Source organism: Columba livia, chromosome 5, assembly GCF_036013475.1.
Source record: "Columba livia isolate bColLiv1 breed racing homer chromosome 5, bColLiv1.pat.W.v2, whole genome shotgun sequence".
Classification (NCBI taxonomy): Eukaryota; Metazoa; Chordata; class Aves; order Columbiformes; family Columbidae; genus Columba; species Columba livia.
This window is the reverse complement of record NC_088606.1, coordinates 48,919,533-49,482,719: the sequence shown is the minus strand read 5'-3', so window position 1 is coordinate 49,482,719 and position 563,187 is coordinate 48,919,533. Positions and strand designations below refer to the sequence as shown.

Here is a 563,187-nt window from a genome sequence, read left to right as displayed (position 1 = left end):
AATAAAATATAGTTTCACATGAAACTGGGTTTAATTTTGCCTTGATTATACAAGTGAACAATATCTGGAAGTGGCTTATGTCCCAACAAACCAAATTGCTAGCTAAATTGATTTTACTATAATTTGATAACATGAAATTGCCTCTAAAGCTGAGATTTTGTATGCCCCATTGCTAAACCAGTTTAACACAGACTTTCACAGTTTAATTATAAACCTCTGAAAGATGTACTTCAAACCAGAACAGACTATTAATAGTACTGCAGGCAGCAACGCTGTGATAATGTTAGTAACAACATTTGTATATTGTTTTATAGATGCACCAGTTTGCTCTGTATATTTATGGGAATGGCTACAGTAATCTCAGAAGTTTAGAAGTTGCTAGACTGGAAGATGCTGGCTTTGGCCTTAATGGCAACGAGAGTTTTACTTTCCATAGCTCCAACAACAGATGGCGAGGCCTTGTTGTGGTTGAAGCAGTGCACACAAAAAAACTTATTTACATCCTCACCATGGGCTCTAGCAGGTGGTCTGGCGACAAAGCCCTCGCTGCATCTGAAGGGATATTTTTTTTTTTCAGAATACATTTATCTAAAACTTATTTCCCCATCTATTCTGGTAATGATTATAAAAGTTAAAGAAAAAATAAGCACTGTTTCCAGTTTTATTACAGTTGGGTTTGTTATTTCTTCTACATTATAGCAGTTTCCCATTTTAGATCTTTCATTCAATAAAACAAAATACTGCCTTTGAAAATAAGAAAGTGGGGTGGTCAAACCATGGTCAAATCATGATGGAATGATTCAGAAATAAATTTGCTACACTAAACAATTTTGAGTCCTCATGTTTTTTTTGGAAACCAGCATGATGACTAGCTCCAACTAGATGTAATTTCAGAAATTACACGTATGTATTATGAAAGACCATTTCACTTCTGGAATGAATACTACCATATCAGGCTTAACCCTCACCAGAACATGAAAGGTCTCAGATAATGAACTTTTACGGTTTTCTAATTAGTTACCGAAGGATGATGATTATGGCATTTTATATTAAAGGTGTAAAAATTTCATTCAGTTATGTTACTCAATATATCTGTTGTGATGTTGTGACTTCTGCTGGAGTTTTTTTTTCTGATACTGTAAGACTGAAAGATTTCAAGCATATGCCAGGCAATGGATGAGCTTATTTCAGTGTACAATGGCAAGAATCAGTACTCTGATCACATCTACATCACATCTACCACTATCCCTGTTCAGGGAAAAAACTCTTGATTTTCTCCATAAAATTCCTTCATGGTGAAAGGGAAAAATTTCTTGATATGGTTGCCAGGTATATCACACTCTTCTGATGTGAGCATATGCAAGCAAATTAAGTAATATTATTTTCCATTCCTTTTTCCCCCTTGCAAAAAAAAAAAAAAAAAAAAAAGAGAGATTAGGATGATATTAAATCTTGTTTCTCAAACATGGGACACATTTCCAAAAAGTGATGCAAGATGTAGAGGGAGAGGAAAAGGGAGATACAAAAAGTGATGAAGAATTGCACGGCAAGAAGGAAGAGTTAGAATTCATCTGCAAATAACACTGCCTGTTTTTTTTTTTTTTGCTAAAGATGCAGCATTTATCAACGGAACTCACAGCAAGTGTTTGGACACCAGCTAGATTCCAGTGAAAACCCTTCCAGCCTTCTCTCTTCTCTGAGATTAGTTTTGTTTGTTGATTGTTATATTTTACTGGTCCTTGGGAGAGTGCTGCAGTTATTGTCCTCAGCAAGGAATACTACTTTGATAGCAATCAGATAACTGCCTTACTCCTGCTTTCCTTCACCAACATCTGTCTGCCTGAGTGACCTGCCTCTACATAAAAGGTATGAATAGAAGGAACACAATCTTTGTACAGAAAACAAAGGTTAAAATTTGAAGAGAAGCAGGCTTCAGAAATTGTTCACTGCGTTGAGACAACGCCCTTTGAAATCATTATGAGTTTACTAATTTCAATAAGCCTTTTATTGCTCTTACAGTGTCATGGACAAAGCCCAATCATATCCAGATCCCACTATGTTAGATATTATACAAGTGCATAGAAAGGTATCAAGAAACAGGAAAAAAAAGAGCTATTTTTGTCATCCTTTTTTTTATGCTTTCTGGGATGAAATGCTGTCCTTTGGATGCTTTTGAAATTGCTTATGGATTTGTAGTAACATATCTCTAAAAGCTTAACTTTCCGTGCTTACCTTTAACTATGTTGGAACCATACATAGAGCCTCTAAAAGAGGCACCTTCATTTCCTCTCAAATTGTGTTGGAATCCATCTTTTTCCTTTTCAAACTGGCATTAGGGTTGGGGACTTTTGCTTCTTTTTACATGTCTGTGTCTGTTTGCTTACTTTGGACTCAGTTTATATGAAGGATGCTGCACAAAAAACTGGAGAGCTTGGCAACTATCACCCTCAAGTTGTGTTGAACTTTGTAATTTTCATGCTTTGGAGTGAGGAGTTACTGTCTTCCCAAAGCTGTATGGTCGTTCAGAGATACTGGCAGGGATTTTTCATTTTGTTTTGTCATACCAAAAAGGAAGGCTATTAGTTCTATACAAGTGCTATGGTTTAACGTCTCTCACTTGTATCCCTCTTTTAGCCAGGCTTTTCACACATTTTCATCTAGCAAGCTTTGTTACTGTAAATGTTTGTTTGTTTTGTTTTTTGTTTTGTTGGTTGGTTTGGTTTTTTTATAAGTACAGGATCATGAAAAGTTTCTGATGGGTACTGACCTGATTCCAATAGAGCATGTTATTTGCCCATATATATTAGTAGTTGTCTCACACCTGAAAAAAAATAGTATCTGTTTCAAAAATAATTCCAAAAGCAGAAAAAGGGCAAAAAGGATCCCAAAATGTGCTTGTTTCATATATTTTGTTTGCAGATATTCATGCACTGAGACAGTTCTGCTCATCTCATCACTTCTTTTGGTTATATTGGAGACACAGATGGGTATTCATCTTTGTCCCTCTCCTACAAGAGTCTGACAGGCCTTTGGTTTTCTCCTGATGGAGCATAGTTCTCAGGTGCATTTTTTTTTAATTAATGGGATACTCACTCCTTCTATGTTCCATTGGTACTAAAGAGTTACCTCACAGTGAGCATTGGATCCATATGTGAATCATGTTTCCCTTCTGACCTGAAGAAGGCTTTGCCTCGGCAGCAAGTTTTTTTTGGCTTGAAAGGTTGTTTTTGTTGGTTTTGGGTTTGTTTGTTTGTTTGTTTGTTTGTGTTTTTGTTTTCCTTTATGAACTCCATCTTGATGACTTTGGCCTGTGTGTGAAACTGCAAAATGGCAGATGTAAGAGTCAGGATTGGAAGCTCTAAACTTGATGAGCAGGGCTAATACTTTTAATCATAGAAGGATGGGATCAGACAAACTCAAAAAATCAGGATATAATGTGTTCTAGGTATGCCCCTGTCAGTTCTTCTGGGGTTTGTTTTTTTCTGTTTGGGTGGGGTTCTTTTTGTTTGGATTGTTGTTTTTTTTTGTTTTGTTTTGTTTTGAAGAAACCTCCCTCTTGGTCAATCTCAAAAGCTGTCTGCTTTTCTGCTTAGATGTAATACTTTGCTAGCAGTTTACAGAAGAAGCATTATGAAAACACGAAATCCTTCTGCTAAAAACAGTGCCGTTAGAGGTTAGGGAAGGACAGGGTTGGCAGATTCCTCAATGTGGTTCTAGTTTTGCATGTGAAACATTTCATTAATCTCCTGTCTCCTTCTATTAGTTCATTGTTTTTCTAATCCTCTTTTTTATACCTATCAGTGAGTTAATGAAATCTACCCCAAAGGTTTGCTATGTGACTTAAGAGTGTTTAAAAAGTGCATTGCAATGAAGTAAAACATCCTCTTGAAACTCAGCCATTCACATTCTGCTCCTCTCCCTTTATTTAGAGGATAAATGAACCTGCATCCAGCTTTCTAGCTGAACTGGAAAAAAATTTCCTTAGTATTATTATAAAACAAAAATTGTCATTCTTGTTCAGACCATCTAGAAGAAAAAGTATAAAAACTATACTATTATTGCTCCTCAACTGAAAATGCAGATCATACCCACATATGTTATTTGGTCTGCTGTGACTTTCTGGCATTTCTTCTCAGCCTTCTGACAGAAGCAACCATGGTGGCAGCAGTGCAGATGATAGGTCTTGCAAGATGAAGGCTAATTTATCAATTTCATCTTTCATGAAATCTCTGCAGGTTTGGAAGACACAGATCAGATTTATAGGAGGGTATAGTTTTACTAGCAGGAGAAAGAAGGCCTCACTGTACAGATACTGCATTAATAAAGTGTTGACAAACAAGCAGCCTGTGATCCAAGACTTCAGGTACGTCTGGCTCACATGATTCAGAGCTATGAGTCTGTAGCTGAAGGCCAGCCACTTAAACGCCAAATCCATTTACTTCTTTGAAAAACTCCAAGATGTCATCTGAGGGGAGGTGGAGAGGAACAGAGAAAATATTTCAGTGATGTACCACGATAAACAAGGAGTTTCCGTGTTCAGGATTAGTGAGAACAGGGATGTAGATCCTGATCAGAGTAGATGCTTGCACACATGTCTGCATACAGAAAGCAAATAAATCTTGTTTCTCCTTTCTATGCTTTGCTGTCCTTCCTCATTCCTATTACCTGAGTGCAAGAGAACATTTGATGATAAGCGAAACTTTGCTTGAAACTTCTGAATGTTGATGGGAAACCACTTTTTGTTTTAAGGAGAATCTGGCTTTTCTAGTCAGTGGATTTTCACATGAGGAGGAACTTTATATTTCTTCTGCTTTCAGAAATGCATTGTACCATCCTGTCAGAAAGCTGCTTCTCCAACAGATGTCTGCCAACATGAAAGGTCATATTGGCCTGACCTACCATGAGCATAGGGTGACTGTTCTCTCTCAGGGAGTCATATCCCAGTTTTACAATGCAGCCTTCTTCACATCCGAACTATCTTGGAAAAAATAGCTACTTGCTGGCTGCTAGGCAGCTGATAAATGCTTAGTCCCAAGAAAAGGCTACTAGATTCAAATCTGTAGGCAACATGGCATGGGAGTTGGCAAGGAAGAGCCATCTAGGTCACTGCAGGGTGCACACAGCTTGTGATTTTTTAGGGAAAGTTGAAGGTAGTGGGAAGGCCCTGGTTTCACCGGGGGCCTTGAGGATAAGAGCAATGCCTTATTAAATGACTTATTAGGCTGATAAATTCTATCTTATATACGCACAACAGGATTTCAGGCTCGAGACCAGGCATTAAGGACTGGCTTGTATTTCTGAGCATAAAGGACCCCAGCTTCCAAAGATATTGCTGCATGTACAGCATTGTGCTGAATGCAGAGAGATTAGTGTACCTTGACAGCAAACCATGAAGGTTCTCCTCAGCTGCATAAAGAAATACAATGAGTTTATTCTTCACTTTGAAACAGCCTCTGTGCTGAAATAGGAAGCACAGAAATAATCCTTTTTGCAGTCTAGCTTTGCTTTTGGTAGTGTGTTCATCTCCACAAAAAAGCAGAAGAGCTGATATATAACAGCATTTTACCAATTTCAAGTCTATTCTTATCGAAAAGTTAGTACCTGCAACCAGACCTTAGCAGCGCCCTGGCTCAGAGGAACTTTAAAGGACTGCACAACTGAAACCAGAACTTCTTTACTAGAGCTCCCTGATAGGTCTGAACCTTCTTTCCATTATGGCCAAATAATATAAATTTGCTTTAAGTTTTTCATAGTAACATCTAACATCTGATATAGGTATGCTCTTGGTTTCTGCCATCCTTTTTTGTCCAGAAAGTATGGATGCATAGAATAGATCAATGATTTCAGTTAAAATATAGATACTTTAAAACAAACAAAACAAAACAAAACAAGGTTAAAACCTGCTTAAAGTGATATTTGGGTTGCAAATGAAGGTCAATGCTAAACTCCAAAATTCTAGCTCACAAGATCCTATCCTGCATCAGCTCCTTTGTGAGCCTGCAGTCTTTATATGGTCTCCAGTCTGCCAGGCCTATTGCACCCAAAGTAACCGCTAACCTGTTCTCTAGGCTTTTTTTGTTTTCATCCAGCATCCATTGGGTGTAGCAGGCAGGCCTTGTAGGACATGGTTTGGCCAGTCTCATGCATCCTTACCCCAAAGAGGCCACTTCACACTGATGTAATCTCCATCCAGTGACTGTCTTGCTGCTCGGACCATCTGATGTTTGAGGAGACGCAGACAAAATAGGTGACTAAAACTGATCAGCTGAGTATTCCACCCATAATCGTCATACACGCTATATACAATGGAGATCATGAGGGTCTCCTCTCTCTTCGACCATGGCCGGCATTTAGAGAGGAGCTTGTCTGTCTGCCTGTGATCTATAGGCCTCAGGCCCTGCATCCCTGAAATCCAGTTTCCGGTTTGCTGTGAAGCCTGCACCTGCTGGAGCCGCCAGCTCCGCACACCCAGCTCCGCTGCCGCTGGAGTGATGCCAACTCCATATCGGGCACTCAAGATTGGTTTTGTATATTTTGTATATTTTCTCTATTTATTAGTAGCATTAGCAAAGCCTTTTGAAACTTTTCCAACTTACAAGACTCTTTCTAACTTAAAGACTCTATTCCTTATCTTTCTATCACCTTTTATGGTGGGAGGGATTAACAGAGAGCATCTGCCATGGTTTGTTATCGCCTTGCTTTAAACCTTGACACACACGAACTGTGTGTTCTTTATATGGTTGTGCCTTAGGACTAGCCATGAACTTCAACTGTTATGATTGTCCATTGACTGCAGAGTGTTTTCCTTAGGAAACAACTATTTCTGCTGTGCAATCTCTGATGTCTTCTGGATTGTCAGATGCAATGTGATGCATGGTGTTCTAAATATCTTGATCCCTGGTTGCCTGAAGGAGAGACTGATCCTGCTACTTACAAGACTGTCTGAGGTATCTGGGTTAATAAACTCTTCAATCACAAGACAGCTCCCAGAGAAGGATCTACAACTTTTCTTAAAAATGAATTTCTGATGAAATGTGTTTCACTCATCAGGTTGGTACTAAGTTACTGACTTGTTTTCCTGAACCCTCAAAAATGAGGTTAACCATGTGTATGGATTTGCCCAAAATTTCCTAATGCTCTGAACAGCAGGAACTTGGACATGCTACCTTCTACAGAAAGCTGGTCCTTGTAGTATGTTCAAACATGTATTCTGTAACTGCCTAATATTCACCAATATTTAATAGCAACATCCTGTTATCCACCACAATCTATGAACTTAGAAAACTGAGAATTAAATACAAACCAAGGACTGTCCCAGTATTGACTTTCTGAATACCCATTTCTTCTTGCTCACTGCCCCAAATTCTTTCTTTTCTATAGCAGAGCAACATGACTGTCTTACTTGCCCCCTGCATTTTTATAAATACAAAAAAAAAAATTAGGGTATTTTTAATTAGCTGTTAATAAAACCCTCATTCTGGTTTCTTGTAGGCTCCTTTGGAAAGTTAAGCCTCCCATAAAAACCTCTAGCAGTGATTTGGAAATTTAATGATGTTTTTGCTTCAGACATTGTGAAAAAAAAATACCTTTGTGAGGGAGGGAGAAGGGGAACAGAAATTGAACTTTTTAATTCAAATCAGTGTCTGGTGCTGAAAAAGGCCAGCTAGAGCTAGGTTCATGAATAAAACTTGCTTTTAAGGAGCAAAGTAAAGGAAAAGACAAACTGTAATTGAAAGCTATTATTCAATGAAGCTCTTGAGGCCAACATCACCAAAACATTTAATTCACTACCACAGCCCAGGCACGGTTGCACTGTTGTAAAATAACGGAGGCAGAACAACATTGCCATATACCTCCTTTATGAATGCTAAGTATGAACATACACAATTGCCCATTCTGGGTGACTGTGACAGTCTTTTGAGGATGACAATGTACAGGCAGGACATTACCCTCATCTTTACCCAAATCCATGAAAATCACCACAGAGTATTCACACAGAAAAGCTGCTGATAGTGCATTCCAATGTAAGAATAAGCGTTAGGGCTTTGATCTGACAGCTTTAAGACCAGGTCTTTTCACCCCTTCTGTGCCATTCAGGTGGTGTGTTTTAAAACCTTTAACTAGCCTTCCATATTTACCTACAGCCATGCATCAAAATCAACACCTTATCTTTAAAATTAATTTGTTGTATTAGAGTACTGGAGAGAATTTCCAGAGGGAACACTGGGAAATTGGAGATCAGTTCACAAGTAAGTATCTGAGGTTTGGTGCCAGAAGGCTATTCTAGTTTCATAAGGACAACTTCATCATTTTTGTTTTTATATATGTCAAAATCATAATGCAATAATTCTTCCCTGTGATCATTAAGAAATCTGTCTGGGATCCTTTCCTTTTCTTTCTTTTAGTGGCAGCTTCTGAACTATTAATACAGCTGGGGAAAAACCTAGTCTAATCAGGCTACACAAGACTAAATGTATCCTCCATCTTGGTCTCCTGGGTCATACAGAGCTCTTCTCTGCATGGTTCCTCCTGATGCTTAATCTAACCTGCTGCACAAAAGAGGCTGCTCTAATTGTGTTTACTCACTACACAAATTTGGGTGGCAAACAAAAATTTTGTCATGCTTTAAGACAAAAATCTTAACAAAACACTTTGTCAACTAAAGGCTTTTTCTTCCCCAACAATTTGTGTCCAGGTGTTCATTTAACGAGTAACAGTGTTGCTCTTTTCTTTTAGCACCCTCTAATAAACCAAGAGTAAATTAGTGGCTGACCTACTTACTGGGATTGCTTAAATAATCCTCAATATGTTAGTACAATTTGATGCCTTAAAATACAGGGCATACAAGTTGCAAGTTAAAAAAAAATAAATATTGACTGTTAATGAAAACACAATTGGGTAACATAACAGCCTGAGGGATATTGTTTCATATCTAATATTCCCCTTCTTATCTTTTTTTCCCCCTTCTTCTGCAGCATTTTCTTCTCACTTCATGTATATGAACCCATTCCTTAATCTCTGAATGAACTGAGCAAAATACTAACGATCTGGAGCTAAAATAAGAAGTTGAAAAATTACATGTGTTTTCTGTTTTTAATAGGTAGCATGTTTTAAAGGGAGGGTGAAATGTATGCTTGCATTACAGCATTTCTTGCTTTCTGCATTCCTTGTGCATCTCTGTGCAATTCCGAGTGATGGCCCCATTTAAAGAAGTAGCACAGTATTTCAGGAGTAGGGAGGAAAACAAAATACTAAGTTTTATTTGTTTTAAAAAGGCAATGGAAATGTTTCCAAGGCAACAGTCTGGGCAATTGTCTTCCAGATTTATCAAAGCAGTTTACTAAATTCTACGTAATAAGCATTTTGTGTTACAGATTCATGTTATAGCACTGAATTCAAATTTCTCTAGATTAGGAGTGCCTCAAGTCTATATTAATATCTGTTTGGGACAATTTATTTCAGTAATAAGTAAGATATGAGAGAGAGAGAGAGAGATGCTATCCTGTCAAAATTATCTGCTGATTTTTCTCTCTAGTTGCTACCTTGTTGATTTGAGTCTCCATGTGACAAAACATTAGCATGTGGTACACACTACTGCTTATTTATATAAATAATTATCAAATAACTCTAAGCTTCATATATGACAGAGTTGCAGTTCACATCTTGGCAAGGATTAATCTGCTTTTCATTACTTTGCTGTAGGCATGCCAAGCTTCCAATAGTCTCTAGCTGAGAGAGTTTCAAGGCCATTGTATTCTTCATTACTCACCCTGTTTTGTAACAGTTTGACCTGAAGTTCCTGAGCACAGCTGAATTTCAGAGATGCTAAATGCACACCATGGTCATCACTTTGAATATGTTACTTCATCACAAATGCGTGAGTAATGAGATTTCTGATTTCCATTTAATTGCTTAAGTAACCTCTTAGGATTTGCGCCTTGGTGTATATGCCACTGAAGACTTTCAGAGAATGTGTGGTTACTGGTAAATTAAAAAATGTTGCAACTTCAACTCTGTAGAAGCATTTGCTCCGATCTACAATCTTGTCTTAAACCAGGATCATTTATTACACACCTAGGAATTCTCTCTACCTGGGTTTGTTAGATTTCTGATCTAACAAGAACAGGTGCCAATCATCTTTAAAAAAAAAAATTGTCTGATCCAACATGCTTTACTTTGCCAGAGGAAGGGCTCTATTGAATGAGAAAGACCTAGACAGAAAACTGAGAGAAAACAGGAGAGCCATTTGGAGTGGTTAGAAAGATGTCTCAAATCTGCCGTAGCAATTTTCAACAAAGAACTGGGAGCAACTGGATTGAATTGAAATGCTTGGTCACTTCAGCGGCTGTGGAACAAGACTAAAAATCACCTAGTGTCAGCACAATGAATTCTCAGCTTTTGATTCTAACCAGGTGTGCTGGGGGTCCTAGTGGACAGCAGGATGACCATGAGCCAGCATTGTGCCCTTGTGGCCAAGAAGGCCAATGGCATCCTGGGGTGTATTAGAAGCGGGGTGGTTAATAGGTCGAGAGAGGTTCTCCTTCCTCTATACTCTGCCCTGGTGAGACCACACCTGGAATACTGTGTTCAGTTCTGGGGCCCTCATTTCAAGAAGGACAAGGAACTGTTTGAGACAGTCCAATGCAGAGGCACAAACATGATTAAGGGAGTGGAGCATCCCCCTTATGAGGAAAGGCTGAGGAAGCTGGGTGTCTTTAGCTTGGAGAAGAGGAGACTGAGGGGTGACCTCATGAATGTTTAAAAATATGTAAAGAGTGAGTATCATGAGGATGGAGCCAGGCTCTTCTCGGTGACAACCAGTGATGGGACAAGGGGCAATGGGTATAAATTGGAACACAGGAGGTTCCATCTAAATTTGAGAAGAAACTTCACAGTGAGGGTAACAGAACACTGGAACAGGCTGCCCAGGGAGGTTGTGGAGTCTTCTTTGGAGACATTAAAAACTCACTTGGATGCCTTCCTGTGTAACCTCATCTAGGTGTTCCTGCTCTGGCAGGGGGATTGGACTAGGTGATCTTTCAAGGTCCCTTCCAATCCCTAACATTCTGTGATTCTGTGATTCTCCTTCCCATCCTACTGGGATGGGAGAGGGGTGAGCAAGTGGCACGCAGTTCTAGTTGCCAGCAGGGCTAAACCACAACAGTCCTTTTTTGGTACCCAGCATGGGGAAAGAAGGGCTGGAATAACAATAGATCTATCTGACCAGAGTGTGTTAAACCAAAATTTGTTACATGCAGTTGTTATATCAGTTAAGTAGTCACTGGTCACAATGTTGTTTTGTTTGCCCACATGGCTGCATTATGTAAATTCTTACATGCTCTATATGTTCCCTCTCGTGCAGTTTATCACCTCTGTGAGAAGGATCAGGATTATCATCTTGCTGTCCTGTGTAATATTGATTTACATTACAATAGCATCTCTGCCCACATGGCTGAGCTGGTATTTGTGTATGGCATTGTGCAAACAAGACCAAATGCAAGGTCTAACAAGGCCAAGTACAAAGTGTAACAAGACCAAGTGCAAGGTCCTGCACCTCGGTTGGGACAACCCCCAGTATGAATACAGGCTGAGGGATGAAGGGATGGAGAGCAGCCCTGCGGAGAAGGACTTGCGGATACTGGTGGATGAAAGATTGGACATGAGCTGGCAATGTGCACCTACAGCCCAGAAGGACAATTATACCTTGGGCTGAATCAAAAGGAACATGGCCAGCAGATCGAGAGAAGTGATTTTGCCCCTCTGCTCTGGTCAGACCACACCTGCAGTACAGCATCCAGCTCTGGAGCCCTCAGTACAGGAAAGACATGGACTTATTGGAGAGGAGCCAGAGGAGGCCACCAAGATGATCAGAGTGTTGGAACACCTCTGCTGTGAGGACAGGCTGAGAGACTTGGGGTTGTTCAGCCTGCAGAACAGGAGACTCCGGGGAGACCTTATTGCAGCCTTTCAGTACTTAAAAAGTGCTTGTAAGAAGGATGGGGACAGACTTTTTAGCAGGGCCTGTTGTGATAGGACAAGGGTAATGGTTTTAAATTAAAGGAGGGGAGATTCAGGCTACATATGAGAAAGAAATTTTATACAATGGAGGTGGTGAAACACTGGAACAGGTTGGCCAGGGAGGTTGTAGATCCCTGGAGACGTTCAAAGGCAGGCTGGACGGGGTTCTGAGCAACCTGATCTAGTTGAAGGCGTCCCTGTTCACTGCAGGGAGGTTGGACGGCATGACCTTTGAAGGTCCCTTCCAACCCAAACTATTCTATGAGTCTATGATTTTTTGTCATTCCCGTACGTCGCGCGCCACCTTTCGGGCTTGATTAGTAATCGCACCCAATTGAAGGAGAAGACAGAGGCGGAAGGGATATTATCCCCCCACGCTTTCACTCGCTCTCCTTCAGCCTAGGAAAAACAGTTTTTGAACTTGATTTTTTAATGCCTTGGGGGTATTCAAGCTAGCATGCTTTTATTTCTATGTCTCCTGAGTGTGTCTCAGCTCTTGTTTAGAGTTACAAAAGGGTTTGTTAAGAATATTACGCAGATATCTCCCCTGAGGCTGAATGGCTGTGGGTGGTATGGCATGTGGAAGAATATGGCCAGTTATCTAGAGAAATTCTCACCTCCAATGGTTTGGAGCTTCAGTCATGAGCAACTATAGGACCTTGATGAAGCGACAGAATATTTCAAAGGAAAATACCGTGGCTCTTCAAAAGAGGCATAACTTACCGCATTGTGCTGGGCCCTGGCCAGTATCCACCGAACACTGCTCAATACCATGCAGCACCCACGGGGGGAAGAGTGGGATAACAGACGGACAGGCTACTCCCACCCCCATGCCAAGCACTGCAGTTCCTCAACCTCCTGTGGCAGGCACGGTGGCTACTCAAACCCAGGCAACAGGTGCTTCAGCTGAACCAGAGAATCAACCTGTGTCTGGATCAGTTGCCCTTACACAGAAAAAGAATTACACAAAAAAATCAGTTTGTTTAGTGAAGGATGATGATGACCCAGCATCATCACAAGAACTGGAGGAAGAGGCAGAACCAGCTGTAACCAGCCTCACAGGGCATTTGCCACCATCCATGAGCCAGTGTACAGATAAAGCACTAGCCGTTTTTCTAATTCAGCAATGCCTACAGCCAGCTGGCTGAATTTCACCTCTGCAAACTGACTCGATTCACCTTGTCCATCAGTGGCTTCTACAACTCGTCATGTGGGACTCCACACAGCAGCTTTCCACCCCCACTGTTTTCCAACCATACAATAGGACCCATCAGTGAACAAAGCATATAACTTCTTGTTCTCTGGTAGTTTATTTTATGGTGTGTCCCATCCCAACAGATGGGATAAGGGATGAGTTAACTCTGAATGTGACACACACCCTGGCCCAACAGATGAGATCAGGTGTGAGTTAACTCTGGGTATTTCTGCACGGTAATGCAAAGTGAATGACAGACAGTCACTCCAGGGGTCCAATTCAATTATGAATTTACTAAAAGCACATGATGGAATACAAATTACAGCGATTAGTGACTTGGCAAAACTATGTTATAATATCACAAAACTTATCAGTACATTGACAGCAAAAGTCCTTCTAAAAATGGTGGATTTGCAACAATTAGTAACTATAATACAAAATTTAACAAGACGAACAGCAGAACTTACAATGGTATTACTTTTATATGTTCAAGAAAAAGGAACAGAGAGAGAAGAAAAACTAAGATATAAGAGAGAGAGAGTAAGATATCACCACTCCACAGGTTATCAGTCGAGTGATGATGTTCTGTGGAGGGAGAGTGGTCATGTTGAAGACTTTGGTCACTCTGCACAGCATATACACACCACACCTGATGCCACATGTGGGGTCATTTTATAACCCAGTTGTCCTGGTTTTGCTAAAAACAAATTTCTCTTTCAGTGAATTTTGCCTGTCAGCTAAAGCCTTCAAATTAACTGCATTTTCCTGGAGAACCAGACACATGTTTTGGTAAACCTAGCAATGGAATGCAAACTTATTGATAAGCATAGATGGACATCTCATGAGAGGGGCGACAAGAAACAAGTGACCAAGAAACTGACCAACTGTGTATAACATTCCATTCACGTGAATACTTCATATAAAAGTGCGAGATCACGAGGATCTCGTCCCTTTTTCCCTTTTCCTTATGGCCGACATTAGGAGACGACCTTGCTAGTCGTCCCTGCAAACTGAGGCCTAGTGACAGACTGAATCCAGCTCTGATTGGCTGCAGAGCCTAATCCAGGACTTTGGTTGCCGGCTCTGCAGTTGCTGAGACTTTCAAGATTGGTTTTGAATATTTTGTATTATTTTCTCTATTCTTATTAGTAGCATTAGTAAAACATTGCTAATTTTTCCAACTCTCTTCTCTCTGTCCTTCTTTCCCTCCCGATCGCCTGTCCTGAGTGGGAAGGGGGGAGAGGGAGGGGCAAAAAGGGGGAGGTGGGGGGGAGAGGGGGTTAACAATACATCTACCAGGGTTTTATTGTCACCCCGCAATCTTAACCCTCGACACCAGTTCATTTACATGTGGGCAGTTCATCTCCTCCCTCTGTTTGCTCTTCATGCTAATTAGGAAGACTCTTTCGGAAATAGGTCTGGGGTCTTCAAACTAGCGGAAAGTTCATGGTACTGACAAGAAGTGAGTTGTTTTGTCCATCGGAGTAGCTGTTGGTTCGTGGTTTCTTCTGATAATTGGTTGCCTGACAGGTGGTTCACCTCTGTCATTCCAATTCTCATTCCAATTAGGCCATTGGGCCTTCACTGATTAAGGTGTCTGACACCACAGCCAAACACAAAACCTTGGGAAAGATGAGATGATGAAATGATGAGATGAGATGAGATGAGATGAGATGAGATGAGATGAGATGAGATGAGATGAGATAGATGAGATGAGATGAGATGAGATGAGATGAGATGAGATGAGATGATGATGAGATGAGATGAGATGAGATGGGATGGGATGGGATGGGATGGGATGGGATGGGATGAGATGAGATGAGATGAGATGAGATGAGATGAGATGAGATGAGATGAGATGAGATGAGATGAGATGAGATGAGATGAGATGAGATGAGATGTCTGCCTCCACAGCCATCTATCTTATCCTCCCAAAGTAACAACACCTAGATGTTTAAGGAATAACACGGTCCTTTGTTCTGCTAAGGATTGGGAGGGAGCACTTCAAGTTTGTCTCATGATGAGGCCTCTTCAGCATGCATCACCTCCTCTTCTGGCAATATTCTGAAATTCTGACCCCCTGGCCGATCTGTGATCACTTCTAAGATTCCTGGGTGATTTGTGTTTCCCATGTGAGTCCGTTGTGTGATCACAAAATCACAGAATGCTAGGGATTAGAATGGACCTTGAAAGATCATCTAGTCCAATCCCCCTGCTGGAGCAGGAACACCTAGATGAGGTTACACAGGATTGAGTGCAGGCGGGTTTTGAACGTCCCCAGAGAAGGAGACTCCACAACCTCCCTGGGCAGCCTCTTCCAGTGTTCTGTCACCCTCACCGTGAAGAAGTTTCTTCTCATATTTAAGTGGAACCTCCTATGTTCCACTTTGCACCCATTACCCCTTGTCTTATCATTGGTTGTCACTGAGAAGAGCCTGGCTCCAGCTTCGTGACACTTGCCTTTTACATGTTTATAAACATCAATGAGGTCACCCCTCAGTCTCCTCCAAGCTAAAGTGAAATGAAGAAATAACAGCAGAATCAATTACACTCTTAAGCGGCATTCTTTATTTTCTCAGTGCTGGGGAACACTTGGAATCATCCTCCACAAGTGTTCCAGTGACTGGATGCTCTTGCATTGCTTATATTCACATAATTATTATATATACATTACGATTTTTGAAAATTTTGACATGTAATACATCTATACTAAGAAATAATTTATGATGTTAGTTATAATTGTTTAGTTTCTTACTTACAATACACCTATTAATTATTAGTTAAATATGAACTAAGCACTCTGCTTCTAAACAATGTATCACTTAATCTTCTGTCTCCCTCTTGTTGTGCAGAAGGATCTAAAACTCAAAAAAATATCCCTTTGTTTTGCAGGTGGTCAGAAAGCATTTATCTCATGTGAATTGGCTAATGATGGCTGTGTCTTTAATAACTTAATCACAGTATACATAATTTGTCAGCTTATCTTCAACTGTTTTCTGTCATGTTCTCATGCATATCTTGTGGCTGGTCTTCTGGCCTAGCATTCACATGCCAGTCTGAACATTCACATGCCCATATGTCCTTGGGGTGGTCTTCCAGCCCGACATTCATACGTGCATACATTCTTGGGGGCGGTCTTCCATCCCAAGGCATCATTCTCACTCAGCCTGGGCTATCACAAAGATACAAACTTCTGCATAACCTGTCCAAGGCCACATGTGTTTTGACTAATTGCTGTGATTTAATTATATTAGTATTAGTCTTCTTTGACCATCCAGATGATCATGTTAGCATTGATCTTCTTTTATCATCAAGGTGGCTGAAGTCATACATCCTGCTGTTCTCACACTTAGCATCCAGACTATACAAAAACCTTTAGAGGAAAGTGCTCAGAAAAAGCAAACAAGAAGTACAGACTTGGAGCTGGGGGAGGTGAAGTATGGGAGAGTAGAGGGAGTCGTGTGAGTGAACACTGGTTTTTATTTTTAGTGATATTTCCTTGAAATAGGAAATAGGAAAGAGTTAAATGCCGTAATTTCCTGATCCTCTTTTCAACTCTTAAGATTGTGCCTTAAAATAAGAAGGGCTTTCGTGTCCCCTTTTGAAGGAATCAAGTTCAAAACCTTTATGGCTGGGGATGGCTGCAGTCTCAGCACTGCCTGGATTCAGCAGGACTGAGATGCAGCCAGTATCAGCAAGACAAAGGCAGGGATAATGAAAACTAACTCAAAGAATTCAGGAAACAGAGCAGCATCTAATGAGAGCTGGAAGGAAAGCACAGCTGGTGTTTCTGAGCACTGTGTGGTTGCCTCCACTGCAAGTGATACGGTTGGACTCAATGATCCTGAGGGTGTCTTCCAACTGAAATGATTCTATGATTCTATTCACGGTATCACAGTATGTTTGGGATTGGAAGGGACCTCAAAAGATCATCTAGTCCAATCCCCCTGCTGGAGCAGGAATGCCTAGGTGAGGTCGCACAGGAACATGTCCAGGCGGGTTTTGAATGTCTCCAGAGAAGGAGACTCCACAACCCCCCTGGGCAGCCTGTTCCAGTGCTCTGTCACCCTTACTGAGAAGAAGTTTTTTCTCAAATTTAAGTGGAACCTCTTGTGTTCCAGCTTGATCCCATTACCCCTTGTCCTATCATTGTTTGCCACCGAGAAAAGCCTGGCTCCATCCTCGTGGCACTCACCCTTTATATATTTATAAACATTAATAAGGTCACCCCTCAGTCTCCTCTTCTCCAAACTAAAGAGACCCAGCTCCCTCAGCCTTTCTTCATAAGGGAGGTGCTCCACTCCCTTAATCATCTTCGTTGCCCTACGCTGGACCCTCTCCAGCAGTTCCCTGTCCTTCTGGAACTGAGGGGCCCAGAACTGCACACAATATTCCAGATGTGGTCTCACCAGGGCGGAGTAGAGGGGAAGGAGGACCTCTCTCGATCTACTAGACACTCCCCTTGTAATACACCCAAGGATGCCATTGGCCTTCCTTGCCACAAGGGCACAGTGCTGGCTCATGGTCATCCTGTTGTCCACCAGGACCCCCAGGTCCCTTTCCCCTACACTGCTCTCTAATATGTAATTTCCCAACCTATACTGGAACCTGGGGTTGTTCCTGCCCAGATGCAGGACTCTACACTTTCCCTTGTTAAATTTCATCAGGTTATTCCCCACCCAACTCTCCAGCCTGTCCAGGTCCCGCTGGATGGCAGCACAGCCTTCTGGCATGTCAGCCGCTCCTCCCAGCTTAGTGTCATCAGCAAACTTGCTGATAGTACACTCTATTCCCTCGTCTAAATCGTTAATGAATATATTGAATAATATTGGCCCCAGTACTGGCCCCTGAGGCACTCCACTAGATACTGGCCTCCACTAGACTCCGCACCATTGACTACCACTCTCTGGCTTCTCTCCTTAAGCCAGTTTGCAACCCACCTCACTACTCTATTGTCCAGACCACACCTCCTCAACTTAGCTGTGAGGATGCTGTGGGAGACTGTGTCAAAGGCTTTACTGAAGTCAAAGTAGACCACATCCACCGCTCTGCCATCATCCATCCACCTTGTTACATTCTCATAAAAGGCTATGAGGCTGGTCAAGCATGACTTACCCTTGGTAAAGCCATGCTGACTGCCCCTAATAACCCTCTTATCCTTGATATGCCTTGAGATGGCACCAAGGATAAGCTGTTCCATTACTTTCCCAGGGACAGAGGTGAGGCTGACTGGTCTATAATTACCCGGGTCCTCCTTCTTGCCCTTTTTGAAGACAGGAGTGACATTTGCTTTCCTCCAGTCCTCAGGCACCTCTCCCATTTCCCAAGACTTGGCAAAGATGATGGAGAGCGGTCCAGCAATGACTTCAGCCAGCTCCCTCAGCACCCGCAGATGCATCCCGTCTGGACCCATGGATTTATGGATGTCCAGACTATTTAATTGCTCCCTAACCCAGTCCTCATCGACTAAAGCAAACTTCTCCATTGACCTGGCTTCATCCGGGGTCTCAGGGGTACAGGGCTCCCCAGGACAGCCTCCGGCAGAGTAGACAGAGACAAAGAAGGCATTCAGTAATTCTGCCTTCTCTGTATCTTCTGCCACCAGGGCACCCACCCCGTTCACCAGTGGGCCTACATTGCCTCTGGTATTAGTTTTATCTGCTATGTATTTGAAAAAGTTCTTTTTGCTGTCCTTGACCCCTCTCGCCAGCTGTAATTCTAAGGAGGCCTTGGCTATCCTAGCTGCCTTCCTACATCCTCTAACAGCAGCCTTATATTCTTCCCAAGTGGCCAGCCCCTGCTTCCATGACCTGTAAACTCTTCTCTTCTGCTTGAGCATACCCAACAGATCCCTATTCAACCACGCAGGCCTCCTGGCTCCCTTCCTTGACTTCCTACGTGTGGGGATGCTCTGATCCTGAGCGTGGAAGAAGCAATCTCTGAATGCAATCCAGCTATCTTGGGCCCTGTGGAAGGGTTTTGATAGATAAAGATTTGTTGCTGAATTAGTCAGGCTCAAAGGAATCTCAAGGCCTCTTCGAGAAGCTGATAACAGAATCTGCTGTGAGAGAGAGGGGCGTTCCTCAATCACCGGGGTCCTGGCGTGGCCTTAATCATCGGATGTATCATCAGTGAGACTCCAGCGCATGGACAGCCCACGATACTCATTTAGCGAATCCATGCTTGGAGCGTGGATGCATGATTAGAATATAGTTACGTATATAAGGAGACTTGTTTCTGTAATAAATGGCTTTAGCGTAATTCACATTGAATTGACTTGTTTTGCTGAGTCCTTATCTCGTTCCTACAAATGGTGACCCCGACGTGATACTCTGAATGGCGTACCACTGAGGTCGGGGAAAAGCCTGGAGCGGCCCAGCCGGAGGCGGATCAGCTGGACTGAAGTTCAGGCGGAGGCATACGGACGTTCCGCATTTTTTTGAATAAGTCACCGTAAAGGGTGAGCAGCTGGGAGCGGGAGGAGGGAAGAGTGAAGTTATGGGGCAAAATATATCCTCTGAGGAAGAAGCCATAGTTAAACTCCTCCTGCCTCTTCTCTCTATGAGAGGACTTAAATATGAAGAAAGTAACATCCGTAGACTGTTGGTTTGGTGTAGAACTAACGGCTACGTGATAGAAGCTGAAAAAGCTTTAAAAATTGAACTTTGGGATGATATAGGGCAGAAGTTATGGGATAAGGTTAGCGACGGAGATAAAAAAGCTAAATCACTAGCGACTACTTGGAAGCCTATATTGTCCGCTTTAAAAGAACTTAAGGCCGAACGGGCTGCGGTTACTGGAATTTTTACAGCGTTACAGCCTGATAAGAACTCTAAAAGTAACTGTGAAGCTTACCCAGTTTGTGTCTTTGATCCCCTTCCTGCCCCAACCCCTGTTGTGCCATCGGCACCCACGATGATACAGCAGCCTGGGGCGGGGGGAGGAAAATCACTCGGCAGATTGGCCCCCATACCATCACATGACCCTGAAGAGACTAAGCAGTTCAAGGAACTGGAGTCAGACAATTTGTCAAAAGAACTGGTGAAAGCTGAGAATGCTAAAGTCGTAAATAAGTCTAATATCAGTCCTTTTACTGATTCCTGTCCGCCTTTACTGCCTTCTACCCCTCTAACTCCTACACCGGAGGAGAAGCAGTCGCCGGATAAGAACTGGGCAAAAGAACTGTGTGAAAAATCAGATCAGCTATTAGCAAGTGAATCCAACAGTCAGCAACGCGGTCATGCTTATCGTGACGGGAAAGGGGATTCATTGAAAGGGGCAGGTATCCCACAACTCCTGGAAGAGACACTAATTGACACACCACAGCTACAGACACGACAAGTTTCTGAAATCCTGAGGCAGTCAACAGATCTTGCATATCAAGCTATGAAAAAGGTGTCTGAAACCAACAAAGCAGCCAAATAATTTGCAACTATTAATCAGGGTCCCAATAAGAATTACATGCAATTTACTGACCACCTTCAAGAGGCCATCAGTAAGCAGGTCGAAAACTTAGAAGCTAAGGAAGCACTAGTGTTGAGATTAGCAGTAGAGAATGCTAATGTTTGCTATCAACATGTTATTTGCGAGTTTTACAGTACATATTATGTGCTCCTGTGTATTGCCTCTCTGAAAATCAAGCAGCTTGTCCGGAATGTGAGTTAATTGTTTTACTATTTGCAAGCAGCCCTGTGCCTCCTTCCTCCCTCCCCGCCCCCCACCTCCCCTTCCCTCCCTCCCTCTTCTCAAGGCTTTTACTTGCAAGATGGGGTCAGGAATAATTGTTTTCAGTTGTGTTCCTAAAAAATCAGTATTGGGAGGTGTTTTAAAACTTAGCAAAGCACTCGGAATTATAAGGAAGGAAGATCTTGTTAAATATTGAAATCAGTGTTAGCTGCTGTATAAGTTAAATGATTGGGAAAAGTGTCCGGAGAATAGAATCTTGTTGCGATTAATGCTGGTTTTGAGGCCAGAAGAGCAGGACAAAACAAATCTCTACAAGAAATCATTAAATCATTTCAGACAGTTTTACAGGCGGGGTGATTTGAACTTCAACAAGCTGAGAGAGTTAACTGATAACACGCAGGTCACAGTAAACTTGCTGAAGTCTGCAGGATGCTTTCCTTATTAACCTGTATTCTTTGTGGGTGTCTGTTTAAGCATGTTGCAATTTTGGTAGGTCTGTGCTATATGGTACGATAAGTTCCCAGTCTGTTAAATCATGAGAATCTGTTGACTCAAAATGTGCATTTTGTGATAATACAGAAGATCATGAGTAATTTAGTTCCTTACTGCGTGAATGTGGTGTTAAGATTTTCTGTGTAGTAGCTGTTATATTTTTTTCTAGCGTACTAGCTTTATTACAGTATCCAGACTTGCGCAACTCTGTGACAGGCTGTGTCTCATCTCGGTGTGGTGGATTTGACTTTTCCATATGCACACCATGTAAAGAATCCTGGTTTTGGAAATAACAGTTGTAGCGCACCAGATGAGACACGACAAAAAAAAAAAAAAAAAAAAAAAAAAAAGCCTTGCCCAGCCCAGCGCAGCTCGCTGCGGCGGGGCGGGTGCCGATTGGGCACCAGCGCGCACTGACCTATTTTGTCAGGGAGACCCAGAGGTACCTCCTGGCTCCTCCAGGAAAACCTGGCTGAGCAGTAAGCGGCCCAAAGGTGCAATGCCAAAATTGAGATATTGTCTTAAATTAGTGTGACTGTGATCCATCTGCATATTTGAACTGGGTATTTGGTTTTCACATCTGAGCTCAATATTTTAGTTTGCATATTCATATTTGGTACCAAAAGAATCTTGTTTGGGGAGATAATTACAAAATGGGAACCGGTTCCACTGCTAAAATTCCACCTTGCTCCCCCTTAGGATGCATCCTTATACATTAGAGTAATTGCTTATATTGTTAGAAAAGCATTTAAATTGTTAAAATGCTATGATAGATGTGAATTTGGAAGAGGTTGTATTGAAAAGTTGCAAGAATATTAACTGATTTAGATTTAGGGAAATAGAATAATGGATTGATGTTTATTATACTGGTTTATACTGGTTTTGTTTTTTTTTTTTTTTGACATCTCTAAATTGTAAAAGGTAAATGGAGCTAAGGAATGTAACTATTGCTGAGCTACTTGAAACTGCATATAAAGTGTATTATGGCTGGAATGAAATGGGTAAACAAAACACCAAAACATCCCAGGCCTGTGTGCAGCTCATTGTAACTAAGAAGTTTCCCAGAGCCTCCTACTTCGTACCAGCCATTATGCCAGCTGTGTGACCTTGGTTATATCTAAAACTGCAGCAGGAAGAGAAAGAAAAAACAACTGGAAAAACCTGCCTGCACACTTTTAAAGCAGTGAAAGGGGGGTTCTCTCTCCACCCCACTGCAGCGATGTAATACTGAATGGAGCAGTCCGAGGGTGAAGTTTAAAGGCATCCTGAGCAGACCTGTAGTTCTAGTGAAACTGGAAAATTAAACCAAATTTTGTTGATGGACTTATTCTATGGTAACTAGTTGTAAGAGACTTCTTAGTAAATTCACCGTGCTAGTTTTTGAGGTCATGGGAGACAATGAAAGAAAGGCCGTTTTTTGAGACCAATAGAATGCCAAATTTGGAACAAAGTTTTAATACATGAATTCTTATAGTTGCCAGAAAGTCCTATACCTCTCTTAGGTTAAGATTTGTTAAGTAAATTGTAAGCTCAAATAACGTTTTCTGAGAATTCTGTTTAGTTGCACATCCTACAAGAAGCTGCTGGGATGGTGCAGATCTGCTTGCTGCAAGTGAGAAATCTCCAAGGAAATTTCAAATGCTGTATTTCCACTAGTATTAACAGCCAATGTTTCGATAAAGCAAATACTACACTGAGAAATCTGAAACAGGACTTCGATCCAGTAAGGGAAAACAATATCCAATAAATATGACAGCCAAAATGGAGTTAGAAACTTTGAGGGATGAATTTATGACAACTTTACAGGCTGACTGCATTCAATTGGACTTGCAGATTTGTCTATGAAACAACCTGTGGCTATTGTGGGACAGTATGATGAGAATGCTAACAGACTGATATACCAATTGTCACTCTAATCAAGAAAATGCAGGGAATGAATTTAAGTCTTAATAGGCCATGATCCTTTTGTCATATATGTACCATTTGTGAAATTGAATTCTGATTTTTTTAATTTGTAATCTATGTTTTTGTAAATTGCACTAGCTGGTTTTCTTAACAGCACAGCTTTTGGCATGCCTAAATGTAAATTGCTGCAGAACCTGCAAGTCTGTAACATCAGGTCATAGGCCATACTTGTATTTGGTCTGATCCTACATACTTGCAAAGTTTTTGTTGATGGTTCCGGGAAGTCTCATAAAGCTGTAGTGGTTTGGCGTGAAGATAACAATTGGCATCATTCTGTAAAAATTATTGAAGGTTCAACCCAATTAGGAGAACTTGGCACAGCTTTACATTACTTAGAGCTTTTTAAGGAGGAACCTCTAAATTTAATTTGTGATTTTGAGTATGTAGTCAAGATCCAATGTATGTATCTGGTTCTGATTTTTTTGTTTGTTTGTTTGTTTGTTTTTATAAAAAAAAGGGGGGGGAAGTAGGGGAAACACCACAAAACCAATTATCAAAAGCATTGTATGTGATGAAATACTTTGCAAGTATGACCCAAAGCCATGCTAAATCAGAAATAACCTACATTAGTTATGGTCAAATTACTAGTCAATGAAAAAGGCCTCATCAATTGATAACCTGGGGAAAAGGTTATGTTTGTGTCATTACAGGCTGAGGATTGAAGTGGATTCAACAAAGATTCAACGGATGCAGATGGACAGGAGGGAGATAAGTTGTGAGGGCTGTTTCAGATGTAAACCATGGATCCTAATTCAGTGTTATAGATGCTCACAGACCTGGTGGTCTAGAAGCCTATTAGCAAGCAGGTGGTGTACCTTCTGTGGAGAATGGCAATTTGAACAATCAGCAGGAGATCCAAAAGGGTGATATTATGATCAGATTAGTCAATGCATAGATAAGGTAAAACTATGAGATATCTCTTCCATAGTAATCTAAGTTTAGCAACTGATAAAGTTTTAGAAGGGATATTAAGGTTAAGCTATTGATCTTTTAAATAGGTTAAGATAACTTTTAAGATATTAATTCAATTATTAGTATATGCTGATGGTATTAAGTATATTACTCTATAAACTGCACAGTTATAGATATTTAGGAGGTTAAGAGAAAATATTGTATTAACTTGTCTGGTTATTTTGAATCTATTAAAATAGTGTGTTGATAAGGTTGTTATAACGGAATTAAGGTTTTAAGAATAGGCAGGTAGTTGTTTGATCTTAGTAAGTAAGGTTTAACTGCATTATATGTAATTGTAATTATGTTGTTAATCTTAATCACGTGTTCTGTGTTGCAGTATATTTCAAAAGTGATTTGCCGTGCGGTTGATGGGGCCCGACTAATTCAAGAAAAAGAAAGGGGGAAGTGTGGAGGGGTTTTGATAGGTAAAGATTTGTTGCTGAATTAGTCAGGCTCAAAGGAATCTCAAGGCCTCTTCGAGAAGCTGATAACAGAATCTGCTGTGAGAGAGAGGGGCGTTCCTCAATCACCGGGGTCCTGGCGTGGTGTGAATCATCGGTCGTATCATCAGTGAGACTCCAGCGCATGGACAGTCCATGATACTCATTTAGCGAATCCATGCTTGGAGCGTGGACGCGTAATTAGAATATAGTTACATATATAAGGAGACTTGTTTCTGTAATAAATGGCTTTAGCGTGATTCACATTGAATCGACTTGTTTTGCGGAGTCCTTATCTCGTTCCTACAGGGCCCCTTTTCCTTCAAGCAGTCTTGCCCATGGGATTTCCCCCAGCAACTGCTTGAAGAGGCCAAAGTTAGCCCTGCTAAAGTCCAGGGTTGCAATTCTACTTGCTATTCTGTTCCTGCCACCCAAGATGCTGAACTCCACCATCTCGTGGTCACTGCAACCCAGGCAGCTCTCAACCTTTACTGCTTCGACCAGACCCTCCTTGTTAGTGAGGATGAGATCCAGCAGTGCACCTCTCCTAGTCAGCTCCTCCACCATCTGCATGAGGAAGTTATCATCAATGCACTGGAGGAACCTCCTGGACTGTGGCTGGCTGGCTGAATGGTCCTTCCAGCAAACATCAGGGAAGTTAAAATCACCCACAACAACCAGGGCCTGTGACTGTGAGGCCACTCTCAGCTGCCCATAGAAGGCCTCATCAACTTCCTCAGCCTGATCTGGTGGCCTGTAATAGACGCCCACAACAGTGTCACCCCTGCCATCCTGCCCCTTGATCCTGACCCATACACTCTCAACTCGCTCGTCATCCGCTCCTGGGCAGAATTCAGTACATTGTAGTTGCTCTCTCACATAGAGAGCAACTCCACCACCACACCTGGCTGGCCTGTCTTTCCTGAAAAGGGCATAGCCATCCATGACCACATTCCAGTCATGTGAACTGTCCCACCATGTTTCTGTAATTGTCACCAGATCATAATCTCCCGACCGAACATAGGATTCTAACTCCTCCTGCTTATTCCCCATGCTGCGCGCATTGGTGTACAGGCATTTCAGGGAGCGAGCAGAGCACACCAGTTTCTCCCTAGGGGCATAGGAGGCCACCCAGTCCTCATCAGTTTTAGAATGCTGCCTCACTGGGACAAGCCCAGCTACAACCCCATCCCCCTTCGAGCCTAGTTTAAAGCTCTCCAAATGAGCCCAGCTAATTCCTGCCCCAGCATCCTTTTGCCCCTGCGAGATAAACCTTTCCCGCGTGACACTGTCCGGACTGGAGTCTTATAAAACCAACCATTATCAAAAAATCCAAAGCCCTGCCTGTAGCACCAGTCTTGGAGCCAACCATTTAGAGACTGAATTTTCCTATTCCATCCCACATCGTCAGTTGAAGATGGAAGAAGTGAAGAGAAGATCACTTGAGCCCCTGAGTCTTTCACCATCCTTCCCAAGACCTTGGAATCGTTCTTCATTCCCCTCAGACTACGGGAAGCAGCTTCCTCCCCATCTGTCTGGAAGACCAGCAGCAGGTAGTAGTCTGTTGGGTGCACCAGTTTGGGGAGCTCTTTAGCAATATCCTTGATCCGGGCTCCAGGTAGACTACAAACTTCCCTAAGAGGAGGGTCAACTCTGCATATTGGGCCCTCTGTTCCTTTCAGAAGGGAATTTCCTGTTACAATCACCCTTCTTTCTTTCTTATCAGAGGCAGTCTTAAGTTGTGAAGTCAACCGCCTCTTCCTATGTGATCTTGTAGGCAGGCTTGGCACCGCCTCCTCACCTACCTCTTCTTCAAGATCCAGGTCCTCAAACCTGTTACGGAGGGGCACCTGGGGAGACATAGCAGGCAGGGAGGGGGGCTGCCTGTGACGCTGAACCGGAATACGCTTCCAACCCTCGTCGTCTTTTAGGTCCCCTACCTCTGCCCGACAGCAACAAGCGTGGGGCCGTCTCAGGACTTCCGCCTCTGTCCGAGAGGGCAGGAGGTCCATCTCCTTTTGGGGGGTACCTCCCTGGGACCTTTCTGACTGGCACGTCAGGGTGTTACTCCACCAGTCGATCTCCCTTTCGCACTCCCTGATGGTCCTCAGCGTCTCAACCTCCTCCTTAAGTTTCACAACCATGTCGAGAAGGTCTTGCACCTGCTCACACCTCACACAGGTGGAGTGCTGGCCTCCCTCCCCCGGCAGCAGCAGGCTCTGGCATTCCTCACAGCCGGAGACCTGAACAGCCACCGTTCGGGACAGAACCTCAGTCTGTGTTGCCGCAGTCTGTTTCAGACAAGCTCTCCTCCGGGAGGCGACCATGGTCGTCAGCAGTCTGGGATGCTGGCAATAAGTTAGAGGGGCTGACAAGCAACAAGTGCTCTCTGCACCCTGCTGCCCAAGCTGTTATTCCATTCTATGATCTGCTCCATTGCAGAATGCCAGGAGGTGAGGCTGGGACAAGCAGGTCCACCTCAGCAGGTCCAGTCTCAGTCACAGCCTAATGTACTTCTGGCCAGCTAGAGGAGGGGAGCAATATTAACGGAGTTTTCTGCCTCTGGCAGAGTTTTGCAGGGAGGTGGGAAATGGGAGAAAGTAGTTAATCTTTGTGCAGTCAGACTGTGCCTCCTCCCTACTATTTTCTCTCCATTCCTATTTAATTGCTCTACTGTAGCGCTCAGTCTGAGCTGCCAATAGAGCAACTCCCTCATTGCACACGGCCCACGCCCTAACACCAACTTCTCCAAAACTCAGACGAGTCACCTTTAAAAAAAAAAAAAAAAAAAAATCACCAAAAGGCTTATTTAATGTATGCTCAGGACTCTATGATAGTGCCTCTGCTTATGATCATGGTACTTTCTGTTTAACTTTATGGAAAAGAGGTAACTTCAAAGCCAGGTCTTTCTGGAAACTTAATGGTCAGATCCCTCTTCCTTCTAACTTTCACCTCTTTTCTCACTCTCTCTGCCCTCAAGAGTGAGAAAGGTTTTAACAGTGCTAGTTGAGGAGGTACTATGCAGGGAAGTCCACATAATGCTGCCTTGGCCAAGGAGGAAAAAGGGAATCAGAGGACATACCTGTCCAGTTTTCCACAGAAATGAGGTCAAATAGATGCAGCTCCACAGTTCCAGTGAACCCTCTCCTTCATTAATATTTTAGTACAAATTATTTTGAAAATTAGACCATTTCATATACCTGCCTCATTTTGGGCAAGTGTGGGGTCTAAGAGATATTTCAGATGCTGAACACCTTTGCAGAGCAGCCTCCTCCTTTTCCATCACAAATGAATGTCTCAGGCTTTAAATGTCTTGGGATAAATCATGCTTAGGCTCAGGCTAACTTTTTCATATTCTTTCAGGCTAATTTGGAGAACTATTTTAGCTGTGAAAATGTAGGCAGTTATGCCAATGTTAACATCTATTTTGGGGAAAAAAAAAAGTGTCAGTACCTTAGGGGTTGGGCACAGGACTTTGAGGTTTGGAAAGGAAATATTCCTGGACTCAAAAAGGTTTTTTTTGCCATCTCTGCAAAAATCCTGCCCAAGTTGGTTGTGTTCTAAGAATCTGAAAGTTACTATTCCTGCATGTGCAGTAGAAATTGCTAGGAGACCCACTCTGCTGCTATATGAATACTCTGCCCTCACTGGATTATATTCCCACACCCCATTGAACCCTGAATGTCCTTCTGAAGGCTGGAGGCTGAAAATATGGTCATTGAGTTTTGAACAGTACTCATTTGTTCTGGTGTCAGCATTCCCAGGAGAGGACCAACATTTCCTGCCTGTGCTTTGGCTAGCTCAGCTTCTTTTTTCTTCAGTGCAGGAGGTCCCAGGGCCAGGGTCATGTGTCAGAGAGAACTGGCACAAGTCACCTGATGGTAGTGTCAGTGCTGGGTGGTGAGGAGGGCAGTAAGAGGGTATATTAGGAAGGAAGGAAGATCTGGAGAGTTTCTCTGGCAGCACTCAGACTGTTAGAGAGCATTTCAGCCCAGGGACCTATGTCTGTACATGCTTTTCCTCTTAAATGTAGAAGCACTTCCTTCCATCACTTTGCTTGCCTGTGTGTCCACGGAGTTTGATGGACTTTCTGGTGGAGCTGTTCTGAAGGAGCTAAAACAGGCACCAGTGCCCCTGGACTCTTGCAGGTTGGGGTAAGACATAAGATTTTGTAAACCAAATTGGACCTTAATGGAGATTCAGAATTTGCATACTTTTCAGTAGGTTTCTTCCATGGAAGAAACATACTTTGACTGTTGTCATCAGCAGATATGTGGTTTCTCAGCTCCTTTACCTTTATTGGGGACTATTCACAAAGGGAGGGGGCTCTTTCAAATCAGAGAGAGAACTTCCCTGGCAGCCAGCATGGAGGCCAGCAAGGACTAAGCACCATTGCAAGACTTTCCACAAAGAGCAAAGTTTGCATCTTTACCCTGACACAAAGAGCATCATGTACAGGAACAAAAAAAAAACACTTCTTCCCTTCTAAAAAATGTGATAGAATCCCTTACAACAGATATGAACAGACCTGCATGATAGAAGACACTCTACTGCGCATACTTCTTGAAAAAAAGATGAGGGAATGTCTAGCATATGGTAGACATTGATTCCATTGTGCTGGAGCCACTCAGACACATTAGCAACCAAGTAAAGATAGGAATTTAAGTAGAATTACTTTAAATGTAATATATAAACCATGTCATACAATTTGGCACTCAGCAAATGTTAGCTATCAGTAATCCAGCATAGATGATAAAGAACCGAAAGCTATGGCAACAGAGATGTACAAAAAATGTCAATAAAATCTTGTGCTTGGCTTACAGTCTGTTATTGTAAGGTGTTAGAGGACACTTATCCTAGAATTAGGAAGGAGGGGGAGCATCTTAGATTCCACGGTCTGTCCAGTAGCCAATTTCACACTGAATTATTTGATTTCAAAATGGATTTTTTCCTGTTGTTGTGTAGAAGGGGACACATAGGGAAGGAGAGTGGCTGGAAATAACTACTCAGGCTGATCGCAGTGCCCACAGAAACACACTAACCAGAAGCACCTGAATTCCACACTCCCTAAGCACAAACTTTTCTTGTTTCCTCTTTTTTCTCTGGTGAACTCATTCCTTTCCTTCTCTGTGTGCCCTCCTGTTTCATTCCTGGTCCATTAAGTTTCCCTTTGGGTACCTGTGGCCTGGAACAGAGTGGTTCTGAAATTCATCAGAGCTTTAGGAGCTTGTACCTGACCTGCTTCTAAATTATCAGCTTGCCAAGGAGACAATCATTTCTTTGACTTTGTTCGTCACAGTGAATCGTCTGTCTGTCTTATGACATTTGTTTCTGTCAGAGTTCTTCCATTCTGTAAGCTTTGCTTGATAATGCAATCATCTTCTGAATTGCTTGCAGTTTGCTTTCCTCCTCCCTTGGGATTCAGCTTTTAAGTCTCTGTGGCAAAACCCCAGCCATTGTTCTCTTGAAAGCATTCCCAGACACTCTGTGATTTTGCTTCTATGTGCATTCCCAAGCAAGAGCCACCACCACTGTCAGCTCCACCATGAAGATCATCCTGCCTTCCCACTATTTCATCTTTTATAAGCTCTGCTGCTTTCAAAGATCAGTGTGATTGTTCATGTGGGGCTAATGAAGAAAGGCAGAGTTAGAAAGTTAAACCAGAAAGGACCACTCTTATTGCCTAGCTCCATCCTTCCCATCTAATAGAGGGCACAAATCTTCTTTCTGTAAGTCTTGAACTAGGTCTTGTAATTTGTGGCTGAAGTAGAGAATTACCTAGAAACATATCTCCACTAACAAAGAGAGGACAGCAGAGCAAATTCTGGATCAGATCAGCACACCAGCTATCACACACTAGCTATCTCTTGAAAAGAAACAGGAATGCTACTGCATAAAATAAGATGTCAATATAGAAATTTGGATATTTTGAGTGTCCATTGTGCCAGTGTACACTTCATTATCTATCTTTACTTTGTGCAGACTCATCCACAGCATCTGGCCTAAGTAGTAATCTCTCACTCTCTTGAAAGGTGCAAGTAGAATGTTTTTGTCCGTTTTCACATCTAGGGTATTCTGCATCTGGAACTCCATAGTTTACAGCATAACCAAGGATGTGCATGGCAGCCTGCTACCAGAGTAGCTCCAGAGTCTAATCTGGGCCCATTGTGGATGTCCCACACAAGGTTCCATCTCACGTTTACCTGCACAAGTTTAAGATGGCACTAAGTAAGAATGTACAACTGCTGGCTGGGCCTGCCCATGGCCCAAAATGCACACAAAGGAGCATTCACATGTCCCTTGTTCATAGTGCACCGCTTCAGCTTCAGTTGCTAGTAAAGAGGAGTTTGAACTAAGATATTAGTCTGTGAAATGGAGCACCCAGCAATTTCTTACTTTCTGACAGCTGTGCTGCAAGGTGTGCTACTGCCACATCAGGGCTTGCAGAAACCCAAGGACGGTGGTATCTTAAGGTGCCTCAGGAAGAATTTGTGAAGTTTGCCCACCTGAGTCCATAAACTTGCCTCTGTAAAATTGCTACAGTGGTTTTAATCATTCAGTTTCAATGAATACCTACAAATTAGGCTGGGGAGACTCAACTTCTTGTAGATACAGCTCATGCCTCTCTGTTTTGCTGCATATTAGAAAGGGAAGATGCTCCTTTTATCTTATCTCAGAAGGATGTTCTTATTACTGTGAGATAGTCTGAAGATGAAAGTAGCGATATAAATGAGAGGGTTTGGACCTTTGCATTTGTATATGTGCATATATCATAGAATCATAGAATAGTGTGGGTTGGAAGGGACCTTCAAAGGTCATGTGGTCCAGCATCCCTGCAATGAACAGGGACATCTTCCACTAGAACAGGGACATCTTCCAGTTGAAGACCATTCTACCCTGGCCTTGAATGTCTCCACGGAGACCAGAGCTGGTTTGACAGATCCATGCTTGTGTTGTGATGAAATTCCTGGAGCAGTGAAAATTTTCAGCCATGTAGAAATCTTTTGATGTTGTAAACTGTGCTCAGAATGGCATCATTTCTCCCTGGATGCCTTAGCCCTGAGCATGCGGATATTGACTTTAAGCAGATAGCAGGATAGCACTGGACAAAGCTTTTATTCATGGGATCCTCTGCCACACACACCTATTTGATACAACAAAGGCAGAGAAAAGGTCCAAAGCTGAAATAATTTTTTTCTTCTCCCTTGTCTGAATTTGCCACTGAGTGAATGCAGCTTTGTTTCAGCAAGATGAACTGTCTGAGCACAATGTTGCAAAGGCAAATCCAGGTAGTGGGCCTGAAAAGGCAGGATTGCAGTCATTTAATAGTAACAGTTTCATGCACTGTAAACAGGTCAGATTAAAACTTCATTTTCAAATATTGTTGAAAAATATACAGGGTTGTATTTATTTATACAGCAATCTGGAGCTATATGAGGAGAGCAGAATTAAGGTGGCAGATACATAATGAAATTTCAGATGTTATTCCATTACTGTAAATCCTGAATGTCACATTAATTTGGATTACTGTGCTTTAAATGATTAATTCAGGAGAGACTTAAAAAAAAAAAAAAAAAAAAGGTCTTAAATCCTTTCAGATTCATCTTAGAATTTACCTTTTGGGGTCAAATTGTGAGTGAATCCAATGAAAACTTCAAAATTTTTTATGACTTCCACCTGAAGTCACCCCATTCTGGTCAAGCCTAATCCAAAAGCTTCTGAAAGTGAGCAGATTTCAGCAAACCTAGTGAAGCTGTGGGTTTGCACTAAAACCTGAAATTTAATGAGATACATGGGTTTGATAAAATGTTGTGCAGAAATCCAGTTGTGGTGTATGGGCAGGCTTTAAGAGCTGTTCAGTACAGTGTGTTTCTCAGCACACCAGGCTGCTAAATGTCAAAGAAAAGAACACATGGACAGTGTAACTGGCATGTAGAGAAGAGCAGATTTTACAATTTTTTTATTTTATTTTTTTAAATCTTATTCCATGCATAGCTTTGTCATGAAGGCTTTATCTTGAAATCTGTCTTGCTCATCAAGAAAACATCAGTACAAAATGTGAGAGGAAAGGGCTCAAGGTAACAGCATGGAAAAAAGGGAAAACAGTACAGAGATTTGCCCAGGGCTAAGAGGTGATTTCTATCAATATGGGACATTTAAAAGTTTACTGAGCAGATGGCCATAAAGCACAGCAATAAAGAAGTTCAGAAACAGCTACTTTAGTGAGTCTGACACTGGGAAAGGCCAGTACAAATACACTAAGTCAAAAGATCATATGCAAGTATAAATTCAAGATAAAGGTGCTGAAAAGATCATCCAGTTCACATAGCTGTATTGGGTAGGAAAAAGTTAATAGAATGAAATTTTGTTGAGGGCAGAAAAACAGAAAGCAGAATACAATACCAATGGTGCGGCAATCAGCAGAAATGATGAAAGAAATATGTAAAACTTATAACAGATCTAGGCCGCCATTAAAACATTTACAAAATACAGGAAAATGTGCACAGTGAGTGAGGAAAAAGATTCCTCATGTGATGAGGAGATGTTTTTAGGATTGTAGCACAATGCGTCAAACTGAAAAGGGTTTTCCAATTAAGGGTTGCGAACTACCCCTTGCTAGCAATAGCACAGTCAGAGTAAAGTGGAATAGTTAAAAACATATCTGCAAAGAACTGCTATTTGGAAGAACAGTGCCTGAGCTGAGATATCACACTCTGACATTCAAATAGAAAGGGAAAATGTTAGAAGGTTAAGATGTAAGTCATTTAGCACAGTTTAATGTGACTAAGAAGCTACATGCCATTGTATTTCAGAAGGACAATCTGGAGTGTTAAACAGAAGGACAATCTGGGTGTTAAACAGACTCGCGGGCTGTAAGTTCCCCACAGCATTCAACAGTAGGTCCAGTGCTTGCAGGGCATGCTGCATGATATCAGCTGGCTGATGTGGCTCCTTGCATCTTGCCCATGGTTGTAGAAAAAGGTGAAAAAATGAATTCTACAAATCAGAGTGCATGCCCAGAAAAGGAAAATTAGAAGAGATTCAGAAGCTGAAAATAATTCACAGAATTATTTTCTTATTGGTTCTGAAGCTGAACAATTTTTTTGCTGGTATGGACTTACCTAAAAATGTTGCATAACACAGATTAGTGAAATTGGCTGAAAATCCCTAGGAGATTGACTGTTCCAAACTTACTATTATTTTCAATCAACCTTATGGTATTTTATCTGTTATTGGTTGCTATCCTTACAGGTTTTTAAGTAAGAAAGGAAATTTGAAATGGGTTCTAAAAAGTGGTATGGTTTGATATAGAACAGCAGTTCTTAATCTGTGATCTATGAGACATCAGGAGGTGGGCTGCAAAGCTTTTTTTTTTTTTTAAAACCCACGCACACATATTTCCACACATTCAGACTGGGAAAATTGCCTAAAATTTAGTAGCATCCTACAATGTATCTCAAGAGCGTGTTTGTTTCAAGAGAAAGTACTGTGCCTATAATAGCCAATTCAACCATTTTTGTAACAATTACACCCACTGTACTTAAAATTACCTTGTTTTCATATGACCTGGCACAATGATGGAAAAATGATGGCATATGAGCACAAAAGCAAGCATTTGTCCCAAGTACCTCAAGGTACACCCCTGCACTTATGGGTTGGGTAGGGAATCTGATTCAAGGGGGAGAAATTTTGCATGTTGACAGGACAGTGTGGGATTTAAAATCTGGAAAACCCTCGTTGCTGGGAAGGGAAGACTGGAAAGGTACGGAACATATTTCAGGTTTTAAGTGCAAAATTGTTGAAAGTTTTTGTTACTTTATTTCTCACATAATTTCCATTTTTAGTTAAAGGTTCATCTGTAGATCAGTCTTGCCTGTCAAGAAAACACCACTTGTCACATTTCAACATCGTAATGTTGGGGTCCGTGCACTACGAAATACAGCACTAATCACTTAAAAAGAGCCTGGCAGGACACATTTGGCTCTCTGTAGAGAAACTGTTTGCATTGTTTTGTGCTGTTTGGTTAGCTATCCCACTGAGCACTTGCATGATGTCAGATTTTCTGTCTAGGAATTTACCTTTGTAAAGCTTTACGTCATTATGGCCATGACAGAACAAACTGTAGAAAAAGAATTACTTTCATCCAAGGAGCTGAATTAAGGGTCCTCTAACTTGTGATTCTTCAGTTGCTGTATGATTTTTACCTATATCTTGATAGCTTGTGAACAGCAGAGCAGAAAACTGCAGGATGAAGTTAGCATGATTTGTGGTTCTCAGAGGTGCTAGAGAATGAGACTTGCTTCACTACTATTGGTAAAGCTTGGTGAGATTTTTGAACAAAAAGAATTGCAGAAGCAATTGCGGCCATGAGAAATGACGTGTACAGATGCAGACAGAGATGCACAGGCACAGTGTTCTTGTTAGCAGCGAGAGCAAAGCTGAGAAGACCTGAGGCACAGTTTTATTAACTGTTCTCAATTTATAGGTTTATAGATATGGGCCTGGACCAAGAGGTTAGACAGGATGTATTTTTCAAAAGATGTTATTCCAAACATACCACATTCATGACTGTTTTCAGTCACGTTCCCATGCATATCTTGTGGGCGGCGTTCTGACCCACTCATCCACACGCCCAGGTTCAATAGTCACATATCATACATACAGGGACAGTTTTCTGGCCCGAGATATCATTCTCCCTGGCCTGGGCTATCACTCCTTACACTCATAAAAAACATACTTCTGTATAACCTGTCCCAAGGCCCTTTATCTGGAACTGAACATCCTGTCGCTCCCACATCTCCCCTTTTCTGTTTTTGAATATTGGGTTCACAATGAACGCAGCAAAGACCCTAGCTTCATTCTTCTTTATGTTCTGTATCATTCTCCAGATGATTCAGAGGACTACAAGGAAAAATATTACACAGGTACATCCAGTTCCCACAAAACCCCGTATATGCAAATTGAGGCCTGAAAACCATGGTTATGGGCCTAACCACTTTACGCTATTACAAAATGTCATCCATTATGTCTTGCAGTGTTAACTCTTGCAAATTATGCAATTGTTTTTGCATGGCACTGGCTAAATCCTGAACCAGGCCTTGCACATTAGCTGAGAGTGCTCTCTGGAGATGTTGTTTCACTTGAGCCCACTCATAAACACTGTAAATCAATTTCAGTGGTGTTACACATAAATTCTTTTGAGTATATTCCCAATAACAATGCAGTTTTATTCTGGTAGCCAAATGGTTCTGTCTGTCTCCTATCCACAACAGGGCTGCTTCACATATATTTATTGCAGAGATGTGTCTCCCTGGAGACATTCAAAACCCGCCTGGACATGTTCCTGTGCGACCTCACCTAGGCGTTCCTGCTCCAGCAGGGGGATTGGACTAGATGATCTTTTGAGGTCCCTTCCAATCCCAAACATACTGTGATACTGTGAATAGTTGTCAAGTTTTATTCTTCCTCTTAGATGACTGCTCTCCAGTCTCAGCAGAAAGAAGTTTGACTCCTTTTTTTCTGTCACGGAGGCACTCGAAAGTCAGTTTTAGGTGGGCAACAAGTTCCAAAACAGACTTAATTCTAGCTTGAAAAGTGTAGCCAGCAAACTGACTCGAAACAGGGTTATATACAATTATCTAGCACTCCAACAACATAAAATACGGGTTCAGATATCAGCTGAGATTATTGGAGTACAATAACATAAGAATAATGAGTATCCACAACGTGCATGTAGTCACTCACAAGAAACAAAACTAAAGGCCTCTCACTTCATGGCACTCAAAAGAAATAATTGCTTGCTTGGGTTAGTTGAGGGCTCATTCAAGGATATATCCAGTAAATAATCACTCACCCAAATGAAGAGGTGAGGCACTCTCAGCCCCAGGAAGTCTCCTTAGACGGTGTTCCAGTCTACAGAAAGGGCTCCAGTTCTCAGACCCACAGCTCCAAGACCACTCAAAGGGTGACTTCGGTGGGAACCCAGTTTTATAGTCTGGTCAGATGTGGCTGTGGGTATTACAACATAGTCCAGAAACTTCACAGCTACTCTAGACACCTCCTTTGTTAAGGACCCTGTCAATTGACTGAGGGTCCCACCCCTCCTGCCGCACCAGTTGGTAGAGGTGAAGTCAACCTGCCCTGGGGCAGGGAAGGATGCAACTGACAACACCTTGGTACCACCTTAGGTGTGTACGTGGGGACAGGCACAGTGGGGCACAAAAGGTGCTAAAGAGCCATCAACGGTCCCATTGAGGGCTCCGGATCTCAGGGAAATGTGCAACTGCCACACAATGCACCCTGTGACCACAGTCATGATCTGACAGGCTACTTTGGAGTGGTGGTACATTCACTTCTTGCCTCCGAAGTCAAAAGGAGGCACTCTGTTGGGGAGTTTGAATGCCCACTGTGGATCGTCATACCTTATGCACCATTTTCCTGTTAAACATTATCATTACAAATCAACCTACAATAGATGTTGAGACGGACAAACGACATGGACCAAGTTCTTTCAAGATGAAAGTAATAGATGCCATTTATTGCTACAACTGCAATTCTACCAGTTCATGTGTCTTTTCACTATTGGTTACAAGTTACAGCACTAACATCTCATTGGTTAATTTTTCTATCATCCATGTTATTCTTCTATCCCCTTCTCTCTCACGGGTACATCTCTCCTCTCTCCGGATACTCCTTTACTCCCATCCTTCTCAAGGGTAAATCTTAATATCTCAAGGCTGATCTCTACTCTCATATTTTCTGTCAAGGATTCCACAGACCCACTGCAGTTTCCCACAAATAGAATAGAATAGTATGAATTAGAACAATTAGAGTTATTATCAAATATTGGAGAAGGCTGGTTAGCCATACTAATAAGGAAAACAAATGCATTGAAAGAGTTTTGTTGTTGTTGTTTGTTTGTTTTGTGTTTTTTTGTGTGGGTTTTTTTTTGTTGTGTTTTTGTTTGTTTGTTTGTTTGGTTGGTTTTGTTTGGTTTGGTTTGTCTTTTTACCAGTTAGTAATCTGTACAATTCTGATATGCAAGTGCTCTAATTTACAGTCCCAGTAGAAACTCAAAACATCTTCTGTGGTTCTTTTAGATACCTTACACGTTAAGACCCAGAATGGAAACAAAAGCCAAATTGATCTGAACCACCCCTCCATCCCCTCATCACCGATAAAACAGACGAAAGTTCTCTGACATACAATTGTTACTTGGTTTCTTAGAAATACATACAGGAGGGGTCTCAACAAAATATTGTTGTGTTTGATTAAAATTAATCCAGTCCTTATTTACCAGCAACTGATCTTCTGGTGGTATCTATGCACCACCAGTGCATAGTGTTAGTGTCAGTGTCAATGCCAGTGTGTAGTGTCAATGTCAGTGCCAGTGCGTGTCATTGTTACTGCACTGTTGCAGGAGATGATAACCAAATAGGCTAAGAAGGTGTTAATTGGAGTGAGGGGGTGCCTCCAGCTGCCATCGTAACACTTGCATTTTTTTGTAACTTCTTCAGCTGCCCCCAGGTAACATCACTGGCCTCTTCCTTTGGTCTCTTCTGTTTCTTTGTTGCCCTCTGCTGCAGGGACAAACATTGCATCTCTGGCATTAGGTTCTGTGTCTCGTTTTTCCAACTCCTAGTAAGGTTTAATGTATTTTGTAGGAAGCCACTTCAGTCCTGTTGAAAGAAGAACATATGCATATCCCTTCCCCCAGGTGATTAGTTCTACAGGTCCTTGCCAATGACAGTTGTGCAGGGGATGCTGATACAAAACCTTTGGTCTCTAAGACAGTGAATCTGGAACACAGAAGTGTTTTTCCACTGTTGTGAAAGAGGAGGGGAGGCATAGTATGATTCAGAAAGTTTAGAGTATATGTTGCATTGTCTAATTGTTCCTGAGGCATCATGTTCCCTCTTTTTTGTTTTAATAACATTTCAGTATGAAATGCACCTGTTCAATAATAGCCTGTCCAGTGGGAGAATGTGGAATACCTGTGACATGTGAAACACCCCATTGCTATAAAAAATATTGTGCGGATCTGGCAGTGTAGCCAGGACCATTGTCAGCCCAGCATAACAAAACAGCAGGTATAGTGGCACTGAACATCCTTTCTTTTTTCACTAGTATAAGCAGATGCACAAAGCATACCTGAAAAAGTGTCTATAGAAACATGTACATATCACAAATGACCAAAAGATGAGAGATATATAACATCAGTCTGCTAAATGGCATTAGCTGTGAACCCGCAAAGGTTAATTCCAAAAGGCCAGGACACCACTTTTAAGATTTTATTTTTAATTACTTCACTTCCATTATTTTAAGGGTATTTTCTATTTCTGCCATTATTTTTGCTAAGAAGTGATGACATCCATTCTCTCCCTATCTTAGATAAGTGAAATTTTAGTCTGTGGGGAGCTGGTAGCACCAAATTCTGGGGTAAATGCTAATTAAACAGCTGCATTTCAGCCACTGGGGGCTCATAACAAAAGGCAACTGCTGTATGAGAATTTTTCCCATCTCAGTGCTGAAGTCAGTGAGCCATTAGGGTTAGGGTTTTAGGGTTAGGGTTAGGGTCATTAGGGTCAGGGTTTAGGGGTAGTCACATTAGGGTTAGGGTCAGGGGTTAGGGTTAGGTTAGAATGAGGGTTAGGATGAGGGTTAGGCTTAGGGCCATTAGAGTTAGGGTCATTAGGGTCATTAGGGTTAGGGCCATTAGGGTTAGGGGTTAGGGTGCAAGTCAGGTCTGAGGTCAAACCAGGAAATCCAAACATCCAAGGAAGAGGTTTGAGAGCAGGTATGCCTACAACATACATGAGGCCAGGACTGAAGGGTCAGGAATTAATTTAAATTGGGCTACTGGGACCATGGATAGAGGTTGTGGGTGAGGGTCCCAGCTGAGGCTGGTTGGGTTAAATAAGGCTAAAGGATGTCCTCATGGCCCTGACACAGAGCTGCAAATGAGGAGCTGTAAAAATTGTGAATGACTCTTGGATACAGTGAGAACCTTCAAGCCACCTCACTTCCTCTCCTGTCTCTGGACATGGGCAATCGCAGACACCTGAAGAAGAACCTAAGAACAGAACAAGCCCAGAGTCAAACTTCTGAGGGTAGTCACAGCCTCATTGTATGGTTTAGTCTCTACTTGAGCCAGGTATGGCTTCTGTGTTCTGGTGGATTTGTCTTTCCTGAACCTGTTTGTTATTTCTTGTCCAAAATCCACCACATCCTGCTGTGGGCAGTTCTGCAGCATCACTATACATCGTGTGAAAGCTGCCTCCTCCTGAACGTTTTGAATCTGCCAGTCTTGTCTTCATTTGAACCCTTTGAGCTTTTGTATCAGAGGAGGTAGAGGTTGGTTATCTCTGCTAATTTCTTCCACGTCACCTGAACCACTGATTTCAAGAAAATGGGTATAGAATGTCTGAAGGCTGCAAACTCTGTGTGCTGTAACATGTCGGTGAACACAGTGGGTTGGTAGCAGACTGTGTCCTCTCTCTTCCTTTAAACAAGCTGATTTTGGTAACTTGATGGCACAGAGGGAAAAAGATGGATGTATCCAGGCAGATGCTTCTCTCTAGCCTCACAACTGCTAGACTCTTTCAGGCAAAAGCAAGCAACCAGCCCTATGAGACCATGGCCTCTCTTGTCTTATCCTGGGCTGGCTAGTTGCCAGGCCAGCCAGGCACAAGGAATCCCATTGCATCTCATTGCCTGCTGTGATGCTGAACAAGGCACTTTTTCTGTCCATGTTCTTACTTGCCATCCATTTCCTGAGCCAGCCTGTGGAAATTCAGTTTAAGACAGAGAGTGGTATTCAGCTATACTCTTCTCTCCTCCACAGAGATGAGTATTTATGTTTGCAGTTTGGATTTGTTTGTTTGTTTGAACTCAGAACCTCTGCAAAACAATACCTCATCTTCCTAAAATACTGTGAGAAACAAACACTGAGACCTTGGCCTCTGTGTTATAAGTTTCTGGAATAAACTGCACCTCTCTGCCTTTTCTCTGCTTGTTTTTTTCTTTCAGTTCTATGCTTCGACTCTAAATGTGTCCCTGGAAGAGATTCCTTCCGACTGCTAGTCCCCAGCAGCTTGGAGGATACTACTGCCTGCACAAGATCAGCTGGACTCCCTCTGCATGCCTGCAAGGCTAAAACCTGCTGGTTATTTCATGGGAGAAGATGGGAGGGAAGAGAAACAGACAACCACAGTAGAATAGCTTAAACACAGTGTCACTGGATCTCCCACCCCACTGTTTTGCTGGTGATCTGGCACAGTAGGTATAGGTTGGGACACACCCAGGCAGGCTCTCAAAAACGGTCTCTTTGCTTTGCAAAGAGACTCAGGGATCACTTGCAGTGCCCTCCTCCTCCAGATCACTCTAGTTCTTGATCCCAAATGCTCCCATTTGTTTTTGTACACCAACACATGAGTGGAGCCAATGTGTTCTGGGGCCAATGAGCTCTTCAGTGTACCCCAGCTGAGGAAATGCAGTAGTACATCAAATGTGCAACTGAGGAATTTCCACACCTCTGTGCTTCCCTCCCTCCCCAGTGGCAGCCTTCGCTGCTCTGCTGGGACAGAGGACTGGAGAAGATGCACTGCAGATACCTCAGCAGTGTGCCCTCCTCTTCCCCTGCCTGTAACACTGTCACCGTTTACTGCAGGGCGACAATAAACTGTGGCAGATGCTCTCTGTTAACCCCTGCCCTCCACACTAAGGAAAGGCAATAGGGGGAAAAGGAAGAGAGACTTGTAGGTTGGAAAAGTTTTAAATGCTTTACTAATGCTACTAATAAATAGAGAAAATAATATAAAATATATAAAACTAATCTTGAATTTCCTGGGGTAGCACAGCATTTCCCCCCTCCCACAGTGGAGTTGGCGTCACTCCAGCAGCTGCAGGGCGGGTACCCAGAAGTCCTGGGCTGCATCCTGCAGTAAACCGGAACTGGATTCAGGAATGCAGGGTCTGGAACCAGACCTGGGATCACAGGCAAAACAGGCAGGGTCCTCTTCAGATGCTGGCCATGGTCGAAGAGAACGAGACTCTCATAATCTCCCATTTTTATAGGGTGTATGACGTGTATGGCATGGAATACTCAGTTGGTCAATTTTAGTCACCTGTTCTGTCTGCCCCTTCTTGCAAATATGCCCCTCTCTCTTATGGGACGTGTGAAATTTTACCAGTATCCTTGTCTGCTATAGCTATTGGCCTCTTCTACATACCATTGGTCACCTTATCAGCTCCGGAGCAAACAGCATCTCAAAAAACATGCAGCTAAATTCAGAAAAATGCAGTTACTTAAAAGAACTTAGCTGAAAGGAAAATTCACTAAAAGAGAACTGGTCTTTCTTTTAACAAAACCACAACAAACACTGGGGAGCTTCATCAGCATGACAGAGCTTTGAACTGAGCTGGCACAGCCTGAGAAGAAAGTGGGAACACAAAGAGACTTATGGCCCATCTGTGTCTGCCCACAATCCTGCCTCTTTGCTCTTTTCACACCCAGGCTATGGCTTGCTTCCTGCAGTGATTCCTCTACTGTCAGTGGCAGGAGCAAGGCAGAGAGAGAGAGAGGGAAGCAGGGGGGGCTTATTGCCCTGCAGCATGTGACTCAGCAGCGAGCAGGTAGTGACCCAACACACCAGGAGACTCTCAGAGCCACAGCTGCTCTTTGCTGCACAGGCCATGAGCATGTTTTACATGATAGCTCTGGGATGAAGCCAGTCTGGTATTGGGGTGCGCATCAGGAGAAATGCATCCTTGGGGTAACAACCCCACAAGGGATGTCACCACCCTGCCTGCCCCTCCTTGAAGGGACGTTTCAGCATGTCTCACTCAGATCTCTCTGTTGTCCGCTTTATCTGGAGTCCACCGCACTTGATGGGAAGAGTTCAATCAGCTTTGTCTTTGACCTGTGTCAGCAGGCATCAGCAAAGCCTGCCAGATGATGTAGGAGATGCCAGCAAACCCGTGGCGCCCTCTCCTGCCTTATCCTTCCTTTTTGTTTTGCAGCCAAGTCACTGCTGCCTTTACAGGGTTTTGTTGGACAGAAATATCCTCTTTCTCTCCCCCACCCCAGGAAAGCAGAACTTAGTGCATCCTTCTTGAGACCTCTTTTCCCACAACAGTTTGCAAGCCACCATTCATGCATAAGGTTTGCCATTTTTCCCCTTCAGCCTCTCACTTCCATCTAACAGTCTCTAAAATCTTGCAGATTCATTTATTTCCTCTGTCGTGCAGCCCTAGCAGAGATTTTCTTGCTTCTAGTTTGGCTGAGGTCTGAGAGGACCCTGCACCCACCTATCCTGCCACAGCACTCCTGATGGTAGCAGCTGGACTCTTTCTATCTGCAACACACCCTAGGCTTTATTTGCAGCTGCATGGTACATTGAACTGTGCAAACCCACACTGGTATGCAGTGGAAGGGTAGAGGTTTGATTCATTCAGCTACAGGGTTTGTAATTCCACCAGTGGGTTCCTGCAGCAATGACTCAGACTCTCAGACTGACACAGATGGACACCTAGCCTTCAAACTCAAGTGTACAAAGTGAATTTACTAGGTAATTTTTTAATCTATATAAACACCAGCTAAGGCTTTATTTATTATTTTCCAGCAAGTGATTGCATATAGAGGGGAGAGAAGACACTTCGCTATTGCCTGCAGTAATTACAAAATGAGAGTATGATGCAGTTTTGGAGGTCCAGGTTTTTTTCTAGGTGGCATGGAGCTAACTTTCCATCTAGATCTCATGTGTGAACATATAACAGTCTTCAGTGAAAAACATCCCACATGTTAATGTATGGGAATTGCGGAAGATTGGGTGAGGAGGAGAAAGGTAAACACGCTGAAGTGACCCGCAGCTGAGGTATAAAGAAAGCACATACATCACACTAATTGTTTTACTGACCTTGTGTGCTTGACAAGTAGAACCTCTGTGTGAGATAACATAGGCCTGAGAGAAACCCTACAGTACCTTATCATGTCTGAGATTCCTGCTTTGTTTTGAGAAAGAGCATAGCACAGCAAGAAGCTGCATCTGCTCTAAGCCTTTAAAGATAGGTTAGCGTAGCCGGCCTAACGATCTTCCAGCAGGGCTAAACTTATCAGCGACTGCGTCCCCACTTACGCCGCCTCTGCCTGGGAGCTTAGGTGTGGCTACGGAGATCCCCCAGTAGAGAGGTAACTAAAATAAAACTTGCTCTTTGCAATTGCATTTGTGGCCTCTGGCTCTTGCAACGTGCCTGTGCTTGTGCACACGATTCCTCCATGAGGTACTTCTCTCTTTAGGTAGAGATTTTCAGCAGTCAGTCATCCTTTGTAACCCTAACAGCTAATGCTGCAACCCAAGCTGTCCAGAAAGTTATTATTGTGTCTATTGGCATTAATGAAAACATCCAGCTGAAGAGGGAGTGTCATTATCTGTAACGTGGTACTAAGGGCAATGGTTTCAGTAGCAAATGATAAATCCTGAGAAAAATCTGCAGGCTTGAGATCATGGGAAATAAAGGAATCTCTGACTTTGCATAATCTGCACATTTTTTCTGCCAGTTGATGCTAAATCTGCTTTAGTGAACAGCAAAGGTTGAAGTCAGGAGAACCACTGATCTGCCCGTGTCCTTGCTCTGAAGTTTGACAGCGTTGTTGGAGCCCTTCAAGCCCTTCTGTTTTCCTTAGGCAGCCACTGCAGTCCAGCCCTGAGGGAGAGACCTTGCTCTCTGAGCCAGAATGTGGTTTTATTGTATTGATGCTGACGTAACTGGTCTACAGGGGTGAATTCTGAACTTCATCTATCTGCTAATGTTTCCTTAGACGTCTGGGGAGTCAAAGCATGGGGCAGACCACCTGTCACTCCCAAATCAGAAGAAATACTTGAAAAGTTCACTTGGAAACAGAAATGTTTGTAGGCTAGGGGTCAAATCTTGGACTGTCTTACACTTGAATAACCTTGTGTGACTTGGCAGGAACCAGCAACCTCTAGGGCATACAGACACGCTGCATTACGCATCTGAAATGCATGGCCATGCATGAAGACTGCCAGTCAGGAAGAAACAGCTGCTAAAAGAAGCACTAGGTTTTGATGAAATATGTGCTGACTTCCATTGTATCACCAACAAAACCCATGGGGAGGAGGGAGGTCTGTCCTCTCAGGTAACCTAGCTTCCTATAGTTAAACAGTCACTTCTCCTGCCTGCTTTCAATAAGATTTTAGCTCCCCTCAGCAAAGTGTTAGTCTTGCTGGAGAAGAAGGACTCTCATTCCCCAACTAAAATGTTCCTTGTGTAAACCTAGGGTTCCTTGCTAGGAAAAACCTGCACTCCTGCAGTGTTTACTGCCTCAGTTCTACAGAGCAACAGTGCCTATTCCAGCACTGAAATTTTGGGGAAAATGTAATTCTCAAGAATGTATTTCCTTATCATACCATTTTCTTTAATAAAATAGCTGCAAAGAATCAGCATGGACTATTTTTTTTCATAATGTGATTTTTATTAGTAATTTATTCAGCCTAGCAGATGCCAGCATGCAAACTATGGGAAGAACAAATCTCTTTCTCCAAATGTAAATATTTAAAGATCATATTCAGTGGTATTTAGTACTCTGCAAACATGTTGTCAACAGTTCTTTCCAGACTCTTTCCTAATCGCAGCCTGAGAGTTGGCAGAGGCATGTCCTCTGTGAAAAGAAGGTTATGGAAAAACAATAGCAAGCTAAATAAGTTCTTGGCTTAATTAGGCTGGAGTTATACCAGTGGTGAATCTAGCCCACACCAAGCTAAAGCTCTGTTATAGAGGCTTGTACCTACCACACACAGAGTTGCAGGGGTGATGCTTCTAAGGGAACAGCTCTCCCAAGCAGGCTGGGAGACACTGTTGACACTGGACAAGAAAGGCCATTACAACATACGGCAGGGAAGTTGAACCTTCCACATGTTTTAAGGGATGTAGTTCCATGTTTTCTTAGACATAATAGATGTGTGACTGTTCGTTGCATAGCATCGACTAAGTTTATTTTCATAGTCCAGAAGAGTAAATATTCCCTATCCAGTCACCATATGTTCTTAAAACAAAAAATGTGTTATCTTTTAAATGCAGACCTACCTTTTGGTCTCTAGCTCAGTCAGTTCAAAATCCCTGAAGGGATTATCTTTGGGACATAGTTTGACCATATCTGAGCCATTTGTTTAATCTGATACCCTAAAATATCCTTTCCTGTACCTCCAGCCCAATCCCCTTTGATAGCATTTCATTATGTCACATAATCTCTACTCTCCTGACAATTTGGAATAAATACAAACCAAGCAAATGCTCAGTGGTGGCTTAGCTCTCATTTACATTCTATGAAAACCTGGTATTGCAAGCACATCTTAGCACCCCAGATTTTCACACGAGGCATGTGTGACAACCTTGAAGCACTCGCCCCATGCTTAGCAGAACAAAGACCTTGTTATGCATTAAACGTCTGTTTTTTATTACTTCGGGAGAAAGAGATTGATGACACCTCATCTTATCTTTCCCTGAAGTTTTATGGCCATGAAGGCAGACACCTTGGAAGATAAGGACAATTAACAGTGTTGCTGTGAAAGGCTTCATGGCCTAATTGAGATGGTAGAGGTGAACCATCTGTTGGACAATCAACTACCAGAAGAAACCATGAACCAAAAGCTACCCCTGATGGGCAAGACAACTCACTTCTGGTCAATACCATGAAGACCCTAGACCCATTTCCAGAAGAGTCTTCCTAATTAGCACGAAGAATGAGCAGAGGGAGGAGACGAACCCCCTTCTCCTATCTCGCATGTAAATGAACTGGGTTATAAAACAACCTCACGTATGATACAGGCTGGCGGCATGTAATTTTCAACGCGTCCTCCCCTCCAGAGGCCGTTGCGGACCGATGTACCTGTGGAGTGGTGATATCTTACTCTCCCTCTCTGTCTCTCTCTCTCTCCCTTTCTCTTTCTGATATCTTAGTTGTCCTCTACTCTCTCTCTCTTCCTTTTTCTTAAACATATATAAAGTATATAAAGTAATATCGTTGTAAGTTCTACTGCTAAAGTCTTGTTAAGCTTTGCATTACAGTTACTAATTGTTGCCAATCCACCATTTTTAGAAGGGCTTTTGCTGTCAATGTATTGATAAGTTTTGTGATACTATAACATACTTTTGCCAAGTCACTGATTGCTGTAATTTGTATACCACCATGTGCTTTTAGTAAATTCATAATTGGACCCCCAGAGTGCTTGTCTCATTCACTTCACATTCCCACACAGAATTACCTGGAGTTAGCTCACACCTGATCTCATCTGTTAAGTCAGAGCGCATGTCGCGTTCAGAGTTAACTCATCCCTCATCCCATCTGTTGGGACAGGACAGCATGTAAAGTTGCAAAGATCACTAAACACTTCAAAAATATGTCCTCTGGGATTCTCAAAGGAAACAGCCTGACCAGCTGACATTCTCCATGCATCACAGGAAGAGAGGAGAGTGAGGTTACAGTCATGACATTCCATTCTCTTTACTTGCATGTTCACAGCTGTTTTTCAGTGCCTGTATTTCCCATTCCACATCTCGGCTTCTCCACATGAACTTTTTTTTCTCGAGACTACCAGAAATGTGCTTGTTCCCCACTACACTAACCCTAAGAGCCATGTGACCTCCTGCTTTTCTCAAGTTTCACATTATTTCCTTCATTGTTGTGCTTAGTCCTGCCAGACAATCTCTTCTACAGCAGACAATCCTCTTCCCCCTTTCAACTATATCTTCTAATTCTCTTACATTGCAGAGCATTCTTCTCACTTCTTCCTTCTCTGGAAAGGAGGGAATATTTCAGTAGATGTCAGTATCCTACACAAATGATAGAATGATATATCTATATAATATATACACACAGATATGCTTTGAGTCCTTGATGTGGAGTGGTGGCCAGCTATGCATTTTGGCTACTTTTAATAAACTGATGGACCAGGGTATCAACTCCTCCTCTTTATTGCTCATTTCAAAAAGAAAATTTGTGTGTTCTAAAATTACATTGGGATGCATGAATGATTTCATTATCACTTTCATCCTCATATCTGTGCCTGGGAAGATCATGGAACAAATTCTCCTAGAAGCTATGTCAAGGCACATGGAGGCCAGGGAGGTGATTCAAGACAGCTAGCAAGGTTTCACCGAGGATAAGTCGTGCCTGACCAATATAATGGCCTTCTACAACGGAGTAACTACATCAGTGGATCAAGGAAGGGCTATAGACGTTGTCTGTGTGGACTTTGATGTGGTCCCTCACAACATCCTTCTCTCTAAATTGGAAGGATACGGATTTGATGGGTGGACTATTTGTCGGATGAGGATCTGGCTGGATGTTCACATCCCGAGGGTATTGGTCAATGGCTCAAAGTCTGGATGGACACCAGTGAAGATCGGTGTCCCTCAGGGTTCTGTATTGGGACCGGTACTGTTTAACACCTTCATCAATGACACAGACAGTGTCTGTGTCTCTCACAGACACTGAGTGCACCCTCAGCATGTTTGCGGATGACACCAAGCTGAGTGGTGTGGTTAACAAGCCTGAGGGACAGGATGCCATCCAGAGGGACCCGGACAAGCTCAAGAAGTGGGCCCATGTTAGCCTCATGAGGTTCACAAGGGCAAGGGCAAGGTCCTGGACTTGGGTCAGGACGAGCCCCAGTATCAATACAGGTTGGGGGATGAAGGGATTGAGAGCAGTCCAGTGGAGGAGGACTTGGGGCTACTGGTGGATGAAAGATTGGACACAAGCCAGCAATGTGCACTTGCAGCCCTGAAGTCCAATTGTATCTTGGGCTGCATCAAAAGGAGTGTAGCCAGCAGCTCGAGGGAGGTGATTCTGTCGTTCAAATCTGCTCTGGTGAAACCCCACCTGGAGCACAGTATCCATCTCTGGAGCCCTCAGTACAGGAAAGACTTGCTGGAGAGGGTCCAGAGGAGAGACATGAAAATTATCAGAGTGCTGGAACACCTCTCCTGTGAGGACAGGCTGAGAGAGTTGGGGTTGTTCAGCCTGGAGAAGAGAATGCTTTGGGGAGATCTTATTGCAGCCTTTCAGTACTTAAAAGGGGCCTATGAGAAAGATGGGGACAGACTTTTTAGCAGGGCCTGTTGTGATAGGACAAGGGATAATGGTTTTAAACTAAAGGAGGGGAGATTCAGGCTAAACATGTGGAAGAAATTTTTTACAATGGAGGTGGTAAAATACTGGAACAGGTTGCCCAGAGGTGGTAGATGCCCCATCCCTGGAGACGGTCAAGGCCAGGCTGGACAGAGCTCTGAGCAACCTGATATAGTTGAAGATGTCCCTGATTAATGTAGTGGGTTTGGACTAAATGACCTTTGAAGGTCCATTCTAACCCAAACTATTCTATGATTCTATGATTGATCTATGGCCAGATTAGCAGTAGCAGTGGAAATCCTTACATGACTAGAGGTAGCAAGGGCTCCTTCTTCACCTGTTCAATGCCATCACCACTATGTAAAGAGTCTCACAATAAGGACTGAGCCTGTGTATGCACAATACCGTTGTCTGTACTTCTGATGACTCTTCTTTAGGCCACCTGCAAATAACCCAAAGGAACTGATTTCAGGAGAAGATGTATTTGCTCTAAAATGGGCATCCATGGTGTGAAGTTCTGCACCTTCTGCCTTTTCATGGCATGCTTCAGAACGTGCCTCAGACATATATGTGTCTGTATATATATGTACATATCGCGGTATATAAAAACTTCAAAGCTTCACTGCTGCTAGGATTTGTCACAAGCAGCTGTGGGCTGCTGATGTGTAAACTTTTGGCATAGGCAGCAGCATTAGGAGTAGCAAAACAATATCCAAGGAGCTGATTTCTGATATTTGATTCAATATTTAATTCAGGAGCATTCTCTACTTGAACAATGCTGTTCCCAGTAGACTATTACGTCTAGTAAATCAGAGACTTGCATAGCTTAGGGATTATATGAAGAAAGTTATGCCTAGATTAAGGAGTACCTGTGTTTTTTATGGTCCAGGGCAGCAATAAGATGTTAACCTCTAAGTTTTTCTAATTCTTCCTCCTTGGTGACAACTATGAGAGTATGGACTCAGCTAATCCAGCCATTGTTCCTCTGGTCATAACAAAAAATGCTAAGACATTTGTTTGCAGAAAATATGGGCAAAATGTGTTGGTATTAAACTGAGCTTTGCAAAAAAGACACTCCTGGTGCTGTGCCACAACTTGCAGAGTACGGTGGACACCAAAGTTTGTGTTGTGAAAATTCAGGAGAATGAAAATCTGACTATAGCTTCTCACTGGCATATCCCAGACCAAACTCTAAAAACCACGTACCTTACACTGAGGTGCACAACTAGGGTAACTTATACCTAACAGCAACTGGGGCCATTTCCAGCTTGGTGTAACGGTACAGAAACGACAGTATGGCCAGGGCTGCCGTTCGGAGCCACGCGAGGGCTCGGCGGGTCCACAGCAAAGCTCTCCCTATGGACACGGGCGGAATCGGCCGCCCAGACCAGAGCTGGAGTAGGCAGCAGCCGTCTGCCGCGGAGACGGCTGGTGCCGAGCTCGCACTCCCGCCAGGCGAGGCCAGCAGGCCAGCTCCGGCCACCACACGATCCCAGCTTTCGCACCACGGAGGTGACTGGCGGCACCTGCTCCGGCCCAGCCGCTGCTTCTGCTGCTTCCAATTAGGTGCTGCTGCCCCTGGACCACTTCCGATGGCACACCCAGACAGCTTCCGCCCCCTACGCCACTTCCCCGTACTTCCCCCCCACCCCAGGCGTGCGTCACTTCCGCGAGGCAGATCGCCTTCCCACCCTCTACCTCCCAGAGTGTCGGTGTTTCCGGGGTGAAAAACTGCCTGCGGACGCAGACGCTCCGCCCCGACGTAGCGGAAGGGGCGGGGCGGACGAGGTGCTCCTGCTCCCGCGGGTGCTTGGACTAGGTGATCTTTCGAGGTCCCTTCCAATCCCTGACATTCTGCCATTCTGTGAAAGGCGATACGGCCGGGGCAATAGGGGGCGGGATAGTAGGCGGGCGGGCTAATGAGAGGAGGAGGAGTGTGTCCGGGGCGGGGCGATAGGCAGGCTGGCCAATGGGAGAATGGGGGGCGTGCCTGGAGCGAGGCCAGGCCGTGGCATTTGGCGGGGAGTTGGGGGCTTGGGTTTTTCTCGTTCTCGTTGGGCCTGCAGTCGCCTCTGCTGGGCTGAACGCCTTTTCCCTCCCGCTCTCCTTGGGGCCGTAGCCCCTGTCGGGTTCTGCCACATAGTGAGTGAGTGAGTGTGGGCGGGCGGGCAGGCAGGCAGGCAGGCTGGCCGGCCAGCCAGCCATTAAGTAAGTAAGTAAGTAAGTAAGCAAGCAAGCAAGCTAGCTAGCTCTTCCTGGGATTGTGGGAGCGGGGACGGGGGGGACGCTGTGCCAGTGAGTGGCAGTGCTGGAGGTCTTCGGGGCGGGAGGACCGCGGAGAGGGTGTCGGTTTGAACCGCTGCCCACCGCGGGTGGGAAGGGGACGAATGGCCGCGGCCTGTGGAGGAGGAGGCGCTAGCCAGCCGTTCCGATAAACTGCCACAAAAGTTGCAAATAAATTTGCAAATAAGTTTCAACGTCTCTATTAGCAAGCGTGAAAGCGATGGCTTTGCACTCACCCGTTGCTCTCCTGCCAGCAATGTGTGTTTGCTCAAAGATGGTTTTGTTCTTGAGGAGGTGGGAGTGGAGGAAACTCAGTTTCGTTGCGGGAAAGAGTACTGATTGACTCAGCAACTAGTTCATTGCCTGAAATGTAATATTTTTAGGCCCTATGGTATCTGTAGCAGACCACCCTTTGGCATGGCATCACAGATATCTAAAAATATCTTGTGTTTGAATAAATAATGTTAAGTATGTATGATTGGGAGTACCTTTGTAAATGGAATTCTTCTTTATGTTGTATCATACTGAACTATCTTTCATCTTATGGTACCTTAACTAAAGGTTGTCAGTAAGTTTAACTCTATCCTGGCTCATGTTAGCAAGGTGTGAGCTGGAATCCAGTAAATGGTGGGAAGAACACTGTTCTTTGACTGAAGTGTCACATACAGCATTCTGTGGGGAAATCCTACCACAGTGGATATTGTTCTAGTGGATTTAGTGAATTCCTTAACTTTTCTCTCTGCTGTGTCCCAAACTTTGTCTTCTAGGGTTGGTAAAGAAAAATCATGTCTCAGGATCTTGTCAAGTGTGGTGCCTTGATGTCCTACATGTTAGCTGGCTGAATCTCTGCTAGGATTGGTCATGCAACAGCACTCCTGTTTCCTCATAAAGTGAGTTAACTGACTGCTTACTGGAAGAACAAACCCATAGAAATACCAATCCTCCTTGCCTTCAGCTAAGTTGCAGCCTTGCTGGGTGAGGTAAACTTGCTGATTGTTAGCCTTTGGTGCCTTTTAGACCTCAGAGGGTTTGTGGCTGATCAGCAGCTTTGAAAACTAGGCTGTAAAATGCATGTTGATGCAGTGTGTCTCCCTCAAAAGTGCATGTATTTCTGTATTAATTTTACTTATCTACCTTAATCATCCACTACTATATATGTTACAGCAGTCCACTACATTGTAATGGATTGTTTAGAAGGAATCCATCCATTTTTATTAGCTTTCACATCTGTAGTACATTAGTGTGCTTGCTGTTTGCTGCTTGGTTCTAATTTAGAGAGATAAATATATGTAGTTTATGTATCTAGTTTATATATGTATATATAATTTATGTGTACACATGTGTATTGTTTTAATGTTTTTCTCAGTCAAAATTCCAGACTACATGCCTCTTAACATGTTGATTCAGACATCTCTTTGTTTTAATTGCAAGTTACCTGCTGAATTTATAAAACAATGTGCCAGAAAACAAGCTTTGTATCTGGTCTTGAAATTCTGTTTGGTACATCTATGCAACCTGCAGCCTCTGCCTTCTAAGTGATGTTTCCTGGCACAGACTTTTCAGAGGTGATGGGAGTAATTTGCAAGTGAAATTTCAAGCTTCAGTGATGAAGGCCCTGATAATGTGTTTAAAATGTCTGGCTGCATATGCTGAATTACAAGGTTAGATGATGCAGCTGCTTTTAAATGCAGTAGCTGACTTTTTTGGTTGTATGAGTGACTAAGCTTTCAAGGGACAGTGTCACAGGGACGTTAAGAAATGGAAATGTTTGTTTAAAGCAGTGCATGCTGGAAATGTCCAAAGCTTTGCTTGAAGAAACTTCGAAGAATTCATTTGTGCATCCACATGCATAAAACTTTTATCCATGAAGCTTTTAGTGTACAATTCTGCTGATATGTCACTATGTTTTGACACAGTGATAATGAAGCACCTATTCTTTGTATCATCATCTATGCTTGAACACCATTTTATAAACTGAAATCAATGTAAAGCAGGTCAAGGAAGAGCTCATGCTAGCAAGTTTGCAGTGAAAAATTGTGGGTACCTGGATGTAGGAGGAATGAGCTTGTTGCTCTGCTGCATACCCACAAACCAGGTGTATTGCAGCACCTGCTTCATCCTGCCTGACATGCTTGTTCTGAACAATGCTGAGCTTATGGCTCAGAGCAGTCACATGAATGGCTGGGTGTCATGCACATGCATTTCCTTGCAGCCCTGTCTCCATATGGAGATTTCTACATTGCCTGCATGTCTGTTCTGAACAGCCATGCTCAGATCCATCTGCTCTGACCTGTTTCTGCTTGCATCACTGGACCCTGCATATAAGCATGTTCAGGCACTGCCAACATCTGTTTTAGGTTTATCCTTGCCCTCTAATTTTAGCTTTGTGTTTGATACAGTCTTCTAATAGCAAGAGCAATTATGCCCTGGGAAAGCTGGAGGAAAGTGCAGTCAATTGACTGGCACTTGGGTGTAGGTCCTCAGCTGTTGTGTATTGCTACAGCTCCCTTGCAGAGCAACGGCAGTCCACACCAGCTGGGCGTTTGCCCTTTGAAGTGTTTAAATTGGGATCAGATGCCTTTCTGAATGAGATGTTCATCCCTGCAAACACAGAGCTGGTACAAAGTACATTTGTCCCACCTCCTGCCCCAGCACAGTAAGTGCTGGATGACACTTCATGGCTTCTGCTGCACCAGGAGCCAAAACAGATGATCTTTGTGGCTTTTCTTCTCCTACCCTTAAAAGGACTGGAAGGGCAATATCCCTTGCTGTGTGCACTGTTGCTGGATGCCATCTGACACTGTGTGCTCTGGCTCAGCAAGGTTGCTTCTCTTCATGGCTTCCAGCCTGTCCCACAGGTGTAACCCTTCATCATACCCCACCTGTCAATGATACCCAGGCCATCTGGGTCTGAGAAGGACTCACAGATGGCTGTAGACTTTTTTTAATGGGAAGCCAAGAAGTCCTGTGAAGTAAACTGGGATTGAATCTTTTGACTCTGGATTGTAGCAAGTACTTAATGTGTTCATTCCTCCTGCCAATTCTGTTCCCTTAGACAGAAGTTGTGGTTCCCTTTCTACAACTTAGGCTTGGAGGAGTCAGTGGGGCTTGTGAGTTGTCAGCTGGGGTGTAAAGATGCTGCTTGTGCTGCAGGGACAATAACAATGCTGAAAATGAGAGCTAGCAGGAGCTGGTTGTGCACTTTGGAAATGTTGTTCACAGCTCCCCCAGATTTTGACTGAGGGCAGTCCCAAGGAGGTCACCACGCAGGTAAGGCACCCGGCATGCCTGTGGTACAGAAATCCATGAAAGGACAGCATATTTCCAGCATGGTATGGGGACCCCCTTCTTGAAGGAGTGCCGGCATGGACACAGATGCATGTTCCTGTGAACATCTAATCCAACAAAAGCAAGTGGCAAGAACTGCAGAAGTGGTGTTTAAGGCTCAGTGGAACCACATGCTTGCCTTGCTGGTATGTAGAGCAGCACTTAGCTGCTTGTTATTGTGCTGTCTGGCTTCCTTGTTGCTTTGGTTCTTTAGAAATATTTGTGGAAACCCTGCACTTAGCTAATGGCTCTGCTGTGCTGTTATTGTGATTATCACTGAAACAAGGTTTCCTCTGGGCAGTTTTCAGTGTCGATCAGTGTAGGTGCCAAAATGTCTGGCAGTCTTCAGTTACCTTTGCTGGCTTTGTTTTTTTTTGCTGTTGTGGACTTGGTCTCATGGATCAGATCTTGGGTTTCAGTGCTGAGAGGTGGTGCACTTGATGCTTAGCAGTGTTGTTGGACAGGATGGAACTGAAATATGGTCCCCAATGACTGCATCACCGTGGTAGGAGAGCTAGTCTTCAAATACACTTAACACAATATGAGATCTCTGGAATGACAGTGTGTGAGCCTGGATTTTCCGTCATGTCCTTTCCTCTCAGATCACGTGATAACTTGTCAACCATTTGGAAAGTGCTTTGGGTGCTTGTTTGTTTTCTTCCTGTAGGACAGTGGGGTATGAAGAATGGAATGGAGTGTGGAGAGCCAGGAATATGGGTACTTGCTTATTTGCAGTCAGCTGTACTGTCCCCCAATGCATGTGCCAGGACCTTCTGTCCATCTGTGCATCTTGCACCTGCTTGAGGAACCAGCTGGGTCTTCTCATTGAGTAGGAAGTCAGGCCTGCACAGTAGGTGCAAGTTGTAGTTGCATGCCTGGATTATCTCTGTATGTTGCCACAGCTCCTGTCACCTTTACTTGGGGGAGTCTCATTTGAGCTGTGCCCCTAAAGGACAACTAAATTGTGCTATGAAAATGTGGCTACAGAGTGTCCAAGCCTCCAATAACAGAATCACAGAATCGACTGGGTTGGAAAAGACCTCAGAGATCATCGGGTCCAACCCTTGGTCCAACTCTAGTCCGTTTACTAGATCGTGGCACTAAGTGCCATGTCCAATCTCAATTTAAAAACCTCCAGGGACGGTGAGTCCACTACCTCCCTGGGCAGGCCATTCCAATGCCTGACCACTCTTTCTGTAAATAATTTCTTTCTAATATCCAGCCTAAATTTCCCCTGGCAGAGTTTAAGCCCATGCCCCCTTGTCCTATTGCTAACTGCCTGGGAGAAGAGACCAATCCCCACCTGGCTAGAACTTCCCTTCAGGTAGTTATAGAGAGTGATGAGGTCACCTCTAAGCCTCCTCTTCTCTAGACTAAACAACCCCAGCTCCCTCAGCCTCTCCCCATAGGTCTTATGTTCAAGTCCCTTCACCAGTCGTGTTGCTCTTCTCTGGACCCGCTCCAGCACTTCAATGTCTTTCCTGAACTGAGGGGCCCAGAACTGAACACAATACTCCAGGTGTGGCCTCCCCAATGCAGAGTACAGGGGAAGGATCACTTCCCTTGTCCTGCTGACCATGCTATTTTTTTGATACAGGACAGGATACCGTTGGCCTTCTTGGCCACCTGGGCACACTGTTGGCTCATGTTGAGCTTCCTGTCGATTAGTACCCCCAGGTCCCTTTCTGTCTGACTGCTCTCCAGCCACTCTGCGCCCAGCCTGTAGCGCTGCAGGGGGTTGTTGTGACCAAAGTGCAGCACCTGGCACTTGGCCTTATTGAACTTCATCCCATTGGAATCAGCCCATTTTTCCAGTCTATCCAGATCCCTCTGCAGAGCCCTCCTGCCCTCCAGCAGGTCGACACTCCCTCCCAACTTGGTGTCATCAGCAAATTTGCTGATGATGGTCTCAATCCCCTCATCTAAATCGTCAATAAAGATGTTAAACAGGACTGGACCCAACACTGACCCCTGTGGAACACCACTAGTGACTGGCCGCCAGCTGGATGCAGCCCCATTCACCAGCACTCTCTGGGCCCGGCCCTCCAGCCAGTTCTTAACCCAGCGTAGAGTACACTTGTCCAAGCCATGGGCTACCAGCTTTTGCAAGAGTATATTATGGGAGACAGTGTCAAAGGCCTTGCTGAAGTCCAGATAGACCACATCCACGGCTTTCCCCTCATCCACCAGGTGAGTCACCTGATCATAAAAGGAGATCAGGTTGGTCAGACAGGACCTGCCCCTCCTAAACCCATGCTGGCTGGGTCTGATCCCTTGTCCATCCTGAAGGTGCTGTGTGATTCCATTCAGGATGATCTGCTCCATAACCCTGCCAGGCACCGAGGTCAGGCTGACAGGCCTGTAGTTGCCAGGGTCAGCTCTGCAGCCCTTTTTGTGGACTGGGGTAACATTGGCCAATTTCCAATCATATGGGACCTCCCTAGTGAGCCAGGACTGTTGGAAGATGATGGAGAGCGGCTTGGCAAGTTCTTCTGCTAGCTCCCTCGTCACCCTAGGATGGATCTCATCTGGTCCCATAGACTTGTGAGGATCCATATGGCTCAGTAAATCACCAGCTATTTCCTCCTGGAATACAAGGGGCCTATTTGGCTTCCTATCTCTGTCAACCACCTCCAGAGATGAGTTGTCCTGAGGGTCACCTGTCTTACTGGTGAAAACTGAGGCAAAGTAGGTATTGAGTACCTCAGCTTTCTCCTCATCTTTGTTAACTATATTTCCCTCAGAGTCCAACAGAGAATGGAGGTTTTCCTTGCCCCTCCTTTTGTTATTAACATATTTGAAGAAGGACTTTTTATTATCCCTGACAGAATTGGCCAAATTAACTTCAAATTGCACTTTTGTTTCCCTGATTTTTTTTCTGCATGATCTAGCTATTTCCATAAATTCTTCATAAGTAGCCAGCCCTTTTTTCCACAGTCGGTAAAGTATTGAGCTCCCAGCAGATATCCAGCAGGTTAAAGTCACCCACAAGAACAAGGGCCGTCGATTTTGAGACATCTGCCAGCTGCTTCTAGAATAATTCATCTCCTTCATCATCCTGGTTGGGTGGTCTGTAACAGACACCCACGAGGATGTCAGCCTTGTTGAACTTCCCTCTGATTCTGGTCCACAGGCACTCAACCTTGTCACTGCTGACCTCAAGTTTAACAGAGTCGAGTGACTCTCTAACATATAAAGCCACCCCTTCACCTCTCCTACCCTGCCTATCTTTTCTGAAGAGCTTGTAGCTGCACATAGCAGCACTCCAGTCATATGAGTCATCCCACCATGTTTCTGTGATGGCAACTATGTCATAGCTTTCCTGCTGCACGATGGCTTCCAGCTCCTCTTGTTTGTTGCCCATACTGCGTGCATTAGTGTACATGCACTTCAAGTGGGCTTCTGATTTCCCTCTTAATTTGGGCTTTCCATCCTTAGGGTGATCTTTGGAGAGCCCAGTTTCAATCCCTTCCCCCTTCAAACCAAGTTTAAAGCCCTCCTGATCAGCCCTGCCAACTTATGGGCTATAGTCCTCTATTATTCCCTAAATGCACAGAGAGGGAAGGGGAAGTTGGCTGTGTACAAGGGCCATTTTTTAATTTATTGAGATATTCAACAAGTCCTCTTCACAACCATCACTGCTTCTGCTAATGATGACCCTTGTGCCTCTGACTGTCCAAGAGGGCACTGGGATTACCTTCCCTGAGCTCCAGCTGACTTGGTGCCAGGCATGGAGAACTGCTTACGCAATAGTTCAGTAAAACATTTGAACACATAAAAAATGCACTGGTTTTAGACTTATTTTATTTTTAAAAAGGGGGGGGGGGGAAGAAAAAAGTGATTTGATGAAATTTACATTGAATTTTGCATGTATATTTGTGTTGGATATTTGTTTGGCCTGGGGGGACTTAGCAGCACTTTAACTAAATCTGGGTTTAAATCCACTTAAGTTAAACTCCCAATGCAACTTGTGTATGGAGACCAGGGTGAAATCCCAAATCCCACTAATTTTAATAGCATTAAATATGTTCTTTTCCTAAGTCGTCATCTCTACCTTTCTTTGTTTGACTTCTCTGTATTGAAAAGTAGAATAAACCTTCCCACTCTTCTGTCTCTTTGTGAAAATACTTTGACAATCTCAGAGAAGTGTCTCTCTGGTTGCATACAGTTATGTTTTACACTGTTTTGTTTTTGTGTTTTGTTTTTGTGTTTTGTTTTTGTGTTTTGTTTTTGTGTTTTGTTTTTGTGTTTTGTTTTTGTGTTTTGTTTTTGTGTTCTATGCTTTCAGCTTTTGTCCTGCTGTATCCAGGCTTTTATTGGGTTTTGCTTCTTCTAAAGGCACAATAATTCTGACAGAAAGAAAACAGTTACAAGTGTTTGCCTGGTAAGTTTCTGCAGTCAAAATTATTATTTTTTTCTTTTGATCCCTATGGACGGATTTGGAAACTGCTGTGAAACAAGTACATTAGTAGAAGGAAATTGTGTAGAAGTCAGCATGAACTGAGCATGTACTGATGGGTGACGGCAAAATTTGTCCCTATTCATGAACTGGGAATAAATTGAAGAACAGAGAATAAAGATAGAAGTGTTATGAATGCAAACTGGTCAAAGGGAAATATTTGGGATCCACTTAAGAGCAAGCAAGCCATTAATTGGAGAGGAAGCTACTTCATGTGTTTGTGCTACCTCTTTACTTCCTCATTTATCAATATATGTCATCCCCTGAATCTTACTATTGACTACTTCTGATTTGTATGTGGCTTATGTCAAAGGAAAACTCTTCTTCTGTGTCTCCTTCAGAAAAGACAAACCTCAGAGCAGGTATTTCTGGATGTTCCTGAGATGCTGTTGATGGCACTCTTACTAAATATATGCTTTCACAGGAAAAGTAGATTGTCTTGTAGGTCATGCACTAAGCTGGATTTCAAGAGATTCTGTTTTCTTTTCCAGCTCTGACTAGTTCCTCCTATAGCTATACACAAATGGCTTAGTCTTCTCACACCTGTTTTTCTACCCTGTAAGATAAAGGAAGGTTGTTCTATTTACCTATGCTCTGCTCTTTCAAACTAATACTCTGCCATGTTAGTATTATTTCTTCTTTGGCTGTCCAGATGGTCGTTTTAGTATTGATCTTCCTTTATCATGTGCCTGGCTGGAGCCATATGTCCTGCCATTCCCACAGGTTGGCTTTTTAAGGGAGTTAAGGACAGGAGTTTCTGACAGGTGAGGAATACCCACTGGCATGTTGAAATTCTCCATGTCCACACAAAGAGCATTTACTCCCTAGGTCTTTACCTTCAGTAAATGGGTGCTAGTTTTAATTGTTAAGTTAAACAGTAAGTATTGCTACAAATGGTTTTTTTTCTGCCTTTCTCAGCTGTGCTGATCAAGGGTTTTTTCCTGCGAAGACCAGTTTTCTTTTAAATTATCATTTCTTCCCTTTTCTAAAGCTGTTAGTATCCTAACTGTTCTGAAAAGATGATGATGTCACTAGGATTTCACAGCAGCTTCTGTGAATCTTCATGTGGATTTCTGCCACTTTTTGACCTAATGAGGCTTAATAAAGGAGCAATGTGCTTTCCTCCTTTAAAATAAGATGTTCTGTACCTGGGTTTCATTTAAAAAACATTCTTTGGAAAATATCTCATTTACTCATTTCTGAGTGTGAAAACTTGTTCCCTCCTCAAATGTTCTTTGTCATTAGTTGTTTTTGTTAATGATTCCTGACTATCTAGAGCTTTACAAAATGTGTAAAACATACTTAATCTTTCCAGTTCCTTTTTATAGTGAGGTCTTTGGAATAATCATTGTATCTTCCTTGGCTTGTGATACAGATGGTGTAGTGTCTTTACAATATTTGCTTAGGCTGATGCAGAGCTACTAAGCCTGATGCATCTCAGATGCTTTCCATGCTTGAAAATGGCCTAGTTTGCAAGAGCAGCAGCTCCAGTGTTGTCTCAATGTGGTACTGCTATGCAGAGCTTCTTTAGGAACACGAAGTGTAAGTGCTGTGGCTCAAGACCACCTCTCACCTGATGGTGAAGTATAGCTTATGCCCTTGAAGGTGACAGTTCTTCCTGACAGTGACTTAAGCCATATCACATGGCCATTAGTGTAGTCCATATGAACTGTCCTTCACGTCTACATTTGTAGAGGCTTCTGTTCCTGAATTGGTGTTGCGACTTCTGTTTTGGGAAACTCTCCTGTGAGGAAAAGCTGAGAGACCTGGGACTGCTCAGCCTGGAAAAGAGAAGGCTTAGGGAAATCTAATCAATGTATATACCTGAAGGGAGAGTGTTCTTTTCAGTGGTGCACAGTGACCAGCAGCAATAGGCGCAAACAGAAATACTGGAGGTTTCCTCTGAGCATCAGGTAACACTTTCTCACTGTGAAGTTGACTGAGCCCTGGCACAGGTTACTGAGGAAGTTTGTGGAGTTTCCATGCTTAGAGATACTCAAAAGGATGTGGTCCAGGGCAAATGGCCATAGGTGGCCCTGCTTGAGCAGGAGGTTTGAACCAGATGACCTCCAGAGGTCCCTTCCAACCTCAACCATTCTGTGATTCTGTGAAAATTGCGCAGAGAGCTTATTTAATGTCTATCTGGAATTAATAATTCTAGCCAAGGTACTTGATACAAAATAAACTTAGTTTGCATGGTGTGTAGGTTCCCATGTCTCTAGAGGAGCTTCTGGCCTTTGTCATCTGAACTGGATGTCCACGCCACTACTTCTGGGACTTCATTAAAAACCGTGCAGTGGGCATTCAGTCAATAAGAGCTGTAGAACTTGTTCACCAGTCAGCTTATTGCACCATGTTAGCGGACCTTAAGTGCCTGAGATTATCTGCATGAGGCAGAAGCACAGTTCTGGCTAGTACAGTATTGTCTTCAGCAATGTTCAGTAGTGTTGGAGAGGTATCATCCCCTGACACTTGGTATCATGAGATTGTCTGGTAGTTCAGTTAAAAGCCCGTATCATGCAACTATTCCCTTCCTCTTCAAATCTCGTGTGTGTTGAATAGCATAGCCCCAGCACAGATCTGTGGAACTTCACTAGTGGCCACTTGTCCTCATGAAAACCTATGGCTTCTTTCTGCTCTTTGTTTCCTATTCTAATCAGTTACCAGTCCATGCAAAAGCCTTTCTTTGTAGACAACAACATTTTAGTTTTCTTTAGAACTTTGAAGTGGTCCCTCACCAAAAACCTTTATACAAATTCATATGCAAAGAATAGCCTCAAAGATTTTAGATATGAAAGCTAAGTTGAGTCTGAAGCCATGAAGCAAGATAATTGACACCAAGAACAATTATGCCTTCATCTATGATGGTGTTTTTTGAGGGATGGCCAACAGTTTATATTTGCCTTGTAGATATGGCAGGACCCATGTGGTCTTCCTGCAGTGACCATCTCTGAGATGGCTGGGGTAGGCATGTGCTGTGGCTGAAATGCATCACTGGTGGTATTTGGGCTATGTCTGACTCTAGCAGGCACATTTTTGGCAGCAAAGCCAGCAGGGGAATGCAATGTCATGAGCCTGCCAGTGGTTACATGATTTAATTCTATGCAGGTTGTGGGTTACGCTGGTTCTCCTAGATTTACTTTCACGTATAAAGTTGAACACGTGCTTTGCCAATTTGAAGAATTGCTGCCTAAGGCAGACAGGCTGACACGGAAACAGCTAGTAACGTTCTTCAGGGACACTTGCTGCTTGAGTTTGAGAAGTACATGACCTGGATGGAGCTGTAATGCAGATGGCTTTTGTTACCAGCTGACTTGAAAAGCAAAAGCATGGAAGTTGGGTTTGTTTTCTGTTTAGCAGACAGCTTTTGACTGGATCTAGTGTGTTCATAGATTCCCTTTTGTTGCTTTTCTGTCCCATTGCAAAGAGAGCAAGGATTTTGAGGCTTTGAAAATTTCATAATGCCTAGAAGCTGGATGTGTATTGATGCGATGAAATTAATACAGTGAATAAACAGCTGTAACAGAAGTGTATTTCTGGTGCTGATGACACATCCTTATAAGGAGTATCTGAATGAGAGTTTTTAGAATAAAATATGAACAGAAAACACTGGTGAGGTTTGGGGTTTTGTGGGGTGCTGATGCGTTGTGGCTTTTTTTTTTGGTTTTTTTTTTTTTGTTTGTTTTTTTTTTTTTCCCTCTACACATTTTGGTAATATTAGCAAGCAATTCTTTCTGGGTGGTATGTTCTTCACTTGGTCTTTACTGTCTCTAAATGTGGTAACAGATGTAGTGTAAACTGTGGGGTGGCCAAGCTGTCCCCTGGGAGTTGACTGACAGCTCCAAACCCTTGAGCTAAATGAGCGCCTAGTTTTTTGCATGTCTTGGGATAAATTTGCTTGCAGAACCATATTGAAATCTGTAAGATTACACCTGCAGGGGTTCCTTTGGGAGTTAAAATATGTTGTAGTTTAGTCCCAGCCAGCAAGTACAACCGTGTGCTGCTCGTTCACCCCTTCCCTGCCCCTGGTGGGATGGGGAGGAGAATCAGGAAACAAAAGGCAAAACTGGTGGGTTGGGATAAGAACAGTTTAATGGAACAGGAAAAAAAAAGGGGAAAGCAAGGGATTCACAGTGCAGTCTCTCACCAAATGATAATCCTGATATTGCTTTTCATCTTTTGTGGGCAACCAATTTCTCCAAAGCAGCAATGATGAACTCTGACTGCAGCCTGCACCGAAACCTACCCTTTCCTGCCCCCCCTTGCTGTCCTGGACAGCAGCTTGCGCTCAAAAGACAATAGTACCCTACCATGTGTTCCAGAGAGAACCAAGAGCATCCAGAACTGCCCCGCACCCCAGCAGTAAGAAAGAGAGAGGGTCCCCAGAGCCAGTCCCCCTTTTATAACTGAGCATGACCTTCTATGGTATGGAATACCCCTTTGGGTAGTTTTGGGTCAGCTGTCCTGGCTGTGTCATCCCTCAGCTTCCTGTGGACATTAACCGTATCTTGGCTGACCCAGCACAAAATACATGCTCCAAGTGAAGTGAAAGTGCCCTCAGGTAGTATGGCTAAGATGCCCCAGAAGCTGAATGTGAGACAGAAGCTGAATTTTATTGGGAAGCTGGTGGAAGTAGAAATGCTCTGCTTTCTAGGGCAGAGGAAACCTTTAATTTCTCCATACTTGGAAACTGAAATTTTGAAGATCCTTCCACCGAATGCTAAAAGTACTTGACTGTTCAGTTACAGCTAGGCTCTCAAAAAAAATTAGTGAGTTTGAAGTGTGAGCTGTTATAATATCCTTGTTAACCATTCCTGTGGGTGCTTGCATTGTTTGAGATACAGTTGGTGGGGTGGTGGTGTCTTCTTGCTCTGCTGAAGCTCATGGTCCCTGTTTGGCTTCATTGCTCTGAACTGGGACCCTGGAGCTGCAGCAGAGCCTCTTCTGTTGGAGAACCCTTCTTCTCCATGGTGGTTCACCTGCATATTATCTGCACTCTGCCTTCTAAAATCCTCATGGTTACTGGCGTTATGATAATCTATGTACTTCCTGCTCTTGAAAAGATGCCTGATAAAATGTTGTCAGGCTTAGAGCTGTATTTTCAGGTTATCTCAGGTCTTTGCTAGATACATAAATGTTCTGTAGCCACGAAGAGGTTGTACAAATGTTCTGTTCATGATGACTAAAGCTTATTGCTAGCTTTAGGTGCAGGTTAACTGTGCTAGATAATTAGACAATGCAACTCAGTCACAGCTTCTGGTCTGATAGAGGTACCGTCAGAGTGCCCTGGTTGGAGCTAATACTTCCATAAAGTGGAGTGTGCCAAGTCTTTTCTCCATTAAAAGCAAATGGACGTTTTTTTAGTACTGTGGCAGAACTTGTAAGACTTAGTCCTTGCTAGGTTGAGATTTGCTTTTTGGCTTTTGCTTTATAAGCCTAAAGACATTTCTGTGTGAAAAGCAGAAGTACCTCTTTTTTTAAAAGGTGCTTCAGAGTTTTTACAAACAAACAAAAAAACCCTTAAAAACCCAACCTAAACCCACCAAGAAAGCACACACACAAAAGAAAAAACAAAACAACCCCCAAACAAACACAAAAGCAACTTTGGAATTACAGAGGAGAGCTGAGGGTTGTTGATCAACATCCAGTGGAAATATTCTTTCTGTGTGTGTGTTTATGTTTGAAAGTTTGTGGCTTTGTATTGCTGAAGCCTGATGCCCACTGGTTGTTAAAGAAGGTGAAAACCTGGCATTGTTCTTCCTTCATATTGCCTTGCCAGGGCACTTTGTGCCCAACCATGCTTTAACGCTAGGGGAACTAACTTTCTCTGCCTCCTAAATTGAGCATTGGCATTAGATGTACAAGAAACAACTTGGGAAGTTGCTCTTCCGGTTTCTTAATGTGATAACCACATCCTTCTGCAAAGGACCCTTCTCCCTCAGGTCCTGAGAAGGTGTTTGTTCTCTCTCTTTTTTTTTTTTTTTTTTTTTTTTTTTTTTTTTTTTTTTCCTGGGTTGGCTGAGATGGGGTTAATGTCAACAGGTAGCTGAGGGGATGACACAGCCAAGACAGCTGACACAGAACTAGCCAAAGGGATGTTTCATACCATAGAAGGTCATGTCCAGTTTTAAGGTGCTGGACCCAGAATAGAGAGGGAACCCGAAGAGGAGACTGCTGGTCCTCTGACCCATGCAGTCACTTAAGATATCTCTGGAGTTTTCTCTGATCTCCTTTGGAAACTTTCAGGTTTCTGGATCATTTTAAGAAGCAAATACACTTGCTGGTAGTTGATGGTTATGCCAGAGCACGCATTATGTCACTCAGAGATTCCTGTCCTTCTGTATGGATGACTCTGCTGCTTATGGGTCATTCTTGATTTACTACAAATTGCAGCTTTCTAGGAAAGCGGAATTGGTGCCAGTTCAACTTGTGTGCCTGGCTCTAAACTGATGCAGTTTACTGGTGTGATTTACTGCTGCTTTGTGAGTAATAGAACAGTCTCTAACAGGAGCAAGAGCAGTTGAGAGGGCAGGGGTGGGTTTGTGGGTGGGAAGCCCCTACAACCAGCCAATGGGACCCTCCAGCCTCCAAGTTGAACTTGTTTGTCTGATGTCTGCTTCTGAGGATCCTAATCTTGCTTTAAAGATGAGGCTGAAGAGGTGTTGTACCTCGGTGCTGGCCACCTGCATCCTCACTCTTCTGCATTTATAGCCTTTTCTCATTCCAAGCTTGCAGAGGCTTTAACAGTAATCTGGATTTGGAGCAAAACGTGGGGTTTGGTAGGCAGGATGTGCATGTTAATTCAGGTGTGAGTTATTTAATTCTTGGCCTGTCTTTTGTTTTGTATCTGGTTTCATTCAGTCATAGCCTTTTCCACCTGTTGATTCCTGACCTGTAGTGGTCTTCCACTGCAATCTGGTGTTTTCAGACAGGTTTGTATTAGATTACATTGGAGCAGAAGTCTTCAAAACACCATTCAACGCATCAAAGTGAGCAGCAAGAGTTACTGCTTGAAGGACAAACATATGAAAGCCACACTTGTTTTTGTTGTCAGTGCTTGGACAGCTTCTCTCAGGCAGTCTCTTGACCTAGATAATTAGTGTATGCTGACCTCATTTTCAGACCAGGGTGGGCTGATCTTACTGCTATTTTGTCTTTTCTAGTTTACTGTTCCTCTTGTTATGTGATCAGAGCATCTTTGGCATAAAATCAGTAGCCAGAAATTTCTAATGGATTCAGTCTGCTTTTAGGTCACAACTTCTGGAGGAGTAAGAAAAACCTCCTGCTTTTTTTCTAGTTCGGTGTTACAAGTTGAGAGAGAGATTTTTTTATTTTTTTTTTTTTCCCCCACATTCTGTTGCTGTACCGCTGAGCAAAAATTGAAGGCTGAGATAAGCATGGAGGCATTTAAGAGTGCTTCAGAAAACATGTGTACTTGGACCCCATCTTTCCGGTGAAATGCAGAACGTGAGAGAGCTTATGGGAAAACATGTGGATTTTCACTTCCATGTCTTGTTGTAATTTAAGCTGATATTTGTGGGAGTTGTAATCTCTTTCAGTGAGCTGCTCTGCTGACTGTCTGTTGATGCCCATAGTATTTAGATAACCCTAGGGAATAGTTTTGGAATCATCATTAGCAGTGTCAGCAGCAGGCAGATACAGACAGACAGACCTTCTATATCGAGTTCAGAGCGGTTCAGAAGAACCTGCTATTACCTCTGCAGTCCCTCTTCCATGAATAAGGGGTTCTTTGTACAAAGATATTTGTACTGCAAAAGCTTTGAGGAGTTTAAGCCAAGCTTATTTTACTTTGACCTATTAATGAGCACCAGGACTCAAAACTTAAATGAGTTCCTCTGAAACTGAAAAGAGGGAATCTAGAACAAGGTAGGGGAGCACAGTTGCTGTGCTGATGCCATGGAGGAGAAAAGATCGAAGAGCTGGGCTGAAGCTGCCTTGAACATCCATGAGAGTAAGGAGAGGGAAGGATGTTTTTCCTCTAGGTTTTGATGACCCATAGGTTTAAATTCAGGTTGGTGCATGACTTGAAGACTTACTGGCTATGAAGAACCTACCACAGGGAAGACCACCAAGGATGAGGAGAGCTACTACTGCATTTCATCCTCTCTTCGTTTGGAAAAATAGACTCGGTTGAGCTTCCCCACACACCCTGTCCTGTGTTTTCCACACCTTTTAAGCTGTCAGAATCACAAAGCAGGGAGGCATGTGCCAGCAACCTTCATTTGCTGTTGCTATAAATGTCTTCCTGGTTTGAAGAGTCTGGGAAGAATCTTTTGATTTGTGCTAGCATATGTATGGTGAAAAGCACCCCAGCATCGTGTTGTGATAAGCTGCGTCTTTTTTCTGCATCTCACCTGGCAGACTTTCCATATAAAGCTACCTTGGTTTTTAACCACAGTTGTTAGCTTAAAAAGAAGAGATCTCTGATAATCTAGGAGTGTTGCTAGTTATGTTGCTCATGAGGATGATGGGAGGTAGAGGTATGTATCTTTTGATATTTTTTCTTTTTTTTTTTTTTTTTTTAATTCTCCATATTTCAGGATATGCACAAAGATCCTATTTCCTCGCAGGAAGCCTTGCAGGAAGGAGATATAGCCAAAAATGCTTTCCTTCTGTCCAGTTTTTTAGCATTGAGCAGATATTCCCCTTCGGTTGTTGCACTGGTACCATGTTTTGGCTGTTTCCAGGCTGTCTGAACTTTCTTATCTGTTTCTGAGCTCTCCACATTATTGCCTGATGCATCTTTTGGCAAGCAGGAAGCACCCAAGCTGCAGAGTACCTGCTTCTGCAGGTACTTAGAAAAAGCAAAATTATGAGATTGCCTTCTTGATCTCTTTTGCTCTGTATTAGCTTGATGGCTGCAGAGTTCATGTGAGAACCCACTGGGATGATTACATTGAGGATCTTGTTGAAAGCTGTTTAATTTGAAACATGTGGTAGGAAATGCCCTGCATTTAATCTCCTGTTCCATGAGACAACAGCATGTCTGAAAGTTTACTGGCTACTTCAGGTGCAGATCAGACTAGAGAAGGTTGCATCTGGCCATGGTGCACATCTTTTTTTGCTTGGAGGTATTTTTGTTAACAGATTTATTGTCCAGTCACAGCTTTATGCAGTTAGCCTTCGGCACTTCATTTTTCTTTCTATTAAAACTGAATTATTTCAGATATTCCAAACTAAGCCACACTGTCATGAATGAAAAAACTGCCTGGTCATTTCTCACATGAAAACTGTCCCACTGAGTAGTACTTCTCACCATCTGAGCTATAGAACATGGCACTGATGTTGGTGAGAAAGGATGCTGGGTGTATGATGGTGGTTTTGGGGTTTTAGACTTTTTTTTTTTTTTTCTCTCAGAAGCAAAATGAGGTGGCCACAGAGCCTCAATGGTGCCAGCGTGGGCTGTCCTCATTAGTGGTGTAACAAGTGCATAAGCTGTCTGCCTTGTGGCCTGAGAAAGGAATACAGGTGGGAAACAGAGGCACAGAATGTTGGACATGGGTAAAGATGAATATTCAAAAGAAAACTAATCTAAAAGACTCACCCATATAAACCACTGTGGCTAAATGTACCCAAGATTGTGAATCTGTAGCACTCTATCACTTCTGCAGGAAGCTGGAAGGGGGAAAGGAGCCTGAGCTCGAGTTGTGTCACTGTCAGATATGGCCTCTAACCACTAAAACCTCCTTCCTCTCTGGTTTCCTAGTAGGGAAAGGAAGATTGAGCAAGTTGCTGAAAATGTCTAAGCTGAAGGATATAGCACTTTATCTGTGTGAATGAGATCTGCTGTTCAGAGACTGTAAGAAATCCACCTCTTGCATGGAAATGGCTTTCCATTCCTTTTATGGGAGTGTGGTAGTGTTGACCTTGCAGAGATGCTGCTCCTTTTGAGATTTGCACAGCCTTGGCCACATGTAGCATAACATGCCTTTGTCAGCATGGATCCTGAAGTGCTTTATAGTTGTGAAAGTTTCACGCATCAGCCAGATCCAAGTGTGATCGCAGAGTTTCTTAGGAAAACTTGGCATTCCACCTCACTGAAAGAGGCTGTAAGGTGTTTGTTCTGTTCATGCAGAACATCTTGAAAGTCTTGATCCATTATGTTTCGCCACTTAAGAGAAGGAGGAAGGATTTTCTTTTAGAGAGTAATATGTGGCAGCTGGAGAAATACTTCAGCAGCTGCAAACTTCTTTTAAAAACACCATTTCCATATGAGTCTTCCAGATGATACAGCAGCCTATCTGCTCAGTAGCAGATGATGGGAGATTCAGCTATAGATAGGAACTACACTACAAACAGAAGGAAGTGGTTCATATTTAGGGGAGGAGATGACATATAACTTAATGGCTGCCTAATGTTGCTTATCAGGCTGCTAACAGATGCCAGTGTCATGCAGTCTATGTGGAATTTTTTGGCTTTGTAGGATTTGTTAAAATCTTTTTTGTGGACATGTGTCAGGAGAAATACCAGAAAAGACAGCAGCAGACCAAAACAATGTCTGTCCAATACCCTGTTCGGCCTGCTGTAGAGAGCAGTGTGCTTGTGAATGTGGAGAGATGTGCCAGCTCTTCTGTAATACATGGCCAGCTGTGCTGTGTTAAGCTCTGAGGAAGCTGTGTGGTAGGAGAAGGAATGTAGGTGATGTTCTTCCAGACCTGAGCAGGCAATGTTTCTTCTCCAAATCACATCCTATCCTACTGTTGCAGCAAATCAGCCTTGAATGCTGTGCTGGCCTTATGTCAGCTTCAGGTGTTTACCAGATCCGTTTTGTTGGTCACAATCCTAGCCTGGTTGATGTATCCATGAGATAAGGCTCAGTGATTTCTAGGCACGTTTTCCTTCAAAACTCCCTCTGAAAGTGTGGAACTGTTCATGTCCCACCTCAGTCATCCTCCCAGAGGAGCATTTTATTATTGCTGGAAACAGTAGGGGCACGGAGAGCCTGCATTGAGGCAGTAAATGGACCTTTTACCATTGTATCCTGGGTTTTCTATGGAAGCGTAAGCACTTGATGTTGTGTGGGCATCTTGGAAAGTTAAAGGAACTGTGTCCAGACCAGGGACCTAGTAATGTATTTCCTCCCCTGTAATCTCTAGTGCTACTGTTTCACAATCTTTGTTCTGTTCATCCTTCATTGCTGATAGCACGTGACATTTTGTAGAAACAGCTTTGTAACTTGTCATTAACTTTCTTCCGGAGCCAAAGGAACTTAATGCCTCTAAAGCTGCTGTTCAGAGAATGATATAACTTCATCTGGTCATGCTTAGCTGACAGTGGGTCACCCTCATGTGCCTTGTTGCTGCTCTTTCTGTCTCTAGACCTATCCACATGTGCAACTTCAGTCTTGGAGATAAGCTTGGGAAGCCAAATGGCTTTCAAGATTGCAGCACAAATTTCCTGCCTCCTGCATTCTAGCTTCAATTCACAAAATGAGATACAGCACTTGTTCTGAGAGCTGACAACATGAGAATTGTTTAGCAGCAATTTTAAGTTGAAACCAGGTCTTTTGTCTTCTCAATTTGATGGGAGAGCAGCTTTATTGTCTGTAAAAGGTATTTCACCCTTGTTTTCTGTGCTTTGCTGCTATACTGAGGATAGAAGATTTCTTCGCAGCTCTTGGACATGCATTCTTCTAAATATGAAGTTTGAGACAGTGTCTGGTGGCTTTTCACTGACAGCTCAAAGGAGCATGTGTTGCCCTAGACGATTTACTGTGCTCACTTTGTACCTGTGATCTCTAACACACACATTCCCTCTTTCCATGTTTTTTTTTCTTCTGCTTAACTAGGAGCAACTGAGGCTGGCTAGGAGGGCATGGAGTCAAGGGGTTTATATTCCAAAGGCTTTACTCTGATCCTGCAACATCACCCCAATCAGTGTTGTTTGAAAAAATACTTTGAAGGGTTTTCCCCCCCACCCCTGCCACAAATTCCTTGGCTTGAACACAGGGTGATAAATGAGAAGGGAGAAATGTTTCTGAAACCCAGCTAGCAATGCACTTTGGACGTGTTTGTACATAGCAAAGTTATCAGTCATTCAGTTGTTGACTCAAGGTTATTCTGGTTTTCCAGCATGGTTGTTCCCTGCTGAGTTACAGCCACAGATGGTAGAAGTAAATGTTGCACTTTTCAGAGTGTAGTCCTTTGCCAGATTTTCTTTGTTTCTGTCTTTTGTGGTTTGGTTTGACTTTTAATTTCCTTGGGGTTGCTCTACAGATGGAGAAAGTAGTGCTCAAAGAGTGAATTTTGCACTGACTTCTCAAAATTATTTCTGATGGGAACAGTAGTGTTCATCTCTTCCTTCATGTTGTTTCCGACAGCCAGAGGACGGTTTCATCTGAGGAGCAACACAATCTGGAGAAGAAGCTGTAGCTGGTGCTTTTCTGGGCAGTAGGTGAGTGGGGTTGGTGCTCAGTGGGGTCTCTGAGTACGAATGGAGCTGTGTGGGACTGGCTAGAATTGTGATGGGAAGGCAGAAATAACGCTTATTGCTTTTAATTATAAAAGGCTGTTGTTGCATCAGGAACAGTGATCTGCAAGTAATTGTAACTCCTATTCTAGATGTATGAGATTGTGCTAAGGTGAAAGAGGCAAAAAACCAAAACAGCTGGAGGTTTTGATATTTAACGCAGCATCCCTAGCATCATCTGGACTGCATTAAGGTACGACTACATCTTGTTATCCCCTTGCTGGGCTTGGTAATGAGCTATTTGCTTGTCTGCTGTACTTTCCATGTGTGTATTGTGTTTGTCTCCTTCACATGCTCACTCCACAATCTGTAAAGGGATTTTTGTAATTGGCTAAATAACACTTAAAATTAGTTTAAAGGAAAGGGGAGACAAACGTCCTGTGTCTGAACTCAGCATGTCCCCCCTAACCAGTGCCAGCCTAATCCAGAAAGGCTGCCAGGTGCTTTCAAAGAGGTCAGAGGCATTTACTGAGATTTTGCTTTTCTCTGGACCTGTTGCAATCAGGTGGGACCCAAGTCAGCTGTGATGAGAAGGAATTCTGGTGGGTTAATGTGGCTGGGGATACAAAGCTTCTGTGTACATACAGAACAGATACCTGGGTTAATGCAACAGCTTCTAGACACTGAGTGTGATCAACATTTCATCTTACAAATACGTGTATTTCTAGAGTCAGCTGAGATTAATTAAGGTCATTTTATTTGTCCTGAAAGACTGAGATCTTAACTATAAAAATAATTATAGTATTTATGTGTAGATACAATGCTGCTATATCTGCATTTCAAAAATGCGGTGGAAGGTGAGGATTGGCTAGTATGACTACAAAGGTATTAGTAAAGGTAGGGGAAAAAATATAATAAGAGAGTGCTCTGTGTTTGTATTCATTGTTGTTATTCTTTACTATTTTCTTTAAAACAATAAATCCATACATTATTGTACAGCCAGTTCATTCTCAGGGTCACTTCTCAGGCTATAAAGTATTGCTTCTTGTAAATCTTTTACCTTGAAAAGGGACAGCAAACATAAGATGGACTCTCATGAAATTGTAAAATTTAGTCAAAATGGTGTGGTTTTTTTGTGTGTGTGGTTTTTTTCCCATGAGTCAGATACTGCTTGCTGAATCTCTGCCTGTGATCTGTGAACGCTACAAAAAGTGCACTTATTTCTGCATAATGTGGTGGAGTGCAGATTGCCAAAAGGTGCTTTGAGTTTCTTGGTGAAGTATCTATAGTGTCTGTGAGGGAACACAAATTGGTCGCTTTGAGTTGAAGGATTGAGAGTTTAAAGCACACTTTTACTGTCCATCAGCAATAAAGATCTGTCTGCTCTAGGAAAATGTCTTGTGGGCAGTGTATTTCACATATTTCCTTGCTTTCCCCCTTGTTCCCAGTCTTGTCAACTGGACTTTTCAATTATTAAACTACAGCACATTCTAAGATTGACAGCAAGAGTTAAGGTAAAGGTAAGGTTAAGGTAAACTTGTGGAAGTGCCTTGTAATTCAAAACAGTGGGAAAAGTATTGAAATTATCTTGGCTGAATAACACAAATTCATATTACCAATTCCCTGATGAAAACATGGGGCTGCTTTCCTTTGCAGCCAATGCCTGCATACTATGTTGCGGGTGCTGCAGCTGTGTATTTCATAGGTCATTTTGTCTCCTGCACTGATTATTTCAACTCCTGCTAAGGTGCACTTGGAAGAGCAAGTGATGAGAAGGAATGAGCAAAGTCAGTCTGTGCTTTGCATGCGCAAGGCAAAATGGGAATGAGACCTTGGCAAAGCTGATGCTGGCTGGACACCAAGTACAGTCTCTGGTATGCAGAACTGGATGGATCTAGAGAGCTGCCCCTCCCTGTCAAGACTTCTATTGTCAGGTCAGATTTAGAAATATTTCCAGCTGCCAAGTGGGGGATGACCCAAGCATGAACGTTTATCTGCAGTAAGAAACCTGCTCACAAAAAATGAATGTGATGCTGTGCACACTTACTCCAGGGAGAAAGCTGCAGAGGAGTGCATAAGCTAAGGTCAGTATTGTAAGTACCCTGCAGTCTGGTCCTTTCAGTCTCCCCTTCTCTCTGGGAGAGTGGAAGATGTAGAAATGTTCTATCTATTTTCAACAGGCAAAATAACTCCTTTTACTAGAATAAATGGGATGCTGACTTTGAGGCACTGTGTTTTCTTGTCAGGTTTTGTCCTCGTCTTTGATAGTCCAATGTGGACCTGTAGGTTGTATGTCCTCCACAAAGCTTTGTTTATATTTCACCCTTTTTAGGCAGGGTGATTTTGAGGCTACAAATCTTTTACTCTGTTTGGGGCTTCAGGACTTAGAGCTAGGAGGAAAATTTGGAAACAAAAGTTTAATGGTATGAAGCATCAAAATGTTGCAATCAGGAGTCCAAGCTAATATGTATTATCTTGGGCTTTCTTGGAAGAAAAAAGGCTCTTACTCAGATTCTTAAATTCACATAGTTAAGAGCTCAGGGCATGACTGTGGGATGTTTTTCTCATGCTATTTATACCATTCACACATGCTTTTCTTTCTGTGTTGTGAACTGCCTTTGCATCTTCAACTGCAGTTGTCACGTACACCTCTGAGATTTCACATAAAGTTGAAACTCAACAGTTTTTGAAGGCCATGCCATTTCTCTTCATTTCTTCATCCCTGCAGAATGAGGACTAAAGTTTGCTTCAGCGATGAGGAAGATGGTTGCTCTTAAAGACTACTTAAGGAAGAGGCTTAAAATTGGTCTGGTTTCAGGCTAAACTTTTTGGAAGCTCACATAAAGCTTTAAAAAGTCTCGGAAACAAGAGGGAAAATCCAGGTAGAAGCTGATGATCTGCTCAGAAGTCAACAGGACCTGCTCCAGTGACTTTAAGGATGAGAGCCTATACATTGGGACAGTCTCATGTGTGTGTTGCTAATGAAGAAAATACATTGCCTATTTATTGTCTTATGTGGTGAAATAGCTTACTGTGGCTATGAATCTTCTTCAGTAGCAACTAATGTGTCTATATAATGTCTTGGAAGGCTTGAAATATTGGCTTTTGCAAATTTTTTCAATCAAAATTTTTTAGCTTTTTGCAATGAGAAGGAAAACCAAAGCAGGAAACAACTAAGGTTGATGCCTGGCTTTGATCGACTTTGTGTAAAGGCAGGGCCAGAACTATAGTTCCCCATATTATCAGAGTGCTCAAAAAGGTGCAAACACTTGTGCTGAGGCTGGGAACAATGTTAAGGGTCCCAGAATGAGCCAAAAGGCATCATGTCTATGTTGTCATATGCCTGTGGGCTTTGAGTTTGGCTTTGTACATGTGGCTTTTGACTTGAGCAGTTCTCCATTGGGGCTGGATGGAAGAAGAGCAAATCATCCTTTCCAAAGAAAGAGCCTCTCTGTGATTTTGGGAATGGTATTTTCTCTTCCTACCTCTGTGTCATTACCTGTATGTTTTCTGTAATGATATGTGCTTGCTATTTGTACCTTTTTTTTGTTTCCCTGTTCTTGCTGACAGGAGTGTGTTTAGTAGAACACTCTCCTAATGTTCAGTTTTGGACCCCTCATAACAAGAGAGACATTGAGGTACTGGAGAGAGTCCAGAGAAGGACAATGAAGCTGGTGAGGGGCCTGGAGCACAAGTCTTATGAGGAGCAGCTGAGGGGAGCTGAGGCTGTTTAGCTTGGAGAAGAGGAGGCTCAAGGGAGACCTTATCACTCTCTATACAACCTCCTGAAAGGAGGTTGTAGCATGGAGGGTGTTGGTCTCTTCTCCCAAGTAGCAAGGATGAGAGGAAATGGCCTCAAGTTGTGCCAGGGGAGGTTTAGATTGGATATTAGGAAAAAATTCTTCCTGGAAAGGGTTGTCAGGCATTGGAACAGGCTGCTGAGAGAAGTGGTGGAGTCACCATCCCTGGAGGTATTTAAAAGATACATAGATGAGGTTCTTAAGGACATGGTTTAGTGAGAGTGTTACGTTAATGGCTGGACTCAATGATCTTGAGAGTCTTTTCCAGCCAAAATGATTCTGTGATTCTATTATGTACTTTTTTTTTTTTTTTTTTTAATAGGTGTATTACGGTGGATCTAAAAGTGATATAAGAAAGAATTGCTTTTGGGAGGAGAAGTCTCCCTGCAAGGCCAGCTCTGAAGATGTGGACTGCCATCGTGTTCTTCCTGCTGATTTCCTTCTGTATATGTGAACACAGATTTTCTGTCCTGAAAGGGAGAGGAGTCCATGTAGTGCGAATAAACAGGCTGACAACTGAAAAGCAGTGCAGGCAGGCTTGTCAAAGCCCAGATGCCTCAGGTGAGGTCCTTGTCTCTTTGCTGCAATTTCAGTTAGTCTGTGGTCAGTGTTCAGAGATTATCTGAGTACATGCTTTGCCCTGTTGCTGACTTGAGCCACTTTTTTTATACCTTTCACCTTGCTGTCTCCAAACATGTTTTGTGCAGAGTGAGTCCGGTTGAGTGTTAGCTTTGTTGGGCAGAGGGAGTTGAGACCCTAGAATTAGGTGACCCATTTCGTCTTCAGGAAACCACACAAAACTAAACCCAAAAGCATCAGTTTTTTCAGGTTTTATGTTCTGTATTAAACCCAAGACCGTAAGTGTATTTTTTTTTTTTCCATGATTAGATTTAGGTTTTAAGATCAGCTTTACTGCTCTCGTTTTCCGTTCCCACTTTCCCCAAGTGTATTTACTTTTGTGCTTTCTTTCATTATAGATGTGAGACTTAGATGTCAGAAAATTTACATCTCTGTCAGTAAAGGAACAGTGGTTGTTTTTTAAGGTATTATAGTGTTAAGTTGCAGGCTGAGGGGGAGATGTCTTCATCGCTACATTGCTTGGAGAAGTGGAAAGATAACATTCTTAGGTGGTTAGGCTCTCTTCTGTAGATGTAATTTAAACCCTTGCTGACATAACATCACTAGCTTGGACAAGTAGTGCAACTATTGCAAAAAGAGCTGCTTTTGCCAGTCCGTTCACATCTCAGATGTGCCCTTCAGAAAACAGAATTGTTGCTGGTCTAGCTATTCCAGCATCACTTTTAAATATCTGCAACAGAGGCCAGGATATATGTAGTTAGCAAACTAACGTATCACAAAACGGTTGTACCAATATCGTGAGATGGTTTGACACTTTAATTACATGATAATTAGAGCAGCAAAACTCTCTAGGACTGATAGTATGGGTCATAACACTAACCTCTGTATGTTGTCTAATGCAATGGGTTTAAGTCTCTAGATGATGCTAGGTTAAGTAATATACATGATGGAGAAAGTGCCCGTATTAGCAAAGATCTTGCAATCCAGGATTCCCAGATACCTGGTAAGCAGAGTGGACCCATGTTGGGAGGTTAGATAAGCTTGTGCTCTTCCCTGTGCTTCCCCAGCTATATTCAGAGCTCTCCCAAGTTTCTTCTGTGGTGGCCAGTCCAGGGCTGGAGGAGAACATCTTGGCCATCTGAGCTGTCTGGCTCTAAGAACAGAACTACTTGGCCATACTTCTGGGCTGTCTTGCACACTCTGGGGAAAATATGACATGGCTGCAAGAGCAAATATGCCTGCTCCCTGCTTCCACAATACATCTGCTTACCTGACTTTGGCTTGCCTTTGGGCATTGGTGATTTTCCAGTAACAGCAGGCTTAAAAATGAAATAAACCAGTTTGGTAGGGCAAGACCTTGGTGTCTGCCTACATGGTTTCATTTCAAACTAGCTCTGAAGACCTTTTGTTGTCCTTCCACTTATTTTTTTTTTTTTCTTTTTTCCCCCCTTCCTAATTGGAAATGATCAAAAAGGAGCCACTGAATAGCATGTATCTTGCAGTAGACACATCAGCTGGAGCCTCAGTCTGGAATTGCATCAAAGGAACTACTAATCAGACCAGCTCCATAAGAGGTATCTAGTTGTCCTGGGGAGCAATGGGGAAGTCATGAGCAGCTAGATATGATACTATCCTGGTGGCAGCAGAAACCAGGGTTCTTTAACCATGCTGTCCCCATTAGTCTCTTGACCTTTCCAAACTGACAGACTTAAATATGTAACTAGTGCAAGTTATTCTACTGGCTTTTTGCTTTCCCTTTCCCAATAAGTGAGAAATGGCATGATTTACAGTAGTAGATGGTCTGCATTTCTCCACTAGCATGGCTTATTGAGCAAGGGACAGGAGGTGGGATTGGGAATCAGGGCACATCCAAACATGCTTTCATTTCTGAAGAGTGGATTTTAATGACTTGAAGGCCTGCTGCTGTATCTCTTGGTCAGTGTAACTGCTGAAGCTTTTAATTTTATCACTTTAATAGGCCATTTTTTAAAGGCTTTGAATGGTTTCAGTCACTTTCTTAACATTTTATCAAAGTCAGTAGAATTCCACCTTTCCTAGTTTCTTTAGGGCAGTCAAAACAGACTGCAGTTGTTGGTAAAGGGATTTCTACACGTTCATAAATTTTCTACAAGTCCTTTTAATAACTGCAGTAATACAAATGTGTGTTTATGAAAAGTTCACGCTTCTCATAGCCTTTGTCCTTGGTGAGGGTAACTCTTTCTAGATAAGAGCTTTAAATATAGACATATGTACCACATAGGCATGTTATTTGCCCTTTCTTATGCTTCTAACAAAACACAGAAATTGATTTATTCTACTGTACACTTACGTTCCCTTTAATCCACTGATAGATGGTCAATTGGGCACACATATGCTTCATCTCAGGCTGAGCACTGTTTTCTTCTTCTTTGTGTTTTTTTGTTGTGTGGGGGGTGTGTGTGTGTGTGTGGTTTTTGTTGGTTTTGGTTTGTTGTGGTGTTTGGGGTTTTTTGTTTGTTTGTGTTGGTTGGTTAGCTTTTTGTTACAGCACATGTCCCAGAAATCAATTCTGTGCTACTGTGATATCACATATAATCATAGTATAATTTAGGCGGGAAGGGACCTTTTGAAGGTCTGGTCCAAACCCAACTTAAATCTGGCCATTCAAGATCTGATGGAGAGTGTAACACCTCTCTGGCTGCCAGCCAGTGTTTGAGTGCCCTTGTGTTGGAAACTAATTTTTGCTCTTGATGTTGAGTTGGAATTTCCTGTAGATCTGCTTCAGACTCTCAGACACCTAGTCTTGTTCTAGTATGTCAATACTGCCCTCATATGCTGGGGAGCCCAAAATTGGATGCAGTGTTTGAGATGTCTCCTCACCACTGGTTAGAGGAGGTTCCTTCCTTCCCCCAAAGCTTGTTTATGTGTATGTAGATGAGGCCAGAAAGAAGTTAGTGAGACTGAGGGGATGCCAGGAGAGAGAGGAGTTCCTGTGATGTGTTTATTTAGCTTATGTTGGGATTTGACTTAGTAAAAGACTGATGACTCCCATGGCTAATGGTATAATTGTTTAGCAAATGAAGTGTAAGTTTCTGGGTAACTCAAAGCACTGAGTTGAGAGTTGCCTAGCATGGGTGATGAGACGGGTGTCTTCTCAGTTTCACATCACATTTTTTTTTTTTTTTCCCTCTCATTAAGACCTCTGGATGAATGATAGCATTTAGATGGGCCCAAACTGTAGTGCACTCTCTCTGTCCCTGTCTGGGTGAGTGAATTACTATTGTTAGGAGATGTTGGTACCAGAAGACAAGCAGGTAGGTAGGCTGGAGCTGCTATATTGATTTCATTGGCTTTCCAGTTATTTTCAGTAAGACTGAGTCAGGAATCTTTAAGAACAGGCATTCCAGCTATCTTTTTTATATTTTTTTGTTTTTATTTTATTTTATTCTTTCATTACAGCCGCGAAACAGTGTGTTCAATATACTGCGTGTACCGACCCATTTTCTCTGCTGTTTTCAGGTAACCATCACTGTAATTGGTCTGTGCCCTACCAGAATTGCTGCATCCTCTTGCAGTGTCACCAGCTGAGCATGTGCCAGAATGCTGGAGAACAAGACATCAAAGATCTGCTTGGAGGTAATGCCATGCTTCTGGCTATTGCTAAATCCAGGATTCTGGTTCTTTTGCTTTAAATGTCTACATTTAAACCTTCACTGACTTTCAGTTGAGGGAGATGTGTTTTGAAATGCCTGTATAATTCTGTAGTTAAAGTCAGTTCACTGGAAAAACTGTTTCACTAGCTAGTAAGGACTGAGGCTCTTAATGTGCATGATGTGTCATTGAGTAACTTTTGTAACTATTACTGAGTAACTGTCTCCATGTTGAAGACATTATTCATTCAAACTCTTTGCACATCACACTCTGTCCTTTGGAAAATGAAGTTGTAACAGGTGTACTTATTTTTTAAGAGAAAGGAGAATGTCTCGGCATTGTTTTTTCTGAGATTGCCAGGATTTTGTGCCAGAGGCAGCAGGCTGCTTCTATAATCAGAGCAGCCTTAGCAGCAATTGCTCATGGTGACTTCCTAATCTTTAATTAAGTGACACAATAAGAAAATTGAACTTGTTGGTAACTGGGGAATCAGTCTTTTATAGTATGTTTCAAGAGTTTGCTCTACCCGAGTTTTAAAAAAGGAAAGTTTATTTTTGGTTCTTTTGGGTTGGCAAAGGTTTCTCTGCAATGTAGCAACCAGACATTTGATAAGCAGATGTGATTTATGTCACTATAAATCTAGATTGCTAGTTGTGAAGGAAGCTCTCCCAAAGTATGCAGATGTAAGTGGAAATTTCCACTTGGTTTTGAGAGATGAAAATAATGAATCTAAGCATGAGGACTTTATTGATGCTTTGTAACTTTGAAAGTGTGAGTCTTCTTTTCAGTAGCTGGTATTCATAACTCTGCTTCTATTGATAATGTGCTTCTGCATTGTATCTCTATACTTCAATACCCCATTTTATGGAATTAGTTCTCTGGTTGGGCAAATGCCAGAGGTCTGTGGCAAAAAACAAACACTGCTCTTTCCCTGTCCCCTCCTCACCCCCCGGCCAAAATGCCAAAGCAATTTTATGTGCAGTAAAAGCAGGGGTCTGAGTTTTCATGTTCTTGCTGACTTCAGGACTGATTTATTCCAATTGTACTACAGGTACTGCAGAATACATGTTCTGGTTTGCATGTTGGGGGTATGAGGTCAGATTTGAGCTTGAGAATTTTATTCTTATGAAACTCATTGATTTTTGTCTTTTTGAAGAAACTGTCACTGGGAAAGTGGAAATGGTTCTGTTTCACCACCAAAGCTATCCACAGAAAAAGGAGAGGATGGTGAATGCATGGGTTGACCGACACAACATGGAAAACCTGTTTTCTTCAACTGGATGGACTCGCAAGATTCACTTGAGGCATTTGCTTTGGGATAAGACTGAAGATACAACAACAAATACAAGAAAAACAGTTGCAAGCAGTTTTACCACCACCACTGCAGCAACCACTATCATAGCAACCACCACCACCACTGCCACAACTGTAACAACAAATGTTACAAATGCAACTGTCCTCACTACAGTATATGAAACAACTGCCAAAGCCTCAGAAGCCCCTGGAGGTTCTGATCTCCTTGCTGAAGCCATGTCATCCACTGCCCCTTCTCCCACTTCCGGTAACAGCCCTGCTTCTACTTCCAGCCGTCTCAGCAGGCTTGTGACCACCATTGAGAAATCAGGAAATAGTAGCTCTGTCTCAGTATTGTCCCCCATTTCTACTTCGGCTCCCCTCACTGTCATTTCTGAAGCAGGTACTCAAATGCCTCAAATAGAGCAGTTTAACTCAGCCACCACCAGTACTCCCCGCCGTAGTAGCTCTGCCACTGTTGGCGCTGGCCTGAAGACACTGAGCACAAGATTGACCACCCTTGTCCTGCAGAATGCAGGAACATCTTCCACTGCTTCCACTCATGCCACTGCACTCACCCCCTTGGAGAGTTCGTACTCTGCATATCCACAGCCTGTTGTTACGTTGCCATATTTAGAGCCGGAAGCAAGTACGGCTGCAACAGCCTTGAGTAAATCAACTTTTCTGGGCTCTACAAGAGGTGTTGTGGTTTTCACTACTGGCTCTACAGCAGAAACTACTACAGGGTATGGGAAAAAGTCAACATCTCACATTTTTTCAACAACCATGTTTCCAACAGATGCATCCGAAACAACAGCTTCAGGCACTGCAGAAACTGAAGACATGGACAATGAGTATCTTCTCATTGCTGCTGAGCCCCTGACTCAGTACTTAGTGGATAAAAGTTTGCTTCTTGCAGTGCTTTTAGTTGGTACATTTTTTTTCATAAGTGTTATAATTCTTTTCTTTATGCAGGCCTATGAGAGCTACAAGAAGAAGGATTACACACAAGTGGATTACCTGATCAATGGAATGTATGTGGACTCAGAGATGTGAAAGGGTGGGGGAAAAACAATGGGCAGAGATTTAGGAAGGAGATTGAAGGTCTGCCTGACTTATTTTTCTTTTCTGTTTGCCTATAAGACGAACTGAAAGTGCTTCCAAATTTACTTATGGTGCAATTGAGGAGAAATGCCATGTACTATGTTGAGAAAAAAATATTTTTTATTCAATCATGCAACAGGTTGCTGGGAAAAAAACAAACCAAACCAAAAAAACAACAACAAACAAACATCCTAGTAATTTTAAAAACTTCCATAATGCACAATAGCTTTGGCCATTATTCTTCATTGCAAAACACACCTAACAAGGGATGAGCCATCATCCTCAGAAAATGCTGTGGCACTTTTTCAATTGTTTACAGTGCGAGTTCCTTGTGTTTCATTTGTGGAGAGTAAAGGTGAAGTAAAGGTGAGAGTGCTCTCACCTTTCGCAAATTGCTCTGAAATTGACAGGTAAGAAGTGTGCAGTATTGCTGCAATAGGGAACTTTTAGTCCAGTGTGTGTTATGGTTTCGGTATGCTTCTTCCTTGTAAAGAGGTCTGTTTACAAGGCATTGTATACTCTGTTTACTACTAACCACAGATTCACTATAGATTTCACTATAGAGCAGATTACTGTGCCTCTGCACTTAAATTATCTTATTTTTATATTCACTTAATAAATGGGGCCCTTGAAGGGCAGATCTTGTTGCATTTCAGTTTTCATTCCTGTTCCTGCCAGTTCAGAAGCAGGCAAGTAGGCTTTCGGGGTATAAGCAAGCTAGCTCTACTTCAACATTCCAAGTATGGGAGCTTTGAAGACCTCACTGAAATTATTGACATGTCACAGATGATGCTGTTCATCTCCCAGGCTACTGCTTCTGTAATTTCAGAGCAGTATGCTGCCAGTCTCCCAGGTATGCAGACCCATTTACTGCTAATTATCTTTCATGCATAGAGCATTGGGCTCCGTTTTGGTTTTGTATTTAGGACCAACTTAGAGTTGCTAGAAATTTGGAAACCTTATTGCATGTGCAGTTGTAGCTTATCTGCCAAAATCTGCAGCTGAGGGAGTGTGTAAAAAAACACTTGATTTTTGGCAAGTGTTCTTCACTGATTAATGCATCTTATTTGGATGACACATACATACCAGTAGCAAAATGCTCGATCAAGTTGCATTGTATTTTTTTAACCTGATTGATAGTCTTGTCTCTCACTTTAAATCATTTGACTCTTCTTTAATCCTGTTTACATGTAATCTTGAGGCTGGTAATAGGCAAACCTCAGAATTTGAGCTGTTGGCTTTTGGTTTGGTTATTTGTCCAAATTCTTTGGCTGCTCAGAATTTGGAGGGAGTCTTTACCCTGGAAGAGGTTACTTTGTAGACTTCATGTTTGTCATCAAGCTGAAAGTGCTGTGAAAACAGCTGCAAATAGCACAAGCAGCAGCAGAGTCAAGGGGTTGTTTGAAAGAAATGGGGGAGAAGTTGTTTCCTGAATCTTGTCCAATACAAATTTTGAGGACAAAAATTGACCGAGTGTGTTGAGGAAATGAAATAGATTGCTTTGGAAGTGAGATGACTTGGTTGTCATCATTAGGTTATATTTTAGCAGTGCTTTTCCATGGACCACATCTGCATGCCAGTAGGTTAAAGCATCTCTCAGGGTAAAAGGGATAGTGGGGTTTTGGGAGTCTCCCTCCTTGGAAGGCTTGAAGTATAAGCCATAAAATTCACATGAAGTTTCCTGGAGGGAAAAAATATTTGAGAGACTGAATATTATTGTGAGGTTATTTTAGTTGGTTTCTCCACAGCAGAAAGGAACTGAACCCTGATTTCTGCTGTCTTCCAGAAGCTGCCTGTGTGCAGTATCTGTGCAACAAAGTACTGGGAACATCCCACAGTGTAGCTGGGGAGTTGCACCCCATTAAGATGCTTGAACTGTTTCCCTCTCAGTGTAAGTGTTCTGAGCTGTTAGCAGATGTCAAGCAGATGCTGCTCTAAAACTGTGAAATCCAGAAACATTTTTATATAGGGACCTCAGGTTTCACCTTAATTGTAGGTGAGTCACTAACCACAGATCTAAGCATGTGGTCTTTGAGCTTTACTCCAGATATGAGATAAGAGCTGCCTCCTCCACTCCCTACTGTCTCCCAAGTAAGGAGATGTGTGTTGCCTCAGATTCAGCTCACTTACTTTTCTCCTCATGTAGGCATCTCGGATAAATGCTTGCATTTTGATAGGGTGAATTCAGGCAATAGTGATCTTCCTTGTAATTTATCCCTGCCTACGTAAGTGAATTCTTGTCTGTAGCAAGAGCCTTCCTGCATAAAGGATCAGTGTTGCAGCTGTTCTACTAATGCTTTGCAGAATTTTTAAGTTGCCAGAGCCATTTCCACAAAGACAAGCTATGATTATCAGACTTATAATTCTGTATCCTGGAAATGGGCAAGTTTTTGGTTGAATTTTGCACTAACTGTGGCCTTATTTCTTTTGGTCTCTGTGGATCTCTTCAGAGATCCAAAGTTGGACACCAGATTCTGTGGAGTGGAGTGGAAGCTTGTGAAGCTGCATTGTTTTTTCTTCTCTTTGAAGAGATGTACTCCTGTACTGATTTCTTGGGGGGAGTAGGAAGGGAAGGGAGAGGAAGGGGGCATTACTTACACAAAACTCTGAGTTTTCTAAAAAGAGATACTTTCTAAGATCATTTTATTAAAAACAAATAAAACCCTTTGGGGATAATTTAAGTGGGTATAATGACAAGTGTTGGAATTGGGTTACAGTTCTATTTACAAGAATCTTAGGAAGCTTCTCATGGACACAATGAGAATATTACAACTACACCATGGCTAAAAGAAGCCACCACCATAAAAGTCTGTGTCATCTCAACAGGTTCTTACAGGAAGGTGAGTAGTCATCAGAAGCTTGTTGCAGTTCCCACAGCCCTGGTATGTTTATATCCAGGTCTCTTCTTCAGATACTGGCACAGACTGTCTTTTTTTTCTTGAGTTACTCCACTTCCAGCTGTGAATTACTTTCTCAGCAGAAACTGAGCTTTTTAGTGTAAGGCTGAGCACCAGAGCAAGTCTTGCCTCAGTGCATTTCAGCACACAAGGTAGAGATCTTCATGCTTACTACAGAATCATAGAATGATTTTGGGTCAGAAGAAGCCTTTAGAAGTCATCTAGTCCAGGCCCCCTGCAATCAGCAGAGACATCTTTAAGTAGATCAGAGCTCTGTCCAACTTGACCTTGGATGTCTCTAGGGAGGGGGCATCTATCACTTCTCTGGGCAACATGCTCCAGTGTTTCACCATCCTCATAATAAAAAATTTCTTCCTCAGGTCTAGCCTGAATATCCCCTCTTTTAGTTTATTACCCCTTGTCCTATCACAATGGTGCTCAAAGTGCAGTGCCAACTGGAGAAGTGTCAAGTAGGTTTTTCTTTGCATGCCAATGGTTTTGTCTTGTGCTAGCTCAGTTTAGGCATTAAAAACCGAAAATACTGGACTGGAGCCAGGCTTCTGAAAGTCAAGGTGTGTTTTCTGCCTTGTACATTGGAACCCAATTGTAAAGATTGGGCAGCTTCGCTGGTTCCATTTTGCATCTAGCTATTCATGAGCATTGAAGAAGGAGAGCAGTGGTACTATGGAAGTTGAGCTGCACATGCAGTCCTCTAAAGGGCTCTTCTCTAGTGGTGGCTTGATATGCAAATCTTAAGCAATTAGGATTTCTTCACTTTTGCCTCTTTTTTGTGTTGGAGGTCAGCAGCAGCAAATATTAACTTGGTTGTTTCTAACTCCAACCCGTTGTTTCTCTTTGAGCTAAAGCCACTCTAGAACGGCTTTGCTTCTTTTGCTTCTGAGGCTGCAAATGATGGCAAATCTGTTGCATTTTATGGTGTAATGTTGTAATAGTTAATAGTGAGTATGTCAGATGAGGAAATGTTGAAAGTTTGCTTGTGGCATTCACATTATAACAATAGATGAGGTCCAACCAAGTTATCTAGAAGATATCTGCCAAGGGACTGCCAAAACCAACATTCTGCTGCTGCAAAGTATAGCACACTGAGTTTCAACCTGTTGCATGGCCACTTTCTCAATTTAACACAGGAATATCCTGGCATTAAATATGAATCAGATTAATTCTAAATGTTACCTCTTATTTAATTGCCTGTGTTAGAAGTATGTTGTTCTAGACAGCAGTGATGAAAGGACATTATGGAATATTAAAACATTAAAAGGAATAATAGGAGTTAAGAATATTTTGAATGCAAGTGTGAGTTAGCAATATGCCATGTGGTGTCCAGAGAACTGGGGAGTATATGCAGAAGTCTTAAGCGTGACCTTTAAAACATCTAATGCATGTAGTCAGAAAATACCCAAGTAGCTCTGGAAACAGAGGTATCATGGAGTTGTTTTCTTTGGATTTGTCTAGTGGCTGCTCATTTCTGGCACCAAAAAGGAAACCTGAGCCCTGCCCTACTGAAGCATTTCTAAGGGTTTTTTTTCATTGTGGGGTCTCTGGTAGCCTTTACTGCTAAAGGCAAGTTCATATTGTAGCATCTTCCCTGACTAGGGCATCTCTACTTGTTTCCTTTCCATGGGAATTTAATCAGCTTTGTGTTTGGCTGAGTGGGTTCAAAAGCAAATGCTTTCATCTTGCACAAAGCATGGGCTCCTAAGTTAGTGCTTTTCTTGAAGAAACCAGACTAAACAAAAGCAAAGCATAGAGCTGTAATGATTCCTAATGCTAGAAAGTCTAAGTAGTTCAGGGTTAGCACTCTGCTTTGACTTTTTGGTCTCGCTGGATAGTTAGTTATTGTGGGCAAAGCTGGTCTTTGCTCTACAGCATTTTGGGTTGACTTCCTTGTAGTTTCATGTTCTTGGACCTTTCTGTGCTGCTGCTAGGCTGGAAAATATATTTAGAGCAGTCCTGCCTTGGCTGAGAGATACCAGCAGGTTGTGCTGTGGGGCAGCTCTTCTGGAGCTTGCCAGTTCAGCCTCTATCTAGCAGGTAAAACCCAAAGGATCTAGGAGAAAAGAGAGTGTGTCTGATCTGGGTCTTCCTGGTTAGTCCTGGGTGATGTTCAGCTTCTGCCTTGGCTGAAGTTATTTTTGAATTACGAAGTATGTTTGAAGGAAAGGTCCTTTGCTGGCACACAGAACTTGCCCAACATCCTGCCAGTTCCAATTAAGAAGACTAAAGTTGTTTGGATAGGATTGTACAATCTGGTTGAAAAAGCAAACAACTTGTCTTCATGAAAAGTGGCTAAATATTTTAACCCCTTTAAGATGAGATAGGTGAAACCAATTACACTGTTTTGAGGGTCATGGACTTTTATGCGAGTGGCTCCTGTTCTTTACTGCGTGCAGATGAAGTAACAGAGCCCAAACTTGTGAGTAAAATGGTGTTAAATCTTCCTACATAACTTATAACTCTAAGGAATGGAGAAGAAAGGAGGAGGAATTTATTCAGCTTGAAAATGAAAATGCTCACATTTAGAAGTGACCATCCTAGTTAAGAAAAAAATATCAAGATATAACCAAATTCTAGGGTTAGATTAATCATAAACTCTGTTCTAAGGTCTTGAGATTTCAGCCACTGCTGCAGATTAGAAGGAGTTTTCAAAAGTATCTAAACAGGGACATAAAATCCCAGGGTTATGTTGTGATTTCTCACTGACGGCTTTAATCAGAACTAAGTAAAGCCTGTTATGTAGGTATGTGCTAATATGGCTATTCAAGGTGCAGAGACTAAATGGAAGAGACTTGTACTCTGGGCGAATGTGCTGTGCACTTCTGACCAGCTCAATTAGGGGGATCTGTTGCTGGTAGAAGATGACTCCTGGTGAATGTTCCCAACAGTGAGATATTAAAAACAGCACTGTGTGCTACAATCCAGTGTCAACAGGTAGCGGGCAGAAAGCCTGATTTGTAGGATAAAAGCCAGCCCTTTTATCTCATTCTCCTGTTTGCTGGGACAAAGTGTGCTTCAAGGATATTGTAAGAGCTGAAAGCAATTTTATTTTTTCTGATTCATTGATTTTTACGTATTCCTACGTGTCTTCAGTATTTAGACTGTGCTTAGTATTGGGCCAAAGATCTTCAGAAAAAAATGAGCTTCCCTGGAAATGGCACCCTGGAGTGGGTCAGTTTTCACTGCAGTTTTCCCCAAGGCCCAGCGCTCAACTGAGGGTCAGGCAGGTTCCTGGTGTCCAGAACTGTTCAAGAATTTCCATGGAAAGTTTTGCACTTTCCATTCTACTTTAGTCTGCAAGAAGTAGAGAGACTCTTCTGCAGGAGAGAGCAATCTTGTCCACCAGCAGTTTGTGACATGCAGTGAAGTATCCCATTTTGAAGGAAATGGTGAGTCTCATTAACATGATCTCTGTGCCTCTCCTGGATCACATGCAGCCATGGGGTCTGTTTGTAGGCAAACATAATACTTTTGCAAAAGATTATTTCACCAGTTGAAAAACACATGTGAACCCAAGCAGGAAGGGGAGCAGTGGCTGGAAAGGATGGAGGGCTCCGCATGGGCAGCAGATGCACATAGCTTGCACTGAGACAATCCATGTTTTTTTTTCCAGCTGTGAGCCTTGTTTCTGCCATCAGTGTGTCTGGGGTTTGGTAGTGCTGTTTTCTTTGAATGTCTGCAGTTTTGTTAACCAGTGGGGAATTCTGGAAAATGTTAAAGCTGTTAGACTGTAGCAGCCCTACAGGAGTTCAAAACTTTGCGGGTTAGTGGAGCACAGGAAAAATCCTGGTGATGAATGGGATGACCTGAGAACTTTTCTGTGAAGAGGTAATGAATGATGGAAGAAGTCAGATAAGCTGGAGAGAATGCTATGCTTGCTAAAGGAAAAGAAAGACCAGGCATTCCAATGAAGAATAGTCCTTTCTTAACTGGACTGGTCTATTAGTCTTCATGCTTCTGGGTGTACGTGATTGCTTCATTACCTTGTCCTTTTCCTAGCTCAGCTTGAAAGCTCTTTCTGATTGCCTCTCACTAGGGAGAGAGCACTACAGCAGTAAGGTGAGACTGCCTTATCTCCCTAGTAGGGTGCGTGGATACCCATTGCGGCTGTTCCTTCCCACCCTGCAATGCGTGCATGCATTGGTCGAGGAACTGTCATCCCACAATAGCTTTGAAGTATGTATACTTCACCCATTGCCAAAACAGATGTCACTGCTCTTTTCAAAGGAAAATGCAAGACCCCTCCTGTTTAAAAAAACAAAACAAAAAAAGAAAAAAACAAAGCATGTATGGCATGTCTCTTTCACATCTCTGAATCGGTTTGGCTCCAGCCCTGAAGCATGAGGTTTAATATTCCTTCATGTTATGCAATTTCCTGTCAAAAATTACCAGCAAGGTGCCACAGGGAGGCTAATCCTTATTCTGGGACTTACTACAAGACAAACCCACCACTGCTAATTAAAACTAAACTCCACTTATCAAGTGACCATGTACCTTTTGCAGGGTTGCCATGTGCTGTTTGTTCTCTCTCTGTGGGTTTTCTGATCGTTCCAGTGAGTTGAGGAGGTTGTAATGTAGATAAGACTAATAATAAACCTGCAGTAAAAGCAGCTGCATTGTGGAGGAACTTAAAACCCAAAGGAAAAGCAGGCAGGGACAGTTTCAACTGCAATGTACTCTTTAATTGAGACCTGGGCTGGAGCTGACTTGCCTGCCTTGTGATACTGTGTGGGTTGGGTGTGGATGCAGTCTGCATTCTTAACTTACTGCTATAATATTTACACAGATTATTTTAGTCTCTGACAATGGAAAAATTGTTTTTTGTGCAACCTCTTGGCTTGAGTCACCCACATGCTATGGGAGAGAGAAGGATGCAGGAGCGCTGACATAAGTCCTTCTGCAAGGTTCTCATGACGCTGACAGGTAAACAGTCACTGGGCAGGAGACAGGAATACCTCCAGGGAAGGTGGCTTTAAAGTCACTTTACCTTGTCTTTCATTCATCTCCTAGCTATAGCAGCCTTGCTGAAGGCTTTTTCCAGTGCAGATCCATCTCACTGTGTGCTTAGGTAGGCTTCACAAGAGACTCATGCCTTAAAGACCCTTGCCTCTAATAGCTGGCTTTGAATTGCACTGGTGGAGCTGGGCAAGGGTGTGGGACAGACAGACCTGTGCTGCAAGTTGAGATGGGGCTGAGGTGCCAAGACAGGTCTGGAAGGATGAGTACGGTTTCCCTTCTGGTTTCCCTTCTGGTTTCCCTTCTGGTTTCCCTTCTGGTTTCCCTTCTGGTTTCCCCCGCTTTGTTTTCCCCCAGGTTTCCAAAATGTCTGGCCAATACATTTTAGATATAGCTGCCATGTATTAGGAATGTGCTGCAGCATCACTTTATTTAGCCAGAAGAACCTAAAGAAAAAGGGGCTATTTTAGTGATGTCTCTGGGCTGATCTGCTGAAACAGCTTAGACGAGTAAAGACTTCTGGTGCTGATTTCATTGGGACCTCTTGAGGTGCCTTCTCATTTACTGAGAATCTGGACCACAAACTAAAGAAGAAGGTTTCCTGAGGACAGTTTCTGCTCAACCCTGAGCAGGGGTGAGCCATGGCTGCACTAGCCAAGGAGGAGCTGGATTTTGTTACTGAGGCCTGATAACAACTTTCTTTTCCCTGTGTTATGTGAGTGGCTGGGCAATTGTGGGGCTGTAGCTGCTCCCTGCCCTTGGTGCTGCTCTCTGGGTGATGTGTGTGCAGGCAGCAGAAGGGAGAGCAAAACACTGTTTTCCTAGCTTTCGTGTTAGGGCAGGGTTTCTCCTGTTGGCTCAGAAGAGAAGGGGCTAAGAGAACTGAAAATGAGCTGAGGGGGCTGCTGCGCCTTGCTTTTGGGCCAGCTGTTCTTGTTTTGTGTCTTTCATAGCTGCATTCACCAGAACCAGGGAAGGGGAGAAAATGGGAGTGTTCAGCAAGCTATAGAAAAAGTAGAGAGCAGGAAGAAGAGGACACAGGTCCTTGAAGTTTCTTATCAAGCACCCTATCTGTTGAACTTTACCTACCTGCTCAGGAAGAGCTCTTCTTGCTTTGGCAGGTTGATGAAGAGTACCAGGTTCTCCTTTTGCTTGTAAGACTGCCTGAAGGCATAACCTCTGACAGCTGGCAAAGCAGCAGCTGTGGGATAGGTGAGAGCTTGGAGGGAGAATGACTGCACCTTGTTCATCCCAGATACAGCACAGTGTGATGAAATGCACTGGTGAACCTCACATCCAGATGGCATCTTTGCCAGGATGTGGTGCTTGATGTTGTCACCAGCCTAGGAGACTTAGGTATGCCTGAAAATGTCACTAGTAAGCTGTGGCATGTATTGTGATACAGCTGCTGTAGAAAATGCAGGTCACTTGAAGCCAGAGGAGATTACCCCATTGGCTTGGTGGGGTTGGAGCCAGGGCCAGAGGATCACTTAGTCTCTGGAGTCTTCCAGTGTGTTGTGTTAGTAGCACTATTTCCTGTAGTGTAGGTGCCTGGAAGTGGGTGACAAGTGAATTCAAGTGACAAGAGCCAGCCTTGCTGCTCATGCTCTGGAGCATCTTACTGGTAGGGTCCATTCTCCATCCTTCTGTGGCTGACACCCAAAGGTCAGAGGTACTTCTAGATCTTGGAACAGAAGAGCAAGAGATGCTTCCTTAATGTTGCACTCTCCAGAGTAGCTGACATAAAATGTTTTACAGAGCTTTTAGCCTTCAAGTGCATAACAAGAAGAGAAGCTGACCAGCCCCTCCTATACAATATGGCTTTTATTAGTTGGTATGTAATTATTTAAAAAATTTTAGTCATGTTCTCCATTGCATTAGGCTGGAAGCATAGGTTTATTGAGATGCTGCCCATGGCTTGAAGAGCTTGTGACCTGTATAGACTAGACATCTTTTAGGTAGAAAGGAGTGAATGCAGAGAAGTGGTAACTAAGGGAAGTAGAGGAGAAGAGTGGTGAAGTCAAGAGAAATGGCTGGGCCTCAGGTTTCCAGTTCACTGCTCCTGCCCCGTCTGTGACAATACAGCTTCTACTGTTTTTATACAAGAAGAAGAATCTGTGGTAAGGAGGGAAGGAAAGAGAAGCTCTCTGGCTCTAGAAATAGTGTCGATTCTGCTTTGAAACTTTCCATGAGGCATTGGCTTACTCTGAGATGCCAGTTCCAGGATGTTTCCTCAGCATGCTATGCCACAGCAGTCTGTGTTGGCTGTAACGCAGAGCAGATCACTCAGGGCATTTTGGAAGAACAACAAACAGGAAACACACCTTCATTTTGTGGCAGGCCAGGAGAAAATGTGTTACAGTGATGCAGTTGTTTTGCACCTAAGAAACTCTGGGTATTTCAAATTGCAGGAGAGGGAACATGGTATCAAGGCTCAGCATGCCTTGAAAGGAGCAGAGATGGTCTGCTGAGTACGCAGCCCTAAAATACATGGATTTTAATAAAAATCTACTTTTAGCCTTGTCTGGGATGTGGGTAGTCCTGGAAAAAAAAAAAGGGGGGGGGACTTTTAATTTTCTAATATGTGCTCTCCATCTGACAGCTGGATAAGAGTCTTGTGTTGAACCCGTGGCTTCATGCTGCTGTTCTGTCAGCTATAGACTCCATTTGAGGTATCACTTTGTTAGGCATTTGTTACCCAGCAACTGTTCTGTGGTACTCATTCAGCTATTTCTGCTGCTCTGCTCTGTACTGAATTAACAGGATGACTTGTTGAGGTGGGAGGGTGTTGCTTGCTTTTTTTACTTAAAAAAAAAAAAAAAAAAACAACAACAACAACAAAACAGCCAGGAACAGGCTGTTCTCCAGCACCATCTTTCTCTCTTGGATGTTGGATGCAACCTTTCCTTTAAGTGACCTTCCCTTGACCTGAAGAACAGGCTCTGCAAAATGTCTTTTCTAGCATTCAAGGGCCATGACCTCTATCACCATTGCTGCTATTTTGAGGGGTTATTGCCTAAGAGACTCACCTCTGTATTTGTTCCTGGATTTTAAGTAGTGAGTTCTGGGTAGGTTAGCTCAGTAAGCATTGATGTGATTCAGCTAATTTGAGAAGTGTTTTCACTGGAAAACTAATAAGTGCATGTCTGAGCCAACTTTAAAAGTTCTCTTTTCTTGGTAAAGTGCGTAATATTTATTTTAACTCCTAAATCATGGTAACAGTTGTATTTTTCCCTGCCTACTCACTTCTTTAAAACTAATAACAGCTGAACCAAACTTTCAAAAAATATTAGGCAGAAACCAGAAGGACAAAAATCCACCTGAAAAGGTTAAAGTTTAATGAAGTTGCTTATAACTGAAAAAAATCAGTTTGTGAATCGAAATGAGAGCTGTCCATATGTGCTTCTCTTCTAATATCATTAGTAAGAAGAGTGCTAGATGGCCAATGAGCATTTTATAGATACTTCAGGTACCTAAGAAGATGCCAAAAGTCTGTCACGTCGACAGTTCTTAACAGCATATGGGCAGCATTGCACAACAGTTCTTCAGAAGTGGAGAAAACTGGTTCCTGGTGAAAACTGAAGTGAAGGGAATTATTATTATTCCAGCTGGAGTGTGACCTGGCCAGTAAGACTTCTAAAACTTTGCCTGCTGCAAGCTGTGTAAAAAATAGTCTGTTCTCCACTTTGCATCTGATGCAGAAAAGGAGTCTCTGAGAGCAAAGCTTTATATGGCACTGTGCAAAGGTACGGAGTTCAACCTGGAAAGGGAATCATCTAGTAAAATTCAAATGCCACCTCAGGCAGCACAAGTATTTTATTGGCAGCTGTTTAAGTGTTGACTAAGCCTAGCTTTTGAGATCTGACAAGACTTGAGAGCCCTAAAGGGCTATGGCCATGGGCATTAACAAAGCAATCTTGTTAAGAGATAATTAAGTCACATTTATTAAATTCTTAATTAAGCAGCCAACTGTAAGTATGTTATGTAAGGAATGCTCAGTTGGAATTATTCATTTTCCACACCCTATCAAAAGGTTAAAATGGGTGAAAAACCTCAAAAAATCCCCCACCTTCTGGAATATAATTTATATTTTAGGTGTGGTGCCTGTGGAAGAAGCAAAGACTAAAAACTCTGCCCTGCTGAGATGGAGGGAGAACATTTCCAGAAAGTTAGCCTGCTTCTCCTGGGACTGATTGCACAATAGGAATGGATGGTACTGCAGCAGGAGCTCTGCATAGGTGCTGCTCCATGAGAACAAAAGAAATGCAAATCTGAATATGGGAAGGGATCTCTGTTTGCCTTCCTCGGTGTCCTAAGCAGCTTGGGTTAAACACAGCTCTACTGTGAACCCATGGCCTCTTCAAGCCTTAACTAAGACCACAACCAGATCTGAACTGCAGGCTATACAGTTTGGCCAGATAAAAGCAGTGTGGAGAAATTAGGTATTTTGCTACCCCTGCAGAGGCAGAAAAATAAGACCTAAGAGGAACTGATCGCATATCTAAGGTGACCCAGGGAGGCTGTAGTTGGAAACTCAATTGAAGGATTCTGAGCAACCTCCCTTAAACAGCGTATCCTTTCTCTGTACCATGAAGGCTGGCTTGTCCTTTATATGGAACACTTTGGGCTCCTCAAGACAGTTTTCTGCTCTTTCTTTCCATTAGTTTCAGCTCTTCTTTGCAGAATCCCAGACAAGTTAGTTTTTAGTTTGCAGTAAGTGAACAATAACAAAAAAAACCCTGCTGAATTGATATTTACTGGGTTGGGAACATGGGAATCCAGAAGAAAAATGAGCCAGTATTGTCTTGGGTTTTTTTGTTTGATGTGGAGAGGAGAATGATGGGAAAGGGCTCCACCAGTGGCTGTGAACCTTGCACACGGCTGGCAAGGGCATGGCAATACCAAGAGGTTTGGCTGTACCTAGGGGAGTGGACGGTAGGCAGCAGCGTTTGGTCTGGGGCTCTGGGGCAGACTTCTAGGCGAAACCTAATAACCTTCCATTCCTGCTCCTACTAGCTACTGACAGCAGTCCTAGAAGCTGTGCTGGGTTGCTAATTTGCCTCCCAAACTGTACTCCTTTCCTGAAAACTTTTGAGGCCTATTGCTAGGATAAATGTTTTGCCACAGGGTTTACCTTCCCTCTCTCCTTGGAAGGGTTGGACACACTCATAGCTGTGAACACCTTGTGTATTTGGACTGATAATAGGCATCTCTGATATTTAGTTTCTACTCTTTATCTGTCTGTAAAGATAAAAAAGATGCCAATGGAGTTATTGGAATGGTTAGTAGTGTGGGGCACTGGCTGATGTCCAGGTTTAGCAACTGCTAAACCATAGTTCCAGGCAGTGAATTCCAGTCCAAGCTATTGCAACACCTGGACTGACTGGGAGGATTTTTTTCTTTCAGCAGTCCCAGAGCAGCAGTTGGAGTCAGGAATATGAGATTTCTAGATCAAATGAGGATTGTTTTCTTTCATGCACACACTGTGGCTGGAGATCACATTCCAGGGCCAACACAGATCAAAATCGTGACTGAAGGATACAAGTGATAGGCAGGTATGTACACAGTGTTAAGCAGTTTACAAATAGTTTGCATGCCTGTTTTGTCCCTTCAGCCTTTCCTGATGCCTCTGTCTTTGCCTCCTCTTCTGTTATGGGTTTCTCAGTCTATAACAGGTCCTATAGCATTAATGACATTTTCAGCTAGAACCCCATCTGCTCCTTGCTGTACTGAGTCCAATAAAATACTGTCATCAAGTTTCAGATTTTCTTTGGCTTGCATAAGTTCGAGAGGCCCCTTGCTTCTCACAGGCTGGGGTTTAAAGGATGGCAGTAAGTTCAAGGTGCTCAAAGGCTCTTAAACTCTAAACACAGTTCACAAAAGAGAGCTAGTGGTGTGAATGGGTTTGCATAAAGGAGGCTGAAACTCAGAAACACAGGGCTTTAGAACAAGTTTCCAGCTAGTTTTATCATTTTCAGTAACTTTTGCCCTTTACCCATTGTAAGGCATGCAGGCCAAAGGGGGGTGGTCATGCTGCTTTGTTTTACCTTGACCAGTTTAGGCAGTCTCAGTGAAGATCTAGGTTATGAGGTAAGCTGAGAAGATTAAATTCTAATGATGGAGCAGAGGCACTGTGGTGTGGAGCAGTTTATTTTGCTTCATCACCTGCATCTAGTCCAGCTGTGGATTCACCTTCAAACCTTCTTTAAGGAAATTAGAAGCTGACACTATGCATAACAGTTTCAGAAAGACTTTTGTTAAGAGATGGCTGCAGCTGGAGCCACTTGGTGCCAGGTGTCAGCCATTTGGGGTGACAGAGCTTGCATGTAACATGCAAGAACTGGGCTGTGCCTTAAAGCCATTCAAATCACTTAAGGTGTTAACATTGTTACAAAGTGGATGAATGTATACAAGTAGGATGTTTTCTTTTGACTTCTCCATTTCTACCATTCAAGTAACAGGACCATCACGCAGAGCAGTATTTTCTTGTATATACTGTATCTGGGTCACATTAGTATCCTTAGTACTCATTTTCATTTCAGCCCACCTGGAAAGCAGTTAATGCAGAGTTGAGATCTCAGATAGTATCAGTCTCTTGTCTGGCAGCTGTTCAGAGTCAGAAATTATTGTGAGGATATAAATTGCCTGTGAAATGATCTATCAGTCTTGGACTTGAATTTGCTGATCTGAATTTGCACTTGCAGAAGCTGAGGGACACTTGTCGCTTATGTAGATTTATATTCACAAACACACATTCACTTTTACATACAAATAGTACTTTTTTTTTTTTTCTTTCTCTTCTTTTTGTTAGGTTTGCTTTCTTCATGTGATTTACAGTGATGCTTTTTCTGGTTATTAAGACTCCTTTTCTCTGCACCCTTCCTTTTGCCTCTTTCATAGCCTAAGCCAAAAATATTTGTCTGCCACAAGCGATCAATGTCAGATTTGTTGTGTGGGCAAGACAGTGCATAAGGGACAACAAAACAAAGAAAATGGATGCTTCACTAAAAACAGACCTGCTGCAGAAGGTAGAAACTACTTCCTCATGTCAAAGCTAAAGGATAATTAATTGAGCAATTGGGATGAATTTGGAAAATGATTCTTGGTGAACCACATCCTTCCTGTGCTCAGTGAGGAGGCAGAGGATGATAAAGTTTTGAAGCAAGTACAGCAGGGGTGAGAGGGCTCGTGTTTTCAGACATTGGTGACTGAAGTTGCCTATTGTTTGGCTTTGTTTTAAGAGGTTAGAGCATTGTTGCCCAGGGTGCATGCTGGCAATTTTTGAGATCTTCCTTTCTAAATGAGTAGGAATCCATGTGGAACTCAGTCTCAAGTGGAGCAAACTTTGCAGAGAGAGGGGACATGAAATGTTTTCTTTCTTACTTTCTTGTCTGTTTTCTTCCTGTACTTTGCCTGTCATGCCCACAGTTTTGGGGGATTGTCACTTGCCATGGCCTCAGGCAGTACCAAACACTGGTTTTAGTGAGGGCATCTGTACTCTAAGATAGCAAATACTACTGGTCTGGTCCAGTGCTGCTGAAGCTAATTTAGACTTCATTCAATGTTTTGTACTCTGGATCAAGCCCTGAAACTTAACCTATTGAAGATCATTCCACAATTTAATCTGTTATCCTATAGCCTATGCTCACTGCACCATGTGACTCAAATGTTTTCACCATTTTACTGCAACAGATTATAGCAGCTGATTCCCAAGGCAGCACCTGTTGTTTAATTATAGCTAAAAGCTCATTAGCTACAAGCACCATGGCTGCCAACATGGAGAAGAAGTCTGTGCCAGAAATGAGCTGTTCCTAATGCAAGTGTCGAGGGTTAAGATTGCGGGGTGACAATAAAACCCTGGTAGATGTATTGTTAGCCCCCTCTCCCCCCCACTTTCCCCTTTTTTGCCCCTCCATCTCCCCCCCTTCCCACTCAGGACAGGTGATTGGGAGGGAAAGAATAATACAAAATGTACAAAACCAATCTTGAAAGTCTCAGCAACTGCAGAGCCGGCAAACAAAGTCCTGGATTGGACTCTGCAGCCAACTGGAGCTGGATTCAGTCTGTCACTAGGCCTCAGTTCGCAGGGACGACTAGCAAGGTCCTGTCCTAATGTCGGCCATAAGGAAAAAGGGAAAAGGGACGAGATCCTCATGATCTCCCACTTTTATATGAAGTATTCACGTGAATGGAATGTTATACACAGTTGGTCAGTTTCTTGGTCACCGGTTTCTCGTCGGCCCTCTCGCGAGATGTCCATCCATGCTTATCAATAAGTTTGCATTCCATTGCTAGGTTTACCAAAACATGTGTCTGGTTCTCCAGGAAAATGCAGTTGATATGAAGGCTTTAGCTGACAGGCAAAATTCACTGAAAGAGAAACTTGTTTTTAACAAAACCAGGACATTCCACCCCTTATAATATGCCATTCACTGAATACTTAAACCTTATCAATACAATCTATCAATACAATCTAATTAATCACTACTACTATATATATATATATATACACATATGTACATATATACACAGGAGTAATTAAGCAGTGGACCATCCTTTGAAAAGTTCATTAAGTTCATTTTGTCACGACAGTCTCCCAGGGCAGGAAAAATGGTACAAGTGCATCTCATGACCACTGTTTGTGGGTTAAAGACATCAACTTCGAAGAAGTTGTCAGGTGCCACTCAAAGAAGCTAGCTCTGGTTCATCATCACTGTTTTGATCTGAAAAACACTTAATAAACACTGTTAGTACGGCAATTCACATCATGCAGTTCAGTATTGCATATTTTCACCTAAACTCAAATCCCCTTGAGGTACACACCGAACTTCTCCATCCTTAAGCATCACCCACCAGGTGCTGCCAGGTCCCTGGGCAAAAACAATCCCACGAATGGGCTTGCCTTTGCCTGAGGCAGGAGTAACCCAGACTGCCTTTCCTAACATGTTTTTCATGTGTACTACAGGGACTTTATCTCCTTCTACAGGCTGTAGAATTTCTGATTGGGCAGGCCTGGCTCGATTGGTTGATCCACTGGTGTTGACCAACCAAGTGGCTTTTGCTAAATATGAATCCCAGTTTTCAAAGGTTCCACCACCAAGTGCCTTTAGTGTAGTTTTTAGCAAACTATTGTACCTTTCAATTTTCCCAGAGGCTGGTGCATGATATGGAATATGATATACCCACTCAATACCATGTTCTTTGGCCCAATTGTCTATAATACTGTTTTTGAAATGAGTACCGTTGTCTGATTCAATTCTTTCTGGTGTACCGTGTCTCCAAAGGACTTGCTTTTCAAGGCACAAGATAGTATTTTGGGCTGTAGCATGAGGTACAGCATATGTTTCCAACCATCCAGTGGTTGCTTCCACCATTGTAAGTACATAATGCTTACCTTGACGTGTTTGTGGAAGTGTAATATAATCAATCTGCCAAGCTTCTCCATACTTATACTTTAACCATCGCCCCCCATACCATACAGGCTTTAACCGTTTCGCTTGTTTGATTTCAGCGCAAGTCTCACATTCATGAATAACCTATGAAATAGTGTCCATAGTTAAATCCACCCCTCGATCGCGAGCCCATTTATATGTTGCATCTCTACCTTGATGCCCTGAAGCATCATGGGCCCACCGAGCTAAGAAAAGTTCACCTTTATGTTGCCAATCCAAATCCACCTCAGCTACTCTAATCTTAGCAGCTTGATCTGCTTGTTGGTTGTTTAGATGTTCCTCGGTGGCTCGACTTTTAGGCACATGAGCATCTACATGACGAACTTTCACAGGCAGGCTCTCTAGCCGAGCAGCAATGTCTTGCCACAGTGTGGCAGCCCAAATGGGTTTACCTCTGCGCTGCCAGTTGCTTTTCTTCCATTGCTGTAGCCACCCCCACAAGGCATTTGCTACCATCCATGAGTCAGTATAGAGATAAAGTATTGGCCACTTCTCTCGTTCAGCAATGTCTAAAGCCAGCTGGATGGCTTTCACTTCTGCAAATTGACTAGATTCACCTTGTCCTTCAGTGGCTTCTGTAACTTGTCATGTGGGACTCCACACAGCAGCTTTCCACCTTCGATGTTTTCCTACAAGACGACAGGATCCATCTATGAACAGTGCATACTGCTTATCAGTCTCTGAAAGAGTATTATACGGTGGTGCTTCTTCAGCACGTTTTACTTCCTCCTCATCTGGAGACATCCCAAAGTCTTTGCTTTCTGGCCAGACTGTAATCACTTCTAAGATCCCTGGGCGATTGGGACTTCCAATTCGAGCTTGTTGCGTGATCAATGCAATCCATTTACTCCACGTAACTTCGGTTGCATGATGTGGAGAGGGAACCGTCCCTTTGAACATCCAGCTCAGCACCGGCAGTCGGGGTGCCAGGAGGAGCTGTGCTTCAGTACCGATCACTTCTGAAGCAGTTCGAACTTCTTTGTATGCTGCTAGTATCTCTTTTTCAGTTGGAGTATAGTTGGCCTCAGATCCTTTGTATCCTCGACTCCAAAAACCTAAGGGTCAACCTCGGGTTTCTCCTGGTGCTTTCTGCCAGAGGCTCCAGGTAAGTCCATTATCTCCGGCTGTGCTGTAGAGCACATTTTTAACATCTAGTCCAGTCCGAACTGGTCCAAGGGCCACCGCATGAGTTATCTCACGCTTAATTTGTTCAAAGGCTTGTCGTTGTTCAGGGCCCCACTCAAATTGGTTCTTTTTACGAGTCACTCGATAGAGAGGGTTCACAATCTGGCTGTAGTCAGGAATATGCATTCTCCAAAAACCTACAATGCCCAAGAAAGTCTGTGTCTCCTTTTTATTAGTAGGTGGAGACATTGCTGCAATTTTGTTGATCACATCCATTGGGATCTGATGATTCCCATCTTACCATTTTATTCCTAAAAACTGGATCTCTCGTGCAGGTCCCTTGACCTTTCTTCGTTTTATGGCAAAACCAGCATCCAAAAGAATCTGAATTATTCTCTCACCTTTCTTGAAGACTTCTTTCGCTGTGTCGCCCCATACGATGATGTCATCAATATATTGCAAGTGTTCTGGAGCTTTACCTTGCTCCAGCGTGGTCTGGATCAGTCTATGGCAGATGGTAGGACTGTGTTTCCACCCCTGGGGCAAGCGATTCGACGTGTACTGGATGCCTCTCCAGGTGAAAGCAAACTGTGGCCTGCACTCTGCTGCTACAGGAATAGAGAAAAATGCACTAGCAATGTCAGTTGTAGCATACCACTTAGCTGCCTTTGACTCCAGTTCAAATTGCAGTTCTAGCATGTCAGGCACAGCAGCACTCAGTGGTGGCGTAACTTCATTCAGGCCACGATATTCTACAGTTAGTCTCCACTCGTCACTAGACTTATGCACTGGCCAGATTGGGCTGTTAAAAGGTGAGCGAGTCTTACTAATCACACCCTGGCTTTCCAATTGACGGATCAACTTCTGGATAGGAATCAAAGAGTCTCGGTTGGGGCGATATTGCCAGCGATGCACTGTTGTGGTAGCAATTGACACCTGCTGATCGTCAACCATCAGCAGTCCTACAACAGAAGGGTCATCTGAAAGACCAGGCAAATCAGACAGCTGTTCAATTTTCTCAGTGTCCACAGCTGCTATACCAAATGCCCACCTATACCCTTTTGGGTCCTTAAAATACCCTCTCTTGAGGTAGTCTATGCCAAGGATGCATGGAGCATCTGGACCAGTCACAATGGGATGCTTTTGCCATTTTTTTCTAGTTAGGCTCATTTCAGCCTCTACAACAGTCAGTTCCTGGGATCCCCCAGTCACTCCAACAATATTGATGGATTGCGTTCCTTTATAATTAGAAGGAATTATTGTGCACTGAGCACCAGTGTCCACAAAAGCTTTGTACTCCTGGGGGTGTGTTGTACCAGGCCATCGTATTTGTACAGTCCAATAAACTCTGTTATCCCTTTCCTCCACCTGGTTGGAGGCAGGGCACCTCTAATTTCTGTTTTGCACAGTCTTTGGGTGTGAATTAGAGGTTCCTTCAAGAGCATCAGAATCTCTTCTGCTCCTTTTGTAAACTGGAGCAGCCACCTTCGTAGGAGTTTTTCCTTTTATCTCACGTACTCGTTCTTGAAGTTCTGAGGTAGGTCTTCCATGCCACTTATTCATGTTTTCTCCCTGCTCATGTAGGAAGAACCACAGTGAACCTCTTTTTGTGGGCTGCCTCTGTCCTCTCTCTCAAGATTGGAAACGCCTTTTCCTAACAGCTGAAACATAGGTTTGTGCAGGTCGTGAATGGTATGTGTCTTCTCTGAGTTCTTTGATTTCTTGCAACAGCTTTTTAAACCGGTCGTCAGATTTTTCACATAGTTTCTCTACAGCAGAGACACAAGCCCATAGAGAACCAGCAAGGCTGTCCTCAAAGTTCTGGGGCTGCTCAATCACTTCAGTAATATTTTGTACACCTCCAGCTGACCAGACCATTCCTGCCAATGACTTAGCATATGCAGGTGGTGCATTTTGTACAAATCTGCACCACAGAGGTCGTGTACAATTGATTCTATCTGGGTCTGTCCCCTCTTGGCTGTTTGGTCCAAAATAGATGATCTGTCGCACAGCTAATTCTCTCAGGAACTGAATACCTCTCTCCATAGTATTCCATTTCCCTAACTTGGATATACAGTCTTCCTTGTAGGGAAATCTTACTTTCATAGCTGCCAGGAGTCGGGTCCAGAGGGTGGTGGCATTAGACTCTCTTGAAATTGCCCTATCAATGGTGGAATCTCTTGACAGAGATCCCAGCTGCCTGGCTTCACCACCTTCCAATTCAATTGTTTCTGCCCCGTTGTCCCAGCGTCGGAGCAGCCAGGTTAAAATATTCTCGCCTTCACAACGACTAAAGTCTTTTCGCAGATCTCTCAGCTCACCTGGAGAAAAGGACCGAGTGGTGGTCACTTCATCTCCTCCCTGTCCTGATGGTGCCCCTTGGGTTGATGTTGGTCTTGTGCCATCATCTGCTGCATGGGTAGTCTTTCTAGTGACTTTCTTGCAACCGGCAACTGATGCTGATATGGGTTCACCATCATTTGATTAATTTCCAGAGTCAGAATGACTGTCACAGTGGTTACAGCAGCAACAGTGACCAGTGTGTGAAGAAGGGGGGGCTGCCTTGTTAGCCTTTGAGGCTGGAGAAGTAATGTTATCTGCAGCGACCTTGGCAGAGGAACTCTGTGGAGGAGCTGTAGCTTCAGCCTGTGAAGCCGCCATTGGGGGGGCAGTGGCTGCAGCGGCAGCTTTTGCTGTTTTGCTCTTTCTCGAGCGGCCAGGAGTGCTTTTTGCTAAAGCTTCCAGAGACGCACTGCAAATCTCAGGACAACAAAGAGACGCAAACCTCCTGTTGAACGCCATTTCTCTTAACAGAAGTACAAACTGACACACATTCAGCAAACCAGATAACACCATCATAGTTCTATCAAAACTCCAAGGATATTCAAAGCTCTCTAAAACATTTGCAAACTGTCCTAGCGAAAAAACGGAAGTATTGTTAGTCAACCTTTCTAAAGATTCGCTCAACCAATTAGCAAACACAGAGCCATACTGCTCTTTAATCTCTCTTGGAGGCTTTTCAAGGTAAAGCAGAAGCGAGTAGAAATTTGTTAGCAGCTGCAGTATAATGTAATAAACCAGTGACAAACCACACAGCATCATCATGACCATTGTCCAGTTCCTTGTCGTTATATAATGAATACTTCGATTTAAAAAGAAGGCCCAACACAGATATGGAATCAGTGAGCACAATGTAGAAAATAACTGATACAACTTATGCCATAACATCTTTAAATCAGTGTAATCAGTCACTTTGCCTTAATACAACTAAATAATGTCCAAAGCAAATAGACGCGTGAGTATCACAACTCTATGAGTTGGCACCGTGCCAAGAAAACTGAAAGGTAATGTCAATTATCTGCCGAGGGTTAAGATTGTGGGGTGACAATAAAACCCTGGCAGATGTATTGCTAACCCCCTCTCCCCCCCACTTCCCCCTTTTTTGCCCCTCCATCTCCCCCCCTTCCCACTCAGGACAGGTGATCAGGAGGGAAAGAAGGACAGAGAGAAGAGAGTTGGAAAAATTTAAAATGTTTTACTAATGCTACTAATAAGAATAGAGAAAATAATACAAAATGTACAAAACCAATCTTGAAAGTCTCAGCAACTGCAGAGCCGGCAACCAAAGTCCTGGATTAGACTCTGCAGCCAATCGGAGCTGGATTCAGTCTGTCACTAGGCCTCAGTTCGCAGGGACGACTAGCAAGGTCCTCTCCTAATGTTGGCCATAAGGAAAAAGGGAAAAGGGACAAGATCCTCGTGATCTCCCACTTTCATATGAAGTATTCACATGAATGGAATGTTATACACAGTTGGGCAGTTTCTTGGTCACTTGTTTCTCGTCGCCCCTCTCGCGAGATGTCCATCCATGCTTATCAATAAGTTTGCATTCCATTGCATGTGTCTGGTTCTCCAGGAAAATGCAGTTAATATGAAGGCTTTAGCTGACAGGCAAAATTCACTGAAAGAGAAACTTGTTTTTAACAAAACCAGGACAGCTAGGAAACTGGATGCTGCTGGAGCACAGGGAGAATGCTGAGCTGGGTTAGGTGCACCCTTAAGGCAATTCACAGTGAGAACAAGGGGAGAAATTACCTAAAATGTCCTGGGATTGGGTTAAAAATGTTTAATCCATTGCTCATCAGGATTTCAGTAGGTGACCACTTGAGCTTATTATATCTTTGGTGGTGCTAATGGAAGGCCCTCAGTTTTGCAGTGCAGACACATCTAAACTCTTGTCAAATAATCCCTTAATCTTCAACAGGCTAGAGGACAGACTTGTCCCACTGAAACTGGTAGGTGAATCAGTCGTTACTTGAATAATTTATTTCCTGTGATAATTCATATGATGCCTATGATGTCCACTGATGACAAATTAGGCAGAGGACTTGCCAACAAGGTGGTAGTTAAGTACCTATAAATTCAATTAAACTCCTGGGGAGGCAGAAGAGAGGAGCTACATATTGGTGCTCTAACTGGGAAAGAGACGAGCAGAACTCTGCTGTGACACTGTCCCACTGTCTGTTTTGCCAAACCAGCATGATATGGGCTGGCCAGCTAGTAAATGTGCTAGACAGTTGGTCAGCTGATATATAGCACTTGACTAGCAGCAAAGTATTACTTTTTGCCTGGTGGGCATGAAACAGGAGAGTTGCAGTGTTTTAAATTGTGGAGGTCTCACAGTCAACACAGGATGTATGTTGTAGGAGAGTTGTATCAATTTGGCTTTTTTCAGAGTGACTTATTACAATCAAATGCAGCTCTTGCTGCTGAGTCAGTTTCTAATATGGGCTACAACAATTGTTTTGAACATTCTCATAAGGCTTTAGAAATATCAACTTGGTCAAATTTATCATTTTCTAGGAGCAGCTCTGACTCCCCTTGTCTATTGCCTGGTCTGCACTTTGTGTTCTTTAGTCTTCTCTAATTTTATTCTTGTCATCTTGAATCCTTGGGAGTCCTAGACATGCAGGCTGGAATAGACTTGATGACATAATGCAATTCTTCATATTAACAGAGGTAACACCAAGCATACCTAGACCACCCCATAGACCATATGTAGACATCTTGACAATTATTTGTCTATACATGTTCCTGAAGATGCTACATGAAGAGGATTCTACAGTCTCAGTTGTCTACTATAGTGCTTAATTAACCTCATAATTATGGAGTTTTATTGCAATGATTAACTGCAATCTTGCTTATTATAAATTTAGCCTTTTATGTTCTTTTGAATAATGTTCTTGAGTATAAAAAGTTTGTGCATTTAAGGTGTTTTGCCATGTATTCCTCTTTTATTTTCTGTGAAGGAAAACAAGTATGTTATTTCTGACTTTTTTTCTTGATCATAATTCCTAAACTATCAATATTATTCATTTTCCTTTAACTAGATTACTGTTTGTGTGAGAGAATTAGAAGAAGTTAAAACTCTGCTAAGGTAGGGATCTGTAATTGTAGCAAAACACTTTAATACCAACTCATACAAAACAGTTCAGCACAGTGTCAGGATTTTGGTATGTCCAGTAGTGAACAGGGAAAATATAAAACTTGGGATATGCTTACTCCATAATGTGCTTTCAGCATTCAGTGGTTTAAAAACTTACTGAGCTGAAGGTTACATCTACATTTAATAGACCTTGATGGACTAATTCAATTGGCTGAAAAAGAGGTTATACAGATTTTATGGTTAGTCTTCAAAGCATCTGGTGACATTGAGTTCCTCAATTTATGTGCTATGCACAGGAAAAAAAAAACATTTATTTCCTACAGCTTGTCTCAGATGTTTGTCTGGCAGTTTAACCACTGCTCCCACTCCCACCTTATCCCCTATTAGCTGTGTCATTGTGAGAAATAGCAAGTGTTCTCCATCTCTTTCATGTTTGTATGGAGCAGTGGCAGCATTTGTTATGTTTGGTGGGTTTTTTTTTGTTTGTTTGTTTGTTTGGGTTTTTTTTGTTTTGTTGTTGTTTTTCTTTTTTTCTAGTACCAAATATATATCACTCCTAATGTCTTAGAATAAGATTGACCTTCTCTTGACAAATGGCAACTGGTATACACTCCTGGCTCTTGGTTTGCCCCAAGTCCTGATCCTTTTCTTCAGTGTCTTGCCAAGACAGTTACTCCTCTTTAGGAATAGGTGCGTTTGATTTTTTTTTTTTTTATGTTCCCTCTCCTTCTTTAGGTTAGCCTCTCACATTTCTTTTCACTGGACTTTGCTTTTCACTATGCAGACATTTGTCCTGCAGATGGAGACCACTGGAAGGAGTACTGTGTGTCTTCACAAAGGGCAGAGCCCTGTGCCTCAGCACCAAAACTCTGCGTCTCACAGATATGTATAACCAACAGTTTACTTTGGAGTTGTGTACTTCTAAAACATCTTTGCAGGAACAGAAGGAGCAACCTATCTTCATGAAAAATCTAACTGAATCATTTTGTCTGTGCCAGGGAATGAGAGCATACTTATGGACAGTTACTGCAGGTTAGGTGTCACATGGGCCATGAACTTTGAGAATTCAGGATCATTCTCTCTACTAGACTAGATCAGGAACCTCTTTCATCTGCTTTGATTGATAATTCCACAAGAGAAACTAAATATTAAATGCTGGGCCCTAGCCAAATTAGTCTGCCAATTCTTGCATCTAATGTTGTATTTCACCGTAACAGTTCCATCCAGCTAAACAAATAATAAATGTTTAGGGATGAGTAGAAGTGCTGGGAAATGTGACCCCTAATGACAATTAAAAAAAATTAATGGAAATTCATGATTTCTTCAAAGTTTAGGGAGGAGGTAATGCAGAAACTTGATTTGAGTAAATTGCATGTTAATTGCTTAAATCCTTGTTTGCAAGGGCTCACTACCAGGAGCCAGTGACTGCCACCTCAGCTGTTGGGTTCCAGCAGTTGGCTGTGAGGTTTGGAGTTTGATGATAATCTGCCTCCTGGTACCAACCTCAGCCTTGATGTTCCTGTGCTATGTTGTACCACCAGAAGAAGATGAAAGGCAAACTTCTCAGTGAACCTGGTTTGGGTTCTCCAGCTTCTCTGCAAGCTTTCCAGGGTGCTGCTGTGCGCTGAGGACTGCCCCTGTGTGCTACCCCCAAGGATGGACAGGTTCGCAGCTATTGCATATGTGTGTGTGCCTGTACACATTGTTATAAACTAGATGACCTAAAACTGTTACAAAAGATCTAAGTACAGGTTACCATCATATCTTACTTCTCTTCCATACATGACCTGATTTAATAGCATTGGTTGTGAACAAATAATGTCTAGCACTTTGTAGAAGGGAGTTCTTGTGGCTGAACAAAGCAGCGTAACAGTCATTCAGAGAAATGTAATCACTCCTTCTTTTTCCCCTTTCCTTCCTGGAAATGGTGAGTCTTTCCTATTCCTTCAGTGTATTTTATCATTCACCCTTATTTGCATGTATTTAATGTATATATTTTTTAAAACAGCAGAACTGCAGTATCTGGCCCAAATATTAGCAGGGATGGCTCTGCAGGGTCATGGCTGGACAGAAGTGACCTGCAGGTTTAACACTTCTCTGGAGGACTCTAGTACTAGCATTCTGTACCAAGACAAGCCCCACTTTATAGCATGTTGTTGGAAGAAGATGTTAAATATATTTTGGGGAATTTTATGAGGTTTTAGGAAAGATGTTGCATGTTAGTTAATGTATGAGGGTAATAAAAGATCAAGAAGCTGACTGTGATTACAGTTTGAAGTCACCAAACCTTTGTCATTTATTTTTTTGTCTTGATTATTCCATGACCCATTCTAAAACTTCGTTCCTGCAGAGAAATGTACTGTATACTTTCCTCCCAAAATAGAGCAGCAGACACTCCTGCCTTTCTGCAGTGCCACAAATCTCCTGCTAAAATGGGAGGTGAGATGCAGCAATTTCCTGCACAAATTAATCACAAACATTTCAGCTGCTGATGTAATTACCTGTGGGAAAGGGCAGCATGTAATCGGAGAAGTGATTTTTGCCTCCCCTGCTGTGTATATTCAAAACTTGCTTGTCACATATGCCTGGTACTGTGAACTCAGGAGGGTTGGGGAGTATGGCTGCACCTACACTCTAACCTGCTTGCATTCACATCATCCTTACACAGGCCTGCTCACTCATCACTTCTTTCACCTCAGTCACGTTACTGAGAATGCTGCTGTACTAAAACTTCATTCTGAGCTGTTTACAGTCCCTGATAATTCTGTTTCATTAATGTTATGGGTCTGGTGCAGTAAAAAGAAATTGATGTACAGATGTCTCTGTAAGTATCATGAAAAGGTTTTGCTTCTCTTCCTCTTACTACTTATTCTTTGTATATGATTTCAGGAAAGTTACCAGGAATCTTCCAGAGAACACAGCTACGTGCTGGAGATTATATGTGCAGGGAGACAAAAACAATACAGTGGCCCTGCCTCTATATTAAAGAGTAATATAGTTGTGTGTAACACAGGAAATCATAGGATGCAGTGGTTGATATTTGAGCTATGTAGATTTTGGTGAGACTGGTTTTGATTGCCAGCTGGTGGCCAGAAGCTATCTCTGACTCATTCATTTCCTAAGGCCACCCACCTGGTTGCTTGGAGGCACTGGAATATGTAAATTGCTGTGGCCACAGCAATGCTCTAGACAGATGTCAAGGGCTCATCTGCTAACACAGAATGGGCTGTCCCCATCCCATTTTATTGGTAGATTTGTATTAGGTCAGAAATTAGATAACTCTATGTGTGGTGGTACTAAAATGTCATATATATTTATATACCACCTTCTACTGGAAGAGTGCAAGTATAAAGGTTTGACAGCAGTTTGTGCAGACAAGACCTCAGCTTCACAGGAGCAGGTTTTAAGGCTCAGTCAAGACTATGGGGAAGCCTTTGTAAAAAGTTGCACAAATCTTGCCACAAATACAGCCCAGCCCTGTGCTCACCATTTTCAGACTGCAGTCTGTGGCTGGTGGAGTTGAATCCTGTTCATGGAAGGCTTTTGCTGAGGTCCATCACCTACCTCAGCAGTGACTGAGAAGAGCCTTACACATTTGCTGGTGCTAGTTGCTGCTGGGCGTACGAAAGATGAGCAGGATGGTAGTGGTGGGTGCCAGTTATCGGTTATGAGAATAGTGTACCCATTGGGTACACTAAAACCTACTTGAAGCCCCTGTACAGCAGCTAAGGGCTGTCTGGGGACTCAAACTGGTTCATTCAGAGATCACTCCAGTACTTTGAAGTCACCACATTACAACAGGATACATTGATACGTGCTGCTGATACCTGAACTCATCCTGTATGACTTGGCTATGTGAATGACGTGCATATGATTATTTTTTCATTTGTGAGTAGCAAAAATTACAGACAACTCCCTGGGGTTTATGAAGCAGCTTAGATCAATGCTTCTTGTCCCCAGATTTTTCAGAGTGCAATTTATAAAACCAAATTTAATTGCTTTTGTGTCAGCACAGGCCCAGATCAAGACTTGGCTTTCACAGCCAAACTGAAGTGGTAAAATGCTTATTGGTCTTCTGTTCAAAGTAGCCATCTGTCACTTTGTACTGAAACACAAATTGAGTCAGCCAGACTTCTTCAGTTTGCAGAACTGGACCCAAAATATCCCAAGCCCCAGGCTTTCCCACTGAATTTTGCCATAGTAGTTTCTGGGCAAAACTGCCAGAAAATAGGATGCAAAGTAAAACACAAGTGAGAGAGAAGTGTTCACTACCTGCCTGTTTTTAAACACAGGTCTGCCTGGATGAGAAGGTCTTAACAGTTCAGATGGATTCTTGTTGTGCCACAGTAATCTTCCTGTCTCTACTTTAAGCCACCTGCTGTGTTCTTTTTCAGAAATGGAAGAATGTGCTACTCTGCTCCACAGAAGCTACTTATAGCAATGTTCATGATGCTGGAGGGCTGTTAGCTTTGCTAAGTGGAGGGGCAGGAGCAAGCAGAGATAAAGATAATAATAGTATGTGAAATCTTAAATTTGACAGGCCCGGCAGGCAGGAAATTACAGCTTGGAGAAGGAAAAGTGGTTGTGTTTTGAATTTTCTGTAGTAAATATACAGTCTGGGGGGTTTGGCAATGAGGAAGCATTTCCACTAGAAATGTGTAAGGCTTTGTTTGGGACATGCCTGCCACAGCTGTTTTGCATTATAAGAGAGCAAGAGGAAGACTTGGTGACAAGGAATCCTTGTATATTATGGTAGAGCTGGTGTAAAAGATGCAGGAAGGCAGACAGTGATGAGTGTCTGTGGAGGAAGGGAGGCAGGATAGAGCCTTGACAATGCTGGAAATCATTTAAACAGCCCAGATGGTACCTAAATGAATTTGGCATATGATTACCCTTTCCTCCCCACCTCCACTGAAATATCAAATTGCTGACCTCACCTGGCAGTAACTGCTGTGCAGGTCTCAGCTGTGCCAGAGGCCAGGCACTTGTCTCTTTATGGCCTATGTTTAAGAATATGTTGCTTGCTTTTTAGATTATATTTTAAATTCTGCTCTCAGGCCAGCTTGAGTTTGTTCTGTGGAAGAAGTGCTAGTATTTAGGGCTTCTTTGCTGAGGGAGTGGAGGGTAGAAGCTATGCTGAGAGATGTGCAGAAGAGCTCTGCAGGTTCAGTCTAGAAGCATGTTGGCACACAGGCATGCACCATCACCTGCTCTTAACAGGAGGGAGAAAAGTGAAATAACGTGCCCAGGGCCACACAACAGGCTACTGTCAAAGCACAAGCAGTCCAGCTATATGTCTTGCTTCTCCCTGTTCAACACTGCATTTCTCTGACTAAGCTTTCCTAGTCGTTGCCTGGTCCTCCTTGTGGAGCATCAGCTTCTTTTTCTGCAGGATGTGTCCATGTAAACTGAATGCAGTTTGGAATGAAAGCAGAAGAGAGATACACCTTCATCCTTTTCTTCCCATCCAGGTTACTGAGAAGGTTTGGTGCTGTACTGGTAATGTCACCAGTGATGTGCTTGGTGAAGGGAGGATCTGGGGCACCAGGAATGACGGTACTACAGTCAAAAGATGTTCTGGTCTCACCTTTGAGGCAAATTCTCAGTGTACCATCCTAGTGTTGGAACAAAATTGTTCATCAGGACTGACACTGAGACACTCCATAACAGTGTGCTATGCTGTATGGTGTCCCCTGGATGAGACCCCTGTTTGCCAGCTCCTGTGGAGCTGCTTCACTGGAGTTCAGCTTGCAACCTGTCTGTGAGCCATCCTCACCTCAGCAGGCTTGAGCTTTCTTAGGCTGTTGGAAGGACCTTCCCCAAAGGAAAAGAAGACATTTCCAGATAATGTGTTAGTGGAGTGGGGCCACCTATCCTAATACTATGAATACCCAGCAGCTGGGCTTTTGTTTCTCAAATGTGACCCCAAGACCTGTCTGTTCATATGTAGTGCACCGAGATGTTTAAGAAATCCAGCTCTTTATTTCAATGCCTGTCTGATTGCCAATCTAATTTAAGTACCTGGTCTCAAGAAGTGAATGCTGAAGCACTTCTAAAAGTTGCTTTTTCAACAATTGACTTTTGTATTGCTGTTTTAGTGTGGCTGTCAGACTGTGGTTTATAAAACATCTAGCTTGTAGTTGCCTTGGCTGATGTGAGAATGAAGCTGTTCTATGGATCTCTCTTTTACAAGTAGAATCTTCAGTGGCTAATAAGAGAGAAGGTCTGTTTTGAAAAATTACGTAGACATGTGACTTCCATAATGCATCTTGTCCTGGACAGATTCTCTGATGTCTAAGAAGAGTTCAGATCCTGCCTTTCTCTTCCTTTTTATGGGAATACTAGTAAGGTTTCTCTCCTCGACTAGCTATCTATTTCTATGAAACTTGTTCAGATTTGATATCTTTGAGCCCTCTTTTCTTCTGTCACAACTGACAAATAGATTTAAAAGATTTCAGGAGGAAATTATTCACAGACTAAGATATACCTTATAGCTCAAAAATGAGGAGACATGATGTTTTATGCTAAGTAGGCTCATGATCATATTTCAGCCTGCAGTTTTTAAAGGTTTGGAGATAAAAATATGATTTTTTTCTCAAAGCCAAGCTGTTTAATAACTTGTTACAGCCTACACATACTAATGTTCTCAGATATAGAGCTATTACCCCTTTGTAGATATTTTTGTCCCCTGACGTGCCTTCTTGAGGTTGATTTTTTTTCAATCTTGGCAGATGAAGTGCAAGCTCTTTGTTTGTGAGTAGCCACTTTTAATTTTCCCCTTTGGCTTGTTATTGCCCAATTGCTAAGAATTGTTCCTGTTGTGTTTTCCCCTTATATTCCTTTTGGTTTTGGGTAGTTCCTGAGTTATGTTGTCTTCTCACAATAATAAGGTAAGCTCAGGAAGTGCAGGTTGGATGAGTGTACAGTGAGATGGATTAAAAACTGGCTGGATGGCAGAGCTCAGAGGGTTGTGGTCGATGGTGCAGAGTCTGTTTGGAGACCTGTAGTTAGTGGGGTTCCCCAGGGGTCAGTACTAGGTCCAGTCCTGTTCAACCGGTTCATCAATGACCTGGATTAAGAGACTGAGCAAGTTTGCTGATGATACCAAACTGGGAGGAAGGGTTGATACACCAGAAGACTGTGTTGCCATCCAGCGAGACCTGGACAGACTGGAGGACTGGGCAGAGAAGAACCTGATGAAATTCAACAGGAGCAAGTGTCAGGTCCTGCACCTGGGGAGGAATAACCCCAGGCATGAGCACAGGTTAGGGGTTGACCTGCTGGAGAGCAGCATTGCAGAGAAGGACCTGGGAGTTCTGGTTGACAACAGGTTGAGCATGAGTCAACAATGTGCCCTTGTAGCCAAGAAGGCCAATGGTATCCTGGGGTGCATTAAGAAGAGTGTGACCAGCAGGTTGAGGGAGCTTATTCTCCCCCTCTACTCTGCCTTGGAGAAGCCACATCTGGAGTACTGTGTGCAGTTCTGGGCTTCCCAGTTTAGGAAAGACAAGGAATTACTGGATGAAGTCTAGTGGAGAGCTACGAAGATTACTAGGGAGCTGGAGCATCTTTCTTATGAGGAAAGACTGAGGGACCTGGGTCTGTTTAGCCTGGAGCAGAGAAGGCTGAGAGGGGTTCTTGTCAACGCTTATAAATATCTCAAGGGTGGATGTCAAAAGGATGGGACCAGACTCTTTTCAGTGGTGCCCAATAATAGTATGAGGGGTAATGGAAACAGACTGAAGCATAGGAGGTTCCACCTAAACTTAAGGAGAAACTTCTTTACTTTGAGGGTGACAAAGCGCTGGAACAGGCTGCTCAGAGAGACTGTGGAGTCTGCTTCTCTGGAGACATTCAAAACCCGCCTAGACACATTCCTGTGTGATCTCCTCTAGGTGAACCTGCCTTAGCGGGTGGGTTGGACTAGATAATCTCCAGAGATCCCTTCAAACCCCACCCATTCTGTGATTCTGTGAATAACAAATGTCAGCATGCCTTCTCTCATGTCATAGACTGTACAGAGCAAATCAGTATTGCCTGCTGTGCCTATTAATTTGAGCTGGTAGTGGTCATATTTAGTGCATGAAGGAAGGTAAAGAAGTTTTTGCCTGCTTCACTGACGAACTAGTGGAACTAGTGTGTAGTGTGCTTTACTGGTGGACTTTAAAGCATTTTGGAGGAAAGCAAGATTAATTACCACCCTTTTACAGGTGGAAGAAAAAAAACCGAAGCATATGGAAAAGTTATTCAGCAGATCAGCTGCTGAACTGAGAATACATCCAGAATACAAGTCTCCAGCTTCTCAGACCATGCCCTACCCATTAGGCAGTGCTGCCTCTATTTTCATTCCCTTCCTATACAAATCTGCCTGCTGGTGTCAGGTCTCCCATTACATGAACATTGTGTGGGCTAGCAGGACCTCCCTGGAATTTCCCAGAACAGCCCCACTGCAAGGCAGGAGGCAAAATAGAAATAACATTGGCCCATTAATTGATGAGTACAGTCACCTTATTAACAGGGACATAGACAAAGCTGAGACATTTAATGCTTTCTTCGCCTCAGTCTTCAATGCTGGACTTCAATGATGGACTTGGGGGCCCTCGTAACACTGGGCTAGAAAACCATGGCTGAGAGAACAATAAACTCCCAATCAATCTGGAACTTGTACAGGATTTCCTAATCCAGCTAGATCCCCACAATTCAGTGGGACCTGATGAGATTCATCCAAGGGTGCTTTAAAGAGCTGGCTGACATCGTAGTGAGAGCTCTCTCTGTGATTTTTCAACACTCTTGGGAATCTGGAGAGGTCACGATGACTGGAAGCTGGCAAATGTCCCAATCTACAAGAAGGGCAACAGGTATGACCCTGGCAACTACAGGCCTGTCAGCCTCACTTCTGTTCCTGGCAAAATCGTGGAGAAGATTGTTCTGGGAGTTATTGAAAAACATCTGAATGACAAAGCAGTCATTGGTCCCAGCCAGCATGGGGTCATGAGGGGAAAGTCCTGCTTAACAAAATTAATTTTGTTCTACAACAAGGTTACCCACCCAGTTGACCAGTGATCGTTCTGGATTTCAGTAAAGTCTTTGATACTGTCTCTCACAGTATTCTTCTGGACAAGATGTCCAGCACACAGATGGATAAATATACAATGCAGTGGGTGAGCAATTGGCTGACGGGCCAGGCTCAAAGGGTTCTAGTAAATGGGGTCATGTTGTGCTGGCAACCAGTGACTAGCAGGGTTCTGTAGGGATCCATCTTAGGGCCAGTGCTCTTCAATGTCTGCATAAATTACTTAGACTCAGATCTTGAGGGATTGCTTAGTAAGTTTGCCAATGACACAAAACTGGGAGGAGCTGTCGACACTCTGGAGGGCAGAGAGGCCCTGCAGAGGGACCTGTACAAATTGGAGAACTGGGCAATTGCCAACCTCCTGAAGTTCAACAAGGGAAGTGCCAGATTTTGCACCTGGGACGAGGCAACCCTGGCTGTACCTACAGTCTGGGGGATGAGATGCTGGAAAGCAGCTCTGCAGAGAGGGATCTGGGGGTTGTGGTCAACAGCAAGTTGAACATGAGACAACAGTGTGCCCTGGCAGCTGAGAGGGCAACTGTGTCCTGGGGTGCCTCAAGCACAGCATTGCCAGCCGGGCAAGGTAGGTGATTGTCCCGCTCTGCTCTGCACTGGTTTGGCCTCACCTGGAGCACTGTGTGAAGTTCTGGGTGCCACATTATAAAAAATATATTAAACTGTTGGAGAGTGTCCAGAAGAGGGCTACAGAGTTGATGAAGGGTTGGGAGAGGGAGCCGTATGAGGAGTAGCTAAAGTCACTTGGTGTGTTCAGCCTGGAGGAGACTAAGCCTACAGCTTCCTCACAAGGGGAGGCGAAGAGCAGGTGCTGAACTCTTTTCTTTAGCAACCAACAACAGAACCCGAGGGAATGGCAGGAACATGTGCCAGAGGAGGTTTAGGCTAGACATTAGGAAAAGGTTCTTCACCCAGAGGGTGGTGGAGCACTGGAACAGGCTCCCCAGGGAGGTAGTCATGGCTCCAAGCCTGACAGTGTTCGAGAAGAGACTGGACAACACCCTCAGACACATGGTGTGAACTGTGGGGTTGTCCTGTGCAGGGACAGGAGTTGGACTCAATGATTCTTGTGGGTCCCTTCCAACTCAGGATATTCTATGAGTCTGTGATTCTAAGGCACACTGGAAGGTCTCACTGGTTTAGACATTGGCCCAAACTTGCCTCCTGTCCAAGCTGGGTACAAATCCACAATTAGACGTGTGTAATTCCAGGGCGGCATTAGAGTCTGTCCTTCTGAGTCCATGCTGCTAGTCAGATAGGGTTTGAAGAGCAGTTGTGAAAGAAGGAAGGAAGAGAAAACCTAGCATACAGATAAGGAACTGCTTTGAGAGATGGTAAGCCAAAAATTGTAGAGGAAGAGTGTGTGCCATGCCTGGATGGACAACCTCTCATGAACACCAGCCCTTTGGAGCAGGACAGAGCCCTTCCTAATTGTGTGGCTTCTCCCTCTCCTGTATGTAGGGTTTATACACATGGATTATTAAAAATGCCAAAAAACTGTGTCTTTTCCAGGGTATTGCCTTCATGGCAGACAATGTTGACAACTCCTGATTTTTATCAAGGCTTACATGGGGAGAAAAATACAAAACTACAGAAGGATTGGAACATGTTTGCAAAGTTATAGCAGTGATGATAGATTAGGACAACATGGAATATAAGTAGAAATATTTTTGAAGGGCAAAGAAGGTTTTAGATGGGGGAGCATCATTAATTGTTCAAGAGGTCGCGCACAAAGGCATGGGATTATTTGCAGGGGGTAGAAGATCTCTCATGAAGAAGGAAGAAATGCTGGGAAGATCTGCGGGTCATGGGGAATCCTAGGTCAGGCACTGCAAGTCTTGCACTCTCACAGAGTCCTGGACCTCTTGAGACTGCTCTCACCTCTCTTGAGACTGCTCTCACCTCTCCTGGTGAGAGGAGTCTCAAGTGCTTGAAGGGGTAAAAAGCATCACCAGGTCACTTCTAGCAAGTCCTAGGTCAGTCAGGAGAGGAGAAGGGAATCTCTCTGGTCATGTATTGGGTACCTGTGTGTGGCCATTCTGGGATGCTTACAAGAAAGAAAGATGTGTTGGAGTTCCGATCATTCACAGAAATGAAGAAAATATATTATGGGAAGGTAAGTTTGGGCAGTCTTGTTATTCTTCACCCTTCCCCTTCCTCCTTTGAATCTCCAGTGTATTCTAAATGAGTTTCTGAAATTACTGAAAACTCCTCTTTTTCTTACAGGGCTTTTTAAGAGGTTGTACTAGTTGTTGATACTGTCCTCTTTAAATTTTTTTTTCTTTTTTAGTGATGTCTGATACTGCAAAAGTCAGGCAGTTCAACAGTCTTGACTGCTTCCATGTTAATTATTTTTTGGTGTTGAATGTTTGAATATTTTCACCTGAGCAAAGAAGAGTGTGGCAGTATGGTAAGATCAGGCCTGTGAGAAACTGCAAGAGCTGACAGTGTGAGAACAAGCATAAGTGTAAAAATACGAGAAGCAAGTACTATATGCTATGTGATACATCAAGAACAGAGGGATCGATACAGGATTGATACATCAAGGACAGAGGGATAGCTTATGATAGACAAAAAAATGCATTTATGGCAGTAACTTTGGTGGAAACACAAAATACATTGCTTATGTAATGATTAACTTAGCAAATCAGCTGTCAAGGTTTGATTGAAGGGCAACAATAAACCATGGCAGATGCTTTGTTAACCCCCTCTTCCTTCCAGTCTCCTTGGCCCCTCCCCACTAAGTACAGGCAATAGGAGGGCAAAGAAAGACAAAGAGACAGAGAGTTGGAAAAAATTAAAAATGTTTTACTAATGCTACTAATAAAATAGAGAAAATAATACAAAATATACGAAACCAATCTTGAATTCCCCAGCAAAGCTCAGCACTGCTCTAGCAGCAGCAGAACCTGCACCCAGAAGTCCTGGGTTGGACTCTGCAGCAAACCGGAACTGGATTCAAGGATACAGGATCTGTCACTAGGCTTCAGATTTGCAGGCACAGCAGGCAGGGTCCTTCCCAGATGTCGGCCATAGTCAAAGAAGAGAAAAAGGGATGAGACCCACATGATCTCCCACTTTTATATGAAGTATCACGTGAATGGGATGGAGTACTTAGTTGGTCAGTCTTAGTCACCTGTTCAGTTCGCTCCTCCTTGCCCTCCTCACTTATGGGATGTGCATCCTTATCAGCGACCTTGCATTCTATAGCTATATCTACCAAAACATGTCTCTAACTTCAGAAAATTGCAGTTACTAAGAAGACTTTAGCTGAAAGGAAAATTCACTAAAAGAGAAACTTGTCTTGTTTTTAACAAAACCAGGACATCAGCAAATGCTTGAGCAAACTTCATAGCAAGTATAAATGCAAACCTGAATTTGTAATAAATGTCTCTCATTGCACCTTACCAAGAGTCCATGCGTCATATGCTACAAACGAGGAGCTGGTCATTTTGTACTTCTATTCATTAGCTCCAGTTTACCTCTCCATACTACTGGACATCCTAGAAAACTAATGTAATTATTTTGTAAGGAAGTTTTAAGATTAAGGTAAGTGAGAACAGGGACTTTGAGAGGTTAGCTGCCCCATGCCCCAGCCTCAGGACAGAACTGACTGTGTACAATAAATCTGAGAGGTGTTTGTGTTACAGGACCTCCTAAAACCTCTGGCAGGGTTGATTCTTTGATCTCCTTTAGTATCTATTCCAGCTATCCATATAATTGTAATATTTTTTTCTCATATCTAACCTGGACCCTCCACATGCTGTGATTTGATCCCTGTACTTCTTGTGCTGTTTACCAAGGGCATGGAAGGTAGGTTATTCTTTTTCTCGTTATAGAAGCTAATACTGTTCTCACCTATCCTCTTACTTGTCCTTCCTTTAGATTGCCAGTCCTGATGAATATTGCAGCTACTGATACAGTTTTACAATTAATATCACAGTTACTCTGTAATGTTTTAATCCAGATCATATTTTTGTAGGGTTTTTTTGACAAGGACATGTGAGACAGTGTTAAAGCTCTGAGCAGAGTCAGTGTAGGTGGTTCCTTGTACTTGCCTTGTCTCTACAAATTTAAACGTGCTTTGTTGGATCTGTTTGTGACAGATGTGGGTTGGATGTTACTTACTTCCCAATTACCTGTTAGGTGCTCCCAAATGGTTTGTTAGTTGTATTTTGTCTTGCAATTGAAGTTAAATGAAGCAAGTCATAATTCTGACTCCTCCCTTTCCCCTCTTCAAAGATAGACACTGTCTTTACAACTCTTCCAGAAACATGCAAGTCCTGTACAAGCTGCCAGATACCACTGCTGATAGCTCAGAGGGCTCTTCTAAATTTCCCTGGATTAATTTCATCCAACTAAAATCTATGTATCTTATCTATTCTGTTCTTTCTGAATTCTAGCCTGAGTTTATCCTTGATATTGCTGATGTTAATTCTATTGACTGCATGGTCCACAGTGAAGTTTTTAATACCCACTGTAGCAAAACATTCATGAAACACTGCCTGCTTGGTGTTGCCTAATAAAAGCTTTCACTGTCTCTTAATAGATCTGTTCCGTATGTGTTTTCCTTTTATTAATATTGTACCAATGCAAGTTTAATCATCTTTTATCATATCTGTGCTATTTGTATTTTACTTTCTGCCACATGCTCTCTGATTTTTATCTCTATCCATCTGTACTATAATTGCATGTAATTTTTAGTTCTTTCCCCACAGTCTACATTCCCCCTCTCTATGGGGGAGGTTGGTGAAGAACTTAATAATTTAGTCTCTTTCTTCTTGCCACTTCTACATGAGGATGGTTTATATCTTAGGTATGACTTGTTTAAAGACTGGAGACTCCTATGAACTTCTTTCCCATGAGATCTGAGTTCTGTTCATTTAATCATAGAATCAGAGAATCATTTTGGTTGGAAGAGACCCTCAAAATCATCGAGTCCAACTCCTGTCCCTGTATATGACAACCCCACAGTTCACATCATATGTCTGAGGGTATTGTCCAGTCTTTTCTTGAATACTGTCAGGCTTGGGGCCATGACCACCTCCCTAGGGAGCCTGTTCCAGTGCTCCACTACCCTCTGGGTGAAGAACGTTTTCCTAATGTCCAACCTGAACCTCCCCGAGCACATCTTCTTGCCATTCCCTCGGGTTCCACCACTGGTCGCCAGAAAGAAGAGTTCAGCACCTATACTTCCTCCTCCCCTTGTTAGGAAGCTGTAAACCACAATCAGGTCTCCCCTCAGTCTCCTCCAGGCTGAACAAACCAAGTGATTTTAGCTACTCCTCATAGGGCTTCGTCTCCAAACACTTCACCAGCTTTGTAGCCCTCTTCTGGACACTCTCCAGTAGCTTAATGTATTTTTTATCCTGTGGGGCCCAGAACTGCACACAGTGCTCCAGGTGAGGCCACACCAGTGCAGAATAGAGTGAGACAATCACCTCCCTTGCCTGGCTGGCAATGCTGAGCTTGAGGCACCCCAGGACACAGTTGCCCTCTCAGCTGCCAGGGCACACTGTTGTCTCATGTTTAACTTGCTGTTAACCACAACCCCCAGATCCCTCTCTGCAGAGCTGCTTTCCAGCATCTCATCGCCCCAGTCTGTAGTTACAGCTAGTGTTGCCATGTTCCAGGTATAAAATCTGGCACTTCACCTTTTTAAACTTCTGCAGCACTTATATATCTATAGCAGCTTATTTTGCTTTTCTCACTCTTTCCTAAGACTCTGAGACTTTATCATTTGCTCCCTCTTGCGTTTCTGCTCTGCTGTTTCAGTGGATTTAAATGCTGTCAGCATCAAATAGGGAGGACTTAGCACCTCTGCATGATTACTCAGATTTTTGCATCTGCAGCATTTCTTGTCACATATGGCTGAACAACCTGTGGAGCAGTCTATGATCTGTGCCATTCCTGTCTCTGGTGTCCCTTATTTCCCCTGGAAATTACAGGTAACCATTGTCGTGTTTCAGTTTGGCTGAAGCTTCGCAGTTTTGTTTATAACTTTTTTCATGGTCTGAATTTACCACAGCCATCTCTGTGCTCTCTATCAGATATTATTCCAACTTAGCAGCCACACTGAAGAGTTTAAGTGCTTGTTTTACAAAATCCCTCGGGGAAGATAGCAGCAATGAAAACTAAGAAATGCTGAGTGTGTGTGTAGCAGAGTGTGGTGGAAATTGGTATACCAAAGCTAAGTTCAAGGCTGCAGTGTTTCTGAAGTGAAGTCAGTAAACTGAAGATAGAGCTGATAGAATTTTCTTGTAAAGACTCTGTTTTTCTCTGGAGTGAAGAGGACCAAGACCTTAACTCAGGCATGTCCTCTTCTTCATCTGAGTGCTCTGCTTTGTTGGCTGAAACAAGTGTTCTGATCTCATAAAAGTCCAAGAAGTAATGAAACCTTAACCCTTCTGTTTCCTAAGAAGAACATCATGTGTTCTGTATTTTAATTGGATTGATACCACACTGGTACTTCATTAGTACAAATATTAGCCTTACATAAATTATTTAGCACAATTTTTTAGCTCCTGAATGGTTCTTCAGTGTCACATTCTTGTACATGTGTGTACTTGCTGCATCATTCTGTCAAAATTCACGTCTATTATGCATTTGTGTTCTGCAAATATTGTATGTTTTATGCATACACTTAGTATCTGAGAAAGATGGATGAACAAAGACTGTAGAGTTCAGAATATTCCAAATATCTGATCATAGAATAGTTTGGGTTGAATGTGACCTTTAAAGGTCATCTAGTCCAACCCCCTGCAATGAGCAGGGACATCTTCAATGAGATCAGGTTGCTCAGAGCCCTGTCCAACATGACCTTGAATGTTTCCAAGGATGGCACATCTACCACCTCTCTGGGCAACCTGTTCCAGTATTTTACCACCCTCATCATGTAAAATTTCTGCCTTGTATCTAGTCTGAATCTCCCCTGTTTTAGTTTAAAACTATTATCCCTTGTCCTATCACAACAGGCCCTGCTAAAAAGTCTGTCCCGATATCTTTTATAAACCTCCTTTAAGTACTAAAAAGCTGCAATAAAGGTCCTGCTGGTACCTTCTCTTCTCCAGGATAAACAACCTCAACTCTCTCAGCTTTTCCTCATAAGAGAGGTGCTCCAGACCTCTGATCATTTTTGTGGCCTTCTTCTGGACCCTCTCCAGCAGGTCCATGCCTTTCCTGTACTGGTGGCTCCAGAGCTGAACACTATATTCCAGGTGGGGTCTCACCAGAGCCAAGTAGAGGGGCAGAATCACCTCCCTCAATCTGCTAGCCACACTTCTTTTGATGCAGCCCAGGATATGGTTGGCTTTCTGGCCTGCAAATGCACATTGTCAGGCTGTGTCTAGCTTTTAATCCACAAATACCCCCAAATCCTTCTCTGTGGGGCTGCTCTCTATCCCATCATCCTTCAGCCTGTGTTGATACCGGAGGTTGCCTCAACTCAAGTGCAGGACCTTGCATTTAGCCTTATTGAACCTCCTGAGGTTCAGGTGGGTGCACTTTGTGAGCTTGTCTAAGTCCATCTGGATGGTATCCCATCCCTCAGTCATGTCAACCACATCACTCAGCTTTCTGTCACCTGCCATCTTGCTGCTGAAGGTGCATTAGATCCAACTGTCTATGTTGATGAAAATATTAAACAGCACTAGTCCCAATAACAGACCCCTGAGAGACACCAACTGTCAACTGATCTCCATCAGCCATTGACCACTACTCTCTGGATGTAACCATCCAACCAGTTCCTTATCCGCCAAACAGTTCACCCATCAAATCCATCTCTCTCCAATTCGGAGAGAAGGATGTTGTGGAGGGACCATATCAACGGCTTTACAGAAGTCCAAATAGATGACATCCATTGATCTACCCTTGCCCACTGACATAGTCACTCCATCATAGAAGGCCACTAGGTTAGTTAGGCAAGACTTGCCCTTGGTGAAGCCATGCTGACTGTCTCGAATCACCTTCCTGGCCTCCATGTGCCTTAGCATAGCTTCTATGTGGATCTGTTCCATAATCTTCCCAGTCACAGAGGTGAGGCTGACAGGTTGGTAGTTCCCAGGGTCTTCCTTTTTACCCTTTCTAAAAATGGGTGCGATATTTCCCTTTTTCCAGTCACCAGCGATTTAGCTGACTGCCAAGACTTCTCAAATATCATAGAGAGAGTGGCTTGGCAACTACATCAGCCAGTTCCCTCAGGACTCTGGGATGCATCTTTCCAGGTCCCAAAGATTTATGTATGGTTAGGTTCCTCAAGTGCTCATGAACCTGATCTCTTACAGTGGGAGGGACTTTGCTCCACTAGTCCCCCTCATCAATGCACTCTGGGAGTCTCCTGCATTGCCTACAGCTTGGCATGCTGATTTTCCCGCAGATGAAGGGGTGGTTGAAGTGCCCCAGCAGGACAAGAGCCCTGATCAAGACTTTCAGCTTCTCTTCTGGATGCTAAAAAAGCCCCACAACACCAGTTTGGAAGAATTAACAGGTAGAGGGTAGAGAAGCTCACAGAAATAGTGTTGTGTTTGCTTATCCCTGTGGATACAGTCCAACCTGATCAGTTCCCCTATGCTGTTTGCAGCACAAACTCAACAGCCATCAGCTGGCACATGGAAGTTTGAAAATGATATTGATTCTAAAGTGAGAAAAGGTTTTGTAGTCGTGTATGACCAAAAGTTTGTTCATTTTATAATTAATCTTGGACGCCCTGCAAAAGAAAATGTATGCTCTTTAAATAGTGTTGACAGGCTAACAGGACCTCAGGTTTTGCCTTCACTAGTCTCCTAATTTATTGTGAATAATGACTCTTCCAGGTATAGCAGTGATTCTTATTATAGCTAGATAGTGCCCATTTTAGTGAGTCCCTTATCACTGACCAGAATTCCTGTGAGCTCCTGAAATAGTTCTGGTTTTGTTCAGAGAGCTATTGCTGCCAGGCCAATGTGCTTTGTCCAACAAGGATGAGAGAGCAAACTCTAATTATTTTAAAAGCACAAATAGTGAAAAGAAAATCAATTATGGGAAAACCTGTTTTCCACAATGAAAGATGCTGTACAGACTTCCTATAAAATCGTGGGTGTTACCCAATGCTGCCATCTACAGGTTGTTATTCTCTATTCCGGACCTTCAGGCACACTTCTACAAATAGCTTCATTTGTCTGTACAGCCAGAGTTTCAGTCATCTGATTTGCCACACAGCAAACTCAATATAGGCATATTTATATATTCTTAAATGTTGCAAAGTGCTGACCAGATATTGTTCAAGGGAATGTTAAATGCAATAAATTTGTGTGTGTATTGATGTTTAGTAGTACATAAATCTTGTAGAAAACTTCGTCACTGCTTTCCCCACCCCCCTCCCCAGTTACACCTGTCTGCAACCTTCCCCAACAGGTCACCTTCCTTTTTTACCTCCCTTAACTTCCTTCTACTTTCTTTGGCAGCCAACAGGAGCACACAGTTAAATACCAGCAAGAACCACTCCCAGTGCCATCAGCAAACAGATGGCAGGTGCAGTTCACATAACAGATTGCATTCAGGATTGGTTTCAACATTCACCATTTTAATACCTAAATAGTCATGGCACTGAGCCATATCGCAGGGTCTTTCCCATTGTGTACAAGAAAGATTCCCATCTTGCTGGGACAGAGCAAGTCTTGCCTGGTATCTTAAACACCCATGAAGTTTAGTCAGATAGTAACTAGTTGAGCATGGCTTCACTCATGCTTACAACATTCTTTATGTTGAACAGCTTTCAAAGGTAAAAGAAACTTTTTTTTTTTAATGCTGAAAATGTCGAAGAAATTGTATTAGTCTGTGACTTGGGTGTAATCTAGTTAAGGGAACACTCTACCACCAGGTTGTTCTGATACTATTTCTACATCTTCCAATCCTACAATACTTGAACTGGTGATGCTTTTAATGGTGGAAGTGAGCTTTGTCATTTAAGGTATGAAAGAATATGACAGGCAGGTATTAGTGCTAACAGATCACAGTGTTTTGCAATGTTTCTTCTGTACTGCCAGGTGCTCACTGAAAGCATAATCATACTACAAAGTTTGTACCCAGATTGTAACAGCTTACTATTATTTTAAATGTGCTTATCAACCGCAAGTAGTTGGGCTATGAAGTGAGGCAGGATTGGCTGGCACAAGAATAAAAGTTGTGTTTATTTTTCCTTCAAAATAACCTTTTCTTGTTCTACTCTGTACCCAGATACCTGTGCAGTGCAGAGATGCTTGGAGTAGTGTTAAGATGCTACCCTAAATCACATCATTTCTCCATGACCCATTCAGCATCTCTTCTTGCATCTTCACTATGTCAAGCGCAGCTCTGTCTGATTAACGGTGTATTAGGAGAAGGTTTCTTCTGCTGCCCTTTTTCCTTTGTGGTTTATGACACTGCAAGCAGTCCTGCTTTGTTGATTACACAGACATAGCTTAGGCTAGACAATGACCTCGCAGTCTGGAGAAAGAAGGCAGACCATATTTTCTTGTTGTCTTCAACTTTTTATTTTAATTTCTCTATAAGAAAATACTTACGTAACATCATTCTCTCTAAATTTAAGAGATATGGATTTGATGGATGGACACTTCAGTGTATGAGGGCTTGGTTAGATGGTCACATTCCCTCTACTCTGCACTGGTGAGACCCTGCCTGGAGTACAGCATCCAGCTCTGGAGCCCTCAGTACAGGAAAGACATGGACCTGTTGGAATAGGTACTGAGGAGGGCCACAGAAATGATCAGGGGGCTGGAACACCTCTCCTATGAGGAAAGGCTGAGAGAGTTGAGGTTGTTTGGCCTGGAGAAGGCTCCAGAGAGACCTTTATTGCAGCATTTCAGTACTTAAAGGGGGCTTATAAGAGAGATGGGGACAGACTTTTTAGCAGAGCCTGTTGTGACAGGACATGGGGTAATGGTTTTAAACTAAAAGAGGGGAGATTCAGATGAGATATAAGGAAGACGTTTTTTATTATGAGGGTGGTGAAATACTGAAACATGTTTAATCTTTCCCTGAGCATGTTAAGTCTTTCACCCTTTTTCAACCCTTAAAGCTTTCCCAAAACACAAAGAGTCCTGTATGGAAAATTTAAACATACCAAAGTTAGTTTTGCTTTTCATCATTACTTTTAGTTGCTCCTTTTTGTATCTGCATGACAGACTGTGCTGGTGTAACTGTTCAGTTTGTGTTAGAGTTTATTTGGGGAAGGAGAAGAAGAGGAAGAAAACTGCCATGTAGACAAAGTTGGGCTACTGAGATCTTTTGAGGAATAATTATTTTGAACAAAATCTGCTATTATCCTTGTGTAACGCCAGTGAAACTGCATAATATAAACAAAGGTATTATTTGTCTTACTTGTACCTTCTCTATGGATAAGGAGGTGGTGATAGTAACACTGGGAAAGGAAAACGTTTTTGTCCTATGGCCTTAGAAGTAGAGAAGGGAAATGTTTTGATGCTGTCTTTGTCACTGTTCACGTTACCTTCCTTTTGCAAAACACCAAAGAACATCCTCAGCCTATCTAGATTTCATGACTTCATTTGACTAAACTTGATATTGATAGTCTTCATAAAATAAACCTGGGTGTCATTTATAAGGCAGTAAATTCATTTATAAGGCAGTAAATTCACTTTAGAGGATTCTGCAGTTGTTATTAAATGTTAGCTCTACAGGAGCACAGACAGCTCTGGCAGCTGGAAGAGAAGGATGCTGTAAACTGGGATAGGAGGGAGAAATCCTGGAGGACATGCAGAAAACAATTGGAGCATTTCAGTCAAGCCAAGTTTCCCAGCTGGAGTGGGATGGCTAAGTTATCCTGGAGGACATCTCTAGATGCTTGGATACAGCCGAGTGCTTTGTTTTCCCTCCTACTCCTCTGTATGTCCCTCCTTTCTCCATCAGTGATGGCAATGGCAGAATGCAAGAACTCGCCTGCTTACAGATTGACAGGGGAGCACTGGGCTTCCAGTCTGGATTTCTCCCTTTCCTGCTTCCTACAGCCAGGTACCAAATTTGCTGCAGCTTCCTTCACACTATACACAGAAAGGATGAAAGTTAGAAAAATTATTCCTCCTGCTCCTTTTTTTTTTTTTTTTTTTGTAGAAGAAACTGAGGAAATGCTATAGTGACTTGCTCAGGATTACACAAGAAATCTTAGTTGAAATAGGGTTTTGGCTTTGCTTTTGCAGTCCTACTTGTTAGCATACAACAGTATGGAATTGATCTCTCTTCCATGAAGAGGAAGGATAGGATCATGCTTTTGCTATCCTGATAAGCTTTTCTTTTGTTTTGTTTTAAATTTAACTGTTCTTTCTTCCAGCAATGCATATATCAGACATTTCAAGAATGTCACAGCTTTGCCTCTTTGGTTTTGCTGGAGGAATTCTTGCAGGGCTGGAAAACAGGTGGAAGACAACTTTCTCAGCACATGCATGGGACTTCTTTTCAGAGCTGCCTCAACTGTAATTTCCTCCAGATTCCCCTACAACATACTAACTGTGTTTAAGATGGCATCTTCTGGGTTGGAAGAATACTGTGTTCCTGTTTGCAACTAGGTTTGTCGTTGCTTTAGATCATGATTAATGTCTTTTTAGAGAAGGTGTTATGTCCAAAGCCCCAAATATGCATTCTGGTAAGAATCTGTTATCTAGTTGCCTACCTCTATGGCTTAATCTCTCTCCTCATTTGGTTTTAGCTTTGAGTCTATCACTGAGTCTGCTAATTGCAGTAGACCTAGTCATGAAGAAAAGGGGGTATCAGACAAGAACAGTACACTCTGAAAATGAACTTTTATACCACATCTATGCTATGGCAAAGAATGAACTTCAATGTGATATGAAACTCTGTGGTTTACACTTGTGTATAGTCATTCATCACAGCAACGTTGACTTGTGGCTCTAATCAGTCATGTGGTCTCAATATCTCTTCTTATGGTGGGCGCCTTAATTTGAAAAATGTTCTGATTTGAAATCTCTCAATCCATATCCCTTTGTTAGTCAGTGTCACATTTATCTCTTTAGCCTCTTGTATAAAATACTGATTCTTTCTCCAGTGTGGCCACTCATATGCTGCTATTTTTCCCTGTTGGTATAAAACACTGCCAATCCTAAATTTCCCATGTAATTTGACAGGATCAGATAGGGAGATAAACAAGCAACACTTGAATGGAGCAGGGATAGCAGCAGCCATATTACATACAAGTGTGGAATCTTGGGCTTGGAGATATCAAGTGCTGGGAGCAGCTGCCCCCTGAAAGAGAAGTTGCTGCTCCCCTCCAGGAACCTTATGGTTCACCCCCGCCATGTGGCTTGATGCTAGCTTTGGTGCTATGGGTAAGTCAGCAACTGCTCCCTGGTCCTGTTAGATGCGGGAAGATGTGGCAGAGAAACCAGTTACTCAGGCAATGCCATTGATGCCCTCACAGGACAGCCTGGCTTTCCATGGAGGCACAGAAACCAGTTTTGCATAAGGGTGTTCCTCCCAAGCTTCTTCTCCACTGCCTACTGCAAGTGCAACTGTTTAATGTGCCCCTTCTCTGTCTCTGACTTTAATTACCCCCAGTTACTGTGACGCCAGGACTACTGGGTAATTTCCACCACACGGGAGGTCGGATCCATCGAAAGTCCAATCACTGTCCAACAAAGAAATCTTTCTTCCAGTTATTTGTCTGGTGTCAGGGAGTTGTGTTTTTGTTGTTGTTGTTGTTTTGTGGGGGATTTTTGTTTTGTTTTTAACGGATCTAAAACAAAACCCTTATTCATTTGGTGTTCACACAAAGTTTTGCCATTAATGATTTACAGCAGCCCAGATTTGGGCTCCAGTTTATTATAGACCTATTAAGAAAGACCAACTTTTGGTTTTCCTGTCTTCAAGAAAGTTGAGATTTTTTTAGGTTTTAAGTGTAAGCTAAAATGAGCCTTCTTTTAAATACATGTTCTTTATACATTAAAGCAGCAGCAAGATAGAGAAGAAAACTTGATTTCCCTTTGTAGGTCAAATTTAAGGTCAGCACTATAAGCCTTTTGTAACTCCTTGAGATTTTAAACTTCTTTCTTAGTTAAGTTGAATACCACCGACTTTAAAAACAGAGCAAACCAAACCACTCTCCCTTTTCCCATTCTGAGAAAAGCAATTCTGGGAGCAAATCTGCAGTGGAGTAGCCAACAGAATGTAAATGAATTCCTGCATATTTGATCCCCATATTTGAGATAGGTGGGGATCTACAGGGCACCAAGAAGTAATCTCAGCTGCTGCTGTAGCACCTATAGCAAGGCAGTTAAGTAACTACATGGCAACTGGGAAACCTGGAACTCATGCATCTCTGAAATGAAAATAAACTATTAAACTTAACATCCATTTGTTAAATACTTGCTTTTGATTTACAGCTCCTGCTCTGAGACTTACAAAAATGGTTTAAGGGGATGCCAGGTGGGCCCTCATTGTTTCCACCTAGCAACCTTTGTTTCTACTGTAGAATTAATGTCAGCACAACGGAAAATGGAGACTCCAATGGAAATTATTGAGTTACATATTTTATTTTATCCCTGCTAGGAAGGTGGGATAGTATCTGACACGCAAAAGGCGAAGGATGTTTCAGTGTGAGCTGCATGCTGCTCCACTCTCTGCAGCCTGACCCAAGTACTGCAAAGGCCTCATAGCACAAGGCAGCTGTTTCTGCCCCTTTCCTAGTGGCAATGTGTTTATATGAGCAGGTGGCACGTTTAGCATGGGGGAAAAGGCAACAGAAGATCGTTGTTGAATGTGCCTTTCTTTGAAAAGTATTGTTTTGTAGAAGAGTAGCTTTATGAAACGTTTGTTTTGATGTGAGGAGGAAAGCAAAAGCAAATCTCCATGTGGGAAGGAACCAACCACCCTTTTTCCTGGAGACATAAAAAGGGGGGGGCAGACTCACGCTTAACTTGTAAATCCACCAAAGGTTGCTTTTTGAACACACAGCTAGCCATCTTCTCTGACCTTCCTGGCTGGTTTTGCAGTAATTGTTCCAGAAGGAACGAGGAAAAAAAAAAAAAAAAGAAAGAAATAAAAAAACCCTGAAATCCCACTTTCTCCCTCCCCCCCCCCAGCCAGGTGTACCCACGCGTGGGGTACGCTGCGGCGGGACGGTGCGCCCTCGGTTCCTCCCAGGGCTGCGGGTGCGAACGGAGGATCCCAGCACCCTCCCTGCCGACGGCTCGCGGAGGAGGAGGGTCGGCTCCAGCGCCTCCCCCGTTCCCCGCCTCCTTCCTCGCTGAGCTCAGAGCATGGAGCCTGCCTGAGACGTACCGTGGGCTCCGGCAGTTGCTGCGGCGGCCCAACATGGAGGCAGCGGCCCCGCAGCCGCTGCTGCTGCTACTGCGGCTCCTGGCCGCCTCGGTGTTGCGGTGCGAGCCGGGCTCGGCCGGGGGTAAGCTCATCGGGGCGTCGCGAGGCCCGGGTCGGCGGGGAGGCGAGCGCCGCTGTCTCTTTTGTTGTCGGACTTAGGCAAACTTTCCCCCGCGCTCCGGCGGGAGGGCTGCGGGGCCGCGGCAGCAGGGAGGGGGGCGGGAGCGGGATCCTGTGGGGTCGGGGCGCGGGCCAGGCTCCCGCGCGGGTGGAAGGACGCGCACGTGGACGAGACGGGACGGGACGAAGACAGGAGGCTGGATGCGTCCTCTCTTCCTCCCCTCCCCCTGCCCCCGAACTATCCAGTCTAGGCCCTCTTTGCTGCAAAGTGGGGAAGCAGGTGGAGGAGGCCTTTCCTCCCCTCAGGACATGTCCCCCCGAGGGCAGCTCAGGTAAACATGTACATTTGCATAAGGAGAGGCAGAAGTCGTCATCCCCCGTCCCAACTCCCGTCCTTCCGCGGTGTCGGGGCAGGGATTTCTCTGGGGTTTGGCGTGTCGGGTGTCGCTCATCAAAATCTTGACAATGGTGGGGAGCTGGTGGGACGAAGGCGAGTTTCTCTCCTTTTTAAGGCGGGGGGAGAGGGGGGAGGTGGGGGCGGCGGTGGCGCTGCAGGCGGGAGGAACCGTTCAGCCCGGCCGGAGGCAACGGCGGGCAGGGATTGGCCCGGGTCGGTGTGCGGATGCCCGGACTGGGCCCAGCCCCTCGGGCGCTGCCGGAGCTGAAGCTCCGCTTCCCCGTGCCGGCGGAGCGCTGGCCTCCTCGCTAACCTGCGCTCCGTCCCGGGCACGGAGCCTGCCCTTTGCTTTCCCTTTGCAATAAGTTTTTAAGTGAATGTGCTAATCCTTTAAAAGCACAAATAGACGGAGGCTGTGCTCTGCTTGCAGCATCCGTGAAGAGAGGGCCGGGGTCCGTTCACCATCTTTTCTCTCTGTGTGCTACCTGGGTTCTGAATTTTTGTCACCGAAGACGGGGAGTTAGGGCTGTGTGTGTAAGACTTCTGTTTTGTTGCTGCTACTTCTGGTCTGCCTGAATGCTGCCCCGGTGCTTCAGCAAGCCGAAGCCTAATTTCCTAGGTAGTTTAGAAAACTAGGCAGTGTGGCCAAGGCTGTCAGAATATCACCTCAGGGCCTGTTTTATTGGGCCACCCACCTTTTCAAACTGTCTGTAGTTATTGGAACTGTCATGTAGAGCTAGAGAACTGACCTTTCCTGCTGGCATCATCACTCTATATTTTTAGTTGGAGCTCTATGTAGGTGTGTATTATGTATTGTTTGTTCTGTCAGGATTATATGAAAAAGGTGCCCATTACGTCTCAGGATGCACCTTCTCCATACACATTGCCTCAGTTTTTTAAGAATATTTCAGAGAACCTGAAGTATGGCTTATTCCTTTCTGAACACTTAGGTTTGTGGAAAGATGTTCGTGTTCTTGCTTGACTGAAGCTTTTAAGAGGAGAAATCAATTTATAGGTGTTTTAAATGGAGAAGAGGCTGGTAGCATCCCTTGAGTGTTTGCTTACATTTACTTAACAGACTCTAATGGAAATAAATATTTTTAAAAAGGGATAACTTTACATTTGGAACTCTTAGGAAAATAAGAGTTCACCATAAAAATGCAAAATAAGTTGTAACTTGGAGTTTGGTGTTCATTTACCTAATTTTACAGACAGTGATTCTTCTAATATAGTATGCATTCTGTATCAATAGTCACCTTCCTTAACATGCACAGAAAAACTCTTCTATAAATCTACTGGTCTTTAGCAATTAGCTAAAGAGTCTTGGTTAGAAATCTCAATGACACTGTTTTTGTTCAGCCTATTTAGTAGCAAGGTATGTGATTATTTTGTTAGGCTGATCTGGATGGTACTCCTCATAGTACAGGAGGAAATGACAAGATATTGTCATTTCAAATTGGGTTAATCTTTTTGAAACACTCTGTACTATGAGAAACTCTCCATGTTCCGTTTCTGAGAACCATAAGCAGATGCCTGACTTTAAGGGACTTTTACCTCTTAAAAGTATTTTGGTGTGCTTATCATACAAATATGTAAATACATCTTTGCAAGATTTGAGGATGTGCTGAAACTTCCGCAGTGTTAAAGCTTCTGCAAAGTTTGGCATGTTGTAATAGATCCTGAATACTTTGGCTGTTAAATAATTTTGCTGTGGAGCTAAGTCCTTGCTCCACAGGAGTGGTTTTATTTACGTGGCTTGAAATAATGATAAACGTGCTGCAGATATGGGTTGTATGCACGTTGGTTTTTAATTATACCATAAACAATAGTTTCTTCAATATTACGTATTTCTAAGTCTATATCCGAAGAAAGTTCCAAAGTTTGGGGAATACTTTCAGTGCATTCTGTGCAGTCACTTCTATAACTTCTTCGATTGGAACTCCTTTAATTTTGGCAACGTATTCTGCAGCAATGTAAATATTTTTTTTGGTGCATTTCTCATCTGTTTTTCTTTCACTGAGATAAGACAAAATGATATTTGCATTTGGTGCTTCCTTGAGGGGAGGCATCTCTTGCTTGTGCGAATTATACAGGAACAAGATGGTTATGACAATGGCATGATTTTGTCTGAAAATATTCAAGTTCTGAATGTTTACTACTGCACAGCAGGTGTTTTATGTGGGTCTTGTAAAACCTGGAAGTAGTTGAGGTAATTCTTGTTTAAGAATTATTGCAAGCAAGAATTAGTTTTACTGAAACTCAACAAAAGCTTGGTTAGCTGTTGCTTGTTGAGTACTAGAACATTTGCCAAAATTGTAAGACTGTATCTTAGTTTTCTGTAATGGAATGACTACTTGCCTGATATTAAGAAACAGAAGATAAAAGAAGACGAACAGAGAAGTGTGACAGGATGGTTACAAAAGTTTGAAACTAGGGATGCATTTGAGCACAACCTAAAATGCCTTTTAATTCATACTGTTTTTCCTGAGATAACTTAAATCTAATGAAACTTATCACTATGCTTAAATGTAGAATGTAGCAGGAAAGAACACTTGCTAATTTTATGATGGGGAAACTTGCTACAGAGGAGTCCCCAACTGCATTTCAGTGCCATTTCAGTTAGTCTGTCATTGATGTAGGGAGCTGTTTTCCTAGTAACTACTCCTAGTAGGATGTGAGGGTCTGCCACAAATTATGGTCGTAAGTCCTCTTGAAATAGTGAGATTGAAGTTTTAGTTGATACCTTCAGAGCACTGTATTTTCTGTCTCCAGACAAAGCATAATGGCTTTAACTATCTTTTATGTATGGTGCTTGAATTCATTAGTTACTATTTAATTTTAAATTAAATTGATTTCATTTAAATTTCATTTTAATGAAATGAAAACATCCAGAGATGCTTTAAAATTACTCATACTGTAGATGTGTCAGTAATAAATAAATCAGCATGATGCACAAAGTCTATACTTTAGAAGAGTGCAAATGTGTTTCATCCATAGCCCAGTGTAAATTCCACCATTGCCTCTTGCTATTTTTGAATGTTTTTAAAAATTTCAACTGCTTTAGCTTTTATCTTAAGAATTTTTTGTTTTTAATATAGTCATTAGTGAAATAGACCATGGGTTTTGTTCCAGCTGTTAATTTTCTCAGTCCTGCATGTTTCTTTAATAACACAAGCCAAGGTGACTTTTTAGCAAACAGAGTTTGTATCTTAAAACTTGTTATCCTTTATTGTTATGGTAAGGTGTGGCAGCATAACAACAAATAAAGATCACAAAAGCCCTCCTGGAGTATATATGCACCTGACTTATAAAGAGAGTCTAATGTAACTTTTCTTCTAGTTAAAATTTAGCAAGCAATGTAGAGTTAAATGTAGTTGACTCTCTTTTTGTCAAAGCAGAAATAAAAGAAATTTCATTATTTGTGATGCTCAGAAATAGTTTTAATGTCAAGGTTTAGTTTCATATTAGATTACTATTTTTGTAAACATACTGTATTGTATGAAAGCAACCTGCCATCTTGAGGTTGAGAACAATAACTAGGTTTAAATTCCTTGTTAGAAAGAAGCTATTCAAGGTAACTTGATTGCTCTTCATTATAGTCCAGGTTTTGAATTAGGCCTCTTAATTTTTTCTTAAACCTTTAACTCAATAGCTATTAAACATTAAAAATGTTCGGCTTTTGTAAGTTCAGAATTTCTCAAATATGATATGGCTGAAAAAAACACAGCACTAACATCACTGGAGAAAATAGTTGTTACTTTCTGCTTGAGAACTTTGTGAAGAACTCAAATAGGTACCAACCTGAGCCTCATGAGAAGAATGACAGTGAAGTAGGTATCCTTCCAGTTTATGGCACAGGTCAGCAATGATGCAGTTCTACTATGCACAATAGAGTCAGCATTTTGTTGAAATTTTGGTGCATGTGGATTATTTTCCTTTTTCACTATATTGCTTTCCAACAGCACATGTCCAACAACACTGCAAGTTCACTTAGGACAGGAGCAAATAATTAGGATATTGGCTGGGGACACTGCCTGGCTAAAGCCAGGTGCTGTTTGGACGCTTGGGACTTTCTGAAGAAGTCAAAGATGTTCTGTCTCCTGACAACCCAAACCTGGGACTTCTGAACTGGAAAAGATACTTCTGGAGAGTTCTACCCCTATTAAGTTAGGACATGGAAAGTCTCATGATAGAGTCAAGGGATATTTTGAGCAGTTCTTCAGATTTTGAGTGATTAAACATTTGTGGTGAGAGGAGAAAATGGGAAGTATGTCCCACAAAATGTTTTTCGATACAGTTGTTTGTTAGGAGTTTATGGGCCAAAAATTCTTTCGGTTCCTTCTCTCTCGAAAAATCAGAATGCGGATCTCACCAGCATTTCATCTTTGTGGTTTCTGTTTACTTAAGATTGAAAATATGTGTTAAACCACAAAATTCTACTGAGAAGCTCCAAGGAGTGTAAAGCATGGGTGATGTGTTGATAAGGATTTTGAGGGTCCATTTAATAAACAGGATTTTTAATTTAGTTGTTGTTTCCTTTATTCTTGTTTGACTCATGCTTTGCCTACCAGCATAGGGAAATGTAAGGTGTCATTTTGTATTGATGGTTAAATTCATGGGTGACTTTGCAAAAGTACCAGTAAATTGACACGTGCTTGATTAAATTGGTTCATTTGCTCTGGATGATGAAAGGGTTAGAGACAGTGAAACTGCTTTTAAACCAATAAATACTTTATATGAGTATGTTTTGTTAGATGAGCTTAATGGGGACAGTCTGCTGGGAGAAGGAATTTCTTGATTGTGAATCAGCTACAGAATTGTCTTCATTTCACAGTATGTAGGTTTATTGTTAGTGCAGTAAACAGCACTGACAGGAGATGGAATAGTCAGTTCCTGGTGCGATCATCAATGATCTGCGGACCTCAAATATTGGCATATGTATTTTAAAATGTCACTGCTTAATAATACAATAGTTGTTGAATACCGTTTGGCACTTGGGCTTTCATAAGTGCTGTATGAATATTAGCTAATTCTGAATATTGTGCTAACATAGCATCTATTGTTTACACATAAGAAAATTGAACTTCCCCAGTTTAAGTTGACTTCCTTTAAAGAGTAATAAAAGTTGTCTTTGTGGCACACAGAGTTAAGGTTTTTGGACTCTGGTCTTCCTGTTGAGATTATAGAGATAAACCAGGCAGTTGTTCAATAAAACTGAAGTGGGCTGTTCCTGAGTTATGGTGAAAAATGATGCAACTGGAGAAATGAAGTTGCAAGTGTGTTAGATTATAACTCTCCCCTCTACTACGAAAAGCGAAAAGGTGGAAATTATATTTCTGTCTTTGGTGTAGTTACACAAAGGGCTTGATTTTCATTTTTTTTCCCATGGATTGTTGTTAAAGGGTAGCACAAGGTATCCTGTGAAAGTGCAGTATTCTTAATTTGGTGGTTCTGTCCCTCTTACAGGACACCTGTTGACTTGAGTTTTGTCTGAGAGGGAAATAAATGATTGAGTTACTTACCTTGACTTCCCTTCATTTGGCTCAGGATTTGACAACATTTTGTGATGGTGATTCCAGAGGTTCTCTGTTGCCCTTTCTTTAGGTTGCCTTGAGTGTATATTGACTAATTTCAGGGTGTTGTTGCATTACATATGATTCATTAAACGTTTATTAATACTTCTTTTTGAAAGTAGCTTGTTACACATGGTAGTAAAGGTGATAAATTAGCCCTACGGCACTCTTGATTCTCAGCCTGCAAGAATTAGATCAGAGGTAGGAGGTGGCAGAAAGTGATGGCAGAAGCTTGACTTCTTCTTTCTGCCATGTTTAAGAAAAAAACAAACCCAGAGTGTGAGGAACCATTGTCTGTTTCATGTTTCTATACCTCTTGGCAGATGAGGAGGAGCTGCGGACTGAGTGGACCTGCTTAGTAGGTTTCTTGGCTGTTGGAATGAAATAGTGTATTATAATGTGGTTTTGTTCAGTGTTAGTTTTAACTAAATCAAAAGGAAGGTGAGTGAAGGATCTGAGAAAAGAGAATCATAGGATCATTTTGGTTGAAGGAGACCCTCAAGATCATTGAGTGCAACCATTAACCTAACTCTGGCACTAAACCATGTCCCTAAGAACCTCATCTATATATCTTTTAAACGCCTCCAGGGATGGTGACTCCACCACTTCCCTGGGCAGCCTCTTCCACTGCTTCACAACTCTTTCCATGAATAAATTTTTCCTAACATGATGAAAGTATTCAGTGCTGTGATAATCTATGGGTTATTGATATGTCATTTGAGAACTTTTATGGCACACTCTATGTACTTGTGGCTTAAGCCAAATAGTCCAGGTTTTGAATTAGGCACAGATTATGCATAACAGCAGCAATGCACTGAAATCCTTGTCAATAACTTCAGCATACCTTTTGTGGAAATTTCGGTTTTACTTGGATTCCAGATTCATGGATGCTTTGTCCAGTCCTTGTACTTTTTTTTTTTCATTCATTTTGCATGAACATATTATTTGCTGTTCTTTCAAATTAAAATGATCCTAGCTGGACTTCAGAAGGAGGGAGGAAAAAAAGTGTTTATATGACCAGAAATATATATGGGTTTTTTTTGTGTGCGTGTGTTTTGTTTGTTTGTTTTTAACTTCACACTATAGACTATGGCTGTGAAGAAGGGGAAGTTGCTTCCTTTTATATCTTTATCAGTTGAGGAGGACACATGTTCCTAAGCCTGCCTGTTGTACTTGTCTTTATATGAATTAAAAAACCAGCAGCATAGAATGCATAAGTGACAATATGTCTTGTGGATAAACCAAACAAAATGCTTTGTGAGACTTTGCTTTGAATTAACCAGTGTGTAGGAAGTCCTGACTTACAGCTGCACTTTGTTATGATACACTTTTGCCACAATCTTTTCTCTAGATAATTCTTAAATAAAGATTTGGGTTTGGCCTTCCTGTAAGAGATGACACACTTTTTCAGCAGACTCACTATGACAGTGGTGTTCAGAAGTACCCCTTTTTATTTCGTATGTGCTCATGAAGTAAAGAGCTGGGTTGTGCATGGTGTAGGGAAGTGTCTTGCAGGTTTCCCACCATGACACATCTCTGGGAGCTTTCTGGAGTAGCTGGCTTATGCTACTTGAAGCTTTATTTCTTTGTAGTGTGGAATTTTTTTTCTTGTTTGACTTCCTGAATAATATACTCTTTATGTCTTTCTCTTCAGATAAGACCGAAGGGTATTTTTTGTGACACTGAGTGAGTGGTCTCCCAGCTACTTTGTTCTTATGAGGTTTTGCTCTTTTTTTGCACCCTGTGAGGTGCTTGGGCACTTTGTCATGTCTTTTTCCATCAGCCCATCATTTCTAGGTTGCTATGTAAACTGTGGCTTATTCCTATGTAACCAGACCTTGTCTGAAGAGAGTGTTCAGGGTTGAAAAGCTCAGTGTGTTGAATTTTAGGAAGTCTTCTAAGCAGATTTCTCTAGCTTTAGTTTTAGAAGTAGTGCATACTTGATATTTGAGGTGATGTGAAAGGCCTTATGTCTTTTGTGTTATTATTACTCTTCAAGGGTTATTAAAAAAGAATTTGTACGGCACGGTTTCTTAAAGTTTTTGTGCAGATATAAAAATAAGGTTTTCGGGGGCAAAGAATAATTGCTTTAAAAGACATCCACAAAACCGGGGCATTATCTGCAGGTGTTCTGTAAGACTTGCAGATGAGCAGCTGGAGTGAGCTCTGTACCTTGTGTGCAGAACTAATCCATACCATTTGAACTTCAAATGATGTACTTGACACTTAGTAAGCATATTAACAGTCTGCTTCTAGGTCTTATTTGCCTAATAAACTTTGACAAACAAATTCTACAGATGGTTAATATTTTCAGAGGCATTGCTGTTTGGTCACAGTGAGTTTGTGGCCAAATTATGTGATATAGGTTGTGATTAATTTTCTCTCTGAATTGTTTTCATGGCTGTGGTCATTCCACTCATCGTTACTGTCACATCTGACTGTAACAGATAAAAGAAATGCTCAGCTAGCAAGATTTTTAATTTAAAGGGCAGAGAGTTGGCCATGGAGTTATCCTGGCTGCTTTTGAATTTCCCTTCTTCTATCAAAGCGACAGAAAACAACATGTTTGTCAGGATTTGGGGGTAGTAATCCCTGATGATTGTGACAAAATCCCTGTATTAGATGCTCCTTGATGCCGAGGTCATTCTGCTCTTTGCAAATTTTAGTGTTTTAAAGAGCTTTTAAGACATTTGTGAAAAGTGAAGCCATTTTGCATGAGCCAAAGAACTGGAGAATGCCTGGATTTTATTTAGTCACTGGTAGTTACTTAGTTTAAATGCGCCACCAGACCACTCAGTTTGTCGAAGCAGAGACAGATTTGCTTTAAGTTCACAGAAGTGCTTACCAAGGCAGAAGTAATCTCTTACAGGTTCCTGGCTAGTTTATGCTGAAGTTATGTACATGTGGAAAGACGTGAGACATGGAGAGAGGGAGTGGTATCTTACATATGTGTATGTATGAGTGTGTATATAGTATGTATGTATGTTCTTATGTGCTTAAACACTTGGTTAACCAGTTTCTCCTGCTATGTTTTTTTCCTTTCATTTGAATGGTTGTGTTATTGAATAACCTTCCACTTCTGAGGAAAAAAAAAAAACACTGCTTTTTATGTAGACTTTAACCCCTGATTTTAGATCTTGATACATAAATTTTAAGAAGGCAAGTTTCATGGTCGCTAGATATGGGACTGGAATTCAGTATACCTGGATTTGGTTTTGGTATTTTAACTGAAGTATGCCATTAAGTCTATGAACTTCAACTTTTCATCTGAGAAAAGGTGACAGTGATACATAAATGGTCTCTCTGAATGCATCTTGGAGTGTTTTACACAAGAAGCACCTCTTAGTAGTCTTTTCCTATACATATGCTTTTTACCCCGTCTCCCTGAAAATAAGACCTTCCCTGAAAATAAGCCCTAGCATGATTTTTCAGGATTTTTGAGGATGCTTGAAATATAAGCCCTACTCTAAAAATAAACCCTAGTTACAGTTCATTTAAAAAGTCAATTTAAATAGTGTTCTGGCAGCTATACATGTAAAGAATAAGCATCTTTTGGAGCAAAAATTAATACCAACTCTGTCTTATTTTCAGGGAAACAGGGTAGATAATCTTCTAGTAATAAACCTCCTTTGTTTTTGTATTAATCTCTCAATGACTGGTGTATCATTAGAAAGGAAGATGGAAACTAACAGAATGGTAGGTAAAGTATCCCTGAAAAGGTAGTGTGGTGTGTACTTTATTAATCAAAATTGTATGCCTGATCATTATTGTGCACCTAAATCTTTAATCTTGCATAAACACTTTCCATACTTTTAGTGGTTTTTATTTTATTATTTCTGCATGTTTTATCCTTCTTCTGTATTGGTAGTATTTCTTCTCAGCTTGAGAGCTCTTTGAGGCAGGTATCTTGTGTATTGTTTTTCATTTTACTTGCTTGCTTTGTGTTGTGTTGCCCCTGCCCCACTGTGTGAAGAACTAGGATTGCTAAAGGCTGGAATGTCTGTAGGTGGGTAATCAATTAAAAGCAGTGGTCAGGAGAGCTCTTGGAAACTCGTTGGATTACTTCTCCAAGTAGGATGATGAGGCAGCATCATTGAGTGGAAGGGAAAACAAACCAAACCAAACCACCACCACCAAAAAATACACTCAAAAAACCAACCCCAAACACCCTTCAATGTCTGGCAGTTTGAAGAAGCTGCCTGCTGTCCCCTTAGCATGGAGCTCCATTAATATTGTCTGTCCGTGACAGAACTGGTAAAAATGGAGAAGCTGCAACTTAGTTTGTGTTTGGAGATTGGTACTTGGCATTCAGCCTAGTGCGCAATGGACAGAAGATGAGCAGTGTTGTGATTTTACCCCTGCTGGCAGGCAGGACCATGCAGCTGCTTGTTCACCCCCCACCAAGTAGGATGGGGGTGAAATGAATTAGAAAGAGAAAAAAAAGCCCTCATGCATTGAGATAAGAACAGTTTAATAGGGCAGCAAAGGAAGAGAAAAAATTAATAATAATAATAATAGAATATAAAAAAAACCACAAGTGATGGCCCATGCAGTTGCTCACCATGACAGTGATAGCCCTTTTCCTGAGCAGCAGTATATGCCCCCTGGGCAACTGCGACAATTAGAAACTACGCACGCCGAGATGCAGACAAAGATGCACACGCAGACAGAGATCCTGTTCAGGAAAGAGTGCAGAGCCGGGCAGAGCAGAGAGCTGAGCCAGGCTGAGCCCCTCTTTATTAGCCATTTACAATTTATAGGATTTACAGATACGGGCCTGGACTAAGATGTTACGTAAGATGTTTTTCCAACCATTGTTATTAAAAACATACCACACTGATGTTATGTTTGTTTCAGTTACGTTCCCACTCATTCACAGACCGGGTCCAAGGACATTCACACATCCCATGCATTTGGGGGCAGTCATCCAGCCCGAGATACCATTCTCACGAGTCTGGGCTATCACTCTTTACAATTATGAGAAACGTACTTCAACACAATCTGTCCAAGGCCGTTTATATTTTGCTATGATCTAATTATGTTAGTATTATTTCTTTGACCATCTAGATGGTCATATTAGTATTGATCTTCCTTTATCATCCAGGTGGCTGGAACCACACATCTTGCTTTCCCACGGGCAACTCCAGTTTATATACTGAGCATGACATCATATGGTATGGAATATCCCTTTGACCAGCTTCGTTCAGCTAATCTGGCTGTGCTCTCTCCCAGCTTCTTGTGCATCTGGTAGAGTATGGGAAGCTGCAAAGTCCTTGACTATTTGGGAACAGCTAAAACATCAATGTATTATCAACACTCTTTTCATACTAAATCCAAACCATGGCTACTAGAAAGAAAATTAACTGTATCCCAGCTGAAACCAGGACAAGTAGATAGAAGTACTTTACACTTGTGACCTCTGTTCCATATTATTTCTCAAATTGCATGGTCCAAATTAAGGTCTTCATTGTTACCTGCGAAAGATTTAAGTAATCTAGGATTCTTTTATCTTGGGGATTACCACCTTGACACATCCAGCCCTTCTCCATCCTGCTACAGTAATTACAACTCATGGAAAATAACTCTGGTTCTGATCCCCAGGGTGTGGAACTCTTGGCATTTGGAGATAAAGCACATCTGGCGCTAGTCCTCAGAGGCAGAATACAGCCAGCCCAGAGCTTATTGCGTGTGTGGAATGATGCAAGTGATACCTTTTCTCTGAACAATGGCTATGGGATCTTTGTAAGCGTTGACCTCTTGGCTGGTTATTCTGAGGGTGGTGTTGTGTTTGTTTGTGGGGTTTGTTTGTTTGTTGTGTTTTTTTTGTTTTGTGTTTTGTTTTCTTTTTGGTTTTGTTGTGGTTTTGATGTTGTTTGTTTGGTTGGTTGGTTTTTCCTCCTGAGAAATTCTGTGTGCAATGAGGGAGGATGTGGAATACTGTACGTTCTCAGTCCAGCTGATTCAGTCCTCCACACTGTACTTGCTCTTTGACATACGAAAATGTGTGTGTAAAAGCCTCTGTGCCCATCCAGAAGGCACTTGGTAGATACAGGTAAAGATTCTAGTGTGCTTTTTTTGGTGCCTTTCTGATTCCTAGAATTATGTGAAGTCAGCATTGCAGGGACACAGAAGAAAGTTTTATTTTTAAGGGAGATGTACTGCAGTGCCCAACTTTGAGGAATGTTCTAGGGACCTGTTAGTATAACTTTCCTTATACAGATTTGTAGGGTGAGAAAGCTTGCTTTGTTTGAGATAGAATATGAATTCAAAATCTAACAGCTATTCCACAGTTAGTTCTGCAAGGATGCTTGTATTTTGGAATGGTTTCCCCACAAAGATCTGTTCTGGAATACTTAATCTTAGTTCTTTTTCAGTCTTAACCTTGGATCTCATTTTGTGCTGTAGAGATTGGGACTGTGTAGCAGGCTTGTGTTACTTAATCTGAGCATCTGCTGATCACGTCTTGATATAGATTGATTTTATACCACGGTTGTTTATATTGTATATCATGGTTGTTTATCATGTTATAACGTAATACCTGTCCATATGCTTGTTCATAGTTTGTTAGGACCCTCTTGTCCACAAATGCTAGTTTCTGAGGGACGATGCCTTCTTCTAGGTATTCTGCCTTCTTCTAGGTATTCCTTCTCTTAATAATTTTTCCAGGAGCCTATGAGAATGTTTTGGGTGACATGGCAAGTGTTTCTTCCAGACACATTTTTGGCCGTTGAAAGAAACAAGAAAAGATTTGCTTGAGAGTTCACACTACAGGACAGGTACACTTAAATCAGCATACTAGTATGGGGTAGGAATTTGTTCTTTTACTTGTAAATTCTGCTGTTCTTTTTTTAATTACTGCTGAATTCTCTAGCTGTTTAGTTTCCTGGCCATTAACTGTGAGGAAGTTGCTTTACATGTCGTTTCCTGTGCTCATTGAGACTAGAGCCACAGTCTGGAGTTTGTTGGGGTTTTAAAATAAATAAAATCTTGGTCTGTGTTGGAAACTAAAATTACTTCATTGCTGTTGCAAACCACTGTGTTGACAGAAAGTCATCACTGGTTCAGTAAAGCTTCATAGCAATTGAGATACTATGTACCAGTGCTAATGAAAAGCCTTTGCATGGTTTCTGGAGGCACGTGGAGATGTTGCAGGGATAAAAATATAACTTGTCAGCTGCTGTGCTTGAAATTACAGCTGCATGCAATGCTTTCTCCAGTGTAACTTTTCTGCTCCTTTATTGTGAGGCAAAAGCAATATATTGAATTCTACAAAAACCTACAATTTTTTTTCCAAAACTAGAGTTTTGATAACTATTAAAACTTTTTTTTAAACGGAAGTGTTTGTATGGAAGAATAGAGCAGTCAAGCACAGTGGGAGATGGGGAAGCATTACACATGCACACTTATGATTGCAAAAAGGGTCTTTAGCACCAGTTTGTTATTACAAAGTCTGAATAAATGTTGGTTGTTTATAAAAAGGAATGGCCTTTACAGGGTTATTTTCCTATTTAAACATCAGCAGGACACTGGGAACAGATTACTGTGAGTATTTCAGTAAGTTATGTTTAGTGTGCTTGGCAACATTTCTTTCAATGAAAGTTTAACTTTTTATGCTATCCCAAGTTCAATTTCTAAACTTTGGGCTTCATCTGTGTTCTTTTTTCTGTTATTGATGTGTATGATGTCAGTTGTCAGATCACTGTTGTGTATGTGGCCAAAATGAGTCTATTTTATTATCTTTATTTACAAAGATTTTGAAACATGGAATGGTAATTAATTCAAAGTCTGTCATAAATATTGCTTATTCCTAGAAGGATAATTTTTGCTGGGAACAAATAGAACAGTCTACAGCAGATAGCAGTCTGTGCCTGTCTCCCACACTTGGCTGAGCATGTGCCAAATGTATGACCAGACTCTGGGTTGGATACTACATATCTTCCAGTTTCAACTCCACCTGTTGTACTGGCTTCAGCAATGCCTTGGCAAAGCAGTAATGTTTTCAGAATGCTTCCCAGTGTCTGAAATGGCATGAAGCTTTCTAGTTCTGACACCTGGAAATTCATGTTATATTAAAGAACTCCCAAAACTTGTCTACTAGCAACCTCAAAGCACATCTTTCTATACAGTTGTAAAATTGGCACCAAGAAAAAAGGCTTTATTTGAAAAGTACACAAAAGTTTACATGCAAAGCCCCAAAAGCCCTGAATTTACTTTATCCTGCAGCTTACTGTTTAGATTTTCATTAATATTTATTTTTCTTTCTCAGAGGCTGATTTGATACTTAAATTGGACTGAATTAGTGGGTCTCTTGTTGCTTCCTAAATCCTGGAGAAGTTTGTGTGTGGTGTTTTTTAAACAAACAAACAAACCAAACTGCCAATATTTAGGGACAGTTCACTGCAGATGAGCGTGCAACAGTGTTAGTGGATTTACTAATTTTAAACTTTCTAGAGTCTACTAGGAACCTTTACATAACTAAGGGTGTTATTTTAAGCCTAAATGAAGAGGAATTTGTTTGTAATTGTGGTGTAAATTAAAAACATCCAGTGACAACTTGAAAATGTGTGGCTATGTAGTAAACTAGATTAGAGGACTGGGCTGAAAGTAACCTCTTTAGTTACCTTTTTTTTTTTTTGTAGGATGTCTTTTCCATGCTCTTTTTTAATTATTATTTTGTTTTTTATCCTCTCTCTCCTCTTCTCTCTGCTTTCCTCTCTCCTCTCCCCCCGTAATGTGTTTATTAATGAATAACTTGCATCAGCGAGGAGAAAGAGAGAGATGCTGCTGTATGATAAAATATTAATTTAATCAACTTTTCTCTAGTCTAATAAAACTGATACTTCAAGATCAAGGATTTTGAGTCTAACATAGTCAGCTTTGAAGGAAGGATAATGCCACATTTTTCCATGCAATTCAGATGTTACACAGCCTTTGCTGTTTTGTTCTTTGTGTTTTTGTTTTTTTTTTTTTAATAAATAAAATCTAAACTTGATGTGTTATTTTTACAAGTCTTTAATTGTTTGTGCTACACCTCATTATTAACAAGAATAGCATCTTGGAGAATTTTCTGAGCAACACAGAAATGGAGCATGTGTTTGCATTTATAGTGTGATGTGACAGAGGATTAATTGTATGGATTAACCTTTCTGCAGTAGATAGATATTTTCTCCTTTGATGTTGTGTTGTTCTGTTGTGTCCTTGGACAATTACTGCATGGGATGAAGTTTTTAGTTTGAAACCTTCAACTTCAGTAGCCTGTTTGATGTCAAGTCTTTTACCTTATAAATTGTATATGTATAAATATGTGATATATATATGTATATATAAACAGACTCTGCATATTAGAGTTTTGTAAAGGGAACAACATAATATGCTAACCAGTGGAGCACATTCTTGAGAGGTTTTAGATGCCCTAACTTCCTCAAAATAAAACATAAGAAATTTGATGTTTTTCACATGTTGATAACATAGAGAAAATAAAGTGCATCTTCTTGCTTCAGAGCTTCATGGTGCAATAATCGAGAAGTAGTGGATAGATGATGACTTCTATAATAGTTACTGGCTCCGCAGTAACTTTGGTAAAATGAGTTGTTCGTTTTGAATCTCTTTCCTGTTGAGTCGATAGCATGTATTGCACAATGCTGCTCTATATTTCAAGTATTAGTCACAACAAAGGAGACAAGCCTGAACTGTCCTCAAAAGTGAGTTACTTTCTATCACCCAAGTGAGGTCTTTTGATGGCAAGGTTGACCCATATTGCACATGGTAATTAATAGAAGACTGACATGAACAGTGAGTTCAGGATTTTAGGTCCCGTTTTTGAAGGAGAAAGAAATCCGCATTTTTATTTGCATCTTATTTACTTAATTGCTGCACTAGATGAGCTTGATAAATGATTTATCTGTTTCACAGAATCACAGAGTGGTTGGGGTTGGAAGGGACCTCTGGAGATCATCTAGTCCAACCCACCTGCTAAAGCAGGTTCACCTGGAGTAGATTGCACAGGAATGGTGCACAGGTGGGTTTTGAATGTCTCCACTTTGTACTACTTTTAACTGTAATGTTACAGTGTTTTCTGTAAGTAGAAAGTGAAGGTTACCCTAACTTTGAGTAAGTATTTAATTATAGAATGAGAAGCTTAACTTTAGTGTAGAAGGGAAGGGCTTCTGTCAACTGTGCTCCAAGTTAGTGCTTGTTTGGTGTGGGTCTGGTTTTCTTCTTTGTTGATTGCCTTTTTGTTGTTGTATTTGAGAAGGAAGCTATTTTTCATAAAAAGCAAGTGCTTTTGTGGTCTAGTTTATGTCTAGTTTTTAGAGAAGGTAGATTTTTCTTACGGTTGTTCAGCCTTCTCTTTCAGGTAGTGCTTCAAAGTCTAGGTGGATGCAGGCACCGCATTCAATTTTCTTGCATTTCACTAATGAAATTTAAGGTGTCTTCTGTGTGTTTTTTAAATTATTCACACAAACCTTGCCTTTGGGGCATAATATATATATTTTAAAGCATGACTTACATTTTTAGTATGTAGGGGAAACAGCCCTTCTCCTTTGCATGTAAATATGAGAGGTAAATAAACCTAACTTGAAAACTAAAATTTGTTGTAGCTCTACATGGAAATATTTTGAAATTTTAAGTTGTGAGTTTGTGGATGGCTAGGTCCATGTTTAAATCATAAAAGTAAAGCAAACCTGTGTGTGCCACCGTATTTTTTTTAAAGCACAAAACCACCTATAAGGTTCCTTCCCCTGAGCATCATGTGTACAAGATACAGCAGCACAGAGACCGTGCTCTGCAAGTCTGCAACCAGACTGTATTCTGGCTGCAGATGAACTGGGTGAAGAAGTTGCCTTAGTACTTTTTTTTTTTTTTTTTTTTAATATACCTGCCTTTTTTAACCGACATCCTTTTGACAGGATTGGTTCAAGGAAAGCAACTATGCGTGCAGTCTTGTTGGCATATCCCCGGGCACTAAAACATCTGTAAGGCAGTAAGAGACTGGGGGATGGGGAGCAATATGTAGCTGGGGATGGGCAGGAACGGGGAAAGGGAAAAATAAATTCAGTGCAAGACTCAACTTCAGGCAGAACAAAACACATCTGACCCAGTTCAATACAAAGGACATATTTAAATCAAAATCCCTCCTGACACAATGTAGCTGGAGCTCAATTTGAATGCTTTGGAATACTGTGTTTGGGGAAGTATGTACTTCACCCCGCACTGCCCTGGGAATTTGGGGAACCCCTCTAGCTGCTGTGCCTCTTGCCATTTTATAACATTCCCTCAGTGCAGTGCATCGCTGCTTCTTTAATATTCTAGTTAGTCTCCTTTTGGGGACCTCTATACTTGATTAGATATTGCACAATTACATATAACATCAGAATTCAACAGACACTGAGGGGAGTGACCAATTAATAACCATGAGATTGTACAGAGCAGTTGTTAGCATTCTAGAGCTGAATTCCAAAACACGTTTCCCTTCTTGCACACACAAACTGCCAGCCTATAAAAATAGGTATAATACAAAGAAAGCAGATACAATCTGCTTTCTTTTGAATATTACCAACACAGGTCCTAATGTGGAAAGCCTCTTTTATTCTATAGGTTTGGAAGCAACTTCTATTTTCTCTGGAAATGCCCTATTCCCACATTTTGGAGGGACAAATAGCACAGATTATTTTATGTTTCTTCAGCTAGGCTAGCGTTTGTACTTCATTGCTCTCCGTTAGGGACCCTTTGCATACCTCGATAAAGAAACAACTTTTGCCAGTTTATGATCTTCACTAATTTGCGATAGCAGGATTATGAGTGAACCACATGCACCTCCAATTTAAAGGGAAAATAATTTTGCAGGATAAACACCACTCAAGCTTTTCTGTCCAACAGTGACATACTACCAAATCTTAGTTTGGTACTAAGAGTCCTCAGAACTCAGTGTTGAAGTAAATATAGTCACCAGTGGAGACCTTACCGAAAATTTTTGGACCCAGGGAAAAAAATGTATCACAGCTGCCGATGATGGCTGCCAGGTAAATGATAACTGAATGTGGTCTACCCTCTAAAGCAAGAATGTTATCAGTTCTTGTGCAATATTTACTTACCTACCTTATCAGCCAGTTCAATTCGAGCTGACCGCACGCTTTGCAGATATGTGAACTGTAATGCCATTGAAAATAATGCTGGGGTTAATTTGCATTAACAGCAGAATGCTGCCATGCCCCAAAGACCATAGAATCCTATTCCACTATGTCCGTAAAAATGATACACTAGTCACTAAAGACACGTGAAATAGATTTGTCAAAAGAGCTGTATTCAATGGCATCATGACACCTCTTTCAATTAATTCTACCCCTCAGACTTTGGAAGAGTTACTCAATTTGTAATATACTATGACCATTTTAACCCCAAAATAAAGCAAGTCAGGTGATATTTTTTTTCTGACCCTTGACTAACTTCTGACAAAAAAATGGAAGAAAAGTTACTGAAAGCCTGACATGCTGTCTCTTTAAGCAGATCCACTATTTTTTCTCAAACAAATGTTTGAGAAAAAGCTAAATTGTGAGAAGCACCACGTCTTTGCCTCCATGATACTGAAAAACAGATTTATAAAATAATACAGAAGAAAGTAGAAGATCTTTGTTTGTGTAGTTCTGGCAGAACAAAAGCTTCAGATAACTTGCAGGACAAACATTGACCTTAGGCAGACAAAAGAAGCCATAAGGAATGAATTTAGTTTAACTAATGTTTTTGGTTAAAGCAGAATCATCTCCAGCAAGGAGTGATTTACAAAGCTTGGGGCAGATTGCTGTATTTATTTGCTACATTAAAGGACACAAAGTATTATCAGCAATATAAATACAAGCACAATATTACAGATTTCTTTATCTTAAATAATCCTTTTCACCTCATCTTCTTTTTGCTCTCCTTCCTATTGAGCTCTCACAAAAACAAAATCTTGAATGTTGGTCTGGAAGACAGTTATGAGATTTGCATAAAAATCAGAAGTCCTGTCTACAATTTGGTGCTGAAAACTGTTAACTTCACACTCTCTAAACCCCATTATCATGTGACTTGTTCTCTTTAATAAGATGGCTTTATTGGGGAAGATTCTTAACTGCTAGAAGAAAATCATGACAGATTGTGGAACCTACGTTTGCATCTTCCACATCTGACTTACCTATATTTTTGTTCCAAAGAATGACATTTGCCAGCAGCTGAATCCAGCATGTGCTTTTGCTGTGTAGTTTCCTGCATTTTATAAATATATTACAGTTTCAAGGGTACATATCATATGCCTGGTGGAGATGAAAGTAAAATGTCTTTTTCTAGCTTGCTTAATGTTTGCATCTTTTGGAGTTAATGTAACATCTGGAACTAGAAATAGGAAACAGCTCAGATCAGAAAGAAGCATAGCTTTGTCAAGCCTATATTTGTTAAAGTTCTGGAGAAAATTTGCAAGCCAAATTTTCCAAATGATGTAGAATGACTATTTTATCCATTAAAAGTTTGGAACCATCATTGCTACATAATCTACCATTATTGGTAAGAGCTCTCTGCCAAACCAAAGAGGAATAAAATAAACCTGGCGAAAAAACCCCAAACCAACAGAATCCCACACAAACAAGCACAACCTTCCCCCCCCCACCAACAGCAAAAAAACAACCTACCAAAACACACCCCAAAACAGACAAACAAAACCCAATACAAATAAACAAACCCAGAAGAAACAAACCCACAAAAAAACCTCCAGAACCTTGCTTCCATTGGCATCCAGAATCTAAAAAGGAAACACTGCAGGTTTTCTTTTTTTTTTTTTTTTCCCATTTGTGGGTTGATCTGAACTGTTATCCACAACAAAAGTAGTGTTTAGATGTTCAAGGAAGCTGTCCCTTTGTCTGCATTCTTCTAAACCAGTTTATGCAGAAGCAGGACAAATTTTCATTGTTCTTTGAAGTTTTAAAACTATTGAGCATAACATGGAGGTGGGGGGAACCCATACCTACTCCATTTAAAATAACAGCAAAATTATTGCCATATACTCCATCACATAATGTGAAACACCCAAATATGGTTTTTTTCCTGCCACATCCCCCATCCCTATTTTTATGCACTGCCTTTACACTTACTCGTTTTGGTAAAGCAGCAGTACCGTGTAAGAGACTACTTCAATGCCACTTCTGCTTATTCTAAAATCTGAAAATACCAGAGACCTCAATGGACAGGCTGTTTCAAATTTTTGTGGGTACACATAGAGTGCCATAGTAATTCTCACAAAGAAAACCGTCATGAGTCAGCTGACAGCTCCAGTGTGGTTTGAATATGTTAAACACTGTTATGGGATTCGAACTAGTGTTCTATGGTATTAGATAAAATACAAGTTTGTACTTTAAAGAATTCTTAATCAAAATATGAAACCTCACTGACAAGACAATTAAAGTATTTGGTATTACAGAATCAGTGCAAAGAGGAGTGATATTTGAACAGGGTGGTCTGGTAGAATGGAAATCAAATCCTTATCTGCCAGATTCCTTCCCAGTACTGTGCCACCCCATGAACATCCATTCCTAACTCAGTTCTCTGGGTCTAGCATAGAAACACAATCCAATAAGGAATGAATGCACAATCTGCTACCTTGCGAAGAGAGGGTAATGGGGTGGACTTTACTAGCACCATGCACATGAACATCACTACTCATATCAAGTTTAAGCCATTGCTTTCTTAAGTTCTACATCAGAATATGTTGATGCAAATATGCTGTCTGATCAGGTAATAAACAAATTTTTTGTATCAGTTAACCAGGCTGAGGAGAGAGGGAAAGTATTTGTTCTTTAATATCTGAACAGCTAGAAGTAAAAAAGCTTGAGTTTTTACTATATTTGGCAAATGCCTCAGCTAGTGCTGCAGTAGTTGATGCCAGTGTATTGTCATAAAAGGGCCAGGGACTTGCCATTGACATGAATGTGCCTGCTGTCAGCAACTATATTTTTATGATGGTACCTCCTCAGTGACTTGCTGAGTGACTTACCTCAGAACACAGTCCTCAGAGACTTCTGAACTGAGCTTCTAGCTGAGGTCTGGTCACTGCAGGCTTTTGCGGGAGGGATACCATAAAGCAGTACTCCCCTCAGTGCAAGTAATTTGTCATTAATGATAGCCTGTAGAATTAGTTTTTTGTACCCAGGGTTCCAAATCTTAAGTGGTTTACAGGATCTTTCACTCTTATGGACAGCAGTGTAAAGACCATAGCTTTGTATAGCTGGAGAAGGTGAGAGTCCAGTGCAGTAGTCTGTGATGGATCTGGAAAAGTTTGCTCATCATGTCTTGAGACAACAGCTGTGTGTGAGGCCTGTGACAGCCTTCCTTGTATCACATTGTTCTTAACTTAAGAGGAAGTTTGGAAACTGGCTGTGGTGCTGGTCAGTAGGTCACCTATGTGTATGTGATAGGTCTCCTTCTGCTATCAAGTTCCTCCATTTGGACACAGTGTTGGACTCAGGCATCCTAGTGCAGACCTGTGAGGTACTGCTGCCTAGTTGTTCTTAAAGAATGGGAAAGTTTTCACCTCCCTTGTGGGCTTTATTGTTGACATTTAGACTGGGATTTCTAGTGGACCTCGGGAGCTCTCCCCATCATGACTGAAGTTGTCAGTTTAGCCTCCCTTGCAATTCAGTGCAGGTTCTCATCTCTAACCAGCTCCAAACTCAAAAGTTGACTTTTAAGACTGGAGGATGCTCGGCTTCACAGCTGTTTTCAAAGTGCTGGTTGTCAAAGCTTGTTGTTGGGTGTCTGCCTGGAGCCAAAATGCCCTAACGCCCAATAGAGAGTATATTTACATTTAAGCTGTTGTGTGCATTATGGTTCTTGAGTAGCAAATTGCAGCAGAATCCTCAGAAGAACAAGCAAGTTGTTACAAACAGTATACTTCTGCTTTTGGGAAAATCCCTTGTATATTTTATCTTCTGTAAAATGCTTGGGTGAGAACCTGAGGTCAGGAAGAAACGAGGGTTCCAAGATATTATAGGTTTAGCATTAGCTAGTCAGGACTGCGTGAGACTGCAGTCCACACAACTGTTTGGCTGAACACCAGTTGTCCATTTCACATCGAGTGATTGCCAAGAGCCAGTTTTGCAATCACGTTCAGAAATTTATTCTGAAAACACAGACCAGATGAAAATTGCTTTGTGCTCTAGTGAATCTGTGTTCTTCTCTAAATAAAATGGTTGAAGTGCTTGCGAGTCTTAAATGAGTATCTCAGCAAGTTGATATCACAGCAGGTATTCTGGTTTTTGTTTAGTTTTTCAGCAGATCTCTAAATATGTTCTGTATGCTGCTTGGTGGTCTGTGGAGCATTGGCTGCTTGCATGGACTTGGCTGTCCTCCTTTCCAGCTGCTAAACTTCATTAAAAGATTAAATATGCTGCTCCATGTAGCCATTTTCAGTATTTGCCACAGGGGTATTAAGTAAGGACAGTTTGAGAGTACCATTGCCCTGTGCACTAGGAGGGAAGTTCATGTGGTATGCTTAATGGGTGGTCTGTGAGAAAAGTTTGAGAAACCCTCTTTTAAAGATTGTGTCCATAGAAAAGTGGTCTTGAACACACATAGCTTGCTTCCAGCCTCTGCAGAGATGGAACTGCACTAAATTATGCATACTGAATCCATGTCATTCTGGAATTTTTACTTGAAGTAAATAATATAACTAGAAACAGGACAAAACAATAATGAATAAGTTCAGAGTGTGCTGTTGGAAAGTTTTAAAACATTTTATTGCCATTCCAGACAATCTGAACACATCTGAAGTTTCATAATTCATATGAAGCACCTTTGCTGGACGTCTTCAGAGCATTCTGAGAAACACTTTGGCATGTCTTGAACAAGGGAAATGAACGAATTCAGGCCAATAGAGATGACATAGTATATAATCAGTGCTATATTTTGTTGTTACTGCTAACATTATTATTTAAGAACTGGACTGCCAAACAAAAACAACAGTCTGAAGTAAATCTCTTGTCTTCCTAAAACCCTGTAATTATTGTTGGGGAACCCTACACAATCCAGAAAATGTAACAAGATCTTAAAAAAACTTACTGCTTATTTATTTAAAAATATAAAATAAAAGGTAGGTAGCAGTTTATCTAACAATAGTGTTAGTATTTGATAAAGCTACTAAATACATCTGCTTCAGGAGGGCAACAGAAACAGTGATGTATTATGTTACTGGGAGAGTTTTTAAAACTGTTTTGTTTTGTGTAAAACCAAGCATAAATACAAGCAACTCTACACCCTTGTAATCAAGATTTTCAGTGAAATGGTATGGGAAGTTCAGTCCACTGAGCTGTTTTTTTTTTTTTTTTTGTGTTCTGTTTCAAGACACACAGGTGAAACTCTTTCTCTGAGGCAGGAATTAATTGTATAAAAGCCACACCTGGGGAATGGCTATCCAACTGCTACTAAAAATCACCTGTTGCAAGCAATTCCACAGCTTCTGTAGTGTGCTCCGGTATCTCGGAGTATATTTCTCTCTGCATCATCTCTTCATTCCCTTCACCATCAATGAAAAGCCCAGAGCCTAACCAGGTCTAATTTCTTTAGTGTGTCATTTCTCCAGTAGCCAAGAATAAATTCTCTTGAACCTCTCATGAGAGTGTTTACTGGTTGGACTGTTGTTTTACTCTTCTTTATCTTTGTGCCTTCCCAGCTTCACTCCTAGATGAGAACAAACTTTGTATGTTTTCTAAACCCACATAAAACTTTTTTTTTTTTTTTATATATATGCTTTTCTGTGGACCCTGTCCAGTTTACTGCCACTAAACCAGCTGTTCTTTAAATTTACATAATTTATTTATAGAAACCCTCCCCAATGTATTTGTGGCTAATGCCATGTCACTTCTTTTAGGTACACTGATGGATGAACAGCCTCCCTTTTACTATAGCCTGATGGCAATTAGATCACTGAGATCCTGGTTGTCTTCTAGTATTCAGAAGTGATACTCAAGGTAATAGCACATATAAATAAAACCGGCACCAAGTATATTTCATAATATGGGATATTAGCGTGGATTGGATTACCTTCCAGTGATTTATACCTGGTGTGACCATGTAAACAATTTAAAATACAGGCTAGTAAAGAGTAAAATTTACAAAAATTGCATGATATCTCCTGCACAGTGTGGGGGATGTTTTTAGTGGTTTAAAATAGCATTCCTGTCTCCCCCTCAGTTTCAGACTTTGATTCTACCTAAAGTCAGGTAAAATGGAAATGCATCTTCCTTATTTGATTATCAGAATGCTTTCTTTTCCTTCATAGCTCACTGACCACACTTGCTCTGTGGCTCACAGAGAGGAAAAGTCTTAGCTGTGTCAGGAATGAAAAGCTGAGCACATTATGGAGCCTTTTGCTGGAAGGCCTTTAAGTGCCTCGCTTAAGCTTAAGTAGCCTTTGTGGCAGGCCTCTGAGATAATTAACAGCAGCAGGAAGAGTATATTTGTAGCAGGTGGAATGATTTTTACAAATCATTGGACTGAAGCACCTGCTGAAGTTCACTAATGGGGTATATATGGGAGTGAAACCAAGGAGGCCTGTTTTTTTTGTCTTGTGTTCTACAAACTGCTAGTATCTACTTCTGTGTTGCAGTTAGAATGTTCTATAATTTAGTAACTACACTAGGAATTCACCTTATCTATAGTAAGGTTTTTTGAGGATGAAAGCAATAGCCTTCTTTAGAGGACTGTACCTGGCAAGTTTAAACTTGGGTTATGTGCAGTTAGTACAGGAAGACCAACATCTTCAGTAATTTCAGGTTCTCTGCAGCAGCAGCAGCTGCCAGTAAAAAAGACCAGGGTCAAAAATATAGAGCTTGAAGTATTTAAGAAAGATAACATTTTTTTTTAAATTACTATTTTTTCCTGCTAAATATATAACAGTTGTGTTGAAGGAGTAAAATAATGTTATGTGTATCTGTGGGATTTATACATACCATATTTTCTTCTTGTCAGACTGTGTTTTTTTTTTTTAAGTTGTGCTTGATTTTAGGTTTGGCTAAACTATTGGTTACTTTCCTTTCTCTTCCAAGTCTGAACCTCTCTCCTTTTTACCTTCTTTCCTGCATCTTTATGGTTCCAGTAGTGTCTGTGTGTCGTGGCATGTGAGCTTCCTGCTGCCACCAACTTCAGTCTCTCTTTGCTTGAGCTAGGCTATGAAAAATGGGGATAACACCCAAAAGGGTGACAGCATGTGGAATAACTTCCCTAAATGTGTGGAAGGAGCCTTATGTTACACATCAAAGATCTAAGCCTCCTTCCAAAAGAGTTAGAGCTGGACAAGAGGGATTGCTTTGTGCTGATTAATTTAAGACTGCTAGGACCCTACCTACGTGGTCTTGTTTCTGCATAGCAGCTATTTTTAAGTATCTGAAGTTGATGCATGTTTACTCCATATTCTAAGAGTTTCCATGAGACCATACACCCTTGGGTGCAAAAGTTTTGAGACGTTTGTTTTTTACCATCTTGTGTGCCCGTGGCAGGAGTGTATGTGGGGTGGTTTTTTTTTCCTTGGTAATGAATGTTTTTGTGGTTTGAGACATTGAATGCTGAAAGAATTATATGCTCTTCTCTCTGTCCAGCTGTACACATGGCTTAAACCACAGATGTCCCCTTTGCATTTGTCCTGTTAAGAACTGAAATGATATTTAAAATATAATTTGTTGCACATACTGTGATTTTGGATGGCAGTTTTAGTTTGTATGCTTGTTAAAATGAAAACTTTATTTTATATTGTGTACCAGGCTCCCAAGATAATTGGTCGCTTTTCTTAGAAGCACAGTTAAACCTTTCCATGACCTTTAGTCTAGTTAACTGTTTTAAGAGTTGCTAAGTAAGGCTTTTCTCCTGTGTGCTGTACATAGGATTTGTATGTGTTCTGCACTTCTGATGCTTTTAACAGTAATAATCATACACGTTCCCCAGTATTCTCGTGTCTTTCTATTTCTGCTTTAAGGGTAAGAAGACAAAATGTAGGCATGCCAACAAGTATAAAGCAGTAGTATAAATACAACTTTTTAAAACTCTCTTTTTCATCTTGTCTTAGAACTGTTGCAGCTTTGTGGCTAACCAGCAACTGATGGCAAATGCTCTGTTGGTTATAATTCATTATCTTAGTCTTAGTAGGTAAATGAGTGAAATCCCATAAAACTGGTTTTCAGAACTATTACTGAAACCAATAGCAAAGATCATATAGTGCAATTTTATTTTTTTTTTTGTCCTACGTCATTTTGCTGGGTCTAACACTTGCCCCTGAAGCACTTAATAAAATTAAATGCTGTAGGTGGCATTGATACAATTAAAACAAAAAATGAAAGTTAATGGTTGAATTCAGAAGCAACACACTGGCCTGTTCCTGGTTAGGAATCGAGTGTGGGTTCAATTTCCAGCTTTGCTCTTGATCTACTGAATAGTCTTGGGCAAATCTTCTGCTCCTCGTCTGTGTGTAATTACTGAATTTTACTTGTTTTACCAGCATCAGGAAAGCTGTCTTGTGTAGACATAAGGCTGGGGGATTTGTACCCTTTATGTATAATTCATTTGGTTGACTACTATAAACAGTATCAGTTTTAGCACATCTACCATAGTTCCCTTACCACCATATCTATCACATTCATAAGTGATTTTTTTTTTAATACGGTATTACAGTCGTCATCACTTCACAATACATAAAAAGTAAGCAATCAGCTTTCTTCTTCTCTGCCTTCCATCCATCTCTGTTAAAAACATAAGCTCTATGAAATATGGTGAGTCTGCCGCCATCTGCCCAGTTGTAACTATAATACCATCCAACAGAACAGGCCAGTGTGTCACTTCTGAGGGAGATCCATTCCTTCCAACATCTAGTTGCATTTTCTGAAATACTGGCATTCTTATCTGCCAGTGGTATTCACAGCTGTGGCTCATATGGTGGCATCATTGTACTCGGTGGCTGCCTTGCCAGCCACATCTGCAGATAACTATTTTTCTTGTTTACTGCTGGATGAAGCAGAAAGCCTGCACTTTTAGGAGAGAAATGAAGTGGTTAACTTGTCCATCAGTTTGGCTGTTATGGTTGGAAAGGAATGTTCTGCAGTATGTCTGCTTAATGTCCTCTTCTGGAAAAAGCAGCTGGGACGAATCATGCCTTTGTCTCTGTTTGAATCATGCTTCCTCCCCCCATGGTGGATCCTACAGAGGATCTTTACATAATCTCCCTATGCTAGAGTTTGTAATACTCTATGTGGGAGGTGGAGGGAGGAGTTATAAGACTTCACACCTTTCCCTCTGACAGTGTGGAGGGACAGCCTCTATTGCAAAACCAGACTTATCTCCTTTTTAGGGTGTAATATCAGATGATAACTGGTATGACAGAAAGGTCATCTTCTCTATGCTAAAATCTCTGACAGTGTTACTACTGCTTCTGTATGCCTCGCTGTCAGATCCAACTCAATTAGGTTAATTTTCTTGCCTCTCATGAGTCTCTACCTCCGTATTTTCTGTCTGTGAATACCAGCATTATCTTGTGAGGTGATGTCATTGTCCAACTGTACTTTGCATACAGAGATCTAGAATTTGAATAGGTACTGCTGGAACATCTCTATGGCTGTCATTTTTGACATCTTCAAGCTTCCCATCCCTTTTGCATCAATTGCAAGTTAACTCCCCTTTCAAAGCCTGTTCCCTGTCATTCAGTACTAAGATTCCAGCTCCCACCATACACTTAGAACTTCAAACAGTTAGAGCCTTTGTTTGCTCTAGTTGCCTCTTCAAGCTACCAGCAGTCCCCACAAACTTCCACAACCCACATAATCTTCCTTAACAACTCTTCCTTTAATTTCTCTTTTGTTGTGCAAGGGAGAAGACAGTAGTTCTGAATCTCTGTCACAGTCTTTGCCATCTGGGAGGGTGCTTGATAGGATCATTTCAGGGTGTTGTATCTGGTACCGTGTTGCAGTTTAACCTCAGCACCCCGGAGCTGGCAACTAAAACCACTGTGCTGCTTGCTCACCCCTCCCTTGCCCTCAGTGGGATGGGGAGGAGAATCAGAAAACAGAAGGCAAAACTGGTGGGTTGGGATAAGAACAGTTTAATGGAACAGCAAAAAAATAAAATAAAAAATAAATAAACAATAACAATAATATTATAATAATGAAAGAGTTTACGATGTGATGGATACACAGTGCAATCTCTCACTATGTGGTAATCCTGGTGTAGCCTGCCTTTCCAAGCAACCTTTTCCTCTAAACAGTGATTGTCAACTCTGACTGCAATTCATACCAAAACCTCCCCCTCCTGTTTCAGACAGCAGCTTGCACTGGAAACACAAAAGCACTGAACTGTGTGGTCCAGAAAGAACCAAGAGCATCCCAGAATGCCCTGATCCTGCAAGTCAGAGGGAGAGGCTCCCACCCTAGCCAGCCCTCCATTTATAACTGAGCATGACCTTGCATGGTATCAAATACCCATAGTTTTGGGTCAGCTGTCCTGGCTGTGTCATCCCCCAGCTACCTGTGGACTTTAACCCTATTTTAGCTGATCCAGCATGTACTGATAGCTTCCAGCCTGCTACTGCAAGGCGTCAGAACTTGCCTTTTCTGCGTTGTTACTACTTCAGCTTGGTGAACCAAGCTTCTAAACCGTGAAGACTTAATTTGCTCTAAACCTGAATTTATGGATTGGCGGAAGGCATTGTTGAAGGACCTCAGTTTGAACTACTAACTATGTTGAAGACACTATCCATATTCCATAGATACAGAATTGGGCCTGTTCTTCCCCCTGTCTTTTACTCCTTTGTCTGACTTGGAAGGAAGAGGTTTTTGAGTAATGTGCATTTTAATCTCATGAAACTTCCACGTTACTTCTGCTGTACTGTCAGCCCCTCTGATCTGGGAAAAGAAATCCTCTTCTGCCATATTCATACTCAGTGCTTTAGTATCTGTAGATGCCAGTAATACTAACAGGTTTTCACTTTTTCTTTCTGTAGCATCTCCATTTCTGCTTTTTGCCAACCGGCGGGATGTTCGACTCGTGGATGCTGGAGGCACAAAGCTGGAGTCTACTGTGGTGGTCAGTGGCTTAGAGGATGCTGCTGCGGTTGACTTCCAGTATTCGCAAGGCATCGTTTTCTGGACAGATGTGAGTGAAGAAGCCATCAAGCAAACTTACATTAACCAAACTGGGAATGTGGTGCAGAATGTCATCATTTCTGGTCTGGTTTCCCCGGATGGCCTGGCATGTGATTGGATTGGGAAAAAACTTTACTGGACGGATTCAGAAACCAATAGGATAGAAGTAGCTAATCTCAATGGAACATCTAGAAAAGTCCTCTTCTGGCAAGACCTTGATCAGCCCAGGGCAATAGCTTTGGATCCTGCTCATGGGTAAATATTAATTTGAGTTAAATTCTTAAATTGATACAGTGGTGATTTATTTTGAGGTTTTAGTTCTGAAAAAGAAACATAGCCTTCTGTTTCAGTTTACATGTTCCCAAGTTATTTTTCTCAAGCTCTGTATCTGAACATATGTTTGAGCTTAAATATTTTGTGGCAAGAAATGACAGCCCAGATGCAGAGCCAAAAAGAAAAATACAGCTGTTCTTAGGTGCCAAGCCAAATATTCAACCTGTATGATTGCCCAACTTATTACATTTCACTTCTGAAAAGTAATGAATTTTCCAAGCTTTTTTTATTGTTATTTTCTCAGTTACCTTCTCTGGTAAGTTAACTTGCATTTGATATGTTATGTCTATTTAATGTGTCTAGTCAGCAAGGAGTGTAAATCTGCACAAGTCAAAACAGAAATTTTCACTTGTGCTCTGGTAAACAAGATATTTTTAAGTAGTGATGTTGATTAATCATGTTTGTGCTGGTAAGTAAAGAATCCAGGTGAAAGTGGGGATGTTGTTTAATCATGTTTGTGCTGGTAAGTAAAGAATCCAGGTGAAAGTGGGGACTCTGAATGCTGGAAGGTGACCAGTTTAGGAAGTAATAAGGGAGGAGGCTGGATGTGTCACTTCTAGTGCTTTTGAAAATACTTGCACTTCTGTATGGTTACTCTCTCCCTCTTCAGTACTCAGTGTCTACCTTTTCGGACGTGCTATTTGCTATCCCTGAGTACAGATGGTACTGATGTTGTGCAGCTTGGGCCATGTATTCCTCTCAGTGTGAATGAAGGTCTGCTGTGCTAGATGGATCCCCAGGATAAGGGGAAAAGGGAGGTGCACTTCTGTTTTGTGCACAAGTCCACACAAGCAAGGTGGTTTGCCACTAATCTGCTGCTGTTTTCACAACTCTTTCTCAGGAATCACTTTATCTTCCTCTTCTGTTTGATATATGTAGGTAGGTCAGGGGCCAACTGACATTTTCAGAGTCTGGGCTCTTTGCAAAGGGATGCTGAGTTAAATCAATGGCTTAGGATAAACCACAAAATGTGAAGTAGTTTGTAGTTTATTCTACACTGGGAAATGGACAGTCTTTTGAGAAACCGCCTTCTTCAGGTGGGGAGAAGTGAAAATTGAAACTAAGCAACAAAAGGCAACTGAAGATTGCCATGTCAGCATCTGCCAGGCTACAGACTGGAACTTTTGTCAGGTTGTTTGTGGCAGTTCGTGCGAGGAGGGTGCCTCTTCAAAAAAGGGGCATTCCACTGACTGAGTGGGAGACTTGAAGTACACATAACCCCACAACTGAGCACTGTTCTGTGACCATCTGCACAGGTCAAGGGCGATCATCCTGCCTAACCCTCAAGGCAGAATGGTGGGCCCTTGTCTGAGAGCAAAGGCTGCAGATCTGGCTTGGGGGTCTGCACCATCTACCCCAGTGGTGGCCAGTGCCTCCAAGCAGATGAAGATACTGAAGGGAGAGGCCGCAGTGCAGACCTCAGACTGCAGGAAGAGCCTGTACTTCTGTCCTGGGGCAGGGACAGGCACAGACCTGCCTGCAAAAGGTGTGCCCAGGTGGAGGACCTCCTGCAGCAGGTGGCTGTGTAACATCAGGAAAGGTGAGAAAGATAGCTGGTTCCAAGTGCAGCCTGCAGTGGACCCACAGCCCATGGGCAAAGAGGCAAAAACTCCTCCACTGGCGCACACAGAAGGGAGGGGGGCCAATGATGCAGAAGAATGAAAGCTTGCAATGGCAATAGGCTTGCCAAGGTGGTGAAGAGGGCTCACTTCTACCATTTTGATGTCAATGCCAGCAATAAGTACCCAAAGCCTGGAGAAAGATCACAGTCAGCAGGAGAGCACCTGAAGAGCAGCATAAAGGCATTTCAGCCACTCCAGCCAGCAAGTCAGCTTCATTGGAGGCCCAACTTAAATGGCTCTATACCAACGCATGTAGTATGGGGAATAAATAAGAGGAGTTAGAGACGTGCACACACTTGCATGGCTATGATCTTATTGGCATCACAGAGACATGGTGGGATGGCTTCTATGAATGGAGTGTCAGAATGGAAGGACACAGGCTCTTTAGGAAAGACAGGCAGGGGAGACAAGGAGGCGGTATCAGCCTTTATGTCAGTGACCAGCTGGAGTGCATGGAGCTCTGTCTGCGGATGGATGAGGAGCTGGCCAAGAGTTTATAGGTCAAGGTTAAGGGGAGGACAGGGACAGGTGACATTATAGTGGGGGTCTGCTACAGGCTGCCCAACTGTGAAGATGTATCTGATGAGGCCCTCTGTACACAGATAATAGCAGCGTCACATTCACAAGCCCTCGTCCTCATAGGGGATTTCAACCACCTCTATGCCTGTTGAATGGACAACACGGCAGGGCATAAGCAATCCAGGAGGTTCCTGGAATGTGTTGATGATAACTTACTTCTTCAAGTGGTAGAGGAGCCAATGAGGAGAGGTGTTCTCACCAACAAGGAGGGGCTGGTGGGGAATGTGAAGCTCAAGGGCAGCTTTGGCTGCAGTGATCAACAAATGGTGGAATTCAAGGTCCTTTAGGCAGTGAGGAGGGTTCACAGCAAGGACTTGAGGAGAACAGGCTTTGGCCTCTTCAGGAATCTGCTTGGTAGAGTACCTAGGATAAAGCCCTGGAGGGAAGAGGGGCCCAAGAGATGTGATTAATATTCAAGGATCACCTTCTCCAAGCTGAGGAGCAATACATCCCAACAAAGAGGAAGTCAGGCAAAAACACCAGGTGGCCTGCATGGATGAACAAAGCACTCCTGGACAAACTCAAACACGAAAAGGAGTCCTACAGAGGGTGTAAGTAAGGACAGGTAGCCTGGGAGGAATACAGAGAAATTGTCTGAGCAGCCAGGGATCAGGTTAGGAAAGCTAAAGCCCTGATAGAATCTAGCCAGGGACGTCTAGGCCAACAAGAAAAGCTTCCATCAGTATGTCAGTGTTAAAAGGAAGACAAGGGAAAATGTAGATGGAATGTAGATGGGAGACCTGGTTAGCCAGGATATGGAGAAGGCTGAGGTAGTCAATGACTTTTTTGACTCAGTCTTCACTGGCAAGTGCTCTAGCCACACCACACAAGTCACAGAAGGCAAAGGCAGGAACTGGGACAATGAAGAACCACCCACTGTAGGTTTGAGACCACCTGAGGAACCTGAAGGTGCCCAAGTCCATGGGACCTGATGAGATGCATCTGCAGGTCCTGAGGGAACCGGTGGGTGAAGATGCTAAGCCACTGTCTGTCATATTTGAGAAGTTGTGGCAGTCCAGTGAAGTTCCCCCTGACTGAAAAAGGGGAAATATAACCCCCATTTTAAAAAAAGAAAAAAAAAAAAGAAGACCTGGCAAAGTACAGGTCAGTCAGTCTCACCTCTTGTGCCCAGCAAGACCATGGAACAGATCCTCTTTGGAAACTACACTAAGGCACATGGAAAATAAGGAGATGATTGGTGTCAGCCAACATAGCTTTACTAAGGGCCAGTCATCCCTGACAAATCTGATGGCCTTCTGTGATGAGGTTGCAGCACTGGTAGATAAGGGAAGAGCAAGTTATGTCATGTACTTGGACTTGTACAAAGCATTTGACACTGTCCCACATGACATCCTTGTCTCTAAATTGGAGATACATGGATTTGACACATGGACCACTTGATGGATAAGGAATTGGTTGGATGGTCACACTCAAAGTGTTGTGGTCAATGGCTCATTGTTCAAGTGGAGACCAGTGATGACTGGTGTTCCTCAGGAATAGGTACCGGGACCAGGGCTGTTTAAAAGTCTCTGTCGGCAACATGGGCTGTGGGATTGAGTGCACCCTCAACAAGTTTGCTGACAACACCAAGCTGCGTGGTGCGGCTGACATGATGGAGGGAAGGGGTACCATCCAGACCCACCTTGACTGGCTGGAGAGGTGGGTCCATGTGAACCTCATGAAGGCCAAGTACAAGGTCCTTCACCTGAGTTGGGGTGATACCAAACACAAGCTGGGTGGAGAATGGATTGAGAGCAGCTCTGAGGAGAACTTGGGGGTGTTGGATGATGAGAAGCTCAATGTGAGCCTACAATGTGCACTTGCAGCCCAGAAAGCCACTTGTATCCTGGGCTGAATCAAAAGAAGCATGGCCAGCAGGTCAAGGGAGGTGATTCTGCCCCTCTACTCCACTCTCATGAGACTCCACCTGGAGTACTGCATTCTTGTTTTGGGCCCCCAACATAAGAAGGACATGCACCTGTTTGGACAAGTGTAGAGGAGGGCCTTGAAGATGATCAGAGGGCTGGAACATCTCTCCTATTAGGACAGGCTGAGTAAGTTGGGGTGATTCAGCCTGGAGAAGTCTCTGGGGAGACCTTACAGCAGCCTTCCTGTACCTAAAGGAAGCCTGGAAGAAAGTTGGAGAGGGACTTTTTACAAAGGCCTGTAGTGATAGGTAATGGCTTTAAACTGAAAGAGGGTAAATTTAGATTAGATATAAGAAAGAATTTTTTACTATGAGGGTGGTGAGGCACTTGAACAAGTTGCCCATAGAAGTTGTGCATGTCCCATCCCTGGAAGTGTTCAAGTGCGGGTTGGACAGGGCTAGTGGAAGATGTCCCTGCCCATTGCAGAGGGAGTTTGAATTAGATGATATTTAAAGTCCCTTCCAACCCAAATAATTCTATGATTAACTGGGGATTTCTGGTAGTATATTGCTCCTATATTAGAGGAAATACCAAATTATTATTTTTAATAAAAACTGGATTAGAACAACTAGGAGAGAAAGTATTGTTGGTACAGGTTAAAGGGAGAGCTTTTTTGAGATCATAAGCGGTGATGGTGAAGTTGCAATGCTTCTGCAAATCTAATTCTTGTTCGTGTTGGGAGGAAGGTAGGATGCAGGCATGGTTTATTTTCTGTGACTTTGAAAGGCAGTTCTTTGCAGCACAGATGTGCAGCATTTCTTAAACATACACAAAATCCAGTAAGTGTAAGAAGAGAAGACATTCTTTTGGTGTGTGTTAGGTATCTTACATTGGTTTTGCCTTTCTGTAGGTTTGTGGTAGCCTATTCTTTCCTTCCTGGAGGACTTTTCTTCTAAGTATCTTGAATTTCCTCCTTCAGGAAAGGTGTGCAAGTATCAACAGTTACTGTGGAATGGGCTAATATAAAGAACAAGATTCATTTGCCCATCTGCATGTAAGCTGGTCAGCTTGAGACTGTCTGGTATTGATCAACAAAATTCTTCTGACTTTTGCTCACATCAGTTCCTTGGGTTGCCAGTGCTGCTGTCCTGAACATTAGTTCAGTCTACAGGTTGCCCTCTCCCCTCTCCCCTCTCCCCTCCCCAACAATAGTTTTATATGAAACACCTCTGTTGATTTTAACTTATGTCAGACTTTTCTAATTGTTAGTCTGTTTGATTTGTGTATTAATGCAATGTAGCAAAGCAACGTGAATGGTCCGTGAAAATGCACTATGAAGATATGTGTATCCTTTATAATTAATTGATTCATCCATACTATGGTCTGCTCTGTAGAGCAGCTCTTCTGGGTAAAAGTGACAAAATCCAGTATTGCACAAGAGTCCTGTCGAATTAAAGGCACATTTGCCCAAATAACTGCCTAATATAGTAAATTTAATAAACAAAAAAATCATGCATTGTGTATATTAGTGACATAAAACATTAAAACTGATTTGCCTTTACAACCACTTCATTTCACATAGTAGTTATGAAATACTTTATAGGAGCATCTGTGAAGTAGTGATCATTACACTTGATTTTTGCACAGCAGGCTCTGGGTTTGAGCTACCCTAGAATCAATTGTTCCTTCTTTACTGGTATTTTCTGGGAAAAGAATGTGGATGACAGTAGGAAAAAAGAAACATTTAATACCTTTTCATTTGTCTTTTTGTTAATAAGTTATTGTGGTCAGGTGGCTAATGTAGTTATTACAACTGATAGAAGAGTAAGAATTTGTACTAAAATATAGCAGTTAGAGCACTTGAGTAATTTTGTAGCTTTTATTCCAGATCATGAAATCTGATGACATTTCGGCTAGGATTCTTAAAAGTATTTGATGCAGACCTGAAGTTGTTAGATGTTTGCTTTCAGTCTGGAAGAATTTCAATAGATGAGATTTTGGCCTTTTAGCAGTTTCTTATAGAGAAGTGGGGCTAGCTTAGAAAATGAGGAAGAAAACTTCATTAGGGATAGGCCGGTTAACTTTAGTTTCCAGAAGAGAAATGGGAAAATAAGCAGTTTGTAAATGCTTAGCCAATACACAGGCTAAACACAGGCTTGTCAAGAACACTGTGTGTCAAACCAATCTAATTTCCTTCTGTTGACAAAATAATGTGTCCTTGTGCAGTTTGATGACACCTTCTCTTTGAGCTTTAGTAAGCCTGTTCTGCAGAGAGATGATTACATTTCATGTTGTGGTGTTTGCAGTGGGATGTTATGCCCAGCATGTCATTTGCCTAATGAATAGGTTTTATTACATTTTGAGTGTGATTCTTCAAGACATAGATTAGTTTGAGAGAATAGGGGAGAACGTATTGAATATACAGTCAAGAACGTTACAGGTGTAATGACCAAGCCTTAGGCACGGGAGATGGTCTGTTTGACTTCTGGAGATACCATTCAAAGCCTGTTTTTCTGTGGTTTCCAGCTGAAATTTAAGTGTATGATTTTTTGGATGTTGTGGCGGGCTTGCTAAATAGTTGGATATTTTTGGTGTAATGACACTTTTAAAGAGACCCTCATTGATTCCACACTTCCTACCTTCCTTTTTTAAAGACAATGCTTATATGAAAGTTATAACTTGAGAGAGAGATGACCTTGTCATCTCCAACAACAATCAGAGCATGTCTAAAATTTCTTTATTGTAATGCAAACTGCGAGAGACTGTTGCAGATCATCTGTGGGTCTCCACTCTTCCCAGAACTACTGAAAATCATTAATTGTACAGGCTTTTCTGATACTCTGAGACAGTATCATAACGGGCAGCTGCTTAATATGTAACATGGCATTCTTTCTCATACACCTTAAAGCTTTCTTGCTGGATCCACTATATATTATAGGAAACAAAGGAGGCAGAATATGTGATAAACCAATTATTCTACTTCCCTGAAATTAAGGATAAATGAAGCAGATAGAGTACAAACCATTTTTCTGTTAATTCACTGACATTTTGTTCTGAACATCCAGATTCAAGATGTGTGGTGTAGGTTATGTGAAGCTGAGTTTATTTAATGGAAGACATTAAGCTAAAATTCTTGGCACTGTTTTGGAAAACATTGGGATTTATATACATTCATGCTAGGTGGACTGCTGATAGGGGATTCAGTCATGTTCAAGTTTTATTAAGTTTGAGTTTGCAGCTTTTACTGTGAATCTTCTGGATCAAGTTTACTCTTCAAGTTCAGGCTGTATATGTTATGGTTTGGTGTATTCAGCAAACAGTACTGCTTGGGAAGTTTCTGCCTCTGTTTGCTAAAGCACGAAGAGCTGAATGAGACATCCATGAAGCAGTTATTTTAAAGAAAAATAAAAGCTGATTGTCTCCAAAAAAACATGCTGTCTTGTGGGGTTTTTTTGTGTACATGTAACAGCAGTCTTCACTTGGTATAGTCATAGGGGTCTTTTAGTTTGCCATACGTTGGCATGTTAACTTCGGTGGGCTTTGTAGAAATTATGTTTGTGGAGGCGGAGAGCAGGGACCTTTGAATTGTTTTGACTGGCTGAAGGAAAACTGCAAACCTCTTTCTACATTTCTGCCCCTCTTTCATGACGTGGTGTGGGTCTGTTGGGCAGTGGCAGCAGACTAGTGCAGAGGCTGCCTTCATTTATGGAGCGGACTTCCCCTTTTGGAATAGCAGAGGCTTTGGGAAAAGGAAATAAGATGCAAATGAGGAAACAGCAGTAAAAACATTAGTGAATACAAAGGATAAAGCCATTGATCATCAGTTTGGGCATTCCGCAGAATGGCCATTAGTTTAGAGGTTAAAACAAGTCTAACCAGGTTTTGAATGGTGTTAGAGAAGTGTGGGCTATAGCCCAGCCTAACCATTTCTTCAGGTTGCTTATGGCAAATTAGCTAACATCTGCAAGTAATCACTATCATTGACTGAAGTTTGGCACTGAAGGAAGGAAGGGATTGGATGACTAAATATGACAAGTGGGATGTTAAAGAAATGATTTATAAGAGACAGATCTCAAGATTACAATGCTCTCAGTTCACAGACTAAAAAGCCTCAATCATGCCTGGTTGTTAATCCAGCATTTCCTCAGCGTCACAGCAGAACCATGAACCAGACCTATAGCTGCTCTTACATAACTCACAGCTGTGTTCATAGTAGCACTTAACTAAAACTGCAGTGATATTTATTTACTGCTGATTCACCAGGACCTTGGTCCTACAGAACAGTATGTCGTATAGTTAAGGTTAAGCTTGTTGGCTTTCTGTTCTGAATTCACTGGGATCTGTATGCTGAAGCCTGATCTGTATGAGCTGCAGTAGGCTGAGGCTTTGAATATTTCAATTTAAATGACTGTGAATAGTTGAGAGGAGGGGAATACTAAATAAAAACTTGTAACTGTTGCAAATACTGCAGAAGAAAAACATCAAACGTGGCATGGGTAAAGTTTATGCCTTTTAGCAATTCTTACTTTCATTCATGGCTACTCAGTTAAAAGCAGAAGATGCCCTGGTTTTGAGTGAAACTTGATTATTGCTGCCTTGAAAGCTAAAAATTAGTTTATATAAAGTTTATATTAATTTATATATAGTTTATATAGTTTATATTAGTTTATATAAAGATTATATATCCTGCGTGTCTCTATTTAGTAATTAATTACAAGTCTAAAATTATTTTGAAGCTTTTGGTTAATCATTTGAAACACTGTAATGAGCATGAATATATAAGTAGCATAGTTGTTTTCTTAGAATGTAAGAAAAGCACTAAACCATAAAATTGGTTACAAGTCATATCCAGTATCTTGTTATGGCTGTGATTTCTGGGAGTTGAAAAGCTTTTGATATATTCTGTGGCCAAATAACTGCAAATAGTCTCATTTGTGAGAAACTTGAAGTTCTTGTGACATACTCTAATTTTCAGATGGATCCCTTTGGTGATGACAGCCTTTCCACAAATGTTTTATCAGTCTCTTCTGCTTATTTCTGTCTTTTCCTGCTCATAGATAGGACTAAAGGGCATAAATTGTTCAATGACCATTTGCTTCATTTGAGAGCAGAGCTGCCTGTTCAGAGATGGCAGAAAAAAGTTATTTACTTCCTGCCCTTTCCTGCTTCCCCCAAGCTGGAATCGCATGGGAAAAAGGTGGAAATGTGCAGCGCTCTTTTTTTGCTACAGGTTCTGTGACTTGTCATATCTTGAATCCTGGAGACTGAGGCTTTCTTACCTTTCACACAGTTTTCTTAAGTATTTTAGGAATCATAGTATGCTTATATTTTTAATTTCTACACCACTTCTTAAGGGAACAGAAGGAACAACAGCATGGCTTTGGTTGTCTCAGTGTTACTGTGTGTTGCATTACTTTCTCAGGTGAAGTAAGGAATGTAGCTTTGGTCTTGTAGCTTTGGCTCTGGGACCAAAGACATGGTAGAAGCTGGGATTCTCTGATTAGAGGACCTGATGGGTGCAGTTTATAGCTCCACAGAGGCAGTCTGTAAATCATGGCATATACAATGCATTGGTCTGGTTGGACTGGCACATGTAAAATTAAGTAATTGTATAAGCTGAAGTAAGAATTTTTCCACATAACCTGTTGAATGTGTACTTAAACAGGGTTTTATTTGTTAAATTTTGTTTAAAATTAAAAGTGTGCAAATGAACACACTTTGATTGCATACCTTGACTAATTATTGGCTGTCATTTGAGTGTACTGTTTTCCCAAACATTGAGTTAATCTAAATCAGCATACTGAAATAGATAAAATATATTGGTGTGAGGAGAACGTTTAAGGGTGGTTGTGAGATCCACGGGTAAGAGAGCAACCAACGCCTTACTTGCACAATTTAATTACCATTGTTCAGTATGTTTTCTGGACTCCTGTCCTCCATTAAGTCAGCAAAATGTGTAGATGTAATTTCTTGGACTGTCCTGACTGACACTCTTTACTCCAATGTTCCTTACGGAGAGAGGAAGTAATTTAGGCTTAACTTGAGGTAGAGGTAGTTAAGTCAGAGTTTTAAGTCATGACTGGGTCTGCTTGTAAACAGCAAAGAGTGGGAAGTGTGTCACAAGATGATGGAGTTCAACAGTTAATTCTGTGCCTTTTGATAGGAGTGTCCCCTGACTTTTGAGTTGCTGCAGTGTGTCTCGAAGTGGGTTGAATGTAGTCAGTTTTGTGCTATTTTTCCATTTCCTAAAATTAACCATATTTTTTAAAGAAGAAGAGGACCTGAGGTAAATTAACTGGATATGACCCAGCAATATGCCCTTGCTGCAAATAAAGCCAACAACATCCTGGGCTTCATTAGAAGGAGTGGTGCCAACTGATTGAGTGAGGTGAACCTTCCCCTCTACTCAGGCAGGTGAGCCCACCCCTTGAGTACTGTGCCCAGTTCAGGGTTCTTCAGCACAAGAGAGATGTGGGCATGCTGGTGCAAACCTAACAAACAGCAACAAAGATGTCTAAGGCATTGTCAAGGTTTAAAGCAAGGTGACAATAAACCGTGGCAGATGCTCTCTGTTAATCCCTCCCACCATAAAAGGTGATAGAAAGACAAGGAAGAGGGACTTCAAGTTAGAAAGAGTCTTGCAAATTGGAAAAGTTTTAAAGGCTTTGCTAATGGTACTAATAAATAGAGAAAATATACAAAATATACAAAACCAATCTTGAGTGCCCGATATGGAGTTGGCATCACGGCAGCGGAGCTGGGTGTGTGGAGCTGGCGGCTCCAGCAGGTGCAGGCTTCACAGCAAACCGGAAACTGGATTTCAGGGATGCAGGGCCTGAGGCCTATAGATCACAGGCAGACAGACAAGCTCCTCTCTAAATGCCGGCCATGGTCGAAGAGAGAGGAGACCCTCATGATCTCCATTGTATATAGCGTGTATGACGATTATGGGTGGAATACTCAGTTGGTCAGTTTTAGTTACCTGTTCCGTCTTCCCCTCCTGGAAAACACGCCCCTCTCAATTATGGGATGTTATCAGAATTCTTAGCTGTCATAGGAATAAGTTTAAACATGGGCTTCTTCAGCATTCCATTGGTTGCTCTTAGCAGTTTTGAGCACAGTGTCTGAAAAACATGCAGGCAAAAATTCAGAAAAGTACAGTTACTTAGAAGAACTGGAACAAGTTGCCTGGACAGGTTGTGGAGTCTCCAACTTTATAGATGCTCAGAACCTGAATGGGTAACTTGCTTTGGTTGATCCTGCTTTTAGGGGTGGGATTGCAGTAGACAATCTCCAGAGGTCCCTTCCATCCTCAGGAATTCAATGATTCTGTGAAAAGTAGCTTTTTTGGTGCAGGGCTCGTGACCTCATGAGGTCCTTTCCCTACCTTGTTTTCTGCAGCTTCTCTGACCATCATAGAGTGGTGGTATAATGCTGAGTTGCTTGTGAAGTGTTTTCAATATGAAATAGTTTATTTATATATAATATTTCTTCATCTCTTCTCAGAAATGTTTAGGAAGAAAAAGTTATATTGCATTGTCTCTTGTAGCATATCTTGTTATTGTGAGGAGCAGTTACAATGCCACATTTTATCTTATATTTGTTTTTTCCATTTTCTGTAGAGTCTTTGCATATAAATGTGCTGGACATTCTTTTGGAGGGGAAAGTGCATAACACAATAAGCATGTGCAACTCCTTCCCCGCCCCCCATCCCCCGGGAAATCCCCTACCAGTGCAGTTTCTTTTTCTTCATGCATCAGAGGTATTTGCAGTAATACGGCATTCCAAGTTGAAAATTCTCTTCCTAACTCCCCCACCCCAAGTTATCTCCTTGCTGCTGCTCTCCTTCTCTAGCTTAATTTGTTTGGAAATCTTGAGTCCCTCTCTCCAAGGATTCTTCAGCTTCGAGGTGTCATGTAACATGACTCTTTAGCTAGCTGTTGTTGTGTTGAATGTGTGCTTGTTTACCTTTGAGAAATCATTAGTGTGTTTTACTCCTTTCCATATGGGTGAGCAGGGAAAATGTGTTCGACAGGCAATTATGTTTTTCCTCTTTGTACTTGATTGCCAGATAGTATACTACATATGTATGTGATATATGTATTGTAAAAGAATAAACCTGCCAGAATAAAATACAGGGTAGGAAAACTGTAGTGGAGAAGGGTGGTTCTTGGGGGTATTGTTTGTTTTGTTTTAAAAGCATGTCTTTGAATACAGTGTGATTAGTTGTGATGGTTACCTGCTGTGGCATATTTTTGGGTTTGAAAAAATGTTTTTTTGTCAGGAACATCTGGGTCTCACAGTTCAGTGCTTAGAAAAAGAAAAGAGGTATTTTGAGTAAGTAATTTGTAGCTTAATGCTATGCAAGATAGCCATTCTTTCTGTTCTGTAAACAATTGGTGTTATTTAATTTCACAGTTCAGTTTTTGCAAATTTAAAGGTGGGTTGGGGGAAGTAAATTTTAAATGCACAGGAATCTAAACTTCGTAGCAATTTCCTGTAAACTCCTGTTTTGTGCCGTGGGCTTGTATAAGTTCGAGAACATTATGGAAACTGGAGAAGTTTGTACTGATTGACATAATCTGTACAACTGGCCCTGTATGTGTAAGCAGGTTATATAAGGTTTGATAACTGTACTGTGTTTCAGGAGGTGTAAAAAGTGTTTGATTGCCTTTTATGATGTCTGTGACATCTTCTAGTTGAGATGGCTGATTGTCTGCTCTTTGGCTGTGATTTCAAGTCACTGCAAAAATGATGACAGACAAGTACCAGGAAATAAGAAATAACCTGCAGCTTTAAAAAAACCTAGGGGGAAATATGGTCTTCATCTTGGATTTGCTCCTGCAGCTGGAATTTAAAAAGACCACTGGAGTGCAGTTTACCAGCTGAAGCACTCTGATTCAATGTGGTAATTAAGTATGTGCCAAAAAACAGTGACTTGCTGACTGCAGTTGAAGTGCGTTTATTTAATTGCCCTGTGACTAGAAAGCTTGGTAGTGAAGCTGGTGGCTACTCTGCTTACTAATGGAGCAGTAACTGAATTTTACCAACTCTCTTGACTCTGGGGTACTTCTGACTGGTGGATGGACTGTTAGTGGTAGTGTGATTAGATGTTAATCTCTTCTGCCCCCTCCCACCCCTTGCTTTTTTCCTTCAAAGTATGGAGTTAAAGGTTAAAATCCAGTAAGGGAGAAGACACTTAAGCATGTGTGAAGAACTGAATTAAGTAACCCAAGAGTTTGTTTTAGGGCTGCTTTTTGCTCAGTGCTTCTCTAGTGTGGTTTGGTTTGGGGTATTTTTAAGAGTATTGTTCTATGATAGCTGCTTAGCAGTGAATTTTGCTCACAGTGCTATTTTTTTTAATTAGATCTTTAGATATTGGTATTTTAATTTTCTTTTATAGCCTCAGTGCTGTTACACCTTTGTTGACCTGTTGCAATCCAGGTGGGATACAAAACTCCAAGATTATGAAATCTTAGTCTTAAAAATGTGATTGTTCTAATGTGTACTAAGATACCAAACACTGGTTTTGATATTTTTAGCTCCTTACAGTTGTTATGGTATGCCCTGTCCGAGGGATATCTAAAACTGTAATTTATGTTCAAAAACACCACCACCAAAATCAACCAAACAAAATACACATGTTAGGTTCTTAATTCTTATTCCATGTATATCTTTTTGACAGGTTTCCAGAACAGGGAGTGTTTAATAGCACAGGTAGCACTGGACTGCAATTCTTTGCATATTCCACTGAATTTTCCTGAAACCCTATCTGGGCTAAATGTATATATATGGTTGTTGTGGGTTTTTTTTAATAGCGAAATGAAAATGGTGGGGATTGTTTATGTACTGAACACCAAAAAAAAAAAAAAAAAAAAATTGAAAAACAATGAAATGTCAGTCCCAAACTGTGAGCGCTCTCAGAAACACTGATGATGTCTAGACTGTTTCAAAGTGCTTGGTTTTTGTTGAGGAATATAAGAAGTGTGGACTATTGAGCGTGCTTTTTTAAAAAAAGTCTTTTTTTTTCCCTTCTGCAGAAATAATGTGTCAGTTACTACTCCAGTCTCCTGAATTAGGTAATCTTAAGAGGTTAGAACTCTACTAATTAAGGTTAATTTAAATCTGGTTGATTTAAATCAGTTCCTCACACATAAACTATTAGGCTGTGCAGACTGATTCTTTTTTTCTGAGAAGCTGCTTCGAGTTTTTTGCTGTATTCTTCCCCTGCCCATAATGACCCAACCAAAAATATTTGCTGTTTGTGTAAGAATTGATCCTGTGTCCTGGGAGCATTTGGCAGCTGTGATGTGTAAGACATAGTGGCTACTATTGGACACTACTAAAATACTTAATTTCTCCATTGTTTTATCTGTATGATTCTTTCTCTGATGAAACTGACTAATGCAAGCAGATCTCAGTTTTGATGGAAGATTCATTTTTGGAACAGATCCATGGATTATTTTAAGGGTAGGTATGAAGCCTGTGGCTTTCTCTTGATAACTAATCACATCAAGGAAGCTTCCCCACTTCCTCCCCAGAATCCCCTCTATTCTCCAACCCCTGCCCCCAGAATTTTATCTTCTGGTGTTACTGTTCCAGTTAAGTTTGCAGTGTTGCTTTAGCTAGGTTTGTATCATTCTTTCCATAATAACCATGGATTTTTATTTCTCTACGATTTATAACTTGCCCCCAAAAAAATCTGTCTTCAGCTGAACCTTAATGTAGGGTGTTTCAGCTAGAATGCTGTTTGTACTTAATTTGGTTTGAACTAGCTTTGTCACTCAGAATAGAGCAGGGTAAAAAAAAAAAAAGGAAAGCTTGACACTTCATAAATTCTTGAAAATCCCACACAAGTGTGCGTTTAAAACATGACGCTTTACGGCCTGTTACAGTCTGATGTCTACTGCTGTGTTGTGCCTTGTTTTGACCAAAAAATGTCAGCCTACATGTTACAGTGGGAGTAGAGGCATGAAGAGGACTGCCCTAGCTAACTGTGGAGTCCAAGGCCCTAATTATGAGTGGCTTATTTAGCTGTGTGGCCACTGCCTTTATTTGTTCCTTCTGTTTAAACACTGCTGCTGTGGGACCATTGGCCAGACTGATCATTTGCTAAGGTAACTGGAAGTTTCTGGGTTTGTTTTCTTGTAGGGTTGTAATGTCAGCACCAGGGGTAGGAACCAAGGAAAGAACCACTCCATTTGGCAGCAGCATGGTTTTAAGTAGGCTTGCATAGACCAGAGACTCGCACTTCTGCTGCAGAAACAACTGATCTCTTCTTACAGTGATATCCAGACTCCCAGTTCAGGGTCTTGATGTTGTAAGAGATCCTCAAACCAGAACTGGTTTCCTGTGATTCATGGCAACTCAGCACATGCTGCCTGCTGAAAGGATAGAAACATGTTGGAAAAGAGAAGGGGGTTAAATGGAGACAATAATTGCTTTTGCCATTCTATTGCTTGGCCTGCTTTCCTGTGATGGACCATGGGGATGCTTCGTAGCACGTGGGGGCAGCAAAACCATTACTTCAGTAAGTGCTTGATTACTGCAGAGACTTGATATATTCTGAAAAGTTCACCAATATCATCAGCTTTATGATACTTAAACAGGATTGCAGAGACACCCTACAATCAGGATGAGTTGGTGACACAGTAATAATAATATTTAATAGGTTGCATTAAAAAAGTCCAACTGGGAGATAAGTGCTTTGAAAGAGCACTGCTTGCATTCAAGTTGCTCTGCGTGTTGTGTAAGTGCATCTTCATTCTGCTAGCCTTTCTTCATGGTATAGTTAATTTGCTAATACTGTGTAGTTTTAGATATTTGAATGATACAGGCATTGATAAGGATTGAGCTTGGTAGCTGTTAATGAGCTAAAATCTACAGATGTAATTTTCCTGTGCCAAATTCATGTATGAAGTTGAAAGTACTGCTTTTGTCCAGTACTTTCTGTGTGGCCAAGGTTAAACACATCGTCTGTGAAATTTCACAAAGTGTTTTTTGGGGGGAGGAGAGGCTCTTGAGCTAGTGTCATAGAAAAGCCCTTTGGCTTACAGACTTTTTTTTTTTTTTTTTTTTTCAGTGGGAGGCTTGAGTGCAGAAATTTTGCTGAAGGGTAATTGTGGAAATATTTTTTTCATCCTTTTTATTTTAACTGTTTTTGCTTTTAAATAACTGTCATGGGATTTCTGATTTTGGTCTAAGCTCCTTTTTAGTTTGCATTTGTACATTTCAATATATGAATAAGTGTGGGACTGTCATGGCTATATGATATAGCCCAAAGATACCTTTAACAGGCAGATTTTTCTTAATTCAACAGTTCATTCTTTGTCTTCTTCATACCTGTAGAGGTAGCTCAAGGTGTCCCTTGAATACTTCAAGCTAGTGCAGGTGAGCTGGATCAGAGAACTGATTTGACCTGATCAAAAACGAGTATTTGGCTGGATCAGTATCACAGTCTGATTCACCAGTTCATTGTGTAGACATTTTCTTTTATTCCTGCTTTTCTCTGGCTGCTGTTGTTTGTCTGTAGCTGCCTGCCCACACAGTATGAGCTGCCACAAATTACAGCCTGACTTGTTAAGGAAAACCAAAATGAGCGGCAATTTGTGTTCATAGGTTGTTCTGTGAACTGGAGCAGCTCAGCTTCTGCTGCTGCTTCTCAGGACCAGTCTGTCTATCCTAGCTGCTGGAGCTGAGATATTTTGGGGAAGGCATCTGGGACATGAGTCCACTGTGGCCACTCTGAGGTGAGCCGTCTCAGAAGCCTGAGGACTTGTCAGCATAGGTTTATCATTTCAACTAGAAAACTCTTGTTTTACTCTCTTGCACTCAAGTGTATGTGTATTGTGATACGAGTAAGTCATTTCTATCTGTCTAACTCTGTATATTTTAATCTATATTCCCCTCTTCAGTGGGCTAAACGTGCTAGCGATCAGACAGGCTGCTGTGATCAGAATGGTTTAAATAAGTGCTGTGGCTGTGCTGGAGGTGTGGCTGAATGGAGGTGTGGTTGAATGCTGTATGTACATGAAGATCAGAGCATTTTAAGCCTGAGTTGTGAGGGACATGTGCTGTACAGCTGCCTGTGCATCCTTGGCTGAAATGATGGCTCCAACTGCACGTGAAGCGGCTATAGAGCTACTGCAGTTTATGGGAGCATCTTTTGTTGCAAAGGAGAGAGTATCCTATTGAGGACCATGACAACAATTACAAATACAGTCCCCTCTGTTCCCGAAGTGGATGGCATTCTCTTATGTAAAATAAACCATTAAGCTTTTTTCCTCCAAATATGTTTTAAATGCACGTTCGTTTACTTTCTTTGTGGTTACATAGTCAGTGCTGTCTTCTTCATGGGATATAAGGGTTTGGGATAGTCCAGGTTATGAGAAATCTGGTTAAGCATGGGCTCAGCAAAATGCAGTAGAAGCCTCTTTACCGTGCTTTTCTGGAGCTCCAGTGGTAGCAGGACTTAGCTTAGGTGTATCTTACCCAGCTGGCGCCCATCTGGCACTTCCGTTGATCTAGCTGGAGAATCCAGTGCACAGGCACCTGATTTTTGTTTGAGGGCTCACTCAGGTCAAAGGTTTCCTGACACAAGACTATGCCAGAAATGGCTATATTGGTAAAGCAAATATCATTTCTCTGACTGCCCTGAGGTAGCTGTGCAAGGTGTTTGCTGTGTTGTGTTTGCACCACTGGCATGCTCAATTTGCAACCTGAATATATTATGCTGGGGTAATGTTTGCCAACTGGGAATTGAGTGTCCTCTTCTGATCAGACCATTTCTTTCCTAACTGTGCAGTCTCAACGTTTCATGCAGACATTGCGTGATTTGCCACATTGTGATCTAGTCCTTTCCAGTTGATAAGTACTGTTAATTTCTCTATTCAGGCTACTTAAATTGCCCATGGGTGGCGTGACAGGGAAACTGGGGCATGGATGGGAGGGGGAAAAAAGCAACCAAAAATTTAATCTAATATCATTCTAAGTCTGCATAGATTCGTGCTTTGTTAATCAACACAAACACATTTTAGGGCTCTTGGTTTTATTATTTTCTGTGTAGAGACTTGCAAAAGGAAGTTCAGCTACAGGCACTGCCTCCTTGGATAGGTAATTAGTTGCTTCAGAATGTGATTTAGTATATTTAATAATAACTGGCCATGCAGGATGATACTCAGTTGTAAATGCTTATGACAGTCAGGTGCTGCCCAACATGGAAAGAGAATGGTAATACATTATGCAGAGGCAATGCTTGTGAGAGATGCTTTCATGAAGGACTTTTTTTCACCTTCTGAAACTGTGGTTTGATTTATGTTAATATGTTAATAGGTTAATAACTATTAAAGTTTTGGGGCTATACATTTGTGTACGCTCTGTGTATATATACTTACAGGCTTTGCAAAGAGCTGCTATCCCTTCTGTTCCTAAAGCTAACCACTATGAATAGTGATTTAATTTGCGTGCATCTCTGCTTTCTTTTTCAGGTACATGTATTGGACTGACTGGGGTGAAACACCCAGAATAGAACGGGCAGGAATGGACAGCAGCACACGAAAAATAATTGTTGATTCAGATATTTATTGGCCAAATGGACTCACGATAGATCTTGATGAGCAGAAACTTTACTGGGCTGATGCAAAACTCAGTTTCATTCATAGGGCAAATCTAGATGGTTCCTTTAGGTAAGTTTCCTTTAGTCAATAGTATGATGTAAGATACTTCTCATATCATGTGTTAATTTTGAACTGAGGCTTTTTTTTTTCTTGTAATCTACAATAATGCCAATACCTTAATGTTCTTTTAAATGTAATTGGTAATAGCCTTGAAAAAAGTAAAATAACCTCACATCCTACAAAACTGGTTTTAAAAGTAAGACAATTTGCATCAGTATTTCACTATAGAACTGCTTATAGCTGCCTTGTACAGCAGGATTTTTTGTTTTTAGGCTCATGTTGTCTTGAAAATAGTTGAAGATGCTTATTCTCAGCCCTATGTAATCTAACATTTAACTAGTGACAGGGATTTTACAGTATTGTTACTGTATTTTTTCTTTTTAGCAGGAACTATACATTGATACACACTTGTCCTTGGCCCCTTCCAAAGCTGTCCTTCGTGGCATGCCTAGAAATTAACCAAATTCAGCTTATTTCAGACTGCATATGAGCAGGAAGCAGGTTTTCCTAAAGCTTAATAGAAAGCACAGCGTGGAAGTTTTGGTTGGTGGCTCCTGTACAAGTGTGCTGTTGAGTTTTGGCTTTTGTAGACATAGAGAGGTGACGCCTCGGACAGGGCAGAACTAGACCTTTGAAATTACACCTTCGATTCTCTGCAGTGTTCAAAGGGCAGGTTGGGTTGGTCCTGAAGGGTGAGTGTCATCTGCTAGCGAAATGTCTTGCCAAGGAGTCAAGTCTCTGCATTCTAGTCTAGCTTTGGTCTTCAGATAGTTTAAAATGACATTTTTATTATTTCATAACATTTTAAATATCTGTGTTATGAAATAATTTGGATTTGTTAAAAAGCTGAAGGAGTTTTATTTCACACATATCTGTGTAATAGAATAATGTGCCTCCCCACAAAAAAACTACTACATTTTCCATTGTGTTTTTCAGATTTTTAGTGAGATGCATTCTGTGCCTGATTTTCACACTCATAGAAGAGGAGTAACAATATTGCCATCCTTTATAAAACACTCATAAGTTCCTTTGAGAGCACTCTGTAAGAGCTAGATAGTGGTGGCATTGTAGTAAGGGACAAGTACTGACTGACAGTCAGAAGTATAGAAAAGGGAAAAAACCTTTATGGAAGGGAGTGGGAGCCCAAAAGCTGTATGCAGATTCACAGAGAGAAAGAAAATGCGTTCTCAAAATTAAAAGTCCAAGAGAGATTTTCATACAATACAACATAAATATATTTCTCCAATTTGGATGCGAGTGGCAGAGAGTAAGGTTTCCAGGCTTATTCTGCAGTTATCATGCACATACTAATTGTATAAAATTTACTCACATATATGTGTTAAAAGTTAAAGTTGTAATTGGTAAGTAAAATTTATTTTTCTCATTTTAGGGTAGAGAAAGGCCACCTGAAAGGGAGCCAGCCTGTGAATACACTAATTCCAGCATTCTGTCCAAATAATTTTGTGATAGATTAGTACATGTTCACCACCTCCTAAGTAGTGTTTTATTGAACCTTAAATGAAAATATTTTAGGAAAAAATAATGTATTTTGCCTTAAAAAAATAGCTCACTGTTGTACACTTCTTACATATTTTACTAAACTGCTGGAGGGTGTAAATGCATACTTGATGTCAGGATATTCGCATGCAGGATGCATTCCGGAAATACTTGTGTCTATGTGAACATGGATTTCTAGGTGTTGTCCAATATAATAGCTTGATGTCATTCAGCTGTACATTTTTTATGTTGTTACCACATGATAAAGCTTCCCTCTTGAAATGTTATGCTTATTAATAAAATGCCATGAATATTGATCTTAATGTTAACTCTTCTAAACGGAAAATTTTATTATTTTTTCTCTTCCACTGATCAATATTGAAACAGAAGTCTGTGAAGTTAGGACTCTTAGGTTCTGGTATCAAGGTGAACTTTAGTAGTGGTTCAAACTAGATGAAAACTTTGGAGGGTTGCTTCTGTTCCTTAAACATAGAGCAGAATAAATTTCACCCAGACTTGTCAATAAAGAAATCTTATGATGTTCCAAATGCTTCTACCCGTCTCATGCCAGAATCACTTCAGAATTCAAATAAAGAAGAAATTTGCATTCTACATGGTGGATTAATGTTACTGAAGCAATCTGCCAGTTACATCTTATCAAGCTTCAGTTTGCAATCACATCAGCTGGAACTGTTTCAAGGGGTGTAATTACAGGAGAAGGGGAGTCTTGATATCTAAGAATGATGGAAGTGGGGACAATATGTAGTGGAAAACAGCTGTTAGGATACTAGCATACAGCTGCTGCTGTTACTAGTAAAGCAGCAACAGCAAAGGTGAGAGTGGAAAGAGAAAGTGAAATAATTTCTGTGAAAAGTGAAAGTATTTCTATTTTTTCTATCATGTTTTATAGTGAGAGTAGTAGTGATAATTTGAAGAACAGAAATTTTAGAGTAGTTTCAATTTTATCTCAAGAACAGAAAGAAGAATAATTTTGTTTTCTTTTTTCCACATTACTTGCTTTGTATATGTATATGCAAATACTTGTTTGTATGCGTCAGTGTGTTTTAAAATTGTCCATGTCTGAATATATATCAAGAATTTGGGGGAGCTTTTTGTATTTCCCTCACCCTGGAAAATGCAAATGGTAGCTATGCTGCTCAAAATGAAACACAATCCTTTCACTCCCAAATGTGAGGTTGGTGGGGGTTTTTTGGTGGGTTTTGTTGTTGTTTTCTTCTTTAATTTCTTCAATAGAAACAATTTAAATACAGATCTGAATACAGGTATAAGAAAAATATGTTCCTTACTTTCCTTCAGCATGATGCTGAGACTTCAGCTTTCTCAAAGTTATATGATGAAAAATTTTGTATACTTTTTTTGCTGTGTCATAGCACTGGCTTGGAAGGTGTGTCTGTGTCTTTGAGTTTGTGCATACATAAAATGCAGGAATTTTGTGAAAATTGTGTTCATGTTGTTTTGACTGAGGAATTGTCAAGTGTGTTTTAACAGACCTAGTAAATGTCTCCAAAACTATTAAATCTAAATTATACAGATTTATTGCAATATGTGTAAATTTGAGAATTCTGTGAGTTTAGAAAACATGTTGAAAATGTCATGTGTTTTTTGGCTTTCAGTTCAGCTGATAACCAATGTGAAAATATATGCATCCCCAGAAGAGAAGTGTGGCTGAATGAAAAATGTCTGAAATGTTTCTGATTTATATTAATTATAAATATTTAGTCTTAGAATAAATATATGTGGCCCTTCTTCTACATTTGAAAAGATAATCTGAAAATTATTTGTTTCTGCTGCTGACCAAGTTAAGAGGGGTAATTTAAAGAGACTCTCAGATTGTTTCTTCCTTTTCCTGCTACAAGAAAGGACTGAGTGCAACTGAAGTCCTGGGAAAAGATCTCATATGTTGCATAGGGGAACAAAAAGAAGTAATGCTTTAGTTGGAGGAGCACTCTCCAGACCTCTGTTTCCTCCAGAAGGCAATTGTATTTGGGTATTTGCACAGCCTGTTAAGGAACTTTGGTGTGGCTTTTCAGAGGTCAGTATGAAGCTGAGTCAGATACTGTGTCTGTATGAAACCCAGTATATTTGTGTCCTTGCTGCTATGAAGGAGCAATGTCTTTTATCACCAGGTGAATCTTTTGGTCCAGTGAATTTTTTAAAGGAAGATGATTTTTGTATGAGTTTTTGCAGAACCAGAGCTTTTTCTGCCTGGAAGTAATGCATTTTTAATCCTTGCTCTTCCTTTCATCTAGGCAAAAAGTTGTTGAAGGTACTCTTACTCATCCCTTTGCACTGACCTTGTCTGGGGACACTTTGTATTGGACAGACTGGCAAACGCGCTCCATTCATGCGTGTAACAAAAGGACGGGAGAGAAAAGGAGAGAAATATTGTCTGCCTTATATTCACCGATGGACATCCAGGTCTTAAGTCCAGATCGGCAGCCATACTGTAGGTTTTACTTTTCCCTGAAACTTTTTGAATTACTGTTACTTATCTATCTGGAAAAATGTTAATTATAAAAATGGTTAGTGTGACGTTGTAAAGTTTTGAACACTTGTCAGGAGATTGGTTGCTGAAGGTATAAGGACCTCTTTCTTTAAAACTTCCAGCCTGTATTGGTATGAGCCCACTCATCATCTCAGTTGGTGACAAAATCCAAAATTCAGTGCAGTACTTCAGTGACATCTTTTGATTTGGAATATCTGAATGAGAATGATAAGAGACTCATCTGGCATCTTTTTAACACCATTATTTTACAGACAACTGAAAAAATGCTTATTATTATTTTTTTTTTAAATAAGCAGAATCACCTACAAAATATGTAGTGTTCATGTTGTACTTATGTGTTTTTTGCAGTCTAGACTTTATTATATTTATCTTTAACAGGTAACAAATAGTTTATGAATGTTTCAGTATGGAAGGGATCTAGTTCTGAGCTTTTATATGAAACATATGCACGCCTCTATTTTTTCTTTACATGTGATGGTACTTCAAAGAAAGGCAAGTGTAGAGAACTGAGAATTGAATGAGGCTGTATATATTTCATGTATGCATGTGATTCTATGTGGCAGTTGGTCTAGATTTTTTTTAGGATTGTGAGAATGGGACTTAAAAGCAATGGTGTGGAAATGTATATAATTGAGTAGCCATGGGAAAAATAATCTCTTGCTTAGGGGAGATACTCTTGCCATTTGAATTGCTTCTTTATTTATGGCAACTGTAAAGTCTGCTTCCCTAAAGATAACATTTGTTATTCCAGTAAAGTTTATAGGATGTCAGTAAATAGACTAGAGAGTAAGCAAAAGCAGTTTGGAGATCATCTTGGTGATGGAACATGTGGAAGTTTTCACTGAGGTTGTTTGGTATGCACAGCACCCTGGTTTATCTCACAGATCCAGATAAGAGTTTGTCTATGCTGAATTCTTGTCATTGCTTTTAGCTCAGGGAATGTCCCAGCTTTGGGTCATAGTATTTCTGGATCAGTCACAAAGAAAATGTGGCACATAGGGAAATACCATGTGCTGAAAATAGTTCAGATGCCATTGACTTCATTAAGATCAGGCCTGGACTTCTTCCTCTCCCTTTTTTTTATTCTTTGTGGCTGTCACTGGAAGTACCGCAAGCCATACATGTTACGGTTTTATATTAAAGCAGGTCAGATGCGTATTTTAACTATGATTGATTTTGGAGGGATCTTTCACAACTTGCAATATTTTTTTTTTAATACCTGGCAATACTCTCCATAATTATATATGCCTATAGTTTCGTCTCTTGCTGCAATTTTTTACCACGTGAATGAGAGAGGTGCATGCAGTTGTCATCTGTCTGTCCCTGCCCTGTTCCCCTGCTTCCATTTTTTGTTTTTTACATTTTCAAAATTGCTGACTTTACATGTTACTCCTCTAGATTTCCTGATGATTCAGGGATATGTCTTGCTGTGAAAGCTTCGCAGTAGAAAAGGATATTTCCAACATGCAACACTACTCTAATGTAGTAATTGTGTAAATTGTTATATTTGTTCTTATTTCATAGAACTGGTCACTGCCCCATCACTACCCTCCAAGCCCTGTTTTCTGTTTTCATGATGCTTAGCAGACCCAGCATCCAGAAAGTAAATGTCCAAAGTTCCTTAGCCGTGTTCAGCTTTAGAAGCATTGAAATAACTGTATAGTGAGAACGTTCTGAGCTGTCAGCTCTTTCAAAAAATCAACTTTTGCGTGCACCTCTATTTAGATGCCCCTAGAAGTAAGCACTGGGGAAAGGGGAATCAAACACTTTATTTTGTGGTTCCTCTGTCTATTAGCACAAAAGCTGGTGCCAGTCATTTGGGGTCTATTTCTTCCTCTTGGAGAAAACAGGGCTTTAGGGGTTCTAGAAAAATTAAAATAAATCTATTTGATTTCTTGAAGTTCACACCCCATGTGAAGAAAGCAACGGTGGTTGCTCCCATCTGTGCCTGCTGTCTCCAAGAGATCCCTTCTACAGCTGTGCCTGTCCCACTGGTGTGCAGCTAGAAGATGATGGCAGGACATGCAAATCAGGTAGGACCTTGGTTTTTCTACAGAGACAGTGTTGACTTGTTTTGGGTTTGCTGCTTAAAAGTTGAGCCTTGCAGAAATTAATTGAAAGGAACTGCGTGACACACTGAAATGTCACTCTTGTCCTGATGAAGGTGGCAGATATATTGCACCAAAATCTCCTGCCAAGCTACTAAAGAAAGTGATTGTTATGAGCTAAAGTAATCCCTTGCATCTGAAATCAGAAAATTTTGACTGTATTTTGTGTCTTTGACTGTATTTTGTGTTGCCAGTTCTCTGTAGGAATGAAGTAGTATGTGGAGCCCATTGCAGAGGAATTTTATTAGAAGTAGGCTATTGTAAGACGTGTTTCCATTTGGACAATGGACCATGGACAGACTTCTGCTCCCTGCCATTCATTGTCTGGTAGCGGTCAATGATGCTGTAGCGGTTGGCCAAGTTGTTGCCTTCCAGATGCATCTCGAAGTTAAGAATGGCACAGATGTGCCAAAAATTTGTTCAAGGTCAAGTCCAATGAGTTGCCCATGCTTCAGTTAGTTTTATAATGAAATAATCTGTACAGAAAAATTCAAAATAATTCAAAATTAAGATTTAAACTAAAAATACAGATTTTTGTCATTCTGAAGATCAGTCATCCCTATGTTTCCCTTTGGGCTGCTTTGTGGGAAGGCTTTGTGAGAAATTTGCACTGGGATTTTTTTCTTCCTGGGTCTAGTTGTGTGAAGAGGCTTGTAAAGTTTGCTACTTGAGATAACTGAGCTAGAGAAAAAAATGTTCTAGGTGGCTGTTCCATGTCACATACAAGTAGGAGATACTTGAGTATTACCAGTAGAAAGCTGTTTAGAGACTAATAGCTGGAGTACGTGCTTTAACTGAAAAGTATAATTAGATGCATGTTTCATATCCATAAATTGAGTGAGTCTAGTGGTATACTTTGAAAGCTTGTTTTTGTCATTGATCAAGAAGTTTCTTTTAAATATGCGTCTTACAAAAACAGGCAATTAACACTGATACAGCGGTAGGACACTAGGAAGCAAGGTTTTAGAAAATGTTCTGCCGAGAGACTAAAAGACACTCTGTTGCTTGTCTCTGATGTGTTTTCAACGAGTCTAGTCAAAGAGTAAAGTCATTTTCTGATGTGACTTGATTCATCTGAGTCTTAAACCAAGTGTAATAGATTCCTTTCATTTGTGAACTTGAAGCAGAATTTTAACACTGAACCTCCAGGGTTTAAGGTCCAGCTTTATTAACTCATCCTGCTACAACTGAAAGGCTTATAAGGTAGTTATTGCAGCTGCTGAAAGACCTTTCTCTTTCCTTCTTCCAGCTTTGGAAAGTTTCCCTTTCACAGCTTTCAAAAAACATTGCTGAATGCTCAGGACAACCTTTTTAGACATTCATATTGACCTCATGTTTCTGGCAGTGGGAATGAAGGTCAGCCTGCCTTTGGCATTTTGGCAGATAGCACAAGCAGGATTGACTGCTTATACTATGCTTTCACCTTTTCATTTTCAGGCCAGACAATCTGTCTATGGTGTTCTGTCAAAGGAGGGCAAAAAAGTGGGATGGGAACAGGAAATCTGATTTTGCATAAGAATGTGTCCTTTTGTTTAAGTTTTGTGGTTTATTTCTTTCCCAAATTCCACCTCTTTTGTAGTCCTGTCTGCCTGATGCCGATATCCAAGTGCTTCAATTTCCTCTCTTATTAATTAACTCCTTGGTTGCAATGAGCTGTCTTTTTGTTCTGTGTACAAGTCCTTTATAGTAAAGTTGTATCAGGAACTATGATTGCAACAGTGTTGACCACCTCCCCATTTTGTTCCCTATATTGGCTTGGGCAAAAGTGCCAGAGTACAAAGTCACTTGGGCATATCAGCTTCTTTGACATTAGGCTTTTAAGTGAATTACACAGATGCTACTGCTAATTTGTCTGCAAGAGGGAAAAAGTGTTCTGTTCTCAACATCTTTGTCTGCAGTGGGAGTTTACTGGTGCAAATCTAACTATACAATATTACTGTGTATCTCTGTCAGAAAGTTTTCTTCTGCAGAAAAGCTCTGATGCCCTTAGGCAATTTCAGCTCTCTTGGGCATTGAAGAATATATATATTGGTAATGTTCAGATATGAGAGCTCTGTACCTGTTGAACTGTAATGGGCCTAGATAATTAAGAAAACATGATGTCAAGGACAGGCTGTGCCACTATTTGCATTGCTGTGGGATATGTTTAGATGCATTGAAACTCAAAAACTGGAATTTTACACTTTTTCTAATTATGTAACTTCTGATATGCTGAAGCCATATATATTGTATCTGTGTTAAGAATAATTTGTTATTCTGTAGTTTTGGCTTTCAGTGTTGATTAATTCTCTTGCTTTCTCTCTGGCTCTAAACAGTTGCTCTGAACAAATAATAAAAAAATTAGCTCTATAGTAGATATCCATCACTAATAATGGATATTAAATACACAGATTGCAACTGGCATCAAGTATATGCTTCTCTCTAGGAAGTTGTACGTATTTTGTGCAGGTAGATGTTTTGTGTTGCTTCCCTTCAGACTTGTGATATTAAATCTGTTTTCCTTTGTTAGCTCTGAAAATCCTCTGGGCTTGCATGAAGTTCCCATATCAACGAGCAGGGGAGGTTGTAAATTTAGAAAGTAAATCAGCTGCACCTGACCATGTACTCTTAGCAAAGTGAGCATTCAAGCTATGATCCTTGGAATTACTTAAGAAGTTGTGTTGGACCACTACTGTCTTGGTGAATGTATCCAAATATATGATTTTAGATAGGTATGTGAACCTAGTCTTGCCTGTGTAGAAGATAATGAAGTTACAATTTGTAATTCCTATCAGAGCATGATTGCTCTAGTCTGAAGTGCTTGTAGAGCATGGCCTAGTCAGTAGTAACTCTTGGTAGCAGATAACATCCAGGAATGACTGATGTCTTAAATTTCATGTTTCAAAATGGAGCTTTGGTTCTTAGACTAGACGACTTTCTTGATTTGTGGGTTTTGCTCCTGTTTGGTTGGGGTTTTTATTGTTGTTGGTTTTTAATTTGCTGCTTTTTGTTTTTCTTCTCTAAGCCTGCTTGAGCAATGACATGAATGTTTGAGGAAGGAAAAAAGGTTTGGTTGCAGTAATTCAAAATGTGTAATTCTACCTGATTAGCTCTTTATTCATGCAGTCATAAAATTGCAAGCCTTGTTTAGTTGATCTTCAGCAGTTTCTTGCTTTGGAAGCTTTCTGATGCAAAGTCATAAGACCAAAGTAAGAACTATGAGTGCTCTATGCATATTTTCAGGGAAGCAAAGTTTGGTTTGATCAGCAGTGGAAAAGCAAATAGGCCATTTGAGAAAGCAGCGCAGAAGGTGGAGATTCAAAAGCTGGGGACCTACTTTCAGTCATTTTGCTGACTCAGGGCTATCCTGAGGTTTTTCTTTCTTTGTTTAAGGATCACATTTATCTTCCTTATGAACAGAATTAATCCGATTCATGAGTCTCTTGTATGTCTGTGATGGCTCCAGTTTCTGTTAACAGTGTTCAGGAGCCTATTTCTCTTATATTTTTAGCAAATTTATAATTTCTTTCTGTCATATTCAGTGTTTCTGGCATACAGCTATTGGTGCAATCTTCTTAAAGAATATAAAAAACCTCATATTTTTTCTTCAAAGTGGATATATTTCCCTGTAAGTGGTCACTCTGACTTCCTAAATTCCCTCTACCTGTTAGTGTTGCATTCCCAAAGGATCCTACTCTCCTTGCACATAATTTTCTGGTATCATGGTGCCAAATAAGTCAATTGTAAATGAACTAAAATTAATTTGAGAGCATTTTAAAACCTATAACCCAAACCTCATACCAGAAAGCATTTTGAGTGAAAGATCAATGTTCCCCACGTTTCCTTCCTAAGTTTTCACTATCTTGGCCCTATGGCTATGGGGCTGTAATAAGTATGATAAACTAGGACTTTAACTAATGTTCTTTTTTATTGTATATTTTCACCTTCAGCAGGGACACACAGAGCTACACAATGTCAGAATTAGTCCAGATCCATGCAGCTTCTGGAAGTGGTGTTCCAGTTTTCTTTTTGTTTCTCATTAAATGTGTAATACTTTGCTGCAGTATATGGATAAAATATTTCAGTAAAAGTTACAGAATTTTACTCATTATGCAACATCATTGCAGCAGTTTCACATGGCCTGGACATCATTAGTTTATGATCCATTTTACTAATATTGCTGTACTGGGTTTGTCTGGGTTGGAGTTTGTCTTCTTCATAGCATCTCATATGGTGCTATGTTTTGGGTTGATAACACAGGGATTTTTTTAGTTAGTGCTGAACAGTGCTTGCACAGTGTCAAGGCTTCTCTGTTTCTCACCCTCTGCCCTGCTAGCGAGTAGGCTGGTGGTGCACAAGAAGTCGCGAGGGGACACAGGCGGCATAGCTGACCCCAACTGACCAAAGGGATATTCCGCACGATACAGCATCGTGCACAGCAATAAAAGCTGGGGAAAAGAAGAAGGAAGCAGGGACATTTGGAGTTATGGCATTTGACTTCCCAAGTCACCATTGTGTGTGGTGGAGCCCTGCTTTCTTGGAATTGGCTGAACACCTACCTGCCAATGGGAAATAGTGAATGAATGTTGCTTTGCTTGAGCATACAGCTTTTGCATTACCTATTAAATTGTTTTTAACTCAACCCATGAGTTTTCTCTTGTGGGGAGAGAGTGGCTGGGTGGGGCTGAGCTACCCACTGGGGTTAACCTAAAACAACTGTGGAAACAGTAGCTCCGTTTTCTGTGTTTTCTCTGGAGTTTGGAGGAGAAGCTACTAATTTCTGTAAAGTCTTTTTTATTTTGTATGATGTATTTTACTCTCTAATTCTATGCTGGGTGATTTCTCTGTTTCCTATGCAACCTGTGTCAGATGTGCTTTTAATAAATCAAACATTCCTGGGTGTTAAGTTATACACGTTTCTTATATCTAAAACCCCTGACAACCAAATTTAAGTCTCAGTTAATAAGAATCTTTTTGCGCTTGCTTTCCCAGAAATCCAACCAAATGAACAAAAAAACAAACCAAAACCCCACACCCAAACACTTTTGTGCATTTCTGTAAGCATTGTTTACACTGAAAACTCTTGGAAATCTAATTTTACACTGGTTTATTTTCTTTTTGTTTGTCTTGGGAAGCATGATGAGTCTTTTCCCTTTCTTGTACTTGAAAGCAAGATGAGACCTCTTGGTAAGAACGTATGTAGGTGGTTTAGATATAGGTGTACTTGCATGTCATGCAAACAATAGACGACAAATCAAGTGCAACTTAAGCAAGTATCTGGCAAGGGGAAGTGGCAACCTGCATCATTAGCCTTTTGTAGCTAGACTACTTCTATCTTGTAGTGCTAAATTCAGGTTCCGATCTTTAACAGCAGTAAGAACTTGATGTCCATCTATATGAAATATCCCTTCTCTGTCCATGACCTCCAAGTTTGTCATACTCGCAGAGAAATGCTCTTGTAGTTTTGAAACTCACACAAAGGAGCAATGCCTGGAACTAAGGGTAGTGCCAACTAAAGTATGTCTCTTTAATATACTGAACATTGCCCAGTATAGATCTAAATCAAGGAGCATCTGAATGATGCTCTTAGTTATATGGTTTAGTTTTAGGTAGTCCTGCAAGGAACAGGGTGTTAGACTCGATAATCTTTATGGGTCCTTGCAACTCAAGATATTACATGATTCTAAGTAGACTGAGCACAGTCATCTCCAAAAAAAGGCTATAAAAACATTAATTATTTTCTGCAATGATTCAAGGTAATTAATTAGGCTGCAAAAGCAACAATATAGTAATGTGTCCTGGTTTCAGCTGGGGTAGAGTTAATTTTCTTCCTAGTAGCTGCTATAGTGCTGTGGTTTGGAATTTAAGGGAGAATAATGTTGATAATACCCTGATGTTTTACTTTTTGCTAAAGAAGAAGAAGTTTCAGCTTCTCACACCATGCCAGGTGCACAAGAAGCTGGGAGGGGGCACAGCCAGGACAGCTGACCCAAACTGGTCAAAGGGATATTGCATACCATGTGACATCAAGCTCAGTATATAAGCTGAGGGAAGAAGGAGGAGGGGGTGAATGTTCAGAGGTATGGTGTTTGTTTTCCCAAGTAACCATTAATGCCTGATGGAGAGCCCTGCTTTCTTGGACGTGGCTGAACACCTGCCTGCTGATGGGAAGTAGTGAATTAATTCCTTCTTTTGCTCTGCATACATGTGCAGCTTTTGCTTTACCTATTAAACCGCCTTTATCTCTACCTGCATGTTTTCTCACTTTTACTCTTCCGAATCTCTCTCCTCATCCCACTGTGGGGGATTGAGTGAGCAGCTACATAGTGCTTACTTGCCAGCTCGGGTTAAACCACGACATGTATTTTAAATTCCTTACATTGTCTAGAATGAAGGAAGATGACCTTTAATGCCTTGCAGTAAATTGACTTACAAGTTAGAATATAAATGTTTTTAAAAAAATTAAGAATAAATAAAGATATACATATATACATATACACATATACACACACTTAGCATGTGCTATAAATGCTCAAGTGCAGGAACTCTTAGTGCTTGTATGTCACAGTGTGCTCTTTCTCACTGCTGGGAGCAGCATGGTCTGGGATGCTCCTAGTTCTCTCTGGACCGCATAGTTCGATGCTGTGTTTTGAGTAGGTTTTTGTGTGAGCTGTGGTCTGCTATCTACAATTGCTGCTTTGGAGGAGTTGAGCTGCTGTGTTGGGATTGCCATGCGGTGAGAGATTGTGCTGTGTATTCCTCACCTTGTATATGCTTCCTCTTCTTTCTTCTCTTTTCCTCTTCTCTCTTCATTCCATTAAACTGTTCTTATCCCAATCCAGGAGTTTTGCCTTTTGTTTCCTGATTCTCTTCCATATCCCACGGGAGGTGGGGCGGGGTGAATGAGCAGCACGTGGTTTTAGTTGCTGACTGGGCATGACCTTCTATGGTATGTAATATCCCTTTGGCTGTTTTTGGGTCAGCTGTTCTGGCTCTGTCATCCACCAGCTACCTGTGGAAATTAACCATATCTCAGATGACCCAGCACATTGAGGCAGTTGATCTGGGTTGGATAGTATTCCCAGCGTCTTATTTCTCTTTGCCATTCTTCACAATGCAAAACAGAAAACAGTGGTTTTAGAACCTGCTGGCTAATGCTACAGGGGTCACACTATTTTTTATGCAGGAGATAGAAGAGTACTGAAGGAAGAAATGTTAAGGCCTTTCTTTCTCATCTCCCATGTGTTTATTGGTGCACCTCATACATTTTAAAAGTTTTGTGTCTGCGGTTCCTTGGCTGAGCAATCATCAGGTTATTTGAGCAGCTAAGCCTCCAAGCAAAATAAGCAGGCAGACACAAACACCTTCATTGTGAAGTATTTCTTCTCATGCAATTTAACCACCTGAGAAGAAGAACCTTTTCCTAACATGTCTTCCTGATTAATAAAGAGAAACAGTATGGACTGATCCAGACTTTCTGATTAAGCAGAACAAATGCTAATTAGAGATGAACTGCCTCTTTGTAAAAGGGTAGGGCTAGGGACACGTTTGTTATTTGGGATAATTGCTGTAAATCAGCTCTTTCAAGTACCTGAGAAAGCTTCTGCTGGCATTGTGTGAATAACCTAAAATAACTATCAGGAGTCTTCTAGCACTTGGAAGATGCTGGAAGAGAAATCTTGTATATCAGTAGATAAACTCTAGTTACATTCTACCATTGAAGGAGCACTCATGTCTTAATCTGTTTGTCATGGAGAAAATAAACAAGGAAAACTCAATTTTTCCCTATTTCCTAGATCCTTGACAGGTACATGCATGGCTGTCTCGCCTCCTTGCCTAGCCTGTGATTGAAATGCAACTGTAGGAAACCACGGTCTTTTGATTGGAGGGTGCTTTGATTTCATAGGTGTCTTCCATCCTATGCCCAGTATCTGACTACCATAGGGAGATGTTATCCAGAAGTTCCGGAGGACTTTTTCCTCATTCTGCCTCTCCTTACAGCACTCCCAAAGGTGTATCATGCTTCCTTTGCTTATCAAGGAATTGTTGATCTCATGTTTTTCCTTTGTTAGGCTTAGATGGGGCTTCTTAAAGATTACTGTCATCCTTCTCTGAAGGAGGGATTTGGGTAATTGGCATTGCTCTCAATGCCTACAGCCACATTAATTCCCTCCAGACAGCAGATGATCTACTGGAAGGGCCTAAGGGTGTTTTGCACTAAAGGAGAGGGAGCATTTGGACAATAGATCAAATGTACAAGTAGTCTACAGTGATTCCTGTGCAAGGTGGATAATTATCTGGATTCTAGGCTATGAAAATGAGATGTAGTGAGCTGAATGAGGAAATGGCATTTCACTCATTGCATCTGACCTGTGTTATGCTACTTACTCCAAACACATCCTGTTGATTCTGTAGCCCTAAAACAATGGGCTAGGGTGCTATTTACTCAGTGAGAAATAATATCATGTGGAAACATATTTCACTGAGATACCTTTGCAATACACCAGAAGGGGATGTAAAAACTGTCCAGAAATGGGTACCTGACAATCTAGGAAATCTAGAGGCTACCTCTTCTATTTCTACTCTATTTAAGGAAAATTTTGTTTGTTTGTCTTAAGTCGGTTTACCCCTTGCTTTTGTTAGTATGTTATGTTTATGATTTTACTTGATCTGTATGAAAAGATTATGAAGATTCATATAAACTTTTATTATCCTAAATGAGGAGTACTTCATGTAATGACAAAATAAAATAGCTTCATATGAAAATGGCCTTGTTTATATTTTCATTGGATAAAAGCCATTAGAAACATGCTGTAAAGAAGAAACTTGCGAGGGTGTGAGAAGTATTCTAGAAGATCTCCCATATAATTTTCTAGCTCTATTGTCAGTGGTTTTGCTGGTCTAGTGAATGAAGCTCTCTTTTTGTGTTTTGGTGCATGTTTCAGATTGGTGACTACTTTCCAGGGCTAGGAAGCACTGTTTAGTTAAAGATGATAAGTAGCTCATTTTTGTGTGTGGTTAGTTGTTTGGGGCAGGGGGTGGGGGTGGGGGTGGGACAGGGACAGGAAGGATAGTATGTAAAGGAAAAAGTGATAGTCTCACTTTTCAGCACTGTTGAGTCTCTATATTGATTCTGGTTTTATGCTACAGGAGAACCACACCCTGTGTCTGCACTGAACAGGTGTATGTGTAAATATTATTATCTTGTGTTCATCATGGGCTAGGGACATACACATAGAAAGTGACAAAGTCCCAGTGATAACTTGTTAAGCTGCTGTAGCTTGGCTACCTCTTCAAACATTGATGGCCAATCTCTATTTTACTGCATCAGTGTAGCAGCAGTGAGGTTGAGACACTACCTAGATTTGCAAACCCTAATTTACAGTTGTTTATAGCATTTTTCCATGATGTTTACACTTCAACATATGATTATGTTAGAATCGTGGAATCATAGAATAATTTTGGTTGAAGGAGACACTTAAGATCACTGAGTCCGACCATAATCTAACTCTAGCACTAAACCAACCTCATCTAGAATGACAGAATCATAGAATGTTCTCAGTTGGAAGGGACCCACAAGGATCATCGATTCCAGCTCCTGTCCCTTCATATGACAACACTACAGATCACACCACATGTCTGAGGGTGTTGTCCAGTCTCTTCTTGAATACTGTCAGGCTTGGAGCCATGACTACCTCCCTGGGGAGCCTGTTCCAGTGCTCCACCACCCTCTGGGTGAAGAACCTTTTCCTGATATCTAGCCTAAACCTCCTCTGGCACATGTTCCTGCCATTCTCTTGGGTTCTATTGTTGGTTGCTAAAGAGAAGAGTTCAGTACCTACCCTTACTCCTCCCCTTGTGAGGAAGCTGTAGACCGTGATCGGGTCTCCACTTAAGTCTCCTCTTCACCAGGCTGAGCAAATGAAGTGACTTTAGCCGTTCCTCATACGACTTCCCCTCCAAACCCTTCACCAACTCTGTAGCCCTCTTCTGGACACTCTCCAGTAGCTTAATATATTTTTTTATCCTGTGAGGCCCAGATCTGCACACAGTGCTCCAGGTGAGGCTGCATCAGTGCAATGAGTGGGGCAATCTCCTCCCTTGCCCAGCTGGCAATGCTGTGCTTGATGCACCCCAGGACACAGTTGGCCCTCTCCGCTGCCAGAGCACACAGTTGACTCAGGTTCAGCTTGCCATTGACCAGAACCCCCAGGTTGTTCTCTGCAGAGCTGCTTTCCAGCATCTTGTCTTTCAGTCTGTAGGTACAGCCAGGGTTGCCTTGTCCCATGTGCAAAATCCAGCACTTGTTCTTGTTGAACTTCATGCCTGGTGATTGCCTGGTTCTTCAGTTTGTCCAGATCCCTCTGCAGGGCCTCTCTGCCCTCCAGAGTGTTGGCAGCCCCTCCCAATTTTGCGTCATTGGCAAACCTACTAAGCAATCCCTCAAGTCCTGAGTCTGAGTCATTTATGGAGACATTGAAGAGTGCTGGCACTAAGTTGGATCCCTGCAGAACCCTGCTAGTGACTGGTCACCAGTCTGACATAATCCCATTTACTAGAAACCTTTGAGCCTGGCCCATTCCCACTGCATTGTGTGTTTATCCAGCTGTGTGCTGGACATCTTGTCTGGAAGAATACTGTGAGAGACAGTATCAAAGGCTTTACTGAAATCCAAAAAGATCACACAGACAGGCTTCCCTTGGTCAACTAGGTGTGTAACCTTGTCATAGAATATAAATAAGTTTGTCAAGCAAGATTTTCCCGTCATGAACCCGTGCTGGCTGGGACCACTGGCTGTGTTGTCCTTCAGATGTTTTTAAATAACTCCCAGAACAATCTTCCCCATGATTTTGCTAGGCACGGAAGTGAGGCTGACAGGCCTGCAGTTGCCAGGGTCATCAACCCTTCTCATAGTTTTGGTCTATGTTTGGTCAGCGTTAGCTTCCAGTCATCTGGGTTCTCTCCAGATTCCCAAGAGCATTGAAAAATCATGGAGAGAGGTCTCCTATGACATCAGCCATATACATCTTTTAAACACCTCTAGTAATGGTGACTCAACCACCTCCCTGGGCAGCCTGTTCCAGTGCTTCACAACCCTTTCTGTGAAGAAATGTTTCCTAGTATCCAATCTGAACTTTCCCTGGTGCAGCTTGAGGCCATTTCCTCTCATCCTATCACTTCCTACTTGGGAGAAGAGACCAACACCCCCCTTGCTACAGCCTCCTTTCAGATGGTTTCAGAGAGCAGTAAGATCTCCCCCTCAGCCTCTTTTTCTCCAGGCTAAGCAGCTGCAGTTCCCTCAGCTGCTTCTCATAAGACTTGTTCTCCAGACCCCTCACTAGCTTTGTTGCCTTTCTCTGAACTCTCTCAAATACCTCAGTGTCTTTATTATAGTGAGGCACCCAAAACTGAATGCAGTATTTGAGGTGTGGCCTCACCAGTACTGAGTACAGTTGGACAATTGCTGTCCTAGTCCTGCTGGCCACACTATTCTTGATGCACGCCAGATGCCGTTGGCCTTTTTTGGCCACCTGGGCACACTGCAGGCTCACGTTCAACTGGCTGTCAATCAACACCCCCGAATCCTTTTCTGCCAGGCAGCTTTCCAGCCACTCTTCCCTGAGCCTGTAGCGCTGCATGGGGTTGTTATGACCAAAGTGCAGGACCCAACACTTGGCCTTGTTCAACCTCATACAATTGGCCTCAGACCAACGATCCAGCCAGTCCAAATCTCTCTGAATGGCCTTCCTACCCTCCAGCAGGTCAATATTTCCACCCAACTTGATGTCATCTGCAAACTTACTGAGGGTGCAGTCAGTCTCCTCATCCAGATCATTGATAAAGATATTAAACAGAACTGGCCCCAATACTGATCTCTGGGGAACACCACTCGTGACCAGCCGCCAACTGGATTTGACTCCGTTCACCGCAACTCTTTGAGAGGGGCCATCCAGCCGGTTCTTTACCCAGTGAAGAGTACACCCATCTAAGCCGTGAGCTGCTGAAGCTCATGAGCAAGAGAATGCCATGGGAAATGGTGTCAAAGGCTTTACTGAAGTCTAAGTACAGCATCCACGGCCTTCCCCTCATCCACTAAGTGGGTCACCTTGTCATAGGAGGAGGTCAGTTTGGTATTAGCTCAGAATTGAATTTTCTGTGGGTCCATCATACTTGGAACATAATAAAGAATGCTTGAACTGCAAAGCATTATGGACCTCTCAGCTTTAGAGAGGGCCCGTGGGATGTAAAGTAATTTTTCTTTCTGTTTGTGTAAAAAAGGACAACAGTGCAGAAAAAGTAATATGTTCAAGGTCTCTTGGTGAGTGGGAAATGTCTGCAATTAGAAGTCAACATAAATGAGGTTGTAGAAAAAAAAGAGGGTGTTTCAAAACATGGACCCAAAAAGAAATTACTATATTTAGAAACTTGGTCTGTCTTTTTGAAACACCTTGTATTGTAAGTGTGTTTCTTTTCAGTTTGCGTTTTTGTTTGTTTGTTTTTAATTATTTATATTGTTGGGTTGTAATGAATTTTTATAGTCTGTGTGTATTTGGAGGTGTCAGTGCTAGAACTCTGTTTAACAGAAGCTAGGTGGTAAATGGCTGTCATTTTTGAACTCAGTGATTCCTTACTCTGAGCCAGTGGGGCTGTATATCTCCAGCAGAGAATAGGTGTATTTAAACTTTAAACCCATGCTTTCCCGTGAAATACTGAAATCCAAGGCTATACCATTTTTCCAGCAGTGGGGGTTTTTGACAGACTTCTTCTCGAGCCATCACTTTTTCCCATGTTTTGTGATGGAATATTATTAAGAATTCTGTGCAAAGGGATATTCAGTTTTTTTGTTAATAAAAACTAGAAGCTGGGAGTATGATATCTGTAAGCTAGCATTCAGATTTACCACTTAACATTTCAAACTTTCTCATTCTTCAAAGTACATATAGTATAGGCAGACCTCAGAGTGGCAGATTAAGTGCTTTGGGGTTTTTGGATCAGATCTCTGTGTAAGGGCATATTCTTTGCTTGGTGCAGGGGTAGCTAAAAAATTGTGTTGATCTTTGATTCTGGTTACTACCAATACGGTTATGACTGTTCTACTAATGCTATTTTGAGTAAGTCTTCATAAGAGTTATCTTCTCCTCTGTCAGTAGTAACTTTAGAAAGCTTTGTGCTCACAGGTGTAGTACTGGATATGTACAAGCTTAAGGAGTGTCACAGAAGCTTAGTCCTAAAGTAGAATAGGGTAACTATGACTTCTGTGGTGCAATGGCTTTCTCTGGAAGAAACATTACGTTTTTCTTAGTCAGCTGCTTTGTGCTAGTGATCTTATCAGCTGTTCAATTTAATATTCTGTTTGTGGGGTTATTTAGTGGCTGCATGAATGTGTCAAAACTCTGAATTGAGTATTTTTTTCTGGTTCAGCTAAAGTAACTGTTAGAAGTCTGCTACTGAGCTAATGGAAGAAACAGTAGACAATAGCTTTTCACTGTAACGTGCAGACAGATATGATGTAATTTATGAGTTATGTGAGGGCTCTGGTATTTCCTTTCTTTGTCACAAGTGTTTTCCTTATGCTTACTTACTTTTCAATTAAATCAAGTCCTGTCTGAATGTAGGCACTCAAAACATTCTTTCAAAGAAACCTTTCCTGTTTGTTTTGTTGGTTGCTTATGTCCAGTGCACACAACTCTTGGTTTTAAATTGGTAAACCTGATGTGCATTGTGTGCTCCCTCCAGTTTGTAGTGTCAAGTAGGAGAGTACATGGCCAACTTTTCCCAGCCCACTGCCATCATGCAGTATGAAGCATCATGTTCTTCTCAGATTGGAAGAAAAATAAAGACCTGAAATGAGATGAGTAGTGCTGTTCATATTGCAACTGGCTCTGTTAAGGTGCCCAAGGAGAATATAGAAAAAGAATTGCCATCTGTTTCTAGGTATTACCAAAGTTTGTTTCGACTCCTGAAATATTTTTATTTTCTGTGGAAGTTGAATAGCAGGAATGGGGTTTTACACGGTGTTGTTGATTTAAACCTCCCATAGTGAGTTTCATTACAGCTTTTTTCCTGTGGTGTGGCTAATGTTAGACCCTTGTAAAAAGTGCTGTAATTGTTTTGAGTATTGGCAAGCTTATTAAACAGCATGGCAACATTACCTATTTTCATGCACTCCATACAGAACAATGACATTTTCTTCCACCCCCATATTCTGTGCATGTTCCCCCCCCCCCTTTTTGCTGTACACGGAAACTTTGCCAGGTAATTCACTGCATTACAGCAACTAGCAAAATCCCTTGCTTTTCTGATAACTCTTTTTATTTTATCAAGAATACTGAGATAGCTGTACTCAAACAGCTTGTAAAAGAGTTGCCTGCAAAATACTTCTAATGCACTCTTTTCAAAAAGTGCTTACTAGTTTGTTCTTCAGAGAAGAGCTAAAAGGTTTCCTATTTTTACAATGAATCTGATTTTTTTCCCCGATAAATACAGAGATTTCTGAAGTTGCCTGTAACTAGACTGAGTCTATATGTGCAGATACATGCACATAAACATAACTGAGGGAAGAGTCCTACAACGGCCCATTGTTCTAGCCTAATTAGCAGACAGACAAATGGGAAAGGAATAGCGTGGCATTTTCTGGCATAGATTAGCAGAGGCAGCCAATGCAGTCTGCATTTGTTTAGGTTGGGTGAATAAATTGAAGCATTTGTTACTGTATTACATGTGTCTGGTCACTTGTCAAATGTGAAGTGGGACAAGGGAAGAATAAAGGATTCTTGTCAAGCTGTTGAGCTGGCCTGCTTTGCTGCTGTCAACTCTGATTCCAGTTCATTTTGCAAATAGAATACAGTTGTTGTTGCCAGCGCTGAAGCATGAATTTTTAATAAGGAGAGCACAAACCAACCAAATCAAAGTAAACACTATATGTAGCATGGATGTTACAAGTAATTGATTACTGGGTACGGGGGTAAGCATGACATGTGTGAGGGAAAAAAAAAAGTCTTTTAACCTGTTTTAATAGAATTTCTTGATTGCAAAGAGAGAATATAGTCTTCAGGGATTGAGAATAACTGCCTTCAATGGTATTATTTTGTTTTCTATTCTGTTCATTTTTAAAATTCAGATATTATTCTGCATGGTAACCAGAACAGTTAATTTGCTTTTATGGATATTAGACCTGCTGAAAAATTATGTGGAAGATCTGCAAAAAGCTTTTGCTGAATCAAAAAAACACTAGAGAAAACAAACAAACAAAACCCAAACCCAACCAAACAAAAACACACAACAGAACAGTTCAACGTTTAAACCTGTTGGAAAAATAAAACAACAATTTGAACTTGGCTCTTTTAAAATGCTTTCTAAATTGAAACTTTAGGGGGACCTAATTACTTCTGTTTTTCTGATCTGTGATTTGCACAGAGGACTTCGCATAAACTTAGGCTGAAGTGTTTCATTGCTGCAATTGTGATGTTGGAATAGCTTGCATTCCCTGCTCCCCCCCCAAAAAGGCATTTGTTCATTGTGTGGTGTTACATATGACTCTGCTGGGAGTCTCTTAATCATGTGTTTACAAAAGGACCACATTGAGAGAGGTTTTTGAAGACTAAGTAAATGTCATAGCACTTTAGCACTAGGTAAATAGCTAGCTGTAATAGATTAGACAGGTTCTAGGATATCTAGGATAACAGTAGGCAAGTCACAGCATAACACTTATGTAGCCTTGAAAACATTCCTACCAACAGTAATAATCAAAATACCTCCATGATGCAGATAAAAATAATGAGGCAGACAAGCATGTTTTCCAGTTTTTTTAGAGAGAACCAATGTCAAGTTCTCTTCTCATAGTGATGTGTGCAGAGCCTGCTGCCAACTCTTTTTTTCTGTAGCAGAAATTTGTTAGCAGAGTCAAATACAGCTGTAACCAACACTGTAATTTTAGAATGTGTTGCAATAAAATCCAGGATTTTTGCACCTATAAAAAATAACCCATGTCGATGTTCATTTACCAGCTTTCAAGTGGGAGGCGGAATGTAGTGAGATATGCTGTGATAGCATTTTCTCTGTTCACATGTTTTTTAATATCCAAGGACATAGATGCATGTCTGTCAAGGATCTTGTTGTTGTCAAGGTTTAAAGCAAGGTGACAATAAACTGTGTCAGACGCTCTCTGTTACCCCATTCACTCTTAGCTGAAAGAAAAAATCACTAAAAGAGAACTGGTCTTGTTTTTAACAAAACCAGGACAGTTGTGTAATAACTAACTTAATTTTAAGCAGTAGAAATTGCCAAGCAGCCAGAACTTCAATTTGGTCAGGTAGCTCATTCCCCTTATTATTTCTTTTTCCCATAAGTCACAGTTAGAGGTATGTTAGGAAATGGAAGAATTTCCCAAGAAGCATCCAATTCAACTATCAATAAAATGTCCAGGTTGTCAACTGAAGTTAAGATTTTTTTCTGATCTGCCAGGTCAACAGAGAAGAGTTTTCTTCTCCTGTTTTTAGCCATGTACATCTGTGGGACACAACTGAGGTTGCAAATATTTCTACAGCAGGGTTTGCCTGCAGAAAAAGCCTGAGGAGCTGAATATGTCAGGAACAGGCATGTTTTTTAGTCTTTGCAAGAAGGTTGTAGTCATTATGTAATCGCTGATTCAAGGGGTCCTGGCTGTCCTGTCAAAATATTTTTTTGTGTGCAAGTGAATGTGTGATCATGTGCACGGGTAAACATATGGCAGGGCTGAATGAGATGAATTTGAGTCCAATTATTGCTGCTATGAGGAACTAAGGACCGTTTTGGTATTACTTGTGAGTTTTAGAGTGGTATTAACAGCGTATTTCAGCTTGTTGTCTAGCCAGTATCTATAGGCATAATTTGGGCCTTGGACTGCCAGTTCCTTCCTTTGGTACATTCAACTCTGACCTTGTTCACAGTGAACTAAGGTGAAGCTGCAATCAGTTGTGTAAAGAGGCAAAACATACGCATTTGATTCTTATCTATCTATTCCAGTGCAATGACGCTTGTGATGTTAGTCATCTTAGAAATACGTGTAGTATTGGTAATTGCTGTGTTATCAGTTGCTAGGTGTGTATTTCATGCTCCTCTGCTTCACACTACTCATACTTAAGTATTAAGAAGAAATTTAGAAGTTAAGATGGATATGAAACTGAGTGCTGCAGCTGTTCAGCCAGCCACAGTGATGCTTACTTTTTAAGACAGTTGAGCAAAAATAATTCAAAATTAATTTATAATTTAAAACTCTTCTGTATTTGTAGAGCACTTGAATGACCAGATACATCGTCCTTTTCATGATGAGTTTTGAGGCCTGAATTTTTACTTAACATGCACTAAACAGGAGGTTTTCTTTTGACTGCCACAAGTGAAATATTTTAGGTATAGAGAAGCAAAACATAAAACTTTGTTACATGAGATATTTGTTTCTGTTGTAGTTGCTATGCTGCTGTAGCTTGCTCTCCGACCTCTTCAGTTGCAGATCAGTGTCCTGATTTGCAGGTGCTCTTTCTAACAGGGATTTTTTTTTTCCTTTTGGCTATTAAGGTGTAATTTTAATTTGCATTTGAAAATCAAATTTTTTTGTGTGTTTATATGTATGAAGAAATAGGACCTTTTGGAATTTCTTCCTGTAAAGAAACTATTCAGTGGTGGACAATCTGTACTGTTGGAGGTAATAGGGAGGTAATATTAATGCATATATAATATGACTTGGGTTACTTTTCATTTCTGCTGTTGTCAAGCTAACATGCTCTGGACAAAACAGTGACACTGTTAGTTCTTTGGAGGTGGTCAGAAAAAAACAAGTATGTTTAATACTTAGCACCATGGGACTTGATACAAGTTAAGGACTTCTAACAAAATGTCAACATGAACAAGTTGATGAAACAGAAGAGATCTGAAAGCCTCTCAATTTGAACAGACTCCATAAAAATACCATTTTTAATACTGCAGAGATCAGTTTTGAATACAACCCTTATACTATTTGGAAGATCTTCCCTTTCTGCTTGAAGTTGGTTCTCTCCATATTCTCTTGGTTTTGACCTGTTTTTTAATTCAGAGATGTCAGTGTAGCCGTAAGATTACTGTTCCTGGGGTAATCCCTGATGTAGGGAGTGAGAAGAGCATCACAAACATGGACTGTTTTTGTTCCCAATAGCTTTTTAAAATAGCTGTCTGGGAACTGCCTTCACCTCATCCACTAAGTGGGTCACCTTGTCATAGAAGGAGAACAGGTTAGTCAAGCAGGACTTGCCTTTCATAAACCCATGCTGATCACCTGGTTGTCCGGTATATACCACGTGATGACACTCAAGATGATCTGCTGCATAACCTTCCCTGGCACCGAGAGCAGACTGACAGGCTTGTGGTTCCCCAGTTGCTCCTTCTGGCTCTTCTTGTAGATGGGCATCACATTTGCTAACCTCCAGTCAACTGGGACCTCTTCAGTTAGCCAGGACTGATGATAAATGATTGAAAAAGTGGCTTGGTGAGCACCTCTGTCAGCTCTTCTGGTACCCTTGGGTGATCCCATCTGAGCCCATAGAATTTTGTGTGTGTCTAAGTGGTGTAGCAGGTCACTAACCATTTCCCTTTGGATTATTAGGGCTTCATTCTGCTCCCCGTCCCTGTCTTGAAGCTCAGGGGGCTGGGTACCCAGAGAACAACTACTCTTACTGTTAAAGACTGAGACAAAGGCAGCATTAAGTACCTCAGCCTTCTCCTCATCCTTTGTCACTGCTTCCCCTCACATCCAGTAAAGGATCAAGATTCTCCTTAGCCCTCCTTCTTTTGCTAGTGTATTCACAGAAACATTTTTATTGTGTTCTACTGCAGTAACCATATTAAGTTCAAAGTGTGCTTTGGCCCTTCTAGTTTTCTCCCTGTATCACCTCACAACATCTTTGTACTCCTGAGTAGCCTACCCCTTCTTCCAAAGGTCATAAACTCTCTTTTTTCTTTTTTTCCTGAGTTTGTGATTAAGCTCTCTGTTCAGTCAGGCCAGTCTTCTTCCCCATTGGCTTGTCCTTCAGCACATGGGGACAGCCTGGTTTTGCACCTTTAAGATTTCCTTCTTGAAGAATGTCCAGCCTTTCTAGGCTCCTTTGCCCTTCAGGACTGCCTCGAATGGGACTCTGTCAACCAGCCTCCTAAACAGGCCAAAGTGTGCCCTTTGGAAGTCCAAGGTGGCAGTTCTGCTGCATGCCCCCCCACCCCCACTCAGAGAGTTGAAAACCCTGTCATTTTGTGATTGCTGTGCCCAAGACAGCCTCCAACCATCACATCCAGCCACAAGTCCTTCTCTGTTCGCAAACAACAGGTCCAGCTGGTGACTTCCCTAGTTGGCTCACTGACCACGCATCAGGAAGTTGTCTCCTATACTGTTTTGTCTGTGCTGTACTGTATTTCCAGCAGACATCTAGTAAGTTGAAGTCCCCCATGAGAACAAGGGCTAACAATTGTCAGATTTCTCCGAGATGCTTACAGAATATTTTGTCTGCCTCTTCATCCTGGTTGAGCGGTCTGGAACAGACTCTCACCAGATTATCCACCTTGTTGGCCTTCCCCCCGATTCTTACCTAGAAACATTCAACCTTCTCGTCACCATCATCAAGCTCTAGACAGTCAAGAGACTCTAAAATACAGGGCTACCCCACCACCTCTCCTTCCTTGCCTATCCCTTCTGAAGATTTTATAGTTATCTGTTGCAGCACTCCAGTTGTGTGAGTCATCCCACCATATTTCTGTGGTGGCAACTATATCACAGTTTTCCTGCCACATAAAGGCTTCCAGCTCCTTCTGTTTGTAGATGCACTTCAGCTGGGCTATTGATCCCAATACTATTTTGGGTTATAGTTACAGTGAAGTAGTTGACAGTGTCACCTTACATTCATGCTGTTTGCCATTACAGGTCGTTAATCTTTCAAAGAAGTGTGGTAGAAGAAGAGGTATAAGCTCTATACTGAACTTCTCTCCACCATGGTCTTTTTTAAGAAAACAGTTGATTGACTGATTTTTCACTGTTCAGGAAGTAAAACAACATTTTTAAGCATAATGTAAAATATCAAACACTGATTATTTTTATTTAGTAAAGGTGCTAAGATCCAGGGGATTCATTGTCACAGAGGAGTGACTTAAAATTCTGCTTACTGCAGAACAGTGTATAGATTTCTCAAAGAAAAGTGTGACTTAAAAGAGTTCGGTGGCAAGTTCGCTCTATTATTTGTAGGAAATAAGCCAAGCTGAATGCTGCTTACTTTCTCTTCAGGAGCCTGATAACCGTTCATGGAGCAAACTTCCAGGTGTCTTCTCTCCCTGATAACTGTTCACTCCAGAGTCTGCATTCTAGAACTCCAGAGGCAAACCTTCAGGCAACAGCATTTGCAGAAATTAAAAAAAAAAAAGTGCAGGATAGCAGGAGGGCTTGCTCAAGCTGGGTGCCTTTGCAGAGGTCCAACTAAGCATAGAAAACTATGGATTTTTATATCTTTACAAACCATTCACACCATGATTCAGTCCAATAGCAATGTTTGAGTCTGGGGTCTTCTTGCTTTTCATTGGATCTTTCTCACTTATCTCGCATGTGCCTTTGTTTTTTTTTTGCTGTAAATATTGTCTATAGTCCATAGCCTTGCAGGTGCTGTTTTGCCTGAATAAATTCTTTTCTTCTCAGAGAAGTACAAAACAGGCCCCATTTTGCAGATGTCTGTAATGTCTTTGTGTTAGCCTTGAAGTCATTATTTTTTTTCCCTAGTCAAGTCTGTTCTTTCCAGCAAAGTGTGAACTAGACCTTACCTTGCAAGTGTTCAGTGTAGTTTGTAGTTGCTTTTGGCAAATATGAGCAGAACTTTACAGCTTAAGATTTCAGCAAATCCAGCTCACTAAGTAACATGAAGCAAAGAGTCTATTAAAAATCACACAACCTTATGCTTCTAGATGATTCATTATATTTAGTATGCATTGACTTAGGCTAAATTATTTATATGAAACTTAAATTGGGCTCATCCACTGACTTTTGAGTAGTAAAACCATCGCCATACTGCCAGCTTATTTAGCAGAGAGAGCTCAAAGTAGGCTCACCCAGGCTTTCATATATATAGAATAAAGTGGTTGACACACAGTCAAATTGCATACAGTGGGAAACGTATGCACGAGACTCCCTGCACCCACAGCTTATCGGTGTTTAGTGTGCTCTACTGCTTCCTTGTGGGTTTCCTAAAAGGAGTTCATAGCGCAGCTGCAGCTCAGACCATTATCTGCTTTGGAGTCTGGACCAAACTGCTGCTGGTTTGGCTGGGAGGAGGTCGAGTGCATCCACCACAATTCATAAAGCTTTTGAAAATTCATACTTTTGCTAGCAGTGCCTTCTAAGGATTGCTGATGCATGTTGGTCTCCTAACAGAAAGGAAAATTGAAAAAATGAAAAACTGTTGCTGTGCTTACCTAAGGAGGCAATGGAGGAAGGAAGCCTTACAAGTTGTCTGGTCACCTGGGGCTGTTCCCTTCTCAGCTTGGTCAAGAGGTTACTAGTTTTCCTATGCCCAGAGTAGCGAGCATAAGTTTCAAGCAAAAGAAACACTCTTCCTGAAAGCCTGTTTTTATTTTGCAACTTTTGAAGCTGGAAAATACATATTAATGAAATCTTGATGGTAGGCATCTCTCTTGCTTTGCTGTTGGGAATGTATGACTTTGCCTCCCTTTTCTCTACATGGTTTTTGAGCTTCAAGTTACTGTTGCTTTCCTTCTACCCAAGCCTTCCCTCGAAATTTGTTGGTGCTACTGATGCTGTAGTTACCAAACCTTGTCAGCTACTGCTGACTGGAAGAAACATTCTTGCTGGTGTCTCTCCCCACGCCAGCACGTTTCTGGAGCTCTGCAGTGAACCACTGTGGTGGTTAACTTAGGCCAATGGATTTATTTCTGTTGTATTAGGTTTTTTGGCAAGAAGGGCAGCATCAGTTCATTGAGAAGCTGCGGTGACTTGAGGTAGTTCAAAGTGCACATCAAACTATGTCCTCTGTTCTGTGTAGCATACTTATTTGGGTGATGTTACAATACTGCTTTTCTAGATCCTTTCCTTTTATTATACCTTTGCAGCCTGAGCACTGTTTCTTTTCAGAGCTTCTGAGATATTATTTGGAGACTAAGGTCTCCAAAAGCAAATAGCAGCACAGTCCAGCTCCCAAAGTGAATGTGAATTTGGTTTTGATGTGCAATAGATTCAACTTCTGGGTCTGCAGAACTCCATATGCATGCCTAGGTGAGAATTATTTCTAGAAGACTATTCTCATGAGGATTTGAATTTCCACTATTCTTAGTGGGCTCGAAACATATGTCTCATGTGGGTAATTTTCATTTATTCTCTACTGTTGGTGGAAACTTCCTGCTGGTGTGTACTGGTCTAGCTGAAATGCCACAAGTTACTTTTGTTCTGGTTTCCAGTTTTGGAGTGTTGCTCAACAATAAATGTCCTTGTCAGTGTTCAAACTCCACACAGCATTGATTTAGTAACAGGGCAGGAAAAGACACATACTCATATCGTTCTTTTTTGTGCTGAAGCACACATGGGTGGACATGGGGAAAATGTGTTAAGCAACTGCATGTTTTACTGTGTATCCTGGTTCTGTACTTATAAAAAAAAAGTTGCCAGAAAGACGACACTGAAGATGCCATTTGTCTCTGACATGTGCTCTGTGTTGTTGTTTGGCACTGTCAAGGGTTAAGATTGCAGGGTAACAATAAAACCCTGGCAGATGTATTGTTAACCCCCTCTCCCCCCCACTTCCCCCTTTTTGCCCCTCCCTCTCCCCACCTTCCCACTCAGGACAGGCGATTGGGAGGCAAAGAAGGACAGAGAGGAGAGAGTTGAAAAAATTAACAATGTTTTACTAATGCTACTAATAAGAATAGAGAAAATAATACAAAATGTACAAAACCAATCTTGAAAGTCTCAGTGACTGCAGAGCCGGCAACAGAAGTCCTGGATTAGACTCTGCAGCCAACCGAAGCTGGATTCAGTCTGTCACTAGGCCTCAGTTCGCAGGGACAACTAGCAAGGTCCTCTCCTAATGTCGGCCATAAGCAGAAGGGAAAAAGCAAAGGCAAAAGGGAAAAGGGACAAGGGACGAGATCCTTGTGATCTCCCACTTTTATATGAAGTATTCATGTGAATGGAATGTTATACACAGTTGGTCAGTTTCTTGGTCACCGGTTTCTCGTTGCCCCTCTCGCGAGATGTCCATCCATGCTTATCAATAAGTTTGCATTCCATTACTAGGTTTACCAAAACATGTGTCTGGTTCTCCAGGAAAATGCAGTTAATATGAAGGCTTTAGCTGACAGGCAAAATTCACTGAAAGAGAAACTTGTTTTTAACAAAACCAGGACAGGCACCCTTTCCAAAAGCAGTGAAACTTTGCAGTGGGGAGGAAGAACAGCGGAGACAAAAGAACAACAGTCCTGTTGGCTTAGAATTAATTTTGCATCAACTTTGGCCAGATGAGAAATACTTGCTGTAGTTGCAACTTGATTTCTCATTGGGTTGTCTGGAGCAAATAATTAATTTCAAATAATTAATGTAATTTGTTTACAAAATAATCAAGTGTTTTGTTAGCCTTTGTCATTTATTATGTAGAGCTTGTGTGTGAAAACCATGTCTAACACACTGATACGCAGCTAGTGATAAGTTTGACTGAGGAATGTGATGAAATATTTGGACCACCCCCGGTGAAATTATTTATTATTTTTTTAAGATTCTAGATAGAGATTGCTATGTTCCATATTAGCTTAGGAGGCTGTGAGAAAGATGCGGTCATTGTGAATAAGAGTGCCAGCACAAGTAGCTAGTTGAGAAGAACTGATTAGGAATAACCATCCTCAGACGTCTATATTTCAATGAAAGTTTGATGTCCTTATTTTAAGGAAATCTCTTCTTCTTTTAGTGACAGTGCAGTCACTCTTGTTTTAGTGACAGTGCAGTCACTCTTGTTTTAGTGACAGTTCACAGCTTGCTATGCTGTAGTGAAGCATCCACATCAATAGCAAAGGAAATTATACCATGAATGTTTTTCTCCCCAGGTGCTGAAGAAGTCTTGTTGCTTGCTAGAAGGACTGACTTGAGAAGGATTTCCCTGGACATGCCAGATTTCACTGACATTATTCTGCAGATAGACAACATCAGACATGCAATTGCCATAGACTATGATCCTGTAGAAGGCTACATCTACTGGACTGATGATGATGTCCGGGCAATTCGTCGGGCCTACCTTGATGGTTCTGGAGCACAGACTCTGGTAACCACAGAAATCAACCATCCAGATGGTATTGCTGTGGATTGGGTGGCAAGGAACCTGTACTGGACTGATACTGGAACAGACCGCATTGAAGTGACCCGGTTGAATGGGACATCAAGAAAGATCCTTATCTCAGAAAACCTAGACGAACCTCGAGCAATAGTGCTCAATCCTGTAATGGGGTAGGTTTTGTGTTTATTGATAGCCCTGTGATAGGTGTTTGGATCAAATTTATGGTCTTCTGAAACTGAAAATCTGCAAATCATGAGATTATGTGTATATTATTTGTCAAATGCTCTGGAAATAACTGGCTTTCCCTTGCTTCATCCCTTTAATACAGTATATATAAAAGGTGATTTCTAAATATTGTGTTCTTCAGTGAACCTGTACCTTGTGTGTTTTACTGAGTTTTCTCTGTGTCTTCAGTGTTACCATAACAATGAAAGAATTGGGACAGTGCATGTTTTCAGTAGTTTAATATATTTAATGGTCACACATATTGTCACCACTGATTATGGTTTGAGTTAGCTTGTTTGCTGCAGTTGGGAAAGCAGAAAGTTAGTAAGTTCTTTCAAAAGCAGGACAGATCTTGACACTTTTTTGTCTTGCATGTTATGTGCATTGTCTGTTTCCCTTTTTTTTACAGCTACATGTATTGGACAGACTGGGGTGAAAGTCCAAAGATAGAATGTGCTTATTTGGATGGCTCAGAAAGGCGAGTTCTGGTGAATACATCCTTAGGTTGGCCTAATGGCTTGGCACTGGATCTTGAAAAAGACAAGCTTTACTGGGGAGATGCAAAAACAGATAAAATTGAGGTGAGTAATAGAGCCATACTTGGGTGCATTCTTAGAAAACAAGTGCTATTCTTGCGTGCTGCTTTATGTTATGGGTACATTTATGCATTTTTAAAGGAGTCTGTTGTTTCATTATTCTTAACATGGTATTTAGCATAACGAAACATTTGAGAAGACAGGAAACACATTTGTGTGGTTCAGAAAACTTTTGTGTGAAGTGTTATGTTTGTTATGTCTACATTGCTACAAGTGTAATTTAATAGCTTGAAATCTCAGGTTTTACCTGAAACTTTTGTGAGAAATTGGGATGCTCAGGTACAACATCCTTAAAAGATGTTCTGACTTGTCTGTGGTGCTTGGAACTAGTATTTAAAATTGCTGCATACAGAAGTCTTGATGCAACATTTGTGTGCAGGAGATGGTGGATGTGGGGGGCCCTAGAGAGCCATATATCAGGACCTTACTAATGGTGTGGTGTTCAGATGCATGGACAATAAGTAATTTTTAAAATTTTTAATGTACAGCCTCTTTTGAAATCAATGTAGGCATTCTACCTCTGAATTTTAGGAGGGGAAATCCTCTTCACAATGTTGTATAAACATTTATAACAATATTTATTATGACAATATTTAATATTTCTTAATTTTTGAAAGAATGCTAGATACCTGGCGTGATTCCTTGATGTCCCCTTTTCTCTGGGAAGAGTTTTCTTAAAAATGCAAAAAATTCATCTTGCCTACCTATTGCTCAAACACTAGACAAGCTGGACAAATTATCCGCGTTTGTTATTATGTGCTCCAAGGAACAAGATAGCAAAGTGATTCTGGAGTTTCACTCCTTTAAATTTAAAATATGGTCAAAGCAGGCATCTGTACTGATCTAATCATGGATATTGACATTTGCACCAGGGAGGACGGAGATGTTTCAGGAGACATTTTCCTAAAGGAGGCGCCTTTTTTCTGATTGTTTTCACATCAGTATCTTAATCTAAAAGAATAACTGTGCTCCCACAGAAGCAAAACAAGTCTTTGATGTCACTGCAAAGAACTGAGCCCCGAAGTAGTTTCACTCAAAGCAAGAGATGACAAATTAAATAACTGAAAGATTAGAATGAAGGTTTTGGGCAAAGTTTTTTTGGGCTTCTGAGTATGTTCATTAAATTCTGAGGTTTCAGTGAATTATTAACACCACTATTCAACTGAGAGGAAATTCAGCAAATTGATAGAGCTTGATAATATTGTGATATAGAAGGGCAAATGGCTTTTGTGTAATCTAGTAATGCTGATGAACGGCCATTTTATACATTTGTTGTGGATGTGTTCATGGAGTTGCTGAAGACCTTTATGTAGTAATGGTTTTACTTGCATGAGTGTGTCCATTTAATTTGTGACAGCTAAGGACATGGATACAGCCAGATATCGTGAGGAAGTCTCAAACAGTTGCTTAAGGTCTTCTTGTGTTCCCCACCACCATCAGTTCTTAGTTTCTAAATAAAATAGTTATTTAAGAAGTGCATCTGGTTAATGGCCATTTTTGTTCATATTTCTGAGAAGGGAAAATTGGATTTTGAACCTCAGTCTAAAGTTCTTAGTAGGTTACGATTAACCCAAGGGTTTGGATGACAGCGTGAGATATGGCCTGAGATCAGGCAAATGCAGAAATTCCTGCTCTGTTCTCTTTAGATTGTTAGATTTGTCAGCCACGCAAATGTTCCTTTTTAATGTCTTGTTAAGCTCCAGGTGACTGGTGGCCATAGGTCACTTGACCTGGGTGTGGTATGTTCTTAGTATGAAGTAGTTGTTTAACTTCCACAAAGATGTCAGAAGAACAGTTTGAAAATTAAAGGTGCTAAATAATTAGCTCTGAGTATTTTACTTTGAAAAGGGAGTTCTACAGGGAATTTGAAGTAATTTCAAAGTAAGATAAGGGTAATAACTAGCTAATTTAAATCTATTCATAAAAACAATAATCAAACCAGAATGTGAGGGTAAAGTCCCCCCTCCAAAAAAGTTTTTTCTCTTTGAAGCAATAATTAACATTTTTTTTCCTGTGCTATAGGCTAGTTTGCTGAAGTCATGTTTTGCCTTTACTGTTACAATACCTAAGAAAAGCAATATAGAAATTTTTCCCTTGGTCATGACCTATAAAGTTGATTGAGTTTTCATGTTGTTTCAGCAGTATTATATGTAACATTTTTAGGTAAAAAAATCTTAAGGAATGACTGTGTTCTTTAGAGGTTTTGCCCTCAGGAAGAAGGGAAGCAAGACATCTCCAGAAATACAGCTTCAGTGTTTCGCAGTACGGGTCTTGATATCTATCAGAGAGATCCTATTCCCCCTTACAGCCTGCAGGACAGGGAATGTTCCACATGCCACCTTTTCTATCTGGGACTGCAGTTGTGCAATGTGTCTCATAGGTTTAAGCAGCCTAGTCAGGCCATTGCATTTCACTGTAAGGCAGTGAAGCCAGGGATAGTTTGGTTTGGCATCAAAGTTTAGGAAAATCAGAGAAGGCAAGGTAAGGGCTTTTTTTCCCCCCAGTTTTTTCTTTTGCTTATTATACTTACTTTCTGTGATTCTCTGTAGATACATTGATTACTATATATTGTGCAACCCTGTTTTAATTGTTAGCACAAAGAGTGGAATCTCCATGCTCCTAGCAATGGATTTCACATTTTCTTAGATGAAAACAGGTGTAAATATTCTCATTTTAAGTCTTCCCCCCTTCTTTTTTTAATTTTTGCAATTTTTCCCCTTATGCTTGGAGTTTACTTTTGTTAGCTATCACAAATAGACTCGTTCTTAGGCTTTATTTACAAATATCTGAATAGGCCCATTTAGGATATTATGGGAAAAAATGCCTGCAGTTCTGAACCGTGCTGTGAAGGGGTTTGTTGTGGTCCGTTCCAGGCTCTGGCATGAGTTAAAATGCCACTGTCATGTTATCAGTAGAAATGCATATTAGATGTCTATTGCAGAACTTCCTCTAGAAAACAAATTTTCAATTTCAGTTTTGGAAGATGTGCCAGATATTTTTGTGTATTATGCTCACTTGGGAAAGAGCTGTGTGACTTAACCAATCACTGACACAGCTCAGATACTGGCCAGTTTGAGATTGGTCTGTAATAGACGTTCTTCTGATTAATACTTCTCTGTAAGATGAAAAGAGTGTGCTAAGGAAATATTTTAGAATAGAAGCAAATTGATCCAATGGACTGCATTTCACATTTATTGCTCATCTTGCTGTATTTGAAACCTCACAGTCCTTTCCTGCAAGATTTCTGTGTTTGAGAGGTTCTGTTGATATCCTGGATTTTCCTAGTAAGCCATTGCTTGTGCTACTCTGCTTGGCCTCAGTACATGCGAAACGTCACTGTATGGGGTGGGATTTTTACTCCTGTTGTAGTTATTCAGCATAGACTCATTCTATTACGCATGTGTTCTGTTGCCAAGAGCATGCTATTTAAGTGGCTTGCCAATGCAGCTGGTGTCTTGGTGGTTTGTTGTGTATGTATGTCTGTTGCATCCACACCTTGTCAGAAACAAAAACCAGTTGACTGCAAGTCAATTTATATTTTATACTAGAGTGGACCTAGCTGAGTATTAGGACTTTTCTTTTTCCTGGTAAGCACCTAAAACTACCTTGAAGCATGTTACTGGATAAATTTAATTTATGTTAACACCTAAAACCAGCATGGGTGGGAGAGTAGATAGTGAGCTGTAACTCTATTTTGTAACTCATTAGGTAGGGAAAAAAAAAAAGTTGATGAAGTTTTGGGTGGTTGTAGCTACACTTGCAGGAAGAGAATTCTTGCTTCATTTAAAATGATATTCAGATTTATGTTGAGCACTCCTGAAGGAGGAAGACTTGAACCAAATTGAGGGCCGCCACACAGTTCAGAAAGTAGCACTCTGCAGCAGCACTGTACTGCAGAAGACAAAGAAGGTGTTATGTGACATGTGGATCTCTGTGTGCTGCTTTGTATGTGCTGAAGATTCAAGGCCAAAGAGCTATTCGGTGGTAATGGAGAGGGACAGTGGCAGGTCCAGTATACTGTTCTGCATTGGAGTAGTTGACTTAATGCACATCCTCTATTCCCATTGCCATTTTTTCAGAATAATTAGTTTCTCTTGGGCTTTTGCACTGCTGTCACTTGACTGTTTTCTCATCCAAAAACTGCAGTCTCAAATTTCCTGAAGCAACTGGAAATTTTCTGTAAACCAAAGATCTGCTAAAGGTGTAAGGTAAAGGAGAAATTTCCCATCTCCAGTGTTTACCTCTATCTGTCTACTTTTGCCTGTGTCAAAATGTCCCAGCTCACTGTGAAGAAATTGCAAAATAAAATAAACCATTATCTCTACTACTGTGCGGACGATGGTTGGACTTAAATCCTGTTGGGGAAGAAGCAGTATTAAGGCTGATGCCCGATAATGTAGAAAGTGCATTATGTGGACTTTTTTGTAGTTTTCTGACAAAAAACTTGCAGATGAGAATTGCTTTCATCACATGGCATGCCTTCAGTTGCTTTCCAAATAGAAAAAAAACAAGAGTGAATACAGCTTGTGCATGTTTATATGTATCTCTGTGTGGTGTTCTGCTTTAATTTCTGGAATTTTAGATCTGCAGGGAGCCATCTTATTATTCCTGGGAAGGCCTGTTCACACATAGAGTGCTTAAGAGTGTCTGAACTTTGCATAGCTTGGAAATTTGGCAAGCTGAAAATGTATGTCCTGTTTTTGCTGGACCTTGGGTTTGAAATGTACTGTCAATCTCTCTGGTTTTGTTTTTGTTGTGGGTTTTTTTGTTTTGGTTTGTGGGTTTTTTTTTTGGAGGGGGGAAAGGGTTGTGGAGTTGGTCAGTTTGTTTTAGGGGTGGTTTTGGTAACACATTTTGACATTACTTTTGGGTGCACTCTTCCACAATTGGAAAATAAAAGCTCCAGGGCTGTGGAGGGTACCAAGCAGAATCTTATACCAGGAGAGTATGTTCTTTTTTGTGCGTCTTATTTCACGAACTGAAAATAGCAGGTATCCTTTCCTGGCAAAAAACCTTTATTGACCTTCCCATCTGCAGCATTCAGCTGCAACACAAAGGACTCAGTCACTTTGCAAACAGTTTGCATCCTGAAGAAACCATTTGGTAAGGCTTGTCAAAATTTTGTGTGACAAGACCCTATGGGGTTTTCGCTGCAGATTTGGCACCCTATGGTAACGTTGTTCCCAGCTTTTTTGTTTGTTTTTTTAGTTAGTTGACAAAGTGTACAGCAGGGAAAAATATATAGCAGATTTTGAGTTGTGTCTGTTGAGATCAGGTGTTTGTCTGCATGGCTTCAGATATGAGTAGGGGGTGTGAATTAATCCAATTGAGCTCTGGACTTCACTGACAGAGAAGAGGTACTTTCCGGGAACCAACAACAGATTAATAAGTATTACCGGGTTTCAGCAAAGAAGTCCCAATGGCATCCATGTGTAGAGTTTCCTAGTTCCCCTTAAAACATGTTTCTCATGTTTTATTTCTTCAGCATTTGCTTAAAGTGCCTAAGGTATAATTGCATAATGAGCAATTATTGAATTCTCAGGTGCCTGTTATTACATATACATTTTACTTAAGTTTGTGAAAGATTCTTGGAATAAATTACATGCAGACTATCCTTTCTGGCAGCTTCCCCTCACCTCTCCCCTCATTCCACCCTCTGTTGACAAATGTCCTTCATCTGTCTTTGCAGAAGATTCGTAATTATGTACAGTAATTCTATGCAAATTTGTAGGGTATTTAAGTCTAAAGTCTAAGTCAGCACCAGATGGCAATCCTGGAGTTCACTGAAAAAATTTTAAAGATGCAGTTATGTGGGCTCTCCTTGAAATCTAAGGAAACCAGCTTTATGACTACTTGGAGTTTGATTGTATTCTGCATAAGTAGCATTAAATGATATTTGTAACAATTTGCTGCTTCAATGGGAGCAGGCTTTTCAGATCTCACTTGTACTGAGGAGAAAAATTAACAACTAAAGTAATTTAAGGCTGCTTTTTCTGAGCAAGTCTTGCTGTTTATCCCCTGTGCGACCCCACACACAGCAGCTAAAACCATGTGCCACTCACTCACCTCTCCCCCACCCCCAGTGAGATGAAAAGGAGAATCAGGAAACAAACGGCAAAACTATTGGGCTAGGATAATAACAGTTTAATGGAACAGTGAAGAAGAAACCAAACAAATTTAACAACAATAATGAAAGAATATACAAAGCAATGGATACACAGCACAACCTCACCACATGGCAATCGCCGCTGTAGCCCAGCTCCCCCGAAGCAGCAAGTGGATTCCCAACTGCAGCCTGCACCAAAACCTCCACCCCGCCATACAGCTGCTTGCGCCCAAAAAACAGCAGTGAGAGAGTAAGCAAGACTTGTCCCCCTGACCAGCCCCCTTTGTAACTGAGCATGACTTAGATGGTATCTAATACCCCCTTTGGCAAGTTCTGGGTCAGCTGTTCTGGCTGTGTCATCCTCACAGCTATTTTTAGAAGTTAACCCTATGTCGGCTGACCCAGCATATTCCACCACTTATTCTACACCATTAATGTCATGCTCAGGTCTTACACTTACCAGTACATTTCAATTAATTACTACTACCTTAGATGTATATATACACATACGCATATGCACAGAGATATTTTTGCCTTGCTTCATGGCATAACCTCATCCCTTTAAAATGTTCTTTGAGTCCATTTAGTCCATGACTTTTGATTCTATCTTGTTTGGATGGTCTTCTGGGGCAAGAAAGATGGAATGTCATGTTGGAGTGTTGCATTGTTGCATGCTGCATCTGGAATTTGTAGCTCATGCACTAGGTGTGGTTCCTGCCTATGGTTTGCCAGTCACAGGTGTCAGCCTTAAGGGGGTAGCTGGCTGCCAGTTGTTCCAGCCAGCTCTGGTTCCATCATTGCTGCACTTTGTTCAGTTTTGTCAAAGTTCATTCTTCATTAGTTGACCAAGGGAAACCTGTCAGTGTGATCTTTTTGGATTTCAATAAAGCCTTTGATACTGTCTCTCACAGTATTCTGGACAAGATGTCCAGCACACAGCTGGATAAACACACAAAGCAGTGGGTGAGCAATTGGCTGACGGGCCAGGCTCACAGAGTTCTAGTAAATGGGGTTATGTCAGACTGGTGACCAGTCACTAGCAGGGTTCTGCAGGGATCCATCTTAGTGCCAGCACTCTTCAATGTCTCCATAAATGACTTAGACTCAGAACTTGAGGGATTGATTAGTAAGTTTGCCAATGACACAAAATTGGGAGGAGCTGTCGACACTCTGGAGGGCAGAGAGGCCCTGCAGAGGGATCTGGACAAACTGAAGAACCAGGCAATCACCAACCACCTGAAGCTCAACAAGGGAAGTGCTGGATTTTGCACCTGGGACAAGGCAACCCTGGCCGTACCTACAGACTGAAAGACAAGATGCTGGAAAGCAGCTCTGCAGAGAACAACCTGGGGGTTCTGGTCAATGGCAAGTTGAACCTGAGTCAACAGTGTGCTCTGGCAGCGGAGAGGGCCAACTGTGTCCTGGGGTGCATCAAGCACAGCATTGCCAGCTGGGCAAGGGAGGTGATTGTCTCACTCTACTCCGCACTGGTTCGGCCTCACCTGGAGCACTGTGTGAATTTCTGGGCCCCACAGGATAACAAATATACTAAGCTACTGGAGAGTGTCCAGAAGAGGGCTACAGAGTTGGTGAAGGGTTTGGAGGGGAAGTCATATGAGGAACGGCTAAAGTCACTACATTGCTCAGCCTGGCGAAGAGCAGACTAAGTGGAGACCTGATCGCGGCCTACAGCTTCCTCACAAGGGGAGGAGGAAGTGTAGGTGCTGATCTCTTCTCTTTAGCAACCAACAACAGAACCCAAGGCAATGGCAGGAAGATGTGCCAGGGGAGGTTTAGGCTAGATATTAGGAAAAGGTTCTCCCCCCAGTCGTTGGTGGAGCACTGAAACAGGCTCCCCAGGGAGGTATCTAGAAAGACTAGGCAATGCCCTCAAACACATGGTGTGGACTGTGAGGTTGTCATATGAAGGGACAGGAGTTAGCCTTGATGATCCTTGTGGGTCCCTTCCAACTGAGGACATTCTATGGTTCGTTAACCTGAAAGGTACTTAGTGAATACTGTTAGTATCTTGTGTAGTGTTATGTAGCAATTACCAGCAGCAATTGCCATCATACAGTTTGCATCATGTGAGTATTCTCCACAGAATCAAATCCCCCTGAGTTACACATCGGACTCCTCCATCCTTCAGCATTACCCACCAAGTGCACCCTGGTCCCTGAGCACAAGCTTTCCCACAGATGGGTTTGCCTTTTTGCAAGGCAGGAGAAACCCAGACTCTTTTCCATAACACATTCTTCGTGAACAACAGTGAGACTTTATCCCCTTCTACAACATGCGGAAGCTTTGTTTGGGCAGGGCCAGCCTGACTGTTAGATCCTCTAGTGTTAAGTAACAAGGTGGCTTTTGCTAAATATTAATCCAAATTTCTCACAGTTCCGCCACCCTTTGCTCTCGGTGTAGTCTTTAACAGTCCTTTATACTGTTCAATTTTCCTGGAGGCTGGTGCATGATAGGGGATGTGATATACCCATTCAATGCCATGGCCTTTGCCGCAGGTGTCCATGATGTTGTTTTGGAAATGAGTCCTGTTGTCTGAGTTATTTCTTTCTGGGGTGCCGTGTCTCGATAGCACTTGTTATATATATGGTGCATCCCTTCCTTGTTGACCTGAGGCATCATGGGCCCACTGAGCTATAAATAATTTACCTTTATGTTGCCAGTCGAAATATACCCGAGCCACTTCAATATTAGCAGCCTGATGCACCTGCTGTTTGTTTTGCTGTTCCTCAGTGGAATGACTTTTAGGCACATGAGCATCTACGTGGTGCACTTTTACAGGCAGGTTCATAGCCAAGCAGCCATAACTTGCCGTAATTCAGCAGCCCCAATGGGTTTACATCTGCGCTGCCAGTTGCTCCTCTTCCACTGCTGTAACCACCCCTACAGGGCATTTGCCACCATCCATGAGTCAGTGTAGAGATAAAGCACCGGCCACTTTTCTCTTTCAGCAATGTCTAAAGCCAGCTGGCTGAATTTCACCTCTGCAAACTGACTCGATTCACCTTGTTCGTTAGTGGCTTCCAGAACTCATCATGTGGGACTCCACACAGCAGCTCTCCACCTCCAGTGCTTTCCCACAATACGACAGGACCCAACACTGAACAGGGCATATCGCTTTTCATTCTCTGGTAACTTCTTATATGGTGGGGCCTCTTCAGCACATGTCACCTCCTCTTCTGGCGATACTCCAAAATCTTTACCCTCTGGCCAGTCTGTATTCACTGCTAAGATCCCTGGCTGATCAAGATTCCCCATTTGAGCCTGTTATATGATCAATGAGACCCACTTACTCCATGTAGCATCAGTTGCATGTGTAGAGGAGACCTTTCATTTGAACATCCAGCCCAGCACAGGCAGTCAAGATGCCAGGAGAAACTGCGGTTCAGTACCAACCACTTCTGAAGCAGCTCTGACCTCTTCATGGTCTGCTAATACTCAGTTGGAGTATAGCAGGCCTCAGGTTCTGTGTCCTTGACTGCAAAACACCAGGGGCTGACCTCAAGTTTCCCCTGATGCTTTCTGACAGAGGCTCCAGGTAGGGACATCTCAGTGTGGTATTGCTACCAGTGCACCATCACAGTAGCAATCAGCGCCTGCTTTTCTTTGACCCTCAGCAGTCCTAAAATAGAGGAGTCCTCCTAGAGACTGGGCACGATAGACAGATGTTTAATATCCTCTGTCTCTATGGCTGCTATGCCAAAAGCCCACTGGTAGCCTTCAGGGTCCTTAAAAATCCCTCTCCTGAGGTAGTCTGTACCAAGGATGCACAGAGCGCCTGGGCCAGTCACAATGGGGTACTTTTGCCAGTCTTTCCCAGTTAGACTCACTTCAGCTTCTAACACAGTCAGCTGTTGGTATCTCCCAGTGACTCCAGAAATACTCATGGATTCTGCCTCTTCATAGTTCAATGGAATTAGAGTACATTGTGCATTGATGTCCACTGGAGACTTGTACTCTTGTGGACCTGACATTCCAGGCCACCAAATCCACACAGTTCAATAAACACAGTTGTGTCTCTCCTTTGCCTCTCTGGAGGCATGGCACCTCTAGTCCTGGTTATAGTACACGTTGCTTGCTTTTTGCAAAAATGAATCAGAAGTCCTTTCAAGGGGATCCACCCTTCTACTCTGTCTGGGGGACTGCTCACTGGAAACTGGAGCAGCATTTTTTTTCTAGCAGAATCCACTCTTGTGGTTGTCTTTCCTTGTAACTCATGTACCTGTGCCTCTAGGACTGTGGATGTTTTTGCATCCCACTTCCTCATGTCCTCTCCATGGTCACACAGGAAAAACCACAGGGTGTGCCATTTTGTATACCCTTCATATTCTCTCTCTTGATCAAGAAAAGCTCATTCCAAGTAGCTGAGATCCTAGGCCATACAGATGGAGAACAGAACTTGTCTTCAAAATGCTGGAACTCTTGGGATAATTTTTCGGCTAAGATGTCTGGTAGTTTTTCCGCTCGTAGGAGGGCTTCCCTCTTCCTTCCTATTGCCAGAGTTGACCAGCCAATTAATGCGCTTTTTGTTCCTTGCCTCCTTTCCAGGACATTGCTACTAATGACCTGGCATAGGATGATAGTGCGCCCCATAGAAACTTCTGCCACATGTGTTATGTGCATTGGACTTCATCTGGATCTGTGGGTAAATCCTTGTTATTACAAATCACCTCCAGCACAGCTAATTCCCTCAAGTACTGGATACCTTTCTCCACGGTGGTCCACTTGACTGGGTGACAGGTAACATTTTCCTTGAAAGGATACCTTTCCTTCACACCTGACAGAAGTCACCTCTAGAGGCTGAGGGCTTGTGTCTTTTTCCTAATTGCCTTGTCAATACCCGCTTCTCTAGACAGGCATCCCTGCTGCTTGGCTTCCCTCCCCTCTAATTCCAAGCTACTGGCCCTGTTGACCTAGCATCAAAACAGCCAGGCAATGATGTACTTGCTATACTGGCCGCTGAAATATTTTTGCATATCTCACAGCTCACTTGGGGATAGAGATAACTCACTCTGTTCAGCTCTGTTGTTATGTCAACCCTTCATTTCTCCTGTCTGGCTCACCAAAAAGGACTGTAAACTGCTTAGCCCCAGTCCTGCCCTACAGCCAGCAGCTAAAACCACTTGCTGCTCACTCACCCGTCCCTGGCCCCCCGTGGGATGGAAGAGAATGAGGAAACAAAAAGGCAAAATTCATGGGTTGGTATAAGAACAGTTTAACAGAACAGCAAAGAAGTGTCTCATGAGAGGTATATTTGTAGCAGTGTCCAAAGACACTAATAATAATAACTAAATATATTTTAAAATTCTGAAAGGGAATAATCTATTATAGTGAGCTTGGGACCAGACTTTTTTCCAGCAGCCAGATAGTTTTTGTAGAATGGACAGGATTAACTCTGTAGATTAACTCTGGTTCTGCTTCCTCCTGTTCTTGTGATGGGGCTGGGTCATCATCCTCCCTCACTAAGTGAACCGATTTTTTGTGTATTTCTTTTTCTGTATAAGGGCAACTGATCAAGACACAGGTTGGTTCTCTGGTTCAGCTGCAGCACCTATTGCCCTGGGTTTGAGTAGCCACAGTGCCTGTTGCTTGGGTTTAAGCAGTTACAGCGTTTGACGTGAGGGTGAGAGAGCGCCTGTCTGTCTTTTATCTCACTCTTCACCTTGGGAGTGTTGCATGGTATTGATCAGCGTTTGGTAGTTACTGCTCAGGGCCCAGCACAATGCAGTAAGGTTTGCTTCTTTGGAATAGGGAGAGCATTTTTCTTGTAAATATTCTATCACTGCATCAGGGTCCTATAGTTGTTCAGGACTGAAGTTCCAAACCATTGGAGGTGAGAAATTCTCTAGATACCTGCCCATGTTTTCCCACATGCCATTCTACCCATGAATATCCAACCTTGGGGCAAGTCTCTGGGTAATAGTCTTAACAAATCTTTTTGTAACTCTGTACATGACCTGAGACACATTCCAGAGACATAGGACAAAGAGCATGCTAGCTTGAATATCCCCAGGGTGTTCAAAATCCTCAAAAACTGTTGCACCTAGGCCAGAGGTGAAAAGTGAGGTGTCAACGCAGGGAAAACATCCCCCCATCCTCTGTTGTCCCCACAGACTGGGTGCAATACTAATCAATTGCAAGAGATGGCGCCCAAGGTATGGAAGTGACGTGAATATTATATAAAAATATGAACATAAACATCCAAACCAGGAAGTAACCATGTCATAAATCGATACTACACAGGATAGTATTGTGACAAACCTAATCCTTTTCCCAGAGGTGAGAAACAGCACCGCAGGGAATACATACGGCATGTAGGAATTTACATAACACAGCCATGTGGATAAACAAAGCAACATCATGACCAGCGACTACTTAACTAATATAGTAAATGTGTATTTTAACTCACTCTGGTCAGCTCTGTTGTTATGTCAACCCTTCATTTCTCCTGTCTGGCTCACCAAAAAGGACTGTAAACTGCTTAGCCCCAGTCCTGCCCTACAGCCAGCAGCTAAAACCACTTGCCGCTCACTCACCCATCCCTGGCCTCCCGTGGGATGGAAGAGAATGAGGAAACAAAAAGGCAAAATTCATGGGTTGGTATAAGAACAGTTTAACAGAACAGCAAAGAAGTGTCGCATGAGAGGTATATTTGTAGCAGTGTCCAAAGACACTAATAATAATAACTAAATATATTTTAAAATTCTGAAAGGGAATAATCTATTATAGTGAGCTTGGGACCAGACTTTTTTCCAGCAGCCAGATAGTTTTTGTAGAATGGACAGGAGGAGTCATTTGGAGGAAGGACTATCTTAAAATATTGTTGTAGGGTTCTGACAGTTTTTGGACTTCATTAAGACTGATGACAAATTAGTTATTATTGGTTTTCCCAGAGGGATATTGCTGGGATGAAACACAGGCTTTCTGGAAGGGAAGAAAGCTATCTCTTACTTCGGTGCTTTAACAATGACAATTACAAATACCTGTGGGGAGTTGCATAAAGAGTAAAACAGATTCTCACTAATTCTACAATATTATACAAAGCCTTAAAGGTCTCCTTCAGTGAAAAGGGCATGTGCCCCTTTAGGAAGAAGATCTGTCAGCTGGGAGAAGAGGGTCATTTATTCTCTCCTTTTCAAGAATCCCCACTGTCTCATCTGTTTGTTGGCTGTGTTCTGCTTGCACCATCAGACTCATCACCAGATTTAGAGTCAAGAATAATCACCTCAGTTCAGACTGGCAAGGATGTTAGTGGAGTCTCAACTTCCTCTGCTGTAAAAATTTAGAGTTTTCTGTTCAGGCCTATATGGATTTATCTTAACTAGTTTGCTACCACAGAAATTATTTTGCAGTTGGTCTAGTCTTGTACATGAAGTTCAATGAGGCCAAGTGCCGGGTGCTGCACTTTGGTCACAACAACCCCCTGCAGCGCTACAGGCTGGGCGCAGAGTGGCTGGAGAGCAGTCAGACAGAAAGGGACCTGGGGGTACTAATTGACAGGAAGCTCAACATGAGCCATCAGTGTGCCCAGGTGGCCAAGAAGGCCAACGGTATCCTGTCCTGTATCAAAAATAGTGTGGTCAGCAGGACAAGGGAAGTGATCCTTCCCCTGTACTCTGCATTGGGGAGGCCACACCTGGAGTATTGTGTTCAGTTCTGGGCCCCTCAGTTCAGGAAAGACATTGAAGTGCTGGAGCGGGTCCAGAGAAGGGCAACACGACTGGTGGAGGGACTTGAACATAAGACCTATGGGGAGAGGCTGAGGGAGCTGGGGTTGTTTAGTCTAGAGAAGAGGAGGCTTAGAGGTGACCTCATCACTCTCTATAACTACCTGAAGGGAAGTTCTAGCCATGTGGGGATTGGTCTCTTCTCCCAGGCAGTTAGCAATAGGACAAGGGGGCATGGGCTTAAACTCTGCCAGGGGAAATTTAGGCTGGATATTAGAAAGAAATTCTTTACAGAGAGAGTGGTCAGGCATTGGAATGGCCTGCCCAGGGAGGTGGTGGACTCGCTGTCCCTGGAGGTTTTTAAACTGAGATTGGACATGGCACTTAGTGCCATGATCTAGTAAACGGACTAGAGTTGGACCAAGGGTTGGACTCAACGATCTCTGAGGTCTTTTCCAACCCAGTCGATTCTGTGATTCTGTGATACCAGTCTGTAATGGGGAACGGAGACTGCTGAGATGTCATACAATGATCTGTAATGTTCATTAGGTCGGACTGCTGAGTCATTTCCGATGCTGATGGTCTCTTATTAATTTAAAGTTTTCTGGCTGTGTTAGTTTTTTAAGCCCTGAACTCTGGTTCAGGATTTCCAGGTGTGAGACTACTTCTTTCTGGAACTCAGAAATATAGCCAGCCTCTACCTGCCAACATGCAATGTCCATATCCTGTTTAGGAGGACAGAGCCTTCTAGCTCTACTTTTCTATCTACAAGATGAAGTTATCTGTATTTTGCTTACTTCTTAATTAGGAATTTCAGTATGTATTTTTATACCTTGCACCATGTGAGTTTTGTTTACTTTTAAGAGGACTGTTACCAAGTGTGGGAGGTGCTGAAGAATGTAAGGTCCAGCTTCAGAAAATGAGATGCTTTATCTCATCAAATCATAAGTCTTGCACATTTCCACTCTAAGCTATATAGTAAGGAGAGCAGGGAGACTCACTGACCAAATGGAAGATAAACTTACCAAGGTGATTACCCTCCTGTCGCTTTTCAGTGTTCTGAGTTAGCTACCAGGTCAACTTCTATCTGAGCCCTAAGCAACAGAAAGGTATGACGGTGTTGAAGAGGAAAATGTTTGCCAGAAGGGACACATCTGAACTTTGCCCATTTCCATCCTGTATTCAGTAGGGCTCTTGGAGATATATATAATTTTCCATTCTTCATCGGTCTAGAGTAAAACTTCTTATAACATTCCGGAAGGGATGGGGGAGTTGTCTTCACAGGTGAATGATGACCTAGCCTCAATTAGTCTTGTCTTTGTCACCTTTTGGCTGAAATGCACCTGCCCAGTAGACAGGGTTGTGGAGGCTTCAGTCCTCAAGGCAAATGTCCTGGACCAAAAACATAGTGCCATGTCTCCTCAGCAGCATGTGGTGCCATAAACACATACTTAGTTCTTTAAGCTGACATGTCCCAGGTAACTTCAAATTCAATACTCTGGTTCTTTTCGTCATGGTCTACCCTATGCATATGGAAAAGGCAACTACACGTCTGAAATGAAGACTGCTGTCTGGGGTACTGTTGAGCGTAAATAGATTTTCCACAGTAAAGGTGAATCTTTTCTGTAGTAAAGAGAATTTTTTCTCAAAGGCTGTGCTGAGATACTGGATTAATATCCCCTCCTTCCCCTTTTTCCCAATTTCAGGAACTGAAAAACATAAAAAATTTCAATACTGTGTTCCAAGTCCAGGGTTTTGTATTAGTTGGCCTTAACCTTCTGCATCATAAATAACCAGAAATGTTCACCTGTAAAGAAGCAGAGCAAAACCAGCCTTGTAGCAAAACTCCATTGTGTGGAAGCAGTCACAGCGTGGCCTTCTTGTCCCAAGTAGAAGATACAGGATATGCTGTGGCCTGTGTTAGTTGTGCTGCTTAATGCACTAGTAGAAAACTCTCAAATAATTATTTGATTAAATGACCCTCTATAGGATGCTCTTGATCAGGGATTTTCCCAAACTTTTATGTACCCAGCTTGGTACTGTATCAATTAGCTTCAAAGCGAAAAATCCACAAATATTGGCAGCTGCCAATTTTAGTACTTCTATGAGTTTTTCCGCAGTGGAATCTATACCAGTGTGAGCTTATTTTAATCAACAACCATTTATGATTTATTAGAGTTGCTGTAGAGTCATAAAGACCAGTAAATCTTGTCAGTTTTCCAGGGATATTGTTTTATACTACTTCTTTTAAAGGGACAACTTAAAAAATGAGCAGCTGACAGCTTCTAAATTTAGTCTTTGTGTAGTGCACAGGAATTACTTCTGTATGTGTAGTTTTTTCTGTATTTATCAAGAGGAAATCCTGAGGATGTATTAAACTACGAAGTTGAAGAATTATTTGAGTTTTACATGCTTGAGGCACTCTGCCCAAAGAATTATTTAGGCTATCTAATATCAAATCACCCTTTTCCACTTGCTAAGGAGAGAGTTCTGCTTTACTTACCTACCTGGGATCAACTTCCTATATTCAAAAGAGGTGTTTTGTGTTTAGCACTACAGAGGCTTTTGTACTGTGTCTATGAAGTGGAAATGGGCCTCCCTTTATGAGAATCTGATGTGTTTTCTGGCATAGAATAAGTATGTATTTTCCTAGTTGCTGAGGAAAAGGTGGCTTCTGTGTAAGCTGGAGGAACTGGGAGTTTCTTTATCAGACTAGCAGGCAGGATAGTTAAGAGAGTTTTTAACTTAGTAATCTTCTCAAAGTTACCTGCTATATTGTTTCCCAATAACTATGAGGAATTGTCTTAAACTACTATTCCTCTTTTTGCTTTTGTTTTCCTACTTTCTCCTGTTCTCTTCCAAGAATAATTATGAGCTTTGCCATCCAGCTTACTTCTGGCCTAGAAGGAAGGTGATTTGTGGTGCCCAGCAGTTGGGATCCAATTAATATTGTCTTACAACACTGTTGAGAGAGACTTGTTTCTCTGATTCTTTGGGGATAGTTGTGTCAGTGTACCCTATCAGGTAGGTTGATTTGTCACCATAGTTTGGGAACTGACTTTTCTCTAGGAAGAAGTACTTCCCCTGCTCTTACAATATTTTCCTATTGCTGTTTTGGAAGGAAATTATTAGAGGTGCTTGGCCTTTCAGTGTCTGGAATTCTTTTTCTCATGTGCAATCCTTTGAACTCACTGGAGGAGAGGACACTGCACCCTTCTTGTCACCTTAGGTGTGAGCTTTACAAATGAAGAATACAGAGTTTTGTGCCACCAACAAATTCTAGCTGCTGCCTTTTTCAGCTTTGTTGGGTTTTTTAAGGTTTCTGCTTTGGTAATGATTTTTCACAACATCACAGAAGATAATGTTGGAAAGCACTGATTGGATTGTCTTGAGCAGTGCTGGGAGAGCAGTTGCAGATACCACCCATGCCTATTATCAGAAATTCCTGCAACCTTTTGTTGTGAAACATGTGAACCTGCATGCTGTTACAAATAGGAGACCTGACATGATGGGCTGGCCTGGTGGGTTTCTCACATTTCTGAAGAATGCACACTAAAAATAGAGGTGTAGAACTGGCTTTGTGTGCCATGTCTTATTAGTGAAATTTTGATAGCTGCCAGTACCATTTCTAGACTCCTATCATCCGGCCCTAACGAAAAAGAAATCTAACAGACATACATGACAGCCTACCATAGTTCTCCCAAGATTGCCTGCAATGGCGGTAAATTTTTCTGCTAAATGTCAGTAGTGTAGGTGAGACCAAAGGTTTTTGTGTCTATTTAGCCTTTCTAAAAATTCTTCAGTGCACTGATGGGATAGCAGTCATTCAGAGAAGACTTCCTTTGCTTAGCTTGATTGACCAGAGTCATTCTGTGGGAAAGTATTCTAACTTATTCTAAACCGAAGGTGACCCTTGCCTTTTGGTGAGCAATAACAACATAATAGAGGCCCAGTTAGGGTTCACTGGAACCCCCACAGCCACCTGCACACTTCATTGGCAGAAGTAGCTTTCACTTGATCTTGCTTTTGACAAGTGTTTTCTGTCTCTTTCTCATTCAGAAGGGTCCTTCAAAGCCAAGTAATTGAAATGCTCTCACCGCTTGCTCCTTTTCCTCTTTCTCCCAGACTCGCTTATATTGCAGGGCAACTGGTATTCTGTGTTAATAACTAAAAATGCTGGCACTTCCAGAGCTCACACTTCTTTTCTGTCTCATAGGGAAGTTTCTTAAAAGAAACCCTCTTTTCCGCATTGTTCAGTACCAGCTTCATAAAGGTAAAGTTGAAAAAAAAAAAAGTTTCTGTTGCATTGCAGTTTCTCTTTCTCCCTCTGCCTCTTTTGTTTTTCAACGGGTTGGACTTTTTGAAATGAAACACAAATCAGGTCTCAGGAATAAAAGATTGTAAGTATGCCTTGTGGCATTCAGAATGAGGCTATTCACTGCGCGAATGGCTATAAATAGAGAGCAAGGAGCTGTGTATTTTTCAGTTCGGACTCCCTGCAAAGGAGCACCCTTCCCAGTTAAAGGGTGACTTTTTGAAAGACTGGGGTTAAAGGGTGACTTTTGAAAGAAACCTTGTTCCTTGTGCTGAATTGAATCGCTTCAGGAATTCTTCTTCTTGCAGATTATATATAAAGGCATTAATCTCTAATTATTTCTCCTTTTAAAAGGCTCCATCATAAGTGTATATTTTTAGCCATGTTGCTAGATACGCCCCTTTTGCCTGTACAGACATGCATGTAAAAAAATTTCTGAGCACAGAAAAAACGTTGTTCTTGGCAATTTTTGTGCCTGAAAGCTTTCTTTTTGGCTCTGTGCCAGCTGTTGGCTCCCTTTTTATCTGGTATTTATTCTCAGTGATAAAGTGAAATTAGCAGCACTCATGGCTTTGGGGGTTTTGTTTGTGTTTCATTTTGGGCGTGGGGGGTTTTGTTTGTGTGTGGTTTTGCTTGTTTGTTTGGGCTTGCTTTTTTGTTTGGTTGAGTGGTTTGGTTTGGGTTTTTGGGGACTGAGGAACAGAATGGGAATTGTGATTGATTTTGATAGTAAAAGACTTGATTCTCCCCAGCACAATTGTGATGTTGTCACCAGTAAGAAGCCCAATAGCTTACTGTTGCAGTTCTGCAGACAGTTTGTGTTTTGGCTGTTAAAAATGCCTATAAATCTCACATGTTGTCCAGTTACGCAAATTTAGTGCAATCATTTTTTTTTCTGCCTCGCCTTTTCAGAAGTATTGTTGTATTAAAGAAAAAAGTGTAGTAGATGGGAGGAAAATGTTTGACAGGTTTGTGAGTTGGCAGTGTTAAAGACCCTATTACTTGAGCTGTTGGTTTTGCTCTTTTCGCTCTTTTCACTTTTTTTCTTTTATTTTCCCTTTTTCTTTTTTTCCCCTCTCCCTTTTTCTTCCCCCACCACCCTGCTTCCTGTTTTTCCCTCCTAAACAGTGATGTTTTGTGTGGTGTTATTTTTGAAAGCTGCTTCTAATTTTCTCCTCAGGCCTTCTGTTTCACATTTTCTTCTGCCTGCAGAAATCTAGGAAGAGCAGCCAGGGTGCAACATACAGCCAGGGTGTCCTATGTTTTCCTTGTTACCTTTACTGTGTGACTGACTTTACCTATGTTGGGGCCCAGCTGTTCTTTTGCATTTACAGCTAGCGTAGGTATTTCTGTCACCTTTTCCCTTTCCCTCAGAAGCCTCTTGTGAGTTATTCTATGAACTTTCTTGTCTTGCCTTGATTCCAGTAGTTTTTGTCCAACATTTAAAGCCACTTTATAGATGTCATCTACCATTAACTCACAGCTGTAAAATTTGCCTGCCGCTATTACCATCTTGGCTCATGATTCACAGTAATTTTTTTCCTGCTTCTTAATTTGAAGTGACATTGCTTCATGAGATGTTTTACCTTTACCTTTACCTCTGCTTGAGCAGAGCTCTTAGTTTAGAAAGACAAGTGACTGCTCACATTCTATTTTGCCAGTTATTTATCTGAGTTGCCTTTGAATTTTTCACTTGACTTAAAGTTGCTTTCTAGCTAAAAAACCCACATGCTATTTTTCTGAGATCAAATATTGTGTTGGCTTATTTTTATTTATGTTCACTAGCTCATGATTATATGAAATGTTGGATCATGTGCTTTATAATGTATCAGTAAGATCTTTTTAGATATAGTATTTCTATATAATATGTATAATTAATAATTGCATATAATAATATACGTATATCCTGTTGAAAAGTGAAAATGGCTGGCAAGCACAGAGTGCACCTTTCTTCTAGCTAGGAATCTGTTTTTATTCCTTGTTAAAATATTGGACATTTTTGACAAATTTAAGGCAAGAAAAAACTTTCCAGGAATGACATAATTAGAGCCTACGTAGTTACTTCTAACATAAAACTCGCCTCCTTTCTGTCATATGTGTTATTGACATTTTAGTCTTATTTTGAATGCCTGAATGCCCCATTTCTCTCACCTAGCTGCTAAAGCACAGGACAGCCTCTCTGCTTTAGAAACCACTGGTCATGAAAACTGTCCTTTTAGAGAAGACAGGTGAGATCTGTCTGTAGGAAAGCAGAGGAAGACCTCCCCTTGGGGTTTCTCATTATCAAGCTGGTTAAACCAGCAAGGTTGTAGACCCAGCTACCCTGTTGTCATCTTCCATTCCTATCATAAATCCTTCTGTTTTAGCTGCAAGCAGTTAGCATAGATCTGCATTAGAAAAGTCCCCACTCAAACCCCTTGTCTCTTGAAAACATCTCAGAATGGACCTTGAGTTTATCAGATAATCAATAAGAACTCAATGCGTCAATTTCACCGGTGTCTGTGCTTTGGTTTGAGGCTTCCCTTTCCTTACTCAGACAGCAATAAAGAGGCTTTTAGAAATTGTGTTCAAGGAGTGTGGATAGTCAGTCTTCTAGTTTACCTCATCAGGTTACTCTCTGCTCTTGTCATGTGAAGTTTTCCTAACCAAGAAGCAATGGATGTTTAAGTTACATCCAAATGTTATTTGTGAACAATGATAGCTATGGAATTGCCTTTTCCAGTGATGTAAGGTATAAAAACATTGTGCTTACTTTAATGCTGCATTTTCTGAGTTCTTCCGTACGTTTCTTTGTTTTTACTTTGGTTTACTTTTCCTCAGTCTAACCTCACGTGGTAGCATTATTGTTAACTCCCATGGCTCAGAGGTCCAGCTCCAAGCCTGTAGGAATCAGAAGTTTTCTGTGTCTCATGTACAACTGAGAAGACCTATTCACCTTGGCTGCATATGCAGACGTGACACGGAATCAGTGGTCTGAGGTGATGCAGAAAATCCTTTTTTAATAGGTACTTGGTGTACCTTGTATTTCTGTGCAGAATCATAAGGATTTGGGGTTAGGAAGGAATATTTTCTAAAACTGGCTGTCCAGCCTGATATATGATCCTCTTACATTTACCATTGTGTGGAAGTGGAAGCCATGTGTCTTTGTGGCAATATTGGTGTCACCACTTTGCCTGTGGCATGCTCATTAGTTATCATCAGTGCAACTAGAGGAAGCTCAGTGTGGATAAATGTGTATGAATTTAAGTGGACCTTGTTCTCTTACATGGTTTTGAGATTGAAGTCTATGAACTGTTTAATGAATTGGTGATGGGGAGGGTGATTTTTTTTTCTTTGGAAAGCAAAGCACTTTTGTTACTTTTTGGTAAAAAGAATTCTCTGCTTTCCACCAAGAAATGGTGTCATCATACAGCAGCACAGGATAATTACATATTCCCTGTTCTCATCATATAACTGTTTCAGAACACTGGATTTACTGGTGTAGATTCATACTCAATGGAAATAATACAACTACCCAAGTCTCTTGTCAGAACATAATGTTAATGTGTGGCATATTATTAAATCAAATTAATAAAAATGCTTAAAAGAGAAGACGCAACCAGCAGCTGAATGTAGAACCAGTACTACCTGCATGTAGCAACATGAAGGAGAACCTGGACTGAAAACACAGAAGTGCATGTTTTTGTTAATGTGTAAATGAAATATCTGTCATGAGCATTAAAAAGATAATTGTGTAGGTTTGTTTGCACAGCTCCCACAAAAATAATGTTAACTTAAGCAAAGTTTTGATACCCAAATTGTTGCTACCTGTGACAGCTTGTGTAGAAATCACTTCAACTGGGAAATCTTGTGATTGTGAATTTGTGCTTAGCTTTGAAGTTACTCCTGAAGACTGTGCCATGTTTCGGAGATACCATTTTTGCTGGTCCAAACTGATACAAAAGATGCAGGACCCAGCACTTGACCTTGTACAACCTCATACAATTGGCCCCAGCCCAGCGACCCAGCCAGTCCAGATCCCTCTGTATGACCTTACTACCCTCCAGCAGGTCAGCACTCCCACCCAATTTGGATTTGGATAGAATGTGAAGAGCTGTCTCTGAAGAATAGCCACAAGCATGTTCAAAGCTTATGTGCAAGAATTAGAGACCAGGGCAACGAAGGAAACCTTGTGGCTGGTGTCTGCTACAGGCTGCCCTGTCAGTGGGAGACTACTCCAGCTACAGGAGGCATCATGCTTGCAGGCTCTTGTCCTGCTGGGGGACATCTGCTGGAGAAGTAGCACAGCAAGCTGTAGGCAATCCAAGAGATGCCTGGAGTGCATTGAGGATAACTTTTTATGCAAAGTAATAGATAACCCTAGCAGGGAGGATGTGATACTGGACCTGATGGTCACCAATGCAAAGGAGCTAATTGGTGATGTCAAGATTGGAGGTGGCCTGGGCAGCAGTGATTATACGCTTGTGGAGTTCGGAGTCCTGAGGGATGTGGGACAGGCAGAAAGTAAAGTCAAGACCCTGAATTTTAGAAAAGCCAACTTCCAGCTCTTCAAGGAGTTAGTCAATAGTCCCCCCTGGGAAAGTGCCCTCAGGGTCAACAGATCAGAACAGAACTGGCAGATCTTCAAGGACACTTTCTGTAGAGCACAAGAGCTCTCAATCCCCAGGTGTAAGAAATGGGGTAAGGAGGGCAAGAGGCCAGCATGGCTGAGCCAAAACATGCTGGTTAAACTGAAGGCCAAGAAGGAAATGCACAGGCAGTGGAAGCAGGGATGAGTATCCTGGGAAGAGTATAGGGACACTGCCTGGTTGTACAGAGATGGGGTCAGGAAGGCCTAGGCACAGCTGGAGCTGAACTTGTCAAGGGATGCAAGGTATAATTAGAAGGACTTCTACAGGTATGCCAACCAGTAAAGGAAAGTCAAAGAAAGTGTACCCCCCAATTAGCAAGACTGGCAAACTGGTAACAATGGAGAAGGCTGAGATACTCAAAAACTTCTTTGCCTCAGTCTTCACTAGCAAGCTCACTTCCCACACCTCTCAAGTGGATAAACTGCAAGACAGGGACTGGGGGAGCAAAGAGAGCGAAGATCAGGTTCACGATCACTTAAGGAATCTGAACATACATAAATCTATGGGATCTGATGAGATGCATCCCAGAGTCTTGAGGGAATTAGCCAATGTAGTTGGCAAACCACTCTCCATTATATCTGAGAAGTCAGGAAAGTCAGCTGAAATCCCTGGTGACTGGAAAAATGGAATATTGCACCCATTTTTAAAGAGGGTAGAAAGGAGAACTGTGGGAACTACTGACCTGTCAGCCTTGGCTCTGTGACTGAGAAGATCATGGAACAGATCCTCCTAGAAGCTATGTTAAGGCACATGGAGAACAGGGAGATGATTTGAGACAGCCAGCATGGCTTCACCATGGGCAAGTCCTGCCTGACCATAGTTGCCTTCTATGAATAAGTAACTACATCAGGGGACAAAGGAAGGGCTGTGAATGTTGTCTATCTGGACTTCTGTAAAGATTTTGACACGGTCCGCCACAACATCATTGCCTTTAAAGAGGTATGGATTTGATGGGTGGACTGTTTGGTGGATGAGGAGCTGACTGGATGGTCGCATCCAGAGAGTAGTGGTCAGTGGCACAATGTCCAGATGGATACAGTGCCAAGTGATGTCCCTCAGGGCTCTGTATTGGGACCAGTACTATTTAATATCTTAATCAATTACACAGACAGTGGGATTGAGTGAACCTCAGCACGTTTGCAAAGGAAACCAAGTTAAGTGGTGAAGTTGACATGCCTGAGGGATAGGGTGCCATCCAGAGGAACCTGGACAAGTGTGGGAAGTGGGCACATGCAAACCTCATGAGGTTCAACAAGACTAAGGGCAAGGTCCTGCGCCTGGGTCAGGGCAACCCCCAGTATCAATACAGGCTGGGGCATGGAGAGATTGAAAGCATCCCTGCTGAGAAGGACTTGGGGTTACTGGTGCATTAAAGATTGGACACAAGCCAGCAATGTACACTTGCAGTCCAGAGGGCCAGTCATATCTTGGGCTGCATCAAAAGGATTGTAGCCAGCAGCTCAAGAGAGGTGATTTTGCTCCTCTGCTCCACTCTGGTGAGGCCCCACCTGGAGCACGGAGTCCAGCTCTGGAACCCTCAGTACAGGAAAGACAGGGACCTGTTGGAGGGGGGCCAGAGCTGGCCACAAAAATGATCAGAGTGCTGGAACACCTCTCCTATGAGGAAAGGCTGAGAGAGTTGGGATTGTTCAGCCTGCAGAAGAGAACACTCCGGGGAGACCTTATTGCAGCCTTTCAGTACTTAAAAGGGGCCTATGAGAAAGATGGAGACAGACTTTTTAGCAGAGCCTGTTGCGATAGGACAAGGGGTAATGGTTTTAAACTAAAGGAAGAGAGATTCAAACTAGACATGAGGAAGACATTTTTTACAATGAGCGTGGTAAAATGCTGGCATAGGTTGCCCAGAGAGGTGGTAGATGCCCCATCCCTGGAAACACTCAAAGCCAGGCTGGAGGGGGCTCTGAGCAATCTGATCTAGTTGGAAATGTCCATGCTTGTTGGAGGGGTGTTGGACTCAATGACTTTTGAAGGTCCCTTCTAACACAATCTACTCTGTGATTCTATTTTCTTTGCCCTTCTGAATGGCAAGGCCCAACCTAAGGTGTGATATCACCTTAGTGGCGTTCTGAAGAAGTAATTACAAAACTCTGGTTTGAGTGTCTGTTTTTTTCTTAAAGACTGTTTGCATTCTCATGTTGCATTAGGTTTAATAAGGCCCAGGCTTGGTTTTGCTCTCCTAGGGAGATACTGTATTTTACAACTTTTCAAGCACATCCTGTGAGACAGTAAAACATAAGTATTTTCATAAGTACTTTCCTTTTAGAGAATGGTTAAACTGCACTACCCATTTCTGGGAAGTTTAAGAGCTCTTGTATGTAGGGAGCATCAGTGCCCTTCACATCACAGATCACGAAATCGTGACATGTTGCAGTTAACTGTCTGGAGGTGGGTAGATTTTGGGACTCAGGCCAGGTCTAAGAGTTGGGAGGGTTAGGAGTGTGGAAGAAGTCATGCCCCTCAGCCTGTGCTAGAGCTCGTCAGGTCATTTGCTCAGAGTGCTTGTGTCATCCAGAGAGCACCATCACTCCTTCCTTCAGTGTGAGAGGTTCCCCAGCTAGTGGGTGTGTTTGGCAGAGTTTTACTGGGGAAATCTTCCATCATAAAGTAGATCCCCAGGGGACAAAAATTAGACCTTGGGTTGGGTGTTTCAGTATCATGTGCCCCTGCAGTGGAGGAAGGTTAGTGTTCTCCAGCTTGTTGAAGTCTTACTAATTTAAGGTGTGTGAAACACTACATAAACACAAACTACTGCTGCCAGGAAATGAGTAGATTCATGACATCTTTGTGGAGTGCCACTGCTGCTCCTTTGGCCTCTGCTCTTTCCTCCCTGTGGCTTGTCTTACTGTTTTAATGTTGTAGTGTTGTGAATCCACCTTTGAGGATTCAGTAGTAGAGCAAATGTCAAAATTGTTCTTGGTACAAGCGTTTGCCTTTCATCTTGTTTTGTCATCAAGCTTCTAGCATGGCCATACAGTCAGAAAAGGAACATATTTTGTATTTGATGCTTTGCATACAGGGCATTATGTAATGTGGGTCTGGAGACTTTGTGTGGTGCATATGCATTAACAGGATCTCCTTTTGGTGTGAGCTATACACCCTCATGACAATATTACCTTGTCGATCACTTGTTTGTTCCTGCTATGAAGACAGTTCAAAGGGAGGAGGAATCCCATTTTTTCCACAGAACCGGTGGTCTTGATGCCACCTTTGTGTAGTCAAGAGCTTCTCATCCATGTTTTTTCTCGTCTTCCACTTCTGAAATGGGAAGGATTTACAAGATAACTGGCCTTTTTTCCTTCATTTTCATAGTTATCATGTTGATTTTGCTACAATGTATGGAAATCAGTGCTAGGCGTTACCATTTTTAAGAACAAAGTAAAGGTTGCATTTGTTTGTGCCTTCATTATTTGTTTCCTGGCTTTTGAACGTTTGGACTTGTGATTGTAATAGGGCACTCGGTAGCACAGGACAGCTTTGTCAATGCAAAGTTACAGGTTTGTTTTTGGTTGAGGTTTTGTTGTTGTTGTTTTGTTGTTTGGTTGTTTGTTTGGGGTTTTGTTGTTGTTGCTGTGTTTTGGTTTGGTTTTCAGCGGGGGGTGGGGGGAGGGCAGGATGAATATCCCAGCATGTTTAGATATTGTGAAATTAGTTGAAAACACATAGTAAGTGGTTCTCAAAAGGTTAAAGATTGCCAGTGAGGTTTGGGAGGGCCAAGATGGGTGAGATCAAAGATAATTTGCTACTACAGACTGATAATAAAACACAAATCATTTGGTTTTAGAGCAACAGAGTTCTTAGAGTGTCAGATCAGTACAGTCTCCAGAGTGGAGTGGGATACCTTATGCTGTGAGTGAATGCTGTAACCATTGAGATAGTTTCTTTTTCTCCAAATTGAACTTGATAAAACTCGCTTTGTTTTTCCATGCTGAAACAAGCATTTGGAGGGGAGGGATAGACAGAGTGAAGAGGTCCTATACATCTATATGCTGTATTAACATATGAGAAGTTTACGTCAGCAGATGAGGCTCAAACAGTTTATTCTCATAACATCTGGGTCTTTGCTCTTCTTTGAGTTCTTGAGTAGCTAATCCATTGGTGAATCAACTTGAGAACTGCTGTCTTTTTCAGCCTTGGTGCTTTAAAGTAAATGGACTGGAGCTTCTCTCTTAGAGAATTCAACAAAGAATGAAATTAAATTCATTTTGATAAGTTTCTTCTGCTTTGGAGAGTTGAGTACTAGACAAGCCAAAGGCATGTTGCTTGTCAACTTCTCACCCTGGTATCTTTCCAAGTAAATGAGTGAAAGTTTTCACTCTGGCTTTTTGCAAGATTTGTTTGTTTGGTTGGGTTTTTTTTTGTTGGTTTTGTTTTTGTTTGTTTTTTTTTTTTTTTGTTTTTTCTCTGCAGGTTGCATCTGCTTTTGACAATTCCTTAGAGAACTGAGTGTGCAATGCCAGCTGTTTGTGGTCAAGGGGTAGGTGAAATCTCTTTTGATGGATATACAGTTGGAACTCACACATCAGCATTAACATAAAGACAGTGGAAGGTCATAGGAAGTCTCCTATTTCTGATCAAACCAGCTTCAAATTCCTTTTTGAGAAGAACTTCCTTTGAGTATCTAATAGTTTACTATGTAACAGCTGCATAGTCCAGGCATTCCCAAAATTTGAAATTTTTTTTTTTTTTGTTTGGAAGTGACCAATTCTTTTAAAAAAGGAATTGGTATTGAATGTATTGAGCAAATTCACCACAGGCAATATTTGAGTAAATTAATTTATTTTTTTATTCACAGTAGACATAAAATTGATTAATATAAACACTGGAAACTGCCTTATCCCTAATACAAACAAACAAACCAACCTTCCTTCTATCTCAAGATACCTCTCAGAGGATGAGCCATCAAGTGTTAATAGGGTCTCAAATTTAAACAGGAAACCAATATTTTTGTAGGCACAGTGGCTACCTCCTCCCATGTTCTCATACTCAAAAAAAGCATACATCTCCAATAGATGCATAGAACAGTTGTTATAAATTCTGTTCTTTTATGTCAGCCCAGTAACTCAAAGTAGAATATTATTTTGCTCTGTTTAGATTGCTCTCTCTAGTTTTCAGCCTTGTTTAATAAAATCAGGGGGAGAGGCCTTCCATGAGTCTGTAACTTGGGACACAAAGTGTTCTCTGCAGCACCCTTGTGACCTGGTTTTCATCCTTGCTGACAGTAAGCTGGGAGCTAAGGCTCAGGCATGGCCTTAAGCCATTCCCTGTAGCAGGTAAGACCCTATGTGTTCAGCTGGTGTTATCACAGTGTTAGGCAAATGAGGCTGGGTGGGTGACCATCTGTCCTTACACTCTTCTCCAGTGAGGCAAAGTGCCACCACATCTTCATCGATTGTGTCATAAGAGAATGGTACAGTTTAGTCCTGTCCAGCAGCAGTACCAGAGGGTTTTATTCAGATGATGTTTGCATTCCTTAAATAAATATGCAATTGCAGCAGCTTTCTTAGTGTCTAAAAAGTGTTTAGAATATGTGCCACTCACTGGGTCAGAGAAAAACTCCAGTTTTCTCACACACCTGTGAGTGAAGAGTGCAGTTCTGGCAGCCAGGAACATCCAGGTTTTTCATATATTAACTATGAGCCCTCTTCCTTCTGCAGTGAATCTGATTGTTTTCAGAAGGTGCTGAAAGGTCTGTAAAAAGCCCTTTTCTACCAGATCTGGAATGTTGTAACACTTTCACTCTCCTTCCCTTCCACTTTCACCCTCATAATTTCTTTCTACTATAATACTGTAATGATCATAAAGAACTAAATCGGTCAAAACAAAACACTGAATAAATATGAAGAGGCAAAGATAGACCCCAAGCAGAATTTTCATTCTGAAAAGGAAACTGTGGAGAGTCTACAAAGTACTCTGAAAAGTTATTCTGCCATTGCAAGTGCTCAGTTATTGTAATTTTAAAAGTTCCTAATCTTAAAATTAAATGTTTAAATGAGAGTTAAGAGGAAGTTGTGAAACTGAAATGATAAAAACTCATGCAGCACTTTCAAATTGACAACTGGCAGGCAAAGCTCACTTTGGCAAGACAGGTTTATTTTCTAGGCTTTTGTACAGTAAGACCTTGTACTCAATTAGGCTTTAATTTACATGGAAGTCTGGTGTGCAAGAAAGTTCATTTAACATGTTAGGCGTTTTGGGGGGGTTTGTTGTGGTTTGTTTTTTTGGGGGAGGTGGTGGTTTTGTTGGTTGGTTGGTTTGTTGGTCAGTCGTTTGTTTTTCTCCAAGAACAGTCATCTCCATCTTGGATTCTAAGTACTTGACCTGGGAGATTAGCAATGAGATATTTTTCTATATTGTAGAGATGCATTTTCATTCTTGCCTCTGGCATAAATGTCTCATTTCAAGAACCTCTAGTAATTTATATGTGGACTTTGAGCTTCTGAAGGGAGAAAAAAAATAATGCTGTAGTTTGTGGTCTTGGCATGGGGAAGCAGGAAGAGTAACAGGATCAACACATATTCTGTTGGTTACACTTTTTCTATTCCTTTTAAAAACTTATTCAGACAAACCTTCCCATCAACTTTGCTCTTTCTGCCTGTCAGGGATGTGAAAATTGTGGATCCTTATTTCTGGTAGCTGCTCTGTGTGTTTTTAAAATATGCGGGGACAGCATCAATCTGGAGGCAGCAGTGGGTCCTGTGACTCTACTAATGCTGCATTAACCATCCATGTGACCTACAGCGGTGCATGGCAGTGTCCTGACTCAGTTTCCTTGCATGCAAGGTGGGGATAACTAATAGCATTCTGTATGAAGTGTTTGGATTTGTGAAAGAACTGAGAAAAAGCCTAAGCTCTGTAGTTTGACCTCTAGTTAGCCTCCTGCTTCTCCTAAGTATACACTGTGTTTGTTTGATAGTGGAAATCTAATCCTTTGGGAAGCACAAATTCCTGTAACAGCTCTGATATATGTAAACAAAAACATATTCATCATTACAGACAACATCAAAGCAATCACAATATAGATCAAAATATGCAACCTCCCCGTCCTCCATACCAATATTCAGCAATGCAGAATTCAAATTAAGCCATTAGCAGCGTCTCCAAGTACTTGGCAATAGCAACCACCCTTCTTTAAGTACTGGCAATGAAAGTCCCTTCTACAAAAAGGGACAGCGGGAGTAGCCTGCCTTGATCTAATTAGTCAGTGAAGCATAAAATAAAATCTCATTATATATCATCAGAAGAATTTTACTTGAGAAGTAAAGAATACATAACTGATTTGTCCGTGATTTGTAGATTATTTGTGTCTTTGAATCTTTCAACAGGAAACAGGATTTCTGAAAACATATTAGAAACATACACATATGCATTTACATGCACACACATATGTATGTATGTTTGCACAAATGCACACACATGCAGCCAGATCTTTAAGCTCTTTCTCAGCCCTTACTCAAGGTGTGCTTTCATGAGAAAGTTCCTGATAAGGATAAAGTGAAGATTATTATTTTTTATTCTTAATGCAGACTGTGAACCTTGTTAATGCCAGTCACAGCCTGAAAACGCAGTGTGTGGCTGTTCCTGTATTACTAAGCTCAGACAATGGGTTTGGCCTGTTGCCCCAGTCGCTGCAGCTCATGCATGAAATGGATCTGCTCCGTAAAGATCTGCTTAAAAATGGGAACTTAAAATTACTTTTTACTACTTGTCTTTTGCCCTTTTCTTTTAAGCCTTTCAGGGATTCATGTTACATATTTTTAATTTCTCTGAAACCCAGAACACTTGAAATATTTATATGAGAATTTAAGCCAAGATTTCCAACCTGTGTCTCTCAAGAGCAGAAGATTTAAGTAAAATGCCAAATGTAAGTTACAATTAACCACAAACAAAACAAAAAACCCCAAACACAATACCCCAGAAGCCATCCAACAAGCCCCAAAGCTAAATAAACAAAACAAAAGGGGATTGATACATAGGCATTGAAATTAAGAGACTAATTCAGTCTTGCAAGTGACCAGTAGCAGGAGAAAAAAAAAAAATCTTCCTATTCTAGTATCTCATTTCTCCCACACATGGGATAAAACAGAAGGTTGTGAATCTCCATAAGTTTGTAGAATCAGGAGGGATGGGATTTGGAGAAAGTAATGAGTGTTATCACTGCAGGTGCAATTAGTGATTTAGTTCTTGTTTGCAGTGTTCTTTAATAAATATTTAATATTGGCTGTATTCCGACTCCATTCTTTTCTGCCCTTTCCTCCACTTTTCCTTGCTGACAAGATAATTTTTTAATCGTGTTCTCGAAGAAGTTGTTGCCATTCTGTAATTTAGATGTTAAAACCTTTGTTGACCTAGTAAAGTTCTTCTTTATTAAAAAAAAAAAAAAAAAAAAGAAAAAGGCAGGTGTCATTCTTTTTCCTTGCTTGCTTTTTCAGCTTTCCAATTGTGCTGGTTTGTCTGAAGGTGAGTTAATTTTCTTCATGCAATTAGAAACCTTTCTTTTTTGTAGCTAGCATGGTCATTGTTCAGATTTAGTCAGAGAATAAGAAGATAACATCCCAGACAGAGTTAATGTTTTTAATTGCTGTTTTCTGGGAGCCAAGGACATTTTTGAGAGCTCTGCCCACAGGTGTGAGGCAGCTAGGAAGAGGGACATATATGGGGCAGATCTTGACTGACATCCAGACTGGTCAACAAGCATATGTCTTTTTATGAGCTTTGTGAACTGCTTTGTTTTAAAGTACGCTGAAGGAGTGAGTGAAATACTAGCTGTGGTACATTGAGGAAGACTGCATCTTAACTAAACAAGCAGAAAAAGGAGCTCGGATACTCAGTACAGTTTACCAAGAAAACGTGTCAAGCACACCACCACCATGAGATGTTACACTTTCTAAAAAAAAAAAAAAAAAAAAAGTATGTTTGTTCCCATTTAAAAATATACCTCTTCTAACAGGAGAAACACTTTTATGTTGTCCATAAGCGTATGCATAAAGGAAGTGCATAAGCCTGCGGAGACTGGGAGAAATAAGTCCTCTATTGTGGTGAACTCTGAGCCAGTGAAACTATGATCTTGTGATAGGAAGTTACCCACCCGCCCCCTAGTCATGTGCTTTTTCTATAATTTGGATCACAGGGCAGCTAAGTCACTTGCTTTCGTTAACCACAAACTCAAGGAATGACAAACTTAGAGTATGCAAATGCTTTCCTAAAATTAATGTAAAGTAAATGCTAAGAGGGGGCTAGAGATATGTCTGAGAAATACTTGTTAACTAGTAGTCCCTTCTCTCATCTTTCAAAAGGTGGGTCTGATACCTATGTTTCCAACTAAGATCACAAGAGTCTTCTGAGCCCATGCAGTGCTGAGTGAGAGAAATATGTTTGGTTTTCTCTTTGGTACTGGTCTGTTGTTGTCGATGTTTTTTCATTACAATGGCAAAATTACTTTTGGATCCAGGACATTCTTGATATGAAGTATCCTGCTAGTTTGACATATGGCATGCAGGTTTGCCCAACTGTATCAACCACTCCTCAAATTTTTATCATGTGATAAGGTAAATCTTTTAAGTTAGTGGAATCACATAAATCTGACAAAGAGGTAGTCTTGATTAAATCTGTGATAATACTGCAGAGGTTCTTCCTCTTTTACTACTAAATGGTTAATCAAGTATATGCAAATATGGGGAACCATGAAGGGAAATAAAATTTCAAGAGTGGGTGTGTCATCTATTGTGGGATTTTTCCTTCAAAATATGCTTACAAACACTATCTATAAAGATGCAGCTTCTGGCTATATATAGGGGACTTTACACCTGTAGGATGGTAATAACCAATAGGTAGCAAAACCAAACAGAAATCAGATATTGTTAACAATACATATGTTTTAAACAACACCCGGAAATACATCTGAAATCTAATTTTAACTTGTAAAACTAGGTGGTGGTTGGTTTTTTTTTTTTTAATTTAGAAGAAAAATTTAAAGTTCTGTAACTTCAGTTATCAGGAAGCACCATTTTTTTTCTCAAACTAATTAAATCGATCTAAAGAAAAAGAAAGTGCATTGTTGTTTTTTTTTTTGTTCTTGTTATGGTTCTATTTGTGACTTATTAACATAACTGTACCCAAATTGGGATTGAAGTTTCTTGTTTTGTAACAGTGTTGTGGTTCTCAATGGCCACCACAGCTGGTGGATTGTCTGTTTGCAATGCATTCCATGTGTGTTGGAGACCACAATGTGGAGGGATTTACAGGGTACAAGATGGAGTGCAAATAATGGGGGTAGAAAGCACTCATCTCTGCTTATTTTTTAGAGTTAAAAGGGCTTCACAGAACAGCAGTCACACAGAATCACAGAATGGTTGAGGTGTGGAGGGACCTATGGAGGTCATCATGTCTAGCCCCCATGCTCAAGCAGAACCAACTAGAGCTGGTTGCCCTGGACCATGACTTTCTGGTTGCCCAGAACCAGTTGAGCTTTGAATACCTCCAAGGATGGAGAGAGACCCCACAGCCTCCCTGGGCAACCTGTGCCATGCTTGGTCACCTTTATAGTGGAAAAGTATTTCCTTATGTTCAGAGGGAGCCTTCTGTGTTTCAATCCCTGCCTATTGCCTCTAGTCCCATCACCAGGTACCACTGAAAAGAGCCTGGCTCCATCTTTTTTACACCTTTCCTGCACATATTTACATACGTTAATGAGATTTCCCCCTAAACCTTCTCTTCTCCAGGCTAAAAAGGCCCAGCTCTCTTAGCCTTTTCTCATAAAAGAGATGCTCCAGTCCCTTGGTCATCTTTGTCACCCTTTGTGTTATCCACACCAGCATGTCCACATCTCTTTTGTTCCGAGGAGCCAAGACCTGGACACAGTACTCCAGGGGTAGCCTCTCCAGTGCTGAGTAGAAGAGAAGGATCACCTCCTTCAACCTGCTGGCAACACTCCTCCTACTGCAGCCCAGAATACCATTAGCCTTCTTTACAGCAAGGGCACGTTGATGGCTTATGGTCAACTTGGTGTCCATGGGGAGCCCCAGATCCTTTTCTGCCAAGCTGCTTTCCAGCTGGGTGGCGCTCAGCCTGTATAGGTGCCCTGAGGTTCTTCCTCCCCAGGTGCAGGACTTTGCCATTCTCCTTGTTGAACTTTATGAGGTTCCTATCAGCCTGATTCTTCAGCCTTCATATACAACCTTTGAATGAATATCCAAACATAACTTCAGCTAAGGAATGACAGGATTGGCAGAAAGGATTGTAGAAACAGTAGGTGTATGTTGGTACGTACTATGTAGAATTGTGTTTAATGTAACATGTGAGTGACAGTGTCATCGACCTTACTGCAAACAAGGCTAGGGTACTCAAGAAAAATATATTTCTATGATGTAAAGGATATTACACCCACAAAAATAAACTAGTGATTAATATATATAGATCTTTACTGTATTTCTATCATTTTAAGCAGTTGACAACATCCAGTTGTTTTGAAAGGCTGAAACTGCAATGCAGAAGAAGAACATGTTGTTCTTGTGTCAGAGTCTTAGGTTTCCTTGCTACTTATGGCTTTAAGGTGTTTCTTCACTTGAACTTTAATCTCACATGCCATAGGTCACCTGACAGCATACATCCTGGGTCAGGCAGGAGTGCTGTGTTTCTCTTGTGTTACCCAGGGCACACAGCACTGGTGTAAATTCATATTATGACAGCTGTGGGAAGACAGCACATGATGTGCTATAAAACACACTGACACAAATCTATCCTTTCAGTGCGTTCTGAGTAAAATTGGTGGAAAAATATCGTAAGAGCAGTTTGTTCCAGGTGGCCATGGCATTTGTGATTTGGAGATGGAAGGCTTTAAACCATATTTACACCAGTGTTGAGATTGGTTGAAGTCAGCACTGTAGCTGAGATAGGACAGGAAAAATTGTTAGTTTTACCCTGAATCAAATCTTTGGTCTAGCTTACTGTATGGGTACAGAAATGCATATACTGGCATAGAGGGAAATGAGAATGAGCTGGAGACGTTCTTGCACTATCTCTTCCAGTGGCTTAAAATGATCATGATGTTGTGGGACTGTTGTGTAATAAAATTATAGCCCCAGTTTATGTTGAGAGGTAAATGAGCATCTTAAACCTTTACCTTTGGCTTCAGTTTTTTCAAGTATGTGAAGCCAAGCACTCACCTGGGATAAAAAAGATTTAACCATTCTCATGGATACCTGTTGAATGACAATGGCTTTTGTTGCTCTTAATCCAAAGAAGAGAGTCAGATTGAAGAACTTTTTCCTAGGAAGCATACCAAATAGTTCTGCAGGAGCTAGAAAAACCAGTTTCTTGCATTCACATACCTCTGAAAGAAGCACACAAAGGGAGCTGGAAATCTATGCATTTTTCGGGGTACTACCTTGAGAAGAAATAACACAGTTGAATTACAATACTTCAGTTTTTCTTGGCTGGAAAATGCTAAGAGTTCTTTTTTCTTTTAACACAAAAAAATATTTTCAGAAAACATTCTTTGATTTTCACAGAAGCAGCTTTTAGAGTCCTTTTCCAGTAGAGCAGGATTATTTTTCTAATATTAGATAACTGATTCCTAAATGGACTTCTGTGAATATGTCTGCAACATCTTTCAGTTGTGCTATTGACCTCTTCTGACCTGAGAATAGGCTTCTTTCAAATTCCTTTTTGACTTCATTCTCTGTACTGATATGAACTGCTGTGTTCTTTTTTAAGCCTTAGATTGGGCAAGGCTGACATAGGTAGGCTGGAATTGAACACAGGAGAGGCAAATAGTTCTGTGTTACTGAAGGAAGATCAGGAGTGATCCAGCCCTCGTTGTAGAATGACTTTTAGTGCCTATGCCTCGGGACCAGATTAATGTTTTAGAATTCGAGGAACCAGCCCAGCAGTGAAATTAACTGGAGATTTCTCCAGTTAAAGCTAAATCCATAATTCGTGTTAATGCATGAGGCCAGTGAAAGAGGCTGATTTTAAAATTGCCTCATGCTTTTTTGCCTTGCTACAGTTTATAATCTTTAGTATGTAAAATCTGACTGCTTTGACAAGGCTAAAATAATTATCCATAATGTATTTTGAATAAATTGCATTTAGGTTTCAAATAAACAACCATATTTTTTTTCAAATCTAAGTATTTGTGACTCAAATCCTTGTTAGTAACCTTTTTTTGGAGATTGCTCGCTTTTTTTTGTGTCAAAATAAACGCTTATTTCAGGAATTTAATGCAAAATTTTAGATTTTTTGTGTGTTTTCATAGGCAGCTTACCAATGATTCCTTGAAGCTTTTTTTATTGTTGTCAGAAGTCCTAGCAAGTTTAAATAAAGCTAGGCATACATTTCTGATTATTTTGTAAGCTTTCTGTAGGAATATTGGAAAGTAGACCACTAATATGACTGCAAATATTTTTGTTTAATTCGAAATACATTATTTTATGCTGCTTTCAAAAAAAAGCAATGTATTGACATATATTCTTAAAGATAATCACACAAGTGCTGTTGTAGGGTTATGCCTTTATGCTACAGTAGCAGATAAAAGTTGCATCCAAGGTGAATGCTATTGTGCTCACTGCTGTGCATGCAATCATATTGGGCAGAGTTCCTCCAAAGCCTTTAATATTGTACAGTATTTCCATTTGCCTCCAATTCTCTGTTGAAAGTGTTATGAGACAGAAATGTCACATCCAGTCTAGATGCAAACTCAGCCTATTACTAATGAGAGACACCGCTTTGGGTTTGCATTAATCAGTTACAACTGTATCTCTCTTCTTGTACTTGAAAGCTTCAACTTTTGAAGAGGTATTAATAAAATATCTTCAAGGAAAAATGGGCACAGCTAATTAGCTCCTGCTGATCCCTCTTTTTTATTTGAGAGCATGAATACTGCTAAAGTCATACTTGAGCTCAGAGGAAGAAAGGATTCTAATTTGGAGATACTTCCACTCCTAATTAGGATCAGAAGATAGGAAACACTTTGCTCAGACGGTCATTTCCAGTCTTTCTTTCTCAGTCAGCTTTTAGTTCTTGTTTCTTTTGGGACTTCCTATTACATTATTGAGTAAGAACTTTAAAAAGGGCATCTGGGGTCAGGCCAAAGTCCATCTGCTCCTAGTATCTGACTCTAACACTGAGCCAAAACAGATACCTTCAGAAGAGGAAAAGCTGGGTATGCATATGCTGTTTACCTGAACTACTCTTTCGTCTTTCCAATAGGTTTAAGCTCAGGGGTTTTCCCTGGACATGGCAGGTCAACAATTGATCCTGGGAGTAAAGAGTTTAGTGATTAGCATTTCTGTCTCTGTTCTTTACCTATATTAAAGTGTACTGTTAGAGAAGAATGTTTGTGGCTCACATGAAATGCTTTATTTTTTAATCTACTACTCCATCACTGCTGTCCCAGTCTGGGCTGCCATGGTTGCAGTTGCTTGTATGCTACAGAAACAACTATTTTATAAGTAACCGTCCTTACAAAAACAAGCCCTTGAATCCCAAACCATAAAAATATAGTTACTGGTGTTTCATTGTTTCATTGTCCTATTCTTGTAAGCCCAGTCTTCTGTAATATCAACTTCTCTGTTGTTCTGGCCTTCAGGGAGGGAAATACTTTAATGAATTAATTGTTTTTTAAAAATTTTTGTTCAAATTCACATAGATTTCCTTCCTCACTCCTTTGAAATTTAATCCTGTTTTTTTGCTGAACCTTTCCAGGCTTAGAAGCATGATGTTGCAATCTCTGTTTGGAAAGATGAGGGTTTGCTCTAATCCAGTGTTTGCAAGGTCAAGGGAATACAGGGCAGCAAAATAAATCTTGGAGTGGAGGCAGGTGGAATCGTTGTCTCCTCTGCAAATTCAGGGCGAAAAAACTATGCCCTTTTTTTGTTATCAGGCTCCTCACTTTTCACAGATAATAATTTGAAAGTAAGCCTGGAGTTTTGTAGTTTAGTTATTTTATGAGAATCACTAGTAGGCAGATTTCAGGTGAGAGGTGGTGTTGGGTCAGTTTTTAATGTTTGGCTTTGCAGACATGCCCTGTGGGTGACTCAGTCACATGCACAGATTGTATTTTGCCCCTTTTACATAGGATTGACTTTCTTCAAATAGTTCTGGTTTCAAGTTAAATATGAGCTTTCGGGACATTTGTGTAGGAGTAAGAAAGCACAAGCTTTCTGATTTGTTTCGAATTAACTGTCAGCCCTCTAATGTACAATTATCAACTATAAGTTGTCAATTCTTTAACGTATTTATTGTTTTATATCTCCCCTAATTAATTTTAAGTATAAAATCACTCTTACTGTTTCAAAAGTAAATAACGCTTCGTGTTAGCCAGTGAGGCACATTATAAAGACATACTTTTCCCATGGGTCTGTTACATTACTTAACATGGTATTATATGAGTTCTTTACATCTGTGCCTGCAGGTGGTCCTTGTCCTCCCTCTCTCATAGTGTGTTCCTGCTCTTTTCTGGCCGACATAGAAGACTGTGCAGCCACATGGAAAACCAGAGCAGGGAACTGATCCAGCTGAAAAATAACCAGCCAAAAAGGTTTACATAATATTTTTCAGTCTGGTATGTTTTCTGCCACACAGTTAGTTGTGTTGACATGGCAAGGAGGTGTCAGTGTGACTAGGGGAATGAGGGACCAGAAGCAAGGTGGCATCTGCTTGAACTGGCCTGGGCAGCAGTACCTACCAAACTTCAAGGTGTACAATGAAAGATATATTAGCTTGACTCCTTTCTTTGGTATTGAGAAGCAGTTTGAACATATAAAGTAGGGTTCAGAAAAGAGAAAATTTTATCAATGTTATGCACATGGAGACATTTGGTGACTTACTTGAGGTTACGCAGTGTAATCCATCTTTGTCTAATACTTGAGCTGTAACACCAAACCATCCTCCCAGTACCTGAGCTAACTGCTCAACTTTGAATATGAAGAGGCTCTTAAGTATGTTTCTTTTGGTCTGGAGTTCTTAATTATGGTCTTAGACCAGCCTGATAAAGGCAGAGAAGAAGCTTGCAAGTTGCAGTTGACCATAGCTAATTTCTTGAAGACATTATATATGTCTGTGCTTCTCCTATCAGTAGATGCTAAATATACCTCTTTTATTTACTTATTTTGGGGTACAGGGAATCATGCCCTGAAAAAATATGTCTTGTAAGCTAAAAGGACACCCTGAATTTCAGCCAAACTCTTGACACCACTGTTTCACGTTGGTTTGACCTAGCAAGCTCTTGATGAAAAATGTTACTTAGATCTACTCTTGGAAGCCTTCTATACATCTTTCACTTTCTGCTGATTAGGCGTAAGGCCTTGGACTGAAAATAAGATACAGGATATGGACTGAAGAATTTGTATTCTCTTGAGTGAAACCAGCCCTGTATATGAACCATAGGGAGGCTATTTATTTATTTATTTTTCTTCCAGTAAGTGGAAAATACTGCACATTAACCACATTTGAAAGGTGTCGCTGTTTGATTGCAGGGTGATAAGAAACCGTGGCAGATGGTTTGTTAACCCCCTTCCCTTACCCGCCCCCCACCCCCCATCCCCTCTCCCCACTAAGGAAAAGTAATAGGAGGGCAAAGAGGCAAAGAGAGAGAGGGGACTTGCAAGTTGGAGAAAGTTAAAAATGTTTTACTAATGCTACTAATAAAATAGAGAAAATAATACAAAATATACAAAACCAATCTTGAAATTCCTGTCACAGTTCATCACTGCTCCAGCAGCTGCAGGGCAGGCACCCGGAAGTCCTGGGTTGGACTCTGCAGCAGACCGGAACTGGATTCAGGGATGCAGGGTCTGTCAGTAGGCCTCAGGTTTCAGGGACAGCAGACAAAGTCCTCCCCAGATGCCGGCCATAGTCGAAGAGAACGAGAGCCTCATGCTCTACCACCTTTATATGATGTATGGCGTGGATGGGTTGGAATACTTAGTTGGTCATTTTTAGTCACCTGTTCAGTTCGCTCCTCCTTGCAAATACACGACATGCATTCTTATTAGTGACCTTGCATACCATTGCTATGTCTACCAAAACATGTATCTAATTTCAGAAAAGTGCAGTTACTTAGAAGAACTTAACCGAAAGGAAAATTCACTAAAAGGTAAACTGGTCTTGTTTTTAACAAAACCAGGACAAAAGGGTCTTCCACCTGTCAAATGCTCTCGCTTACATGAGCATTGGAAGGAAGGCACTGTGGTGTGGTAAATCTGTTGGGTTGGCCTTTGAGTCTCTTGATTTCTCAGTGTTGCTGATTCAAAGCAACTTCTATCCTATGCTTCCGTTGTCCCATCAGGAGAACAGGATGGTGTTATTTTCCTTTTTGTTAAAGTACACTGAGATCCTGTCAACACTGAGGTGGAAGAAGGACGTTTATGTAATGTTGGAAAAAGGACAGACCACCTGGGAGTAATATAAGGTGGCTGCTACAGTGTGCAGGGATGCAGTAAATAAGGCTAAGCTCCACTTGGAATTAAATCTGGCCAGGGATGTCAAGGACAACAACTCTCTCAATTAAGGGTAGCCCAAGGTGATGAGCTCAGATATTGACATCTGCAGCTGGTGAGGCACATCCTCCCCAGGTGCTGAAGTAAAGATCAATACAGAGCAGCTGTGCTGGAGGGCCACCTGTTTTACAGCGATCAGTCCCTCTGTCCTGAACCTTGGACCTTCTTGGGTCTTTAAAGGCAGCATCTGTGCATGTTCAGGCCTTATGGTTGAAGTGAGAAGTCTCAGTGTTCTCCATAGGTGGCAATGCCACCACAGCTTGGAAACAGCAGTGGGACACTTTGCCACTCAGAGAGACCTGAGGCATTATGTGTGCTGAGACCATTTCTAATGCACATGAAGGGCACTGAATTCAACACGTAAGTGTGGTAGCTACATTAAAAAATCAGAGAGCAGATAAAATTGCCTTTTTGCATAAACACAGAATCATAAAAGATCTTAAGTTGGAAGGGACCTCTAAGGATTATCAAATCCAACTCCCTGCTCCTCACAGCACTACCTAAAACTAACCCATATGACTAAGATCATCGTCCAGATGCTCCTTGAACTCTGACAGGCTGGTGCCATGATCTCTTCCCTGGGGAGCCTGTTCCAGTGACGGACCACCCTCTCAGTGAAGAAGCTTTTCCTAATGTCCAGTCTGACCTGAAGCAGGTGCAGCATTTACCTAGAGAGCAGGAGATCTAGATGACAGATTTGTTTTTTTTTCTAGCCTTCTTGGGGCAGAGGAAGCCTATGGTCAATGTCTTTCACTTTTCAAGGCCTCTAAAAGGATGGCTCTAATATGGCAGATCCCTACTGCTCTCTTCTCCTCATTATAGGTATTTGTTCTCCACTGACAGCTTGGTGCTCCAAATCCCAACTCCAGCCCTAGACAGATGACTACTCAGATACAATTCTTGCCTCTCAGTTAACCATAGGTTGTAGTTTGCTCTCCACACTGGCATTATTCCCAGTTCATACTGGAGTAACTAGGAAAAGAAATTAGTGTCTGCCTTTTGTTCTTTAGTAAAAAAAATAAGTCAAATATATTTTCCCAGGGGATGGTTCCCTTCTGTCTGACAAAGTATGCTAAGCTTACATTCCCTATTATTTATATGTAATATTCAGGAAGAAACTGTTCTAAAGACTTTTGGAGGGCAACAAGGTAGGGAGAACACCTGTTGAAATTGAAGGATAATAACAGCACAAGATAAGTGTATCAGCAAGTGTATCAGTAGCAAAAGGAAGATTAGGGAAAATGTAGGTCCGCTGCTGAATGAGACAGGTGCCCTGGTGACTAGAGAATACAGCATTACTGAATGCTTTCTTTGCTTCTGTCTTTAATGCTAAGACTGGCCCTCAAAAATCCCAGACCTTGGAGATAAGACAGAAAGTCTAGAGAAAGGAAGACTTTTGCTTGGTTGAGGAGGATCAGGTAAGAGATTGTTCAGGCAAACTGGGCACCCATAAATACATGGGCCCTGATGGAATGCACTTGTGAGTGCTGAGAGAGCTGGCAGATATTACTGCTAATCCACACCCCATCATCTTCAAAGGGTCTTGGAGAACAGAAGAGGCACCTGAGGACTGGAAGAAAGACAGTGTCACTCCAGTCTTCAAAAATGGCAAGGATGATCCAGGAAACTATAGGCCAGTCAGCCTCACCTCCATCTCTGAAAGAGTGATGGAAGAACTCATTCCGGATGTCATATCCAAGCATGTGGAGGAAAATAAGGTTATCAGGAGTAGTCAACATGGGTTCACCAAGGGGAAATCATGTTTGCCTTCTGTGATGGCATAACTGGCTGAGTAGACAAGGGGGAAGCAGAGTATGTTGTCTAACTTTGCTTCAGTAAGACTTTTGACACTGTCTCCCACAGCATCCTCATAGGCAAGGAAGTGTAGGTTGGATGAGTGGACAGTGAGATGGATTGAGAACTGGCTGGATGGCAGAGCTCAGAGGGTTGTGATTAATGGTGCAGAGTCTATTATAGTTGGAGACCCTAGGGGTGTGCCATAGGAGTCAGTATTGGGCCCAGTCTTGTTTTACCTGTTCATCAATGACCTGGATGAAGAGACTGAGTGTACCATCAGCAAGTTTGCCAACTATACCAAACTGGGCAGAAGGGTTGATACACCAGAAGACTGTGTTGCCATCCAGCGAGACCTGGACTGAGGAGGAGGAGGAGGAGGACTGAGCAGAGAAGAACCTAATTAAATTCAACAAGTGTAGGGTCCTGCACCTAGGGAGGAATAACCCCAGGCACCAGTACAGGTTAGGGGTAGATCTACTGGAAAGCAGCTTTGCAGAGAAGGATGTGGGAATCCTGGTGGGCAAGTTGACCATGAGCCAGCAGTGTGCCCTTGTGGCCAAGAAGGCCAGTGGTATCCTGGGGTGCACTAAGAAGAGTGTGACCAGCAGGACGAGGGAGGTTATCCTCCCCCCTGCTCTGTCCTAACAAGGCCACATCTGGAGTACTGTACTCAGGTCTGGGCTCCCCAGTTTAAGAAGGACAAGAAATTACTAGAGGAAGTCCAGCAAAGAACCATGAACATGATTAGGGATCTGGAGCATCTTTCTTATGAGGAAAGACAGAGAACTGGGTCTGTTCAGCCTGGAGAAGTCTGAGAGGTGATCTAATTTATGCTTATAAATATCTGAACGGTGAGTGTCAAGAGGATGGGACTAGACCCTTTTCAGTGGTGCCAAATGACAGGATGAGGGGCAACGGATGTAGACTGAAGCATAGAAGGTTCCATCTAAAATTAAGGAGAAACGTCTTTCCTTTGAGGGTGACAGAGCACTGGAACAGGGTGACCAGAGAGGTTGTGGAGTCTCCTTCTCTGGAGACATTCAAAACCTGCCTGGACACACTCCTGTGCAATCTGCTCTAGGTGAACTTGCTTTAGCAGGTGGGTTGGACTGGATGATGTCCAGAGGTCCCTTCCAATCCCAACCATTCTGTGATCCTGTGAAAAGCTGTTTAAGAACTGGGGTGGGACAGTTAGCTCATATGATTGTGAGATCTACATGAAAAATGTGACATTCTGGGCAATTGAACTGATGGTCTGACCTCCAGAGGAGGCTGCTGAAGAGAACAATGTAATGGAGCATTTTTCTGTGTTACTTTTACTCCACAAGAGGGTTTGAGTTTTGGCTGCAGAAGTAGTGGCATCCTCCCTATGCAACACCACAAAGCACATTCTATACCACGATCACCAGAGTCAGGGTCTTCAGCTGTGCAGGACTTGATTTCCTGTGGTGAACCTAATGGGCTGAGCTTCAGAACATCCTCTAAGGATCTGTCTGTCCTGTCAGGCTTTCGCCTGAGAAGCAAAGGTAGCTTTATTTGAAAACAGATAAGATTGTGCTGGCCAAAAGTTGTGTTTTGCTTTTTTAACCATCTTCAGGAACTGGAGGCCGTCTGGTAACTACATTGTGTTAATAAACTCTCTGAATGCTACCTGCATAATTTACTGATATTAATAGTGTCTCAAATAAATATGATTGATAATATTGCTTTTCCCAAGTGATAGTGGAGTGCAGGCACCTTGTCAAGGCAGAAGGGGTCTTGCCATGATCTATTCTTTCAGCAGATGTAAGAGGGCTTGCATGTGTCAGAGTTTGCTGTGCTGAGGTACCTGGCTTAGTTCTGCAGGAGCTAGCAATGTAGTTGTGTTAGCACAGTATCTTATCCTGGGCTCAGTACAGCTGGTGATACTCCAGCTAACTGTGGACAACCTTATTTAGGTTTCTGTATGTGGCTTTTACTTGTGCTTTGTTCACATGCACCCTACATGGTGATATATAAGACTGGATTTATTGGATTAGTCTAATGCAGTGTTTCTATAAATGGTACAAACAGGATGAAATCATGATCAGAATTTGTTGTTTAGTTGTGCCAGGAGGCTTCGTGAGATGAGGAACTGAATGAATATTTGTAGATGCATAAAGGAGCCATTAGACTTTCATTGCCTCCCTCCAAGGGAGGTATTGTATGTCCGCCGCCTTTGGTTATATTTCTATTGGATTAATATTTCATCTGTCTCCCTCTGATAGACATTTTTGTTTAATGAGAGAACTCCAATTCAATTTCTGAGGAATAACTAAGGGAGGTACATGAGACTTGGCTAATCCATTATTAAATTAGGTTAAAATCTTCCATTCTTCAGATTCATCAGCTAATCTAGGGTCTATTCTTTTAACCTTTGACTTCTGCTGGAATTTCTGTATGTGACACTTTTGGTGACATAGAGCTTAAAGGATTCATTGCTTGTCTCTCTGAAACACTGTACTTGACTATCCTAGTATGAAGATGGAGTTAAGAGGTACAAGCAGTTTGTGATAATTGCACTGTGGTGAGGTTAAGAATATGAAAATTTTATGATTCTCCAAGGCAAGAGTAAGAAGCTGAGTTCTGAGCAAGAGGCCCCACTATGCTGGACAAAACACTTAATCTTAGTTAACTGTGAGTGGAAGTTGACTGCACGTGACCTAGCATTGCATATAAAACAGAGGTGGAAAGACCACAAGACGGGGTCATGACTGAAGCAGTGTTTAAGTGTTTGCGTCTGCAAAATGGCAGGATGGCAAAAGGCCAAACTAAAAAATTCCCAAACAGAGCTCCCCTTAACAGGTCTCTGTCCTGGCGCAGACAAAAGAGGGGAGGGGAGGGGAGGGGAGGGGAGGGGAGGGGAGGGGAGGGGAGGGGAGGGGAGGGGAGGGGAGGGGAGGGGAGGGGAGGGGAGGGGAGGGGAGGGGAGGGGGGAGACGGAGGGGGAGGGGGAGAGGGAGGGGGAGATGGAGAGGGAGAGGATTTGTCTCACGAGTTCTTTCTCCAGCCAAAGATGACTGGGCATTGTTCACTTGAGTTGCATTTTAAGAGTCTCCTGGCAAGAACTGAGATTCATTAGAAACCATTCACATAAACACACAGGTTGAGGTTGATAGGAACCTCTGGAGTTTGTCTGGTCCAAACACGCTGCTCAAACAGGGCCACCTAGAGACAGTTGCCCTGGACCATGACCTCGACCACAGCTTTTTAATATCTCCAAGGATGGAGATTCCATAACCTCCCTGGGCAACCTGTTCCAGTTCTCAGTCACCCTCACAGCAAAAGAAAATGTAACTCTCCTCTTCCACAGGGGAAAAGGAACAGATCCACAAGTCCATCCTGTGAGTCTCATGATAATATGGCAGTCATGTCATTTTACTGTTGCCAGCCTGCTATGTCTGCTTACTGCTCACATAATAATTTTGCTCAGCCCAATAATTTGTTTCTATTTGATTACAGCTTTGTCTGTAGCAATTGAATAAATTATGTTTTATCTTAATGAATTACATGTAGGAGCAAAGTGTCTGAGTTCTTTTTGTTGTGCTGTCAAAAAGACATCATGCTGCTGTGTAGAATTTAATTGCATTGCTTTATTTTAATCTTCAAAGAGCCAAGAGCTTATGAGTGTTATATTTTTAAAATATTTGTTAAATGATTTTGCATACACTGCAGCAGCATCAAAAAAATCACACCTTATCACCTTGCTGTGTTTTTTGTGTAATGCAGTTCATTAAAGCGTTTGATGTTGATTCCATTTTGCCCACAACAGATTTTAGCTGAGCTTGGCAATGCCTCATTAGGGGATTTGTCATTGAAGTTAAGACTAATTAGGGTCTTTCAGTGTGTGCCTCTGTTCAAGGAGGGTTTTCAGTGTTTTATGTGGAAAGCACAGCAAATTTAGTTTTGCATTTATCCTTTCACCCAAGTTGAGATCCATTGATCAGTTATAGAAAGACGATGAAAACCTTCAGGAAAAAAAAAGCCTATTCTAGTCTCTTTGTGCTAAATGATAAGGAATGCACCTGAACAGCTTCCCTGGATGCAGTTGGCAGACTACACACCACTTCAAATATTAAATGATGACTTAATACAAAATTTTATTAGCTGCTCCATATCAGTGAAAGGAATCATGCCTTTGACCATAACGTGAGACCTGTTTGTAGATTTTTATTCTGTATTTTCAGGGTTTCAGTTAATATTCTAGAGTAGACATAAATCTCTGGGAAGATGGATGGCAGCAAAATTTGAAGCAAAGACTATGTATATGTGCCTATATTGAACTGCATGCAACAGCTCACTGTTAAAGCTGTCTTTTCCCAGAGCTGAATGCGGTACTACAGATGGGATTTCATGAGAGCAGCATAAAGGGGAAGAATCGCCTCCCTCAACTGCTGGCCACACTGGTTCTTACGCAGCCCAGGACAATTGACTTTCTGGGCTGCAAGTGCACATTTCCAGCTCATGTCCAATTTTTTGTCCACCAGTACCCCCAAGTCCTTCTTGGCAGGGGTGCTTTCAATTCCTTCATTTCCCAGCATGTACTTACACTGGAAATCGCCATCACCCAGGTGCAGGACCTGGCACTTGGCCTTGGTGAACTTCATGGGGCTCATAAAGTTCAATGGCTTAGTGTCATCTATAACATCCACAGATGTGAATGGTTTTAAATAATGTATGTTTCTACATCTTTGGATCTAATCTTTGTTTGGTGTATTTTAATCTGCAGCTTTAATATTTGAATCATGCTTTTACCACCCATATCTGTAAAAGTAGTTGGAAATGTGCTAGTTTGATCATTGTCCTGCTGATGCATTGTAAAGGAAATGATGTCTTGTTTACTTAGTGTGGCACCAGTTTGGCTGCAGCGCCTGAGTATGCTTGATGAACTTTTGAACTTGCAGCATTGCCTGTGGGATTGATACTGTTGTAAAAAAGTGACCATTTGGGGTTTGCCTGAACATGATATAATGAGATAATTGCAAAACCATTTGGCTTTTAACCACAGATATAGCCTATTTTTTTAAATGCACTCTAATTAGCTTAAGAAAATAAAAATACATTAATCTTCAGTCTCTGCTACTTCATCAAGTAGTAGAAGAATTGCAGGTTGATGGGCTGACACAAAACTCCCCTGAAACTTAGCTTTCAGGAATGCCAGTGTTCCTTTTAAATGCCTCCAGCAAGAGACTTTTTGTCTGGAAGGAATCCATATTCTATGATTCTGTAATCCAGAGGTTTACGTTGTAGCATGTGTTCCAATTCACATAAGCTGCTAGATAGTCTTAAAGTTCTCATGAAGTTGTTCTCTGCAGTTGAAGACATCTTCACTCTAGCATTGCAAGACAGACTGTGTTATAGTGATGGTTTTTGTGTATAGCATAGGTAAATCCGGGGTGCAGTGGGTGACTGCTCGTCTCTGCAGTTTGGCTGGTGGTTACTGTAAGATCTAGTGTGTGTCCTGTGTTTGTGGTGCCTTAACCCTGGCTGGACTCCAGCCGCCCACCAAGCTGCTCATATCTCTCCCCTTCCTCAGCTGGACAGGGGAGATAAAATGTAAAGAAAGACTCATGGGTTGAGTAAACGACAGGGAGAGATCACTCACCAATTACCATCATGGGCAAAACAAACGCAACTCAGAGAAATTAATTTAATTTATTGCTGATCACATCAGAGTAGGGTAATTAGAAATAACACCGAATCTTACAGCACCTTTCCCCACACCTCATTTCTTCCTAGGCTCAATTTCATTCACTGTTTTCTCTATCTTCTTCCCCACCAGCGGCACAGGGGGGCAAGGAATGGGGGTTGCGGTCCATTCATCACACGTTATCTCTGCCACTTCTTCCTCCTCAAGTGTGGAATTCCTCACACTCTTCCTGCTCCAGCATGGGGTCCCTCCCACAGGGGACAGTCCTTCACAAACTTCTCCAGTGTCAGTTCTTCCCATAGCTTGCAATTCTTGATGAACTGCTCCAGCATGGGTCCTTCCCACTGGCTGTAGTCCTTCAGGAACAGACTGCTCCAGCATGGGTCCCCCAGAGGGTCACAGGCATCCACCTGCTCCAGCATGGGGTCCTCCGCAGTCTGCACGTAGATATCTGCTCCACCATGGACCTCCATGGTCTGCAGGGGGACAGATGTTCTCACCATGGACTGTACCAGAGGCTGCAGGGGAGTCTTGACTCCAGCGCCCGGAGTACCTCCTTCTTCACTGACCTTGGTGTCTGCAGGGTTGTTTCTCTCACGTATTCTCACTTCTCTCTTCAGCTGCACTGGTGCAGGGTTTTTTCCCCTTCTTAAATATGTTATCACAGAGGTAGTATCACCAAGATCACCATGCTGTCACCAAGAGGGTCCAGCAACAGGTCCCTCTGGGAGCCAGCAGGCATTGGCTCTGTTCCACAGTAGGGGAAGCTTCTAGCAGCTTCTCACAGAAACCACCCATGTATCACCTTCTGCTACCAAAACCTCACCATGCAAACCCAATACAGTGTACTAGCATTTAGTAATATTTTCAGATAAAATTCATATAGTAAAATTGGTGACCACATCTTATTTGTATTACTCTAAACAGGAAATATTGTGCCCAAAGTAACTGTGCCACGGAACAAATGCATGTTGTTTTCACAAATTTGTAAAGCGTTATAGGGTTTCCAAACAGAGATTCCATTTTTTAGTTTGTTAGGATATCTTCCCTGGGTTTGTGTGAGCATACTGAAATTCACATGCTAATTTAGTAAGATGTGGTGATTGTCATTGGTCATGTTAAAAAAAGAAATTGTAGCTGCTTCTGCTTGTATGGACAGAACCTTACAACTTACTGTTTTATAATATCTGTATTAAATTGTGGTAAAACTGCTGGTTGATTTTGACTGCCCATAGTACTGTGAGGCACTTAATGGTTTTAATATTACATAGCATTTAAGTATTTTTTTAATAAGAAATATTGCTTAAACACTTAGCAGTTTAGAAGTCAGAGGAATACAGAGTTGCGATGACCATATCTATCTTTAAATCACAAGAAAATAGAAGTGTTTCATAGTGAAGGCAACTTAATCACCTACAAGATACAGGTTTAGTATTTGAATAAAAACTTTATTTCCAAATAATAGTAAAGAGGAGACTATTTAAAACCTCAGTCACAAGCCATATTAGCCTGAATTAAAGTACAGCCGTTGTCCACCTGTGAAGCGTTTCTAGCAACAAATGGAGATTTAATTGAAGTATATTGGAAAACAAATTGTCTTAAGTTGTGGTCTTTTGTTTTGGTTTCAGTATGATACTGAACTTCATACTGCTTACAGTATAAATTTTCAAGTAACACCTTAAAAATATTATAGTTACATTGCAGCTACCAGTTGCAAGAAGCGTGATGGGGAGGAATATAGGAATTTGTCAGGTAAATATTTTGCCTAGATCTTATAAATATACACTCTTTGCCATGTGTAAGAGATGTCTGGATGATCAAAAAGATAATTGCAGATTCCTGTAGTAGATGGAGGTGACTTCAGGCATGTGGCATGGGGATTTGTATGCAGACACTTTAATTTCATCTTGTCCAATGGTTATTGATCAGGCTCAGACTATATGAATCTCTTTCCTTATGTCAAGCAAAGTGGACTAGCATGAGATCATTGTAGTACTTGGTTATGAAATAATTATCCAATAGCATACATATATGTGGAGCTTATCCCATCTCTACTGTTTTGCTTTCTCTGCAGTTTTAGGAATACTGCAGAATGCTGCAGAGCCCTCATTAGTGTTCACAGAGAGGCTATGGAAACTGTAGGTGCCCTGCAGTTACATATGTCAATACCTATTCCACATCTTAAAGATCTTGCTTATCACAAGAGTGAGAAAAACTCAATTCTTTTATGGTAAAAGAAATGAAATTTCAGAAAGTACAGATTCTATTTGGCTTTATCATACCCTGAAAGAATTCTGATGGCCTGTTTTCCCCATGATTGAGTGCTGAAGGTCAGTCCAGCAATTCCTTGTTTCTGGGGAAAGAGTTCAGTAGTGAGACCAAGACATGAACAGAAATTAAATATCTCCTGAGCCTCACTCCCGTCCCAAGAAACACTCCCTTTGTAGTGGTCTTTGCAGGTTTGTACTGATGCAAATGAAATTCATGTTGCTTAGGTTTTCCAGTGGAGAAGGGGTGAAATAAGCCACTTCTAGTCTTGTCATTCCAATGTATTTTTCTTTCAACAAATCTAGAGGTACATTCTTTTGAAAGAAGCCTGCTGTGAATTTCAGGAGCTTCTTGCATAAAAATATAGGAGTTGTCAAAATATGATTGATATTGCCATTTTAATAGTACCTGCATTAGAGAAGATTATTTTATTCCTTTTTTTTTTTCCTCACAGGTCATAAATGTTGATGGAACAATGAGAAAAACCCTGCTGGAAGATAAGCTTCCACATATATTTGGGTTCACGCTCCTGGGAGATTACATCTACTGGACTGACTGGCAGAGACGAAGCATTGAAAGAGTTCACAAGATAAAGGCTAGCAGAGACATCATAATTGATCAGCTGCCAGATTTAATGGGCCTTAAAGCAACAAGTGTTACCAAAGTGTTTGGTAAGCATGAGCAATCATAGGATGGATCTGTAGTAGTTTCTAGATGGTCTTGCTTTCATTAAGCAACTGTTGATTGCTTATAATGAGAATAACTGTGGTCTCATATGTTTGAATAATTTTAAAGGAAAGCTTCACCTATTGTTTGTAAAGTTGGAAAAACAGAGTGTTGCAAAAGAAGTGTGGGCTTCCAGTATTTAGTGATATTTGACAAAAGTCTTCCACAACTTCCACTACACTCTTTGAATTTTTGTGAGGAGAATTTTATTCCTCCCTCCAATCTGTAGGAATTGTTACTTCTGGTGCTCACTTAATTGCTCTGTTTTCTTCCAGTGGAAAGTCCCAGTGATGTTCAGTTATCAGAATGCTTTTTACTGTGTTGGGTGATATAGGCAGAATTAGTGGCCATTACAACATTGGCTCAAAGCACATGGCACTTAAATACTAACTTTAACACGTAAATTGTACTTAAATCTTAACAACTAAATCTTGCCCTTAGCATCCTCAGCAGCTTAAGCTTTATGTTCTTCCACTGCATCTGCTGAAAGGTGCAATCAGTGTTTTAGGTCCTCTGCTAGCATTTTGCAGAGGAGTATGTCACAGGACCTCTGTTTTTAGTATTAACTAATGAGAGGTGCATGTTCACCATAGATCTGTTTACTACCTGGAACAGCTGTCAAAATTACTGAGAATAGTTGCAACAGAATTACATAAAGTAGGTTGTCAAATTATTATATACCCTGCCAGTACATGGATTTCCAGCCTTTCAGGAAGCTTTACTTGAAGGATAATCAAGTTCTCAAGCTACAAGTCTGAAATATGTATGCCCTAAAAAGGAAATATTAAAAAAAAGGTTGAGACTGATCTTGGACATTTTTTTTTTTTGGTGGTAACAGTCCTTATTTAAATCCTTGATTCCAGCAGATGGAGAAAGACATTCATTTATCTTTTGGTCATTGCTTTCCCTTTCACATTCCCTCCCCATATGATCATGGTTGTTCACACAAAAAAATAAATGTGAGATTGTGGTGATCTTCTGAGAAATGCTTCTGCTAATGAATTTTCTCAGCTTTAAATTAGACAGCTGGGAAAGAACTGTGGTTATCCAGCTCTTTTCTCAGCATTTTAATCACTGAATGTTTCTAAAACTGGTGGTTTCAAAAAGATACAAAGGTGAGGTACTTGGCCAAAAATAACCAAGCTGAATCTGTATGTAATTACCTGCCTTCAGTGAAGGAGTTGAATCTTTGGGGAAAATAGAAGGCTATGTTTGTAGCTGTTATTTGTACTATAAGAAGGATAGGACCAGCTTCCTAATCCTTGGGTAGAAGGAAAGAAACATTTTTTCAGTGGTTTTTTTAGAATTCCATGTTGACAACCTATAGTGTTAACTTATTTTGAAAAATTATAATTACACTGTGTTTCCATTCAGCCTTCTCCCTTCCTCTTTCCCACTTACCTCCACAGTGCACCAATAACTGTTTTGCTTTCCTTTTTTTTTTAAAGGAACTAATTCATGTGCAGAGAGTAATGGAGGCTGCAGCCATCTGTGTTTCTTTACACCTCAGGAGACCAGGTGTGCCTGTCCCATTGGCCTTGAGCTGTTGAGTGACATGAAGACTTGCATCATTCCTGAAGCCTTCTTAGTTTTCACAAGCAGAGCAGCAATTCATAGGATTTCCCTTGAAACCAATAATAACGATGTTGCTATTCCTCTTACTGGAGTCAAGGAAGCATCTGCTCTGGATTTTGATGTCTCTGATAACAGAATCTATTGGACTGATGTTAGTTTGAAGGTATTATTGACACGTGAATTCCCTGAATATAAAGCCAGCATAAAGAGCAGTTACTTTGATCTAACAAACATCTCTGTTACATGATCTGTCCTGCAGTTGCTAATGTTGTCATTGAATTGCATCCAAGGAGACTCTTGGAGATGAAGACAGTTGCATTGTTGAAAGCAAAGTTGTGTGACAGGCATCTTCCTGCTTCAAATAAAAATCTGAAGTGATGTGTGCTCATACCGAATGCCGAAGTCTTGGAGGCTGCATGTGTTGCATCCAAATATGTATCTATTTTTTAAAAGCTATTTTTGTGTCACATGGCAGAGTAACACCCCAAGCTTTCTATCCTATTCCAGTTTTGGCTTGGAAGGCAATCTTAGTCAACATTTGGCAAGTGAACTTTGGATTAGTTGCTGTTAGTCTGTGTCTCCAGCTTGGCACAGAAAAGGCCAGGGAACTCACCTGGTTCCCTCCACACTGTTAAGTCTCCACCTGCCCCAGTTCCATCTGAATGTGTTCCCCAGGAGTTTGATGTTTCCTGTGACATATTTGTTTCACATCCAGGTGCATACTAAAGTGAGTGTTGTGCTGTTCATCAATGTTAACTTCGCTTTTTGAAGTTAATTAAGTAATGGTAGAAAGTGACAGGTGCAGTTCACTGGAACTGAATTCCTCTACTTAGCCTCTTAATAGGTTTTCCAAGAGCAAAGAAAGTTTCCTTGCCAATGTCCCTAAGTCATAATAGGGAAAAGCTCACTTTTAGTGACTGCAGGGCACCTGCAGTTTCCATAGCCTCTCTGTGAAGACTAATGAGGATTCTGCTTCAGTATTAACAGTGCTGCTTGTGGTGTGGATACCTTTCCTTCAGGAACAGTGCCGATGTAATAAATAAGCATACTGTAGACACAGTTACTAAATAAATCTCACACAAGCACATGGAGAACTGGAGCTATGATCATCTTAACCATTTACAGTGGAAAATACATGACTTAAACTGCATCAGTGCATAGATCCCAGTCTTACTCCATGCAGATCTGTAAAACATTTAACTTGTTTGTGGCCTCCTGAATTATCCAGAATACTGTATTTTCACATGTGTATCAACGTATGTTTCAGCACATCTGGGTTCTCATTTCCCCGGTGCCCTCGCCTCCTGCAGCTTAGTAGCAGGTAGTGTACCTTGAGAGCCCATAGTTTTCTCCCTTTCCTTTGGTAACCACTACTTCCCTGACCTCCTTCTGCCTCTGGTTATATGAGGACTCGTTTTCAAAAAGGGATTAAAGTTTTTCTGAGATCTGGGTGTAACCTATAAAAACATACTCCATGATTTCTGGTTTTGACATTTACCTTTAAAAATATAAAATGTCTCTTAACCTGATAGGTTCATTTATCAAATTATTAAGGAATTGATAGCTGACATATTAGCAGGCATGTAGAATGATTGCTTAGTGTTGATAACAAGGGTGGGTGATTGTACATTGGTCCTGGAAGTTACTAATTATTTACCTAGGGATTGTACTCCTTGTTAGGAGCAGCTTGTTTATATGTATGCAGTCCTTGCATTATGACTTGTTTTGTTGAGTGTGTATAACTAAATTATAGATGGGATCAGCAAACTTGATCCAGGTGACTGATCATGAGAAACAATTCAGATTTCTCTGAATTGAGATGTGTTTCTGAGACTTAAAACATTGCAGCAAATTGAGTAACTAAAAAAATTCCTTATTGTGTGCAAATAGAAGGAGGGAGAAGGGGCAATGAAGAATGTGCAGATACGTAGTGCTTTCTGAAAGTCATATACTTTTAAGATGTCTTAGATTGGTCATCAGAAACCAGTAGCTTTCTGAAAATTCAGGTCTTTTTATCCTGTGAATTGCTACATATTCTTTGACAACAGAAATTTAATTTAATTTTAAAAATGTAACACTGGCTTATCTTTTTTACTAATTTTTTTTTTGTATTCTAAACTTCATAATAATTATTCCTTTTTATTGCAGTGGGGTATCCATAAACACTTTAATATTTTTACACAATTATTTTCCAGACCATAAGCCGAGCTTTCATGAATGGGAGCTCTGTTGAACATGTGATTGAGTTTGGGCTAGATTATCCTGAGGGAATGGCTGTAGACTGGATGGGAAGGAACCTCTACTGGGCGGATACTGGAACCAATCGCATTGAAGTAGCCCGCCTGGATGGACAGCATAGGCAGGTTCTTGTGTGGAAGGACTTGGACAACCCAAGGTCTCTGGCTCTTGATCCTACCAAAGGGTAAGGGACAGTGTTGTTTTTCAAAGCTTTGTGTGCATGTTCTTGTACATGACAAGTTAATTGGCAGTTTCTATAGCTCCATTTCTTCAAGGGTCTTTGAAAATACAATAAACGCTCTACAACCCTATGGGTTACAATGAAAAAATAAGAATTGTCAATCATATTTTTCTACCTTTGTCTAAAAAAGGAGTACTGTAATACTGCACAGAACCACATGACTGATTCCCTTTTTTTTTTTTTTTTAAGAACTGAAAATAAATTTAGAAAAATCAAAGCATGCAGCTAAACACAATCCTGCCTAGCTAATGTGCCCTTTTTGTTCCACTTCTCGTTGCAGATACATGTACTGGACTGAATGGGGAGGTAAACCTAGGATTGTTCGAGCGTATATGGATGGAACAAACAGCATTACTTTGGTAGATAAAGTGGGTCGTGCCAATGACCTCACTATTGATTATGCGGACCAAAGGCTATATTGGACTGACTTAGACACAAGCATGATTGAGTCATCAAATATGCTAGGTAATCCAGTGTTATATTACACTAGCCAGTACATAAATACGCACTGACCATAGTAAAGCATTTGAATATTATGAAATTTGAATTATATAATTGATATTAAATCTGCATGTATATTTTTCTTATGAAAGGAAAAGGAGAGTTAAATGTTTAAGGAGATTAAAAAAAACTTCCTAGATGAAAAAACATATGATGATTTGTAATGATGGTGAGATATGGTGTCACTTCTCTGTATTGATATGAAACTGCCTGTGTTTTATCAAAGCAGAGATGGCCTCTGAATTTCTTGAAGTGAGGACATTTTATAGGTTTACCACCCCTGACTTTTCAGTCTGGCCACCAATATTCTTTTGAAGTATTATTTTTTTTGCAACTTCACACTAATTGTATTAGTTCAAAACCAAACCCAAATACAGTTTGCATTTCCTGTAGTCTGAAAGGTTGTGCAGCTACATCTGCACATAACATGTTTTGTACACAGCTTTACATATTTGCATATCTTCCATTGGAATTTTGTTTATACATACAAGGAGTGTGCTAAGATTTACTGAACTTTCACATCAATGTTGACATGATAACTGCATAATACAAGGAAGTTTTGTTTCCTGCAGCTCACATAGTGCTTTTGTATTGTCCAGATATTTTGTAAATATTAAATGGTCTTCAAGGGCTTCAAGCTGAGGCAGATAGTTCTTTTTTGAGAAAACAGAGTTTATATAAGTTTCCAAATGCCACACAGTGAATCAGTGATAGGATCAGAAATGGAATCCAGAATTTCCTGACCCAAAATCCTATCCCTGTTCCATTTCCAAAGAGAGGCCTTTGTGACATGGAAATAAATGCCTTAGTGATTCCAATGTAAAAATCAAAGTTTATGTGGCAGAATATACAGTATTTAAGTAAACTTTTACAGGATTGTTACAGTAATGCTGATTGATGACATATATAATTTTCCTACAACTCTTTTTTTTTTTTTAATCCTTGAAAAACTACCACTAGAATGAGATGTTTTTTAAAAGGCTTATTGTATATGCATATCTTCAGAGTACAGAGAATCTAGTAAGCTTAGGAAAACAGAGAGCGTGATGCAGTTTTGGATCCTGAGACTATCACTGATTTTGCATTTCTTGTATTTGTTGCTTTGGGTTCACAACTGCTGAATGGATGTTACTGTTTAGAAGTTGCAGTAAGACTGTTTCTTTATCTAGAGTTGGGTTTTTACCATCTAGAGTGCATGGTCTGTCAAAGCTGTCACTAAGCTTGTGCATTATACTTAGAGAAACAAAAGAGCCGGAGGCAGGCTTGAACTAGAAACTGATTATGGCATTGAGAAGAAACAGAATATTGAAATCATCTGTGGTAAATTAAACTGGTTCTAAAGCTGAACCTACTGTTAACATTTATTTGTGGTAAGAAAGTAGAAGGATGAGCGCTGAAGTTAACAATGGTGTATGATGTCTTTTTAGTTAGCAGATTATAAAGACTCGGGTATCTAGCAAGTGGGCTTATTGGTTAAGGAAATGATTAGGCTTGGCCTGCGTTATACAGTGCCAGTCTCTTTGCCAGGAGTGATCTGAATTGGTGTTGCTGATAGAAACATCTACCCTGCAAGCAATGAATAAAGCACTCTTTAAGTGGATGAACGAATGGTGTCCCAGCTTAATCTTGGACATTATAAACATTACCCCACAAGGAAAAAAATCACTGTTTGGGGAGATTTTCCATCATCTATCAACTATCAAAAGTCAATAAGACAGCATGTCTGCTTCTTTCAAAAGAGCCTATCCCCTGAATTCATCACTGTGGTTGAGAATTGCTCTAAGTACCTGAGAGTGTGCAGGATATCTGTGCACCTACTTTGGACACTTTAGATGCCTAAAAGTAAGGAAGGTTGACACTTTACTTAGTTCTGGTGGTTATTGGGAAATGGCATTATGTTCTAGTTTTGGGGTTTTTCATTCCTTCTCCAGTCTTGGCCAAATGAGAGAGGGCGTGATGGAAAGTAGGGCAGGGGAAGAAAAATTATGTGTTCTGTAGAATGTAGCATTGGACGTTTGTTTGAGGCAGGAGATGATGCTGAAAAAAGTGACGTCTTCATTCGATGTAAAATAGCAAAGATTCATAGAGGTTTATGCCTGAAAATGTTTAGGAAGGTGATTTACAGAAATGATGGCAGGAGGTTTAAAAGCGGCTGAAACTCGATACTAGCATTCAGTCAGCTGATCAGAGCCAGCCCAGTGAGAGCCAGAGCCAGCGGGGTTCAGCCAACCACAAGGTTCAGCAGAGATTAGGAAGCTCAGAGGGAAACGTACAGGGACAGCGTGATTCCTGGTGTGTCCCGATCCCCAAAGCCCCGGCAGCCATTGCGAGAGAGAGGCTGACGTGGCGGGGGGCGTTCCCACGGTGATGGCAACCACACCCCCTCCCCTTGCCTTGAAAAAGCCTTTGGGACTAGTCGCTGCCCACCAGGTGCAAGGGAGGAGCAACCAGCTTGTGTAGCGGGTGAGTCCCACCCACACTGTGCTGCAGCAGCGGGTGTGGTAGCTTGTGTAGCAGGGTGCAGAGAGCACTTGTTGCTTGTCAGTCCCTCTAACTTACTGCCAGCGTCCCAGACTGCTGATGACCATGGTCACCTCCAGAAGGAGAGCTTGTCTCAAAAAGACTGTGGCAACACAGACTGAGGTTCTGTCCCAAACGGTGGCTGTTCAGGTCTCCGGCTGCAGGGAGTGCCAGAGCCTGCTGCTGCCGGGGGAGGGAGGCCAGCACTCCACCTGTGTGAGGTGTGAGCAGGTGCAAGATCTGCTCGACATGGTTGTGAAACTTAAGGAGGAGGTTGAGATGCTGAGGACCATCAGGGAGTGCGAAAGGGAGATCGACTGGTGGAGTAACACCCTGATGTGCCAGTCGGAAAGGTCCCAGGGAGGTACCCCCCAAAAGGAGATGGACCTCCTGCGCTCTCAGACAGAGGCGGAAGTCCTGAGACGGCCCCACCCTTGTTGCTGTTGGGCAGAGGTAGGGGACCTAAAAGATGACAAGGGTTGGAAGTGTATTCCAGTTCAGCATCACGGGCAGCCCCCCTCCCTGCCTGCTATGTCTCCCCAGGTGCCCCTCCGTAATAGGTGTGAGGCCCTGGATCTTGAAGAAGAGGTAGGTGAGGAGGCGGTGCCAAGCCTGCCTACAAGATCACATAGGAAGAGGCGGTTGACTTCACAACTTAAGACTGCCTCTGATAAGAAAGAAAGAAGGGTGATTGTAACAGGAAATTCCCTTCTGAAAGGAACAGAGGGCCCAATATGCAGAGTTGACCCTCCTCTTAGGGAAGTTTGTAGTCTACCTGGAGCCCAGATCAAGGATATTGCTAAAGAGCTCCCCAAACTGGTGCACCTGACAGACTACTACCCGCTGCTGGTCTTCCAGACAGATGGGGAGGAAGGTGCTTCCTGTAGTCTGAGGGGAATGAAGAACGATTTCAAGGTCTTGGGAAGGATGGTGAAAGACTCAGGGGCCCAAGTGATCTTCTCTTCACTCCTTCCATCTTCAAGTGACGATGTAGGATGGAATAGGAAAATTCAGACTGTAAATGGTTGGCTCCAAGACTGGTGCTACAGGCAGGGCTTTGGATTTTTTGATAATGGCTGTTTTATAAGACTCCAGTCCGGACAGTGTTACGTAGGAAAGGTTTATCTCGCAGGGGCAAAAGGATGCTGGGGCAGGAATTAGCTGGGCTCATTTGGAGAGCTTTAAACTAGGCTCGAAGGGGGATGGGGTTGTAGCTGGGCTTGTCCCAGTGGGGCAGCATTCTAAAACTGATGAGGACCGGGTGGCCTCCTATGCCCCTAGGGACAAATTGGTGTGCTCTGCTCGCTCCCTGAAATGCCTGTACACCAATGCGTGCAGCATGGGGAATAAGCAGGAGGAGTTAGAATCCTATGTTCGGTCGGGAGATTATGATCTGGTGGCAATTACAGGAACACAGTGGGACAGTTCACATGACTGGAATGTGGTCATGGATGGCTATGCCCTTTTCAGGAAAGACAGGCCAGCCAGGTGTGGTGGTGGAGTTGCTCTCTATGTGAGAGAGCAACTACAATGTACTAAATTCTGTCCAGGAGTGGATGACGAGCGAGTTGAGAGTGTATGGGTCAGGATCAAGGAGCAGGCTGGCAGGGGTGATATTGTTGTAGGTGTCTATTACAGGCCACCAGATCAGGCTGGGGAAGTTGATGAGGCCTTCTATGGGCAGCTGAGAGTGGCCTCACAGTCACAGGCCCTGGTTGTTGTGGGTGATTTTAATTTCCCTGATGTTTGCTGGAAGGACCATTCTGCCAGCCCGCCACAGTCCAGGAGGTTCCTCCAGTGCATTGATGATAACTTCCTCATGCAGATGGTGGAGAAGCCGACTAGGACAGGTGCACTGCTGGATCTCATCCTCACTAACAAGGAGGGTCTGGTCGAAGCAGTAAAGGTTGAGGGCTGCCTGGGTTGCAGTGACCACGAGATGGTGGAGTTCAGCATCTTGTGTGGCAGGAACAGAATAGCAAGTAGAATTGCAACCCTGGACTTTAGCAGGGCTAACTTTGGCCTTTTCAAGCAATTGCTGGGGGAAATCCCATGGGCAAGACTGCTTGAAGGAAAAGGGCCCCAAGATAGTTGGATTGCATTCAGAGATTGCTTCTTCCACGCTCAGGATCAGAGCATCCCCACGTGTAGGAAGTCAAGAAAGGGAGCCAGGAGGCCTGCGTGGTTGAATAGGGATCTGTTGGGTATGCTCAAGCAGAAGAGGAGAGTTTACAGGTCATGGAAGCAGGGGCTGGCCACTTGGGAGGAATATAAGGCTGCTGTTAGAGGATGTAGGAAGGCAGCTAGGATAGCCAAGGCCTCCTTAGAATTACAGCTGGTGAGAGGGGTCAAGGACAGCAAAAAAACTTTTTCAAATACATAGCAGATAAAACTAATACCAGAGGCAGTGTAGGCCCACTGATGAATGGGGTGGGTGCCGTGGCGGCAGAAGATACGGAGAAGGCAGAATTACTGAATGCCTTCTTTGTCTCTGTCTACTCTGCCGGAGGCTGTCCTGGGGAGCCCTGTACCCCTGAGACCCCGGATGAAGCCAGGTCAATGGAGGAGTTTGCTTTAGTTGATGAGGACTGGGTCAGGGAGCAATTAAATAGTCTGGACATCGATAAATCCATGGGTCCAGATGGGATGCATCCGCGGGTGCTGAGGGAGCTGGCTGAAGTCATTGCTAGACCGCTCTCCATCATCTTTGCCAAGTCTTGGGAAATGGGAGAGGTGCTCGAGGATTGGAGGAAAGCAAATGTCACTCCTGTCTTCAAAAAGGGCAGGAGGGAGGACCTGGGTAATTATAGACCGGTCAGCCTCACCTCTGTCCCTGGGAAAGTAATGGAACAGCTTATCCTTGGTGCCATCTCAAGGCATATCAAGGATAAGAGGGTTATTAGGGGCAGTCAGCGTGGCTTTGCCAAGGGTAGGTCATGCTTGACCAATCTCATAGCCTTTTATGAGAATGTAACAAGGTGGATGGATGATGGCAAAGCAGTGGATGTGGTCTACTTTGACTTCAGTAAAGCCTTTGACACAGTCTCCCACAGCATCCTCACAGCTAAGTTGAGGAGGTGTGGTCTAGACAATAGAGTAGTGAAGTGGGTTGCAAACTGGCTTAAGGAGAGAAGCCAGAGAGTGGTAGTCAATGGTGCGGAGTCTAGTGGAGGCCAGTATCTAGTGGAGTGCCTCAGGGGCCAGTACTGGGGCCAATATTATTCAATATATTCATTAACGATTTAGACGAGGGAACTGAGTGTACTATCAGCAAGTTTGCTGATGACACCAAGCTGGGAGGAGTGGCTGACACGCCAGAAGGCTGTGCTGCCATCCAGCGGGACCTGGACAGGCTGGAGAGTTGGGCGGGGAATAACCTAATGAAATTTAACAAGGGAAAGTGTAGAGTCCTGCATCTGGGCAGGAACAACCCCAGGTTCCATTATAGGTTGGGAAATTACATATTGGAGAGCAGTGTAGGAAAAAGGGACCTGGAGGTCCTGGTGGACAGCAGGATGACCATGAGCCAGCACTGTGCCCTTGTGGCCAGGAAGGCCAATGGCATCCTGGGGTGTATTACAAGGGGGGTGGTTAGAAGATCGAGAGAGGTCCTCCTTCCCCTCTACTCCACCCTGGTGAGACCCCATCTAGAATATTGTGTCCAGTTCTGGGCCCCTCAGTTCAAGAAGGACAGGGAACTGCTGGAGAGGGTCCAGCGTAGGGCAACAGAGATGATTAAGGGAGTGGAGCACCTCCCTTATGAAGAAAGGCTGAGGGAGCTGGGTCTCTTTAGTTTGGAGAAGAGGAGACTGAGGGGGGACCTTATTAATCTTTATAAATATATAAAGGGTGAGTGCCACGAGGATGGAGCCAGGCTCTTCTCGGTGGCAAACAATGATAGGACAAGGGGTAATGGGATCAAGCTGGAACACAAGAGGTTCCACTTAAATTTGAGAAAAAACTTCTCAGTGAGGGTGACAGAGCACTGGAACAGGCTGCCCAGGGGGTTTGTGGAGTCTCCTTCGCTGGAGACCTCACCAGGTGTTCCTGCTCCAGCAGGGGGATTGGACTAGATGATCTTTTGAGGTCCCTTCCAACCCCAAACATACTGTGATACTGTGATACTGTGAATTCATATACTTCAGTAGTGCATGTCTGGCAGAGGCCATCTAACACTCTAGAAGGTGTTAAATCTATTGTGTGTGTTGCTAACTGAGCCACTGAGTGTGGGAGTATTGGGATTTCTGCCAAACAAATGGTTTCCTAATCTCTTGGGCTAGCTGTATGTTAAATTGCACTGCAAAATATTTGTGTTTCTTGTGTTGAACACCACAATTTATCAGAGCTGTTTCTCTGTGAATCTCATGTTTGTTGTATGTTTTTGCTTTTGTGCATATTAACTGGGGTTTTTATTGGCCTAAGTGATTCCTGGAGCTGATAGTATTCTTGAATATATTTTCTAATATCTATTTGGGGTGATAAGCGTGAGACATATAGAGTAGTATTTATTTAAACAACAATACAGTGGCACAGTTTCAAATTGCTCCATAGGCAAGAGGGTATCAGTATAAGGTTTTTGAATGCAAGTGCTTAGGTTACCTCTTGAGCTGATAGTGCTTAGTAGTGTATTCCATTATGCTGACTCGGGAAATGAGGTATTATTTTCAAAAGGGAAGAAAAAGCTTTTTTCTTTATTCAGTCACACTCTTCATTTCATGACTTGGGAATTGCCCTGTAGTTGATTGTCCGTATTTTTGCAGGACAAGAACGAGAAATCATAGCAGATGATCTACCTCATCCATTTGGATTAACCCAATACAGTGACTACATCTACTGGACAGACTGGAATCTTCACAGCATAGAAAGAGCAGACAAGACCAGTGGGAAGAACAGGACACTTATTCAGGGCCATCTGGATTTTGTGATGGATATATTGGTCTTCCATTCTTCACGTCAGGATGGCTTGAATGATTGTGTGCAAAATAACGGCCACTGTGGTCACTTGTGCCTTGCCATACCAAATGGATTTAGGTGTGGCTGTGCTGCTCACTATACCTTGGATCCCAACAGCAGGAACTGTAGTTGTAAGCCTTTTTGTTTGCTGCTATATTCTTCAGTGCTTGTGGCTCCCAGATGCTTATGATCCTTTTCAAGTATAGAAAGTGAAGTCCATTTCAAAGGTTCTGGCTTTAAAGCTGATTGAAATAGGAGGACAGAGTATGGGGTTTTACATCCATGTTTGTGACATGAATTAGGGCTGAAGATTTTCCGAAGTAGTCTGTGCAACGTGCACACGCACTTGAAATTCAAATAAGTTTGCTTGCCCCCTCTATGTGATATTATAAGCCCACCAGTTCACTGGTTGTCCAATAAGAATTTAGGTTTCTAGTGAAAATAGCAGATGAATGGAAAATGGACTGTTGACATTAATAAACAAAAAGCTTCAGTCATCCTGACACAGTGGCATATAAGGAAATTTTAACTGGATGAAAGGATGAGTTTATGAAAGGCAAGTCCTGCTTAACTAACATTCTATGCCAAAGTGACCCACTCAGTGGATGAGGGAAAGGCTATTGATGTTGTTTACCTGGATTTTATTAAAGCCTTTGACACTGTTTCCCACAGCATTCTCCTGGAGAAACTGGCTGCTCATGACTTGGATAGGGGTACTCTTCACAGCGTAAAGAACTGGCTGGATGGCCAGGCCCAAAGAGTGAATGGAGTCAAATCCGGTTGGCAGCCAGTCACAAGCGGTGTTCCCCAGGGTTCAGTATTGGGGCCAGTTCTGTTTAATACTTTTGTCAGTTATCTGGATGAGGGGATTGAGTGCACCCTTAGTAAGTTTGCAGATGACATCAAGTTGGGTGGGAGTCTTGATCTCCTTAAGGGTAGGAAGGCTCTACAGAGGGGTCTGGACAGGTTGGATCGATGGACTGAAGCAAATTGTGTGAGATTCAAAATAGCTAGGTGCCAGGTCCTGCACTTGAATCACAACAACCTCATGCAATGCTACAGGCTTGGGGAAGAGTGGCTGGAAAGCTGCCCAGTGGAAAAGGACCTAGGGATGTTGGTTGACAGATGGCTGAATATGAGCCAACAGTGTTCCCAGGTGGCCAAGAAGGCTGACAGCATCCTGGCTCATGTCACGAATAGTGCAGCCAGCAGGACTAGGGAAGCGATTGTCCCCCCTGTTTGTGGCACTGGTTAAGCTGCACCTCGAATACTGTGTTCAGTTTTGGGTGCCTCACTACAAGAAAGACAATGAGGTGCTGGAGCATGTCCAAAGAAGGGCAGTAAAGCTGGTGAAGGGTCTAGAGAACAAGTCTTATGAGGAACAGCTGAGGGAACTGGGTTTTAGTCTGGAGAAAATGAGGCTGAGGGCAGGAGACCTTATTGCTCTTTACAGCTATCTGAAGGGAGGTTGTAGCGAGGTGAGTGTTGGTCACCTCTCCCAAGCAGCAAGAGGAAATGGCCTCAAGTTGTACCAGGAGAGGTTTAAACTGGATATTAGGAAAAATTTCTTCACCAAAGCAGTTGTAAAGCTTTGGAACAGGCTGCCTAGGGAAGTGGTTGAGTCACTATGCCTGGAGGGATGTAAAAGACATATAGACATGACACTTAGAGACATGCTTTAGAGGTGGACTTGACAGGGCTAGGTTAACAGTTGGACTCAATGATATTAAAGGTTTTTTACAACCAAAATTATTCTATTCTAATATAGGAAACCTGTGACTATGTATTGCCCACTGTCAATGGTGTTGCTTAAACTCCACATGGGGAACATAGTTATTTTAGAATATGAAAAGGAAATAGTTTCTAGGTGAGATTGTGCACATTTACCCTCCAGAACTACATAAAGAAACATTTTCAGCTTAATAGCAAAAATCTCTAATTATGAATTACCTTCTTTTTCTTTGTGAATAGAATTGTCTCTCTGGGATTTTGTCCTAAATATTCTTTGTCTCTATGTGGTTGTATTTCTGACCATGTGAGTTGCATTTTCTTATGCATTCTGTTTTGGTTTGTTTCAGCCCCTGCCAGCTTCTTGTTGTTTAGCCAGAAATCTGCAATCAGCCGGATGATACCAGATGATCAGCGAAGTCCAGATATCATCCTGCCTATGCATGGTCTAAGGAATGTCAAGGCTATTGATTATGATCCCTTAGATAAATTGATCTATTGGGTAGATGGACGTCAGAATATTATAAAAAGAGCCAAAGATGATGGCACCCAGGCAAGTTTACCTGGTGTATATAGTTTTGTGTTGGTCTGTTTTTGTACTTTGTGCTTGACTTTCCCGTTCCATCCCCTGCACCAAGGGATCGTTGGTTTCAGCTTTACTCTTGCCAGCACTTATTCATAAATATTATATTGATATGTGAAAATTACTGAAGACTTTTAGGATCATGATTTTAATTTATACTCAAGAAAGTGCAATAGAACATAGCACGTCATATTTATCTGAAACTATAAGCCTTGAATCGCAATATTAAGCTAAAAATGGGCACTGAAGTAAGGCAGACTCACTATTTATACTCAGGACAGATAAATTGTATCCTAAAATCAATATTGTGCGTGCTAGTTGTGTGATAATATTGTCATAACTGTAAATCTCTCTCAAAATGAAAACTCTCAGCTATCCAGGCTATAATTAAACCCTGAGTGAATGTAGAGTTGACTGCTGTGCCAGATAGGGATAGGCTTATCCACATGCTTAATTGTTTTGCTGCGTTGGGAACATTATTCTTTTGCGCTAGTTACTAACACAACAGTGGAAAGAAGTGTACTGCACTTCCAGGCAGTGTTATGTGTTAATATAGCTTAACTCGCAGGTCAAGATAACAGGTTCTTTAAGAACTATGGTTTGAATAAAAATATAAAATTAAATAGAGAATGGGTAAGTTATATTTTCCTAGTTCTTGAGCAGTCACGTCCAAACAATGTGACATGGTATTTAGTGGAAAAAGACTGATCTCTTCATGCATCTAGAGTTTTAGAGGTTTTACAGTTTCCTTTAAAGGAAGAGGTGACAATTTTTTGACCATTTCTTTTAAGATTGGGAGAAGGTATGTTGAGATGAGCAGCCAATGGGGTTGTGGATGAATTTTGAAGAAGTTTTGCTCTTGCTTTTTGCGATTAGTTAGCTAGGTGCGATTAGTTAGCTAGGTGCTAACTGTTGTAGGCTAGCTCTTTGGTACTTGCTAAATGTAAATTGCAATGGAAATTTGTTTGCTGTGTTTTCTTCTACCTTGGTCACACAGCTTTGAAGATGCAGGTCCCTTGCAGATTTTGGCTTTCTATTTCACTAACTATATTTACGTAGTTTTGCCAACTTGTGCCGTTTGCAGATGATGAATATGAGTGTCATACCTGGATAATATTACCTTTGATTTCAGGAAAGAATGATTTCTAGACACACTCTCAAGACAAAATAGGGATAAAGCTTTATATAAAAATAAAAAAGCCTGTATATCACTATTGCAGAGCTTGGAGGACTAAAACCAAATTGTGGAAATATAACTTTCACAAGAAATTCTGTGTTGGGTAATTCATTTGATTTAAGTTGAACACAGAATGTTATCTTCAGCTTTCTTGACCTATATGAACTTTTTTATGTACGGATTGAGAGCACCACAGTAGGACACTTAAGGAAGGAAGCCACTGCTTTACCCTTAGCATTATCATGTCACAAGAAGCAGTCACCCTTGAAAGCTATTTTGATGTTGGGAGTCCTGCCAGCAGTATTACTATCCCAATGGCACTGGGATTGGCTGTACACTACTGAAGCCTGTGTAATGTTAAACAACAGAAAGATTATTTTTCTTTAGGGATTTTTTATATGCTCTAGTGCTCTCCACAGTAATAAAGTATCGAAGTCTCTGTTAGTTTTCAACATAGAGTTAAAAAACATAGTAAATAATATGTTAGTTGGATTGGGAGGGGTCTAGGGTAATGATTCCAGGAACTTGGCAATAATGTCAATAAGGTTCATCATAAAGACATGAGGGTGAAAGCAAGAATGTTGTTAGTATGGGTGTGAGACAGAGCTGTAGCCACTTCACATGTAAGCAGACAGAACCCAGTTTCATTAAAATATTTTAGCTTTTATGATAAGCCATGACTTAAAATAAATATCTACTACACTACAAAAAATAAAGTAAGGAGATTTTGGAAATAGATAGAGATTTGTTCACTTAATTGTATAACAGTGTAGGTCTGGCCAGAAGGCTGCCATGTTTCTTGCATTGTTTCATTCAAGATTTTTCCATGCATAAACATTCAATATTGTTTTCTTCCATCTCCTGCTAATTAATTCTACTATAGGAGGCCCCACAACTGCTTTCTGGGGAGTTTTGCATAATTTTATAGCAAATTTTGTACAGATGTTGTTCCTCTAATCCACAATTTGAATCAAATCTTTTTTTGTTAAGCTTTATCACATTTCTTGTATCTGTTATTTCCTTGTGGGTGGTTTTAGGTGTTTCTGGACCATCAGGTAGGTAAACAATGTTTCTGTGCAATCAGTGTTCTTCAGTCAGTAATCAGAATAATTACTGGAAATTGTTCCCCATATGTTGTCTTGCAGCCTTTCACTGTCATGAGTACTCCAAACCAAAGTCAGAACCCAGAGAAGCAGCCACATGACCTTAGCATCGATATATACAGCCATACCTTGTACTGGACCTGTGAGGCCACAAACTCAGTCAATGTCCACAGGCTGAATGGCGAGTCCATTGGGATGGTGCTGAGAGGGGATCATGACAAGCCCAGAGCCATTGTAGTGAATGCAGAGCGAGGGTGAGATTCTTTTATGTACCTTGGACAGAGCACTCTTGAAATGTATGTCAGCTGCATGTGTGGCTTTTAAAGGTATCCAGCTTTCTCTTACTGTTCTCTCCTTTGCTGCCTCCTCTGGTGTACTGACTTAGATGTTCACACAGACTTGCGGTTGTTTATAATGAGGAACTAACCCAGGTGGGAACAGCAAAGCAAAACAACCTTATCCTGTTTGCTGCGTGAGTGCACAGCCCTAATGGGAAAAACAGGAGAGTTTGGGTCATCATAAAACAAATGCTTTCAGAAAAAAAGCAGGATCTCTCATTGATACAACTGTTCCTGCTTATGTAATAGCAGCAAGTTAAACAAACAAACAAAACCCGAATGTTCTATACTTTTTTAAGTTCTGCCTTGATGCGTATCTCAAAAAACTTCTGAAATGAATTGAACCAGGTAGCATGCACTGGAGTGATTTCCCACAGGAAGAAAATTTGTTGTTTTGCTGCAAAGCAATTTTGGTTAGATTCAGCAGACCTCATCTCCACCTCAGGTGGTTAGTACCTTAATTCTTAGGGGTCAAAGATGGTACTTTACTGTTCTCTTTAATAAGCTAGATGCTTAAATTGCAATTTACTAGCATATGCTTGACAGATTTTGAATGACAATATTTCATAACTGTGTGGATACAGTAGTACCCAGAGAGTCTATCTTGAGCATTTATAGGGTTGGTATTTTACACAATACTCAGTGTACTCTGCACAGTTCAAAAGCTAGTGGGGGGAGCAGGGGATTAGAGGAAAGATGTTAATTTTATTGGGGCTAAGTCACTTGGACATAGTTTGTATCTGTAAAAGCTTATCAGTTTTCTCCATTCAAATGGGTGTTTAGGTTTGTTATCTCTAAAACTCTGAACTTCCCTATGCAGGGGGAGGACAGAGACTTCTGTTTGCATCTGAACTGGCTTAGGCAGATATAAAGAATTCATGGAACTAAGATATCAGGAACGTGCCATCCTCAGTTCCTCTTCCTTCTGGTATTTGCTTCTCTCACATTCTGCTTGCTGAGAAGGAGGGCAGCCCAGAAGGAGAGGAGGTGGCAGTTAATGCTTTTTGTCAGAAAGAGGTGCTGGACTTTGATTCACAGATGGGGACGGCTTTACCCAAGGGTGGCTACAGAAAGTCTGTGCTAGTCTCCCACAAGCCCCACCTCCTCTGCAGGAACAGTGCAGTAGTGCTGAGTCCTGAAGCATTTTGTGGCTTGGTGTATTAAGGAAAAATGCTTTTAATTTCAGGCTATCTCAATATGCCAGTTAACAAATGTTTGGGGTTCTGCAGCTGACAGATCTGGGCCTTTGCAGCTGGGAGCAACAGTCACTGCAGTCATCCCTGAGTAAACCATTCCCACTTACAACATAGAACCTGTGTGCAAAGGTGAGTTGCCTCCCTTCTGAAGCTCTCAGTTAAGCACCTGGTTTCTTTGTTCTCAGGTACATGTACTTCACCAACATGCAAGATCGAGCTCCCAAGATTGAGCGTGCAGCCCTTGATGGCACAGAGAGAGAAGTGCTTTTTACAACCGGGTTGATCCGACCAGTAGCACTGGTGATTGACAACAAACTTGGAAAGCTTTTCTGGGTGGATGCAGATCTGAAGCGCATCGAAAGCTGTGACTTGTCAGGTATGTGGTAGCAGTTAGATGTTTGGAGCAGATTGTGTATATGTATAGGACACTATTCCCTCTTTGATGCTGACACCAGTAAATTTTCTCTCTGCTCTTTCCAGTTCTGTGTAAGCAGTCACAGGGAACTATTGCTTGTGGGCTCCCATCTTTGATCTGATTGTGTTAAATGTGTCTGTAATGATTGCCACCCTCCAAGAGACCCATTTGACTTTTGGTATATTCTGAAAGCAACTTTTGCAAGATCAGATTTAAATAGGTGTTGCCAGTCATGGAATGTCTAAATCACCTCCCCTGTGCCCTTTTTTTTTTTGTTATGGTTTAAAAAGTTTGCATAACTCTTCAATTTTTCCTTCTCTGGAGTTTATATCTTAGTAAATCAAGGTAGCCTGAAAAAACAGAAGGAAGGGGAATGGCTTTTTCTACGGTGAATGATAAGGCAGCTCACCTGGAATACCAGTATTGCAAAACAGTGGAGAGATGTCAATTGATTGCAGTTTTCCCACATCAGTAAAATAAAACATTAGTCCATGTTCATAGCAATAGCACCACATGGATTTTAGAGACTGCTGTTCATAATTGACTTTTAAAAGCACTTGATAGTGCTGAAGAAGTGGAGAAATGGGCTCACTTATCTCATGAGCAGTATAGCACAGCGGATCCAATGGCCCTACTTTCTGACTCATGATTCAGTCTCTCAAGAAATGAAATCCCAAAGGAAGCACAGAGAAAAGTGAACTAGTGTGAGGGAGTAAAATCTGGGCTGTTGTAGTGATTGGCAACTGCCCTAACAGGCTGATTCTCTGTTTTTTGGCAGCTCTTCTCTTTTTGCCATGTAGTCACATCCTTCCCTTATGTTGTAGTGGGGCAACGAACTGGAACAGGAGAAAATTGTTCACTTTTTTACAAGGACAGTTCACTTTCAAGCACCTAAAACTGAGTCACAGTTGGACTCGGGTTTGCCAGAGAAGGTATAAAAATACAAATCTGGAGCTGTGAAGGTAAAGCAGCCCATGTCTTTCATCAGTTATGAAGCTTGATGGGTGCGTATTGTCAAACTGCCTGTGTAGCCACAAAATGTCCAATCCAGGATAGGTGTCAGAGGGCTTGGCTTGTGCAAAAACCCATGTTTGAGAAGTAAAGGTTGACAGATTGGGACATGTAACACAAAATGCATCAGAGATACTAAGAGGGTTTTCTCTAGTGATTAAAGGATAAGTTCTGTAGGAGGAAATATAAAAGTAAAAGGACAAGATGAAAAAGCAGCATATCATGCAGATATTGTGGCTAAAGTGGTATCCACAAATGCAAGAGCTAGAGAAGATGTACCAAAGAGGATTATGTGGAAATCACATGGTTTGGGAGAGGGGGAATGTACCAGTTGATGGATTGAGAAGGGAAGACAGGATCAATACCTAGTGCTGGTACTGATAAAAAGGTGGCCCCCCATGTAAGAGGAAGCCGTATTACTTAATGAAACTGTAGCTAGCAAACCTAGCTATGTGTCGATCTTCTGTTTGTGTGTACATAAACTTTCTTTTTTCCCCTTTGATTTAGCACGCATGCAAGGTTGAGTCACAGCTAGCAGATGGGGCTGGGCAGGGGGCAAGTTTTTCTTGCTAGAGATTGGAAGATGTAGACTGTGACCTTGCACAATACAGCATGAAATGCAGAGAAGTCTGTTTATTATTGTTTTAGATCTAAGTCTTGAATGAATAAGACCTGACAATAGGACTTAGGTAAACTGATACATGAATAAATCAGCAACTAGACCATCACACACTGGTAGTTGTATCCTATGATTGCAACTTCCTTTGTACACATTCTTCATTTTCATGCCATCAAAGCTCCCTGCAAGCTTGTTTTTGCATACTGGATATGTATTTTAATCCCATTCTTTGGCTCTTTTTTACAGGGAAAACTAAACTTTCTGTAGTTAATATTGAACCAGAGCTTTTAGTGCACATATATTTGATGGGCCACAGCTAAAGAGTCAAACCCTGTAGGTAAGATAAAATCAGGGGAAAGCTACAGGATTAAAAGAAAACAATTTTTATTAACTAGAATACATGTATAATATAGCCTGAAAACGATGATTGTATTTGTTGCAGCTGAGATCAGTGTAATTTGATTCAGTGAGCTACTGATTTTTTTAAATGAGTTAACAGCATATTTTTATTTTAAAATATTTTGCAGTCTTGCATCAGAAAAAAATTTATGGCCAAAGTTATGTTGGCTTGAATTAGTTCCTCTGAAACCTATTTTCTGAGCAAAACACTTTGAAATGGGCATATATTAGCAAAAGGATTTTAGTATAAACTGAGACTGCTGAATAAATTTGACTTGCTTTGTTTTCAATTGGACTTTAAATAGAGGAGTTATGTGTCTTTCCTGCTTCATGTTTTTTACATTTTATTATTGATTTCCATCTTGAAAAGACTGCACATCTGTTTCACTCTGGGAATCAAACTGATTACTATGGAAATCTGACACTTCTTTATTTGCAACATGTTTTGTCTTCTTTATTCTAACCATATATGTTGGAAATATCCTTTTATTTATTCAGATCAAGTTTTTCATGTTGATCATTCTTCTAAACAACAATTTAATTATGTCATCCAGTGCTATAGGTGCCCTTCTCCTTTTAAAATTATTAATTAATAATTTGAACTGTCATTTACTCAAGATCAAATCCAATGTAATTATAGCATTGATTAATCACCTTATCTACTGCTATCTCCAGCAGCTTCCCAAATCACCAGTGTTCAGTTTTTTGCATATGAGGGAGAAAAACTATGATGCTTGATGTACACCCCTATAAACCATTAAATGTAGTGTGTTTTAGAACTGGATTGGTAGGCTATCCAAACAGGCTAGGATTGCAACAGGAATGCTAGCTTGCAAATGTCACCTAACACCTCATGTATTCATGATTTTAGGATATCCTTCAGGAGACCAGCTTGCCATTTATTTCTAAAGGGATGAGCAATTTAGCACTTAAAAAGTCACAAAGGCAGAAGTTGTTTTCTTCATATCATGTTGAAATGTGGCTTTCCTATTCTTGTGGTATCTTGAATGCGGCTGAAAATTGTGCCTTTGCATCAAAATGCAAGACTTAATCTGACAAAAGGACTTACCTTTGAAAATCCAATGACACTGAAGTTCGTAGGAGCCAAGGGCGCTCAGCACATTGCAGGGCAAATGAACAAAGAGCCCCATGCTTTGATAATTGAGAACATTCTTCTGTCAAAATGTTTCCTAGTATTTCTAAATTTTAAGACCTGTTTTGGAGAAGACAAAGAACATCTCAGGAACTGCACTGCTAGAGAGTAGTACTAAGGGTCAGGTTTAGTGCCCATGTAGTAGAAATAGTGCAGGTGCATCCATTCTATTCTTTTACTCTGCCTAAGAGTAAAATTCCATGATACTTGGAAAGTGCATACAATAATGGATATATCAGATTACAGGACTCTGCTGTCACATACAGTTCATACATGTTTCTTCAGAAAATGGAATGAAACAAAGATGTCTTCCTCATTGGTTTGGAAACAAAAGAAATTCAGCACTAAAGAACTAAAACTCAAAGTCCAATAATTTATGATCTCTACAACTATATAAGTATATAAGTATATATATAAGTATATTTGTATGCATGCTGTTTGTCATGGCAGTCAAGCAAGAGTCATTGCAGGCAGTAATTTTATGTGCCAAACAAACAGAATCTGTAATTGAAATAAATGTTACATTCTTACGCTTGGCTGAGCTCTATATGATTTCTGCCACAAAACAGTGGAATCCTGTGCTCATAGCATTTTATTCTATATCCAGATTCTGTAATCTTATTTTGTGTAGATATTCAAAACTTTTATTTTTTAAATGCAAGCAGACATAAGGTCTTTATTCCAAAATGAAATACAAGAGCAGAGGCAGCTTTTGTTTTGATTCATTTTTAATAACAAATATATCCAGTATACACAGGTATACACAGCCTCAGAATGGTTTCTGTGAATTAACAGAATAATTTGGAATCTTTTTTTCACTTTAGAGAAGCATAACAAAAGCAACAATTAAAGGCCACTAAGTGTAGGACAGTACGCAGTGGAAGACTGCAAGCAATTAAAGCTAAAAGCAGTTATAAATGCATTTTTACTTATCCTGATTTTTACACAGTGGCTGAGAGCAGATTTTTGCTTATTTCTGTGGAGCAGAAAATCTGAGCATTTGATAGTGTTCTGTTTAAGGGCATACTGAGTTACTTGGAGTTTTGGTTTTCTGATTGGTGACTGAAGAAAAAAGAGAAAGTGAAGAAAGAAGTGTGGCTGTTAGAATGTGAGCTTTTATTTTGTGATCATATCTCTGTGGTTGTGATACAGCATATGACAGGGTTTATTTCCCTGTTGCTTTGCATGATTACTGTGTTTTATCTGAGTAATGGCAGTGAAGCTAATTGGTAGTATTTCATGCTTGCTTGTAGATTCCAACAAAGTGTACTGCTCAGTGTGTTAATGTATTGTAAAAATTTTGGCCCAAGAGTTGAGTCTATTGCTGACAGAGGCTTTTAGGGATTGCACACAGTTACACGTAACAGAGCGTGTTAACATGAGGCTGATCATGGCTGGCTGACCAGCCAGTGTATGCAAGGATGAACTGTGTTTCACATTGTATCTACTTGCCCTCATGACATGGCAACTGGTCACATTCAGCTGAGATAAGGCTGAACAAGCAGAGCCTTCATCTGCATAGACAAATGAAGCCAGTGACTTTACAGCTAACTATTTTCAATGTTGGGTTTGGCTGGGGGTTTTTTAAAGAAATTAGTTAAAAGTCAACTAGTGTAAAACTAATCTTTTTTTTGTTTAACTCAGGTGCTAACCGCGTGACCCTGGAGGACTCCAACATCCTTCAGCCAATGGGACTCACTGTGCTGGGGAATCACTTATATTGGATTGATCGTCAGCAGCAGATGATTGAGAGAGTGGAGAAAATAAATGGGTACAAAAGGACTAGAATTCAAGGCCGAATTGCTCACCTAACAGGCATTCATGCTGTGGAAGAGCTTGATATGGAGGAATTCTGTGAGTATATTTCAATACCTTTAATGTCTCTCAGCCTTGGTCACTCTCTCTCAGAAATCCTCATCCAGCTGAATATTGTAAGCCATGGACTGCTTTCAACTTAGCCAGTCAGGATCCTAGAAGAGAAGGAAAAACAAATTCTTCTTTCTTGTCCAGAGGAGTATTTCTGCACAGCTAGAATATGTGATTTTATGGCACTTAGTTACCTGCTTTGTACAAGCTCACATGATATGGAATTCACTCTAAAGGCTACTTATAATTATGGTTGTTATTTTTTAAGTACAATCAAATGGTAAGATTTGGAATACCTTTAAAAATAAATAAAATAATTGTACTTGCCTTTTCTCTGGAGGTCTTAGACCCCTCTGTAAAGCACGACTGGTTTGACTTAGCACAGTCGATGATTTAAAACACTCTAGTGAGGGAGGGAGAATTGGCAGGAAGCTCCTACAGTGAGCTGTCCTAGGTCTAGGTGCACTGTAAATGCAACCTTCTCAAATCTGCCTTCTCATTCCTCTTCACCTGAGACTGTGAGAAATGTAGTCCTGATAAAGTAGTAAATCAACTTCTGAGCACTGAACTGAAAAATTCTGCATTTATCTTCCTCTTAATTTGTAGTGCAATTTTGGTTACTCAAACAGAAGTGGTCCACAAGTGGTTTTGTGAGTTTGCCCTAGCTGTGACTGGTTATGATTTCTTTTTTGCTCTTTAATATACTTTTTTGTGTGTTCCTCCAGCTGTCCATCCATGTTCCCATGACAATGGTGGGTGTTCGCATATCTGCATTGCCAAAGGAGATGGGACTCCAAGATGTTCATGTCCTGAGCATCTTGTGCTTCTACAAAATCTCTTAACATGTGGAGGTGAGCTTTGTTTAACAGTACTGCTAAGCAGTTTGCATCAGAAGAGATGGGGGTTGAGGTTGCATTCCAGTCCAGAATGTGGATTTACAGACAGTTTTGTTACACTTGGTTTGTTGCATCGTGTTAAATTGACCTTTGATTCTTCTACCAGCTGTTTTTTGCTTCAGTTTTTGGACATAGGTGACTTTTCATTGTAAGCAGAATATCCTTGTTTGACCTTAAAATATTTGCATATTCTACAGACATTTTTATAATTGTATGATGTGACAGGTTGGTGCTTCAAGCAAATGCTTGTGAGATGATGTTGCATCAACCTTTGATGACCTAGCAGCAGAAATTGTGCGTATGATTCCGACAGTGTCATACTCCAGTCTTTTAAATTAATTTGGCCTCATGACATGAAACATTGTACTGTCTAATTATGAAATGTAGGCCAAAAGCTCTATTGCAATCCTCTTTCCACATGGTAGACTTTTTCTTTAGACTTCACTTTCACAGTCCCAGGATTTCTGAACATTGTTATGTTATACTTGCAGAGGGGATTAAAAAAAAACAAATAAAACATTGTTTCTTTCTGGAAAGCATCATATCTTAAATTGTTTGGTTCTCTTGGTCCACTTGACTTATTTTTATGTATTCATTTTCTATGGATATCATTTTCTGGCTGAACTCTGACCTCCCGTGGGACAGTCATGTCCATTATAGACTTTTTCTTTCTCATGACCACAGCAGGCTATGTGTTTTTAGAGTAGTGGTGGTTACATCTGCAGGAACATAGGAAATCAATCTGTTTATATTTCTTGTACTGTTGTTGCACAACATGGCCATTAAGAGATTCTTACCTCCTCTTTTGTTATCTTCAGCTATAAATCTTAAAATTAAGGGGCCTCCATATCAGTGGCCATATCAGGTTTTTTTTTATTCTAATCCTCCACTAAGCCACAAAATAAATTAATAGCTATTTTAGCTGGAGAACATTTATCCATGTAACCTTATGAATGCTCTTGACAAGACAAGCTTATGCCTGTGAAGTGCAACCATAATGCAACATTAAATGTGGCTCTAAATGCAGAAGTAGTAATCTGTCTGTTGAATTATCTAAACAGCACACTCGTATCAAAATCTAATTCAAAAATTGTCTTGATGTCTGTATCTGGTGTCTTTATCCTACCTACAGCTGTCAGGTCACTGGTTGGATTCGTAATTCTCATATTGCTACACCAAATAATCATAAGTCAGAAACTTAAATATCATAACATTTTCAAAAATCAAATGCATTTGGATTTTTGTTTGTATGTTGTTTTTCAAGCTCTTGATTATACCTGCGTCTTGTTCTTGAACATTTCTCCCAGTGAAGCACTTTGAAAATGGTTTGCATGTATTTGCATAGCTCTAGGATCAGTAACATCACCCTCAGGAGAAAAGTACTTGTACAAAAGTGTTGTCATTAGTTACAACTGGGAAGCTTTCCTTTTGCTGGGTTCTTTGTGAAGTCCATTCCTGAGCCTGAATGTTAAAACCTCATTAGTTTTTACCATCCAGTGTCAGAGCACACCTCCAGTTTACTCAATTTTGTTGTCTTAGACAGGGTATGATGTGGTACTCTGTTAATCATAGTGGTAAAGCATCTACTTAGAGTATTAGCTGGCAACAGCAAATCCGGGGACTAATGACTGCCTCTGTTAACTGGTTTAATTAGGTCACAGGAATTTCACACAACAACTTTTGAAATTAGTGGAAATGTATCTGTTCACTGCAGCAGCGCTTTGAGATAGTCCCCTCATTTTGAACATAGCTAACTGGTGCTGGTAACAACTGAAGGGACTTATATAATATGTTGACTGTTTCTTTCAGTGATACTAATGGTGAAAAAGGTGTGTGCTAATTTGCTTTATGTAAGAATTAGGGGCATTTTTTGCAATAGATTCTTGATCTGGAATGCTTTTGTCTTTTGACATTCTGAAGAAAGCAACTATGAATGCCTTATTACAGGATAACTGTTGCATCTCTGCATGAGGTTGTAGCTGCTGCTTAATGCTATTAGTGTGTGATTGCAACTTGAGTAACAGTATGGATGTGGAATTCATTGATGCCAGAATCTTGGGGTCCATTAAGGGTCAAATTTGAAGGAAGTCTCAGCTTTCTTCAGTCCAACAAACATAAAAATGGCTGTGCAGAAGGTCTAGTGTTCTGTCTCTGACTGTAGTGAAAGCATATAAGATCAGGATGGGCCTACAGAGCTGCTGTCTGAACATCCACTGACCTGCAGCCCAGAAACTTTCCAGAGGACTTAGCTTGATGTTTAACAGGCCTTTACAGATATTTTTTCTCCATTCATATTTTTCAATTCATATCTGACTTGGAAATTTGTTTGCAGAGAAACCACTGCAAAAATAGAGGAACAAATATTGTAGAAGCAGATGTGTTACCATTTAAGGCAAGGCGACAATAAACTGTGGCAGACGCTCCCTGTTACCCTCTTACCTCCCGCCACCCCTTTTCCTTTAGATCAGAAGGACGATAGGGAAGATAAAAGAGAAGGGAGACTTAGATTTCAAGTTGGAAGGTTTTAAAGAGTTTTACTAATGCTACTAATAAATAGAGAATATATACAAAATATACAAAACCAATCTTAAGTGCTCCATGTGGAGTTGGCGTCGCTCCAGCAGGTGCAGCTCAGGCTCCCGGAAGTCATGGGCGGGACTTCACAGCAAACCGGAAACTGGTTGCAGTGATTACAGGGCTCGAGGCCTGTAGATCACAGGCGGGGTCCTCTCTAGATACCAGCCACAGTTGGAGAGGAGACCCTCATGAGCACCCTCTTATATAGGGGGTATGACGATTATGGGATGGAATACTTAACTGGTCAATTTAAGTCACCTGTTCCATCCACCCCTCCTCAAACACACCCCTCTTATGACAGAACATGGGAAAACTTATCAGTCTTTCTTGGCTACCATAGTAATAAATCTAAACATGAGCTTCTTCAGCATTCCGTTGGTCTTCTTATCAGCACCAAGTACAGCATCCAAGGAAAAATATGCAGGCTAAAACTCAGAAAAGTACAGCCACCTAAAAGAACTTAGCTGAAAGAAAAATCACTAGAAGAGAACTGGTCTTGTTTTTAGCAAAACCAGGACAAGATGTTATATGTTTTAGGTGTATTCATTGCCAAGTAAACCCCTGTGCCAGATTTTTTTAATGAAGATTTGTTCCAGGCTAATATAATTGCAGGGATTAGAATTGTGTAGAATATTGTTTGCAATCAGAAATTGAGTATTATTTGAAGTTATGTGTATGACAGTGTCTTCCAAAAAGTAGTAGTTCCTTTCCTTAATTCAGTGCTTGCCTGCTAGAGCAAGCTTCTCTAATTGGCATGCATACAGTTTTTGTTATGAAGTTGGCAAAATTTCATTCCCTGTGCAAAATCATGTTTTCCTCTATGCTGGAATCTTAATATTGTCACAGAACGTCAGTCCAGGAATCAGTGTGTTTTTCTTGAAAATGTGTGTCACATTTTTACTCAAATTTTTACTGTTGAAAGGGCTAAAATTGAATATATAAATGTGATTTGTTTTCCCTTTTTCCAGAACCCCCAACTTGTTCCCCTGACCAGTTTACTTGTGCAACTGGAGAGATTGACTGCATCCCAATGGCATGGCGTTGTGATGGATTTCCAGAGTGTGATGACCAGAGTGATGAAGATAACTGCCCCATATGCTCTGCATCTCAGTACCAGTGTGAGAAAGGACAGTGTATCGATGTACACTTACGGTGTAATGGAGAAATTGACTGCCAAGATAAATCTGATGAAGCAGATTGTGATAGTAAGATTAATTTTCCTGAACTCTTGGTTATATATACATATATATATGATTTTTAGTTTCAAATGGGATAAAACAGCCTTAACCATAAGCCTGACTTAGCTATCCACTGATTCTGTATTTCGCTCTTCCTTACTCCATCGTTCATACTAAACTTCTTTATAGCTCCATAAATTGCTGACCATGTAACTACAGACATCAGGGAGATTGGGGAAAGTATCTTTAATTCATATTCAGAATGAAAATAGAAAAGAAAATGGCAGAATTTACCACATGCTTTTTTTTTTTTTTAATCCCCTGCATAATTACCATTTTGGTTTGCATTGTTTCCATGGTGTCCACTTCACCTTTGGACAGTGGTCACTGCAAGGTGCCACAGGGAGGAAGAAATGGACTTAATCCTGTGGCTGCAATGGATGTTCTGAGAGTTCATTCATAGCAAGCTGATGCTTATAATCCTCAATGTAACTTTCTATGAGAAATCTGTGGAATGACATCCAAGGAACTCTTACTGCTGCAGCTGCTTTGTATGCAGTCAGCCATAGGATCTGGGTCAAAGAGAGAAGCAGGGATGGGTGCAACTGATCATCCTTTCATTACTGGGACAACTTGTATATTCTGTGTCTAGTATTAAGGCATAGCTGAAACAGACACCTGACTATGAGCTGGCACCATGGCTTCTTATTGCTGTACAAATTTTCAGGAGCCTCTAGGCTCTAGGAGGCTCTTGCCCTGTAAAACCTCAAGACCTTTGTCTCTACCCACTCAGTAGCTAACCATTGACACTTGGCCAGCAGAGAAGATTTTTGTGGACATTTCAATGAACTATTTTGTGGATTTGCCATGTCTTCCGTGACTCTAAACCTGGACAACAGAACATCAATACCTTATTTGCAAATAAGAAGAGGATCAACCATGTCCGAGTTCCTGTCTTTCTTGTGGGAGATGGTACTTACTACCTGTACTGCTTCATCAAGAGGGTCTGCTTTGTCCACCATGGAGCCCATATGCAGTGTAACAGTGCCATTACCCACACACAGAGTCAAAGTGAAATGTGCATTTGGTCATCTCTCTGTGAAATGGTAGGCCCTGCTGAGTAAACTTAATAACAGTGTTCTGGCACCGTATGAACTGTAGGCATCTGCGTTGCCCTGCACAGCCCCTTTGCTGGCACAGATGAGCCTTACCATCTGGTCTAGAATAGTTGAAGACATGTTTCTTCAGAGGTTGAATGCTCAGTAGTTGTATGCCTAGTCCTCTGCAAGCACTTGGACCACCCACGACTAGACTTCTATCCAGGATGCTGTCTGACACATCCCTAGAAAGCTTATGAACATACTCAGTGTCCAGGGTTAGACTGAGAGAGATGTGACAAACGTGACCTCTGTAGTCCTCAGGAATCTTTACAGGCCAAGGCCTGAGTGGGTTCCTAAGAAGAAGAAAACCAATAGGCCTTTCTCATCCCTTAGTGTGTATCAGCCTATAATGCATTGTGTTTGGGGAAGGGAAGGTAGCATATAGTACATTCTCCTTCTTTAGATGAGGCTTATTAAGGTGGCAAGACTAACTGGGCTTAACAGAACTTTTCTACTATACCTCATGCATCAGAGGAATTGCCTTCTGGTCAGAGCAGTGATAATGACTGCCATTCCATGGGTCTGAGTTCAATGCCTTGATTCTATCAGAAGCTTCTTCTCTTGTGCTCTCGTTTCCCAAGGCACGCTTTTGGAGGGTTAAATCTGAAACATTGGCACGGGGTTTGCAGACTATGACTGGAAGTGGCCAAAGAAATGTCTCTGGATAGGTTTGTGGTTCTTGTCCCACATCTTCAAAACTGTGGCTTTCATCTTCTTGAATTTAGTGCAGCATTGCTAGCTGGCCCTCTCATACCAAGTGGAAGTCATAGGGTTAACAGTCTCTTGATACTGCAACTGGATTACCATGCCGCTGAAGAAACTTAATCTCCTGTACAAGAGAAGTTTAGTGCTCCAACTTGTCCATTGCTGGATCAAGAAGAAACAAGGAGTCCCACTGTGGAATAATTACTGAGGGGGCAAGTCTTTGAAACTAATTATCAAGGATATGCTTATTGAGAATAAAGCTATATCCACATCTTCAGCATATAAGGCAGCTGCTTGGTGGAGAAGAAATCAGCTCTGTATGGTTTCAGCTCCTCCCTGCACCTGGCCTGCATTCTTGGATGATACCTGGGGAGCTCAATATAGTACCAATTAAGAAGATATGGGGAGCAGAGTGATATGAAGATACTGCAGCCAGGCCCCGTATAACAAGGCAGGTACAGGAACCAGATGGTACAGCTGCTGCCAGTTCTAAATATAAGGTATAGCTGCTGTCAATTAAAAAGAGTAAGTGTTCAGTTCCATCCAAAATACTAGTTACTGAGCCAGAAATTTGTCCGATGGATGAACTTTGCTCATTATAATCTCATAATAATACCAAAACACACCTCCATTTCAAAGTGAAGTTTTTACCTTAAAAATCAAAGCAACATTTTTTATACCAATAACAAAGGCATGTATGACTAGAGTCACTCAAGCTCCACCTAAATGTAGAAGATAGTATAAAATACCCTAACAATAGAGGAAGGGTGAGGGAAGACACCATCACTGAGGAGTCAAGGGAATAGCATAGTAAGACTTGCCAGAACAGTCAACAGGCTCTATCTGTTGTCTCTGCCCCAAAGGGATGCTTTGGGGTAAGATTTGCGCATGTAGTTGCACCAAGTTTTCCCAGAGACACTTAGACTTCAAGCTTGTATTTGTAAACATATTAGTAGCATTATTTGGTCATCTTAGAATTTACATATATATGGTAGCAATACTTATTTTTTGCAACTAACATTTGTTTTTACAACTAAAATGTATTTTGCAACTAAAGTGTGTTTTTGCAGACAGTGTATTTATCAACGGCGTCTAAAAGAACTTGCACCTGTTGCTTTAATAGACCTCATCATTTGTAGTGAGAATTTCTCATTGAATGCTCTCAGACTTATAGTATAAATTATACTATTTGTGAATCTGCACAACTGTGTAAATTCAGTGACTGCAACTGCCCTGCACCATTAATGAATCTATTGTGCAAATTCAACATTATTGAATGCACTCAGACTTATAGTGTATATTATACTATTTGTGAATCTGTGCAAGTGCTTACCAGACATTGAGCACAATCAGACTTGTAGTGCCAACTTGTTATATGATGTAATTGGGCATCACTCTGGGGTTCAGCCCAGCAGGGGGGCTTAACTTCTGCTAAATTAATCTTCTTAATTCAACACTGTCATGGTTTAACCTGAGCTAGCAATACAACCACCATAGCCGCTCACTCATCCCCTCCCCCACCCCCCTCAACAGGGGAGAGAATCAAACCTTTTGCAGAGGCCTCTGTGCCTTTCTGCATTTTTTTTCTCTCTCTTCTCTCTCTGGCATCGGCTGTTTGGGAGCAGGGTGCTACTTCCTGGGACAGGCTGTTCAGTATGGATGAAGTTTGTGAGGAAATGCATTGAGTATCTTTTGTTTCATACTCTATTTTCCTTTTATATATATTATTAGTAGGAGTAGTATGTTAGTATTATTTTGTTATTTTATGAAACTGCATTTATCTCAATCATGAGTTTTTCCCTTCCCTTTCAATTCTGTCCCCTATTCAGGGTGAGGCGGTGGAGGGAGTGAGTCCCTATCATGGTTATGTTGCTAGCTCGGGTTAAACCACAACAGAAGGAAAAGGATATTAAGACAGAAGTCTCGATGGAAGACAAAGGAGCAGCAGGTAGCCAGTAGATGGCTGGCAGTTGTTGGCAAATATGAAGGTGCACACAGAACATGGCCCTTCTCATAGTGCAAGAACCTAAGTAGTCTGATGGAAGCTTTAGATGTTTTTAGAGCCTTCCATCAACATGTGTTTGTATGCACTGTAGGAGCCTGCAGAGCTGCATCCAGCTTACTGGGGGCATAACAGTGCAAATCAGGACCTGATGCATTTGGAGGTTTTAGCTAAGTTTTTATCTCCATAATTTAGTTTTCTTAGCCAAGAACTGCTCTGCAAACTAGATCAGAGCAAAGTAAGTATGGCTGTTCAGGAGGTCCACTTCACAACACCACAAGTGCTGTGACCCAAAACATGAACATGTATCTTCTCCTCCAGAAGAAAAGAACCTTTCTTCTTTTTACATTGAATAACCTGTGCTGTGAACCTTCCAGAATTGCTGGTCAATAGCCCTTGTAAGACAGTCTCTTTACTGATAATTTAGTGTTATTTGGCTTGACAGAGGTTCCCAAGTTAATTAACAGTTCCTTTTTGTTGAAAGAAAGGCTTCTGAATGTAGAAAAGAAATTTAGCAGTTATTTTGCAAGGTTATATTATACAGGGCTACCTAAGATAGTGTAGAGTATGTAAGGTTTTATAATATGCCAAGTTACTACATGACCTCATTAATGTTTATAAATATGTAAAGGGTGAGTGTCACGAGGATGGAGCCAGGCTCTTCTCAGTGACAAACAATAATAGGACAAAGGGCAATGGGTTCAAACTGGAACACAAGAGGTTCCACTTAAATATGAGAAGAAACTTCTTCACAGTGAGGGTAACAGAACACTGGAACAGGCTGCCCAGTGAGGTTGTTGAGTCTCCTCTGGAGACATTCAAAACCCTCCTGGATGCCTTACTGTGTAACCTCATCTCTAGGTGTTCCTGCTCTAGCAGGGGGATTTGGACTAGGTGGTCTTTCGAGGTCCCATCCAATCCCTAACATTCTGTGATTCTGTGATTTTATTAACATGTCAGGTGATCAACTACACTCTGTTAGTTATTCTAAGAGATTCTTGCTGATTTGATCCCAAAGGATGGGGAGTTACTGGGATCAGAATTTTATTTTAGCCCCACTGAGTATGACGTATAAGAAGAAGGAAGAATCTGAGAAATGCAGACTTGCGTTTGACCCACAGCAGCAAACAAGGTGTTCAGGTGCCTACCTGGTCATAATCCAAAATGCACTGTTTCTTCATGACTTACTTCTTTTGGTTTTCTTAAGATACTCAAATGCTCCCATGCAAGTACTACTTAATCTTTTCTTTCTTTCTGTACAGCAATTTGTCTACCCAATCAATTCCGATGTGCAAGTGGCCAGTGTATCCTCCTGAAGCAACAGTGTGACTCCTTTCCAGATTGCATTGACGGTTCTGATGAGCTTATGTGTGGTGAGTTGCCTTTCCTTGAAATTAAAGTGCTGTGTTCAAGTGTACTGCCCTACATCGTTATGCAGATCCCCAGTGTTTACATAGTTACATTATTCAGGGTAGCCCAGTGAATCAGAAAGCCAAATACTCTCACAGTTTTATTTGTCTGCTAAATATAGTCATCCTCTGCCATTGTTCTGTGCAGCAAAAGTGTGAGCTTGCAGCATAGTGTAGTGAGTCTGTAATGCTAGTATTCCAGATAATACAGGAACAGCAGTAGTGAAGATGAACTGAAATACCAGTGTTACTTCAAGCTAGTTCTGCAATACTGTATGAGATAAAACACTGTCTTGTTTAGATGGGCCTTCAGATCCATACACAAAGGGACCTGATTCTGCTGTGCTCAGTACCTTGAAGCTTGCAGAGCTGCTGCTAAGCTTGGTGTGGCTTTCAAAAATGTGCAGCCCTATCCACTGCAGTTACAGAGTCAACCTAGAGAATAATAATGTGGAGGAACTAGCATATAATAAGCAAATGTCCACAAGAAACCATAAGCTGGTCTCTTAAAGGGACAGTAGGGAAAGAATTTAAGGAGAGACCTTGATTTTTCTGGTCAAAATGTTACTTTGAAATTTCCTGGCAGTAGGTATATGCAAGTTACAGGCACACTGATGGCAATTGCTGTATTAGTCCCTAGCAGGTTCTGTTATTTTGCAGTCTGAAGTGGGCAGTAAAGTTCACTTAGTTGTGCTCTGCTTCCAATTTCTCTCTTTTTGCACCATCAGGGTGACTAGTACATGAAGTTTTCAGGCAATGGGGCAAATAAAGGGAGAATTTAGTAGCTCATGAGTGGCCTGGCAAAATAGTTGGAACATAGCATTTTTGAACAAAAGCAAATAGATGTGCTGATCTGTCAGTGAGTCATTCTGAACAAATATGTGGTGTTGGGTTTGAGTAGAGAAATGCTGCACTTTGCTTAATAATGTTGGCTATAGGACCTTGGCTAATTGTGACATTTTTAATATCTTAGAGTCTTGTCATGTTTTGAAGCACCAGTTGTCAGAAACTGTACCACGTCTGGGATGAGAGTAGGGGTCACCAGGTCTGGTCAGGGTAACCTTGTTTCTTCCTTCCATTCTCACGGTGGCTACAGCAAGGAAAAGTGTATTTCATGAGCAAGAGTGGTGAAAAGAAGAAAAGGCTAAAAGAATGGTGACAAAAACTGTTTAGCTCTCCTGTTGGAAATTTCAGATTGAGAGGTGGTAGATGCCGCATCCCTGGAAACATTTAAGGCCAGGCTGGACGGGGCTCTGAGCAACCTGATCTAGTTGAAGATGTCACTGATCATTGCAGGGGGTTGGACTAGATGACCTTTAAAGGTCCCTTCCAATCCTATTATATGATTTTATGCTTCTCAGGCTTCTCACATTTTCCATTCATCTCTCAGGTCTCACCCAGTTTCCCCAGTTCCCTGGATAATGTAATCCAGTTCTTCATTTTTTTTTTTTTTTTTTTTCTTCCCATTTTAAATTCTTTGTGCACTTGGCAAACTCTTTTGGTACCAAGTTAATGCAGATGTTTCCTGTTAGCACTTTGAGTTGAGTCCTACAATTAGGTCTTAACTGATTTAAACATGTCTCTCTGTAGACATAAGGCTATCTCTTCTGGAGTCTCTCTGGAATGGAGCATTCTGTGGATTCTTGCTTGACAGAGGGAAAGAATCCAAGTAGGGAATAAAAATGATTGCGTCTTTCTAGACAAGGATCTTGTATTGAAAAGAAGCTAGGTTTAACCAAAATGAGAATTGTGTGTTTTAAAATCCTGGGAACATGTTTTAATTTTGGCTTTGCTTTCTTCAGGTGTCATAACTGAACTTATCTGACTATTTCAAAGTGAGGGCCTTAGTTGACATAAAAGCTATCATGCACTAGTAAGTGTGAAAAGTAGATAAAGACTTTAAGACAGAAATTAATTCTTGATGCTGAGCTGTTAAAGAGTTCTTCGGTAGATCTTTGTATTTCCTTTATCTCCCTCCTCAAATTTCAGTTGTTTTTCATTCCCTTCTATTGAAGGGAATGAAAGTAGAACCACTGGAGAAAAATTTTATTAAGAGAAGGCTTGAATCTTACATGAACCATTTAAATTCATACAACTTCATTAAGGGGGGAAGGGGTCTGTAGTTTGATTGGAACATGTAAAATTGATAAGCTTTTACCAAGTTTATTTTTTTTCATTATATATATTTGGTTATGTAAAAAAATAAAATAATAAATGTTGTGTGGATCACATGGAAAAAATCATTTTCACTGAAGAATGTCACATATGCAAAAAACAAAGGTGTTGGATTTATTTGGCAAGAATTTTGAATGTGTTACCTATAATCAGGGAAGATATGATGCTCATCTCAAATACTGCAGTGCTTTTTATTATTTAACATTGGGCTATATAGGGAAAACAGAAAAAAAACAAGTAGAAAGTATTTGAAATATTCTGGATTGTGTTTTCCTTGCAATTTGTAAGGGGTTTTTTTTAGAAAGCAAGTAATATTTTAGGAAGGAGAAGTACTCTATTTTAAGACTTATTTTAGCTAGGAAGGCAACCACTGCTTAATACATATGTTAGCTTTCATAGTTGTAAACTCTTTTAATTTTTTAATGTTATTGCTATTCCAAAAGGCTTTTGAGAAGGCAGATTCCTCTCTGATTCAGGACTTCATGTTTATAAATGTACTATATCCTTAACCTGTAGACTTTGTGGGGTGAAGAAATGGAAACTTTCTAGGCTGTTGTTATATCAAGATGATAAGTAATCCTGTTACAAGATTAATTGATAGGCAAAATGGAGAGTACCATGCTAATACTGCTTTATGCACATGGAAGGGAAGAGGAGGAAGTCTGGTGCATTGAATCCAAATATATGGAGTTATAGATGCCTGAGTTTGTAGATACTTTCAAAGACACTGTGTGAATGACTGTAAGCTGACTGATTTCCTGCACAAGCTCCAGGACAGCAACATATATATTGTCCCATATTTAATGATCTCCTTTTTTTTTCTCCTCTCTTTCCAGAAAAAACAAAGCCAGCCTCAGATGAGGCACAGCCACACAGTAGTGCCATTGGTCCTGTCATTGGTATAATACTGTCACTTTTTGTCATGGGAGGAATGTACTTTGTTTGTCAGCGAGTGGTGTGTCAGCGCTATGCCGGGCCTAATAGTCATTTTCCACATGAGTATGTCAGTGGCACCCCTCATGTCCCTCTTAATTTTATTGCTCCAGGAAGTTCTCAACATGGCACTTTTACTGGTAAGGATGGTAAGGACGTTGCATCTAATCAGTAATGTTACATTGTCTGGATTTGGAGTTTTACAGGTTATTAAGAGTGCTAGATGTGGAGTTTTCAAAGAACAGAAATTAGATGTTGTTGACCTGCTCAGTGGTTGTGGTATAAATCTGTCATCTGAATCATATGCCAAAACTATTAGATGCATTTCATTAGGCATCTTGCCAGATTTTCAAATGCAATTTTCATGCTAGGCTGCATTTGCATACATATCTATATTTTTGATAGAAAAGCTACAGTATTTTGCCAGTGAAAACATCCTGTTTAAATAGTCAATTCTGTTGTGTATAATGAAGCCTGGGGTTTGCATAGTACTTCTTACCTAAGGCCTGAAAAACACTATGAAGAGTAGTGAACCACATGAAATATTGGAAACTAAGAATGCATGTACCGTTCAGCATTGTAGTGAGAGGTCTGTTGAGTTGTTCTTCATGTCTTGTACTCAGATATCCTTGTTTCTGTCCTGTCTGTCAGGGTCTTCACACGGTTTTGTTCTGTCTGCTCAGGATGGATAAGTCATTCCACAGTGGAAAGAATCAGAGAAGTGAAGCAGCTTAGTTTACTATAATACAAAAAAGAAGGGAATAAACCGCCCTGCTGAAAGTTAAAACAGCAAATGTAGAAGAACACAAGCAGTCTGGCTGCAGTTTTGTGGTCTGGCTGCTCATTGCCTGAAGCATAATGAAAACATCCCCTTTGGTTTAGCTCACCTCTGAGATAGCTTTCCTGTTTGCTTTTGGACAAAGTAGTTAATCTCTCTGTGTCTCAGTTGTGCATCTGTAAAACAGCAAAGCTTCTCTGCCTCACAAAGGACTCAAAGCATGCATTCAGAGAAGTGCATGCAGCTATGATGCTGATATAGGAGGACTTGAAGTATACATAAAAGCTCAGGATATTCAGCCAGTAGATAAGAACCCAGAAACCTCATATAGACATCAAAGTAAACACTTAAATCATGAATCATTTTGGTTGTAAAAGACCTTTAATATGATCAAGTCCAAACATTAACCTAATAAGTGCCAAGTCCACCTCTAAACCATTTTCCTAAGAACCTCATCTATGTGTCTTTTAAACACCTCCGGGGCTGGTGACTCAACCCCTTCCCTGGCCAGCCTGTTCCAATGCCTGACAGCCCTTTCAGTGAATATTTTTTTCCTAATATCCAATCTAAACCTCCCCTGGTGCAACTTGAGGCCGTTTAATCTTGTCCTGTAACTTGTCACTTGGGAAAAGAAATTGACACCCACCTCACTACAACCTCTTTCAGGTAGTTGTACAGAACAGTGAGGTCTTCCCTCAGCCTCCTTTTCTCCAGGCTAAACATCTCCAGTTCCCTTCACTGCTCCTCGTAAGACGTGTTCTCTAGACCCTTCGCCAGCTTTGTTGCCCCTCCTTGAACTCATTACAGCACCTCGATGTCTTACCTGTGGTGAGGGGCCCAAAACTGAACATAGTATTTGAGGTGCAGCCTCACCAATGCTGAGTACAGGGCGACAATTACTTCCCTAGTCTTGCTGGCCACGCTATTTCTCATACAACCAAGGATGCTGTTGGCTTTCTTGGCCAGCTGGGCACACTGCTGTCTCATGTTCAGCCAGCTGTTAACCAGTACCTCCAGTTCCTTTTCTACCGGGCAACTTTCCAGCCACTCTTCCCCAAGCTTGTAGCATTGCATGGTGGTGTTGTGACCCCCATGATGTACCTCAAATTATTATTTAAAAATGTAGAATACACTTCTTTGTAGAGGAAATAGCAAATTCTTAACTACAAAGCTCTGAGAAGAAAAAATATCTCTTCAGGGTCAGAATACAAGAAATCCATACTTTGGAGTGCTTGGAGTCTACTTTTCATGTCAGTTGAAAATCAGATATATGATAAAGACAAATGAAAAGATGTGGCACTGCTTAATATTAAACAAATTTTTGAGATGTGCTAATTGTTGCTTTGTTCTAGCCATGGCTTTGAAGGTAAGGAGATACAACTTAGATTTTGCCTTTCTTGCACTTCAATGACTCTGAACAGCTGTTCCTGTCTAAATTATGTTTTTGTGGTTATCAACAGGGTTTTGTGGTAGGAAATAAAATTTGAGGATGAAATCCTAGTAAGTGAAATCTTTGCAGTAGTGTTTTAAATTGGACTTCACTCTGAAACTTTTTTAAATAAAGCAAATATCAGTGGTTTTCATCTGTACCTCTGTGGGTGCTAATCTAAGCTGCCATTCTGATTCTTATTCGTATTTGTTAGTTTTTTCTAATCCATATGGCTGTCACAAGTTACAACAGCTGAAAATATTACCATAGATTTAATTCTAAAGAAAAAACATAGGTTCCTAATACCATGCTATTTCCCAAAAAGATAGATGGTCATGAATGAGGATCACAAATAGAGTCATTCTACTTGTGACAAATATTTCCTGCATCTGATAAATTTCTGAAAACTTCCCCAAACTAGGCTCTTCCGTTAGCACTGAATATTCTGACAGGAAGAAACTGAAAATACATCATCTGATTTAAGTGTATATTGGAGTAAAGCAGATAGGAGGATGTTGTCTTCACCTTTCCTGTCACCCAGGTTTCCTTCCTTTTGCCTCTGCTGATTTCCAGTTTGGGCAGTGATATTTTTCTATTAAATTTTTTTTTTTTTGCTATTTTTCATGTACTTGCAATAGAATTTCTTTGGATGGAAATGAAAACTTTGAAGGTTTCTAGCTTGTTTTACTTGGGCAAAGTATAACACTTTTTTTGCAAATGCCCAAGTTTGTTTAATTGGAAATTTCTCAGTTAATGCTTTGGGTAAAAGTTTGTATCAACTGTTCTGGAGATTCCTTTCTCAGCAGAGTATGAGAGCAGGTTGTGAGGAGTTCAGTGCTACAGTGAGACAGTAGGTGGTCTGGAGATGAAGTGTTTGCTTTACACAATATGTTGTTCCTTGTAATCCTGAAGTTTTTACATAAAACACTGTTTCCAAAGTGACAACCAGTAGCATTGCATGGGTTTGCCGATCTGTGGATTTGTTTTGGTTTGCATTGGTAGGTGAAATTGTGGTTTACCTAATCTTGTTTTCTTCTCCATCTTACTGCAGGCATCTCTTGTGGAAAGTCTGTGATTAGCTCCATGAGTCTCATGGGAGGAAGCAGTGGTGCCCCCTTATATGACAGAAACCACGTTACTGGAGCCTCTTCAAGTAGCTCATCCAGCACTAAAGCTACTTTCTACCCTCAGGTATGTTTTGAAAATACACCTGTGAGTTAGGTATCTCCCACTTCTGAAGGAAAGGAAGATCAAAATTTGTATTACTAAATCAAATGTTAATAATGGTTGTTCTCTGTTTATGATATGCAGGCCCAGTCCATTTCACAAAAGGGCTTTGTTGTAGTCCATCAGGATTACACAATGCTATACGGTGTCGAAAATGTTTTGTTGGGTTGTTCCTGGGCACTTCCATTCTTCTGTCTTGAGTCCCTTGGAGATGCCGCTTCCTTGTTCTTTGTAAACTTTTATGTCAGTGGCCCAGTGACATTTTGCACTGTGTAATACTGCAGGCACACCTGGAATTAAAAGAAAAACAAGACATGGCAGGACTAGAATGCAAACACATAAGAAATAAGCTTGGCTTGCTGTTTACATAAAGTATCAATTATTGACACTTTGTTAGAAAACTAAGTGCATACACTGGGAGAAAACACTGGTACCAGCAGAGGTTACTTTTTTTGGGGTTTTGCAGCTGTAATTTAGCTTCATTTCTGGCTTTTAACCGTTGGAAGTAACAGAATTTTAATCTCCATGTCAAAGTTTCATGAATTCAAAGATGTATAGTGTGAACAGAAATGATTCTCCTAGAATATGTAGGAGAGACATACAAAGGTTACTGTTCACCAGCATTTTGTCATATAACAGGTTTTTTCATAAGTGCTTCTGAGCAATACATATATTCATTCTTATGTTCACACAGGCTTGCAGAGTCCATCAACTAGCTGTTGAGTTGATGTTCCATTAGTATTTAATTAGGAACCTGCATACTGTGCAGCTATATGTGTAATGTGTTTACATGTAAACTATTATGCTATATATCAGAATTTTGATTGATAGTGTTTTGACCAGTGTCAAATGTGCTCTCTCTCACCTTTAAGAGGGACAAAGACAGAAAAGAGGCTCATGAGCTTATTTGTTTATTAAAATTAGTTACTTATTTCTTGCATTGCCTTCTCAATGAAACCATCAAGAAGGTAGTCACAGCTAGCAGAAGTTTGGAACTCAGCAGCCTTCCTAATTTAGCTTGTCTCAAGCTTCACCAGTGTCTCTGTAACTTGCTGAACAATTTCATGCTGGTACCTTGTTGATGTGTCAGTGACACACTAAAAAGGAAGAACAGAAAAAGCTTCCCTGAATTTATATGAAAAACCTCTTACTTAAATCTTGTAAAAGGAAAGAAGCTTAAGAGCTGATCTGCCTGTGCCATTCTATGGGATACATGTTAGCCAAAAGATCAACTCTTCAGTTGGACTTCTGGCCTGAGCTAATGTGACTATTATCGGGAAGAATTCCACGCTTTTCACTCCAGGCTGTGTCAGCCAGGGCCTGCAAGCATGATAGCAGGCTTTATTTCAGGAAGGGCATGCTGTACTCTTAGAAGGAAGCTGTTGCAAGGGCTTTGTTACATTGAAGTTACTACTTAATCCAAATATTCTGGTTAGTTCTAGCTGGTAGGTAATCACCCAGCTTTAGGTTAATAATAAAAATGAGAGATCTAAGCATCTCATTGTCTTGGCTTTTTTGTTTCGTTTTGCTTAACACCTCTTAGTGGTACTGAGAGATGGTCTAGTGAATAGAGACCAGGAAAGAATTTATGTCAATGGAGTTATGTGAGTTTATATACCTGGGAACCTGGCCACAGGCATCCTGGCTGACACTCTGCTGTGTTTAATCTGACTGTGAAGTGGTGTTGATGCAGCTCAGTGTGCTAGTAGGAGAGAATCCCAGAGCAGCATGCAGTGCTCCTCCAAGGAAGAGGATTTCTGAAAGATATTCTTGGGGCAATTACTTGTCATTCTCCACAGCTGCCAATGATGATGTTGAAGCTTGTCTCCCCTCACATGGATCTGGATGCAAGGCTTGTCATGTAGTAGTGATGAGCTCAATTCAATGGCCAGGAATCATTTTGCTAGATGTGTACAAGATGCTCATATCAGTAGCAAGGCCCTACCATCAACACCAATGCTGTAATTTTCCACACTGGAAGGGATGAAGCACTCTCCTTGTTTTTAGGCCAGTGTCCTGCTGGCTGTGTCAGGGCTTCTGCTTCCTGCCAAAGGAAGAATCCTAAAGGATTCTGAAGCATAATAAAATGTTTTCCTAGTGTGAGGGTTATCAGCACAAAACCCACACAGAGCTTGTTCATATACATGTGTATATACACACAGGCTAGGACAGGCTATAGCTGTTTTTTAGCTCTTAGGTTGTTTGCATTGTGAGCTGTGCCAAAATGATATGTCTACAGAATGGCAGTAAAAAGTATTCGGGGAAGGATGAAGTTGTGTTAGTTATAGTAAAGGAACTTGTCCTCCTGACCCTGCTGTTGACTGGGGGTATGTTCAGGGGCTCAGTGTGGAACAGACTTCATTTACCATTAGCATCTGCTGAGGATGATATCAGTCCTTATGTTCAAGAAAGTGCACTGAGATTCTGTAAAACTGAGTCTAATTTCCAGCTTTACCACTGCCTTCCAGGTATTGTGTGTGACAGGAAGAAAATTCCCTGTGCTCTGAGAACTTTGGATGCCTGCAGTGTACTTAAGCCCAGAGTAAAGTCTCGTAATGAACTTCCATGATCTTTAAAAATGCACTTACCCACCCAGGCAGCAAGGAAACTAAAATAAGGATGAGTGACAGGATGAAAGCATCAATAATGTTGACAAAATAAGTAGAGTTGTATAATTAACCGAGATTTTCACACTGCTGTTCTTTTAGATCTTGAACCCACCTCCTTCCCCAGCTACTGATCGCTCGCTGTATAATGCAGAGATGTTTTATTCCTCAAACATTCCTTCCACCACGAGATCTTACAGGTACAGCTCATATAAAAGGTATAATAAATCTTCTGTTGATCTGTCCTTTAGTTTTGGATCTTAAGCAAAATGTTTTTGTTCAGACTTTGCCTTGTTTAAAAAGACTTTTCCCTCTCTTAATAAATGGCCATTCAAATGGAGGTTATGCCAGTTTTGGTGTTAAACAGTGGCTTTGTGTTTAGTTTGACACTACAGGTTTTAGCACCTTTAAGTACAATGTTACTGAGTAATAATGCAATATATATAGACATTATTGATATGTAACAGTCACTTAGCATCCTGTATGGAGAAGGCTGGTGTTTTGTGTTCAGTTCCTCAAGCTTATCTTAAAACTCTTTGATGAGTCAACCTATTTGTTAGTGACTGGGCTAAATGGTCATGGTGGCCTCCTGTGGCTGGTCAGGGGCTGGAAGAATGCACTGCTGACTGAGGGTAGTTGTACCATTTAAATTTAACACAGTTCAGGTACTTCTTGAGTTAAGGCTCACATAATATTAATGGACAGGCATCCTGACAGAGCATACAGAGCTTGTTAATTTTCAATCTCTTTCTTTCTTTTTTCACCAGATCGCAACTAATGCATGTGTCCTTTTTTTCTTCTTTTTTTTTTTTTTTTTTTTAGGCCATACCTTATACGAGGGATAGCTCCACCCACAACCCCATGCAGCACAGATGTTTGTGACAGTGACTATACTACTAGTCGATGGAAAGCCAACAAATACTATATAGATTTAAATTCAGACTCAGACCCTTATCCCCCTCCACCCACTCCTCGTAGTCAGTACATGTCAGCAGAAGAAAGTTGCCCTCCATCTCCTGCCACGGAACGAAGCTATTTTCACCTCTATCCTCCGCCACCCTCTCCTTGTACGGACTCCTCATGACCTCAACAGAAGGAACTTTTTCTGTAAATATTTTAAAATATGAACAGATTTTAAATATATATTTTATGATTTAATTGGGGTGGGAATTTAAAAACATAAAATGTGAATAAAAATGAGTGGGATGGATGGGGCTGTGAAAAATTGTACAGAGGAAGGATATTTATAAAATCGATTTTTTTAACTTAATTTCCATTTTTTTGTGCCATGTTTGCCTTTTTGAAGTCATGAAAATGACTCAGTCTCCAAAGGATTTGGGGAAGCAATGCAGAGAATAAAAATACATTTAAATAAAATTGTCAGTATCTGCTTGGGAGATACAAACCACTGGAAGAAAACATGCAAAGATCACAACCCTCAGATGCCCCTGTTTGCAAGTGGGCTGAATGCTTCCCAGCAGAACTTGTATGTTGAGACTTGTATTTCAAACCTCCTCCTCGATTTGCTTAGCATTGAACTGGAAAAACACTTATTTTGGCCAAACCTCCCAGCTTAACTAGGCCCACAGGCATCATACCCTACCTCATGTCACTACACGTGGCCAGTTCTGGAACTTAGCTTGGTTTAGCTCCAGTCATTTCCCCACTGCACTGGGTGAATGGTAGCAAAGCAGTTGTATTGATCGTTGGGTAAAAACAAGGAACAAGTTTAAAGTGGTATTTAAGCTAAGAGAAATGCCTCACAAAGTGCAGATTGGGTCAGACTCACCATTTTAACAGTGATGAAACCAAGTTCCTTCATCCACCATAAGGATGTGAGGTATTGATGGTGGTCTGGGAAGAGGCTGGGAAGTCAGCCACTTCTCAAAGCACAGTTCTCTTTTTCCCAGCAGTCCAGTAATTCACTGTGCCAGGTCTCTGAGGTATTCATCTGTGTTGACTTGATCAGAGAATTGCTTCATATCTAGTGTTCATTTTCCAAAGTGGAATGATATGGTCACTTGTATTCATTTAAATGAGGAAAGTTGTTTGGTTTTTAATTGGTGTTTCTAGAAAATGGTATCTGCATATCTCAAAACTAAAACACCTCCCATTCAAACAGTTTAGTCATATATCTTTAAAAATTGCCACAGCATTAGTTTAGGTTTAGAAATAGACAGAAAAACCATAGGGGAGGAAGGAGAGGACACAAATATTACTTTTTTAATTGTGTTGAAATAAAAAACATAAACTCACATACAAACTCCTGTAACCTAAGGATGTCATGATCAGAAAAGTGCTCATGTTTCCAGACTCCTACCAAAAAAACCCTTTGGGAGTGGGGAGCTAGGATCAGTCCCTTTCAAAATACAGAAGATAAATTTTTGTGTTGACTGCTCTCTTGCTGTAAGAAAAGGGATTAAGTATTGTATAGCACTTTATAAATTCAGCTCTAGTAACAAAAATGTGAGTGCTTACTTGAGACATCTAAGGGAAGTTCTGAATATACAAAGTCATACCTGTTCTTCAGCAGATGTGTTGGGCCTTTGACAGCTTTAATATTGTTGGTAACAATGAAAACTTTTTTTCTCATTTGAACTTAAATTATAGTTGCTTTTGCATCTTTTAGCAGGTTATTTAAGAGCACATCAGAGGAACCTTGTAACTCCAGGAGAGGGGTCTTTGTGGTGATGATGGAGGGGCTGGGACCACACTGTTCAGATCCATTTTGTGTTTTCAGATTTATTAGTCCAGATTTGTTCTTCTTATCTACATTGTTCAAGAAGAGGATTTGTGCTGTCATGGGTGTGTTACTAAAACTCTTAAAAGTAGCTTTTACTATAATACCTTCATGTCTAGATTTTCACTTGAGAGACTAAGCACAAAAAATGTGCCCACCATTTTTCATGGAGAAGAATTCAGAATTGGAGAATACAACTTTGGAATTTAAGAATGGGTTCTTTCACCATACCCTATCAACATTATTAATTCTGTGTTATGCCAAGTGGGATAACGTCATAGTTTGTTACTCTCAGATTGACTCGGCAAATCTCTGAATGGGTGTTAATGATTTGGTGAAACAAAGCAATTCTCTTGTGGTCATGTTTCAGTGAACTAAAATAGGAATATAGATACCCAGGATATTTTATGGACCATGTTAATCATATAAAGGAGTACTTGTTCTGCATTACAGCAGTTGGTAGTCCAGTTTCATATCATTTGTAATTTTGTGCATGATAACTATTCACCATTTATAATTAATTCATTAGTTTAGCTGTCTTTTGCTATAGTTCTAGCTTAGAGACATACTACATTAATTTTCCTGTATTCCTGTGGTGACACTGAATGCAAAACTACATTGATTTTTTTTTTCATTAAACCACCAATCTTTTTAAAGAACCACAACTATGATGATCTTAACAACTTTGTCTGAAGACTTGTATCCTATTGCAAAATTTGGAGTTGAGTCAAAGAAAATTAGCATAAACTATCTCAAGAGTAAAATTCTTTTGGGCCTTAGGTATTCAGAAGGAAGGAAGCACTTGCGAATGGGGTGAATTAAGAGTGTACATTTTAATTTCAGTTGGACATTCACAACCTGATGTTTGCTGAAAAATTGCCTCCTCTGAGCCGCTTGAAGTTTGGTGATGAGAATCTAAGCCCCACAGTGCTCCATACGACTTTAAAAGCCTCTTCTAAAAATAATTCGTATACAAGTTTAGCATCTTAACGTTTAAATACTAAATATTATTTTGATTGCTGTGTATACTTTAAAAGTTTTACATGGTGCTAGAAAAGACCAGAAAGAAAATTTGAGGAACAGGAGCTACTTCTCTGCAGAAATATCCTCAGTGTGCTCTTAGTGGTTTCCATCCTGTGAACTTTCAGGCTAAAATGTAGAAAATAGGTGTTATTTTCTTCTAGATCAGGATGAGAGGAAGAGTTGCAGGGAATTGGTGAATGCATATGACAAGTTATGGTAGTTCAGGGCTGAATAGGAAATAAGTGGGATAAAGTTGTGATTTGGTAAGGTTTAGGTGTAGCTTTAACAGTGCAAAAGCTTTCTGTGAGAAAGCTGACAAATACTATAAGATTTCTCCCTTACAAACCTGCACGGGGATCCATGTGACTACCTGTGTGAGCTTGTGAGTACCTGAACCAGTGTTTTCAACTACTATTTTCCAAGCCCATTATGACTGCATATTATGACTCGAAACAGCTCAGGGTGTAATATAGAACTGTGCCTGGAGAGCAGCTAGTGATGGGCAAGTGTTATGGTTGATTCTGTGTTAGATTTTAAGGACAGATGTCCTAGCAGAGAGCAAATTACCTGCCTTCCAGTGCAGTCATGAAAGCTACCTGTGTTCTCTTTTGTAGCAGTTGTCCTATCTGCCGGACAGATGCAGAAACAGTGTGAACTTTTAAGGTAAATGGACAAGTCATGATCTTTGACAGTGAAGTATTATTTAATTTCAACCAAAAGTTTTGTGTAAATTATAGCTAGACTCATCAACAGCCACTGCACTTGGAAATTGGAATGGAGATAATGAATTTATTCATTATTGCTGAATGATTTTGAGGAAACTTCATTAGCAGTATCCCAGCTGTCTTACTAGTTCGGTTTTCTTCTATCTGGACAGATCGCTGAAGAGCACTTAGGCTAAGATCAAGCTAAATCTGTATGTATGACAAATAATGTTTTCTTTAGGATAGTGTCATAGTACAAAATGCCCCATGTCTAAAAATGAGACTGTCATTATTAGGATATTCTAAAGAGGAATGTGGTAATGAGTGGAAACAAGCTTCTTCTTTTGGAACAATGGGTTTGTTTTTTCAGTAATAAACTTTGATCTCTCTGGTTTGCAATGGGTGCAAGCACTTTCATAGAAGTTCTGGTTCTTTTCAAAGTAACAACAACAGGGTCTCTTCCTTCAATACCTGTTCCACATACCTAGGATGGGCCTTCTGGAAATCTACAGTCCTGTTTATCCTAGATCTTTTTTCCATCTGATATCTAGAAGGTCATATGCTAGGACTCATCATGTTGTCCCCATTTTTATGCCAACTAACGCCTCTTGGATTCTGAGACTTTTGGAATTCTAAAGTTCAGTGCACAGCAGATTTGGAAGCAGGAGCACTCAGTAATATGCCAGTCACAAGGATGTTCCTCCATTGCCTGCAGGGTCAGATCCCTTTGCTAGGGAGAACTCCTGTGATACCCTTCTTCAGAGCCTCTGGAGTATGTTGTACTACTTCACTCGTGTGATCAAACTTCGCAAAAGTTGTGTGCCCTGTTTGCTACAAGCATTTTAAGAAGCAGATATTTTCTGATGTCATTCATTTTAATGGGGTATATGTTGAGTCAATTCAAATTAGTAGCTGTGCTTATAACTGTGCTGCAAGTAATATCTATTAATGTCAGGAAATGAAAACAGAAGGCAAGCATGTTCCCAATAATTAATAACAGACAAGAGTGCCTGGCATGGAGCCCTGAATTAGAAGTAACATATTTGCTGTTACAGTGCTGAAGGACATTATTAAAATGTCCATGTTTGGACAGAGCATTGGACAACCCACAGTCAATGATAGTTATTTACAAAACAGTTATTCACTTATTTCTATGCTTTTATTATTACTCCACTATGAATTATGAGTGCAGTCCTCGCCATAAATTTGGTTTGTCTATAGAATGCTCAGGGAAGGCTGAATCCTAAATTCTGAGAGGTGTCTGCTGATTCTGTTGCTGTTCTCTTATGTGTAGCAACACTTTCTGTTCATCGTTAAACATAAAAAGCCCCGTTCTTCCCCTATTGTAAGTTTAGCTTAAGGTATTTACCACATATTAAAAGAAATACATAGATATTTTCAATCCTGTCATGTCTTCTAGCTCTCCTTCCTGAGAACACTTCCTCTAGATTTTGTAACGGGTATTTTTCTTTAATTTGTTTATTTTGAGGTTGGCTAAATATGCTGTGGGCCTTTTCACATAAGATTGTACTCCTTGGAGGGGTAAAGAGGAAGAATTTATTTTAAATAAATGGTAAGCCTGCTGATAGGAATAATGGAAACAAGTCTGATGGTACAAATGGCTTCTGCATTCCACAACAAAACCATTCAAAATGCCATGTCCTGACATACTGACAGTGCTCCCAGTCACTCATGACAGCAAGCTGTCACATCCTAGCTGTTCCCAGCATGAACCACAGCTCTTGTTGCAGCCCACCTCTGGAGTCAGGGGCTGGGTTCTCTCCAGACAACACAGAATCCTGGTGGATGGAAGACCACAATGACAATGCCTAAATGGGTCATTTTATATTGACAAAATATGGGCAGAGAATGTGCTTAGACTTATCAGAGGAGCATTGACAGCTGCAGTAAGTGACAAATTCACTGTCATTCACATAATTGAAAAGCAAGTACTCCCACTGGCACACTTTTCTATAAATAACAACGATGCTACTCCTGTGGTGGTGTTCCCTGGGTAGCTGTGTTTGACAAAGGGAGCAATATTTTGGTTCGTTTTGTACAGAAATCCTGCAGCATGCAAGTAAGTATGGAGGTATTTTGGTTGCAACTACAAGTTACAGTTGTAAATGGAATTCATAAAACAAAATCTGTTGAAAACAGCCTTGCTGTTGTATGTGAAATTTGGAGGGCATCATAAACAAACCTGTTACCTAATTGTATTGCAATTGCTGCTATTGTAAATGTACATGAATATACAAAGAGTACCAAGAATTTTTATGATAAAACCCACACACAGTCTTTTTTTAAATTTATATTAAAATGTGTATTCTTCAAACAGTCATAATTACAGCTTTATGTGTGTATCATTTTGTAGCATTTGTTACTGCAAAAGAAAACCAAACCAAATACTTCAGTGCCTTGAGTTTTTTAAACAGTTCAGCATATTAGCTGGGGGAAAAAAAGGCCTTAAATCAAAAGCGCCTGAGAAACATATGTAGATTGTACTCCACTTGTTTTTAACAAAGCTTTGTATCATTGATGGCATTCTCTTCAGTTAAAATACATACATCCGCAAGTTGTGGAACTAACTGAAAGCTGACAGCTTCTGATTTTTTTTAGAGCATGCGTGTTTTGAATTTGCAATATATTGGAATTTGTCTCAAATGCATTATTTCAAGTGAACTTTGATTAATATTTTCATATATATTTCAACAGAAATCTTGACATCTGTCAAAACTACATAACATTAAAAAAAAAAAAAAAAACAGAAAAAAGAAAGAAAAAAAGCCAGTAACTGACACTTATGTATTTGGGGATTAAATTGATGCTATTTACAGATTGTCACTAGAATACTTTTCATTAGAACCGTAAAATCTTTTTTGTGTTGCAGAAAGTCTTCACCAAGTATTTTTCCAAGCATGGCCTTCTAGCATACAAATGAACTTGATAATACTGTCTTAAGAAAAACTTCTTTGAGGCTTTCATCCCTTCAGACCACTGTATGTTAAAAACTTTCTGGCCATGAAAATGTAATGTTTCTTTTTGTTAACAAAACCAAAGTCTTGTTTGAAGGAACTGGTATTTTATCTAAATATCTGTACAGATAGCAGACTCTGCATTTGTACTGTAGATTATGTGAATTTTTGTTTTATAATAAATATTTTTAAAATATTTGATTGGAAGCCCTTTTTATGAGTGAAGCTGTTTCATCATCTACAGTAGACACAACCAGCCAGCATCACAATTCTTTTACATACTGTTTAAGATAAGGATAGTGTTGCTGTCTCTTTGATTTTAATTTCAAATGTACAATAACAGCAAGAGCAAGGAGGTTAAGAGGTTGGTTGGAAAATTGGTTGCCTTTAGAACTAAAATTGTTAGCTAGCTATAGAGCTTACCACATATTTGTCAGCATCATGACCTTATCAAAAACGTTAGACTCCCTAGGAATAATCCCTTGTGTTTTGACTAGACCAGATCAGATTTTTTTTTTATTATTTTTTTATTTACATTATAGTGAGCATACTTGGAAACTAGTTCCATTGAATCTAGTTTGGTCTTGATTTCCAAACTTGATTTCCACAGTCAATATTGGTGGTCTTGGATTTGTGAAATTTACCATCTGAACCTAAAAGTCAAAATAACCTTTAATCGAGATATCTTTTCTCCTGCATGCTGGTTAGATGAGACTCAGAATGAAGTTTTTCTGACCAGCCATCAGCAGTCCTTGTGATGTCCAGTTCCCTTTCTTCGCATTTTGCCAGGGTAGGAGAAAAATATACAAACTCAAAAACATACTTCTGTTTCCTACAAAGTTGTTTCAGCTTTTGTATTGTACTGAACCAGAAAATATCGAAAACTTTTTCCTCTTAGTCACATTACCCTTGCTAATAATGCTTAATGTAGGTGGACCCTGGACCAGCCATGTGATGACTGCCTAACTCTAGTGATTTATTCCATTGCTATGACTGATACATTTTTAGTTTGAGGGGAAAAAAAAAACAACTGGCCTTCTGGTGCTGTGCGCAGCCTGGAGCAGGCCATCCATCATCCTGTTGTGTTAGAAAAGTTGGACCAAATTATCCAGAAGAACAGAAAGCTCTTCAAGAACTTGTATGGTGTGAAGCAGAGCAGCACCACTCTTCTTTCCAGAACTCCTGGCTGTAGCTGGGCTTTCTCAACTGAGAAGATGCACAAGGTCTTCGTCTTTTGGAGCAGATCCTCACTGACACAGCAGCTGGTTGTAGGAGGAGTTTGGCACACACATCTCACATAAAGAATACAGATTTCTGCATGACGTACCAATCATTCCTGCTCCTCCAATGCCTTTATCACAGATGTTTCAAGGTCTCTTTTTAAACTGGAGGAGACAGTATTTTCTTTTTGCTCCAGAAAATCTTGCTCAGCTGTATGGCTGGATCTTTGAAGTGTTTCTTAGACTTCCACAGCTTACAGATGCCTTAATCTGCTAATCGGGAGATACAGCTCTGTTATGCCATTTGTCCCAGTGGATTCTGTATATGTTCTCAGGACCAATCCTGTGCTCACAGGGAAGGATGCCTAATTCTAAATCCACTTTTTTTATAAAATTGCTCCAGCTGTTATTGTCCACTGCAGGGCAGATGCAGGTGTTTGGCTGATTCAGTGCAGCATCAATGTGGATTCACTAGGAGGTGGCTAAAGCCATAAAAATGCATTCTGCCAGAGCATGGGTGACCCACAGCTGTGCTGAGGAGAAGCCCAGTCTCAAACTATGCAGCTATCTGGATCTCCATCCATGCTTTGACAGCCCCAAAGCAACTAGGGGTGAAATGCTGCTAAACAGAGCAGTGTTGAAGCTATCCGTTATAGACCAGAAAGAAAATAATTAAGCATAAAGTAACACTGGACACATGCTGCCAAAAAGCCCGTGTGTGGTTGTGAGGGGAAGAAAGTTCGTCATGTGAAACTAATATTATTTAGGACAGGCATTACCCAGGTAGTTTGCCTTTCACCCACATAAGGTCTCAGGTGTTTTAACACAGGTTGTCCTGCAAGTGAGAGGCCAGGCAATGTTGGTGCAGCCTTTTAGGCAGTGCATGCTGCTGTGGAGAGCAGGGTGAAGGCAATTGAGCATACATACTCCATGGCTTCCACAAGAGTGCCTGACCACAGCAGGCTGCCTCCATCCCTGCTAACAGCACAGAGTACTGTGTACCACAACCTTTCTCCAAAGAGTCCAGGTGGTTGCTGGAATCCGCTCAGAAAGCACAAATAGGAAGAGGGTTGGTGTGCACAGGAGCCAGTGCTGTTGTGGTTTTAGGCAGTACTGATGGGCCCCTGCCTATAATTAAGACAAAGCTAGCGTTTGGGAAATTGAGGCTTGATGAGCCAGGCTAATTGCTGGACTCCAAATATACTGGAGAAATGAGATGAGGATAATAACTGCAAGAACAGCTGGCTAAGACCATAGCTACAGTGATGATTAGGACAAGCAACTTACTTGGGCCTGCTCAATTTGGGTTTTTAATGGATTCCTCATGGAACATAAGAATTGTGGAGGGGGATGACAGGGGCAGGATGAGCTCTTGAATTTCCTCTTACAATTAGTGACTGTTTTCCTGTTATTAATTAACATGAATAGTAGGCTTGAGGCTAGAGTTGGCTTTTGGGATAGGAGGCTGTTAGTTTATACATATTCTTGACAGCCTGTAAAGACAGGATCTGGGCTTTCCCTAATTGAGACTAATGCCTTCTGTTACAGTTTTCTGAAGGGAGAGCTGCTTTGTTAAAACTGTTGCTGTCACTTAATTCAGATTTATTGCCAATCTGTTACTTAGGGAATTATATTTGTTTCTGATCTTTGCATGGCAATATATTTAGTGCTTATGTTCATTTTACTGTAGGCATTGTACTATACATAGGCAGTCACTAAAACTGGTATGCTGACAGGAGCCAGCAACAAACCGAATCCCAGGTGTTTTACATTTCTCAATGTGAACACACTAATCCTGTCCCTTACAGGAAGGCTGACAAGGGATCCTGGCAGAGAGGTGAGCATCTCATGGGTTCTAGAGCTTCATCCTTACCCCTTTACTCTGCAGTTCTGGCAGGTGTATCCAGGAAATACTGAAGTATAAAGTTAGGGGAGTGGTGTGCAAGCATTCAGAGCACCTGTTTCTCACACAGTTCTACACATGGACGAGGAGCAAGTTGAGAGTCTATGGGTGAGAATTAAGGGGCAGGCTGGCAAGGGTGATACTGTTGTGGGTGTCTATTACAGGCCACCAGATCAGGGTGAGGAAGCTGATGAAGCCTTCTATGGGCAGCTGAGAGCAGCCTCGCAGTTACAGGCCCTGGTTTTCATGGGGGATTTCACTACCCTGATGTTTGCTGGAAGGACTACTCAGCCAGCCACAGTCCAGGAGGTTTCTCCAGTGCATTGACAATAACTTTCTAATGCAAATGGTGGGTGAGCCGACTAGGAGAGGTGCACTGCTGGACCTCATCCTTACTAACAAAGAGGGTCTGGTTGAAGCAGTAAAGGTTGAGGGCTGCCTGGGTTGCAGCAACCATGAAATGGTGGAGTTCAGGATCTTGTGTGGCAGGAACAGAATAGCAAGCAAAATTGCAACCCTGGACTTCAGCAGAACAAGCTTTGGCCTTTTCAAACAATTGGTAGGGGAAATCCCATGGGCAAGGCTGCTTGAAGGTAAAGGGGCCCAAGATAGTTGGTTAGTGTTCAGGGACTGCTTCTACCAGGCTCAAATTCATCCCAACACGTAGGAAGTCAAGGAAGGGAACCAGGAGACCTGTGTGGTTAAACAGGGAACTGCTGAGTAAGCTCAAGTGGAAGAAGAGAGTTTATAGATCATGGAAGGAGGGGCTGGCTGCTTGGGAAGAATATAAGGCTGTTGTCAGAGGATGTAGGGAGGCAACTAGGAAAGCTAAGGCCTCCTTAGAATTAAACCTGGTGAGAGGGGTCAAGGACAACAGAAAGAGCTTTTTCAAATACATGGCAGATAAAACTAACATGAATGAGGTGGGTGCCCTGGTGACAGAAGATACAGATAAGGCAGAGCTACTGAATGCCTTCTTTGTCTACTCTGCCGGAGGCTGTCCTGAGGAGCCCTGTACCCCTGAGGCCCCACTGGAAGTCAGGATAATGGAGGAGTCTGCATTAGTGGATAAGAACCGGGTTAGGGAGCAATTGGGCAATCTGGACATCCATAAATCCATGGGTCCAGATGGGACGCACCCGCGGGTGCTGAGGGAGATGGCTGAGGTCATTGCTGGACCACTCTCCATCATCTTTGCCAAGTCTTGGGAAATGGGAGAGGTGCCTGAGGACTGGAGGAAAGCAAATGTCACTCCAGTCTTCAAAAAGGGCAAGAAGGAGGATCCGGGTAAGTAGAGACCTGTCAGCCTCACCTCCATCCCTGGGAAAGTGATGGAACAATTTATCCTTGGTGCCATCTCAAGGCATATCAAGGATAAGGAGGTCATTAGGGGCAGTCAACATGGCTTCACCAAGGGGAAGTCATGCTTGACCAACCTCATCACTTTTTATGAGGACATAACAAGGTGGATAGATGATGGCAGGGCGATGGATGTGGTCTACCTTGACTTCAGTAAAGCATTTGACACAGTCTCCCATAGCATCCTTGCAGCTAAACTGAGGGAGTGCGGTCTGGACGATCAGGTAGTGAGGTGGACTGTGAACTGGCTGAAGGAAAGAAGCCAGAGAGTCGTGGTCAATGGGGCAGAGTCCAGTTGGAGGCCTGTATCTAGTGGAGTGCCTCAAGGGTCAGTACTGGGGCCGGTATTATTCAATATATTCATCAATGATTTGGACGAGGGAATAGAGTGTACTATCAGCAAGTTTGCTGATGACACCAAGCTGGGAGGAGTGGCTGACACGCCAGAAGGCTGTGCTGCCATCCAGCGGGACCTGGACAGGCTGGAGAGTTGGGCGGGGAAAAATTTAATGAAATATAACAAGGGCAAGTGTAGAGTATTGCATCTGGGTAGGAACAACCCCAGGTTCCAGTATAAGTTGGGGAATGACCTATTAGAGAGCAGCGTAGGGGAAAGGGACCTGGGGGTCCTGGTGGACAGCAGGATGACCATGAGCCAGCACTGTGCCCTTGTGGCCAAGAAGGTCAGTGGCATCCTGGGGTGTATTAGAAGGGGGGTGGTTAGTAGGTCGAGAGAGGTTCTCCTGCCCCTCTACTCTGCCCTGGTGAGACCAGTTCTGGGCCCCTCAGTTCCAGAAGGACAGGGAACTGCTGGAGAGAGTCCAGCGCAGGGCAACAAAGATGACTAAGGAAGTGGAGCATCTCGTGTATGAGGAAAGGCTGAGGAAGCTGGGTCTCTTTAGTCTGGAGAAGAGGAGACTGAGGGGTGACCTTATTAATGTTTACAGACATATAAAGGGTGAGTGTCATGAGGATGGAGACAGGCTCTTCTCGGTGACAACCAATTATCATATAATCATATCATATCAGATAAGGGGTAATGGGTTCAAACTGGAACACAAGAGGTTCCACTTAAATTTGAGAAGAAACTTCTTCACAGTGAGGGTGAGAGAACACTGGAACAGGCTGCCCGGGGTGGGTTGTGGAGTCTCCTACTCTGTAGACATTCAAAACCCGTCTGGACACATTTCTGTGTAACCTCATCTGGGTGTTACCTGTCCGGTAGGGGGATTGGACTAGATGATCTCTTGAGGTCCCTTCCAATCCCTAACATTCTGTGATTCTGTGATTCCCTGGAGAACAATGTTTCCCATGTTGGTTACATAGAGCATTCACCTTCCTGGTAAAATTAAACAGGGTTAGGGAAAGTTCAAAGTTTGAAAATCCAAAATGTAGAAAGTGTACTGCGGTATCTGTACAGTACACTTAAAATGAAAGCTAGACTGAATGGGAACTCCCCTTTACTAGTAGGCATGCTTAGAGAATAAGACCTGAAAAATGAGGAAATGGTGATGAAAGAAACTGAGGAATATGTGCATTCTGTAGCCTACTCTAGAAACCTGGGCCTTGTGAGAGACAGTGTTCACTGCGACAAGTATTTTTTCTCTTTTTATAATTTGGTGTCCTTTTTTCCCACCTACAACTAAGGCTAAATTTTGTGAATTGAGCACTTGATTCCAGTTCATTTTCAGATCCTGCTGAATTTCTAGAGAAGGAGCCAACAAAGTAATGGTTAGAATTCCTCGGACCACTATTTTCAATCTTCATCCAGAAGTGCTGCGCAGAGGTCAGACATTGTAAAGACAGCAATAGATGTAAGGACAAAAGCTTCTCAGTCTTACAACAAAAGATTGAATTTCATTGCCATAACTTCAGTAACACGGTTGCAGTTAAGGTTATGGGGCAGGAATACTTGAAGAGGCACAGGATGGCTTTCCATCTTGCTCACAAAACAAAGAAGAAGACAGGTGTCAAAGGGACAGCATATTTTCTTCCAATTTTGCTAAAAGGTTATATTTTTTCTGGCTAAAGAAAAACAAGTGAAAATAATTTTTAAAGGAATTTTCACTTCCTTCACATGTTCTGTGTCATTCAAAGTTGTTTCAAACTCTTTGAATTACTTCTTTTGAAGATGGATTAGTGATTTTTTTTTTTTTTTTAATTGGAGTGGCATGTTCTGTCTCATGCTCTTAAATCAATCACTTTTGGTTTTAGAAACCATATTAGAAACCAAATTTAAGATTTACAACCAGACAGGATTATTCTGTGCTACTTGCTCTGCAGAAGTGATATTCTGTAGCCTGTAATCCGGTAATGTAAGAGATCAGACAATTCATACTTCCTTATCACATGTTCCAACAGAAACACAGAAACATCAGTCTTCCAAAAAATCAATATTTGGTGTCTTGAAAGACCAAAATGTTCAATATTACCAACAACTTGTTGCATTTAAGTGAAGCTGTTTAGTTACAATCACCTTAAATTGTATGTAACAACTAGCCTCTTGCCTTACTGGTCCACTTTCTGTCTTTATTACAAAGCCAGTGTCTGTTTGTGATGTTTCCACAAATGTAAGTGAAATGACATTGAAACTCAGTGTGTTTGGTAGTCTTTGACTGGGTAACACTGAGTTCTCAGTATTAAACATCACATGTTTCCCAAAGGTCTTAGTGCATCTCTGATTTAATAGAAAATAGATTAATGATTTATAAGAATAATTAGTTCTGCTAGTTTGTAACTAGAATAAGGGAGAACTGACTGTAGAACAAGCATAGGGAGAAGACCTAAATCAAAAAGAATAATGAAAAACTCTGGGTGTCCAGAAGATAGGTTCCTCAAAGACCAGTCAGGTAAGTCAACAGGCTGGAGAGAGCAGACAATTCCCCAAGATATGCAAATAACTTCCATCTGAAATCAAAGACCGCAGTTATGGCAGCATTGTTCTGCTAAAACAGACATAACTTCTCCCATTTCAAAGACGGGGATCACACAGCCAAAATATTCATTGAAATCTGCTTACAAGCAGAGATCAACACCCTCCATGCTACAACCTCCTTCCAGATGGTTGTAGACAGCAATAAGATCCCCCCTCAGCCTCCTTTTCTCCAGGCTAAACAGCCCCAGTTCTCTCGACCACTCCTCATAACACTTGTGCTCCAGGACCCTCAACAGCTTCATCACCCTCCTCTGCACTCTCTCCAATACATCAATGACTTCCTTATGATGAGAGGTCCAAAACTGAACACAGTATTCAAGGTAGGGCCTCAACAGTGCCGAATACAGTGGCACAATCACTCCTCTAGTCCTGCTGGCCACACTATTCCTGATACAAACCGGGATGCTGTTGGCCTTTTTAGCCACCTGGGCACACTGCTGGCTCATATTCAGCTGGCTGTCAATCAACATCCCCAGATCCTTTTCTGCCAGGCAGCTTTCCAGCCACTCTTCCCTGAGCCTGTAGCGCTGCCTGTGGTGGTTGTGACCCAAGTGCAGTACCTGGCACTCGGCCTTGTTAAACCTCATACAATTGGCCTCAGACCAATGATCCAGCTGGTCCAGATTCCTCTGTATGGCCTTCTCACCCTCCAGCAGATCAACACTCCCACCCAATTTGGTGTCATCTGCAAATTTACTAAGGGTGCACTCAATCCTTTCACCCAGATAATTGATAAAGACATTAAACAGAACTGGCCCCAATACTGAGCGCTGGGGAATGCCACTCGTGACGGGCCACCAGCTGGATTTGGCTCTGTTTACCACAACTCTTTGGGCCTGGCCCTCTAACCAGTTCTTTATCCATCGAAGAGTACACCCATCCAGGCCATGAGCTGCCAGTTTCTCCAGGAGGATGCTGTGTCAAAGGCTTTGCTGAAGTCTAAGTATACAATATCCACTGCCTTTCCCTCATCTACTAGGTGGGTCATTTAGGTCATTAGGGATGACTCTTGACTCTTAATGTCTTTCTTGCAGAACTACTGGGCATTTTTTCTTGCTGTTTCACTAGATCTGGCATTCACAGGGAGACATCCATGTACAAAAATATAAACACTTTAGACCTTAGCACTAATCAAAGCCACTAGGTGGCACAGTTACCTGCTGTGAAGTGTTGCTCACCAAATTCATTTCCAAAAAACAGAGCTCCAGAACTGCCCTTTTCAACAGGTATTTACCCTCTCTCTTCCCCTTGTGCTATGTTTCATAGAGTAAACACTGAAGGTGGGTGTAGCTTTTCTGAGAATGATATTTTTTATTATAGAATAAGGCCCTACCATGGAAATAATTACATGACAATAAAGATTTTGCTGCTATTGCTGATTTTCCTCACCCCTAGAAAATCTGTAATGGTAAAATCCCCCTTTTTTTCTGGTAGAGGCAGCGATTCTGCTAGGCAGCTTTATGTGTGTAGCCATAGTATCAATTCATTTGGTGCCTGACTTCAGCTTGAATATCATGAGACCAATGCAGGTGTTTAAAACTATGTTAATCTCACTCTTGCATTTTCTTCTTTAGACGGAAAGACAGAAGGTATGGAAATCCAGAGATGACAATCAGAAGAAGGCAAATGCCCAGAGGGATCAAAGGGTCTTTTGGAAAAAAAGAGGCCGCCCCATTTCCCCTTGTTTGCAGGGACACCTGCATGGGACAGGGACATGTGGAAGAATTAGAATTGCCAGGAAGAAGTGGCGCAACCAACCATAAGGTAAGTGCAGACACTTGTAGCTACTTTTGTTTGCAGACTGCGTGCTGTTTGACAGCACATGGAAATAATTTCTCTCATGCAGACTGTTTTTCCGCTTATTTCTAACAGGAAATATGCTAGTGCCTGACCTGCCCATGGACAGCCCATGCTTTGCTGTTCACTGTCAACAGAAAGACACCCAACAATGAAGTGTCTCGTGACTAGTGCTTGTTGTTTAAACAGTTCTGACAACTGATCCTTTGGTATTGTTGAAAATAGGTATCTATCTGTCTATACAAATATATATACACATTTGCTTCCTAGTCCTTTCTGTACTGTCTTTTTGAGGTTACATATAATACATCTCTACATACATCTCTCTAGATATGTATTTATAATTTCTACATATGCTTAGATATCAGTGCTTGGGAATCCTGGGGAATTAACTAACTCTCCTTGACTCTGTCTGACTTAAATGAACTCCTGCATATACCCAAACCCAAGCCAGATTCCCAGGAAGAAAACATACATTTATTATCCTGTCCATCACTTGTGTACTGTCCCTTTTTTGACCTTTGCTCCATGCCACAGGCTTAAATGGCTATGCTGAGCCTCCTGTCTCCTGTGAAGGCTTCATGTATAGAGCAGATTGGGCCTGAGAGACACCAGTATGATTCTGTGCAGACCCAAGGCTGCTGCAGGAGATGGCAGAGCTGGAGAGAGCCAGACTCAGGGCTGGGTGCTTGCAAATAGTATGCCCAAACAAAGCCTGCTCTAGACTATGTTGTTTATCGTGCAGGTGTGTAAGCCCAGAGTTTATTTCAAATTTCTGGATGTGCTTTGCTTCTCCTATCCAGAGGGTAGGGTTTGCTTTGAATGGCCTTTTTTTTTTTAGTTAATGAAATAACTGGAGATTTCCTCTTCCTTGCATGGGAAATCAGAAGCTTGAAATGTCTGTGAACTCAATACCCTATACACAATGGATATGGGGATGCAGCATCCAACTCGTTATTTAAATGTGGATGTAAGTGGGCATGTGGGACAGGTGAACAGTAAAGTCAGCACCCTGAATTTTAAGAAAGCCAACTTCAAGCTAATCAAGTAAACAGCTTCTTTGCCTTGCAGAGACCTCTTGACCTGATTCGGTGATGCTGTTTAAACCTTTTTATATTAAGAGGGACATAGGCACACCAAGGACAACCACCTCAGAAGTATTTGAAAGTACCTGTCTTCTAAAGACTCACAAAGGTATCAACAGAAGTTGGTACTTAGCCTTGAGAATCTAGGCCTAAATAATGTGCCTAAGGCTGCTGAAAAAAAGACCCTGGAAATAAGCTCATATATGTCCAAGTCTTGTACATGGTTAATGATAATTTCTGCTTTTCTTGGGTTTGTAGATTTTGAAAGTTGTGGTTTTTTTAGTTTCACTATTTTTTTTCAGTAGTCTTTCCTCACATGTGACTCTATATATGTATATCCAGGTAAAAATACTTTTTTGGGTTTTTTTAATCAGACGATCTTAATAGCTGTGAATGGTGTGTTAGAGGAGCTGTGTGCATTTGGAGGATTTATGTCAGGCTTCCAAGGCCCAGTTTTATTCCTTGTTGAATTACTTGGCTTTGTTTGTGCACTGATCTAGTGTCAGTTTTCAAATTCCCTGCCTCAGGCAGAAACAGGTGACCTACTTTTCAGCCCTGGACATCTGCTAACTGTAGCCCATCCATGCCCCTGTTCTTTAACCCCTTCTTCCCTCCCTCCATCTCTGCAGAGCATCTGCCATCTCCCAGCCCTTCGAGGGAGGTGTGGCTGGTCCTGCAGACTGCTTTAGGACTGGGGGGACACCTCTGCAGCAACAGGCAGATCATCCAGGAGACAGTGCTGAAGTGAGGGTGCATACATGATATCAAAGAAGGTTGTAGCTCTGCCTATGTGCCACAGAAGATCACCCCAGTAGTGTCCACAAAGTCATCTGGACTCAGGTACCAGGTGGAAAGTCCCAGTGTACCTTGCCTCCCCCTCATATGCTGGTAACCTAGCCAGGCCTCCTGCAGTTGGGCCTGCAGTGTTGCTGCATAAGTTTCCAAGAGGATCTGGATCCAGCCTGTCAGCATCTATCAGTCCCTTGCAGGCCTGGCTCAGCAGGGAGCAGTGGTGGGGCTGGGATGAAGAGATGGGAGCTGCAGGACACATCTGGCTTCCCACCAAATGGGGAGAGCACCACAGGTAGCTCCTCACTGCTCCCTCCATCCTGCACCACATAGGCCCCTGCACCGAGGCTGCTGCCTGTTAGGAGAGGTGGTGGGGAACAGAAGAGAACATTGGCTGCAGCCTGAGAACAAGGGAAAAGCTCTCCTTGCCTAGTTCAGATAAGCCCCCAGACCCTGAGACAGTCTCCACTTGAGTGGAGGTTCCTGGGCCCAGCACTGAGAGTGACTTTTGCTTCCCCACAAACTTCTTAGGTACCTCTTTCCCTATGCTGAACAGGAATGCTGTGTTTGCTCAGCAGCACCCATGGATAGTAGTTAAATATTCATCCTACTTCTCATTAGTAGAATAGAATAGTTCAGTTGGATGGGGCCTACAATGACCATGTAGTCCAACTGCCTGACCACTTCAGGGCTGACCAAAAATTAAAGCATGTTATGAATTTTCTCCATTCAGAATTTTCCCTTTTACAGAGGCATTGTTTCCTCCTAGGGGCCTTCTCTGCTATGAGTGCTCTTACAAAGCAGCCCTTGAGTGTCACCTTGCAATCAGCTTCAACAGTTTGTTCTGTCCTTGCTAGCCCCTTCCCTGTCCTATGTCAGAAACTCTCAGCAGGAGGAAGCAGTAGTGTTTGCTTGCATTGCAGCTTTTTCAGGCAGTGCCAATAATGTGCCTTGGCTCTGAATTGTATGGTGGTAGACTGTAAGGTTGTCCAGGCTCTGGCCTTCCTGCTCCATGGCATCTGCGTATTTATAGGTCAAGAGTGTAGCTGGATGATCATTTCAAGGTGGTGGAGACCAGACTCTAACCTATGGGGCACAGGTCCTTTGATTGGTGTTTTTAGTTTGGTTAATACGTATGCACTGGCTTTATTGACTATACAGTATCTTCCTTTTGACAAACAGCAGGTGGCATGTTTAGATCAAGAATGTAAGTGCTCTGTCTCAAGGCTGGGGGGCAGGGGAAGATGCCCAGGGATTCAGAAAGAAATAATGCAGTAGAGATGCCCTTTCACTAACTTTCCATCATGACCTTAAGCTGCCAATGAAAAGGTCAATTCTGGCTGGGGAGTCCTGCTTCCTCTAGGTAGTCATGGTTGAATAGGAGGGGAAGGATAGCATTTTAGAGTTAGGTTATAGTTGGACTCAATGATCCTGAGGGTGACTTCAAAAGTTATTCTATTATTTCCCCTTACAGCAGCCCAGATGAAGGCACTCAGGCACCTGATCTTATGGGATGGAGTGAGAATATGCCTTTTTTGCCACTGGACTTTTCCCATGCCAATGCGCTGCAGGTGTCTTCTAGACTTTGGTGAGGTTTGATGGTGACAGCCCAAACAATGTACAGAAGGAAACAACAACAGGGGACAGGAGCAGACAATGGGCTCTAATTATGCATTGTCATTTAGACATGACTGGCCTTCTGGGCTGCAAGTGCATGTTGCTGGCTCATATCCAGTCTTTCATCCACCAGTACCCTTAGTCCTTCTCTGCAGGGCTGCTCTCAATCCCTTCATCCCCCACCCTGTATTGATAGTGGGAGTTGCCCTGACCCAGGGGCAGGACCTTGTTGAACCTCATGAAGTTCATGTGGGTCTCCTTCTCACTCTTGTCCAGGTCCCTCTGGATAGCATCCTACCTCTCAGGCATGTCAACTGCACCACTCAACTTGGTGGCATCTGAAAACTTGCTGAGCTTTGCACTCAATTCCAATGTTTATGTCATTGATGGAGATATTAAACAGCACTGGTCCCAATACAGAACCCTGAGGTACACCACTAATTACCAGCATCCATCCAGACATTGTGCCATTGATCACTACTCTCTGGATGCGACCATCCAGTCAGTTCCTCATTCACCAAACAATCCACCCATCAAATCTATACCTCTCCAATTTAAAGAGAAGGATGTTGTGGTGGACCATGTCAAAGACCTTACAGAAATCCAGATAGACAACATCCATAGCCTTTCCTTTGTCCACTGACATAGTTACTGCATCATAGAAGGCTAGTAAGTTGGTCAGGCAGGACTTGCCCGTGGTGAAGCCATGCTGGCTGTCTTAAACATATGTGTCATGCTATGAGGGCAGCCAGCTAGGAGAGATAGGAAGAGATGGTAGCTGAGATAAAGAAACCATCTTCATTCTCCTAAAATTACTGTGAAGGTAATTTCTTCACCTTACTGTGCTCATTTAATCTGCTACCAAAAGATGGGCTAGCTTATCATAGCAGTCTCTTCTGGCCTTCAAACAGGGAAATATCTTATTCTCCTATTATATTATATTCTCCCTTTATATGAGGGTGCTCCTCATATAAAACAGTCTAGGGGAGGGGTGTCAAACTCAGTTTCACCAGTAGCCACATCAGCCTCATGGTTGCCTTCAAAGGGCCAAATGTAATTTTAAGACTGTACAAGTGTAACTGCTCCTACATAAACATATAAACACAGTCCTGGTCTAGTGCCTAGCCCACTTAATGAAGCTGCAGGATGAAAAGCTCACATTCCCTTCTTTGCGCATGGGAACTTCGACCTGCACCTCTCAAGGTTACAAGCTCTCCTGGGGTGGGAAGGTGGTGCCACCCTTCTGTCAGGCCACTAGGACCCGCAAAATATGAGTGCTGCTGTAGTCCCATCATCAAAGACAACTTCTCTATGTCTGCTCTGAGCACTGCAAGCATATTTTGCCTGGTGAGCGTTTAATGGTTATTGAATTGAGTTCTGCTAACCTTTATCCCTAGACTTGAGCTTTAGCCTCAAATATTTGTATGTCATTGTTTCTTCTGCTCTTTCAGAAAATGAATGTGAAGAAATCACAAGAAGTACTCAGCTAAATAACTATGTTTCCTAGCTGTGCAAAACATGCAAGGAAGACCATACATATACATACATACACATAACACAGCATGGAAACACAGAGATACATCAGAGAGCTCAAAACATTTAAAAGGGCCATATACTATTCATGTGACAATAGGACAATCAAATCTGAGAGAAGGTTCCTCAAAGCTCTTCACTACAGTCACATTCACCGTTTCTAAAACATTGTGGAGCCCTTAAACTTACCAGATAAAGGAAATCATGGCTTCTAGTCCTCTGAGGATTTTCTACAAGTGCATAAGAAATCCTGATACTTGCAGACTTTTGTCAATGGCAATGTAATTGATGTCCATCTGACTGCAGTTGGAGAAGTGAAGGAAACAGAAGTTTGAACAGCCCTTTAGCTCCCAGTATAAGGGCTTCTTGCCTCTGCAGAGATGACAGCCCAACTATAGAGTTCTGTAGTTTCTTCTGTATTCTTCTTTGTTACTGAATTTTAGTTTGCTTCCTTCCAAGACAGACTGCTCTACAGAACCTTCAATACTAAAACAGGGATGTGTTTCTACTGATAAACTTGTGAATCTCTTTACTCTTTCCTACTAAAGCAAGCCCCTTCATCACTGCAACGCTTTCTTGGGAGAGAAGGCCAGCACCTTATACTTCCCCATGTGCTGAGAAAGTTCAAATTTCCCCCCACCATGTGCAATAATTCCTCTTGATGACTTCACAGCACTTGGAGTGTTAATCAGAATCTGCCTCAAACTCAGCTATCTTTTTAATAAATATCAACTGCCAGCTTCACCAGTCCTTCAGTGATTTCCAACTTTTCTGTTTGCAAAACCTCCCAGAGAGAGGACACACATTCCTACTAATTTCATACAAGCAACAATCTTGTCCGATCACATCCCAGACCCAAGGAACCTATAATTCCTGTAGGTTATTTCCTTTTTAGCTTCCTTCTACACACCTTAGTAGTCTCGTTATAAGTAGGCCTCCCTGTTTCAGGAATCTCCTCACTGCTGCTCTCTTACTTGCTCACCTGAACTGCCCCCTCCTACGCTTTTCCAGCAGGAGCAGCACAGAGCTCATGCTGGTGAGCCTAGTTGAGCTTATTAAGGATTCACTCAGTGTTTTGCCCATACTGCTGGCACACCTTGCCAGCATCCAACATCCTCTGAAAAAACATGAGAACCATTCTGCCAAAAGAGATGGGGTTGGTTAGCCAGGGCAGCTGTCATGTGGAGCCACCACACTTTTCTAGCTACCCAGCAGGCTCACACAGCTCATCAGTCTGCATGCTGTGCTCGCACTCTGTGCCTTGCTGGCAGATCACCAAAGCTAACACATTCTGTTTGCTTTTTGCTTCCAGGTGACATGCTATAATTGCTAATGCTGGGCAGGTGGGAAAAAATAAGTGAGGAGAGAGGAAGACAACCAGTACTGACATAAGCCCTCCCATGGTGATAGAACAGGGAATGGCTAAAGCTCACATGGTTCAGGTGAAAATCAAATGGGTTGGTACCAAAGCTTCCCTCCACGCCTATACTCTTTACAGCAAGGCCACAGGGATGCTATACAGGTCTCATCTTACTTCCCAGCAGCATTGCCTTAAAAATGCTAATAGGATCAGGGCTGAGAATGAGATTAGAAAGCTGAATTTGTTTTAATTTTATTTCAACTAAATGGATTAACTTGTGGATTTGGTACAGCAAAATATTCATGTTCACCCTCAGGAGCATAACCATGAAGTCGTTGTTCAGAAATGCTCCTTTCCTTTTCTTAAAGCTTCTTAGTTTTCAGGATTTTAATAAGTGTTGGGCTAAACATTAAGTCATTAAAATTCTTTAAAGGGCTTTATTCTCTCCTGAACTAGGAGGGAGATAAAGGATTTAGTAAGGCCTATGGTTAAATCAGAGATGTTTCTGTCTTGGCTGACCTTATTCCACAAATATTTAGTGTTAACACAGCTGGGGACTATTTGATGCAAAGCACCAAATTGTCCCACTTTTTCTAGGTTTGTTTCCTGAGTGTAACTTGTCAGTGTTCAGAAGAGTTAACTACAACCAGATTAAAACTGGTTTAAACTATGGCTTCATTTTGTGCCCGTGGTGATCAAATGACCAGATGTTGCCTCTAGGAAGATTCAGCTCTAGACCTGTATGCAGGTGCTCCCGCTGCCTTGCAGACACTGGTTCTTCTCTGCTTCTGCAGGGAAACACAAGTCTGCAAACTGGAAATACATAACTCTTCATAAGGTCCCTCACCTAGGTCCTCAGCCTGTCCTGGAGGGGCAAAGGGAAGACAACATATTAGTAGGGACAGTACCATGGTTGTCCTGGCAGAGCTGAAGCAACAGCACACCCCACATGCTCAGAGACTGACATGACTATGCAGCAGCAAGTGGTGAAATGCTGCTGAAAGGGTATAGTCTTGCCTCCCCTCCTCTTGCGTCACATCTAGCAATCGCAGAGCCACAGGATGAGCTGGCTTGGCAGGCTACATCACTGCTTGGGAAGACAATCTTGCTCTCCAAGGTGTGGCAGATCTGCTGAGTCACAGCAGCCCCTAGGAAACACTCCCCCTGGCACCTGTGCAGTGGGATCCACCAGACCCTACCAGCTTCAGGAGGCAGTAGCAGCTATGGCTGAGGGGTTAATGGTGCACAGTGAGGAAATATGCTCAGCATTGCTTGATGGGATGATGGTGACTGAGCAAGCTGGTTGGTTGGTTGGTTGGTTTGTTTATTTGCATACCACTTTATGCTGAGGAAGTGGCTAACTTGAATGATCAGAGGAATCCATCAGAAGTGTCTGCCTCTTGAAGTGCCCCAGACAGCAACCATTGCAAAGATACTGACATTTGCAATACTAACAACAACCCACTTTGTAAAATATTATCAAGCTTCAGTTCACAGACCATGGCTATAAGTTCTCAGAGTTTGCCTGACAGCAATTAAATACTACATTCACAAAGAGCAGGCCAGTTTTTTGGTTGTTGATTTGTTGGGTTTTTGTTTATTTGTTTGTTTCTGATTTGCCTGTAATCACAGGTATAGGAATTGTATGGCACTCTTCAGATTTGAACACAAGTCTCAGGGATAAAGGACTGGGATTTCAGGGTTTTGCCTCTGGTTTACCTTACTGTGTGACACTGGACAATCAACATACATCACTGTCAGGGATTGGCTCAAGGAGTGTGGACATGAGTCCACCGAGCAACTGTACGAGCAGAGCCCATTTTAGTTGACATAAGTAGACCTTAGTTAGCTTGTCTATTAGGCCATGGGAAAGGGGGGAACGGAAAAGTACTAACTAAGGCAGGGTCAGGATATCCTTGAAGAGATAAGAGTCAGAAGAATACGGGATGCGCATAGCTAGCTAAACCCAAGTAGGTGGTGTAAGTAAATGCAAGCTTTTAGTGCTTAGCCTATTAGATAGAGACAAGTATGCATAATTATGGTATTTGGTATAAATGCACGCTATCTCGGGCAATAAAGTTGAATCATGCTTTACCACTCACATTGAGTCGGCCTGCATGTTTTCCTCAGCCGCGTACTCGCAAGTGGCACCCCGAACAGGGACTCTCGAAGGAGCGGCTGAAGCAGAGGGGCACCAGGAAGCAGCGACCGGGGGGTCAAGAGCGACCGAACACTGCGTGCGTCGGTGTGTCGTCTCCGAGGACCTGAACTGAATTTAGGAGTTCGCCGTCTGCATGGGCTACAAGGCAAGGGCTGCAGGTGGTGCCAGGTTTACAAGGTACCAAGGATTATAGGGTAAGGCGCTTTTCTTTTGCCTAAGGGCAGGTATCAGGATTTCTTTTGCCTAAGGGCAGGTATCAGGATATGGATAAAGGATCTATGGATTTAGAAGTAGCCCAAGATTTATTACAGCGCTTTTTAGAAAAGCGGGGGGGGGTTGAGTGTATCAAGCATCTAGCTGGTCTAGTTGCAGTAGGTCGAGTGAAAGGGTGTTTTTCGAATACTGATTCGCTCTTTGATGTGTCGGAATGGAGAAAACTAGGAGACATACTATGGGATATGGTTATAGATGATGATAAATCAGCAAAGAACCTCAAAAGACTATTAACTTGGTGCAGAGGCAATGCGTATCCTGCTGACCTGTTTTTCAAATAGAGACTTGGAAAAAGATGGGAACTGTGTTGTGGAAGGCAATTAGTCACCATGAAAAATATATTCTCGGCCTTGTAACCATCTGGAAACTGATAAATACTACAGTGAAACAATTAAAACCTGAAAAGACTGTTACGAGCATTAGTGACTCAAAACTTAAACTTGAACTTTGGGACAGTATAGAGCAGAAATTATGGGATAAAGTCAGCAATGGAGATAAAGAAGCTAAATCATTAGTAACTACATGGAAGCTTGAACGGTCTGCTGCTGCCGGAATATTTGCAGCGTTGCAGCCTGATAAGTATCCTGAAAGTTGCTGTGAAGTTCACCCGGTTTGTGTCTGCGATACCCTCCCTATTCCATCCCCTGCTGGGCTTTCAGCACCCCCGATGGTTCAGCAGTCCGGGGCGGGGGGAGGAACAATGCCGAACAGGTAGCCTCCTGTACCATCATCTAACCCTGGTGAGAACAGCAAGTCCAGAGGATTGGTGTCAGACAACTTACTCAAAGAACCTGTGAAAGCTGAGAATGCTAAAGTCATAAACAAGTGTACTATCAGTCCTTTTACCAATTTTACCGATCTGCTTTTCCTGCCTTTTAACCCTCTAACTTCCACGAGAGAACAGAAGTCACTGAAAATAGAACTGGACAACAGAACTGTGTGACAGATTAGATCAGCTAACAGCAAGTGAATCTGACAGTCGGCAATGTGGTCATGATAATCGTGACGGGAAAGGGGGTGCTCCTGGGGACTCAGGGTATAAAACTTAGAAGTTAAGGAAGCACTGGTGTTGAAATTAGCAGTAGAGAATGCTAATGTTTGCTATCAACATGTTATTTGCGAGTTTTACAGTGCATATTATGTGCTCCTGTTTATTGCCTCTCTGAAAGTCAAGCAGCTTGTCAGGAATGTGAGTTAATTGTTTCACTGGTTGTCAGAATTGTTTCTTTGTGGTATAAGTGCACTGTAAAACTTTCTCTCCACTTTTCCCACTCACGCTGCAAGCAGCCCTGTCCTTTTCCATGGGGTCAGAAATTACTGTTTTCAGTCGTGTTCATAAAAAATCGGTATTGGGAGGTGTTTCAAAACATAGGAAAGCACTTGGAAATATGAGGAAAGAAGATCTTGTAAAATATTGTAATTAATGGTGGCTGCTGTATAAGTTAAATGATTGGGAAAAGTGTCCGGGGAATAGAATCTTGAAGTATAACACCTTGTTGCAATTAATGTTGTTTTTAGGGCGAGAAGAGTAAGACAAAATAAATCCCTACAAGAGATCATTAAATCATTTCAGACAGCTGAGAGAGAGTTAACTGATAACATGCAGGTCACAGTAAACTTGCTGAAGTCTGCACAATGTTTTCCTTATTAGCCTGTTTGCTTTGTGGGTATCTGTTTTAGCATGTTGCAATTTTGGTAGGTCTTTGTTATATGGTACAGTAAGTTCACAGACTGTTAAATCATGAGAATCGGTTGACTCAAAAGGTGCGTTTTGTGATAGTACAAAAGATCATGAGTAATTTAGTTCCTTACTGCGTGAACGTGAATTCAAGATTTTATGTGTAGTAGCTGTTATATTTTTTTCTAGCGTACTAGCTTTATTCCAATATCCAGACTTGCGCAACTCTGTGACAGGCTGTCTCTCATCTCGGTGCACTAAATTTGGCCTTTTTGTATGCACATCAAGTAAAGAATCCTGGTTTTAGAATAACAGTTGTAGCGCACCAGATGAGACACTAATAAAAGGCCTTGCCCAGTCCAGCTCGCTGCGGCAGCGGGGAGGGCAGGTGCCGAATGGGGCTCCAGCGCTCACTGACCCATTTTGTCAGGGAGACCCAGAGGTACCTCCACCTGGCTGAGCAGTAAGCGGTTCAAGGTGCAATGCAAAAAATTGAGATATTGTCTTAAATTGGTGTAAGTGTGATCCATCTGCATATTTGAACTTGGTATATGGTTTTCATATCTGAGCTCAGTATTTTAGTTTGCATATTCATATTTGGTACCAAAAGAATCTTGTTTGGGGAGATAATCACAAAATGGGAACCGGTTCCACTGCTAAAATTCCATCTCTCTCCCCCTTAGGATGCATCCTTACACATTAAAGTAATCGCTTATATTGTTAGAAAAGCATTTAAATTGTTAAAATACTATGATAGATGTGAACTTGGGGTATTGTATGAAGTTATGAAGTTGTATTTAAAGGTTGCTGGAATGTGAACTGATTTGGATCTAGGACAATAGAATAATGGATTTATGTTTATTATACTGGTTTATACTGGTTTTTTGACATCTCTAAATTGTAAAAGGTAAATGGAGCTAAGGAATGTAACTATTGCTGAGCTACTTGAAATTGCATATAAAGTGTATTATGGCTGGAATGAAATGGGAAAACAAAACACCAAAACATCCCAGGCCTGTGTGCAGCTCATTGTAACTGAGAAGTTTCCCAGAGCCTCCTACTTCGTACCGGCCAGTATGCCAGCTGCGTGACCTTGGTTATATCTACACTGCAAAGAAAGAAAAATAACTGGAAAAACCTGGCTGCCTGCTTTTAAAGCAGTGAAAGGGGGGTTCTCTCTCCCCCCCACTGCAGCGATGTAATACTGAATGGAACAGTCCCAGGGTGAAGTTTAAAGGCATCCTGAGCAGACCCGTAGTTCTAATGAAACCGGAATATTAAACCAAAAATTTGTTAATAGACTTATTCTATGGTAACTAGTTGTAAGAGACTTCTTAGTAAATTCACCATGCTAGTTTTTGAGGACATGGGAGACAACCAAAGAAAGGCTGTTTTTTGAGACAAACGGAATGCCAGATTTGGAACAAAGTTTTAATACATGAATTCTTGTATTTGCCCAAAAGTCCTATACCTCTCTTGGGTCAGGATTTGTTAAGTAAATTGTAAGCTCAAATAACGTTTTCTGAGAATTCTGTTTAGTTGCGTGTCCTACAAGAAGCTGCTTGGATCGTGCAGATCTGCTTGCTGCAAGTGAGAAATCTTCAAGGAACTTTTGAATGCTGTATTTCCACTAGTATTAACAGCCAATGTTTTTGATAAAGCAAATACTACACTGATAGATCTGAAACAGGACTTCGATCCGGTAAGGGAAAACAATATCCAATAAATATGACAGCCAAAATGGAGTTAGAAACTTTGAGGGATGAATTTATGACAACTTTACAGGCTGACCGCATTCGATTGGACTTGCAGATTTGTCTATGAAACAACCTGTGGCTATTGTGGGACAGTATGATGAGAATGCTAACAGACTGATATACCAATTGTCACTCTAATCAAGAAAATGCAGGGAATGAATTTAAGTCTTAATAGGCCATGATCCTTTTGTCATATATGTACCATTTGTGAAATTGAATTCTGATTTTTTTTTTAATTTTATTTGTAATCTATGTCTTTGTAAATTGCACTAGCTGGTTTTCTTAACAGCACAGCTTTTAGCATGCCTAAATGTAAATTGCTGCAGAACCTGCAAGTCTTTAACATCAGGTCATAGGCCATACTTGTATTTGGTCTGATCCTACATACTTGCACAGTTTTTGTTGATGGTTCTGAGAAGTCTCATAAAGATGTAGTGGCTTAGTGTGAAGATAGCGATTAGCATCATTCTGTGAAAATTATTGAAAGTTCAACCCAATTAGCAGAACTTGGCACAGCTTTAAATTATTTAGAGATTTTTAAGGAGGAACCTCTAAATTTGATTTGCGATTTTGAGTACGTAGTCAAGATCCAATGCACGTATCTGATTCTGAACTGTGTTTTTGTTTTGTTTTGGTTTGTTGTTTTTTTTTTTTTTTAAACAAAAAGGGGGGAGAAGTAGGGAAAACATCACAAAAACAATTGTCAAAAGGATTGTATGTGATAAATCACTTGTATCTAAGTGGTGCAGCCTAAATTTGCCCTGTGATGAAACACTTTGTAAGTGTGACCCAAAACCATGCTAAATCAGAAAGAACCTACATTAGTTATGGTCAAATCACTAGTTAACGGTCAATGAAAAAGGCCACACCAATTGATAACCTGGGGGAGAGGTTATGCTTATGTTTTTACAGATCAAGGGCTGCAATGGTTGCTGGCACGAAACGTGAAACCTGTGTTATCTTCCTGACAATGATTGTTGCAGCTGCTGTGTTTTGGATGCCTGCACAGACAAAGACTAACATGTGGATTACTTTAGCCAACATGACTGACCATCTATATGCCTAACTACGATGTCTCTGGAAAAAACGTTCCACACATGCTTGGTTGGTGTCTTCCTTGATGACTACAGCAGCATCACACGACTGTTTCAAATAGTAGTCGATGCAGAGGCATTGCAACGAACTGTAATAATACTAACATGGCACTTTGGATTAATTGCCTCCCGGAAGCAGACATCGAACCACAGGAACTGGAATTGCTGGCATCTATGCCCATGGATGCTTGTATCCAGCCGGTTTGTGAAAAGTGTCAGAACAGTATACAAGAACATGAATGGATAAAACTTCAAAATATTAATGCTACCCTTGGTGACTATAGAAATGAAACTCGATGGTGTAATGCTTCACAGAAGAATCCAAGGGGTGTCATTGATAATGTGGGACAGCGACCCTAAAACCTCCTGTATGGTGTATTCTTGATCTGTGAAGATAGAGCCTGGCCAGGAATTCCTTCTAATGCTGTTGGAGGACTGTGTATTTTGGGACTATTAACTCTCTTAACGCCCAATGTATCTATGATAATAGATCACAGAAGAGCAAGACGAGAAAAACACTTTTTGCGTGTATATGAGTCAAAATGTGATGATAATGTAGATTTTTGAGGATCAGGGTTAAGGGTTTTAGGATCTCTTGTATCTAGTGTTGGCACAACTAAAGTTTTAAATACTTTAGAAAAATTAGGATGCTGGCTAGTTAAGCAAACAAACAGAACTTCTAAGGCTTTAAGTGGACTTTTGTTAGATGTAGATTCTGTAAGACATGCTACACTGCAGAATACAGTCGCAGGAGACTTTTGTTATTAGCCCATGGCCATGGATGTAAAGAATTTGATGGAATGTGCTGTATGGATTTACAGAATAAGTTGAGATCCATCCACAAGGAGATTAAACAACTTACGGACCATTCACAGAAGATCAGAGAGGATGTAGGCCTCTTTGGCTTAGACGGCCTCATGAACTGGTTTGGACTAGGAGGATGGGTAAAAGGGCTTTTGCAGAGTGCTCTGGCTCTCTTAATCATAGTAGTAGTTGTATTAATATGCTTGAGCTGTGCTATATCATGCATTAAGAAGATTTTAGAGCAGACACTTGGGCAGGCTCTGCTCGTAAAAAAAAAAAAAAAAGAAAAGGGGGGAGATGTCAGGGATTGGCTCAAGAAGCGTGGACATGAGTCCACCGAACAACTGTACGAGCAGAGCTCATTTTAGTTGACATAAGTAGGCCTTAGTTAGCTTGTCTATTAGGCCATGGGAAAGGGGGGAACGGAAAAGTACTAACTAAGGCAGGGTCAGGATATCCTTGAAGAGATAAGAGTCAGAAGAATACGGGATGCGCATAGCTAGCTAAACCCAAGTAGGTGGTGTAAGTAAATGCAAGCTTTTAGTGCTTAGCCTATTAGATAGAGACAAGTATGCATAATTATGGTATTTGGTATAAATGCACGCTATCTCGGGCAATAAAGTTGAATCATGCTTTATCACTCACATTGAGTCGGCCTGCATGTTTTCCTCAGCCGCGTACTCGCACATCACCTCCCTGTTTGACCTAACTGTTCAGCAGAACCTTGAGATCCTTCTTGTAGACATGAATTGTTTCTACCTTGAGACAGAAGCGCCCTAGCACTACCAGCTGTCATGGAGGTATAGCAAAACTAATCCAAACAAAGGATAAGCTCAAACAAACTTTATTGCGCAACAATGCCAAAAACAAGTGACAGAAATCAATGTGAAATGGGGATAATCCAAAATCATGCAACACTCCAATAACATGTAACACACAAATTCATTGTACCAGTTAGGGTATTATTACCGCAATTAAACACAGAAGGGTGATGATCCAAAGAATGAACACACAAAGGGGAAAGTCTCTCAAGATATGCTTGGTCACCTGGAGGGTGAAGGCTCTCTCAAGGATATATCCAGAAGAAATAATCACTCACCAGGGGGAGGAAAGGACACTCAGTCCTGGAAAGTTTCATCAAATGGCATCCCAATCTAGGGGGAGAGGTTCTGATCACAGACCTGCTGCTCCAAGTAGACCAACTCAAAGACAGTCTCTGGCAGGGGCCTGATTTATAACCTAGTCCGATCTGAGCTGTTGTCCTATCTGGTCATGGTCCAGAAGCTTCTCTGGGCTGAGGCAACTCATTGGCTGTGGACCTTGTCTGTTAACCAAGGGGTCACACCTTTCTTGCTCCCCCAAATGGGAGAGACTGGTGTCACTGTACCCTGGTTTACTGGTTTGACTGAAAATGAGTTAATTTTCTTCATGCAGTTAAAAATCTTTCTTTTTCATAGCTAGCATAGTCATTATTTGGACTTAGCTTGAGAACAAGAGATAACACCCCAGGACAGAGTTAATGTTTTTAATTGCTCTGGTCTGAGAGCCAAGGAGGTTCTGCTCACAGGTGTGGGGCATTGAGGAAGGGGGGCATGGATAGGCCAGAACTTGACTGACATCCAGACTGATAAATAAGAGTATCCCACCCCACTAGCATCAAGATTCATATTTGAGGAGAGTCAGGATCTCTCATTCTCTTTCAATCTCTCTCTCGTTCTTCTTTGCTCTTTTTGTGGGAGCTGGGGGAGGTCAGCTCGGTATGTTTAGTTTGGTCTTTTGCCATTTTGCAGAGGCCTTTGGGCCTTTCTGCCTTTTTTTCCTTTTTTTTCTCCTTGAGATCAGCTGTTTGGGACCAGGTTCTGCTTCCTGGGACTGGCTGCTCACTGTGGATGGAGTTTGTGAGGAATTGCATTGTGTATATTGTATTTAATATTTCTATTTTATATATATTTACTAGTACTGTATTAGTATTTTGTTATTTTATTAAACTCTGTTTATCTCAATCCAAGTCTCTCCTTTCCTCTTCAATTCTCTCAGGGGAGGAGGAGGGTGGGGGTGGGGAAGTGGGCAAGTGAAAGGCTATCATGGTTGTATTGCTAACTCATGTTAAACCATGACACTTGGTGAGTGAGTATGTGATGGCTGGCACCCAACCAAGGTGTGTATATGATGACAGCCACAGTGGGGAGTGAAAGGCATGAAAATACGGGCATGAAAGCACCAGCAACTGACATGTTAGAAATGCTGGTCTTTATCGAGGTGGGTGCATCTGCCACACCAACTTGTATGGTAGTGGTAGTATCACCTAGACAGTTGTAGATTTAAAAAATAATTACATGAAATCGAGATTTATAAAGATATTGACAGGAACTCCGTAAGACAAAATCAGTGCCCGTGATGTCCCAAACTTCCCCAGAATTGAGATGGCAATGACAAAACCCTTGAAATTCAGATGTGTGCCAGTGTAAACACCATCCTGCTCCTTTTGAATTGAAATCAATCCCTTACATCCAGGGCACATTTACTCAGAATAGAGGATGTGCCAACATCAGCACAGTTTAACAGCACTCTGTTGTAAACACAAGCCTTATGCTTGTCAAAACTGTACTATATACTCAGTAGTTACCTATTTTACTGTAGTAGCTGTTCTACACTCTATTAATCCCCTCTCCAGATACTGCCTCTGGTACTTGTTAAAGGTTGTAACCTCATCATCCTTTTAACAACCTAGCTGTTTGTCCTGAGAATGCTGTTTAACATTATACTCTAATTTATCCACTATCTAAACCCACAGACCATTCTTTCCTATTATTTCCCTGCCTGCAGTTTCCAGGGCAATGTAGTTTGTACAGACTGTCATTGACAATTGACAATACAACCTGAACTGCCTCTATATACCTATATTTTGAAATCTCTATTTCCTGTGGTCAGTGCAGGTACTCACTGCTAGATGTGGAACAAATACAGCCTAGAGAGCTTTCTGGACTGAGCATCAGCTGAAATAATGAGAAAGAAAAAAAGAAACAATGTCTCATTTCATGATGATTGTTTTGAGGATAAGCATTTTTTGTACATTTTATTACAACTACATTTTGATTTATTATCTGCTTGCATGAAAAAGAAAACAAAATCAGGCTCTACACTCAAGACCTAACTGCGCAACCCAGTGGATCAGCAAACACATTTCATGCTGCTGCATTTTCACCATGTGTTTGTGACACATTAAGATCACATGCATCCATAATTGCTGCAGCTCTATTAATTTCTTCAGGCAAAATAAGATGATCATGTCCCTGAGCTAGCAGTCAACAATCTCCTTCTAATGAAAGCAACCCACTGGGCCCATGACTTGAGGAGGGCTTCTGTTTACAGAGGTTTAGTGAAGTAAGGATGTGCCACCATATGCTGAAGGGTAATGTGAGCAAGGTTGGCTGCTGTGCTATGATTCAGTCTTTGGGAGAACCAGTAATGCCTGCAGAAAGCACAGGAGCCAAAGGTTGGTCAACTTGTAGGAAAAAAAAACAGAAACAAAAAGAAAGCTGATACCATGTCCCGCCTTTTATGCAATGGGCATTGTGAAACCAAGCACCTGAGCATCTGGCAAGAGTTTCTGCTATGTACATGGACAGAGGCCAGGACATGTTAGTGTGTTTGCAGCTATTATATAATAAATCTGATGGCTACTTTTTCTTTAGAAGAAAGCATCTTAACCTATTTTTCTTTATTTATTAGATGTTGGACTAGATGACCTGAAGTAGTCTATGATTCTGAAGTGATAAAAAACAGAGGAACTCCAAGCAGCCTACATCCAACTTTAAAGTCCCTGAACACAATGCCAGTGTGAAGTGGAGGATGTGATCTCCCTCTCATCTGCAGGCAAAATTCAGTTCTTACTCTGAAAGGGAGGGTATACACAGAAAGAAAAACACACAGCTTTACCTATTACATCTTCCCTTTGTCCACAAAACAACTTGAAGATGTTTTATGCTGAGACAGGCTCCCATTAAGACCCTACTCTTCTAGCCCAAGATTTGAGCCTATTTCTAGCTTGATTCACTGTTTCTCTCGTGAAAGAGATGTTTCTTTCTGCAGCAGCACCCTCAATTTTTATGTCTCTTTATAATAGCAATAATTTTGTTTTAATGGGAGCTCATCTGCCGAGTTGGTCATTGATTTGCAGCAAGATGTACAGCTGTACTGACTTTTAATTTTGTATGTCAGATGAGCATGTGAAAGATCTGAAGACACGTTATTCAAAGTAGCGTTGCTTTATCCTAGATTGCTGATTCATAATGGAATTAAAGAAATGTATCATTTTTCCCTTCCTTTGGTATATGAAATAAACACAGGGATCTGTGCTACCCTTAGGTTCTCATGTGCTCTACAAGAGCGACCCCATCCTTAAGTTCTTTCAGCTCTGTTCTTTCTTCCCCCACTGTAAATAAATAAGTCACTGTTTTAACAATAACATATCTGTTAATCTTCTTAAACATAATGAGTAACTATCAAAACAAATATATGTAAATATAAAAAATAATTACCTCATGCATCATTCACACTCTTTATAAAACAGAGCTCTCCGCCGCCATTCACAGAAAGCACACGCCACCCTCATAATGGGCAAGGTAAATGCTAGCACGATGGAAAATCCGCTTTAGTGCACAGGGACTGCACCGCACGACCTCAGCTGCTTGCTTACACACATTGATGAAGAGCTGCTAACACCATGCTATCATGGTGCTGCAGTGGCCTGATGGTGCAAGCCCCCAAGAAAGTTTGTTATGTCAACTGATAAGGAGAACAACAGGTTTTCCTGGCTCTGATACTATATATCGGGAAGAGGCACAGAGAAGACGGCAGGTGTGGGAGCTGGGACTTGCAGACAGGCTGTCTCCCTTTGCTCTAGAAGGTGACTCCCTGCTTTACACAGTGTCCCCTCCATGCACCTTCATTCACAGACAGGCGTACATTTTATAATACATAAACACCATAGTCAACCCTAAACGTTGGAAAAAAACCCAAACACACAAAATGTAAAGGGCAGAACTGCCATGCTGGGTCAGGCATAGTAGCATGGGCTCAGCAGAGCCCCTTTCAACTGCACCTTCCCTTCCAGGAAAACTGAGGTGGTCCCAGGGATGAGGCACCAAAAATAGTTGAAGGTGGTGACCAGGCCAGTACTGCCATTCCAGAGTGCAACCAGACATTTTTGGCACTCCCCTGCCTTGCTGGTTCCACCTCCAAACAACAGCCTCCCCCAGCTCTTCAAGAGCCACGTGCAATAGAAACCAGTCAAAACCACACTAAAAACAGGCAAAACCAAATCAAAACCAGGTAAAAGCCCACCAAAACCACACAAAACCTGTTGAAACCCAACAAGTCAATTGACCTGATAGCAGCTCTGCTGCCCACAGGTGAAGTACTGTTGACCACAGTTGGAGAGTGCCTCCTCTGGGGATGGGTATGTCATCCTGCCAATGGCAGGTCACTACCATTTTGAGCAAAGGTGAATCAGGAGGGGTTTGTGAGGGAAGGCTGCAGGCATCCTGGCTAGCCAGAATGTGTTTTGTGCCTGTGACACAGGGCATGAAACACTGCATTGGCAGTGGGTTTTTTTTGCCAGTTGTGGGGCACACGAGGCCACCTCTTCACCCAAGCTTTTGAGCAGAGGTTCTTGCCAGTGGGGTTTAGCCAAGTGGGGTTGCAAAGCTGCCTTCCCAGGTTTTCACACACATTTATTCTGGTGCACTTTGATTAAAATATACTGCCAGCTCTTAGGTAAGAGTTGGAAGTCCTACAGGCATCCACACGGATGCTCAGACCAAGAGAGGCCCTCCCTGTGGACACTGATCCCGCCATTTCTTTCATGCTAGGCAACTGCTCTACCATCTGAGCTGATTACCCTCCTCCCTCTCCTCACCCTGTCTCATCCAGTTACATCGCCCAGGCTGCGCGGGCTCCACTGACTTGTTGTCAGGCAGTTTGGCGCCCGCGCCGCGCCCTGAGGGGCGTGGCTCCATACGCTGGCCAATGGCGAGGCGTAGGGGGTATGGCTACGGAGAGGTCGCCACCACAGGCGTCCATCCCTCCCGCTGTGGCCTCCTGCTGGGTGTGGGCGCCCCAGCTCTGGACTGGGCGGAAATGGTTTATTTTTAAAAGGAGCCTACTTTTTCTATTGGGCGAGAGAAACGACTGTCAGGGTGTCGTTTCCTTGTTGCTAAGTCGGGAAGGTGGGAAGCGAGATGAAGCCGCCCCATGCGTTAACTGGCCAACAGGAAGCCGAGAGCCCAGCCCCATCCTTGTTCGACCCTGTTGCAGTCGCATAGCTGAGTGACTGACACCCGCCCGACTGCCAGTGAGAAGCCGAACTTTGTACACCGCCCAATAGAAAGGCGCGTGCCGAGAAGGAGGGTGGTGTTAGGACGGTATGATTGGCAGCCAGGGAGGAGGGAGAGGAGGGCTCGCAAGAGCCGATATGTCGGCCATCTTAGAGTGTCGGTGATGGTGGCAAGTGGTGGTTTTCCCGCCTGAGCGGAGGCAGCCTGGGGCCTGTGGCGGGGGGACGCGCTTGCTGAGGTATGGGTGGGATAGCGGTGAGCTCTCCCTACCGCTGTTTAGAGCGGACCGGCACCCCGGTGCCGGTTCATTTTGCGGCGGTGCGGGCCTGGCGCCTGCTCCCCTCCGCTTTAGGGGCTCCGGGCACTCCTCAGGTGCCGCTGAGCCGGGGCCTGGCGGGCCTGCTGGGGCCTGTCGTGTGCGGCGCCGCCTCGTACGCGCATCATTGAGCCCGGAACGCCCGGGCCAGGGCGACGGCGCGGTTTCGGGGTGCCGGGGGCCTGGGCGCGTAGGGGAAGGACGGGGCCGCGGTTGAAAGGAACCTTGCCTACCCGCCACCTCTTTCTTCTCGTGGTTGTGACGTTGTGTCCTTTGGCAGCTGCCCCAAATGTTCTTCTTGGCATCCGTGGCGCTTCATCCCGGGTGGGGAGCTGACCGGCAGCCACGGAGGGGCCGGAACGCCGTGGCCGTTTCAGGGCAGCTTTTGAGCGGGCAGTGTTGGCGCCGTGGTGCGGCGCGGAGTGAATCGTGGCGCGGCTGAGTATGGTGAGCAGCGCTTTGTTTCTCGGTAGACCGGAGTAGCTATAAACTGGATGAAGTATTGTCGAAATGGGGGAAACTGCCTGCACTACTCCCTCCCCCGGTAGTCCCGTGTTCTGTTAATGTAACTTAAAGAATTTTATTCTGTCTTCATTGTTATCTCTCGGGTAATAAAACAGATAAGCCTTACTCATAGATGATTTTGCGTTCACTTTTTTTTAGAAAAAAAAAAATCAGTGCTTCAGTAGTTCTGTGAGGATGCTACTGGGTTATTTTTATTTGTTTGTTTGTTTTAAAGAGTGTAGCAGTGTTTGGGTAAGTTTTAACTCCTGTTAAATACTTATGGCAAAATCTGACTTTGAACCTGCCAGTTCTTTAGGTTTTGTCTTTCTTTAGTCACTAAAAGTTTCTTGATGCATAAGAGGCAATTATGTCACAGGAGACACAAGATTATTGCACTAAGTACAACTGAGGCTAAAGATAATCTCTGTCAGGGTAAATGCTATGTAAGTTAAAACAGTAGGATACTTTGAAGATGTGTGTTGCTGTTTTTAAAAAGTGTTTGTAGTGAATAGTGCAGAAAACTTAGGACTGGGTCCTAAGTACTTTCTAAATCCGTGATGCTTCATCCTGGGTGGGGAGCTGACCGGCAGCCACGGAGGGGTGGGAACGCTGTGGCCGTTCTGGGGCAGCTTTTGAGCGAGGAGTGTGGAGAAAGCGAGGAGCTTTAGAAAGTATTCCTTGTGAGATGTTGACGACTTAAATGAAAGGTTGTTACTGCTAGTAATATTCGGTTTAAAATCTCCTCTAATGGAAGAAGTCTAAATGTACTCTAACAGTGTGATGTGTGTTTGGTTTTGTGTGGATTTTTTTTTTTTTTAATTGGTGACTATTAAGCTGGTTTAAAACTTATAGGTAGTATTTAAAGTAGCTTGTGAACTGCACAAATTACATGTGGGCTTTTTTTTTTTCTTCAGTAATGCTGAAAGTTGGGAAGTCTACCTGTTGCAGTTCAAATAACCTATTTGGAACACTGATATGTGTATTTTCAGTACAACGTGCATTCTAGTAAGAGTCTGTGGTTACTTAGCTCTGTGTTATTTATGTTTTCAATAGTAAGGCATGGACTAACCATAGCTTGCAAGAGAACACTACAAAAGAACAGTACAGAATTATCTTGCAGTATAGAACTTGTCAATGAGGCTTCATGCCAATGTGATATTCAGTCTGCATGTTTATTTCTTGACAGTTTGTAGTTATAAGTACTTGTTTAAGTTCACTTAAGTGATTTATTTTTTTTTTTTCCTCTCCATCTGTGACATACCTTGAACAGAGGTGATACTACTTACTTGCTTCCTGTTTGAAAAGCAGAATGCGTAGGCAGTGTTGAATCCTGCACTTCCTGAGTGACTAAAGGAATTTGTCTTCTAATACTACCAGAAGATTTCTATTTTGGCCAGAAGAACTGTTGAAGAGGTCTGTTCTCGATGAACTTAAGAAGAACATTGAGTTAAAGTGAAAGCTGAACTTTAGAAATTCAGAAAAAGTGGCCTCTTCAACCAAAATGTCTTTAAGTAGGGTAGTTGTATTACAGCTTATTTGGAAGCAAGTTATATTTATGTGTAAACTACTGTTACTGTGATATCTTTGTATTCTTTAAAATATAAATTATCTAGCCATTATTATTCTCTTATCAAATTAGAGATACTAAATAGTTTCTCTTTACAATACTGCCTGCAAACTTTTACTTCTGTTGACTTGCTAAAGTGAGAAAATCTGACACCTTCAAGAACCCTTCTCTCTTTCACTTAACAGAGGTGATGTTATATACCAGTCAGAGAATCAGGTGATGTTCTACAAGTGATATTCAAGTGAATTAATAGAACAGAATCAGAATGTAGTGGTATTAAACCAGAAAATTATGTATGTTGTTTTAGTATGAACAGATGGTTGGAGAGTGAACTCTCTTGTTATGATTCAACAACTTTGCTTGTCTACTCAGCTTAAGCTTGAAATGCATGTACTTACTATGAGATGCTGAAGAGCTGACTCAAAAACAACCAGTATGGGATTGAAACAGTCAGAAGAGAAAAAAGCTTTGAAGGACTGTCTGGTCCACTCTCCTTTATCTCCACCAATGTACTCTTCTGTCAAGTGTTTAAGAAGCCTTGAAGTATTTACTGAACTCTGCATTTAGTTAATATCACTCTGTATCAGTATAATGAAGGTATTTCTAGCTTCAGTGTTCCAGCAGACTACCCAACATCTTGGTAGGTAGAAGGCTTGCATATTCACTTCTTATGGCCTTTGGAAGCTATGATGGAAACTGTGACCTTTTCTGCTTGGGCGGAAGGGGCGCTACTATGAGCATAGTGATCTGTTTCTGTAGTAAGGTAGGATGCCTCAGGCATATTGTCTACCATGTAGATTTGACTCTCATAGTATCAGCTTTATCTGTGACTCTTTACTCTGTTATTTGGTATGTCAGGTTTAGGAATAGTGTGTTACCTCGAAGTAGACACCACATCTGAATTCCAGAAGACCACATGTCTAACTGGATTATCTGAAGAGCAATATGTGGAGCCACTATTTTTGGCAAAACTTTCCACAATAATAAACCAAGTAGGAATAAATGAGAAATAGTATCTTGTCTCATTTTGTTGAGTTGGAGGAAGAGAGCCAAGAACTCGGGGAAACTATTTAGTGATGATGTTTGATCCTGTAATTTTTGGGGTGGGAGGCAAGCCTGAAAGTTCCATCAGAAAATGAATACAGAATATGAACATAATGTTGAAAGCTCTGCACAGCATGTTTACTTGGTTTTGTGGTGTGTCAGAGTATCAGCATCTGTTTTAGAAACCATGTACTACTAAGCAACTAAAGTAAAATATTTTACTACTCTGGGGTATTATATGTGACTCAGTAATTAGCTTGGGATGCTTCTCAGGAAATGGGATAAACTGAATTAATAGGATCAGGAAGACGTTTGGTGTAAACTGTTAACACCTCACTTGTCTGTAAAACACATATCGGGGAAAAAAATCTGTTACTGAGAAATAGAAGGCTCTTCATGACCTCTGTTTATTTAGTAACTTCCATAAAGTGTGAAGAAGCTTGTTTAAAGTGGTATATGTGGTTTGGAGTGGGTGAAAAAGTCCCTGACTAACCCTATTTTCTTCTTGCTGTTACTCTGTATAGTAATCCTCTAATCCTGTTAAATGGATGTAACTTTTCCTCTTCCATGGGAATTAAAAACTTGGAATGCTTAGTAACAGAATCTAGGCAGTGTGTTGCATGCTAGCAATGGAAAGAATACCAAAAGTACCTCAGTGTACAACTGGATGGAACAGTCAGGCTATAACATATTCTGCAGGAGTGGTGGTATGTGGTGTTAGGTACATTGACAAATGGGCTAGGAAGAGCACCTATGAGACTGGAGGGTTAGTTAGTTATTTTCCTTGAAGTAAGTTTTGAAACTGTTCCTATTTCATTTTGAATGAGATTGTTCCAAGCATTTTTACACAGTCTAACTTGTGCATCTGCAGGGAGATGGAATGTATGGCCTAGTGGTCTCTGTCCTGTGTTCACTGAATCTTCTGGAAAATGAGAACTGAAAGACCATAGGCCAGCTTTTGTCATTTGTGCTGGGAAATACTTATAAACATGAAGAAAACTCTAAAGCCTTTTTTATGATGACCAGGCCAGGCCCTGAATGAAGCTTGTGAAAGGGCAATTTAATTTCCAGTTTGGTAACAAAACATGTTTGCGATTGAGGATGGAAACCTCCAATGGTTATTGAAGTAAAAACTAGTGACTTGTTTCTGAGTTTATATTCCAGAATATAGCAATTGCAGTACTAAAAGCATTCTTCAGTACTAAAAGCATTCTCCCTGGGCCTGTTTCATCCCTGCTATGCAGTGACACAATCCTCACCTTGAATGACCACAGGTAGAATTTCTAACTGGATCCGAGTATATCAAGTAGGATTCTGTTGTGCAGATTTTTGTGCAGAGTTTTTTGGAGTGAATCTCATTATATCCCAAACCAGTAGTAGAGAGAAGGATGTTTTCTGTAAATATATGTTATGCTTCTCTAGAAGAGTGAAGCATAAGAGGCTGGTCCCCAGCTAGGTGCTGCACATTTCTCACTTGTGGTAGTGCCTTAATTGATAATGAAAAGCAAGTTAATAAAACTTCTATTGATTTATACAGTGATGGTAGGCAATGATAGCAAAGGTATGATTACTTTTTTTTTTTTTATTGTCCTGTAACTGGTTTGAGTGGTCAAATGAAAGCAGAAAACAAAGGAGTAATAGACATTTCTAAAGGCTTGGCTTCCTACAAATTGATGTTACTTCAGTGCTACTTGTGTTATAAAAGAAGTATCAGCTGCTGCCTCCACAGGGTAGATTTTTTCATCTTTTTACCAGAGTGGTTATACAATTAGTGTGTCTTGTATAGAAACTGTGAAAAACCAATGCTATTTGCTCTTGTTTTTTGTAAATATAATGAAAACCAAATATTTTGGGTTTTATGGTTGGGGCGGGGAGGGGTGGTATGTGGGGGTGTTTTTTATTTTTTTTTTTTTTTTTTTTTTTTTTTTTTTAACTAAGAGTTGTGGTAGGTCAAAAATCATACATAAAGTCTTGGTGAAAAAAACTCTTCTTTCTGTGAAACACACTGTAACCTTACCTTTAAAGCAGACATAGGGCTTTCTTCATATTCTGCTCTTACTTACTATGTACTACTTTAACCAGCCTCTGATCTAAAGAGCTCAGCTGGACACCTTAGAACTGATTTGAACTACAGTAATTCACATTATTTAGTCTGTTGCTCCCCTGATGGACTTGTGAGATATCCAGGTATCTTTGGAAGCTAACTCTTCAAGAAAATAATAAATAGTAGATTACATTTATTTGAGAAGTTTAGATATTGTCACCAAACATTTTGAAAAAGGATGGAAACTCTATAGAGACTGCTAAAACAAAGCTGTAGTGGTGGCAGGAACATAACCATTTCTGAGTAGGTGGATTTCCTGCTGGTGTTTTAAGTGGCTTGCATCTACAGGAAACCAACTTCAGGTTAATGTTGATATTGGTCAGCATGCATTTCAGATGGAAGTCCATTTGAAAATTGCAACAGCATAGGGGTTGCATTCCCATCTTCCATGTTTGTCTTTCTGGCTGTTATGAGGGGGGGAGTTTGTCACTGTTCAAGGCAATTATGAAGGGGGGAGTTTGTCACTGTTCAAGGCAATTCTGAGGGCTAATAGCATTTTGGAAAGTTTTTTTCCTGCTCATGAGTGAGAGCTGTGGAAGTTAAACTGACCTGGCTGTGAAGTAGTCAGTTCTTTTGGCTGTGATGAGCAAGCATTTGTCAAAGGATCTTTCCATGTTTACGTGATGCTGATGATGGGCTCTTCGTTATAGCTTCATGCCACATTTAATGGTAAAAGGTGTTGTATGCTGAAAATAGTATTTAGATGAAATTTGTCTGATGAAGGAGGTGGTAAAGATAACATTAGTGAGAGATCTGCATTTCTTAATGGTCAATGTAAAAAAAAAAAAAAAATAAAAAAAACAAAACAAAACAAAAAAAACCAAAACAAACTTAAATGTGTCTTTTCATGCTGCTTGCCTTTACTGTAGTGATTAGTGTGCTGTTTTCATTTTAGCAAGTTGTCCTTCAAAGAAGGGAAATGGAAGAAGATTTAAAGGCAATGCAGATAGAAATCCAGTAGTTGATGAAAGATAATGTAATGCCACTGCACTTGTTGAGCTCTGTAGGTTGTAAGAAAAGATAATTGCTGTCATGGCTGTGAGTTGATAGTAACATTCTGTGCTTAATTTTAAGGAACTGTTAGATACTTGTAAAACTTTATAATTCCCTTTGACATTACTGTGTCCTTGTGTTGCTTTGCCGGTGGTGTTATGGAATGTCTTTCTTAATTTAAAAGAGATCTACTTTGCTATCAGATTAAGAAAGCTGTGTCTGTAATAATGTAGCTTCATTTTTTATTTATTTTGAGAGCCAATAACAAAAACTTAGGCTGAGTACTAGCCACACCTCACTTGGAAGCTCTGCTTCAAAAATGCAGTTGATAAAAATAAATTAATCCTTATCTCTTTAGTTACTGAATAAGGAATTTAGTTGCCCAAATTGGGATTGTAGAGATGGTATATTGAAGGCAGACAAAAAAAGGCTCAGTCTCTTATGGATGTGGGTGTCTGTGAAAATCTATTTGAAGTCTTGAAAGCCATAGGTTGGTTGATGTCTTCTTTAATATTCAAAACACCTGTGGGTGTCTATTCTTTTTCATTATAGGAAACTTGCTTCCTTTTAGGGCATAATGGAAAGCAATGATGTTAATACTTTTACAGGACCTTTTTCTTTGAAGTAGATTGGTCTAATACTCCTGTTCCCTGGACTTGGAAATTCTGAAGTTTAACTTGCAGTTCTCAGACAAATATGCTAGCCATAGGGTTTGAGACTAGAATGCAGTGCAGTTGCTTTTTTTTCCCTCCCATGTTAAAGTTGCAGCCAAGAATGAAATTGTTAGTAGGTACAATAGAAAATTTGTGACTACAGTGGTGATGTCATAATCATGAGGAGGGATTATAGATTATTTCAATGTCTGTATTTTTTTTTTTTTTTTAATTTATTGGAGATTGTGAAGATTAGGGTCTTCTCTGAAAGTGTGGATTGGTAGCTATGTGACTATGATGGTATATAGTGGAACTACTAAGCAGCAGAATGCAAGTAAAAATGTTGAATGTGCTTTACTGTTAAGTAGGTTTTTATGGAGAAAAAAGTGATCTCAATATTTTTTTGTTGTTGTTGTTGTTATAGGAAAACTGCAAGCAACAGCCAGTGAATCAATTCCCCCCAAACTAAAAGCAAACTGCCAGCTGAAAGAAAGAAACTTCAAGAGGGGAAGATATGAAGTTGTCTTTTTTAATTGCAGCTAAATGACTGAAAGTTCTGTTTCTAGACTTTCAGGTATTTCGAACTAAGTTAGTGTGCTACTTGCCACAACCATGACTTGACTTTATAGAATGGTAGTAAGGCTTACTTGACAAAAATCTTTGTGGAACCCTAAATGTTACTTAGAAAGATAGAAGACTTAAGTTCAGGTCTTAAGTAAATTGACTTCTAAGTTTCTGCTCAGCAGGATATTACTTTTTAGGGCTATATTGTGTCATGCTCTTATAAATACCATTTTAAGTTCTGAGCTAGCATTTTAAATGGCTTGTTTTATTTCAGACTTTATTCTTCAAATCCCTTGAGTAGGCATAGGGCACAGAAGTATCAGTTGAGTTTTTGGTCACTACAAACTATCAATGCAGTTTTCAGTAACTATTTGTCTTGCATTGTAACAGTTATTTCAGTAACTCCTAGTTACTAGAATAGCACTTCACAGTGAGAGCTGAGACTTTGTAGTGGGGAAAAAACTGTTGACAGATATATTGGTAGCTAGAGAAGGGACTTGTAGGAAGGAATGGATGCTACAAGAATTTTTTATGAATTACTGTGTTGTAGCTCTGTTTTGAAAGGGCATGAAGCAAACAAGAGAGAAAGCATAGTTGAAATAAGAGTAATTCCAAACCGACATTGTATTGCTAAACTATGACATGTTGCTTGAATGGCTTTTTTTAAACTCTGTGTGTATATTAGTGCATTTATGATATTCCACAGCTGATGATCACTTCAGTGTAAGGATTTAGAATATGAAAGTAATTTCCCTTTGAAAACAGTTTTCTTAAGAAATACTACTAAATCTTTGAGCTTGATGTGCCCTGTAGTTTGCCACTTGCAACTCTTTTGAAAGACAGTGCATAACAAATGTACTCTTCTGATGCTCCAGGGAGAAGCATTGAAGTAGAGCTTTAAAAAAAGATTATTTTGAAACTTACAGAGAAAACAGAGTAGGTTTGGCATTTCCATATAAAACTTTAGTTTTTTTTTTTTCTTCACAAGTAGGATCTGTGGTGCAGTTGGAAGAAGGTGGCTTATTCTGCTGGGCAATCTTGGAGGGGGGGTGTGTGTGTTTGTTTTTTTTTTCCTCTAGTATTTTTTATCAAAATAGAAGAATTCCATGGGGAAAGCATACTTTTGTTCAGTGGAGGCACCAGAGGCATCTGTGGCTGAAAAATGTGGTGTAATTGCAATGTGCGTAGTTTGTAAAAGCACAGCATGGCAAAACTCAGATTACTGTAGTGATTTTCTCCAAAACATGAATTGGCTGGGGGAAGGAGGAAGAAAGATAATATTAAGTTAATAGACACTTGAAATTCTTATGTGCAAAATGCCTTCTCAGTGATCTTTCATTATGTTGCTTGGCTTCTCATTTCTCTTCTACAATTTCTAGAACTGCTCTTCTAGAACTACATATTTTCATGTGCCCCAACATTTGATTTGCATCCAGCTTTCAAGGTCTAATCAATGAGGTGAAAAGGAGGATAGACTTGTTTATCTGAAGAGTTAAAGATTTGCAGAGGAAATGGCTATGTTTACATGATACACTACAGTTTCTTGCTAGAAATGTCCAAGCCAGTTATGCATATGCTTTTGTTTAGCGTACAATGCAGAGTAGTGATTTGGGTTCAAAAACTCTGTGGCCAGTTAGCATGCTGATACACTTCGATTAATAATGGGATGTGAGAGATGGGACTGAGTAGCTTTGGTACAGCAAAGTGTTTGATGCAGCCATATTGCCTTCTAGTAGCACTACTTCTGGTACTACCTCAAAGAACTCTTTATCATACTATTGCCAAATACTGGTAAACATGCTCAAACAGTAGTCCTCTCATCTCCTTTTCAGCAGTGTTCTATCTGATGGTGTGGAGTGGGGCAGATTGAGTGAAATGCTGGAAATTAAAGATGTGGCTTAGGTCATGCACAGCGTCATTGCAGACATGGTAACTGTATCTCTGTGATCTGATGGTAGATTCTTAGACTTGGGGGTAAAAAGACCACACACTTTTTGAGAGTACTAACTGGAACAGAATAGAATTTATTGCCTAAGAAACCTGCTAAATTTAATGCATCTAACCTTAAGGCTGTTTCCTTAAGTTACACTAGTTTTTCCTTGAATGTTTAAACAACAACAAAAAAAAAGTGGACTGCTGAAACAGTCCACCAGCATTACTGATTTTTACATTTCCGGAGTAGTAGTACAGGAATTAAGGACTCATTTATACTTGCATATTATCTGGTGGTTGAGACAATAGTAGAACTGAGCTTGAATTGTCCAGGTTCAGCCTTATATGTCTTATTCTTATTTATCATCAGATTCAGGTGAACTTTTACTCTGCAATCCTGCAGCAAGCCTAAGTTGATATAATTTGGAGCAAAGATGGAAGACACAAATCCTGATTGCCCTGTCCCTAACGGTGTGTTCCTTCTTCTTGGTTGTGGTGGCCCTGATTGACAGACCCTTTGAGCTGATTCAGCATGTGAATTTGGCAGAAAAACTCCTTCCTGCCTTCTTCTACCAACTGTTGTTTGTCACCTGTTCAAATATATTTTTCACTTTGGTCAGACTTCTGCCAAGTAATTTCTATGTCAAGGACCCAACAGAAGGAGACTGTACAGCAAGGGATACTGTTGGGACTTCTTTGCATGGCCAGCTTATCTTCCTTTAGCAGTCTTTGTCAGAGACTGGATGGCATTTCGATCTTGGTCTTCATTCTGATTGTGGATGGTGACACTTCAGCATACAAATGTTTCCTCTAAGCAAGGTGTTCAGAACTAATAGACAAAGCATTCAAAGTTTGTCCTAGCATAAGTGAGCAACTTCTTACAGTGTTTAGAAGTTGTCTTGATTATCATGCAGTGTTTTATAAACTTCACTAGTTGAAAAATTAGAATTTTGGACTAGATCAGATGCACTGATTTCTCTGCCCTTCATCTGTCTCCACCGTACTTAATTATGGCTGTGGACATCATTTTAAGGCTGAGTTTATTTTCTTTGAAGACTATCTGTTCAAGGCATTGCTTAAATAGAAGTTTTTGGGAAGACATGATTGTGATTAACTTCTGTTAGAACGCTCATGTCTTAGGGCTTACAAGGAAGACACGTTATTTTTCCTGCGAGACATTTGGAGAAGTGTGTTAAGGAAGAATGATAAGTCTTAAGTGATGATTTCATAGTGCACTGCCTCAAGCATTACCATTAAACAATTTTGCATTGCTAGACTGTAACTTCCATGGGGGATATTTCTGGGCCAATAAACCAGTGGCAAAAAAGAGAAAAAAAAGGTATTTTTCACTGAAGCACAGTATTGTACTGTGTACACTTGTACTTCTGAGTGTGACATGGTCCAAAGAGATAATACTAACGTTATATAGCATCTTTATTTCAGATACAGTACCTTATATAAGTTACTGTTTTGAATGCATGGAATGAATTGATGTAAGAGCAGCACTCAGTAGCTTGCAGTTCTTGCACTTTTTTTTACCAGGACGTACAAATTGATTTCTATAAGCAAAGGGACCTTTTTAATTTCAGTGTTTGGGTCAATAGATATGCATGGGATGGTTTTAAAAGTAGATGTTCCAGCCCATGAAGTGTTAATAAAGTTTGTTTAATCCTATTTATGACAACTGGTCACATAGTGGTTAACTTCTCTATCTAAAAAAGCATAACTGAATTTTATCAGGCAATACTTCAGAACAGACCTTACCATGCTGTTGTACTTCACATGAAGTGGATAGTTGTGCCTTTCTTTGTTTTTCAGGTATATCAGATAAACGTGCACATGTTTTCATAGTTTCATATTTGAATGTTATATGTATACATGAAAATACTTCCATTCTGCCTTTTGCATGTTATCTTCAGGTTTAAATTTTGATACCTTCCATTATGGCCCCACTTCCACCTGACAGAAGTACCATGTTAATGTGACTGAACTATTATTGCTGATATGAGCCATCCCTAGATGTAGGAAAAGCAGACTTAAGTAGAATTGAACCTCATTCAATCAGTTGATTTTTTTATTTTTTTTTTTTAATTATTATTATTTTAAGGAAAGAATTCCTGTGGTTTTACTTTTTTCCTTTATCTATACTGCAGTTCTTTTCTATACCTAATCTGTGCTGTGGAGGTGAGCAGTCTGATCCAATAAACCATCCATACCACTACCAAGCTCTCTACTCTTGTAGACTGAGGTGGACTGAAAAGGTCCTGATTGACCATGGCAGGCTTCTGGTGGAACAACCTTCCCAGGACGTGCTGAAATACCTGCACTGCTAGTATCTTGTTAATTTCAGTTACACTAATGTTGTTATTTTCCTATATAATCCTACAGTTTGGAATTTGGAAGCTGACTGTTCTGGTGCTAAACAATGGTATTTAGACAATGAAGTTTGGGGGGAGGAAAGGCGGTGTTTGGTTTTGGTTTCCATTTTGTTTTTCATATGAGAGGAAGAATAGAGAAATATCAGAAAGACATCCTTGTAAGGGGAGTTATGATAGTGACTTTCATTTGGATAGTTTTACTGCCAATTCAGGTCTCTCTGGACAATGCCTAAAGAATTTGTAAACTCCTCTGAAAGTGCATTAAGCTAAGCAGGCTTCTTATGTTGCTCACATGTAATTGAGTAAGTGGTATTCTCTCCCTTCTTGGAGCTCTGCTTCAGAACATAGCTGTGAAATGCAGAAATAACCAAGGAAAGTTTAGTAAAGCAAACTAAGTCCAGTAAACTTGTTTATTTTTTCTGTTTTAGTTAGTCACTTGACTCAAGGGATCAGCAAGTCTATTTGACATGTGGACCCGAAGGTCTAAGGATGAAAAACATGTGACCTTTGAAAGTGTTACAGTGTGTGTATTACATTGACCTTCAGTTCATGTGCATGCTGCTTACTAAAATAGCCTTAGAGAAAGTTGTGATTAGTGTTGTGTATGCTAGGGCTTGGAGTCTTTGTGCTGTTTTGAATAAAATGCAAATGTGGTGGCTTTTAATTCAAGAACCCCTGGAAATCACAAACATATTTCAAGCCACAAAACTTAATAGCCCTAACAAAGCTAAAAAAAAAAAACCAACACATTTATTGGACAACTTTTTTTTTTAAACTGGAATACAAGAGTTTATTTTCATTGAAGAGGACTTTTTTGGTAGTATATTTCTTCAGGTTAACAGAGCCTGTCTATTAAAGGCAAAGATGGAGAAACAGCTTTGAAGACACAGCTTCTTATATTTAACGTGGGAGGCGTAAAGTTAAATAATTTTTTTCTGGCAGAATACTTTTGAGGTGCATGGTTTGGTTTTGTGGATTTTTTTTTTTGTTTTGTTTTTTTTAGCTGAAGATATATTTGTGAGGAACTCTGATAGCAGACTAGGTAGTCACTGACATGAATTAAGGAACATGCTGCTATATTTGCTATCCTTCATAGTTGCTAGTACTTCTACTTTTTTGTCCCATGAACAAAATTAGCCATGTTCCCAAAAGAAACAAAAGTCTTATCTTGCTTGAAACCTACTTTGAAAAGCAAAATCATAAAGTCTTCTGTAGCTGGTGGAAAGGGGAGGTTATTTTTTTTTCTATTAAAAATTGCTTTTACAACTGCCAAAAACAGGTACATCAGAAAGAAGCATCAATTCATAAGATGCTTTTTCTTACCTGTTTAGTGCTGACCAAAGCACGGGCAGGTATCACTCTGAAGCCAGTTACGCATATCTAATTAAGCTCTTTAATGTTACTTTGCTTTACATTGAAATAATTAAACTATCAAAAGCAGAGGTTGTCTTAATGATGAATTTTAAGTGACTGTTCTCTTAGATGGTTGCTTTGTAAGTAAATTAAACTGTTTTCAAATACAAACTGGCTGAATTGTTTATGCAGACTTATGCCAAAATAACTGGAACTCTTAATGCTTGTATGTTTATTTCTGTGCAGGTTTGTGAATAAATCAGGTATTAATATAACAAGAGAATAGTTATGAGGGCAAAAGAGACTGCTGCAAAAAACTCTAATAATGGGTATTTCAGGTCCTGAGATGTTGCTTCATATGAAATTGCTAATAGTTTATAAAAAAAGAGTCTGGATTCATGTTAGATTCAACAGTCAAGTACAGATTATAAAGGCAGATTTATTTCAATGAGACAATGAAGTTTCCTCCTTTGTCTCCTAAAAGTAAAATGGGATGTTTAATCAAAGTCAGTTTAAAAATACTTAAGTCTTCCAGATGACAAACTGCTTTTGAATTTATTCTCTGAGTTACTGCACTGAACTGACACTTTTCTTCCTAGCGAGTTGTTTCCTCCTTCAGTTCATATGTCTTATTCCTTGCAAAGCAATGTTTAGTATTCATGCAGTTATTGAGCTATTGAATAGAAACTGTTAACAATATTAAATTATAAATTTTTTTTTTTCATTGTAGGAAGAAATCTGCTTCATCTAATTCAATCCTAATTCAATCCTGCTGTAGATTGAAAGTTTGTGTGTTTTTTTTTTTTTTTTTTTTTTTTTTCCTCCAGGATACCCTGTAATGGGCAAGGAACCTGAGAGAATACAAATAGTTCTTGTTTCCTGATTTTTTTTGTTTAACAGGTAAGAAACTACTAAACTTCACCAGTAGATTTAGCCTTTTGCATCTATGAAGCTTCTTAGAGCATTCAGAAACCACGTAAAATTGGTTTCATTTCCCTGATGTTCATTAAAGGCTTATCTGCCTGAATTCTGTAGGCTAACATTTACCACCTAAGCTGTTGTTCGTTCTGCAGTTCAGACTTTGGCCATTCCTTCTCTTCTGTTGCAGCTTTTTTGGCTACTTTCTAGCTGGCTCTTTCTAACTTTGTCTTTTAACACACTCTGCTTGTACTGTATGCTTTCTCTGCCTCCATTTGTTCTTACAATCAGGGGTCATCTAGACACACAGTTGCGGTTATTCTATTTGTTTTACAGGGAGCATGTTTTAAAGTGTTTTGGTTTTGTGCCAGGAGGTGTATCTGCTGCCCAGCCTCCAGTTCTGTGGAAGAATTTCAAAGCAAATGTGCTCATGAACTGACATATGTTGGGCGTGAATGATGTTTAGCACTATAGGTTGTTATATTGAAGTATGGTAATACCATCTTCTGCAATTGAATTTTTGGTATCTGCTTGCTCCAGTGTAAAATTGTCTTTTGAGTAGTTATGCATGGTTTAGCTTTTATTATAATATTATGGAACCATCTGCTTTTCTCAGTACATAGATCTCTTCACTTCTGTTTTGAAGATAATTAGGAGAATTCAAAATATGAGGAGTCTAACTGAATTTTGTGACCAATGAATATTTTAAATGTGTAAATGTCTGGCTGTTGAAGTGAAGTTACTGGAAAATGATTCATCTTTTTCTGCTGGGGCAGGGGACATCAGTATCTAATTTGTAGGTTGCAGGAAATTAAGATTGGTATTTATTAACACTTGCTAACCTGTGGTTTGAGAGAGTGTGTAGAAATTGACAAGGATACAGTTGTTACTTGGTATAAAATTGTGCTTTTAACTTCATTGCAAACTATAGGTTTTGGCTGATTTTTTTTTGTGCTTTAGCTGGACAGTTGCACCCTTTTGCATTTAGAGGGATTGGTGTCTATGAGTAAACATAAATCATAGAATCACAGAATGTCCTCACATGGAAGGGACCCACAAGGATAGATCTGACCTAGTTAGAAGTGGTAGCTAGTGTACATAAATAGGGAGGCCAGTGTGATAAATAAGGGTGGAAGTGATTTCACTTCTTTTTCAATTCTTAACTGTTGTGCAATCATAGCAGGCTCCCTCTTGGGGGCTATCACAAGTCAGTTGAAGCATGTGATTGGGAATAGCCAGCATGAGTTCATCAGGGGCAAGTCATGCTCAACAAACCTGATTGTCTTCTAGGACAAAATAACATGCTCAGTTGACATGGGACAAGCAGTGGATGGTGTTTACCTGGATTTTCTCAAAGTCTTTTGATATAGCTTTCTGGGTCTGCCTCCTAGGGAAACTGATGCATTACCTTCTAGACTTCTGCAGTGGCTGGGAAACTGACTGACAGGCCATACACAGAGGGTGGTGGTAAATGGCTCCTTTTCAAACTGGCAACCTGTCATGAATGGGGTCCCCTAGGGATTGATATTGTGCCCAGCACTGTTTAGCATCTTCATAAGTGATTTGGATGTTGGGATGAAGTGTACCCTGTGAAGTTTGCTGGTGACCCCAAATTGAGTGAGCAAGTGGACACTTCCCTGCAGGGTGACCTGAATAATCTGGAACAGTGGGCTAACAACAACCTTAGTAAATTCAACAAGAACAAATGTGAATCTTGCCCCTGGGAAAATATAATCCAGAAGTGCAGCACAGACTGGAGTCTACCCTGCTGCGGAGCAGATCTGTGGAAAGGGACCTGGGGGTCCTAGTTGACGACAAGCTCAATAAGAGTGAACAGCGTGCTGCTGCAGCAAAAGTCAAACAGGATGCTAGGTTACATTAGCAAGGACATCACCAGCAGAGACAAAGAAGTCATTATCCTGCTCTACTCAGTGCTTTGTCAGGCCACACCTAAAATACTGTGTTCAGTTTTGGTCCCTGCTATACAAAAAAATGTGACAGGCTGGAGAGGGTCCAGAGAAAGGCCACAAATGTGATTGGAGGACTGAGAAGCCTGCCATATGAGGAAAGGCTGAGAGAACTGGGCTTTTTCAGCCTTGAGGAAAGAAGGCTTAGGGGACCTGTCATCACCATGTTCTAGTATTTAAAGGGTGGATACAAAGAAGGTGGAGACCTGCTTTTTACAAGGAGTCACATAGCAAAGATGAGTGTTAATGGGCACAAGTTAATCCTGTGGAGATTCCGACTGGGCGCAAGAGGGAAATGTTTCATGATGAGAACAATCAGTCATTGAAACAGTCTCCCCAGGAAAGTGGTGGATTCCTTAATACTGAACACTTAAGATTCAGCTAGACAGGGTGCTGGGCCATCTTGTCTAGACTGTGCTTGTGCCGAGAAAGGTTTGACCAAGTGATCCTTGTGGTCCCTTCCAACTAGGTATTCTATGATTCTCTCCCCTTGTCTGAAAGGGGAGTGAAAGCTCCTACTTAATAGATAAACTACATCCTCATTAGGTAGAGGAGGTGGCAGCTGTTAAAGAGGATGTTATGAAAATTACTGTCTTCATGTGGTTTTCTTGATGTCTCAGGACTGCCAGGTGGTGTCTCTTGCTTGCATTTTGGTCGAGAGTATGTAGTTACCATTACCCCTTGTCCTGTCACTACAGGCCCTGTTAAAAAGTCTATCCCCATCTGTTTTATAAGCCCACTTTAACTATTGAAAGACTGTGATGTCTCCCTAGAGCCTTTTCCAGCCTGAACAACCTCAACTCTTTTAACCTTTCCTCATAGGAGAGGTGGGGTCTCACCAGAACAGAGGGCCAGAATCACCTCCCTTGACCTGCTGGCTACACTTCTTTTGATTAGCCTTCTAGGCCGCAAGTGCACATTGTCAGGTCATATCCAGTCAATATGCGTAAGTCCTTCTCTACGAGGCTGCCCTCTATCCCTTCATCCCCCAGCCTGTATTGATACTGGGGGTTGCACTGACTCAGGTGCAGGACCTTGCACTTTGCTTTGTTGAGCCTCATGATGTTCACATGGTCCCACTTACTGAACTTTTTCCAGGTCCCTCTGAAGGGCATCCCATACTTGAGGTGTATCAACTACACCACTCAGCTTGAAGTCATGGCATACTTGCTGAGGGTGCACTCAATCCTGATATCTGTATAATTGATGGAGGTATTGAACAGTACTGGTTGTAATACAGACCCCTGAAGGACACCACTTGTCACTGATCTCCATCTGGACATTGTGTCGTTGACCACCACTCTGGATGGAGCTATCCAGCCAATTCCTATCCACTGAGTAGTCCATCCAATTCATGCGTCTCCAATTTAGTGAGAATGTTGTTGTGGGGGGCTGTGTCAAAAGCCTGACAGAAGTCCAGCTAAATTACATCAGTAGCTCTTCCTTTGTCTGCTGATGTAGTCAATTCATCATAGAAGGCTACTAAGTTGATCAGGCCGGACTTGCCCTTGGAGAAGCCATGCTGACTGTCTTGAGTCAGCATTGTCCTCCGTGTGCCCTAGCTCAGCTTCTAGGATAATGTTTTATGGTCTTCTCAGGCACAGAGGTGGGGCTGACAGTTAACTTTCACTAGATCAGATTGCTCAAAGCCCCAGCTAACCTGTCCTGGAACACTTCCAGGGATGGAGCATCCTCAGCTTCTCTGGGCAGCCTCCTCCAGTGTATTACCACCCTCATGACCAAAGGCAGTTCTCTTTGTGTGTCCTTCTGTGCCATATACCCTGGCCTCTTACCGTCTCGAAGGCCCTGAGCTGGGCCCACACCTCACACGTTAGTGTCTTCCATGAACTAGGGAGACCAGGAGGGGACAGAGTCCATATGCAGTTGGAAAAGTACCAAATAAGAGTGTTTTTACTGATATTTTCTTGGTTTGTTGGTTGTTTGGGGCTTTTCCGTGTTTGTTTTTGTTGTGTTTTGAGTTTTTTGTTTTTTTTGTTGTTTCTTGTCTTTTTGTTGGTATTTTTTTTTTGTTTTGTGTTTTATTTACCAACCTTGAAAAGAGCTCCTAATGAAGCACCTAGAAGAGACTTTAATGCTGCAGGCCAGCACATCTTCCTAGCAGAACTGCAGTGTTCTGCTTCTCTATAGGATCAGCTGTCTCTATAACTTCTTTGCTTGATCTGTTGCAGAGGCTGAGCTGATGGTAGGGTGCTGGCCAGGTGTTCCTGTGATGTGTGTTGATGGTGTCATGGAGGGGAGCCCTGGCATGGTGTTGTAGTACCAGGGTTAGCCATGCTGGAGGTGGATCCACTCCCATAATTTCTCGATCTTTGGGTGGGTCCACCTCCATGGGCTCCATGCCATCAGCCATATGAGCAGTGTGCATCACTACCATATGGCTGATGGTGCCCCCACTGTGATGCTGCCTCTTCTTCCTGTGTCTCCTGCAACCACCTATCTGTCTTCCCTCACAAAAGTATGTAGCTGCTCACTTTGCTGTTGTGGGACCTTTTTTTCTCCAATCATCTTCAAAAGCTGAGGGCCTTGAAGCTCAGTGAACTGTTGGCCAGCTCCCAGGGTCCCTGTATTTATAGAGCCTGGCATCAGGAGGCCACTGTGATGGTGATGCATGTAGCCGAACATGACTGTTCTGGGAGTTGGGGCAGCTGTGGCCTGAAAGATACCCTCATGTGGGAAAGGAGGAGGGTAAGAGGGCTGAGGGCTCCTTTCCTAGAGATTGCTCTCTTGTGGCATTCTGCTGCCCCTTGGGCACAGGAACTGCCCTCTACCTCCCATTGCATGCATGGCCTCCAGCACCCTCTTCATTTTGTCCCTGGGGTCCCCTCCATGAGGTGGTGGCAACAGTGTTGCAGGAGAGTCTGGGGTTCTCACTGACCTTCCACTGACCTGGCTCCCTGCAAGTGATGCAGTGCCCCTACCCCTGTGCCCCATAGCGGCTGAGAGGGGGTGAAATATCTGGATGTCAAGGACTCCTGTTGGTTTCTCTCCTTGCATCCAAAAAAGTTGTCCTTTGTTATTTGCTACACTAGAGTTGTTAAAACCTGTTTTTCTGAAGGAGGCTATGTAATTTAGGATGTGTTTCAATCATGGAAAAGTTTGTGCGAAAATAATTTCTTTTTCATCTGCGTACTTGAACTGTATAGTAAGAAAATGTGGTACATAGAGAAAACTGAGTTACATTCTCAGTTTAGTTTTTTTTTTATAATACAATCCTTGTTACAACTCTGGTATCTCACAGACTTTCATATATTACAGAATCTTCAACTTGACGCTGATATACTTTTTTTAAAAAAGTGTCTCTTGCTTGAAGAATGAAATTTGGTATTACTGTAAAATCTACAAAGTTCCTACTGGAAGCTATGTGTATATGCATTTAACATCCAGGTATCAGGTAAAACAGCCTTCAGCTGGCAAGCTTGAGGTCCTTCTAGTCTTTTCTAGTTATTCTAGATGCCCATGTATACTTGCAGCTACCGATAATATTTAACTGTTATTTAGAGGTATGAGGTACCAAGATGGAATTAACTCCTTGTGAAGTATGTTTCTCATGTTTGTTTTACGTAAAGCTTAACTTAAATGAGCACTTTAATAGTTTTCTTATTCTGTTTTGTAAAAGGTTCAATATAAGAGGCATTTCTAAAATTAAACTCTGCTTGTGTGACTAGAATTCATGTGTTTTTCCTGTAGCTTGAAAACAGGAATGTCTGTATTCATGAAAGTTGTTTGATGGCTAGGTCAACTCAAAGTTACAGATAAACTTAGTGATACAATTGTTACTCTTTTTTTTTTTTTTTTTTTTTTTTTTTTTTTTTTTTAATGCATGTGGCAGTTAAGGATTTGGCCCCTAGACTAACCACAGGCTAGTTACTGTTAAAATATGTACACTGTGGTTTTCTTCAGCTATGATAGTCAGAAGACTCGAATTTTTCCTTGTCTGAAAGAATCGCTTCTAAGCTTTATTTCTTCCCTTCAGCAAACAATTATAGTGAGAATTTCAGTTACCTGTGTCTCAGAGCAGCTCATAGGCTTTCTTCATTTTGGTGAACTTTCTTTTAGATTTAAGTCAGGTGTTTGTTACATGTAATGTCATTTAGGCATTCATTTGGAGAAGAAAGAATCTATTAACAATATTAACTAAGAAAACAAAGCATTATTTTTGTGAATTCTAGGTGTTCCTTGGGATCACTAATTGTCATAACTTGTACATTAGCAAGTTGATGTAAACTTTTAGAAGTTCTGTTTACATGAATTGGAAGTCTGTTAGTCTCACTTGCTGGGAGCTTTTAGATTATGGAAAGCTAACTCAAGTTAAAAAAGGCAGTCAGATATCTGCAGCAGCTTTACTATCTTTACCATAATTTTTCTTTCCACATCTGATAATTTTAATAGTAGCCTGAATTATTTTGCTTCTTGTAGTATTTAATTTTGAGCAATGCCTTGTATTTGGCAGTCTTCTGCATCTTGCATTGAAACCAAATGTTGTGATTTTTCTGGTCACATTGCTGATGTATTTGTACATGAGGAGTAACACAATCCGATTGACCTGTGGAGTTTGTCCTAAATTTCCAGTTAGTGACATTTTGGGAAGAGCACTTCTGATTTGTGGACGTAAGGCCTAATTTTGACTGTGAATGGGACTGAAATTTGAAAATGCATGAAGATAAGTCAGAATTTCAGAATTGATAGGTTTTGGGAGGGAGGGTAGAACTGTGGGAAGAATAACAGCTGTTTTAAAACTTCAGACCTATGGTAGGCTGATTCTAGATTATCACCTAAGGAAATTCTCTTCAGGGTTCCTGGACTTCCTCTTTGCCACATTTTATATTGTTTTGTTTTTTTTTTTTTTTCCTTATTTCAAAGGATCTGGGCTCCTGTTGAAAAGTGATGGAATAATTTCTGGCCAGCACCTGACATGTTGAGGGAGGACCCCCTAAAAGAGCTTGCTTGGGAGACAGTTTGTGAAATAATGCAGTAACATGCTTGCAGTAGTACGCCTCGTTGTTGTTGTTGCTATTTTCCATTTTTGAATTTCTCTTGAAATAAGTAACAAATACATAGAAGCTACTGAAATGAGCTTTAATTGCTGTAGAGGGATTTATGTCTGAAGTTAGCATTGGTAGTGGTTACTTGTAAAGATGCTACTTTCACTAAATGGGGCAAGGAGAGGGTTTTGGTCTTTCTAGAGGCTTAAAAAACAAAATTCTGTGAATTTAATAATGCACTAGTTTCACTTGCTTACAGTAATTCTCTGTGTAGCCTGATTGCCCACAAGCTGGTGTTTTTAATAATGACTTTCTATAACTTGATGTAAGCTAATTTGTAAGATAAGATGTTTTGAACCCTGCCTGTAGGTTTACTAATACTTTTAGTAAATAAATTTTATTTATTTGTAACTACTTAATCCTTGTGTGGGATCTCAGATGATCATAAGTACTGATATTGCAAGTGAAATTATCTGGATCTTTTCCTGATTTATTTTGTTTGACTCCCCTATCTTTAAACAGAAAGCTCTGCAGTTAAGTATGCTTACAGCCTCTCACAAAAGGCTAAGCAAAGTAAGGTGGTATTAAGTGATCAGTGTGTAATGATTAAAGCAACAATGAAAACCCTAAAATCAGTTAAAACTTCTTCATAGTGAGTATACCAGGCTTTTCAATATTTAGGTCAAATACTGAAAGTCTTGCTGATGAAGAGATTCATAAGGGTTTTGCTGGATCCTTGGACTTGTATCTGTTTTCTAAACTTCTCAATGACTATAATAAATTTTACAGTCCACTGTTCCAAGTAGCTGTAGTGTGCATGCTGAATCAATTTTAATTTGGAAGTAAATGTTTAAAGCTGTTGACCTCTTTGCATAAGAATTAGATATTTATATTCTAGTTTTTGTAGATTTTTATAACAGTGCATGGCAAAAGCATAGTTTGATTGTCTTTAAGCTTGCTTCTGCATACAACCTGCAGCTTACAGAAGTATTCTGGCTAAAATAGTACTATTCACCTACTTTCTTTGTGGTAATTACATGTCCTTGCAGCTGGTGATGTTGCTAATGCACAGCAGTAATTAACATATTTAATTAATTCTTCACACATGGAATGCAGTTACTAAAGAAGCAAAAGGAGTGTTTCCTTGTTTGAGTACTGCTCAAAACCATGCTCCTTCGAATTTTAAGGATGCTTTCTCTTAGTGGTCTCTATCTGTTGTATCTCTCTTAATCAGTTTAAATTCTGCATTCATATAAGACCAGCTGATACTGTGTCAGAGATTGTCATATAAAAGCCCTGTTTTAGAGAGGGAGTAACAGAGTGAATTCTTATATTGAGCTTAAGAGATGAAATCAGCAGTTCATTGGATCTGTCATAGACTGATAGCACGGTTGTCTCAGTAGCAACTGGTTGCAAGGTGTCTAAGAGCAACAGGATTAATGTACAGGTGCCAAAGTGTTTTGTAAGGAAAGGTTAAGTTGCTCATAATTATACAATTCTGTTACGGCTTTTTCTATGTTTCAGTGGTTGGGGCCACTGCCGTTTTATGTATTAGCATAGGATACTTTTTTGTCCCTTCTTCTGTGTCAGGTTTGTGGAGGGAGGTACAGTGAGAGAGTAGGTCCTATATTACTTCCAGTACTTTGATGTATGCTGCCTGCAAGTTAAAATTATTGTAATTCCTCCACCTTTTATAGGTGTTTTCTTCAACAGTAGGGGTAGTATTGTAGCGCATTTATGCGGTGCCCATTTTATCTTCTAACTCTTAATTGCTGAACAAGTTATTCTGAGTCTGAAATTTGGTGCATAGATTCAAAACAAAGGTTGGGAAGAGCAGATGCAATAAATTGAAAAATGAAACTGAAGTTATCCTTTTTTCTTTAATGCAGATTAGCATGTTCCTTTCATGTAAGTAAAACCCTGGAGCTGCCTAACTTTTCTTTGGCTGTTCGAATATTGACTGCTGCTGAAGGTACAAAAATTACTATGTAGTATTCAGTCATCTTAAATCAAACCTGATTTCGTAGCTTTTGATCATTAGCATCTACCGTTGTCTCTCATTTGAGTTCTAGAAAGTTTCTGTGTATGCGGGTACCTTTGGGACGAGGAACTATGAAATACTACTATGAAGTGTTACTACAAATACTGCTTAGATAGATTGGTAAACTTAATGTTTTGTCTATATTCTTTTTATCCAGACCAGCATGTTTTGGAAATTTGATCTCCATTCGTCATCTCACATAGATACACTTCTAGAGAGAGAAGATGTAACACTGAAGGAATTAATGGATGAAGAGGATGTTCTGCAAGAGTGCAAGGCTCAGAATCGCAAACTTATAGAGTTTCTGCTGAAGTCAGAATGTTTGGAAGACTTAGTTTCGTTTATTATCGAAGAGCCACCTCAAGACATGGATGAAAAAATAAGATATAAGTAGGAAAACTTTGGGGGGTAGGGGAGACTTGGGAAGGTGGAAAGAGGAGTAACTTACTCCAGTTAATTTGATAGTGTGTTTTAAATTCCTGTGTGCTGGCATATAGTACTCTTCAGAGTAAGTTTGTGTTCAGGGGGCTTTGTGGAACTTTTAAATAAATCATTCTAATATTTGCGTATTTTCCAAATGGAAGCCTCTTACTCACAAGTGCTTCCAAAACCAGTTGCTGTCTGAAGGAGGCTTAAAAATTCAAATTGGAGCTCATGTGAAGAAACTTGTAGTTGTGATTTTTAAGAAAACAGTTGGATGAAAAACCCTATTTGGGTAGTATAGTTAAGTGCTTAGCTTTTGTTTTATTGATGATTGGTGATATGTTTTGAGGATGCTTATAATAAGGTCTGTACCACTCCTTCAAAGAATATTCTTAACATCTAGTTGCTAGTGTTTTCCTTTGCAGAGCTAGAACTGTAAGAATTGAGTATGGCCATGACTTCAACTAGTTTGTTGAGAAGGTTCAAACTCAAAAGTACACCTAGCAATTAGTATAAAAGCACTTCTACCATTTTTGGCCTATTTTAGAGTTATGTAGAAAGCTGCTTTTTTTCTTAAAATAGTATCTAAAAAAATATTGTGAAGTAAGCTACACTCTTAGTTGTAGCACTTCACCATTTCTGGTAAACCAAGCCTCCTGTAAGTGTTTCTAGTAGTGTTTGAAGTCAAAGCATCTTTCACTTAGAAACCTTAAGCTGATGATGCTGTCAAACTTAGTGTTAGTCTAGAGTGGGTGATAATACTGTCCAAGGCAGGAAATAACTAGGTCTTGATGGCCTCTTAGTTTCATTACTCAATGTCCTGAACTGTGCTTCTGACTCTGCCATGAAGCAGTGCTAACTAGTTTTGCAGGCTTTGTCAGACTTCGACTAGTTCACTGAATTTCTACATAATTGAAATATATCTATATCTATCTATATAATTCTGAACTTTTACTTTTGACCTTTTAAATAAAATCCCTGTTACATTAGAAATGGTCAGACACACTGCTCCCTCCCCAGTATTGGTTCAGTACTATGTTTGCTTAACTTCTTGGTAACTAACTCTTTTTACCTTCAAAAAAAGAGGTTGATCAGTACTTGAACAGATGAATTTAACACTAGATCTTACAAATAAAAGCCTGCATTTTATTTTCTGCACTTCCCTAGTGTTGTCCTATTGCTACTGAAGAACAAAGTAGCCCATTTCTTAAATGAAAGAATAGAGCTTGTAGGCTGAAATGCAGTGATGCTTTAATTAGTGCAGATCAACTCTGCTTTAAAACTTGGTCAGAAGCCTTACCAGGTTCTGAATTCAGAACTCGAAGTATGACAACTTTGAAGTATGAATGATGGATAATTTTTTTTTCCTTTTCCCCAGATATCCAAACATATCATGTGAGCTGCTTACATCAGATGTCTCACAGATCAATGATAGGCTGGGAGAAGAAGAATCCTTACTTATGAAACTGTACAGCTTCCTCTTAAATGAATCTCCTCTAAACCCTTTACTGGCCAGTTTCTTCAGCAAGGTGCTAAGTATTCTTATAAGTAGAAAACCAGAACAGGTAACTATTTACAAGCTCTCCAGTTTAACAAGTGCTTTAATGAAGTTGTAGTACTCAGCAGTGCTGCCTTTAAGCTGCACATTTGAAGAATAGCAGTGGAGTCAAAAAAGACCATTCAACTTCCATACTAGATGAAGACACTTTCTTTAAACTGTATGCACAGGATTAAAAATATGTGTATGAGTAAGTTGTACTTGATTCAGAAATGCCTGAGCTATGAAAATTGTGCAGTCAGTGTGTGAGTGCTTACCTTTTGGCTTAGCTCAGTATTTTATGTGGTGATATTTGCATTAACTGCTGTTAGAGGTGAAGGTAAGTGAACTGAATCACTGGGGGTGGGTCCATTTTGGTGTGAAGAATGTTTATAGGACATGGTGAGGGACATTTGAAGTCCTTATTTAGGAATGTTGTATGCTGCATTCATGTGGCCCAGTACTGTGAAGAGCTGCTCTTGTCCCTGAGCAGATTAAGTTTGTGACTCTATTCTGTATCTTTGCTTTGGTGAGTTCTGTATTTGTTTCTATTGTGTTAAGGTTTTGCTGTGTCAAACTTTGCCCACTAAGCAGGGATGAGAGTAATTCATACCAAAAAGGAAAGCTGACTATGCATTGGATTATAAGTAGTTGATGGTCAGCGAGTTGGTATATAGAGGAGGCCCAAAACACTCTGTAATATGAATCTGTCCTGTGCCACTTTTGCTACTCTGTATGTATTATTTTATCATGTATTAATTTATCAAGCTTTAGGTGGCAAAAGTGTTTAAAAAGTTCTCATTTATTTTTTCCATTTGGCTAGGAAGCTAAAACTGGTTGGTGTAATTTAGCATGTAACATACAGATAAGCAGATGTAAGCTTATTTGTTTTTAATTTCTAGATTGTGGATTTTTTAAAGAGGAAACATGATTTTGTAGACCTCATTATTAAGCACATAGGGACCTCTGCTATAATGGACTTACTGCTCAGGCTACTGACTTGCATAGAACCTCCACAGCCACGACAAGAAGTGTTAAATGTAAGTGAAATGTCTCAGAGCTTTTGTCTGACATGGGTGAACTGTAAAATGGCTTATCTTCTTCTGGTTTTACAAAGTTAGTTCTTAAATGTGCTGAAATTTGGTGTGTGGGTTTGTTGGTGTTTTTTTTTTTTTTGCTTGGAGCTGCCCATATGTCTTTTAGTGGAGCAACAGTGCTTGTGGGGACAACTTAAAACCTGAGTGGTGGGTCCCTTTCCCTGGTCTTTAATATCTAACTTACAACTGGCAGATGAAGTTTTTGAAAAGTTTTGGACCTTACTGAACACCCTTTCTGGCATCAGAAAGTTTATTTAAAAATTATACCTAAGGCTTTTTTTACAGTTGCTCAGAAACATTAATTTTACTCTTCCTTTTTTCTAAACTACTGATAGTCCTTATTTAGAGATACTGACAGTATGACTTGTGGCATTCTTTTCATTTTGTTAATTTTAATTAGTTTAATTCATTCACTTAGATAACATTCTTACTAATACACACAAACACTTTTGCAGTGGTTAAATGAGGAGAGAATTATTCAGAGGCTTGTAGAAATTGTACATCCGTCTCAAGATGAAGATGTAAGTATTGGTTTGACGCTCTTCTGGGTTTATCTGTTCAGCTAGATGCTGTGCAGCGTGGTAGTAGAAATCTTAGTTTTACTGATTTCTGCTTACTTTACTCAGTATGCTGATTTCAGTATTTAAGTGTGGTTCCCTCTCCTCTGGGATCTAGAGAACTACTTTGTAATATTCCCTTGGAAGAAGTTTTTGAAGGTGCTGGGGTCCATCAGTGTTAGTCGATTTTTAAGTACCACCTACTAAAAGCACAGGACCAGGCAATTCCAAAATTCCGGAAATCTAGCAGATGAAGCAAAAAGCCAGGTTGGTTGAGCAGGAATCTTCTTGAACTACAGCAAAAGAAGAAACTGAATGGTCAGTGGAAGCAAGGTCATGTGTCATGGAAAGACTACAGAGATGCTGCTCGCTACTGTAGGGAGGAAATTTGTGTGGCCAAAGCTCAATTAGAATTGAAGCTGACTAGTACTGTGAAGGACAATAAAAAAGGCTTTTTAAGATATGTTAATGGCAAAAGGCAAACTAGAAATAATGTTGGCCCATGGTCACCTTATAAACAGGGACATAGACAAAGTCAAGACATTTAATGCTTTCTTTGCCTCAGTTTTCAACACCAAAGGTGGACTTGGGGGCCCACATAGCCCTGAGTTAGAAAACCATGGCTGCGTGAACAATAAACTCCCAATCAATCTGGAACTTCTACAGGATTTGCTACTCCGGCTAGATCCCTACAAGTGAATTGGGTATGACGGGACTCATCTGAGGGTACTTAAATAGCTGGCTGATATCATAGCAAGACCTCTCTCTGTGATTACTTTTTTTTTTTTTTTTTTTTCCCCCTGGATTAGTCCCAGTTGACTGGAAGCTGGTAAACGTCCCAATATACAAGGGCAACAGGGATGACCCTGGCAACTACAGGCCTGTCACCCTCACTTCTGTTCCTGACAAAATCATGGAGAAGATTGTTCTGGGAGTTATGAAAAAACATCTGAATGACAATACAGTCATTGGTCCCAGCCAACACGGGTTCAAGAGTCCTGCTTATCAAACTTAATTTCTTGCTATGACGACATTACCCACCTAGTTGACCAAGGGAAGCCTGTCAATGTGGTCTTTTTGTATTTCAGTAAAGCCTTTGATACTGTCTCTCACAGTATTCTCCTGGACAAGATGTCCAGCACACACCTATATAATCGCATAATGCAGTGGGTGAGCAGTTGGCTGACAGGCTGGGCTCAAAGGGTTCTAGTAAATGGGGTTATTTCAGGCTGGTGGTCAGTCACTAGTGGAGTTCCATGAGGATCCATCTTAGGGCCAGCACTCTTCAGTGTCTTTATAAATGACTGAGACTCAGGACTTGAGGGCATACTAAGTTTGCTGATGACACTCCAGAGGGCAGAGAGCCTTGCAGAGGGATCTGGATAAATCAGAGAACTGGGCAGTCACCAGCCACAGGAAGTTTAACAAGGGCAAGTGCTGGATTTTGCACCTGGGACAAAGGCAACCCTGGCTGCACATACAGGTGGGGGAATGAGAGGCTGGAAAGCAGCTCTGCAGAAAGAGATGTGAGGATTCTGATCAATGGGAAATTGAACCTGAGCCAGCAGTGTGCCGTGGCAGCTGAGAGGACCAACAGTATCCTAGGGTACATCAAGTGCAGCATTGCCAGCTGCTCAAAGAAGGTGATTGACCTGCTCTACTATGCACTAGTGTTGCCTCACCTGGAGTACTGTGTGCACTTCTGGGTGCCACAGTATGAAAAAGCTGCTGCAGAGTGTCCAGAAGAGGGCTATGAAGTTGGGGAAGGGTTTGGAGGGGAAACAGCTAAAGTTGCTTGGTTTGTTCAACCTCGAGGAGACTGAGGGGAGGCCTCATTGTGGCCTACAGCTTCCTCACAAGGGGAGGAGGAAGTGTAGGTGCTAATCTCTTCTCTCTGGCAACCAATGACAGAACTGGAGGGAATGGCAGGAACCATGTGGCAGGGCAGGGATTAGCTTGGACTTTAGGAAAAAGTTTTTCACCCAGAGGGTAGTGGAGCACTGGAACAGGTTCCCTAGGGAAGTAGTCACAGCCCCAAGCCTGTTAGTATTCAAGAAAAGACAAGACAATGCCCTCAAATGTATGGTGTGAACTGTGGGGTTGTCATATGCAGGGACAGGAGTTGGACTCCATGATGCTCGTGGGTCCCTTCCCACTGAGGACATTCTATGATTGTATGATTTTGTTACCACCATAGTGCAAAGCTATGTTTTCCTGTTCCAGAGGCACTCAAATGCATCACAGTCACTCTGTGAAATTATTCGTCTGAGCAGAGACCAGATGTTACAAGTACAGAACAGTTCAGAACCAGATCCACTGCTTGCAAGTCTAGAGAAGTAAGTTGCCTTTCTGAATTTGATTTGATTTCGGTTCATAAAAAAAATTTTTAACTTTTGCATATGAAAACCTTTAGAAATGGCAGGCTCTACTTTTCAGGTGAATTATTTTGCTATCCATCATCTCTCTGTATTATTTAAAATACCTCAGCAAGTAAAAATTGTTAGAAATCATTAAAAAATTTTTCCCACACTGCCAAAGTTAGTGGAATCAGACATGTGGAGGTCAGTTTGATATTGTGCAGAGTACAGTTGGGATATTTTGGCCTTAATCTGTTACTTGTTTTAGGTTGATCTAAGTGTTTCTGACAGAGAAGATTCTCCTGTATTCCCTTCTTTTGCTTGTTATAGGTGAAGGTTTGTGTGGCTGTTATGGCAAGCTGAATCAGGTTTTTGATCTGGCTGAAAACTCCCTTTGTGTAGTGTTGGTTGTCATATCAAAAAAAATAGATCACTGGAAGGAATAAGAAAACATGATGGGGGCAGTGTGGATGGGAGCAATTGTCCTGCTATCTAGAAATAGCTAGTAGTGTTCTTTGTGTTATCCCCTTATTAATTTTACATAGGGAATGGTAGCTACTGATGTTAAGTGTTACGTCTGATGCCAATACTTTTCTTTTCAGACAAGAAATTGTAGAGCAGCTGCTGTCTAATATTTTCCATAAAGAAAAAAATGAATCTGCAATAGTCAGTGCAATCCAAATACTATTGACCTTACTTGAGACAAGACGACAGACGTGAGTGTTCTTATTTTCTTATTTTGCTTAAATTATGCTTGCATAATTTAACTCAAGTACTGTTCAGCAATAGCAAGTGTCTTCCCTGTATTTTTGATGGAACTATTTTTATGGCTTCTCATATCTGAAGAAGTAAAAGAGCAAACAAAGTGATTGCAGTTGGCATTAGTACACTTTCAGCAAATGACTGGTCTTTCTGCAGTTTTTTTCCAGAAGCTAGTTAAAGTGCCAATTGGCAGATCAGGCTAATTGCATTTCATCAGTTTGTTTCTGGATACAAGGAATAGAGTAAATATATACACTGCAGTGAGTAGGCATTGAGTTTTTTAAAAAAAAAAGTTATTTGTAATTTTATTACAACTTCACTTTGAGAAGCTGTTGGACAGATCATTGTGGAACATTCAACTTCTTGACCCAGACCCAAGGTTCTATCACCCAGTGTGCAAAAAAAGCCAAATTGTAGCACACAGGTATAAGATATTGTTTATTAGAGAGTTGTGCAAGTGTGGATGCTGGAATAAACCCAGCATAACAGAAAGAAAAGTAACAGCTGTTTTGTATAAAAATCTTATCACTACTCAGGGCAGTCCTAAAGAGCCAATTGGTTACACATTTGCATATTGCATTACATAATCGTTTTAGCATATAATGAGCAACATTCACCTAAAGGACACTTTATCCAACAGTCTTGATGTTTTAAAGCAAGACTGCAACTAATCGTACAGGTGTCAAAATGTCTAAAGCTGCAAGGTCAGTAGTCTTTGTAGTTTGTGATCAGGTGTTTTGCAAGACACCCTTACCTTTGTCAGACTGACCTAAAACTGAAAGGATTTACATATCTTTAGGTTAGCAATTGCAGACAGGATTCATTCTGTTAAGTGGCAGTCACAACAAACTTGTTTATGTTCAGGATAGATGAGTAGAAGCTCTTTGTTTGCCTTAAAAAGCTGTAATGTTTTATCTCAAAACCATGTTGAAGATTTCAAGCACAACAAATCTAAAAGTACTGGGCCTAGTGTTTGGAAAAACCTTGTTCAACAAGTACTTCACACTATATTTGTAACCTTTTAACTTGCCTCTTAATTATTTTCACAGAACTGTGTCACTCTCTAAGATGTTTTACAACTAGTTTTGATATTGTCAGGTTTTCCTTATGTGTGTTTTAGATTTGAAGGCCATATAGAGATCTGTCCTCCAGGCATGAGCAATTCAACATATTTGGTCAACAGAAGTGTTTTAGAAGCCATAAAGGCACGACTTTCATCCTTCCATGAACTCCTGCTTGAGCCTCCAAAAGTAAGTGAAATCTTGTGTTACCACATCAATGGAAATAAGCCTGTCACTGTGTGACTGTACTTTAGGCAGGTTATAATAACAAAATCCAGTTCAACAACTTTTGGTCAAGTGGCCAGGCTCCTTCCCAGCCTGTTCTGAGCTTTGCTGTTCATTATTGTTGTCCCTGTTGTCCCCAGTGTGTTGTGCTAAATGATATGCTTTTCCAGCTTAAACTTTGTTTAATTAGCAGAACAGCCCTGAGGCAATTACTTGTTTCCAAAAACAATAAGAGATTTGCTATATATTCTGAAGGTGGGTCCTGTTTTCTTCTTGGAAATCCTATCTGGATAGGGAACATGGACTATGGAAACATGAAACTATGTTTCAGTTGTTTGGAACTTTGACATGGCCCGCAGGAGGCCTGCTCAGTTCCTCTGGGCTTGGCAAGGACTCCAAGTACACCAGCTCCATGATGTGCACTCTGCACTGTAGTCAAGTTAAATTCTTTGGACTTTTAAATTGATTTAAGTGACTTATCTGTGTCATCCTGTTGTAAAAGATAAATATGAGATGTATAAATAGGGAAGTTACCAGTGATCTATTTATATTTTTCCGCTCAAATTTTCATTGGCAGAGTTACAGCTTAAGCACTGCACCCTGTACTGGGTGACACAGTCCATAAGAGAGAAGGACCTGTGGGCTGAAGTAAAAATAAAGACTAAAGGTATATAAAATACCAGATCAGACACGGTCAAGGTAGTGTTAAAGTTTTAGACTGAAGAAGATGAGACCTCAAGATTTCCAAATGCAAAAGAGGAAATAAAATGCAAATAAACTGTCTTTATTGCAACATGACAAGTTACAATAGAAGCAGAGTCACATCAGATACTTGATTATTTTCTGATGATTAGGCATACTTAGCATCTGAGTCTCACTTAGCGAAGTTATTGAATCCATTGCTCATTTTGAATACTAGTTAAATGAGCATCCTTTTGATTTTTGCCTTATGGGCTAAATGAACTAGCAGTATGTCAGTCATCTTTTTTCTCCTGCAGGGGTGAAGATAGTCAAGCAAAAATGACATCCAGTATTACAGAAGGCAGTAGTAGGCTCCTTGTCAATATGTGTTCATACCTTAAGATAGGAAGATGTTTTCATTATTAATTCCCCTGCTCATTGCATATTAGCTACTAGATTTTTAGCCCTTATTGTAGCTAATACCAGATTTTTCTTATTGACTGGCACTTGGCAGGTTAACAAGCCAGAAGAGTTGTCACATAACAAAAATGTGAATGTAAGAAACGTGCAACTTATGATTGTAATATTAATACAAGGACCCATCAGGGCATGGAAAGAGGTTATTGCGGTGTTGGAGCTAACTCCTTCAAAGACAAGATGGAGCTTGTTTCTTCTATAACATTAGACTAAGCAGGGAAACTTGTTGCTTAATTAAATTGTTTTCAAGTGTATGAAGTTAAGGTTGTTGAGACATTGCAATGTAATGAGAGACTGACTGTCCACCTAGCTGCTTTGTGTATATTGTAGCTGTGTAGACTAGGGGTGTCAAACTCATTTTCACCAGGGGCCACATCAGCCTCATGTTGTCTTTAAAAGGTAAAATGTCATTTTAGGACTGTTTGTACAGTCCTAAAATTACATTTATACAGTCCTGTTTTAAAAAGTCTATATAAACTTAATCAAATAGATTTAAGTCTTGCATTTTAGAATGCTAGATTTTGTTTTAATTAACAAAAGCAAATATTTTTGATCTACTAGATGTGAAACTGGTTTTGAGAGCAACAGGAAGGTGAAAGGCTTTCAGAGTAGAATCAGAAATGGTGTCTGGTTTCTTTCCACTCCATGGCAACTCAGTATCACTAGTGGAAACTCAGTAGTTTCCACTTAGTAACTCTAACTGTATATTAACTAAAAAGGAATAAAACATTCAGGTACTCTTATGCAGCCTTTAGCTCTTTTGATACTTCTCTCTGACCCTTCTCATCCTCCAAACTGTTACACGTGAACACATTTCTAATCAGAAATACCATAGAAATTATAGCATACTACTCCTCCACATTTCGCTTGAGCAAGTTAAAATATTCCTGATAGCACAAGCAGAAGAGGGAAATGCTGGCATCATGTAATAATGCAGTATACAGCTGGTAAAATAATAAATACCTCGGGGAAAAACAGACAGAGCAAAGTTATTTTAACAACTTTGCTGTCCTCTCTTCTGCAAGGCCCATTTGTTCTGTGCACAGAGAAATCCCAAAAGGTGTTTTCTCTAACCATAACTATTGCAGTGATAATCCTGTAATGCAGGTCTGTCAGACTTATTCAAACACCATGTTCCTGCAGCACAATGCCCATCACACACCGTGTGACCAGCTTGCTGGCAGGAGCCTGGGAACAAGGAGCTTGGCACTGCTGCGTGGAAACAAAGTGCTGGGCTGGATAACACAAGGAGGCAGGCTGGAATCAGCACCACAGGCTGTGTGTTTGACACCTGTGGTGTAGACTATAACTGTACATGGATTAACTAGCGAGAAACATTTCCTAGGTAGTATTTCCTGTTTCCTTTCAAGGTTGGGTAGAATGCATCTACTTTGAGATCCTGTCTGTAGTTAACAATCAGTTTTTACAGTGTCATTGGTTTCACGTGGCTGGTTTTAGTGTTTCTGGTCTATGTACATAAAATAAGCTATAGGGTTCAGAAATAAAGTTGCTTTTTTGCAGGGTAAAGGTAAGACTGTTGTTCAAGGACTGATTGTATATATTTTTAAGCACTACCCTGTCATTGTGCATAGTAATGATGGGCTGGTTTTAAAAGATATTTTAATGGATTTTATGTGTGTATCTTTTTCAGAAGAGTGTCATGAAGACATCCTGGGGTATATTGGATCCACCTGTGGGAAACACACGTTTAAATGTTATCAAATTAATATCTAGCCTTTTACAGACAAATACAAGCAGTGTAAATCAGGAGCTTATAGAGCTTAACAGTATAGGAGTAATACTGGTAAGAACTTTATGCTGACTTGTTTATTTTTAAGGATTGCTGTTAAGATCTTGATTGGTCTTTCTGTCACTGCAGATAACAAGCTTATTTTTTTATCTGTATGTTCTGAATTTTTCAGCCATGTTCAAGGCTGTCATGCTGTTTACATTCTCTTATTAAGTTGTTCCCTCAACCCATTTTCTTCTCTTAATAATATATTGCACACCAAATAGTATCTCAGCAGTGTCCTATAAAGGGACAGTTATTCTTGGTAGTTTGTATGCCTTCAAACCTCTGAAAGCAAGATGTTGCACAGCAAACCTTCAGTCAGTTAACTCACTGCTTTTGTGCTAAAGTGGAATGTATACTTGTAATACTTCCTATCTCATACTTCAGCTACTGTAGGACTTTTTTTTTTTTTTTTTTTTTTTGTATTTAGGTTGACCAAAAAATTCAAAAGTTGGTATTGGTTAAAAAATAACTACCAAAACATGCCAAAACTTATACTACAGTTTCTGAATACAGTATATAAACTTCTGCTTCTAAGCAAACAGTTACAAACAAAGTATAAATATTTTCTCTGTTTTAGTATAAAATCCCTTTTTCCTTCAACTAATTAATACAGCTGTAGTTGTAACCTTATCAATCTCCGCACAAGTTGGAGGACAGGTTGTTGTGGACAGGTGCTAACTTGTATACAACAACTGAAGTTGTTCCTAAATATGTTGTGTAAGGCAATGTACACACTTTGAAAACTTGCATTGCTAGCCATTTTTCTCATTGGGGACTTCAATTTACCAGATGTCTGCTGGAAATACAACACAGCAGAAGCAGTCTAGGAGGCTTCTGGAGTGTGTGGAAGACAACCTTCTGACACAGCTCGTCAGTGGGCCAACTAGAGAAGGCCCCCCACTGGACCTGTTGTTTGTAAACAGAGAAGGAGTCCATGAGTAATGTGTTGGTTGGAGGTCACTTTGGGCATAGTGATCATTAAATGATCAGGTTTTCTATTCTTGGAGAATTAAGGCGGGTGGTCAGAAGAACTGCTATCTTGGACTTCCAGAGGGCAGACTTTGACCTGTGTAGGAGGCTGGCTGTCAGAGTCCCTTGGGAGGCAGTCCTGAAAGGCAAAGGAGTTCAGGAAAGCTGGTTGCTCCTCAAGAAGGAAATCTTAAAAGTGCAGGAGCAGACTGTCCCTGTGTGCCTAAAGATGAGCTGGTGGGGAGGACTGGCCTGGCTTAATAGAGAGCTTCAGCTGGAACTTGGGAATAAAAGGAGAATTTATAATCTTTGGAAGAGGGGGCAGGCTACTCAAGAGGACTACAAGGGTGCCATGAAGTTATGCATGGAGAAAGTTGGAAGTGCCAGAGCACAACTAGAGTTCAGCCTGGCTGCTGCTGTAAAAGGAAATAAAAAAAAGCTTCCCTAAATATGTCAGCAACAAAAGGAGGGCTGAGAATCTCCAACCTCTGGTGGATGTGGTGAAAAACATAGTGACAGAGGACGAGTGAAAAGCTGAGGTACTAAATGCCATCTTTGCCTCAGTAAGACCATTTGTGCTCCAGGTACCCAGCCCTCTCAGCTGGAAGACAGGGACAGGGAGTAGAACAAAGCCCCAAAAAATCCAAGGAGAAATGGTTAATGACCTCCTACACCACTTAAATACACACAAGTCTGTGGGGCCAGATAGGATCCATCCAGAGATACTGAGGGAGCTGGCAGAGGTGCTCACCCATCCACTTTCAATTATTTATAAGCAGTCCTGGCAAAATTGGGGAGGTCCCAGTCAACTGTAAGATAGTAAATGTGACACATCTACAAGAAGGGCCAGAAAGAGTATCTGGGGAATTACAGGCCTGTCAGCCCGATCTTGGTGCCAGGGAGGATCATGGAACAGGTCATCCTGAGTGCTGATCCTGTGGCACATACAAGACAACCAAACAATCAGGCCCAGTCATCATGGATTTATGAAAGACAGGTCTTGCTTGACCAACCTGATCTCCTTCTATGGCAAGGTGACCCACTCAGTGGATGAGGGAGAGACTGTGGATGTTGTGGACTTAGACTTCAGTAAAGCCTTTGCTGTTTCCCACACCATTCTTCTGGAGAATCTGGCAGGTCATGGCTTAAATGGGTATTCTCTTCACTGGGTAAAGAACTGGTTGGGTGGCTGGGCCCAAAGAGTGAGTGGAATCAAATCCAGTTGGCACTTGGTCATGAGTTGTGTTTCCCAGGACTCAGTACTGGGGCCAGTTCTGTTTAATATCTTTATCAGTGATCTAGATGAGGGTATCTTATGCACCCTTAGTAAGTTCGCACCTGACACCAAGTTGGGTGGGAGTGTTAAACTGCTTGAGTGTAGAAAGGCTCAACAAAGGGATCTCGACAATCTGTATCAATGAGCTGAGGCCAATTGTATGAGGCTCAACAAGGCCAAGTCTGGGGTCCTGCACTTGAATCAAAACAACCCCATGCAATGCTACAGGCTTGGGAAAGAGTGACTGGAAAGCTGCCTGGGAAGAAAATGATCTGGTGGTGTTGGTTGACATCTGGCTGAACGTGAGCCAGTGGTGTGTCCAGGTCGCCAAAAAGGCCACCAGCGTTGTGGCTTGTATCAGGAACAGTGTGACCAGCAGGACTAGGGGAGCAATCATCCCCCTATACTCAGCACCGGTGAGGCTGCACCTTGAATACAGTGTTTGGTTTTGGGCCCCTCGCTACAAGAAAGACATTGAGGTTGTGGAACAAGTTCAGAGGAGGGCAACAAAGCTGGTGAAAGGTCTGGAGCACAAGTCTTATGAGGAATGGCTGAGGGGACTGTGGCTGTTTAGCCTGGAGAAAAGGAGGCTGAGGGGAAACATTACTGCTGTCTACAACTACCTGAAAGGAGGTTGTAGGGAGATGATTTTTAGGGACATGGTGGACTTGACAGTGTTAGGTTAACGGTTGGTCTTGGTGATCCTAAAAGGTCTTTTCCAACTAAAATGATTCTGTTATTCTGCGTTAAATAGGTTATTTCATAAACTAAATTCAGTGAGGGGTGAATGTGCATAAGGGGAGGAAAAAAGTAATTGCATAAGGGGAGGAAAAAAGTAATTGCATAAGGGGAGGAAAAAAGTAACTATAGCCATACAAACTTCTCAGTGCTTCCTGCTGTTTGCTGAAACACCACATGCCTTACTGTGCAGACTTGACTGTTAAGAAAAGTAATTGTCTAGTTCCAGTAGCATATCTTTATTGTAGGATGTTATTTGTTTAAGAGAACTGAAAGAAAACTGAAGCTTTATTTTGAAGGAGACTGAAATTGTTTAATATGGTTCCAGACACTGCACATCTTTCCATAACTAATTTTATTTTGTCAGTGGCAGCAATCATTTGAGTTTTCCAGTTAGAAGTAGTGTAAAATAACTGGACATAAAGTTTGAGGAAAATCTTTCTGGTGTTGAAGAGGGGAAAATGTAGAGATAAGGGAACATGATTAACTGAATGCTGTGTATTGTATCTCAGCCTCAGTATGTATATGGCATTTAATAATCTTAAATTGCGTCTAGGTTATCTGAGGTAGCCTTCTGTAACAGAAGAATATAATTAGTAGATGATAACTCCAGAACAGGTAGATATGGTTTTGTAAAAAATCTCACTAAAGTGAGCACGACTTTATAAACAGTATTGCAGGTGTTAGAAAGTTAAGTGAACTCAAAAAAGAGAAATCTGTCAAGGGCTACTAAGGTCAGAAGTAATGCTTCTGACTGTAGGACTCTCTGGGCTGCAGCTAGCAGAAGGAATATAAGTAGTGAGTGTCATTCCTTCCTCTCTTTGTTCTCTGAAATTGTGTTATTGCCTTCCCCCTGGATAAATCCAGTTACAGTTGAGTTTGTTCTGATCCAGTATGATAGTCCTTGTGTTCAGATAATAGCAGGTACAAGAATAAACTTTTTTGTAGGTCACAAATTTTGTCTTGCACAATAATACTTACTGTAAAAATTAATTTGTTCCTGTGTAGTCATTCAAATGACTTTTAGAAATGAGACTATTGGTTGCGTTTCATGAGAAGACCTTTGTATAAACCTTGTTGAATTTGTTTTATAGGACATGTTCTTTAAGTATACATGGAACAATTTTTTGCATACTCAAGTAGAAATCTGTATTGCTTTGATTCTTGCAAGTCCTCTTGAAAGCACAGAAAATGGCACAATTACAGATCAGGATTCCACAGGGGGCAATCTTTTGCTGAAACATGTAAGTTGTGGGTGTTTTGGGAATCTGTTGAATTTTGTTGTCTCCAGGCTACTGTAGCAGCTACTCTTACATAAAATATACCCCAATATTACTCTATGTATAGAATGAACAGGAATATTTTTCTGGTTTTTGGTGGGTTTTTTTTTTTGAATGTCAGTTTAGGGTGTTAAACCTGAAAATGCCATAGAGTAGATTTTTGCTGATCCAAAGTGAGCATATGTGCAGAGCTATAAGTATTTATTTTCCTTGAAAGTGTTCCTCTTATTTTTAAGAATTACAATAGCTTTTAATAGCTTGGTGCTACTACAACTCAGCAGCTATAAAGAGAAGTAGAATTAATGTAGTTTTAACTTCTAGGTTTCTGTTTGGGATCTGACTGCTGCTTCTCAACTTGAAACCTTTCAGTGAAAGTATTTATCCTGAACCTTATATTATTTGTCTTGTAAGACTTTGAAATCAACTGTAAAATGCATAATAGTTTTCCATTTCACTGCTACTAAGCATATTTTGCTCTTCTGCTAGCTCTTCCTCAAGTGCCAATTAATAGAACGAATACTTGAAGCATGGGAAATGAATGAGAAGAAACAGTGAGTAACCAGTTATTTCATTCCCTCCGATTGTTTACCTAAGACTTGAATTGTGAAATGAATTTGTGACTAATTCATAACTGATCTGGCCAGTTTTAAAAACACTTGTATGTTATTATTTAGATTAAAGCGTTCTCACATATTACCTTTTGGTAGCATTCTAATGCTTTTTCCCATGGTCATTTCAGAATACAATAGTTTGTTGTTCTTGCCATGTGGAAGATATTACTATGGTATTTAAAGTCTGCCCATGTTCAAGTACGCAAACATACCATAAGTTTTGAGAGGACATAAAATACTTTTTTCCAGTAAGCAATTAAAATTATTTATAAAAACATCAAAGCATATTGCATATTGAGAAGCAACAGACTCCTAAGCAGTAAAAGCCATGTCCTCAGCGATGGAATACCTTCTGAAAGTATGTGTTTGTGATAGGATGGAAGTTTCAAGTAGCTAGTAGAAAAAAAACCCTTCAGTCTTCACCTGAGGTGGTAAAACAGCTCTCTGAAGGCTCCTAAGTTGGGCTTAGGAGATAACAAACAGTGAATGTGAGCTTTAACTTGTCGAAGTACTGAATTAGCTGACTGGGATGGTGTTGCTGGTTTGCTTACTTATTATTTCAGTTTTCCCCAGAGTATTCCTGTTCCTATTTGATGTGCATCAGATAGTAAATATATGGCTAATATAATTGACCTGAAATAATGTTGAAGTAGGTGAAGAAGGTGGGTATAAAGAGAATGTGACTTGACTTAACTGTAGAAGACACTTAGGAAAACATGTTTATCGTATTCTCCTGAGATTAGAGAACTGTGAACTTTATCAGCAATTAGACTCTCATAGGAGAGATGTATGGGAAGTTATTTGCATAGATCCAACCTAAAACTATTCTGTGGTTGTATAAGAATGTTCTTGATCCAGTGCTTACCATATGGATGAATTAATAATTAATTAATTCATTTAGTTTCATATTTTCAAATACTAATGTGGAAAATACTGTTACAAACCTCAGATTGTGCTTTTATCTGGAAATAATTTTTATTTGCAAGAAATGAGCTGAATGTTGTAATTCACTGCTTTGTCTAGTTTTGTACAAGTAAGGCTCCAAATATAAAACATAAGTCTTTTAAGATAATCTTATGGTATTTTTATCTTAGCTGCGTGCTGTAGTTTAACTGCAGCTGGCAACCAAATACCACACAGCCATTTACCTGCCTCCCCACCCCCTTGGTGGGTTGGGGGAGAGAATAAAAACAAAACACAACAAAAACACAAGCAAACAAAAACAAACAAAACCAACAACAACAAAACCACAAACACCAACAAGCTCATTCATGGGTTGAGATAAAGACAATTTAATAGCATAGCAGCCAAAACAGGGACACTCCTTCAGGAAATTGATTTTTTTCAGGCTGTTTTTTTGGTATTCTGATTTTGAGCAGTGCTAGAAGCTTTGAGGGTGACTGCTTTCTGCTGGTAAAAATCTGATATAACAAAAAGCTGTTTGATTCGCTGGGATTAATAAGCATTTTCCTAACAGAAGATACAATTGTATTCTACACAGTTTGGCTTGTCAATCCACTTTATGAAATACAAGTGTTCTTTATGGTATATCCTGGATTAGAAATTATAACCTTTGCCATCTTTGCATGTTGCTTTTTTTTTGAATGTACTTGTTATATAAGGAGTCAAGGAAATAAGACAGTAACCGCTCACTCAAGTTGTTCCTGTAAACAATGTAATACTGTTTCATTCATGACATCTCATATTGCCATGATATAACATAATTTCAGTTACCTCATGTGTTAGATGATGGTATTGGAAAATCAAGTCATGTGATTTGTGCTTGCATAACATAAGCTACTTCCTGAAGTGCTGTCACTTTACAAAGGTTTCTTGACTTTTTTCCCCATTACAAAGGACAAAACCTTAAAGCTGACCTGGCAAATGTCTGATTAGCTTGCAGCTAAATGCTAGAAGTTTGGTCCAAGTTGGAGCTCTCACTTTAGGTCTTTGGTCAGATCTAGAATGGTTACAGCTGATCATAGCTACTCAAAGCGCTACTCTAAAAACTGCTAATTCTACAAAATTCTGCAAAGCAGTTCTGTCAAATAAAAATATTTGTACTGCCTTGTAATTATACCTTTTGTATACACTAAAACTTCAGGAAAGCAGTGTTCCTAACTAAAACTTCAGTTGGTCATACCATTCTAACTTCGTGTTAAATGTAATGTTAATAAACTCTGCAATACTAAAGCACACTTAGGATTTAAGATTTTTTTTTTTTTCCCTCTTTTTGTTGTCCCCAAAATGGGGTTCTTTTACTCGGTGTGCAATTGAGTCAAATTCTTGCACAAAGACAAGGTATTTTTTATTATAGAGTTGTGGAAGTCTGGATGCTGAAAGAATGCCAGCATGCCAGGAAGAAAAGTAACAGCCATTATATACAGAATCTTATCACTATTTTCACACCTTCAGGACAGTTGTGAAGAGACAATTGGTTACACATTTGCGTATTGGTTATGTACTGATTTTTAGCATATAATGAGCAACATTGAGCTAAAGGACGCTTTATCCAACAGTCTCGAGATATATGTTGAAACAAGATTCAACTAGTTGTGCAGGCTTCAGAATGTCTAAAGCTACAAAGTCAGTAGTCTTTGCAGTTTCTGATTAAGTGTTTTGCAAGTCACCCATATATTTGTTAAAGGACCAGACTGACCTAAAACTGAGAGGATTTACATATCTTGAGGTTAGCAATTGCAGACGGGATTCATTCTGTTAAGTGGTAACAACTACATTTTGATCATGGACTCAAAGCTCTGAAAGAACATTCAGTGAAGTGGGGTTTTGAAAAATACTCTCAGCAAGAGAAATTTCCAGAAAACTGTGGATCTGTTGTTAACTTTGTAATTGTTTTCATAATGCTGTAGACTTTTCTTTCTACACACAGAAATGGGAAAGCAGAAATAATTGTCCAGAGACTCCTCACTTCCTTCTTGGTATTTTACATACTTGTTAAGTCTTCTGAATTGGCATAGTAGTCAAACCAGTTGGTGTCTGAAATTCTGGAGTATTTTTGCTGACCTTTGGTTTTAGGGTACAACTCTTCTGCTTGGGAGCTCCCTGTGCTATTTCTCTTGTGTAATTTCTTGACTCTGGTAGAGTGTTTTCTAAGAAAATATAGTAGCACAGTTGCTCTGAGTGTGGGCAGTTGAATTCCTTTTGTCTCTTGCAGGGCTGAAGGAGGAAGACGGCATGGCTATATGGGTCATCTGACAAGGATAGCAAACTGTATTGTGCATAGTACGGATAAGGGGCCAAACAGTAGACTAGTCCAACAACTCATTAAAGGTAATGTTAATGGTCTTAAGTTTGTCTTCAAGGCTTTCATTATCAAATTTTGAGGAAATGAATCAGACTTAAATTAAAAGACAGCTGTTAGATAGAAGAGGAAAATATTGTTTCTGAGGCATTCAATTTAAAACCAGACATGCTTAAACATATGCTTAAGTCTTCTTTCTGAACTATCAAAGCTCCTTGAAATAAATGGAAAGAGATGCTGACCTACTTAATTTTGACTTGTTTGCTATATGGAGTATTCCTTATGGATTTAGGAGGATGTATATGTTCTCTGCAGTATTTCTGGTAGAACAGAAGAGAACAATTAAAAATTAAATGATGCTCCTTTGTTGATGGTATCAATTTTTTTTTTTTTTTTAATCTGCTAGAGCTTCCTGAGGAGGTCAGGGAGCGATGGGAGGCATTCTGCACAAGCTCTTTAGGAGAAACTAACAAGAGGAATACAGTGGACCTGGTAAGTAGTGATGGGTGAGTTATCAAAATTGCTGCTGTTTACTTGGACCCCAGTTTCTTTTTGTCAGCAACTTCCATGTATTTGTGTCAATAAGTATATCTAGCTGCTGAGCTGTGGAACTGGTAGTTCTTTAGTTTACTTTTCAACTAAAGCCATATCATTAAAATTTTATATGGGAATCTTGAAGTTGCTCAGTTTGTATACCTCATCCCAGGAAGTTATCAAGAAGCAAGACTTCTTTACAGCTTCAAGTTAGTGTCCTTGAAAGCTCCTGTCATGTACTGTGCAAACAACTAAATTCCTTTGTATAGGTTACTACCTGCCACATTCATTCTTCCAGTGATGATGAAATTGACTTTAAAGAAACTGGCTTCTCACAGGATTCCTCTTTGCAGCAGGTGAGTTGAATTCTTTTAACAGCATAAGTTGCTTTTTCTATAAAAATAAACAAGATTTTTTTTTTTTTTTTTAAGCAGTGGAACTTGTATTTCTATCATGAGCGAATACAAATCTAGAAAGTTTAAAATAGAACTTAGACATATGTGCATGCACGCAACTGTGTTTTATCAAACCCAGAGGTATGGTTTTTAACATGTCATGATATCTTGGTGTTCTGTTCAGTTTTTAGTCTTTGATCATGCTGTGAATGCAGATTTCTACTCATTATGCCAAAGAACAGATTTTTATATGCCAGCTCTCTGGCTAAGTTGAATAGTTTCTATGTTAACTTTAGTTCTTAATAGCTGTAGAAGTTTGAAAAGGTGGCTTCTAATTGTGTTTTCTGGCAAGCATGAACTGCTGTGAAAGCAAATATGGGTTTCTGTTTGGTTTTGCTAATAGATTTTTTTTATTAAATATTGACCCTTATTTTAATGACTAAACAAGGAGGATTGGCTATTTGTTATTACATGCTTTTAATTTTTGGCAAAACATCCAACTGCAGTCATCATAACACTATAAATCAAGAGCTAATAACAGGTGGTATCTAGCGACTCTAGTGTGTTTTAACTTTATAGATGCTTGATCCCTAGTAAGCCTACATAGCCAAATCTTCCCTAACTAAATTTCCAGTTAACTTTATCACTTATTTTTAAATTAAGTTTATGCTTTCAATAACTCTTTTGTGAGTGTTTCAAAGATAACTATTTATCCCTTAGTTTACTGAAAAAAAAAAATTGAGAATAACAGAATTTCTGTAATAGTACTGTCCTACCTGCAATATGCATGTCCTTCAATTCTTTAACCAGTGGTAAAAGTGGGAACTATGCAGCACGAGACTGACAATAGATCTCTTATACGGAACACATTACTTAACCTGGGTTATTAAATAGAATCTTTCAGCTCACCGACAGCTATGTAGTAAATACTTAGGACTAAGACTGGCTTCTGTACTTTATGCATCTTTTATAGTTTCTATAATAAATAATTGCCAAAATCTGGATTGTGGTGGCTTAAGTTTTGAGAATCTGAATGCATTTTTACCTGATTCAGTGGTTTTTGTGTATGTGAGGTACACCTAAATACAAATTCAATAAATTGTGAACTGTCTGTAGCAGCTCTAGTGAGAAAGTAAGATCTTGAAATATCTGTACTTTTCATGCATCCCCTTAGTGACCTGCTGTACCTAGGCAATCCCAGCAGTTCCAAGTAGTTAATCTGGAGAAACGTGGATGATGCAATGCTCTTTCTTTCAAGTTTGTCACTGTTTTCTGAATCTTTTTCTAAGCTATGGTAGTGAAATATACTTTCTAAAGTGGTCTTGTGAGGAAAGCGTGACACTAGACAGGTTAAATCACTAATGGGAAATGCATTGAAATTACTTTAAACATTCTGCAGCTGCACAAATTCATTCATAGAGGTATCTCTGGATCAGCTGGAATACCCTAGTATTTTACCATGTTAAAGGAGAAAACAGGTGGTAGATTTCCAGAATTGAAGTGGACCCATTAGGAATTGAGTAAAGGAGGAAAATACTAAAGAACCTCTTGATCTTTGGTTTATTTTTGTCAAATGTAACTTTTGCCTGTGCAGAATTACATTTGCTATGACTTATTTCTTCTGGCATCCAAGTCTAGTTTGATACTGTTTTCTCCTAATGAAGACCCTTTCTTCTAGACGGAATGTTTCTTTTTCCCCCCCCTTTTTTCTCAGAAGCACTGAGAAGCACTCAGAAGTTTCTGAGTAACGCTTCAAGATGGACATGTTTGAAAAAAATGATCTCTCACCTAGTAGTTCTGGGTTGTAAGATTTCTTGTGCCAGCAATGTTTTATATGCTATCTTGCTGTGGCTTTAGAAACTTTTGCTTCAGGAATATGTTGTTCTGTTCACCACCAGCTTAGTACCACTTTTTGTCTCCTTTAAGTGTACTGAAAATATATTAGAGAATGGGATAGAACTGTCTAGAGTCTGAGAAATGCCAGAACTTTATAACTGTGTTTTATATACTTCTAGGCAATTTTGATGTTATAAGATTTTACACTAGTTTTATAACTAGCTGATGTTATAAACGTAATGTCTTAATTTTCTATTTAGCCTGATGAGTGGTCTTCTTGATGGTTGCACATTTGTAAAACACAAGAAGTCTGTTTAATGTTGGGGTTTTTTTTCTTCCTGTGAAGATAATTCACTAATATCTTTTAGTCACATGCACTTTTTAATATCCATAATAGTGAAAATAACTTTATAGGAAAGAGAAGCTTAGTAACCAGTGTAAAGCAGAGCAATTATTTTATAGGGAAGTCAGTATCTGATTGCATCTGTGTTCATGTTGGTATACTAATTCTGTTAGTATCAAATGCCAAAGTCTTTCAGAACTGTTGGATTTTAAAATATAGGATCAAAAGGTAAGAGTTTTTGCATTGACCTGGGTTAGCGTAGTGACCCTACCAGTCATGAGGGTTTTCAAACCCACTCCCAGCCCAGTGTCTTGCTATATACCTCATACTTCTATGACTCCTTTCTTTTTTCCTCCTTCTTTCATCATGCCTTAATCCAAACTCTTTTTTTACCATTTTTTTGACCATTCTCTTGTTTTCTTTCCATATTTACCTTATCATATTCAGCTTTACCTTCTTCTTGAAAGGTTTTGTCTGTGTATTTTGCCCCTTCAGCTACCTTGGCAAGAAACCAAGAGTTGATGTGACAGCTGTGTTTCCTGTAATGTCTTAGCAGTAGCTGACTTTACATGTGAAAATAATGCTACTAGAAGTCCCTAGAGAATGTGTGATAATTTAATTATAGTCCTCAGAAATAAGGGACAAAAACTTGTTATCGATAACAGAAAATGCTTACGTGTACCTTAATGTGTATATACCTATCTGCTAGCAGTTGACACTGATTTATTTAAACAAAGACAAAAAGTAAAGCACATCTGAGGCAGTGACACTACACTGAGATGTAAAATGTCCAGTAGTTTCCTTCTTCTAGAGGCTGAGTAGATGCTGCTGGTGTGTGTGCCTGAGACTGAAATTTCTAGCGACAACTACATGATAAATATGAAACTATGCTTTAGTATCTGTATATAATGTACTTTTATGGTTCTTACCATTTATAACTTCATGTTATTTTGAACAAAGGCAGCGTTTACCTCATATTGTGGTGTTTCACTGTTTGTTTTGGGTGCATTTGGAAGGGTGCCAATGAACACATGGTTAAACTAGAGATTTAACTTTGTTATTGAGAACTGTTAATAGACTGGCTTTCAAGTCAGTAGAGGTATGTAGTCAGTATTACCATTTAAAATTCAAAGATTAAGACAAATCCTTTTCCTGTCCTTTATGTTTAGATTAGAGAGACTTATTTCTTTGGAGCAAAATGGGCAAATAGGATTTAGAGTATTATTAGAATCATTATATCACTGTCATTGGTCCTGGGGTTGCCAGGCCTTTTCTGATTATCAGATGCAACAAATGACGTCCAATTTTATTGACCAGTTTGGCTTCAACGATGAGAAGTTTGCTGATCAAGATGACATCGGCAAGTGAGTATAACATTACACTGGCTTTGACTATAGTCTTGGGAGTTTTCTTATTGAGTATTTGGCTGTGTTTTTGCTGGTGATAAATGCAAGCCTTTACTGATGTGCGGCAGTTGCCAGTCAGTCCTGTCTTTTCATGCCATATGTGTGCACTGATAGAAGCCTCCCTGGACAGTTTACAGAGGAAAGCAACAGCTTGTTTTCCATTTCTAATGTCCTGGTTGTGCCAACATGAGAACACAGCGTTTGTGAATAAATAACTAAATTATAACTCAGCTTTTGAAAGCTATGTGTGTTCAATGACATGGCATTGTTGGGTGCACTTTCACTTCCTCTGTGCCTCAAAGTGGTTTGCTTTTTTTTTTTTTCCCCCCTGGTGAATTTATGTACCAGACCAGATGAATAGCTCTACTTTTAAGTTTGCCTGGAAAAGATGACAGGAACAACACATCTCTGAGTGTACTGTTTTGTATGGGACAGTAAGGAAAGGGCATTGTAAATCTACCTTTGCTTTCAAGGTCAAGGCAATTAAGACTCATTTCTACAAATAGGGTAAGTGATGAACTGAGAACAGTCTTGGTCAGGTTAAAAACAAAAGACAACAAACAGGACAAACCAACCAACTAAGCCAATACCGTAATGGGAAAGGGAAAGAATGGGCCTTCTTGCTGTAAAGAGTTTGTCATGATTTTTGTAAGAATTCATGGCTTGGAATGCAAGAATATCCATATAAGAGTAAAAAGCATTAAAGTAAAAGACAAAATGTCTCAGTGCTCTTCTATAAGATGTGTTTAGTAAGTGCTGGTTGACTAAAGCTTGCATGTGCCATTTAAGAAGCATTGCTGCCTTTTTGCACCACAGTCTGCTGAGATTATAGATTAAAATATGATGGGAGAGGAAGCAACTCAGGATAGTCCTTAACTTTCTTAGAAGCAAGTGGATTTTGGCAAGGATAGGAGTTGGGATTCTGTTCAGATCATGCTGTTTAGTAGTATATGTTCTTGGTGGAAAGAAGATGACTACTTGTATAAGCAGATCTCTTGAGGTATGTAATAGGTATCCTGATGATGTACTCAAGAGCTGGGTTAAGATGTAGATAAATGATGCCTTTTGTGCAAGAGTCAATTACAGCTTAAATTACCTGCTTGCTGTTGTGCAGTAATTCAGATGGTAACTTGCACAGTAACTCAGTCACATTTAAAACTTATGTTCCTTTAGACCACTTACCTTGTTCCCTACTTTATAATACAATGAAGATTAGAGGAATAGTAGTATGTGCTCTGCTGAATGCACTGCTCTATGTGGCTAGAGAAAGAAAGTGTTAGCTCTTCTGAAAGTCTGGTACTGTTTCTCTTTTCCTCCTCTGTTTCTTTTTGCATCCCCTAGAGATTTATTTTGTCTAATGCTATTTTTAATCTAAGAAGTGTTTGTAATTACTTTAGTGAAACTGCTTGATAGCTTAATATGTGAAGGTGTGTAAAGCCTAATATTTAGTGTTTAGTTTGAGGGGGAAAAAAAAACTTGAGTGATTGAATCTCTTATTTTTTTAAAAAACATTTTTTTTCATTAGAAAACAGAAGTTGCTATTACATTTTTCACTTTCTTCCTGTTAAGAAGGTCCTTCTATAGAGTGGTGAAATCAGTTAGAAGGTATAAGAACTGGTAACATAGATCTTCGCAGGATTTTGAGCTGTATTATGTTAAACCATAGTCAGACTAGACATTCTTTAGGCCTACTCTTTTTTTTTTTTTTCTAGTGCATAACAGTACAGTATTTAAGATTTGCATATAATTTCAGTTATGCTTGCTTAGGCTTGTTGCATCTTCATAGCTTACTATAGGGTAGAGATGATATAGTTTTGTATTTCTATTTAAAATATTTCAGTTAGAAAATTCACATGAATGCCAGGCCTCCTCAATGTGGAGTTTGATTTTTATGTTGGAAACTATTTTGTCTGTTATGTTTTTAGATTGCTAGAAAATGAGAAATCTAAGAGAAAAGAGATGTATTCATGTCATAATACAACATCTTGTTTTATTGCATTCATCTGCTTTTTCATAGTGTTTCTTTTGATCGGGTCTCAGACATCAACTTTACACTCAATACAAATGAAAGTGTAAGTATGTGTTCCTGTACTGTCAGAATGATTATTGTGTTTTAAACTTTGGTGTGACCTCAAAGTTTTGGTGGTGGTTGCAACTCCTTTGATGTGTAGTTGTTGGGAAATAACTATCCTACCTTGTTCCTGTATCATGATATTTTCTAATTGGAAGACATAATTGTTGTTCTTTGTGAATAGTGTTAAACAAAATTGCTTTGAATTTCTCTCGTCAGGTTCAAGAACAGGCTTGGATCCGATTTGTGCATATTGCATACTTGTGTTTTATGGTTAGAAGCTATTTCAGTCTTCCAATGAGATTGTGGTGACAGGAAAGTAAGGACAGAGACTTTAACCCTAGATACTGTTTGTCAGTTGAGCTGAACTAAACCCCACTGCACAGAATAAAGCTGGAGTACTTGATGGTTTGGTTATCTGAAAAGCTCTTCCATGTCATTCCTGCATGCTGTTCTTAAGCATGATGGAAAATCAAATCTGTTCTTTGACAGCCCACTCAACTTGTTGGTAGCTGGGTACAAGCACCACTGAATTTTTTTCTTGGCAAGACATTCAGTTTTGTTCTGCTTTTAGAGGAATGTCCTTTTCCACACTGTTTTGAGGTTCTTTTCAGAATAGTCATATATTTCTGTCACGGAGGCACCCTGAGGTTAGTTTAAGGGACAACAGGGTCCAAAACAACTTTTATTAAACCGGTGAGAAACAGGGTTTTAGCACTCCTAAAGTGACTTGAATACAGGCTTGGATATCAGTTGAGGAGAATTATTAAGGGGCAGCAACTAATAATTCAGGAGGTCCATAGTGTGCATGCACGTGGCATCACCAAAACAATGTCGGAGCTGCCCCTGAGTCCAGGAAGAGTACACACTCACCTGAACGTAGTATGGGATTATTTTAAAGGGATACACGTACTCGTATTGAATACAGAAAGTGTACACTTGCAATCCTGCAAGGGTAAATTTATAATACACTCGCAATCCTGTGAGGAGAAATACACGTGCAAATGTACACAGAATATTACACGTGCTTATGTAGAAGCAGGTGAGGAAAACACACCCACGATTATGTGAGGATTAATTTTACATGTGCTTGTATTGAGCACGGAAAGTACGCGTGCAAATGTGCACAGAATATTGCACGTGCTTATGTGGAAGCACGGGAGGAAAACAAACTCGCGATTCTGTGAAGAAATAATATTACAAATGCACGTATTGAGCATGGAAAGTACGCGTTCATATGTGCACGGAAAGTAGATACATTTGCAATCCTGCGAGGAGAAATTTTACTTACGCTCATGCCGGCAAGGCAAGAGGAGTCTCCATCCCGGGGAGGGGTGGCTCTCAGTGGCAGCATCTGGCCTGTGCTCCAAGAGACCTGTGACAAGTGGGCGGAGTCTCAACAAGAGTCCTGTTTTTTATAGCCTGATCAGATCTGACTGTAGGCATTCCAGAAGCTTCTCTGCACCCTCACCCTGGCTGTGGGGTGCTCCTGAAGCTTCCAAACATCCCCCACACTGGCCGCAGGTGGCTAGTGGCTCCCTGGTGCCTTGGCACTCCCTTCTCTTTTCTCTTAAGGGCCCTGGCCAGGGTGCTCTGGGGCCAAACAAAAGAAGCTGTTAGGCTCAAACAACAGAGAGAGAGGGAGATGTGTCTGTGTGTCTACTCCTTCCATATTGAAGGAGGAAGGGGGAGAGAGGGGGGTTTGCATTCTGCCACAATTTCAAAAATATTTACTAATGTAAGTAAAACAATGAATTGTAAATACAGATTTTATACTTTTGCTGTATTTAGGGCAATATAGCCTTGTTTGAGGCATGCTGTAAGGAGCGAATACAGCAGTTTGATGATGGTGGCTCTGATGAAGATGATATTTGGGAAGAAAAACATATTGCATTTACACCAGAGTCCCAGAGGCGTTCCAGGTAAGAAATGTGTTTTTCATCCAAATGGTAGTATAGTGATCCCTCAATACAAAGTGTGTCTTCTGATTCATACTGACTGTTAGCACAGGCTGTCCAGCATAACTAGCTTTTTCCATACTGTGGAGAAATGACTAGAGGGGTGGCTTTAGTGACTGCTTTCTGGCCATAGTTTGCAGAAGGTGGCAGCTGTTGCCCTGTCTACTCAACTCTTCCTGGACTTCAGCTTTTGTAACTTGTGTTTTTGGTGGTGGTGTGATTTTTGTTTTTTCTGCTGCTTGTTCTTTCCCTCTTCTTTTAAACCTGCTCAGCCATTTTTATCTTGGACAAGGCAGTCCATTTCCACAGTTCTGTAGACCATGCTGTCCTCTCTACAGTACCAGTGTGGTTGTGGACAAAACTGCATGGGAAGCTGTCTTGAGAGGAAAGGAGCGTGTTGGCCCCAAAACTCTTAGGGCTGTGCAACTTCCTTTCTACTGAATTTTGTCTCATGATAATCTTGGCTTTTCTGACCTTCTTGTGGCTTGAGTCACAAACCAAATCTCTCCTTCCCTTGTAACCTCTGAAATACATATCTGTAATACCTTCTGTACAAAATCAATTATTTCGTTTGCTGGTGTTGTGGTTACTTAATGTGACGTGCTTCAGGGACGTCCTTACCTTCTCGCATTACCTTGCTTTTTGTGTTAGTTGCACTCACCAGGAAGGGAGAGGTGCCCGTAGGGTTTAATTTTGTATGTAGTTAAAGACAATGGACTTGAATACAGTTGGAAAGATTTTAAAATAGATTTGTTGTTAGATTTTAAAGTAAATCAATTTATATCTTGTTAGGTTGGTGTTGAAGAGAGTTGTATATTAGCACTTCCATTTTGTGTGAAGAGACCAAATAGACCAACAATGTCTGTACAGAGCTCTGATTCCTTAATTTCCTTTTCTGATCCTTTTTGCATAGCAGGAGTAAAACCAATCTTTGTCTTTTACTTGCAAATGGGAGGGGGAAAAATAGATAACTTCTTTACGTGATCAAGTGAAAAACCTTAAACCTTGGGGTTTTGAGAGAGAAATCAGGGGAATACTAACAGCTAACAAATTATACCTCGGTTAATCTATCAGAAATGTTAGCCGTTGTAATTCTGTTTAGCCTCAAACTCTCCAGTATTTAATTCTGCCCAGTGTCTCATACTAAACGTAGAATGTAAATTTTCTCTTTGTATTTTAAGTTCGGGCAGTACAGACAGTGAAGAAAGTACAGATTCTGAAGAAGAAGATGCAACAAAACAAGATCTGTTTGAATCGCACACCAGTACAGAGGACAAAATGGAAGTAGACTTAAGTGAATGTATGTAGCTTTCCTACAATTCCATGCAGCTGGTAGAAAAGTGTTAGATATAGCAGTCTTGTTTTGTAGGAGTTTTCCTGATTTACCATTTTTATTTTAACTATCTTAATGAAGTAGTCCTTCCCACTGTAAAGACTGCTTGCAACAGAGCCATGCAAATGTTGGAAGTTTCAGTTCCTTATGTGTCTTGAGTCTGGTTACTTTGTCTCTCTAAAATTTATGTTTCTACTCTTCAAGAGGAAGGAAAGGAGGAAGAATCAGAAATGGAAGGATGAAATATAATCATTTATACATTTTGAATGCCTGCAAAACTAATAGGTTGTTAATCTTCAAATCTAAAATATGGTTATTTTTACCTTTTAGACAAACTTTTCTTCTAACAACGCTCTTTTAAACAACTTCCCACAGAAGCCAAGTGGATTTGCATTGGTCTGGTTTCATGTGCGAATGACAAATCTACATCAGTAGACTCTTACGTGGAAATTGGTTTAAAAGTTTTCACACTCAAGTCACAGTAGACTAAACTGGCTTTAGTTAAACTGGCAATATCTGTAGGTAAAAGCCCTGTGTTTATCTAGACTGTAAGGAATTGAATTAAAATAGAAGGAAAAGTTAAGGTTTTCTTTTCTTTTGTCAGATTGGTGTCGTTGGCATCTGTGTCTCAAACAAGTTTTGATCCATGTGGGTCTCCTCCCATATCTGCCTGGGTTGGAATTTCTAATTGCTAGTCAGAGCTTCCTTTTCAGCCTGTTTTTTTGTATGTAAGTGTTAATGAAAAACATGTTTCCCTTGGTTAGGTGAAGTATTTTGAATTGACCTATCCTAAATTAGATGCTGTTAAGTCACAGTTGCTCCAAAATTTAAAAATCCCAATAAATATTTTAAGTTGTAAAAAGGCTTAAATTTTTCCGAAAGTTAGCAGTAGCGTTAGTGCATGAGAAATTTAGAGACTGCGCAAACATAAGTTGACATGCTCATTTTCTATGTTCAAGAAAACGTGCTTAGGAAACTGAAAAAGGGATGAAAACTCTTTATGGTGTTGGGATTTTTTATTATTACTATAAAAACTAGTTTGAAAAATGATAACAAATGTTGATGCTAGTTTAAAAAATAAAGTGGGATTATACTTGTGATCTAGTGTGTGTGGTGGTTTTTTGGTGGTTTTTTTTTTGGTTCTTCAGATAACTATTGATTTTTAGCAGAATACTCTGTTAATGTTTTTAAAATTCTGCCATACTAGTAACATTTCCCTTTTAGGGAGTGTGCTTTTTTAACAGTGTATAGAGGATTCTTTTGCATGTGCTTTAATGTCTAGTTATGAATGTTGCTGCTCTTTTAGGAATGTATATATAGAGAACCAGTGCGTTTGGCGTATGCGCACTCATGTTCTTTATTTAAATTTAAGTTCATTAACTTGGTGATGGTTTTTCAGCACCAAACTGGTCAGCTAACTTTGATGTACCCATGGAGACTGCGCATGGTGCCAATCTGGATTCTGTTGGGTCTGATGTGTGGAGTACAGAAGAACCTATGCCAGCAAAAGAAACTGGCTGGGCTTCCTTTTCAGAGTTCACATCATCTTTGAGGTAAGAATGTTAGTGATTCAGGGCAAGTTCTTCACTACTAAATGTAATGACAGCTGGCATTTTTGGAGTGGCTCTAACCAAGCCTGCATTGGTGGAATACAAGGTGCTTAATGTCTGAAGGACTCCATGTTATTACAGTATGTCTTTGTATGATCTGCCTAATCCCAGGCTTTTTGTAGGATGGGTGGATCCTGATGCATCATTGTTTTAGAGGTTTTTTAAAGAATATTTGGGTCCTTTAATATTGGTCTTTGACCAGAATTTGCTCTGTGATTTTATTTGTTGTAGCTTTTTTTTTTTTGTTAGTGTAGACTGAACTCAGTGAATGGTTGAATATTAATTGTTCAATGTAGAGGTCATTAAATGTCTTTAAAACATCTATGATGATTCTGTTTAATGGGTGTTATAAAACATCTGTGATACTTAGGCTACACTTTCCTTTTTTGGCTTGAACTCTACATAAAAAATAACTGAATTCCTCTGTATTTCTGAGAAATATTCCAAGGGGCCAAATCTTGTCTTTTGAGTGCCTTCAGAATGAAAAACTGGTAGCTATACTGTACATAGGATTAAGTAGTAAAATCTGTAGCAACTGTAGCAGTTGATGCGGACTGCGTTGGCAGTTGCATCAGAGAACCATATTTCAAGTTGCAGAGTGCACTTAATGTCAGTTAAAGTGTTGGAAACACTATGAGGAGCCAGTGATATTTGTATGCCTTATTTACTAGGGACATGTTCACTACTACTTGTAATCAAACCAAATAAAACACGTAAAAATAAAACCATCACCAAACATATACTCAGTCAGCTCAGTTCTGATGGATTTTGCACTACTAAACTTCTGTTTAGCATGTCTTCCTAAGGTTCATACAAACAAACTTGCTGTCATTCAGTTTGGGTAGAGTTCTGGACCGCGTAGTTTTGATATAGAACTAAAAATACTGTTTATAAGAACATTTTATTCTGCTATTAAGAAATGTTTCTACAGTGCTTTTGCTTTGTATTTGAAGCTCAAAAGATTCCTTAAGAAGTAATTCTCCTGTGGAAATGGAAACAAACACAGACCAAATTGATCCATTGAGTGCAAATCTAACTGCTCTTGCAACACAGCTAGAGAGTAAGTACACTGCATTTAGAAATGCAAACAGATTGATTTTAAGAGTTGTACCCAAAGAAAGATGTCACTGAACTTTAAGATTTCCAGAGGCCTCTCATCTGGCTCTGCCGCTGTTCTGCCAGGTGATGAAAATGGCTTGTCAAAGAATTTCTGAACTGTTTAAAATAGTTTCCTATTTAAAACAGGAGCCAGTGTCACTATTACCTGTAAAAAGCCGGTACATCATGAACAGAAAAGCACTACAAAGAATCTTAAGTGTGTTCTTTTAGAGCAGGGTTGTCAAGCTCATTTTCACTGGGGCCCACATCAGCCTCGCAATTGCCTTTGAGGGGCCAAATGTAATTTTAAGACAGCATAAATGTAACTACTCCTACGCTTAGACAGTCCTAAAACTATATTTGGCCCTTTGAAGAAAACTGTGAGGTTGATGTGGCCCCTGGTAAAAATGAGTTTGACACCCCTGTTTTAGAGAATCCTCACCTGTGTCAGTACTCAGTTGGCTGAGCTAATACCCAGGAAGAGTATTTTTGTCTGTGTGGCAATAGGCCGGTAGCCTCAACCTGTTCAAATTTCCCCTTTCTGCTCATTCCTTTCTAAGTGACCTTCGCTATGCATGCATTAATTCTTTCTTCAATATGTATGAACTGGTTAAAGGCCAGATAATGTGCTAATTAGCTTTTTTTGGTGTATGTTAACAGACAGAACAAAAAGCGCAGATGGGAAGTCCAGAGTGACTGGGCCTCCCAAAGGTTTGTATGTACTTGGAAACTTACTGTCAAATTTGTACTGTGTGGGCTTGTGTAATGAATTTGACTGTCCAGAAAAATAATACATCCCTATAATCCTACTGAAGTCTTGCTAAGGTATCACAGTATCACACAGTATCACAGTATGTTTGGGATTAGAAGGGACCTCAAAAGATCATCTAGTCCAATCCCCCTGCTGGAGCAGGAACGCCTAGGTGAGGTCGCACGGGAACATGTCCAGGCGGGTTTTGAATGTCTCCAGAGAAGGAGACTCCACAACCCCCCTGGGCAGCCTGTTCCAGTGGTCTGTCACCCTTACTGAGAAGAAGTTTTTTTCTCAAATTTAAGCGGAACCTCTTGTGTTCCAGCTTGATCCCATTACCCCTTGTCCTGTCATTGTTTGCCACCGAGAAGAGCCTGGCTCCATCCTCATGGCACTCACCCTTTATATATTTATAAAGATTAATAAGGTCCCCCCTCAGTCTCCTCTTCTCCAAACTAAAGAGACCCAGCTCCCTCAGCCTTTCTTCATAAGGGAGGTGCTCCACTCCCTTAATCATCTTGGTTGCCCTACGCTGGACCCTCTCCAGCAGTTCCCTGTCCTTCTTGAACTGAGGGGCCCAGAACTGGACACAATATTCCAGATGTGGTCTCACCAGGGTGGAATAGAGGGGAAGGAGGACCTCTCTCGATCTACTAAACACCCTCCTTGTGATACACCCCAGGATGCCATTGGCCTTCCTGGCCACAAGGGCACAGTGCTGGCTCATGGTCATCCTGTTGTCCACCAGGACCTCCAGGTCCCTTTCCCCTACACTGCTCTCTAATATGTAATTTCCCAACCTATACTGGAACCTGGGGTTGTTCCTGCCCAGATGCAGGACTCTACACTTTCCCTTGTTAAATTTCGTCAGGTTATTCCCCGCCCAACTCTCCAGCCTGTCCAGGTCCCACTGGATGGCAGCACAGCCTTCTGGTGTGTCAGCCGCCCCTCCCAGCTTAGTGTCATCAGCAGACTTGCTGATAGTACACTCAATTCCCTTGTCCAAATCATTAATGAATATATTGGATAATATTGGCCCCAGTACTGACCCCTGAGGCACTCCACTAGATACTGGCCTCCAACTAGACTCCACACCACTGACTACCACTCTCTGGCTTCTCTCCTTAAGCCAGTTTGCAACCCACCTCACTACTCTATTGTCTAGACCACACCTCCTCAACTTAGCTGTGAGGATGCTGTGGGAGACTGTGTCAAAGGTAGATCTGTTGCAATAACTATTGTCAATCTAAATCACCAAGTGGCTTGCAAAGTGGAAAAAGTAGTTACAGAATATGACTTTTCCTTAAGCTGTCTGTAAGAAGTACTTATGCTCTATATATGTGTGTAGTGGGGGCTGCAGAAAGGTGACTTGCTCCATAAGGATGAGTTCAGGAAGTGCACAAACTCCAGAAATATTATACTGGTTATATTGGCTTGTATGCTTCTTCATTAAATAAAAACATAACCAGCCATGTACTAAATTACTTCTGTACATCTAGCCCCAGGAAGTGTTGCTATGGAGGCCAGCTCAGATGGAGAGGATGAGGTAGAAAATGCAGACAAGGTAACTGAAACAGTAATGAATGGCAGCATGAAGGAGACACTGAGCCTTACTGTAGATGCTAAAACTGAAACAGCTGTTTTCAAAAGGTGAGAGTACCTATTTATTGTCTTCCCATTGTTGTAAAATAAGCACTATTGATGGAACACTATTGTGTCATTGAAAAAAGTTATTTGCGAATGATAATTCTTGTGGCTTTAACTAGAAACCTTATTACAAAGAAGTTGTTTTGAAATTTTGCTTCCAGTTAGTTACAGTTACATATTACTTTCCTTATCAAGCCTTAATTTCGGTACAAGATTAGTGGAAGACTGAATCAATAACTCTCAACTATGATGCACACTATTGTGCATTTTTATGTGTTTTTCTTTATTTTGGGGAGCGCTTTTATATGGTCTGCAGTCCTGTTGTGTTAGATGTTTACAGTTGGATTTCATTATCTGTGATGGTTTTACACATCTCCTTAAATTGCTTTAGTTCACAGGCACTTTAAAGTTCTGTGACTTCTGATACTGGTGCAAAAACTAAAATGAAGAGGCTGTATGTGGTGACAGTTCCAGCCCACCTTTGTGGAATTATCTGTTTGAGCTGTGGTGTAAGCACTTCAGTTCTTGTAGTTAAAAGGACACAAAGCTGTAAAGGGAGACAATATCATATCCTGTTTTCCTGAAAATAAGCCCTAGCATGATTTTTCAGGTTTTTTGAGGATGCTCAAAATATAAACCGTACTCCAAAAATAAGGCCTAGTTACAGTTCATTTAAAAAGTAAATTTAAATAGTGTCCAGGCAGCTATACATGTGAAATAGTAGTAAGTTTTGGAGCAAAAAGTAATATAAGACCCTGTCTTATTTTTGGGGAAACAGGGTAGAATCACCCAGGTCAGAAGGGACTTCAGAAGATTATCTGGTCCAACCTTTAGTAGGAAGGGGAGCCCAGATGAGATTATCTAGCACTGTCCAATCACATCTTAAAAACCTCTAGCAATGGGGACTCTGAGATCTTCATTTGGAAAGGGGAGATTAAGAAAACTGTAGGAGAAGGCTGAAAAGTGAGGTCTTAAATATGAAGACTACTCTAATAAGAGGTATATGGCCTCATACTGAGTCAATGCTCACATGGCTTTTTATAAACTGACTTTTAAATATGCCAAAACAACAAATGGGAGAGAAAAGTAATATTTCCTTTGGCATGAATATTTAAAACAATGCTGAAAAAAAGTCTAGATTAAGGAACAATTAGAGTAGCAGGAGAAGGTCCTATTCTAGCCTGTGTATCTGGCAAAGTGGGTGCTTCCAGACCTAAGTTTTATATAGGTTTCTACCAATAGAAAATTGATGGTGTTGAAAGTTAATGTTGAGGGGAGGAGGAGCATCATAAGCCCAGTAGTTAATTTGTGGAAAGCTGCAAAGGACAATATGGTTTCTGAACTTAGTTCAAAATGGAGAATGAGAAGGGAAGAATGATAGCAGAGACTCCCCCTTTCTGAAAAATAAAAAGTGTTATACCAGTTCTGATTGTGATGGTGACAAGTATTTTATTTTGAACAAATACAAAGAGTATCAAAGCAAATGAGATGGGGAAATCAGAGGGAGGGAAACTGGATCTTAATGAGAGATTGCAATGCAAAAGACAATATTTGTACAGGCTCTGTAGATATGAGGTGTGGGAGGAAAGAGAAATTTTAATTCATTTAAATCAGCAGAGAGTGGCTTCAAAATGTTCCCAGCTTCTTGCATAAATAGATTTGTTGCCACGGAGGTGTAAGATTGTTTGTGTCTACTTTGGAGCTAACTTTATAACTATCTTTTGCAGGTATATGGTGAAGCTTGTTTTAGTGCACTCATAATGGTATGGCTGAGGTGGGAGAGGGTGGAATAGAGAGGCAGAAAAGCTTTAATGTAGTGGCAAAACACAATTTGTGTGCTAGTGACTTTTGAGGCTGCCTAGTTACGTGGTTATGTCTTATATAGTGTGAATGTACTGCTTTTTCAGAGGTTTTGTGTCCAACAGGAAGTTCATGAGGTTGATTGGGTTACTATCTTAGTACTGCATAACCCATAATACCATATTTCACTGTGGAGTTATTAGGGAGTTTAATAATAAATGGTGATGAGTTAATGATTCTGCTGATACATTTCATGGGCAGACTTCATCAATGCCAATTTCTGAGGGAATCTTGAATTTCTTTTATACTTTCTTCCTTCCATTTTTGCATACTTTTGGCTTCAGAGTGTTGAAATCCTATCGGTATGTATAGTAAAGGATCATGATGTGACTGTTACCACTTCAGGCATCACACACATTTCTTTTTTCCTTTGATCTTATTTGTTATCACTGTGTTTTCAGCCCTTTATGCAGTCAAGTTTTAATGAACATAAGCATCGGTGCATTATTAGGTGTTTTTAAGGTCTACAGCCATGTGTTTGATCTTCATGTTGCAATCATAACTTAAAATCCATTTACATGTGAAATATGGATCTGTCTCTCAGTTCTCTTCTGTTGCATGAAATTTCCCTGTAAGTGAACTTAAAAATTAAATAGCTTTTTTACCTTTTTTTTAAGTGAGGAAGGAAAATTGTCTACCTCACAGGATGCTTCTTGTAAATATGTAGTAGAAGAGGTTGTGGAAGAGGCTCCTTCAGCTCTGCAGCCTACTAACAGCAGTCCAGAACAGAGGTAACTGCATTCAAGCATGCTTTCAATCCTCTAAATAGCAGTTTGCATATTGTTCTAATAGAACTGATCTAAACAAATTAATGAATTCCTGTTAGTTATAAGCTCTGAGTGTAGCTCAACCTACATGTGCTTGCATCTATTTTATAAAATTCTCACAAGTTATATTCTCTGTCAAAAATGTATTTGCCTTCTATTATTTCTCTTGCAGGGTGTTGTAAATATCCCCATTCTGTTTTGTGATATGTTATTGAGTTAGAACAGGGAATCGATAAACTTCTGAAAATGATTATTAAAAAAAAAAATATTAGGGAAATAAGTTTGACTTTGTCCTGAAAATTTACATAAGTTAGAGCTACCGTTTTTTTTTCATTCTGTATTCTATACTACAGAACAGCTTGGGGGGGAGTCCACTCATGCAGGTGTATGGAAAGGAAACAGTGCCTAAGGTCGTGGTTGTTTGATTGTGAATCAGTTATTATTTGCACCCTTGTCTTCATCAGGTATTAATCTGAATATTTGCAGATTTTATGAAGATTTTTCAAAGTACAAATAATTTTTTAAAGTAAAACTTGCCTGAAATTTGGAGCAATATGAACTGCTCAGCATTCTTATTGGAGGAAAGAAAATATGATGTTTTTCTTTGGCAGCTTGGCTACTAGTACAGTATTGCAGAATACTAATTCAAGATACAATTCTGAGAGGACCACCATCAAACAAAGCAAGCTGCTCTTGCATAGATATGTTTCTCTTCAATTGTCAGGTAGTATGGCTTTCTACAAAAAAGACATTTGACAGTATTTCTCATTTAATTTCCTGGTGAAGTACTTGCTTGGGTTCTTTTTTGCCTCCCAAGTTACAGTGCTGTGGAAACATACACAATGAACTCTTAAGCCTAGTATGGGTTCATCAAAATCAAATACACATAGGGTGACATTAATCACCAAATGTTAGAAATGCTTAATGTAGATGTTTCATATCTTGAGCTAGTTTCTATGCTTCAGTCAGATTAATCCCAATCTTAAAAGCCTAAAACAATGAAGAGCTTAATGTGAGTGAGAAGATTTTTCACTCTTGAAGGCAGTATTCAGTTAAGACCTTGCTGTGGAACTTAGGTGTTCATAAGTACTTTAATATCTAGGCAAGAGTTACTAGTTTCCTAGCATAAGTAATGGCTTGTTGAACATCAGGTACAATCCCACAGGCTTGATTCTTGATGTTAAGGCAAAGGGTGGTACACTGCTGTTTTCCTGTTTGAGATGGAATTCAAAGATGTCCAGAGGAACTGTGCTGTCTCAAAGAAAACCCTTGTAAAAGGAAAATCTAAATGTGTATTGACTAAACCCAGAGTATTCCATAGGGTCTGCTCCTCTTCCTGCAGGGCAGGGCTTGGGGGTTTCAGAGCTGTGCATGATTTTTTCTTGTTGGGGAGCTGAAGGTGTTCTGAATGGGAGCTTGTTCTGAAGGGAGAGAGGATTTTTAATTAAACACAGTTCCAGGAGTCATTTTTGCCTTTCAGTATAAACAAGGGTATGACTCTAAAAATCAGAACTTAGAATATATATATATATATATATATATACACACACACATGTATATATTTTCTGAATCTGTATTTAAATAGTAGGTGTAATAATTTTAAAGGATGTTGTGTTTCTTCAATAAATTTTAAACTATTATTAGAGAAACAAATACTGTGAAAGAAGTAATTAACTTTTAAGAGTTTGTGTACACTTAGATATCTAGCTTTCTAGTGAGGACAGAATTGAAGTGCTTTTGTAAGCAAAGATGTAGAGAACTCTGCTGCGTGTTCTCATTATACTGTATGCAGACTAGGATGCAAGCATGTTTGACAAATTTAGATTCTGTTATTTAGACTTGTTTATGAGTATGTCATACCTCTGTGGTACTGGATGTTACGTGAAAACCCTGCTACCTTTTCCTGTAAGCCAGAACTTTCTACTCTGCATAAATTCCATAAATTCAATTGAGAAGTGGATTCTAATAAAACTCCTTATACTTAGTTGAAGTGGGAGATACAGAAACTGTCTTTCACAGGTGCTTCTTCATCTGGAGGTAACGTTTTTATCAAGACAGTATTTTTAATGCTGGGAAGAAGTAAGAATTGCAGGGAAGAAGTCTTTGGGAGCTAGGTGACTGACTGCCTTTTGAGTAAAGATGATTGGCTAAACCAACAGAGGGCTCTCAGAGCTAGCAAATTGTTAGATTGCTTTTGAGTTGCAGGAAATCTCAAGGAACTCCTTTCATTGAATTCAGCTGGCTTCACCGAAGTTCAGTACTTTCTCTAAAGGTGGCTGTCACAGCAGATCCTCATATAAGCACAGTATAAATATCAAGATAAACATAATTGTGCTTTTGGGGCTCCATGCATGTATGACTAGTGGGAGGAGTCCCCTGGGTAGGTCTTTGGCTGGTGGCCAGCAGTAGAAATATCTGCTAGCAGCTCTGTTCTGTCATGGACTTACTGTGGACTGCAGACTTCCTGTTCATGCAGCACTTGGTTTTTACCTTCCAGATTTCTCTAAAAAGTGTTTACTTTTGTATAGTGCTGTCTGTCTTTTGTCTAATGTGTACATATTTTTTTTTAAAAAGTGTTTTTAGAGCTTAGCAGCCAAAGACTTAGCTAGGGGACTCCTGCTGGTCATGTGCATGTAGAGCACGGACCCAAGAGTGGCTTCTCTGTGATGTACACCATCAGAGAACAAGAGTTACAGGTAACTTTTTTCATGTGTAGTTCCAAATGGTATTTATATTCTTTAAGTGAATCCTTGCACTGAATGGGAGTTTGTTGCTTGCAGTTCTTAATGTTCTCACGTTCTTCTGATTTGAGCTCTTTGTGCTAGTCCAGAGCAATTGAGCCCATGTTTACACTAAATTTCTTGTTTAGAAATGTATATACTGTTATTGTTTCAATTTTTGCAGGCTTGTTCCTTATTTTCCTCTATATTTCCTGAACTTTCCGTGCTATTAGACTGACATTCTGAAGTATTTGTGAAATGGCAGTTTGTGTGTCTTAGCTGCTTACTTTCAAATGCAACAGTAGTACTCCTGGTATCACATATTGCCTCACAGAATAAGATTTAGAGAAGTATCGGGATTGTGCTTTTTATTAGTGATTCTCTTGGGGAGATACTGCATGTCCGGAGATCACTTAGTAGCTCAATTAATAAAGATTAAACGCTCTGCAGTGGTGTGCTCCTGAAGTGCTGTGCTTAATTAGGCAATAAGGACTCCAGAAATGCTGGACTCCGGAAAATAAGTGGGATGAGCATGTTATTAGTTTGTGTTTCCTCTCTTCTACTCAGGGGTCATGCTACAAACAAACTGGGGGTGGTTTTTGGGGGGGTGGATTTTGCACCTACACAAATTTGTTTTGGACCCTTCTTGTTTCCTTTATACTTATCTCTCTTTTTTTTTTTTTTTTTTTGGCCTCTTAGGAATGATCAGCACACCCATTTAGGAGAGGCATCTGTTAATGGCCCTGTATGATATGTGATGTCCCCTACCTTGGTTGAAGAAAATGAACTGATATCCAGGTGTTTGAGTATTTCTTGAGGATTTCATCTAGACCCAGTTTAAGCCAGTCACTGCTGCACTAATTTCGCAAGGGATCAGGACCAGCAACATTTATATTCTAGGTTTTAAGACATTGTACAGAAATTCATAAGTGTAAAAATATTGCACATTGGGAAATACCAATAATTTTTGCGTATGTTTATATTGTATTGCTCTAAAAAGTGGGTGGCCTGTGAAATAAGATCCTGCTACCCATGTAATGATGGCAGTAGTGTTACTATAGTTTTAAGTTACTGTAAGAATAGTTTTATAAAAAAGTGAATACACAAATCTAAGGTATTTGAGACACAACTATTTGACAATTAGTGTGACCAAAGTATTTAGCAGTTTTCATATGTTTTTTCACCTTGTAAAAGGAAAAGAAAAAATGAATTTGTTTCTTCTGAAACTGCCCTATAAATGTTATTTTGGTTGCTTTAGATTACAAAAAGTGATTTAAATAAGAATTTTTTTGGTGTTCAGCATTTTACCACAGATTTTTTTAATTGGTAATTGTTTTCTGTATTGTTTAAATAAATCAAAAATGTAAGTCTATTGGTAGAGATTTTAAGTATTTATTGCTATAACATAGTTGACAAGTTGATGTTACTGTAAAGCCATATGTTCTGTTAAGTCTTGTTTGCTTGAAACAATACCTTACAGGTGAAACACTAGAATATTTGGAGTGCACATGGCTTGTTGTGTTTAAGTGATTCACCTGCCTTTTAACCCATTCACCAAGATTTAGTTTAATACCAAGCATTATACAGTGGAACATTTCAGAACAATCTGCGTATTTTAAAACGCTGTAATCCTTTTAGACAAGTAAATGAAATGCCCATGCTGCTAATGTAATTACAGTACATGTATTTTAAAAGTATATAGTGTTTTTTAATACAGATTTTGGCAGCAGAGCATGTTACTTTCACTGTACTGATCTGTGTGAGGCTTTCATTTGTATGTTCTAAACCAGTTTTTTTTACAGCTGGTTTGTGTATATATATATATATAGTGATATTGGAAACTAATTCTGTGTAATTTATAATTTTCTATGTCGGTGTAAAACTCCAACAACCTTCTCAAACAAACAGAAGCAATATACTGTATATTGCCACATTTTCTGGTGAAAGGGTTAAAATACTTCACCTCCTGCACTTTTAGATGCAAATCCATATTTGTTTCTGTAATAGTTATATTCATTTATTTTTTACATCATTGGTTTTCCTGACCAGTATTTAAAGCCAAAAGGATACTCTAGACAATGGTCAATGATTTATTTTAGAAGGCGTCCCAAGCAACGTGCCTAAACGTTACATTGCATACAGAAATAAATAATTAAGAAATCCCCAAACACATGTATAATGGCATTGTTGTTATTGCTTCCTTTCTTCCATTTTCTGCAGCAAATTTCAGTGGCACTTGTCACTGCAAATTGTTACAAACAAATCAGTTGTGCAAAAATGGAGGGGGAAAAACACAATATCGTAGGCGGAATTGGTAATTATGGTTGCCCTTTTATTTGTACTTCATAAATTATGGAACCCCAGACAGTTTCTAAGTTGGTGGTTCTTCAGTTCAGAATTACTTCCAGATCAGCTTGACCAAAAATGTTATGTTAACTTTAAGATTGGCAGTCTTTTTTGCTTTCTGATCTGTTATTGAACAACCAGTTTTGGAAACAAAACTACTCATGTAAACACAGGAATTGCAAGCTAAATAGGAATTCCAAATACAGGAGAGCAGTGTGTTGGCTTACGTAAGTTTGACACTTAAAAGAAATAAAACTCTTGTCCTTTCTAGTAGAGGTATTTGTCCCTTGCTAACAATGAGCTACATAGGCATGAAAACTGAAGGAGATACTGGCATGAAATTAGGTGAAACTCTATTTTAGCCCTGTTGGCTGCAGTTCAGCAAAGTCCTCTGGTATGTTGTCCTTCCTTCTGTTAATGAGTTGTCATATCAGTCTGCTATCCAGTTCATACTGAGCTCAAAATTGAAAAGGCTTGCTTAGAGGTAATATCAGCTGAGTGGAGGGGTGAAAAGTGGTGGTGAGTGGAGTTCACCCTTCAGTCTTTTATTTAAAGAATGCAGTAGAGGTAAACTGGGTTGATTTACCTAATGCTGATTCCAATGATCTTGGGAGGTGTTCCTTACTCTTGCATTTATTGTTACTTTTAACAGTTTGTGTGGGTGGTGAGTTAAACCTGGGATTTAACCTAGATTGGATGTAGTGTGAGCTTTTTCTGAGGAGGTGTGGGGTGTGTTTTACCCACTAACTGTATTACTTGTACAAAGAAGTACAAGTCCTGAACTTCAAGGGGAAGCTTTGGAGGTGTTTGTTTTTGTTTGTTTGTTTTTTGGAGAGTGTATGGGTGTGTGTACACACCCACACACATAAGCATTTTGCCATCTTTTACCAACACTTTATGCTGCTCACATAGGCTTATGAAGGTTTGAACATACTTAGAGAGTTCTGAATGGCTGTGTTACCCAACATGTTTAATCAAATTTGACTTATATCAAATAGAATTTGAGTCTTCTTTGTTAAAAGATACTTTTAATGCATTCGTGAGATGGACTAAAGCCTAATACCTTTTTACGGTTTTGACTTCCAACAGTGTATTTAGCAGCAAAGATGAAATAAGCTTGTTTTGAGTGACTCATACTGAATATATGCATTGCCATATTTCATATTGCTCTTTGAAATGGCTAGAGGCTGAGTCACTTGAAACTGAGGAATAGTGATGTCAGTTGATATTATATGGCAATGGATTTAACCCTCAGGACTTCTCTGATAAAGGAGAGTATTTTGCAGAAGTGGCCAGACCAGCAATATAAGCATTAGTTCATTGCCTCTGCAGTCCTGTGTCTCTATTAACTGGCAGAGTGGATAAATCATGCCTTTTAGACCAGTGAAACCATTATTTTTAAGAGTAAACCTTGTATTAGATTTTATACTAAGATTATTGCGTTTAAGTAAAAGTATAAGCCATTGTCTTGACTAACATTACTAATAGTTAAGCAAGCATTCCCCCTGTTCAGATAGTTGAAAGGAAGTCACTGGGAAGACAACAGGATAGTTGAAATAATCTCGTATCATTGTAAATCCAACCCAGTGTGACTATGCTCTTGAGTGAAACTTACTTTTTTGCTCCTGTTAGGCCTTGCATCTGCCTCTTGAAAGTGGTGAATTCTGTATTGTTACTCCTCTGGAAACTTACTGTGACATTCATTGTGTGAAGTTCATTGAGGAGTTATGAAAGCCTTATGAGAAAGATGAATCAGGTTGTTACTGTCCTTCATTATAAACTTCCTGTTTAAATTAGCTTTAATTTCCTTGGAGATTTTTTGTTTTCTGACATACATCTTGTATCAGGAAGTATTTATTGTATATAACTGATGGCTCTACTAGTATACTTAAATAATCATTTCTGTCTGTCTCAGAATAAATAGTGCTTTCTCCAGTCTCATGTAAGTGCTTCAAGTTTCATTATAAAATTGTCTGTATTGTTTCCCAAACTTGCTGCAACAAGCCTCTTTAAGTTTTTAACTTATGTCTCTTAGTTTCTGCATCTTACTTCAAAACAGTTAAGGATATGGCATCCTTCTCTTCATTTATTGTTTGAATATTTAAGGCTACAGCATGGAGGAAGATGAAGGCAATAAAATTAAAATTACTCTTAGTGTAAAAATAGAGGCATCTTCAATTACTCTTAGTGTAAAAATAGAGGCATCTTCCTGCCTGTTTTAGTTAGGGCAGTTCATGAAATCCTTTGGACTTAGCCAGACCTGATTGCATTTTCTAGTTCATATTGTTCCTGTGTTTTGCCCTGTGCTTAGTCTTGGTTAATGATTTATGTGTAATTACACCTCATAACATTGCAAGGAAGTGTGAAACTATTACTATTCTGCCACAAGCTGAAGGAGTAACAAGAACTGAACTTTACATTGTTTTTCTAGTAGTATCTTTCAGAATTTCTCTCTCATAGCTGAATCTGGGATTAGTGTTTGGTGCATCTTTTTCCATTGGAGAGGGGAGCTTTTTCTGCACTTTAATCTTTTGTAAATTGGTAAGTACCTTGCAACATGAGGTAGCATTCCCTTTAGTTCATCTTTCTGGTCTTAGCTTAAGTACTGTAATTCTGATTCTAGTACCTTCTTCAGAAGGAGTGTTCTTCTCTCTCATTCTGGTTCTTTTCTGAGTGGTGTGGGTGCTTTCCTGTGATGTGTGTTCTCTGCATCTCAAAAAATGGATTCTGAAGACTGTAATTTGGATCACGATTGTCTGTCGGTATACAGTCATCCAGTAAGAGAGCCAAATCTTGCCAAGCTGTGGTTGAATAGATTTTGTGATTTGTATCTCATGAGATTTAACTTACTCATTTACTCAGGTCAGGCTTATTTGGTTATCTCACTACTGCATCTTACTTCCTAACAGGTAAGGATATGGCATCCTTCTGTTCACTTATTGTTTGAATACATAAGACTACAGCATGGAGGAAGATGAAGGCAATAAAATTAAAATTACTTTTAGTGTAAAAATAGAGGCATCTTCCTGCCTGCTTTAGCTAGGACAGTTCATGAAATCTTTGAATTATGAATAACACTTCATATATTCGTTGTTGAATTATGAAGTCTGTGGATAATTAGGTAGGCTGGTTGTTGGTTCTCAAGGGTATAATAGAGATACTTCATTTTTTCTAGTGGAACCTGGATCTGTTACTTACAGATCTGTGGGGACTGCTTTAGAACTCTACCACCTGTTACTCATCCTGTCTTTCTTAAATGGGGAGGTGTTCTTCCCTTCCCTGCCTAGCTATACCAGTTATCTGTCAGAGCTTAATTTGCCAGGGCACTGAAGCCTGACTGCATGCATCATAAATAAAACTTGCTTTTCCTTAAGTCAGACAGAATTATGTGTTTGGAAAACCCCTCTTTGCTTTTTTTTTTTTTTTAGATGAAAATATATGAAGCGTTGTTTGTCTTCTGCAGGTTCTTGTATCAGACAGTGGCACAAGCTTGCCAAGATAGGCCTACTGATTCTATCTACTATAACAAGTGACTTTGTTTCTGTTATTGTTCTCCAGAGAACCTTTCTTGCTTATATGCTTATCGACAAACTTCTTGTTAATGCTGTATTTGTTTACAAGTGTTGTTCTTCTGTTGTCACTGCTAAATCATATTTTGACATGTGCTTTCAAATGATAATCTGCCTTAGAGTGAGCCATAGTGTACTGTGCATAATGATCAGCCAGCATTCAAATGAGAAAAGATAGTGACTAGGTATTGTGAGGTGCTCATGGGACTATAGGGTCCTATTCTTTTTCTGTAGTCACTTCAGAATTAGAGAAAAGGGCTGAGGAAGTGTGCAGCATTTTTTTTTAATGTTAGTATTGTGCATGTCTAGTTTGAAGTACTCTGAAGACAATTCTGAACCCAGTGGGTGGGTGACTTCCTGATAAGTAAATAGTTTCAAGTGTGTTAACTTACATGATTCCTACATGATTCATATTGATTGCCATGTCCAAGCACTTAAGAAAAATTTTAACTAAGCTGTATAAGTAAGTGTATATATATAGAGAGAGACACTTGTGTGCACATCAGTGGGTAGGATGTGTTTTCTTCTTAATATGGCCAGCTGCAGCTGCATGGTACATTTCCTAAATGCACTGAACTGTAGAATGCTAGGAATAAGAAAGTAGTACTTGTGCACATGGTGTAGCTTGTTCTGAAGCACTTCAGTAAATATAAAATGTTTTTAACCTCCTGTCTTTGCATGTGTAGGCACTATCAGTGGTCTCTGGCTAGCCTGAGTGTAATTTGATGGGAGGAAGAACAGGTGACTCTGGTTCCTGAGGCCAACTTCAATGTTTGAGAGAAGCAGAGAAATCTTCAATATAGTCCAACCAGTTGATATGTTTGAGCCTTTTTGCTTACATGTTTATAGCTTCCCAGAAACCAAGGCAATAATTTGTATTTGTGATTATTAAATCAACACTGCCCAGCCAAAAGTGGTTCATCTGTAAACTTGTACTGATGCTCTTAATGTATTAACCTCTATGCTTCTACATGCTGCATTAAATTCTTTTCGATACAATGGTGAGATCTAGCTGTTTCAGCAACTTGTCACCAGTACTATCCTCAAGAACCCACTGACAGGTTGACTGCAGCACTGAATTTGGTGTTGCACAGGTGTAAACCATTATAATACCCTGTGTGAGAAAGGTAGGGACTCTCTGATGTGGTGGAACTAGCCTCTAGTTACTCTGAGTTGTCTAATGCATCCTGAAAACAGTCCAAAAGAAATAAACTCACCTGGGTGGTTACCTGCTGTTCATTAGGAGCTTCCTGGTCTCTGCTGGAGGAACAAATTGCCCTTTACTTTGCATTATGTCCAAAGAACAGCAGCTACAGATGCATGCAGGACCTCTTGCCCCCAGCCATCTCACTGTCTGAGCTGAGCAGGCTGCATAGAAAAGTCTTTGCAGATGACTCAGCTCTGAAAGAAGCTTGCTTCATAAGGTAAGGCATACCTAGTGTGAACCTCCAATTATGATATAGACTTGAGTATTTCTGAAAAAGGCTTTCATTCTAAAACTTAAGTGCAGGTTAATGGTTATGTTAAGCTTGAATTTGCATATGAGGGTGCTTGGTACTCTTTTGTCTGAGCTATTCTCCAACATCCTTTGCTGTCATATGAGAAACTATGGACTATTAAATGACTAAGTAACCGGTTCCCTCAATGAGGGGGGTAGCTGCTACTTGAAAATGCATTTTTGTGCCCAGTGTCTGGAGAGGAATAAGGAAAGCAGTGTTGGGATAGTGTGACAGATTCATACAGAAGTTAGATCACTCAGTTAAACTGAAACATGTATTAGGAGCAAGAAGTTCTTCATGTTCACAAATGTGCAAGTCAATCACCAAAAGGTTATAGGTAGGCAACAGAGTCAAATGGGAGGATAATATCGATTGCACATGTCAAGATACTAGCTTAAAAGAAATAAAGCAGATAATGAATTTAAGCTTTGAGAGCAGGGGAAAGGGGATTTAGAGTTCTTCACCTCAAACATGCTCTTGTTTCTTTTTTTGGTCATTCAGCACTTAAGTGAGCTGGAAAAAGAAGGTTAAGTCTTTCTAGCTGGCTAACCGCAAAATAACGGACTGCTGTAAACAACCTCTGAATCGCCTTGTGCTCCCAGGGGAATTTTTTCCAATAGTTCATGGCCATGATGCTTGTGGCAAATTAATCATGAGGGAAAAAGATGAAGTTGTGGGTTGCACCAGAAGAGAAAGAAACCGAGTACATGGTGACTGAATCCTCTGAATAAGTCGATAACATAAAGTCAGAATTTATACTGTGGTGTGGGCTGAGTATTATGTACTGAAATCTGACCCTCTGGAATGTGAAGATTCAGAAACTCAAATGATTGCTGCTACTAGACAAAAATTACAAGGCTATTAGTTTTCTATTGACATCAATTGTCTTAAGATACTCTCCTGTCTAGACTTGCTATGAGGACTGCATATTTAGTCTTCACTTTTGTGTAGCAAAAGATGCAGACTCTGATAATACGGCATGTTTGAAAGTGTAATTAGTTAACTTTTGAGATTTGTGAAGTTTTTTTCCCTGTGTTTCATGATACAGAGATTCAGGCATGGATTCCAGAAATTCTTCTTAAATAACTTATTTGCAAGGTACAGCATAGAGTATCTTCAGCTGGGTGCTTCCGGAAGAGGGACCCCCAGCCAAAAAAAACCTTTGACAATTACACCCTTACAATCTAAGCTTCCCACCCCTTGTGCATCAGTTTGGGTCAATTGTGAAGTTTAGAGTCTGGGTTCTCCCCGTTCTTCATTGGATCTCTTTCATCAAGTGGGCAGTTTCTTATCTCTGTGGGTAGTTGTTTTTTTTACCACACAGGCTAGATGTCACTCAAAGTTCTGACCTTCAGATATTTTACACCTGTAGCTTGGAAGAAAAATAAGTTCTTGGCATAGCCAAAACACTTTTCCCTCTCACACCATTCTGTTCATTTTCTGATCTCAAGGGATGTAGCTCCTTTATCCTCTAGTTTGAAAAGTCTCAAGGGCCCTTTTTGCTTAATGAGGCAGAAAGTTGAAAAGTTCACAGGTTGCAGCCTAAGCAAACTTATTTATGCTAAGCAAATTCTGTATAAACAGTTTCTGAACAAGTTCTATAAGAAGCATTATACCAAAAAATTCAATAAGGCAGTCTATTCTCTAATGTTGTTTTTGAGATTGTCGTAGCACCCAACCGTATATATCATCAAGGTATTCCACGGGTCCGTATCTGATTTTAGGACTTACTATGGCCTCTGGACTTCTGGTTTGCTCCAGCTTTGGTCCAAACTGGTACGTCTCTGCTTGAATACTTTGACAGTCTTCTCTGTTATATTGTCATAACAAAAAAGTGGTTTGACCTCAGCAGAAAGGTTAATGAGGCAAGAATGATTTTTTTTTTTTTTAATAAATAATGTACGGCCTTGGTGCAAACCTCTTCAAGCCTCTAAGAATATTTTAGAAACTCAAAAATAAGCATAGAATTTTATATTAGCTACAGCTTTTAGGTTGGGGAGAAGTAAAGGTAATGATGTCTACTGCTAAGCTTGGATTTATTACATCCTCAGTTTACTGAATATATGTATAAAGATTGCTCACTGCTTTGCTGCTGCCATAGCAGCTTCTATAGTGGCTGTGGATGGAATTGATGAAACACTGCAGTAACTACACAGCATGTATAGTACTTGAACTTTGAAACAAACTGGTCTTACTCTAAGAAGCAAAAGAGAGAGGAGAATCAGTGTCAATACTGCCTAGTACTCTTTATTGTAAGCAACTTTTTTGCCTAAGAACTATATAATCAGGATCATTTCTGGTAGAACTTAAGGAAAAGGAACAGTGCTAGAGATGAGGGGTTTTTTTTCTACACTCAAAAGATTAAAATTACAAATAGGGTGACAGATAAATTATTCCAGCTTTGAATTTTTTTTTACAGTGCAAATAGCTCTTGCTTTCTATGCATTAAGAGTCTTGACAGCATTGTGTGTGGCATTCTCTCTTGCCTGATATCTCATGGAAGATTTCACGGAACTGAGATTTGAAACTGTGCAAAGATAGAATGAACTGTTATGAGGACTGCGAAAATCACATACCCAAGAAAGAGATTTGTGAAGTAGATGTTCGTTTTTCATAGATATTAGAAGCTAAATGGAGATGAAGGGTTATAAGTAAAAGTATTCCGTCTAAAGCTTAAAGAGGCAATTCATCTCTTCTGCAAATCTGTGTAACAAAGACTGGAATTTCACTTCATTCTTAATGCTATTGTTTTGAGCCCAGTAACTTGCCTCTGACTGGTGAATATTGTTATATTCATTGACAGCTTTTAATAGATCTGGATAAAATAACTTACTAGTAGCAATCAAAAAAGCATACTATTTTAGTAGTCTAGTTAGTAATTGGTAATAGGTCTAAAATTCAGAAGTGGCAAATGTTATATAAATCAAGGCAGTAGGTCTGACTGAAAATTTAAAAAGCTGTTCTTACCCCATATCTAAAGATTTAAATGATGCAGAATAAAGGTCTTACATCTTCTGTCTTCAGTTTACTATCTACCCATACAACTGCTTTGCATTTGAAATCAGATTTTTGTAAAAGAAAAATTTAAGTACATTACTACATCTATAGTATGATGTGTCACACATTTTTCTTGGATATCACTTAGTATACTGCAGTTTTAGTAGTGGGGTTTTTTTTTGCCACAATGAGGAAATAGGTCAGAATTGCTTGGTTTATTTCTAGTAGTAATGTGAAATATAACTAACTTCTAAGCACTGATTTTAGAGTCATCTAGCAACCCAAAAGTTATCTACTGCTGAGCCTTTAGAATCAAATTTCTTGTAGCCTTGTTTCCCTGAGTGATTTTTTTTATTATTTTTTTTATTTTTTTTCACCCTCTCTAACCCAGTTAAGCATGCTAGATCAGCTCGGACTCTGGGTCTGCCACATGATATGTGAGCAGCTCAGTTTGACTTTGAGTTACATACAGCATAATTCCAGCTCATCTATGCTTAAATACTTGTTCTTTTTCTCCTCCTTTCCCTTGCCCACTTCTTGAGAAATGGAAAAATTGTAGAAATCCAAATAGGACATATTTTTCCTCTCTGTGACACTGAAGCCTGCCTGTTTAAGGAGAGGAAAACGATCTGTTCTGCTACAAGAGGAGTAAGAAAAGCCAGCTGGGCAGTGAGAAGAGGCTTGCTTGAATTCTGATGCCCAAGATGATGCAGAACACTTAATGGTCAAAAAAGTCTCCAGATTTCCAGCCCACATGATTGTCAATGGTCAGCATGAGTCCTAATTTGCAGGGTCCTCATGCCCTGCAGAAGTTGAGGCTCAGCAAAGTTCAATATCTCCCTTTGGTAGTAGGAAAAACTTCAAAACCTTCTGGGCTGCACAACCAAGTTGTGTTGTAGCCAGAAGGGAAAACATGACCACTCGTCCCATCCTATATCATTTGTTTTCTTCCACTATGCATTTCTACCCACTTTACAAGCATTTAAAAGATTCAAAAGTATTTTCTGTAATATATTTTACTACTACACTATTTTTAAAGATAGACATTTCTTCATTTTGAAGATAGAAACTTGTTTGTAATACATTACAGGTGTTGAATAAATACATGAATGTTTAAATTGGTTTGATATTAAAGGTTTTTTAATTTTCATCAAGTTGTACAACTATTTATGATTTCAGAGAATCAATAGTGATGGCATGTTCTCAAATGGTTAATGTGATATTAAAAGAAATAACTGCCCTTTCAAAAACAGTATGGGGAAAAAACTTAGATTGGCTGTACCTATCTATTAATACCTTCTCATATTTATTTAGACTGAAAGAAGTTACTTAAGTGTGTTTTATATTTGAGAAGGCCACATTCCTGAGCTGCAACAGGTAGATCCAGAGTATTCCCCTGGAGGAATCTGCCTCTCCAGTGATGAACAGGAAAGTCTAGGGAACTAGCTGGCTCATGTAGCAATATAGTCACATTAACTAAAATCAAATTATACAGGTAGTCCTTTATAAAATCTGAAGTCAGGGCAAGAATCATCAAGCTTTTAAATAACAAAAAGACAAAGCTTCAACTGAGAAGGGCAACGTGAAAAAGCAGTGACAAGAAAAATGCTAAGGAATTAAGTGACTATCCTATTACTTTGAGGAGCACTATACAAATTAAGTGCCTCATATAAATTCTGATCAATAATTTATAAAAAATGAATTCAAAAGCATGTTGCATTTCTATTATTAGGTTAGCTTTCCAGGGCACAGTCCCATTTGTAACACTGTATCTCATAGACCTGTGGGGCACAACTTCTCATTAACTTTTCATGTTTGCCAAAAATATCATATTTAATTTACTTTTTTCTGATTTTATTCCTAATTATAATCTCTGTTTTCATGTTATTAACTTGATCTCCTTAGAAACACCTAAAAATAGGCCCTGTTTTCCACTCCTCTTGTATGAAGTAGCATTTATCATCTTGTCCTAAAAACATTTATTCTCTATTCTGTCCTTGATAGGCAGCTCTGATGTCAGAGGACTTCTCCCTTGTGCAAACCTCTTGGAGGCAAATACAACATAAGTATCACCATACTAACTGCTGCAGTCTCCACCTAAAATCCCTGCGGGCAAACATGAGGAACTTATAATTTGCCTTTCATTGCAGTCCCTCCTTTGGTTACAAGCTAAATTGTTTCTCCTCATAATCAGTCCATGAGATCTTAAAATCATTTTTTGTGGTTGCATCATATTTCATCCTGCCCACTCTCTTCATCTCTTTCCAAGAAACATTTTCTGTGAGTCTTATGGCAGGAAATGATCCACTTGTTGGCTGTACTGACCATGTAGTGATAGTATACTTCTGTAACTGAGATGAAAGAGCATCTAAACTTGGGTCCTGAAGTTTTCAGTTGTAAAACTTTCTTGTAAAGCTCCTGTGCCCAGTCATCCACAGGACTAGGAGTTGTAATTGTGCTCCCTGGACAGGGTTTGAGAGTTCACTGTATTGGATACAAAGAATGAGCTGTCATTAGTGGTGGTGCTGAGGTCTGAAAATCAAATACATAGAACTCTTGGGTATACACGGGTAAAAGTTTAGGGCTCTTTTCAGAGATTTCACAGAGGTGGTTTACTGATTTTATGTGCCCAAGCAAACAGGACAACTATTTCTTATAAATACAAGTACTGCTGCTATTATAAAGGAGTTGGGTACTTGTAAAGTTATCTAAGCTGTCAAAAGTCTCCAGAGTCTGTTTGGACCACTTTAAATTCTCAGAAATTGTAAGGTTTTGCCAACTAAGCCATCTAAAAGTTAAAGAATATTTTCTGAGATCTTGAAGCATAATGAGCCAATATGATAACTGTCTTCTGAGCTCACAAACAAGTTGCTCATATCTTTTGAACAAGAAATCATGAAGTTTGTGTTGTCAGCTGATAAAACAAAAGCTAATACCTGCATTTCTAGATGTGATTTCAGATTTATATATTTGATTCCAAAAATACCCCAACAAAACAAGACCATTTGTGGTCTGTTAAGCAAAAACAACCCAAAAATAGAATCTGATTAAGAACTTGCTGCTTTGATATGGGTAAGTATCATGCTCGTTCTGTCTTTTCAGTTGTTTTGTGAAACTTAAGTCTATTCTGTGAAAGTGAGAGTACTGACATTAATGTCACATTAGCCACAGAGGTGGGTCATAGTAATGTATGTAATTCATGTGAGTAATGTCATGCCAATTCCTCATTTATGAGGATTTTTATGAGTAGATCTGAAACTTAGTCTTAAAAAATGAAGAACGATGAAGAAAAGTCATGACCTGATCATGCTCTAAAATGAGATTAAAAAATCGCAAGCAAATAGATAACTTTTTGAGTAATGGATGTATATCTGAAATCTGAAGTGGAAAAAGACGGCTAAATTGATGCAAAACAAAAGGGATCCCCAGAGCTGTTTGTTGAGCAGATGTTTCTTTTAACTATGCATCTCTCTGTGTGGGGTGAGAGCAGTTGGTTTGCCTTTGCTGATCCTGAGATGATATGATAGCTCTCCATTTTTATGTGGTCAATGAAGCTGTGAGGCATGAGGCCAAACATCAGCTAAACATAAATCAGTAATTCCAAGCAGCCGTAATTCTAAAGGTACAGTGTAGCAAACGAAGTAACACATTAAATTGTTACTCCATCCAGCGCAGGCAAAAAGCATCAGCTGGAGAACTTGAGAATACCTTCATATTTTCAGAAAAGTGTACCCATTTGGACAGAGAATGTAGAAAGCTATGTGAATTACAGAAGTCTAGTAAATGTAACTTAGAAAAAATACTTGCAGAAATTACTGGTTAGCTCTTCAAAAACTGAGGAGAGAAGGAAAACTTCAAATAGGAAAAAAGACTGCTGCAAAAAAAAAAAAAAAAAAAAAAGGAAGTAGTAAATTTTTGTCTTTTAAAGTTGCATTTTCAGCCACCTAATTCTTGATAATTTAATGTCTGCCCTTTTGGATTGGCATAGCAAATAATTATTGTTCTATTTACAGCTAAGAGTTTGTCTATAATAAATGGTGCAAAAGCCAGAAAAGTTTGTCTTCCTGATAATGATTTCTTGCAAATGTCCAAAACAAATACAAAATGGATCTTTTGGCTCGTCTCTTTTACTGTGAAATACAGCTTATGGTCTAAATTGATTCGATTTAGATTCTGTTGCAAATAATTTACATCCTGTAGAAGGGGATAGATGTCAGATCATATGCAAAAGAAGGAAAATGCAGATTTATTAATTTATCTGAAATCAAACACTTATTTCAGAATAAGTGACCTGGAAATGCTTCATATCTTGTTCTCTACTGTGCAGTTCTTTGTTTGAAAAGGAAAATCAACTTTTCTATCATCTATTGTAGTAAAAGTATTGTTGATACAATATAGGATATTTGATATCATATAGGAGAGAACACCAATGCTGACAACAGACAAGTGATTTAAAACGGAAGTGAAATTCCCTCTTTGTAGATAATTACAGGCACTAGTGATGACATTAGATGCATCTGAGTAATCACAGTTAATGCTTGCTGTTGCCAATTAGCTTTATTAGCACAAGCAATTTGAGCACAGGATGACATTAATTACTGTAAGCAGCTTGTTCATTTATTGAGTAGTGTGCATTTAGAAAAGGGTTATTCCATCTGCAAATTAGTCATAAGCCTCTTTATCATTAGAAATTCAGGAACACTGAGGAAAAAAGACTTTACAATGCAGATGGAAAAAATTGCATGATGAAAGTTTGGCAATAATTTTAGTATTTTACTATTTTTTTTCTTTTAAATAAAAAGACAAATGCTCTTGTATCATTTCTGTCTGAAAGCTGTACATGAGTGAAACAAAATTACTGCCATTAGAGTTAAGGCAAGACATTATAACCATTAGGTAATAGCAATGTTGAGTTGCAAAGGTGTACTGCAAAAATAAGGGTAAGGGTATCTAGCAAAAACAACAACAACAACAACCAAAAAACAAACTACAAAAAACCACCAAACATTACACTCCAAGCTGCACAAGAAACACAGGTCTTATTTTCTTGATTTTTGTCATATGAAGATGTTTATTGATCTGCGACACAGGTATAATTTTTTTTGTAGAAATCTACATATAAGAATACAATCTTAAATGTGGAATGTGGATAATTCCATTAGCAATATAAAAAGAGTCATTGTAAAAGTATGTTTACTCAGAAATGCTATAGCAAATGAAATTGCAGCTATGAGCTGATTTCATTTGTACCACCACAATGGCTCACAAAATTATTGCTACAGAGATCTCAAAATCATGATGTTTTCGAAACAGGAATTTGAAACAAGATTTTTTTTTTGTGTCTCCTAAGTTTTTTTTTATATACCAGAAATTGTTAGTTCTTAATTTAAGGGTAATAGATTTGAAAGACAAAACTTACCTTTCCTCTATTTTAAGTCTGTAGATAATTTGAGCTTGAATCAGGAATCATATTCTCCATGTTTTCCAGTAACTAATTGCAGTTTTTCTTTTAAGCTATCTGTTGCAAATCTTGTTTTGGACAAGATATCCACTTTCAAAACTGAATTTTGAGGCGTCTTAAAGAATGACAGAGTCATTAGCAGTGGTTGACTTTTGCACTGTTGTTATTCTTCTCTTTTTTTTTCCATCCACAATTCCTGTAGAAGCAGTGCTGTCAGAGTAAGTAGCCAGTCTGTGGCTTGTGGTATGGTGTGGGTATGTGGTCTCCTATGGTAAGACCACACTACATTATCAACTGTGGACTCTGCTATATGCAGGCTTCTAGGGTGTGTGCATTCCTGCTTCTGGGATTAAAAAAATGAGTTACTAGAGGCCAGCAAGGCTGAATAATGCTGGCTTGCCCTTGGCAACACAATCAGCTAAGGCTGATGAGATACTGAGAGTTTTCACTGAGATGTGGAAGTGTCAGTTTGGATGGTGTCCATGCCCATCATAGCGGGGAGAGAGCTAGGTGTTCATTAAAGGTCCCTTCCAACCCAAACTATTCTGTGATTCTGTGAGTCAAAGGTTCATCCTGCAGTGGTGTGGAGGAGCTCCTCAGGAGTGACTGTCTTCTTTTGCATGTAAACTCCTTCTAGAAGTTGTCTTCTCCTGAAGGTAATACATGTGCCCTACAGGCCTCTAATAATACTAAATTATTTTAGTAAGTACAAGGTCAGGTAAGGAAGGTTGTGTGACTTACACTTTGATGTCCCTGTTGCCTGTGTCCACAAATTTCCCATGAACTGTCCTTAAAATGAAAGCATATACTCAGTTTACATCACTGTTTTCCACTGCAGCAGCTGTGTTCAGTGTCTTATGTCTGTCTTTCAGTCCCAGGACATCTGCAACTCAAAATTTCCACCAACTTCTGACAAAACTGATTTTATCAGTACAATAGGTGGCTTTATTATACCGTGATGAAGGTTTAACTATCCTGATACACCTGTGTCCACAGAGGAATAACTTTGCTCGTAGAGCATACTGATATTGTATACTGGTACCCTTTGTTATAATCCATTGCACTAAGCAGGCTGACGGATCCTCATCCTAAAGGATCTAGCCTTCAAACCTATCTTTGGTAACAGTCACCAATGATAAAGCATTGTTTCAAGTGCACTTCAGGCCTTTCAAATTCACATTAGCTGAAAAATAACTGATCTTTCTCTGTAACCTTAATATCACTTTCCATACATGTTTTGATTCAAGTAGAAGTCTCCAGCATGCACAAACTCCTATAAGTTATCTCCCTGAAAAGCAACAAACCTTTATTTGTCTTCCAGCCTTATGTCCATTTTCAACTTATTTGAATGCATTCAGCATTGAGAAGCTTTGTAAATACAGAGTTGTAGTTGTCTCAGCAACATGCTCTATACTTCCAGGATGCCAAGAGTATTAATAGGTGAAAGTGCTGAAAACACAGAATTAGTAGGTTTGAAGTGTACAGTCTTCATAGCAAGCCACTTAAGTGAACCCCAGGAACTGAATCAACAGAAGATACAGTGCAAGCATAATACAGATATGCAGCCCAAAAATAAACACAAGAAAATAAGTTACTAAATGGTTGAGTATTCTGCTTTGTGATGTGTTTGATCTGACACTACATTTTGTTAGTCATGTGCCTATGCTCCAGTTTCTTGTTGGCACATAATGAACTTTTTTCATTTCTGGAGCAACAGTTGCTTGTGACAGACTGTGACAACTTATTCTGAGGATGAGTTTATTTGTATTAAGAATGGAGGGTCCCTTCTTATTTCTGTACTGAAGATTATACTACGGAGCTCTCTAGCAATACATGAAAATGTGTAAAAGGGCAGGGGTGTATATACATGCACACAGGAATAAATGAAGGGGAATTTTAGGATTTAAAAAAATTATAGCATTTGACCACTTGAGTCTGGCTTGTCAGGTGCTTCCGATTTTTGTAGCTTTGTTTTGATGGGGAGGATTCTTTGTTTCTTTGTTGTTCATTAAAGTCACAAGTTGAAAGTTTCTTGCACAGTGTGCAATGTTGCCTGAAAGGTTATGGTGCTTGTCAAAGACTGGGATCACAGCATTGTTCTGTGAGATAAAATAGCTGGGAGGCAAAGATGAGGTTGAAGAGAAAGTGCTATTCCTGACTGCAGAGAGTAATTGTTATTATTTGCTAATACATTGAATTGTTACTTAGAAAAATGAAAACAATGCTGTGTTTTAAACATAATACCACATTTGCATTCTGAAGGTACAAAAATGTCAGGCATATTTAGCAATCACACACCTGTATTAGCAAACAGTGGCCTGTAAATTTTCCTTTGTTGTTGTTTTGAGGACACCATCGCATAGACACTGAGCAATTCTGATATTGTTCTGGACTTTCCACATATCTGTTGGGCCACAGGGATTATTGAAAAAAGAAATAAAAAAGGATTTTGTCAAAGTTCTTTGAGAGCAAAGCCTGAAGTAGAATGAAGTAGCACTTCAGGCTTCATAGTGTATAAGCCATTTTAATAGGAAAGGGCAGCCATTGTGTGCAGAGAAATGTGGAACAGCACATTCATTTCAACAGATGTTCTTCACTGACTGAGCATCCCAAACTGCAGAAACACAGCTTGGCACAATAGCTCTGAGAGCCTAAAACCATTCTGTTCTATAGAAAAATATTCCTCTTCCCACACCTCCCGTTCTTGGGATATACCACTGTTCAAAACAGTCTCATTTACACAGGGATTTATGACATGTTAGTGACCCATGAAGATGCAATACTGTATCTGAGAAACCCAGTGAACCTATAATGCTGAATTCGCATCACTGCAACTTTTGCCACCTTTCCCCCATGGACTAAGGAATAATATTTTGATCAGATTGGGGGAAGGAAAGAAAAAGAGGTGCAATTATGCCAACATAAAGTTGCTTCTAAATCTACAGAGTTGGTAAAAAGATCTACCAATGTTTTTGGTATTTTGTGATGAGTTGCAACTAAAAGCACAAATATTTTAGAATCATAGAATGTCTTGAGTTGGAAGGGACCCACAAGGATCATCAAGTCCAACTCCTGTCCCTGCATATGACAACCCCACAGTTCACACCATGTATCTGAGGGTGTTGTCCAGTCTCTTCTTGAATACTGTCAGGTTTGTGGCCTTGACTGCCTCCCTAAGGAGCCTGTTCCGGTGCTCCACCACCCTCTGGGTGAAGAACCTTTTCCTAATATCCAACCTCAACCTCCCCTGGCACATTATCCTGCCATTCACTTGGAGGGAATCTCACATTTACTATACACCTGGTACTTGGTTCTGATATTTCCAAAACTAACTATTGGAACTATTCCAAGCAAACTTTATTCTCTGTCCCTGTTGATGGCTCTTCCCATAATGCTGACAGCTACTGTAATCAGGTTGGTGGTTGGGCCCTCCTCCTGCAAAACCTGGCTAGTTTGGGGTGTAGGTATCCTGGTTTCCTAGGTACAGGGAACAGACTCAAACCCTGCTAGTCCTGGCCTTGTCTCATAATTATTTGATATGCCCCTGGTAAACTTCTAATTCTTATCAGATTGCATTTGCACAGCAGTCAAATATTTATCTCCAGGTTTAGGCTGACAGAAAGAAATAATGTAGAAAAATATAGTTATTTTCTGTGTTTGTTTCATAATCTGAGATATTATTTTGGCTGACTAAAGTAGTCAGCAGCATCCTAGTCAATATGGACCATATGCAAGTGTTACTTCTATAATGGATTTTCTGATGCTGAGCTGCCCACCATACTCACATTAGAGAGTCACACATGCTTTTTACTCTAACACACCTAGCCATGTTGTTCACGGAACTAAGAAGGAACCTTCAGCATATGTACAATTTAAGTATGACTTGTGCTGGGACAAGGGGTGATGGTTTTAAAATAGAAGACAGTAGATTCAGACTAAATACAAGGAATAATTTTTTCACAATGAGGGTGATAAAACACTGGAACAAGTTGCCCAGAGATGTGGTAGATACCCACCCCTAGAAATATTCAAGGTCAGGTTGGACAAGGCTCTGAGCTACCTGATCTAGTTGAATATGTCCCTGCTCATTGCAGGGGGGGTTGGACTTAGATGACCTTTAAAGGTCCCTTCCAACCCAAACTATTGTATTATTCTATATTTCCTTAGTACTGCTGATTATTGTATTGCCTTAGCACTGGTATTTCCAGTCATCTGCCATCCTCTGCTTTCTTAATACAATTTTGTTTGCTTGCATTCTTAAAATAAACATCTAAACAAACTTGTAAGGTTCAGAATGGTCTGAAATACTGCATATTAACCCAGCTTTCATGTAGAGCAGCAGGAACACTTGCAAAACACAAGCTCAGATTAAGCTCAGTCTCAAGGTGTTGTGAAGAAGAGAGCTTAAACTCAAAGCGTGTAGGTATTGTTCAGAACAACTGAGTTATTCTGATCCAGCTGTTGAATCAGTCTCTTATACTTCCGTGTCAAGCTATTTGCAAATATCCTGCCTTACAACACAGTCCAAATCCTGTTCACATACACATTCCACTTCAGTTTATTAGTATGCAGAGCTTTAAATATTGCTCCTCCAAAGGGAGAGGATGTACTGGTTAAGTCATTAGAGCACAGGGACAGCCTGGTCATCAGCTGTACAAGATTTTATAATTAACTGCAGTGTTTAGACATCTTACTGTTCTGTGGGATTGTATTGATCTAAATAGTATTCCTTTCTCACACACATTGCCCCTGTTTTTTTTACTGTCCTGATTTAGTTAGAGAAGCTGATTATTGCCTCCTCTTAGGACACATTGAAAGTTTATCATTGTTAGAATATTTGGATACATGCCTGTAACCTAAACTATGTTTCTGAGCATCTCAAACTAGTATCACACTGGTGAAGGAGATCCCATCTAGCCTACATCTCCACTAACTTTTGAAGCATGGTTGTCAATTAGTAGAAACCCATACACAGCTATGATGGGACTGTGCTTTAGTATTGATAAGTGATGCGGAAAAGGGCATGCATGGAAAGTTTGTCTTCTAAACTGAAATAGGGGAGCAAAAATGAAAGTAACTTTGAGAGTGTTACAAAATGATTTTGCAATACTGAATAAAACAGGCAAAAAGATGGCAGATAAAAGTCTATGTTGATAATTTCAAAGTGATATGCTTGGGATTAACTCCTACATTTTTTTTTTAAATATCATCTTTATTATGAGGGGTTAGTTATTAATAGAAAAGCTAGAAGAATTTAAGGAATTACTAGAAACAAGTAACTTCTTATAAATGTAGTTTGTACTTGCACCTAGAATACTGCTTCCTCAGCAAACACATAAACAATATAGGATAACAATGAAATGTACTGATAGCAACAGCAGAGAAGATCAGTAGTCAGAAACAACAATATGTGGAATTGAAATCTTCTGCACTGAAAAAAGTGACTGAGAACATGACAAAGACCACCAAAAGAAATTCATTTAACTAAATTCTTAAACCACAAATTTAAGAAAAGGAACTACATAACTAAATGTGGAACTCACTGATATAAGTTACTGTGGAGCAAAACGCTTGGACGGATTCAAAAGTGATTAGACAAATTAATGACAGACAATTTAAAAAGTCAGGACTTTTCACTCCTCTACTCAGGAAAACCACATGCTACAGACTATGGTAAATGGGGGTATACCAGGAGTGGTACCATTGTACTTGTCCCTTTCTTTCTTCTTTCCCCAGCCATCTATTACTGTGTCTTTGAGTCAGAGTTGCCTTCTTGAAAGAGTAAGCTCTGAATCAAATCTTTATTAAAATGAAGTATTAAAGTGTAAAACATTTCTCATTCATGTAAACGGACATTTTAAAGTACAATTGGAAATTTTCTGTCAGCAATATTCAAATTTATTAGATGAGTTTATTCCACTCCGGCAGCACCTCCAACTAAGCAAAATGAATCCAAAAGCAATCTACCTAATATTATTGTGCTTTCATATAGTACCACCTACAAGGATAAAAAGCACTTTGAAAGCGGAGGTTGACGTCACACTCACCAAATTCGGTACTGAGTACAGTCCTATTTTATTAGTTGGTTGGTTTTGTCAACTACAGCTCAAGAAATATTTTCTTTTGAAAGTTAGAGCTTGATAGCACTTGATACCCTTTCTTTACACTTGAGTTTAATATCTACTTAGACAAAATGATACCATTGTGATAGTAAGTTAACTGTGCCTAAATTTGGAGAAAATGGTATAAAAACTATTTTTATAACACTGTTTCTTATCCTTAAGAAAGTTTCCCCATGCTTTATGTCTTCTCTGAGCCTCTAAATACTGGATAGAATTTGGAATAAATGTTAGAATATAGTTCTTTACATTACAGTCCAGCTTTACAGCAAACCACACACCAAGAACGATTTTTTTTCCTTATTGACAAGTTCTGTATTAGAACAAGACTTACAAAAGGCTGATCTTTACACAACAATTATTTTTCTGTTTTTCTCAATGCAAATATCTATGTTTTCATTCAATAAAAAATTTCCTATTAAAAATACTTCTTACTTTTCCATCTGCATGATGAAACCAGTATACAAGTATTATATATTGATGTTCAATTCACATGAAATATTTATTTATTATTCTGATATGCTAAATTGCCAAACATTGTTACAGAGAGTACCCTGATATTCTACTATAATTGATATTTACCTATGTCATTGGAATAGCTATAGATTATGAAAACGAACCCACAGACTAGTGGAAAGAATTTCCACAAGTTTCATTTAAGTGTTCTATCACTTTATCTAGAAGCTATGTTTCTGGGGAGTAGGAAGTATTTTTGAGGGTTAAGGACTAGGCAGTAGTAGAAATAAGTCTAGGTCTTTGATATCCATCCTGCATTCAGCATATAAAAAAATAACATTCCTCTTAAATAAATTATTGCCCCACTCCCCCTTTTTTATTGTATTGCACTTATACATACTGTGTAACTTTGAAAAAGTAGAAGTGTAATCATAAATAAAAAATATTTCTAGAAAAGTTGGCATCATTCATTAAAGTCTGTAATTCTTTAAGACATAACTGTATAATAAAAAGGAAAATTTACATCTATGGCTAAGAAGGAAATATGCTATTGAGAGCAGGTATAATAACAGGTGATAGCTAAACAAAAAGGCACAATAGGTCTGGATCTGACCTGCATTGTGGGAAGTGCTGGAATCAGCTGAGGAAATGGAAGGCAGGCAAGAAAGGAAAGAAAGAAGGAAAGGAAGAAGAAAGGAACAGAGGAAGCCACTTGTATCGTATTGAACTCAGAGATGGTAAGCTGTGAGATTCTGGCAATCTCTAAAACAACAACAACATTAACAACAACAACAACAAAAAACATTAATCAAAGCTGTAGTAGCAATTGGGTTGCTAAGCATTTAAGAACTGCCCTCAGGGGTGGGGGTGGTACTGAAAATTAGATATATATCACATAGGATCTCCAATTGGAGGAAGGAGTCTCACCAGACTTCTAGGAAGGGTTGAAGGGGAAATAAACACCAACTAGCTGTCAATAGAAAGGCTATAATCACAGCTGATCCTTCACTGGGCAACAAATCTCCATGAGATATAAGAAGTAACTCGGGGTCAGAGCCACAAACATTTTCTCTAATTTCATATGTCATTCAACAGGTACGCCATGAAATGGAGGCTACTGAGGATAAAATAATTGCATTTTCAGATTTGTATGTGAACTGATCTGGGAATAGGTGAAATAGTGTTGGAGACTGGAGATAACAAAGCTGAGGCTTAAAGCTGTCATCTGTTACTGTTTATTAATATGTACCTGAATGGCAGACATATATCATAGAACAGTACCAAGACTGTAGCCTCTGATGAGGCTTACTCATGAAAAACGGAAATGAAGATCTTGTTATAAACCATCACTTTGGTCAGTAGTATCTGTTACAGGCTAATGAGGATGGACAATATTGCCTCTCACAACTCATAGCAACGAGGAATCTCAACCCATTTTGGGGTTACAAGTTGCAGGAAGTCACTCAGACAAAAATGAAAATACATGTGCTAAGGATTGATGACTTTCACATTCCAATATATTTCTCAAAAAGGTATTTCTGGACTTGTACCCAAGGCATTTTAATTTCCTGGGATTTACAGTACCCAAAGAGGATCTGAATCCAAATCCTCACTTACACAATAGAGAGTGAAAATGAACCTCTGTGATAGGAATATGCCCAAAAAGGTACAGGTGAAGTTTGAAGACATACATAGGGAATGGAAAAGCCACCAAGCAATAGACAAAATGAAAAACTGAAGAAAAGAATAACTGGAAAAATAAATATATCTAGAAAAAAAAAAGACATAGTAGGAGAAAATCAGCACGGAAGACAAGAGCTAGAGGCTCACTGATAATTTTGTAGGAGAAAATATGGTAAAAATAAAAGGTGTAGCATAAAGCCAGTTTTAAGGCAAAGTCTGCAATACAGCTGAATGACTGAACTCAAGACCATATAGCCTGCCCAATGGCTCTGTTCAAGGTACACCAAAAGGCATAGCTTCATACCTAACACCCGCTGCTAGGGTAAAAAAGCTACAGCTTGAATGCCTGACAGAGGGTGGATAAGCATAGAACAGACACTTTAAGAGGAGCAGCTCATATGGCTGTGTTCCTCAATGAGCTGCTCTGTGTGCCTGCACTCATCAGCATCTCATAATACTCATCCCGTGAATACATAATGGATTTCTGCGTCATGTTCAAAGGCCAGTCTGAGTAATTATAGTTTATTCCAATTTTCCTGTGAGATTTCTACTCAGATATGGTTGTTGATAGACTAACAAATAAATATTATTAAATTATGTGCTTTTATGCTTGTGCTGCATCAAAGTCAATGTCATGGTTGAAAACACAAAATCAGTGAATGCAATTTACAACATATAACTACATGGTGAACTGAATCCTCACCTGATTTGCCTTCTTAAAAATCTCTGCAGGAGGGGAAAGTGAGGAAGAATGAGAAATTCTTATGATGGCTTTCCTTCTAAAGCTATAAATTAGGAAAGGAACAACAATAATATTTTTTTGCTTAGAGCTGACTGTAATAGCTTTTAATTACAGGAACGCTAAATGCTTGCTCAATGTTACAAGGTAAAAGAGCTTGGAGAGGTTTTCTAAATAAGGTTGGATATAGGTTGAGGGATTGATTTTTTTTTTTTTTATTCTGATCCCATCTAAATGTAGAACCACAAATAAAAAAGTCATCACAAATTTATTAAGTCTTATTATTACAGGCAAAGGGATGCAGAATTAGAATTTAATTAGAATTCAGAGCTAATCAAATAATATATGAAGGTATCAGAGTTAGAACCCTAAATTTGGTGGTGCTTTTTTCTTTTCAAATTTAAAAAATATTTGAACACTCATTAAGGAAGCTTGGTGGTGAACACCTGCCCATACAGCATCTGGTGTAAGGGTAGTGCTTATTTAAAAAGAACCGATGTATGACTAGGACAATAGTTCCATGCCCCCAACCCCTAACCAGTGTTAATATAGTCTTAAGCCAAGTCCTGCTCAGTTCCCTCAAGTTTTATGAACAGTTTCATTGGCAGGGTGGGGCTGGAAACAGAGAAGTTCAGAATAAATAAAAGAGAAAAAAAAAAAAAGTCAAAGGGTGAGAACTGTTTCAGCAAAATTCAATATGGAGAATTTCCAAGGAACCAGACCAAGCAATAAAACAGTATCTGGAAAACAGAATTATAAAGATACATGGAAGTGGAAAGAAATGAATGAATGTAATTCACATTGCTCACAGAGGAATAATTTGCCAACGAAATGAGTATTTTGCTATTTAATGTTTTCTGAATAGTCTATGAATTAGTACTTTGTTTTAAAAATGCTGTCCTGAGAAAAGATGAGTCTGCCCAGAATGACTCAAAGGCTTCATGGTTGACAGCAATTGCATTTTAAAGGTCTTCATTTACAGAAGTATAATAAAAAGTATTTTAGACACCTCTAAATATCAAAATGGCTTTCAAAGTATTAAAATTTCCCTAAATATCTCATACATTCTTCAAATAAGAGTTAATGCAGGAATGAAATGCAAATAAAATAAGCAAGTGAACCATAAATATACATAAAATAAGTAAATTTCATTTATATAAACTATGAATGTCATTTGCTAACTGTATACCATACAGTGATAACTGACAGAAAAATGTGAAGCTCTTTAAAGATATGGTAACAATTTCTGAAACGAAGGGCAACATCTCTGTGGTGACAGATATGGAAAAGAAAATGACCTAGCTATTTCCAGTATATGAGATTTGGATCAGAAAAAAAGCAGAACTGCCACTTCAAAGGGTAAGTTTTTTTCTAGTCTTCAGAAACTGCAGTAATTATTAGTATTATGCATGCAATATCTATAGGACTTTTGCAAACAAAAAAAAGAAACTAGCTATAATACATGGCAAGTTGAGCTGTTCTATGCAGTCTATGAATCTTGCAGCTTTTTTTTCATTAGCTGACTTTTTCATACCTGGGTTACAAGTGAAAGAGGAAAACACATTTTAACAAGCACAGTTTGAAATTCGAAACCACATTAATGAATTGAAAGAATTCAATGAAACTTAGGACAACATAAAATGAGGTTGCTCAACTCCGTGGTTAGGTTTTCTTTTGTTAACAAACCAGTTTTCTTCAGATTGAAGTCTGTACCAGAATAAGATTTAATCAATAGTAAAATTCTTCAAAATTTCTTTGCAAAGGTGTTACTTACTATTGCAGTTAGCTTGCATGGTAAATGAATGAAATGAAGGAAAATTATCACTCATAGTGTCAAATCAAAGACATATATGCCATTTAACAGACGGGACAGTGGTCATTCTTCCATTCTATTGCTCTTCTTGAAGTGTTCATTTTTCCCAGTGAAAACCTGGAGTGACCTAATTCAAAACTGAGGCATCTCATTTTATCTTAAGGGGAGCAAATGAAAAGCATGTCTCATTTTTACCTTGCAACAAAGTCAAAGTTCCCTGATACATTCAGAAGCTGACTGCTGCTAAATTAGGCAGAAAAATCATTTGCATTGTTTCCCCACAGTATACAATGAAATCTTCCAACCGCTTATGCTCCAAGTTTAGCTCTTAAAATACCAAAGATTTCAGCAAGTCTTTACCAGCTGTTAGCCAGTGGGAGTGTAGATACTGTTCAAATGTTAAAACAAAAAACTTGAAACATTAGAAGCTAAATTGTGAAAATATCCTTTTCAGAGTCCTTATTTCATCATTTTTCATCCATCATCTTTCTCCATATTCATCTGAAGTTCAATTTCATCTCAGTCTTGAATTTATCAGTGAGAATAAATGCCTACTTAGAAAACATATAGAGTGTATTTCCTATAGCAGTTGACTGCTGTACTAGTTCTATGTGGAGGGGTTTTGATAGATAAAGATTTGTTGCTGAATTAGTCAGGCTCAAAGGAATCTCAAGGCCTCTTAGAGAAGCTGAGAACAGAATCTGCTGTGAGAAAGAGAGGCGTTCCTCAATCACCAGGGTCCTGGCGTGGCCTTAATCATCGGACGTATCATCAGTGAGACTCCAGCGCATGGACAGCCCACAATACTAATTTAGCGAATCCACGCTTGGAGCGTGGACATGTGATTAGAATACAGTTATGTATATAAGGAGACCTGTTTCTGTAATAAATGGCTTTAGCGTGATTCACATTGAATCGACTTGTTTTGCTGAGTCCTTATTTCGTTCCTACAAATGGTGACCCCGACGTGATACTCTGAATGGCGTACCACTGAGGTTGGGGAAAAGCCTGGAGCGGCCCAGCCGGAGGCGGATCAGCTGGACTGAAGACTGGGCAGAGGCATACAGACGCTCCGCATTTTTTTGAAGAAGTCACCGTAAAGGGTGAGCGGCTGGGAGCGGGAGGAGGGAAGAGTGAAGTTATGGGGCAAAATATATCCTCGAGGAAGAAGCTATAGTTAAACTCCTCCTGCCTATTCTCTCTATGAGAGGACTTAAATAGGAAGAAAGTAACATATGTAGACTATTAATTCGGTATAGAATTAACGGCTACCCGAGAGAAAACGAGAAGGCTTTTAAATGTTAACTTTGGGACGATAAAGGGCAGAAATTATGGAATAAGGTCAGCAATGGAGATGATAAAGAAACTAAATCACTAGCAACTACTTGGAAACTTATATTGTCCACTTTAAAAGAACTTAAGGCCGAACGGGCTGCGGTTACTGGAATTTTTACAGCATTACAGTCTGATAAGAACTCTAAAAATAACTGTGAAGCTTACCCAGTTCGTGTCTTTGATCCCCTTCCTGCCCCAATCCCTGTTGTGCCGTCGGCACCCACGATGATACAGCAGCCTGGGGCGGGGGGAGGAAAATCACTCGGCAGATGGGCCCCCATACCATCACATGACCCTGAAGCATTTCAAGGAACTAAGCAGTTCAAGGAACTGGAGTCAGACAATTTGTCAAAAGAACTGGTGAAAGCTGAGAATGCTAAAGTCGTAAATAAGTCTAATATCAGTCCTTTTACTGATTCCTGTCCTCCTTTACTGCCTTCTACCCCTCTAACTCCTACACCGGAGGAGAAGCAGTCGCCGGATAAGAACTGGGCGAAAGAACTGTGTGGAAAATCAGATCAGCTATTAGCAAGTGAATCCAACAGTCAGCAACGCGGTCATGCTGATCGTGACGGGAAAGGGGATTCATTGAAAGGGGCAGGTATCCCACAACTCCTGGAAGAGACACTAATTGACACACCACAGCTACAGACACGATAAGTTTCTGAAATCTTGAGGCAGTCAACAGATCTTGCATATCAAGCTATGAAAAAGGTGTCTGAAACCAACAAAGCAGCCAAATCATTTGCAACTATTAATCAGGGTCCCAATAAGAATTACATGCAATTTACTGACCACCTTCAAGAGGCCATCAGTAAGCAGGTCGAAAACTTAGAAGCTAAGGAAGCACTAGTGTTGAGATAAGCAGTAGAGAATGCTAATGTTTGCTATCAACATGTTATTTGCAAGTTTTACAGTACATATTATGTGCTCCTGTATATTGCCTCTCTGAAAATCAAGCAGCTTGTCAGGAATGTGAGTTAATTCTTTTACTAGTTGTTTTTAAGTGCGCCATAAAACCTTCTCCCCGCTTTTACCATTCACGCTGCTCCCTGTGCCTCCCTGCGCCGCCCCTCCCCCCACCCCCTCTTCTCAAGGTTTTTACTTGCAAGATGGGGTCAGGAATAATTGTTTTCAGCTGTGTTCCTAAAAATTCAGTATTGGGAGGTGTTTTAAAACTTAGCAAAGCACTCGAAATTATAAGGAAGGAAGATCTTGTTAAATATTGAAATCAGTGTTAGCTGCTGTATAAGTTAAATGATTGGGAAAAGTGTCTGGAGAATAGAATCTTGTTGTGATTAATGTTGTTTTTGAGGCCAGAAGAGCAGGACAAAACAAATCTCTACAAGAAATCATCAAATCATTTCAGACAGTTTTACAGGCGGGGCGATTTGAACTTCAACAAGCTGAGAGAGTTAACTGATAATACGCAGGTCACAGTAAACTTGCTGAAGTCTGCAGGATGCTTTCCTTATTAACCTGTTTTCTTTGTGGGTATCTGTTTAAGCATGTTGCAATTTTGGTAGGTCTGTGCTATATGGTACGATAAGTTCCCAGTCTGTTAAATCATGAGAATCCATTGACTCAAAACGTGCATTTTGTGATAATACAGAAGATCACGAGTAATTTAGTTCTTTTCTGCGTGAATGTGATGGTAAAATTTTGCGTGTAGTAGCTGTTATTTTTCTCTCCATCATGCTACCTTTGTTCCAGCATTCAGACTTGCGCAACTCTGTGACAGGCTGTGTCTCATCTCGGTGTGGTGGATTTGGCTTTTCCATATGCACACCATGTAAAGAATCCTGGTTTTGGTATAACAGCTGTAGCGCACCAGATGAGACACTGAAAACAACATAAAAACAAAAACAAAAACAAAAAACACAAAAACCAAACAAAAAACCAAACCAAACCAAACCAAACCAAACAAAACAAAACAAAACAAAAAAAAGGCCTTGCCCAGTGCAGCTCGCTGCGGCGGCAGGGCGGCAGGTGCCGATTGGGCTCCAGCATGCACTGACTTTTTTTGTCAGGGAGACCCAGAGGTACCTCCACCTGGCTGAGCAGTAAGCGGCCCAAAGGTGCAATGCAAAAATTGAGATATTGTCTTAAATTAGTGTGACTGTGATCCATCTGCATATTTGAACTGGGTATTTGGTTTTCACATCTGAGCTCAGTATTTTAGTTTGCATATTCATATTTGGTACCAAAAGAATCTTGTTTGGGGAGATAATTACAAAATGGGAACCGGTTCCACTGCTAAAATTCCACCTTGCTCCCCCTTAGGATGCATCCTTACACATTAGAGTAATTGCTTATATTGTTAGAAAAGCATTTAAGTTGTTAAAATGCTATGACAGATGTGAATTTGGAAGAGGTTGTATTTAAAAGTTGCTAGAATATCAACTGATTTAGATTTAGGGAAATAGAATAATGGATTGATGTTTATTATACTGGTTTATACTGTTTTTTTGACATCTCTAAATTGTAAAAGGTAAATGGAGCTAAGGAATGTAACTATTGCTGAGCTACTTGAAATTGCATATAAAGTGTATTATGGCTGGAATGAAATGGGTAAACAAAACGCCAAAACATCCCAGGCCTGTGTGCAGCTCATTGTAACTGAGAAGTCTCCCAGAGCCTCCTACTTCGTACCAGCCATTATGCCAGCTGCGTGGCCTTGGTTATATCTAAAACTGCAGCAGGTAGAGAAAGAAAAAACAACTGGAAAAACCTGGCTGCCCGCTTTTAAAGCAGTGAAAGGGGGGTTCTCTCTCCACCCCACTGCAGCGATGTAATACTGAATGGAGCAGTCCCAGGGTGAAGTTTAAAGGCATCCTTAGCAGACCCGTAGTTCTAATGAAACTGGAAAATTAAACCAAAAATTTGTTGATAGACTTATTCTGTGGTAATTAGTTGTAAGCGACTTCTTAGTAAATTCACCATGCTAGTTTTTGAGGTCATGGGAGAGAATGAAAGAAAGGCCGTTTTTTGAGACCAATAGAATGCCAAATTTGGAACAAAGTTTTAATACATGAATTCTTATAGTTGCCAGAAAGTCCTATACCTCTCTTAGGCTAAGATTTGTTAAGTAAATTGTAAGCTCAAATAACGTTTTCTGAGAATTCTGTTTAGTTGCACATCCTACAAGAAGCTGCTGGGATGGTGCAGATCTGCTTGCTGCAAGTGAGAAATCTCCAAGGAAATTTCAAATGCTGTATTTCCACTAGTATTAACAGCCAATGTTTCGATAAAGCAAATACTACACTGAGAAATCTAAAACAGGACTTCAATCCGGTAAGGGAAAACAATATCCAATAAATATGACAGCCAAAATGGAGTTAGAAACTTTGAGGGATGAATTTATGACAACTTTACAGGCTGACTGCATTCGATTGGACTTGCAGATTTGTCTATGAAACAACCTGTGGCTATTGTGGGACAGTATGATGAGAATGCTAACAGACTGATATACCAATTGTCACTCTAATCAAGAAAATGCAGGGAATGAATTTAAGTCTTAATAGGCCATGATCCTTTTGTCATATATGTACCATTTGTGAAATTGAATTCTGATTTTTTTATTTGTAGTCATGTCTTTGTAAATTGCACTAGCTGGTTTTCTTAACAGCACGGCTTTTGGCATGCCTAAATGTAAATTGCTGCAGAACCTGCAAGTCTGTAACATCAGGTCATAGGCCATACTTGTATTTGGTCTGATCCTACATACTTGCAAAGTTTTTGTTGATGATTCTGGGAAGTCTCATAAAGCTGTAGTGGTTTGGTGTGAAGATAACAATTGGCATCATTCTGTAAAAATTATTGAAGGTTCAACCCAATTAGCAGAACTTGGCACAGCTTTAAATTACTTAGAGATTTTCAAGGAGGAACCTCTAAATTTGATTTGTGATTTTGAGTACGTAGTCAAGATCTAACGTATGTATCTGGTTCTGAACTTTTGTTTGTTTGTTTGTTTGTTTGTTTTTATTAAAAAAAGTTGGGGAAGTAGGGGAAACACCACAAAACCAATTATCAAAAGCATTGTATGTGATGAAATACTTTGCAAGTATGACCCAAAACCGTGCTAAATCAGAAATAACCTACATTAGTTATGGTCAAATTACTAGTCAATGAAAAAGGCCTCATCAATTGATAACCTGGGGAAAAGGTTATGTTTGTGTCATTATAGGCTGAGGATTGAAGTGGATTCAACAAAGATACAACGGATGCAGATGGACAGGAGGGAGATAAGTTGTGAGGGCTGTTTCAGATGTAAACCATGGATCCTAATTCAGTGTTATAGATGCTCACAGACCTGGTGGTCTAGAAGCCTATTAGCAAGCAGGTGGTGTACCTTCTGTGGAGAATGGCAATTTGAACAATCAGCAGGAGATCCAAAAGGGTGATATTATGATCAGTTCATGCATAGATAAGGTAAAACTATGAGATATCTCTTCCATAGTAATCTAAGTTTAGCAACTGATAAAGTTTTAGAAGGGATATTAAGGTTAAGCTATTGATCTTTTAAATAGGTTAAGATAACTTTTAAGATATTAATTCAATTATTAGTATATGCTGATGGTATTAAGTATATTACTCTATAAACTGCGCAGTTATAGATATTTAGGAGGTTAAGAGAAAATATTGTATTAACTTGTCTGGTTATTTTAAATCTATTAAAATAGTGTGTTGATAAGGTTGTTATAACGGAATTAAGGTTTTAAGAATAGGCAGGTAGTTGTTTGATCTTAGTAAGTAAGGTTTAACTGCATTATATGTAATTGTAATTATGTTGTTAATCACGTGTTCTGTGTTGCAGTATATTTAAAAAATGATTCACCGTGCGGTTGATGGGGCCTGACTAATTCAGGAAAAAGAAAGGGGGAAGTGTGGAGGGGTTTTGATAGATAAAGATTTGTTGCTGAATTAGTCAGGCTCAAAGGAATCTCAAGGCCTCTTAGAGAAGCTGAGAACAGAATCTGCTGTGAGAGAGAGGGGCGTTCCTCAATCACCGGGATCCTGGCGTGGCCTTAATCATCGCTCGTATCATCAGTGAGACTCCAGCGCATGGACAGCCCACAATACTCATTTAGCGAATCCATGCTTGGAGCGTGGACGCGTGATTAGAATATAGTTACGTATATAAGGAGACTTGTTTCTGTAATAAATGGCTTTAGTGTGATTCACATTGAATCGACTTGTTTTGCTGAGTCCTTATTTTGTTCCTACAGTTCTACTCACAAAAGTAGAGTTTATTACCAATAGAGTAATATGCAGGACTAGAATATCAATTACTAGCAAAAATTTTTGAAAGTAGGCTTTGTATAAATGAACAAACTTTCTGACAAAGTCATTCAGGAAGCCAGTGCATCCTGCCACACCAGTCATATATTCAGAATACTGAAATACATTGAACATACATTGAAGCTGAGGGCAACTGTCCCAGCTGTATCCTCTCCTGACTTCTTGTACACTTACACTCTCACTCATATGAGAAATAGAGGAAGTCTTGATGCTCTGCAAGCATTGTTCAGCAATAACTGAAACATTGCTGTTTTATCAACCATATGAGCTGCTACAAAGAAAATGAAATCTAACCCAGCCAAAACCAGTACATCTATAAAGGAGAAAAAAAGTCAGAGTAAACAACTGAAAGGTGATGGGGCACAGATGTCTTCCCCTTACAAACAAGCATTGTATTCTCATTTTCTATAAAGTAATCAGATTTGGCATGTTGCAAGATATAATTTTGGCTGCTTGGTAAGTACCTAACTTTTCATGTCCACAGTGTAGGTGTTTACATAAGAACTAGTTGTTCAAGCTGCCATTATAGTATGAAGTCAGCTAGTCAATGGAATCTGGAAAGTGACCTCTCTTACCTTAAAGTATACAGTTATCTACAGTTGGTTATATTTGCACTCTGAGTGTTCAGCAAGTAGTATCCTGGTCCTGAACAGCCCATCTTGGAGACAGAAGAGTGTAAAAGGCAGAAAGGCCCAGAAGCCTCTGCAAAATGGCAGGATGGCAAAAGGCCAAGCTAAAGAAATGCCTGAAGAGAACTCCACTGAAATGGAGCAGAACCAGAACAGGTCTCCGTCCCTTTCTGTCCCAACTCTGTCTCTAGCTGGAAGATCCCAGCTCTCCTCAAATATGAAGCATGATGCTAATGGCATGGAATATTCTTATTGATCAGTCTAGATGTCAGTCAAGGTCTGCCCCATCTATGCTCCCCTTCCTAGCTGCCTCACACCTGTGGGCAAAGAGGTCAGAGACCTTGGCTTCCAGACAACAACAATTAAAAACTTTAACTCTGTTCTGGGGTGTTATTTTCTTGTTCTCAAACTAAATCCAAACAGTGACTGTGCTAGCTATGAAAAAGAAAGGTTTCTAACTGCATGAAGAAAATTAACTCACTTTTGGTCAAACTGGCACACCTAGAAAGAAACCTAGAAGTAAAAAGACAATTTTTTTCCTTTCCTCCCCCCTTCCTGAATCCAATTTTGTTTGGTTTCTTGATATTCCTAATTCAAAATACCATATACAATATCTAAAATCCTCAGTAACTTAAAACCTCCTATTGAGTCAGCTGATCGGAGCCAGCCCAGCGAGAGCCGGAGCCGGCGGGGTTCAGCCGACCACAAGGTTCAGCCGAGATTACGAAGCTCAGAGAGAAACGTACAGGGACAGCGTGATTCCCGGTGAGTCCCGATCTCCACAGCCCCGGCAGCCATTGCGAGAGAGCAGCTGACGTGGCGGGGGGCGTTCCCACGGTGATGGTGACCACACCCCCTCCCCTTGCCTTGAAAAATGAGGGCAGCCATTAGTTGCTGCCCACCAGGTGTGAGGGAGGAGCAATCAGGTTGTGTAGTGGGTGAGTCCCACCCGCAATGGGCTGCAGCAGTGGGTGTGGTAGCTTCTGCAGCAGGGTGCAGAGAGCACTTGTTGCTTGTCAGCCCCTCTAACTTATTGCCAGCATCCCAGACTGCTGACGACCATGGTCGCCTCCAGGAGAAGAGCTTGTCTCAAACAGATTGTGGCTACACAGACTGAGGAGGTGCTGTCCCGAACGGTGGCTGTTCAGGTCTCCGGCTGCAGGGAGTGCCAGAGCCTGCTGCTGCCGGGGGAGGGAGGCCAGCACTCCACCTGTGTGAGGTGTGAGCAGGTGCAAGACCTGCTCGACATGGTTGTGAAACTTGAGGAGGTTGAGATGCTGAGGACCATCAGGGAGTGCGAAAGGGAGATCGACTGGTGGAGCAACACCCTGACGTGCCAGTCGGAAAGGTCCCAGGGAGGTACCCCCCAAAAGGAGATGGTCCTCCTGCCCTCTTGGACAGAGGCGGAAGTCCTGAGACGGCCCCACCCTTGTTGCTGTTGGGCAGAGGTAGGGGACCTAAAAGATGATGAGGGTTGGAAGCGTATTCTGGTTTGGCGTCACAGGCAGCCCCCCTCCCTGCCTGCTATGTCTCCCCAGGTGCCCCTCCGTAATAGGTTTGAGGCCCCGGATCTTGAAGAAGAGGTAGGTGAGGAGGTGGTGCCAAGCCTGCCTACAAGATCACATAGGAAGAGGCGGTTGACTTCACAACTTAAGACTGCCTCTGATAAGAAAGAAAGAAGGGTGATTGTAATAGGAAATTCCCTTCTGAAAGGAACAGTTGACCCTCATCTTAGGGAAGTTTGTAGTCTACCTGGAGCCCGGATCACGGATATTGCTAGAGAGCTCCCCAAACTGGTGCACCCGACAGACTACTACCTGCTGCTGGTCTTCCAGACAGATGGGGAGGAAGCTGCTTCCCGTAGTCTGAGGGGAATGAAGAACAATTTCAAGGTCTTGGGAAGGATGGTGAAAGACTCAGGGGCTCAAGTGATCTTCTCTTCACTACTTCCATCTTCAACTGATGATGTGGGATGGAATAGGAAAATTCAGTCTCTAAATGGTTGGCTCCAAGACTGGTGCTACAGGCAGGGCTTTGGATTTTTTGATAATGGTTGGTTTTATAAGACACCAGTCCGGACAGCGTCACGTGGGAAAGGTTTATCTCCTAGGGAGAAATTGGTGTGCTCTGCTCGCTCCCTGAAATGCCTGTACACCAATGCACGCAGCATGGGGAATAAGCAGGAGGAGTTAGAATCCTGTGTTCGGTTGGGAGATTATGATCTGGTGGCAATTACAGAAACATGGTGGGACAGTTCACATGACTGGAATGTGGTCATGGATGGCTATGCCCTTTTCAGGAAAGACAGGCCAGCCAGGCGTGGTGGTGGAGTTGCTCTCTATGTGAGAGAGCAACTACAATGTACTAAATTCTGTCCAGGAGTGGATGACAAGCGAGTTGAGAGTGTATGGGTCAGGATCAAGGGGCAGGATGGCAGGGGTGATACTGTTGTAGGTGTCTATTACAGGCCACCAGATCAGGCTGAGGAAGTTGATGAGGCCTTCTATGGGCAGCTGAGAGTGGCCTCACAGTCACAGGCCCTGGTTGTTGTGGGTGATTTTAACTTCCCTGATGTTTGCTGGAAGGACCATTCAGCCAGCCAGCCACAGTCCAGGAGGTTCCTCCAGTGCATTGATGATAACTTCCTCATGCAGATGGTGGAGGAGCTGACTAGGAGAGGTGCACTGCTGGATCTCATCCTCACTAACAAGGAGGGTCTGGTTGACGCAGTAAAGGTTGAGGGCTGCCTGGGTTGCAGTGACCACGAGATGGTGGAGTTCAGCATCATGTGTGGCAGGAACAGAATAGCAAGTAGAATTGCAACCCTGGACTTTAGCAGGGCTAACTTTGGCCTCTTCAAGCAGTTGCTGGGGGAAATCCCATGGGCAAGACTGCTTGAAGGTAAAGGGGCCCAAGATAGCTGGATTGCATTCAGAGATTGTTTCTTCCATGCTCAGGATCAGAGCATCCCCACGTGTAGGAAGTCAAGGAAGGGAGCCAGGAGGCCTGTGTGGTTGAATAGGGATCTGTTTGGTATGCTCAAGCAGAAGAGGAGAGTTTACAGGTCATGGAGGCAGGGGCTGGCCGCTTGGGAGGAATATAAGGCTGCTGTTAGAGGATGTAGGAAGGCAGCTAGGATAGCCAAGACCTCCTTAGAATTACAGCTGGCGAGAGGGGTCAAGGACAGCAAAAAGAACTTTTTCAAATACATAGCAGATAAAACTAATACCAGAGGCAATGTAGGCCCACTGATGAATGGGGTGGGTGCCCTGGTGGCAGAAGATACAGAGAAGGCAGAATTACTGAATGCCTTCTTTGTCTCTGTCTACTCTGCCAGAGGCTGTCCTGGGGAGCCCTGTACCCCTGAGACCCTGGATGAAGCCAGGTCAATGGAGGAGTTTGCTTTAGTCAATGAGGACTGGGTTAGGGAGCAATTAAATTGTCTGGACATCCATAAATCCATGGGTCCAGATGGGATGCATCTGCGGGTGCTGAGGGAGCTGGCTGAAGTCATTGCTGGACCGCTCTCCATCATCTTTGCCAAGTCTTGGGAAACGGGAGAGGTGTCCGAGGATTGGAGGAAAGCAAATGTCACTCCAGTCTTCAAAAAGGGCAAGAAGGAGGACCCAAGTAATTATAGACCGGTCAGCCTCACCTCTGTCCCTGGGAAGGTAATGAAACAGCTTATCCTTGGTGCCATCTCAAGGCATATCAAGGATAAGAGGGTTATTAGGGGCAGTCAGCATGGCTTTAGCAAGGGTAAGTCATGCTTGACCAACCTCATAGCCTTTTATGAGAATGTGACAAGGTGGATGGACAATGGCAGAGCGGTGGATGTGGTCTACCTTGACTTCAGTAAAGCCTTTGACACAGTCTCCCACAGCATCCTCACAGCTAAGTTGAGGAGGTGTGGTCTAGACAATTGAGTAGTGAGGTGGGTTGCAAACTGGCTTAAGGAGAGAAGCCAGAGAGTGGTAGTCAATGGTGCGGAGTCTAGTGGAGGCCAGTATCTAGTGGAGTGCCTCAGGGGTCAGTACTGGGGCGAATATTATTCAATATATTCATTAATGATTTGGACAAGGAAATTCAGTGTACTATCAGCAAGTCTGCTGATGACACTAAGCTGGGAGGAGTGGCTGACACACCAGAAGGCTGTGCTGCCATCCAGTGGGACCTGGACAGGCTGGAGAGTTGGGCGGGGGATAACCTGATGAAATTTAACAAGGGAAAGTGTAGAGTCCTGCATCTGGGCAGGAACAACCCCAGGTTCCAGTATAGGTTGGGAAATTACATATTAGAGAGCAGTGTAGGGGAAAGGGACCTGGAGGTCCCGGTGGACAACAGGATGACCATGAGCCAGCACTGTGCCCTTGTGGCCAGGAAGGCCAATGGCATCCTGGGGTGTATTACAAAGGGGGTGGTTAGTAGATCAAGAGAGGTCCTCCTTCCCCTCTACTCCGCCCTGGTGAGACCACATCTGGAATATTGTGTCCAGTTCTGGGCCCCTCAGTTCAAGAAGGACAGGGAACTGCTGGAGAGGGTCCAGCGTAGGGCAACCAAGATGATTAAGGGAGTGGAGCACCTCCCTTATGAAGAAAGGCTGAGGGAGCTGGGTCTCTTTAGTCTGGAGAAGAGGAGACTGAGGGGGGACCTTATTAATCTTTATAAATATATAAAGGGTGAGTGCCATGAGGATGGAGCCAGGCTCTTCTCGGTGGCAAACAATGACAGGACAAGGGGTAATGGGATCAAGCTGGAACACAAGAGGTTCCACTTAAATTTGAGAAAAAACTTCTTCTCAGTGAGGGTGACAGAGCACTGGAACAGGCTGCCCAGGGAGGTTGTGGAGTCTCCTTCTCTGGAGACATTCAAAACCTGTCTGGACATGTTCCTGTGCGACCTCACTTAGGCATTCCTGCTCCAGCAGGGGGATTGGACTAGACGATCTTTTGAGGTCCCTTGCAATCCCAAACATACTGTGATACTGTGATACTGTGATTGGGAAAACACTCTCCTTCCTGTCAAAATATGTAGTTTTTCAGTATTGTATTAGGGCTTTGATTACAAAACACTTCCTTTTAACCTTCAGCAGAGTCTGTATTTACTAACTTTCAAGGATTAGGGAAAGCCACTTCATTAGCAAATGACAGATGGGAAAGCAAAGGGTTACATTTATGCATGTGTGCACATCTTTACCCAATAATGGAGGCAGTCCTTTTGGCCACCCATGCTATTTCATTTATTTGCTAAATTGTAACATGTGGGTCATACCAGATTCTGCAGCTACTGATATCAATTCTTTTCACAAAGACATAATTATGATACCCAGGACATATAGAGGAAAATAAACTGGAACCAGAATAAGTATTCCTGTGTTTATCATGCTAGCAAAATCAACCTTTATACAAGTGTTTATTACAGAAACAATTATGAAATTGCTTATTTTCTTCTTGAAGTGCACACCATTTACCTTTTCAAGACAGCAGATATCTAACAAAAACCAGGCATAAGTATTTTAAGTCTGTACTGTAATGTTTCTTGGTTTGTTTTGTTTAGCCTTGGTTTTTGTTTTTTTTTTTTTTCCAGTAAATATAAAGCTTATTTGATAAATATTATTGAATTACACAAGAAAACTAGTAAGCTAGTCTGCTAGGCATTTTTTTTCTGGTTTATTTAATTTGCTTTATTCAATTATTTGGGGGAAAGGAAGCCTGTAAATTCTCAGTAATAACTGAACTGCTGTTCTGGAAGGAAGGAAGGAGAAAAAGAACACACAGAGAAGTATATAACCATTGAACTAATCCAAAGAAAAACTACAAATTTATTTTATCTCAGAATTTGCACATTTACAAAATTAAAATTTCAGATGAATAATGAACTTTTTATACTCTATGTAAAAATAAAAAAGTATTACTTTATAGTGAAGACTGGCTTATGAGGTCAAGCATTTGGCATCTGTGGCTGAAGTTCTGAAGAACAATCTTATATTTCTGTAAAACATTTAATTTTTTTTTTTTTTTAAGGCTTGTATATAATGCAGGCAAGTGGGTTTTTTGGTTGGTTGGTTTTTCTTTGTTTGTTTATTTGATAAAGGGGCATTCACACCATCTACATGTAGTATCTCACTAAAACTCTTAAGGTCTTAGCTGCTCAGATTTTCAACAGAGAGTAAATATTAAAACATATTCAGCATCACTTTCTTGAGACCTCACTGATTCCTAAATTAGGTACTTATATGCCTCTAGTTAGATTTCCTGTATATAAAAATTAAATCAGCTCTTTAATCATAGTCATTGCTTTTCTAAACTTCTTTTGTATAATTCAAAAGAAGGCAAAAAATACCTGGCAGGGATAATTTTCAGAGCAATATGTCAATACAATCTTAATGTGAGAAGACATATCTGCTTTTTTTTTCTTCTTTGTGAAACTCAGGTATTTACAGAAGCACCACTACATCCTATCTCAACAAAGCAATCAGAAGAAAAGTTAGCTAAGTGGACTCAAAAATAAGAGTTTAGAGAAATAGGGGCTGTGTGGGAAGAGGTGCACAATATGTCAACCTACAAACTATGTGGTCTTGAACAGAATAAGTAGTTACATTGAGAAGATAAACTGCAAGGTTTTTCATAACAATGTAATATCAGCATTTTCTGTGACCTGGAAATGAAGCTTTTCTTTAGTTTCATACAAATTCAGTAGGAAAATGTAGGAAGTGTACTGACATAAGCCCATTACTGATATGGTCTTATAATAGCTGTTCAGATTTCCCCAAAACACGAGCTTTAACCAAACATTATAAATTTCCCTGGTCCAAATCAGGGCATAAGTACTTTCTGTATAATACATACATGTAGTTTGAGTCTTTTATGCACATAGAAGGCCTCTAATCCCCTGGTACAATAAACTCTGTGATTATCAAACTGGGTTGCTTTTTTTTTTTTTTTTTTTTTAGGAAAGAAGAGTCATGATAGATCTAAGACTAGGCTTAAATCTCTCCTCTCTTTCAGACCAGAAAACAGGAACAGGCAGACTCCTTGATATTAAAGAGTTGACATCTAATACTCTTAATTTGATTTCTAGAAGCAGCTAGAAGGCCTCTTTCACTTCTATTTCTTGGGATGATAAAGTAAAATTAAGAAATCTGTGAGAACCTGTAACTCAAAGAATAAAGACTATGATTTTTTTCCTGGGTTGCATAACAGAAAGTGAACCATTGCAATCCGCCTGCCTGTCCTGATAATAGAAAAACAGACCCTGATACTGTGTAACACTCAGAACAATAAGGTACTAGTTAAAAAGTACAAGTCAAAAGAAAGAGAACACAGGCTTATATGAACATATGAAATTCATGCAGGGCTGATCTATAGACCTATTGCAAGTACTGAAAATCTGGAAATAGATCAGGAAAAAGATGCAATTGTATTGTATATGATACCTACAGTTCTCAACCACATATAAAAATGTATCATAATAGATCCTAAAATTTAAACCCTGGAAATACGTACATTTTCTTGCAACATGCAGCTAATAGAAGCTTTCAAGAAAGGACATAATAAGGACTCCTTTCTGTTTCTTGTTTGCCTCTGAATTGTCTGTACTGTTAGTTAGTTTTATAACTTGGCTGATTAATGTTGAAGGCTGAGTGAATATTCACTGTATATCTGACTGGATCAGTAGGACTTAATTGGTCGTTATAAGTGACATCAGTTACTACCCTTTCTGGAGAAGGAAATGGGGTTGCTTTAGTTAAAAATGCCCCTTAAAGCAACTTGAGGCTGTTTTGCTACCAGCAGGAGGCTGACTAGACAACCTCTAGGGGATTTTCCAATTTAGTTACTGTATGAGTCCATGGAAATATAAATAATTTCATTAATTCTGCCATCATTAAAGTTAATGAAACCTGATTTGCTACAGATTATATGTATACATACATAATGTGTTATGATTGATGGCATGCTTCATGTTAAGCTTTTTTTTTTTTTCCAAAAATCACATGTGGAAAAGGACAAAAGAGAAGACAGGAGAGTATTTCTTTAGGAAAACAGACTAAAAAGAGTGGAAATAAAATGAGACAAGGATAGAAATAAATAAGAAAAGGAGCAATGATCCTACAGCAAAGCAGAAAAAATTATAGAGGAATTAATAAAGGAGATAACAAAATGTAACATGACAACACATGAGGGAAGCTAGGTAGTAAACCTGATTAATGTACTGGGCGAGTACATGAAGTTAAAATGCACAATCAACAGTAAAAATCCAGATTATATCATTGCATGAATAGATCTGAAATATTTCTAAGAAATGCACTGTCTCTGAATTTTGTTGACACAGTGTCAAGGTTTGATTGCAGGATGACAATAAACAGTGGCAGATGTATTGTTAACCCCCTCTCTCCCTCTTTTCCCCTTTTAGCCTCCCCCGCCTCCCCTTTTCCCACTAAGGATGGGCGATTGGAAGGCAAAAGAAGGACAGAGAGGAAGAGTTTGAAAAAATGAAAAATGTTTTAATAATGCTACCAATAAAATAGAGAAAATAATACAAAATATACAAAACCAATCTTGAAAATCCCAGGAACTGCTCTGGCAGATGTAGGACCAGCACCTGGAAGTCCTGGACTGGACTCTACAGCCAACTGGAACGGTATTCAGTCTGTCACTAGGCCTCAGTTTGCAGGGGCAGCTCACAAGGTCCTCTCCTAATGTTAGCCATAGGGAAAAGGGATGAGATCTTTGTGATCTCCAACTTTTATATGAAGCATCATGTGAATGGGCTGGAATACTCAGTCGGTCAGCTTCGGTCACCTCCTGCTTGCACCTCTCGTGGGATGTGCATCATTATCAGCGACCTTGCATTCCATTGCTATGTCTACCAAAACATGTATCTAGCTTTCAGAAAAGTGCAGTTAGTAAGAAGACTTTAGCTGACAGGAAAATTCACTAAAAGAGAAACTTATTTTTAACAAAACCAGGACACACAGTGTGGTAGTTATGCTTCCCCACTCTCCCCTCTGACTGATGGACCCCACACAGTGACTGTAGTCACTGCCCCCATACACATCCCCCCCACTCCATCCCCCACCCCAATCGGGGGACAGGAAACACAAGGCCCTCTGGTTGGCAGGCAGGTCAATGAAATGCCTCAGCTGAGAGAAGCTTCTGGACCATTGATCATATATGACTACAGATCAAATCTTAGTCTGTTATAAATGGAGCCTGCCAAAGACCCCACTCTTCTCAGACCAGTGGGTCTACAGTTGGGGACTCTCTCTGCTTAGGACTGGGACACTACCTAAGCAACTCCTTGGGGTTTAGTGCCCTCACCTTTGGTGACTGTGTCTTCTGGATTGTCCTTGAGTGCTCTTGGCTTATTGGTAAGTGACTACAGTATCACAGTATCACAGTATGTTTGGGATTGGAAGGGACCTCAAAAGATCATCTAGTCCAATCCCCCTGCTGGAGCAGGAATGCCTAGGTGAGGTCGCACAGGAAGATGTCCAGGCGGGTTTTGAATGTCTCCAGAGAAGGAGACTCCACAACCTCCCTGGGCAGCCTGTTCCAGTGCTGTCACCCTTACTGAGAAGAAGTTTTTTCTCAAATTTAAGTGGAACCTCTTGTGTTCCAGCTTGATCCCATTACCCCTTGTACTATCATTGTTTGCCACCGAGAAGAGCCTGGCTCCATCCTCATGGCACTCACCCTTTATATATTTATAAAGATTAATAAGGTCCCCCCTTAGTCTCCTCTTCTCCAAACTAAAGAGACCCAGCTCCCTCAGCCTTTCTTCATAAGGGAGGTGCTCCACTCCCTTAATCATCTTGGTTGCCCTACGCTGGACCCTCTCCAGCAGTTCCCTGTCCTTCTTGAACTGAGGGGCCCAGAACTGGACACAATATTCCAGATGTGGTCTCACCAGGGCGGAGTAGAGGGGAAGGAGGACCTCTCTTGATCTACTAACCACCCCCCTTGTAATACACCCCAGGATGCCATTGGCCTTCCTGGCCACAAGGGCACAGTGCTGGCTCATGGTCATCCTGCTGTCCACCAGGACATATGGGTACATATGAGAATCCTCCTTTGTGAGTGAATAATTGCATGCTTTGAATCATCGCTCTGGAGCTCTGAAGCTCTGGGAATTCCCTGTGTCCTGTGTGTATTGTCTATGTAGTAACTAGTTCTTAATCAGTATCCTGAACTTGTTGTTATAAGGTTGTCAGAGTGCTAAGTGATTTTGATAAACCATGTTTTTACAGGACTATTTCAGTTAGAATAAATTTTGCTTTGAGTTTGTTATTTGTCTGCTTTGATTTTCAAGTGCATCCATGACATGCAGACAGAGACATACAGGTAGAATGGAAAGAGATCATCCAGTTAGAGTTTTAAGTGTACCTGCATTATTTGTGACACGCTTGCTGAACCTGTTCTCTAGAGAAGCCTCCACAAAAATCCTCTACTGTTATATTTCTCATGACGTTATTTTTATGACCATATAGTTAGAAAGTTTTTCATAATAACTAACCTCAACATTAATTCAGATCTAACTTCTTCTACCCCACATTAGGGACGGATGACAATTGATCACTGTTTCCTAACATTTTTTTATTGTTTGAAAGATTGTCATAATGACTGGAGTTATTTACCATTGATTTAGGTCACTACAGGTGAGCTACTGTCACAGTTTACTGAAGGGTGACAATAAACAGGTACCCAGAAGTCCTGGGCTGGATCCCACAGTAAACCGGAACTGGATTCAGGGATGCAGGGCCTGGAACTACACCTCAGATCACAGGCAGAACCAGCAGGGTCCTCTTCAGATGCAGGCCATGGACAAAGAGGGTGAGACTCTCGTGATTTCCTACTCCTACAGGGTATATGACTTGTATGGGATGGAATACTTAGCTGGTCAATTTTAGTCACCTGTTCTGTCCACCCCCCCTTGCAAATACGCCACTCACACAGGACATGCAAAATTTATCAGTAACCTTGGCTGCCATAGCAATAAGTCTTAACCTGGGCTGCTTCTGCATACCATTGCTACCATTATGAGCTCCAAAGCAAATGTCTGAAAAGCATGCAGTCAAATTCAGAAAAGGTGTAGTTACTTAGAAGAACTTAGCTGAAAGGAAAATTCACTAAAAGAGAAATGGTCTTGTTTCAAACAAAATCAGGACAGCCACATGTCAAATCTTCCTTAATAGTCAAGGGATAGTTAGCTGAAAGAGTCACTGGAATCTAGAGCACTAGTCAACAAAAGTCATGTAGATATTTAAATTAGCTTGAGAGGAGTCACTCTTGACCATATGGATTGCCCCTCCACTATCATGGGAGCTTGATATCTTACATGTAAGTTCCTAGAGCTAAGCTGAATCCTATCCCATGTGTCCATCTTGCTTGTCAAGCTTTTTCTTGTGAGGTGGGGGGAGTTATTACTTCAACCCCTCATCTGTTTTCTGTAATAGGGAAACTTGGGGGTGGAGGAACACTGCTAAGGAACTGAAGTGAGCTTAGTGGCAAGTCACCTCCCCCTCTACAGACATGCACACCAGCCACAGAAAATTTTTTCTCTACATGCCCTGATTTACTTCTGTTTTGTTGGGACTGTTTAGTAATTATTTTTAAATCTAGTATTTCAGCAGACTCTGTGAGCCCCCTCTACACCTTAATAACCTTTTATTTGTGGGCTTAGTTTGACAAGAAACTCTTATTGCCACGAAATGGAAATAACCTGGCAACTCTCGTTGTCTAAATCCTTTTCTAAATTAAGAGCGCAGGTGCCCTCTGTAGCCATTTGTCATGGTTTTGTTAAAAACAAGACCAGTTCTCTTTTAATTATTTTTCTTTTAGGTGGCTGTACTTTTCTGAGTTTTAGCCTGCATATTTTTTCCTAGGATGCCATATTCAGGGTTGATAAGAGACCAACAGAATGCTGAAGAAGCTCATGTTTAGATTTATTACTATGGTAGCCAAGAAAGACTAATAAATTTTCCCACATTCTGTTGAGAGAGGGGCATGTTTGAGGAGGGGTGGATGGAACAGGTGACTAGAACTAGCCAACGGAAGTATTCCATCCCATAATCGTCATACCCCCTACATAAGAGGGTGATCACGAGGGTCAAGCTCTCTTCGACCATGGCCGGCATCTAGAGAGGACCGTGTCTGTCTGCCTGTGATCTACAGGCCTCAGGCCCTGCATCCCTGCAACCAGGTTCCGGTTTGCTGTGAAGTCCCGCCCGTGACTTCCGGGGGCCTGGCCTGCACCTGCTGGAGCCGCCAGCTCCGCACACCCAGCTCCGCTGCCGCTGGAGTGATGCCAACTCCATATCGGGCACTCAAGATTGGTTTTGTATATTTTGTATATATATTCTCTATTTATTAGTAGCATTAGTAAACCCCCTTAAAACTCTCCAACTTGAAGTCTAAGTCTCTCTTCCTTTCCCCTTATCTTTCTTATCATCTTTCTGATCTAAAGGAAAGGGGTGGCAGGAAAATGAGGGGATAACAGGGAGCATCTGCCACGGTTTATTGCCGCCTGGCCTTAAACCTTGACACCAGTGAAAAGAGTATGTACTTTACAGTGCAAAAATCTGCATGTAAATTGTTCTTTTGATATTTAATTAATAAACATGTTTTTTTTCAGCAATACAACACCATTGCATGGGCACCTTATTTAACCAATCCTGTGCATAACATCATTGCCATTTTTACAGTGCAAAACCATGGAAAAGGTCACATGCAGTACAAACATACAGAATTTTCTCCCACTTATTCCACTGGAAATACCAACATTATTAACAAAATATTTTCAAATGAAAAAAAAAAAAAAAGAGGCCAATACATCAATAATCAATAATACATCCAGCTTTATATGTAAAAAAAATATTGATGGAAACTAGGATCTTGAAAGATGATCAGCGCTTCTGTACACACTGAGAATCAGAAATGTTGTGAGTCTTCAGTATACATCACAATCTCAGTATATATTCTACCAAATATAATAGAAGTTTTGCCTCCATATGAATCACAGATATAAGCAAAGACAACTTTAAAGTAATTTTTAGCTTTGCACAATCTCTTTTGGACCATATGTCTGAACATGTAATGAAATTCTTGTTTTCTATTGGAGCTGAAACTCCATTTTTGAAAGTTGGACCACTAAGAATCAGTATTTTTAGCCTGAGATCCAACAATTCTGGTTTTGGAGATTTTTTTGCTTGTTTTGTCTTTTGGAAGTTTTTTTGTTGGGGAGAACAACTTCTGCCTCAGAATTACTACTAGTGTTTTCTTATCACCAAGGCATCAGGTGAAAAGACTTCCAGAGGAAAAAAGAACACTTTTCCCCCAATTTATTTTTCCATTGGGAAGATGTGGGAGAACAGTCTTGTCCGTTCAGCAATAACTTTCAGTCTTCCTTGCTAGAGATCAAACGTGCTCAAGCCTTTCCACTTCTGGAATACAATGCAGAACACCAAATTTTCCCTAACCTGTTTTCAGATTACACAGTGAGCTTTTAAGACGGAATGGGTTATTTCTTACCAAAACAGAAAAAGACTAATTGGGTGAATTTACATTAGGATTATGAAGGCTGTGTAATATCATCCTGCTAATTCTATTTTGTGTTTTAACAAAATAAAAACCAGTAACAACACAGATACAAAACATTATGTCTAATTTTCTTATACTTAAATGAGCTTAATATAAAAATATTTTGAAGAAATCTTTAGTGTAAATGTTGTCCTGTAGCTCCATTTTGCATTACTGTGAATGTACTTAATCTCTCAAATGCCTGCTTAGGAGGCTTTTGGTATAATATTGCAACATACTTGTTAATGAAGCAATTTGCATTAAAAAATAAAAGCCATGAAAGCACTGACCTGTTTTCCTGCGGGTCCTTTATTTAGTACACAAAATTTGATAACTCACTTATTGTAATTTAGAAATAATATTTTAAGTGGACAGCCAAGGATGGAAGGGTGTGATGGATGCATTCGACCCCACCCCAGCCAAACCAGCAGCAGTTTGGTGCAGACTCCAAAGGAGATAAAGGCCTGAGCTGCAGTTGGGCCAAGAACTCCTTTTAGGAAACCCACCAGGAAGTCGAACATCACACTGGACACCAATAAGTTGTGGGTGCTAGGAATCTCATTCATACCTTTCCCACTGTATGCAAGCTCACTGTAAGCCAACCACTTTATTCCATAAATATGACAGCCTGGGTGACCCCACTTTGAGCTCTCTGTGCTAAATAAGCTGGCAGTATGGCAATGATATTCTACTACTAGATGAACCCAATCTAGGTTTCATATCAATCATTTAGCTTAAGTAAATGTGTACTAAATTGAATAATCACTTAGAATTATAAGGTTGTGTGATTTTTAATATACTGTCTGTTTCATGTTACTCAGTAAGCTGAACTTGCTGAAATCTTAAGCTGTATGCTGTAAAGTTCTAGTCATATTTACCAAACTTGCATCTACTTAATGTAAACAAAAGTGGCTATAGACTAATGTGGATGTCTGTGAGATAAGGCCCGTTCTGCACTTTGCTAGGAAGAAATAGGGTTCATTCAGACAAAACAACACCTTCAAAGCTATGAACTGCAAAAGATATCTACAGCTAAACAAAACAAAGGCTCATCTGAGATCAGCAAAAAGAGAAGCAAGAAGACCCCAGACTCAAATATTGCTATTAGACTGAATCATGGTGTCAGGGGAGGGTAAATAGTCTGTAAGGGTATAAAAATAAAACCCAGGGATTTTTATGCTTGGCTGGGACCTCTGTGAAGGCACCCATCTTGAGCCAACCCTGCTGCTTTACTACTCCATTACATTATTTATTTCTGTGAACACTGATGCCTGAGAGTTTGCTTTGAGAGACCAAGGATCCAGACTTTGGAGCTACCTGATGCCAAGCCCCTGGAGGGGAGGTAAGCAGATCGACATGCAGAATAATGAAACTTTGAAATCCTAGTCAAGCAATATAAATAATTGGGTATGCACATATATTCCTTCGGCCATAAATATATATAATCCTTTACCTATTTTCCCTTACCCTCTATGTCCCATAGGCATGCACCATTGATGAAGTCTGGGGCTAAGTTTGGATCCAGCCACACCTGGACTCCTCTCTGAGAAGCAGTGTAGAACCTTATGACTGAATGGGAGGGTGTTCCTATACCCTTTCACATTTCCTGTTCCCCATAGAAATCACTCTAAAATAACTCTCACCTGATTCTTTTTGGCATATTTCCTCCATGCAGTAAGTGATAGAGTGAACCTTGCCATTGAACTCTGTTAAGTTGCACTGCGGCAAGCAGGACCCTTAAATCACTCTGTGACAAAGGGACCTCAAAAGATCACCTGATTCAACCAATTATCTAGCACCCAGTCCACTCGAATCTTTAAAACCTCTGTGATGGGGACTCCACTAAGTCCCTGAGAGACATTGTTTTCACTGTAATTTTTTTTTGTTGTTGTTATATCAGTGTGAAACCTCCCCCAGTGCAGCTTATATCCTTTGCCCTTTGTCCTCTCCATGTAGCTCCTTGTTAAAAGAGCACCTCCATCCTCTTTTAAGCTGCCTTTTAGGTACTGGAAAGTTGTGCTGAGATCGTTCTCCCAAGCCTTCTCCAGGGAGAAGAGACTAAACTTCTTCAGTCTTTCCTCATAGATCAGGTTCTCCAGCCCTTTGATCGTCTTCGTGGCCCTCCTTTGGATACTTTCCAGTCTATCTTTTTTTTTAAATTCTGCAGATCAGGACTGAACACAGTATTCCAGGTATGGCCTGACAAGTGCTGACTAAACCGGGATGATCACAACCCTGTTGCTGCTAGTAATGCTCCTGTGGATACAGTCCAGGGTGTGATTTACCTTCCTTACTGCAGTGGTTGACTGCTGACTCATGTTTAACTCTCTGCCCACCAGGATCTCCAGGTCCCTTTCCACAAGGCTGCTCCCCAGCCACACAGATTCTAGCCTGTACTGGGGTCTTTGGTTATATCATGGCAAATGCAGGACTTTGCACTTTTCTTTGTTAAACTTCATAGAGTTCTTGCTAGCCCACTTGTCCAGCCTGTCCAGGTCTCTCTGTAAGACGGCTCACTCTTCTGACATGTTCACCTCACCACCCAGTTTAGAGCCAGCACCAAACTTGGTGAAAGTGATTTCTATTCCATCATCTCCACCACTGATGAAGATGTTAAACAGTGTGGGGCCCAGTATAGATCCCCTGGGGACCCCACTTGTGGCAGGCTGCCAGCTTGAGTAGAAAACATTGATCACCAACCTCTGTGTGAGGTTTGTTGGTCAATTTCCTACCCGTCTTGCAGACTATCCATCCAATCTGTATTGTGACAGTTTGTCAAGGAGGAGACTATGGAGAACACTGTTGAACTCTTTGCTGAAGTCCATGTTTTCCCACATTGACAGAAGATGTTATTTTGTTGTAGAAGCTGATCAGGTTAGTCAGGCATTATTTGCCCTTGGTAAATCTATGTTCGCTTTTCCCAGTCATCTGCTTCATTTGGCTTGTAATAGTTTCCAAGAGGACTCATTAGAAAGACTAATGGGCCTGTAGTCTCCTGGTTCCTTTTTTGGCCACTTTTTGCAGGTGAGTGTCAAATTTGCTTTCTTCTAGTTGTCAGAGACCTCCCTTGACCTCCATGACTTTTCAAAGATTATAGGCAGTGGCCTTGCAACAATGTCAGTCAGTTCTCTTAACACGCCAGGGTGGATTCTGTCCAGGCTCTTAGATTTTATGTGGGTTGAACAATAGATTTTATGTGGGTCTGAGGCAAGAGGCCTCAAATGTGTCCTTCCTCCATGACTAGTCAACATATATGTTGTCGTAGCTATTTGATCCTATGATTTGGGGTCCAGCTACACCAGTGAAGACAGAAACAAAGAAGGTATTGAGAGCCTCTGCCTTGTCAGTGTTATTAGTGACTAGTTTCCCTGATGCATTTAGTAATTGGCCTATGTCTTCCCTGTGCTTCTGCTTACTACTCACATATCTGAAGAACCCTTTCTTGTTCTTGAAATTTTTGGCGAATTTCAGTTCCAGCTGAGCCTTCCTGACTGCATCTCTGCCCTAACAAGGTTCATGTCGTCCCCAATGGGTATTTGGCCACCTTTCCACAGCTGGTATGCTTTTTTTCTTTTTTTGCTTTTAAGCATACCCAAAAGCTAATTCTTAAGCCAGGGTCATCTCTTGTACTGCCTTCTTGCTTTCCCTTTGTAGGGGATGGATTGTTCTTCTGCTTCCAGGAGGCTGTTCTTAAATATATAACTCCCAGCATTTGTCTGCCTTTTCTAGATAGGTGGATACCACCTCTCCCCAACAGGTTGTATTCATCAAAGAATGTCTTGTGATCATAGAAACCAAAGCCCTGGTGTTGAAGGCAGGTATTGATCTGCATGATATGTAGACCTCTGACTGCACTGCTGCCTCTGACTGGCAGGACACTTGTGCCCCAGGGCTCTAAAGTTTTGATTAATCTTGCCCAGGTTTTGCTTTACAAGGAAAAGAAGTAGGGAAGATTAGTCTGTGCTTTTAACCAGTTGTGGCAGTTTCTCTGTGACATTCTGTGTCTTGGTTCATGGCAAACTTCCTTTCACTGTACAGAAGGCTGGTAGATGGGTGCCTTTGTGCCTCTCAGCAGAGTCACCCACTACTAGCACTTGCTGTTTCCTTTTGCTGCTTTTCATGTGTGCTGCTGGTGCCATTTCTCCCTGTGAATCTTTCTCATTGGCTTTGTCTACTGCCAAGGCTTCAGAGCTGTTGCTGGCTGGCACCTAGAAGGAAGGAGAGTGAAGTGATAGCCTGTTCCCACAGGTCACTAAAAGTGTGTGCCTTACTCTCCAAGGTACTGTCTGTTCACTGTTGAAACCCTTTGTTTGGTAGTCCTTAGAAGTCCGTGCCACAAGACGCTAATATTTCTTCTTACAAAGTAATAATCTATTTCTTGTTCACTATCCATAATACAGCATAGCCTGTTAACTTCCTCCTGCAGCTCCTCTACCTACTCCCTGAGTGATTTCACCAGAGCACAGCTTGCACTTCCACCGTCGTTCAAGAGTGGAGGGAATGTTCAGCCTTTCACCTGGATAGCTGCTTCACTCATAGGAAGCACTGTCTGGGTGGCTCCCTTCAATAATTCCAGGCTAGCCTGGCTAGGTAGTTGATTCCTGTCTGCTGCAGCACACAGTCCTTGCCTAGTTTTGACCACCATGCTTCTGACAACTTCAAAGCACTGCCTAACAAGCCCTTCTGATTCACTGGAGACCTCAATCTGCTGGGTAGGCTTGCTCAGCCACCATCAGGGCTGCAGCCTGAGTTTGTAGGTGAGCAGAGCAGGCAGCAGCCAAATAACTGGCAGAGTACGCAGCCATTCCTGCTGCCACACTCTAACCTAATGTTTGGATTAATACATTTTAGTCCCCATTCTAAAATACAGTTTAAGAAAATGTGTGGTAATTGTTTACGTTTTGCAGACTTCATTAATGCTGAAATAAATTCCCATGCAAAAAATTACAATATTTGCAGAATGTTGGTTTCATCCTGATTTAAACACAAAGCTATAAGTTAATAGTAGGAACCTTTCCCATCATGCCTCATAAGCACATTTTAAGAGTCTTCAAAGCCACTACAGAAATTCTAAATGAGATATGATGGTCTTGTTTTCAAAGAAGGAACTACTATTTTTAACACAGGAAGGATTTTTTAAAGTGATAGTTCAGTTTGCTTAACATTAAAATGCACAAACTACACAAAGATTATTTTATGTGATGTAAAAAAGGATATCATGTGGGATTATGCATCTGTATAGAGCTATTCACATGTAATTAATTGTATGTAATTAAAATGAGAAACAATATAACAGGCATATGATTTCACATTGAGCAGGAGATTGACACAAAATACTTCAGATCTTTGTTGTCTCTAAATAAGAAAATATTCTCAACTTTTGGTGCCCTTAGAACTTGCTCACTGTGAGACAGGCAGCTATCATCAGCTGCTCCTCACATCTTTTCTTATCAGAGGGTAGGCAGTAATTCCTTCTGAGATCTTGCAGGAACAGAAGTAGCTCCCTTGTGTTTGGTACGTGTGAGCTTCCACTGAATTTACTGTTCAAAAGAGAAGGAAGTCATCATAATTCACAACTTGGGAAAAGAGCCTTTGTATCTACAAGTTCTGAATCTGCTCTCTGAGTCAGAGTTTCCCAGCTATTGCAAGACTTGGCCAGAGTTGCTGCCTCCCAAAAAGCTGAGTTCTAACATTAGCACAAGCTGAGAGCCAAGCTCTGTTGCCTTTACCAGAGCTGAGATATTGTATTTGCTTCTGAGAAAGGCAGTTGCTCTGAAGCCATCCTCCTCCTTGGCCTATGAAGAAGATTGCTGCAGCAATGGCTCTCCTGGAAATCCAACGAGGCTTCTGGATGGAGCCACTTTGCCCAATTAGAAGTAGTCTGGGGATGCATAAGACTAGAAATGGCAGTAGGGTGTGCAATCTGTATTGATTCACTACTATCAGAACTGGAAACCCTTGCAAATGGTATTTCTTATAATATTTCAAATTCTTGGTGCTTTTCTCAGGTAAAACCTCATCAAGAGAGCCTCTGATTTAGTGTGACTTCTTTAGCATATGAAGCTTATGTGATTGTGCTGGCTAGCAACCTGTCCTTGATAGATTTGAACCTACTAGTTAATTTTAACTAAATGGGACAGATACTTCATACTCCTGAAAGTCTTATGAAGCAGAAACTAAGACTAAATTATTTTTATCATTTCTCACAAAATTATTGATGTGTACATTAATTAACTTCCAAAATTTTTCTCTGAAGTTTTTATTCTGTTGTTCATAATTTTTAAAAGATATAAGATGATCTCATGTGGTAGTCACAATTTTGTTGCAATGTTGTGTGAATAATAGCTCTGGTAGCATGCAGATGTAATAAGAGGAAATTATTAGTTGATATCAATGTAATTCAGAACAGAAACTAGCCCATCATTCAGAAGTTATCTATAATACTTAGTTCTATTTGACACTGAGCTGCAGGTGGTAAAACAGGCAAAAGATTCACTCAGTGAAAATTGCCTACATTTTACAGGAATTACAAAACAGGAAAACAACAATAGCAAAGGCTTTGGAAGGATAAAAAAAAAATACCCTTCTCTTATTTTTTTTTCTTTTTTAAAATTTTACTTATATTCTCTATTCTGCATCCATTAAAGAAGAAACAAGTTTCCCTCTATACATGCGAGGGAAAATACAATCAAGAGTTTTCTCAAAGACTTAAAGAGCAAACTACTTTCAAGATTATAGTTGCATATTGAAGTTCTATGTCATCTTCAGATAAATGCAAACATCATCATCTTTAACTTATCTCTACTTGGGTTAACAATGAACAGCTGAGATGCAAATACTAAAGGGTGGAGTAATGCTGTTGAACAGAAAGAAAAACTCAAAATAACTTTTTAGCTCTGAAACAGTGTCCTCATTTAGCACTAAAATAAAATTAAGTCTTTAGATCAGCAAGGCAATTGACAGCCTTGTTGGCAACTGGAAATCCTCATTGCTTCTGAATACTCAGATCTCTCATTGTCTACACTCTATTGGAAAGAAATTTGTGCCTTTCCCACTCAGAGTTGGATTTAGCCACAGAAAGCCTTGAGTTTGTGATCTCCATGTTCAGTTATGGTAAATCTCTGTATTCAGGGTTAAAAAAGTGATCTCAAAACTCTAATATTGTTTCCAATGCACAAAATACAGTAACATAAGTTATTAGTGTCACTACGTGTTAGTGGTCCCCTGATAAACATTGAATAAAATATATATATTAAAATACAGACATCTTCAAATTTCTACAAAGAATAATTTCTGGTTAGCTGGATGACAACACTCCCTTAATAAAGCAATTCCTTTCAGTAATGTCAATGTTTCACTGGAATTACTCCAGTGTATGCGAGACAAATTTTTCTGATAACTTCTCTCCCAAGGGTAGAATTAATTGCCATTGCTCATATAATATTAGAGATTTTGTGTACATACTTGAGGATGGTCTTAAACAATATGTTCACACTTGAAGTTACCAGAAAAGTAGGAAAAAACCTCCCCTGTCTTTCATGCAGAGGGACATCACTCTGTGAATGCAGTGGGTTTAAATATTTGATTTTAATATTCACTGGTGAGTTGTTGAAACCAAACCTGGCTATACAACTTTAACACAGAAGTAGCAGACACACATTTTTCTGCTTCATTCATTGTCTCCCAGCAAGCTTGACAGTGAGGAGAACCACTGCAGCTCCAGACCCTTCTAAAATATACTGCAAAATCCACTTTTATTCAGTGTTTTTCCTGAATAGTAAACGGTTTATGGTTTTTGGTTTTTGTTAAACGGATGGTTTATGGTTTTTGTTAATTAAAAATAAAATAGGTTATCCTATCTCATCAGTTGTATATAAGTGAAATGTTTACCATCAAACACAGTGGAATCCTTAGGATTTAACAGTTGTTTTTGAAATGAAATCTCCAGTAACAAAAATGCAATTATTTTTTTCCCAAGCCAAAAGTTTCAGTGCTCTCATTTGCTTAATCCATATTATAATTTCCTTAAAAAATGGAAACTTTTTACTCTGGCTGAAAACAATATTTTCCCCTGTGTTTTCATTTAATTATTAAATGCAGTCACAATTATAGAACAGTATATATATGTTTTTGTGTGAGACAGACCGTGCTACTCCTATTTCTCAAGTATCTATTTAGGGACATTAGAAACAGTTTTGTTATCAATGCTTATTGTTCTATTGATTTGAGTAAATTTTACATGAGTTTCATTGTGACTTTGTCCGATGGTGAACATCTGGTGAGGACTAGGCATAACCTAATGGCTACTGTAAGTTGCATTAAACCTTCACAATCAACCAAAACCAAACAAACAAACAAAACCAGTGGAGGACTTAGTATGTTGTAGGGCCACCTCAATAAGAAAATAAATCATTTAGTCATAGATATGGTCATTTTTAAAGCTAAACTAGAAAAGACAGACTTCAGCCTAACGCTAATTCTTCTGTCTGAACAGTGAGATTCAAAAATCCTACGGAATAAAAAAAAAAAAAAAAAGACTAACAGCATTCTTGACAAGGAAAATAGAGGAAATGACAACATCAGTTGTAGGAATGAGTGATAAAATTTTTTAATTGACACTAACCTAAAGACAGATTTAGACAAAAAACATTATGGGCAAGTGCCTTTGAGTGTACAAAGAGCCCTTCTTTTGCATCTGACTCTAATGGAGATGAAGAGATCATTTTACCCTGTAATTTGACAAGAAGATGCAAATATTGTGATGAAAAATTGGAATACAAATTACAGGTTAAAATATATTGTTTCAAATAGTTTTTTTGGGAACCTGAAGAACAAGCCGTAGTCAAAGAGAACAGAATTAATATATTTTTGTAGTATTGCTTGAATGCATATTTTGGCATCTTTCCATATAACTTCTGTGGTTTTACTCAAATAACATCAAGAAAACATTTTGTGTCATGGAGAAGCTTCTTCAAGTTTCAAAATTACTTTTGGGGAATTAAAAGCTGAAAGCTAGTGAATGCCAGCTACAAGTGCATTTTTGATAATGGAAAGCAACACTTTGCAAAAATTATATTACTATTTTCCAGATCTATCTAATCTGAATTGTGGGGATCATGCAATGGCTGATAGAACATCAGCAAATGATAAAAAGCATCAAATGAAACCTGCAAAGTTGTTTCCCATTTCTGTGCATTATCATTTAAGAATTGTACAAAACAAACTTTATTCAAGCAGTATTAGGTCAGAGATCCAATGACCTGGCTAGACTATTAAATCCCTACTGCTCTTGACAAAAGAGTGTAGGAAACAGAACTTCTGTTTCTGGCCTGGATTATGAACATTATGCTATATTAAATTTAAAAATTGTTGGCTTTTAAACTTGTGAACATAAGGTATATTGCATTTTTCAATAACTCGCTCAGCTTCACACTCAAGTTCACACACACTCTGTGTAAAAACTGGCAGAGAATTTAAGCAGCTTTAGAAAAAAAGAGCTGCAAGCATATTCTGCGCCACATCTGCAATACTGAAAGATCAATTCGAGAGGCTTGCAGTGAATAAACTCATCTGTTGCAGAGAAAATATGATTTGACAGGGAAAAAAAAGGGAACTAACATTGGAATCTGTCTGCCTTGTAATTCAATTTTGCACATCCCGATGCCAGCTGTAACCACAACTAAGATAATCAAACTGGTGAAACCTTACTGTTTGTAAATAGACAGGCTGGGGCTGGTTTAATCAATAGGGAGAGCTACATCCCTAGACATTCACATACAACCTTAAAAAAAAAAGAAAAAAAAGAGAGAGAAAAAATGCTGAGAATGTACAATAACAGTAGTTTTGACTCAGTTCCTTTTGCTCTGATATTAGAGGTATGAGTTGACGGGATTTTAAGGGACTGCAAGTAATCTGAATAACAGGGAGTTCCAGGGGCCACAAGCAGAGCAGGGGGTATGTGGAAGTCCCCAGTATTCCCAAACACTGTGAATCTTGTTGGGCAGCATTACACACAGACATTTGTACTTAGCTCTACTTCCACACCCCAGTCTCTGAAAAGTGATTTGTATTCACTTTATGCCTTTTTACTGCCCACCACCAACCCAAGACCTTGTGAAGCTGCAGCAGGTGACAGGCGTGGGCCAGGTTGCCCAGACCAGAGCTCTTCTCCCTGCTCACCAGCCTGCCCAAGGCCACCGTAATCAGAGGTAATTGCCCACGCTGTTATTTCCTTGCAGCTTAAGTCGTGCTTCCAAATATCTCTAATCGAATTGCAATAATTTTTGCCCTACCTAATGCAGTGGTTTGGCGAGGGGAAAATGACCCAAGAGAGGCGGAGAAGTGGGTTGGGCGTCTCTCAGCTCTCCCTCTCCTCCCCTCCCTCCCGAAGGGCCCCCTTCCTGAGCGGTCGTACTGCAGCCCATAAAGAGCGGAGGGAGTGGGCGTGTAGATCTGCACCCGCGCACCGTGGCCATGCAGTGAGTGCCCACCGGCAAGACTGTAGCCGTGGGACAAGCTGCCGCGCTGCCAGCACCAGGTGAAACGCTGCAAGGGAGAGGCCATCGCGCCCCAGCTCAAGGTACTCACCTCCCCGCTTCTCAGTCTCTCTCCCAGTGGGAATTTGGTTGGCAGATCGGTAGCCACAGGCTCCCTGTCCCACGGGAAGAAGGTTCACCCCCTCTTCCCACTGGTGATGGCGATGCTCAAGTGCCCTGGGGGATCCATAACTCGAAGGCAAAGTGATAACTCAGAGCATTTACCCTAGTATGGTTTCTTTCCAGATGCAGAGGTTCATTAGTTTCCTGTTTCTGTCTTTAATCCTTTGTGCCACCCTGTCAGAAACACTTGGACTGGTTTTCTCAGTAAGTATTAATTTCACTGTTGGAGGACCTACTCATTGAGCAGTATCCATGTTTCAGTTGGCAAGTAACAGTAAACCTTGTAGTGTTATACACTGTATTTAGATATGGGGGTTGGACAAGATGCAGCACTCAAAAACATTCTGGGCAGTAAACAGGTTTTTAGTTAAGAATTTGGGCCTTTTGAATATAAGCTCCCTTGTAACAAATAATATGACCAAAGGGAAAAAGGAGTATCTACTTCATAGACTAAAACTGAATGGATGTCCTATCTGACTCTGAAAAGGTGGTGCATATATGGACTTTTTTAAATAAAAAGACTGTCATGTAAACAATTAAAGAAAACACTGATGTTTGCTAAAGTGATTATCAGGTGGTAATATAAACTTGGAGAAGAGAGTCAAAATTTCTGCCTCCAAGGTGTGGTTTGCAGTTTCACTTTCATGGTGTGAAATCTTCACACTACATAGATTTCAACAGCAAAACTATAGACATAAATGGGGAGGGGTCAAGAGTTCACCATTAATATTTGCTTCAATATTAATTGCTTTTATATTTTACAATCCTTCTTGATTTCAAACCTTCAGAAGACATTTTCTGCTAAGAGAATGTCCATTTGGTTGCTATCTGTATTGTGTTCAGAAAGCATAGTGTACTTCATGCAATAACATACTTGCATTTTTTTCTTAAAGGCAAAAGAAAAAAAGGGCTGGACTTTGAATAGTGCTGGTTACCTGCTTGGGCCATGTAAGTCAAGCACTTTTTTTTTTTTTTTTCCATTATTTCAAAATGCAGTTGTTTTATTATTGTAAACCAGTTTGCTGCAGTGTGCTACTCACTTTACCAATTAATCCAGTAATTTTGTCTAAACCTGAAAGACTGAATAAACTCATTTGAGAGAATACTTCTTTAGATATTTTTTCATGCCTATTATAGAATTGTGTTGTCTTAAACAATAACTGTTCTTTTCTAAGGCAGAATTGTGCTCTGAGGCTTAATATCCAAAAGCTCATCTAGTCACTTTTTGTGCTTCTGAACCTTAATTTTCATTTGAGAAATACTTCCCCCTTTCTCTGCACCCCTCCCCCCCCACCCCGTTCCCCCACTCCCTTGAATAGTTACAAAATCTTATAACCTCTTAGATGTCAAGGGAAGAATGACAAAATGTGACATTTTGGCACTTCTCAATGTATTTCAGAGTTCACCTTTAAATCTATTTGAAAATGGCTACACTACCTGGCTTTATCATATTACTTCTTCTTTTTTTTTTTTTTTTAATAAAACAATAACATGTGAACTCATGACTAAATATTAACAGTTCACTACATGAAAAATATTTAATGTACAAGGTGTTTAAAATACAGGAACACATTGGTTTACATAGGTGGAGAATCACAAATGCAGATGATAAGAAAACTGAAATGCAGTGGTAAGCTGTCTCAAATATCTGTCCTTTTACCATTATTTCTTGTTAATGTAATGACACTCATTACCATTTTAGTCTCAGTAATACATGACAAACACTACAGATATTTACTATGCCTCTCTTAATCCTTTTTAACTAACCTTAAGGGTACCTAAAAAAGAGGTTAATGCATTTTAAACATATTAACTGGTTCTGTAAATGTCTTGAAGAATATTTGCCCTGAAGCAGATCTAACCCAATTGGCAAAGATACTGTGGGGAAATGTACTTGTCGAAGTGCCATTTATCTAAGACTAGATAAGAGGAATCATCCTTTGTTGCCTGTGGTATGGTTGATCAGCTTTTACTGATAAAGGAAATGCCCATTGCAAGAAGGACAGAAGTAACACCAGGGGCATGTGAGACAGTTTTTAAAGATCATTCGTGTAAACTATTGAGGGCGGGGTGTGTGGGGGGTGGCGCTGGGTTGGTTGTTTTGTTTTTTTAAGCGGAATCACAGGCAACGTTTTAGAAAAACAGAGGAAAGGGTAGCAAAAATAATTTCCTTGCTGCATTCAGTAGTAACTTCAGCAAGTATGTAGTACAGGACTGGGTTTGTAAACTACATAAAGCGTAAGCACAAATTCAGAAGAAAGGTTATTTTATTTAGTGACAAATTAATTGCTTCTTGGTAATTTTGTACAGTGCATATTGTTTTCTTTGAAATCCATGAAAAGAAAGCAATATAGCAAAGCTGGTTGTTATGTTGATTAACTTTTCTGATTTTTAATTTATTTATTAGATGCAGTAGATAACCATAGATCTTTTAATAACAAACATCATTTCAATGGTAAACGTGAAATACAGTCTGATGAGGATATTAAATCAGGTAAGTAAATTTTGAAAGCAAATATTGTTGAGTTTTTTTAATGTTTAGTAATTTATTTATTGATATTGAGTTAACTAACTACCTAGATACAGGACTATTCCTGCCCTTTAACAAGAATCCTAATAAACATATGAAGGGAAGAAAAATGAAATCCAGCCATTTGGTGTGCTCTTTGTACATGGTAATAGTTTAAAATATCTTGGTGCCCAGGGAAAGGTACAATAGTTATGTTGCTTTTAAAGTATAATAGATGATATTTACTCTGAATAAACCTATTTTTTTCTTATATTCAAATAAGTATTTCAAATATCACCTTATGCTCTCTAGAGTTAACTTTTTCAGCAAAGAAGTGAGCCCATACACAAATCTTTCAGTAGGGAAAGCTATACTTTTTTTTCTCTTTAATTCTGTTATTCCAGAGCTGAAACCAGACCTCAGAACTGTATGGCAGTTCATGTTGTAAGAGTCTTCACTATTAAACAAACAAACAAACAAACCACAATAAACCCTAAACCCCACCATATTAAGTCTTATCTGTATTTAACTCTTTCCTGTATTTAAGCAAGATAGATCACCTTCATTACAAGATTGCGAATCTGGTCAAAACCAGTCAAGTCAACATACTGTTTTGAGGTTGCATGTATCAGAATTTAGTAAATGGCAATGAAAAGGATGCAACTTTGTTCTGTGTTTATTATCCAAAGCTGGGCCTCTACAGTTTATGTCTAGACCGTCTTTATGTGGAGAAGCTGGCGCTTTTAGGATTTATTTTGAACACCAACTTCAGGATAAGATTAGAAACGTCTAGATAAACATGTTTGTTTCTTCTGAGGAGAAACTAAATCTGCTGCAAACATACGAAGAGAGCTGGGATTAACATCATCTTTGGGCTGTCAAAGTGTGATTTGTTCTTCACTGCAACCAAAGCAAGCAGTGCCTACTTAAGTAATATTGCACTCATCGCTAAAGGGTAAAGATTCCCAGACAGCTCTCACAGGTTTTTTTTTTTTTTTTTTTGAGTCTAGCCAACACAATGCAAATTCTGCTAACACTTAGGTAAGTTTATTTATAAAGTGTGCTTGGTTACAAGTTCATAGATGTAATTACTTTGTAAACAGAAGAGTAACACTAGTTGCTACATTCTCAGAATTACTGCCAGTTTAGTTCCGATACATAGTTATGTATTGGGGTTTTGTGCAAGTCCTGTGTGTGGTGTTTTGTAGTTTGTGGGTTTTGGTTTTCTGTTGGTTTGTTTAGTGTCATCTAACGATGCAGCTCACACTGCAAGGTGTCATCATTTGTGGATACACTACCACCTTCTTTACAGGAATATGATATTTTAGGGTTCCAGAACTCCTTTGCTGCATCCTGCTGCAGCTCCACAACTACAAGTAAACCTGACCAAACTTGTCTGGATGGGATCTGAAGATTATATAACTTCCTCTGTAATGAACCATCTGTGATTTTAGATGCTCTTCTCTTACAAAAAATTTTCTTTGAAGTTGAATATTATTATAGAGCTCCTGTCCAAAGGAGATTTCAATGCAGTAAACGGATAAGGTAGTCAGAATTCTTATTTTAATTAAAAATAAAAGTATTTCAGAAATAATTTTTAATTAAAATAAGATTTCTGAAATACTTTCATTTTTAATTAAAATAAGAAAGTATTTTTTTAAGGTAAATTCTGCTGATTATTTATGAAAGTATCTTAAAATGGCAATATATATACACCTCATTGCTGTAAAAGAATTCATGCAAAGGACAAGTCACTCTCTCTCCCTGAAGGACCACTGCAAAATTCACAAGCTCTCCTGATAACCTTGGAGAAATTGTAAGCTGTATTAGTTATATAACACTAGGTTGGGGGGTAGGGGTGGGGAGTAGCGGGAGGGGGAGATCTATGAGCAGAGTTGGGAAAATCTGAAATTGTTTGCTGGTTTTACCCTTCCCTTCAATCTCAGGCTTGTGGACATAAAGGAGGGAGTTCAGAACAGAGGATAACACTCTTCTGCAACATAAGGCCTTAAAACCCATGACCATTAAGATGTTAAAGCAGTTTTTCTGCAGCAGTAGCATACAAAGCTGTGCAATTTTGATTCTGAGAACTGCAGTGACCTACCTTAAAGCAGATTTGCTCTTCCATGAAATGAGGTTTGCTATTAAGGATTTTAAGGAGAAAGAAATTTCAGACAGCCTTTTTTTTTTCAGAGTGCTCATAAACCTAGCCACAAAGTCACATACAATAGATCTTTATACTATATTAATATTAAGTAACAACCAGCTTGTTTTACAGGGAAACTTGGAAGACCAGTGGCTGAGGAAAACATCATGCGCACAGTAACTGAGTTTTTGACATACTTGCATCTTAAAGGTTAGTTAATAGCTTTTTAATCTTTCACATTTTCTGGTGTGAAATTTACTGAGAAGACAGGACTGTCCTTGAATGTACAAGTCTGCTATAGATTTGAGTGTGCAAGGCTTTGAACAGTGTGTCTTGATTGGGGGAGGAACTGTCAATTCCACTTTACTGTGCCTAGGAATAGGCCCAATTTAGAGAGGGTAAGTAGTGTCCTGCGAAAATGCAGATTAATGAATATCCAGCATAGCAGGGTTCTAATACCATTTGATTACTCTGGGCACTGTGAAAATAATAATAGTTACTACTAAAATTGTATGGACCCAGCTTTTAGAAGAGTTGAAAACTAACTATGTACATGGGAGTTAATATAAAACAACTCAATAACATACTGAAGTATTGCCAAGAACAATTTGTTGAAATTCTGAGACACTTGTCAGTGGCAAAAGAAATTAATCTCCTTTTCTGCACGTGTTCTACACTCAGGTCACATCATGCAGTTGCAAAAACACTAAGCTGAATGTTGACAACCAGCTCAAAATGCTGCTAGTAAAATCTCTGTGGAGTTTTAAAATTGTGAAAAGAATCATAAAACTGAGCTTACATCTGATTCTATAAGAATAGTAACTTTATTATAGCATTAAGTAAAGAAGAAACCTGACTGCTTCTGAGTTTTCAATAGTTTTGCTTTGTTTTTTAAAAAAAAAAAAAAAAAACACAAAAAGAACCTCACACATAATTCTGAGCTTTTAAAAACCTTTGGCCACTGTAAAACTGTCTACAAAATGTTCAAAAACATAATATATACATGTGAAGAAACAACAGGAAGGAAGAAATTATTTTAGTGCACATGTTTGAGGAATTCTGTGTCTCAGAAAGCAGACATTTCAAGAAATATGTAACTTGTATATTCTTACCTTTGTATATAAATAAGAAATATTGTGGCAAGTATATGCTGTGGACTAGTAACAAAGAATTGTGTGCTATATTTGTTTTTTAATTTCATTATTAAAAGACACTTTCAAGAGATGTGTTCATTTTCTGTGTATTTAGGAAACAAAATTCTGGACCTCTTTGGCAACATTTTCTATATTATTTTCATCCACCCAAGTGAAATAATTTTCACTACTGAACTTATCCACCCAGTGTTAATTGAATTAACTTTGTGTTTGAAACAAAAACTCTTTAGGGTTAGTACTAATGGCCTGAGATAATTCAAATATGTATTTAAAGTAGATTATTAGCATGTATACTTACTGTGGACAAAGTAGTAGCTTGTTTGTTTTGTGACTATGAAGAAGGAGCCCTGAACACTCCTTTACACTGCTGTGTGAGCCTAGGAAGTAAAATCAATAACTGGACACAGAGAAAGGGTGTGAAACATGTCGAGCTGAAGCATGCACTCTTGGATGAGTAGGCTAAGAGCTGCTAAATTGGGCAAGAAAATAAAATTTGTGTCAAAGAAATACAAATCACTTCTTCCCTGGGGCAAATGAGCAAAAAAGGCTGAATTGTAACTCTAAGTAGCAATTCCTTGTATAGGATAGTGATGGTAATCAACAGTTTTTATTCAGAAAATTTGGTATTATTATCTGTCCTAATAAAGAAAAGGAATATGCAGATCATATATCTTTTTCCTGAGAAGGTTCTTGTATTCCCATGTTTCGAAAGACACAGGGTGTCATCATATTATCCCTTAAAAATATTTATTGGCAAGAACTAGCACAAACTTTTACACAAAATCAGAACTGTAGATATAAGAGGTGACAAACATACTTTATTATGGCAGAGACACTTAAATGTTTTAACTCAAATGAAACTTTAATACATTAAATATATTGGTTTAAACATATTCCTTTGTGGGGAGAGGGAATGCTCCCAGTCATGGGATTCAAATTCAGGGTATTGGTTATTCAGATTAGACATATGTTTTAATCTGCAGGATAAAGTGAATATTTTAACTGCCAATAAGTATCTTGGAAATAACTAAAAGCGGCCTTCAGCTTTTTCTGTTGAAAATTCCTCCCTCCAGCTTTAAAGGCTTCCCATATAGAGCGGGCTGTAGGATGAGGGCTGTAATTTGATAATATTGAAACTTTTGAGGTACTGGGATCCAGCGATATCAATTGACATGATAAAAATTATACCAGGGTATACCAGGGAGACAGTAACATTCAAAAGAAAAAAAAACAGTAGTTTATACATTAAAATATGAAGAGTTCAAGGATTTGCCTCTTATAGTTGAGAGAAGGGAAAAAAAAAGATACATATACATACAATAATGAAATTGTATTTCATTCTTATATATGTATTAATTCACCGTTGTTGTTGTTTTGTTTTTGTTTTTTTTTTTCCCCAGAGGTAGGAGCACTTGACAAACTACCTTCACCAGAGGAAACAAACCAGTTTTGAGGAAGAATGCATTTTTATGTTTCTGTAGTGTAGATTTAGATTCAATTCAAAACAAAAGAACCAGATGAGCTGAATATAAAAAGTATTGTTTGCATTAATCTGAGAAACGGTAAACAGCATTGGGCCCTCTGTTTTTTGTTTGTTTGGGGTTTTTTTGTTTGCCTTCCCCCCCCCCCCCCCCTTTTTTTTCCACTCCTTTCCTGTGATGTTGTGGTGTGAAGTTTTGCCTTGGCAAAATTTTTCTGTAGGTAAATGGTAAAATAAAAATAAGGAGCAACTACATTGTTTCAATTTAAAATTACTTTCATGTCAGCACACAGTATACCGTATACAGAGCCCAGATTAAACTGCAAGATTACACTGCGTCTATACTCTGCAAAATTACAGTAAAATAAAACAAATGCTCCACATTGAGTACTTCAGCCACCTGAGAAAGAGCAGTGATTTCAAACTGCTGCCATAGAGAGTCTTTTTAGTCCATATTTCTATACTTCATGGAAGCCTTCCTGTTCATATTTTCATAGACATGAAATAAGCTAATCTTCATTTGAAATTTCATATTATTCACCTGTAATACACCAGCCCATTGACCAAAGCATACCTTCACACAATACAAATTTAACTGTTCTGCACAGGTAATAGGTTTACACAAATCCTATGAGTCAAGATGACTGGATCTGTATTCTTTAATGAAGAAACTCTCCCATCCCCTTCAAGATTAAAAAAAAGAAAATGAAATGCTGAAATGCTTTAATCTGAGGCCAGCAAAACACTTGAATACATACTCAATCTCTATGATTAGGGGATTAAGGGGATTACATCCCTTTGATGTACTGGGACCAGAATGGTAAGCCCATACACAATAAATGTAACATTAAGAATGAGGAGAGGTTTGAGAGGATACAGAATCTTAGAAAGGTTTTTCACATTCAGATAACTTTAACTCTGCAATGAAATAGCCTTTCAAAATGCTGCTGTGCACTGGAGTGCACAGACTGAGAAATTCTGCAGAACAATTATTAAAGAATCTGTTTTTCACTTTTAGGATAGCAGAATACATTCTAGATGCCAAGCCACTGTCATGGTATGTTTTCCTAATGTAAATAATGATTGATTAAGCCAACCAATCCACCAAGGAAATGCCAGGAATTCCTCACAGAGGGACTTATTTTCCCACTTTAAAATCTGATAATTCTTCAGTTCATAAAGTTATTGGTCAAGAAAGAAATGCAAGGGTTTATCTAGATGATTCTCTAGTTCACAGCTGGATCAGCTGCTCATAAATTGTATCTGAAGGGTACTTATTTTAAAGTCTCTACAATCCCTCCAACAAATTAGTTAGGAAGTGCTTCACTATCCTTTACTATTCAAAATCATTACCTGATAGAGAACTGAAACTTTCTTTCTGCTTTTTCTATGAAGCATTTGTTTTATTGACCATAGGCATGGGAATAATTTCTTCCTTTGCTGTTACTAAACCAGTATGTTTCAAGACAGTTGCATTGCACTCTGTCACAACCCTTGTGGATTCTTTTCCTAAAGGCAAATGATCACAGCTTGCTAAACTTTGAGGGAAACAAGGTAAGGATTTCCAGAAGAAAAGGTTCAAGTATTTCCAGAATCAACATTTATAGCTTTTTTTTTTTTAAAAAAAAGAAATGGTTTTGATTTTAAGATAATATGCAGGACATGTTAGGATGGTTAGTTCTTAATACTGTAGTTCTCTAATTTGGGGGCATCCAGATGAAAGCAAAGGACAACTATAAAGCAAAGAAGGTTGCCACTTCAGAAGACTGCACTATACGCAAGCCCAATTCTTCTGAGCATAATACTAGACGGTCCCAATGGCCACAAGGTGGCAATAGTGCTCTACAATGAAAAAGCTCAAGCCTGTGCAACAGAACAGGTTTCATAGAATTATGGGATAGTTTGGGATGGAAAGGAACTTTAAAGGTCATCTAGTCCAATCTCCCTGCAATGAGCAGGGACATCTTCAACTAGGTCGGGTTGCTCAGAGCCCCATCCAGCCTGGCCTTAAATGTCTCCAGGGATGGGGCTTCTACCAGGTCTCTGGGCAACCTGTTCCAGTATTTTACCACCCTCATTGTAAAAAATATCTTCCTTGTGCCTAACCTGAATCTCCCCTCTTCTAGTTTAAAACCATTACCCCTTGTCCTGTCACAACATATCCTTCTAAAAGTTCTGTTACCATCTTTCTTATAGGCTCCTTTTAAGTACTGAAAGGCTGCAACAGCATATCCCTGTAGCCTTCTCCAGGCTGAACAACCCTAACTCTCTCAGCCTTTCCTCATAGGAGAGCCCTCTGATCATCTTGGTGACCCTCCTTTGGACCCTCTCCAACAGGTCCATCTCTTTCCTGTACTGAGGGCTCTAGAGTTGGATGCCGTACTCCGGGTGGGGCCTCACCAGAGCAGAGTACAGGGCCAGAATCACTTCCCTCAAACTGCTTACCACCACACTCCTTTTGATGCAGCCCAAGATTGACCTTCTGGGCTGCAAGTGTACATTTCTGGCTGGTGTCCAATCTTTCATCCACCGGTACCCCCAAGACCGTCTCTGCAGGGTTGCTCTCAATCCCTTCATCCCCCAGCCTGTATTGATACTGGGGGTTGCCCCGACCCAGGTGCAAGGTGTTGCACTTGGCCTTGTTGAGCCTCATGAGGTTCACATAGGCCCACTTCTCGAGCTTGTCCAGGTCCCTCTGGATGGCATCCTGTCCCTCAGGTATGTCAACGGCACCACTCAGCTTGGTGTCATCTGCGAACTTGCTGAGGGTGCACTCAATCCACTGTCTATGTCATTGATTAGATATAAAACAGTACTGGTCCCAATACAGACCCCTGACGGACAATGCAAGGCACCAGTATCTGTCCAGATATTGTGCTACTGACCACTACTCTCTGGATGCGACCACCCAGTTAGTTCCTCATCCACTGAACCGTCCACCCATCAAATCCATACCTCTCCAATGTAGAGAGAGCAGAATGTTGTGGCGGACTGTGTCAAAGGCTTTACAGAAGTCCAGACAGACAACATCCGTAGCCCTTCCTTTGTCCACGAATGTAATTACTCTGTTGTGGAAGGCCACTAGGTTGTTCAGGCAGGACTTGCCCTTGGTGAGGCCATGCTGGCTGTCCTGAATCACCTCCCTGTCCTCCATGAGTCTTAGCATGGCTTCCAGAAGGATATGTTCCATGATCTTCCCAGGCACAGAGGTGAGGCTGAAAGGTTGGTAGTTCCCAGGGTCGTCCTTTCTACTCTTTTTAAAAACAGGTGCAATATTTCCATTTTTCCAGTCACCAGGGACTTCACCTGACTGCCATGACTTCTCAAGTACCGTGGAGAGTGGCTTGCCAACTACATCAGCTGATTCCCTCAGGAGTGTGGGATGCATCTCATCAGGTTCCATGGTCTAATGTATGTTCAGGCTCTGTAAGTGGTCACAAACCAGATTCTCACTTAACAGTTGGAGGTACTTTGCTCCCTCAGTCCCTGTCTTGCAGTTCATCCACTTGAGAGGTATGGGAAGTGAGCCTACCAGCGAAGACTGAGGCAAAGAAGTTGTTCAGTACCTCAGGCTTCTCCTTGTCTGTTGTTACCAGTTTGCCAGACTTGCTCATCAGGAGGTATGCTTTCTTTGACCTTCCATTTTTAGTTGACATACCTGTACAAGTCCATCTAGTTATTCTTTGCATCCCTTTGCATCCCTCCAGCTGTGCCTTGCCCTTCCTGACCCACATCTCTGCACAACCAGGCAGTGTCCCTATACTCTTCCCAGGATACTCATCCCTGCTTCCATTGCCTGTACATTTCCGTCTTGCCCTGTAGTTTGACCAGCAGGTCTTGACTCAGCCATGCCAGCCTCTTGCTCTCCTTACCTGATTTCTTACACCTGGGGATCGAGACCTCTTGTGCTCTATGGACAGTGTCCTTAAAGATCTGCCAGCTCTATTCTGCTCCCTTGTCCCTGAGGGCAGTTTCCCAGGGGAACCTGTCGACTAACTCCTTGAAGAACTGGAAGTTGGTTTTCCTAAAATGCAGGGTACTGACTTTGCTTTCTGCCTGTCCCACATCCCTCAGGACTGCAAACTCCACAGATGCATAATCACTGCTGCCCAGGCTGCCTCCAGTCTTGATGTCACCAATTAGCTCCCTTGCATCAGGTCCAGTATTACATCTCCCCTGATAGGGCTGTCTATTACCTGGCTGAGAAAGTTATCCTCAATGTACTTCAGGAGTCTCCTGGATTGCCTACAGCTCACTCTGCTGCTTTTCCAGCAGATGTTGAACTCTCATGGCGGGACAAGAGCCTGCAAACGTGTTGCCTTCCACAGGCTTCATCAGTAATCTCCCCGTGATTGGGCAGCCTGTAGTAGACACCAACCACAAGGTTTCCTTTGTTGCCCTGGTCTCTGATCGTTACTCATTATTCTCCAGAGAGAGCTCTTCACATTCTATCCCTCTCTTGAATTAAAGGGCAACTCCTCCACTCTTCCTTCCTTGCCTGTCCCTTCTGAACAGCCCGCAGACATTGATCACTGCACTCCAATCATGGGATCTGTCCCACCAGGTTTCAGTAATAGCCACTAGGCTGTAGCCTTCTAGCAGCATGGTGGCTTCCAGCTCCTCCTGTCTGTTGCCCATGCTGTGTGTGTTGGTGTAGAGGCACTTCAACTGGGCTGTTGGCTGCATCACCTTCTCAGAGGAACACCCCTTAATTCCTCTTAAGTATTTAACTGGTGTTTTCCCGTTGGCTCCTATTACCTCAGGATTTGTACAGGATTTGCTACTACAGCTAGATCCCTACAAGTCGATGGGGCCTAACTGGATTAATCCAAGGGTGCTTAAAGAGCTGGCTGACATCATAGCAAGACCTCTCACCGCAATTTTTCAACTCTTCTGCAAATCTGAAGAGGTCCTGAATGACCGGAACCTGGTAAACATTGGCCCAATCTACAAGAAGGGCAACAGGGATGACCCTGGCAACTACAGGCCTGTCACCCTCACTTCTGTTCCTGGCAAAATAATAGACAAGATTGTTCTGGGACTTACTAAAAAACATCTGAATGACAACACAGTCACTGGTCCCAGACAGCACAGGTTAATGAGGGGAAAGTCTTGCTTAACAAACTTAATTTCATTCTATGACAAGGTTACCCATCTAGTTGATCAAGGGAAGCCTGTTGATGTGATCTTTTTGGATTTCAGTAAAGCCTTTGATATTGTCTCTCACAGTATTCTCCTGGACAAGATGGCCAGCATACAGCTGGATAAACACACAATACAGTGGGTAAGCAACTGGCTGACAGGTCAGGCTCAAAGGGTCACAGTAAATGGGGTTATGTCAGGCTGGTGACCAGTCACTAGCAGGGAATGCCAAGAAGATGTGCCAGGGGAGGTTTAGGTTGGACATTAGGAAAAGGTTCTTCACCCAGAAGGTAGTGGTGCACTGGAACAGACTCCCCAGGGAGGTAGTCATGGCCCCAAGTGTGTCAATATTCAATAAGAGACCAGACAATGCCCTCAGACACATCACGTGAACTGAGGGGTTGTCATACGCAGGGACAGGAGACGGACTCTATGATCCTTATGGGTCACTTCCAACTCAGGACATTCTACAATTCTATGATGGCAGATAAACTTAAATACTTATGGATTTATTGCTACTCTTCTCATTTTTCAAATAGTAGTGCCTAACCAAGCTCTATTAACAATACAGATATCATTACCAGACCTTGACAATGTATCACATATCTTTTCCATAATTATATCTGCACTAGCACTGACAGCTTCCATATCACAGCAGACCTGCAGCAATCTCTGACAATTATTATTATTATATACTCACCGCAGTCAGAATCTCTTTTGATATCTGCCTGTTGCTGCTTTTGACCCTATGCACATTTTAATAGGCTTCTTAAAAAGATACAAGAGAAAAGACATGCAATTAAATGAAAATGTGAAAAAAATGTAAATTTGAACACCTTCCTACTGAAGTTGCTTTTCATTGTCCCCAGTCCTGCTGATATGTAACGTAAAAATACAGTATTTTCTTTCACAATTTCTCTTCTTGCAAAAAAGATATTTTTAAACTCCTTACTCTGATTCTGTAAGTTTTCTCATTTCTAGACATTTTAAAGGAGTTACTTTATTTACCATAAATATTATTAACAAATGGCAACAATATACAACATTTGCTAAGACCCTAGCATCAAAGGAATTTAGCTTAATCTGACACTTGATTTTCTCATATTCTACTACGTTAATTAAACAAGCCATACTCAGTTGCTGTGCTGTACCTTTGGAATCAAAGCAATGTAGGGCATCATGTTATTGTTATCAGTTTTCTATATCATATATTGCCAGAAATAGTCCACAAATGAACATTACTACTCCAGGGCAATCATCTTGCACTCAGCAATTCAAAATGGCACATTAATGCAATAGAGAGTAAAACCTTCAATGAGTACTTATATCATGCAATACACCTTCATTAGCCCACATCCAAACACAAACTGCCACTTTCAAATGACCTAGTGGCACCCTCCATCTATGAATTTTGACACTGTATAAGCAGTGAAGAGATTGGCTTTTCAGTATCCCTTCCAGACCTTTTAGGATTTAATTACTTAACTAAGTTTACAGGGAATGGTCTGTGTGTCCTTCCTCAGTTACATTAAACATCTAATATTGTATTAAAGAAAATATGAAATGTCAGGTTTCCGTCAAAGACACAAAGAAACATGAAAATCAAAACACTAATTGAATTCTATAGCATGCAGGCTAATTACAAGCTGACTGTAGTATTCAGGAGGTTTGCCATATGAATGACTTAATACCTATTTACTTCAGTATAAAAATAAATCCATACCAGCTTCTCTGGATCATTGAATTCAAAGAAAAATGCACCTTTTGCATAATGAATCTAATTAAAAGACAGACATCTACTACTTTCAAACTATAGAACATAAACTCACATATTTCCTCCATACTTGTTAAGGAACCTAAATACAAAAGATCTTTTTTTTCCCTTTACAGACTAGGAATTTGTGGCTTCAAATTATGATTTTGTTTTCATACTCCTTTCAGATATGAAAACTTCTCCTATGCTACATCAATAATGTAATTATATCTTAATATTTCTCTTGTTACAACAAACTGAGGCATTACGTTGCCTTTTTAACAGCTTCCTTGCTAGGACAGCATATAGAGCGATGTGTTTCTAGCTACAGTAATTACGTTAATTTTGTAGGAACATAATGCTGAATTGTAATCGGCTATTACTAATGCAATTACTCTGGAGAAATTGCTCACAAAGAGTTGTGTCAGGGGTGCTTCTACATCAGCACAGATTGAAGTAATCTAATAATTAGTCACATTTGGTCTCTGAAGTGGGTTATACTGAATGGCAAATATCCACACTGTAACAAAGATTTATGAAAGCATTTGGGGTATGCTTATAGGATAGCTACCCGCCTTGCAAATTCACTATAGACGTCTTTTTTTTTTTTTCCCCCAAACATATTGGCAGTATTTCTATAATTTCTGTTATAGTAGAGGCCATAGCTGGATCAGGGCCCCATTCTGTTAGGCACCTGCTCAGGATCTGATACTCCTTATTCTTTCTAAAGAATGACAGAACAGTTTGGGTTGGAAGGGAACTTTAAAGGTCATCTAGTCCAGCCCCCCCTGCAATAAGCAGGGTCATCTTCAACTACATCAAGTCACTCCTGACTCAGGTTTGCTGAAGCAACTGGAGATATTTTTGACGGTTTATGGACTTAGCCCTAAATAACTGGCAGACTAAAGGAAAATGGGGCAGGGGGAGGGGCCTGTCATCCTGCTTCTAGGAGTTCTACTTCAAGAAGGTCCTTAACAACATGCTTGATGACTTATTCAGTATTCACTCAAATATTTCCCTGAATCAAGGCTGTGGAAATTCAGTGAATCTCACAAGACCAGCCAGGAGGCACCCAGCAGAGCTAAGAAGTGAACTCAGGTCTTCGAAGTCTCTATTTAGCTCCTTAGCCACAAACCACATAATTTGTGAAAACAGAGCTCTGTGGTGTGCAATGAATTAGTAAATTTGCTAACTACTAGCACCTCTCAAAAGGCCTGTTTGACATAGCTTAATTAATCATTGGCTATGACTGTACAAAAGAACTATAATGAATAAGTATGCCACAGCAGGTTGCCACACTGCAACAGTTGAAGGCCATTTGTGTACAGTTGTCCATGCAATCTATTAATTGATTACAGTAGCTCTACAGAATGAACTGATTTACCATTACTATGACTTACCACTACCTAGAAGCAGAAATAGACATGCCCAAAGTACCAAATGTATATACGACTATCACTACAACAGGTATAGTAGTTATCTTTTTCTCTCATTTATTTATTTATTTATTTATTTATTTTTATTCCTGAAACTGAAAAATATAAATCAAAATCACCCAAACACAGGGGTTAAATGATGGCACGAGAGTGATATCATCCAATAAGAAATTACCGCTACCACAATCAGTGCAGTAAAATACAATGCAATTAATAGAATAATCTACTGTCTCTTCTTTCAAAATCCCTTGAATGTATCAATATAAAGACACCTGCAGCCATAAAAAGACCATAGATATAGTTTATTGTCTCCAGAAAATCTATTTTAATGATTCAATTTTTGAAGTTCCATTTTTAAATGGAACTTTAAACGGCTCACACTATCCTATCCAGAAGACCATTTCGGAACCTTATGCTTTGAATGGTTAGGAAAACTTACTTTCCTCCAAATTTAAGTGATATGTATCTTTGAACAGCTTCTATGTCTCTTCGATATTTATGCCCTGAATTTATTTATAAAGAGGAATCATATATCTTCTCAGCCTTTATTTGCCTAGACTAAATCAAATTATTTTCTTCTCTGCACCTAAAGACAGATATTCCATTCTCTCATTTGTCCCAGAAGCCTTTCTGAGAACTGCATCTATTCCAAATAAAGTGTATCTTTCTTGATCACAGATGACCAGAAGTGTACACAGTATTCCAAATGAAGATTTAGCAGCATTTTATAAAATAATAGAAACATTTTCCTCTCTCTACTTGTCGAGGGTTTTGATTGCAGGGTGACAATAAAACCCCGGGAGATGCACTGTTAACCTCCTCTCCTCCCCCCTTTCCCCCTTTTGCCTCTCCCTCTCTCCACTTCCCACTAAAGACAGGCGATCAGGAGGAAAAGAAGGACAGAGAGAAGAGAGTTGGAAAAATTAAAAACATTTTACTAATGCTACTGATAATAGCAAAAATAATACACAACATACAAAACCAATCTTGAAAGTCTCAGCAACTGCAGAGCCAGCACCCAAAGTCCTGGATTGGACTCTGCAGCCAACCAGAGCTGGATTCAGTCTCTCACTAGCTCTCAGTTCGCAGGGACAACTAGCAAGGTCCTCTCCTAATGTCGGCCATAAGCAAAAGGGAAAAAAGAGACGAGATCCTCATGATCTCCCACTTTTATATGAAGTATTCATGTGAATGGAATGTTATACACAGTTGGTCAGTTTCTTGGTCACCTGTTTCTTGTTGCCCCTTTCGCGAGATGTCCATCCATGCTTATCAATAACTTTGCATTCCATTGCTATGTTTACCAAAACATGTAACTGGTTCTCCAGGAAAATGCAGCTAACATGAAGGCTTTAGCTGACAGGCAAATTCACTCAAAGAGAAACTTGGTTTTTAACAAAACCAGGACACTACTAAAAACCTATTTTATAATATTCCCCAAAACAGTATTAAGCTTCTTCATAGTTGTATGAAATGAATGAATACTGGTAGCCTAAAGTCACATTTTGACTCACCATAATTCACATCTTTCTTTTTTCCTCCCCTTGCCTCAAACTGATGCAAAACAAATCTAAAATTAGAAGCTATTTCTTACACCTTGCTACTTTGCTCCAGCTGACATTCTTTCTGAGGTGTGCCTCTTATACCTCCATTTGCTTTCATGATCCTCTGCACCCTGGTCTCTGCACTGAAGATCTTCACAACAGTTTACCGAATCTTTAGATTACTGTCTGATATACCCATAGGTAAAAAATGAAATAGAAAAGAAGACATTAAGTAACATTGCAATTGTACCCATCAGAGTAATCTCTATCTTTACTTATTTTTAAAATATGAATATTTCTTGTTATTTTCAGATGCAACTGATGCATTGCCAGTTTAAAAAAGGACTTTGTGTTTTATCTGCAAGGTTAAAATTTAAGTAGTTCATGGAGCTATGAACCCATGAGCTTGCTTTTTTTTTAATTCCTGCTTGTTTCCTCAGAAACATGAATACATTGTATTTCTGATATGTCAAAATTTCATATTCAGAAATTGAACAAATGATAAAATACTGTAAAAAAAAAAAAAATCCATTACCCAGAACAGCACAATAGCTGCTATTAAGAGAGATATCTGTGCATCATCTCTTAGCTATAATTTTCCTTTTTATTTACTTATTTGCTGGGGCCAGGCTTTCTTTTGCTAGACAAAGCAGCAATGACTGAAGGCAATTCTGCTTAGCTGTTGTTCATGTAAAGCCATTTGAAGAAGTTCCATTCATTAGTGTCTCATTTCCAAGACCATTCTATGAAATTGAAAGGCAAATTATCAACTTACTTGAAAAGCTATTTTCCCCTATGACAGTACCCACATATTCTGATTCTATTCACTTAATGTTTTTCTTCTCAGTCTTTTCTGTTGCAGCTGACAACCTCTTGACATACTCAGGACTGGGTTTTTGGTATCCTTTTCCCCAAGACTATTTTCACCTTTATTACGAAACCAAACCTTTCTTTAGTACAGAACAGCTACACTTAGTTAAGAAAACTCATACGTATTTCCTGCCTGACTGTTTCAGGGAGAAATCTGTGGCTGTGTCAAAGTTGTCCAGTAATTTCACCATTGACTGCAAAACAGCATTACTTGTAAGAGCACAAAGCCAGTTTTAGCTTTCTTCATTGAATATATAACCTTCTTTGACAGAGTTTTTCAGTTTGTTAACAATTATAGAAATTGGTCTGATAGGTCTGTCTATTACATTATATATTACCAACTACAGCTTTGTATTTATTTTGTGTTATGAGAATCTAATTACAATCCTTGTAACCACAGAACCTGGGAGTGTTTATACCACCTGTAATATTAAAAAAAAAAAAAAAAAAATCGAACCAGTTTTACCTCTCCATATGAAAAAGAGAATTAATGTCAGCTTTTTACAGTTAGTAGTTTTTTGTTGCTCTTACACATTCTAGTGCCTTTTATTTTTTATAAAATTAAAATTAATTTAATTTATGCCAGTCTTATTTATACAGTGACTTCAAAATTTTATGCAGAAAATGCAGAAACCCTCCCTCAAGCCTTCTTAGCTGGCACCCTGGGTGAAAGTCTCAGCGTTATATATATATATTATGTTTATCGGAGATGAGAGCCTAGGGATGTTACTCAAAGCTGTAGCTCATGTCTTCATTATTCTCCCTTGATATGCTATTTGTATCCTTCCTCCGCACTCCTACCTTTTACTTTTGGTGGTAGAATTTTGTTATCTTTCCCACTCTATTTCCATTTTAATTCTCAGCATTAATTATTTTAAATTGTTCTTCTGATTTTTTTTTCTTCTTTATTATTTTCCAACTTCTTGACTAGTCAAAATCTTATTATTTTTCTTTCTGACCATTTTTTTTCCTTCAAGCTTATCTCTCTTTTGGGCTTAATAACTTGCCATTTTATATTATGACATTGTCTCCTCTTGCATGTGTTCAAATTAAGATGCATCTGAAGATGAGACTGTATTACACTAATATTTTCAAGGATTCTAACAGTTCTTCTTACAATGTATTTATCTTTTTCTGTTCCTCATAATACTTTTTAATTTTATTTTGCATTTCTATTCCTAATTGTTGTTTTCAGTCCATACTTATGTCACTAGTCCTAAACCTATTTTCTTTCTTACTAACGTTAATCCTACTGAACCTTACGTCTACTGGGAATCTCAGTGAGTTGATATCTGAGATTTGATTTCAATGCATGGTTTAGCGAGACAGGCTGTTTTCTTCTTCACACTTTGCTTTCTTATGGAGTGTCTATTGACTCTTAGGAATTGAAGGGGCCAGGAAGGGGTGAAGAGTACAGATGGTGCCATATCACTTAAGGAACACTTTAAGAATCCATTTTCTCCTGTGACCTTCAGCAATCTCCAGTAGCAGTTGTTAAAGATAAAGATATAAAATGCAATCCATTCATGCATTAACTACTACTAATAGAAAATCCCTCCCTCTTATTAAACAAAATTGTAAAATTTTAAAATAGTATGCAGTCTCACCTGCTGCCTTCGAAAGACTTTTTAATGAATCAACATGACTTAGTAGGATATCTTTATTCTTTTAAGCATAGATGCCAAAAATATTTAAGCATGTATAATTAACTTAGCATAAAATGTCTAAAAACAAAGAACGTTGTTTTTTATACAATCTGTAAATTCATTTAGATGACTTTTTTCTTTTCCAGGAACACAGCAGCAAATAGCTTACTCCTGCTGGAGAAAATAAAATCTACTATTATCCCAACAGTGAGAAGAGGAAGAAATGTCACAGAGAAAATGTCCACATAAAAAAAAATGAATAATCAAACAAAAGCTATTCCAAGCTTGAAGGGAAACTGGATTGCAAATGTAGGATTCAGCAAATTTCAATCCTAAATGTTACGCACATAAAAGATTTTCCCATCACAAACTCTTGTACTTTACAATAGGAGTAAAAAGGAAGTCATCTTCTCCCTTTCATGAGGCTCATCTGTCTAACAAATCTACTGTTGAACAAAGTCTGGTGTGGGTTTTTCTTTCAACAGAAAAGGCCAAACCTACTGACAACATTGCTTTGCAGACATCTGCAGATAGCAGAAATAAGTTGCCAAAACAAAGAAGACCAAAAGCTAAGCTTAGTAGATTCTCCTACCTCTGAAAATACAATTGTTTTACAATTCATAAAATAGCCAAACTAAGATAGCAAATTCTTACTCAGTTTTACTGCATCTCCACGCATATAAAAATCCAATAAAGTAATTTTAAGCTAAGTTTACTTTTAATAAGAGTCTAGGTAGAGACCATCAGGATAGTATAGCTTTCTTACAATATTTTACAATCCAAATTGCCAATACAAATAAAGTTGAAAGGATGTGGACCAAAGGAAGAGGAGATGGGAAAGAAGTAGTGATACAAACATGCTTATTAAATGAACATCACAAACAACAGTAATAACGTGATTTTCTAAGTACTTATTTGGTCAAGGTTTTGTTAGAAATGAATTCTTGAACTTCTTAAAGGGTAGTTATAGCTTCTCCTTGAAATATTTTTCTTTATTTACAGAAACAAGATGGCAAATACTATGTAAAGTGATTACTTGTATCTATCATTTTAGCCACTACTTCTTAGATAATTATGAGAATGTTTACATGCAAAATTAATGAACACTGGATTACGTGTTGTTATTTCCAAATATTCACCTGTCTTTCCTCGATTTTGGTAACATATTGAATGCTGATGTTAAAACCGGACTATTTCCTTCCTTATTTCCAATATCCATGTAGTTTATCACATTCAACTGTTTATTTTCATCTGGACTTTCTTCATAATTTTTGCAACCAGTGCATTTGCAAATAGAGGAACATACAATTTTAGCCTGGCAAACAAAGAATACTTAGAGTAAAAATAATATAAATCTTAAATTAAACACACATTTGTGGAACCATGGAAGCTGTACCATCAGGGACTTATTCTAGATGTGCTGGTCTTGGATACTCCCAGAGCAAAACCATCAGTATTAATGCAGTAAGGAAGCAAGACGATTTTTTTCCATGGATTCTCTGTGGAGACTGATGTTCTGTGCATGGACAAATCACTCCTCCCCTTTGTGGATAACCTTGTAAGATAACAAAATACTACAGATGAAAAGAAACTACCAGGAGTAGCACAAAAACATGCCTTATTTCTTCTGGAGCAAGGCATTGGCTGAGAGCTCCTGATACCGAAAATTTTAGCTGATCAACTTCACCCAGATTAAGCTTTTAAAGACACAACAAGACAGAGACTGTGCCTCCTATGTTCAAAATGTTTTATGATGAAAAATGCAAAGAAGTGATTGTTTTTAGCAACTACTAGTTAGAGAATATAGTCAATGTCAAAGTAGTAACTGATGAAAGTTCACCTGACTCACCTCAAAGCACTCACAATAATTCTCGAGGCATCCTGAGCGCTTGCAATTACATCCTTTGTTATGGTGATGTTTAATTTCTCCTAGTTTCCTTTTCCCAATCTTTGGTAAGAAAGCTTCTGGGTTTCTTTCAAGACAGGCCTAAGACAAAAATTGCTAGATTGTGAGAAATCCAAAGAAATGCTTTTAAACATCTGAATGACTGTGGTCCAATGTTTAACAAAGAAGTTCTTGCCTTCCACTCTTATTATTGCTGGTGTGAAGCACATGGATAAAGGAGTCTTCCATGGCAATGAGAGCAGGAATTCAAAGATTCCAGAACACTAAGTGACTTGGCTCTGCCATAGAAAGTAACTCACATTGTCTTTATGGGATAACCTAAGTGACCTATCCACTTGGGGCTGGTTTTCTTTCACTGCTGATGCGAATTTCACCAGAAATAAAAAGTTCTCAGTGAAGAAAGAACCCTTGCATACAAAGTTACACTCATCTCAGAAGTTTTAAACGTATTTTATTAATGGCCCAATACAAAGACCATTCACTTAAATCAGCGTTGGACTGGAACAGCAGGTTTTGATTAGGTGACAAGACCTCACAATGCCACAGACTATTAAAAGGCAGGTTAAAGAGGTTATATGCCCTCTATGTACAGTATTTATAGATGGCACAGGTATGCTTTCATCAGTGACAAATAAGACCTATTATGCTTTACAAGATGCCATCTACAGCAGTGAAAGGAGTATTTAGACACCAACAATCCCATGAGCTGAACTACAGACAATTTAAAAACTAGTTGTCGCATAATGACAGCAAAAACTTCTGTGGCTTTGACCGTTTGTATATGGCAAAGCTCTAATTAGATCAACATCTTGTACAATCCCAAAATTATGTGAATGATACAAAAAGAGTTCTGGAAAGTTGCATACAAGAAGCACAAAGCCATTAATATATCCTTAAAGCATCAGCAGTAGAAATTACAAAACATAACATAAATATTAGATTGACTTATTGCCCAAATTGTGCAGTTTGATACACACACAAAAACCAGCCTACATTTTATTCTTTATTCCACTAATAAAATCAGTCTCCAAATGTAGAAGCAACCCGCTTCTCACTAGTGCAGGGTTCAGTGTTGCTGCCAGGAGAGCCAACTTTGTGTTTCTGCCTGAGTCAACCAGAAAAACTAATACAGACAACTGCAGAAGATCTATCAATGAGAATAATAATTTGGATAGCAATATTTTTTTTTCCTTTAACTACTATCTGACTTTGGGATACAATAAATTCTCCTGAAGTGACAAAATTTTCTGAATAAAATTGGGTTTGAATAGTTCCTTCCATGAATAAAAATTATCATTCAGTTAACACATCACTAGTATTAATCCAAAGTGTCAGAAGTACTATAAAAATAAGGGAAAAACATACCTAAATTTTTTTGTGTAAGAATACTACAGAGGCAACACTTAGCTTTATTTAGCTTAAAAATACCGTATTTCAAACACTATAATGACTTGAAAAAATAATGCTACTATATTTTTCATATATGAAGCTGATACCAACGTGTACTATGCTTCTTTTTTCATTTTTTTTACCTTAATGGCTGTAAGTCGTTCAGTTTCATGAAGTTGATTGTTGCAACAATTATCGCAGTTGCAGTTTTTGCAAAAATCACCATTGGCAAAGCAATCACAGTATCTGTGATTAACATGAAAAATAACATAAGAAATGAAAATATTAACTGGTTTAAGCGTAATTTTTAAAATTTAAATTCTACTTCTTGTCAGAATATTCATTTGCTACTCATGAAAAATCTTCCTTCCTCTGTCATTTAATCACATCCAAACCTAGACAAACAGCTTCCCCCTCTCTTTAAATTTTACATTTTGTAAAATACACCCAGTTCCTCAAGGGATCAAATGTTAATTACCATGTGTACATCTCTGTGCATCTTATTGATGTATGAGAGCAGCAGCAAGACAGAGGAATTATATTTTGGTACACAGCATTTATATTCTACATAGGATTTTCCAGACATGCTCTGAACAATTATTCTAGCTTATTAGTTTTCATGCTTTGGATTGTATGCAGTCATCTACACCTCTGCAACAAATTCTGAGCTTGTGTAAGAGTAGTTTACATCAATTGTGGATCTTTCTAACTCAGTATCAGATTAGTAACATTTGATGCATATGTACTATTCATTTGTCCTTTCATCTACACACTGTTATTAGCATTTATTAAATGTTGATAAACTATTACACACAATTTAAGACACTGAGATTTTGTGCAGTTACGTGTTTCTTAGACTCTGTAACCCCTGCACCAAAAGGTAAGCTACACAGGTTGAAAAAAGCAAAAAATTAGAAAAAAATGTACAACTACAAAGAAAACTCATTATTCTGTAGTTTTGAAACAATACGTATCGACTTTATTTTTTTTACACCAATATTGGTGCTATTTAACAAGTGTGGCCTCACAGAGTATGTGAGAAAAAGAGAATAAGCAACCTGTGATCTCCCGCCATCCACCAGCTGTCACTACTTGGGACAGGTCTGCCCTCAGTCATACAACCTGGCAATGGCTGTGCAACTGCAAAGCTCCCTCACCTTTCACAGCAGGGTTGTTTCTGCCTAATATTTAAAAATTATCTGCAATCAAATATTATTAAAAGAATTCCATTAGTGTTAGAAATACAGGCTAAACATATGCTAATTCGATTTGGAATAATCCATTAACTTAGAAAATTAAATGTTTTTCAGGCAAGTGGACAGCACAAATACACTGATCCTAAGAAAACCTGAAACCATGCTACATAGTCTTGACTGCCAGCCACTGGAATAATGACTACCAAGATACATACACAAAGCATTCTTCCAGAACTGTATTTTTGTTACAAGAGAGCAGCAGCTATGCAACATGAAAATGTCTAGGAGTCATTGCCACTTAAAAATTCAAAAATCATCATGGATGTGAGATGTTTCATGCATCTTACCCCTCTGATGTCATTTTCACTTGCCCGTGCATATGTGATTCCAGATGGAACGTGGCAGTGCTATCTACTGGTTGTAATGGTCCATTTTCAAACTGTTTAAGATAAAATGTATATATCCTGTTTACAGTAACTTTTTCAAAAATAGTCTTATAAGTTAAAAGAGAAAAACTAACACAAAGAAAACGCTTCAGGGATAATTTAATTGCCAAGGTTACTGATAAAAACTCATGGAAGTAATGAGTCAAGAAAATGGCATGCATCTCCCATTGGAGACCATTCAGTATGTCAGGAATCCCATTTCTCTCAATGCAAAGAACAGCTTTCAGTGCTGCAGTGTTGGCATGCTATTTCCAGTTTACTGATAATTCTAGATTCAGATGCTTTTAATTCCAGTAGTCAATTGAAAATGGCTAGTGACTTCATGATTTACATTATATTCAGCTGCAATACGTCATCTAGTTTGTTGAAGAATAAGCAAAATTTTTTAAAAAAAGAATCAGCTCACAGGCCAAGAAAACACACTGCAGATCTGTTGTCTCTTCAGACTTACGATTAGTAAGGGCCTAATTACAGAGGCAATGGAAAAACAGTTAGGATTATGCTGATATTACCAGCAATGGAGGGACAGTAAATAATTATAAATCACTGTTATTTTAATAGGTGATTTATCTAGCTGACTTTAAAGGAGAGGAAAATTACTATATTTAAAGCAAAAGAAGAAATCTAGGAAACAACTGATTTGGGATAAAGTTAGAGAAGAATTACAAGCCTGTCTACATCATTGCTCCAGAATGTTTAGGGACCAATTTGCAGATATACCGCCTTTAGACATGAAACACTCCCTAGGTCATTGTTCAGTCTGACCCTTGAGCTTTTTCTTCCCTCTTTTATGATAGCAGATGCTATCCACAAACTATCTGCTGTGTTTGTACTGACATTATTCACTTGACAGAAAAATTTCAGTGCTTTTTGCTAACAGTGCTTTTGGACGTTAACACATGAGAAGCCAAGCATCTACAAAGATTTTTGGTTTTCTGTTCAACTTTCATTAACAAAAAAATAACCAACAAAAATTATACTTAATGACTGTTAAATGCCAATAAAGAAAAAAGAGTGTAAAAAAATTCTACTGGAATCCCTCTTCTGGTAAAAGTCAATTTGCATTCGTTCACTCCAAGAGAGTCTTAAAATGATTCTCAGAAATAACATAGCTTATATAATACCAAATTCAAGGTTTCAAAACTGGAAGAAATATATTTTTCTTATAGAAAACTGTATTTTTAATTCTGGTACTACTTCTAAAATGTTGAAATCTGAAACCTTTATATACAGAAAGTATACTGAGTGCAGAACCAACCTGTCCAAACTAGCTAAACTGTCTTTAGAAAATGCATAAAACCATTACTTGCCAACATAGACTTAACAATACATTTTAAGAAAAGGAAAAAGACTGTATATTGTACCTAACAAGTTTAAAGGATAAGGCTTCTTTACCTCTTGTTCACTGAGAACCAGTTCACATGGAACAGACAAAAACCGCCCCAGTACAGCTCCTACAGGACTGTCTACATCTGAAAAGACGATATTTACCTAAAGATAGCAGAACTACTCAGAGTGTATAAAGTTTCATTTATGCATAAATATTTTTTGAATTAAGCATACAAGCAAACTGGTATCTTCAACTTATTTTGTTAATAAAAAAAATACCTGAGGCTGTTTGTCCTCTGATAGCACTTTCTCCTACAATTTAGTTTTGAATCCAAATTAGTCTACGATAAATAGTGTTAATGAAGGACCTAGAAGTTTTCTCTCCAGAAATGTTTTGTCTTTGCAAAAAAGCAACAATAAAAACGTGACCATGCAAAAAAAAAAAACCCTGAGAGAAGAACCCACCACCAATTTGTCAGCTAGGAATTTGAGCATAGGATGTTTTTATTTTATGACATCACATACATTTAAATTCAAATGCCATAGAGACATAAAATATTTTGATAAAATAAGAAAAATGTCAGAAACAATTAAATACATTTATCCTGAGTTCTTATTTTACAAATTTCCAGAGTTCTGGGAAAGCATCTGGAACAGAGGTCTTTAGCTTATGAAAAAAATTGCTGAAGACCCATGGAGCTTTAAGAATAAATCTTTGTGTGAGTCCTGTTAGAGAACTGCATATAAGTACATGAACACCCTAGCCTATGCTGAAAAAAGCAAACATCAGTCATAGTAAGATTACAGGATGAATCTTATACCTGTACTTTCTTCCTTTCCATCTAAAGAAAGAAAAAAAAAATGAAAGCCAAAGGACAGTTAAAGAGATTAGTCCCTAGAAACTTCCAGATTTAATTTCCGGATCTAATAATTTTACTTGCTTTGATGATAGACTAAAACAGAAGAAAGCTCAAGCAAATAAAAACTAAAAAACATATGCAAGTGAACTCCTCCTCAGCTTTTTCTTCCCACATGTTACAGCAAGTGAATGAGAGTCTGAATTTTCTAAAGGAACATGATCTTTAATTTGAGTGTGCCTGGTTTACTCTTCTGATGGCCTCTGACAAACATAAGTAAACAGGCTCCATACCTGGAGCATCTGCTGAGATGCTCACACTCAGGACCTACTGATATTGAGAGCGATATCTGTGTCTGTATGGTGCTTAATATTAAAAGGCTTTGTTTTCATATTGCAATCAAAATGCCTCACTGTAATAAAATAAGCATGTCAATAATATTTTTGAGGAAGCTATATTTAGGTAAAGAAATATTTATTTAAATTAAAACTGAACAACACTCAAATACTTTGTTGCTGCTCAGATGAAAATGTGTAACTCCATTTAATTAGCATTAACTTTAGGACCTCAGAAACCACTTTTTAAACTGATGGCATTTCAAGTTCTCATAATTACGTAAATGTTACTGAGGCATTTTGAATCCCAAGGTAATTTTCATTTCTATTGTACCTGCTTGAAGGTAATTATGTTGGTCATGATACTCGGGAATTAGATTAATTGGGTACAGTTCTTGTGTGCCACAACTGTTTACACAGAGTATTTGAGGACCTCCTTCCACCTGGCAAATAACCTGGAATGAATAATTATTGATTAGCTTTCATCTAAGAAACTGTAATTCTAAGCATATAGATATGAAAAAATTGAAAAAATGGATCATTATGCATTAAGATGTTTGCTTTTTGACCCTTAATTTATTTTTGGAAGCAGCTATTGAGATCTAACAGCTCCTGTAGCTCCTCAATCTAGGTGATCTGGATTCTTGGTCTCTAAATTGTTCCACGGGGCTTTGTAGAGCATATTCTAGATATTTACTAGCGTGCTGGCTTCAGATTCAGGTCCCTAACCAGAACACGCTATTGCAATTATTCATATTTCATTTATTTAGCTGTGATTTTAAATCAAGACATTTCCTTTGGGTGAAGTAATCTTCATATTGTTTTCCTGTTTGTTTCCAGCTGTTAAACAGAAAATAATATGTTATATACATATATATAAAGTAATGCTATAACTAGATAAAATTTGGACTCTGAGTCCAAGGAAGGGACTGCCTTATTATTCTTGATACAGCACTAATAAATAGGACTTCTTAATGCTAGTGTAGTATAAATCAGTTAATTTTCCTTAGCATATAATTTTGCTATCAGATACATCATATAACTACCACAGGGTTGGACTCGTTTCTGTGTGAACATCTGGATTCCTCTGATACACTGTGCAATGTTAATAACTTGCAGCCAGACTCACCAATATTTGAACTCTGAAAAATTGCTCTGTCTTGGTGGTTCTCAGTAATATCACTAACTGCCTCTCTTACCTCAGCCTAAAATATAAAGTTTTAAATCTTAACAGGTACACATTAAATCTACTTTAAATTCCAAACAAATACAATAAATGTAAAAATTTATCTGCATAAATCATATATTTTAAGGCAAGGATTGCATTGACATGTAATGCTGAGAATAGTTACTTTACTTTGCCAACGGCAGAATGATTTTTGTTTATATTTCAAGTAAAAATATTCCTGAAGAATAACAATTAACAGTAGGATATTTCACAGTAACAATGGCATCTATGTTCTTCAACATCATGAAGTATCAACTGATTTCTAAACTGCCTTGGAGAAGTTAGGCAATATAGTCGTATCAAATTATGCAAAACAAGAATTAATCTTGAATTATGTAACTTGACTGAAGATCATTGGGATTCAGTCTAAGAAAGAAGTAGTCATCTGAGACTCAACTGCAAATCCAGTCATATCTATAAATCATGTTGTTCCAAAATGAACTTTTGTTACAGTGATCAACTACTGTGTGTCATGGCATTCCATCAGAGACGTGGTGCCACTTGCACTTGTTGAAAACTGATTTATCACCTATCTTGCTGATCCATTAACTTATTACAGTGTCATCTTTACGAAAGTCACACTTCCAGATGAAGCCTTGTCCCTCTCAGTATACACTTCAAAACACCAAATGGACAACCTTGAAAAACCTGGCTACAAAATTCCAGTAATTTTCAGAAATCTCCCTTTCATAAATACCTGAATTTCTACGGTTTGTGTTACAAATATCTAGGAGATTATGTTTGAAAAATTCAGACATTTTAAGAGAATAATTAAGTTGCAGAGAACATCTCTCCATAGGCAGGGAATGCTAATGTTAAAGCCAGATTTTCATCCTCGACTCTTTTCCTTTATATACACTGCACATGTGGTACAGACGCAAATACTAATCAGCTGCCTCAGGGTATTTGGCAGTGTCCCAGTAGACAGTTTGTGTTCAGGTGGCTTTAGGAGAAGCCCCCTCCCTAACTGGCCTGAACCGGAACCAGATTATGCAAGTGGCAGACAGGCACCAACTAGACTCGAGCCAATAGGAATGGAAACAGGTGAAAAATCTAGATGCTATTCTTCCTTCCTCCACAATGTGGCAGTGTAGGAAATCTATGCAGCAACATTTTCCTTTCCCTCACTTTTGTGAACAGATGAGATAGGACAGTGTTGGAAAGAACATTTCACCCTCCGGTACTTAGAGTAAATCCCATTTCAGACGATTCAGCACTTGGACAGACTCTTTCAATAATAATGAAATCTTGCATGCATACTCACTATTTCATCATAGACAGAACCACCAGTCTGAGGTAAGCCACAGATATCACTGGAAGATTCTACTACATAAAACAAAGCATGTTTTGTTTACAAAAAAAAGATCAGTGTTTTATACCAAGAACTCCTTTACAGCATCAGTAAAAGAGATTTGATGTTACTACAGCATTACATTCTTGTGAAAGAAATATTTAATATTCTTTTTTAACAGGCTGGCTGGGGAAAAGAGATTTCAGTCTGGGTCTTTTGATGTCTTTAAAAGGTTTATTGTGCCCATCTGGCAAAATTAATTTAGCTTCAGGATAAAATACCTTGTAAGATCAAATCTAGCATTCAGTTTAACCCTGAGCAGGCATATGAACAGGTAGAATACATCAAACAACTGTTCATGAGCTTACTGTCATCAGTGGCAACAGTGCAAACCTCCCAACTTTCGTAACTGGTAGTCAAACTTCGAAGTGAAATAAAAACACTCTTCAACATTTCAACTCAGTTTAAAAAAAAAAAAAAGTGCTGCAAAAAGGAATATATTCTTGACAGTCCCCTGAAGGAATAAGGACATAGTATGAGAGGAGAGGAAAATCAAAAGTAAGACTGAACTACGTGGTTCAAAGCAACATGAACACACATGAACAAAGTGGTCCATTTTCCTTTCAAACATTCTTACTTATAGTAACATCACCAGAAAAGGCTCATATTGCAATTTGCAAAATCAAAAAATTAATTGGTTTAGCTATTTAAGGCCTTCACTAAGCTTGTACGAGGAGAAAAAGAAAATAAAATCCCCCTCAGTCCTCATTTAAGCAATTGGTCAAGTTTTGTAACTGCGAGGTACTGTTTTGGATCCCTTTAAACTGATCATAACAAATACATTTATTCTCATCTGCAACTGGAGGTATGAATGATCTGAACACCTGAAGAATGTTTTATTTAAAATGATTTTCTGCATTAAATGATTCATTTTTAAAAGCCAAATGAATAAACAAAAAACTGACTTAAAGTGACCTTGAACATTGGAAGTTATTTACATTTTAATTACATAATTAAGTACATAGATGCTGCCAGCCAGTCAGCATTACCAGATACTTTTATATACCTTGAATATTTTTTCTGCTTCTTCTGTTCAACATATGGTTCAGATCTAATGCACTTACAACTATAAAAGCATCATACTTAATACCTACATTAGTATTTTCAAAAACAAACCAAATGAACAGAAAATGAAATAAAGACACAAACCAGCCTTTTTCTGGTTTCAAATTAGAACTGACATTGTTTGACCTAGACAATTTGCTCTCTGTGCGTGCTGTGCCCCCTCTTAATACAGACAGCAGTTTAGGAGGATAAGCAAGCAGCATAGAACAACCCATCAGCTTTCTTTGTTTCTATAAAATTACACAAGTAACCTGATAAGAATTTTGTTGTAATACCTTCAAGAAACAGTGCTGATTAAGGAAACATACAGATCTAGTGTGATAAACTGTAAAGATACCAGGAAGTGAGTTGGTCAGAAAGTTTTTTTTCTGTGTCTAGTTAACTCCTTGTACAGAGATTAACACACTTTCATTATTTTCAACATGACTTTGAAGAAAGAAACTGCTATGCCGTAATCACATATTTATTTTCTAGAGTCTTCCACCAGTCTTAAATCTTATTAACAGTTCAAAAGATCTAAGGTCTCGATTATTAAAGGACTACTGATAATACTGAGCATGTGTGTAAACAACCCTCCAAGAAAGAGACACTTTTAAACCATAACCATAACCTGAAATCAGGAAGAAAACCAAAACACCTAAGGTAACGGCCATGGTAGACCTCAAGCATCTCAGGATGAAACAGCACTGAGAAACACACTAGTGTCAGCAATCAATTCTGTGATAGGATGCTTCCAGCACAGACAGCCTCACAACGGCTACCTGGTTTCAGCCTGGCACCATGGTGGGATACTGCAAGGGAAAACCAGATCTCATTTTCATCAAGTAATTTCTGCGAGTTTTCATTTGCTTGGTGTTGTGGTGGTCGGTTTTTTTGTTGTCTGTTTGTTGTTGTTTTGTTTTGTTTTCTTAACAATTTTGAGTTTTTAATCTAACAACAGCACTGTTTGTCAAAATATTAACATGGAAAAAACAACACTGTTATGCTTAATTATTTCAAGATAGCTTCTCAGAGAAAACCTCAGTGCCCTTCTAGAAGCAGCCACAGTACAAACTCAAAATTTGGAGATTTCTTCAGATTATATTCTCCATTCATAAACAAAGACATGAGGACACATATGTATTCTACATATTAATAGCCTGCATTAAGCAGATGGATTTGGTCCTGTGAGCATCATAAGAAGTTTTATGCTGCATACCTTTCTAGTCATTGATTCAACATAGAAAACGCAAATTCAAACTATAGAGAAAAACTGCCAAGTGTGGTAAGCAGTGGGAAAGCCCTCTCTCTTAGAAAACTACTTTCCCCACAGAGATTTAACAAAAAAGCCTACAGTTTACTGCTGCAAATAAGTTACTTTTAAACTCATTTTGATGATTCTAAAATTTTAAGATGACGTGTCTAATCTGTGGAACTAAATAACAGGAGTTAATTCTACTTTGTACAAGTGTCTAATGGTTGCTAATATATATGATAATATATAAAACCAAAGTGGGTATATTTACGACATGGTAAGTTTTTTTAATGATGAAAATAACTACCCAGCCATTTAAAAATAACAGCTCAATAACCTGGACAAAACAGAACACCATTCAGAACCATATGTTCACACGGCATGCTATTTCTGGAAATATAAAACAAATTTACTTCTGTATTTACTACTAAGTTTGTCCTAGTATAAAATTTATGAAAGAACTTTAAACATTATGTGGAGCCCATATAAGTTTTAATGTGGCAGTTCCCCACATTTAAGTCATAAATAAGCATGAATATATAAAAAATTTCTATTCCACTTAATCTTACTGGTATCATTCTGACATTTTGATTGACTGCTCCTTCAGGAGAGAAAATGCTTGAGGTTGGAACACTGCAATTTTTATGCTGCATCGCTAATGAAGAAATAATGTGGACACCATTTGAAGGCAGATAAGGTGAATGCATATGTTCAGCTTCTGGTATATTTAATTCCTTGTAATTTTCAAGATCTTCATCATCACAGCTGTTGTTTCCATATGGATACACTTCAACTTTAAATACTGTATTTTGATTGCTAATGGTAAGTGGATACTTTAAGTGATCTAACAAAGTCTCTCCCACATTTACAGTGCATAAATGATTGTCTTGACTAGACAAGCAATCCTTCTTCAGTTGAATTATTAATTACTGCAGTTTCCAGATTAAAGTTTTCAGAACTAACAGGGCTATTTTGACTCAATAGTTCAGTTACAAGCCCACTGTCTATTACTGATTTTATATCAAGCAACATCTGATTTTCCATAGTCATGGACAGACTGTCAGCTGGTTCCTACTGACTTTTTTTCATTGAAGACAATTTTCTATTTCAGCTTTCTTCTGAATAGTCTGTCTATAAATGAAAGAAATAATCTTAACCAAACAACATATTTATATAATACTTAAGATGAACCCAATTAACACGTAACTGTGAAACTTAAAAACAATGCTGGAAGAGGTTGTTTGGGTTCTCAATCTAGCTTTCAGAAAACACAGGGCACCATGCCAACACAACCAACCTGCTTTTACCTTAAGAACACATTCTTTATAACCTTTAAACACATTAACAGCATTCAGACTTAAAAGAGAATTCTGCCGCTTGGCTTTAGTAGTGAAAAAAAAAAAATTAAATTTAACATAGACAGCTATATGCTGGTTTAAGTTTGTGCCAGTAAAAAGCACATTAAGCCCAAACCTTGCCCGTACTCGCCATGTCACTTTGCCATTACAGACAAGAGAAGCCAAAGCAGCTCTACCCAGAGTATCACAAGGCCACCACTTAAAATATACAGTCCAAGATCCACCTGCACTGTCGTCACTACTATTTCTGGATTTAGACTAAGGCAAATAGGGGGAGCGTCAAGCTACCCATGTCCCCCTGACTGGACCGGGATATAGCAGCCCTCTGAAAGCTCGTTTCTCTCACCCATACGAATCAATCACTACCAGCTCTGGGACATCCGTGGGGTAGGGTAGGGTAGGGTAGGGTAGGGTAGGGTAGGGTAGGGTAGGGTAGGGTAGGGTAGGGTAGGGAAACCAGCCCTGCCCAGAAGTTCTAGCTGCCCTCCCCCCTCACTCCTCATCACAATGCTAGTTTCCAAGGCAGAAGGGAAATTGATAAGCCCCACCTCCAACCCGGGCCCTCAGTAGAGGGCACGTTTCTGCCGCTTTCCCCGGGCAATTCACCTTCTGCCACAGCTGGCGTCTGCCCTCCAGGGAGTGGGGGAAACCTCGCGACAGACCGTTAACTGAGGCTAAACATGCGCCAGAGCGCGGCTTCCAGCTTCCCCCCGCCCCCACCACCAGCGCGGCTGAGGGCTTCCGTTCTCGGAAGCAGCAGTGTGCCTACACACAGCTTGCGGATTTGGCTGGGGGCTATGGGGATTTTTTTGTTTGTTTTGTATTTAAAGTATAACTTCCCTTGGAAATTAGCTCGCATTACAAGGAGTAAAAAATTAACTAGGACCCTGGTACTGAGTAATAGGTTATTGTAATCCATGTAGAAGAGTGCTACTCGCCACTGGTAAGGCTGCACCTGGAGTACTGTGTCCAGTTCTGGGCTCCCCAGTATGAAAGGGACATACTGATGAAGGTCCAAAAAAGAGCTATGAAGATGATTAAGGGGCTGGACTATCTCTCTTATAAGGAAAGGCTGAGAGAGCTGGGACTAGTTAGCCTGGAGATGAAGGGAGGGTGCAAAGAAGGGAGGGTGTAAAGAAGACAGGGTGCAAAGAAGACAGAGCCAAGCTCTTTCCTGTGGTGCCTGGTGACAGAGCAAGAGGCAATGGGCACAAACTGAAACACAGGAGTCTCTCTCAGAACATCAGGCAACACTTCTTCACTGCGTGGGTGACCAAGCACTGGCACAGGTTGCACAGGGAGACTGTGGAAACTCTGTCCTTACAGGTACCCAAAAAGCCATCTGGACATGGTATTGAGCAACCATCTGGTTGGGCCAGATGACCTCCAGCCATCCTTTCCAACCTCAACCATTCTGTGATTCTGTGAAACAGCTGGCTTCCAGCTTCTGGTCTTAGAGCCCTTACAACTCACTATGTAAATCTTGGAATTGTCACCCCAGTGCCATAACAATTTCAGAGTTTAGAAAATGTACCACTACCTATGGCCACTTAAGACAGGTTTCCTTGAAAGCAGAAAAGAACCTTAACTTTTAAATTTATATATTAATGTCTTCATTTTTAGGAAATTGTGTGTTTAGAAAAAACCCACAGCAACAAAAAATACCCAAAACAATTTCAAAGTACCCTTTATCCATGAAGTGCCATACTGTGGGAGATTTGAGGGATTTTCTTGAGGCTGTTGTGTGGATGGGTTTCTATTAGATAGAGATTTATTTCTGAACTAGCCAAAGGAATCTCAAGGCAAGCCCGAAGGCTGAAAAACATCAGTGAGACTCGGGCGCGTGGACAGCTCGTGAACATGGACAATATCCAATCAGCTAATGCATGCTTGGAGCGTGGATGTGTGATCAGGAAATAACTGCATATATAAGGAGGCTTGTTTCTGTAATAAATGGCTTCGCTTGAATTCATATTGGATTGTGTGGAGTCCATGATTTTTCGCCCTTGCACCATACAGTTAATCCAAGAAGAAACCAGAATCGATTTTTCCTTCTTCTTTTGGTTACCAACTTCCACCCCATTGGCCTACATTGGTCTACAGCCATGAAAGTGAGGGAAAACCAAAAAAGAAGAAAGAAACCTCATACTTTCTCCTCCTTGCTCAAAGGTTTAATCTAGCAGCTAATTTTTTTTATTCTAATACTTCCCAACAGGATTTAATCTCAGCCAGACGTGATTAATCCCATGCATCATGTACAACTACAGCAAATCTTCTGAGTATAAGATGCATCTTACACTTGCCACCCTTAAAAACAGGCAAAGGGAAGAGGAGAAAAAACATCCCCAAATAAATCGGTATTTGCTGTGTTAAGAAGTTTCCATACAGCATTTCTGTACAGATTGAATATATCAATTTACAACTTCAGTATCCAGCCTTGGTGGGAGATGTTTAAAACACAACCAGGGACTACAAGTATCTGAGAGATGAAGTGTGAAACTGAAACTGTTGTGATAATTGTTTTCTGTTATATAGTGAACGCTGCAACGTCCAGGAAAGCAAAAAGCTTAACACTTTTGTCTATTACAAAAAACAATTTGGTGGTGTGTTGTTGTTTGGGGTTTTTTGTGTGTGTGTGGGGGTTTGTTCTGGTTTATGGTTTAGTTTTTTAATAAAATAGCAATTCAAAAAACATCACATGAACCTTTAAAGGGTAAGAAAGATCCTCTTCAACTGTTTTAATGAGATTTCAAAGGACTTTTCAGATACTGGTATTCTTCAGATAAAACTAACTTTTTAACAGCGTTAACTTTCTGTGCATGTACTAGTTCTCCACTGCCTTACCATTCATATTCTATGGATTATTCACTGTAAAGATCAAACCAGTGCTAGCCACTAGCTTGCAAACAGAATGTTTCACAGATACATTCCAGCGGTTATTTGGATCTCATGAAAAAGCTCATCTAAAGTAGGACCTATGTTGTTTCTTCTTTCTAGTGAACCTCAAAATTTTTTCATTAACACATTCCTTATTAAAACTAGCAAGACATGCCTAAATCACTGCTAAAATAAACTGAGTCTGCAACTACCACCCATAACAGGATCTAATAGCAATGATTTCACAAGTCCAGAAACAGCAGCAAGGGACCTGGGAAGAAAATACAAAAGATATTAAACATTGTACTAAGTAGTGGTAATTGTGAAATTTTATTTTATTATTTGAAGTCACAGAAGAGGGTAAAAAATACAGACAAATTGTTGGATGTAAATACCCAACCATAGATGTAGAGTAATTGAAAAAAAAAAAAAACCATAAAGAAAACTAGTTTAAATTAATATATTGTATATGATAAAAGGATTGGTACAAAGGCTAAATTAGAACCACTATTTTCAGGGTCAGGCACACACTTCCTTAGTCCCTCAAAAAATCCAACCCTTAAAAAAATATTTAGTTTGGAATAGCGTTAATCCTGGACAATGGTAGCCTCTACATGCATTTAATGCTCTCCCAATTTCTGGCATGAAATAGCTGAAATAAGAAATTTGGAAAACGCACATTCAAGGTATTCCACTTCTACACTGCTATTTAATAAACAGGTCAATTTATTATCATCCAACCTGACTTCTAGCACCTATTCAACGCTAACTTTGAGTTGTTAAATCACTAATTGAGAATAAGTGACCAAAGGTTTTAGTAACAAATTAATAGTTTTTCTGGAATGTGAACATTTTATATTATAAAGTACGCTGTACTAGAAGGTGCATTCATATCTAATTTCAGTTATATTCCTGCAAGCAGTTTTACGGTATGTACACAATACTGAACATCAAGATTTATATTAACTATTTATTAATAAAAATCCACAGCAAATATAGGTTAAGATTTACATCCAAAAAGCATATGAATTTATTTACATATTGCTGACATTTTAAAGAAAATCTTGTCTGTTTAGGAATTATAACCTATCCCAAATTAAAAAAAAAATACATTTAACACCACAAAATTTTTAAAACATTTACAATAAAGAACAGCTTTCTGTGCCAATTATACTCTCCAAGAATGTAAATTGCATTGATAACTGCACTAAGTACAATTAGACTTGAAACATCTAAATCCTGAGAGTCAAATCTAAACTTAAGGTTTCTTAAAGAAAATCCTACAAGGTAATGTTAATTCAAGCAGAGATTGGTCAGTGGTCAATTAAAAAACAAAGCAAACAAACAAAAACCAGTGCATTATTTCTGCAGCTCCAGAAGAACAGATCACTATAAAATCATTGCAGTAATTTGATCAATGCCATGCCTGCCTGCCACAGGAAGGCTTATTTCAAAGTGTCCTTTCCCACACACCGTACCTAATCAAAGAACGAGTGGCTCTGGCCAAGTCTTGTGAGGGTTCCTACATTTATGTAAGCATGCATTTACTTAAGTATATATCTTGGATCTTTGTGGTTTCCCACCTCAAACAACATGCATGGGTGTTTTAACACCTAGGCTGCAGGGAGTGCCAGAGCCTGCCAGGGGAGGGAGACAGGCATTCCACCTGCAGGTGTGAACAGGTGGAACATCTGCTCGGCATGATGGTGAAACTTCAGGAGGATGTTGAGAGACTGAGGACCATCAAGGACTGTGAGAAGGAGATTGACTGGTGGAGTAACTTCCTGGCGTGACAACCAGAAAGACCCCAGGGAGATACCCCTAAAAGGTGATAGACCCCCGCTCTGTCAAGCAGAGGTGGGGGACCAAAAAGATGAGGAGGGTTTGAAGCAAGTTCTAGTTTGGTGTCACAGGTAACCCCCCTCCCTACCTGCTTTGCTTCCCCAGGTGCCCCTCTGTAACAGGTTTGCAGCCCTGGATCTTGAAGAAGAGGTAGGTGAGGATGTGGTTGAAGGTCCACCTGTGAGGTTATATAGGAAGAGGCAGTTGACTCCACACCTCAAGACTGCCTCCAATAAGAAAGAAGGGCAATTGTAGTAGGCGATTCACTTCTGAGAGGGACAGAGGGCCCAATATGCAGAGCTGACTCTCATCATAGGGAAATGTGTAGTTTACCTGGAGCCCAGATAAGGGATATCACCAGGGCACTCCCCAGCCTGGTGCACTCAACAGACTACTACCAACTGATGATCTTCCAGACAGGTGGGGAGGAAGCTGCACCTTGTAGTCTGAGGGGAATGAAGAAAGACTTCAGGGCCTTGGGACAGTTGGCGAAAGAGTATGGCACAAGTTATTTTCTTTTCCCTCCTTCCATTTTTGGGTGACAACATGGGATGGAGTAGAATAATTCAGTCCATAAATGATTGGCTACAAAACTGGCACTACAGGCAGGGCTTTGGGTTCTTTGACAACAGCTGGTTTTCTAAGATACCGGTCGAGACAGTTATACATGGGAAGGGTTTATCTCACAGGGGCAAAAGGATGTTGGAACAGGAATTAGCAAGGCTCATTTCAGAGCTTTACACTAGATTTGAAGGGGGATGGGGTGGTGCTGTGGGGCAGCACTCTTGCTCCCTGAAATGCCCATACACCAATGCACACAGCATGGGGAATAAGCAGGAGGAGTTAGAAACCTGTGTTCAGTTAGGAGAACTAGTGGCAATTACAGAGACACGGTGCGACAGCTCACGTGACTGGAATGTGGTCAGGGATGGCAATGTAAAGGGGCCCAAGACAAGGGGTTAGCATTCAGGGACTGCTTCTTCCAAGCTCAAGATCAGAGCATCCCAGCATGTAGGAAGTCAAGGAAGGGAGCCCAGAGACCTGTTTGGTTAAACATGGAACTGCTGGGCAAACTCAAATGGAAGAGAAGAGTTTACAGATCATGGAAGGAGGGGCTGGCCACTTGGGAAGAATATAAGTCTGTTGTCAGAGTATGTAGGGAGGCAACTAGGAAAGCTAAGGCCTCCTTAGAATTAAAACTTGCGAGAGGGGTCAAGGACAACAGAAAGAGCTTCTTCAAATACATGGCAGTTAAAACTAACACTACAGGCGATGCAGACCCACTGATGAATGAGGTGGGTGCCCTAATGACAGAAGATACAGAGAAGGTAGAGTTATTGAATGCCTTCTTTGTCACTGTCTACACTGCTGGAGGCTGTCTTGAGGAGCCCTATACCCCTGAGGCCCCAGAGGAATTTGGGACAATGGAGGAGTTCGCCTCAGTTGATGAGGGCTGGGTTAAGGGACTAATTAAGCAACCTGGACATCCATAAATCCATGGGTCCTGATGGGATGCACCCACAGGTGCTGAGGGAGCTGGCTGAAGTCATTGCTAGGCCACTCTCCCTTGTCTTTGCTAAGTTGTGGGAAACAGAGATGTGGCTGAGGACTGGAGGAAAGCAAATGTCACTCCAGTCTTCAAAAAGGGCAAGAAGGAGGTCCCGGGTAACTAAAGGCTGGTCAGCCTCACCTCCATCCCCAGAAAAGTCACAGAACAACTTATCCTTGGCACCATCTCAAGGCATATCAAGGATAAGAGGGTCATTAGGGACAATCAACATGGCTTCACCAAGGGGAAGTCATGCATAACTAACCTCATAGCCTTTTATGAAGACATAACCAGGCGGACAGATGATGGCAGAACAGCAGATGTGTCTATCTTGATTTCAGTAAAGCATCTGACACTGTCTCCCACAGCATCCTCACAACTAAACTGGACTATCAGGTAGTGAGGTGGACTGTGAACTCGCTGAAGGAAAGTAGCCAGAGAGTTGTGGTCAACAGGGCAGCGTCTAGTTGTAGGCCTGTATCTAGTGGAGTCCCTCAAGAGTCAGTACTGGGAGCAGTCCTATTCAATACACTCATCCATGATGAGAGAATAGAGTGCACTGTCAGGAAGTTTGCTGATGACACCAAACTGGGAGGAGTGGCTGACACACGAGATGGCTGTGCTGCCATCCAGCAACGTAGACAGGCTGGAGATTTGGACAGGGAAAAAATTAATGAAATATAACAAGGGAAAGTGTAAAGTATTGCATCTGGGTAGAAACAACCCCAGGATCCAGTATAAGATGGGGAATGACCTGTTGGAAAGCAGTGTAGGGGAAAAGGACCTGGGGTCCTGGTGGACAGCGGGATGACCAGGAGCCAGCACTGTGTCCTTGTGGCCAAGAAGGCCAATGGCATCCTGAGGTGTATTAGAAGGTCAATTAGTAGGTCAAGAGAGGTTCTCCTCCCCCTCTCTTCTGCGCTGGTGAGATCGCATCTGGAATATTGTGTCCAGTTCTGGGCCCCTCAGTTCAAGAAGGACAGGGAACTGCTTGAGAGAGTCCAGCACAGAACTACAGAAACGATTAAGGGAGTGAAGCATCTCCCTTTTGAGGAAAGGCCGAGGGAGCTGCCTCTGTTTAGATTCGCAAAGAGGAGACTGAGGGGTGACCTCATTAATGTTTGTAAATATGTGAAGGGTGAGTGTCACAAGGATGGAGCCAGGCTCTTCTCACTGACAACCAGTGATAAGACAAGGGGCAGTGGGTGCAAACAGGGACATAGGAGGTTCTACCTAAATACAAGAAGAAACTTCTTCACAGTGAGGGTAACAGAACACTGGAAAAGGCTGCCCAGGGAGGTTGTAGAGTCTCCTCCTCTGGGGATATTCAAAACCCGACTGGACACATTCCTGACTAACCTGATCTAGGTGTTCCTGCTATGGCAGGGGGATTGGACTAGATTTTGATGTCCCTTCAAATTCCTAACATTCTGTGACTCCGTGAAACAAAATTACTCCTGCATTTCATAGGGACTGATATTCGCTTTTTAAGATGGGAGCATTTAATTATAGCTTTACACCTAACTACCATATGGCAACATTTAAATCTACTTATGCCACATCAACTTAACTTGTAATTTGAAAACTACATCTACATTACTACTACTTCACCTCCTTTGCCACTAAGACAATGTAAAACCTACTCCCAGCATCAGCTTTTTTCCTGGGTTTAGGATCTTTTTTTTAAGGCACTTGCATGAACAAGCACACCACTCCGTTTATTTTTATGGAAATAAAATCATTGGTGCAGCAAACATGCTTGTAAGTAGTAAGAAAAAATGTGATACCTGCTAATTTTAATACCTGCTACATTCTACTACCTGATGCAGCACTATATGATGTTTGTTTGTTTGAAAAAAAACAAAAGATTTCTACAACTTGGTATGTCAAGGTGGGTTATATCATGGATTTTTTTGTGTGTGTTTTACAGAAATTATAGTTTTTAAAAAAAACCACAACAAAACCCAATGAAGGTAAACAGCCACAAGTTTTGTCATTCATTGCATAAAGCAGCAGATACATTGAAGAACATTCTGCTATTACTACACAGCAAATCTAACTTTTTCTAGTATTTGAGTTAAAAACATTTTGTTTTCTTCTTTTGATTCTGGAATACAAGTAGATTAATTTTAAGTAAAAAAAAAAAAAAAGAGCAAGTGTATACAAATTAAGAGAAAACCGCAGGAGTTAGAATATACATGACTTCTTACAATTATACTGTATTTCATCCCTAGAAAGATACAAGATTTCTAAAGTCATCCTTTGTGGAAATAAACTCTTCCAAACTATTGAAAAGAAAATAATGAAACATTTAATACACTTCTAAAGTTTTCATAGGTGATGAAGATGATGTTGACACAGTTTCTTTGCCAGCTACTGTTTTGACAAACCTTGCTCTCACATTCACTGTTCAGAAGAGCTCTCATCCCAACAACAGGAGACTGCTTGGCACCAAAAGGCAAATCACTTGGTACAGTTTTTACTAAGATTAAATAAACCCATGATGTCAACCATTGCTTTTTGGATGTTTTTTCCAAAACGATGAGAATCCTTTAAAAACAAACAAAAAACAAAACCAAAGTTCCTTTAGGCAAAAGAATGAACCTTTTAACATTTGGTCATTCTGGAGCTTACAGAAACAGGGCATGTATTTTACCGTAAAATGAGGAATTTAAGCCACAAAAATTTTAATGCTATAAAATTTAAACCACATTTGTGGTATTACTGACTAATGAGTTCTTCATTATGCATTTGCTTTCCTACAAACAGAACTGAGATCATGTCCCTTTGCAATCAGAAGCATCTATAGCTTTCTGTTACTTTAAAATAGCTGTGTTTTAGCATTAAGATTTTATACAGGATTTTGCAAAAGCTATTTCTCAAAAAACAAAATAATGTTGAGAAAGTGTATGACTAATGGCCTAGAAGTACTGAAAGAGCAGAAAAATATTTTGTATTTGACTTCTATCAGAATCCTGAATCATTTACCATTGAGAAATTACATTGAAAATGAAAAATCACAATTATCTAAGTGTAAACAAACTACAAAATTGTTCTGTTTATTCTAAGTGTCAGATGAATAGTACAAGGGAGAAATTAAGATTACAAATACAAAGCATTAGCTACATTACAGGATATGCTGCCTTTTCTTTATGGACACTTGAATTGACTAGTAAGTAAAAAATAGAGGGAAATTTCAAGTACAAGCTAACAGGCATCTAAAGAACAATTTGAACTGTCAAAAAACAAAGTTGTGTTTCCCAATCTTTAATGATTAACCAAAGGCACCAAGATCTCTCAGACAAGTTAAAGTCAAAAGAGGAAAACTAGTTCAGCTGAACAAACTCGGCACGTTTACTGAAGGCACAGAAATCTAAAGGGGAAAGATGAATTGAAACTCACTCAAAGCAGGACTCTGCAAAATCAGGATATTGAACACATGACATCTACTACATTCTAATAATGGGTGTTATTCTAATAGTTTTTTGATTATTTAAGTTTCTCAAGCACAGATTACAACTTATGGGCCAGCTTCTTTCACCATTATTTAAACCAAGAAGATTTAAAGAATAAGCAGTACACATTTTACTTTGTCTTTACAACTGCAGCCAGAGACAAATCAAAGCAAAGGTGTAATAACAAAAAACAGGAGACACCCATCTTACTGTTATGGGAAAGATGTAAGTAATTTTTCATGAGTTCCAGGGAATTGAAGCTGGTGTAAATATGACCTTGAACATATGCTTTCTTTATGCTTCAAAGTATAAGTGAAATAGAATATGATTTCCTTGGTTCATAAAGCTATTAAATATATAGAATTGGAGACAAGAAGAAAAACCATACCCAACAAAATAGCCGATGTTGAGAATGAAAATCACATTATAACTGTATGCTGCAAGTCCTACAAATTTTTTTTTAGACAATGAGTAGAACAGTTTTATAAGCGGATATCAAAACAGATTTATTAAACCATAGCAAAGGACAGACCCTTACCGTGTCAGAACATGATATTTTGCTGGAGACATGGAAATGGATGGAATCTTCATCCAAGATAATATAAGAGACACCATAACCATCATCAGCCACCTAGGGGAAGAAGAGAAAAACAAGTTCTAAACTTTTTCTTTTTTCCTTCCATTCCTAAATTATCTTATACATAACTACACAATTCTTACTTTGCACCTTTTAAAATTAGTTGCAATTTCTCCTCAAGCAGAAATTAAGTTTCCACATTTAATACATAATTTCTGAAGACTGATTCCACTTAAGGAAACAGCTCTAGTCTCATATGAAGTGCAAAGAATTCATAGTTTCTGAATATATGTCTGTAATTTTTCCCAGCTTTAGTATTTTGAATAGAATACTTGTTCAAAGACCTTCTATCAAGGTCTAGTCCTAAGCAGCTATACAATTCCAGTGCTTAAGTAGAAAGGAATAAAATAGTTCAGTTTTATACCTAAAGATCCTGTTTCATTGAATCACTCTGCAGATGTAAACACACACAGGTACATAAATATGGAGTATACAAGTTATATTATGAAAACTTGTCCAAAGTCATCCAACTCTACAGCAAATATATGATTCTAAACACCCATATCATGAGCAGAGCTCTGGTCTGATTTCAACACCAGCAGCATTAACTGTCTCAAGTTTCAGTCTGCTCTTATATTTAAAGCATGCCTAGTAAACACAGACTATCCTGCTGCCACCCTCCTTCCTAAATCAAAGGATCACAACCTTCAAGCTCTCTGCTGCCAGGCAGCCTGACTGTCTTCTCTCCATTAGTGTTACAGGGCTACATTCTTATATTCTACAGAATGGTGTTTTTTTGTGTTTTTTTGTTTGTTTGTTGTTTTTTTGTTTTGTGTTTTTTTTTGTTGTTGTTGTTTGGTTGTTTGGTTTTTGTTTTTGTTGGGTTGGTTGGTTGGTTTTTGTTTGTTTGTTTGGTGTTTTGTTTCACTTTTTGTGTTTTTTTTTTTTTTTTTTTTTTTTTTAAAAAAACCAACCAACCAAACAATACATGGAAAGCCTGAGGTACTCAATCTCTGGGCTGCTTCAGCAAACCAAAGCACAGTTTTTGTAAGGATACAAGAAATCATGAAGGAAAATGTATGCAGGGTTATTTGGAAAGGCAGACAACTGAAGGAAGGAAATTAAAGAAATGAAGTAATAGTAACAAGGGAGCAGTTAATGTAGCATTTGTAAAAAAAGAAGGGAAAAACTGTTAGAAATTCATGCAGCCAAAAACCTATTGTATTGCCAGACCATACCTTTTTGCGGGTTTTTAAGTACTGACTTCATAATCTGCTGTTTCTCATTAACAAGCAGTATTGCAATAGATAGGCTTCCTTGATACTGCAATTCAAACTCATTCCAAATTCAAGAACTACTGAAAGCTGCTTCAGAAATATGAATATGTAAAGTAAAACCACCAAAGAAGCAACATCCAGCTTGACAAAACAGCCAAAATACACTGTACTTGTCAATCCTAATTTCTTTGTGGCAAAGAACAGTCCTGTGATCCCTCTCATCGTTCTTTCAAGATCAATGCTTTTCGAAAAAAATCTGTTTTCAAGATTATTAATCCAGACTATAGCCACATAAAGTCTGCTTAACAGATTTTTTTAACTATGTTTTTTATCATTAATGGCCATGTAAAAATCTGGTAAGATATTACACTACAGCAAGTCAGAAGCTTATAAAATCTCTAACAATACACTAGTTTCTTGAAAATCTACAGAAGCTGTAGAATGTAGTTTTATTATTATTTTACTACGACTTAGCCACTACTCAAGACTTATGAGGGCAAGCACAGCAACGTGAGTAACTGTCACGGAGGCACCCCGTAGGTTAATTTAAGGGACAACAAGGTCCAAAACCAACTTTTATTAAACTGGTGAGAAACAGGGTTTTAGCACTCCAAAAGTGACTTAAATAAAGGTTCGGATATCAGTTGAGGAAAATTATTAAGGGGCAGCAACTAACACAACAGGTGGTCCACAGTGTGCATGCACATGGCTTCACTCAAAACAATGCCGGAGCCGTCCCCCAGTCCCGGAGAAGTACACACTTGCCTAAACATGGTGCGGAATTATTTTTTAAAGAGACACACGTACCCGTAGTGAGTACGGAAAGTGTACACTCGCGATTCCGCGAGGGTAAATTTATAATACACTCGCAATCCTGCGAGGGTTAATTTACTTACACGTGCAAATGTGCATGGAATATTACACGTGCTTACGTGGAAGCACAGGAGGAAAATACACTTGCAATTGTGCGAGGAAATAATTTAAAGTACGCGTGCAAATGTGCACGGAAAGTTACACGTGCATATGTGCACGGAAGGAAAATACACCCGCGATTCTGCGAGGATTAATTTTACATGTGCTCACATGGAGCACGGAAAGTTATACGTGTATATGTGCATGGAAAGTATAAATGTACTCGCAATCCTGCGAGAATTAATTTTACACGTGCTTGTATTGAGCACGGAAAGTTACATGTGCATATGTGCATGGAAAGTATACATATACTCGCAATCCTGCAAGAAGTTTTACTCACACCCATGGCGGTGAGGCAAGCGCAGTCTCCATCCCGAGGAGCGAGGCTCTCAGCAGCAGCATCTTGCTCGTGCTCCGAGAGACCCACACAATGGGCGGAGTCTCGATGAGAGTCCCGTTTTTATACTGGCTGATCAGATCTGACTGTAGGCATTCTAGAAGCTTCTCTGCATCCCCACACTGTCTGTGGGTGCCCCTGAAGCCTCCAAACATCCCCCACACTGGCCACAGGCACCCAGCAGCTCAGTGTGCCTTGGCACTCCCTTCTCCTAATGGCCCTGGCCAGGGTGCTCTGGGGCCAAACAAAAGAAGCTGTTAGCCTCAAGTAGCAGAGAAAGAGAGGAGATGTGCCCACTCCTCCATACTGAAGGAGGGAGGGGGAGAGAGGAGGGGGTTTGCATTCTGCCACAGTAACTTAATTTGGAGGAAAGCATGAATGCATTTTTTAATTAATCAGGAAACACAAAAAACAAGTCAAGTATAATTACTTTTACAAATCCCAATCTTAAAGTCTAGTTTAAGTAATAAGTCATTTATCATTGTAATAATAGCCCGATGTGCAGGAACTCTGGACACGGGTAATGTGATAAAAGTCCTCACTTCCTCAGATCTCTCTGCCATGGACCCCTGTACCATATTTGATAACTGTGCATTTCCTCAACAAAAATCCATTCTTGTAGTCGATATGAAAAAAAGGTGATGCAGATTTTTCTGAACACAGCCACATCATGGGAAAAAAAATTAAGATATTACCGATCTGAAATTTTTAGACTGGCATATTCAAAATAAAACTGTTTCAAAGTGGTACTTAGCAAACATACTGGTCCAAATCCTCCACCACAGGATAACATCTCAGGGTTCTTCTTTAGATCAATGTGTTGCTGTGGTGTCTGACTCGTTGACAGCCTCCAAGGCTCTGACAAAACCTTTATTAGATATGAAAGAGATTCAGACAAGTAAAATACACTGTTTAAGAACATGCAACTTTCTCAAAAGCTAGTCAAGATCACATTAGAAAGCACTCAAAGCAATATTAAGGATAGCTTCCCGTTTCAATTGAATGAACAACTAAGAAGCTTAAAAGAAACAACTAAGCTTGTTCTGATATGCAAACCATGACCATGAGGTCCTGATGTCAACTCCTCAAAGAGAATAGAAGTTTTTTCAATAGAAATGCTATTTCAAAACTGATTAATCTGGTCTATAGCCTGGTAAATTGTGTATAACAGGTCTTGTTAACAACCATATTCAAATCCCGGTAAGACACTACATCAAGTTAGAAGCTTGTAAAATCTCTAACAATTCATACGTGTCTGGAAAGTTTGCAAAAAGTTGTTTTATTCTTGATTTAGCCACTACTCACATTTAGGAGGCCAAGCAGACAAATGCGAACAGGTTAGTTTGGAAGCAGAAAAAATGAACAAGTGCAATATAATTACTTTTATAAAACCCAACCTTAAAAGCTAGTTTAAGTAATAAGCATTTGTCATGTAATACAGAGTGACATTAATGTTGTGCATTAACAAAAAAAAAATGCAACATATAATTCCTTTAACTCACAGTAACTTAAAAGAAAGTTATTTTGTCACAGGTGCAAAAGAACATTCTTCAGAGAAGGAACACAGGCTCTGTTGTACTGCCTTGAAAATACATAAAAAACCACAAGCAACCAATATTTTTTTTGCAATACTGACTATACTTGCAATCCTTAACAATGCATATTATACTATAAAGCTCACAGAAAGCAGTATTATAAAACAAAATGAAACTAACTTGTGATATACCAGCAGATGTTCAGACAGGCTCGCTGAACTCTTGGTTTGTTGGGTTTTTTTTTTTTAGGAAAACCAGAGTTCTACAAGTATGTAAGCAGATACCACAAAACACTAAGTAAAGGATGATTTACTGTAATCAACAGTTATCAATAAAAGTCACTTACTTCCTTAAGGAAAGGAGAATCTACAGCAAGGTACTTCGACACGACATAAAGGCAGAACAGATGGCGGTCAATGCCAGCACCAGTCATGGCAAGACGATATAAGTGCTGATGTTTGGCAGCAGCGAGCTGAAATAACTTAAGCTTATTTTCATTCTAACAATGAAGAAAAGAATGAAGAAAGATCAGTTAAGTGAGCTGAGTTGAGGATGGAGTTGCAGAAGCCAGGTTCTCAAGGCTTAGGGGTCAAGTACAAGACAATGCATGCAACTAACCAATTACTAGTATCCTCTTGCTTTTCAACCTCATGTATTCAATTACAGGTAGTAGCAAGTGTCAACTATTACTTGCTGTAAATACTGCATAATGAAACAGAATTTGTATTTTAAGTGTGATCTAACCCCAGAATCAAACACAATTACAACTCAAGATTGCTACATTATTGTATACTTAGTTTCTAGAGACACTGGCCTTAAAAAGTTAAAGAGCAAATATCAACATCATTTAAGAAAAGCTGGAGTGGCAATAGCCATTTTAGAAGACAGACTGACAACACTAAAGGTACTGGGGTCCATGAACAGTTTTGGGTGCCTCAATATAAGAAGGACATCAAACCCTTAGAGTGTGACCAGACGAGAGTGACCAAGATGGTGAAAGGTCTCAAGGGCAAGACTCATGAGGAGCAGCTGAGGTCACTTGGTTTGTTCAGCTTAAAAAAGAGAAGCTTGAGGAGTAACCTCATTGCAGTCTTACAGACTTCCTCAAAAGAGGAACAGTGGAGGTAAAAATGCTGATTATCTCTCTCTGGTAACCAGCTATAGGACATAAGAAAATGGTATGGAGCTGCATTAAGGGGAAGTTCACATTGGACATTAGGAAAAGGTTCTTCAATGAGAGGCTGGTCAGTCACTGGAACAAGCTCCCCAGGGAAGTGGTCAGGGCACCAAACCTGTCAGATTTAAAGGAGCACCTGGACAACACTCTTAGTCGTACAGCTTAATTTTAGGTAGCCTTGCAAGAAGCAGGGAGTTTGACACAAAGATCCTTATGGGTTGCTTCCAACTAGAGATATTCTGTGATTTTATGTACACTGTATGAATACTGCAAGCGCTGGAAGTGCTTGTTCAAAACACTTAGATAGCCATTCTGTTATGATTTTATGATGTGGAATGCAACACACGGACTATATTGCGACCTGTTACTTCTCATCTCCAGCATCATGACATTTTACACCACTCATTTGGGACACAGTAAGCTGCTTATTTGACTCCAGCATGAGAAATTAATCCACAACCCCCCTGGGCAGCCTGTTCCAGTGGTCTGTCACCCTCACTGAGAAGAAGTTTTTTCTCAAATTTAAGTGGAACCTCTTGTGTTCCAGCTTGATCCCATTACCCTTTGTCCTATCATTGTTTGCCACCGAGAAGAGCCTGGCTCCATCCTCATGGCACTCACCCTTTATATACTTATAAACATTAATAAGGTCACCCCTCAGTCTCCTCTTCTCCAAACTAAAGAGACCCAGCTCCCTCAGCCTTTCTTCATAAGGGAGGTGCTCCACTCCCTTAATCATCTTTGTTGCCCTACACTGGACCCTCTCCAGCAGTTCCCTGTCCTTCTGGAACTGAGGGGCCCAGAACTGGACACAATATTCTAGAGATGGGGTCTCACCAGGGCGGAGTAGAGGGGAAGGAGGACCTCTCTTGATCTACTAACCACCCTCCTTGTAATACACTTGAGGATGCCATTGGCCTTCCTGACCACAAGGGCACAGTGCTGGCTCATGGTCATCCTGTTGTCTACCAGGACCCCCAGGTCCCTTTCCCCTACACTGCTCTCTAATATGTAATTTCCCAACCTATACTGGAACCTGGGGTTGTTCCTGCCCAGATGCAGGACTCTACACTTTCCCTTGTTAAATTTCATTAGGTTATTCCCTGCCCAACTCTCCAGCCTGTCCAGGTCCCGCTGGATGGCAGCACAGCCTTCTGGTGTGTCAGCCACTCCTCCCAGCTTAGTGTCATCAGCAAACTTGCTGACAGTACACTCAGTTCCCTTGTCCAGATCGTTAATGAATATATTGAATAATATTGGCCCCAGTACTGACCCGAGGCACTCCACTAGATACTGGCCTCCAACTAGACTCCGCACCATTGACCACCACTCTCTGGCTTCTCTCCTTAAGCCAGTTTGCAACCCACCTCACTACTCAGTTGTCTAGACCACACCTCCTCAACTTAGCTGTGAGGATGCTGTGGGAGACTGTGTCAAAGGCTTTACTGAAGTCAAGGTAGACCACATCCACTGCTCTGCCATCATCCATCCACCTTGCTACATTCTCATAAAAGGCTATGAGGTTGGTCAAGCATGACTTACCCTTGGTAAAGCCATCCTGACTGCCTCTGACAGCCTCCAGCAGAGTAGACAGAGACAAAGAAGGCATTCAGTAATTCTGCCTTCTCCATATCTTCTGCCACCAGGGCAGCCACCCCATTCATCAGTGGGCCTACATTGCCTCTGGTATTAGTTTTTTCTGCTATGTATTTGAAAAAGTTCTTTTTGCAGTCCTTGCCCCTTCTCACCAGCTGTAATTCTAAGGAGGCCTTGGCTATCCTAGCCGCCTTCCTACATCCTCTAACAGCAGCCTTACATTCCTCCCAAGCGGCCAGCCCCTGCCTCCATGACCTGTAAACTCTCCTCTTCTGCTTGAACATACCCAACAGATCCCTATTCAACCATGCAGGCCTCCTGGCTCCCTTTCTTGACTTCCTATGTGTGGGGATGCTCTGATCCTGAGCATGGAAGAAACAATCTCTGAATGCAATCCAGCTATCTTGGGCCCCTTTACCTTCAAGCAGTCTTGCCCACGGGATTTCCCCTAGCAATTGCTTGAAAAGGCCAAAGTTAGCCCTGCTAAAGTCCAGGGTTGCAATTCTACTTGCTATTCTGTTCCTGCCACACAAGATGCTGAACTCCACCATCTCGTGGTCACTGCAACCCAGGCAGCCCTCAACCTTTACTGCGTCAACCAGACCCTCCTTGTTAGTGAGGATGAGATCCAGCAGTGCACCTCTCCTAGTCAGCTCCTCCACCATCTGCATGAGGAAGTTATCATCAATGCACTGGAGGAACCTCCTGGACTGTGGCTGGCTGGCAGAATGGTCCTTCCAGCAAACATCAGGGAAGTTAAAATCACCCACAACAACCAGGGCCTGTGACTGTGAGGCCACTCTCAGCTGCCCATAGAAGGCCTCATCAACTTCCTCAGCCTGATCTGGTGGCCTGTAATAGACACCTACAACAGTATCACCCCTGCCAGCCTGCCCCTTAATTCTGACCCATACACTCTCAACTCGCTCCTCATCCACTCCTGGGCAGAATTTAGTACACTGTAGTTGCTTTCTCACATAGAGTGCAACTCCACCACCACGCCTGGCTGGCCTGTCTTTCCTGAAAAGGGTGCAGTCTTCCATGACCACATTCCAGTCAATATATATATGATCTTGCCATGTATGGGGCTACCTTACTCCTTTAACGCAAATGCAGATATTAACTGCAGAGATGTGTAATAGCAGTAATTCTAATATTAGGACTATGTAAAAATTACTTACACAGGATAGTTGTACAGTAGCTGTGGCATACATTTATGTGCAAGGCTGGATTTCCAGACCTGCACTGGTTTTATCACAGCTCCCAGCACAGCATATTGAGAAATCCAGATGGATTTTACTTGCACAGAACTTCCAGAAAGATGAGGGAGAAAAAAGAGTTTCTATGTGCATCTGTTTTCTTGCAGTAATATTTATTTATAGAATCACAGGGCTAGAAAGAACCGCAACTATTCATCTGCCCTAAGAGCTGATAATTAAAGCACTTTCATGAAGAACCATTACGTAACTTACTTTTAACAATTTTAAAAGTGAAAAAAACAACATCCCCAAGTAATCTGTTTCAGGCTTTTTGCTATTTCCCTCCTTATTCATTATCCTTACCTGCAGAAAACGTTTCCCTAATGTGTTTCTTTCTGAAATTTAAGTCCGTTACTTCTTGGGACAGAAAACAGATTTTTCTGATCATCTCTGCATCAGCCTTTTTATCCTCTTGAGCACAGCCTGGCTCCCTACCTTTTATACAGTGTTTTCTCTTCTTTAGATTAGGCAAGAATAATTAAGTTCCAACTCTCCTCACAGATCCTCTTTAGAGGCGTCTAACCATCCTTCTTGCTTTCCTTTATACTCTCTCCAATCCATCCATACCCCAAGTGTGGTATTCAAAACTGGACAAACCACCCCAGCTAATGCTGTACTACAAAGAAGTGCAGAGACAAAAGACTACTAAAAATAAAGGACAAGACTAAATTAAGGGATCCTTTTATCCTAATCGCATAGCACTGATTGTGCTATGTCAGTGGTTCTGTTACTAATTATAGTCCTAGATCTTTTTCATTAGAACTTCTACCCATGCAGCTGTTACTCAAGCCTAGATGCAACACCTTGAGTACCTTCCTATTGTATAAAATCCTCTTTTTCAGGTCAAATTTTTATTGACTCTGAAGAATCGGAAATGCCCTTCAGCTTAGCAAAACCTGCAAATATAATAATTTATTTCATCAACTGTATCTGTGAAAACTGTGATTAGCAGTGGGTTAAAGAACAGACAGTCCTCAAGACAACCATCCTCTACCCTTCCATTTTGACAGCAAACATTTAAGCAGTACTGTTCAAGTTTTCCAAGCCAGTAAGTTTTCCCCTAGACCATACTTCCTTGTTTGCTAACCAGAACATCACAAGAAAGATTAAAAAGACCATTGAAATCAACATATAAGAGCACCTACTTATTTCCTGTGAATAATACTTGCTTCCCTATCAGAAAGGAAAGCTTAACTGGTATGAGATTACTTGTTTCACAAAACTGTATACGAGTTTTCCAAGTCATCCCAGTTTTCTGGATTTTAGGAACTGTAAGAAGCGGCATCTTTGGCTAAGTTAGTAAGATTTCTCTTTTGGTATAGCCTTGAATTTCTTCCATACTGACAGAAAATGTGGACAATTACCTTATGCTGCACTTCTTTCCCAAAAAACAAAGGCATCACTTTAAGTGTTTAAAACCTATTTAGGAACTTATATAGATATCTAGTGATAACTTGTAGTGGCAGAGCCCCCCGCTGCCCTGGGGGGATGGGGTTGTCACCAGCCTGGCTGAGAGGTGAAGCCAGAGACAAAAGAAATGAGATGAGCCCCATTAGAAGGTAATAATGAATAAGCAATCGCTGGACACACACAGAGTGTGTGGACAGTACATGCAGCCTATCACGTTATTGTATAGCACGAGTTACAACCAATCACATTGTTGCAAGGCACGTGGACAGGGCAGCTTTGGTATAAAGCTAGCCTGGTCCGACAATAAAGTGCACTCTGTGAACATCACATTGGTGTGTCAGGTTCCGTCTCTCGCATGGAAAAAGCAACAATAACTCATGTGCCTTATAGATTGTATGAGGCACCAATACCGTGAACTTACACTTTCAGTTGGGTCTTCCATGGTTCGAACAAAATTACATGATTCAACAGTACACGAACGAACAGTTTCGGTCCTGCCTTCTCTGAACAAGCGTGTCATAGAGGCTTCATATGTTAAAGAAAATTTTCCCATGTCCTTGAAAAGGCAAAAATAAGAACTCAAACATTTAGCCAGACTTAGCCACTCTTCCTTAATTAACAGTTCAAGGTAAGCAGATAGGATATGAATCACTCCACAAATTAAACTCAACATTAAGTTTTTAGTGGCCCACCATTAACAGCCTTACAAAATATAATAAAGGCAAAAATAAGATTAGTAGTGGGATTTGATAAACACTAATAGAATAACCAAACTAGCAACGAGTACCCTCTGCATTTTATATTCAGTCTTCTTTAGCTTATAACACAAGCTGATTTAAAGGCTATCAAAAACCTATTTGAAAGTTCAGTGGCTTGCTAATTAACACAGCTGTGGTAACTAATCAAGAAAACTGTAACATCCTTAAAAGTATTTTCACTTAAGTTTAATAGCATGAAAACGTATGACAGTGTGGGGATTTTCAAGAATGTGAGAACTGAAAACAGCCTGCAAAACCAGGAAGTGTGGCTTCCATATTTCCTGTAGATGTACACAATCTACAGATTAAAAGTTGCCAAACAACAGAAGTTTATCTAACACATGTTAGTAACTCAACCTGTAGACAGAACTGATCATGAAAGTCTATTCAGTTTCAGATTAAGAGATCAAATAAAAAAGGTGGGTGTGCAATCACACTATTTGCTGTGTAGCTACCCTAACCAGTTGTAAGAAAGACTGTAAGGGGTGACAGCAGCCAGAAAATGAACATGCTTTGAAAAAGTATTTGGAATTACTTAAAAAAAAAAAAAAAAAAAAAAAAAAAAAAAAAAAAAAGGTAGAACCGTATCTCAACAGTGATAAATAGAAAGTAAAATGAAAAACATTGCATGTTGTTACACTGGTGTTTTCTAAAAGCAAGTTACAGAAAAGCTGAACTAACAGAAGAAAACACAGGCAGGCATTTCTGTTAATCCTGTTGGGGAATGTCCATGACTACTGAAATAATGGTGACTCCAAACTAAAAGGTAAGTATAATATTGTTTAGATTATAAACACAGCTACTGGAAGTTTCATATCTAGTGCAAAATGCCCATGGACAGACCAACTATGCAGAGGAGATAATCTGTATGAGTGTCAATACACCAACCTTTGGACAATTCATTTCCAGGTAGTAATCTGTTTAGGGTTTATAGGAATTCCCATTGAATGTCTTTGATAACCTTACACAAGCAGTGCAAGATTACTCTCAAGTACTTTATCACAAACATGGTACACCCAAACTTAGTAAGATTCTGTGAGCCAGAAACAGTCTGTTCTTCTTACCCGATAGTGAGCAAGCTGCAGGGCAAGTTGCACAAAGCCATCAGGGCTGGTTTTTGCTTTCTTTATTAGTCCCTTCCCAAAAGCATCAAAGAAAAATGAATGGAAGTCCACATCATCTGCCAGAGCTATGGCAGTGCTCAGAGACCTCTCAATCACTTCTTGGCACTAAAATAAAAAATAAATATCTATAGGCATATGTAGCATTTGAGAGAACTGTTGAAAAAGTGTAAGTATTTTTAATTGAAAAATAAGAAATTATGCCTTTATTCATGCCAGGAGCATCATCATCTAAATAATCTCCCCTTGGAGAAAAAGGAGAAGCTATCTTTGCCAGAAAGTTAAAATTCAAAGAGCTAATTAAAAATAAGCTTTAAGCCAATATACATCTAGCATCCAAAAATTACACTTTAAAAAACACCAGCATTAAGACTGTTCAGATCACTACAACATAAAAGAATGACTGACAGGGATTAGAATGGCAACAGTTGTGTGGCTTCCAATCCATGCTTAAACATATCACCACCATTACCTTTTTATTCAAAATTCAAATCCAAATAGGTGATGGCATTTTGTCTTGAACTCGGGGAAAAAAAAAAAATTAAAAAAAAATCAAACCTTATTAAATATGTATACAGAATTTTGAACACAAGACAGACAGCTGATCTCAAGGAACTATTACACAAGAGCATTTGTTGTGACAATAGGAATGAAACCTCAGGAACTTAAATTTCATATTAATATAGCTACTATTTAAAATAAGTGGCCACATAATTTTGACATGTGGCCAACCAAGAGAGTGTCTAGTAAAAGGCTGGCATTTCCTGGCCAGAATTCAAGTTATGTTAAACCCCCTGGTATCTTTTTAAGTAAACTGAGTTATGTCCACACGTGAAATACACATCTTACAGGACTTAATGGAATTTAAAGCTAATTTATAGGGTTATCAGTAATTGCTTAAATGATTTGACTGCTCAGAAAAACAGGAAAGTCTTCCTCAAAGCACAAACTATTCTGTACTTACTTCCTCTGGAATTTCCCACTGTAGTTTGGTAGGAATAGGAATATTTTGATTGGTATCTCCTTTGCAATGCCCATCTTCTGAATAGCCCAGTTCAAGATACTCAGTTGCCATTACATTCTGCAAAGAATGATACTTCTTCAGAATTGCAACACATTACATATTGCTGTGGAATTAGGATTTAATGATGAAATCAATATAACCCATTTTCAGTCCGTAGTGAAATACACCATACAATCTATTTCCAAATACTGAAAACAGCAGCAAGTGAAGTCCTTTGTTTTACCTCTTATTTTAAGGCATTTTCACTTGTGTTCTGAGTGGGAGGAATACCAGGTATACATAAACACCTATTCAATTACTCAGGTGCACTTTGTTAGATGCTACTGAATTATCCAAAATTATTAAACCAAAAACACACCTCACACTTACTAGCAGTACAAAAATCAGACTTAGATTTCACAACCTTTGTTCAATTTAACTCTAGAGAATGTCTACAAATTTTTTATCTGTCAAAACTTGTTCATCAAGGAATAGTTTATTTGAAAGTGCGAGAATTTAATAATTTTTAAGATTTGTATCCCACTCAAAACTGCAGTTCATTTTATATGCACACTAGAGTTCTTGGGTGGGGAAGCAGAATGTTTCTAAGATGAACAATACAACTTGAACAACAGATAAAAAAAGACTGTCTTACAAGATTTTAAACAACATCTTCTATGTAAAAAGACAATTAGCAATACACAAACTAGAAAATACAGATTTATCAATAGATTTGAAGAAAACACTTGACAAAAATCTATTGCATGTTCTACATATATATTTCTAGTATCTTCTTTTAAGTTAATTTTCTCACTTAGTGGTCAGAACATGCCAACTATGAAATATAGTTTAAACCATTCTATTACAAAACCAGAAAATCTATAAAAAGCTAACAACAGATAACTTTTTAGGAAATGAAATCCTACTTAGTTTATTTTAGTCATCCTAATTCTTAGGAGAAAATGAACCAAATAATAGTAAGTACAGAAATGCGAACTAAATCCTACAACATCATTCATTGAAAGAAAACAAAGTAACTTCCATTAAGGTAGTCTAAATTGCACTGTCAAGTCAATCTCAAATCAATTTGGCTTCTTTCTTCCATGGTTAGAGAATGCAATAAGAATTTTTTATTCTTACACAAGTGGGGCAGCAGTTAGACCCATACATAGTGAAATCAGAATTAGCTTATGTTTCTGAAATAGTTTTGTGTGATTGAGTCATGTAATTGTTTATGGGTCTAAGCTTAAAAAAAAAAAAAAAAAAAAAAAACCAAAATCAAATAGGATTTCAAGTAATAAACTCATGATGAACAAACCTGGCAAAAAGTGTATTTATTCCATTCATTTAAAATAAATAGAAGAGATAATTAAATCAACATATCAATCTGCAGCTCATCAAACGATGGCTTAGAGGAAAAGTTAAACTCTCTACCATTTCCTTCTATTTTGACAGTAAGTGTGAGATTTTTATAGCACAAGAAAGCTTAAGTGCTTAAGGAGCCTGTATATATATAAAATAAACAAGTTAGGTGGGGAGCTGTATCACTTTTCTATGAAGATATCTATGCTCATTAAAATACAATAAAGACCTTTTAATTTAAAGGACAGCAATCTTTTATTCTAAGCAAGGGAGGTTTTTTTTAATTCTACACTGTAAACCCAGGCCTATAATCTCAGGAACATGAAGGCAAAGGATTGAAAGTAACTGCTGATCTTCAGAACTGTTGCACAGACCATATCACATGATCTCTTGCATTAACTTTTTGTACTAAACACCTACCTCCCACAGGTGTCCAACAATAGGAGCATCTGCCCAAGAGTGCTCTGCATTCAGACCCATTCTGCCATTTTTGAATACTATAAGAGTGAATGTTTTATCAAACCATCTATAAAAGAAATTAAGAATTCCTTATGATTTTATATATTTGAAAAGTATTTTTATACTGTAACTTCATCTGTCAAACATTCACACTCAAATGCACTAGCTCTTGTGGTTTGGTTCGTTTGTTTTTAACAATAGTTCATTTAAATAAACAGACAAAAATTTGAACTTCATGAAGTTCAACGATGTGAACCGCATGAACTTTAACAAGGTCAAGTGCAAGGTCCTGCACTTGGGTCAGGGTAATCCCCAATATCAGTAGACTGGGGGATGAATGGATTGAGCAGGCCTGCAGAGAAGGACTTGGGGATATGGGTGGATGAAAAATTGGACATGAGCCAGCAATGTGTGCTGGCAGCCCAGAAATTCAAACATATCCTGAACTGCGCAAGAAGCAGCACAGCCAGTGGGTAGAAGAGAGGCGATTCACACCCTCTACTCTGCTCTTATGAGACCCCACCTGGAGTACAGCATCCACTCTCTGGTTCCCAGTACAAGAATGATGTGCCTGTTGGAGCAGGTTCAGGGTAGGGCCCTGGGAATGGTCAGAGGGCAGGAAAACCTCTCCCATGAAGAAAAGTTGAGAATTGGGGTTTTTCAGCCTGGAGAAGGGAAGGCTCTGGGATACCTTCTTGTGGCCTTTCAATATATAAATAAAACATACAAGAAAGACCAAGAAAGACTTTTTACCAAGGCCCAGGATGACAGGGCAGGGGGCAATGATTATAAACTGAAGGAGAGGAGATTTTCTTAAGGTAGAATTTTTTTTTTTTTTATAATGAGAGTGGTGAGACATTGAGACAGATTGCCCAGAGAAGCTGTGGATGCCCCATCATTGGAAGTATTCAAAGTCAGGTTGGACAGGGTTTTGAGCAATCTGATGTACTGAAAGACATCCCTGCTCACAGCAAGGGAGGTGGACTCCATGATCTTAGAAGGCCCCTTCCAACCCAAACCATTCTGTGATTCTATGGAATTTATCAGCATATAAGACACTAATTCATAGGTATTAGCCACATGAATTACGGAAATTCTAAAACAGAGAAGGTGTTTTCCTCAGAGTCAATACTGTACCTGTCATAACATCTGCCGTGTATTAAGGATTTTGCATATGCATCCAGCGACCTCACTGGATCTTCTTTTCTGTACCCTTGCTCAATGTCATCCAATGTCACAAAAAATGCTGCTTTTTCAACAGCATCTAAGGACTGTTTGTTCTTTCCATGGCTAAAATAAGCCTGTCGAGCTCTAGCCCATGGTACTCTGCAAAAAGAATTTGGTTTATAGCCAAATTACATGAATTTGTCAATGTTTTATCACCTTTAAGATCACCAAGAGGCATTCCTCCAAACTTATCAAATTTGAAGCAACTACATGCATTTCATTTAAACTATGTCAGCAGTGACAAGTTCTGAAATATATGTACAATGTAATCCTAGGAATCAATTTAACATCTTATCACATGTGTGAAGCTTTATCCTCAGAAATCCAGCATTTATGCAGATACATCATCTATAATTATATCTAAACAAAAGAAAATATATTTTATATGGAAGAAAAAACAGTAATAATAATGTAAGCAATCAACAGATATTAATATCCATTGTTGTAACAATTAAATCTCAGAGGCTGGACAATTTTCAATTAAAGGTTCCACGGCAAATGCCTGAAACAGATTTGAAGTTAAGTAAGTCTTGAACAATGTAATTTCCGTATGGTTGCACAATGTTTATTTATAAATTTACATGTTTTTCCCAATGAAAACCTTCTTATGCCCAGTAAGAAAGTGTATTAAAACAGACAGTTATTTCTCTCCCTTGTCCAGAAACAACTAGACAAGTTGAACTAAGTTTGTCACAATTTAACTGAATTCAATGACCTTGTACCTAGAACCAATTGAGTACACACTGCTTTATTTTTATGTGCAAGTCATGAATGTAGAGTAACAGATACTGAATTCACATTCTCAATATTAATTTTTAACCTTAGAGTAGATATGAAATTCTAGTAGCTCAATACATGTAATACTGTAAAGCTTCCGATTACAACTCTTATAGCCACAATTAAACCGAACCTCTCCATGTAAGCATAGGTAATCTGTATAAGGGGTTGCTGCTGAAAAATTACTTTTAACTCAATGTAGTTACAAATGACTGAAGAGCTGCTACATGTTAGCAATATACAAAATCAGTGATCAAGGTATTAATAAACTGACTTCAGACTATTTTAAAATTCCAAAGCCAATATTCAATTAGTATCTTACGCAACTATTTCTAAATATTAAAATTAATTTAAAAAAACAATAACCACCATACCTATCTCCTGCAGTAAGAGCTGCTAGTTTCTTTTCACCAGTCTGAGGCTCTGAATCATCATCAAGAATTCTTTGCATCTGCTGTTCAATTTCTCGGGGTTTCAACAGTCTACCATCATGGTACAGCCACACCTTGAAGTAACGGCCCTTATGATACACAACTATGTGTTTGCTGTCTTTCACATGCTGAAGAGTATCTAGAATTGCAATCACTTATGTGAAAATACTAATACAAAATACTAATGCACTAAGTAACAGCAAATGCCTACTGCATGCACCACCAGTTAGCCTCAGTTTATCTGTTTTAACAAAGTAATAAACAGTGTGGAATAAACTGCACCCCTATGTTATTTCAGCAAAAAGATTCCTTCATGAAACAAATACTTAGATCTGATAACCATTAGCATATACAGCACCATCATTTTCCATACTGGAGGCCAATATTAAGCTACTAAATCTGTATTTCTGTATCTGTAAAGTGAGCACTAGTAGCATAGTCTCATTAAACAGTCAGCAAAAGAACACGCTAGATTAGTCTGAGGAAAGGTACTTTTCAATCATCTGCGTTCAAGTGCAACTTGTGGTACAATCTGTGGGGAGTCTTAAGAGAGCCCAAATTTAGTACCCTAAGCTTTTGTTCACATCCTGGCAGATGGAGAGTAATACTCTATGGTCAAAAACTGTAATGTTACAGGAGTCAGTGAAGCAGAAGCCTAGGCCACAAATTTTTCCGCACTTTATTATCTTTATGGCTTATTATGGATAAGCCTGAACTTAGTCATGAGGACACTGTATCAAACAACAGATGAAGGTTTCTACAACAGCCATTAAAAGCCCTCAATGGATGAAAACTGTTCATTGAATTTCTTCACTACCCCAATGAACTGTTATATTTCTATGAAGCTCAATAAAGCATTACTGAGATGAAGAAACATGATGTTAAAAATGAGGACTGAGTCTAAAAAGTCATGATTCTGAGAGATCCGAGAAACATTGTACCAGGAAAGAGTTCTATACTTTGGGTGCTCTCAGCTGTCCATAAATTTTTGGTAAGTATGCTCCATCTGCTGAAAAGAAGCAGTTTTATGCTAATCATGCCTTTGCCATTGACCTTGCATTTCTGCCAAAGATAAGATACCTGTGACAAATGTGCTAGGATTGGCAGAAGTGTCACTCCAACTGTCAAGTACCTTAATACAATGGGCTGTTAATTGAAGAAAAACCCCACAGAGGGGAAAAAGAAGCAGCAAAGCAACCAGCTAGTGAGGTAACGTTTTTCTACAATCCCAATCTGCGTCAGGATACCCCAAGGCTCTTGTAGATGATGTGTCTATACAAAAAAGGCAACCTCTTCTGTGTAAAGCAAAAGTAATTTCATTAGTCATCAACAACTGACTTCGCAACAGTTGTTGAGCCCTGGCAATTACCTTTCAGACACCTTATGTGCCTAAATACAGATATATGCACCTGGAGTTTGCTGGGGGAAAAAAAAAAAAAAAAAAAAAAAAAAAATGGAAAAAAGGAAAAAAAAAAACAACCAAAACCGCACAAACTAAAACAAACAAAAAAAACCCCACAAAAACAAACAAACCAAAAAGAGAATGGAAATATTGTAAAGGCTCTTCCCTAATTTAAAAAAAAAATGTTAATTCCATACTATTTTATTAACAAATATGAAGATTAAATAACTGCTCAAGTAACAGGATACAATGTTCATTAAGATTTTACCACTAATTAACCTGAAGACATGCCACAGAATTCTCTGTTTGGGCTTGTTTTTAAATATGCTGCTTTTTCAGGAACTATAATATACATAAAATACTTTAAACATACTTTTAATCAGAGGGCAAGAAATCAGACCTCCATCAGGGAAGAGTGGGCACATCCCTGTATCTTTTTACAGACTCCATGTTTTTTTATTCTATAGCTGAGTGGGACTAACATGCCCAAAGACAGCCTGAAACATATGAATGAGTTACAGACATGCTACCTTCAAGTGACAGACCATAAGTACATTCCCAATGGAGGTGACTAACCAATAATCTCTTGCACCCCAAATTCTTAGTGACTGCCCTCTGGACTAATCATGACTGTAAGTATAACTCTGCCAAATGCTGTACTTCATTCTGATGCTTGCCACAAAGATGCAGTGTTGGATGAACGTGTGAACTCAGTTCTAGGAGGTTCTTCAGCATACAACCAGATCACAGAAACCTAGTTATAGCTTAAGCTTTTGTAGAAACCAAAAGAACAACAGAAGCCTCCACTCAAATCTGCTGTGAAGTTATTACCTTGCTTCTCAAAGAATGAGAAAATGTATAGCAAGGTTTTTTTTCCACCTGTGGACTACCATTGTTAGTATTTCTAGATGCAATCTAAAAATTACAGTGACAAAACTCAGGGCAGGGGAAAAGGAAAAAAAAAAAGCCACTTCAATATTAAGATCATATAATAATATCATAAAAAATAGCTTGAGCCTGGAAAATTTAGAATAAGCTGATGGAGATCTTTGGAGACTACCCTGGAGAGAACCCCATGATGAACCTTTCAGGATACATTACCTTTAGAAAAATAACACCATATGGAGAAGAATCATTGTCAAGATCTTGTATGATGTACTGACCATCAAAAAAGTATGATATTTTTATGCTGAGATGTAATAAAGAAAAATTTATCAAATATTTGCCATTGACTAAAGTGAAATGCCTTTATGCTACAGACAGGATTAATGAACGCACGCAATGGAAGCATATGTATGCCTACAGTACCAAAGCGTATATGACCTGTCACTATTATTTTTTTGACTGAGGTAACACGATTGCTTGTGATCATGTGAACATACCCTTAATCTCCCACAATAAGCAGAAATTGCAGGAACCGACTCAGGTGAAAATGACCGTGATGTAAGTCAACAGCTGTTCCTCTATTCAACATTAAACTGTGAACAAGTAAGTCACGCATAGCTTAGGATAAACAGAGCATTACTGGGAGTTAGGGCAGGATAGGAACTAACAAAACCCAAAGTATATATTTTCTTAATGTATCACAGAGAAAGTTTTGAACACAGTCCATATTACAAATGATATCACTTGGCTGATGTCTTGCAGTGCATAGAAAAGGTCAAGGTAACAGTGGCGCTGAAAACCTTGACAGGACTAAGACCGTTCCTGCCTCTAAACCAGGGAAACAACTAGTGGTGAATGTACCTTCATACTGAGAACACATTGGGATGATGTTATGAATCATAAGCTGAAGGGAAAAAGGGAAGGTAAACAAAGCAAAAGATTTTTAAATGGTTGAGATAAGAGAACACAACTTGTAATTACAAAGAAAAAACATGGATATCAAAGGATCATGAAAGACTAGAATAGAGAAAAGTAAAGTTTATAAATAAATTAAAAACATAGGGCAGACAACAGTTTAATGAAGTTAGTTTTTAATTTAAGTAAATGAAAAAATACATAAAACACTGAAGAAGTGCAAAATTACCCTAAGAGGAAAAACATCTATGCACTCTACAGCTATTCATTACTTCCTGAGTATCATAACACAGTATTGGTGTGCTCTGGTGTCTGTCAGATCCTTATCTGGAAAAACACGATTTCAGCAGAAAATACCCCAAAACCTGAATTCCGTTGGCTGGCCCTGCTTACCTGATTCCTCTCCTGGGATACGGGAAGTATTAAACATTCGTTCCCACTGAGCTGAGCAGAGTGGAACAGTAGATCCCATCAGAAGAATCTGTTCCGCAAATGTACATTTTAATGTAATTTTGCATATACAATTAGCAAATTAAAAAGTAAAGTAAAACCAGGATCTGGTTAAAGGCTGTAGAACAGTAAGATTTGTAATATATCAACTCTTTACACCACTCTACCCCCTTGCCCTGTTCACTGTCTTTCCTTGAACTATATGTAGAAGATTCTACTGACATTCCCGTAGCTGTAGGTTTTTCCCTCCTACCAAAAGCTCACCCTTCAGGAGGGATGACTGAAGCTAGCTAGCATCGCAAATACAAACACCTCTCAATGGCCATTCTGGGTGCAAAACTTACACATGCAGCATGCATAACCCTTTAATTTCTTCTTTTAGAGCTACTTCTGGCTGTGTAAGAACAGAAGTTCACATTTCTCAGATTTGTATTTACATACAACTAATCACATCACTGTCATGGCCTTCAACAAAACTACTTAGTTGTTTCCACAATATTTGTTTGCTACATCACACAGCCACAGGACAGAAATTCAGAATGAGATTCACCTTCCCTTTCCTTTGCTACCTAGAAATCAGTGCAACACAGGATTTTATCATCATTTAGGCTTAGGCTGCCACTGGCCCACTACTGGCCTTTCAAGGTCCTTTGTCCTGACCACCTGTTGTGCTCATGCTTCATGATACCACAGACTTTTCAGACTTCAGTGGCCCAAAAGTACCATTACATGCTTAGTCCATATAACATCTGTTATATGGAATACTTAGTATATGCAAATACAAGCCTCTACTTGTCTTTTGGGCAAACGTGTATATGAATTACAAATACTGCCATTAGTTGGCAGAATCATGTATTTTTTATAGCTGGTAGTTTCTGCCCATGTGCAATTCAAGTGATAGCAAAGATGTTTGGGACCACAAGTTTAGTTACATCTTACATGCAGTTCTGACAATAAGACATTCCTCTCCTCTTCCATTCTGAAAACTGATCAACTTCTTACAGACTGTGCTGAAAAAAAAATCAAAAGCCATTTACACTGATATACATACTGGCTTGATTTCTTGTCTGTCCAGTTTTTTCCGATAAAGCAGAATGGCATGGATAACATTACCAGCTCTAGCTGCCTGCAGGGTTGTGGGAGATAAATAAAGGAAGTCCTGTAAAGTACATAAGAATCATTAGTTATGATTACCAGACTACATGTTAAAAAAAATACTGATAGCATGCCTCATCCACATTCTTAAAGTTTATTCTGTTCAATACCACAAAGGCTTCAAAACACATGAAGTGCACTAGTGCTACAAGCTGATGACTTGAAACTTAAATTTCTTCAACAGTCACAATCTCATTAAATAGCATCAACCTAAAACACATGATAGCTGTTCATCTCCCAGTAGAAAAGACAAATGTTGCTTAAAACCTGAATCCAAGACTACCATATTTCCTCTTTTTGCTTTCAGTTTTACATCCCCTACAGACATCTCTGGATATGAGCACACCCTTTGGTGAACTGTGCTACCCATGAAGCTTTTGAAAGATTGATTGTTGCAGAAAGTACAAAACTGTGTAAGTCATTACTGCATGAGTTTGCCTAAGTGGCAGATGTGCTAAATTTATTATTAAGATAGCATTGTACTTAAGACATTGGCTGCATATTATATGGGAAGAAAGAAAAACAAAGGTCAAATACTCAGTGGCAATTTATTTGTAACAGAAAGATAGCACAAAATAAGTTACCTGACAAATTTTACAGTGCTTCTTTGGCATATAAGGTGTTTAAAGTATTTACCTACCATTGCAAAATAGTTGCTATTAACCATAATTGGCCCACGTCCTCTAAGGTAGACATATTCTTCCCACCAATCACTAACCTGTAGTAGAAAGGAAAACAAAAGCAGTAAAATCTCATAATTTCCACAGTTTGTGTCTTCTGTGTTAATGACTCCACAACAAAACATACCATACAGAAGCAGAAAAAAAACCTGCTAGCTTTCCTCCCATTTGTACAGACAAGCAAAAAACCTAATGCGCTAAACTTCAGGGAAAAGAGCAAAAAGAAGGGGCAAAAAATTTAAATTAAATGCAGCTGTAAACCTCTGATAAGTTGCTGAATAAGTAATCATCTTCAGATAGTATTTAAAAAATCTATCTGATCTCCTGACTGTTTTGCAGTCTTTGCCAAGACACTATAGCACAGCTTTGGCTACTGGGCACAGCTAGATGTTAGATAATATATCAGGAAGGAATTATATCACAGTTCTCACTATGATATTGGATTTGGGTTTTTCTTTTGGTAAATAAATAAATAAATAGATTTGCCACCATGAAAAACCAACAACCTTAATGTTTATTTCTCTTCCACATGCGTCAGCTGCTCTATATTAAAAAGTTGTCCTAAATCTCTCTTCTCAAAAGCAATCTTCACAGCAAAAGCTAAATTGCCTGCTCCAGAATAACAAACACAAAATGAGGATTCATTCTTTCAAATTCCATTCACCACAATGTTTGTGTACCAAATCACACAGATTACTTCTGTGCAAATCAGGTGGTCTCCAATGCACTTTACAAAAATATTAGGCAGTTTCAATTGCTGCTTTATACGTTTAAGAAAGAAAGTTAAGTCGAAAAAGGCAACAGGGAACAAATTAAGTCATTAGAATGACTGAGTCTCCTATTTATCTACTCACATAGTTTGTGGCCCACCAGGATTTTAGCTTCAAATACCACTGAAGCCTTGGTCCCAAATTAAATGCAAAATCTTTGGCAAGACCCTCCATTCTTCTGAACTCTCCATCATCCATAAGTGGCCGAACAGATTCTAGATACTAGAATACAGGAAAATAATCAGCATCAGTATAGCAACTAATACATAGCTTCTTGCCATTCCTACACAAAACGTGTGACCAGTAGACAAAGATTATCCAGACTCAATTCATAAGGTTGTTAAAACAACATAAGGTTGTTAAAATAACAGTATAAACTCTTCTAAATATCTGCCTGCAAACTAAAAAAATGAGATCTTTTTCCAGACGTTTGTCAGCAAATCACAAGTGGAAGAGTTTTACTTTACTTTTTCCACTCAAAAAGGGAAGACATACTGCTGCTTCAGTAGAAATATTTTTTTTTAATCTCTAAAAATCAAATCTTCATCTCCTGTGACATTCTATCCTACTTACACACTTTACTATAAGGTTTTGTGTCATAAAACACACACATAAATGTTTAAGCTGGGGATGATCAAGTCAGTATGATTCAAAAGCCCTGGAGATTACACTTTGTTGCATAATTCATCCAATATAAACTATGCCAGCTTCAAATAGTCATCAGTTTCAGTAGTTTGTCAAAGCTTGTATTTTAATTTCTATGCACAAGTTTTAATCCATTATACCACATTAACACCACCATGCAATATTTTCATAAGACATGGCAAAAAAACCCACAATGATATCTGAATATGGATTCAGTGTTACCAAAGAGAATGAATTAATGAATGTACACACCCTATTGACCGTGTCTTTAACAGCTGGAACAGGCAATCGTGGTAAAGATGTCTGGAAACTGTATAACATTGGTTTTCGTCCTGAGAAGAGTTTTACAAGTGCCTAAAAAAACCCCACAAAAACCAAAAACAACACCTTAAATTATCAGGTTCAACAAAAGAAAAAAACAAAACAAAACAAAAACAAAGCAAAAACAGAGTAATAAAGCATAATATAACTTGTAGTTCTTTTCACTAGTAAATTATACTGTACTAAAATTAGGAAACTACCATATTTATCACTGTTTCACAAATAAAAAAGGCCATGACACAAACTAACTTCCTAAAGGTTAAACAACAGAGTAGTGAAAGAGAGTGATAGTCATTTCTGACTTCCCACACAATCTTCTCGTTGTTAGACAATATTGTTTATGAATGGCACACATTGACCTCAACAGAGTTACTTAGCATTTCTTCATACATTTCCCTCTGTAAAGATTAAAAAAGCAACTCTACCAGCTGATCTTTTACTACATAGTAGATACTACAAGAATATCTATTTTGTGCTACAAAACAGGAATCATTATCAAGCCCATCACTCTGCTAAAGATCTTAAATAACTACAGTCACCTTTAAAAATAATAATTATGCTTTGTAAGCATGGTTTAATATTTTCCGAAGTTATGTCTCAATATCAATAATACTACTGATGTTACAGGGAGCTTCTTCAAGCATGAGTCTATCTCATATAGTCTACTGAATGATTTGAACATACCAAATTGTGCAAGCATGCCAGTGTTATACTCAGAGCTTGTATTAAAAAACAAAAAAACTAACAACAAACAAAAACAATAACAACAAAAAAAACAACCCAACAACAAAAATAACCCAAATGAAACAAAAAAGCCAGAGATTACAGTTCCCATCCAAGCTGAAGACCTCTCCGCTGTGATACACACTAGACTGAAAGTCTAGACCATGCAACTTCTAGGCTACACGAGAGAATTTTGACATTATCACCCTATTTCGGCATGAAAGTAAGGTCACGTACTACACCAACAATCCAATGGTTAAAATGCTGAGCTTTTCCCCTTGCTCTCAGTTTCCTTGGTCAGCACAGCTAGAGGAGGTTGTTTGAGGCAGCAGAAAACTTAAGAATTGCAGAGGATTACCAGCAAAGACTCCCCTGCAAATGGATCTGTATCAGAGCTGTCAGATGTACATAGGTGCACCACAGTGATCAGCCCAATGAAATCTAGTACTTCACAGCAAGATAAATTTGAAGCTAGGTGAGAAATTAAAGCTTATATTTTCACAAGAAAATCTAATTCCATACTTGGAGACAATTTTATTCCAGAACTCTTGGGCCAGGAAAGGCTGAAATTATCTTCAGACAGAGAGTACCTGCTCAACTGACAAAACCAGCAAACATAAGACGCAGTATTTATCTCTTAAGAAAACTTGCAGTGTAGAATTTTCAGCAGTTTGAGATCATTAAAGTGATCTGACAGACATGCATACTTAATTACAACTCTCATTTCACATGCAGACATAGCAAATAATCTCATTCTTGCATATACTGCATCTGTTCACAGAGTATTATTATTTTTTAACTTTTTTTTTTTTTTTTTTTTTTTTTTAACTGCCACTAATACTTTGATTTTTCCCTAATCCTAGTACAAGAAATTTGACTTCAGGAGATGAAATATGTTCATGAAAAGTGCCACCAGACCTCCAACCAGCCTGAAAATCCTTTGAACTGTGACTGAAATCAGAGCTCAGGTCTGCACAACTATTTGAACAGAAGACAGTATATTCATGATAGCATTTTTCACGCAGTTAATCAGCATGAAAAACAGCTAATAATAATAATAAACAACCATAATCAAACAAAAAAAACCACACAACAGGAAAACTCCTCCAGAAAATTACACAATATTTAAGGATAATAAAAATCTAGGAAGCTAAGTTACTGTTTTACTACAGAAACCAGTCTCCTCTTTTGTTGGGACTTGCTAAAGAAAAAGGTATTGAAATAGAGCTTCATGTTAAGTATAAATGAGACACTGTTGGGCACACCCCTTTATAGTGTTCTGTCTTTTAAAACATATAATACGCAACAAAATATAATACACAAAATACACATGCAACATATGTAATAGACAAAAATGTATAAATAGAATATGCAGCAAAGCATTGTAAATAGTATTACAGATCATACTGTTTAAGGTTGATAAGGCAATATTAACGGCTTTAAAATATCTATTTGGAAGGATATGCTGAAAATTCAGACAGCTATAGTTTCAAGCAACTGACAGAAAGCCTTATGATTCAGATGCTGTACTGCACAAATTTGAGTCATGAGGCTCCTGATACCACTTCCAGGAAAACCTATTAATTAGAAATTTCATTGTAACAGTTGAACGTTAAATTTCACTCTGGATACCTGCTAGTGAGCATACTTCCTAATAAACCATGACATGTTGTTAGTCTAACAGACATCAGCTAATTTTTGAGGCTGCAGAGACTAATTTTGTTGTAGCAGGGCACTTAAGTTATTTCTACAACAATACTAGCAAAAGTGAGTTGAAACAACCAAATCCAAGTAACAGAAACCCACCGCTTCTCTTGAAGCAGCTATACGTACATGTCCTCACATTTCCAGATCATTTTAGAGTCATACCACTAAATCAAATGAAAGGACATTCAATATTATTTTCTTCAAGCATAAGATCAATTTTAGAATGGATGAATAGAAATCCTAAGATTTCAACAATGAATTAGGACAAGGGGAAAGACAAGATTCATTGGTACTGCAGCCCAAGATCTTTAATCAGTAGCTGTATGCACACAAAAAGTAGGTATTTGTGTCACACTATCCCAAGGCACTGGCAATTTTAGATGTTATTCTTGAAGTCTTTCCTCTTCGTTCTACAAGGCCATCCTGAATAGTTTAATTATAGTGTCAGAAGGATGACAGTAATTAACAGAAGTAGAGGGTGTTTCAAAAAAGATGGAACCAATTTTGAATCACTGTATCTCTGCAGCCATAAACTGCCCATGAACAAAACTCTTGCCACTCAAAAGGGTGGGTAACCCTTTATGGTAAACCACTGTAAATTTTTGTTTTTGCAACATGTTGCCATCATGAAATATACTGCTTTGAAACTGGGTCCATCTTTTTGAAACACCCTGTATCTACCTAACAACATCCTGTCCCATGACACAGAAAACACAAGCAAGGAAAAACCTACAAAAATTTTTCTTTTAGGGCTTTGAATACAGATCAGATAGAGGATGAAACAGGAAGACAATATATCCTTACCATCCAAACCCTCGTGCCTGCAGAAAGTTTGCCATGTTCAGCGAACATCCAACCATGATAGGAAAGCAGCATTTTTAGAGAGTAGCGCATTGTGACAATAAGGGCAACCCAAAGCCCTGTGCCAAAAAGTATTCCACTCACGATGTTCTGTGTTTGATTTGACATACAGCCACTATTCAAAACAAAAGCCAGCATGTGTCAGTTAATGTCAGTTTAAGTTCTAAAGAGAATCTAATATTGCAAACCAAATCCAGTGGTACTACAGGCAGGCACTACACAAGGTCCATGCCTGTTTAACCCTTTTTCATGAACTCCTTTCCAAACACGCTGTCATGCAGCAAGATCAAAAGCCCCGGAAGTCAGCAAATGTGCTTTCCAAATATCCAGAAAACAACATATTAATACTGGTATAACAACCAACCTATTTCATACCCTCATACATTTGCTTACTGGGCTTACTCTGTTACAAACATACTACTCAAAACCTGATACACTTGAACAGGATTATCTTTAAGAGTAGCTACAAATAAAATTCAGTTCCTTTAGAGGAACTGTAACTTTGCAATCTACTTACGTTGTATCAAGTGTTCGGTTGATTTTTGCTATTATTCCTAGAGAAGGATCGATTTTGGCATACATTGTTGACATCACACCCACAACTACAATAAGCCAGCTAGATGGGCTAGCAGGATAAACGCCAGTGATAATTCCATTCTGGAAAGAAAAGCCTTCACATAATTTTTTCATACCAAAGTGGCTGACTTCATATTACCATGGAAAGAAACAAAAATCAACACAGTTAAATAATTTAGTTTTAAACAAGAAGTTAAGATTATCCAACATCTGCTTACGTAAGTTTAATTCAGGAGTAGGGAATGGATTTACTCAAGTCCAACCACTACAGAAAATTGTCACAATGATACAAAGAATTAAAGGAACTTTTAAGTTCTTTTGTAGACAACATTGATCCTGCTGCAAATCTTACTAAACATACTGAAATTAGCAAACAACTTTGGAACGAACAACAATTCAACAATTCCCACTTCCACCGAGTTAGGCCTCTCTTAAATGAATACATGACAAAAATATTCTACTGAACAAGACACTGAGAACCAGAATGAAGAGGGCTTTTATATAATTTAAACAGTCCTTCTCATAGCTTTCTAAGATTTTATTATGACTACAGTTAAAAACATCTTTTTGAAAGAGATTTTGAAGATAGCCTGTAGCTCATCTACTTTGCTACTAATAAAATAGATTCCTAGCATTTATGATCCCATGAACAAAACAATAAATTCACAACAATCTCTATTAAATACCTCATTAGAAACATTACTACTTAGCATAACTCATACAAGATTAGGTTTAGGTAACTTTTTCAAAACAGCATTCTCCTTAATTTGAAAATTTAATTGTGGCAAAGAATTCATAAACACGTGTAATCTTGTACTTCCAAGTGTTGTGACACTAAAAATCACAATTACCTATATCTGACTTATGCTAAAAGATTACATAATTACATGATATATTATGACATGAATGAAGTAAATTAAAGCTATTGTTTCTTTCTACATCTGTTTCATCTTTCTTCCATAGAATAAATCAAAAATACATATCCTTTTAGTCTTTACAGTATCACCCAGCCTACCTTCCTCAGTATCCCTTGTCTTATGCAAAACCCACACAAGTCTTTCACAATAAGGAACTTTATTTGCCATGAAGGCAAAAAAAAAGTTCTGCCTAAACAAAAGTTCAATAAATCTATAAAACATTGAATAATCCTCATATTTAGTGGACTCATGTAAAATACCTTGAATCTGATGAACTTTTTCTTCCATGAATGGACACCAGATAGGTAAATTTGTTTGAGTGCCTCATGGCTCATTCGCAGGTCAATCCCATCTGGAGTAACTGTAAATTGAAAAGCTACTGCTTGATGAGCTTCTGCCATTTTCAGAAAGAGTTCTGTCAAAAAGCAAAGTTAAAAAAATTATTTCCCTTTTCTTTAAAGGAACTAGGAGCTGGTCCGTTTCTAGCAGAAACCTTCTACACAGTAATTTTGGGAAATATTTCCTAGTATACCAAATTTACATACAGTACTTGTGTCTTTCTTATAGGCTATGCTTATAGTTGGAGAGTCCAGTATGTTAATCAATGTACCTGTTCTAACAGCCACAGATGAAAGTGGAAGCAGAACACAAGCAGAAAATTAAGGCCATAATATTTAGAGAAAGCATCTTGCAGGTACATAGCCTCTCATTCTGTAATAATAAAGGAGACTCGTGTTTTGTTTTGTCTTCATTTTGAAACAAAAGGTATTTAAAGTCTGCACCTCAGCTAGCAAAACAAAGCTGCTTCTGGCCATATCTTCCTGTGAATTTATTTTCACTTCTTAATATCAAGCTGATTAGTAATTAACAGCAATAAGGCACTATAGCCCCAACTATTCGGAGCTGAGGAAACCAAATCACAGCTGTCAGAAAAATGACCTTCACATAAACAAATCTGAAATTAAGATGAAATTTAATTGAACTGCAGCTCAGTTTAACTACCCAAATGAATATCAGCAACAGTGGCAATATAGACAAAAGAACATAATAAGGAGCAGGCATAACAAGCTCAAATTAAAAACACTGGAAGTTAAAACAGAAATGTAAGGGTGATTCTGTTTACATATTTATGTCTCAACTCTGAGGATACAGCCAATTCAAACTGAACCGTATGCTCTTATTTATCAGTTTATCTCCATAGCTACTTTATTCTCACAACCAGCACTTCTATGTAAGTACCCTTCCTTGGAAGTTACCCCTATTCATCATTAATTCAGAGTGACGTCATTTTAGCATTTACGATCAGAATTTTTGCAGACAGGCTCTATGCATAACATTGAAATTGTCCAAACTACACATTCCTGACTTGTGCTTCTGAAGTCTTTTGTCCACATTAATTTCCTGGCATATCAAAACTGCTGTGCATAATCCTAAAAACAATACCGTCTTAGAAGGCAGGTAGGTAGAGGAATACATAATCCCACACGTAGGTCAGGATTGAAGCGCAAGTTTTCACTTCACATTTTTACTGGTACAAAGCCCGTTATCAAGTGTTTTAAGGTGGCACTGACATTTCTATTTAAGCAAAATCAAAAGAAAATACAACTACTTCATGCCTTTTGAATCCTAAAGGCTGAAACAGATGTTTCTTTTGCAAACCTGAAGCCTAGATTTTGTAATCGAACTTAAATTCTGGTAGATGTTCACTCCCAGTTGAAGAGCATATGAGGGCTATCCAGTGCAGTTCAGCTGGGCACGTCAAAAACAGTTTATTATGACTGTAGTGCTGCTCCTCTTGTCTGTAAATATTCTACTATGCCAAAGTCCTCTGGCACATAAGGAAGGGGTACAAAGGCGTGTGAGTAGACAACTAGGGAATATAAGCATTGGGAATGCTGCAGTAATAGTAGGCTTAGGAAACAAATACATAATATAGAAAGAGAAGGAGCATTAGGTAGAGATGAATAATATTAAATGCTGTTGCATAGTATCTAGTAAGGTTGCTGACAAACAGGCAGTTATGGTTTGCAATATTTAAAGTGCCTATCCCCAGACCTGCCTCAACTTCTGCAATACAACTACTGGTACAGTGGCTGATGGTAATTCATAGATCTCCCAAATCCATCAGCCACTGCTCAAGTTATAGAGGCTGAGTTCTGGGTGAATCAGGCTTCTGGGTTTCCAGAAGGGTAGCTAAAGCTCACAGTGTCATACAGATAGTATGAAATCTGATCTATGCAGTGTCTGATTCAGACAACAAAGGAACAAAAAAAAGAAAAAAAAAAAAGAAACACCAAACCAAAACACAACACAACAAAACAAAAACCACAACAAACACCACCAACAAAAAAAAACACCAACCAAACACAGACACACACAGCAAAAACAACCATATTCCCATACAGAGAACCAGGCACCTGATTTTATCTCAAGAAGGGCCAACAGGTTCTCTAGTTCACTCATGGAATTTTATATTCTGGAATGCCAGTGTTTTAAGCACCAGATCAACTATTTTCTATTACCCTCCAACTCCTCTGTGACTTCTCAGCCTGGGAATTTGTAACTACCTTCCTCTCTTTTTGAAGAGAAAGAATTTCAGGAACCCTTCCCTTCTTAGGCACATGCATGTCTACTGTCCAAGACAGAAACAAATTATAAATAGCATTCATAATAAACAGTCAACATTATATTTTAATGAATTAAAACTTAGCATGATTATAAAATTAAATAAGCCTCAATAAGGAAAATATTCCTTACGCCCAAATGAAGAAATATTAATTCAGCAAGAACTAATCCTGAATCAAGCAAACAAGCCCTGAAAACAAAGACAAGTCTAGTTCTAGAACTGTATTATTACTTGACCCTAAGATGTGAAACAATCAAATGGCTTGTTTCGTTTCATATCGTTTTCCTCTACTTAAGAAAACTGTAAGCCTTCAACACTGTTCTGAATTATGATGCCTGAAGTCCAAAGACTTCCTGAAGTCTCTTTCTTTGAACGGTTATTTTCCTCCTAAAAGGCGAACTCAGTCATAAGCTGCTCTACACTTCCCCTCCTTTGCATTCCTCTGCTATCATGTGCTTGCTAGCAAAGTAGGTAAAAGGGCACAGGCCAGAAGAGCATGCGTTAGACTTACAAACTCTGACTTGTCAGTGTTAGTAAGGCAGCACCCACATCAGTCAGCTAACTAACACTGAAACAGTAACTTCTTCTAACTTGAGGCATTTTGGTCAGCAAAATATTTCTGTACAGTGTATACTAATTAACCTAACTCCCAACAAAGAGCCACAAACAAGAGGTTTTGACTTTCTTAGCCATTTACCCAAGTTTTACTTAAATGGGGGGGGGGGAATGCACAATAATTTCTAAAAGTAATCTGAAATGGCTATTTCATTATTTTCAGTATTCTCTCATAATGTTAGTGTATCTTAAAACACCTACTTGCCCCTTAAAACTTGGTTTATTTTTTCTTTTTTTCTTTTTTTTTTTTTTTCTTTTAATTAAAGGAGAAAGCTGCTTATTCCTTGCTCTTTTCTGGTTATACTTCAATTCAGACATGCTGTAACAGCTGCAGATGTTTCTCTTCTTCCCTTTTCATACGTCTGCTTGAGCCAATAAAAACTTACCACATTGTTTTTCCATTGTTATAAAAAAGTACAGCTAAGTTGGACATCACTTTTAAGTCAAGACAACACACAGCACACTAGAAGGCCCTAATCCCTGATGGTCTGAAAAACTACCCTGCTATGTCTACTATACATAAAGCCTCCTCAGACTGCTGGTTTTGCAATTTCAGGATATTTACAATGCAAAGACCAAGGTTCAAATTGCAGACTGCTCACAGACGTTATTATTTCAGGTTGCAGACACTGAATGAACTCTGTGTTAGGGCTTATAGGTTCCTACAGCCATAGAAGGAGATGAGGACCTCAGGTCTGGAAAATTTGAAGCTAAAAAGAGATCCCATGTACAGGATGTTTGCATTTAGTCAGTCATGCAAGAAGTCATTTGTGGTTGGTAATGTCTCTCTGAAGCACATAACACAATACCTAAAAGATAGCAAAAGAATTACCATGTGCATCTTAAAAAGCACCAAGCCATGACAAACATTAAATGTATTGTAATGTGTTGCACAAAACACCATGAAGCAGTTACTTTCAGAAATGCTATTGAGATGAACCTTTATGTTGCTGTAGATTTCATGAGCTGTATATGGATAAAATGATATTCCTAAAAAAAGTAAAGTCACCACCTCTACTTCACAAAAAGCAACTCATCTGCTTTTACGGGGATATCCATGTATGACAGATTTTCTTGTCCACAACACCATGCTACCTCTTATCTCAGAACTCATCTTAGCCACTTGCTTCATGCAGATGCAAGGTACCAAAAATAAAGCAATGAGAAGGACCTTGTCACATAGGTCTTCTGACTCCTGCTAAGTTCCTACTAGCAAGTTTAAAAATAAAAAACAAACAAAAAACAAACAAACAAAAACACAAAAAACCCCCACACAAAAAAAACCCAAACAAAACAAATGAACCCTCCCCGCCCCCCTAAAAACAACCCCAATACAACACCTTGAAGAATTCATTGTTCTTTTCTTAAAATAAACTCACAACTTCAAAATTTTCCTTTCTTAGAATAAAATCACAACCTCAAAATTTAGCTTAGTGTTCACATTTCAGATAGGAATAGAGACTGGTGAGAGAAAAGAGTGATATTAAATAATTTACAATAACACTGTTTAAGGAAGTTTTCAGGATGGGAAGGGGAGAGAGATATCAGTTGAAAGTGCATTAAACTCAACTTTAATTAAGAAACGTACTTAGAACTATATAAGATTTCCATTTAAAGCTAAACACTTTGAACTCAGAGGGTCTTGGGAAACCAAGCAAGTGCCCCAGTGTCTTTCTCTGTCTCCCAACCAGTTTATTTCAAAGAGAAAAAGGAAAGGGGGGGAATTCCATTTACATCAACATGCAGAGCAATAAGAGTTACTGTTTGAATGTTACAAGCAGCCGTACAGAACAAGAAAAAAAATATGGATCTCTCATAAGTTCTTAAACATTAGAAACATTGAAGAAGTTTTACCCAGTATTTTATTGACCACACATCAGATGTCCCTTCAAGAGATGAGCTTGCTACAGCTATTGGAGGGGAAACAGACAACCAAACAACATGTTTTGACACTTTAGATCACTGAATTATAACAGTCTGTGGACAGACTTAATGAAATTAGAGCCAGTGTTAAAACACTAGAACACCTACGCTGAGTTTGTGCTAAGACAATGATCAAGTATTTCCTCTCACCTGTTTAAGCTGTTACAGAGAAATTTGCATTTCTCACTCTCCCAGAAAGCCTAAAGTATGAATGTATTTTGTTCTACACAAATCAATTAATTGTTTTTGCCCAAATCTGTTAATTTCATACCAGATAGTAAACTAAAAGCAAGAGAATTCCAAACACTGAGATGTCCATCCAAGTCACTTCATGCATTATTCCAAGTTTCTCTTCAGATTTCTGTTATTGATGCTCCTGTCAGTCCAAGCATTCAGTACCACCTACACAAAGTAATTCAGATTACTCTATGGCAGCTGAACAGTTTTGGGCTCCCCAGTAAAAAAGAGAAATGAAACTACTGGAGAAAGTCCAGTGAAGAGCCACTAAGAGCACTAAGGGCTTGAAGCATCAATCCTCTTTTTCATACAGTTTTAACTGTATACCTAGCTGAGACGATTTACGAAAGGATTTTAAGGAGATTTTAATAACAGATCTGCTTCAAAAACTAAACTTACTTTAGAACACTAAGGCCTGAACAAGAAACCCTGTGCTTCAGGTGTTTTCAATGAACAGAACACCTGGGAAGTCAAACTGGTAGCAGCAGTCAAACATTCAAAAGGAGAAAGTTTTCAGCTGGATTTTGCAGCAGAATTTTTACAGAGATTTTAAAATGATCATCTGAATTTTTCAACATGATTCCAGTAACTTTGCCCTCACTAAAAAGCACCAGCATGCCACTGTACAAGGTTTCTGAATATATGTTGGTATTTTAAACACCACTACAATGTCCAATGACAGCCCGCAAATCTTAAGGCAGCAGGTAGACTTCCGGAGCTGACCTTAAGTGCCATGTGTACTGTAGTGATACAGTGGGAAAAAGTACAAACTCCTAATAAAAAACAAGCCCTTGGAATTTAATGTTACATTTAATGTTCCGTATCTAGAGGAAAGATTGACTGTTATTATTGGATTAAGTAAGCCCAATTATCAATAGTAGAAGTGACTTGACTTCAATAAAGTGTTTTCATGAGGTCTTCTATAAATGCAGTAGCTTCAGACACTAAAGTATATGCTGTACAGCAGCATCCAGCACTCAGTAACTCAAGGGCTCATCTGCTCTTATGTAACTGCCTCCCCATCACTATCTGATATAAAAACCAAAATGCTAGAGGGTCAATTAAGTAAGGCAGCCAACCAGAGAATGCAAAAAATGCTTTTATTCATGTGCTCTTTTAATGCACAGCTGGACAAAGTCAAAACTAAAGCTACAGAAAAAGCATTCAGTTTAACAGAAATCCAAACAAAGATCAATGTTATCTAGAGTTCTATGCCTTTCAAAGGAAATTTAGGTTTTGATCTGTAAAATCTTCAGTAAGCAGTATGAAATATACAGCTCAAACATTTAGATATCTGACTAAAAAGACTGTCCAGTTTCTCTTGTATCTGTTTCTTGGATATTCTGCTAGGTAATGCCACCTTCTTGCAGTGCATACTATACTTCTGCAAAACCTAACAAGATATCAAAACTTTGGAGCACAGAGCTTATTCATATTTCATCTGATATTCTGCAAGGTGCTGACTTCCAAAGTTATTATAGAGATCAACCAGACACTGTTATTCACTTGAGAATTTATATTTCTAAACAGCTTCCTTGCATACTAACCTCCAATAATACCTAATCATGCTTCAGCATATATGAAGAGACATAGATACTTACTGCTCTCAAGTCTTACCAAGAACTCACCTACCTTACAACAATTAATCATATTCTACAGATACAAAATCATTAAGAGAAATCTGAGAGGAGTGAAGCCAAAACATTTTTGTGCAATAAATACCCATGCAGATTAAATTTACTCAACAGGGCTTCTCAGTTGAGCCTAATGACCCTGCATAGAAACAACAGAAACTAAAGAACAACCCTCCTTTAAAACTTGAATGAACATAGCATTCAACTAATTATCATTTGATCTGATGAAAACAAGGGTAAACAGACAGGTTCTCTCATGCCATTTTATTTGTGACTGACACACGGTAAAACCCGTTTAAGCCTCCTAAACAACAGATTCAGCTTTTATCTGGAAGTTCTCTCTCATAGGGGTCCCAAAAGTAAAATTCCTATGCCATGTCTGAAGTGTCACTTGCAAAAAGACAGTTGCCTCTCCTTCAACAGCCATTGTTTGACATGTCAGCATGTAAGGGTCAAATTCTCATCTTTGGTTATTGCTCATCATTGGCTCCAATATCTCCCACCCTCATACCTACAGCTGTCAGCTGTGGTCATTTGGAACTGCAAATGTCTTAAAGGATTTCTCTGAAAAATTAACAAATGCTGTGGTTGAAATCAGGGTGGAGAATTGAATACATGTATTTGCCCAGGTACAGCAACATTGGGACCTGCTGCAAACCTCACTCACAGCAGACAGTTTGAAATGAAACAGCTAAGGAGTTTGCAGTAACTTGCTGTCCCACTAACAAACCTATTAGCTTGTGTCCTGTCCTCATCAGTTTTCCAAGATCACCTGTGGGTGAATATTACCTACCCTCTGCACGTATCTCTTTTGGAATCTTGGGCCAATTTCTTTATTCACTCCCAGGTGGTAAACTGGAGCAACGGTCATAGGGAAGAGATAGTCTCAACAAATTATATGTAAGCATACCTGAAGAGCTGTCTTCCTTAAAAGTGGCCTTGAGATCTGTTTGTCACACAGAAGTCTTCTGTCTGGCAAGCTCAGCTCAGCTGGGATCTTGAACAGGTTAGGACACACCAAGAGGCAGATTCATTCCAGTGCTGCTAGCTCCTAATAGACATTACACTGCAGCAATGGCAAACAGCCAGTTGTAGCTCTGTAACCAAAAGTCAAGAAAAACAGTTTGAGCTTTGATTCACGTACAGCTTTCAACCGCTCAAAGGGATTGGACCAGACTGGAACCACTTTAGAAAAACTGATGGCAATGGAGAGAATCATCACAAACAGCATTTCTGAACACACTGTTTTCCATTACACTGGATGAATGTATCATCTGGATCAATCTGTCTTCATTTAAGAGGTCTGAGATGGTGAGGAACTGTGGAGGGAAAGTTCACCTGCTACCCACTCAGTCACTTCTGAGGGCTCAAACTAGTCATCGCTACCAAGGTGATCTCGGCGGCTAGACTCCAACCCCAGTTTCAGCTTTCAGCTTAAGACATGTAAATGTTTGCCTTCATGCTTTAAACTCCCATTACAGTCAACAATACCACAAACAAACCACAAACACACAGAGACATGCTTCACAACTGTAATTAAAGCAGAAACCTCTACAACTGTCATATTATTGTTTTTTCCCCCATGTAGCCTAGGACATACTATATTGTTCCTAGAGGTTTTAGATTATTCTAGTCTCTATTGCAATACACATTATATTGTACACACCCCAATAAGCTGCTTTCTCTGACCTTCTACAACTTCAGAATAATCTTTCTGAGTAAGAGATACGCATACAAAATTAAAACACTGCACTGTTATCATACCATGCAGAAACCTCCCCACTCCCAAAAAATTAGGCTCTAGGATCTGGGTATTTCTTTTTAGTACTGCTGTAAAAGACATACCTAGGCATTTAGATTATACAAGTTTTATGCCTTCTCCCTCCTTTTCCAGTAATGAGCTTCTGTGCTCATACAGTAGAGTTATCTTCTCCATAATAACATTTCTAGAACGGCAGGATTTTACAAGACATGCAAGATGGACTTTGGAAATACAGGAAGATGGACAATAATGTTTGGTGACCAAAACCAAACTGAATAGATTGCTCTCACAATACTTCAATGGTCATTTACTGTATATGGGTGAAAGACTGAAGAACCAGTTTCAAACATTTTATGAATATTTAAATTGACCGTTCAAATTAAAGTTAATCGAGGCTTGGAAAATAGAAGGATGTTTTTTCAGTGTCTTTTCTGAACATGGGGAGTTCAGGACTATGATACAGCATCCTGCAGGACAAAGACGATGGGTCTGGAATAGTAAAAAAATACAGGGGTTTGTTTGGTTTGTTTTTTTTTTAAATACAAGCATTCACTTAAGTCGCCTTTTACCGAAGATTTTCCAAAAGCAGTCCTGCAGTCATGCTCGGGATTCAACATTCCGATGAACCCTGCATGCAGCGAACAGAAACATCCTCCCCACCAAACACACATCTAATCGCCAATGGCTCCAGAACTTGCATCTGCGCTGCTCCATCTCCGCTCCCCCCGACTCCCACCCCAGAACATGGGCAGATGGCCGTGCACCTCCAGCGCCGCGGGGAGCCCTCTGCGGGGCGCGCCACCGCCCCCAGGCGCTCCTCCCCTCTCTGGGCCTGCTCACGTGATCACCCCCGAGAAGTGGGTGAAAGGTCGCGCTGCCGCAGCGCAGGCCAACAACAGCCAGGCCTGCAGTAGGGACAGCCCCGCCCCAGGCTGCCGGAACCTCCGAGTGTTCCGGGTTTTTCTACGCGGGCGACGAAGACACCGCCACGCCAAACAAGTTTCCAAAGAGAAGGGCCGCAAGCAATGAAAGAAGGAGAAAAAAAAGTGTACTTAGCTTGTGCAACTTAGCAGTTTCTGTTCTGCTTCTCGGTGCTGAAAAGCCTCAGTTGTTTTGATGTTACATTATTCTTCAAGCAAGAATAACGTTTTCTTCCTAGAAGAGGCTCTTAAATCGAAACTGTAACACCCCTAAATTTTAAGAAGTCTTCAGATAAACTTATCTTTCGAACTAAGTCACAGCTATGACAGAGCCTGAAACCTGTGTAATCATGTAAATACCTACAATACCACCTATGCAATTATAAACTGGTAATTATTAGTTTATATCAGTATATCGATATGTTCACAACAGGAAAACAGCATGCCATTTACCACTAGAGGCTACATTACTTTTATCATACAACATCCACTCACAATAGTCACAAAACACATAAATGAGCTTGTAGTTCTGGAAATTTAAGAGGTCAGACACTCGGGAAAACAACTGTTTAAGGAAAGGAGAGTGAAGGCGTTCTCAGTGCAGCACTCCTACAAATATGTGATAAGTGAGCACTTTTCTCTACAGGCATTTCCTCTAGACTGCAGAGTGTTAACAGTCCGCTCAGTGCTGACAAACTGCCAGATAAGAGGAGAACAAGTTATTTGTCTTGATCATACTTTGCACTTTTTTCAAAAAAAGGTGCTTTCTGCTACAAATCCATCAACACTAGTAAAGATCCGTAAATTAAGTAATATTTTAGGTCGATGTTTCGATTTAAACCAGAAAACGTAACTCCATGGAAGTTGTGCGAAAATGAGGGCAAGAAAATGGCGTTCCAAAATGTTGCCAAAATCGTAATCTACCCTTTGCAACAAATCTAATTAACATTCTCATCCAGGAAACCTGCCATGCCATAAACGAAATGTAACATCTTCTGTTTGCTTTTATTTCAAAAGCAGATTGCAGTGACTGCAGTTTTTTATGGGTTTAAGAGCATGAGCATATGGACTAGCCTCTCTCTCTCTCTCACACACACACACACTTTAGTTTATGCACACTTGAAAACCCACCACGGATACCAAGCCGCGTACAGAGCTGAAAGTCATCCTGATAATGGGTCAAAGTAGATCCACTAACCTGCGAAGCTGCGCATCACTAACGTAGTCTTCACTTACGCAGCGTAGATTTAGTGAATCTCCTCGTGTAACTCTGTAACACCGCTCCCCCTGTCTTAGTCCCCCCCTCCATCCTGCTACCTTATCTGCAGTAGTAATACACTAATCCTCAAAGCAGAGGGAAATGCGAGCAAAGTGCCAAGGAGACCTTGCCTTTGCGGGTCGCTCCTGTGCCCGCCCGTGTGGGCCCCACCGCGTCCACCGGCACCGCCAGGGAGCAGACTCACTCCCACCACCTTCCCTGCACTTAGACCCTTTCCTCCAGCAAGGATAAGCATCGCTTAAGAAACAGCACCCGGTGCACGCGCACATTTACCACAGAACTCTGTGCTAGCCCTAATAAGGGTAATAAAGACCAACCGAGCCCATCCGCCCGACCTCACTCTCGTCCTCGCTCAGCCCCAACGCCCTGCGGGCGCGTCCTGGATGGGAGTGGGGAGAGGAAGGTATGAACCAGCAGCCCGCAGTGAATCACACGGATACAGAACACGGCCCGTCGCTGCCTCTTACCCAGGTTCCCCGGGACCGCCGGAGCCTGCTGCCTGTAGGCGGCAGAGCTAAAACGACCCGCGCCGGAAAAGCCGGCGATCGAGAACCTGCGCCCCACACCTGCCCAAGGCCCGCTGTCGGCGACTAGACCCCTTCCCTACTCACCAGGTGAGAAAACAGCGATTATCAGCACTCAGGTGGGGCAGGCCAAGCCGAACTGTAGCGAGCGGCAGCAAAAGCAAGAAGCGAATGAGACGGCGACCGCTCCCTTACACACCCTGCGAGAGCCAGGATTGCCACCCGCTCCCCCATTGGCTGCCAGCAACAGGGGGTGGATGCCGGACGGGGCAGGGGAGAAGGCATAGGGCGCGGCCCGTGTGGGCGGAGCGGAGGCGGGCACCGATGGGCGGGGTGGGGTGGATTAGACTGTGTGATTGACGGGGAGCTCGGAGCCGGGCCAAACCGGGGCTCAAGGTTGGGACCCGCTGCGTCGCGGAGTCACAGCAGAACACGGGCCTCCGTGGTCGCACAGCCGTCCCGGGGAAGGAAGCTCCAGGGATTGCATCCCCGGGTGTAAATGTGTGGGAGAAAAGGTGCACCTCGGGGAAGCACTGTGTGTGGGGAACCTGTTTGTGATGCAGCCATGGACCCAAGGTGGCCTCCCAGGGAAGGACCAGCCAGCCTACTCTGCTCCAGCAAAAACTACGATTTGAAGGACACATGTACGCTCAATATATCTCAGCAAAGGTAACTGCATTCTTTAGAAAATGCAAAATCATGAAATTAAAAAAGAAAAAAAAGCATACATGTCAGTCTCAATTTGCACTCAATTTGAAACTAGTACTTAAAGTGAAATCTATCTGTTAGGGAATAGACTGCCTTAGCTTATTGACTTATTTGGTGTTCTGGTTTTGGTTAAAACAAGACCAATTCTCTGTTAGTAAATCATCCTTTCAGCTAGGTTCTTCTAAGTAACTTCATTTTTCTGAAGTTGGCTGCATGTTTTATGGACAGTGTTTGCTCCAGAGCAGTTAACACCCAATACTAAGAGTTTTACTGAGCTAACAGTAGGAATGGTATGCAGAAAAGGCCCAGGTTTATCTTTCATTGCTATAGTAGCCAAGGTCATTGATAAATTTTGTGTATCACATAGAGTGAGAGAGTAGTACTTGCATGGAACAGCAGACAGAACAGGTGACCCAAACTGACCAACAAGGTATTCCATACCATACACATCATACACAGTTTAACAGCTAGGAGGTCATGAGGGTCTCATTCTCTTGGTCCGTGGCTGGTGACTGAAGAGGACCCTGCCTGTTGTCCTGACTCAAGTCTGCACGTCCCTGAATCAATTTCCTGTCTATTGTGTTGTGCAGTCCAGAACTTCCTGATGTCTACCCTGCAGCCATTGGTGCAAGGCCAGACCCCACCGTGGTGACTTGCCACAGCAGCTGCACTACTCTGGGAAATTCAGTATTGGTTTTGTATATTTTGCATTATTTTCTCTTATTATTAATATTATTAGTAAAGCTTTTTTAACTTTCCAACTTCTCCCTCCCTTTTCCTCCTATTCCCTTTACTGAGTGGGGAGGGCAGGGGTTAAATAGAGAGCATATGCCACACTTAATTGTTGCCCTGCAATAAATGGTGACATTTGGTATACTGCTTCTTATGGAACTTGTTTAGAATCTGCTTATCTAGAATTCACGAAGCATAAGTAAGCTGTGAACCTCTGAACTTTCTGCTTTGTTAAATAAAAAGGGCCAGAGAGTCTTCAAGCTAGAAGACAAGGGGAGCTGCATCCTTGGAGATGAGTAAAGCAGAACAGCACCTAAGAGAAGAATGTTTTGACTATTACCAAGAACTTACTTTCTCCAGCTGCAGGTGCAAAATAGCAACTGAAGGTGAGAACTTTAATTGACAGTCCACCTGATGAAAATGAAGAGATCTAATGAAGAATGGGGAGACCCCAGACTCTGATTTTTGCATTTGTCCCAGAGTGACACATGTGGGGTAAAAACTTGGATTGTGAGGGTATAATTGTCCATTTTTTTTTCTGCTGAGGGCCCCTTTTCAGGAGGCACTCAACTTGAGCTGCTCTATGCCATACCTTGCAAATAAATTATTTATTTAAGAAGAATTTCTGGAATTCATTATGGAGTCTCTGCTATGGGAAACCTAGGGAAAAAGAACTTCTCAAAGGTATCTGTGCAGTAGTTGCTCTCTTATTGCACCACATATTTACACATTCGGGTGTGTGTGCACCTGTGTGCTTGTGTATGGATGCATGTATGTGGGAGGGTGATGAACATGTGTGGGGGTGTGCACACACATGTGTGTATGTGTGTGCATGTATGTTGGTGCACAAGCTTGTCAATGTATGTGGACACATACAAGGGACAGCTGCCAGAAAGGCTCCCACACAGAATTCAGAACTGCAAGTTATTGCCGGCAATCACCTTCCCCTGGCAGAATCCTCACAGTCTCATAAGCACTAATGCTCTGCAGTTAAGCTACAAGATATCCCTCACTCAGCTTGTCATATAGCAAAAGAAAGGAAATGCCTCCCAGGGAGGTTGTGGAGTCTCCTACTCTGGAGGCATTCAAGACCTGCCTGGACGCCTTCCTGTGTAACCTCATCTAGGTGTTCCTGCTCCAGCAGGGGGATTGGACTAGATGATCTTTTGAGGTCCCTTCCAATCCCTAACATCCTGTGATTCTGTGTGTGAGTTCACATGTGTGTGTGTCTCACGGTACATGTACAGAAGCATGTACAAGTATGTTGGTGCATACATGTTGGGGGGTGCACAAACATGAACTTACATATGGGTGCATTTTTTTTTTGTACAAGTGTGGATGTATGTGCACACACATCTGCATGTATGTGGGTGCACGTTTATAGATGTTTGGATATGTGCACACAGGTCTGTATGACTATGGACATGCTTGTGCTTGTATGTGGGTGTTTGTGTATACACATGTGCGTTTGTGCAGACATGCCTGCTAGAGAAGTGGATACATGTGTATACATGTGTGTTTATGTGGCCATGTGAGCACTGGCATATATGTGCAGGTTGATGCACATGAGTACATGTGCACACTTGTCCGTGTGTTTTGATGCATGCATATACACGAATATGTGTTTGTGCACACGTGCATGTCAGGGGAAGCAGGTCTGCATGCATAAGGCCGTTTGGGAAAAAGGGTGTACCTATATGTGGGTGCATCTGTACAGAAGTGTTCCTATAAGCGTATGGATACACATGCAGTTGCACATGTGGGGAGTGTCTGCACAATCATATGGGTGCATGTGGCTAAATGTGCGGGTGTGTAAACGAATTTCCATGCATGTGACTCTGTGGGTAAACACATGTGTATGTTGTTCCATGTCTATAAAAGTGTCAGTGTGCACACGTGTCAGTGTGTGTAAACATGAGTGACAGCATATGTGGGTGCATTTGTATGCAGGTGTGGGTAGGTGCATGTGCATGGTCTGGACAAGAATGTATGTGGCTATGTTCACACACGTGTTCATGTGTTTGGAAACCTGTTTATGTATGTGGCTGTCTCTGTGTGATCACGCATGCGCCTGTATGTAGATGCTTGCATATACAAGCTTAGGTGTGTGGATACATATGCATATGTCCAATCATGTCCATACATGTCTTTGCATGTGTATATGCATGTAACTCTGCACATGTGTATATGTGTGTACACACGGGTATGCGTGTGTGGGCAAATTTATGTAAATGTATGACTGTGTGTGCAAATGTATGAGTGTGTGTACACAGGTGTGAGTACTAATGTGTGTGTTTATGTGGGTTTGTTTGTATACATTTGTGGATGCGGGTGCATGCATTTGGGAGTGCTTGTGTGCACACCTGTGGAGGTGCATGTGTATACAGATGTGGCTGTGTGGAAAAGTGTACAAAGAGTGTATGTGGTTGTGTGTGCTTACATGTGTTGCTCTGTATACACCTGTGCTTCCTGTCTCCGAACACTTGTGTGTGTGAAATTGGATACCTGTTCATACTAGTTGAGTGTGTGCAATTGTGTGGACATGCTTGTACATGGGTATACAAGTATGCACACAGATGTTTGTGTGCACACGCTTGTTTGGGAAAGTAAGTCTGTGTGTATGCACCTGGGGGTATGTATTCATGATTGTGTGTTTTGAAAGAGGTTTTTGCGTGTGTGGCTTGTGCCCGTATATAAATGTGTAGCTGGTTCCATACAAGTCTGCATGTGTCTGGAAATAAACATCTGTGTATGTGGGTAGGTGTATACACATTTGACTGTGCACACATGTGGTGGTTTGTGCTCACAAGCATTTTCCTACAAGTGTGTGTGTACACATGTCCATGGAAACAGGTCTGTACACAGGCTTGTGGCATTGTGTATGAATGTGCAGACGCGCGTGCATGTGTGTTGGTGCACAAGCTTGTCTGAGTATGTGGACACACAAGGGACAGCTGCCAGTGAGGCTCACATGCAGAAGTCAGAAGAGCAAGTTGTTGCTGGCAACCACCATCCCTTGGCAGACTTCACAGTCGCACGAACACTAATGCTCTGCAGTAAATATAACAATATATCCCTCACCAAGCTGATCATACAGCAAAAGAATGGAAAAGCATGAGTTCACACGCATGTGTATCAGGGCACACGTACACAAACATGTGCATGTTATGTTGGGGTACCGACATGGAGTGGGTGAGCACAAGTAGACACGGACATATGTCCACACACAACCACATAGAGGCGAGTCAAAACACATGCACTTGTGTGTACACACCCACAACCGTGTGCACACTCTCCCACATACGTGCTCACACATTTGCATATGTACCCCCGCATATAAGCACAAGTGTGCCCGTGTCCCCACATCACAGTTTTCTTTTCCCCAAAAATAAGATTTTCTTCAAGGAAGAGGCTCTTGAATCAAAACTGTAACACCCCCAGATTTTAACAAGTCCTCAGATCAATTTATCTTTCAAACTAAATCACAGCTATGACAGAGACTGAAACCTGTGTAATCATGTAAAGCTACATTTCCCAAGCCAATAGAGGTGTACATCGTACCCACCTACAATACCACCTATTCTATTATAAACTGGTTGTGAAAAATGCAGTTGTGGTTCGTGCTAAGATGTTTAATGTTTACAGATATAACCAAATGAGGCACGGGCTCTGAACCTGGAAAAAGGTGGTTAAGTTCTATGTAAAAAGTTATGAAACTTGCTTATGAAGTTATATTGACAGAGGGAACTAACATTTTAAGGGTTAACTAAACTTATAATGGGTACCTACTAACAAGCTAACACTTTAAGGCTTAGTCACACAATAAATGCTCAGTTTAGAGCTTTATGTTAAGAAGAACAGAACCCCATCGAATGCCAAGATAAGAAGTTTTACTGCACCTAGCTGTAAACTTGAGGAGACAAGATAACGAAGATTTACAGCAAAAGGGGGCGCCAGTCTGGTTTCATTCAACTTGGCAGCTTGGGTCCCAGTCAATTCAACATAATGAGCCAAAGGTAAAAAGTTCACTGTGATGAAGCTGAAGGAGCCTTCATCCAAAGACCCCCAAAGACCCCTCCTCAAATTCACCAAATGGCACTGCGCAGGCGCAACAGGGGAGGGTCTATGGAAATGGTTATCTGGGACTCATTTTAATCAGAAGCGGGGAAAGGTTACGAATATGTATAGGCGTTCCTGGGGTCATTATGAATATGTAATACCTTACTGTATTTAAGCACACTTCTTACTGTTTAAAGGTGTGCGTGTTGGGCGGAGTGACTCCCCCGCACACCCAGCGTTGTTTTGCTTATGCTCTAATGAACACGTGTTTAAGGAATACAAGGAATTGGATTAAATGTTTTTTATCCAAAGAAAAAGCGTAAGTTATTTATTTCAATTGGTGACCCCGACGTGATAACCTTGGATAGCTCTGTTACCTCAGGTTCAAGGGAGGCGCCCCACTTTTATAGTGGCCCTTGGACTCGGGTGTGCGGAGAGCTACCAACGTTATTCAAAATTAAAGCATAAGCAAAAGAATTGATAAGAATTGAGCTCACTCCCCCTGAATGCTGCAGTTTACCTGTAATCCAGAGTGCACGAAGGTCCCAACGGGAAAAGTGGACTGTAAGTACCGCCGGGTCGGGTAGGTCCTGATGAGAAAAATGGACTGTAAGTACCATCAGGTCAGGTAATGTGATTGTGTGATTGGTGTTGTTTGAGACGCAATCTGGTTGCGAAGTGAGTGCAGAGTCCTTCTAAATGCAGTTCCAACACCCCGTGAGGGGCTTGGCCACTGAAGGGACAAAGTGAGTGAAGCACTCCCTCTGTGTTGTGGGTTTGAGCCCTACGTTGTAAGATAGTTGTAGTGGGTTTGATCCCCATGTTGTGAGCCAGGTTTCGTGGGTTTGAGGTTCCCACAAGAGGTCGAAGGGGAGCGACCTGCCGGAGATACTCCCCCTTGACAGTCCCTTGGCGGTGGGGGTCATGTTAGAGTTTTGGACCCCCAACAGTCCCTTGTGGGGGGATCATGCTAGAATTCTGGGATGAAGAGAAGTTCACCCAAGGAAAAAGCAAAGGATAAATGGACTCAAGGAGTGGACCCCCAGTTTGTAACAAAATCCTGGGGAGATATAAGAAAGAAACTAGAAAAACTCAAAGAGATAAGGAGAAACAAAGAGTTAACTCATCCCTCATCCCATCTGTTGGGACGGGACAGTTTATTTGGTGTCAGAACTGGGATATTCTGTGAGAAGCGGTTTGGGGGGGGGGATAGGAGCCAGAGGCTCTAAAGGAGGACGGATCGGTCTGTGCTGTGTTCTCCGGCAGTAGGTCATGGCATCCTGGGTCAAGCCAGGCCTGGACTGCTCCCTGATATTGAGTTTGCTGAAAGATTATAAGGTTTGCCAGAGTCCTGAGGGTCTTAGGTGGGCTTCTGGACATTGGTCGTCTCCAGATATTGTAACTGAGCAAATAAGGGACTTGGCAAAAGAAAGCAGATTTGAGATTTCTGCTGTTTTGGAAGCAGCATTGATAGCTGCCCCGAAAGACAAGCAAACTGAGCAAGAGATCATTAAATCACTGTAGACAGATTTACAAGCAGAATGGTTTGAACTTCAGCAAGCGGAGAGAGAATTAGCTGATAACAAATGAATCACAAAAAAACTTGCAGAACAGTCTGCAAGATGCCTTTTAGTACTAGCTTTTTTTTTCTTTGTGGGTATCTTTTTGAATGTGTTGCAGTTTCGTAAGTCTTTGCCTGTTGTATGGTATAGTAAGATCACAGATTGATCCAAAATGTACATTTTGTGATGATGAGCAATTTGGCTCTTGACTGTGTGAATGTGGTGATGGGGTTTTGTGTGTGATAGCCATTGCTTTTCTTTCTGGCATGCTGGCTTTGTTCTGGCATCTGGACTTGCACGGCTCTATGATAGGCTGTGTCTCATCTCGGTGTGCTGGATTTGGCTCTTTTGTATGCGCACCGGATGGGGGGATCCTGGTTTGGGGATGGCGGTTGTGGCGCCCCAGATGAGACACTGATAAAAGCCTTGCCCGGTCCAGCTTGCTGCTGCGGGGGTGGTGCGTGCCCATGGGCTCCAGCGCGCACTGACCTGTTTTGTCAGGGAGACCCAGCGGTGCCTCCACCTGGCTGAGCAGTGAGTGGTTCAAAGGTGCGATGCTAAAATTGAGATATTGTCTTGAAGAAGTGTAATTGTGATCTGTTCGCATATTTGAACTAGGTATTTGGTTTGCGTGTCTGAGCTCAGTATTTTAGTTAGTATATTTAGATTTGGTACCAATAGAATTTGTTTGGGGAGATAATTACAACATGAGAACCGGTTCCATTATTAAAGTACCACCTTGCTCCCCCTTATGATGCATCTGTACACATGAGAGAAAATTAGTGGGGGAAGTGCTTTGAATGTGAAATTCTGAGTTAGCTGTATTGCAGTTAGTGTTGTTCTGTGGATAGACTGATTTGGATCTAAAATTTATGTAAGGGATTGATGCTTAATATGCTGCTTATTGACATCTGTAAGAAATTAGAAAAGGTAGGAGCTGAGGGATGTAACTATTGCTCAGCTAATTGAAATTGCATATAAAGTTTATAAACGCAGGAATTAAATGAAGAGAGAAAAAGGGCAAGAGGAGCCCAAACCTGTGCCTGGCAGCTTCCCCTTGATAAGCTGCGGAGAGAAGAAAAAAAAAAAAAAAAAAAAAAAAGGGGAGGAGGAGAGCAGCAGCTGCTGGAGCTCCTCTCCTCCGGGCTCACCGGCCGCGGGGAATGAAGCGGGGGGGGGGCAGTCGCTGCCTGGCCCGTTCCTGCTGGGCTGCTTTGTTGTGTGTAACGCGTACAGAGCACGTGGATTTCCCCTTAGATATCCACCTTCTGACCCAGGTTCAGAAGTAGGAATTCGGCCAGTAATAGAGAAATTCCTGCAAATAGGGTTATTAAAGGAGTGTGAGTCCAATTACAACACCCCTATGTTGCCTGTCTGCAAGCTAGATAGGTCATATTGGGTGGTTCAGGACTTATGAGATATAAACAAAATAGCTGAGGACCTCTACCCAGTGGTAGCAGACCCATACACCCTTCTGAGAGTACACCTAATTTGACTTGGTTTATCATTTTAGAATTAAAAGATGCTTTCTTTTGCCTCCCTCTCCATGAAGCTAGCCAGACAATATTTGCATTTGAATGAGAGAACCCTAAAAATAAAGGTAAAACCCAGCTCACTTGGACGGTGTTGCCACAAAGATTCACGAATAGCCCGACAATATTTGGAAATCAGCTTGCTAAAGATTTTGAATCCTGGGAAGCCTCGTCTGATGAGAGACATGCTACAATATCTGGATAACATTTTCATCGCTACTAGAACCAAGGAGACGTGTGTGACCTGGACCATATGGACCAGAAACACCTGCAATGGAATAAGGAAGCCACACGAGCCTTTAAAGAATTTAAAAAGGCTTTGATGTCAGCCCCTGCTCTAGGACTCCAATACGTGAGTAAACCATTTTTCCTATTCTTTCACGAGAAACAGGGAATAGTCTTGGGTATATTGGCACAGGATCTTGGCCCATATCGACGAGCAGTGGCCTATTTCTCCGAACAGTTAGACGCAACTGCAAAGGGGTGGCCTGGATGCCTGCACGCAGTTGCTGCAGTGGTACTGAATATACAGGAGGCCTGGAGATTTACCATGGGTCAGAAAATGACTGTGCTAGTATCCCATACAGTGTCTAACAAGATGGTGTAGAAATTATCGTCACTAACGTTGTCAACCCAGCTTCTTTCCTCAGTGGTAACTCTGGAGAACCAGTTCATCATGACTGCCTGGAGACCATCAAAGCAACATCATCCAATTGACCAGATCTAAAAGACATTCATATTGAAAACTCTGACAACTGTTTTATGGATGGAGGGTTGTGCATGTGCACAGAGCAATTTGGAAAGAAAAGGGACTTTCGAACTCTCAAAGCAAACATATCAAACGTGCAGAGGAGATGTTGAAACTATTGGAAGTAGTTAAAATTCCTAAGAAAATGGCAATCATGCATAATAGGGCACACCAGAAAGTGAGCTCGGAATCAGAAAAGGCTGGACAGAGAGGCAAAACAAATGGCTAAGCAAAAGGTAAAAACAGAAAGTGCTCTAGTCCTTGGGGGACAGGTCTCTTTAAAAGGTAAGCCAGAGTATACTAAAGAGAATCAAAACTCATCATAGATTTAGAGGAATAATATAATAAGGAAGGGTGGGTTCACACCCCTCAGGGAAAACTTATTGTCCCCTTTCATGTAGTTTGGCCTTTAGTAAGGGAAGAACATAAGAAAGGATTTTGGGGAATAGAACCATTATGCAAACATTTGATTAGGGAAACAGGAGCTAGAAATTTGTCTATCACTGTAGAACAGGTGACAGCAGTGTGATCTTTGCCTCCAGACTAATCCCAAAATATGCCCAAGCTAGAAATGGGTCAAATGGGGAAGGGGAATGGGCCTGGACCACAATAGCAAATTGAGTTTTCAGAACTCCCAGGAAAAGGGGGGTACTGATATTTGTTGGTATTAACTGATACTTTTTCAGGCTGGCCAGAAGCATTCCCTACCAGGACAGCAAAAGTTTAGAAGTCTTTTGCAGAAAACTTTGGAAAACTACAGAAACAGCGGTTCGGACTGCAGAGAAAGGATGGACACATGCGTCTCGAGTTAAAGGACCCCTGACGGAAGAAAGAACCTGGAAAGTAACTCAAGGATAGGGGGAATTGAAATTAACATGGGATTGGTGATGTAACTACTATCAGTATTGTTCATATGAATGTCCAGTATAAATGAAAATCAGAATGTTTTAATAGTTAAGCATGTTGGACTAAGTTGTATATGTAATTCTTTTATCTGTATTTGATGTTTAGGTTATAATGAACTGTGGTATAAGCATATCCACAATGGGAAATTACCAACAGGATTGTGTAATATGCATTTAAGAATAGAAGATAAGGATACCAAAGCTAGGTTGAGAATTCTAACAGTCACTGGGAGAATACAAAAAGAATAGTGAAGAATGATGGGAGGTATTTACTAAAGGGGTGTGTGGGAATTTAGAGAGTCCACCAGTGATAGGAAGAATAGAGTGTAAGAAGAGAAATCAAATTTCATGTTGTCCTGTTGCTCCTGGGAAGAGAAGGCCAAGAGTTTGGAATACAATAAAAAGTCATCACCTAACGGCAAAAATAGGAAGGCGGGGACACTACCCTTGCTGCCGAGAAGATTATGAACTCGGCTGCCGGCTGCAACCTGGTAGGCCAGAGAGGCAGAGGGTGTAGAAACCTGGACCTGATCCTCTTGCTAGGAGTGGTGACTTATTGTTCCCAACTTAGCCTGGCCAATCCCTGTACCAAGCACTATGAGCACGTGAGAATAGGACGACTGACACAATATGTTCTCAATTATCACACTCATATTAATTCTGGATGTTATGATAGAACAAAATTGGAAAATGTGAAATCCAAGGGCAGAAGTTATGGGTAGCAACTAATCTAGGGAAAGGTGGACTCGGTATGGGCTCTGTCTCCTGCCCTAGGGGAAAACAGAATATCTGTTTTTCACAAACTGGCATGTGGGGCTATTCAGATGGAGGGGGAGTGCAAGATCAGTATAAGGAGGAGTTAGTTAAGAGTGCTACTCATGAATTGAAAAGAAGGCAAGAGAAACAGAAAATGGTACAGAAAAGCAGTGATTGGTACGAAGAAATAAGGCAAAAAGACAAGGGATTACAATTACCAACAGTAGGGAAAAACCTGTTTATAGATCTTATGGAAAATATAGCCAGGGAATTAAATGTCACATCATGCTGGATATGTGGGGGGTCTCAAACGGTAGAAGAGTGGCCTTGGAGAGGAGAGAGTGTAAGCCCAGAAGGATTACTGGTATGGAACAGAACTCATGTAACTCAGGAAAAAAGACCAGAAGGACGGGTATTAAGTCACTTAATAATAGGGCAGATATTCATATCAAGGGATGATGGTAAACTGGATTTTACTGAATACATTGGGCAAACCCCTTGTAAGTTAGTGTTACGAGTAAATTCATCAAATACCTCTATTCCTCCCACTTGGTGGCCAGGTCCACCTAATGGATATTGGTCTCGATATTGTAGCCTGGGAAACGAAATGATATGCTGGAAGAATCGAAGCAAAGCAAATCCTTTTGAGGAAATTGGGGATTTAAGGAGATATTGGCAGAATCCTGGCTCTACCAATGTAAACGAACCATGGAAAGCTCCTGATGGATTATTTTGGATATGTGGGAATAGAGCTTATAAGGAGTTAATGCCTAAATGGAGAGGGTCTTGTACAATAGGGATAATTCAACCAGCATTTTTCCTTTTACCAAAGGAAAAAGGGAGTCATCTGGGGAAACCTCTGTAGGAAACTTTAAACAGAGAGAAGAGGGGTTTAATAAATGTCCCCATAGGAGGAACGCAAACTTGGAAAGATGATGAATGGCCTGCGAAAAGGATAATTGAATACTATGATCCAGCCACCTGGGCCCAAGATGGAAGCTGAGGATACCGTACCCCAATATATATGCTAAACCAAATTATCCAGTTGCAAGCAGTGGTTGAAATAATAAGCAACCGGACAGCTGAGGCACTGAATCTTATAGCAAGACAATTGTCTCAGACCAGGGCTGCAGTATACCAAAATCGGGTAGCCTTAGATTATCTTTTAGCTGAAGAAGGGGGTGTCTGTGGGAAATGGAATACTTCTGAGTGTTGTTTGGAAATAGATGATAATGGGGAAGCTATAATGAAAATAGCAAAGGAGATAAAACGAGTTGCACATGTACCAGTACAGAAATGGAATTCTATACTTACTAGCCATTGGTGGGATAACTTATTTGGGGGAGCCTTGTGGAAGAAAATAGGGTTCATGATAGTATGTGCATTTCTGGGTTTACTGTTTGTACCATGTATGATCCTGTGCTTTATTCGGTTAATACATTCAGTAGTCCAAGGCATGCAAATCTCAGCTATGCCTATAGATCCTGAAATGGCAACAAAAGGAATAGGGTATAAATTGATGATTTTAAAAGATAACACCAAACTGGACCTAGCCGCCGCTAGGCAAGTACTACCTAACTTTGAGGCCAAAGCACGAATCAATAGGATAAAAAGAAAACGGGGGAATTGTGAAAAATGCAGTTGTGATTCGTGCTAAGATGTTTAATGTTTACAGATATAACCAAATGAGGCACGGGCTCTGAACCTGGAAAAAGGTGGTTAAGTTCTATGTAAAAAGTTATGAAACTTGCTTATGAAGTTATATTGACAGAGGGAACTAACATTTTAAGGGTTAACTAAACTTATAATGGGTACCTACTAACAAGCTAACACTTTAAGGCTTAGTCACACAATAAATGCTCAGTTTAGAGCTTTATGTTAAGAAGAACAGAACCCCATCGAATGCCAAGATAAGAAGTTTTACTGCACCTAGCTGTAAACTTGAGGAGACAAGATAACGAAGATTTACAGCAAAAGGGGGCGCCAGTCTGGTTTCATTCAACTTGGCAGCTTGGGTCCCAGTCAATTCAACATAATGAGCCAAAGGTAAAAAGTTCACTGTGATGAAGCTGAAGGAGCCTTCACCCAAAGACCCCCAAAGGCCCCTCCTCAAATTCACCAAATGGCACTGTGCAGGCGCAACAGGGGAGGGTCTATGGAAATGGTTATCTGAGACTCATTTTAATCAGAAGCAGGGAAAGGTTATGAATATGTATAAGCGTTCCTGGGGTCATTATGAATATGTAATACCTTACTGTATTTAAGCACACTTCTTATTGTTTAAAGGTGTGCGTGTTGGGCGGAGTGACTCCCCCGCGCACCCAGCGCTGTTTTGCTTATGCTCTAATGAACACGTGTTTAAGGAATACAAGGAATTGGATTAAATGTTTTTTATCCAAAGAAAAAGCGTAAGTTATTTATTTCATGGTTATTATTAGTTTATATCAGTATATCAATATGTTAACGAGAGAAAAAAAAACCTGCTAATTACGACTGAAGACTACAATAATTTTCTAATGTAATATCCATTCACAGTGGTCAGAAAACACAGAAAAAGTTGGAGATCTGGAAGTTGAAGAGGCCAGATAAACAATTATGATTTCCCGTGTAGGCAAAGGAGGCACTAAATCTTCCCCATTCTCAATGCTACACTCCTACAAATACATGATAAGGAAGCGAGTCGTTTTATCTACAGTAATCTCCTCTGGATTGCAGAGTTTCAACAGTCCTTTAAGTGCTGAGAAATTGCCAGACAAGAGGAAGAACAGGTCATACTAGCATAGATCCGTTATAAAGGAACTCATTCTAGAAGTTAATGTTTCTATTTAAACCAGGAAACAACTCAAAACATGAAAGAGGCAAACAAATGGAGCTCCCAGATGCTGCAAAAATCATAATTACATTTTGCAACAAGTCTAATTAACATTCTCACCCAGTAAGCCTGCCATGCCATGAAAAAAATATAACATCTGTTTGCTTGTATCTCAAAAGCAGTTAGCAGTAACAGCAGCTTTTACGGGATTTATAGCCTGCAATCACATATATATGTATACGGACTAGCCTCTCTGTCTCTCACAAACACACATAAAAACCTAAGTATTTAGTTTACACACACTTGAAAACCCACGACCGATACCAAGCCGTGTACAGAACTGACACTTGTCCTGGTAATGGGTCAAACCACTAACCCGTGAAGCTGCGCGTCACCAGTGTCGTCGTCTTTTACGCGGCTTAGATTTCGTGTATCTCCACGTGTAACTGTAACGCCGCTCCCTGTGCCCTCATCCCCTCCACCCACTCTGCTCTTTTATCTATGGCAGTAATGCATTAACCCTTACTCCCACCACCCTCCCTGCGCTTACACCCTTTCCCCCAGCAAGGATAAGCCCTGCTTAAGAAACAGCATCCGGTGCACTCGCACATTTACCACAGAACCTTGTGCTAGCCCTAATGAAGATAATAATTAGACTAAAACGAGACCAACCGAGCCCGTCCGCTTGACCTCACTCTCGTCCTCTCTCACCCCCAATTTGTTGCGGGTGCGTCCTGTCTGGGAGTGGGGAACGGGAAGAGCGAAGCGGCAGCCCGCAGTGAACCACGCGGACACCGAAGAACATGGCCTGTCGCTGCCTCTTACCCCAGTTCCCCTGGAAGTGCCGGAGCTCACTGCCTGCAGGAGCACCAGGAAAGCCGGCAGTCAAGGACCTGTGACCCGCATCAGCCCGGGACCTGCTGTCGGAGACTGGATCCCTCTCCCACTCACCTACTGAGAAAACAGTGATCACCGGCGCTCAGGTGGGGCAGGCAAAGCTGGACTGATGCGAGCAGCAGCACAAGCAAGAAGCGAGACGGCGACTGCTCCCTTACACACCCAGCGAGAGCCAGAATTGCCCCCCCGCTCACCCACCAGCTGCCAGTAGGACAGCGTGCGCGCACGACACGCAAGGAGGCACAGAGCGCGCACCATATGGGCGGAGCGGAGACGGAAAGGGAGGTAGGTACTGATAAGCGGAAGAAGGGCCGGTTGGGCTATGTGATTGGCAGGGAGCTTGGGGAAGGGCCAAAGGGAGGCCCTGGGGGACCCTGTCGGGAGAGGAGGGGGGTGAGACGTCGCAGCCTCCTGACACAAGGATGTGCGTGGTCTCAGGTGTCCCAGGGAAGGGGGCTCCAGGGTTTTAAATGTTTGGGGAAAAGGTGCAAGGAAATCCAAAGAAATAAAAATAGTCAGTGACAAGTCACATTTATTTGTGCCTTGGCAAACTGAAATAATTTCATTTTATCACAATGGGTAGGGAGCTCTTGAATTAAATACATTCAGTAATCTTAAAACAGCCCTTCAAGACTTCCTGGCTTCTGTATATGCAACAGGGATTCTTTGTAGCAGCTTTTCTTACCCAGTACTCCTATTTCTCATTTGTTTTACTTTTCTCTATTTCTTAACAGATTTTAAAGATGGCAAAGCACTATTACGGTAAATAGGGATCTGCTCTGGACACCTGTCTAATCTCCAGTGTGATTTTGTGTTGTTCTGTTTTGGTGTATCTTTTTGAATTAGTTCCGTTTCTCACGTTGCTTAAGTCAAGCAGTTTTAATATAATCAAGCAATTCTCTTTGTTGTCTTGAAACAGAATTATTCTGCTATTGGAGTTTAATTTTTCAAGATCTTCAGAGTACAAATGTATTGGGTGCAAAATGGGGCACCAATGTTTTTCAGGAAAAGTTAGATTTGTAATCAAGTAACCATGGGCACACCCCACTGATATTTTCTGGAAGTGTCTGAGCATCTTTTATGGAAGAGTCCAAAAGAAATTGACACCTGCATGCTCAATGCACCACTTTCCAAGTAAGTAATTGTCTTTCCAGTTTATTTTTACTACATATTGACTGGTAAGAGCAAAATGAGTACTACCGCCATGGCATGTAGTTGAGATAGCCTTGCTGCACAAGCTTGCTAGAGCATCCTCCACTCAGAAAAACAGGTCAAGAGGCTATTTGATAGGAGTATCTGCAGCAAGTGACAGACCTGCTCCACATGCAGATTTTCAGATCTCCCAATTTTCATTTCTCTCCTTCTGATGTTTCATCTCTTTTTTTTCTTACTTTGCACATCTATGACTCCTGGCTTGTCCTTCAAAGTCACATTGGGTGGGGAATATCGGTCTCCTGATACCATCCCAGAAGCAAGAAGATGGATGTCATCCCAAGTATGAAGGACATTACTTAAAAGCCTCACAGTATGTCCCTAAGGTTAACAGTAGCAAAATGGAGCCTAGCAGGTAAGGGAACAAGTCAAAAATAAAGTACTAAAGGTCACTGTATATTAGAAAAAGCCACAGTGAATGTTGCACAAAGTGGTTGTGTTTGTAACACTTCCTAAACTCTGCAAAACATTGAGAAAGAAAACTCTCTGGCCTCAAAATACACACCACCATCAGAGATTACTTGGAAGGTTATTTAGAGATGTGTTTGTTGAGGTTGAATAATTTGGCAGATACTTTCGGGAAGACACCGTTATGTCCACTTACAAAATATTTAAAATAATCGACTGTCAATAGAAAATCCATCACTCAGACTAACAGTGACACACAAATTGATAGCAAAATTTTCCTTAACAGTTTCAAATGGGACACATAACTAAAGGGATTTATACTGCAGATTTTTTTTTTTTTGCTCATTGGGCAATAGATACTGTAGGTACTATTTTCTACAGCTGTCTACTGGATGAGAGCAGAACTGTGTGTTTGCTACCCACACAGGTCTGCAAGGACAATGGTATTAACTATTCATGACTATTTGATTTCTAGTGTAGCAATTATGTGCCTTAAAGTAATTCTCAGACAGTGTCCAGACATTATAGAATCCTAGAGTTGTAGAATCATTTTGGTGGGAAGAGACCCTGAAGATCATCGAGTCCAACCATAACCTAAATCTAGCACTAAACCATGTCCATTAGAGCCTCTTTCAACACCTCCAGGGATGGTGACGCCACCACTTCCCTGGGCTGCCTGTTCCAGTGCCTGACAACACTTTCTGTGAAGATATGTTTCATAATGTCCAATCTGAACCTTCCCTGGCACAACTTGAGGCCATTTCCTCTGATCCTATCACTTGCTACTTGGCAGAAGAGACCAACACCTTCTATGCTTCCTTTCAGACAGTTGTAGACAGGGATAAGGTCTCCTGTGAGCCTCCTTTTCTCCAGGCTAGACAGCCCCAGTTCCCTCAGCTGCTCCTCATAAGACTTGTGCTCCAGATCCCTCACCAACCTCATAGCCCTCCTCTGAGTTCTGTTCAGCACCTCAATGTCTTTCCTATAGTGAAGGGCCCAAAACTGAAGACAGTATTCAAGGTGGGGCCTCAGCAGTGCCAAGTACAACAGGACAATTGCTTCCCTAGTCCTACTGGCCACTCTATTATTGACAGAAGTCAGGATGCTGTTGGTCTTTTTGGCCACCTGGCCACACTGCTGGCTCATATTCAGCCAGCTGTCAATCAACACCCCCAGACCCTTTTCCTCCAAGCAGCTTTCCAGCCACTCTTCCCCAAGCCTCTAGTGTTGCATGGGGTTGTTGCAACTCAAGTGCAGGACCCAGTACTTGGCCTTTTTGAACCTCATACGATTAGCCTCAGCCCAACAATTCAAGGAATCCAGATCCCTCTGTAGAGCCTTCCTACCCTCAGGCAGATCAACACACCCACCTAAGCTGGTGTCGTCTGCAAATTTACAGAGGGTGCATTCAGTCCCCTCATCCAGATCATTGATAAAGACATTAAAGAAAACTATCTGCAATACTGAGCTCTGGGGAACACCACTCGTGACTGGCCACCAACTGGTTTGACTATGTTCACCGCAACTCTTTGGGCCCAACCATCCAATGAATTCTTTACCCAGCAAAGTATACACTTTGTCATAGAAGGAGATCAGGTTGGTCAAGCAGGACATGGCTTTCATAAGCCCATGCTGACTGGACCTGATCACTTGTTTGTCTTGTATGTGCTGCGTGATAGCACTCAAGATGATCTGTTCCATGACCTTCCCTGGCACTGAGGTCAGGCTGACAAGTCTGTAATTTTCCGCATCATCCTTCCGACCCTTCTTGTAGATGGGTATCACATTTGCAAG

At 40.4% G+C, this 563,187-nt stretch overlaps 5 protein-coding genes and 2 long non-coding RNA genes across 110 annotated transcripts; 5 read left to right on the top strand and 2 right to left on the bottom strand.

The window, feature by feature from the left end:
- Window positions 1-50,548: 50,548 nt before the first annotated feature.
- On the top strand, window positions 50,549-82,455 carry C5H11orf24 (chromosome 5 C11orf24 homolog). Of its 38 annotated transcripts, none has more exons than XM_065064975.1 (9): window positions 50,558-50,720; window positions 51,952-52,074; window positions 58,800-58,895; window positions 71,311-71,384; window positions 71,552-71,652; window positions 73,147-73,483; window positions 75,522-75,760; window positions 79,277-79,393; window positions 80,565-82,455. In XM_065064975.1, the coding sequence occupies exons 7-9, from the start codon at window positions 75,604-75,606 to the stop codon at window positions 81,755-81,757; spliced, it is 1,467 nt and encodes a 488-aa protein (XP_064921047.1). In that variant the 5' UTR covers window positions 50,558-50,720; window positions 51,952-52,074; window positions 58,800-58,895; window positions 71,311-71,384; window positions 71,552-71,652; window positions 73,147-73,483; window positions 75,522-75,603; the 3' UTR covers window positions 81,758-82,455. The 38 variants fall into 38 exon arrangements, with proteins under 38 accessions (XP_064921026.1, XP_064921062.1, XP_064921047.1 ...); XM_065064991.1 differs by lacking the exons at window positions 50,558-50,720; window positions 58,800-58,895 and adding exons at window positions 50,885-51,043; window positions 77,253-77,352; XM_065064990.1 differs by lacking the exons at window positions 58,800-58,895; window positions 73,147-73,483 and adding an exon at window positions 77,253-77,352 and having other exon boundaries at window positions 50,554-50,689.
- A 47,546-nt stretch (window positions 82,456-130,001) lies between these two features.
- LRP5 (LDL receptor related protein 5) lies at window positions 130,002-310,699 on the top strand. Of its 12 annotated transcripts, XM_065064891.1 has the most exons (25): window positions 130,019-130,187; window positions 146,108-146,213; window positions 154,086-154,185; window positions 159,195-159,346; window positions 178,225-178,422; window positions 182,181-182,377; window positions 184,339-184,470; window positions 208,609-209,005; window positions 209,470-209,641; window positions 260,097-260,313; window positions 261,817-262,106; window positions 264,139-264,365; window positions 264,703-264,887; window positions 272,204-272,527; window positions 274,475-274,677; window positions 277,030-277,241; window positions 278,707-278,897; window positions 283,763-283,972; window positions 284,710-284,835; window positions 288,426-288,662; window positions 293,765-293,875; window positions 296,923-297,168; window positions 300,278-300,417; window positions 303,162-303,277; window positions 303,882-310,699. In XM_065064891.1, the coding sequence occupies exons 4-25, from the start codon at window positions 159,294-159,296 to the stop codon at window positions 304,141-304,143; spliced, it is 4,446 nt and encodes a 1,481-aa protein (XP_064920963.1). In that variant the 5' UTR covers window positions 130,019-130,187; window positions 146,108-146,213; window positions 154,086-154,185; window positions 159,195-159,293; the 3' UTR covers window positions 304,144-310,699. The 12 variants fall into 12 exon arrangements, with proteins under 12 accessions (XP_064920959.1, XP_064920960.1, XP_064920958.1 ...); XM_065064893.1 differs by lacking the exon at window positions 154,086-154,185; XM_065064892.1 differs by lacking the exon at window positions 146,108-146,213 and having other exon boundaries at window positions 130,044-130,187.
- On the bottom strand, window positions 282,044-340,989 carry LOC110363682 (uncharacterized). Of its 2 annotated transcripts, none has more exons than XR_002421952.2 (4): window positions 340,754-340,989; window positions 290,256-300,743; window positions 283,991-284,088; window positions 282,044-282,178 (listed from the first exon to the last, which is right to left on the bottom strand). It is a non-coding gene; the product is annotated as an uncharacterized LOC110363682 (long non-coding RNA). The 2 variants fall into 2 exon arrangements; XR_010473055.1 differs by having other exon boundaries at window positions 297,588-300,743.
- On the top strand, window positions 340,194-405,146 carry PPP6R3 (protein phosphatase 6 regulatory subunit 3). Of its 36 annotated transcripts, none has more exons than XM_065064905.1 (28): window positions 340,280-340,442; window positions 354,440-354,512; window positions 363,699-363,931; window positions 365,343-365,529; window positions 366,404-366,541; window positions 367,054-367,119; window positions 369,379-369,491; window positions 370,115-370,228; window positions 371,395-371,524; window positions 374,370-374,522; window positions 378,591-378,740; window positions 379,263-379,327; window positions 382,563-382,678; window positions 383,056-383,141; window positions 383,453-383,539; window positions 387,075-387,121; window positions 389,181-389,235; window positions 391,026-391,156; window positions 392,374-392,492; window positions 393,925-394,078; window positions 395,089-395,195; window positions 395,894-395,944; window positions 397,484-397,634; window positions 399,776-399,793; window positions 400,109-400,222; window positions 400,870-400,982; window positions 402,833-402,954; window positions 403,678-405,146. In XM_065064905.1, the coding sequence occupies exons 3-27, from the start codon at window positions 363,705-363,707 to the stop codon at window positions 402,865-402,867; spliced, it is 2,727 nt and encodes a 908-aa protein (XP_064920977.1). In that variant the 5' UTR covers window positions 340,280-340,442; window positions 354,440-354,512; window positions 363,699-363,704; the 3' UTR covers window positions 402,868-402,954; window positions 403,678-405,146. The 36 variants fall into 36 exon arrangements, with proteins under 36 accessions (XP_064921002.1, XP_064920977.1, XP_064920971.1 ...); XM_065064899.1 differs by having other exon boundaries at window positions 387,024-387,121; XM_065064912.1 differs by lacking the exon at window positions 395,894-395,944.
- Window positions 405,147-405,376: 230 nt separating this feature from the next.
- Window positions 405,377-468,702, top strand: GAL (galanin and GMAP prepropeptide). Of its 6 annotated transcripts, XR_010473054.1 has the most exons (9): window positions 405,377-430,763; window positions 460,893-461,081; window positions 461,284-461,364; window positions 462,054-462,108; window positions 462,746-462,790; window positions 463,568-463,654; window positions 464,680-464,710; window positions 465,948-466,025; window positions 468,370-468,702. XR_010473054.1 is itself a non-coding variant. In XM_065064992.1 (8 exons), the coding sequence occupies exons 3-8, from the start codon at window positions 461,284-461,286 to the stop codon at window positions 468,420-468,422; spliced, it is 399 nt and encodes a 132-aa protein (XP_064921064.1). In that variant the 5' UTR covers window positions 405,377-430,763; window positions 460,893-461,081; the 3' UTR covers window positions 468,423-468,702. The 6 variants fall into 6 exon arrangements, 5 of the variants coding, with proteins under 5 accessions (XP_064921064.1, XP_064921066.1, XP_064921067.1 ...); XM_065064992.1 differs by lacking the exon at window positions 464,680-464,710; XM_065064993.1 differs by lacking the exons at window positions 405,377-430,763; window positions 464,680-464,710 and adding an exon at window positions 458,069-460,710.
- Window positions 468,703-480,836: 12,134 nt separating this feature from the next.
- Window positions 480,837-560,050, bottom strand: CPT1A (carnitine palmitoyltransferase 1A). 15 transcript variants are annotated; one of them, XM_065064938.1, is made up of 24 exons: window positions 559,828-560,012; window positions 551,082-551,151; window positions 541,488-541,674; window positions 533,803-533,957; window positions 532,567-532,706; window positions 531,993-532,164; window positions 528,690-528,791; window positions 527,877-528,014; window positions 526,983-527,060; window positions 526,239-526,346; window positions 525,131-525,218; window positions 521,479-521,674; window positions 520,238-520,426; window positions 519,062-519,167; window positions 517,241-517,357; window positions 516,220-516,384; window positions 514,819-514,953; window positions 509,302-509,454; window positions 508,184-508,288; window positions 504,796-504,888; window positions 485,679-485,770; window positions 484,279-484,381; window positions 482,690-482,827; window positions 480,837-482,395 (listed from the first exon to the last, which is right to left on the bottom strand). In XM_065064938.1, the coding sequence occupies exons 4-24, from the start codon at window positions 533,941-533,943 to the stop codon at window positions 482,372-482,374; spliced, it is 2,583 nt and encodes an 860-aa protein (XP_064921010.1). In that variant the 5' UTR covers window positions 533,944-533,957; window positions 541,488-541,674; window positions 551,082-551,151; window positions 559,828-560,012; the 3' UTR covers window positions 480,837-482,371. The 15 variants fall into 15 exon arrangements, with proteins under 15 accessions (XP_064921010.1, XP_064921015.1, XP_064921009.1 ...); XM_065064943.1 differs by lacking the exon at window positions 551,082-551,151 and having other exon boundaries at window positions 532,567-532,753; XM_065064937.1 differs by lacking the exon at window positions 551,082-551,151.
- On the top strand, window positions 544,712-547,124 carry LOC135579603 (uncharacterized). The gene is made up of 3 exons (XR_010473056.1): window positions 544,712-545,152; window positions 545,626-545,731; window positions 546,361-547,124. It is a non-coding gene; the product is annotated as an uncharacterized LOC135579603 (long non-coding RNA).
- Window positions 560,051-563,187: the final 3,137 nt, after the last annotated feature.

Bases quoted from the DNA above. Each gene is read 5' to 3' on its own strand.
- C5H11orf24 (XM_065064954.1), top strand. From the start codon at position 75,604: ATGTGGACTGCCATCGTGTTCTTCCTGCTGATTTCCTTCTGTATATGT. The intron at 75,761-79,276 runs GTGAGGTCCTTG...TGCTGTTTTCAG, and splicing joins TCAAAGCCCAGATGCCTCAG to GTAACCATCACTGTAATTGG. The intron at 79,394-80,564 runs GTAATGCCATGC...GTCTTTTTGAAG, and splicing joins CATCAAAGATCTGCTTGGAG to AAACTGTCACTGGGAAAGTG.
- LRP5 (XM_065064886.1), top strand. From the start codon at position 130,100: ATGGAGGCAGCGGCCCCGCAGCCGCTGCTGCTGCTACTGCGGCTCCTG. The intron at 264,366-264,702 runs GTAAGGGACAGT...TTCTCGTTGCAG, and splicing joins GCTCTTGATCCTACCAAAGG to ATACATGTACTGGACTGAAT. The intron at 297,169-300,277 runs GTAAGGACGTTG...ATCTTACTGCAG, and splicing joins CACTTTTACTGGTAAGGATG to GCATCTCTTGTGGAAAGTCT.
- PPP6R3 (XM_065064899.1), top strand. From the start codon at position 363,705: ATGTTTTGGAAATTTGATCTCCATTCGTCATCTCACATAGATACACTT. The intron at 365,530-366,403 runs GTAACTATTTAC...TTTAATTTCTAG, and splicing joins TAAGTAGAAAACCAGAACAG to ATTGTGGATTTTTTAAAGAG. The intron at 379,328-382,562 runs GTGAGTAACCAG...TGTCTCTTGCAG, and splicing joins GAAATGAATGAGAAGAAACA to GGCTGAAGGAGGAAGACGGC.
- GAL (XM_065064994.1), top strand. From the start codon at position 461,284: ATGCAGAGGTTCATTAGTTTCCTGTTTCTGTCTTTAATCCTTTGTGCC. The intron at 461,365-462,053 runs GTAAGTATTAAT...TTTTTCTTAAAG, and splicing joins CACTTGGACTGGTTTTCTCA to GCAAAAGAAAAAAAGGGCTG. The intron at 462,791-463,567 runs GTAAGCTGTCTC...TTTATTTATTAG, and splicing joins AAGAAAACTGAAATGCAGTG to ATGCAGTAGATAACCATAGA.
- CPT1A (XM_065064938.1), bottom strand. From the start codon at position 533,943: ATGGCAGAAGCTCATCAAGCAGTAGCTTTTCAATTTACAGTTACTCCA. The intron at 532,707-533,802 runs GTATTTTACATG...TTTTCTTTCCAG, and splicing joins AAAAGTTCATCAGATTCAAG to AATGGAATTATCACTGGCGT. The intron at 482,828-484,278 runs GTAAAAAAAATG...TTTTTGTCTTAG, and splicing joins AACGACTTACAGCCATTAAG to GCCTGTCTTGAAAGAAACCC.